Below are 540269 nucleotides of genomic sequence, written 5' to 3' on the forward strand. Positions count from 1 at the left end.
TCCTGAGAAACTATCATTTGTCCTAGCGCAGTTATTCCCTAAACGCTCCAGGAAAACAATGAAATCATTTGGCTCACAGAACTGAGATGTTCAGAAGTGGACTGGCCTCGGTTAGTTCAGTGAAGGTTTGAACTAGGGCTGGTTTCTCTCTCCACCTCTGGGCTCTCAGAATGCCTGGAGCAGAAGGGAGTGAGGTCTGGGAAGCAAGACGGCCACCACCTTGCAGCTTCTACCCTCTCTGTCCAAGCTCAGGTGGCAGGAGTGGGGTGTGGCAATGATCAGAAAGAATCGGGCTCTGGCTGGGCTATGGGCCCCATTTTGAACAAATCACTTTAAGACGAAGATTCCTGGTGGGCTTAGGCTCAGCTCACTCTCCTCTTCACAGCAACTATTTTAAACATCCCTCATCTCTGCAGATACTGTCCTTCTTCCCCATTTCACAGATAAGTTAAAAACCATCAGATAAGAACTCCCTCTACCTCTTGTCCCTAGCCTGCCTCCATCAATACTGCTGCTTCTCCTTCAGTGAAAATGGAAATGGTGCCCTTTTCCTACCCTGGCCAATCCTGGTGCACAAGATTTCATGTGCTCCTATCTTCTCAGGGACCTTGAGCTAATAATCTTTATCTGCTTCCTGTCTACACATCTATCCATTTTGCACACATCTATCCTTCTAATCTTGTGACCAGCAATAAGTTACTGAGCATGAGTGTGCCAGGATCATAAAACCCACTGTAAAATGAAATTAACATCTATCCGGTTGCTTGAACCAGAACTCTGGGAGCTACTTTTCCTCACACTTCAAATCCAGTTAGTTACTAAGTCCTACTGATTTGAATAGCTCTCGGTCTGTTCACTTTTCCCCAAGACAGTCCAAGTCACCTATCACCTTCTTCGCTCTCACTTGGTCATGGGAAAGACTCTATCCAGGTTTTGACATTTTTGACTCAAAATTAAGGAAGCTGGATTATATGCCCATTTTAAGCTTTAAAATTTTATGAATTAAATCTAGGCCTGTATATTGCAACCAGAAATATAATTTACCATTTTTTACATTACAGGCATATATGCTGGGCTCCGAGCTCCCTAAGTTCTGCTTCCGCATCATCCATATACTCCCAGCAACACCTTTCAAAGACTAATCTGATGGGCAATAAAATAACAAGAAGGATTCAAGGGCCAAAAATTTTAAGGATAAATTTGAACATATATGAAACACTGAAAAACACAGATGAGAAATTATGGTTTTAGGATTGTTTCAAACTTACATTAAAAATTGTATATCAGAATCTTACATGGGTGCTTGGGTCTGGATAAAATTCTGGATTTCTCACTAAAGGAATTTGTCCATGAATTGCTGCTTAATTTTTTGTGGAGGGAAAGAGGGTCTTAGGCTTCCTACTCCGCCATCTTGCTGATGTCACTCCTCAATAATAAAATTTTGATATTGAAACAAGTCCAAGGGCACTTAACTCAATTACAGCTCGGCAAGTAAGTGTGGGAGTCAGTACGAACACCTTGCTATATTGTTTCTGAATTTCTTCCTCTTTTTTTCACTCATCTATAATAAACAACTAGCAGAATCAGATTCCTTATCTGGGTTCCCTGGCAGAGCAGAGTTTCAAAAATCTGCCCTCCAAAAAATTTCTTGGAATGCAGATTAGCTTGAAGCATAGCACTTATTTGAAGATTTAAAAATATATATATTTCAGCTCTTAGTTCGTGTGAAACATTTACATCCTCTTCCTCTGCCTGCTCTGGACTATTTTAGTATGCATTACACTCTTTGCTCCCATGTCTTTCAGGATCTCCCCTAGAGATTTACATACCTAATCAACACATCTAAAAATTCCCCCCCTTATGTTAAATGAAATAAGTCAGAGAAAGACAAATGCCGTATGATTTCACTTATAGGTGGAATCTAAAAAACAAATAAATGATCAAGACAAACAAACTCATAGATACAGAGAATAAACTAATGATTGCCAGATGGGAGGGGGTTGGGGGCTGAGTTAAGAAGGTGAAAGGAATTACAAAGTACAAACTGGCAGTTACAAAATAGTCCCGAGGATATGAAGTACAGCACGGGGAATATAGTCAATAAAATTGTAATAACTATGTCTGGTGCGGGTGGGTACTCGACTTACTGGGTTAAACATACACACTATGTACCATGGGGGGGAAAAAAAAAGTATGATGCTCAATAGGACTTTACGATTTTGAAGGCAACATATACATTTCTGAGTGTGCTACTTCACCCCCCCACCCCCCGCCTCCAGACAGCCATCCGTAAGATTATCAATGAGTGGGGACCAGAGTAAGGGAGGGCTCTCCGTTGTGATTTTGAGTTTTAATATAAGCTGCTTTGCCATGTAGTTCCTATGATCCAGCAGAGCCAAAAATCCTAAAACTACCCTGGCATGTAAGAACACTGTACAGAGCCTCTGCCAAGCACCAGTAGAATCACAGGCAGACCCCTAAGATTTTGAGCAAATCTATGCCCTCTTCTGAAGTCAGATATCCTCCTTTTGTGCCTTGGTAGAGATTGAATGCCTAAGCATGGGATAGTTGGAGATCATGTAGCCTGAGCTTCCCACAACTGGGCATTGTAGGACCCACCTAACCATAAACTTAGGTATGCATAGCAGCAATCTATCAGTGGAAATGGTATACAATCAACTTAGCTTGCTGGGCAGGTCTGAAAGGTACAAGTAGCTTCCATTGAACACATGGCTCAAACTCTTTCAACACCAACGCCTGTTGCCTCTTCTCCGTGGACTGGAGTATTTCTAACAATTAACAGGCCAAGAAAAGTCAAGCCTGATTTATAGATAGGTCTGCATATGGTGGTTCAAAGCATGATTCTCTCTTTCATCCCAGCCAACTCGAGCTGTGCTGGTTTAGCAGTCTTAGCTCCTCAGGGATTCTTCAACCAGGAGCATAATCATGGGTCTATTGATACAATATCCAAGCTAAGGCTGCTGCTTGGCCATCTTGATTCTTATGCCTTAAGCCAACAGGAAACAAAAGGTGTTCCTCTACTGTCTGGAATGGTCAATCCTGACTACCAAGGAAGAGGCTGCATTACTGATACACAACGGAGGCAAGGACTGTGTGTCTGAAACATGGGATCTTCTGGGTGCTCAAGTTCTTCCATACCCAACAATACAGGTTAATGAGAAACATCAACCAAAACAAGTACAATAACAGGACTTAACCTTTTGGTAATAGATTTTCGGGTCACTCCACCAGATAAAGAACCCTGATCAGTTGAGGTTTTGACCAAGGTCAAAAGAATTATTGGATTAGTGAAAGGCTGTAAATGTATAGAAAGAGTTTGGAGCTTTGAATCTACCAGTTGTTGCCTGCTCTGCCATTATAGTGAAAATGAAGCTAGAACATACGAATACTTCTATGGTAGGTGGCACGTTTTGTCAGCAGAGGGTATTGGAGGTATTTATTTTTCTGGTTCTGGGCAAATTACCACAGCATCCTCCTCTAGCAGTGCACATCGATTGGCAGGGGGTGTCACTGGTGTGGTACTTCCTATGCACGGTATACCGTTCCCCCTTGGATGACTTTCACAGATTGCACTGGTGTAACCTCCCCGGCACCATCTCAGATGGATTTGCAGCTACAACTTCATCCAGAGAGGCAAAACTGTGTTCTAATGATTTCCGGAATTCAGCTTGAGGGAGAACACAGTGGCCACTTCTTCTATTTGCTACACCTATACTCTCCAGAGCTCTCTTTACTGCTTTGCAACGTTTTATTTCCTAAATTACAGATACTATGCCCTATCTCTCCAATCCACTCTTACAGGTAACATTTTTATGTCAAACTTTTCCTGTTTATATACTGTGTGGCTTCAGCCTCCTGACTGTACTCTCTTGCGGACACAGACACCAAATTCAAAGACAAAGACCTGAAGAAACTCCACTGACCATGGATTAGCATTCAAGATATTTTACAATTAAAAAAAAAAAACCCTAAAAATTGTTAAAAGAAAAAGACAATTAAGAGGAACTACAAATTAATGATAGTAACGAAGTAAAACTTTTACTCACCAGAGTATTAAAATTTAACGTGTCAGTATCAGGTGGTTCAGGACAATAGCAAACAGATACCCTGCTGGTGGGAACTGGAAGACAGCCTCAGACTGTTAAAATCTTCCAAGTGGAAACCCTATGACATAGCTTTCTAATTCTGTGTTTACTTTAGAGAACTATTCACACATAAACAAGGTGGCAGGTACAGAACTTCTTTGCAAAATTGTTAATAGAAACTAAAAATTGCCAACCTACCCATCCTTCAACAAGTAGATACTTAGGATATTCATAGCAAGATAACTAACTTAGAAAGATCTCAAAGTAATTAAGTGAAAAAAAGTTGCAGGATGATGCTAAAACAAAAATCTGCATTATGTATTTTCTAGGAGTACATATCATGTGTATATAAATGATCAGGGGGAGGGGAGAGAAGTTTAACACCAAACCAGTTCCAGTAATTGCCTCTGAAAATTGGCGGGTAAGCAAGGGGAAAGGTCTGAGAATGATCAAAACAAGACTTATACCGACCTCTAATAGTTTAAAATAAAAAATTAAGAAAATATATTCATGTATTGCCTGAACAATTAAAAATTAAAGACTTGCCCTGGCTGGTGTGGCTCAGTGGATTGAGCACCAGCCTGCAAACAAAAGGATCACCAGTTCAATTCCTGGTCAGGATACATGCCTGGGTTGCAGGCTGTGTCCCCAATTAGGGGTACACAAGAGGCAACCAAGCATTGTTTCTCCCCCTTTCTCCCTCCCTTCCTGTCTCTCTAAAAATAAATTTAAAAAATATTTTTAAAAAATTCCCCATCTTGAACTTTTTCTTCTGGCCAAGATTAAATAAGAGACTGGATTTACTTTGAAATAACTAAAAAAACTGGACAAAATACATGAAACAGTAATTTCAATATATTGCTTTTTAGGCAAAGGACAGTGAGCCTTGAAAGACAGGAAAGACTTGACCCTGTTTACTGCCTTGGATTTTTAAGCCACAAAGTCTAGGCAGGGCCTACTGGACTTCCTGAGTTGAGAATATGGAGGTGGAATCAAGGAAGATGAAGGCAGCTGGAGTTCCCAGGGGCAGAGGACCAGGGAGGAGAAAGTGGCAGAAAGGGAAATTCCAGAGATCTGCAGAAGGTGCCCCCCTAGCCAGCACATGCGCATGAGGAAAAGGACCCAACTCTGGGGAAAGGTTTGTAAGAAACAGTACCTGGAGTGCACACAAGGCTAGGAATAGAGCCTGCTCCAATTAGGCCAGATCAGAAAACTTCATAATCCAGGGGGGCACTGGATACTCAGAAGGGTGTAGCCTCAGAACAGGGGAGAAAAAATGCTGTGCTCCTCTCACCAACAAGTTTAAAAGCAAGACCTCAAAGGATCAAACTGTTTTCAAGTACTTAAGTCCCAGAACAAAAATAACCAGCACCCAAAAAGTTAAAATTTGTCCGGCATGCAATAAAAAATTACAAAGCATGCAAATAAATAGAAAAATATGACCCATAATAAGCAAAAACAAAAACAAACTGGAAAATATAACCCATAAGCAAAAACAATCAACAGAAACTAACCCAGATGTCAGAACTAGCCCATGGGCAAACTGTTCAAAATTGTTACACTAGATATCCAAAAACCAAAGAAAAAATTGACTATGTAATGACATAAAAAATACAAAAACACCTGAAATTAATTTCTAGAAATAGACATCTGAAATAAAAACACATTGGATAACTAACAATAGATTAGACATAGCCCTAGTGAACACAAAGACAGTAATAATCTGACACGAAACAAAGATTTTTTAGAAAACCTAAACAGTACATGGCTGATCTGTGGGTCAACTTCTGGCAGCCTCTGTGTAGAATCCCCAACAGAGAAGGGAGAAGACAGAAAAAAATATTTTAAGAAATAAAGGCTGAAAATCTTCCAAACTTAATGAAAACCACAGACTCAAGAAACTCAATGAACCCTAAACACAAGAAACAAAGAAAACAGCAGCACAGCACATCATAATCAAATTGTTCAAAGCCAGTGATAAAGAAAAATCTTATAACGCAGCCGAGGAGCCCTGGCCCGGTGGCTCAGTTGGTTGGAACATTGTCCCATACACTAAAAGGTCGTGGGTTCAATTCCGGGTCAGGGCACATTCCCAGGTTATGATCCCCAGTCAGATCACATTCAGGAGGCAACCAATTGATGTCTCTCTTTCCCCTTCAGTTCTGTCCTCTCCAAAAACAATAAAAATATCCTGGGGTGAGGAGTTGAAAAAAAAAAAGGCAACAGAGGAAAAAGACATGTTATGTAGAGGAACAAAAGACAAAGATAAAAGATTTATAGAACACAATGTGAGAAGACAGTGGACATCATTAAAATGCTGAAAGAAAAAAATGTCAACCTCAGATTCTATATACAATAAAAAATCTTTCAAGAACAAAGGCAGACACACAAAAACTGAATGAATTCATCAACAATACTCATACCATCATAACTAGAAATGTTAAAAGGTTAAAAGTCTTTAGGAAGAAGGTAAATAACAGAGGCAAATGGAGAGCACAAGAAATGGTAATTACATGAGTGTCAAGTACACCAGACTTTTTATTATCATTAAAAAAAAAACTATTTTTAACCCCATTCTCACCAAAACAATTTGTCTCTAGCAACATTTCAGAGAGAAGTCAAGCTTGGCAGTTTTTTATTTACCAAACGACCATATGTAAGACTAATATGAAAACAAAAGTTCCTATGTTCTACAGCAAAATTAGGTCTACTCTTCTGGGTTTTAAAACATATAGGAGGATATTCTCTTCTTAGTCCAAATTCTGTGATTTATAAAAGAATATAATCTTGGGCAAAACATGGACCAAAAGTACCAAATTTCACATACTAGCCGTGTGGCTTGGTACGAGATATTTATACCAAGTACTCTAAACAGAAGCCTAATTTTAGTTTACATGCAATCTGAAAAAGGCAGTTACAAACAAGATTTCAGATCTGTAACGATAAATGGCAGTCTCATAAATTTGTTACTTGGTAGAGTTTAAGTGCATGATTTTTATTGATTTGTGGAAGATCAGTTTGCACATCACTCTCCTAGGCATACAAAGTCATCCCTCCAACTATCATTTCTAAGGCTCCGTTCTCTACTAATGAATACATACTTTAGCTACTATCTGCTGGTCTTGGGGAACAATAAAAATTAAGTAGACAACTCATCATCAATGCTAAAGTAAATTCATTAGCATTAAATGTCATAATCAAGCAAAAACACACTTCAGTTAATAAAAAAAAGAACAGAGTAATTCAATAAACATGTAATTTATTTTAAATCAGTTTTATACATGATACAGATTGGTTTTGCAGTTTTTAATAAACTAAAATAGAAATTTCTAAACACAGCAGTGTCTGCCTGTACAACAAATATCTTAAGGTAAAATAAGGTATTTTTTTGATAGAACTACATCTGCGTGAAATAATCAGATGAAAAATCTGAAAAGGTTTCTATATACCTTCTGGATTAAAAAAACCCAAAAATTATCAATGGCTCCAGATAGTAAATTGCTAAAGGAAGAAGGGAGAAAAGCTGTGAGTTCTGTTGGTAAGAGCTCTTCTTGTAAAATCTAGTTTCGTATTATATAATTTTGTTGTTAGAGAAGTAATCAAAATAACAGAAGATGAGGTTCCATCAGCTACGTTTTCACAAAATTGCTACGTGTGTTGACATTCACCTGTGACAAGGTATTCATATCTAGATAAATGACAATTATACCATTGTAGCCAATTTTTGCCACTTTGGGAGGAATGGAAATTCTTCATACTTTCAAATAAATCTTATCGTCTAGCACTAAAAACTAACAGCCATGGCACCATAATACAATTTTTTGTGAGGTACCTATAATACTACTATTAATGAAAACACAAGAATGTGAGGTAAACCTACCCTTTCCCAAAAACATTTGAAGCCAGAGATTTTAAACAATTAAGGCACTTGAAAACATTAGGTGTATGTACAAATGTGCAAGTAAAACAAACTTGAGCTGTACCAGCGAGTAACTAAGATACAACTAAATCTTCATTTTAAGAACCTTTAATATAATTATCTAAAAGTAAGGAATTTTGGCTTATGAAATGGACCTAAGCAACTTATCATTCCTATCATAAAATTTTGAAAACCAAGGGCTAACTTCAGCCATTATAGGCTAAATAAACTAAAATAAAACAATTTTAATGACCTAGAAAAGCAAAAGCTCATTTTAAACTAATTTAAACCTCTGAACTAATCCAATGTGTCAAAGGCAAGGAAGGAAAAGTATCCCTCTAAAACCAAAAAACGTAGTGATTCCTAAGAAAAATAAATAAAAGTATGCATGCACACTTACCATACTATGAGATATGAAAGTAAGAAGAAAGGAGGGGAGGGAAGAAAAAAAGAAAGCATAATCTGTTTATCCAGGGCACCCATTAAAAACCTACAGTAATCAGATCAACTAAAAATCCTTATTTTCTGAAATTACACTAGTCACAAATGCTGTCTCAAAACTTAAAATTATCATCTCATTTAATTAGCAAATGATTCTAAGACAACTGTTTCCTTCTTGCCCCATGAAAGAAATTACTTTTCAAGACAGCATGGTGAAAATCCTCGAGATACAACAGTGTTAGGATACTTTTTGAAGTACAAAAGAAAATATAATTAAATCAATCTTAATCTCTATTGTATTTTAACAACTATATGTTGTGTGGTTCAATATATGAAGGTTTTCAACTCTGTGTAACATCCTTTAGTTTAAGTTACTCAGGTATGAAGTAAAGTAGGTTAAGTTTTCAATTAAGTACTAACAGTATGATAGCTATAAGCAGGTTTACAACTGCTCACACCAACTTTTTACCTTTCTTAATGGGAAACAACAAATCACAAACATTTTACGTTACGGTCTACCTTCCAATCTGTCTTTTAAGGCACTGTTCTTTATTTTCTCAATGATATTAAGGTGCTTTACAAGTATTAACAATAACCTGCTACACTTTAATGGTTTGTATCCTTTCCATTCATAGCCTTAAATCTGGAATGTAATTCCCTGGGTGGCATTTTATTCCTAATGCAGAAAAAATTACTGTTATCAAGCACAAAATTTTACTCTAAGAATAGTTTACTTTATGGATATTAAACATAAATTTATTCCATTTTTAAAATAATTGCCAAAAATCCACCTGATTGACACTCATTTGGCACAGTCATCTCAATTCTGGTCACTAAACTACATCCTGAGTTAGGATGGAAATAATGCAGCTTTCAGGCTTTAAAATGATTAAATTTAACTGCCAAAAGAGTCATGAGGTTATCTGTGCAGGACAATGTTTTCCATCACTTACAGAGTTACATTTGGCATGTCAGAAGAGAACATAATCCCACAGCAGCAGCCATTAAAAATATAAGAAGACAGCCAGCCACAGGATTCATGCAGAATATTTTAAATATTCCTGTTGAACAAAATGATTTAACTGATTTTTCTTCAAGTACGATGCTCCAAAATATCTTATATGCATCCTTTGAAAATTTAAAGATCCTGGAATAGCGTCTTCCATGTGGGACATCTTGAAAGATAGTATTTTGGTTTCATTGAGTTACACAACAGTCCTTGTTAATCTAATGGGTATGTTTACAGAGTGTGGTAGTTTCGTTCTTTTGATTTGCAGAATTTATAGAGAAAGAAAATTACAGCCTGCATGCCCAAGACAAGAACAATTCCTCCAATGAAACTGGCTGCATCAAAGGTAGACTTCCGCATAGGCTGTGAAGTTGGAGTTAAAGTGGTATTAGTGGAACCTGTTAAATAAGATAGAAGAAACAATGATAAGTCTCACAAACCTCTATCATGATTTCAAGACTCACCTGAGTTTCTGTTTTGCCATGTGTTAAATTCTATAAAGTATTTCCTCTTCGGTCAAGTCTTTACAACTAAAATTTATACCTAATTGAGGAAGATGAGTTATTTATCAAGCCCATTCTTCATTCTGTCTGGTGATACCATTCAAATCACTATGATCTCATATAGCGCGTAACCAATTCCTAAAAGTAATCAATATTTAATTTTTAAGTTATTAAGAAATTAGATTTCAACTTCAGGTTATACTAAAAGGGTTTTGGAAAAACATTTAATTCTAATGTGACATGCCAAATGTGATTACACATAAACAAACTAGAAAAGGACTCTCAGCAAACCTATCATTACTGCTTTAACAGCCTATGTTGGTCTTCTAAATACATGTAAGAGTCATTCGTTTCAGCTCATAACCATGCATGAGTAAAACTGGGAAATTATGGCAGAAATAGTAAAAGGCAACAGTGGTGCACATACATCTGGCCTATTAGTTTAAAAAATCTCAATTACCTGGCACAGTAGTTGTAGAAGATGAAGGCATAGTTGTGGTTTTAGCTGAAATGTAAACAAAATATATTAACAATTTAAATTTTAAACTTCCCTGTTACCTAGCATCTACCTTTTTCAAATAAGGCCACCAACTTCCAAATTTCAATTTTTTAAAGATCAATCCAAATTTCAATTACTGGTTCACTAACTTATCTATATATCCAGAATACTAGCTTTTACATGTATTTTAAAACATTAAACAATCATAAATTGTACCTCTGCTAATATCTCTGTGTAAAATCTATGTACACATCTGGATAAAGTTTGCAAAAAGACACACAAAAGGGTAAGAATTAATGTTTACGTGAGGGAAGTATAGGTTCTTTATAAATAATATTGCTTCTAAGACAAAAACTATTAACTTAAAAAGTCATGGTAAGAAACAAGTGCAACTCAGTATTTCTTGTGTGTTTATCAAGAGTTGCTTATCTTCTTCATTTCATGGGGTTGGCAACTGTTCTTAAAGTGGCAGAAGGTAATTATTTTAGGCTTTGTGCACTGTGTAGTACAAAAGCAGCCAAAGACAGCAAGCAAATAAATGGGCATGGTTGTTTTTCAAGAAAACTTTGTAAGAACAGGTGCCCTGAGGCCAGTTCCCCAAATTTATATTAGAAGAACCCAGGGGAAGCTCTAGTCTACTGCTCAAATAATTATCTGATAAAGCCTCTATAAAGAAATATACACTACAGAATAAGCACATTGAATTTAACATTTTTAGTAACTAAAGAACTGTTATTAGGAGACTTGTTAGTATTGATACCATTGTTGGATGGTAATAAATATGTTAACACACATTTGTATCCTTTTTTCTCTCACCACTGGACACATTGTACCTACCCGGCTCTTGGTTGGACAGTTAGGTCCCCTCTCGGTTCTCCGTGCTATGAACATCTTACAGGGAAATATCTGATCTCATCTCTGATAGGACTGATTCCTATACAGAACTCCCAGGTTAGAGGGTATGATTATTTTAAGACTTATAGTCCCTTTGAAGTTCTTGTTGCTTATACAGTCTATGTAACTGCAAAAACTATACTTTACAAATTAAACACATATCAAGTTATTTTTCCATCTAAAACACTATTACTAATTTTGTCTGGACATTTATACATTTGACAAAAGTATTACACCAACAAAATTTTCAAAATTAGGCACTACTTAGAGAATACGTATACCTCCACTGACCTTTAGAAAAAATAATTCATAGGTTATAAAAGCTGCTATTGGTGATAGAAAATTTAGAAAACACAGTAAAGACATTTAAATAATCCCATCACTCTGAATGTGGGGATATGTTTTTTCCTGCCAGCCACTGCATATATGTATGCAAGTATAACAAAAAATTGTACAAGAACTACTTAATACAGTTTGTCTTTCACTTAATGTATTATGAACATTTTCCGTTATATATGTGACATAATTTAGTCATTTTATTGTAAGATGTTATTTATAAATATATATTTATGTCTGTAATACTGGCATTATTTGCACCGAAAGATAATCATAATTAACCCCACTGAACACCCTTTTACATAAGTCATTCTCTTTGCATTGCTTAATAGTCCCTTAATTTCCCACCTGTTCTCTTCAGCAGTAACCATGGAAAGAGACCATATAATGGTTCGTTTGTCTACCATTAATTACCAGTCAGTTGATGCATTTTCTGCAAGCACACATCAAGACTCATGGAGAAGAAATTAAAAGTGGACCCAAAATGATTTTGTTGGGTAATCATTTTCTTCTCTCCCCTTTTGTTCACATCCACCTTCTGGAAATTAGTTTTCTCTCAACATCTCTGCTTTCATCGACTTTTAATACCTTCCCAGTCAATGACTTCTAATGGGCGCCAAAGGTTTAGGAGCACACCACTGTGTGTCAGAGCAGTGGCCAGAGCATTTGCAGATTTCCAGGGTGTGATATTTTCACTGTGGCCCTGACATATACTACCGACATTGTTATCACTGAACGCAATTGGGAAGAGCTGTGCACAACTGGCTAGCAAGACCTGGTAAAAGCTAGCTCATCACTGTCTAAGTCTTTCAGAAAGTTCTCATCCTTGTTACAGCACTTGACCAACTTTTTCCTCTGAACAACTATAGCTAAATCACACACAAACACACAGTTCCTTGGACGCACTTCTCTGGGCTTTCTTCTCTTCTGACCACCAATCATTTTCATCTTCAGGCTCCTCCCCACCCCTTAAGACATTATTGTTCCCAAGAGTTTGGTCCTCAAACCCTGTTCTCCTCCCTAAAAATTGCTCCAGTGAATTCCACTGCCTACACTGATTAACTTTCCTGTACTCTCAGCTAAGAGCTCTCCCACCCATCACCTCACCTCACTCATCAAGCCCTATGCCTTCTACCTCCTAAGCCTATTTGCATACATCTGCAACTCCTCCCCTATTAGTTCTCTAGAGTGACTGCACAGGTTACCTAAGCTCCCTCCTTTCAGTCTCCTCTCCACACGGTCAGAATAAACCATTTCATTAAAATGCAAGTCCCATCATGTGACCTATATTGCTTCAAATCTACCAGCAAGGCAGACAAAGCACTCTACAATCGGACTCCTGACTTACTGATTGTGCAGCTTCACTCTTCCTCAACTTCGTACTGGACACTCCAAATGCAATGCCCTGACCTCATGTGCTTTCCTATTTCCTTCACACATGCTGACCACCCTGCTCTGCTTGGGAAATTCTCACTCTCTCTTCTCTTACCGGAATAATTTCAAGACTTGGTAAGCCAGCATCTTTAGGAAACTGTTACAACATGCCGTGCTACTCAATACACACCGCTTCCTACAAACCCCTTAACACATTGTGAGTGCTCACTGCTTTCACAGTTCCTACAGCAAGAAACTGTCTTACTTCTATCTTTGTATCCTTATCATTTAACTAGTACTTGTACTGGAGTAGACATTTTTATATTATTTACTCTTCCTATCAAACTGGTGAAGATTTTTAAAAGGAGAGTCATCTAATGCTATTGAGTGTGGTGAAAACTTTTCAAGTTGATGAGAATAAAAAGTCTATCTTTCTCGAAAGCAATCAGTATTGAGTCTTAAAATAATCATTTAGGAATGCTGTTTGAATCAACCCTATCAGAGATGACAGCAAATATTTCCCTATGAGGTATTCCAATCTAATTATTTAACCAAAGCACGGTATGTACAGTGCACACAACAATGCTTGCAGTAAAAAGGAAACAGTTCAAACATGCAGGTACATATAATCCAATTTCATAATGTTTATTTATTTACATATACACATAGAAAAGACTAGAAGAACTCAAATCACTTAGAACATTTTTGGTGTACCTCTGGATGATGTGAATCATAGGGAATTTTAATTTCCTTTAGGCTTTTGTATTTATAAGGATTTCTACAAAGTCCACAAAAAGCAGTTTCCGGACTCAATGTACACAGCTACGGGAAATCTGCTCAGCTTCCATGAATGTGAAACACCAAAATTGTACGTTACTGCCACAAACAGTACACATCAATATAATCACTGTGGTCCAAGACTAAATACGTCTATTAAGTTTTTAAATTATACTAACAACTTTTAGGTATTTACTAAAATGTTATTTATCAAAAGACCTTAAAAATCCTGAAAGGAGGAAGAGGAGAAAAACAGTCAATTATCTTGTATTACCTGTTGAATTGGTTGGCAATGGAGCAACGGTGGGCACTATTTAAAAAACAAACAAACATGTAAGTCAAAGGCATCTAAATATCCCAATCTGTAAGACCACTTCCTAACCTGAAGTCTTGTAGGCCACTTTACAATTTTTACGTTTTAGTACCACCTATCTGTGAAGGAGACTGACCCTTTCTCATCCAACATTACACCCCCCTTCTTTAGAAATAGGAGCACCAATTTTTAGCAACACTTCCCTCCCCTTAGCAGACATTTGTCAACCTCCCCTGCAGCTACATAGCCACGTGTAACTTCTAGGGGGCTTATATAAAGTAGATATGGGCCTCCCTCTTTAAAAAAAAAAAAAAAAAAAAAAAAATTGATTTCTGAGAGAGAGAATGGTAGGGGAGAAAGAGATTAAAAATACATCGATTTATTGTTCCACCTATTTATGCATTTACTGGCTGATTCTTGCATGTGCTCTGATAGGAGAGCCAACCTGCAACCATGGCATATTGGAAAGATGCTCTAATCAACTGAGCTACCCAGCCAGGACTGATATGGGCCTCTCTCTCTTTTCCTTCCTCTTCCTGCTGGCAGGAAAGCCATTACAAGGCTGAAACATGAGAACTCACCTTGGAGAGTAAGGCCAGAGCCCATTTTTGAGGAATGACAGTAAAAACCTAGGAGGAGCCTGGGACCCTAATGGTTGTAGAGATGCTGCTGTAACCCTCCAGCTGCTCTTGAGCTCTGATTTCCTTTACAGGAGAGCAAAGTGAATCTATTTCTTAAACCATTGTAATTTGATACATCATCAAATAAAGAATTACTTGTTCAGTTTGCTTAACTGTCTCTTCAAATGTTTTACTTAATCTTAACATGAATCAAGTCTGATATAGTTATTGGTTTTTCTAACAAATATTAAAATAACTATTAAAACGTTTGTTCATTTACCACCTAAATGACGTTACTGTATTCTACATAAAGTCTAACTGACCTCATACTAATGAATTTCTTAGTTACAAAGTTCAAGTTGAGATGGGAGAGATGGGAAAACTCCTACCAAAACTAGTTAAAAGGTAGTCTTTCAAAGTTACTGACACTCTCCAGAAAAACCTTTTGCTCAATTTAATTATTAGCTATGCACCAAATAAGGCATTTGCCTTTCCTACTAATTTACAGCCTTTTTAGAAAAATCCAGTTATAGCTAGGAATTTTAACAATTTCCTGAGCAAAGAGTAAAGATAAAAGAGTAATCAAGTTCCTCAAATTAAAGTACAGAAAATGGCTGAATAAAGAGATTTATTTAACAGTAGCACAAACTATGCCGGACACTATGACATTTACCAGCACCATAACCAAGAAAGTGCCAGAACAAGGCTGTCTAGGCCTGTAAAATGCAAATAAAGAGGGTCTAAAATGCAATGAGTTTCTAGAATAATAATAATAATAATAATAATAATAATAATAATAATAATAATAATAATAATAATAATAATAAAGGAGGACTCTGAACTTATAGCATTCCACAGTATAACCAAATCACTAAACCAAGATTCAAAACATTGTCCTTTTAGCAATCAATATGAATGCTACTCATATTGAAATTTCTACCAAGATTAGAACTGTGGGAATGCTTCAAATCAAATACTGAACTAAAGCTTCCTGAAGCAACGATCATCCTCATCTCTCCGTCACACTTTCCCCAGCAGTCAATATGAATACTTACAATAACAGAAATCTGTCTTGTTCACCACCTGGCAATCACTAACTGTTGAATTATGTGAACAATAGCTTTCCCCTGTTATGGAAGAAAAAACAAACAAGATAAATAGCATCAATCACTCATTTAATATTACCTTTGACTTTATTACTCAGCTCTATAGAATAGTTTCCAAAAGTCAAACTCAGGCATAAACACTAAAGAAGTCCATCCACAGACCAACAAAGTACTGTTTTCTTTCTCCCATTATTTTAGCAATATTATAGAACATCTCTCCAAATATTATCCTTTTAAAATGCACATGAACGCATGGAACAGATAAACCGGAAACAGATCTTAGAACTATGATGTGACTGCTGTACAAGGAGGGCTGCTGGAACGCACAAGAAGGCTGAGTCAGTAGGGAGAAGTGGTCAGGACTGAAAAAGGCTTAAGTGAAAAGGGGGGTTGCCGCCAAGGCAAGCAGTAAGTTCTCTTCTGCTCCGCATCTCTTGGCCTTCTATACTTTCTACAACCAGTTCCTGAATGGAAGTCTTATAGCCAGAGTAAGAGAGTGCTTTCCCCAACATATCCCACAGAAGGGTACTCAGTCTTTGAAACTTGCCAACTCTGCCATACATATAAGAGAGGGATGGTCTTTTAAATTCCATTTTATGACCTTAAAAAAAAAGAAACTCTTATATAAGAGTAAACCTAACCTCAAATTAAGCTAATAACCTTAATTTTAAAAAGGTTTTAAAACTTGTTATATATTGATATAATATTCAGAACTCTTACATTTTTCAATGAAGAATAAAAAAGTTAACATATAGCTTTGGCTTTTTAAATATACATATTAAAAAACTACTATACTGATAAGAAAAAAAATGCAAGCACCTTACATTTAGAAAACAATAATTTATGCTGTACTCCCATGGTTCCAACAAAAACCTAAAACAAACAAAGAAAAAAACAAACAAAAAAATCTAACTCACATTTCAAAGTATCTCCATCTAACTCTTTATTCTTCAAATTAAAGCTAACTATAGAACTTAACAAAAGCACAGAAAAGAATCAACTCTCTCCCTACCTCATCTTTCTTCCCTATCTTAAGTTTCAGAAGGTCTCTATAGTTCATCTAGCTGGAGACATCAAGAATAAACGCCTCAAAGATTTTTCTGGGGAAGTTTTCAAGGGAAAATTTCACAACTTTCTTTCATAGCTATTTTCAGCATATCCTACAAAGATCTATAATCTCTCTTCCTTTAAAATTATTAAGCCTTAATTATCAAGTCTGAAGAATTAAAGGTGGGTAGGGGAATGGGAGATGAGATTTTAGGGGAAAGTGTTTAGCAACTGGTACCGCAGAGGAAAAATACTTGATTTAAAAAAATTGCACACTATCATAAATGTTCTACCTAATTTTCGAATGTCCTGTAATGTTATTAACAAAAATAGTTTTGTATTCTCAAAATTAAAACAATCTCAAAGTTTCTTACCTTTACATTCCATCCAAAAGCAGGTGGTATTAACAATAGCATTGCTGGCATTAACACAGGAAACACAGCTGTTGCGGTTTTCACAGGTTTCTGGGGTGGGGAGGAGTATATGAAATCCATTAACTGACAACTGATATTGAATTAATATTATTTATCTTTTTTAAAACAGTAAGCATTACATACAATACCAGACTTACTAATTCACAGAAATGGCAATACTTTATAGCTTATCAACAGATGAAAGGGTAACATACATGTATCATACATATACACACAGTGGAATGTCAGTCAGTCATTAAAAAGGGGGACTTCCGTCACATGCTACAACATGGACAGTCCTTGAAGACATTATGCTAAGTGAAATTAGCAAGTTACAGAAGGACAAACACTGCATGAGTCCATTTTTATGTACCTGAAATTGTCAACCTAGCCCTGACCAAGCATGGCTCACTTGATTGAGCATGATTCCACAAAGCAAAAGGTCCCCAATTAGGGCACATGCCTGGTTGCGGGCCTGGTTTCCAGTTGGGGTGCATGCAAGAGGCAACACATCGCTGTTTCTCTCCTTACCTCTCTCTCTAAAAAATAAATAAAATCTTAAAATAAAATACAGTATTCCCTCACTTATTTCGGATTATTACGTTCCAGACCACCCCACCCCCCGCGATAGGTGAAAATCCGCGAAGTAGGAACCTTACATTTATTTTAGTATTTATATGTATTTTAAGGCTTTATAAACCCTTCCCACATTTATAAACCGTTTCCAGTCCACTATTAACTTTTCCCACTCCCTTATTAATCTTTTCCACACTTTAATAAACACTACTTATGTTCTTAAACATATTTTACACTCTTAAACCTACGTAACTTTAACAACATACGTATACAGTACTGCAAAATCCCGCGATATAGCAAAAAATCCGCGATAAATAATATATTTTTAAAAAATCTTGTGATACAGTGAGGCCATGATAAGTGAACCACAATACAGAGAGGGACTACTGTAGTCAAATTCAGAAGCAGGAAAGCAGAACAGTGGTTGCAAGAGACCAGTTTAGGGGGGAGGGGGAAAGGATGGAATGGAGAATAGTCCAATGAGTAACAAATTTCATGCAAGATGAAAAGTTTTGGACATCTGTATACCATTGTGTTTACAGTTAATACTGTATAATACCCTTAAAAATTTGTTAAAGGATAAATCTTTGGTGCTTTAAAAAAAAAAAAAAAAAACACCACACACAATCTTTACATACTGGCCTACTAAGAAATTCCAATCATTTTAAATGACTGATGAGGCCAGAGTCAACTCAAGAGAAGGGGGAGGGGACACAAGTTAGTAGGAACACTTAGTATTTCATGGTACCTATCTAAAACAACCCTTTTTTACATGGCAACTCTTTCACAGACGCTCAGGATTTCTTGATGCATTTTAAAGCATCCTTAAAAAGTAAAATATTGGAGGAAATAAAGAACATTACAAGGCCAACAATACAGACAGGGAAGTCATTGCCCCAAAACATCAGATGGGCGACTAAAATTTTTAATAGTAATAAAGATGTATTACAGGTTGAATCCAAGATTTGATGATGTGCATTCTGAAAAACCCGAGATTCGTAACTAATAAATGATTTCCCTCTTTCCAGGGTACTCTATGACTGGAGGGTAAGACAATACATTTGGATGAGCTACAGTCGTGCACATGTAATTTAACAAGTTAGCACGGTCTTTTTCAATAATTTAAGCCAAAAGGCCCAGAAAGAGGACTTCAAAGAAGGCTTATTACAATTCAATGTCCGGACAAACAAATGGACTATAGAATTGGGCTTGCATTTCAATACTTCATTAGTATTCACCAGAGACTTGGGCAGATACGGTGTGGGGGAAGGGGGGGTCACAAAGCAGAAGTAAGTTTTTCAGAGGTTTATATACGGATGAAAATTGCCAGTTGTTTAAAATCTTGATGATGAATGTTTGGGTAGCACAGTGAATGATATTTACAATGAACTAAACTTGCTACCTTTCGGACTGCAGCCTATCCAACTACCACTTACAGAAAACACAAAACATCCCCTTGGCACGCATTTCAATTACACAAAAGCAATTAACTTCATATTTCCAAGCTTCTCTCTAAAAAACAAAAGACACAACAAAACTACAATTCTGAGAGGAAACTACCAGCTAATTAGGAGATAAAACATATTCCGCCCCATCATCTTTAAAACAGGGTGGTTAGAACGTCCAGTACTGTCCTGCAGTTTCCTTTCCTTAAAAAAAAAAATTTAAATTTTACTATTACATCGCTCTGAATCTAACAAATACGGTTAAGTTCATTAATATTTTACTAAGCTTTCATAAAATACAACAACTAGGAAAGGCTTTGGAAAACTGTATGATCAACCTGAAGGAAAACACCAAGGTAAAAAACAGTGATTATTTCGTCAAAATGCCAGTTACTTACCCACTATTAAGTAGAATAACCAATCACACTAGATTGCAGGTTTTATGTATCTAGAGTTTCTTCACCTTATTACCTCCAATTTATCTTCCCTTCTTTTTTGTAATGTCACGACTCTGCCAAGACTTAGGATATGCCTCCACCAATACACTGCAAAGCCTAACAAAAGCTGCGTTCCTGATCCGGGTCTAGATCATCGACAGACCTGGTTCCACCCCCAGCTTCACAAACTACTAAACATGTGGTCCCGGCAGTTACTTTGCTCTAGTTCCCGGTTTCACCACCTAGCTTCTAGTTTAGCCTAAGAGACATACGCGAAACAATGGGTACACGAATGGGTACTTTTCGTCGTTTACACGCAGCAAGGGGTGTAAAGTTTTAATTAAATGCTCAAACTTCAGATAAGTCCCAAACCTATCCGCAAAATTAACGTAACGACATCTGAGGCGATTTATTTCTCAGACCCAAGTCTGAGACACCAGCGAAAATTAATGTCTGCAATTTTCCTTCTCCCTTTTTGCCCACTTCCGAAGAAGCCTCCCGTCGGAGAGAGGACTCGGGTGGACAAACGACTAACCCCAGGTAGAGGGAACTCGGTCTCATCGCCAACTTAGGAGGCGCATCGCCTTGCCCAATAATCAGCCCCACTGCCGCCGCCACGGAAAAAAGCCACGTCCCCTCTTCCGAGCCTATGGCAAGCTGGGGATTACGGGGCACTTTTATAAAGCACTTCGGACTGAGACACTGAGGTCGGAAATAGTGCAATGGCCCCTAGGGCTCGGCCGCCCCTTCCCACCCAGGCGCTTCCCCACCCCGGCCACTCCGCGCCCCGTCCCGCCTGGACTTGGACAGGCCGCCATGTTGCGGGAGCGCGGAACGCGGGCAGGAGGGGCAGCTCCCCCAGGTGAGAGAATGAGCGAGGACAGGAACCCGGCTGGGCCGGCACCCACCTGGTGCTAGAGTGACCGGCGCGACGGTCGTCAACGGCGTCGAGGCTGTGTGGTTGGTGGGCGCTGACGTTGTGGTCGGGGCCAGTGAGCTGTTCTGAGCCACGGTCAGTACAGAGAGCGCGCCCAGGCAGGCAGCAGCCCAAAGTAGCAGGCGGGGGAGTCCCGACATCGCGACCTCCGCGTCGGTGTTCTGGCCAAAGCTGCAGTGCACAACTCTCGGCGGGCACCTCTGCCTTCTGTGGCACCTCCTCCCAGACTCCGCTCCCGCGGCGGGAACGCGCTGGGATCACGTGAGGCACTCCAGGCCGCGGCAAGCGGGGGCGTCGCGGGGCGGAGGCGGGGCGCGGTTGATACCAATTGTAATACTAGGGGAGGGGAAACAGAGGCCTCTAGAAGAAACCGACGGAGGCCGTCCCCCCAAAAGACTGTACTATACAAAAAAAACTGGACACACACGTAGAAAACTATTTTCTTTGACCTGTGATTATCACACAGGGCGACACTTGGCTTTTTTTGTTCCTGCAGTAAGAAAAGCTCCCATCCTGGCTTGGATGGAACAACCTACGTGACGTGGCGCTTTGCGTCCCCAGAGCGACCAGTGAGGCTGTTAATACCGCAACCCCACGTGACCCTAGGGCCTGCCTTTCCGGACCTGAGTCCCCCGGGGCGGAAGTTGTCTCCGGGCGGTGCATTTCGACGAAGTGAGATGTAAATATCTGCCGTGCTTCCGCCTTCCCAAGGTCTTAACGCTTATACTTAATAGGACCCGTGCTTTTTACCTTTGAAATAGATTTTTCTGGAAGTCACCCGGTGTTGGAACTCCCTAGGGAAATAGAGACCATGTGGTTAAGGGGCTTCTGCTCCGCCGCCCACATAGTGATCCGCGAAACACCAAAAGCGGTCTCCTGTTTTCCTGACAGAGCCGCTTACCGTCTGCCTTTCACACTTGCCTAACCTGACCTTTCCGAATTTCTTGCTATTTCAGCCAGTGGTAGCAGCAACCAATGTAGTAAAAAAACCCAAAGACGATCCGAATTGCATCTAATGGGTTCCTACCCCAACTTGACAGGTGAGTAAACAGATTCGTTAGTGACTGGACCAAAACACACTGATTGCTTGGCATCAGTGCTTGATTTTGAAATGTCTGTTAACATTCTCTCCTTGCCCAGGCTTTTATTAAGGGTGAGCGCCATCTGATGTCCAGTCTCAGAGAAACATTCGCAAGTGCAGCCATGCTTACCTCAAATGGCAAAAATTGGATTGTAAAAGCTAAATATTTAATGTCTGTTCTCAGCTATTTGTATTTATCATGCAATCTGAATTATGCCCATCTGCCCTAATAAAATACACACGAACAGTAATTGCTTTTGTGAGATCTGCTTTACTATGAAAGCACGGAAAAGAGATGACCGCATAGGCCAAGAGGTGTCCTGAAAGGATTTGTTGAGCCATATGCTAACCAGGGAAAGGACCAGGTCCAGGGACATGCAGTTTTAACCATCAGCAGCAAGGCTTGATGAAGATGATGAACTTGTCCACCATCTTGGGGTTGATGGGGAGGGGAAGGTGCTACTTTATACAATTAATTTGATGGTGAGTTGAGAGCAGAAAGATGAAAAGTTTTGAAAGAATTTACATTGGCTGTACATAAGGGATGAGGCCCAGGAATCTATTTTGAGAGGCCCAAGTATTTCTGATGCACACTGAAGAAGAAGAACCGATGATTTATCACATTTTCAGAGCCCCCTATCAAATACCAAATTTTGTAGTGTCTGTTGTGTATGTTACTATTGAGTTTGTTACAAGTATTTTGTATGCTTTATAAAATTTATTTGAAATATGGACTGACTGATTTGCAAGTTTTAAGTTGTGATTCCATTTTGGAAAGGGTAATGGATAGTATAATCAATGCAGTACTAGTTTAAAAAATGAGTTTCCAAATGGGAGAGATTATCACAAGGTTTAATAGAGATCAGTTTTAATTTTGAGAATGAATTCAGTCAATTGAAAATTAATATGTTAGTGAGATTGGCTAATTCTGAACATAACAGAGACTTGATGTTTCTTGAGATGATTGTGATATTCTCTGTCAGTGGCAGCTTGACTGTTTTTTGAGTTGATATTCCAGAAGGGAAACTTCTATTTAGTATCTACTATGGGTCATGCACAATGAGAAATACCTTCACATATTATCTCAGTTAATTCTTAGACCGCTGTGACATAGATGTACCCTCATTTTCCTAATGAAATTGAAGCCCCAAAGTAAATAATGGTATCGTTAGTGATTTTCTGAATTTATTAATGGAAGGGAGCTAACAACTTTCTCACTTCTCTGTTGTTTTTACAAATGAGGAAAGTGAAAGGTTAAGTGATTTGACTGCCACATTGCTGGATTGCTGGAACTAAAACATGCCTTATTTAAAATATGTTTAAAGTGTAAAAACTCAAAGAGTATGGGATCCTGAGGTTACCAGACTAATCATTCATAACAAATAAATAACTGGCATTGTTTGCAGTTGGGGCAGAAAAATTCTTTAAATAGAATTTAAATGTTTCTCAAGTCTGCCAAAATAAAAACATCCATATACCACATTCCTGTTATTTATGTGGCTTAGTGTAAGATATAGTCTATGTGCTTGACTGTGGCATATCAACAATTAGGGCAAGGTAATATAAATCATCAGAATGCCTCTATCTCATATTTGTAGACTTGGAAAAATCTTGAATTGCTTCTGTTTAATCAAATAAAAGTCTTTCAATTTGGTTGAATCAAAATCTTATATTTAGAGTTAACTGGGGTAAGCTTTTGAGTCCTTTGTAACTATTAGTTTCTTTAAACATGTTTAAACATACAAATCATTCTAATACATAATATATTCTGATACAGAGGTATGACTGTGTGTCCCTTTAAATGGGGTAATAAAAACCACGGTGTGTACAGATCAGTAAAACTTAAACAGCCTGAGAGTGGAAAGTGAGAGGGAACAAAGTAACTATAAACGTGCCATTCTGTAGAAAGTTTGAAGTGTTCTACCTTCATGTTGAAGCTAAACTGAAAAATAAGGAGAGCTGGAATCAGTTTCTTACACCCTTGCAGATAACCCAATTTTGTCACATAAAATAATGTCATAATATACAGGTTTATTACCAGTAAGAATTACTGTGCTGCTTGTTATTACATGATTGATGCTTGTAATTTGTTTTAACCAGGATCTCTGCAAAGCATCAGTTTTCTTCACTGTATGCTTCACTAGCTGGTGAGAGTCCCTGTGACAAGCCCAGCTCCTCGCTTTTAAGACATCCCCAGTGTGACCAGAGGAACCTACCCAGAGGCCCAGAGAAAGGATCTGGAGGCTTCAGACAAAAGCTTGAGTTGTCAGGTTGGCCAAAACTTAAAAGAGGAAGAGGAGATAGCTTCTCATTAGTGATTCCCAAATCTGGCTGTTAATCAATCACTGAGGAGCTTTTAAAAATACCAAGTTCTGGACCAGACGCCACACGGACAGCCAGCACCATGTTCGGCTCCAGCCGAGGTGGCGTACGCGGGGGACAGGACCAGTTCAGCTGGGAGGATGTGAAGACTGACAAGCAGCGGGAGAACTACTTGGGCAACTCGCTGATGGCCCCGGTGGGCCGCTGGCAGAAGGGCCGTGACCTCACCTGGTACACTAAGGGCCGGGCAGACTGCACAGGCATGAGCCGGGAGCAGGAGCTGGCAGCCGTGAGGCAGGCAGAGCAGGAGGCACTCAAGGCGGCACTGGGCTACAAGAATGTGAGGAAGCAGCCCACTGGCCTCAGCAAGGAGGACTTTGTGGAAATCTGCAAGCGTGAAGGAGGTGACCCCGAGGAGAAGGGAGTAGACCGGCTCCTGGGGCTGGGGAGCTCTAGTGGCTCTGCAGGCCGAGTGGCATTGTCCCGAGAAGACAAGGAGGCAGCTAAGCTGGGGCTCCCAGTGTTCACACACCACCGCGTGGAGAGCAGTCGGCCAGGGGCCTCCCCAGCCCGGAAGAAGCCGAGGCCAGAGGAGAAGGCAGAACTGGGCCCCCAGAGTCACAAGAAGAGCAGGAAGGAAAAGAAGAAAAAAAAGAAGCACAAGAAAGAGAAGAAGAAAGATAAGGAGCACAGGACCAGGGCAGCCTCCTCACCATCCCCGGCGCCATCCGGTGCCCGTCATCACAGGCACGACTCTGACTCCTCACCCTGCAGCAAGAGGAGGCGAGGGCATGACAGTGACTGAGGCCCAGCCCACCAGGACCCTGCCCAGGGCCCCATCCTCAGTGAAGCCTTTGAGCATGTGCCCTGCCAGGTCCAGGGAATTGGAGGGCAGGCTGGTGAGAGCCCTTCCAGGCCCCTGTAAGCAAGCAAGGTGTCCAGGTAGCGCCTCACCCACAGATGGCCCCAGGCCCACCAGGGGAGGACACACCTGCCCAGGAGGTCCACCTGCCTTAGGCTCTAAGTACTGCTCCTTCTATTTTTCTTTGTGTTGACTCGCCCTTTGTACTTAAATAAACTTTTAGCTAAAAAAAAAAAAAAATACATAGGTTCCTAGACAACACCGTGAAATTTATATACTGGTGATTTATTGAGCGCTCACAGTATAACGGGTCCTATTCTAGGTCCTTTACACAAGTTATCAATTCCTTGCATCCTCACAATTCTATGTGGTAGGTACTATTTTGAGATCAGGAAATACAGAGGCACAGTAAAGTTCTTGCCTGAGCTTTTGCAGCTAGGGAATGGTAGAGCCAGGATTCAATCCCAGGCTGTCTGTCTCTAAGAAACACACCCTTAACACTGCTGTCTCTGGGTCAGTTGAGAATGTGACATAGGCAGTATACCTGCTCCCCATCCAGTTCATATCTTAGTATAAAACCCTATGCTATATTGTAATGAGCTGTTTATTAAGAAAGAAAATATATATATGCCAATTTTCAGGAGTTAGGGATGGTAGGGGGCAGGGGAGGAGATATAACTATAAAGGGAAATCTCTGGCACTGGAAAAGTTCTGTGTCTTTGTTTTATTTTTTTAACGTATATTTTATTATGTTGTTAGAGTAGTACCAATTTTTTCCCCTTTGCTCCCTCTGTCCAGTACCCCCCTTCCCTCCAGCAGTCCCACTGCCTTAGTTCATGTCCATGGGTCGTGCATATAAGTTCTTCGGCTTCACCCTTTCCGATATTATTATTAACATCCCCTGTCTATTTTGTACCAACCAATTATGCTTCTTAATCCCTGCACCATTTCCCCATTTCTCCCCTTACCCCCTCCCAGCTGATAACCCTCCAAATGATCCCCATACCTATGATTCTGTTCCTATTCTGGTTTGCTTAGTTTGTTTGTTTTTAGATTCAGTTGTTGATAGTTGTCAGTTGTCATTTTAATGTTCATAGTTTTGATCTTTTTCTTAAATAAGTCCCTTTAACATTTCCTGTAATAATGACTTGGTGATGATGAACTCCTTTAGCTTTACCTCATCTGGAAAGCACTTTACCTGCCCTTACATTCCAAATGATAGCTTTGCTGGATAAAGTAATCTTGGTTGTAGGTCCTTGCTTGTCATCACATAAGTTCTGTGTCTTGATTATGGTTTCAGTCATGTGAATCTACACATGATGAAATAACTGTGTTGTACCAATGTCAGTTGCCTACTTTGCTACTGTAGTTGCATAAGATATGCACATTGGGGAAACTGGGTGATCAGTACACAGGACTGCTCTCTATTTTTGCAACTGACTGTGAATCTGTAATCATTTATTTTAATCACATGCTTACCTTTGGCAAGCCCCAAGTCACTTAGAGGCTTATCTATAATATTCGCTCAAAGAGAGACCATGTTTGAAGACAAACTGCTAAAGGCAAGAAGAGCACAATGGCTCTGGGCAGAGCAGGAATGCAGTGGTAATGGTGGCGGTGGTGGCTAAGCAGGATCATCGCTAACAGTCGAGCACATCACTGAAAAGGGGGCTGAAACCATTACTTAGGTGTTGCAGTGATTCCCAAACAGCTGTGCCCAGCGTGCTAAATAAGAACCCCTGGGGAGAGAGCTAAATGAATGCACAGAAACCCTGTCTCACAGATTTTCAAGCCTGAGTAGGTCAAGGACAGGATCCAGCAGTCTTGTCGAAAAAGTTCCCATGGTGACAAGGGTTTGAAAATCTTAGATTAAGGAGCAACTGATAAAGCTGGATCCCCAATAACAAGTCAACCGCACAAGGACTGTAACCCAAGCTCTTGGTTGGTATGGCTCAAAAAGAAGTGTTTTATTCATGTCTGCAAAAACATTCAAAGATCACCTTTCCTGAATGCTATGTATAAACTGAAATTTAACAAAGAATTCTGTTTTCTTTCCTACTTGGTTATTTACTAAGTTCCTCATGGCAGAGAAGTAGTTATTTACATACAGCATAATTACAAATATTTTAGGATTCCAAGGCCATTCATTTGGTATTGCTGTAAATTAAGAATGGTTTTGGCTACAAGTAACAGTACTCAACCAATAGTAACATAAACAGGTCTATTTGTCTCATGTAGTAAGAAGTCCAACGGTAGGTAGTTGGCTGGTATTGGTTCCACAGCTCCAGAGTTGGAGCTGACATCTCTGCAATTCTCTTGACCTTTCTTTCTTTCATGGCTTCCAGCCTCTGTGCTTAAGGCTGGATGAGGGGGAAGGGGCAGGACCACTGGCATTCTGCTACCGTCTCACTGGCTAGAATGGCGTCCCATGGCCACTCCTGGCAGTAAAGGAGGCTGGGAAATTGAGTTTTGTGCTTATACAGTCTATGGCAGAGGCAAGAAAGGAAAAGGGAGATACTGGGTGTTGATGAGTCAACCTGCAGCATCTGCCACAGCTTTCAAATTAAGTTTTATTAAGCATGGTTTAATTCTAGAAAGAACTGATCAGATACATAATGTCAGAAATATTGATATGAAAATCAAGCATAAAAATTTCCACTGTCAATAATTGTACATTGTGGTATTGGTCTTTCATTCTCTGTTGGAACCAATTCTAGTTGTTGAAGAACTTCTGTCCCTTCAGTCAATTGTCTAATATAGGAGAAAGAGGAAAATTTAGTCAGTCATACATTTTCACATTTAGCTTATATTCCTAAATTGAGTCCTATCTAGCTTAGCAAAGGATATTTCCTATAAACTAAACATTAGTCATAACTATCTTAAATAGCTTTCAATGTGTCCCTGTGCCATGGTTCCCCCCCACCTATCTGGCATCCTTCCATCCTGAAGTTTTAAAGATGCAAATCTGATCTCACTCCCTGCTTAAAGCACTTCAGTAATTTCCCATTATCCTTATGCTAAAACCAAAAATCTCCAACATGACCAGCCTCCTCACACCACTCCAGAGCTGTCTTGCAGCAAGCTCCCTTGGCCCTCTCTGCTCCAGCCAGACTGGCTCTCAGTACCTCATCAGCACCTTGAGCCCTTCCTGCCACAATGTCTCCTTTGCTTTTGCCCCCAACCCCACTGCATGGTCACTTCCTGGCCTGCCTTCAGATATTACTTAACTCAGTCAGTCATCACGAGCTTGTGGGAGTTTCCCAGACCTCTTTATAGGAATTATCAGAGTTAAATTTGACATTTCTTTTTATGCTTCTTTGGTTCATTTCTTATTCTCTTCTGAGGACAGAGATCATGCCTTTGCTTAGTGCTCAATGCCTAGCACAAGACCTAGGACATAGCAGGCACCTAATCAACGTTCACTGAATACATGAATAAAAGGACAGCTCAAAGCCATGCTAGTTTGAGTCTGTAGACATTCACTAGTCATGAGCTAGAACTCTGAGTGGAGCTAATCTCCTGATGGTTCTTCCAATGAAAAGAAAGAGCCCTGCCCTGGCTGGAGTGGCTCAGTGGATTGAGGACCAGCCTGGGAACCAAAGGGTTGCCAGGTCCATCCCAGTCAAGGGCACATGCCTGGGTTTCAGGCCAGGTCCCCAGTTGGGGGCGTGTGAGAGGCAAACACACATTGACGTTTCTTTCCCTCTCTTTTGCCCTTCCTTCCCCTCTCTCTAGAAATAAATACATAAATCTTTTTTTTTTTTTAAGTTACTTGTAATGAATAGTTTTCATCTGTCCCTTCACAGTGTTCATGGACAGTTACTTAAATAGTTTCACCTCACTTTGGCATGTAAATATACCTATGTTATGAAGCACTGTGGTATTATTCATAGTAATTAAGAATTGATATCCTTGAGGCTGAACATAAATGGATTGGTGGATGGATAGATAAACAGAACATTACACTGGCTGTGCCTCCTAAATGGCTTTTATGTTTTTTATAGATAAAAAAATACTTATTTCTAAATATGTTTGTATTTGTATTATTTTCGCTTTTAAATTCTCTTAGTTACCCATAGACTACATACAATACTTATCCAGATTTTTGAACCACATTTTTACATATAGGAATATAATATACACAAACTTATAATACACATACCCAAAAGCCACATATTTTTTATCTAGGTAGGGAGTCGCTTGTAGCGTGATGTAGAACTGTGAACCATTGCTGTGACGGCCTTTGTTGACCATTCCAAGAATTCCCCTTTTATTATGAGGAATTGCAAAGCTTTCATCTAGAAAAGACAATAAACAGTAGTAGGTCATTCTATTTTCTCAATGGATTGTAACATAAAGCACAAACAGAACCCTTGGTAACAAGGGTTCTCAATCATACTTATCAATACATTCTAAATTGCAAACATTCTCTTTCATAATACTTTCACTCAAGTGGGCTGTTAAAAAAACCTTCACCCATTTTTCAAGAGTACCATTTCCAGCATAAAATAAGATTTGCCTCCAAACTCAAACACAGAATAAAGTGGTGAGAAAAAGAAACCCAGTAAAGGTTTTCATTCAGTAACTTTATAAAATACTGGAAGTAATTGAGAAATATGAATATTAACTGTCAATAAGATTTTCTTAAATTGCAATTGCTGACTATTCTTAAGTCTCAAAGCTAAACCAACTAGGCAATTAAGTCATATCTGTGATGGTTACTTTTACCTTGTTAAATTGCAAACCTCCAAAATCTTATGAAATGAAAATAAAGCATTTTTATATAAATGAGTATATAATTTCATTGATACTCCATATTCTTTTCCGTGGAATAGAGAAATAACCCATTAACTTCACAGAAAATCACATGACTAAAATTCTGCCCTAAAGTTCAGTTTTAACAAAATGGTATTTGTCATTGTTTTTAGATACTATAATTAATTGTTCTTAAATTCTGTAAGTAATAGGAAAGGAAAATTATAGAATAGTTGTAACACTTTTACCAAAATTTCGTGGTTATGGGAGAACTTTGAAAGCAGTTAATCCTAATGCCTATTTTTAAAATGCTCTCTGAAAGCCCATGTATAAAACCAATAAAACGGCCTGGAGCCCTCTTATCTCTGAGGATGCCTCTTCAGCACCCCATGAACTTCTTTAAGGGCAATTTGAAAACCAGTGCTATAAAGGGACAGAAAGGAAAACTGTTTTTAAAAGGTGTCGGTGGACCCTGAACTACAAATTTAGAATGTGTTGACCTGAAAAAAGATGTGTGAAAACTAAATGACTTAGGTTGTTGATTCTGTGAGTACAGAACGTTGATGTGGAACTTAAGCACCTGAAGCTGTGCTGCTTCCGGAGGGCAGTGGTGGCAGGGCAGAGGGAAACCACTCTGTGACTGCGTGCCACCAACAGCTAAAGCCCTTGGGTGCAATTTGACCCACTTCTAGAAAGCATCCCATTTATTTGGGGGTGGGGTTGGGGAGCCACCCTCTCCCTATTCTCTCCACAGTTCCTGGTGGGGCCTTTGCCTGAATGATGAGCTGTGGTGACCCTTTCCATATGAGCTTGACAGGAGCTGCAGCTGGGACTGGGCTGTTGGTACCTGCTTCACAAACTCACTTGGGGAAATGAAGTGGACCCCCAGCTGTGCAGATTATCCACTTAAAGATGGGAGCGAATGGCATAATAGAGTTCAAAATAGAATTTTATTAAATATTTTATTTTTAGAGGGGAAGGAAGGGAGAAAGGGGGGAAGTGAAACATCGATGTGTGAGAGAAACATCAATTGGTCGCCTCTTGCGTGCATCCCAGTCAGGGACTTGGACCAGAGACCTGTTTGTGGGATGACCCTCAACCAACGGGGCCATGCTGGCAAGGGCCAAAATAGAATTTTTTCTTTAAAGTAGCTTTACTGAAAAATGGCTATCCTAATAGTATACTTACATTAATGGAAATATTTTTCCACAAGTTAACAATATTAAAATGGGCAATGAAAATCCTAGGTTCAATTAAACATTTGTTCATCCACTAAATTTATTGAATGCCTACTGCATTCTAAATGCTGTTCTAAGTACTGACTTTAACATTTCTGACTTATATAAAAAATGTAAATTTAGTCTGCTCACATGACTTTTTGGAAGACAGGAAAAAAACATCCTTAAATCAATAACCATTTATACTTTTCTCCCCACTATGTCTGAGTGGGATAGTTAACTATTAGAGGTTATTTTAATTTTGTCAGCAGCACTGAGTGGAAAGGAAAAATGTAAACAACCTATAAAAAATGTTTTGAAATAGGAGAAAAAATACATACTTTTAAAAAATTGCTGGGCAAAATTAGGGAAATAAAATTTTGAGTGCTGGCTAAATCAGAATATTTAGTAAATTTTACTTTTAGGTCATGTAACAGGCATGGACTTTCAACAAAGAGTAAAAGAAAGTTAAGGAAATTTAATGACTGTGGTACAAACTCAGAACCCTCATTATATTGTGACTCAGGAGTTCCTGCCTGCCTCTGCCACTTACAGGAAGATATGGAATAGTAGTTACAGTTCTGTGGTTAAAACTGGTTTCATTTGTAACATACAGCATTAAGAGAAAGAAATGCTTGCCTGAAATAGAAATCAGAATTGATGTGAAAAATGTCAGTTTCTGAATTTATTTAAAATAAAACTCATTCTGATACAGAGATTGGAGGGGAGAGAGTGTGAGAGCTCAATGGTGTGATCCATAAAAGAGGAGGACAAAGTGGGAGAAAAGATGTGGAAGGACCAATGGGGAGCAGGCCAGAAGGAATGTGGGGGACTGAAATGTAAACATTATTTCAATTTCCAATAAAAACACCATAATTCAGAAAAATAAAATAAAGTTCATTCTGATACTTGTAAGGGAAGCAACTACTTTAAATGTGGGAAACTGCATTGCTTTCTCTCTGGTAAAAGTATAATCACAGTTTGGGAATTTCTGTATAATTTTCTAAGGACTGTTATATCAATTAGACAATCTGATCTCAATCCTACAATATAAATTTTTTTAATTTTACCATCAATGTTTTACCATCACTATTTCTTGTTACAGAAAAGTAAATGATGTGTGCTATTTAGCTAGCACTTTGAACTGCTGCTTTAATAAAATATTTCAACATGCTGATTGTGTGTGTGAATAGCCAAATGTTTATTAACACTTGAATAGATAAATATTTACTTACAGTATATTCTTTTTTTTTATTGTATTTTTTCCATCACCATTTATCCCATTATACCCTCTTCCAACTTCACTCACTCCCCTCCCCCCAACTTACGGTATATTCTTAACATTGAACAGTAGTGGAAAGGAAAGAATTGCAGCTCTAGATAACATAGATGAAATCTCATAGGCAAGACACAAAGAATATCTACCATATGAGTCCATGTTATAGAAAGTCAAAAATAGGCCTAACAACTATATTGTTTAGGGATCCATACACGGGTAGTAAAACTATCAACAAAAGCAAGGAAAAAGTCAGGCTGTGGTTACCTCTGAGAGGGAGATGGAATTATTGAGGACGGACAAATGAGGGGCTTCTGGCATGTTGGCAGTTTTTCTTGACAAGAAAATATGAGGGTTTGCTTTATAATTCTTCTTATGACTTTTAATCCTCACCTAAAGGACATTTTTTTCATTGCTTTTAGAGAGAGAGAAAGAAAGAGAGAAAGAAATATTGATGTGAGGGAGAAACACTGATTGGTTGACTTCTTATATGCTCCCCAACTGGGGACTGAACCTGCAACCTGGATAAGTGCCTTAACCGAGAATCGAACCCATGATCTGTCATTCTTTGGGACAATACTCCAACCAGCTGAGCCACACTGGCCAGGGCTATAATTTTTTTTTTTCCCAGCAGCATAGCGAGGCGTTTATTCACGAGTCTGCAGAGTTGGGTGCACAGCCAGCTAGGGGCATGCGCCTATTTTTTAATTGTACATTTATATCTTCTATACATAGGATAAATCTCACAATTTTTTTAAAAAGTCCTTTAAATAGCTACCCAGATCATATTATCTTCAGTCTGTTTCTAATAAAAAATACTGTTGTATAACTTTCAGTTTCATCCTAGAGCACTGACGGTACATCAGGCTCTGTGCTTTTTATTAATGTTCAGTTATATTTCAAGACAGGTAGATCTAGGGATTAGACAAATAGGTTTTAAGTGATGGGTCTATTAGGACACAAGCTAATATTAATAAACTGGTCTCCTTAGTGTAACAAGGATAATACAGTATTTAAAGATATATGCCTTTTTTCTTTTGCTTTTCATATAAATGACCTTTCTAGTCAACTCAAGCCATCTAGTCAACAATCTTTCAGGAGTAGGAAGGATAAGCATTATCATTCAAAGAATACAGGAGAAAAAAATAGTTACTATTCATCTTGTAAAATTCAACATAGGATTTGGAAAGACAAAAAAAAGTTGTGATTCAAAATAAAGCAATTTCCAGTCAAGATGACAGCGTAGGCAGACACAGCTCGCCTCTGCACAACCACATCAAAATTACAACTAAAATATAGAACCATCAGAAATTGAGTTGAATGGAAATCTGACAACTACAGAATTAAAGGAACCACATCCACCCAGATTGTTAGAAGGGGCACAGACACAGAACAGGCTGGTCCCTCACCCATGTGTCGTCGTCGGCAGCCGTCCGTCTCGAGAGACGATGGTGTAGCTTCTTAAGAGTCTATCTGCACCGCCGAGAATGGCTGTGCAGTCCGACTTGGGAGTGACACGGTATCTGTCTCCTCCTGTGTTGAATCGACATCCTGCGATGACGCTGGAGTGTCCTCTCCAGTGAAGCTGAAGCTACAGAGCCTGGGCAGGGTGATATGGAGGGTCTGCTGTTGCCCATGCAGCAGACCCCCCCTCTCTTCGCAGCTGAAGGGTCCAAGGGAAAGACGGAGTCAATACAGCTTGGCTTCAGGTGCGCCGCAGGAGTTGCCGGTGTTGACTACAATGTCAAACCGCCTTAGGGACTCCGGCTCCGGATTTTCTGTCGGGGTTTACTCCCTTAGCCTTTCCCCTGAAAAGGTATGCCGCAAGGCAGCGGAGGTTTTTTGGAGTCAGAGTTTTCCTTCTCTGATGTGCCCTGACTGGAAGATCGAACCAGCGACACTTAGCTCGCAGGCCGACGCTCAATCCACTGAGCCAAACCAGCCAGGGTTCATATCAGAATCACACAGAGACAGAATCATGGATACAGAGAGTGCTTTGATGGTTGCCAGATGGGAGGGGTGTGTAGGAGAAAGGGTGAAGAGGTGAGGGGATTAAGAAGTACAAATAGGTAGTTACAGAATAGCCATGGGGATGTAAAGTACAGTATAGGAAATGGAGAAGCTAAAGAACTTATACACATGACCCATGGACATGAACAATGGAGGGGGGATTTTCTGAGGGAGAGGCAGGTGCTGGGTGGAAGGGGGCAAAGTGGGAAAAGTCAGGACAACTGTAATAACATAATCAATAAAATGTAATTAAAAATTAAAGCAAAGCAAAAGACTAAGTTAAAAAAAAGATGAATCAATTTATAAAGTAATCATCTATTTATATATGATTTATTTCTTTTAAATTCACTGTGTTAAGCTTAATAGAAGTGATTTTTGTGGTTGTAGTTGTTTTTAACAAGCCTTGGGTTTTAATTCTGCAGCTCAGGGAAATATGGTCCCGTGAGAGAATTTCAGAGGAAGGACTGGGGGGGGGGGCGGTTAAAAAGAAGGGGGGAAAGCCGTGCTGTAGCCATTTTGAGTACTAGTCATGGTCTCTGTTTTATAGTCACTCATCTTTCCTTGTGGAGCATCCCTCTTTTTCACTGGATTGGTTATGGGTTTCTAATATGCACTGCCACAAACAGTAAGAGAAACTTCCTTAAACACACCAGCCTTCCTTGGGCACCAAACAAAAGCCAGGTCTCCATCTACAGACCAAACCCCCACAACAGTCTAAGGATGGGGACAAAAGATAATCAACAGAGGCACAGGGATGTCCAGAGGGGGCAGGTGAGGAGATGAGCTAAGAGATCAAGCTCCTTCTTGGACAGAGGGCCCAAGCTGTCTGGGACTGTGCCTCCATGCAGGAAGAGTTTGGGTGATCTCATAAGAGCTATGGGGTGGAGAGTTACAGTGGGTTCTCATCAGGGATTATGATGCCAGGAAAGCTCCCAAAACATCCTTCCCCGTCTTCACTGTCTTATTTTAAGACTAACCTCATAAGCCACAGCCCCCAACTCCCATGCAGTTGTTCTTTTTTGTCCCACAACACTCAGTTCTTCCTCTGGAAATAGCAGTTAGCACAGCTTTCTCAAAAACACTAAAATCCTTCAGGGGGGAAACTTGGTCATATCACCTTTGTTTCCAAAGGCCCTAGCACCATGTAGGCACCCAACTAAGACTTTCCTGATTTATGAGTAAATAAATGAATGGTGTCACTTGCATGGTTTCGTTTGATAAAGCTGCCTCCACATGAATTTAGAACCAAACTACCTTTTACTTTTCCCTTTCACTTTGCCCACTGTTTCAATGTTATTTAAATTTTTTCATTATATTAAAATACAGACACAAAAAGCCACAGGAAGCTAACATACAGTTATTAATTATTATAAGGCAAATGCCCTTTTAACTACCACTCAGGCCAAGAGAAAGGACTGCCAGCCTCTCCTGAAGTCCCTTGTCAAGTCCCTCTCCACATCCCCAAAGTCGCCATTCCCGACTTGCACGTAATCAAATACTTAATATTTTCTTATAGGATAGTTTTATCATCTAAGTGTGCATCCCTAGGTAGTATAGTTTAGTCATTCCCATTTTAAAAGATTGTTAAGCCTTTTGCATCTCTTTTAATCTACAGGTTCTGCCTCTATCCCTTTCTCCTCCTTACACTTTATCTGTTAATGAACTGGAACTATTTAACCTCTATCATTTCTCCCAGTGTGGAGCTTGCTCATTGCACACACATGGCGCAGTTCAGTATACTTATTTCTCTGTTCTCTGTCCTGTCAGTTTGGCTATAATACTTGTGTTGAAAATGCACATTTGTTTCACCTTAATTGATAAGTTATGGAAGGACTTGAGCCTAATGAATTTCAAGTCCAGTTTCCTCTGGGAGAAACACCTCTGGGTGAACGTAGAACTGCTCCCAGCTGAACTGAGCCAGGCTGCAGAGGAATGCACACACCTCGGACATCTACAAGATACCTCAGGTCACTGCATCGTGAGCCATCTCCATCCACATCTGGGGTCACAACTTGCCTCCAATTTCAGAGAACACTCCTTCCACCACTTCAAAATCACTCATAAGCTGCAGCTCTTCCCATGCCACCTCTACAAACGTCAGGGAGTTTACGAGGTAGAGTACAATATTTATTATAGTATTTATGGGTTTCTTAAACATATCATATATGTAAAAAATGTGTTACTGTTTTTATTAGGTTACTATCTTATTTTTTAATGTGTCACGGAGAAAGTTGTGGGATTGTTTTTCTTTTTTTTTTTACCTCATTTTTGCCGTAAGTCCTATGGTTTTTATTACATCATTTTACATAGCACAGAGACCCTTAAGAACATATTATGGCAGAATTGGTTGTATTTCTTGCAAGTTGGCAGCGGAGTCCAGAAGCTTAATCAGACTCATGTTCTATCCATTTGGTAGCATGTTCTATCAACAGAAGGCTCATAATGTCCTGTTGTCTATTATGTTTTCGTGAATGTAGCAGATTTTGATGCAGCAAATGCCTTGATCCATTATTTCACTTGGGGCAGCAAAATGGTGATATTCTGATTCTATTATTTCCTTTTCATTGATAATTGGAATACTCTTATAATGAGATGGTTCTTCTTATCTACAGTTAGTCCAGTTTGCACAGAAAAGGCAAGATAAATGCTTGATTCTTTCCCTATTTTTTATCAGTTTCCTTTTTAAAAAGTATATTTTATTAATTATGCTATTACAGCTGTCCCAATGTTCCCCCTTCCCTCCCCCCTCCACCCAGTACTCACCATTCCCTCTGGCAATCCCCCACTTAGTTCATGTCCATGGGTCATGCATGTAAGTTCTTTGGCTTCTCCGTTTCCTATACTGTTCTTAACATCCCCCTGTCTTTTTTGTTCCTACCAGTTATGCCTTTTAATCCCTGTACCTTTTCCCTCATTTTCCCCCTTCCTCCTCCCAGCTGATAACCCTCCAAATGATCTCCATATCTATGATTCTGTTTCTTTTCTGCTTGTTTGCTTAGTTTGTTTTTCAGATTCAATTGTTGATACTTGTGAATTTATTGCTGGTGTAATGTTAATAGTTTGATCTTCTTTTTCTTAAGTCCCTTTAATATTTCATATACTAATGACTTGGTGATGATGAACTCCTTTAGCTTTACCTTGTCTGGGAAGCACTTTATATGCCCTTCCATTCTAAATGATAGCTTTGCTGGATAGAGAAATCTAGGTTGTAGGTCCTTGCTTTTCATCACTTTGAATACTTCTTGCCAGTCCCTTCTAGCCTGCAAGGTTTCTTTTTAGAAATTAGCTGATAGTCTTATGGGAATTCCCTTATATGTAACTCTCTGCTTTTTTTCTTGCTGCTTTTAAGATTCTCTCTTTATCTTTAACCTTTGGCATTTTATGATGTGTCTTGGTGTGGTCCTTGTTGTGTCCATCTTGTTTGGGACTCTCTGCTTTCTGGACTCATACGTCTATTTCCTTCACCAAATTAGGGAAGTTTTCTTTCATTATATTTTCAAATAAGTTTTTAATTTCTTGGTCTTTCTCTTCTCCTTCTAGCACTCTATGATTCAAATGTTGGTATGTTTGAAGTTGTCCCAGAGGCTCCTTAGCCTATCCTTTTAAAAAAAAATTATTTTCCTTCTTGCTTTTCTGATTGAATGTTTTTTTCTTCCTTATGTTCCAAAAAATTGATTTATCTGCTTCATCCACTCCACTGTTGGTTCTCTAAGTCTTTCTTTATTTTACTGTGTGTAACCTTCATTTCTGCCTGGTTTTTGTTTGTTTGCTTGTTTGTTTAATGATGTTGCAATATGCAATGAGTTCCTTGAGCATCCTAATAACCAGTGTTTTGAGCTGCACATCTGATAGATTGCTTATCTCCATTTTGTTTGGTTCTTTTTCTGGAGTTCTGTTCCATTCTTTCAGCTGGCCCGTGTTTCTTTGTCTCCTCATTTTGGCAGCCTCCCTGTGTTTGTTTCTATGGATTAGGTAGAGCTGATTTGACTCTCTCTCTTAGTCGCGTGGCCTATTGTAGAAAAGCACACCAGTAAGCTGGACGGGGTGGAGCTTAGGTAATTGCCAGGGCAGCACAATGCTTGTGAACCAGGTCGGTGGAGTCTCTGTTATGGTGTCACCACTCTGTGGCTCTGTGTGGCGGAGGATTCCAAAAGGGGGACAATGCTGCTGCCTGGCCTCTGGAGTTTTGTCTTGGAGGAAGCTATCCCCTACACTCACCCTAATGCCAGACACTTCAGTTTCTCCCTTTATGCTACTGGTTGCCTTCCAGCTGCTGCTCTGATGCTGGAAGGAGAGAGGGAGTCTATATTAAGTCCTAAATATGTTGTGGGCCCTTTAAGAGGAGACTCCTGAGATTCCCACGGTTTCTTCTGTAGCCCCAACCACCACTGGTTTTTATAGCTAGAAGTTATAGGGACTTATCCTCCTGGCTCTGGAACCCTGGGCTGGGTGGTCTGGTGTGGGGCTGGGATCCCTTGCTCCCGATTTTTATCCATCACATGTGGGTGTGGGGATGCCTGCTCCTCTCTGCACCTCTCCATGCATCTCTGTGTCTCCACCCCTCCTACCTGTCTGGATGAATGTGACTTCTTTAATTCCTTTGTTGTTGGACTTCCATACAAGTCGATTTTCTGATGATTCTGGGTGATATTTATTTTATAGTCTAGTTGTAATTTTTGCCGTGGCTGTGTGAGAAGATGAGCCATGTTTATCTATGCCTCCGCCTTGAACACAAGTCCTGTGCTGCAGCTGCTCATGGGCTCCCAGGCCTCAGCTCCCATAAGATCCAGGACCTCCAGCTCTTCACCTTGCTGCAGCTGGGAGGTCAACTCTGGCTTAGGGACAGGGAATCCCAGCGAGACCACGTGTCCGTAGTTCTCCAGCATCATGTCCTTGTACAGCACCTGCTGGTCTGGGCCCAGCTGCTGCCCCTCCTTGTGAGAGAAGTACATGGCCACATCCTGGAAGGTCAGTGCCATTGCCTCCTGTAATGATAGATGGCTGCTGCCCCAAGGCTGCACCCACTGGGGCGCTAGAAGCCCGAATGTGGCCGCCATCCTGGGGGAGCAGGATCTGGGAGGAATGGGGCTGCTGGGTGGGGGTGAGGCTGGGGCCATACACTCCACATTTATCAGTTTTCAAGATAAGTAATTCATTACCAATCATTCCAGATAGGCAGGTGAGGAGATATCAGTCTCTTATTGGACAGAAGGATGACCAAGTTCTAAACAATTAGGCTTTATTAATAATATAATATTAATATGAACCCTGTCCAGGTTCTGTAGCTTCAGTTTCACTGGAGAGGACACTCCAGCGTCATCGCAAGATGTCGACTCAACACGGGAGGAGACAGATACCGGTTATAAGCTCATCCGATTGGCGAAGGAAACGAGCGCCAGGGGTCTCCTCTGACGGTGGGAGAGGTCATCGCACCTCACTGGACAGCTACCGCCCGCCTCAAGCTGGGCAGCCCCAGCCAATTAGGTGCCGTCTCGCCATGGCTCGCCTACCCCACTGGGTGCGTGGGGATCAGAGAGGCGCCTCTCGAAAAGTGGGCCACAAAACACCCGCACCAGTTAATTCCAAGCAAACAACAAGAAAGAAGCCTCCAGCTCTTCGCCTCGCTAGCTGGAACATCAGGACCATGTGCCCCGGACTTACTGCAGACCTTCTGTGGATCAATAGTGCCAGGAAAACCGCTGTCATCGATAGGGAACTGGCACGACTAAACATCGACATTGCGGCTCTACAGGAGACCCGGTTGGCCGACAACGGAACTATCAGAGAAACCAACTACACCTTCTACTGGCAAGGGAAGTCTCCGGACCAACCAAGACGGCACGGTGTTGGGTTTGCTGTGAATAACACGCTTGTTAACTCCATAGAGCCACCCACAGGAGGCACAGAGAGATTACTTACCCTCCGATTGTCAACAACTTTCGGCCCAGTCAGCATTCTTAGCGCGTACGCCCCAACCCTCTGCGCCACCATCGAAGAGAAAGAACAGTTCTACCATGCACTGGACGAAGCGTTATCCAAGATCCCCAGAAGTAATGCTCTCTATCTCCTTGGAGACTTCAACGCAAGAGTAGGAGCCGACCACATGGCCTGGCCCACCTGCCTCGGAAACTTTGGGAGAGGAAAGATCAATGAGAATGGTCAGCGACTGCTTGAGCTTTCGTGTCACCACGGCCTGTGCGTGACAAACACATTCTTCAAGTGCAAAGAGATCCACCAGGTGTCATGGAGGCACCCCCGCTCCCGCCATTGGCACCAGCTTGACCTCGTCATCACCAGAAGAACGGATATTGGCAGCACCCTCCTCACCCGCAGCTACCACAGTGCAGACTGCGACACGGACCATGCCCTCGTGGTAAGCAAGGTGCGCATAATGCCGAAGAGGTTGCACCACTCCAAGATGAAGGGTCGCCCACGCATCAACACCAGTTGTGCCAGCAACCCAGTTAAGACCCAGCAATTCATCAACAGGATGGAAGATGCACTCGGCGAGGGAATGGCGGCAGATGACATTATCGAATCCAATTGGCCACATCTCCGCGACGCCATATACAACTCCGCCATTATTGCTTACGGGAAGAAAGAGCGGAAGAACGCTGACTGGTACGAGGCTCACTGGGAAGAAATGGAACCCGTGATCGAGGCTAAGAGGAAGGCCCTACTGGCTTACAAGGCCACGCCCACTCCCAGTACACTTCAAGCTCTACGGGCTGCCAGGAACAAAGTCCAGAAGACCGCCCGCCACTGTGCCAACACCTATTGGCTAAACCTGTGCAGAAGCATTCAGGAAGCCGCCGATATAGGCAACGCACGAGGAATGTATGAGGGTATCAAGAAGGCAACAGGCCCAATCCCCTCCAAGATCGCCCCCCTTAAGTCCAAGACAGGTGAGGTCATCACTGACCAGGAACAGCAAATGCGGCGGTGGACCGAGCACTACCTCGAGCTGTACGCGACGAGGAACACCGTAACAGACACTGCTCTTAACGCCATCCCAGACCTACCAGTCATGGAGGAGCTAGACACCCCACCTACTGCGGCAGAGCTCAGCAAAGCCATCGACCGCCTCGCTTGCGGGAAAGCACCAGGAAGCGACGGAATCCCTCCAGAAATCCTAAAGAGCGGGAAACCAGTCCTGCTACAGCCGCTCCACCATCTACTCTGTCTCTGCTGGAAGGAGGGTTACATCCCCCAGGATATGAGAGATGCCAACATTATCACCATGTACAAGAACAAAGGAGACCGCAGCGACTGCAACAACTACCAGGGCATCTCTCTCCTCAGCGTCGTCGGCAAAGTATTCGCCCGGGTCGCTCTTGCCCGCCTGCAGACCCTTGCTTCCCGCGTCTACCCAGAGTCCCAGTGTGGCTTCAGAGCTGGCCGATCAACAGTGGACATGATCTTCTCCCTACGTCAGCTGCAGGAGAAGTGTCACGAGCAGCATAAACCACTCTACCTCGCCTTTATCGACCTTACGAAGGCGTTTGATCTGGTCAGTCGAAGCGGTCTCTTCAGCTTGCTACGGAAGATTGGCTGTCCACCACATCTGCTTGCTGTGGTCATGTCCTTTCACGACAACATGCACAGCACGGTGTCCTACAACGGCGCAACCTCTGAGGCCTTCCCAGTCAGCAGCGGAGTAAAGCAGGGCTGCGTCCTCGCGCCTACGCTGTTCGGAATCTTCTTCTCCATGCTCCTCCAATACGCCTTTAAGGACTGCAGCGAGGGTGTCTTCATTCACACCAGATCCGATGGCAAGCTCTACAGCCTGGCCCGTCTACGAGCCAAGAACAAAGTCAAAGAGGTGCTCATCCGTGAGATGCTCTTCGCCGACGACGCAGCTTTGACATCACACTCCGAAGAGGGACTCCAGCAGCTAGTCACTTGCCTTTCTCAGGCATGCAAGGAGTTCGGACTAGCCATCAGCCTGACGAAGACGAATGTTATGGCTCAAGGCACGGGGACTCCCCCATGCATCACCATCGACGGATACACCCTGGAGGTTGTCAACGACTTCACTTACCTCGGGTCCACCATCTCGAGCTCTCTGTCAGTCGACTTGGAGGTCAACCGGAGAATCGCCAGGGCAGCCACAGTTATGGCCAGACTGAACCGGCGAGCGTGGAACAATTCCAGCCTCACTGAGAAAACCAGACTGCGCATCTACCAAGCCTGCGTACTCAGCACTCTCCTCTACGGCAGCGAGACGTGGACCACCTACGCAAGGCACGAAAGGAAACTCAACAGCTTCCACATGAGGTGCCTGCGACGCGTCCTGCATGTCGCCTGGCAGGATAAGGTCCCCAACACCGAGGTGCTGAAGCGAGCCAACATGAGCAGTTTGCATGCAGTTCTTAGTGAGAGACGCCTCAGGTGGCTCGGCCATGTCAAAAGAATGGATGCAGGCCATATCCCCAAAGACCTCCTCTACGGCGAGCTAGCAGAAGGCAAGAGGATGACAGGGCGCCCAAAACTGCGGTTCAAAGACATCTGCAAAAAGGACATGACACAATGCTCCATCAATCTCAACACATGGGAAGTTCAAGCAGACGACCGCCTAGCCTGGAGGCTCGCGGTCAGGCAAGGTACGTCACGTGCAGAGGCTGCGCGCAATGAGGAGGCAGTCCAGAAAAGATCGAGGTGGAAGCAGCGTCAACAGCAGCAACAACAGCCATCTGCCTTCACCTGTAACAAGTGCGGCAGGGATTGTCACTCCCGAGTCGGACTGCACAGCCATTCTCGGCGGTGCAGATAAATTCTCAAGAAGCTACGCCATCGTCTCTCGAGACGGACGGCTGCCGACGACGAATATGAACTTAGGGATTTAAAATGTGTTTGTTTCCATCATTGCAACTACTATTCAAATTACTCCATCTTTGGCTAGTGAGAATCTCTTCAAATTGTCCCCTGAGGCCTTTGACGTGACCCTAGTAAATTTCATAGCACTCTTGCTGTCATTTTGTAGTGTCTTGCCTCAGAATGGGATTCTGACATTTCTCCCAGAAGCCCTACTATAAGTGAGAAATGACATTTCAGAACAACAGTGTAAATGCTACGAGTGTGTATTACTACTGGCTTGGTTGTTGCTTGTAGACCAATTCAGTGGATACAGCTATATATATAGAGAGAAGAAACTTCTTGGGTTTAAAGGGGTATTTCCCATTTAAACTCAGGACTATGAACTAATTTACTTATTGGCCTCTATAATATTTCATCTGTCCCTCCTTCCTTCCACAGTGAAAATCATGATTCTCAAGGATGTAGGAAATAATGAAATTAGAATATCCCTTAATTACTTACCTTTTCCATTACTTATACAATAATCTCAGAATAATATTAACACCATCACCAGTATAACTGAAAATAGTTTTAAGTTTTTTACACGTATTCTCCCCATTTTCTTTCATTTTTAAATAGTTAGGCTAAGTATATAAGTATTACATATCATACTCTCACCTTTTTTTAAATATTACTTTTACAAGTCACTATACAGCTAATGTCCACCACCAGCCCTTATATCAAGGTCTCTCTTGTACTTTGGTTCTGTGAAATTCATTTACAGTCACTACTCAGAAAGGGCTCATGGCAGCACTATTCCCTAGAGTTTTACATGTTGTTGACTCTGTGTGCCCTTTAAAATTCAGATTCAGCTTGGCTGGACATCAACTCCATAGCTCACATTTCCTTTCTTTGAGCATCATGAATGTATTACCCCATTTTCTTCTGCCATAAGAATAAGATGTCAAAGAATGTGATGATAATCTACTTTTCTTTCCCCTGTAAATCACTTGCTCTTTTTGCCTAGCTGCCTAAAGAAATTTTTTCCTTTTCCTTAATGTCCAGTCATGTTATTAAAATATGTCTTGGTGTTTGTTGCTCTGGTTTAGTACTTTCAAGTAGTAGTGTGCTTGAAAGATAAGTAGTTTCAAGTTTTTATACATATATTTTTACTTAAGGTGTAAACATACAGTAAAATGCATATATCTTAGATGTTTAATTTGATGTATTTTGACAGTTGTGTATAGTGTAACCACCACCCAAAACAAAGTATAGTTTCAAATCCTTTTTTACTTTAGGAAAGTTTTCTTCAGTTATAGTTCTCAGTATTTGTTCCATTGCCTTGTATTGGTTTAATTCCTTAGGGATCGTTAGTCATATATTGGGTCTTCTCTCTCTTTAATAGTTGTCACTTTCTTATAAATCCTTTTATCTTACTTCATCTCTTTTTGGTTTTTAAAAACTTCCTCCTTCTGCCCTGGCTGGTGTGGCTCAGTGGATTGGGCAGCATCCCGCAAACCAAAAGGCCATGAGTTTGATTCCCAGTCAGGGCACATGCCTAGGTTATGGCTTCGGTCCCTGGTTGCGGCATGTGCAAATGGCAACCCATTCATGTTTCTCTCTCATGTCGATGTTTCTCTCCCTGTACCCCTCCCTTCCCCATCTCTAAAAATAAATAAATAAAGTCTTTAAAAATCCACAACTTCCTCCTTCTACGTTCTACCACTTTTAAGACACATATCTATTGTGTTTATTTGGTCTTGTGTTCCTTCTAGTTTGTTTATTTTTAAACTTTTTTTTTTGGCAATTTTCTTTTATTGTTAATTCCTTCCTCAGCTCTGTAACCTCATGCTGAGTTTTCTAATTCTGATGTATGACTTCTTTCCTGTCTTGTATCATTTTGTGAATGTCTTGGCTCATTTTGAAATTGTCAGTTTTGATCTTGTTTGTGAGCATGTCTTTGTAGTGTGCTTTCATTATCTGTAGTGATGCTACTCTGTTCCTTATTCCATTTTTTCTTTTAATAACCATGAAACTTTTTGCTGCTCATTTTTATTAAAATTAGTTTTCCTAAACATTTGGAAGCAGGTGTGGTTTTAGGAGGAAAGTAGCTTTTCTAACTTCATGATGTTCCCTTTTGGGCTGTTTTCATACGGTGTTCAACAATATGGCAGCTTGCTCTTTGAGATTTCCTAGTTCTGTTCCCATTCCTTCTTTCTCACTGTTGTCCCTATATCCTGCATAATTTCAATTCCATTCCCAGCCATACCTCCTCAATGTGAGCCTGTCCTAGAAGAGAGCCATTTCAGGTCAGTTTCAGGAGTTCACAGAGGTTAGACTGCTCCAGTCATGTCAAACCTCCAGGCATACACCAGCTATTGAGTATTTTGGGGTTCTGTTATTCTCAGGCTCCTCAAATGCCCTGCTTCCTCTAACACAGATTTTATGGCTGTTGGCAGACTGTGGTCATTGGCAGTCTGTCCTCATCTGTTTGTACTTTGGAATTCATGTCACTTAGCTTGTCACCTAGTTTTGTTGTAAATGTTATCCATGGGTTTTCATTTTTTCTATCTAATTCTTTTGTCTGTTTTTATGTTGGGATTTTTAAAAATTAATAAACTATGCCACCAACACTACTATCTTCCCAGGATCCCAGACAGCCTAAATAGGAGGATAATCAAGGTGCCAATTCTGAGAATGGCAAATTACAAGCTTTAAAAATATCAATTCCCTTTGGCTCTACAATTCCAATTCTAGGAATTTATGCTAAAGAAGTAATATATTTAGGAAAGTGAAAAAATATGTACACAAAACTGTTCTAGATTAGACTGGGGTGCCATTTTTAATTCCCACTTTTAGAATGCTACCCCAAACACTATCTTATTTGAAGCTGTGAATTGCCTTGTTCTGTTAAATTTGAATAATCAACTGATAAAATTTAAAGATACATACCTTCAAATGTTGGTCCATAAATCGACTCTCCACCATCTCCTTTTCCAGCCACTATATCTGCAAAATAACAATAAATAAACATTAGAATTTTGAAACTAAAAAGGAAAGTACAATACTGGTAGTGGAAAAATGCTTTAAATTATCATTTCCTTATACCAATGAGTACAGTAAGTTCTATACCATGAAAATATTACTATAATGTTTTCACTTGCATTTTATAAGCACTTTTACATTCAAGAGCCTATTTTTTTCCCTAGTAATTCTTGGAGGTAAGTTAAATTATCATGCAAAACTTTGAAATGGTGAAGTATTAAATTATAATTTGATACTGCTTTTTAAAAAGGTATTCATATAAATTCTGCTTCACAAGTTATTACATAGTCCATCTTGCTTTTCAGAAAAATAAAAAGATTAAACTCAGAGGATAAAATAGAAACTGTAAGACCTTTTTAGAGCAAGAATAAGAATAGATGCTTTAAAAATAATTAATGTTCAAATTTTCATTCCTTGGAACCCCAGTATTTTGGAAATGAAGTTCCTTTGTGGTATAATGAGTTTTTTAAAAGATATTTATGTGACCTGCTTTGCATGATATACATATTTTGGGTCAGGCAATGCTCCTACTATAAAACTCCTCCAACTGTTGGTTAATCTACCCACAGCTTAAAGGGAAGCAAAGCTAATCCTAATGAAACTAGAGGTCTCTGAGGTCTGACTTCTGTGCCTCCAGTCTCCCCCGTACCTCTTTACTTCCTCAGCTCTCTAGTCCACCCTCCTTGAATGCAGTGTGCAGTAAATATCTAATGAAAGGCTGTGCCATTTTAACTCAGTATGAACAATTTATCTGTAAAGTATCTGTGCTAGTTTAAAGATAGCTGATGCAACAGCAAGCATGTGGAGAGAATTTATGCAGGACAGGGCATGTAGCATTTAAATTATACTATTCACAAAGCTGGTTCAGAAGTTAATTGATAAACCTCAAGTCTCCAACCCCTCTTTGTTCGATCCTCTCCCATTGATTCACTCAGAGCCCTCAGCAGCTCACAGGAGCATGCTGCAATGGCTGAAGGCTAACTGTGGGAACAAGGGTCCCCCAGCACCTATTCCTTCAGATCCTAACGTTTGCTTTGCTCAGACAAATCTGTCCAGATGGTTCTCCTCCCCTACTAACACTTAAACACCAGTGACACTCCTTTGCTCTGTCTGTCTGTTCAGCAAACACCATTACTTTTGCCCTTTGCTTTTAGATCTCTCGGGTGAATTTTTTATGTTGACACCTAGCAGTATTTAATACTTTTTGTGACTGTAACAGACCCCCTTGAATCCAGCCTTGTATATTTCATATTACTTCTATACATCTGAAAACAAATTAAAAGTAACCTTTAAAGTCAGACGATTTTGATTTAAATCTTAATGTTGGTTACCTTTTTCCAAATCTCTTTCCTCATCTATATAGACATAGATAACGGTAAGTGCCTCCCAAGTAGTTCTGAGGATTAAATGATCATGTAGGTAGAGCACTTAGTGCAGTCCCTGGCAGAGCATCATGCATGTTCATTAGTGGCTGTTATTATAATACTATGCAGCATCATGTGCTTGTAGAATGCATCCTTTCATTATCCTCACCACCTTCACCATCATTATGATTACTGTGGTGATGATGATGATAAGACGTATTAAACTGTATCTTAAAGAGATCCTTCTCAAGATGGTAGAAGTTGTGCGAACCACAGATAGAGAATCCTACCAAAGTGGCTTGATGACTTGATATCTTAACTTTGTACTTTAGAAATTAATAGAATGTATGTTTCCCATTTAACTATCTGCTTGTTCATTCATTCATTTGTTTATCCATTCTTTCAACATAATTTTTAATTCATTTTTTTTAGAGAGATAGGAAGTGGGAGAGAGAGAAACATTGATCAGTAGCCTCCTGTATGCAGCCCAACTGGGGATTGAACCTGCAACCTTTTGGTGTATGGGATGATGCTCCAACCAACTGAGCCACCCTGCCAGGGCTCGACAAATACTTTTAAAGCACCTGTTATATGCCAGGCACTATCCTTGAACCTGGGATACAACAGTGAATGAAATAGATAAAAATATCTGCCCTCATGGAACTTACATTCTAGTGAAGAGAAACAGACAATAAATTAACTGAGAAATACAGAATAGTATGCCCAGTGGGGTGAAAAAAAAGAAGAAGAAATAATAAAGCAGGATAAGGGGACAAGAAAGTAGCAGGGAAGGAGTTAAGGAGCGGTGTGTGGGGAGGATGGTGGCAGTGTTAAATAGGGTGGTCATGTAAGTCCTTGCTGAGATGAACTCCGGGCAAAAACAGAAACAGATCAGGGGTGTAGCAAGGCGATATCTGGAGGACTAGCTGGGTAGAGTGTGTCCCAGGCAAAGGAAACAACAAAAAATCTCAAGGCACATGTATGCTTGATGTGCTTCAGAAATATCAAGGAGCTCAGTGTGTGGAGCACCGTGAATGAGAGGGAGATGTGAGAGGAGAGGGGCGGGTGGGGCGGGGTGGGGAGTGAAGACTATGTAGGGCCTATTAGTCCCAGATGGCAAGCAATGATGCCTGGAAGCATCCTAACACATAACACAAAACCACATTTAGCTCCCATACTATAAAATTCGACACACAGCCCTCTGGGAATCTGACATCTCAAGGGAGAAGGTTTACAAATCTTGGCACTTTCAATATACCAAGCCATTGAATCCCCACCACATCCTGTGATATTATAATTATCCCCATTTTATAATTAAGGTACCAATTCAGAGATGCTAAGTGACTTACTCAACATGAAACAACTTGTACATAACAGTTTGGATTTGAATCTAGTAATCAGATTTTTCCCCAAACTGTTCTTAACATTGCTGCTTCATTACTTTGAATACATGACCCAAGATCCAGTCCTGGCCAGGTAGCTCAGTTGGTCAGAGCGTCCTCCCAATACACCAAGGTTGCAGGTTCGATCCCCGGTCAGGGTACGTAGAAGAATCAACCAATGAATACATAAATAAATGGAACAACAAATCCATGTTTCTCTCTCTCTCTGTAAAATCAATCAATAAAATTTTTTAAAAAGATCTGTATGCTTTACTATTAGTATTTAGAAATTTTACTTCAAATAAATAAACAAATAACATGACCCACTTTTTCCAAATCTTGCTCTGGGGGTAGGGGCAGGGAGGGCTAACCAAAAACCAAAACCAAGACAAAAAAGAACATAGGAACTGGGAGCATAGCATGTAAGGTTCAACATTGAACTAAGTATCAGGATACTGAGCCCCTTGAGGACTGCTTGATACTAACAAAAAAATTTAAAACAATCTAAATTCACCAATGGTGAATTAATTAAATCGGTATAGCAATATGATGAAAATTAGGAAGACCCTACAGATTTATGTTTATATATACTGACATAGGAAAATATGTAGCATATAAATTAGGTGGAAAAATAATGAGATTAGACAACAGTATTGGTGATCTAGTGATGTGATATCATTTTGGTGAACCTGAGGAGAAAATAGCTGATTTATATACAACATACTCAAGATTAAATCTACATTTTTTGCCTCATCAACCTCAGAGTGTTCCAGATTGTAGAGAAATAATTAAACATTATTATTTTAAACCTCTGCATATTTCATCAAGTTCAAGCAAATCTCCTTCCACACTAAGCCAACTTTTTTTCCATTTTGTATTTACATGTTATATATATTTTTTATTCTTTCACCTTCAGTCTTTCTTTTTTCTATTTTTAAAATTGAATTTAGTGGGGTACATTGGTTAATAAAATTACATAGGTTTCAGGTGTACAATTTTATAATACACTATCTATATATTGTACTGTGTGTTCACCACCTCAAGTCAAATCTCCGTCTATCACCCTTTATTCCTCCTTTACCCTCTTCTACCCTCCCCCCTCCCATTTCCCTCTGGTAATCACCATACCGTTCTCTGTGTCTATGAGTTTTGTTTTTTCCTAAGTCAATTATTTTTAAAAGGTTGACTGATTGCTCTCTATGGGATATTTCCCAAAAGGCCTCCCAAATTTAATTTTATGCTGTTAACTAGGTACCTAGTCTGTGTAAAACCCAAAATACTGACCTGAAAAGACAGCAAAAATGAAACCAAAATGCTCTAGGTCAGCGATTTTCAACCAGTGTGCTGCAATAGTTTTTAAAACATGCAATACTTGCTTATTTAGTCAGGGGCACTGACCTCTTTTCCCTTAGATTGTCAAATAAAAAATCACAACAGCTAAGACAACAGATAGCCATCCAGTGTGAATGAATCAAAATTATGCCTTTGTGTGTGTGTTTGTGTGTGTGTGAGCGAGCGAGCGAGCGAGCGAGCGAGAGAGAGAGAGATTGGCCAAAATTACATTTTTTGGTGTTCCAAAGAATTTCAGTAATTAGTTTATGTGTGCCATGAGATGAAAAAGGTTGAAAATTGCTGCTCTAGATCTTACTTTTCAGTTGTAACAATGTAACACCTTTGGTAAGAAATAAATTGTTTTCCATTTATCCTATTTTCAAATTCCCACCTTTAGTATATTTCTTAAAAGCATTATATTTTCTAGATAGTCTTATTTAGGTTAGCATTTTAAACTACATTTGATTAAAAATATGTTATCCTACTTTATTATATGATTTTTATTTTAGAATATTCCTAGTAACATACTTTAGATTTGTTTAGTAATTAGGGAATTTTTAAAGAGTATGACTATCTTAACTCATCATTTTGCCATATGAAACATCCTTTAAATACACAGAACATCTAATATTCAATACATCTAATTCTATATACATTTCACAAAGGTAGATAAAATTTTGGACATTCCGATTTGATGTTGCAATTGAATTGTATTTAGGATTTAAAACTCACCTCCTCCTTGTATCCAACCATTCTGTACTATCCGATGAAAAACCGAACCTGCATAATGTAGCCTGATGCCACTTCGAGAAAACCCTGCTTTTCCTGTGCATAAGACCTGAAAATTCTTACATGTTTTGGGACATGCATCACTGTACAGCTAAAAAATAAAGATTAAAGGTTTCAAAGGTTAAATACTTAACATTTTGACAGTTACAGATCCCCACTAACCCCGACTTACTAAAACAAGCACAAAAAACCCTCTTACCTCAAAAATCAGTCTTCCAATTGGGGAAAAATCAATAGAAACATCCAAGAACACAAAATCATGCTATTAAAATTCAGGAGAAAAAGATAATGCAGGTCAATGTATTGGAAGAAAATTTTAAAAATACCCCAAAATAAAACAATAATGTTTTTATTGATAAGATGTCAACAGCATTAACAGTGGAGGATGTAGCAGTTAAAAGAATGACAAAGAATTTTGTTTCACTTTATTATATCAAATCTTTACAACCTAAATGATACACTTTTTAAAACCCTTCAGCAGCAAAGCTTTGAGTAACATTAGCCTGTCACCAAGCCTGAGAACACATGGCCTAGATACCCACTACATCACAAACTAGGTGTGGAAAGGAACATCAGTCAGTCCCTTTGGGAAAGGAGACTGGGAATTCTTTTCTTCCCAGAGTAATTTTGGGAAAAGAGCCAATGAGAGCGCCATGGATTTGGTTACCGTGTGCTCTGGATTTTCAGAGACGGCTCAGATTAGCTAACCAGAATCAGGCCAGCCTTTCTGAGTGGGAAAATAAGGCCGCTAAACCCACAGCAGGTGTGATTCCAGGGGCTGGGAAGAGACATGCTGTGCTTTTGATGCTGTGCAATTGTGTCCTCATGTTCTCAGATGCCCCCAGCTCTTGTTTTCAAGGGACATTCTTTCTGGCACAGACAAGTAACATTTGTGAGACCTTGTCTAGCCTTACAAACAGGCGTCCACAATGAAAGCGCTAGCCTCTATCACAGTAGCATTCGTTTAGGGGGCTGAGCACATCTAACAGAATACATTTCGAATCTAAGACACCATTCTCACACGTAAAAATGCCACCTGATTTAACCAGGTACACAATTTGCCCTGCCCTATTTCTTAAGAACCTAGAGATATCACTTAAGTGTATCTCTATCATTAATTTTATGTCACTCTAACCTTTCCTTTTTTAATTAAACAACTGAAATAGTATTGTGCATCCTGGCATCCATACTAATTATAATTAATTTGTACCTCTCAGCTTCTATACTATAATTTCTTAACTATAAAAGAGTATAACTTGACAATAAAAGGCATAATATTGTAAACTTCACAGGCTTAGGAGGAAAAAGAGGATCTACTGAAAATCATGATTCCTTGTACAACATCTTATCTTTATGGGGTTGTCAAGAGCAGTAATTAAGAAAATTCTAATGAAAAGAGAGCAAATAAATGCAGCACAAGATAATGTCACCTAGCAGCCAAACACACAAACATAATTATGTAGCATATCAATCCAACCCAGAAGTAAACAAGTCCCTGGGTTTTACTCAGCAAGAAAAATCTACCATTTGGGGGGAAAAAACACCTAGGTCCCCTCTCCTCGCTGCCACTAATTAATTCAAGCCATCGTTATCTCTAGCGCATGTCACTACAGCAGCTTTCCAAATGGCTGTTTCTGCACACCCCTAAAAGTTTTTCAAAATAAGCAGAGTTTATGTCATATGTTTTATGAAAGTTCTGTTGGCTTGGCTTCCTTCTCGATAAAGTCTAGCTCCTTAATTCAGAATGGATGGTAAGTTCGACCTTTCTTTAATGGATTTATTTGGGTTTTCTTCCTACTTAACAGCTGAACACCTTTCCCATTTGGGGAAGTCCCCCTCAGGGCCCCGCCACCCTCTACTGAACCTGACAGGGCCAGATTCCCCCACTGCCTATCCTGTGAGAGCCAGGGTGCAGGGATATGTCCTGGACTCCACTAGTGAGGTGCTCTTCCTGGTCCTTGGCTCTCCAGAGAGCGACAAAGACACAGGGCAGCTGAGAAGTTATTCTTAATGAAGGTGGCAATTCAAACCCAGGCCAGTGGGCACTCCTAGCTGCACATTCCTGGAGCATGACTGCCCACGTTTTCCTGTTGCCAGACTTCCCTTGGCTTCTACCTGCTTTCCCAAACGGTTCTCCAGCTTACCTGTCAATTGTGAGGTTACCAACGTGGTGTCAATACATACCCTTTTCCCTTAAGTTAATCAGAGTAGCTTAGTATGAGCAATACTCTCATTTCCCCAGCATCGTTTTCCCACTAATTCTGGTCTCCTTGCTTTTCCCAGTTATTCCCAGAGTATACCATGTACTTCTAGACTCATGTCCCTCTGGGAATTAACTACTATGAACATTAATTCCTCCTCGCACCCCAGAGTTTCTAGCATTTTCCAAGTGTATTGTTTATTCAATCAAACATTCTCTGAGCACCTACTATGTTTCAGATTCTGTTCAAGGCAGTGGTTAAACAGGGAAGCAAGTTACTGGTCTTTGCCTTTGCATGGCTCAGAAAGACACTGGATCTTTCTGTGGGCGCAGGCCACCACAGGCAAGAAGTGACTTTCAGCATGTGGTAGCTGTTGCTACAAAGTTTCTGAGCAAAATTACAAAGTACGTTTATCTCTATTGCCATCCCACACTGATGTCTGTCTCTTACTCTTGGGGCCTCAAATGTTATGACTGTCCTCTGCCACTGGAAATCCCAATGCCATAGCTTGTCTACTCCTGTTCTCACCAACTGTGACATGCTTTAAAATGTCACCTTTCTTCTCACACTTCCTATTCTATTAGTGCAGCAGCTGTCCCTGAAATGTCAGAAGTATTAATTAAAATATTCACTGAAGATGAATGAATGACAGGCTTGACCTTCTCTGAGGTGGAGTCTTTATATTTTAAAATGAGTGATATAAACCTCTAAGGGAAGTGGAAATGTTTGAACAGTGATTCTCCTGCCTGCTGGGAAGTATACTTGTTTAACACACCACCAAGCCAAGCCCTGCCAGATTATATATTTCTGTGCAAACCTGGTCTCCTACTCTTTTATATTCCTTTCATTAGGATGTCAGTAAATAATGCTGAGTCAACATAAATCATCAAAGATTCCACTATTTTTCTTTAAAAATTAGTATGACTTGCCTTGGTGTCTCTTAAGAAGTTAGCAGAATAATCCACAGTAAGTGCCTCATTAAGTGCAGGGGGCTTAAAATCAACTACATCCCACACCTTGTGGGCCCATTTCTGAAGATCAAGTGCATCACCCAGAAGTTGATCATTAATAAAACACATAACATAGGCAGAATATACCCAGACTTCATTCTTAAGTTCCTGTAAGGAAGAGAAAAAAAAAAGTAACAAAGGAAGAAAAACAAACAAACTAGCTAAACCCGCAAGCCAGAGCCTGGGTTCAACTCAAGGGCCGAATCTTTACAAAACATGTTTCTTGCCACTTTTCAGAATTTTGCTCTCAAAAAGAATGTAAGAACATTTTTTAAGACTCTGACATCACTGAAAGCAAAGCATGACCTAAAAGTAATCTTTAAAATGGTACAATCATAGAAGATGGACGGTAATCAGGTAATAAAAATCTGTGTGTGTAGCAAGTTTGTTACAGTAACTTAAACAAAAGGCAATTTCTGGTATCATATTTGAAGCACATTTTCTGTGTGCATACCTGGAAAGGTCAGGGTTCTGAGCCAGATGTGGTTTTCAGTGGAAAGGATGGAAAGAATGCTTTATTGACAGAGGAAAGCCAGGGTGAAGGAATGCCTCCTGAGAGGCCGACAGGGATTTCTGGGCACCCCAGGGCAGTGAGGAAGAGGATCACCGCATCAACACTTTCAAGTACTGAGCCCTTCGAAATGAAGTGTGTTTGTGTTCATCCACAGGACACTGGCAGTCAACCTCCCAAATCCCAGTGTGTGGCCACTGAGTCATGTCCCCTTCAAAGAGATCTGATTTATTATTCCCCAGTGCCAGTCCTGGCAAAACCATGGCTAATGTGGGACAGCTGTTCTCTAATTTTAGCAGGCAATCAGAATTACAGATTCCTGAGCCCTTCCTGAGTTTCTGATTCTGGGATGGGGCCTGAGAATTTACATTTCTAACAACGTCCCAGGAGATGCCAATGCTGCTGGTCTGTAGACTGCACTTAGAAAAATGCTGTTTTGGGGGAACAGCCTGCCTTCAGTTTGACAGTTTGCTCCATTTTCAGGTCCTCTCAGGAGATTTCATATTCGGTTGCTACTTCCCATGCCCCATCACAACCTGCTTCAAGGAAGAGAATACACTTGTTCATGCTGAACTGTGAATCACCGATAGAGCCTATGAGTCAATACTCCTCGGACTGCTTAAATTTACCAGTGTTATCACATTTCACAGGACACAAAAATTTGAAAAGGGGAGACAAAATTTATTTGTGGATATTTTAGTTCACATGGCGGAAAAAATGCAGTAGAAGGTACACTTTACTCAGAGGCTGCTTTGTCTCTGTGTGTCTTCTGTACATGAAGAAATATCCTTGCCTGCCTCGAGATAGTGAACTGAACCCGATGGCTTCTGGGGCTTTCCAGCACTATGATGTATGATGCTACCTTTTCTGGAAAGGAAGGAAAAGCATTTCCAAAGCCCTGAAGCCATCCCTCAAGTGTGCAACATTCTGCTGAAACTTAAGGCCAGCCCAGACCTAACCTCACAGGTGCTAAGAAGCACTACATCTAACACATGACAACACTTACACTGAAGGACAAAATACTGGCCTGTAAAAGAAGGAAAGGGTATAATGACAAGCACCCAGGAGATGAGGGTGAGAGAGGGAAGGGAGGAAGGATAAGGAATAAAGAATAGGTAGAAGGCAGCAGCAATTATTCTCTAGAAAGCCTCGTTGGTCACCCTAGTTGTAAGGATTAGTTAATATATGTCAGAAGCTTTTAGAATCGTGCCTGGCATATATAATAAGCATCCTATGTGTTTGCTATGGTTCTTTTTGAATGCCAATGCAAATGTATTATGACTAAGAAAACGGTATGAGACTTAACAAGTGGTATTCTTGACTCAGTCTTGCACCATTCACGTGACTGGAGAGTGACGTAGTCTCGGGTAAAGCAGTGCTATCTACATGATAATCACAGGATCACAGGGCTCCTTGTGCAACCAGCACAAAACACTGGAAACTGCTCTGGTCAGCAGAAATAGTATTTCATCAGCCACTGATGAGATAGGGTGGGGCAGGGACACCAGGGCTGGGACTCTCCACAGGACTGGGCCAGGGGTGCCAACCAAGCAAGAGGCGGACACCATTCCAGCCTCTCCCCCAACATGAGACCTTGCTGCGCCTGGATGCCACCTCAGAATCCTTCATGTCACATGCTCCAGAAAGCACTACCAACTTAATGAGGATTGGGACCAAAGAGAAAACCCATCTGTCCTCCATGAACAAGCTCTGCCAACCATGGGGTCTGGGATCCTCCAAGGGTATTGTTATGGGGGAGATGCAGAGAAGGCTTCAATCAGAACAATGCTACCATGTGGGGACTTGGTGCCTGTCATCAAAGCTCCCCTAGGCAACAGCCCAACATAAGCCCCTCTCTCTATCTGTGCTCCAAACCCAAACCTTCTGCAGTCAGGGTGCCAAGCCACAGTGACCTGAGCACCAGGTGTCACAGGGGTGTGCGTGATGTGCAGGGCAAGAAGGGCAACCGTCAGCAGGGTAAACAGCAGCACTGAGAGTTTAAAACTTACCTTTGTCACATGCTTTCCAAAACAAAATCTTGTAAATATTTTATTTGTTCTTAAAATCAGCCTGGTAAAATGATTGAAATAATTTAAAGAAATACATGAAGCTTAGTTGCACTAAAATTACTACTTCAGTTTTTCCAAAACAATGTATAAACAAGTCAGGCAAAACTTCACTCATTTCTGCCATCCCAAAGATCCTTTACCCGTTTTTTCTCCTGCAGATATTGATCCCATGCAAATTCTTGGAGAGGAACTATTACAGGATCTTCAAATTTGGATGGGAAATTATTCTTCAGACTCTAGGTTTCAAAATAGAATAATTATTTTAGAGTAAGTTACTTTTTAAAGTAGTAATCATTTGCCCCAATTTTCATGGGGTCTCCAAGAAATTCTATACAACACACACCCCCTAGGATGCACAGTCTGGCTTAGATGTCCCTTGCCAGCCACTCTGAGGCCCTGTGTTCACTTCCACTGAGTCCCTCCCCAGCCCAGGCTGGGGCTCTGTCTTATTTGTCTCTCACCTGTAGAGAATAAGCCCCTTGAGAGCAAAGACTATCTTAGTTTCCCTCTATTTCCACTGGCCTCAAAATCCGGCACAGTGGATCACTCACACATAACAACTGAATAAACAAATGAACAAATAAATGAGTTTGTACCAATAGCTCTGTGATCTATCATGTTCTTTTACGACTAGTGTTTCCCTGAATTAAACTCTTACTAAACCTCAACAGATGTATGGATACGTTTAACTAAAAGAAATAAATGGTATTGATTTAATTCACTGACATATGGAGAATGACCAAAAGAATATTGTTGTGGTTATACCTCTTGGGAAAAAGAGAAGTAAATACTAAATATGTTTAGGTTTAGCTATTGAGTGTGTTTTTTGGTTTAATGCATATTGTCTATATAAATCACAGAAAATTCTTACTGGTTAATAATCCCTTTCAAAAATAAAATGTAAATGTTTTGGTTCCATATATGTTATCCTTTCCCCCTCTCCTAAAGCAAGAGAAGGTAGCTGAGGTGATAATAATTAGGCCTCATTCTTCTGAGTGAGTCTGAGGAGTAGATGGGCCAACAGGGAAAGTGACAGCTGGCCTCTCCTGCCGTGGTCTAAGAGAACACATCCAGGATAGATATTTCAAGGGGGAGAAAGTCAGGATGTAGGGGCATGTTGCTTTGGAACCAAGGATAGCAGAAGAGGGCAACAGCAATCAGGCCATTTGCTTCTTAGACTACTGTCCCCAACCAACAGATGATGTGTCCTTTTCTCTCCATTCCTGTGTCTGTGCTCAGTCTGAGGCAATTGTGCAGGATGACTGTTTCAAACTGAGGGATCACCTGGAATAACTAATAAACCCAACAGTTTTCAGATTAAGCATACATAATCATACTTTCTTCATAATTTAGTGTTGGTTCTAGAATAGACTACATCCAAATCAGAATATATGTGATGCTTACTCTTTACAAATCTGAATCTTTGTCACTTAATTAGGCATCTGGGATTGCTCACAGATGATCATATTGGGCATATGTCCAAGGACCCTTTATTAAGATAGAACTAATTAAATTTACATTACTGTTTTCATATTCAAATAGAGCTACAGTAGGCAAAAGCTTATGAGAGGGAAAATTATCATTACTAATATAATAAAGACATTGTTTTCTTGACTTAGTGTGCTGTACAACAGAGACTGGCAAATTGGTTCGTGGGACAAATCTGGTCCACAGTCTGTTTTCTGACTTTAGAGCTAAGAATAATTTTTAGAGTTCTAAACAGTTGAAAAAAAATCAAAAGAAGAATCATTTATTATGTCATGTGAAATTACATGCAAGTCAAATTTCAGTGTGCATAATACAGTTTTATTGGAAAACCGCTATTCATTTACATACCATGTGGCTGCTTTTGTACCACAAGGATAGAACTGAGTAGTGGCCATGGAGAACCTATGGCCCCAAAGGCCTAATAATTTTATGTCTGGGTTTTACACAAAAACATTGCCAACACTTTATGTGCAGTGTGGAGCAGGCACAGAAAATGTACCTTCAGGAAGGAGCTAAGAAAAACAAAGGGAAAAAAAAAATCCCTCAAATACACGAAACACAACTTAGGCCATAAAACTATGCTGATCCAATCAGCCCAGCTAACACAACCCTTCATTTCTCCTTCTTTAGATGATCCATATATTGTTTCTACAGACTTTTGATCACTCTTAATTTTGATGTAAATTTTACCTATTTCGCAAATTAGTTACTATTTCCTGATTTGACATAATTACAAACTTTTTTTTTTTTTTTTAAACTCTGGGGACCTGTAGTAGGTGAGGTAGGAATTTAAGGTTTCTTCTATTTGGGTACTTCTAGCTGGGTACTTGGCAAACTCCAAACATAAGGTATTGTCCTAGAGTCTAGTAAGGTTTTGAAGGAGAGCTGCTTGGCATAATCTCAGAGCAGCAATTCTGGAGAAAAGGGTTGAATTCTACATTTCAACATTTCACACATTCCTATATTTCCCCTGCTTGGGGTTATAGGTGTGCTGCAACATTACTGACCTGGCCACATTCTTCCAATTCAAGTGTTTTTCTTTCTATATCATTCTGTGTGTTTACAAAGAAATATCTATTTTCCGGAAGCCCTTATGGTCAGTCATTTATTAAGAAACCTGCCCCGGCTGGTGTGGCTGAGTGGATTGAGCATCAGGCATGCGGACCTTGGTCGCTGGTTAATTTTCTGTCAGGGAACCTGAGCGGGTTGCAGACAGGGGGCGTGGGAGAGCCAACCAATGTTTATCTGGCACATCCATGTTTCTCTCCCTCTTTCTCCCTCCTTTCTCCTCTCTCTAAAGATAAATAAATAAAATTAAAAAAAAGAAATCCCCTTAAGCACCCAATTCGATTGGAATGCTGTGACTGCTATAAGAACTATAAGAAAATTTAAAGAAAAAAACTCGAATTAATATTTTCAAATATCACTTGGAGTGGGAGTTTGTAAAAAATCAGCTAGTTATAAAAAAAAAAAAATCAGCTAGTTATATAGTAACACTTTCCTAAACATTTTTCATGAATTGAAAAAATAATTTCAGTTAAAAACTGATGTGGCATAAAATGTGTGGCTATGTAGAAGGTAGGAATTACCTTTATTCTCAGCAAGGTTCTGAACGCTTCCTTCGCTCAGAAGGTCCTTTAAAGGGAGCCCTTCTCTAAGTGGAATGTCCGCCCCCTTAACCCGTACTTCCCCCCCTACAGGCTCAGAGCCAAGCTGACTGGCAGCGCTCAGCTAGGACATTCCCCTCCAGGAACGTTGACCCTCGTCACCTGGAGGCTCGAGCCTGGGAAGGGGGAACGGCCTCCCGTACTTGTGGTTCCTTCGCTGTTACCTCAGCTGTGCTCTTCGCAATCTGAAAGCTAGAACTTTTGAAGAGCCCCACCACCTTCACTTGCAGAGGCTGCTCAGGCGCTGACTGCGAGCGGAACCGGACCGACCTAGGCCCGCAAGGCTGCAGTCTCGCCATGACTGCGTTCGGGAACCACTCCAAGCATAAACATACGTGTCACCAAGACAACCGCGCAGCCCCGCCCCTGACGCTCGCAAGGAGGAGAAAGGCGAGGCTAGGGGCGGGGTTAGGGGCGGAGCGGGGCGGGTCTTGTTCGCCTGTTGATGGGGAACCGGAAGGTTCGTGCAGGAGGGCGCGCGGGCCACTGCGGCCAGGGGCAGGTTTCGGGGCAGAACTGGGAGCCCCGCGCCTCTTATGCCTCAGTCCGGCCCGCCGCTCTTCTGGGCCCCCTCACGCGCGGCCCTTGCCTCCGGTCAGCTCTCGGGTTTCGTCGCAGGTCGCCTTTCCGGCTTGGTGGGCAGCCAGTTTCGGCCAGCCAGCTTCTGCCGGGTAACTCGGGAGTCTGTCTCGGGTGGCGTGCCCAGGGCCTGAACCTCGGGAGCTTAGGAGCCACGGCCTTCTGGGGAGCGCGGGGGCGGGGTCGACCACCTGTGCGCACCACCCTGGGAGGAAGTGCCGCCCGCCCGCACCTGTCCAGGCTGCTGCAGTCGCTGGGGAAACCGAGCTGCCCCGAGCCCCTGGAGCGTCCCTACCATGAAGCCCAACTTCTCCCTGCGACTGAGGGTCTTTAACCTCAACTGCTGGTGAGTGCTCCCGCAGACTGGGGTCGGGGGCCGCAGCCTCAGCCGCACCCACACAGCCCGAGGAAGGAGGCGATCCTCACATCCGGGCCAGGGCTCTACCCTGTCCTACAGTCTTGGGGTGCTGCGAACACCCGCACCTCCAAAACCCACACCTGGCTTCCAGCTCCAGTGCTGTCTGGAGGGCTGAGCACTCTCAGCAGCTAACTCCCATGGCCCTTGTGTCCTTAGGGGCATTCCCTACCTGAGCAAACACCGAGCAGACCGCATGAAGCGCCTGGGAGACTTTCTGAACATGGAGCGCTTCGACCTGGTTCTGCTGGAGGAGGTGGGCTGTATGGAACTGGTGTGGAACCCCGGCTGGGGAGAGGGGGGTGCAGGAGGAGACGTCTGGGTGAAGAGCCAGGCAGACATCCTCCCCCTCCCCCCAGGTGTGGAGTGAGCAGGACTTCCAGGACCTGCGACAGAAGCTGTTGCCCACCTACCCAGCTGCACACTACTTCAGGAGGTGGGAACCCTACTGGTCTGGAAGCCTGGAGGCCCTTGGCCCTGCCAGCCCTACCCTATTCTGCTTGCACCCTCCTTCCTCTCCCCCAGCATCCTCTCGCCTGGGTGTGGAAGCAGGAGAGGGTGGAACCAGGAAGATCCAGCTCTTCAGCTCATCTCAGCCTGTTATCAGGTCATCCTGTCATCCCACAGAGGCTGTTGCTTTGAGCTGTATTCTGGGGCTGGTCCCAGCAGCAGAGAGAGAAAAAAGTAGCTGATAAGTGCTGGGAGACAAGGGAAAGGAAGAGAACTAGTTCTTTCTCTCCCTGCTTTTCTGGCCATTAATCAGGACTTGTCTTTCAGCGGCATCATTGGCAGTGGCCTTTGTGTCTTCTCCAAACACCCAATCCAGGAACTCACCCAGCATGTCTACACACTCAACGGCTACCCCTACATGGTATGCCTGATCTCTGACCCACCCCCACTAACTCTGTAAAGGAGACAGCCTTCCTAGCACTACAGGGGGTGGGCAGAAAGAGGGTAGCAGTGTCCTGAGTTCCTGGCCCTCCTGCCTGCAGATCCATCACGGTGACTGGTTCACTGGGAAGGCTGTGGGGCTGCTGGTACTCCATCTAAGTGGACTGGTGCTCAATGCATACGTGACCCATGTGAGTGAAGCTGGCAGTTGAGGTTGGAACAGGCAACCTGGTACTGGGAGGGAGAGATGGGCTTCCTCTACCTGGGCTGCCTGGAGGTGAGGTATGGGGACAGGATCTCCTAAAGTCAGTAGACAAGCCTCACCCATTTTTTACCAAGCATCATGCCAAGTCACAGATAGAAGCTTAATTTAGACCCGCCCTTGGGACCCTCAGTCTCATCTGCTATAATTTAATTTATCTTGCTCAGCTCCATGCAGAGTACAATCGACAGAAGGACATCTACCTAGCACATCGTGTGGCCCAGGCTTGGGAACTGGCCCATTTCATCCAGTGTGTGAGCCTGGGCTTGACAAGGGAAGTGGGATGGGGTCCAGGGGCTGAGCGGTGGCCAAGGCCCCACTCACAGGGCAGGGCTGGCTAGGGAAGAATGCTTGCTTCACTCACCCGGTTCCCCTAGCCATACATCCAAGAAAGCTGACATCGTTCTATTGTGTGGGGACCTCAACTTGCATCCAAAGGACCTGGGCTACCGCCTGCTGAAGGAGTGGACAGGGCTGCATGATGCCTACCTTGAGACCCAGGACTTCAAGGTAAGGATCTGCTTGATTATTTCCCCACCTGGATGCCCAGCTTCTTTCCCTTCTTCCCCCACATCCTAGCACAAGCCAACTATTCACCTAGGGCTCTGAAGAAGGCTGTACAATGGTACCTCAGAACTGCTATGTCAACCAGCAGGAGCTGGAGCCATTTCCCTGTGGCATCCGCATCGACTACGTACTTTATAAGGTCAGGCCTCTGCCCCCTGTGTCTCTTCATCTCTCAGCTACTCTAGTCTTTGTTCACTGAGGACCAGAGAATGGGATAGCTAGGAGCTGGTTCTCTGGGAAGATACAAGTTTCTCTCTGGCTCTTACTTTTCCCAGGCGGTTTCTGGGTTCTACATCTCCTGCAAGACTCTCAAAACTACTACAGGCCATGATCCTCACAGTGGTTCCCCGCTCTCTGATCATGAGGCCCTGATGGCTACTCTGTGTGTGGGACACAGCCCACCCCAGCACAACCCCAGCTCTACCAACGGTGAGTCACCCCCACCCTTTCCCTTGGTTCCCTTCCCACCACAAGGCAGCCCTTCCACTCTGACTCTGTCTCCTGCCCCACTGCCCTGCCTTTTTCTAGGACCAGCAGAGAGGTTACCATTGATCAGTGTGCTAAGGGAGGCCTGGACAGAGCTGGATCTGGCTGTGGCTCAAGCTCGTTGGTGGGCCACCTTCGCTGGCTATGTGGTTGGTCTAGGGCTCCTTCTCTTGGCGTTGCTGTGTGCCCTGGTGGCTGGAGGAGGGGTCAAGGAAGTGGCCATACTGCTCTGGACCCCCAGTATAGGATTGATGCTGGGGGTAGCTGCAGTCTATCTGTTACACATGCAGGAGGTCAAGGCCCTATGTAGGGCCCGGGCTGAGCTCCAGCATGTTCTGGGAAGGGCAAGGGAGGCCCAGGACCTGGGCCCAGAGTCTCAGCCAGCCTTATTACTGGGGCATCAGGAGGGGAACTGGGCTGAGGAACAATAAAGCTTAATGGTTTGGTGGCTCTGCCTTTTCCTTGTAGGGACAGCAGTTGGGCCAGTAATCATTATGACTGTCACAATGTAGACCTTCAGGTTCCTACACATCTCTTATTCTCCCTACACACTCCCCACCTCCCATCTGCAGGCAGCCTAAGCCTTGTGTGTGACAGAAACACTTTTATTGTAAACACTGAGGCCCTCTCCCAGGCAGCCCAGATGAGCAGGTGGCACTGTCCTGGGACGAGGTGGTCTTGTAGGGAAGAAAGCAGGCAGCCTACCATCTTCTAGCCCTGGGCCGCTGGCCCTGATGCCAGCTCGCTGAGCCTGCGCTCCTCCTGAAAGCGGATGAGGGCATCTCGCTGGTTCACCACATTCACCAGCTCCTTTAGGATCCGGTCCTCAGCCTGCCGATCAGCAACTGTCTTGAGGGTTTCTGCAGGGAGAAGATGGAGCTTAGAGAACTGGGCAGGGAGGTGGGAGAGGCACACCTTAATCCTGGCCTATGTGACTTCTATAACCAGACTGTTGTTTCCTAATCTATAAAATTAGGTTTGTCAACACCAGTGGTTTCCTAGCATTGTTTCACAGCAGCACCATTTAAAAAGGAATCCAGCATAAGCCCATACGTGCAGCTCTGACTGAACTGAAGACAGAGCAGGGGCTTTGAGCCTCTCCCCTCTGGTTTCCTCCTGAATTGCCTCAGAGGGACTCTTGACTAGAAGACCATGTGCTTGGTCAGTATCTGAGATCACGAGGCTCGTACAAACCCAGCCCCACGATGCCTGCCTCTCCCCACATCCTGCATACCGTCTCGGTTTATGTAGCAGCGTAGCTCCTGGTCCAGCTGCAGCTGTTTCTCCTCCAGGCTCAGTTCGCGTACCCTGTGGCGGGCAGGGATAGAAAGGGCACAGCTGTCCATGGTGCCCAAGGACCCGGCTGGGCCTTGGCTCACAAGCCACTGTCACCTCCCTGGGCCCCTTACTTACGTGATCATGAGCTCAGCCTCTTCAGCCAGTAAGCTGTTTTTCTTCTGAACAAGGTGCAGCAGCTGTTCTAGCCACAATGCCTTTTGCTGTTCTAGAGAACCTGATAAGAAGGAAGAAGGGGGTTGTGTGGTCAGGAGGCCTCCCACCAGGGTCATAGGAGTGGGCCAGAGCCTCGTCTGAGGGGTCACTGGGGGCTAAATACAGTGCTAGGAGGCAAAGGGTAGCCTAGCTTGTCCCTCCCATCTTCACTCACTGCACTGGTTCCTCAAGGCCAGCTCCAGCTTCTTCCCCTCGGCCTCCAGCTCCCTCAGAGCAGCCTCAATCTCATTTAGTCGCCGCTGGACGGCCTGGGGAGTACAAGACAAGAGGCTCCGGAGTCTTTAGATTGATCAAGAATGGAACACTGGAGAAGCTCTGATCCCCAGTCTCACAACTCGGACTCCATCAGAACTGCTGGCAACCCCTGGATCTCACCTGGGCCTTGCAGAATCGCTTCATCTCCGCCTCCTTAGCATGGCGCAGCAGAGTCCGCCGCCACGTTGGGTACTTGTCCATGGTGCCAGAGTTCTTGGCGAAAGTCAGCAGAGCCTGTGACAGGGTCACACCAGTCAGGGGCAGGGCCTGTCCTCTTGGTGGATAGGGGATGGGGAAGCTTTGTTCAGAAGAAGCCAAAAAGAACCTGGGCTGGAAGTGGGGTGTATTCTGGTAGAAAAGATGGAGGCTTAGAGATAAGAATGAGTCAGACTGGGTGAGAAGACCTTCCAAGAGCAGGGCTCAGATGGAGCAAGCTGTAGGTTTCTCCTGTGGTGGGTGGGATGTATTTAGTGGGTGTGTGCTGACTTGGGCAGAATAGATGGCTGGGTTCATTCCACTTACCTGTTCCATGTCTGAGTCCAGAGCTGTATCTTCCTCTTCCTCCTCTTCCTCTTCACTGGAGGAGGGATCCCCTACTTCCTCTTTCTCCATGGCCATAAGCACTGAGCAGGGGGCAAGCAGACATGGCCTGGGGTCTCCACAACCTCCCTTGCCATTCCCCTTCAGGAGTTTCCCCTCCCTGGGCAGCACATCTGGGCAGAGCAGTTACCTTGAGGGCTCTGGGTTGGCACTCCCCATCCTACAAAGCTGCCCTCGAGGGCCTGGTGGGCCAGGGCCGAGCAGCTGCGGGGGGGCTTGGGGGGAGGCTCCATTTCTGAGTCAGGGGTCAGATTAAGGGAGGACAGCCGCTGGCGTTCTGGGCTGGAGAGGCGGATCGGCCGACGGGTGGGCTGGCTGGGACTTGGGATAGGACTGGGCCCCTCCGGCCGGGCCATGGGAGGCAAGGGGCTGGATGGCATGTTATTCTCACCTGGCGTGAGGAGGTCCTAGAAAAGCCACCACATAGTCTGGTCAGTGACCTGCCAAGTGTGGGATTGAGGCTGCCCCTTTAGACAAACGTGGGCCCTGGAATTCATTCATTTACTCAACAGTGTCAGACAGTGTTCTAGGTACTTGGGCTACAGCAGTAAGTGAAACAGGACAGAAATCTGTGCCTCCATGGAGCTTATATTCCAGTGGAGAAGATTCAGTTACCCCCAGCAAAGACTGCTGGGCTTGGTGAGACCCCTTTTCCTTGTTCCCGTCCCCAGCATACAGTGTGATAGCTTCTACCTGACTCTCAGGGCCTCGGTCACTGCCGTCCTCTTTGTGGTCTGGCAGGTGCTGGAGGCAGTAGAAACGTCCTGGGAAGGGTGCAGAGCGGGTAGGAATGTCAGATGTGGGCAACAATGCCCAGACTCGGTTTACCTGGGAAGGTGGGGGCAGCAGGACTGTGGACTTGCAGGTGAATTCAAGTTAGCCCTCTGGCTCCTTAGAGCTCCATGTTTGGGGCTTTGGAGGAGACAGGTATGAGCTCAGAGCCTTGAGCCTATTTCCTCTTCATGCCTAGCACTCCAACTCCCCTCCACGCCCCAAGTTCTTGCCTCTAGGCACCCCTCCCATTTGTCCTTTTCTCAGTAGTGATATAACACCGCCATCACTCAATGCCCCCCCCCCCCACCGAGTACCCTCTCTGCCCCCTCACTTCTCATGCCGCTGTGGAAGCTGTAGATTGCGGAGTTCCCAGGCCTTAATCTGCGCCCACTGCCCTGAGGCCCAGAGTTCCCCTTGAGGCCTCCTGGGCCTACTCACCGTCTCCTGGGTGCTGTCTGTAGCCCCCAGGCCACAAGCTGACTTCACAGACACGGCAGCAGAAGCAGCTCCGGTGGTAGAAACGGCCGTCAGCACACAGGCGTTCCAGGATGTAGAGGTGTTCCCCACAAAGTGCACACAGGTCCTCACCACCACCCTGCACCAGAATGCCACAGGGTCAGCTGGGAAGTTATTCCCTGTCCCTGAATCCCCCTCCCCCAACCTCAGGCCTCTGCCTGCAGGTAGGGCCCCCATTCTTACCTCCTGGTGTTGTGATGAAGGTGCTGGGGGTACACCAGACTCTGGGAGTGATGGCTCCTCAGTACTTGGGGTCTCAACCTCCACCTAAGGAGGTAAGTGCTCAGGCTGGGAGGTAGAGTGGCAGGATCAGCTGAGGAGTGGATGTGTGCAGATAAATAGAAAGGGCTGGAAGGGAGACTGGATGGGGGTTAAAGGACTGGACCTTGGGTGGGAGCAAGGCATGGGGGGGACAGGACATGGGAAAGTGCCCCAGGGAAGTGACCGGAACATGCGGCAGGGGACTGTCCAGCCCTTTTGTGTATTTACCTCCAGGCGTAGCTTCTTGCCACCTGCCTCCCCATTTTCCTGTAACAAGTCTTACACTTAGCAGGGGGCCCTGAGCTCCCAGCCCTCCCCTTCCCCCATTCTGAGTGTCCTCCCCTCACCCTAGAGACTGCCACTGCCCAGCCCCAGCCCTGCCCAGACTCTACCTGGGCCCGGGCCCGTTGCAGGGTCCTCTGCAGTTTGCCAAGGAAGAGGACCGCACTGGAGGTCCCTGGAGAGCCTTGGCTGGCGGGGCCTGCAGGGAGAGTCAGAGTGCTAGGGCAGGTGCGGGGCCAATCCTTTGCCCCTGGAACAGACAGCTACACTCCAGGGCAAAGGGCACCTCTTCCAGGCTGTCCCTCTTGTCCCTCTCATATGCGTGTGAGCACACACTTCACCGGGCCCCTGACCCACCCTCCAGGTCACCTGGGTTGTGGGGTATGCTCTTAAAGGCACTGTGGAAGTGGCTGAGGTAGGCAATGAGGCCCAGTGGGTCGCTTCCTGCCACCACTGCCTGTGCGGACAGCACAGGTGTGATGCCCAGCTCGTGCTCTGCCATCTTCAGCGCCCAACCGGTCGCTTCCAGAGCCCCCAACCCCTGCAGCTCTGAGGGCTCCCTGCGGGGTATAAGGGAGAGAAGCCAATGGGCGACCAGAACCTGGCCCCATCAAAGGGGAAGCGGGTGGGTAGAGAGCAGTGTGGGAGGGGTGGGGGAGCAGAGAGGCGGGAGACAGGAACGGTTATTACTTTCTATGCTACACAACCACCTCCGCTACCCAATAACCACCTTCCTGCCTCAGGATCGCTAAGGCTCACAAAGCTGTCCCTGTTGAATGCATTTGATTTGTACAAGATTCCCAGGCAGGTAGGCAGGCAGGCAGGAATGCTACCCCTAGGGAGTTGAAGTGACTTGGGCAAGTGGCAGCACTGGGACTCAAACGGGTGCGCTAACTCCTGCACATTGGCTCTCCACCATCCCATACTGCCTGAAGGAGAGGGAGGGCTGGGGCATGAAAGAGAGGTATGGTCTGCCAGGGACCCCTGAGCCTGGTTTGCAACTCACAGTAGGCCAGGCCGCAGCCGGTTCACCAGGGCACACAGAGCCAGCCCATCAACCCAGGAGGAAGAAAGGTTGGTGACGTGGACACCAGGGTACCCAGCAGTCTGCTCCTGGCACCAGCGCAGCAGTTCCTCCTGCGTGCCCACCGACCCTGGGAAAGGAGCTGTGCTGTGCCCAAGGCCCCCGGGCTGGCAGGGGGCTCAGGTGCTGAGAGTGGGGTCTGTGTGGGAGGCAGAGGCAGGGCACCCACCTAGACACTGTCAGCACTACCTCCTTCATCCCAATTCTCATTTAAAAAAAAAAATCCCTTTCTGAAATAAAGTGAGGTGAAATTACTGCTTGCTACGTGGACAGTAGCAGGCTATGAACGGAGGGGCAAGGGAGACCCAGAGGTGCACAGGAAAGCTGGGTTTGGGGTCTGCAAGGCTGGAAGGACTGGGAAGAAGAGCTGAGCACAGAGCAAGTGCAGCTGCCATTCAGCTGCTGTGGACACAGCATTTATTGAAATGCTGAAATACTTCCGCACACTGGCTATGGCTGCCTACCCTACCCCTGCCTCCAGGATGCCCCAAATTTCCCCACAATCCAGTAGTGCCCCAGCACTCTGCTCTTGGACTGAGGCAGCAGCTGCTCTATAAGTTGGTGCTTGCACCCCGCTGGTTGGTAACTATTTTGGACACGGCCCTGGAGGAAGGCCTGCTTACCAGTACCAGGCTTTCCTGAGTCGGTCTTATCATTCTTCTTCTGCACAGGCTCCTTGGCCATCACGTCATATAGATCTCGCACCTAAGGCAGCCCCTTTCAGGTCCTGAGGCAGGCTGACCACACCCCTCCACCAGACCATGGGGAAGAGGTCTCCTAGGGTAGGGCTAACCCAGAGGGGCAGTGACTGGGCAGGTCTAGAGGGAGGGCCTGACTTGGAGGAAGGGGGCTGGCCTGTGGGAAGTCTGATGGGGATGCCAGGCATCTGACCTGATTGGGGGACACAGCCCGGAGGTTCAGGTTGGGGTAGCGGGTGGCTGGGTCCAGCCCATACTGGGTCACGTTGCGGTGCATGTTTTCCGGGGATGTCTGTGATAGGAGCTGGTACAGGCTCTCACTGGTGGAGGAAGGAGTGAAGGTGGGGGGCAGAGACACAAGTCAGAGACTCACCCATCAGCACCCACCCCTCAAGAACTGCCAGGCCTTCCTTTTATTCTCTTTTGTCCACGCCCCCATCTACTCACCCAGCACCCCCACCCTCTACCTGCCCCTTGTCCTATAGCTAGCCCTTTCCTGTGCCACCCCTAACTCAGGCCTCACCGCTCTGCCAACACTTGTAGGGGTTCAGCACCCTCGGCCCACCGCTTCACCATCCAGGCGGCATCAAAGGCTGCCAAGAAGCCCCGGGCCACTCCAGTGCCCAGGGGCCAGAAGGGCTGCAGGTTCAGAAGGACAGGAAGCAGCTCAAGGCCCAGCAGGAGTGTGCAAGCCCAAATGCCCCCAGGTCACAGCAGAGGAGGCCCCTCACCCCATCAAGCAGCTCTTAGCTCCTCCCCACAACAGGCAAACCCTTTTCTCCCCTCCTTCCCAACCACAGAACCCACGTGCCTCCTTAAAAAAAGTCCCTCTTTCTCCAAGCACCAGAGAGCCCCTCCCCCTCCCCCAATCAGGGAACCCTGACCCCTCACCTCCACCAGGCAGTCCCCCACCAGCCCCATCAGCAGGCGGGCACCATGCTTCTCTTGCACACGAGCAGAGCTATCTGCTCGCATCATGCTCGTGAAGTCAAAAGCAGAGACATCAGGCCGCCCACGGGCGTCTTGGGCAAACTCCAGCTTCCCAAGCTTGCCGTGAGTGGCGAAGCCAGCGGCTTCCCGGGCAAAGCGCTGCAGGGCCTCAGGCACCACATTGGCACTGTCCAGCAGCCGATCGGTCTCTGGCCAGTCCTACAAAGCCGACAGTCCTGTCCGCTTCAGTGCAGGAGGTGCACATACTAAGGCCCCAAGAAGGGGCTTCCCCAGACCACACAGCAGCTGAAAGCTGAGCTGGGCCTAGAATCGAATGTCCTGCCTTGCAGGTTCAAGGCCCTTCCTCAGCACTCACCCTACTTCTGGGGGTCACCAGGCCCTACCCTGCACTCAAGCCCCAGAACTATTACTATTATCATACACTTGCTCTGGACAAGTCCCTGAACTTCTCGGAGCCTCATTTAGAGAAAACACACCTAAAGTCTCCAGGTACTCATGAGAATTTGGTGAGAAAATGTATGTTAAAGCTCTCAACAGAGTACTCAGCATGTAGTAGGTGTTCAACTAGTTCATTCAGCAAATGCTTGTTGGGTGCTTACTATACCCAGGCACTGGGAATAATCAACAAGCAGAAGCGACAGAGACAAAACCCCTGCCCTCATGGAGCTTACATCTGTGGTCCTATGGCTGGTCTAAGCTGTTCAGCCCAGAATATGATTCAGATTACCACGTAAATCCAGCAGAGAGGAGCCTGCTGAGGTGGAGGCAAGGTCAGGGTGGAGGCAGGACAGGTCTCTCCACGCCAGGGATGGAGAGTGGGGCAGACTAGGTCCAGGCCTGGCCTCCTCCCAGGGCCCACTGCCCAGCCCCTCCCTGCCTGGGTCTGGCCTCACCTGCTGTAGCACCCCCAGACGCAGCAGGCACTGCTTCTTGGCTGTCATCACAAAGTAGTGTGTGTCGTCCTTGTAGTACACAATGTTTTCCAGATCAATGCCTGGGGGGTGGTACAGGGGGCAGGATAGGTGTCTCCTCATTATGGGTCATCTCTTCAAACACTCCAGCCATGCCTGACCTCTTAGACTACAGTGAGTGCCCCACACAGGAGCCCGTGAGTTCTGATGGCACAACAGACCATCTGTCCTCGGCCTAGGAGGCCTGAGGATGTGGAGCAATGAGAGGAACTTGGGTGGGGCAGCAGCTGGGAGACCTGCATCACGTGGTCACATGTTTATGGATGACAGCGGGGCTTCTTGAACTAGGGTGTGCACACCCCAAGGGGCCTGGCAGTGCAGAGCCAAAACAAACATAGGGCATCTTCTTGAAGTTTCAATTTCATTTTGAATTTATATAATTTATATATTAAAACATATATAAAAAAGCACAAAGCAAAATCCCACGCATTTTGTGAGATTTGCAAGACTTGTCTTGCTTCATGGCAAAGTGAGGCTGGGCCTGCTGAATGCCCCAGGGCACAGGTTCTTTGCTACCAAGGTTCCTTGGAGTGAGGGTATGTCTGGGAGGGTGGGAGAAGCAGGGGCCAGCCCCCAGTCAGGCAGGGGGAGGGGAGCCTCTGTGACAGAGAGGGGCCCTGACCTGTGGCTTTGAGCAAGCTCTGAAAGAAGCTCTGGTTGTAGATCCTGGCCACACCGCTGATCTCGGGCACCTGTGTCTCTTCCACGGTGCGCCTGTTCACAAAGTTGGCCGTGATGCCAATAGCAAGTTTGCCTCGCATTTCTCTCACTGTAAAGCCTGGAAGTGGAGGGAGGTGGGCGGTGGCAGGAGGATGAGGGATATAACCACCTAGAAAGGCCCAGGAGAAGCTCAAGATGGTGAGTCTTCTAGGAAAGGGATCACTCACCTTCAGGGATGAATTTACCTCCAGCGGCAGAGATGAGGACATCAAATTCATAGTTGGCCAGTTGGGCAGGGGCATTGGGCTGGAGCTGGGCACGCCAGCCACTCCCTGGGGCAAAGGGTGAGAGGTACAAAGGCGTGGAAGTCTGAAGGGGACCCAATAATTCCCGGACAAGCCAGTAAAATAAATGTGTTAAATGGCATTACAATTTAGAAAGCAATGACACACTGCCTATCCACAACTTCCTGTGGAAAGTAGGGAAGGAAAGAAATATTACTCCCATTTTACAGATGCTCAAAATGATGCTCAGAGTGGTTTGTACAAGGCCACCCTATTAGAAAGGGAGACTCTGCTGACTCCCAACCCCACCCTTTTTCTTCCACAGGCCAAGGTGTCCTTGGCAAGATGGTGGTTCTCAGGAGCAGAGAAGTACTTACCCTTTTTGGGAGGGGGCTGAAGGCCAGTGAAAGTGACACCCCAGTGAATTTCTACCCCCAGCAGTAATGCCACTTTCAACAAAAGCAGCTGAAGCTGTCGGATGCCTGGAAGGGAGAAGACATCAGGAACAGGGACTGAAGACCACAGAGCCTCCCTGAGTACCAGTGTGCGCCCGGTCAGAGCCAGGTCTCAGAAATCACTCTGTCCAACTGCCCACTTTACAGATTAAAAACCCGAGTCCTAATCGGCACCTAGATGAAGCGAATCTTGTCCACTCTGCCTCCTGGTTGGCCCAGCAGCCCCCGATCAGCCTGTCTCTAGACCCAGCCCCTCCAGGCCACCAGGTGGTACTCACTGATGTGGTCCAGGGTGCCTGTGCAGAAGCGCCCATAGAACTTCTTGGCACCAAGTGCTCGCAGGTCATGGATGGTGAAGGGCCAGAGGTGGAGCACATTGTGGCGAGAGAACTTGGTGCGCTTTTCCACCAGTACCACACGGGCCCCCAGCAGTGCCAGCTCCACAGCAGCCCGCAGACCACAAGGTCCAGCACCCACCACCAGGCACTGTGGGCACACACACAGTTTGGGCAGTGTGGCATGGCATCCCACCTCCCTCCTCTGACTCCCCCCGCGCTTCAAGCCCCATCCTGGGCACTGTGTATTCACCTTGGTGTTGGCGCAGGCCTGGCCCTGCTGGTAGACAGGCTGGCCGGCTCGCTTGTCCAGCTTAGCCCACAACGACTTGGCGCTCCAGTAGTTGAGCTGGGCCTTGATCTTGTGGTACAGGGGCAGCCCCCCACCAGGCTCCAGCCCCAGGGCCTCGCATAGCCCCTGGAAGGTGCTCAGCACATTCTGACACAACTGGGCCTGCAGGAAGCTCTCAAAGTGGGCATGCGCTGAATTGGTGGAGGTGGGTGAGGCCATGAAGGCCCCCGGGTCTTTCAGGGAAGGGAGCAGCTGGGCAGAGGCACGTGGCTGCTGGAGAAGAGGAAAGAGAAGGGGAGGAGACTGGAGAAAGGAGAAAGGAAAAGGAAGAAGGGAGAAGAAAGCAGGCTGGTGCCCCCAGGGAGCTCCGGGCCCACCCCTAATCAGCTCTGCTCCTCTCTCACAGCCCACACTCCCTGCCTGCTCTAGAGACAGCTGCTATCCCTTTCAAGTGAAACCTGCCAAATTTGGAAATGAAAAATCAGCAGTCCTGGGCACAGGGCACACAAGTAGCAAGGGAGTCATCAGCTCAGTCTTCCTGTCCAGGGGTCTCTGAGCTCTGCTCCATCTCTAGGGCCCACAGGACAGAAAACAGGGTGTGGGGTGATTTCTCAGACATGGAAAGAGCAGGTTAGCCAGGAGAGCTTTTCCTTGCGCAGACAGGGACAGACCAAATACCTGCAATCCCAGCTGCGAGGCACACACATTGCCCAATCTCAACACAGGCCTCCCTATGTCAGCTGCCCCTTGATGACCTCAGTGACACCTGGCTGTGGGGTGTGTCTTAGACCATGGGCAAATATTTTCTCTTTAGCACTGATGATTTCCTCCTGACGGAGGGGAGAGGCAGTCTGTGACTGTGAAGGTTCCACTTTCCATTCAAACTACCTCAACAAACAGCCAGAGGACGTTGTATGTTGTGACTTACTGGGTGAGGGAGTATTGGGTCTATTTCTGACTCACTGTGGTCAAAAACACTTCCCCTGTGAGACTCGCCATATCCAGGGAGCCTGGAGGCGAGGAGATAGCAGCCAGTTCGCCCCTCCCATCTTCCTCCCACCTGCATCCAAGACCTGCCCTGTCCCCTGTGCAATGGGGGCGCGCTCTCCCAGGAATTTCCCCAAACAAGGCCTCCCTTTGTCCCCCTGTCCCTCTCTCGGGCCCCCACGCAAATTGAGGGGTGCCGGAGGAGGCATTCTCCTGCTGGGTACTAGATGAATCAGAGGGTGCGGAGGATGGGGCTGTCGCTGGGGGAGTTAGGAAAGATGCGTGGCATCAATGCGCGCAGGTCCCTGGGGCTGACAGATACCCCAACCCCCTCGGCCACCTCACGGGTCCCAGCGGGCCAGACTAGCGGAAGGAGTCTAAAGTTGTCTGCTGCAAACCACCTGCCCTTGGGCGCACGGACCGTAGGTAAAGGCAGAGATCTCTCGAGGGTAAGGGAGTGGAAGAAAGAAGACCCCAGCGACGGGAAAGGGAGGGGTGACCCAGCCTGAAAACGCCAGGACGAAGGATGTGCGAGGGCTGGAGCGATCTGGAAGGATGGAGAGGAGCTGGACCACTGGCGGCGGGGGTGGGGGTGGGGATGGGGTACGCACACTCTGGACCATAAAGTCTGGAGGGGAGCTGAGCGGGGCGGGGCCGGGCCGAAGGAAGACGGGCGGGACCGGCCAAGGGGTTTCCGAACTCCTGCCATCGTATTTCCCCCAGAAACACACCCCTACCCCTCACCCCACCCCCCCGCGGGCAGGGGTCCCACAGCTGGCTCAGCTGGACAACTTACCCGGAGGCTCCGGAGCCGGGCGGGGCCGCTTCCTGCCGGGGCTAGTGGGAGGGCGAGGGCGAGGGAGGGAGGGGGAAGGAGAGGAGGAGCGGAGAGACAGCCGGGTGGAGGGGCGGTGCGCGGGGGCGTCAGAGCCAGGAAGTTAGTTCTTCAGGATGTGGGCTTGGGCGCAAGGTGCGCGGAGCTCAGGGCACTGAGGCTTTATTCGCCCCTAATTAGCATCTCATTACCCCGCGTTCCCGGGCTGTGGGGAGCCGGGGGCCCGCCCAGGCCTGTTGGGTGGTGCCCGAAGGCGTGGCACCTTAAAAGCCGGGTGCCGCTTGGGAGCCCGAGACTCCGGCCCGGTTTGGCGGGGGCCGAGGAGCTTGGCGTCGGGGGCGCCCGTCGCCTGGCTGCGCACCCGCAGCTTCGGGCTCCATGCCGGTGCCTGCGCCCGCAAAGCTGGCTCGCCCTTCCCGGGTGGGCGAGGCCACTTACCCCTGCGCAGTGCCAACTCCGCGGGCCGTCTCTAATCGCTGGGCGGAGAGGGCGCTCGGGCTGGCAAGAAGTTTGCCGAAGATGGCGGGTCCGTAGGTGACGCCGTAAAGTCTGCGTTGTTTTAATCTCTTACCACGGCCCGGGCGCCCCCGTTGGATTCGAGCTCGAGGCCCCCATCCCCTGTGACGAGTCTGCCCCCTGACCCGGCCTCAGGGCATTGGGCACGGATTAAGCCTTGGGAACTCCGCCATCTACGGCTTCCACAGCGGCATGAGAAGTGAGGGGGCAGAGAGGGTCTTGGGTGTATGTGGGGGGGAGCCGGGGCGCGAGTGATGGTGGTGTTAGACCAATACTGAGAAAGCGGCAAATGGGAGGGGTGCGTGGGAGAGAGACCGGAGTCTCAATATTCAAGAATGCCTGCCTGGGCGTGAGGACTCACAGAATGATCAGTGCTGCAAGGAGCTTGAGAAAACTTTGGGCTCAATTTCTTCAATTCCAGACAAGGAAACAGCCTCAACGGAAAAGCACTTGTCCAAGGTCAACTAGTTAATATTAATAAAACATCATTTCTCATTTACTGAGCGTCTGCTATGAGCAAACGACCCCCACCCCCACCCCCAATTCTCAATCATCACAACAATCCTGTTTTACAGAAAAGGAAACTGAGGGTCACAGAGGTCTGTGACCTGCAACAAGTTAAACAGCAAGTGGCAGGCCTGGTACAGGGCCCAGGCCTACCTCACTCCACCAGCACTAGTGTGGATACAACGTGATGAAAGAAAGGCTGGCATTATAAGAAGCTGTTTCTTATTTAGAACAAGTGGCACTGTAACACTAGCAACACCAGCAAAACAGGAGTAAGTGGGAGGACTGCTGTCCTTGAGATCCAGGGACCAGGAAGAGCTGGGTGCCCTACAGCTCGCCCTTTCTCTTTATTCTCACTTTGCATTTTGTCTGGAAACCCAGTTAAGACTTGAATCCTCACTGCTCGAGCTGAATACCAGCTTGCAAAGAGGGGCAAGGGGAAACGCCCGCTCTGCCAGGAAAGGCAGGGAATTCAGCCAGGTCACGCTCAGGAAACTAGGGCAGCCTCCTAGCTAGGCCTATGCTGGCCCTTGAGTGTGACTGGTCACTTGGCTTTAAATGAATTTGCCAAGTATCAGACACACCACATTTAAGTACATATTATAAAACACATTCTAAAGTCCACTATAAATGGACTCTTAGAATCACTCCATCTCCCTTTCATTAACAGATGGTAAACACCCAGCTGCTTGGATTTAGCACATTTGCAAAGGTCCAGCAGGCTCTGGCCCTTGATTCAATGACTTGTGGTTGCAGCTAAACAGTGGCCTGTGGCCGGTGGCCGGCATTATGTGACAAACCCTAAAATTTGTCTTTAAAAAAGATCATAGAATAATGACTTCATCAGTACTAAAAAACTGCTGACTTGGCGGTTCACTTTATGCTAATTAAAGATACAGGAGCATAAAGTAATGAGGAATATGTTGATCTGTAATCCAGTTTTGGTCAGATTACAGCTTTGCTTCACAGTAGCCTAGTGTGACCTTGAAAAAGTCACCAACCTCAATGCTTTGGTCTTATCTCTAAATGGAGACAGTGTAATTACTCAACCTCCTTGGTCCACTTTTATTTTAAAATTCTATTATTCAATGTTGGTAACTGAGAAATGTACAGACTAGAAAACCCAAAGCAAGTTCTATTTAGAGTTTATTCAAAGAAGAACAATGATGTCTATTAAAACTAAAAGAATTATTTATCTACAAGTATTTCTCAGAATCTTGGGTCATGACCTATATTAGATGTGTTGTATACAGAAAAATACTGATATAATAACATCGGCCAGTTCATATTATTATATCAAATAAGCAGCTGATACATGAAAAGTCAGTTTTAAAAGAATCCCATTTTAATGTTTTTGCCAATAATATTGCCGGCAATATTGGCTGGTTTGGCTCAGTGGATTGAGCGTCGGCCTGCGAGCTAAGTGTCGCTGGTTCGATCTTCCAGTCAGGGCACATCAGAGAAGGAAAACTCTGACTCCAAAAAACCTCCGCTGCCTTGCGGCATACCTCTTCAGGGGAAAGGCTAAGGGAGTAAACCCCGACAGAAAATCCGGAGCCGGAGTCCCTAAGGCGGTTTGACATTGTAGTCAACACCGGCAACTCCTGCGGCGCACCTGAAGCCAAGCTGTATCGACTCCGTCTTTCCCTTGGACCCTTCAGCTGCGAAGAGAGGGGGGGTCTGCTGCATGGGCAACAGCAGACCCTCCATATCACCCTGCCCAGGCTCTGTAGCTTCAGCTTCACTGGAGAGGACACTCCAGCGTCATCGCAAGATGTCGATTCAACACGGGAGGAGACAGATACCGTGTCACTCCCGAGTTGGACTGCACAGCCATTCTCGGCGGTGCAGAGAGACTCTTAAGAAGCTACACCATCGTCTCTCGAGACGGACGGCTGCCGACGATTGCCGGCAAAGGTCTGGGTTAAAAACCTGAGCCATTAAGAAAGGATCCATTTCTTCTAACTCACACCATGTTGTGTCCTCCTTCAATGTCATCCTTATCTCACTCCCCAACCTCTCATTTCCTGAGCCTGAAGCCAGAAATCAGGTCTCTAGCACTGCAGGTGGCGTGCCTAAGACATCTTGCACCTGTAGGTCACTGTGGTCAGACATATCCCTGGTCCTGGGCTGGGAGCTGTGGCTGCAATGTGACCAGACAGGCACAGCTCCTGATGTAAAAATAGTTATGAACTGAGCCGAACATGTGGAGTGCTGTTAACAGATATGACAAGGTGGCTTGATTGAGATTGGAGGGTCAGTGAGGGCCTCCCTGAGGAAGTGACCCTTGCACTGAATTCTGACAGATGAACAGAAATGAGAGAATATGAGCAGAAACCTTTCAAGGCTGAGAAATGCCTGTCTCAGACCCCTAAGGCAGGAAATTGGGTGTGTGTGTGGAGGCAGAGGGGTAGCAAGGAAGCCAGGGTGGGTGGAAGTTAGAATGGGAAAGGGGCCCAAAAGGGAGCTGGATTGGGGATTTTATTAAGTACATACAATGAGGAACTGCAGAAGGATTTTATACAGAGCAGAGACATGATCATACTTGCCATGATAACACAATTTCCAATCATTAGCTTGATGCTAAGGGCACAATGGTGAACCCAAATCAGCACTTCCAGTGGAGAAGAGGGTTGGGGGAGGGCAGAAAGATCAGTCCGGCTTTGGCAGGAGTCCAAGAGGACATGGTACGACAGTGGGGATGGAAGAGGCAGATGGATTCAAAAATAGTTTGAGGTGAAAACTGATGTTACTTGTGATGGACTGCGGGGAGGGTGATGGTGGTGAGGTTTCTATCAAGAATGACTCCCAGCTTTCTTTCTTGACTATAACATGCATGAATCACAACAAATTTGAGTGCCTCATCCTTTCCCTCTTCCCTCCAACCTTATCCCTCTTTATACTGGTTTTCATTCAAGTACCTTCCCCAGAGGTCAAAGCATGATGACTGCATAGACTACAAGATAACACAAGGGCCTCGACCCCAAGAGGCTACAAACATTAAAAATATAAATAGGTTCAGGATCAGTTTAAGTACTTTTCTGTATTTCTGTCATGAGAATGCTTTTGCACATCAAACACTATTATAGGAAAAATTTGTCCACAAGCCACTTAATCATACTAGAATTATCTGAGATGAATTTCTAAAGTGTAGTTTTGTTTTAAATTCTGTTTTAGCCTAAGGAAGTTTCCATTTCACTTTTCATCTAATAAGGATAAAAGTATATAAATGAACTTAAAAAAAAGAGCCAACCTATTCTTTTAGAAAATCTTCAAATCCATATTTAAAAGAATCTAATAGTATGGATATTAAGAATTCAAAATAAATAATAAATCCATGCTAAAAGACCAAGAAAGTTCTCTGACCTAACTGCTGCTCAGATTTTTCCCCTACTTTTCACTAAAAAAAACCCAAAAAAACAAAAACTGTCTTGTAAATGTTACCTAAATGTGAAAGTTCCTCCTACATTTTGTATTAAAAATGTAATTGGCCCTGATTGGTGTGGCTCAGGGGAGTGAGTGCCGGCCTATGAACCCAAAGGTCGCAGGTTTGATTCCCAGTCAGGAACACATGCCTGGGTTGCAGGCCAGGTCCCCAGTTGGGAGCGTGTGAGAGGCAACTCTCTAGCACATTGATATTTCTCTCCCTTTCTCCCTTCCTTCCCTTCTCTCTGAAAATAAAATTTTTTAAAAAAATGTGATTGAATGAGCTTAACATTTTTATTGCTTTTAGATAGTGGGGTGGGGTAAGTGGCAGAGACATCAACTTATTTTTCTACCTATTTATGCATCCATTGGCTGATTCCTGCATGTGCCCTGACCAGGGATCAAACCATACCTTGCTGTAGTGGGACGAAGCTCTAACCAAGCTACCCGGCCAGGACTGAAGGAGCTTTAATGTAACTGCTCTAATTTAAGTTTTAAAAGTGAGAATGATAATATATTGTGTGTGTATATAGTATACACACACACACACACATATATATTCATATTCTGGTCAATAAGTGTTTGTTGCTTAATTACATGCAAAGAATATGGAAGCAAGATAAACTATCACAGTGACATTCCATTAGGAGACCGGTGATAGTAAGCCCATCTGGTGGAAGCAGTGCAGTGGGATAGCTCCCAGCCCTGTGCCCCAGTTCTGGCTCTGCCACTTACTGTGTGCCCTTGGGCAATGGACTTCATCTGTCTAAGCTTCAGTGTTCTCATCTGTAAAACAATCATCATAATTTTACTTACCTCATAGGAATGTCATGAAGATTAAGCAAAATAAGATGTGCTTCAAATGGGTTACAGGTGTGTCCCAGATACTGCTTCTCAACACATTCCAGATGCAAGTTGTTATGGGCTGAATTGTGTCCCATAAATTCGATGATGCCCTAACCCTTCAGTACGTCAGAATATGACTGTATTTGGAGACAGGGCTTTTAAAGAAGTAATTAAGTTTAAATGTGGTTGTTAGGGTGGGCCTTAATCCAGTATGACTGGTATTCTTATTAATCAAAGATTAAGACAAACACACATACAGAAGACCAAGTGAAGACACATGGAGGAATAGGTGGCCAGGATGCCTCAGAAGCAGCCAATGCTGCCAACCCCCGGATTTTGGACTTCCGGCCTCCAGAAGTATGAGAAATAAATTTGTTTTTTAAGTTACTCTGTAGTATTTGTTATGGTTGCCCTAGTAAATGAATATGCCAGTCATGGCCAGGGGTGACTGGAGTCCTCTAAATGCAGAGTGCTGTATAAAGCCTACTTTTTGAGCACCATGACATGGAAGAAGTTTGAGAAACATTAAGATTTAGACCTAATGCACCTGGCTTTTTTCCTGGCCTATAGTAAAGACTCAGTATATAGCAGAAATTATTATTCCAATTTATGAAAATCTAGATGTAAGCACCTAAAATGAGAGTCTCGTCTTCCTCAGCATTATTTAACTGGTTGCTCACAAAACTTACAAAAAACAATTGCAGAAAGTACAGAGAAGAGGTAGAAAAAGGCGTTTCAAGAAACACAGGCATGCACGAGAATAACATTTTGATGGCAAGAGCTCTAGTCTTCCCAAGGATAGACCTCTACTGAGAGAAAACCAGATTCACCTTTGAAAGTGACAAGGCCATTTCAGTAGTCCAAAAGCATAATAATCTACTATTTCCTAAAAAGTACAATTTGTATTTCTGCACTTGTTAAGACTTTAAAAACTTTTACTAGTAAAAATGAGTTGTGACATATTGAGCCAGCAACTTCTCAAAGACACAGCAGAAATGCTGTCATATACATGACATTTCCTTTGGGTATAGTCACTGAACTTTTAAATTCTGGATTTCATTGAAAGGACAGAATGTATATTTGGGACACAGAAGAAAGGCTAGATTAATAAAGCTATCACTTCCCCATTTCCCTTTCACAGCTAGTCAAATAACCCAGAATTCTGCCAGAAGACATTTTTATGTCTGAGACTGGCTCTCGAGCTAGAAACAGGTAGGCCTGTGCTGTACAATGGAGCCACTAGCCACATTTGGCGAACGAGAACTCATAATGCTGCTAGTGTGACCATGGAACTGGGCTTGAATTTTAATTAATTCTAACATATTTGAAAAACCGATACTCATTTCAGTTACTGAAAAAAGGTATGTTTGCAACTCTTTGAATATACAGTTTCAACTGTAACTTGCATGAACTCTATAAATACAGATCAATAAATATCAGCATCCAAACTGAGTGTAAGAGATTAAATACTTAATATGCAAGAAAGGATGTAAAATATCTTAATACATTTTTATATTAATTACATTTTGAAATGATACTATTTTGCAAATGTTGGGTTAAATAAACTATTTTATTAAGCTTATTTTGACTCACCTGTTTTAATTATGGCTAATAGAAATTTAAAATTATATATGTGGTTCACATTACATTTTTCTTAGTGCAGAGGTAGACTGTCATAAAGCTAAATGTGACTTACAGTCATGTGACTGACCGTATTTCCTGAATAATTATCCGGCTCTCCAGAGTGAATAGTTAAAAATTCATTTATTGGGTTGGCCAAAGTCCATTTAGGCTTTTTTTGGTAAAAGACACATTTTTCATTTTTACCAATAACTTTATTGATTGGGGTATTTTGAGTATGTTGGCTATCTCCCACTATTAGCTTCTAGTGGGTGGAGGCCCAGGGGTGCTGCTGAACATCTTCCAATGCATAAGACAGCCCCACACCAAAGAATTATTTGGCCAAAATGTGAATAGTACCAAGAAAACTTCATAAACCACTTCTGACATGTTCAATCAGTAACAGCACCTTTTCCATACATTGTAATAATCCATTTTGTGTTTCAGTTGTGTTTTTACCTTCCTTGAAATAATAAAGCATAGTATGCCAAAAATGTTGCATATTTTCTTCCATCTTCAATATTAAAATGGCTACACATTCATCAATTTTGTTAAGATTTTTTAAAAATGCACACTGATATGACAGCAGTTACAATACAACCTAACAAAATTGTTTTAAATGAAGTTAAAAACACCAAAGCTCTACTAGAGCCATTATATGGAAAAAACTAAATGAATTTTTTGGCCAACCCAATAGTGGAATACTATTTATATGAGAAAATGTGGGCCAGTAGGCTTTGAAAAGCTGGGAAAAGCCTTGCATTTTAAGACTAAAGTTTAAGTAAACAGTTTAAATGACTAAGGCAAGAATGTGAAATAATACATAAGGCATAACTGTATTTGCAAAAATTATACTTTTGCTCTAGTCAGGTCTGATTTAACATTACTTTGGTTGATACATAGAAGATAAATTATTTTGGAAATTTTGTGAATTATATACAATAAAACATATTTTGGCATGTTAGAAAATGCTTTCATCTTCTCTAAAACCTTAACAATTCTGTATTACTTTAAGCTCCAAACTTAATTTGATTCAAGTGGAAATCAAAGACATATAAAACAAGAAAACAAGTAACTGATGTGATGATCCTGTAAACTGTAGGATATATCACCCCTACTCTCCACCAGCATTGTTAATCTACATATACCAGTGCCCACATTCTTTTCTCAAAATTTCTCTACTAGTTTTCTTGAGAGAGAGCAAAGTATTCAATAAATTAAAATATGCTGGGCTGGAAAAACCTAAACCAAACATCATTTAATCTTCTGACAGTCACCTAAATTCATGTAATAATAGACACATGCTGGCTACTAATTCTGAGGCTCAAAGATTTTAAGATTATGAAAAAACATTTACTTTTAAAAATAATGTGTCCATTTTGTGGGATTTAACCTACTTTGCAAAAAAAATACCTTACAGGTTCCCATTTCCAGAAAGTTATCAGACATAATACACAGATCAACATCTCTGGAGGTCAATTAGAATTCAGTAGAGTACATTTAACACAAATTACACTGGTTATATTTTTATTCCAGGGCAATGAAGAAAGCTCTAACTTCTTCATGAAGATCAAATATCATTGCACATCTGGGAGTCTGACTTGTCTTGTAGAGGCAACTGTGTTGTCTATGAGAAAAAAGGAAGTAGAACCAGCCATTCTACTCAGTTCAACATATGACTTCCTTTGTCCTAAAAAATAAAAACTGTAACTGGAAAAGTCAACAAGATCATAACCTATGGCAATGAACACAGTACTTAACGGAAAAGACTAAATCAAAATAAAAATAGTGAAATACTAAATCCCTGTCAGTGCTATATATGGGACATGATACACACATCTTTCTGCCTGGATGGAAAGCATTATGATTATCAGCTAGTTATCACATCTCTGTAAAGATCTGTAGGTAAGCATTTCAGGAAGCCTGACTTCAAGCACACAGATCAGTTACAGCTGGCTTATGGAGAAGAGACCAGTAGAGCATTCAAATGTGTTTCCAGGTCAGCTCTGCTCCTGGCTCAGCGGTGTGGGCTGGGGCACATGTTGGCTGGGGGGAGGTGGAGCAGATTCCTGTGTCAGCTGCAGGTGCTGAGCGGGATGTGCAGCACTTGTTAAATGGAGTTCCCCCGTTTGCTCTTGATGGACGTGCAGATGCTCCAAGGTTTCCTTGGAGAGGGCAATTACATGCACTGGCTCGCTCTGTGAGGGTTCCATCTGGCTCTCAATCACACTGAGGCTCTGAATGTGCTCTGTTTGCTCCTGTTGAGCTGAAAGAATTAAATTCTGCAGTTGTTCTGGCTGTTGTGTGAGCAGCGTGAGATTAGTAGCATGGTCTGCAGTCATGTTCTGGGAGCTCTCCGCAGTGACAATGCTGATTCCTTGGCTAGGACCAGGCATGAAATTGATGTTATGCACAGAATCAGTTACAAGAAGCTGTATTTCCTGCTCTCCTGAGGTAGAGAGTTGATACGGCTGCAGCTGAAGAATATTCCTGACCTCTTCAGTATTATTATTGCTGGAAACACTGTTAGAATCTGCTGCATGTTTCTCTTTGCTATGGATTTTCAAGTGAGCCTTCAAGTTGTCTAAGCGAGCAAACTGTAAGTTACACTCAGGGCAGGAGAAAGGCTTTTTGCCTGTGTGTAGAATGCAGTGTCTCCTCTTGGCACTGGAGTCAGAGAAGGATTTGCCACATATGCCACAGGAGTATGGCTTTTCTCCTCTATAAGGAAACATGTTTTATATTAAAAACAGAAAGATCTATGTATCACTTCCTGATTGTATAGGGAAAAGCAGTCCAGAATAGAGGAAAACTAGACTGAGAGTCGTAAGTCATGGGTTCTCCTACTAACGTAAGGCCTTGGAGCAAGTCACGACTTCTATGGGTTTCAGTTTCTAATCTTTAAGAAAGAAGGTGGGGGTGGTGTCTGAGGAAGGGCAATAGATGGGGTTGGGCTAGATTTGATTAAAATGTATGATCCCACAGTATCTATTTCAGATTTTAAAAAGTAAATATTTAGAGGGGAGGGGAAAGTGGGACAAGAGGGAGGGCAGAGAAAGGGTTTAGTCAAGGAACTAGTATAAATGGCCCATGGACATGAACAACAGGGTGGGGGATTGACTGAGGGGTGTGGGGCAGTGGAGAGCAACAGGGGAAAAATTGGGACAACTGTAAAAGAACAACAATAAAATAATAAAAATAAAGATGCTAACAAAATAAATGTAAACAAAATTAAAAAATAAAATAGCAAACGTTTAACAGTGAAAAAAGTATATATATATATATATATACATATATATATATATATATTAAACAGATAGTTCCCTTCTGTTTTTAGTTTTTACAGCCTATTTTCTTGTTCTAATGGCCAAATGAGTACATACAACTAATTTCAACATTAAAATGAGTAGACCCTAATTGTGACATTGTTAGAAGACCTAGTAAATCCAATGTAGTTTTTTGAACAAAAACATTCATTCAGAAAACATTAAATTTAATACTTATTTTGACTGAAGAGTTAAGCTTTGGACCAGCCCCCTGACCAAATCAAAATTTAAGAAATGAAATCAATAATGCAGACTTTTGCTGGCTAGCATTAGTTTTTCTGATTTTGTCTAACTGAGGAATTTCTTTACTGAAAAGATTTTTAAAAATTATAAACATAGAAAATTCTACCAGATGGATAATCTGGGGAAAACACTATACAGGTGACAAACGTGATCCTACTAGTCACCAGGGCTGAATGAGGACTCGACATGAGAGACATATCTGCGTAACTTTACCGATGAATTCTGATGTGGGTCTGAAGAGAACTCTTTGCTGTGAAAGATTTGCCACAGATTTCACACGTAAATGGCTTCTCACCTAAAAAAGGGAAAACATTTAGAATTACACATTCAACCTAAAACAAAAAGAATTACCCCAGTTTCACAATATAAAAAAAAAAGAATAAAGGCAGTACCACTTGAATCCTCAATAAGCAATAAGAACAAATGCATTAAGTACTTCCCAAGCACCTACTATGTGCTAGCTGCCAAGAGGATGCAGAGAAAGTGTAGGTATGGTTCTTTAATCCCTTAAACTTAAAAACTGAACCGAGGTAACCAATTATCCATAGGAAACAAAGGAATGCACTATATTCACTCCTGTATCGTCCACCCGTAGGTACCTGACAGTCTCATACCTTACTACTCGGTTGGGCAGCCCTCTCGACCTTCCTAAGGACACCTGTGCACTCGGGTGACTTTTGTATTATTTACATTTATATCTACCTTGCACATATATCCAGAGTCTGACCACTCCTCACCATTCCTACTGTCGCCTCTGGTCCAGGCCACTGGCATCTCCCTGCTGCAGCTCCCTAATGGGTTCCCCCTTCCCACTTCTGTCCCTGCGTCCCTATCTCAACACAGCTCAATCCTTTCACATTCCTGTGCAAACATTCTAATGGTGCGCATCCAAAGATAAAAGCCAAAGCCCTGGCCTTACAAGGAATTAGATCTGTCCCACCACCCCCACTGCTCACCCCAAACCTCCCTGACCTCATTTGGCTTCTCACCTTGCACACCTGGACCCGGAGCATTTGGCCCCCAGGGGTCTCCCAGCATGAGCCACGAACCTGAAGCCTCTGATCAAATGTCACTTTACCAGGAGGCTTCTTAGCGCTGAAAGCACTGTCCCACCCCCAACACTCCTAGTCCATTTCCCCAAGTTAGTTCTTCACTGCTAGCACACCTTTCCAGAACTCCTGCTGAATGAATGAATTTCACAGGATGGGGACTAAGGCTCACATAACAGACCCCGCTAAGAATTAATAAAGCTTCAACAGCATTTATTCAGCGTTAGTTTGTACACTGCACATACAGTGACAGACTGTCATACTCCCCGCAAACAAAATTAATGCAGGCAAGAGGACCATAAGTTAAAAAAAGAAAAGAAAAAAGTAGAATCCAATTTAACTAGATAACAGCAAGGGAGAAGTAAAATCTGAAATGGAGAATGGTCAGGCAGCTGTCTTTCACCAGTGACTAGAAGCCCTGTGTAGACAGAGGACACCTGTGACAACTTGGATGAGTCTGCAACTTTGTATCTATAACTCTTACCCACTCCAAAGGTTAAAACCAGACCATTGTTGGACCTGGCCGGGTGGCTTGGTTGGTCGGAGCGTCGTCCCATACACGAAAAGGTTGCAGGTTTAGTCTCGGTCAGAGCACAGACCTAGGTTGTGGGTTCAATCCCCGGTCAGGGTATGTATGGGAGATAACCAATAGATGTTTGTTTCTCTCCCTCTCTCAAATCAATAAATATATCCCTGTGTGAGAATTTAAGAAAATAAAAAAAACAGGCCATTGCCACTATCTCTTCATGGCTTTCCAATTCAGAGCTGGTACCTACTCTGTCCTCAAATCATTCTCTCCCTTTCCACATTCAGAGACTGAGGACCTGCTCTGTGTGCTCCATTCAATTCCACTCAGACTTCCTCTCAAGAAGTCTTTTCTATTGGCAAATGTTTTAAATAAAAGTTCTTTCCCGGGACATCCTTCAAGTGGAGCTCTTTGAGGGAGTGAGCAGGACAGTAAGAAGACGCTTTTCTAGCCAAGGTGAACCTGAGGAAAGTTTTCCCACTCTACTGGTTTATGATTTGTGCTGGTCACAGAGTCACACAGCTCTGTCCCAGGAGAATGAGCAGCAGAGGGAGACGTGTCTCACCCGCTGACCCAGCAGCCCTAGGCCTGGTCTGAAAATATCGCCAGGCATTCCAACGTCACAGGATGTTAGCACGGGAGGAGGAAGGTCCTTAGAATTCCATGTATCATTTCCCCTATCTGGGAAGGAAAGCCTTTGAAACTGTACCTTCTCTCAAGGCCAGAAAGGCAGGAGAGGGTCCATGGTGCCCCAAGAAAAAAGTCCATAAAACAATCTTGGTTAACTGACTACTTCTGGTCACTATCTGTTTTACAGAGACCCCAGTGCTTACACAAAGAGTCGATAAATAACTTCAGGTAACTGCCCCAACTTTAATGTACTGCCTCCCTTCACTTAAGTGTTTTATAACAAGATGAACAAATGGAGACTGGAGCAAGATAAGGATTCAGGCTAACAGACGCCCATACTTATCTAAGTTTAGTTAGTCACGTCCCCGGAGAAAAGCTGGCTCCACCTTTATCAGTCAATCAATATGTAACTTCCTTCATCCCCATCCCACCAACTATGTATGTGCTCAGAACAATGGACTTGCTCTCTTGGCTCTTGGCCCTCCTGGTGCTCTTGGCCTTCTGGCCACAAGGCCTCTGGCCACCCTAGGGCGAGCTTGCCACCCTGGCCTTTGGCCACCTTTGCTTTTACTCTGTCAGTAAACTTGGAGTGCACACTAACAGGCTCGCTGATCTGTCATTCTTTACTGAATTGGCAAGAAGAACTAGGGTTTCTCTGATAACAGCTCCACTGGCTTCAGTTGAGTGGACTATTCCTTATTAGGTTTCTTCAGTTCTAATACAATGAAAGACCACAGAACAGAAAAAAAAAAAAAACCCAAAAAACGAAGACATGACCATTGCTTCAAAGAGAATATACAGTCTATTTGAGAAGAGACATGTATTAAGTGAGTAACATAGGGCTGCACTGGATTAAACATTCAAATGAGTAGGATCAATAACACTGAGAGCAGACGAGATGATGGGTGTAGAGGAGGATCTGGCTGCAGTGGAAAGAAGCCCGGAGACTAGCTCAGGGGCTAGAATGAATAGCAAGGCCAAAAGGCAATGTTGAAAATGACCACATGGTGTGGACGAGGAAGGGTGAAGCTTTACTCTGAGGTGTGGTGGAGCTGAAAGGTGAAGCCAGGCTACGAAGAGCCATACATTCCTGGCAAAGGACCTGCTGGCAGTTTTTAGCAGAACAACATGAAAGAAGTACTAAGGAAAAACAACAAAACAAAAACACGGGCATCATGGGAAGGTGGGCTGGAGGCAGGAGCACCTTGCAGGAATTCCTGTAACAGTCCAGATATGACGTGCAGAGGCCTGGACCAGGAAGGGCAGGAGGCAGAGGGGGAGCGACAGGCCTTGGGTGGCAGTGGGGCCGGAAGGAAGTTGGTTACAGGAGGATTAGACGACAGTGATGGAAGGACAGAGCAGAGACAGGAGTGTGACTCTATCGAATCCACCCGGGGGAGGCCCACAGAAATATTTAAGTTTCCTTCCAGGACGACCAAGTTCTCAGCAGTCCACACCACTGACCCCACCCCACCCCGACGACCTGTAAACTCCCATCCCAGCACGGACAGCACCAACCACCCCGGGCCCTTTGGGTGTCACGGCTTAGTTGCCCTCACCATTGGTTCAAACCTGGAATACCTTTTTTGGGGAACAGCAGCACCAGCCAGCCCCTGCCCCAGCCAGGCCCCACAGTCAGTCACATGACATCTCCAGCTCATGTGTTCACCCCCAACTGGCAATCCAGTTTGACACATTTTAACTCCGAAAGAAAACACTTTTGTTTTTCTTTATCAGTCACCCAGGTTCAGTGTAAAAAAAAAAAGATTCAAATAATATCGAGAGGCAGAAGTATATATAGCCTTTCCCATAATAGGAGTTATCAGCAGAAATAACTTTTATGACCTATCTATAGGCCAGGACAAACTTCTCACTCCTGGACATCTGCTCTTATTGTCCTGCACAGAACCTTCCTTCCTTCTGAAGCAGCTCAGAATGTCATTATTACCTCATTTTCCCTTTCTGTCTCTGACTCTCTCATGTTACATGGGGTTCCTACAGGTGCAGAGGTAACTAAATTTGGTCATCATCTCTTATAAGTCTGTCTCATGCCTATTTGATTGTTAGACCAAAAGAACCTTGAGGATAGAGGAAAGTTTCTTCTTTCCCCATAGTCGGCGCTGTGGGCAGGATACTTTGTTGGCTGGACACTGCTCCCCCTGAAGCTGCTGCAGCAGAAAGATCCTGGGACCTCTAGCATGAGCCAGCAAAGGTAAAGATCTTGCCAAGTCAGACTCCCGGATCTCTACCTGCAGAGGGGTGAGTCCTGTTTTTCCTTTTCTAAAGCTAGAAAGTATTTACAGAACTAGTTCCTTGGGCTCAGTGACTGACTTGTGGTTATTTGGTATGAGTTTTTATTGATCCTTGGTTTTTATTGACCCTTTCCTCCCAGAGACGGTCACTGGTTAGTCTGTTATGTCACTTGTCTTGCTCTGTTCTGAGAGCTTGGCTTAGACCTCCTCTTTGGTCTCTGTCATCCAGAAGATGCCCTTACTGGCATGCATTTGGCAGCCAGACAGCCTGGGGATTCTGAGCAGCTATGTCTCTCTGCCTTTTTGTCCAACCTTGCCAGCTCTTGAGAATTTCAGGAGGGGTCCCAGTCCATAAGGGGCCTTAGTCATATTAATCTTTGTAGCTTGACCGCCTGTAGCCAATAATGGACTTTTTACTTAGAGTACTCTGAGAGCAGACTTTCTGGATCTTGTGAGGGATGAATTTTTTACACTCTTGTGTGGCCCCTGGTTAAGCCATAAAAAGGCTTATTGGTTTGAATCACTATTAAAATCCTACTTGTCAAGGCAAGAGGATGGATCCTTTCAACTAGAAAAACATCTAAATTAGAAAAATTTTAGAGAGCTTCCATCATAACAGCTGTTTTACTGGTATCTATGGAAAGGCCGAATTTTACAAGTGGATACAAAGAAATATAATGCCTAGCCTTAAGAACTCCCTTAATGAAAAGAGAAAACATCAAATTTGTGGCCTCAGCTTTTCCTCATGGGTCTTACAGATGCAAAAAACAAACAAAAAACAAAAAACAAACAAACAAAATTAGGTTAATTAACAGAAGAGTGGGGAGAGGCCAAGAGAAGTGTCACAGGACTCTTCCTTACAAGGTAGAAAAATTTTAAAGAATTATTAAAAAATAGGTATATAAAACAAATAATGATAGGGTGAAACAAAAAGAAAGCAAAGGAGAGTCAGGACTAGTCTCAGCAGAGTGTAAATCTTTAGATGATTACTTAAAAAAACTTGGGATAAATATTAAAATGGGTATCTATGGGGTTAAAAAAATGTTTTAATACAGCACTAGCAATGGCTGGTTGGGCCAAAGCGGCTCCCTGTTGGTCCCCCAACATCATGGGGCCCTGAACAAATTCTCTCTATTTACCTCACTTTGGAAAGTTTTAAAAAGCTGGAAGACAGAAATTATAATGAGAAATCTGATCAGCAATCCTTGAGGCAGCAGATAGGCTGGCTAATCAAGTTAAAAATTGACAAAAGTACCCGAGTCCCTTCGCCTGACCCCTTGATAGGAACCCAAAGTCTTTTATCACAAAGTAGATAATATGGTGAGGGAACAGAAAAGAGAAATTTCCAGAACTCCTTGATATGAGAACTATGGAATCTAAATCCATTGGTAAAATAATAAAGAAATATAAGGATTGATAAAATAATGAAAACCGGAACATTTACACAGGCTTTATCTAAAAAAGTTCTGTCAATTTTACCTGAATGTTTCACAGGAATGGATATTATGTCTGGCTGGAATCAATTCCTTTACCTAGTATTATAAAACCAAAACCTGCTGATAAAGTCCTAATGAAGGCTACAGTTAGGAATGTGAGAGTTGATGGGATAAAGGTAAAAGTTTATGGGAGAATTGGTATATACTCAACAGGCCTTATGTGAAGTGACTGCATCTCTTTTACCAGATTGTATTATGAGGGTGGCTGTTGTGTCTCACTGGGAAACATGTCCCTTGCTTGATATCGTAAAACTGAAGGCATGTAAGCCAACCCTTCAAACAATATTAATCAGACACGCTAAAGAAAAAAAGATATAGCAAAATCTTGCTAAAGACAACCTAAAAATATTAAAATTTTTTTTTTTACTCCTCCTGAGGATATCTTTTTCACTGCTTTGAGAGAGAAAGGGAAACAGAGAGAGAGAGAGGAACATCGATGTGAGAAACATTGATCGGTTGCCTTCTCATATGTGCCCTGACTGGGATAAAACCCACAACCTAGGTATGTACCCTGACTGGGAATTGAACTCATGACCTTTCGGTCTGTTGGATGATGCTCCACCCAATTGAGCCAAACTGGCAAGGGCCAACGTAAAGATTTTATGTGCTAAGAACCTGGGTTCTAATTGCTTACTTTTTAGTTGTCAGCAAAAATTAAGGTTTCTGATGGTTAAGAATTCTTTTTTTCAATTGCAGTTTACACTCAATGATTTTGTAATAATTTCAGGAGTACAGTCAGTCTAGTGGTTAGACAATCATATACTAAGGGTTAAGAATTCTAACTACAAGTAGTCCCTCGCTATATCATTGTTCATTTATCATGGCCTCACTGTATCGCGGGATTTTTAAAAATATTATATTTAATTATCGTGGATTTTTCGCTATTACATGGCATTTTGCGGTACTGTATATGTATGTTGTTAAAGTTACATAAGTTTAAGAGTGTAGAATAAATGTAAGGTTCCTACTTCGTGGGGGAGTCTGGAACATAATACCCACAAGAAGTGAGGGAATACCATAATACAAGAGGAAGTTAATATGCGCTTTCAGTAAAGGAACGCATATGGTAATGGAAATGCATTTTTGAAAAAATTAAAAGAAATGGTTTGTCCTAAAATAAGTTGTTCATTTCTGAATAAAGGGAGATCAACTAAATTGGACAAGAAAAGTAGATTTGTAAAAAAGAATTTTGAAAAAGAAAAAATTTATATATGGTTAAGCTGAAAAGGATCAGAAAAAATATAAGTAAATGAGTTTTAATATCAGAAGTAAGCTAATGCAAATTACAGTTTGGTGTCATCTCTCATGTCTGTCTCTCTGTCTCAAAAGGAAAAAGTACTGTTGGTTAGCTGCTAAAATATTGTGAAAAGTATTCTGCCTAGAAAGCAAAGATTCTGTTTTATCAAATCAATTTCGTTTTGCCCTGGCTGGTGTGGCTCAGTGGATTGAGCATCATCCTGCAAGCCAAAGGGTCACCGGTTGGTTCCATCCCAGTCAGGGCACATGCCTGGGACAAGTACCTAGTTGGGGACATGCGAGAAGAAGCCCATTGATGTATCTCTCGTACATTGATGTTACTCTTCCTTTCTCCCTCCCTCCCCCACTCTCTAAAAATAACTAAAATCTTACAAATTTTTTTTTCTGTTTTATGTCATCTTAATCAGATCTTTGATTACTTAGGAAAACTGAATCTTCCCAACAGTAAGAGCACCCTAGCTGACTGTCATTCAATGGCGACAACAAAATCTGTAAAGATTGTGGCATATGCGGATAAAGTCCATTCTGCTTCTGTAAAAATGACCCCTCAGTTCTGTATTTTTTGCCATGGCAACAGTCTGCTCCTCAGTCACAGAAACTAAGATTGGTAAACAATGGCTATGAATTAAACAAATAGTTAAGGCTATGGGAAACCCAAGACTGCTGCTTGGTTCTTCTGAGCTTCCTGGCAAACCCCATTTTTCTGTTTTTGTATTCTTTCATCCACCATAGTACATTTAAGCTGGACTTCATTCAACTCACACTTAGTATGGGCTCAATATGTTCTTGTTGTTGTATGCATGTTTTCCAGATGGGCTGAAGCCTTCCCCTTCTGCAAGGCTGATCCCTCACAGTGGCAAAGAAACTGCTCCCCACTTGGGGTATACATTCCACAATCTCTAGTGATCAAAGGTACCCATTTCACTGAGAAAATTATATGAACCTTGACCTTGCAAACTTCTTGGAATTATCACTGACCCTACTGCCCTCAATCATCAGGTAAGGTCGGGAAAACTTAGGCAAAAACTCGATTAAAGCAGAACAAGTTTTTATTACATGGGACCGAAAAACTGATGATGATGACTTTATAATTTTTATGCCTTTTTGTCTGAAATATTGCTGATTTTTTAAATCTTGTTTTCTGGATATACAGAAACTTGCTTCTTTTAAACTACCCAAGACTTAAAACAAATTGTTAAGTTATACCTTTGTGAGCAGAACCGAAACATTTATCGTTTTCTTCCTACTTGATTTCTCCAATATTCAGAAGCTCTCAGTAAGTAATCTTACTTTCACAGCATTATTGTTATTTGTATAGGTTGTAGAAGATCTGTTCTCCTTGTAACAGTACACAGTTAACAACATTGGTTATATCACCAAGGCTTTGACTAGGATGTCATATTTGAGAGAGATGTGCATAGACTCAGACATGACCAGACAGCTGTAAGGAATTAAGATTAACTAATGGAAGCCAAAAAAAAAAAACAAACCCCTGGGAAATATAGGCTCTCAGCAGCCTTACCAGGTGAGCAAAGAAGGTCACTTCCTGGCAGGTGCAGGAACCTCAAGATATTTTGGGGACCCTGAAAAAAGAGGAACTAACCTAAATCTATATAGATAGGCATTGCAGGCAACAACTATATAATCCACACATAGGCACTGCAGGCAACATCAGATGGAAAGTCCTTACCTTGGCTTTTCTAGCCTCTAGAGACCTTTTGAAGTTCAGTCTGGAAATTCCTTATGAAAAAATTCCAGAAAGTAGATTTAAAAGAGCTTTAGGTTAATTACTATTTTTGTTGTTCTTAGGTAAGTAACAGGCCAAGTTTACTGAAATTAGACTTATTTTACAAATTAGTCTTAATTTGGCTATTGTTGGTAAAAATGAGGGGGAGGGAGCGTAACTGACTTGAGAGAGAAAGACTGTGTTTCAGCCCTGGCTGGTATGGCTCAGTGGATTGAGTGATGGCCTGCAAACCAAAAGGTTGCTGGTTTGATTCCTGGTCAGGGCAATGCCTGGGTTATGGGCCAGGTCCCCAGTTGGAGGCCTATAAGAGGCAACCACCCATCTATGTTTCTCTCCCTCTCTTTTCTCCCTCCATTCCCCACTCTGATAATAAATAAATAAAATATTGTGTTTCGGTAATATACCTTTGTGGACATCAAATTCCAGTGCTGTTCATCATAATTTGAGGTTTTGTTCCCACCTATAAATTGGATTGAATCCTGAATTCTAGTTTTGTTTAATATCTGGCTACGACTCTCCAAACTAACGTTTCAAACTTTTCTCCAACATTTCTGACTTGGAATCATTAAAAACTAAAACTGCCTTTCCCACAAACCTGTGTAAACTAATTTGGGACAACCTGATATAAAACTCCAGATAAATCACCATAATAGTTCATATATAGACAATCTTTCTGACCATTACAGAAGGATTACCAGAGACATTCAAACTGCAGATCAGGAAAATCTACCACATTGCCACCACCTGCCTCCATTCCATCTGAAGGTGCCTCAAACCAGACACCTAGAAATCTTTTCAACTGGCTGCCTTCGGAACTCAGAAACTAGAATTATAGTCTGCTTCAGTCATTAATCATTATTTTTCTTTTGTTTCTACAGACATGCCTTATTAAATACCTGAATACTTGCACCATAGGCCTAACTTTGGGAGCCTACCTGCACCATCATCTCCTGAAATGAGATACAACTGTTTAACTGAACTGACTTATTTTTAAGACTGAGACAGGTTTAATGAGATATGGACCAATCTATCAACACAACACCTGGAACATGAAACTTCTCAGAGGTCAAAGGTGGGACTGAAGGGATTCAGAACAGGCCTCCCCAGAGTGTGCCACTTGGCAGATGAAGTATTTTGGGCTAAAGGCAATGGAAACCCTGCGGGCTCATGAGAAACTTGTACCTCTCCCTTAAAGAACTTCAATTTGGGGCCTTGCCCATAATAAAGGTTATTACCACAGATAACTTTTTCTAACCTATCTACAGGACAGGGTAAACTTCTAATTACTGAGCATCTGCTCTTATTTCATCATCCTGTGAATGACCTCCCTCCTCTCTGAAGCCCTGAGGCAACTTAGCTCATCCTGAGGCTCAGGATGCCATGCAGAGCTCATTTTAACTTTCTCCAACTCTCTCATGTATGTGGGGTCCCTGTATGTACATATGTAATTAAATTGTTTTCTTTCTCTTGTTAACCTGTCTCATGTCTATCAGAAGCGCAGAGGAGTTTCTTCCTCCCCGCAGACTGTCCAGTGCATGCTGCTCTGGGATGTCAGATAAAGCCACACCACCACTTTAAAAGGCTTTGGCGTTTCACTGTACATCCTGTCCAAAATTTACCGAACTAATCCCTTACTGATGGACATGGAGGAAGTTCCTAAGCTTGTGACATTATAAACAATCCTGCTTACAACGAATATCCTTATGCAAACATCTTTTCACGCTTTACATTTTGATACACATTGCCAAGGATCTTTCCAGGAGGTTCTCAAGTTATATTCCCACCAATAGAACATAAAGTTTTCCATTTCCTCACATATTTGCCAAAGTAATGGACAAAAAGAAGTGCACATTTCTTCCTCTTTGATAATGAATGTGGTTAACATTATTTAATACACCTGCTGGACACTCCTGTCTCCTTCTGTGACGTGCCTTTCAGGTCTCCTGCTCAGTTTTCTACTGGGGTACTCACATTTTCATATTTTGGATATCAACACTATGTCATGTTTGCAGTGACTATTTTATTCCACAGAAAACCCTTACATGTATCTTTTCTTTCTACTCCCTTGACCCAAAGGCCTTCATCTTGCTTCACCAAAGAGCCTGCTAACTGGCTCACCCCCAAAACCCTCTCTCTCTGTCCATCCTCCTGGGGTTGCCCGAGTTCTTTTCAATATGCCAATCAAAATATGCCTCCTTTCTGCTCAGCTGTCTCCCCCAGGCCCACCTCACCCCAAGTCTGCCCTGGTCAGCAATCTCACTCTAGCTGCTCACCATGAATTCCCCGCAGCAGCGTTCAGATGCCCGCTTCTCACACCCTCAAGCTCCGCACACCCTGTTTCTGACTAGGCACACCTCTTCCCACTCCCTTTGTCCGCCCAGCACTTACTCTGGCTTCAAGGTCCAGGTCTTTCTTCTGGGATGCTGCCCCAGATCTTCCCAGGGAAAGTGAGTCATTTCTATCACTGTGCTTACACCTCTACTGGGGCTCACATTGTGCGAGACTCTTGCTAGCTCACATACAGACTCTGTAAGGGTATGCTACAGCAAGGAGTCCCCAGATCTCATTAAGATGGGGACAAGAAACATTAATAGATGGTCTGGACATATATGACTGAGATTCAAGAAGCCTCAGACCCATTCCAACAAAATGAACCCGTGAATGAAAGCTATGACTTAACTGGATGATGTGTTTTAGTCAGGGCACCTATACATGAGTGGGAGTCCATTAGGTAGAATCAGTGTTTGTCTAATGTCATACAAGGGACAGGGACACTGGAGGGCTCCTACCATACTGTAGGGTCTGATGTCACTCACCAGGGATCTCCATGGCCTGGGCCAATTCCCTGAACTTTCCCCCAGCTTAACAAACAATCTTCTGATCACTATCTTGGCTTTCAGGTAGACTGATATCAGGAAGGCTAGTACTGTAGGCAACAGAAACATACAGTCTCTTTTTTAAGTTAATACATAAACTGGTTCATCAGTCGTGTGACTGGCTTGGCTAGGCTGAGTCCCTGGAAGACCTGAGCACGTGAGCCTGAGCTGTGGTGACTCACGAGTACTGCCTACCTGCCTGGTGCCTGCCTCCATCTCAAAGTGCAACCAAAGTGCAAAAAAGCATTTCTTATTTACCTCTGACTTTTTGGGTTTGGCACAGGACATCTAACCCCAGAGAGAGTTTTGCACTTCAAGAGCTAAGAGATGATAGTCATAGTTTTCCACCTGAGTGTGGCCCCCACTGCATTGTGCAATCAGTGCTTCCTGCCCTGGCCCTCGCAGCACGACCTGCCCGCTACGGTCTGTTCGCCCCATGGTCTGCAGAGGTGAAAGGCAGCTCCACCAGGCAGCCTCTCCCTAAACTCTCCTACCTGCCTAGGAAGCAGGGAAGTGGCGTGTCAACTCTTCCAACAACACTGCGCATATTTTCTGTGCTATAGGCAGGTGAGTCATAATAACCGCCCTCAGAGAGCCCAATTTTTGGATGGGTTTGATTTTTTTTATTGTGCTCTTTCGAAGGAAGTTACTCATAGCCCACATTTAAAGACCAAGGAGTTGTCTTCTTCCTCCATGTGGGTGGAATAGCTTTTGTTTTTTGTTATTTTATTTTTCAGTTTTTGCCATTAAAATTTTTTTTCATTTTACAGTATTTTTTTATTGCCTTTTTCCCAGGTAGGTCTGATTTCTTATTTGTAAGTCATAACAAACCACTTTAACAGAGCCCTCTTGTCTCCTTTTTTACCCATCGTATATCTTCCACTTCCCTCTTCTACTTCTTTTCGAAGTAGAAGGTGAAGTGTTTGTTAGGATTATGGAGAAAGGATTTCTATTCCTTTTTATCCCCATTTCAAGGCGACATCTCATAAAAACCAGAAGCCTCACTAACACCCTACACACAGAAGACTAAACCCAGATGATGTCTCACCTCTGGCACTCAACATAATCAAGGCACCTGAGCTCTCCTCCGCCTCCATCCTCTCCCAAGGTCTTCTCTTCACAGCTTGCCATGCTATTTACAGGCAGATATGTAAGCATGTACATTTATATCTCTGCTAGCATGTCTCCCCTGAACTCCAGACCCAAATAACTATCCAGCTGCCTCCTCCACATCTGTACTTGGATGTCAAATAGGTATCTCAGAGCCCACATGTCCAAAATCTAACTCGTGATTTGCTCCTCCCGCAGTCTTCCTGTTTTTCATCCTTCCAGTTGCTTTTGCTTCTCCTTTCTCTTCTCCCCGACATCCAATCATGAGCAAATCACATTGACTCTTGCTTCAAAATATATCCAGAATTGGACCACTTCGTCACCACTTCCACTGCTGCCACACTCTGCCAAGACCCTGATTACTGCAACAGGCTCCTATAGGTCTCTCCACCCTCCCAATGGGTGCCTCCACCCCTGCCTTACTGCACTGCACATGGTAGCTGGAATGATCCTATTAAAACTCTTAGTCACAACACATCAATCCTCCTGCTAGTTATCTCACTTAAAATAAAATCCAAAGTCTTTACTGTGGCCTGTGAAGTCCTTAAGCCCAAGTGCATACCAGAATCACCTAAGGAACTTTTTAAAATGCCAATTCCAATTCCAAGGCCCTACCTCAGGTCAGTTCAATCAGGATCTCTGGGGTGGCAGCAAACCTTTTCTTTTCTTTTCTTTTTAAATTTCATTTATTTACTTTTAGAAAGAGGGTAAGGGAGAGAGAGGGAAAGAGAAACAATGTGTGAGACACACATCAATCAGTTGACTCTCACACACCCCCAACTGGGGACCTGGGCCGCAACTCCCTGACTGGGAATCAAACTGGTGATGTTTCAGTTCACAGGCTGGCACTCGATCCACTGAACCACACCAGCCAGGGCCAAACCTTCTCTTTTTTAAAGCTTCTCAGGTGACTGAAACACACAGGTAGGCTGAAAACCCCTGCCTTATGTGAACCCCAGTTGCCTCTGATAGCACCTGCCCCATTGCTTCCTACTCCCACCATCCGGGCTCGGCCTCAGCCACCGTGCCTCCCAGCGTTTCTCCAGCCTCTCTGAACTCTCCTGTCTCAGGGTTTTGTACCTGCCATTCCCTCTGCCGAGGAAGCTCTTCTCCTCGGTACCCACAATGGCTTGTTCACTCCCCACATTCAGATTTCCATTACAGATGTCATCTCGTCAGTGAGGACTTCCCAGGTAAGTCCCCACATACAAGAGTGGCTTCCCTTCTGCACCCTGTCCCCTTAGCCTGGTTTAGTTCTTCATTGCAATTACCCTCACCTTACATGTTACACAGTTGTTCTTTGTCTCCGCTGTTTGAGTTTTAGCCCCTCCAGAGCCCAGGCTCAGTCCACCTCATTCATTCCTGTATCCCCAGGATCAAGAACAGTGCCTGGTACTCAGTAACTGTTCAGTAAATACGTGTTAAATGATGACTTAAATTTCACAGAACTTATTAACTCGTACCCTATAAGACATCTGCTTTAAGAAAGCAAATTACTTTAAGGAGAAAAACTTACATTAAAAAAAAAAAAGGTTCAAAGCAACATAAACCAACTTGATATATTATTTTAGTACACAATTTAAAAGAATTATTAATTAACCTACATTAGAACAGTTTCCTTAGAAAAACTTAAGTTTTATTGTTAAGTGCTCCTACCTAAAAGTCTAAAAGGCTCATATTTTTACTTTTATGATCTTAAATGAAAGAATCTGACCTGCCCTATTTAATCCTGATTCTTCTTTATCCCTAAAGCTGATTTTTCTGGAGGTGACAATGCTTAAGTTATAAGTACTGGTACTAAAAGAAAAAAGTGGGAAAAAACCCTCTGCCTATGTTACCTTGGTATGTTTCACTTTGCTTCCTTTTCTTAAAACAGTCTCCTGATAATCTTGAATGCTAAAGTAAATTAAGAGTGAAACATGGAACCAGACTTGTACTATTTTGTGTTATTAAATTTTGCTCATCTACAGAGATGTGATTTCCACACAGATGCTGACAGCATTCTTCTTGGGCTTATACAATTATAAAATTCCCACCCAATTTACAATAAACAATCTGAGAAGAAGACTCCAACTACTTCATCCCTCACCCTCCTGAAAACATCAAGTATACTAGAAAGGAAGGATGAGATGGGAGTTTTACCTGTGTGCGTTCGTAGGTGTTTCTTTAGCTGAGATACGTCCATGAATTTGCGATGGCAATGGTTACATTCCGGTAATGAGTGGCCTTGTCGCAACAATAAAAAAAGTGTCAGTGCGTCTTTCCGCCATCGTGGAGCCTGGGGGGCCTGCTGGGAACAGGACTTCTATAACAACCAGTATGTCTGGAAGGCTGTGGTCCAAGGCCATTTCTACTAGCTAAAAACGGGGTCTCCAGAACAAGAGGGAGCACACAGCTCTTCTTAAAATTGAAGGTGTTTATGCTTGAGATGAAACAATTCTATATGGGCAAGAGATGTGCTTACATGTGTAAAGCAGAGACCACCACAGCAGTGCCTGGTGGCAAACTGAACAAAACCAGAGTCATCTGGGAAAGGTAGCTGGTGTCCATGGACACAGTGGAGGGTTCGTGCTAAATTCCAAAGCAACCTTCCTGCTAAGGATTCCATGTAATGCTGTACCCTAATAAGCTTAAACTTATTGAAAAGTAAATAAATAAAAGTGGATTTATTCTCTTGGAAAAAAAAAGTGTTAGTACTTTGTGTTACAGCACTTCCCTGAAAAATAATCACTTTAAATTTGGTACTTTAATAAAACCACAATAATTTTAAAACTAATTTGGTAACAGTTAATATTGTCCTATGCATCTCAATTTACTGCTTCCTAAGAAAGCTGGGACCCTTCCAACTCCCTAAACACATTCTTTTTCCTTTGAAGCACTGGTATGACTATGGCCAATTAATCTCAAATGACACTCCCAACCCCTCATTCATTTCTTATCACTTGTAAGGGAAGAAAAAAACTGCCAGTGGGTGGAGCCAGGTTGGAGAAAGCCTGGATTGACAGCTATTCGGGGTGGCGACATCTCTCTTCAGGCACCACTAACAACCAATCCACTGGTACTTCGCAGTCAAGTGGCACTTTTGAGAGTTACCAATTCTGTAGGGCTTTTGTGTGTGGCAACAAAACTATTAAAAATTAAAATACAAATCACAAGGTAGTGAGAATAACATAAGAACATCTAATTTAGATTGTTTTTTAAGACTTTTCCTAAATATTCATTTATTTTCTACAATATAAACCTAATGTTTCAGAAATAATTTGTATTTGCATTTCTTCCCCATCAATCCAAATTTTCTCTCACTTTATTGTACCTGTATGAACTCGGTAATGGCTCTTTAGTTGTCTTTTCTGGCTGAAATATTTTCCACACTGATCACAGGTAAAAGACTTCTGTCCTGCCAAATAAAAAACAAAACACTAAAGCATTCAAAAAACTATGAAGAACTAGGATCCTCACAGTGGGCCAAGTCCACATTTTCTACAAATGATACAAGTGATTTGTCTACAAACCCGAATGCCTTTGGTCTACCACAGTAACATAAATGTGCAAAGGCATGTAGGGCAATAGGGAGTGGTGGAGAATGCAGAACTGGAATTCAAGTTTCCCCTAAAGGCATCCAAAGTAGAAGAATTTTAAGTTCCAGTGGTTAAACAAAACATTTGCACATTAAACTTCCAGCAGCCAGTTTATAATAAGCCCCAGTTTAAGGCTCGATGCTGTGCAGAACTCTGAACTATGCTCTAACAGATGCATAACTGTTTTTCAATGACACCAGGTGGGAAATGACACCAGGCTGAGAAGACTACATAATTATAGTAATGCCCACCCGGGGAATAGGAACCTGGTGGTAGTTGGCCCTCTGGTCCAAGCCCGGCTACCTGAGTGCAGGCTCATGTGCTCCAGCAGTGAATGCTTGGTGGTGAGAGCCTTGCTGCACACGGTGCAGGTGTACGGCCGCTCGCCTGTGTGTATCCGGGTGTGGACCTGCAGGGAGTGCTTCTGGGTAAAGCCTTTTCCACATTCATTACATTTGAAAGGTCGCTCCCCTGGAATAAGAGCCCCAGAAAATCGGTATAAGCAAGAATCTGCACATCTGTCTGTAAATTGCAAATTGAAATGAAAACAAAGGGATTTCTCTTAAAGGGCACATATCCAAAAGGCCAGCAAACAGGGAAACAACACCAGCAATAAAACTTTGCAGCTGGAACAGATGAATCTCATGCCGGCAGTGAGAAATGCTGAGATACAACCTGATTTTTAAGATAGAGCCTCCATAAGACTCAAGAGTTGGTGGCACATGTTATCTCTGAAAATGGGGGTAAGGACAATAAATGACAGTCTATTTCAAAGTAAGTTAGACCCCTCAGATCCTGTCTCAAGTGGACTCCATGGAGCTGGGAGACTAGCCCTCTCCCCAAAAGAAGATGGAGACTGTTCTCTGTAAAACAAAGGTCTCTGGACTAGGGGGTCTTGGATTAGAGGTCTCCCAGTACCATGGAGTGGGATGACCACAGGGAGAATAGGTTACAGTTTACATTTGGGGTGCCAACACTCCCTCCAGCCTTCTTCTCCTACCTGCTGCAGACTCTGGCAGCAAGGAGACTATAGTCTCCAGGTGGGAGAGTGGAGTCTTTGCCTAGAATGTGAAGAGTCAGAGGAGAGAGAGCACCAGCAAGGAAGTGGGGGCCAGCCATGCCACCCCCAGCAAGGCTGTTGTATACAGGTCTTCTCCATACCCTCAGAGTTGCTAATAGCTTTGAAGAAACCATTCTTACGAGACTATGATTTAAAACTTTAAAAAATCATTTAGCTCAAGGCAAAGCAAAGTGAATAAAAAAATTTTTTTTAATCCTCACCTGAGGATATTCAGGAAGCAGTTGGGGGAGGGGGAGACAGAGAGACAGACTGACATTGATGTGAGAGAAAAACATCGATTGGTTGCCTCCTGTACATACCCCAACGGGAAATTGAACCCGCAGCCTAGGTATATGCCCTGACTGGGAATCAAGCCCACAACCTTTCAGTGTGTGGGAATAATGCTCCAATCGACTGAGCCACCCAACCAGGGCAAGATTTTAATTTAAAAAAAAAAAAAATCATCATTCAAGGAAGGTCTCTAGTAGCTGAAACAGATGCCAAAACAAGAAGAAAAAGAGCAACTTGCGGAAAACAGAAACTGCCCAAGGTGAGGAAAATGTTAAAACCTAACAAGTAAATGTTATTATTAATGTGCTCAGTGGTAGGATATTACATTGTGAGACAAACAAAAAAAGGATTCTAATAAAAAAAAAGTTGTTTTTAATTAAGAGAAGAAAAGAGCACCTAGAAATGAAAACATAAGAGTAGAAATAGAAAAACTGTAAGGGCTGTGAGGATAAGTGGAAATCTCACAGGTGGAAAAATAGGAAAGAAAAGATAAGGAAATTGGGAGATGGGTCCAAGAGGTTCAACAACCATATAACAGGAGTTCCAGAAAGACAACGGGGGGGGGGGGATTGGGGGGGGGGCAACAGGGGAAAAATTGGGAGAACTGTTAGAGAACAACAATAAAAAACAAACAGAAAAAAAGACAGCAGAGAAAACAGACACAAGAAATCATCTATGAAATAAATCCAGGAACTGAAAGATAGGACTTTCTGGAGAGACCCACTCCAGTGATTCACTGGAAATCTTCAGAATACCGGGGGGAAAAGGGAAGACCCTACATGCTATTTTCCTTAAAAAGTCTTGTAGAACTACTTAACTCTTTAAACTATGCTGTACTACAATTCAACAATATTTCTCAAGTGTCTGCCTTGTCCAAAGAACCCGAATTCAGGGTTCTCACCTATCTTAAAAACACCAAGGCTCCAGACAAATCAGCAGCTCTGGGGTTGCGGCTCAGGCACCGGTAGTTTTACAAGTTCCCTAGGTGGTCCTAAGGTGCAGCCAGGTTCAAAACCACAGTGCTAGGTGCTGCTGGGTTAGAGGACAGCAAGCTGCAGGATGAGAGAACACTTAAACACCAGACCCTATACACAAGCTTACAATTAAGTTGCAGGGTATTTAAGTGGTTAACTACAGTCAAACACAAAGCAGAGTGAGTTAGTGTATGTAAAGGAAGAAGGGATTTTTGGCTAAGGCTGCACTGTCCAATATGGTAGCCACATAAATTAACTTAAAATAAAATAAAAAATTCAGTTACTCAGTCACACCTGTCACATGTCAAATGCTCAAAATCCACATGTGGCTAGTGGCCACCACACTGGACAGCCCTAGATCTGATGACATTATCATCATCAGAGAAGGGTCTCTTGGCCAGTCCTGGCTAGAGGGATGAAAAAGAAGACATTTACAGCTAGATTACAGCTACATGGCTGAGTGGGAAAGCTGTCCACACGGACCAAAAGCATAGCTATGGTCAAGATGAGGAACTTTCAAGAGCCAGAAAGCAGAATAAATTTGGCTAGGGCTCGATACCTGGACATTTTAGCTTCAAACCAACTACAAATAAGAGGGTCTAGAATCCGGCTTCCTGGGTTCAAATTTAAGCTTTCCAGGACTTAAGTTTCCTCACCTGTATAATGGGGATAACATAACCTATCGCACAGGGCTGCTGTGAGAACTAAATGCAGTAACAATTTGAAAAGGCTTTATTACAATGCCCATGACCTAGAAGTTGCACAGTAAATAAAATCTATTATTATCATGACTACTCCAAAACACATTCCCATAAGCTGTGAAAGCATAATTACCCGTGTGGCTCCTCTGGTGGATTGCTAAAAAGTGATTATATTTGAAGACTTTGCCACAGTCTTTACAACGGGCCTCAGGGCCAAGGGGACGCTTTCTCCTACCACAGACCCTCTTGGCTGAACCCTGGTCTTCTTCATCCCCAACAAGTTTATAATCTTTAAGTTTGATGGATCTCTGAATCCTTCGCTTGCTGTACCGAGTCTGGTGGTCCTGTCCATCCTGGGTCTTAGGATCACAGTTCTCATCTTTTTCAGTGGGCGTTTCCTCCCCCCTACCTGGCTCACAAGCAGGCTCAGATTCTTCCATTTCTTTTGCTGCAGTCTGTTCATTCGGTATACCATTGTCTACCTCTTTAACCACAAAGTTCTGTCTGTTCTGAACTGAATTGTTCACTCTCAGTTGTATTTCTTCCTCTGCAGCCAGTTCTGATTTCCCCTCCCGCAAACTGTTGACTTTTCTAGGTCTTCCCCGTTTCCGCTTCGGCGGATCATTTTTCTTATTAGAAATAACAACCACTGGAGCACCGGGCGTATTCAAAGTCGTTGGTTTTGGGGAGCTATGGTTATTTTGAAAGTCTGTGTACGCCTTTACCAGGTCATAGACTTTTAAGAACTGAGCAGTAGCCAGGATTTGTTCTGTACTTTTCTCACTGGCCTGGAGACAACCTGTGTAGATAAACTCCAGCAGGATTCCAAATGTGTCAGCTACCATGCCTTCCAGCATATAAATGGACTGGCCGATCTCCCCCTCTTCAGCAAACATCATGGAGAAGTATTCGCTACTGGCAGCCAGTAAGGCTTTGTGGGCCCGGAAATGCACATTCTCCACGATTAAAGTAATGTCACAAAGAAAGCCTTTTTTCCTCTGGTCCTCCAGACTGGCCAGGACAGTGTTACTGTGAGTGTCTGAGTGTACAACAAGCTGCCCAGAAGGCTCTGATGATGTTTCTGCCATTTTCTTTAGAAGACAAGAAGAATTAAGCCTGAAATAAGAAAACAATGTTTAAAAAGGAGTGAGCGCTAACGAGGTTAATCCCAGACCCAAAGCACCTAACAGGCACTTCACATTGTTAACTGAAATTTACCACTTATCCACCATCAAGTCTATTTAACTCAGCTTTGGGTTTTTTCTGTTGTACCATTATCTAGCTGGGTTAATTTCCAACATCCACGTTACCTCTCAAGGTCTCTTTTCTCCTTTGCAAAATGAAGGAATTGCGATCAACCATTCCCAAAACTCATTCCCAGCACTCACTTTCCATAGTTGCATAAATATCATAATGAGAACTACAGTGTCTCGATTTTGCACATTACTGGCCATTTTGTTCTGTGAAAACAAACATGAAAAGGGTAAAGAAAATGTACATGTCCTAAGTGAATTTTGGGGGTAGTTGTAATTAAATAATAACGTAAGGCGCAAGGGGCCTCGTTTTAAAAGGGCAGCGTGGAATGCCCAAGGGTGGCGCCAGACAGCGCTCGGCGCAGGGGGCGGGTTGACGCTTCCGGGACCCTGGGATGCAGAGCTGGGAGCAGAGCGCACGAGACCCCCACCTCCTGGCCCAAGCCCCTGGGGCCGGACCTGGGAGCGGACGATTGATGAGGGTCAATATGGTCGCGGGCTCCGCACTCACGATTGGTGGGGCCGAGGTGGACCTACCTCTTCGGTCTTCCGGCGCGGTGTGGATCGCGGCCAGCCCACCTGGCCGCCTGGAGGGCGCACCCGCGCCGGGCCCTCCCTGGTCTCCAACTTCGCTGTGCTTGCTGCTGGGATTCCTGCGCGGCCTGCGCTTCGGCTCCTCCGCGCCTGAGATGCTGCCAACCCGGAAGCACCGGCTCCGGGAGCCTACGGCGCGCGGATGCCGGACCACGTGGCCCGCGGGTTCGCGCCCGCCCCGCAGGCGGCGGGGCTGGGCGGGGCCTGAGGTCCGGGCCGCGCAGCCTAGAGCGCCCGAGGATCGGGAGAGGTAGACAGGAATTGTGTCCCTGTACAATTGTGGAAATTTTGTATCGTACCGGACCGTTAGCTTCCCCCCCGCCAATTATTATTTGCCTCCTCGGTGTTCTCCACATCTTTCTCCTGTTCCTCCACTTCCAAAGCCTTAGTCCAAGGGAGTGAAGACAGCGGTCTAGTTAGACTGATCTGGGTACTGAGTGATCTTGGTCAACTTATCCTCTCAACCTTTTTTTTTTTTTAACCTTACCTATAAATCGGAGATATTAACACTAGCTAACACTAGGTTGGGTTGCCGTGGGGTAAACAAGATTATGTAATGAGTTTAGTAAGTGCCTGGTTTAATTCTTGACTACTATGATTAAAATTATCATTATTCTTCAGACATTCATACTCTTTATTCAATAGACTGTTAAGGGTTTCTAAAAGTCTTAGTTGCAGTGTTGTACCCCGCGGTGCACAGGAGTAGGGGAGAGCTCTTCAAGTACAAATCACTCCAGAGACTGGAGTCACTCCCCTGCGTTGAGTTAATCGTGGCTCCCCTGTACCCTCCTGATAGAGACCAAGCTTCTTGAGATGGTTTACAGGCTCCACCCAAATGCAGTCCCCTCTTACTTCCCTCTCCAGCTATTTTAGCATGTTCTCTATTTATGTTTCACCAACACACAATTGCTTACAACTTATCCACCCCTAAAAGACACTTACAGATCCCCAGCGTACCATATATGGCCTCCAAGATTTTCAAACTGGAGGTAAAATTACCAGCCTGGTTCTTATAAAAATCTACTAGTTTTTATTAGAATTTGACTTTTCTTTGAGGTTTTCCCCTTTCTCTTGAATAGCTTTTTCCTTAAATTTATTTTACTTTTAGAGAGAGGGGGAGGGAGAGAAATATCAATGTGCAAGAGATCCATCCATCAGTTACCTCTCACATGCCCCCCTACTGGGAACTGTGCCCACAACCCAGACTTGTGCCCTTACTGGGAATCAAACCAGCGTTGGGTTCACAGGTCAATGCTCAATCTACTGAGCCACATCAGCCAGGGCCCAATAGGGCATCGTTATAAGGCCCATAAAGCACTTCGTAGGGATTTTATAGCACTGATTCAGTAATGTTCCAGTTTCTAGGCCATATCTGTTGATTTTATTATGAAATATATTATATAAAATATATGTAAAACAGGCTTCTAGTTTTTAACTAACATTGTTTAAGTTATAAGTATCAATGACAACATGGATGAACCTGAAGGACATTATGCTAAGTGAACGAAGCCAGGCAGAGAAAGACAAATCCTGTATGCTGTCACTTTGTAGTGGTTCAGAATGAGTCAGCCCAAGATGTATATTATTTTGAGCTAAAGGCAACCAAGACCCTGTGGGCTCAAGAGATACTTCTGCTACCCCTCCCCACCCCCAACTACCTAGAAGAATTTAAATTAAGGGTCTTGATTATAATAATAGTTACTCCAGAAATATCTTTTAATGACCTATATACAGGACAGGGCAAACTTCTAATTATTGCTTATCTGTTTTTCTTATTGTCTGGTGAATGATATCTTCCTCCCCTCTGAAGCCCCAAGGTGTCTTACCTCATCCTTAGCTCAAAATGCCATTTATAACTCATTTTAACTTTCTGTCCTTGAACTTCTCATGTATCTAGGGTCTACGACTCTCTCGTGTATATTGGGTTCCCATACCTACATATGCAATTAAATTTGGCTATTTTCTCTTGTTAATCTGTCTCAGGTAGATTCAAACATTAGACCAGCCAAAAAGAAACTTGAGGGTAGAGGAAAGTTTCTTCTTCCCCCCCAAACTTTTATGTGGAATCTAATTTTTTTAAAAATGTGAAATTCTTAGAAGCAAAGAGTAGTATGGTAATTGCTTGGGGCTGGTGAGTGAGAGAAATGGGGAGATATCAGTCAAATGGTACAAACTTTCATTTATAAGCTGAGTAAATTCTGAGGAGTTAATGTACACCATGGTGACTGTAGTTAATAATACTATACTGTATATTTGAAATTTGGTTCTTAAATGTTCTAACCACACACGCAGACGCGCGCGCACACACACACACACACACACACACACACAGTATCTATGTGGGGTGATGGATGTGTCAATTAACTTGATTGTGGTAAATATTTCACAATGTATACCTATACCAAAGTCACCACGTTGTACACTTTATATATGATTTTATTTGTCAATTATACCTCAATAAAGCTGAAAAGAGCTTAGTCACTATTTTTAGAGATTAAGAAACAAAGGCTCAGAGAAATTGAAATTTACCAAAGATTATACAAGTTGCATTTTTTATTTTTTAAAGAGCCAGTCTTGCTACTTCACATTTTAGATTTCTTATGCTGGTGCTGAAAAATTGATAATGTTATTTTTAAAATCTTTTTCAAATACAATTTAATAAGCCTTCCCCTTGCATATACTACTTGGTAATGTCATATAAGATTCTAGATTTCATCCTTCTCAAAACCCCAGGTGATTTCTAATTACAAAGTAAAGCATACTTTCTTTCATACTTAAAGAAAAAGAAAAGAGGTAGCCATTTAGTTATCTCAAAATCCATTTATTTTGTTGGGAAATGATAAAGTATCTTATGTTCATAGTTTACAAACAACTCCTTATTTCAACAGTATAACCAGTATTTCTATTTATTGATATAAATATTAATTCTGTTTCTTGAAGCTTTCTAACATTTACTGAGTAATTTTCTTTAACAGAGACTGACTTTTCTACTGAAAATGTTAAAAAGAGAAATGAACAATAGATTTATTAGGTAAAATGAATTACCTAAATACTCTAAATGGTATTCTAAATAACCATTTTGTTAAAGCATCATCAAATGTCGGACAAAGAGCAGTAAACTTTAAAATTATATTAAAATTTATGCTTACAGAAGAGCACTCCTTCCTGGATGGCAGAACTTCGAATCTATTTGAGGTCTGGCAGCCATGGTATATCACTCGGGAGGTGGAGAGGGGTGGGGTGGGGGAGTACATCAAAGAGGGCCAACTTTCAGTCTGTTTCCTTCCTTGCCTTTCAGATAGCTCTTCAGATTCTGGATGCAGTTACCCTAGCAAACTATTCATTAATTGGATCTATATTTTTAAGAGAGAGAAAGGTCTGTAATTTATGATCAAAGTCAATTGCTCTAAACTGAGGTTCCTTGTATTTTCTGGTCATCTTGGCACCCAGGTATGTAATGAGTTCACATCTCTCTATGAACTGCTCCAGCTTCTTCTTATACTTTCTTCTTGTATATTCAGAACCTTTGGGATTAAAGGCTGTAGAAAATTTCACAGATTTGTGAATGATTTCTTTTAGGTTAGTAAATCATTATATTACAGAGAAAGAGAAGTGTGTGTGTGTGTGTGTGTGTGTGTGTGTGTGTGATTGAGCTGAGAAGATATCCAAATCCCAGATAAAGTTTGTGGATTATGCTATTTTAGATCATAATTGCCTTTTCACCTTCCTCTATGGCATGAATTTTTGAGAGCTGGCTATATTATTCAGAGTCCCTGCTTTAAAAACTAGGAATTCAGTTTTGGTATTTTGGTTAAAATATTTGCACACACACACATATACACACATGACACCATTCAAGAGACAAACCCAGCTCAACAACACTATTTATCACATATACTACAATTAGTGTTAAATTACCTCTGAGTAGTATATCATTAAAAAAGACATACCTTTTAAATGAAATGCTATGTAGAGTAGCGCAGATTTCTTTATACTTAAGAAGGGAAATTTGGGTTTTAAGCATCCTGCTGCATTCATTGCTTTAATCAGAGAAGTTGCGATACCCTGCAGATAGGGAACAATGTAATTTAAACATATACATATTTTCTTAGTGGCAAATAGATGAAGAGGCTATTCTTTGCCTCTAATAGCCTCCTAATAGGGGTTAAGAATGGGGCTTATAAAGATGGTTAGATGAGCACTTTACCAACAGAAAAGAAAGCCAAAATACATCTGATTAGGAAAAATGAAAATCACAAATTGGGTTAGTGCCAGCTATGTGATGGACACAGAGGCTTCATTACACAATTCTCTCTATTGTTATAATTTGACATTTTCCGTAGCAAAAAGTTAAAAAAGAAAGAAAGGGATACTGGGCTTTGAGTTGTCTTGGCCCATCTTTGCCTCCATTGCTCACAACTGGCCAGACTGCCTCCCACTGTTAGAATGTTGGCCACCTGACAAGGACTTTCAGAGACCACAGAGATCACTGCAGTCAAAATTCTGGAGCCCCGAGCAGGCAAAGAAAGTGTGAGGCTCTCCTGATGCAACTTGGCTGTTAGGAGAATGCCCCCTCTGTGTGAGCTTCATCTTGCATTTTGATATTAAACCAGATTGCAAGTCAAACATCTAAGAGAGTTGAAAAAAAAAAAAAAGTGGTTAAGAATTTTCATTAGAAAGGTATGAAATTGTGCCCTGGGCATTTATTTTATAGAATTAAAAGTAGTGTTCGGCTACTGTTAAGTTTTACTATGTTTAAAAAGAGTTATATTTAGGTAAATAAAATGTGACTTCTGTAGGCAGCTTCGGTGACAGTGTAACTCAACTCTGAAGCAAGGAGTAAACTAATCCAAGCCTGAATCTGTACATTTCAAAATTAGAAAATGTTTTACAGACACTGAAATTCAAAATAAGAACAAAACTGCAGGTCAAATGTAAATAATTTTATAACAACCTACTCTTTTCTCACTTTAGTGCAGGTATTTGGGAACTAGCTATTTCACACATCTTATTTTCATGATCACCCATAAACAAAATAGGATAAAAGTGGATTTGCAGCTTAAAATCAGAAAACTCTGCCTTGAATTTCATCATTACCAAAATATCACTGTTAAAGAAGTGATCATTGTACTCTTCCAATGTGTGTGTATATATATATATATATATAGAAAATCATGTAACTGAACCTGTTCCAGATATCCAGGCAAAGGAAGACTAGTAAGATTTATTGGTTCCTTTAAAGGGGGAAGTTTGTATGGAAGCTTCTGATTCCAATATTTCAGTGGCAACCTAAGAACACAAAGTTCATTAGACAGATGCTCACAAGATATACTCATTGTATGTATATAGGAATGTAGATATACAAGAGACAACTAAAGATAAAGTTCAGTACCCATTTTTCCCCACTGGAGACAATGATCCAAGTGGGAAGACTGGTGCTGCTAGAAATTCATGACCATCACGTTTGCCTCGGTCCTTAGCCCTTCTCACCTATTCTCTTATTTTTCATAGCAACTGTATAAATTTTTCTTTGTTTGCTGCAAACTTCTGACTCTCCCAGACAATGCCCTACATAGATGCCATGTTATATACACACATATATATTCCAGTATGGTGCACTAAACATAGAAGATATTCAAGAAATATGTGACTTGGTGAATGGTCTCACCTTAAAAATTTCTCAAGTTTTTCATTACTTTCACAAATATATATACGATCACGATATTCTAAGGCATATTTAATATTACCAAGTACTAGGGCTTCATATCTGAAAGACAAAAAGAAATCTATAGTATCATTAATATATAGAACTGTGTAAATAAAATGTCAAAATGTCTTTTCGTACCTGTGCAACTCAAGGAAAAAACAGAATATTTTCCAGTTAAACAATAGTGACCTTTTGACCACAATGTTAAGATTGTTATATGATCCACTTATTCCGAGTGAAGATATCGACCTGTACTTCCACAAGGACTTGCCTTTGATTTCCATCCTGATAGGTCACTGGACAGTAGCCCTGGAGCTCAGCACACTTGGGGAATCGTTTCTTCAGCTCCGACAGCGTCAGCCTTTTGGGGATCATGTCAGCAGGTGGGAGTGGATGAGGTGCTAATGGAGGCACATATAATTCTGGGCTCTCCAAAAATTTCTATAAGGAAAGGATTAGAGCAATAAGACCATTTAAAACAAGAATATCATGCTAGTCAAAAACCCACTGAGGCTCCCCTGGTTCTCTCCCCATTTCAGTAGCAGTGCTTGGTCTCCCAAATCATTTGAGAGCTGCTTTCCACATTACAGTAACTCCTCCCCTGGCTGGAAGTTCCTTATAGTAATGCTTGCAAAGATTGCATTTGTCCCTCCTAATCTCACTCACTCACTCACTCACTCACCCATTAATACAAAAAGTATTTGTTGACTTCCTACTAAGTGCCAGGCACTCAAGAGTCCGTGCAGTCCCCTGCCCACCTGTCTCCCTGTCCTGTGTTATAATTAACTAGTTGTGTGCCTCTTGACAGATGAGAGAACTTCTCCAGCTTCAGTTATCACTCTATAAAATGGAGGGGACAGACCAGATACATGATTGCCAGTGCCACCTGCAGTTTCTAAATTCCAGGATTATTAATTAAATAAGCAGAAAGAAACAAATGTCTCCTTAATTAAGTGATCAAAAAACTCGAATTCTTCAGAGAAAAATAAAATGTTCAGAGGCATCTGATTAGCTTTTAACTGCCAATCTTTTTATATCATCAAATTATGGACATTAAAATATTAGAACAAATCTGTATTCTGTTCCATCAGACAGAAATATAAGGTATACTGAGAATTCTGTGATTAAAACAATTTAAAGCACAGGAAACTGCTTCATTTCTATTGACTTTAACTCCCCTTCTGTACTCTTGGAGCTGAATGCCCTGGATGCCCTTCTGTGGGCTGAGCCCTGATGCTCAGCAAGCAACCCTTCTGTTGGGGAGGCTCACCACTGGGTCTCCCTACCTGTTAAGCTGTCTCAAGCTGAGGACCCACCACTGACTCTGAACTTCCACTTTGTGCTAAAATATGTCTTGGGATGCAGTCCCAGGACTGGCCTCTTGAGTGGTCTCATTGATCTCAGAACCATAGGTTTCAATAATGGGGCTCCTGGTCCCCAGTTCCTGGGTGTTCACAACTGGGTCCTCTCCTTCCTATTTGATGAATTCTGAGATAGGGATTTTCTTTCCCTAGGAAATATTTGGAGTTAGGAATAAACTTACATTCAGTTTTTCCTGAGAATCCATTTTATAATAATGCCCTCTGAACTCGGCTGCAAATTCCAAGGATTCGGTTACAGAGCAATCAACTAATTCATATGATTCTGCCAGGCTGACAGGGCAGAACTGTCCGAATTCACCCAGGCGAGAGATCAGTTCTTGAGGGGTGATGCATAACTTGTCAATGCAGGCAGCTTTCCCTAGGATTAACCGATTAACTACTATTATATATACCTTTTTCTATAGAAAACACAATTACACAGTATTATAAAAATATACACACATTGTGCATTTCCAAACAACAGAATAAAAAGTTAAAGTTTCTCTTCACACCTCTGTTCTCACAGTCCCACCTAACAGGTAATCACTGCTATTTGTATCCTTTTCAGACTTTTTTCTATACAATTGCATGTACACATGTGTATATTTTGTATATAGTATGCCTATGCCACTATACTGTAAATAATAATCTGCAACTTGCTTTAATTAGTTAGTTGTGGTCTTTCATATCTTTCCATACCAGGTTATATAATTTACCTAGTTTTTAAAATTGATGCATAGTATTCCATTGTATAAATATACATATAGTTTATTTAACCATTTTTCTGTTGATAGATGTTTTGGTTGTTTTTAATTCTTAGTTATTATAAGTTATCTATATTATTAACAGTAAACACACATATATGTATATGTACATATATACACCCAATCACACATATACATTTGCTTCATATTTTTAATTTTTCTATGGATAGATTTTAGGAAGTGCAAATAGTGTGTTAATATGATGTTACTGACACAAACTTGCCCATGTACCCAGATGCCACACAAGGGAGTGAAAAAACATTTATCCCATCACATCAACATCACATCACATCACAATCAACATCACATAACATCATAATTACCATCACATCAAATCACATCACAATCAATATCACATCACCATCACCATCATATCACATCACAATCAACATCACATCAGTCTTTTCCATGTATCCATGCCTCTGTTTCTATTTTGTCTTTCATCTTGAGTCTGTTTCCAGGGAACACAATTTAAGGCAGGGAGGGTGAAATAAGGTAACAGAAAAATAAATGAGGCATAATTTTTGCTTTCAAAATCTGTTGTGGAATGTTTTATTAATGTGATGCTATTAGGTTGCTAAAAACTAAATTCTTCCTTCCCTTGCATTCTTATCTTTGTGCCTGATAATACTCAGGTGAAAACAAATTCCCAATTTGCAGATAACCAGGAACCAAAGATAACGGTTATGCCCAAACAATGAAGCAAGTAAAGATTCAACAGTACAATTATTATCAGTATCCTCACTGCATTTTTCCTTGTACTAGATTCTCTTAGTCAAGTTGCTCCCTCATACTTTATTATATCTTCCTTCTCTACAGTTGCCAGAGTTAAACAAAGTAATTGAACAGATGAACTGTTTGGAGTCATCACTGTTTTTAGAGATAGCAGATATAGATAATTTTTCTTCTATTTTGCATATTTTTGGAGAAAAATCAAGAAACTTTTAAGAATCTATAATCAAACAGTTTCTTTCATGGATTCCAAATATAGATGAAAAGACATTTTGTGCTCAAGTTTTATTTTTATAGACTCAACATTTATATAATATCATAATGAATGTAAATAGTAAAAATAACTTTAATTCTAGATTCCTAAACAAAATTTTGACAAGTGTCACTCCACAGACCACTGCTCTCATAACTACCATTCTTGAAACTAGCTTCTTACATAGCATCCCAAATACCTAAGCTCTTCTAGTGAAAGCTCGTGTATTTTTTATGTGCTAGGTTTATACAGGCACTTAATAAATGATAGCTTGAATAGCATTAGTCACTTATTAGAACAAATTATATGCCCACAAAAATCTGGATAGTACTATATATTTAAATACCGATTTAAATTGTGGGAACACATATTCAAATTGAGTGAATTATAGTAACATGAGCCATGCATGTGTAGACTTTAAATTCATACTGTATTCTATTTTAACAGTTAAATGTTCTTACCTGCTTTTATTCTTTCCAGGTATATCTGCATGTATCTGTTTACCATTTTAATGTTATTAATGACTTCATTCCATACCCACCATTTGCTGTGAAATCCATCAATCACATACCAGTTCTGATGCTGTTCTTGGTAATATTGCCTAATCTCCTCAATATTTTTGCGGTACTTTGAGTACTTGACAGCTGTAATATGGGTGCTATTGTGTAATGGATAAGGCAAACTAATAGAGAAACAGACAAGAAATGGAAAAAGCTGTTTAAAACATACTTTTTTTTCTGGATCATTAAAGTGCATTCCTTAATTATTATTTTAATCACATCCATTACCTCTGTTCTTTTTTTTTTTCCAGCAGCAATCTTTTAAAAATCTCCTTGGAAGGCACATCCAACTCAAAAATGACCAGGGGGATGATTGACTTGGCTTCCAAGAGACTCATTTGATAGTTAGTTACAGGGTATCCATCGATGACAACACTAACAAGGAGAGACAGGAAAATGGAAATTCTTTTCTCTCATACCATCCTTTCTGTCTTCTAGAACCAGTCTATCTCTTTAGGAGTAGCCCTATGCTCTTCCTTATGTGACCTGATTTATCTTCTTTGTGCTCTACTCTCTTTTTTACCTGTCTATATATACATATGTATTTTTTAAAGATTTGTTTTGATTTACTTATTTTTAGAGAGAGGGGAAGGGAGGGAGAGAGGGAGAGAAACATCACTGTGTAGTTGCTTCTTGCGCACCTCCAGCTGGGGACCTGGCCCACAACCCAGGCATGTGCTCTGAATGGGAATTGAACTGGCAACCCTTTGGTTCACAGGCCGGCACTAAATCTACTGAGCCACACCAGCCAGGACTTCTATATACATGTATTTTTAAAGATTTCATTTACTTGTTTTTAGAGAGAGGGGAAGGGAGGGAGAAAGAGAGAGAGAGAAACATCAATGTGTAAGGGAAACATCAATTGGTTGCTTCTCGCACACACCCCAACCGGAGACTGGGCCCACAACCCAGGCATGTGCCTTAACTGGGAATCAAACTGGTGACATTTTTCTTTGAGACAATGTCCAACCATCTGAGCTACATGGGTCAAGGCTGTCTTTGTCGTTTTATCTCAGACACCCCAAGACCTAGAAGGGCAGCATATATAGGGAAACAGCTCTGAATTCATACACTTAAAATCATAGGTGTATGAATCTTAGGATTCGAGAGAGAACACACATAATACCTTGAATATTGTGTTATTTAATTGAGGAGGCTGGGTGTGTGGAAGGGGAGATAAGGATCACGCTACTGAATAGAAGTGAAGGAGAATTTTTTGTCCAACAGCTTGAGATAATGGGAGTGTTACTATCAAATGGAGAGGAGGAATGAAGGCTATTGGCAAATTCTGGAAGGAGTGGTCAATAAAGTCAGGGGAATGTTGGCTGATGGTCATCAGGTAGGCCTAGTTTGAAATAAGTCATAGGATGCTCTCCAGCCAAGTCTCTAGGCACTAACTAGTTCTAAGCTCCATGGCCAAGAGGATCGTAAGTTAATCTAGCCAGGCAAGCCTAAGAGACAATGTATAGGGGAGGCATTGTTGTGTTTAATGGAGACTGGCTCAACATCTCTGTCTTGCGAAGGTTCACTTGAAGAGCCCTCAGGATTATGGAAATTCAGGGTGAATAGGTAGTCACTCTCCTGGTATTAAGGTGAAATGAAACCTTTAGGACTCAACCAAGATTGCGCTTATTGAGATTTCTTGTATGCAAAGCTGAACACCAGGGAGGAGGTAACTCAATTTGCATAAGGCCCAGGGCCTTCTCTGGGAAAAAAATAATCTGACACCCCAGAATCTCCTCCCTCATAACTGAAATTAGGAGAACTATCCAAGGATTTGATTATGGACCAGTTACAGGGAAGGGCAAGGAGGCACCTAACATAAAACAACTTTGAGTATATCAGGGATTCTAGGTCAGTGAGCTGAGCTCAAGAGCAGGGCTTCCGGTTTCACCACCTTTTACTACTGGGTGTGACCAGTGGCTGTGCTGGGGGAGCAGTGGTTGAGCAGAGGAGTGTAAACTGAAGACAGAGCTCAATCCCAGAGAGCTCTCCTGTCCTGGCATTAAGGGGAGGGCGAGGGAACTGCTACCTGTGACAGGGGAAGGCCACTTGCCCTTCACTCCATGGGGCAGTGAGAAGCTCTACTGAATGTAAAAGTCACACTATGAAAAAGTATGGTAACAGCGCTCCTCCCCCAGAGCTATATCAGGACAGTTGTCACCAGGGCTGCTGCAGGGAGTAAAGTGGCCTGCTTGTTATTCTGGCATGTAAGTGTTCAAGCCAAATTTTAGCTTGACAGAAATTAAAATATGCGACCAATAGGTGCCCAAAGTTTGACCAGCAGGTCACATCTTTTATTAGAGCTTTAAACCCTATTTAAGATAAATGTTTTAAATTCCAGTGAATACTTTCTGGAAAGAATTAACCACCCCCTCATGGCCCTCACTCACCCTGCAGTATTACACACACTTTCCATCAGAGATATTTCTAAGGCTTGAATAGCCAGTTTATCAGGCACTGTCATTCCTTTATGAAGATGCCAATTTAACATCAGTGCCAGTTCTGTGTCTGGTTGGTTGTTTAACACATAACGCAAAGCTTCTCCTACTGACAGATGCTTTAAGCCATATTCACTTGAAATTTTTTTGGCAACTGAAAAACATTAAAACTTTTAAACTTACTCCATTTTACAAACTCATCAGTTAACCTTACTTGCAGATTCTGGTTAATTCATATCAACAGCAAACTAATCTTCACATTCCTCAAAGAGATTTTGAGAATTAAAATTGCTACATTTCACTGAAATTAAAATGATCAAAAGTCAATCACTATTAGTACTTCAGGTATGTGGCTGATGGATGTGGGTAATGAGCCAACTGTGGGTTTTGCTCATAACCAAACCAACATGTAAGTTTTCTCTCCCTTCTTTGCATGAGGTAGTAAAATTATTTAGAGCTTTACAAGGCATTCTATATGTACTATTAATATTTGGTATTATGTCCAAAATAACTCAGTTAATCCCCTAAGAAACAATTTTTAAAAAATTATAATGGCATACCAGACATTTTAATAGCAGTTTATAGCTTATGAGGCAATTTTTCTTCATAACTTTGATATTTTCAACTATTCCACCAGATGAGTAGAATAAATATTGAAATCCCAATTCTATACATGAGAGAACTGAAGCCCAATTAAATGGAATGATTTGTCCAAGGTCACATAGGTCCTTCCTTTGGTTGAAAGAAGATGCACCTTGGCCTTTCCTTCTGCTGAGGAATGGCTTCCAGGAACTAGTATAAATGTGGGTGTACTCTGTTGGGGTCTATATACCCTGCCTCATCATGGTCTGGAGACAGCCCATACTGAGAGAGCCCATCTTCCCACAGGAATGCAGATGAACCGACTACAGTTAAGATCACCCCAAAGGGAAATCCCCGTGAGAGCCGTAGAACCCTTAACCTCAGTTTCGCCACAGATGTTGGAATCAGACCTATTTTTTTAAAGTTCTAAAAATAATTAAACTTTTATAATTTGACGTTTTGTTTAAAAATTAACCTCTATTTCAATAAAGAAATGAGAAATCAGATTATCTTGTCTTCATTTTTACTTTTCGCCGTGGTTGTCATTATTTGAATGTCAATGTTCTGCTTTCTTTGGAATATATCAATATCTTTGTGAACATTTTGAATATGACTATTAAAGGCTATTGTCATGTTAAGAAATTTAAATGGGCAAAACAAATCTCATCTGAAGAAGTGGAACACAAAACTCCCCTTTATTTTTCCTGTGACAAATTGATCTTTGACCTCATCTCCTCCATTCATTCTCTATTCTATGAGTCATTAAGTGTATTGTTTTCCTTTTAAATACCTCCTGTATCTGTCTTTTTCATTTCTATTCTCATTGTGACAACTACTGTTCATGTTGGTACCATGTCAATTTGAAATACGTACTACACCAACCTATTGTTGGACTATTTGCCTTTAAACACACAGACACAGAGTCCTAAGTTTTACAAAATTCAACCATTACAGGAATACTTTATTCAACTCAGCAATAAAGATAATAGACTTTCACTCTTTAAACTATTAATACAATAGATTATACTTACAAACATTTTGATATAATTTTTATGCTATATCTTAATATACTGCTATTTGGCTATGTTTATGTTCTATTAGTTTGTAATTTCTTTTCTTATATTATCTTTGTTAGGTTTTGATATTAGGATAATGCTAATTTAAAAATGAATTTGTATACTTTATACCTTTTGGATTATATGGACCATATCCCTTAATTTAAAAAAATTGAAAATAAATCAGGAAGCTATCTTTACTCTTGCTCTGGACAAGCTTATAAAAACAGAGGAAGGATCTCTTGAGTTTTTAACCCATTGAAAGTTTGTATAATTTTTGTCTAAAACCATTTGATCGTAGGCTGTTTTGGAGTAGGGTTATATTTTTGAGTGTTTTCTCTCCAATGGCTATTGGCCTATTTAGGTTTTCTCTTTCTGAGTCAACTTGGACAGTTGGTTTCTTGGATAAGTGGCACTGCTTTTCAGGGAATTCTTTTATGCTTATAGGTAACAAAGGCAAATGTATCCTTACCTGTAGTTTTCCCAGATTTTGGAGGCCCCACAATTGCAATCTTAATGGGCACATTAGGCTTAGGTTTGGGTTGACGGATGTATTTGATTGGGTTCTTCATAAATTTTTCTTTAGTTTCTTTACTAGATAAAAAGTAAATATACTGACGATGGATTACAGGATAAATTGGATTCTCTGAATTTTCAGTTGGCTTGATGGTTTCTCCTTCACTGAGCTGCAACATATGCACAATTAAATTAGAAAGTTAGCTTTAATTTATACAGCTTTTCTCCCAAATATATTTGAAAATAAAATAATTTGTAAAATAAGATTAAGAAAACTAATTATAATCAAATATTAATATTTAAAACACTGTAAAAAGAATGCATTATTTTATACTCATGTGTAATTTTTCTTAAAAGCCTTTCAGTTTATGACTGTAATGTTTTTTTATTTCCTTTATAATGTCTTTAGTGTATATACTCAGTGTTTCTGTCAAAGAGTATAAAGTTATTTGGATACACTCATAGGCCAATTTATCTTTACAAACAAGTCTATTCCTAAGGTGGTGTTATGGATGGAGATGTGTTCCCTAACACACAAAGTTACTGTCTTTGGAGATAAGCCTTCAAGGAAGTAATTAAGATTAAATGAGTCATAAGAATGGGTCTTTAATCCAATAGGACTGGTGTCCTTATAAGAAGAGGAAGATACACCAGGGATGCAGTCCTGGGTTATCTTTTAGAGCATACTATTAGGACAAATGCCACTTACCTAATTAAGAGCAGGCACAAAAGGAAAAAAAAATCCACCTAAAAGGCAGCCTAAGGTGTGGGGAAGAAATGGAGTGGGAAGAGTGGTCTCACATCCGTGCATTGGTGATAATGAGAACTGGGTAATTAATTGATGTTAGGTTTGCATGTCTTTTTTGAAGCATCAGAGGGCCAGGCATCAGCTTTCCCTGGACCTGACAGAGTATATTTATTTTAGCATGATATTTGAAAAGGTTTATCTTATCGTTAAGATAAAGAAGAGAGCACAATTAGGCAGACTTGAAACTGATTGTGTCAATATCAGCTAAGAAGGAGGTTTCAGGTATCAATAATATGCACATGGCTCTATTTTGGGCCTGTCCTCCAAAACACTTTTTATCAGCGACAGATAATAATAATGCATATTAATAACAGTAATAACTCATACTAATTGAGTTTTTACAAAAAACAAAAACAAAACAAAAAACCCAAATACTGTTGCAAGCACTTCACAGTAATTAACTAATTTGATCACTGCAACAATATTTTAAGGTAGGGACTATTCATATTCCCATTGTATAAATGGGAATGGCTCAGAGAGGTTAAGTAATTTGTTCAGAGCTCATTTAACTAAGGAAAAGGTGGTTGGTGGTTTTGAACTCAGGCAGTCTGGCTCCAGAGGCAGTGGTTTTCTCCACGGTGCTACATAACTGATAGATATACAGTATTCCCTCAGTTATCATGGGTATTACTTTCTAGACCTCCCTGCAAAATAGGAACCTTACATTTATTCTACACTCTTAAACCTACGTAACTTTAACAACATACATATACAGTACCGCAAAATCCCACGATACAGCGAAAAAATCCATGATAAATAATTAAATATAATATTTTTAAAAATCCCACAATACAGTGAGGCCGCGATAAGTGAACTGTGATATAGAGAGGGACTAGTATGAAGGTGACCTGGCTGAGTGAGCAAGCAGGTCACTACTAGATGATACTTTTTTTTTTAAAGACTTTGTTTATTTTTTGTTTTTAAAGAGAGGGGGAGGGAGAAAGAAAGAGAGAAACATCAATGTGTGTAAGAAATTGGTGGCCTTTCTCACAACATGGCCTGCAACCCAGTCAAGCGCCCTGGCAGGGAACTGAACAAGTGACTTTTTGCTTCGCAGGCCAGCTCTCAATCCAGTGAACCACACCAGCCAGGGCTAGATGATATTCTTTTACTGTCTTTATAGTGCTTAATGCTGACAAGAACCTATTTGTTTGTTTACTTATTTGTTGCCTATCCTCCCTTCTCAACCCAACTAGAATATGAGCTGCACAACAAGCTTTGTTCACTACTTTATTCCCAGGGACTAGAACAGTGGCTGGCATGTTCTTGGCTAAGATTTGCTGAAAACCATCTTGGCTATCATCAACAAATCATCAAACAACAAATGCTGGTGAAGATGTGGAGAAAAGGGAACCCCTGTGCACTGTTGGTGGGAATGCAAATTGGTGCAGCCACTATAAGAAGCAGTATGGAGATTCCTCAAAAAATTAAAAATAGAATTATCTTATGACCCAGCAATTCCACTGCTGGATATTTATCCAAAGAAATCCAAAACACTAATTTGAAAAGATATATGCTTCCCTATTTCATTGCAGCATTATTTATAATAGCCAATATATGGAAGCAACCTAAATGTCCATTAATAGACCATTCGATAAAGAAGATGTGAGATATTACTCAGCCATAAGAAAGAAGGAAATCTTACCATTTGTGACCTAAAAGGTGTTGTGCTAAGTGAAATAAGTCAGACAGAGAAAGAAAAATTCCATATGATTTCAATTATATATGGACTCTAAAAGATAAAATAATGAACAAACAAAACAGGCTCACAGATACAGAGAACAAACTGATGGTTGCTAGTTGGGAGGGGGGTGGGGGAGCTGGCTTAAAAAGGTGAAGGAATTAAGAAGTACAACTTAGCAGTTACAAAGAAATCACATGGATGTAAAGTACAACATAGGAAATACAGTTGATAATATTGTAATAACTATGTATGGTGCCAAGTGGATACTGGGCTTAATGGAAGAATCATTTTGTAAGTTATGTAAATATCTAACCACTATGCTGTACACCTGAAACTAATATAATGTTGAATGTCAACTGTAATTTAAAAAATTAAAATAAAAAAAAGGAAACCACACCACATTTGAAGTTATTGAATTCCATTTGGATTAAATTGGATTCATTTGTACACACCGAATAAAATTACAGTACTCAAAATAATTTTGTTATGAACATTAATGGTTTATTTTAAATTGTGTCTCACACTTTCCAGAGAACTTAATACTCTTACATTTGATCACAGTGGTCTGGTGGCATTACTCTTCCATCTTACATGTGAGGAAACAGAATCAAAGAGGTTAAATGACTTGCCTGAAGTCAGATAACAAATTAGTATAAGAGTTCAGATCTCTAGATGTTTAGTTTAAAAATATTTCCACTACCAGTCTTCTGCTACAAAGTTAAAAACAAGTTGGAATTAGGCTATTTCTACAAAAATAAAAGAAATTAAACCTTTCTATTACTCTTTCCACTTCAGAAAGGCAAAACAACTACATATTTTTTATAGCTAGTTAAAAATACTGTACATATTTACAATTTTTGAAATTATCCACTGTCTTCTTAGACATACTTTAGACATATTAAATAAATAAATGAGAGAGAGAAAGAAAGAAAGAAAGAAAGAAAGAAAGAAAAAAGAAAGAAAGAAAGAAAGAAAGAAAGAAAGGGACATAACTTTCAGACATTACTTTCCTGACATTACCTTTACAGGATCCAAGTAGCCAAATGCGCTTGTATACTTATAGGTAAAGCTGAGCATTTTCTGGGCAAGGTGTGATGATATTGGATAACACTTCTCAAAAATGCTTGCACGATTCTCTACCAATGGTTTCAGTTTTGTATCCATCATATATTGTACAATGTGGATTTTCCGAGCTCCATTAATGAGAATTACTGGTATCAAAAACTTTTCAAATTCATCCTGAGGAGAAAAGCATAAAACCAAATATTTTTAGTGGGAAGTTGCTGGTAACTGACTACATTAGTCTAGAGCACAAATATTCTTCAGCTTCTGCCTGACTGCATGCTGGCAGCTAGAACCTTTGACCCTATGTGGCTTCCATGTTGCCTTTATTTATTAACTTGTTTTCATAATTGTAAGTAGTGCTGACAAAAGGGAATATAGCCCTAAACAACACATTTCTTTTGAAAAGTTAAAAAGAAATGAAGCCATAAATCAAATTCTTTTGTTTCATACCCAAATGTCACTTTTTGAGTTATAAAAGAAAAAGAAAGATTAATAACCTGTATTGCTTGTAAATTATGTAAATCTGCTTCATATTTTTCTCCCAGTTCACCTTTCAGGCGTTCAAGTGCTTCAATTTCCTGTTCTTCTTCCTCACTTATTACTTCCTCATCTTTTGGAAATTCTTCTTCGAGAATATTGTCAATATCATCATCATCATCTTCAGGATCTTCATTAATTTCTTCATCTTCTCTAACAATCTAAGGAAGAAATATATTCCCTTTTACTATACATATAAACTATGTAACAAATGACACTGCTAACTAACCATCTGGAATACTTTGTAATAACTGGATCTTAGTTGGTATGGCATGGCAATATTCATCTAATAACACAGTAAAATTTCAAATATCTGGCACCCAGAAATTGAATACCTTTAAAACTCTGACACCATAGTGATCCCATAAATAAATAGGCAGACAAGATATTAAATGTCACTTATGTCTATGGTTGTCAGAATGTTACATTTTTGATGATCTTCAGTAAAACTATTTAATGCAACCCAAAGAGTATAAAGCACTATCTGTGTTAGCCTGGACAAGATCAGTTTCCTTAACTGTAAAACAGGAATAATAAAAGTACCTACCTTACAAGGTTGTTGAGGACATTAAAGTTAATATATGTAAAGCCCTTCGAAAAGTGTCTGGCATATGGCGAACATGCAAATGATAGCTGTTATTGCCGTTATAGCTATTATTTTTACTTTGTACAAAGCACTGTACTAATAGACTAGTACATGCCCTTTAGGAAGTTAGAGCCTACCTGAGGAAACAAGAAAAATATAATATCCTGTGAAAGGATATTGATACTAAGTGGAATTGTATAGGTTTTAAGTGCTACAGTTCAGCTTGCATTAATACTGAGCCGTATAATATGGATTATTCCGCATTGGCTTCAAACTCTTCCCCCGGAAGTATTCTTTGTCACAACTGGAGCACTGCCTTCCAGCTGGAAACCTGAATGCTGTCCTGACTCCTTGCACTCCATCCCTGCACACCCAGTTTCCACTGAAAATAATGCTCATCCCTTCTGGTCCCACTCTGCTGTTTGCTCTCTCATCTCTTGCCTGTGGTCTTCTGATTAGCTGGATATTTCCTAATCTTTCTAACTGGTTAGACCCTAGTTCTTATAAAAAGTGCCTGAAGCTGGGATATGAACTCCAAGGTGTAGGGAAAATGAGAAGATAAGTGCTAATTCCTGATCGATGTCTATGCTCCTTCCTCTTTACAAAAAAACAAAACAAAAAAACTTGGCAGTGGGATAGTGTTTCTCAGTTCTGGTGTTTTATTTAAATTTTGAAACCATTTGGTTCTCTTACTATTCCCTTTTTCTTCTATGTTGACAATTTTATACTGAGATTTGATTTTCTAAGGATCACTGGAAGTATGGTGGATTGGTAGATGAGCCCACACTACTGGGGACATTTTAGTTTCAAATGAACTTGTGCTCACCTTTGTACTTAGGGTATGTATCAATATCTCTATTAACTACTCACCTGGGCACAATGTCTCAAAATTCTGCCTATTTGCTGCACAGGTTCCCCATCCTGGCTTCCTGGCTTTCTCCTGCTTGTGGCAGCTCTACATTTTGTAGGGGGGACACAGGCACCAGAGAAGAAGCCAGTGGGCAGGAAGGGAGCCAGGACCATGGAGCAAGGAGTAAGAGCAGAAGCAAGGCCTCCCAGGAGGTGGAAGATATGCAGAGTAAATCTCAAGATGAAGGGGGTTGGGCTTATAAAATATTTTTAGTCACTTTTGGAGACTAAAGTTCCACATGATGGTGACAGTTTCCTATGAAATTAAAGCAAGTAGTCACCTTGACACTTTGAAGTGATTTCTAATGTTAAAATGTTTTATTTGCTGCTAAAAAGTCAGACAGTAAAGGCAATGATTTTTGTTCAGGGTGAGAAGACAATCTTGGGTAGGGCTTTATCTCCATATGGTTCCCCAATTAGGTGTAAAAAGGTGAGTCATGGAACTGCATGTTCTGTACAAAGAGGCAAATTATGAGAAGGCTCCTGTTTTTGTTCACAAAAGCCAGCCTGAGGGTCTATTCAGTCAGGACGGGTTCGACTCAGGATGTCACTGTAACCGATTGTAGCAATCACACTAAGTGATCCTTTAGATGTTATATTTTGTTCAGTCTTTCTTTGTTTGAGGCACTAGCAGGACATATAGAATTCCCATCAAAGGACTTGAAAATAAATTACACAGTTTAATCTTTGATTCATCAAAAATCTCAGGAATTGTCTTCCAAAAGTCAGTTTGTATAAATTAATTGTGTGGGATACAAAGCCAATTTTATAAAAGATTAAGTCTCAGGAGAGTTAATTTACAAAAGCCTATTTAATTTCTAAGATGGAATATTGGATCTTTGAATGAAAAATAATAAGAAACTTCTCATTCTAAATGTTAACAAATGGGGAAGTTATAAATTAAGAACATTTAAAATTTATCCAGAAAATTAATTCTCTTACTAAGATTTTATTTATTTATTTTTAGAGAGAGGGGAAGGTAGGGAGAGAGGGAGAGAAGCATCAATGTGTGGTTGCTCTCACACGCCCCCAACTGGGGACCTGGCCCACAACCCCAGCATGTGCCCTGACTGGGAATCAAACTGGCAACCCTTTGGTTCACAGGCTGGTGCTCAATCCACTGAGCCACACCAGCCAGGGCTAAAGTATATTATTAATTAATTAGGGAAAGTAGGTATTGTTAATTTTTCCCATTTTATAATTTAAAAAACCTAGGCTCAGAGAGATTAAGTAATGCTCAATGTTTATACAACATTAACAAAATAACTGTACGTTGGGGCCCACTATGTGTCAGCACTATGGTAGGCCTAGATAACCACCAATGAACAAATTCAGAAAGAGCTGGAGAGATTATATCAGTTAAGGTCAATTCCATCTGAAAGTCTGTAATCCTTTAATAATACATCCCTGAGACCTAAGAGGTGATTTGTAAGAACTTCCCAGGGCTAAAGGTACTTAACTGTGGTTGATCCCCGGTTAGGATGTCTGTTTTTTTATCCTAAACATTAGCATGACTTCTTCAACAGAGTAGAATGTTAGAACATGTTTGTTCAGGGAATGAGCATTGGAATGAGTCCAGAGACTTCTGTGAATTCTGTTCATGGCTGATTCTCCAGTGTCTGAAATAGTGCCAGGCACATGCTGATTACTCAGTTGAGTTTTGCTGATGAACGGACTGGATGAATGAAGATCAAAACGAAAAATGAGGCGAGTTCTCATTCCTTAGATGGTGCCGTAACTTTGTCAGTCTAATGGTTTTAGATCAGCTTGGTTGTAAATACTTTAGACAAAGAAATAGTTGTTCTGGCCTCTCTTTTGCAATGTTCTGACCCACAGTTACAGTTGCATTATATCAGGAGACTTCTGTACATAAATTGAGCATATCCACACCAGGGTGATACATGGTTGCATGTGTAGCCAGCCCTATTTCCTGTTATTGCTCTTTAATTGGGTTGAATTTTTATATAGATGGAAATCAGATTACAGATGTTACAAGGGGGCCTTACACCAGAAGGAAATGGAAGAAGGCAGAAACTATCTTATTGTTTGCCTTGGTTATAGGGTTACTTGTAGCTGATTGTATAAATATGAGCCTCAGGTCCTTTACAGAACTAGCTGGTCTAGTCACACCTCCTCTTTAACTCCTGTACCCCTGAGCAAGCTTGGCTGCAGCATTTAGGTCGTCAGCAAGGTCAAGTTGGGAATAGCTACTCCCTAAAACAAAACAAAATCCATAATCTTCAAGGTTTATGTTTTGTTTTGTTTTATTTTTTTAATCAGCAGATGGAGAGAAGGAGCTATACTGAGCCTCCTGCATGGTACATGACTCAGCGTTCACAGACTCTGCTCTAGTCCATTCTTTATATGAGATAATCTATATTTTAGTTCCAGCACAATTCCACAGGCTCTCTGTCTAGACTTTGACCCCAAGCTCCTAGCCTGTCACTATGGCATGAGTTGGACATGTGAAAGCAAAACTAAAATTCTAAAAGAAGCGTAGTTTGATGTAGAATTGTATTTTGTATTAGATTATGTAAACATCTCTAGTGGTTTTCTTTCCTTGAAAAGTGTTTATTTTTCAGATTTCAAAAATAATAAAAGATCATTGTAAATAGTTATGGGATAACAAAAGGTATAACAAATAAAAATGATATATAATCTCACTACTTGCACGTAACCCATATTTTCTTCAAGACTTTTATCTATGCAGCATTTATGTTATAATATTGATCAACACACACATAACGGGTGTCCTGCTTTTTAAAAAAATCGTTATTTACTTACCTCTTTCTTTTTTTCCTCTTTCTCTGCTATAAGTTCAGCCCTTCTTTTAGCAATCATATCATCCTATTAAAGAAAGAGATATTTAAAAATTTTAATGGATAATGTTAAAATTACTTTCTATGTATTAATGTTATACACATACACACATATTTACTCCGAAGTGGGAATAACATTTGGGTGAAAGGATGGTAAGTTTTCAAAAAAGTATATGATGGTGGTGATTTTGTTATGACATCCTTGTTTCTTGGAACCACTTGATTAGCCATTTCCCTTCAGAGAGATAAATAGCCCTTAGAGCCAGTCACTCTTATAGAAACTTCAGAATGCCTTTTCAACTTTATTACTTACTGGTTTGCTTTTGGTGAAGAGATGGATTTTGTACATAAAAAAATAGAAAACAAAAACCTTGAAGGTTATCTGTTAAAAACATTTGATAATCTTTTGTCAAACTAGTAAAATATAAGAGCATAATAAAACCTAAAAATATATGTACTCTTTTTTTTTAAGATTTTATTTTTATTCATTTTTAAAGAGAGGGGAAGGGAGAGAGAAAGAGAGGAAGAGAAACATCAATGTTTGGTTACCTCTTGTGTACCCCCAACTGGGGACCTGGCCTGCAACCCAAGCCTGTGCCCTGACTGGAAATCGAACCAGTGACCCTTTGGTTCATAGGCTGGTGTTCAATCCACTGAAACACACCAGCCAGGGATAAAAATATATACTCACATACAAAAGAGGAAAGCATATGTACTTTGGATGCATTCACAGACATGGTGGATGGGCAGTCCCTCCAGGCTTTCCAGGAGCCTCTAAATCTAATGCAATGAATTCTTACCCTTTGATATGTTCCCAAGGTTCACATGAAAACTAATCAGCCCCACTTAGGTTTTGGGGCTCACTGGATCAGGGCTCTCTAAATTGCAATCCCTTTAAATCCTGGAAGATTAGAGCGGTGCCTGAAGACATGCTCTGGGGGGTCATGTCTATGTCAGCAGGATCCTGCTGTTTTTATCTGGCAATGAGTGAGTATATGACCTAAAGAATTAGTTTTATTGACACTCAAGAAATATTTGTAGATATAATTATAAAATTAAATGGAATCAAATTCATTTAATTTTTGAATCCCCAGATTCTCTAGTTCTTTAGAGGGTGAGAAATTACAAAAACTCTTATTACTTCTTTTTTAAAAAAACCAGAACTTCAACAGCATAAAAAAGGACAAGGAAAACATTTAAAAAAAAACAGTCAGAAATGAAGGATACACTAACTGAAATGAAGACTAATTTATAGGGAATCAACAGTAGAGTAAATGAAGCCAAGAATCAAAACAGCTATTTAAAATATAAGGAAGCAAAACAACCAAGAACAACAACAACAAAAAGCACCCCATCCAGTCAGAACAGCAAGGAGAAAAAGATCCAGAGATGAATATAGTGTAAAGAGCCTCTGGGACAACCTCAAGTGTACCAATATTTGCATCATGAAGGTGCCAGAAGGAGAAGAGAGAAAGCAGAAATTGAAAACCAATTTGAAAAAATAATGACAAGATAACTTTCCTAACCTGATGAAGGAAATAGACATACAAGACTAGGAAGTAAACAGAGTCTCAAATAACATGACCCCAAAGAGGCCTAAACCAAGACACATGATTAACATTCAAAAGGTTAAAGATAATGAGAGAATATTAAAAGCAACAAAAGAAAAGCAGTTAGTTACCTTCAAGAAGACTATCAGTTGATTTCTCAACAGAAACTTTGCAGGCCAGAAGGGATTGGCAAGAAATATTCAAAGCGATAGAAAGCAAAGACCTACAGTAAGATTACTTTACTCAGCAAAGCTATCATTTAGAATGCAAGGACAGATAAAGAGCTTCCAGGACAAGAAAAAGCTAAAGGGGTTCATCACCACCAAACCAGTATTATATGAAATGTTAAAAGGTCTTCTTTAAGAAGAAGAAGAAAAGATTTAAAAATATAAACAATAAAATGGCAATACATACATATCTATCAACTATTGAATCTAAAAAACAAAATGAACAAGCAGAACAGAAACAGACTCATAGATAGAGAATATTTTGACAGTTGCTAGATGGAGGGGGTTGGAGGAATGAATGAAAAAGGTGAAGGGATTAGGAAGTACAAGTTGGTTGTTACAGAACAGTCATGGGGATGTAAAGTACAGTATAGGGAATATAGTCAATAACATTGTAATAATTATGCATGGTGTCAGATGGGTACAAAATATAGCAGGATGATCACTTAGTAAGTTATACAATATCTAATCACTGGGGTACACCTCAAACTAATATAATACTGTATTTCAACTGTAACTGAAAAATAAAAACAATTTAAAAATAAAAAAATAAAATCTGGGAGAAGGAGCAAAAAACCAATCTTTTTATTATTCCTTTTTTAAAAACCAGAGTTTTACCATAGGTGCTTTAACTGTCGTCGTCGTCGGCAGCCGTCCGTCTCGAGAGACGATGGCGTAGCTTCTTGAGAGTCTATCTGCACCGCCGAGAATGGCTGTGCAGTCCGATTCGGGAGTGACAATCCCTGCCGCACTTGGTACAGGTGAAGGCAGATGGCTGTTGTTGCTGCTGCTGACGCTGCTTCCGCCTCGATCTTTTCTGGACCGCCTCCTCGTTGCGCGCAGCCTCCGCGCGTGACGTACCTTGCCTGACCGCGAGCCTCCAGGCTAGGCGGTCGTCTGCTTGAACTTCCCATGTGTTGAGATTGATGGAGCATTGTGTCATGTCCTTTTTGCAGATGTCTTTGAACCGCAGTTTTGGGCGCCCTGTCATCCTCTTGCCTTCTGCTAGCTCGCCGTAGAGGAGGTCTTTGGGGATACGGCCTGCATCCATTCTTTTGACATGGCCGAGCCACCTGAGGCGTCTCTCGCTAAGAACTGCATGCAAACTGCACATATTGGCTTGCTTCAGCACCTCGGTGTTGGGGACCTTATCCTGCCAGGCGACATGCAGGACGCGTCGCAGGCACCTCATGTGGAAGCTGTTGAGTTTCCTTTCGTGCCTTGCGTAGGTGGTCCACGTCTCGCTGCCATAGAGGAGAGTGCTGAGTACGCAGGCTTGGTAGATGCGCAGTCTGGTTTTCTCAGTGAGGCTGGAATTGTTCCACGCTCGCCGGTTCAGTCTGGCCATAACTGTGGCTGCCCTGGCGATTCTCCGGTTGACCTCCAAGTCGACTGACAGAGAGCTCGAGATGGTGGACCCGAGGTAAGTGAAGTCGTTGACAACCTCCAGGGTGTATCCGTCGATGGTGATGCATGGGGGAGTCCCCGTGCCTTGAGCCATAACATTCGTCTTCGTCAGGCTGATGGCTAGTCCGAACTCCTTGCATGCGTGGGAAAGGCAAGTGACTAGCTGCTGGAGTCCCTCTTCGGAGTGTGATGTCAAAGCTGCATCGTCGGCGAAGAGCATCTCACGGATGAGCACCTCTTTGACTTTGGTCTTGGCTCGTAGACGGGCCAGGTTGTAGAGCTTGCCATCGGATCTGGTGTGAATGAAGACACCCTCGCTGCAGTCCTTAAAGGCGTATTGGAGGAGCATGGAGAAGAAGATTCCGAACAGCGTAGGCGCGAGGACGCAGCCCTGCTTTACTCCGCTGCTGACTGGGAAGGCCTCAGAGGTTGCGCCGTTGTAGGACACCGTGCTGTGCATGTTGTCGTGAAAGGACATGACCACAGCAAGCAGGTGTGGTGGACAGCCAATCTTCCGTAGCAAGCTGAAGAGTCCGCTTCGACTGACCAGATCAAACGCCTTCGTGAGGTCAATAAAGGCGAGGTAGAGTGGTTTATGCTGCTCGTGACACTTCTCCTGCAGCTGGCGTAGGGAGAAGATCATGTCCACTGTTGATCGGCCAGCTCTGAAGCCACACTGGGACTCTGGGTAGACGCGGGAAGCAAGGGTCTGCAGGCGGGCAAGAGCGACCCGGGCGAATACTTTGCCGACGACGCTGAGGAGAGAGATGCCCCGGTAGTTGTTGCAGTCGCTGCGGTCTCCTTTGTTCTTGTACATGGTGATAATGTTGGCGTCTCTCATATCCTGGGGGATGTAACCCTCCTTCCAGCAGAGACAGAGTAGATGGTGGAGCGGCTGTAGCAGGACTGGTTTCCCACTCTTTAGGATTTCTGGAGGGATTCCGTCGCTTCCTGGTGCTTTCCCGCAAGCGAGGCGGTCGATGGCTTTGCCGAGCTCTGCCGCAGTAGGTGGGGTGTCTAGCTCCTCCATGACTGGTAGGTCTGGGATGGCGTTAAGAGCAGTGTCTGTTATGGTGTTCTTCGTTGCGTACAGCTCAAGGTAGTGCTCGGTCCACCGCCGCATTTGCTGTTCCTGGTCAGTGATGACCTCACCTGTCTTGGACTTAAGGGGGGCGATCTTGGAGGGGATTGGGCCTGTTGCCTTCTTGATACCCTCATACATTCCTCGTGCGTTGCCTATATCGGCGGCTTCCTGAATGCTTCTGCACAGGTTTAGCCAATAGGTGTTGGCACAGTGGCGGGCGGTCTTCTGGACTTTGTTCCTGGCAGCCCGTAGAGCTTGAAGTGTACTGGGAGTGGGCGTGACCTTGTAAGCCAGTAGGGCCTTCCTCTTAGCCTCGATCACGGGTTCCATTTCTTCCCAGTGAGCCTCGTACCAGTCAGCGTTCTTCCGCTCTTTCTTCCCGTAAGCAATAATGGCGGAGTTGTAGATGGCGTCGCGGAGACGTGACCAATTGGATTCGATAATGTCATCTGCCGCCACTCCCTCGCCGAGTGCATCTTCCATCTTGTTGATGAATTGCTGGGTCTTAACTGGGTTGCTGACACAACTGGTGTTGATGCGTGGGCGACCCTTCATCTTGGAGTGGTGCAACCTCTTCGGCATTATGCGCACCTTGCTTACCACGAGGGCATGGTCCGTGTCGCAGTCTGCACTGTGGTAGCTGCGGGTGAGGAGGGTGCTGCCAATATCCGTTCTTCTGGTGATGACGAGGTCAAGCTGGTGCCAATGATGGGAGCGGGGGTGCCTCCATGACACCTGGTGGATCTCTTTGCACTTGAAGAATGTGTTTGTCACGCACAGGCCGTGGTGACACAAAAGCTCAAGCAGTCGCTGACCATTCTCATTGATCTTTCCTCTCCCAAAGTTTCCAAGGCAGGTGGGCCAGGCCATGTGGTCGGCTCCTACTCTTGCGTTGAAGTCTCCAAGGAGATAAAGAGCGTTACTTCTGGGGATCTTGGATAACGCTTCGTCCAGTGCATGGTAGAACTGTTCTTTCTCTTCGGTGGTGGCGCAGAGGGTTGGGGCGTACGCGCTAAGAATGCTGACTGGGCCGAAAGTTGTTGACAATCGGAGGGTAAGTAATCTCTCTGTGCCTCCTGTGGGTGGCTCTATGGAGTTAACAAGCGTGTTCTTCACAGCGAACCCAACACCGTGCTGTCTTGGTTGGTCCGGAGACTTCCCTTGCCAGTAGAAGGTGTAGTTGGTTTCTCTGATAGTTCCGTTGTCGGCCAACCGGGTCTCCTGTAGAGCCGCAATGTCGATGTTTAGTCGTGCCAGTTCCCTATCGATGACAGCGGTTTTCCTGGCACCCTTGATCCACGGAAGGTCTGCAGTCAGTCCGGGGCACATGGTCCTGATGTTCCAGCTAGCGAGGCGAAGAGCCGGAGGCTTCTTTCTTGTTGTTTGCTTGGAATTAACTGGTGCGGGTGTTTTGTGGCCCACTTTTCGAGAGGCGCCTCTCTGATCCCCACGCACCCAGTGGGGCAGGCGAGCCATGGCGAGACGGTAGCTGTCCAGTGAGGTGCGATGACCTCTCCCACCGTCAGAGGAGACCCCTGGCGCTCGTTTCCTTCGCCAATCGGATGAGCTTATAACCGGTATCTGTCTCCTCCCGTGTTGAGTCGACATCTTGCGATGACGCTGGAGTGTCCTCTCAAGTGAAACTGAAGCTACAGAGCCTGGGCAGGGTGATATGGAGGGTCTGCTGTTGCCCATGCAGCAGACCCCCCCTCTCTTCGCAGCTGAAGGGTCCAAGGGAAAGACAAAGTCAATACAGCTTGGCTTCAGGTGCGCCGCAGGAGTTGCCGGTATTGACTACAATGTCAAACCGCCTTAGGGACTCCGGCTCCGGATTTTCTGTCGGGGTTTACTCCCTTAGCCTTTCCCCTGAAGAGGTATGCCGCAAGGCAGCGGAGGTTTTTTGGGGTCAGAGTTTTCCTTCTCTGATTTTAGAGATGTCCTTCCTCTTTCCTCCTTTACAGTCTTGAGGGCAGCATTTACAGGCTAAAATAGAAAACTGGCAGTGTAACCTTCTAAGCAGATACTACCAATACCCTGCTTGGGTATACTCACCCAACAATAAACATCTCTTAAATGTCCTCCAAGTGCCATGCCTCGAATTAGTAAATGGCAGTGCAATGGCAGCCAAACATTTGGATCAGTTTCACTAAGTAAACCACCAACACAAGTAGGTTTTTAAAACAATAGAATAGTGTCTCATTTTATTAAAAATAATAACTATTTTTAAGCAACTTACCAGCAACACTAGTTAAACTAGCTACTGAAATCTGCTCTTTCCTACTCCATAACTCTAAAATTCTCAGGGCATGTGATGTCTAGAATGAACCTTCATTTCCCTCCTGTTTTCATTTCCTTTGGATATACGGTCTGTCCAGAATTTATCCAGCCATGTAATATGAAAAATAGAGACATTTTTCGAAGAAGATAGAAGATACAAGAAACATTGTACATGAGACAATGTTGCCTCAGGAGGCACCTTGGGACCTCACAGAGTTCTCCCAGTCACCATCAGCTGCCCTGTTGTGTTTTCCTGAACCTCATCGATGGTCTGAAATCTCTTCCCTTTCAAAGGTGGTTTTAGTTTTGGGAAAAGCCAGAAGTCACAGGGCACCAAATCTGGGCTGCAGTGGGGCTGAGTCACCTGGGTGATTTGATGTTTTGCCGAAAAACTCTGCACAAGATGTGATGCATGAGCGGATGCATTGTTGTGATGAAACTGCTCATCACCAGTTCCCCTAGCTGCGGCCTTCTGAATCATAGAAATAGTTTCTGCAGAGGAATGTTAAGCTTACCACAAAATTTGATGCAGATTTGTTGCTCTACTTGCTTATTTTGAATGCAACAGCCACACAGTACACATGCTTACTCAATGACATCTACTGCCCCCACTGACTAGTACAGTGAAGTTGTCATTGTACACACATACACATTCCAGTCCACTCTCCTTGGCTGCTAGGTTACATTGATGTCACACAAACCATTCTCATTATATTAACAATGGCTGGACTTTTTCCGGACAGACCTCATTGTAAACCCAGAAGGGGGAAGTTCTATTTAAATTTTTTTTGGCAAACTTCCATATTGTTTTCCATAGTAGTTACAGCAAGTTACATTTCCACTAACAGTGCAAAGCATTCCTTTTTCTCCACAGTCTAACCAACACTTTTCTCTTGTCTTTTGATGATAACCATTCTAACAACTGTGATGTGCTATCTCATTGTGGTTTTTATTTTCATGTTCCTGATAGCAGTGATGTTGAGCACCTTTTCATGTACCTATTGGCCATTTGTATGTCTTCTTTGGAAAAATGTTTATTCAGTTCATCTGCCAGTTATTTACTTATTATCCTCACCTGAGGACATGCTTATTGATTTTAGAGAGAGGAGAAGGGAGGAAGAGAAAGAGGGAGAGAAACATTGATTGGTTGTCTCTCCTAGGCACACCAACCGGGGACCAAACCCTCAACCTAGGCATATACGGTGACTGGTAATCAAACCCATGACCTTTCGGTTTAGGGGACAATGCTTCAATTTATTGAGCCATACTGGCCAGGGCCATCTGCCAGTTTATAATTGGATTGTTTATTTTTTTGATACTGAATTGTGTGAGTTCTTTATATATTTCGGATTTTAACCCCTTATCAGATATATAATTTGCCAATATTTTCTTCTACTTGGTAGATTGTCTTTTGTTGATGGTTTTCTTTGCTGTGTAGAAGCTTTTTAGTTTGGTGTAGGCCCATTTGTTGACTTTTGTATCTGATGTCAAGTTAAAAAAAAAACAAAAACATTGCCAAGGTCAATGTCAAAGAGCTTACTCCCTATATTTCTTCTGGGCTGTGGGGGTTGGAATGGGCATGCATGAACAATGATGACTTCCCCCTATTAATCAATGGGGGCAGTAGATGCCATTGAGTGAGCATGTGTACTGTGTGGCTATCGCATTCAAAATGACCGAGCAAGGTGATTTACGTTTTCAGGTCTTATATGCAAGTCTAATCCATTTTGGGTTGATTTTTTTTGTATGGAGTAAGGTAGGAGTCCAGTTTCATTCTTTTGCATGTGGCTGTTCAGTTTTATTTGTTGTCTCTTCATCATTTGTTGAAGAGACTGTCCTTTCTCCATTGAATATTCTTAGCTGCTGTGATGTAAATTAATTGACAATATTTGTGTAGGGTTATTTCTGGGCTCTTCTGTATTCTGTTCTGTTGATCTATGGGTCTAGTCTGCTTTCAAACCCTTCTGTTGAATTTTTCAGTTCAGTATTGTACTCAAGTCTGTGATTTCTGTTTGATACTTTCTTATATTTTTTCTTAGTTGAAATTCTCATTTTGTTCTTTTACTGTTCTTGTGACCTTGGTTAGCATCTTTTAACCATTACTTTGAACTCTTTATCAGATAAATCACTTATCTCCATTTCAGTAAGCTCTGGTTCTGGAGTTTTATCATATTCTTTTGTTTGAAATATATTCTTTTGTTTCTTCATTTTCTTTGACTCGCTGTGTTAGTTTCTGCACATTAAATAAGAGAGACACCTCTCCCAGTCCTGAGAGAGTAGCCTTTTGTAGAACATTAACCTTGTCTATCAGCCTGGCCCGCATTCTTGGCTGTTTCTCAAACCTTTGTGACTGTCCAAACTACCTTCTGTTTTTTGTGGCTTCCAGTAGTTGAAGGTGAGCTACAACCCGTCAGTGTCCCAAAGGGAAGGCTGCAGTCAGCACAAGCAAGTGGGAAATTAGACTTTCAGGCAGCAGCTGTTTTGATATGGGTGATATGGGCATTTTCTTATTCTCCCAATGTGCTAGAGAAAAAGGTACAAGCTTGCTCAGCTAGTTTCTGTGTTTCCTGCCCAGGGCATTGCTTTGTATATAGATTCAGTGTGTCCATGGGAGGAGGTGAGTTCTGGAGGCTCCCATGGCTCCATCTTGGGCCAGAACTCTGGGCCCTCTAACTGAATGTTGATCACATTTAGTTTATCCACTCATCAGCAGGTGGACATTGGTTATTTCCACTTTTTGGCTATTATGAATTATGTGATTATGAATATTCATATGTGGACATGTTTTCATTTCTGTTAGGTAGATTCCTAGCAGTGGAATTGTTGGGTTCCTTATGACACTTTTGAAGATATTATGGAATATGCCTCACGTTACAGTTTTAGAAAAGATGTTCTGAGCTAACATCTGCATCTTTTTCACTATAGGTTTACATGGTCTTCATGGATAGTGTCGTAATTCCAGGAGCTAGCAAAAAACCACCGATAATTTTCATTCTCTCTGTTTCAAGGCCTGCTTCACTTGCTGTCTCTTCCATTATGCCCCTGCGTTGTACGTAAGGATACTTTGGTGCTACCACAATCTTTCATTGTACTTGCCTTAGAGAGAGAGGCATTAACATGTTGGTAATCACTTAGGCCTCAAATAAATCTTAACTAATATCGGCAGCCGTCCGTCTCGAGAGACGATGGTGTAGCTTCTTAAGAGTCTATCTGCACTGCCGAGAATGGCTGTGCAGTCCGACTCGGGAGTGACACGGTATCTGTCTCCTCCCGTGTTGAATCGACATCTTGCGATGACGCTGGAGTGTCCTCTCCAGTGAAGCTGAAGCTACAGAGCCTGGGCAGGGTGATATGGAGGGTCTGCTGTTGCCCATGCAGCAGACCCCCCCTCTCTTCGCAGCTGAAGGGTCCAAGGGAAAGACGGAGTCAATACAGCTTGGCTTCAGGTGCGCCGCAGGAGTTGCCGGTGTTGACTACAACGTCAAACCGCCTTAGGGACTCCGGCTCCGGATTTTCTGTCGGGGTTTACTCTCTTAGCCTTTCCCCTGAAGAGGTATGCCACAAGGCAGCGGAGGTTTTTTGGAGTCAGAGTTTTCCTTCTCTGATGTGCCCTGACTGGAAGATCGAACCAGCGACACTTAGCTCGCAGGCCGACGCTCAATCCACTGAGCTAAACCAGCCAGGGTTTAAATCTTAACTATTTCATTATAAATACTCAATGTTTGGTGAAAAGTGTTTTCATATTGACCACAATATTAAAATCAGAAAACTTTACATTTTTATAAAGACCACTTTATAAATTGAATAGATGCTGAAAAAATTTACTCTCATTTGTTTTACAAGATACATACCTTGATTTTAGCCTTCATTTCTTTAATGAGATTTTTCCTTTCTAATTTCACCTTTTGTTTCAGTTTCCACTTTTCAATTTTGGGAGGCAGGAGGCGATCAGAAATATCTTGATCATCTACTTGTATTAAAACAGCAGCATCTGGGAAAAATCCATGCTCCACCAGAAACTGGGCCTCATCAGGATATCGTGGGAAACCATCTAATATAAAACCTGTGGAACTAGGTATAAATTTCATAATTTACTTAAAATATATTATACATACTGAATTAAAAAGTATGATAAATCTCAACTTTATATAAGGTATACAATGAGTAGTTTAAAAAGTAGTATCTTCTAGTTCTTTAAATGTTTCTACTTGTATAAACATGATGTGCCTTCTCTCAAATGTATTGAATTAGATTAAAATTATGATATTTTATACTTATAGTTACAATATAAATAAGTTCTCTTTAAATGTAAAGTCTTAATATTTGATGAAAATTAATATAAAATAAATTCTCTGCCTGGGAGGAATGCCCGGCCTAATGAATGTGTTACTCCTTATAAAAAGGTGGGTTTGGCCAGCCCACCTTCAATGAGAATCCACTCTTCAGTAGTTTTTCTTCTAGTGCTGCTTCCTTTCATGAAACAATTCATACCCTCTTCCCTGGGTCTCCTTGTAACTCATTGGCAGTTATTTCTATATGTGTTCTGACTCATATGTATTAAGATAATTATAATCAAATAGGATTATCAAACTTGTTTGAGTATGACAAAACTTGAAGAATCATGGGAATAACTGGAGTGTTAACATGCTTTCATTATGGAGTAACTATAAAAGAATCAGGCTTTGAGAACTTGGCCTTGCTTAATTGAGAAAGTCAATATTGGTCCCCTTTTTAATGAGAATTTATCCTGCTTATCTAAAATTTGGTTTGTTTAAATATTTACATTTAAATATATGTTTTCTTCTTTATATGAACAGGACTATCATGAACATTTGACAGTTTCAGCCCTTGAACGACATTTTTAAAAAATAAAAATATTTGTTTTATCGATGGGCAAATTTCCATAACATGGCCACAGAACGTGTTCTTTTCTTTAGAGATGCCTTCAGCATCATCTCTTTTGTGAGGAACAGTTTCATTCTAGCTATTCCAGCTGTCACTTCTTTGTTGATGGCTTCTAAATCTACCTCTACACACAACCTCTGTTCTGAGTTTCAGTTCAGAATTTTCAAAGAGCTGTTTAGTTTTCCATCTCAGTGCCTGTCAGGAATTATACTGTCAAAAATCATACTGTCATCATACTGTCAAAAATCATAATCATTGTTATTCTTCCACACTGCCGTTTCTTCTAAGTCACAAGTATTCAGGTGGCAAACTTCAGAGACATTTGGACTACTCCCTCCATTCCCTCTTGGTTCTTATAAACACAAGCTAAGTTGTGGCATGCCCTTGTCTGTACCTCCATTTCCATTTCTAACATTACACCCTAGTTCTGGCCCTTATGATATCTCTCCAGGACTAATGCAATGCCCTTTTTTAAGTGTGTTGATTCTTTACTGATTATAAAAGCAACAAATCTCACTATAGAAAAGTGGAAAATATAGGAAAGCATGAAAAAGGCAAAGTCATCTATTGACATTTTGGTTTTCTTTCCAATTTGTTTTCATGTGTCCATCTCTCTATCGTATCATAAATAATGTTGTATCTTCTTTTTTAACTTACCATTAAATGATAACATTTCTTATGCTATTACAAATTCTTCATTATAACACATTTTGATGGTTGTATAATATTGTTATTTTACTTTGGCTTTTACAATTTCACATTTAATTCTTCAAATCACGTGGTTTAAAAAAAAAGTATGGTGTGAGGTCAGGAGCTAAATTAATGAAGAACAACTCATGACTGTTGTTGCAGGCAACCTCCCTAAGTTTACTACAACTACTGATCTAATTTAGAGAACAAGAAATTAAAATTAAAGCTGATGACTCATAATCCCACTCACTCACTGAGGCCAGGAATTAAGAGAAGCATGGGGACTGGCCAGTTATTTGAATTCTCTATGATATAGTTTCCTTATCTCCAAAATGAGAAAATAAAAGCTGCTATCCCATAGGGTAGTAGTAGGATTAAGTAAATTAATATGAATAAAATATAGTAGAACAGTACCTGGCACATAGTAAGCTCCATTTATGTGTTTGCTATTAGTACTGTAAATATTATTTCACCTTTTTCTGATGGATACCAACCCAAGAGATTCTGGTTTAGGAAAACAAAGTGAAGTTTTAAACTCTGGTGACCTGGAGATTCTTAGATTTGTCCTGTGTGGGGTCAGACTTGTTCTTGGCTCCTGGTTAAAGGGATACCACTATGGATGGCTATTAAGTGTTCTTAACTGTAATTACTGAAAGGCACATCATGGGTTTAGATCATGGGTTCTTAATCCCAACTACACATTAGAATCACCTGGGAAGCTCTCAAAACTACCAATGCCTGTGCCCCAACCTTACATCCTAAAGATTTTAATTCAGTTGTTTGGGTTTGGGTCCCTGGCAACAGTATTTTAAAAATAATTCCCCAGATGTTTTTAATGTATAGAATCACTAATTTACATTAGAGTAAGAGAAAATTCTTAAATTTATGTTGTATTGCATTTTAAACTTTTGAGAATAAAGCAAATTAAAGTCCATAAATGTATAATCCTATATAAATGAAGATACCGTATTGGTTCCTTGAACCACCACTCAGAAAGAATTGCATCAAGAATTTCAGGAGGCAATGGTTCATTTTCCATTAGGTTTAATCTGATTGCTTCTTCTTCTTCTGTAAATTGTACTTCTGGAGGCTAAACTCAAAAACAAAACAAAATAAATTTAAACCTCTATACTAATTAACAATACTCTATTACATTAGTTGATTAAGATAAGACCTGTTTTTCTCCATTTTTTTATACTGTTGCTTGTAAACCTTTCAAAATTTGTGCTCTTTTCTTTAAACCAATTTTAATATGGTTTTAAATATTAAATTATATGTATTACAGCTAAGAGGAGTTACTAGCTATTAGCATAAGTGATTTTCATACATGACCTCAGGCTATCTTACCACTTTTTGTTAAAACCTTGTTCAACTTATATGATAATCCTATAAATCTTCACTGATTTTTGTTTTCTACCTTATAATTATTAAACCTAGGTCATGATTAAAGAGTGGGCTAGCCAGGCAGTCACCCAAAATACAATCTGTACAATTTACAGGGAATCATTTGAGAAGAAAAGGGCCTAGCTATATTGGAAATGGTTAAAAAGTGAGTTAGAATGAAGAACTTTCTTTTTACAACCCCAGATAGAAATCACCTATGAGAGTCATACAAACTTTCTTATGGGGCCTCATGAGAAATTAAGATTCTGAAATCCCCATTGGCACTCACTGGGGCAGATTTTAATGATACAAGATAAAAAATAAAAAAGCAGAGACCACAATAATGGAAAAACCATATAGTCGAGGTCAGACATAACAAATAATATAGTCCCAAGCAAAAGCTACACAACACTCTTATTAGGGAAAGTTTTTCTGATTTTTATTGGAGTCATGTGAAACTCAGTAATTTTATATTTTATATTAGCAGTAAGATTTGTATCTAATATATGGGGAGGATGACAAATGACTTTTATGGGCTGATTTTTTTCTTTTTTTTGAAACTTTTTAGTCTTATATTGCTTATATTATACTTTCCAAGAGTATTACCAGTAAACACAACTATCTGTGAAGAGAATATTAATATTACTACCGGCTTCTTTGTATTTTCTTCCTCAATCTTGACATTGGCCTGAACTGCAAGCTCTTGAAGTTCTTGTTTTGCAACTTGTTCTTCTTCAGCATCTTCTTCAAATTCAGTTCCAATTTTCTTTTCAATTTTGAGCATTAGTTTTTCTTGTAGAAATTCTTCAAACTGAATGTGAAAGATGCCCAAGTTTTCTGCTAACTGTCTTCCACAGACAGTTTTGCCAGAGCCATGGGGGCCCAGAAGACATATTCTTAATGGAGGAGCCTGCCACACAGAGGGGGGTCATGGAAAGGTGGGGGAAGGGAGAGTGAAGAAAAGAAAGTTTTGAGTAATTAAACAAAAAGCTATTTAACTGCCCTCCCTAAGACTGAATTATCACTTCATAAACTCAAGGATATTTTGACATTAGGATATTAATTAACATGATTTATTGCCTCAACAATTGTTCTTAGGGAGCATTAACAACCATAAGATCATCTTGATATCTTATACCAAAAGGTATTTACTAAAATAGAATTAGCTTTGTTTCTTTTTAAGTTTTAGTTTAAAAAGAATGCAAAGATATTTTTTTAGCATGATAAAAAAATCTAACAGATTATATTAAAATGGTATGTCAAAATGATCTAGCATTATGAAAGCTCTATAGAAATAAACTTTCTAAGGTATAATGTTGAGAAAAAAGATTATAAAATATTATATACACTAGATAGAATATATATCCATGTGGAAGAGGATGAGAAAGTAAAACACAAAAATTAAGACCTTTCTAAAGTTGGTGTTACTATATGTCTGCTTTGTTTTAAAAAATGAATAAAATATTGCTACAGTGTGTTCTTTTATTATTGTGGTATAATATATTATACATAACATAAAACTTAGCATTTTAACCATTTTAACTGTACAACTCAGTGGCATTATGTACATTCATAATGTTATGCAACCATCACCGCTATCTGCAGAACTTTTTCATCATCCCAAACTGGAACTCTGTACTCATTAAACAGCAACTGCTAGTCTCTTCTCTTCCCCACCCCTGGCAACCACTCCTTTATTTTCTGTCCTTATGAATTTACTTTGTATAAGTCCAACCATACAGTATTTGTTCTTTTGTGTTTGGCTTTAATAAATATTTTTTAAAGAAGGTAGAACACTGTTCCAAAGGTGATAAACAAGTAAGGATAAAAATGTTCCCACAAATTTAGGAAAAGGTTGATAAACAGCTTAACTGACCAAGAACAACTCACCTCTGGGAATACTCTTTTGCAATCTTTGGAACCAGTGTCATGCCTTGCTCTTCACAGTCAAGCAATCAGGCATGAGCTTGCCCCTTTAATCATGCCTCTGAGTGTGAACCAGGTTAACAGCAGTCTCACCTACGTAATCATATTTCTACAGAGGATGTCAACCCACTAAAGGCCCTGAACTTGTGAATCCCACACTTCCCCCAGATCCTATCTTACGGTCAGCAAGCTGCTCTGCTCAGAGAGACTAATTGGTTACGGATGTAATATGTCCCTAAAAAGTACACAGGAGCAATTATTAGAATAGGAATGTATTTTTCACCTTTAATGGTTCTTTATGAGCCACATACTCCTGAGGATGCTCCAAAAATTTTTCTCTAGCTTCAGGACTTGAAAAGTAGTAGGTCTTTTCTCGATATTTAGCTGCTTCTTCTGTGTTGCCTGGTTGTAGGATGAAGTTTTCTTTGAGAACCACTGGACAAAAGTGCTTTGTGTCTCCCAAATGCCTTTTTTTCTCTTTTGCTTTATCTTCATTCTAGAAATATTATTTAACATTCGGAGAATATTTTAAAAAGTATTTTGATGCAATACTAAAGAGGGAATTAAAAAATAATTCTGCTCAAATAATATTTAATCCATAACAAATACATCTTTAAAACAATTTGTTAAGGCCAGTTCTTATATGGCCTTTAAATTAATTTAAAAAATCAATTTTTCATATCCTTGTAAGTTCACATCTCAAGCTTCCTTATTTTCATAAAGAAAATAAGCAGCAGTGAGAATCAAGGTGTACCTTGCCCTCTACAGACATAGATATAATGAAAAGCCCAGGATGTACTCTGGTGCAGAATCAGTTTATAAAATAAAATTAAGAAGTAAACGCTGAGTCAGGGTCACAACTTATTACCCATTGAAAATGAAATGGGAGATGCTTCAGGATTTGCTTTGTTTGATGCTAAGTGGATATGCAATCAAATAATTTGAAAATATTTTATTTCATTCCATTGGAAATATCTAACCTATTTTCATTATGAAAAATAAAGAAACTGTGTAAAGTCCATTAAGGATTCTTGCAATTTATTCACTTAAAGAGTTTATTCATTCAAAGAGTTTATTCATTCATTTTTAGAGAGAAGGTAAGGGAGGGAGAATGAGAGGGAGAGAAATATCAGTGGGTTGCCTCCCGCATGCCCCTGACCAGGGACCTGGCGCACAACCCAGGCATGTGCCCTGACCAGGGAACAAACCTGAGACCCCTCGGTTTGCAGGACGATGCCCAACCCACTGAGCCACACCAGTCAGGGCTCTTGCAATTTATTTAAAGCAGTGGAAGTACATTTAAAAATAATTTTCTGTGTTACAAAATAGATGTTTATATAAAAGAATTCAAAAAACATCACACTGCATAAAGAATAAAAATTTTCTCTAACCTTTTCCTTTTCAATAGTATATTAATATTCTTAACAGTTTTATGTCTATTTTTCCAGACTCTTTTTTCTAAGTATATACTACCAATATACATATAAAAATAGACATATACCTCGGCACAAATACATGATTTTATACTAATACTTTACAAGATTATTCTACTACATGTCTTAATTTTTTCTCCAAAAGAAGATACAATGAACAACTTTTGTTTACAGGTACACAAATTAGACTAATCTCTCTTTTCTTGTACCACTCTTAACATTTAAAAAATTTTTATTATTGATTTTATTTTTTCAATTATAGTTGACATATAATATTATATTAATTTCAGGTGTATGACACAGTAATTAGACATTTGTATAACTTACAAGGTGATCACCCTGATAACTCTAGTACCCACCTGGCACCATGCATAGTTCTTACAGTACTATTGACTATGTTTCCTATGCTATTCTTTACCTCTTCGTGACTGTTATCTTGCACTACTTTTGTTCAATTTTTGTATCAGGGTTATGCAAGCTTCATAATGAGCTGGGAAGTATTGATCTTTTTCTATAATGTGGATGATTTTAAACAACATAGGAATCATCTAATCAACAAATGTATATTAGAAATGACCTAAAACTCCTCTATTAATTTTGTTTGTTCAGCTTTTATCTTTCTTCCTAAGCAAATTTTAGTAATTCATGTTTTGAAAATCCATTTAATCTTTATTTTAAAGTTAATTTATTAGTATAAAGTTCCTATAATTTAAAATAACCTTGTTTTTTTTAACTGTTTATATATCGGCACATTTCTTTTTCAAGTATAATTTATTGCTTCTTCTTTTTACCAAATTTGACTTGATGGAAGTTTGTCTATTTTATTGCCAGTGAATCAACTTTTTATTTTTGGAAATTAGGTCTACTGTTTTTATTTGTTCTGGTTTTCCTATTTCATTAATTTTTGCCTTTACTCTCCTGCTTTCTACTTTCTTTTGGTTTATTTTGCTGTGCTTTTTTCCAGGTTCTTGAGTTGAATGGTTAATTAATTTTTCTAGTCTTTCTTATTTTTCAATAAATGCACTTATGAGGAGGGACACGAAAAAAACTGGAATTATCTTCTGGAGGGTGGGCCCCTTGTAGTACAGGCTTCCTCTGCTAGGAGAGTGTTCTAGGAACCCATCTGTATCAGTGGACCAGCTGGGGTTGTGAGAGGCTGCATTAGGATTCAGTGAATTTTTTTTTAAGACTCTTTCAATGAGTTTGCCCCTTTCATGATTATGTGCCTGCCCACACTGCACTGAATGTCCAGAAGTATTTGACCAAAGATGGCATGACTTCCATACCCCACCCTCCCTATTCACCGAATCTTACCCCAAGCAACTTTTCTTTTGTTTCCCCAGATGAAAAAAGATCCTCAAAGGGAAATGTTTTGCCAGTGTGGAAGAGGTGAAACAGAAAATGGCAGAAGCACTAAAAGGCATCAAAATCAATGAGTTCAAAAACTGTTTTGAGCAGCCCCCCCAAAAAATCTCAAAGCATGTACTGCATCAAATGGAGAGTACTTTGCAGGTGACTGAAGTTTAAACATGTAAGAATAAATACACAATTTTAAATAAATACTGCTTTTTGGGGGTTCTTTCTCATATATGTTTATCTGTGAAATCATCACCACAATTATGTTAATGAACATATTCATCATTCCAGTTTTCTCATGCCTCTTTCCTGTCACTGTTTGCCTCCTACCTGCCCCAACCACCAGGCAACCACTGCTGTATTTTCTGTCACTAAAATTAGTTTGCATTTCCTACAATTTTATACAAATACAGTCATATAGTATGTTTTCTCTTTTGTCTGGCTTCTTTCTCTTAGCATAGTTATTTTGAGATTCATCCAGATTGTTGCATGTATCAGCAGTTCTTTTATTTATTTTTTGCTGTGGACTATTCCAGGTTTAATTATCCCCATTCCTGATGCTTAGACCCTTTTTAGTACTACTCGGTGGTTAGTGGGAACAGACATTATTTCTGGCCTTGTGTGAGATCTAAGTGCTAGTCCCTCTAATCTCATCAGGTGGTACTTCTCCTGGCCCCCAATAGTTTTCTAGCATGCAAAGCTGATCTGTACTCTGCGCTTTAGGTCTCTGGAGTTCTTCCTCTGTGCACGTCTTTCCTCTGTGGTCTTTTTCTTGTGTACTGTATCTGCTTTGGTACCCTGGGATTCTTTGCTCTATTTCCTCCAATAAAAAGATCTGCCACACTCTGCCTGGGCCCCTCCTCCCTGGACAATGGCCTGGAGAGGGTACATGACCTTACAGACAGTAAGCTGGAGTATTCGTAGGGTGCACCTCATTTGTTTCCCATCTTTCTGGGACCACTGTGCTTCACTGCCTCAATCAATGTATTAAAAACTTTTTATTTATTGATGAGAAAGACAGAGACAGAGACACAGAGAGATATTTTTGTTGTTCGACTTATTTATGCATTCAGTGGTTGGTTCTAGCATGTGTCTTTACTGGGAATTGAACTTGCAGCCTTGGTGTACTGGGGCAATGCTCTAAGCAACTGGGCTACCCAGCGAGGGCCTGTTTTCATATATTTTATCTTGTTTTTCAGTTGTTCCTGGCAAGAGGGTAAATCCAACCCCCTTTACTCTATCTTCCCCAGAATGACTGTTGAGATTTTAGTATATATCTGCCCAGAAGTTTTCTTATAATATGGTGTACATCTTTTGCTTTTGTCTGTATAACACATTTCTTCCTTTACTCTAGTAACATAACCTTCCTCCCTCTTCTCGTGGAGAACTACTTCTTCCACATTCCAAGGAGCCCAAGTGGACCAAACAATCACAGTAACTCCCCGCCTCATAGTCATTGAGTGGGCATGTTACCCAGTCTGGTTCAATCATATACTAAGTCCTCTAGTTACTATGATTAGCCAGGGTAACTGATTGAGATGGGAGAAGCCAAGTTCTTTCTTGCTGTTTTTCCAGGTGGATGTAAGGATAGTGTTCTTCTGCCTCCTAGATCAAAATTTCTAAGAACTCCTGGCAGCCATATCTGCCTTATTTGAGAAGAACATCTTTGCAGATATAATTAAGGATCTCAAGATGATATGTATAATTTATTATGCAGGTGGTCCCTAAATCCAATGATGAATGTCCTTATAAGAGAAGGAGAAGACAGAAGAGGAGAAGAGAAGGCCATGTTCAGATAGAGGCAGAGATAAGAGTTAAGCAGCAATAAGCTATGGATTATCTGGAGCACCCAGAAGCTGGAACAGGAAATGATTTTCCCTAGAGTCTTAGAAGGAACAGGGCCCTACTGACAGATCGATTTCAGATTTCTAGACTCAAGAACCATGAGGGAATTAATCTCTGTTATTGTAAGCATTCCAGTTTGTGGCACTTTCTTTCTTTTTTATTTTACTGTATTTTGTATTGCTATGGTCTTTTACAATGATACATCTTACTCTTTTTAAAAAAATTATTTATTGTTTTTCTATTATAGTTGTCTCACTTTTTCCCCCTTTGCTCTCCTCACCCTGCCCGCCCCTTTTCCCACAGTCAATCCCCACCATGTTGTCCGTGTCCATGGGTCACTTATACTAGTTCCTTGACTAAACCCTTCCCCTTCTTTCCCCCCTTTTCTCCATCCCCCACCCCCCTGCTCCTGGTCACTGTCAGTCTGTTCCTTGTTTACATGCCTCTGGTTCAATTTTGCTCGTTTGTTTATGTTGTTCATTAGTTTCCTGTATTAGGTGAGATCATATGGTATTTGTCTTTCACTGCCTGACTTATTTTACTAAGCATAATACTCTCCAGTTCCATCGTGCTGTCATAAATGGTAGGAGTTCTTTCTTTTTTTCTGCTGCATAGATATTACTCCTTTAAAATTATATTCTATTGATTATGCTATTATGGTTGTCCCAATTTTCTCCCTTTGTTCTCCTCCACCGAGCACTCCCTACTCCCTCAGGCAATCTCCATACCATTGTTCATGTTCATGGGTCATACGTGTAAGTTCTTTGGCTACTTCATATCCTATACTGTACTTTACATCCCCATGGCTATTCTGTAACTACCTATTTGTACTTCTTAATCTCCTCACCTCTTCACCCATTCTCCCCCACCCCACTCCCATCTGGCAACCATCAAAACACTCTCCATATCCATGATTGTGTTTCTGTTCTTCTTGTTTGTGCATGGGCAACAGCAGACCCTCCATATCACCCTGCCCAGGCTCTGTAGCTTCAGCTTCACTGGAGAGGACACTCCAGCGTCATCGCAAGATGTCGATTCAACACGGGAGGAGACAGATACCGTGTCACTCCCGAGTCGGACTGCACAGCCATTCTCGGCGGTGCAGATAGACTCTTAAGAAGCTACACCATCGTCTCTCGAGACGGACGGCTGCCGACGACGACATGTTTGTGTAGTTTGTTTTTTAGATTCAACTGTTGATAGATTTGTATTTTTTGCCATTTTATTGTTCATAGTTTTGATCTTCTTTTCCTTAAGTAAGTCCCTTTAACATTTCATACAATAATGGTTTGGTAATGATAAATTCCTTTAGTTTTTTTCTTGTCTCGGAAGCTCCTTATCTGCCCTTCAATTCTAAACAATAGTTTTGCTGGGTAGAGCAATCTTAGCTGTAGGTTCCTGTTTTTCATGATTTTGAATATTTCTTGCCAGTCCCTTCTAGACTGCAAAGTTTTTTTACAGAAATCAGCTGACAGTCTTATGGGGAAATCCCCTGCAGGTAATTAACTGCTTTTCTCTTGCTACATTTTTCTCTCTTTATCTTTAACATTTGGCATCTTAGTTATGATATGTCTTAGAGTGAGATTCTTTGTATCCATCTCTTTTGGGACTCTCTGTGGTTCCTAAACTTTCATGTCTATTTCATTCACCAAATTAGGGAAGTTTTCTTTCATATATATTTTTTTCAAATAGATTTCCAATTTCTTGTTCTTTTGCTTCTCCTTCTGGCACCTCAATGATGTGGATGTTAGAACACTTGAAGTTTTCCCAGAGGCTGCTTATACTATCCTTGTTTTTTTGGATTCTTTTTTCATCTTGTTCTGCTTGGTTGTTTTTTGCTTCCTTATGTTCCAAATCATTGATTTGATTCTTGGCTTCAATCACTCCACTGTTGTTTCCCTGTAAATTGTTCTTTATTTCAATTAATATAGCCTTCATTTCTGACTGGATTTTTTTTATGCTATGGAGGTCCTCACTAAGTTCTTTGAGCATCCTTATAACCAGGTTTTGAACTCTGCATCTGATAGATTGCTTATCCCCCTTTTGTTTAGTTCTTTTTCTGGAGTTTTGATCTGTTCTTTCACTTGGGCCATGTTTCTTTGTCCTCTCATTTTAGCAGCCTCCCTGTGTTTGTTTCTATGTATTAGAAAGAGCTGCTATGACTGACTTCCTGTCTTGGTAGCATGGCCTTATGTAGTAGGTGCCCTGTAGAGAGCCCACTGACACAGCCTCCCTTATCAAGCTGGGTACTCAATCAAGGCATGTCCTTTGTGTGGGCTGAGTACACCCTCCTCTTGTAGTTGAGCCTTGGTTGTTGTTGGCAGATCAATGGGAAGGATTTAACTAGGCCAGTCAGCTGCAAAGATTGGCTGTGACCACTGACCACCAACCTCTGCCCTCCACTGAGGATCAGCTGTACAGATTCCAACTGGTGATGCTCCAATGTGGTCTGTAGTTGTCCACTGGGTGCGCAGGCTCTAGGATTTCCTGAGTGATACAGGCTTAGGTCAGCCCCCACCCATGTTTTGCTCAGGGCTATACTGCCTGAGCTATAAAGCAATCTGAGATGGCTGCTTTTTGTGCTGGGCTTGGGGATTCCCATGCAAAGCCAAGCTGTAAATCTAGGCTGGCTGCTGCTAGTGCCATGCCTTGAGCCACTTAGTAAGAATTACGGGAGCCCGGGTCTCACTGAGGCCTGCTGTAGCTTGTTTGAAAAGATTTAGGAAGTTGTAAAGCATAAGCCAATAGCAACCATTTATATGAAAAAGCCACTGTTAACAGCTATTAGTTGGGTGGGAAAGAGCCTCAGGAGACCTCCAAGGTGGGGCAAACAGTGTTATCCAGGTTGATGAAGTCTCAGATATGGTACCCACCTGCTGGCTCTGTGGCTCTGTTGGGGGAGGGTTCAGAAAAGGCACAATGGCCTCTTCACACCTTTCTGTCAGGGAGAAAGCTGACCCCTGCTCTCACCTTGATGCCAGACACTTCAGTTTTTTCCTGTATGCCACTGGTATCTTTCAAGCTGCTACTCCGATGCTGGAGCTCAGAGGGAGAGAGTTTGAGTAGGTGAGTCAGTATGTGGGTTCTTTAAGGGGCACTGATTGGGACTCCAAGAGTTTATCCCACCAACTCAATCCCCTCTGGTTTTTGCAGCCAGGAGTTATGGGGACTTAATCTCCCTTGAACTGGAACCCTGGGCTGAAGGGTCTGGTGTGGGGCTGGGACTGCTCACTCCAGAGATATCCCTGCCAAATTTTTATCTACCACACATGGATGCAGCCCATTCCATACCTCTGCCCCTCCTACCAGTGTAGATGGGTGTGGTTTCTTCAATTTTGTAGTTGTCAGACTCGCATTCAACTTGATCTTAACTGGAGGTTGTGGCACTTTCTTATGGTAGCCTTAGGATACTAATACAATGGGAACTGATTTGCGTTGTAGAAAATTAGGGTGAGAGGAAGTGAGGAAAGAACACTGTTATCAATGAAGACCATACTTAAAAATATGTTTTGAATATTAGAGACATCTTGAGACTTGTCTGCAGATACAAGAAAGAGACATTGACTTGAAGAACAGAATCAGACACAGAAGAACGACTGAAGAATGATTGAAAGAAGAGCATCTGAATATAGGAAGGACAAAATCTGTATCTGTTAGCGACCCTGACTTAAGGTCTCAGCAGTTCCTTAGTGATACAGTACTGAGAGTTGTTATCAGAATTATACTACATATCATTTGTTGTTTGACACACACATATTTGGGTTTAAACTTAATTACAACTGTATATTTATCTAACTTATTACATCATTTTGTTTCATTCATAAAGCCCAAATAAAAGTACCACTTCTTATTTTATTATTGATAGGTGCCTGAATTGGGTGGCTATCCACTGAGAATGTTATCAAAATTTTTGTGACAAGGGAGTAGATTGGTTGCTAAAATGAGTTGTTCCTGATTAAAAATACCACTTGTTAGCATCATGTAAACAGCTTCTCAAAGACGCCATTGCTGTATTTTAGGCCTGTTTCTGTTAAATTTATAAAATATTTCTGTCTCGCCCTGGCCAGGTGGCTGAGTTGGTTGGATTGTTGTCTTATACACCAAAAAGTTTGTGGGTTTGATCCCTGGTTGGGTGCTCCAGGATGCAATCAACACATGTTTCTCTTTCACATCTATGTTTCTCTCTCTCTCTCAAATCAATAACAAATAAATTAAAACATATCATCAGGTGAGAATTAAAATTTTTTTAAAAATAAAATATTTCTGTCTCTAATATCCATAGATTTTTCCATGAAAAATTTTTTTTGATGATTTCCCTTTTCTTTTTTCATGGGTGTAACATATTGCCTAAGCATCCCTGGCATTTCAGGGATCAGGAGAAGCTAGGGCGGAAGCAAAGTGTGTTGAAAATGTTTATATATAAAATTGAGGAAGCCTGCTTGCTTTCCTGGGGTCAAAGACTGCTAACTACTACTCTGGGTATGTGCACTTTCAACGATGTGACCAATGTGAAGGAGCAGTAATAAAAGACTCTTACCTCTTCCTCTTCCTCTTCTTCATTTTCCAGCTCCTCATCAACCTCCGCTTCAGCCTGAAAGTCTTCTATTTCTTCTTCATAATCTTCTATATTTAACTCCCATCCAGCATACTGGAAAGGTTCTATAAAAAAAAGGAAGAATGAAAAGAAGGAAGGAAGGAAGGGAGAAAGGAAGGAAGGAAGGGAGGAAGGAAGGAAGAAAGGAAGGAAGGAAGGAAGGAAGGGAGATCTGGGAAGATATTTTTACAATAAAATGATATTAGCATATATTGGTTTGGCCAAGAAGTCCGTATGTTTTTTTCCATAAAATAAAAGACACATTTTTCATTTTCACTAATAACTTTATTGATTTGGATATTTTGAGTGTATCTCCCATATGGTATAATGTTGATTGTTCTCAAATAATTTCTTGATTTGATCACTATCAACTTTAACTTGTCTATCCAACCATGGAGCACCATCCAGCGAGATATCTTCAGCACAAACTTTGCAAAGTATTTTGACATGTTCGATCAGTCACAGCACCTTCTCCATACACTGCACAAATCTTTTTTTATTTTGCATTTCAGTTGCAATTTTACCTTTCTTGAAATAATAAAAGAAATAATAAAGCATAATATGCCAAAAATATTGCTTATTTTCTTCCATCTTCAATATTAAAATGGCAACACAAAAATTCACCAATTTTAATATTTTTAGAAAATGCATGCTGATATGACAGCTGTCACAACACAATCTAACAAAATTGTTTTGAATGAAGTTAAAGACAACTAAGCGCTACTAGAGCCATCTTACAGAAAAAACCAAATGAACTTTTTGACCAACCCAATATTATAGTAGTTGAAGATTAGGAAAATTAATTGTAGTGACTAATCTCTTAGTATAAATGTATATGCAAATTCACCTTTAGAAATTCTTTAAGTGACAAGTGGCCAGTTTGGCTGGTGCTGTTTGTGCCCTGCAACTGTTCTGATTGTTGGGCGCCTAAGCTATGAGATTTGTTAAATATCTTAAACATCATTCCTGGATATATTGAATGTTCTACTTTATGGACCATCAAGAAAAGCTTTAAACTTGCACAGTGCTTTTAATAATATTACCTAGTCTTGACAGTAAATGTTAGGATTATAGCCCTTACTTTCCATAGTCTCAACCACTTTTTGAAGTAGTTCTTCTGGAGTTTTGCCAGCAATCTCCAAGTGGAAAACTTGAATGAGAGAGTCAGTGATTGCTGTTTCCAGATATTTCCATGTGGAGACGAAAGATTTAATCTTCTCTTTAATTGATTCCATTTCAGGAACATCTGGGTAAGAGTCTTCGGGAAACTCAGGTAATACAACTTTTCAGTAAAGGTTAAAGGAGAGAAAAAAAGAGGCTTCAAACATTGTATTTCTATCCATATTGCCAAAATAATTTATACTTTATAATATTTTAAAAACAAATGAGAGAAATAAACATATTGTTATCAACAGTAATGTATGTTTATAAATTCTTATTTTAATTATGCTTCATTCCTTGTATTGGCTGTAGATGAATTATTATCTATTAATAAAATTATTTGGATAATTAATATGTATTTCATATGGCATCTTTAATTGCTGATAAAATGTATAACATTTGATGAAAAACAGTGCTACAAGCTGGTTAGATACACTTTAATGTAATAAGGTAAATAAATACAACACACCAACTGGCATACAATGTAAAAGAAATAAGTAGGAAGTTGGTACTCTGCCTAAAATAAGGGACTAGACCCTTTGTAGGAGAATATGAAAAGCACTTTTATGCACTAACTACTTTTATAAGCTAACCTGTTTCAGATAATTTAGTTTCCAGGCCCTCTTTGGATTCTTTTGGAATTTCTGTTCCAACTGTAGTTTCCTCAGTAGGTTCAGATACTTAGAAAATAAATCTAAAGGTTAGTGTTTGAATTTTAAGACATTGTTTCTTTATGAAAGTTTTGGCACAAAGAAAATTTCAAAACACAGTTTAAATTGTATATACTATGTAATTGAAAACATAGTTTCAGTTAGGAAAAGTGGCATAAAAATACCTAATAGTATAAGGCAGAAAGTGAAGAATATTCTTCAGTATACCAGAGGACAATGACCAGAATAATAACTGACACGTGATACATACAATTCCAACTGGTAACAGTCATGTCTACAGCATTGAGCTAGAACTGACCCTAAATGGAGTAGGAGGCTCGCTTCAGACCATCCAGAGAAGGTTCCCTGGGAGAAACAGCAAGGAGGTAAAAGGTAATAAAACTAAATTGTCTCTTAGACCTGTTACTAAGTTATTGTGAGACACTGTGGACAACAGGACTCCCTGGGTTAATGTTTAATGTGTCATATTTAATAAATTTGTTTACATATTTTTGGTGTTTTATGGACTGTCTTCTTGCAAAAGGTAGGTGTGCGGGAGAACAGCCAGCCTAATTGTTTAGGTACTGAAGAAAATACTGAAGTTTCTCGGTGGAAGCACAAGTCAATGGAGGAGTGGGACTCTTAAATTGAAATTGGGTATTTTATCCTGCTAGCTCCTCTGTTGGGCACAAGGGATATGATTTTATACTTATTGTCCCATAAAGCTAATGCCAACCCCTGTGATAAAAATGATCTATGTTGAACTTGACATTTCTCAGGGTGAAAATTCCCATTAGTCCTGGTTCTTTTACCAGATGACAAGCAGATTCCTAGTCCTTAATTGCCCCAGGCTGGATCTGGCTGCAGGTATTTGAAGACCTTTAGTTCATAACACTAGTTTCTACTCCAAATACTAACTGTGCTTGGAAGCATTTATGAGCCTCACTCCCACCATGGTGGGGTACCCTATCTTGCTGCTTTAAGCCCACTTCCCAGTCCTGAGAGAGAGTGACTTGCATTGCCCAAAGACTCCTTCTTGCCCTGCCCCACTCACCAAACTGCACCTTAGCAGCAGGGCTGGCTCCATGGGTGTGTGACCTGTGCAGTTTTAAGAGTCTCTCACTCAGAATAGCCTCACACTTAGTTTGACGCTCTTTGGTTGTGAATTTGAAAATTTTAATTTTATCTTTGAATTTTGTTTTGTAATCAAAACCCAAAGGGGCCCCCATGGGACAATAGAGCATGCATATGAGCAGAGATAGGTACAATGTGGTTAGCCAGTCCCTGCCATCTCATTCTTATGAGAGTTCCTAATGGCCTATCATGAGTATAGAATTTCAGGGGACCCAAGAGGTGTGGGAGTAAGTATGACTGAGTGGTGGGGGCAGGCAGGGGAAGATGCTGACAGATTTGAGAGACCATGCTCAAACTAGAACTAGAACTTGCTTCAGATGCAGAAAGAAGGTGATAGCATTCAGAGAGACATGAATGACCAAGGAACCCATCACAGTCTTTCTTACTCATGTCACTTTCCTGTAGAAACACTTAGACTGAAAATGATGACATAGGAGGAAAGGAAAAGATAGGGCAACCCAGTGTTCCTTTTTCTTTCAGTTTTTCCTTAATCATTAGGAAGTTAATGGTAGAGAGTGTTGGTAGAATATATGCATATTAAGAAGTGAAATAAAAAGCTGAGTTAGTTTTGTGCACAAATCTTACCAGTATTCTGGTAAGAATGAAATATGTATATATGTATGAGCTGTGAAATACAAATTTTGTTAATTTCAGTGATTCTTTATATGAACACTCATATTTTTATTTAAAAATGGCAATGTACAATACAAAGATGAATGGTAAAATTCATGCTAATTTTTTAAAATTTTCTTTACTTACAATGACATTAAGTAGCAAATAAAAATCAATCCACAACAACTTATGAGAGAGATTATGGAAGAAAAGAAAAAGTTTTATATTTTAGTACCTTTAATGGCACGTTCCCCTTGTTTTTTGAACAACATGTCCCACAAATGAGGCAGACAGGCCTGTCCCTGAGCTCCAAGATGGGGCACAGCAGAATCAGCTTTCCCACAGCACCTCAAACCATTGAGGTGCTGTTCTCTAGGGGCTCAGTCTCCATTTTTAGCCTGTTTCCATTTTCTTAACATATACACATGTATGCACACACAAACACAGCAATGAACATGAGTGGAATTAAGGACTTGACTGTCAATAAAGTCTAACCTGATGCAGGCTCTGTTTCAGGAATCTCGGATGCTTCAGACTCCTCAGGTAAGAGCCCCCTGGTCTCCTCAGCTACCTCAAGGGCTTCAGACCCTTCAGGCACATAAATCTCCTCACCTTCAACATCCTCATCAGCCTCAGGATCAGTCTCTTCCACTTCTAGGAAAAAATGAGAAGAAACAATTATCCAGATTAAGTCAGCAAATATTAATTGGGTGCTAGGCACTCTAATAAGTGCTGAGACCCAAATGAAGAATAAAGAGTGGTTCCCTGACCTCCTGGAACATGGGGTTTAATGAGGGAGAGAATTACATTTTCCTATTACCATGCAGTGGTAAAGGATTATAGCCATGCAATCAGAGGGCTATAGGAATACCAGGCTAAGGGCTCATCTAAAAGAGAAAATGTTTATAGCAGCCCCAAATATTATAACAGTAAAAAACTGGAAATAGCTTAAATGTCCACCAATAAGGGAATGGCTAGACCTGCACTGTCTGATATATAGCCACTACAAGATGTGGTTATTGAGCACTTAAAATGTGCTAGTCTGAAGATGCGATGTAAGTATAAAATATACAATGGATTTCAAAGATTTAGTATGGAAAATTGAATATAAAGTATATCAATAATTTTTGCATTGATTACCTGTAAAAATAATATTTTGGACATACCTTATTAAATAAAATTCATTTCACCTGTTTCTTTTTATTTTTTATGTGGCTTCTAGAAAATTTAAAGATACATATGGGCTTGCATTATATTTCTATTGGGCAGTACCGGGCTAGACTCTGTACTTTCTTATAACTAATAATGAATAATAGAGTGGTCAATTAATACAGTAAACAGAAATTTCAAAAGCATAACTTCAAATTTTCAGTTGTTGCTGATGATTAGAAATATATGCATGGAAATCTTTCAGAAGGAAGATGGGTTGAATTATGGAGTCAGAAAATCCATCTACCAAATTCCTTTAATAGATTTATGAAATTGATTGAAAATCAAGGTAATTTCTATGCAAAGATGATGTGAAAAAGTAATGAACTTGATTTCTGGATTATTACGGAAATTCCTTCCTCTCAGTGAGTACCTTCCAAGAATCACATTCTAGTGGTGTGTGATACCTCTGGTACTTGAATTTTAATCTAAATCTGGGTGATTAAGTCCCCAGAGGGATGCATCTTGAAGTGTCCTTTTACCTCAAGGTCTGACCAGGGCTGCAGGGCATGTGGCTTCCAAATATATGACTTGGAACGTGGTGAATCTTTTGTGTTATATGGAGAATTTTATGATGATACACAAGAGGAAGAAGCAGAATTTGCTGAAACCTACTAGGTTTTGGGATGAAGTTATGTGCTCTACACCAGAAACTCAAAATGTCTTCAACTAAATATCTATTTTGGTTAAAAAATAAAGTAAAATAAGAAGTTCTACTTTTTTTTTTTTTTTTTGAGAACCCTAGTGAATAATCTGAGTACTATATAAGTCAGGAATGGATTGAAAAGTGTTCTAAGATCCTCTACTATATGTGATTTTGACTAAGTATGTGTTGTATAGTTATCTATTGCTTCATAATAAATTACTCAAAAACTTAGCGGTTAAAACAGCAATAATCACATATTATCCTTGTAGTTTCTGGGGTCAGGAATTTGGGAGAGGCTTATTCGTGTTCTGGCTCTGGATCTCTCATGAAGTCATAAAGATGTTCATTAGGGCCACAGTCATCTGAAGTCTTCAGTGAGGCCACAGGATCCACTTCCAGGGTGGCTACTTAAAGTCAGAACCGAGGTCTTTAGGGAACAGAGATAAGTCCTGCCCAAATTCCTGACCCACAGAATTGCAAGCATGATAAAAATGAGGGTTTATAGTGTTGTGGTGGCTTTTTGCACAGCAATGGAAAACTGAAACAGACACCCTTCATTCTTTTGAGCCAGGGACCCCTCTGCCAGTCTGATAAAACTCATGGACCCCCTTTTAGAATAATGCTTTCAATCTCATAAAATAAAATACAGAAGAAGCCAATTATATTGAAATACAGTCATTAAGACATAAAAAAAAAAATCTGTGTGCTATAGGAAATTTGTGCATCTTTATTAATGCATTAAACAACAAGAACCAGAAGCTGGTTTAATAATGACCATAATTAGGGAATAGTGATAAGCATATGCATGATACATAAAACTGTAATGTGGTATCTTCATTTCTATTGGTGACAAAGTTAAATTATTGATAATACTCCTGTGGTTTGCTGCCTATATGAATTATTAGTTGAAGGAAGGACTAAATTTTAGTTAAAGATTAGTTAAAATAAAGTTGTAATTATTTTTTCATACAAGTTCATAGACCCCTGAATTTTATCCATGGATCCCAGGTTAAGAACTCCAGTCTTAAAAGAAGCTTGTAGGGTAAGTTCTTCTATCATGGAGATTGGAAGTTTAAGTGCAAATACAATGGATATAGTAAGACTTTGATTGTTTTGTCAATTTCTGCAGCATCCTTCTAATGGAAATAATCCCAATAGCGATATGTCATCTATGACCTGGGCAATCATTGTAAGGCATGCTGCACATGTTATCCTGCTGTGTACCCCTTTGAGGGGGTATGACTAAGTATCTGTGTCAGGATCTCTTCCCTATGAATCCATTACTCCAGGGACCATATAATTTATTATCCAAAATGGAACACTTTGAGAATGAAAGGGGGTCAAATAAATACTTTCAGACCATAGTCACAAACCTGGACTCTCATGGGAAAATAAAGAAATATGGTAACCCTGTCTATAATTCACTGAAATATTACAGTTGCTTGCAATAATAATATAAAATTAATTGGCATATTATTAGTCATATCAATCTGTGTTTGCCTTTAGTTTGCACATTCATAACTTCCAATTGCTTTTGATTTTCTTCTTCTACTCTCAATGCCTCTTCTTTGGCTTTTCTGAAACAAAAAAGTTCAAAATTTAATTATCTTTGGAAATTAAGACATCTTACAGAATTATAATATTTAAGACTTAGAGTAGTAATAATAGTCAGTTGCTTATAATATTCATTACATTTTTACTTCACAATGTAAATGTTTAATTTACTCACATTGAAGTCAGTCAATTTTCAGGAATTTTTCTTTTCTTTTTTTTTTTTTTTTTAAGAAAAGTTGGAATGTTACACTTTGAAAAGTTGTGGCTATTTATTAGAAAACCAGATCTTCTGGCCAAGATGGAGGCTTAGATGGACACGCTCGGTCTCCCTCTACAACTAGAAAGGAATGCAACTTCCTCAAAACAAAAGATAACCAGAAATTCCAGAAAATAAAACTACATGGAAGCCCAATGTACGAAGTTATAAACCAGCAGTGCTCATCTGGACAGGTAGGAGGGACGAAATCGGAACAGGAATGGAAAGGTTAGGCGGTGCTGTTTGCGGTAGCAGCAGGGAGAGTGGCAGGGGGAGCAATCTCGGCTGCAGTCGAGCCCTGGCAGCTCACGACCCCAACGTGGGGAAAGGTAGCCCCCCCCTCTGCATTAAACGGTGAGGCCCAGAGGGCGGGAGGACAGATCCTGGTCTCCCAGCAGAGAGTAACGGCAGGAATCCATCTTGGACCCTCGCCCTCACACAAAGCGCCACAGCATGGCAAAAAAGGTCGGCATCACCGCCAGTCGCCAGGTAGTGATGAGTACACGGGGCTCTGCCCCCCACAGCCTGCCCAGGAAGCAAAGCAAAACACAAATCTGTCAAAATGAAGCAGACAACAATTCAAATCCTGGCGACGCAGCTTACCAGGCAGCAGATGAAGAACCTGACAGATGAACAAATAAGAAACCTTTCAGAGGCTCAGTTCAGAGCTATTGTTATAAGGTGGCTTACAGAATTAACAAAAGATTTGGAACAAGACTGGGAAGGAAAGAAAGCCACTCATACTGAAACGAACAAAAACACATACGAGACAAGTGGTGAGGAAATAAAATCCAGAGATCAAATCAACAAACCAGAACATAGAGAAGGAACAAACAGTCAACCAGTGCAGAAAGAGGAAACAAAAAGTAAGGAAAGTGAGGAGAGGATCAGAAACCTCTGGAACAGCTATTACAGATCAAACATTCGGATTATAGGATTGCCAGAGGGTGAAGAAGAAGAACTAAAAATTGAAAAATTATGTGAAAAAATAATGAAGCAGAACTTCCCAAACTTAGGGAAAGAAATAGACTTACAGTTCCAGGAAACACAGAGAGTTCCAGAAAAACTGGACCCAGGGAGAACCACTCCAAGACACATTATAATCAAATTGTCAAAAATTGAAGACAAAGAGAGAATCTTAAAAGCAGCAAGGGAGAAGAAAAGAATCATGTACAAAGGGGTCCCAATTAGACTATCAGCTGACTTCTCAAGGGAGACCCTGCAGGCAAGAAGGAACTGGCAAGAAATATTCAAAGTAATAAAAATCAAAAACCTACAGCCATGAATACTCTATCCAGCGAAACTGTCATTCAGAATAGAAAGGCAGAAAAAGTGCTTCCAGGACAAAATAAAACTGAAGGAGTTCATTAGATCCAAACCACTATTATATGAGATGTTAAAGGGACTTGTTTAGAAGAAGGAGGATCAAAACTATGAACATTAAAATGAAAACTGCATCACAAGAACCAACAACAGAAGCTAGGGAATCAAAACAAAGGCAAACTAAATAGGCAACGAGAGTGGAAAAAGAAGTATAGGTATGGGGAACATACTGGGGGGAGGTCAGCAGGGAGGGGGAAGGGGGAGAGGGAGGGAGATGGTACAGGAATTAAGAAGCATAGTAGGAGGGAATGGAATAGACAGGAAGAGGTTGAGAAGAACTATATGCACAACCAATGGACATGTACTAAAAGGGGGGGACAACTAGAGGGAGGGGGACCACCAGGTGGAGGGGAGCAGAGGGAAGGGAAATTGGGACAATCGTAACAGCATAATCAATAAAACATATTAAAAAAAGAAAAGGAAACCTGCCAAAATTAATAAAGGATTGTCTAACTACAAGTTAAAAAGGCAAATGAGAAAAATTGTACCTTTTTCCCCTTCTGATTAAATGAGAAATGTTCATAAAATAATCTTAAGTAGAACTATGTATAATACAATTTTAATTTTGTATTTAAAATGTGTATAAATGACTAAAAGACTAGAAGAAAACTAATCAAATTGTTAATAATAGTAATAAAATAGAAAATAGAAAATAAAATCTGAAATGTAACCAAAAACAAAAAAAAGTCAGAGTTTCATGCCAGTTGATAAAAAAAGGGATAAACTTAACAGGATTAAGAATTCCATCTTGGGCCAAACATCTCAAGACACATGGAATTCTACAGCTTTTCCAGCATCAGTTTCCAAATGTGCCAGTCAAAAGCAGGATAATTCCAGTCATCACCATTAGTCTTTGATTCATTTATCCAAGTGGTTTATTGAAGTGTCTCATAACTGGCAGCAAAATTCTTCCTCATTCTTGTCAGGTCTCAGATTCTTACCAGCAATATACTTTATCTAGGTTTTGGATAAGGAAAGTCTCACACAAGAGCCCTGTTTGAACTGCCAATTCACACACACGGTCAAAATGGAAAAAGAGTGTAGAAACAAGACCCAGTCATCTCAGAGGTCTGATCATGAACAAATATAACTTGAATTACACCAATACTTTAGTCTGGATGACAGAATTTGGAATATAGTAAAAGAACACCCCCTATCAATAAGAAACATACCGGTTGGGAGAAGAGGCGTGGTACTGTTTTTTGAAGAGAATATATGTAACTAGAACACAAAGAATGCTGAAGTACGAGAATGCCAGGCCTACAGAACAGTCTTTGGAACACTGTCCCAGAGTGTGCTGCTGATACGAATGGTCTCTACTTAACTAGTCCCCTGCTTAATACTTGGTACAGCTTTTAATGATATTATTTTTTAAAGATGCAGTTATTTTAAAAAGAATACAATAGTCTTATACATGTTCCCTTGTGCATTAATATGCTGATTCCTGAGGGCTAAAGTCCTAGGTATACTTTCTAGGTCATAAGCATACACATTTTAATTTTTTTTAATCCTCATATGAGGACATTTTTTTCATTGCCTTTAGAGAGAGAGAAAGGGATAGAGAGACATATTGATGTGCGAGAGAAGCACTGACCAGTTTCCTCCCATACGTGCCTGGACTGGGGATCGTACTGGGGATATAACACATAACCTAGTTGTATGCCCTGATGGGGTACTGAATCCACAACCTTTTGGTTACAAGACAATGCTCCAACCAATTGAGGCAATTTGGCCAGGGTCACATTTGAATTTTTAATAAGTGTTTCCTTTCTCCACCACTTTAGTTATGTCAAACGAGTGTATTTTCATTTACTTTTATCATTATTTTTTCACTTTGTGAATTTTAGTTAGAAAAATTATTTAAGTCACAAATAAATACGGTAAAAAGAAAAAAATCTTATCTGTGCTCATCTTTTCTTGCAGTGTCTCTTGAGAGTAGATATTTCATTTAGAATAAATTCGGTTTGAGACTGTGAAACATCCACAACTCTAATTTAGAGATTCTATAAATATTTGCAAAATTACTGTTTTTCTTATAATTAATTAGAATTGGATCAATTAGACCACCATTTTGATGTTCAAGAGATTTAATAAATTGTAAGAAGATATTTAACAGCTTCATAAGAGATTCATTAACCTGTTTTATAATGCCAGGCAGATTTTACCTTGCTGCTTCTTCCTCTGTATTTTTCTTTTGTAGTTCATCTAATAATCTTTCTAATATCTTAGAGTCAATTTCCGGTTTATTCTCTAAATACAGCCTATTAAGTAAACATTTTCCTGAAATGTAGATAAAGAGAATAATATTAATTTTGAAGTTCTATAAAGTATAGTAAGATACATTTTGAAAATTAACAATAAAAAATTAATTCTTCCTATACCCAAATATATTTTCCTTTAAGAATTTATTTAAATAGAGCCCAGATTCTTTAAAATATTAAGAGAGCATCTTATATTCTTTTTAAAAAATATATATTGGCATGTTACAAATAACTAAAACATAAAAAATGCAGTATATTATAATTCCCCTCTGGAAACTCTTTTAAAGTATACTTCCCTAAAACACAAAATGGCAGAATTTTCTTGGCCCCCTTCTCAAAGATTAATTGACCATATTTACATGGGTTTATTTCTGAGCTCTCTATTTTCTGTTCCATGGCCTATCCATTGGTTTTTATGCCATACCATACTCTTTTGATTACTACAGCTTTGTACAAAGTGACAAATAATTAAAAATTAGTTCTTCTATTTTGATGTACTTAAGACATCCCATCTGAGGTGAACAAGGACTAATATATAGCCTTTGCCCTCAGCCTCATACATATTTCATTTAGAATTTATAGTGCTGACTGAGAGGGGGTGTTAAATTCTCAGCTCCAGAGAATAATTATAAGGGCCTGCTGGAACATCCAGTACTCTAGCACATCATCCTGGTCACCCACTAGGAGGATGGAATCCTCATTTTGTACACCTCTAGGTTGTAAAGGAATTGTTGGGATGGTATTTGTACCTAGTGAGAGTAGAGAGTTTTTCATTTTATATTTCAACTAAAAATATTATCAGCAACATGCACTTCACTTTTAAGTTTACATGATAAATATTTACAAACCATTGTTTTCTGTATCTGACAAACAGATTACTAAATCAGGTGTAATTCCTTTCTCGATGAAGGCTATCCACAGTTCTTTTGTAAGAGGACAGTTGTCCAGTATCCATCCCCCATATTTTGGGGCACCAGAAAACCTCTTCTTGTTTTCTTCAACTAACTGTAAAAAAATGACACACTTATAGTACCATATAGCTAGACAAGTCAAGGATGCTACCTTGATGTATTGCTTTTTGTGAACCTTAACCAAACTATCTTCTGAGTTCTTCTGACTTTTGGAAGGAAAAAAAGAGATCCACTGACTTTTAAAAAAGAAACAACGCAAGAAAGCTGTAAGTTTTAAAAATTAAGAATGGGAAGCAATAGCCTTTATTAAATAAATGAAGGTCTGGGGTGAGGCCCAAGAGTGCATTTCTAACACACTCCCAAGTGATGGCAGTCTTTGAGCCGCTTTTTGAGTAGTAAGGTCCTAGTCCAGCTTACCTTTTTTAGTGACAACACTTTTCACTTCCCTTTGCTTTTCATCCCTCAGTAAGAGAGCTGAGAAGTACTGAGATAGTTACTACTAGCCAGGTAGGGAATTGTATCCAAACAAATCTTGCAGGTGCTTAATGAGTTCTGCTAACTCTCCCCTACCCATCCCCAAGCACTAATAGCTTCAGTACATAATTAGTAATGGAAATTAGTAATGCGGATCTGTGAATACATAAATTCTGAGGGTTTAAAACGAGTTTCTGTGACACCAGGTAATTACAGAATGTTGGAAGTAACTCAAAAGGCAAGAGATGTCTACGCAGAATTTAAGATCATTTGCTTTCAAAATTTCCATCTGAAGAGTCTCTAGAAAAAATTTTAAACACGTTGAAATGTATAACGTAAGAGAATTAGAGGCTAAAAAAAAGCTATAGAAAAGTAATATAAGTGAAAGAAAACAGAGAAAGACAAATACTGTATGATTTCACTTATAAGTGGAATTAAAAAAACTAAACTCATAGAAACAGAAAAGAGATTGCTGGTTGCCAGAGGTGGGTGTGGGGGCAGGAGGAAATAGGTGAGGGGGTCAAAAGGTACAAACTTCCAGTTATAAGTAAGTCCTGAGGACGTACTGTACAACATGGTGACTGGAGTTAACAATACTGTATTGTATATTTGATAGTTGCTGAGAGAGCAGATCTCAAAAGTTATTACTACACACAGACAAAAAAGTAACTATGTGAGATGATGGATGTTGACTAAACATTGTGATAATCATTTTGCATATATGCATATATCAAATCATTATGTTGTACACCTTAAACTAATACAATATTATATGTTAATTATATCTCAATAAAGCTGGAAAATATATAAATGGTTAATAAAAACTTTATAATTTCAAATATATGAAAATTAAAGCAATATCAACATATTACTTATAATATTCCCATCTCAATTTTTTGAAAAAATGTAATGACTCTATAGTATTTTATCAAATAAATAAATCTTAATTTGTTTAATCATCCTCTTACTGTTAAACATTTATATAATTGATAATTTTATTATAATATTGTCTTCAAGTGATGGGCATCTGTTATGTATAAATCTTTGTCCAAATATATATTTCTCTAGACTAGATTCCTAGAAGGTTTTTAGGTCAAAGAGAATAAAGAATAAACATCTTAAAGGCTTTGCATACACATTACTACTTTGCTTCCAAATCAATTTTCATTTCTGCTATGTGACTATAGTTATAGCCTCACTAATATGATTGTTGTAAGTTTTAAATACTTTTCCAACTTTACAGAAATCATATCTCATCTTAATTTTCATATTTTCACTAAAATTTGAACATTAAAAATTTTCAATCAACAATTTGTACCTTTTAAATATTTTATTTATTGATTTTAGAGAGTGGAAGAGGGACGAGGGGTAGAGAGAGAGAGAGACAGACAGACATCAATTTGTTGTTCCACTTATTTATACATTCATTGGTTGCTTTTTTATGTAGTCTGACCAGAGATCAAACCAGCAACCTTGATTTTTTGGGCCAATGCCCTAACCAACTGAGCTACCCAGGCAGAGTTGTATTTTTTCTTTGATAAAACAATCTATTTACATCTTTTGCCTGCTTTTGTATTGGGATATTAGACTTCCCTTTTTTTCTAAGAAATCTTTATATTAAGGAATTAATATGTCACTGTATTATAAATACTTTCTCCAATTTGACCTTAGCCTTAAAATTTTGATTTTCACAATATTTTATATAAAGAGAATCATTAAGTATTCTCACCACTGAGATTCTGCTTTAAGAGTTCTTCCACTGCAACTGTGCACAGAGTACTTGATCATTCCAAGATCACATCAATATCATTATACTTTCTTGTACTTAAAAATGCCATTTTACATTAAATTTTAAAATTTATATGAACTTTATTTTTCATAAGGTGAGACTCTAAATTGGTTTTCCCCAATAGGTAATTTTATCAACACTATTAAATAATTCTTCCTTTCCTTTTGGATTGTGATGTAAACTTTTTAAGCATATAGTAAATCATTAATCTCTTCTGAGGTTTGTTTCTATACCTTCTCTGTGGTTCTGTTTATTCTTTTATTAAAAAACTATATTTTATTGATTATGCTGTTACAGTTGTCCCAGTTTTTCTCTCTTTTTCCCCCTCCACCTGGTACCCCCATTCCCTCCAGTAAACCCTCACTTTAGTCCATGGGTCATACATATAAGTTATTTGGCTACTCCATTTCTTATACTATCCTTAACATCCACTTATTTTTTTTTTTAATATTTTATTTACTTTTAGAGAAAGGGGAAGGGAGGGAGAAAGAGAGAGAGAAACATCAATGTGCGAGATACATCAATTGGTTGCCTCTCACACGCCCCCAACCGGGGACCTGGCCCACAACCCAGGCATGTGCCCTGACTGGGAATCGAACCGGTAACCTTCTGGTTCACAGGCTGGCACTCAATCCACTGAGCCACACGAGCCAGGGCAACATCCACTTATTTTGTACCTACCCATTTGTACTTTTTAATACCAGTGCCTTTCCCCTCATTCTTCCCCTTCCACCTTCTGGCTGATAATTCTCCAAATGATCTTTATATCTACGTTTCTGTTCCTGTTCTACTTGTTGGCTTAGTTTGTTTTTTAGATTCGGTTGTTGATAGTTGTGAGTTTGTTGTGTCATTTTAATGTTCATAGTTTTGATCTTCTTCTTTTTCTTAAATAAGTCCCTTTAACATTTCATGTAATAATGGCTTGGGGATGATGAACTCCTTTATTTTTACCTTGTCTGGGAAACACTTTATCTGCCCTTCCATTCTAAATGATAGTTTTGTTGGATAGAGTAATCTTGGTTGTAGGTCCTTGCTTTTCATCACTTTAAATACTTCTTGCCAATCCCCCCTTTTTGCCTGCAAAGTATCATTTAAGAAATCAGCTGACAGTCTTATGGAAACTTCTTTGTAGGTAACTCTCTTTTTGTTTGTTTGTTTGTTTGCTGCTTTTAAGATTTTCTCTTTATCTTTAACTTTTGGCATTTTAATTATGATGTCTTGGTGTGGTCCTCTTTGGGTCTAGTTTGCTTGGGATTCTCTGTGCTTCCTGCACTTGTATGTCTATTTCCTTCAACAAATTAAGGAAGTTTTCTTTTATTATTTTTTCAATTAAGTTTTCAATTTCTTGCTATTTTTCTTCTCCTTCTGGCACCCCTATGATTCAGATGTTGGTATGTTTGGATATGTCCCAGAGGTTTCTTATTCTACCCTCATTTTTCAAAATTCTTTTTTATTCCTGTTGTTTTGATTGAATATTTTTTTCTTCCTTATGTTCTAAATCATTGATTAGATTCTTGGCTTCATTCCCTCTACTGCTGGTTCCTTGTAGACTTTTCTTTATTTCACTTAGTGTAACTTTCACTTATTTTTTTATGCTGTTGCCATACTCAATGAGTTATTCGAGCATCCTGACCACCAGTGTTTTGAACTCTGCATCTGATAGGTTGGTTATCTCTATTTTGTTTAGTTCTTTTTCTGGAGTTTTGCTTTTTTCTTTCATTTGGGCCATATTTCTTTGTCTCCTCAATTTGGCAGCCTCCTTGTGTTTGTTTCTGTGTATTACAAACACTGCTTTGACTCCCTGTCTTAGTAGCATGGCCTGTTGTAGAAAAGGCACCTGTAAATTGTGTGGGGTGGAACCTTAAGTAATGGCCAGGGTGGGGCTACACATTTTCATTACTCTGTGGCTCCATGTGGGGGAGGGCTCAGAGAAGGGACAATGCCACTGCCTGGCCTTTGGAGATTATCCAGAAGGAACTTGCCTCCTGGCACTCCCCCTGTTGCCAGATACTTCACTTTCTCCCCTTCTTTCCCTATGCCACTTGTACCCTTCCAGCTGTTGCCCTGGTGCTGAATCCCAGAGGGGGTGGGTCTGTGTGAGTCCTAAGTCTGTTGTGAGCCCTTTGAAAGGAGTCTCTTAAGAATCCTGTAGTTTCTTCTGCAGCCCCAACTCCCACTGGTTTTTATAGCTAGAAGTTATGGGGACTTATCTTCCTGGTGCTGGAGCCCTGGGCTGGGTGGCTTGGTCTGGGGCTGGGATCACTCGCTCCCGAGGTATCCCTCCCAATTTTTATCCACCACATGTAAATGTGAGACCACCCATTCTGCTATCTCTCTGTGCCTCTCCACGTCTCTGCACCTTTCAGTGCCTCTCTGCGTCTCTGCCCCTCCTACCTGTCCGGATGAATGTGGCTTCTTTAAATCCTTGGTTGTCAGACTTCCATACAGCTTGATTTTCTGACAAATCTGGGTGATATTTGTTTTGTAATCTAGCTGTAATTTTTGCTGTAGTTGTGCATGGAGGTAAAGACAGTTTACCTATACCTCCATCTTGACTGGCTGTTTATTCTTGTATGACTACCAAGCTTATATACTACTATAGCATTTCAACACATTTGACCTGCTGCAGAACAAGTTTCTCTCTATTATACTTTGCCAAACTGTTCTTTCCTAGTCTCAACTATTGGTTCTTCCAAATCAACTTTAGAGTTATTTTGTCAGTTTTCAAAACACATTGAGCTTTTTATTAGTATCGCATCAATCTATAAATTAATTTGAGAAAGACATCTTAAGATTCTGTCTTTACATGTAAAAAATTAGTAACTAGATACTTTATGAAAATACATTTCCTACATATAGAGATTATAGAAAACTGATGAAGAGTAAAACAGTCTCCTGCAGAGGTCTCTATTCTCTTGAAAAAGACAGTCTGATATGAGAGTCACAATGTACTATCTAATGACACTACATATATTCCTGATAGAGGAATATATGTAGTACTCCCTGTAGATTTATATCCTCCAGAATAAACTCTGAAATAAATGGGGAAATATTTTGGTGAAGGGCAAGGGAGGGACTTTCACAGTGCTGAAGATGTTCCTCACTTGCATGTCTCCTGCTCTGGGATGCTTGTCTCACTTCCCAGGCAGAGATGATAGCCCTGACCTTGGTGGAACTCCTACACCATGTGTGTGTGTATGTGTGTGTGTTTATCACTTAGCACATGGTAACTCAATTATTGAATCATCTGCCAGCTGTCCCCTACCTGACTGATAACTTCTTAGAAAGAGTGAAGTTCAATTCATTTTCATATCCCTAGGATCTAGCATAGCACAGGGAAAATAGTGGGTGCTCAGAGTGTTTCTAAAGGAATAACTGATGACAGAACAATCTGAAGAGATGCAGGGGAAGCTGAAAGATCTCCCTCTATTGGAAGCTCAGAGGGGGACAGCAGCGCACCTTGGTACAGCCTAGGGCTCAAGGAGTCCACTCAACGTATTACAGAGTGGTTGCATACTCTCAAAGAACAATTTTTTCTTCTCACATAATAATTTTAAACTCCACCGTTTTCAAATTACAGAGAAATACAGAAGTTCATTGACAGTTCAACACTAATTTGTTCTCTGACTCTGCTCTGAATGCTTACTCAAGGTCTCAGCGCAAAACAGACCCATATGGATATCTTATTCTTTATAAACAAAAGATAAGCTTTCTGATTTGCATCAGTAGGGTATAATATCTGAGGCCTTTTTTTCCTCTTGGATTGGAAAATCACTCATGTGTCCATCCATCTCCACTACGAACACAAATTTAGGGTGATTGGATGAAATTATCTATGGAGAAAAATTTGTCTATGTTTACAACTAATTAGATGAAATACGTGACTTTGGTACTGGCCTCAACTGTACCATCTTTTAATAAACTGAATGTAATTAAAGACAATAAAACTTAATGAAGAATTAATTTCAAAGCATGAAATTATATTGTCTAATTGTTAAGAAAAACTTACAAAGAGCATAAGCAATTGTTCACTAAGGTATATTATACATAACAATGTTGACTATAAAATGTACATGAACTTGAAGGCTACAGATTTCAGTACTGTCAAATGAGATTCTAAATTAATTATACATATAATAGGTTAACATTTTCTCAGTTTCTGTTAAATTAATGATAAAAATGAAGAGCTTGCATTTCTTACCTCTTCTAGGACTTCCTCTAGGATTTCAGCATATTTTTCATATGGCTGTTCAAAGTTCATATCCTTTGTCATTTTCATAGTCTCCTTTATCATAGAAACAACCTCTGGATGATCTGCAGTGACCTCTTTTATTGAGTCTTCTGTTGAGTTTAAAGTAAAGTAAGTTAATAAATTAATGCTCTTAATAATTGTAGTGGACAATTCTATTTGCAATAGAACATAATTGTTAATACCTGACCCAACAAAATACTATCTTTGTGTTACTGTGGCACATGCTATAAAAGAGGGGAAATAGACTCGGAAGAAAATGTCAGGTCAGGAATCCAAAATAACAGATCAGTGGCTTAAAGCCAGTGCATCAGAGTGCAAGTGAATGAGGCAAGAAGTCCTGTCAGGCAGGAGTCAAAACCCAGGGAGCCAGGGAAAAGAGGGAGGCTCCAAATGATTTCAGTGGTCAAGTTAAAACGCAAGCATTGAAGGAATAAGAAAAAGAGATGCATATTTCTAATTACAAGCATGAGACTACATAGGACAAGAAGAAGACAGGAGACAGGCAAGTTGGAGGAGTAGAAGAAAGGGTGACAGGCTGGTTTCTCAAGCTGATTCTTGCCCTCACTGCATGCTGAGTGTCTCCTTACATGGCTGTCAGCTCACAGACAGCACCATGTTGTAAATGAGACAGGAGAAGGGCAGCTCCACCTGACTCCTCTCCCTCTGTCTTTCCAGTTCTGCTTCCTGAGCTGCTGCCCCAAGTCTCCATCCATCAGTCTCCTGCTGGAGCCCAACTGATCCTAGCCCAGCGAAACCCCAAAGGACCTTCAATGAGCAGCTTCCTGCTACCCTCCCTGCTCTGAAGTTAGGAAGCCTGTTTTCAGCAGTGGGGAGAGCCCGTAGTTCCTGCAGAGACAGAGCAGAAGCGGCAACAACCCATGATCTTGGAAAACGGGGAATGGTGAGGCAGAAATAGACAAAGATACTAAATGTGCTGGAAGCCGCTAGCTTTCCACCCAATATCCATTCTCCTCTTCTTTAGTAATTTCCCTGATATTGTTGGGGTCAGCAAAGTGCCCATCTCAAAACACTACATTTTACAACTTCCCTTATAGCTTGGATAGTCCATAGATAAGGTGCAATATTTTTATTTTATTTTTTATTTTTGGCGAGTCTTTCTGTCATCTCTTTAAAGAGAAATAACTTATCTGGAGGAGGGCAGTTTTGTCACTTGCCTTTTCTCTCTTCCTGTTAGTCACACCGATATGATGGCTGGAGCACCAGCAGCCAGCTTGTGAACTGTTATAGTAGCCACATGCCAGGGATGGCAGAACAAAAAGATAAACCTCCCATACTCCCAATATTCTTTTCCCCCAAAACAATATATCACATTATTTTTTCTGTGTTTCCATGCGTACAATTATTTATAATAGAGTAGCCTTTCAAATAAAGTTAGATATTAATAATGATTTTTTAAAATCACATATTTTTCCTCTAAAATTCTGAAGGGACTATTTGTGATTTTTAGATCCACAGTCTAAGAAAACCAAATTACCCAAATATTAATTTACCTTTTTTGAATCCAACTTTAGATCTTGACTATCTTGGGAACTTTTTTTCCCAGCTGAGCAGTTTTAATTTTTTAATTTTTATTGAATTTATTGGGGTGACTGACCAGTACTGGTTAATAAAGTTATATAGGTTTTAGGTATAAAATTCTATAATACCTCATCTGTATTTTGCTTTGTGTGTTCACCATCCCAAGTCAAATCTCCTTTATCCCCTCTTTACCCTCTGTCTCCTCCCACCTCCCCTTCCTTGTGGCAATCACCATACTGTGGTCTGTGTCTATGAGTCTCTCTTTTTTCTTTGCTTAATCTCTTCACCCTTTTCACCCAGCTCTCTACCCTTTCTTCCCCTCTGACAGCTATCAGTCTCTTCTCTGTATTCATGAGTCTCTCTCTACTTTGTTAATTTTGTTCATTAGATTCCACATATAAGGAAATCATATGGTACTTGTCTTTCTTTAACTGGCTTATTTCACTTAGCATAATACTCTGCAGGTCCATCCATGCTGTCACTGAAGGTAAGTATTCCATTGTATAAATGTACCACAGCTTTTTTACCCACTCGTCTACTGATGGGCACTTGGGCTACTTCCAAATCTTGACTATTACAAATATTGCTGCAATGAACAAAGGGGTGCATATATTCTTTCAAATTAGTGTTTTGGGTTTCTGCAGCTATATTCCCCTTTTAAATATAGGCATTGCACTGGTTTCTCTTTCATCTGTGAATGAAACATTGTTAACACCTAAACAACAGTATTAAATTGTAGGTGATTCCCCAAAAAGATTTTGGTATGGGTCCAGGGATTTAGGATTCATGTTCCTAATTTTTTTTAACAATTAAAATAATAACCACAGTAATAAAACAGGTAAACCTATTTTTTAGCAGTAGAAAATAAAGATAATGACTTAATTAACCTATAACAAAACCATGAGTAATTTCAGTTTCATATAATGCCAATGGATCTAAATTGAGAAAAAAATATATAAAATTTTCCCTTCCCAAAATAAAAGTTGTGTTTATCTCAGATACATGGGGCAGGGAGGGCACATTTTTACCAGGGAACACTAGCAATGCTGACATCCCTCCAGCAGTGGGTAGAGGCACTGAGGTCTGCTTCTACCTGGGACTACCTCTCCCAAGAAGGGGACAAACATTAAGGAGAGGGGCTCTCTGAGTGCATTGGCTTGCAAATCCCAGAAGTCATTTGTCCAAAATTTTAATATGTGTGTATGTGGGTGCTGTGCATATGTTGGGGAAGGAAGAATACCATGCATTAAGTTTCTGACAGTGCCCAGTTTGATTTCTACTAGACTTGAAATACACACCAAATTTGTCTGATTCAGGTGTAAGAACCAAACAAAAAAATGTCAGCTCTACATTACATAACATAAATTTTAGATGCACTTAAAAACTAAACACAAAAACTTGGATAAATTGTTTAAAAGTTAAAAAAAAGAATATTGGTATATATTATATCTCTGGTTGAGAGGAAAACTTTTAAGCCTGAAAGTAAATGAAAGAAATCAACAAAAAGAAATACAAAAATATTAAAAAATTCCTCTACTTCAAAAACAGCAAGGTGATTGAAAAGACAAACCATTAAATTTGGAAAAAGACAATTAAAAATAGTGATTAATATACAAAGTTTGAACTTTCAGCCAAGACGGAGGCATAGGTAGACACACTTCACCACCCTCCCCAATAATAAGAAGAAATACAGCTACCTCAAAACTGAAAACAACCAGAACTACCAGAAAATTGAACTGTATGGAAGTCCAACAAAGATATAAAGAAGCAATATTCATCCAGACAGGTAGGAGGGGTGGAGTTGGAGCAGAGAGGACAGTGTGTGGTGGTGGTGGTGGTGGCAGCAGCAGCAGCAAGACTGTGGCTGTGGCCAGTTGGCAGAAAGCACAGTCACACATTATAAAAGTTGGGGGGGACACCTGGGGAGTGATCCCAGCTCCAGACCAGACCTTGCAGCATACGGCTCAAACACTCACAGCTCTAATACCAGGCAAAATAAAGCCTCATAGCTTCTGACTATGAAAACCAGTAGGGGTTGGAGTGGCGGAAGAAGCTACTGATCTCACAGCAGAGTCCACTTGTTTAGAGAGCTCCCACTGTCCTAGAATGTCTGCAAACCCACCCATTCTGGGAAGTACAACCAGGGCAACAGCTAGAGGGATGCTAGTCCCATATGGGAAGCAGGAGAAGTGCCTGGAAAAAGAGCGAGTGCTGACCAAGTGGCATTGTTACCTCTCACAACCCTCCCCCACATACAACACCACAACATAGTGAAATGGGTAACCCTGCACTGAGGAATTCCTAAGGCTCCACCCCTTACAACATAACAAGTGTGACAGCTCTACTTAAGACACAGGCAAACAGAGGAGGTGGTCAAGTTGAGGAGACAGAGAAGTATGGCCCAAAAGAAGAAATGGATCAAGGTTCCAGTGGGAGAATTAAGCAACAAGGAAATAGCTAACCTAACATATACAGAGCTCAAAACACTGATGATAGTGATATTCACAGACTTGATAGACAAGATTCAGTATGACAAACAAAAAAGGGAAGAAATAAAGGCTAATATAAGTGAAACAAAGGAAAATCCACATGAAATCAATAGTGAAGGGAAGGAAGCTGGGGCTCAAATCAATGATTTGGAACATAAGGAAGAAATAAACAGTCAACCAGTACAGAATGAAGAAACAAGAATTGAAGAAAACAAAGAGAGGCTTAGGAACCTTTGAAACAACTTTAAACACACCAACATCTGAATCATAGGGGAGCCAGGAGGAGAAGAGGAAGAGTAAGAAATTGAAAACTTATGTGAAAAAAATAATGAAAGAAAACTTCCCTAGTTTGCTGAAGGAAATAGACATACAAGTCCAGGAAGCACAGAGAGTTCCAAACAAGCTAGACCCAAAGAGGACCACACCAAGGCACATCATAATTAAAATGCCAAAGGTTAAAGGTGAAGAGAGGATCTTAAAAGCAACAAGAGAAGAGAGTTACCTTACAAAGGGGTCTCTATAAGACTGTCAGTTGATTTCTCAGAAGAAACTTTTCAGGCAAGAAGGGACTGGCAAGAAGTATTCAAAGTGATGAAAAGCAAGGACCTACAACCAAGATTACTCTATCCAGCAAAGCTATCACGTAGAATGGAAGAGCAGATAAAGTGCTTCCCAGACAAGGTAAACTAAAGGAGTTTATCAACACCAAGCCCCTATTATATGAAATGTTAAAGGGACTTATTTAAGGAAAAGAAGAAGCTCAAAACTATGAACATTTAAAATGACAACAAACTTACAACTATCAACAACTGAATCTAAAATTAAAAACAAAAACAAATTAAGCAAACAACCAGAATAGGAACAGAATCATAGATATGATGATCATTTGAAGGATTACCACCTGAGAGGGGGAAGGAGGAGAAATGGGGAAATGGTGCAGGGATTAAGAAGCATAATTGGTAGAAACAAGATAGACAGGGGTAAGTTAAGAATAGCATAGAAAAGGGAGAAGCCAAAGAACATACAGGCATGACCCATGGACATGAACTAAGGGGGGTGGGACCACTGGAGGGAAGGAGGGTACTGGGCAGAGGGGAGAAAAGGGAAAAAAATTGGGACAATTATAATAGCATAATCAACAAAATATAATTAAAACTATATACAAAGTTTACATAGAAATCATACAATGAATACAACTTATAAAAATGAGCAAAAGAAAAAGGGCACCTCAGCAAAAAGAAATGTAAATGGTTAACAAATATTAAACTTCAGAAACCGTTAAAAATTAAAATAATATCTAAAAAGAGAAAATACTGATGAAACAATAACATGTACTTTGTATATTAATGAGGGGAACATAACTTGGAACAACTTTTATGCAACACAACTTGACTCTGTCTATAGCTTCATACTCATTGAACCAGTGATTCCACTTATGTCAACCCACAGGCAAAACTTTATGTAAAAAATTCATTGAAGCATTATTTTTAGTAGCAAAGAAATCCAAAAAACTACGAGCTTCCAACATAAAGAACTAGTTAAACGTATTACCTAAAGTAGAGAAATTATGCAGTAATTAAAGATGAGGGTTAAAATATCTCCTAATGAAATAATATAATTAAATGTTACATTATAAATCAAAAAGGTAAAAATAGTTTATATTGCATATTTTCAATTATTTTAAAATATGAATGGAAAATTTTTATAAGGATAAATAGCACTAAATGATAACAGTTAACAGCTAAAACTCTAGGATTATAATGGTTGAATTTGAATGCATTCAAGGAAGTAGAGAGATTTTAAGAGAGAGTTTACTATTATATGATAATTGTGTTACATTTAGAGACATTTAAAAACATTGGGCACTTCTAATAATATTATACTCCTCAGTTTCTACACTTTTCTTCTTAATTCTAGCAAATTAATTTTGTTCTATAGCTTAATTCTGTAAGAGAGAAGCTAACTCTTTTGTCCTAAACTTTTCAATTTTGGGGGTATTTTAAGCTTCAATATAAACATGACAAAATATGAAATAAATGGGAACAAGACCCATAAGCTTGGCATTAACAATTCATTTTGTTACCATCTTTATCAGTTTTAGCAGTTTCATCACTATCTGACTTCGTTCTGGCTTCTTCACTGTCTTCTAACAAGCTCTCTCTTTGGGTTTCAGGAGTAAACCCTATAGTGAAAGAATAATATGCTTTATCAACTAATGTGCTTATATTTTTAAAATTGGCCAATAACAAGAGCAGAAATATATTTCTTTACCATCTTCATCAAGTGAAGAGAGCTCCGCTTCTAAGCTTTTATCAGAAGGAAGCTTGTCATATTCCTTCACTTTGTATTCACTTTCAAGTTCTGAAAGAGAGTAATTGGCTGTGTTAGCAGGAGGTAGTTGGGGGTAAGGAGACAGGTGTGATGATTCAATCCTCTGCTTTAAAGTCAGATGGACAGGGGTGCAAGTTCTGACTCGGTCAGCATGGCTCTGTAAACCACTTCATCTTCTTGTCTCAATTTCTGCTTCACAAAATGAGGATCATCAAACTGAAAGCACTGTACCAAGGATGAAATACGATAATGGGTGCTGACAACTTAGAAAATGTTTGGCTCATAAAAGTCCTGCTCATTGTTAGCTGACATCCTCTGTATTAGTCTATAATTTTCTATGTTAAAAAAACCACAATATTCTCCTCTAATGAATGAAAAAAAAAAAACATATTGGAGAAAAATTCACAAGCAAAAGTATTTCAATTTTTAAATTTTAAGAAAGGTTAACCCTACTGATAGGTTTAGAACAATCAGTGAATTTAAAAAGAGGGTTTTAACTTTGTAGCATAAGAGAGATAGCACCGCCTTCTATATTCCGGTGGGAAAAGGCAATTTGTGCAATGCTCTAAAATCCATGATTTTATGTCATAATGTAATGTGAAAGGAATCACTATAGACTCCAAGAAATGCTACAGATCATTGATCTTCTTCTAGGACCCTGGCTAGCTTCCTCTTTTGATCTAGAAAATATAATGGAAGAATTATCTCATTAACAAAATGACAAAATATGTAGGAATAAAATTATTAAGTAAACTATAGATAACACATGAGGAAAGCTAAAAAACGTTAAGGAAGAACACAAATATTAGACTAGAAAAATGCAGATTTCATTTGTTTCCATGAGGAGATTTAATAGTAAAGATGCGAATTCTCATCAAATTATTGTTTAACAGTAACACAAGCCTCCCACTGGGATTTGTTGTAAAACTTGACAAAATTCTACATGTATCCAAAGCCTAGTACATCCCCTGGCACACAGTAAACATTCATTTTATGGAATAAGTGAAAGAATATCTGGGAATAATTTCAAAACAAAATGTTTTGAGGAGAAACTTGCATTATTAAATTAAAATGCATCATGAAGTTTTAATAACTACATTTTGTATTAAAGGCTGTAATGGAAAGATGAAGAGACTAGAAAATTCAGAAGTTTACACACACATGAATATTAATATCAAGATGGTGTTTCAAATTTGCAGTAAAGATATGTATAATTCAGTATATATTATTTATAAGATTGGCCCACTATTTGGAAATAATAAACTTAAATTTCTATCTAACATACAATTTATTACAATAATTACATGTTAATTAAAAAGAAGCATTACTTTAAAACAAAAAAATGTAAGTTTTCATATACCACAGAATCACAATTAATTATTACAAATATGAATAGAAAAAAAGGGCTGAAGAATGCATCAAATTGTTAATGGGATAACTCTGGGGTATAATTGCTCTTTCCAGTTTTCTGTGACCACTTGAGAGACACAGAAGATAGGAACACAGACATCGATTTGAGTCCCAGTCACTTGCTGGTTGTCAACAGTGGGCAAGTACCTAACTCCTCTCAGCCTTAGTTTCTTCGTGTACTAAAAGTGGAAATAAAAATGCCTACTTCATAGGCCTGTTATGAGTATTAAGCATGCAATGCATTTAGCATAGCCCCAATATACAGTAAATGCCCAACAAATATTATCTGATATTACTTTTGTAATTAAAAAAACCTAACTAGGAAAAGAATTCTTGTAATTGAAGCAGTGATGGTGCTATTAGAATACAAGTATGCTGCCATAGCTTCTGGAAATCCAAATAGTGGTTGTTGAATCTAGTCTAAAGTACTGGAGCTAATCTCAAATATTGTTTCCAGATCTTTGAAAGTGAGAAATATCCCACGCAGTGTATAGCAAGTGCTGCATGGTGGGTATCCCACTAAGTGGAGATGTTCAGATACTAAGCTACTTCCATGTGTTCTAATGCGACTGGTTACAAGGGTACCAAACACAGACACAAATTCTACCAAAGCCAATCAATAAATTTCAAAATAGCCATGAAATGAGAACTCTCATTTTTCCTGGAGAAAAACAAATTAAAGAACTCCAAACCCTTGTGTCTATTCTTAAATATATGATAAGAAGTGAGTACAGGAATAGGCAGAATGGTCAAGAAAAAGAACACTGGGACTTTGGAAACTAGGTTCAAGTCTCAACTATGCTACCAGCTGGTGAGTTTCAGGAAGCCATCTGACCTTCATGTGCCTCAGTTTTCTCATTTGTAAAATTAGAGGATTACATTAATTGATCTTAAGGCTTCTTCCAGTTTCACTGCTTTATGACTTTTTGAATTTAAAGTTAATATTCCTCAAACAGAAAGATTTAATTCACAGTCAGAGCTGACATGCAAGCAAAACCAAGAACAATAGCAGTAACAACACCTGACTCCATGAGTCAGTTGTCATGATTGGTGTAGATTAAGGTAAAAATTCCACTCAGTCTCTGGCCTGCAAGCAAATTCATAAAAGTAAAGCAATCTAAATCTGAAAGCTCCATCTGATTCCTTTCCTTGGAAGTCTAGAATTGAAATATTTTCTTTGTTTATGAATCAGGTTGATATATACTCACTTCTTCAAGCATTTATTAAGAGGCTACAATATGCAAGGTGCCGGAGATATCAAGATGAGCAAACCAAGTCCTTGCCTGCAGTAACCAGGCTTAATTGTTAACTTAGCCTTAAAACACACATTTTAAAAAGACCAATCACCTTGTCTTTTAGTTTCTATTTCTGTGAGAAGTCGTTCTTTCACAGTTTTAATAGCCACTTCAGTGGCCTCAGCTATAGTATTTTTTATTAATGTTCCAAGGGCTTTATCAAAACGTGGTTGAACAAGTTCGACGTAGTCAACTACCTGCAGAGAATATTTGAGAAAACCAACATAAGCACAAGTTACTGTAAAATTTAACATTGCCCATATTATCCTTCTATATCTACTTAAATCTTAATGCTACTTGAGGTATGTTATTTTCAGAATTCACTGATTTTTGAGTACTTGCTTTCATAGAAATTTGGTCATATTTTTTCCTGTAGGATTACATACCTATATATGTATGTATCATGTAATATATTTTCAAGTTACATATATATTTTTAAAATAAACTTTGTACATATTTACATACCATAAATGATACCTATTTTAAGTATACAGCTTGATGAGTTTTTACAAATCTATACAATAACCAAATCAAGATATAGAACATTTATACTACCTCCTCAAAGTGCTCTCATGTTTCTTTATAGGCAGTATATCACTTTTTCCAAGATTTTCCCCTTTATCATAATATTTTTGAGATTCATCACTGTAATTACATATATCATTAATCTGTTAGTTTTATTGCTGAGTATTAGAATTGTATGAATATACCAGTTCTTTATTTATTCATCTATGGATGGACGTTGGGGTGGTTTCCATTTTTTGGCTATTATAAGTAAAGCAGTAATGAATGTTTTTTTAAATTATATTTTATTGATTATGCCACTACAGTTGTCCTGATTTTAACCCCTTTCCCTCCTCCACCCAGCACCCCCCACTCCCTCAGGCAATCCCCCCCCCTCCACTGTTCACTGTCCATGTCCATGGGTCATGCATATAAGTTATATGGCTACTCCATTTCCTATACTGTACTTTACATTCCCATGGGTATTCTGTACCTACCTATTTGTACTTCTTAATACACTCACCTCTTCACTCACTCCCCCACAACCTCTTCTCATCTGGCAACCATCAAAATGCGCTCTGTATCTATTATTCTGTCTCTGTTCCTCTTGTTTGCTTAGTTTGTTTTTTAGATTCAATTATTGATAGATATATTTTTTTGCCATTTTATTGTTCACAGTTTTGATAGTCTGCTTTTTCTTAAATAAGTTCCTTTAACACTTCATATAATGATGGTTTGGTGATGATGAAATCCTTTAGTGTTTTCTTGTCTAAAAAGCTCTTTATCTGCCCTTCCATTCTAAATGATAGCTTTGCTGGGTAGAGCAATCTTGGCTGTAGGTCCTTGCTTTTCATGACTTTGAATATTTCTTGATAATCCCTTCTAGCCTTCTTTTGAAAACTCAGCTGACAGTCTTATGGGAACTTCCCTGTAGGTAACTAACTTCTTTTCTCTTGCTGCTTTTAAGATCTTATCTTTATCTTCAACTTTTAGCATTTTGATTATTATGTGTCATGGAAAGTGGGCCTCTTTGCATCCATCTTATCTGGGACTCCCTGGGCTTCCTGAATTTGCATTTCTATTTCCTTTATCAAATTAGGAAGTTTTCTTTCATTATTTCTTCAAATAGATTTCTAATTTCTTATTCTTCCTCTTCAACTTCTGGCACCCCCGTGATACAAATGTTAGATTTCTTGAAGATGTCCGGAGGCTGCTATACTGTCCTTATTTTTCTTTTTATTCTTTTTTTTTTCTTGTTGTTCTAATTGGTTGTTTTTTTTCTCCTTATGTTCCAATAAATAGTTCTTTATTTCAATTAGTGTATCCTTCATTTCTGACTGGATCTTTTTTGTGCTGGTGAGGTCCTCGCTAAGTTCCCTGGGCATCCTTATAATCAGTGTTTTGAAGTCTGCATCTGATAGATTGCTTATCTACATTTCATTTAGCTCTTTTTCTGGAGTTTTGATCTGCTCTTTCATTTGGGCCATGTTTCTTTGTTTCCTCATTTTGGCAGCCTCCCTGTGTTTATTTTATGTATTAGGTAGAGCTACTTTGATTCTGTGTCTTATTGTAATGTGGCCTAATGTAATAAGTGTTCTGTAGGGTGTGGGGGCACAGCCTTCCTATCACCTGAGCTGGGTACTGAAGGTACACCCTTTGTGAGGGCTGAGTACACCCTTCTCTTGTAGTTGAGCCTGGTTGCTGTCAGCAGGTCAATGGGAGGGATTTAACCAGGTCAGTCGATTGCAAGGACTGGCTGTAACCACTTACCACCAACCTCTGCCCTTTGTGGAAGATCAGCTGTTCAGGAGCATGGTGGTTGTGCTCTGACAAGGTCGGTATTTGTCCACTGGGTGCGCTGGCCCTGTGGTTTCCTGAGTGGTGCAGGCCAAGGTCAGCCCCCACCTGCATGAGCTATAAAGCAATCTGAGATAGCTGCTGCTTGTGCTGGGCTTGGAGAGTCCCAGGTGAAGCCAAGCTGTGAATCTAGACTGGCTGGTGCTAATGCCAGGCCTAGGTCTCACTGAGGCCAGCTGTTGCTCATTTGAGATGATTTAGGAAGTTGTAAAGCATGAACGAAAATCAGCCATTCATGTGGAAAAGAAGCTTGGGTGGGCCCATAAATTGGGTAGAGTGGGGTCTCTGGGGATCTCCAAGTTGGGTCAAACAGTGTTAGCCAGGTTGATGGAGTGTCAGATATGGCACCAGCTTGTCAGCTCTGTGGTTCAGTCTGTATGGATATGGTTTCTTTAATTCCATAGTTGTCAGACTTCCGTTCAGCTCAATTTATGATGGTTTTGAGTGATGATTGTTCTACATTTTAGTTGTAATTTTGATGTGGTTGTGCGAAGAGGCAAGCCATGTCTGCCTATGCTGCCATTGTGACCAGAAGTCTAATAATGAACATTTTTAAGTCTTTCTGTGAACACATGTTTTCATTTCCCTTGGATAAATATCCAGGAGTGGAATTACTGGGTTATATGTTAAGTGTATATCTGACTTTATAACTAGCCATTAACCTGTTTCCAGAGAGGTTGAACTATTTTTCATTCTTATCAGCAATGTATGAAAGTTGCAGTTACTCTATATCATCACCAACACTTGGTTTGTGAAACTTTTAAATTTTAACCATTCTAATGGGTCTGAAGAAGTACTTCAATGTAGTTTAAATTTATATTTCCTTAATCATTAGTAATTTTGAGCTTCTTTTTATGTGCTTCTTGGTTACTCACCTTCTGTTTTTAAGCATGTGTCAACTTTTGTCCATTTTAAAAATTGGATTAAAATTTTACATATACTCTGACTATAATCCCTTTGTCAGGTAGATAATAAACTTCATATGGAATTGTTACAAGTAGATTTCTATATGCCTTTTAAGTTTAAATAATATTTCCATACCCCTACATTCCTTTTACTTTTCCTTCAATATTCTTTATTACTTTATTCCATGTCAACGGACATTTACAGTATCATTTTTACTGGATGCACAGTATTGTATTAGCTGTATATATCACAATTTATTTAACTAAAATACCAATAATATATGCTTAGGTACACATGTTTTTGATATATTATAAACTAGGTTATGATGAATACAGTTATGTGTATATCCTTGTCAGATAGTTTCTTTAGGAAAAATCTATAAAGTAGAATTGACACCTCAAAGGATATGAATGGATTTTAAGCTTTTATACGTATTTTCAATTGCCATCCCTAATGATTATACTCGCACCAGGAGTGTATGAGAACATACTTTTCCTCACCCTGTTAACAGTGATCTTTCAACTCTAACAGTAGACATATCTGGTATTTTTTGGCATCTCTCTGTTTAATGGCTATTTGTATCTATTATTTTGTGAATTGCCTATTAGCCATATTTTTTTCCATTGGGGTTTCATCTGCATATTGATTTGTAAGAACTCTGTGTTTTAAAATTAAATTCTTTTGTGTGATACATATGGTGATGGAGAACAAGATCAACCAATGAGGGGAGAGGTCAAGGAGTTGACAGGCCAGGGAGTTGGGAGTGTCATCTTTGTAGCTACTGAAACCACCAAGAATTATGATAGGAGTATGTTGTGGAGAACTCTCTTCACAACATAATCCCTAGTGAACCAGGAGGAGTGTAACCCAGGAAACAGTATACCAATGGAACCAAGAGGGGTTATGGATGGGATCATCTGCATGACATAACAGTGAAATCTTGGGGCTTTGGGGAAGTAGGAACGGGCTCTGGTCTGGAAGCTACAATAAACAGCTAGGAGGATGGATGCCTTCCCAACTCCAAGCCCAGAAGAACAATTACCCAACTGACAGTGTAAAAGTAATAAAATTGAGTACAAATCCTACAAATCATAAAATCTATAAATTATAATCAAGTGTAAATAGATAGGAAGCGAGCTAGCCAGCTAAGTAGTTACCTTTCCTTTGTAATGTTCTGCAAGCAAATTGCTAAGTGTTGTTTTCCCTGAAGATGGAGGTCCAAATATGAATACTTTAAATGGTGGTGATGGCATAGGTGGAAGAAGATAGGGACGTGGGTTCAATAAAAATGTTTTTAATGTTTCTTCTGATGACAGACAGTATATTTTCCCTAGAAAACTTAAAATATGCCATAATCATAAACAACTGAAAAGATATATGGGGAAGTTTTGAAATTAAGTTCTGAAAAACCTTACTTACCTTACGGAAAAGTCTAGCAATCCTGGATAAATGTTACCTTCTTTTAAAGTCACAGGACATGTTCGTCCCCATCTGCTTCTCTGCCATCTATATCTTGGTGCAATAAGTTTATAAGATGCAAGAGTACGAAACAGCTCATCCTATTACAAACAAATACCACATTAAATATGTGGGCACCCTGGCCGGTTACTTGGTTGGCTGTGGTTTTGATCCCCAGTCAGGGCACATACAAGAATCAACCAATGAATATTTCATTCTCTCTCTTTCTCCCCCATCCTCTCTCTCCAAAATCAATGATAAAGACTAAATATGTGGACATAAGTTTTGCTGAAATTAATGGTATATTTTATTTCTTATTTGATAGTGATTTAACTATTTAAGAAATAATTTAGAAAATAAATTTTGCCTTTTTTTCTTAATTGCAACCATTCTACACTTGTCCAAAATTTAATAGGCATATTATTTTCATTTCTGTTACAAGACCTTGTATAAATTTTACTGAGCATTTTCTATTATAAGGTAGAATGAGCATAAGGTAGATAGAGTGTTTCAGTTATATGTTTCAGAAACAGATACTGAAAACGTCTTGTTGAAAAGGTTTGAATATGTACGAACTTCTTAGTCAATTTACCAAAGTTTTTAAATAGTAAGATATTATATACAGATTATTTTTGCATTTACTTATCTTTTTCATTGTTCTTAGAACGTAAAGTTTCCCTCAGCAATTCTTTCTGTTGGTATCCTCCAGAGAAATTAAAAACCATTTTTCTACAGAATGCAGATTGCTGAGAGGTTCACTGTACTTGTGCTACCTTAGCAGGGGACAGGAGAACTGGAGAGAGATGGCATAGTGGGCAACTGCCAGGGTGACAGGGTTGAGATTGGCTCCCTCCCACCTCCAGATGCGGATCTCACATTAGCGGCCGGCTCCAGAGTCAACTGTGAAGAACAGATGAGAATGGAAGCTATGGTCTTGCCCGGTCCACTGCAGCATCACAGAGAGAAGAGGCATGCACAGTGCAAAGATGCTGCAGGAATGTCCCCAACTGAAGGATGAGAGAGGTAGCTAAGTATAAAGGAAGCTGTCAGTGCTTAGAGGAGACGCATGAGACTAAGAATCTTGTTGGTGTGGCCACCCTCTTCTCCATGGAGTCCACAGAGGATGAGCTAGCGACTGAAACATACCCTCATCCAGTCAAGTCAGGAGGCAGCACAATTTTCTTATCATCCTTATATCCTGTCCCAACTTGAAAAAAAATGTTTTAAAAGGAGACCATGTTTCTCTCTCAACCTCAAGTCCCTGGTGCCACATGTCTACAGGTGCTGAGGGGCGATGAGAAACTGAGCTTTCAAATGAGCTGGATGTTACAGTTAAACAAGGCAGATAACACATGCATCTGTGTTCACTGCTTTCCTAAAACCTCACGACAGCAGACGAATGAAAAGAGGAATAAACACACAAGGACACAAAATGGGGAAAGAGGTCAGAGGAAATGATAGCTGGCCCTCCCCTGCTACGCATTTTTGTAGCTAGAAAGCAGATGGATGAGTGGTAGCTGACTTAGATCAGAGATAGGTAAAGCCTGGATGCAGTGGCAGGGATGGGACTGGGGGTGGGGTGGGATCAACAAGAATCAAGTTGATTCACTCTGCAAAGTACTTCAGAGCTCAGGATGTGCTGACACCAGGGACCTTTGAAGGCAGGGAACGGAGAGCAGAAGACAGGAGGATTGGTTGAAAATCTTAAAAAGGAAGTGCGAGTGGCTAGAGCCACACTCCAGAGCCACTCAGCCAGCCAAGAAGCCTGTCCCTCAGCCCCTCCAGTCAGGCTTCCTGTCTGGAGAGACTGAACCAGACACAGCCACAGAAAGAGGGAGGAACGAGAAAGTCAGCAGCCATAGCCGCTACCCTCAAGCTCCCCTCCCACCACAGCCTCTCACTGAAGAACCTCTGGACCCGTCCATGATCCAGCTACTACCTCGTTGACACCGGCACAGCAGAGCTCCTCCGCTCTGCCGCCAGCTCTGTCGTGACTGGGTGACTAACTCTGCACACATCAGCTAATTTGCTGGGCCTGGTACAAAGTGAAAAACAAAACCCTTGTTCTGAAGTTCTAAGAATTTCAACACCATGACAGCACAGCATTAAACTAATTATGGGGCCCTTCGAAGCACGGGGTTCTGTGTGACTGCACAGGTCACTAGCTTGCCTCTTCAATACAGTTGTGAGATGTTTTGAATATTACCATTGATTTTAGGCACTTTACAAGCATCATTTCATACAATCCTTATAGTAACACAATGTGATAGAGGATATTAGCCCTTTTCTAAACAATTGAAAAAAGTGTCACTGATCTGGTGGCCTGTAGATCTGGAATTCATTTATAAATCTTCTTTGGAAATTTAAGTCCTTTATATCCAATTATTTTATCCTGATTTGCTTAAACCCAGCTGCCTTTAACTGAAGGGCATTCAACTAAAATTCTTCAAAACACTCAGGAACTTCAAGATCATCAACCACAGTAAGCCAGGATTTTTCAGCATCCCAAACTTTAAAGTAGGGCTTCTCATACTTAAGTGGGGATAGAAGTCTTCCCTGGACCTTGTAAAAACATATTTCCAGGTCCCACCGCCAGATATTCTGGTCTAGTAAGTCTGGGATGTGGGCCTAAGGAATCTGTATTTGTAGCAAGCTTCCCAGGTGGTTCTTCTAGAGGTGGTCTGGACTGCCAGGGAGAAGTACTGCCTGAGGGATATAAATAATGATTCCATTGTACACAGTCACAACTTCTGCCCTTTTATGACAAAGAGGGCAGGCGTCCTTAGCCATATATCTTGTGACCTATAACCGTAGGCGATAATTTTTAAGGACAAACTTTCTAGCTAGGAAATTCCCACAGGTTTGATGGGTACTTTAAATTTTCCTTCACTGATGACCTCAAAGAGGAGGCTGAGGATACACCCTCTGCACTCATCAGGTCCACCTTTCCTCCCCTGCAGCACCAGTTAGTGTTACTGAAGTCCCAGCACACATTCCAGCTGTGCCCACTCATGGATTACACATTAGAGGATAACAAAAGGGGCTTTCTTCAAAGATTACTTTTATTCCGATTACAATATCTATTTATAAATTCTGGTATTCGTTTTCAAATTTCTATTCATATCAATGAAACTAAACTTTCCAGGATAGATTAAATCTCCAATGAAAGATCTGTGGTCCCTTTAGCACTTAGGATTTATAACTTGATCACCATCACATCCATAATGCATCAGTGCCAGGAACACTGTAATTATTCAAAGAATTGGTAGAATGATTGAAGGAATGAACAAGTGCTTATAGAAATCAGGACTTTTATGTCTTTGCTTTCTTTGGTGCTGCAAAATTTTTAAAGTAAACTTGATTTCTTCTTTCTCATTATTCCTATCATTGGTTGTTCTGCTTTTACTGTTTTTCTTTGTTTCAAAACTTTGTTTTGTTGTGTTTGATGTCTATAAGAATATTGTGCTAATATTACAGCTTTTCCCAGAAATCAAATCAACTTTTATAAAAGGCATCCCAAAACTCCTTTTAAACCTTGAAAGGATACAAATTAAGGTAACGGCATATAGTAAAAAGGTTCACTTTCAAACAATTAAAATTAACTTACATTGTCCATTGCATCATTTATTTCTTCCTCAGCACTCTGAAGTTTAGTTAAAATAGCTGCTCTTTGTAGCTTCAGAAAGTTAAGTCGATCCACAACTGTCTAAAGTTAAAGAACAAATCTTTAAATACAATGGCATTTGAACATCTCAAATATTCTGAAAAAGTAATGAGCTCGTGAATAGAATATCTCTTTGCTTCCTCTTGGCTTCTGGTTGTTTGCTGGCAATCACTGGTGCTCCTTGGCTAACAGATGCATCACTCCCGTCCCCACCTTTGCTGTCACATAGCCATCTTCTCCCAGTGTGTTTGAGTCTCTTCTCTTATAAGGACACCAGTCACATTGCAGCAGGGCCCAATGTAATTCAGTGTGACCTCATCTTAACTTGATTCATGTGAAAAAGTCCTATTTCCAAATAAAATCACATACATAAGAATTGGAGGTTAAGACCTCAGCATAACTTTTGGGAGGACACAACTCAACCAGTAACAGTCCTTCCTCTTGTCCCAAATATTCATGCCCTTAGAGGTCTAGCTCTATAGGACCTCTTCAGGCAGAGGGAAGACAGCCATTTGAAGACAGAGGCAGATATTGGAGTTCTGCTGCCACAAGCCAAGGGATGCCCAGGGCTACTAGAAGCCAGAGGAGGCAAGGATGGGTCCTACCCTAGAGGCTTTGGAGGGAGCGTGGCCCCGCCAACACGTTGGTTTTGGACTTCTAGCGTCCAGAACCAGGAGAGGACAAATTTCTGTCCTTTTAAACCACCTAGTTTATGGCACTCTCTGGAGAATTTGAAACAGGGTCTTCGATGAGAGATGGTGAGATAGGTCCTAATGGTACATGGTCATCTGGGGTCGGCTGTATTATCTGTTCACAACTCACCCTTCCCTCCCTTCCCTTGTTAATTCCCTGGTTCCTGTTGGGTAAAGTACACTCCCTATCGCATTGGTGTTGAGCTTCTCCATGTAACTTGTTTTGGCCACTGGAACGTGGGTGGAAGTGCCTGGGTACCAATGCCAAATAGAGCCTTAACAGGCTTGGCAAGTTTCAAACAGGCCTGCTGGAGTTTCTGCCTTGAGGAAAGTGTTTCAGGTTGCAAAACGTGGTCAAATTTCGGATACATCTTGAAGGAGAAGCCTGCTGTGCATGCTTGATGGATTGAATGAGCAGCTTGGAATTTTCAGCCCGAGCCTTATCCTTCAGAGAAGTGAGGGGGCTAGAAACAGAGTTAATAATTAATCATGCCTCTGTAAGGAAGCCTCCCTAAAATCCCAATAGTATGGGCTTTGGAGAGCTTCCAGGTAGGCGAACACATCTACACCAGGAGGGTGACAGCCCCCCCAACTCCACAGGGACAGAAGCTCCTGAGTGTGGGACCCCCTCAGACCGCTCAGTCTGTGTCTCTTCATCTGATTGCTTATCTGTATCCTTTACCACACCCTTCAAGAAACATGTCTTCTGGTGCCCAGCCCCCTTCCTGGAGCCGTCCAGGAGCCTACTCAGAGTGACCTCAATAGAGCAAAAGAGGCTCCTAGTGCTCTTATCACTTAGGAAATCACAAGGGTTTCGGGAGCTCTGTGCCAGGAACTAGGAGCAGAGACAAACGTTTATTTTCTATTATCTCACAGATGTCTAATAGTCACCTCAGACTCAAACATGCAACATAAAACTCATGATCCTCCATCACCACCACCCCACCTCAAACACACCTCTCCCCCAGTTTTCTTCTCTCAGTAACGTCAGATTCATCTTTCCAACTGCTCAGCCTTCGAGTTTCAATTTTCAAATACTTTCAGATTATTTTTCACCAGACTAGGTTCTGCCCTTCTGCTATACCACTGGGCAACCCTACCAGCAATGTATGAGGCTTCCAATTTTCCCACAACCTTGCCACATTGGTTAGTGTCTGAATTTTTTTTTCTTTTTTTTTAAATTTTAGCCATCTTAGTAGGTGTGAAGTAGTATTTCATTTTGGTTTTATTTTGCATTTTTCTGATGACTCATGTTAAGCATTCTATCATGTGCTTATTGGCTGCTATTTGCTTCTACTTTTCTTTGAGGCACCTTTGGTCATACAGAGATTTTAGATTCAAGTGCAGTTTTGATTTAAATATAAATAAATGAATAAGTACAACGTCAAAATTTTAAGTATAAAGCCCTGGCTGCTGTGGCTCAGTGGATTGAGCATCGGCCTGTGAGCTAAGTGTCACTGGTTTGATTCCCAGTCAGGGCACATGACTAGGTTGGACGTCAGGTCCCCAGTTGAGAGGCAACCACACAGTGATGTTTCTCTCCCTCTCTTTCTCCTTTCCCCTCTCTATAAAAATTAATAAACAAAAAATTTTTAAAAAATTTTAAGTATCAAAACAAATTTTTCAAACAATAAATGGCTAAAAACATATTTCTGATGTTTGTTAAAATAAGTACAATTCAGTCAACAACTGTCTTATTTTCCAAACTGTGGGATATATTTACTGCAAATGGTACTTACCATGAAGAGCTCCTCTGAAGGCCTATTTCCATCTAGCTCAATGAAATACAGGGGATTGTGTTCAGCCATTACTTCCTGCAAATAATAGAAAAGAAGCCTTATAATCTAAGATCATTGGGAAAAATGAATACAAGATCAGAATCTTAATATACTATGAAGAAATCTTGAAAGCTAAAATGCTTTTATACATGATATAATGCATATTATTTTCAGTTCTCATGCTATTCAGAATGACCACACTGATTTCTATTCCTTGCAGAGTATGAGTGTTTGTTTACCATATTCTTGCTAGCATTAGGAAGTCTTATTTCTTGTTCATTTTTTAAAATTTGATCACTGAAATGGTACTTCATTATTTAGATTAGCATTTCTTCACAATCAGTGAAGCTGAACATTTATCTAGAGGCCTGTTACTCTTTTGTCTTTCATTTCTGTGACCTGTCTGCTCATATCTGTGGTCTATTTATCTCAGAAGGGTAAGAACTTACACATTAAAAAAAATCATTTCTATGACTTTTCCATAATTGATGTGGATATATTTCCACTTTATCTTTTGAGTAAGATTTTTAAAAAAATAAATTTATTTCCAGAAGTATTACATGTAATGAAATTGAAGCTATCATTTTTTTTTCCCTTGAGATCTCATCACTTGTTCAGTGAACATCTGTGAAGCATTTGCCACTTGCCATACTTTGGGCACTGCACTGGGCATTGGTAGACCTTGCCCCTAACCTTGAAGAGACTGTCTCTGCTTATTTCCCCCCTGTGAATACAGTTCTCTAATGTTCTGAATCTGATTTTATTTATGCTTCACTTCATACCCAGTGCCAGCCACTTAAGGACTATGCAGGATATTTTTGTTGAAGGAAGACAGGATGTTATACATAGATAAGTAAATTACCATTAAGAAGCTATGTTTAAAGGCCAGGAATAGAAGAGGAGGGAGGGAGGAATAAAGCCAAACACAAGGAAACAAATTTGGTTTTCTCATGGCCATGGACAGCAGCGAGGTGACTGCCAAGAGGAGGGGGTAGGGGAGGTGGAGGAGGGTATGGGGGGATAAATGGTGATGGACGAGTCTTGACTTGGGGTGATGAACCCACAATACAATGTACAGAGGATGTGTTGTAGCATTGTGTGCCTGAAACCTGTGTAATTTTGTTAACCAGTGTCACCCCAACAAATTCAAAAAAAAGGGGGGAAAAGTTGGTTTTCATTTTGGGGAGTAGATAATGAGAATTAAAATGATCTGCTTGGAGGAGAAAAGATGGCAGCCAAGCAGGTGGAAGTTGAGTCTACTTCCTCTTGTCCCCAACTTGTATATGTGGCCGCTCTTCTGAAAAATAAGCTGATCATTCAATGGAATCTTAGCTGATATGAAGTTTGGAAGCCAAAGAGCACAGAAGAGGCTTCATAAGGGGCAGTAAGGAAATTTTATAGGTTGAAAGGGAAGTACCCCAGGTGTGGCGCCTGCTCTGTGGAGACGCAGTCAGAGACCGCAGCTCTGCAGCCCTCTCCCCTCCTAGGGCAGAGAGCCCCCAGACCCAGGCCAGGAGTGACTTGAATATACATAGTTGAGGAGATCCAGGCTACACACACACAGCCAGCAGCACACCCATAGCAGTAGCAGCAAACGACAACAGGAGACTGCCAGAGAGAGGCACGGGGGGGATTCTATCTGCAACTGGCCGCAGCCAGCTGTGACTGTGAGACTTTTGGCTTTTTGGAGAGGGGGTGTCTACGGAGGCCGGAAAGTGACTCGGTGCTGCAGTGGGAGTGCCCACAGGGACTTTTTAAAAGGGGAGCTAAGGCATGCCAGGAAGGGACCTGTGTGCAGCTGCCCTTACAGCAAGGGGAAAGGATTGAGGGCGCAGTTTGCTGCCACTCAGTGCAGCTGGGCAGAGAAACCAGAAAGGTGCACAGCCAGGGCACTTCTCGACCCCAACCTGATGCAGCTGGCAGGCCGGAGGCTGCACAGAGTGGGTGGAGAGTTCAGGACTTTGTCTGCTACGAGGGCAGTGGGCTGGGAACTGGGGATGGGAGTGGAGCACCTGCGATTATTTCCAGCCAGGCAGAGCTGCCTTCCCCTGGAGAGACTGAACCTCCAGGAAGGGAAGGATGCACCCAGCCCCCACTTCCTGCTGCTTGAGGCTCAATAACCTCCTGTAGGGTGCATATCCGCAAGTAAAAGAAAGAGGAATGCCAAAAGGGCCCATTTTGAACTTCTCTTAGAGACAAAATACACTGGTTTCTAGGGCTCTCTTCCACGGAGGGCAACAAAGCAGGGAGATCAGATATCGGTGCAGCAAGGGGGAATCAGGGCCCCACCCAGTCCTGGCTCACACAGAGCTGCCCTCAGCACCAAGCCAGAAAAAGCTGGCCCTCCTGCACTGATTGGCCCCCACCTGAAATGGACAACTAATTCAGCAGAAGCTCTACATTATTGGAAATAAGCTGGGACAGACCAAGACCGGTGGTGCAAGGGCAGGGGGAATCACACCCACAACTTTCTCAGAAGACTGAACAGTGCCTCCCAGGGGAGACCTAGAGGCCCTACCCTCCTGATTGCAATAGAAGCTCCCTCTAGAAGGAGGTGAAGGTGATGCAGGCGGTGCTGCTAGAAGTTGGACTACCTGCCCCAGCACCTTGAACTGATTAAAAAACAGAGGTGGATCCAGAAAGACAAAGCAGAAGGCAAACACTAAACTCCACTGAGCCGAATTTCACCTCATTCCTCTTCAGAATTTGAGTTATTCTTTTTCTTTTGCATAGCCTTTTAAGACTTCTTCTTTTTCACCAATTGTATTCCAACTAATTCACTATTCTTTGTCTTTTTCTTATTCTTTTTATTTAAATTTTTATTTTTGTTTCAAATCCCACATTGTACCCTTTTCTTGTCTTACTCTATTTTTGAATTCTTCCTGCTTTTTCTTATTCTCGTTGTAAATCTATTTTCCTCCACACTACACCTCGTTCCTATTCCTTACTCTTACTATTTCTCCTCCCTCTATCCTCTCAAAATCATTCTTCCTTCCTTTAGTCAGCTCTCATTCTTTTTACCCTTCTTATAATATTCTTATTTTTTCCCACCTTTATAAATGGTGGCTTGTTTGGCATGGATTTTATGGTTATTGTTGTTCTTCAACTGTATTCCTATTTGCTCAATTTTTTTTTAAATTTCAAATCTCATAGGTTACGCTTCCCCTGTCTTACTCCACTTTACCTTCCTCCTGCCCATGCTTCTCTGAGTTTGGGATTTTAGTTTTTCCTTTTTTAGCTTGGATTCTATTCTTTACTCTTATTATTTCTCCTTCCACTGTCCTCTCAAAATCATTTTTCTTACTGTAGAAATCTTGTATTCTCTTTCAAATAATATTCTTACTCTCCACCTTTATGAATCTTTGCTCAGCTGTTATTGTTATTGATTCCGTTGTGGTTTTTCTGCAATTTTGTTCCTTTTGGTTCATTACTTTTTAAATTTTATTTCAAACCTCATATTATACTCTTTCATTTTCTTACTCCATTTTGCCATCACTCTTCCCTGTTTCACTTATGTTTAAAATTTTATTTTCTCCCTTTCTTCGCCTTGTTTCTATTCCTTACTTTATTACTTCTCCTCCCTCTTCCCACTCAAAATCATTTTTCTCTCCTTTAATCATCTCATACTTCCCTTTTTCTTTCTTATAATATTTTTAATCTCCACCTTTATTAATCTTTGCTCAATTTCCATTGATATTTCTGATGTGGTAGGAGGGTATTTTTGCTGGTATGGGTTTGGTTACCTGGGTAGTATTGCTTTGTTAAATACCACCTTTACAACAGCAGAGAAGATGTGGCGGGGGTTGTGACTCCACATCAGCTAGCTGGAGGAAAGAATCCACCAACAAATGAGCCACCAACAGGCAAAGCCCAAGTATGACAAGAGTGCCCTCATAAACTGAATAAAGCGTAACCTAATGCATACAGATCAGGAGATCAAGGAGACTGCACCACTGACTCCCACAGAACTCCATCACAGAGTCCACTCCATGAAGAGAAGTAGGCAAAGCAGAGAAACCTGAGATGTAGAAACAAACAAAAAGAGTCACATGTAATGGGGAAACAAAGAACCCCCAATCAAAAGGAAAGAAGGAATCTCCAGAAAGAGAGCTAAGTGAAATTGAGGCAAGCAATGTATCAGATATAGAATTCAAAATAATGGTTATAAGGATGCTCAAGGACCTCAGTGAGAACTACAAGAAAATTTTTTTGAGCTACAAGAACTTAGTGGGAACTACAGGAACATGAAAAAAGACATAGAAACTATGAATAAAAACCAGGAAGAAATGAAGAATACAATATCTGAAATAAAAAATACACTAGAAGGAACTAAAATCAAGCTAGATGAAGGAGAGGAGTGAATTCATGAGCTGGAAGACAAGACAGAAGGAAATACCCAGTCAGAACTACAAAACAAAACAAAAAAGACTCAAAAAGAATGAGGATAGTTCAAGGAGCTTCAGAACAACATGAAACGTAATGACATTTGCATCATAAGAATATCAGAAAGAGAAGAAAAGGAGCAAGGGATAGAAAACATGTTTGAAAAAATAATAGCAGAAAACTTCCCTAACTTGGTGAGTGAAAAAGCACAGGGGTCCTAATGAAGATAAATCCAAAGAGGCCTACTCCAAGACATATCACAATTAAAATGGCAAAATTTAAAGACAAAGAAAGAATCTTAAAGGCAGTAAGAGAGAAACAACTAGTAACCTACAAGGGAACTGTGATAAGGCTATCAGCTGATTTCTTAACAGAAACACTACAAGCCAGAAGGGACTGGCATGAAATATTCCAAGTAATGAAAAGCAAAAGGCCTACAACCAAGACTTCTATCCAGCAAGGCTCTCATTTGAAATGGAAGGTGAAATAAAAATCTACCAGACAAAAGAAGTCTAAAAGAGTACATCTCCGTCAAGTCAGCACTGTAAGAAATGCTAAAGGGACTGCTATAAAAAGGAGAAGAAATGGGGGGAGAGAGGAAGAAAAGCACAGGTATGGTAAAAATGGCAACAAATAAGTACTTATTAATAATAAACTTAATTGTAAACGGATTAAATGCTCCAATCAAAAGACATAGGTTAGCTTAATGGATAAGAAAAAATGACCCACAAGACCCACCCCTGAACAAAAAATTGACACAGGTCAGAAGTGAAGGCATGGAAAAAGAATATTCCAAGAAAATGAACATGAAAAGAAAGCTGGAGTAGCAATACTTGTACCAGACAAAATAGACTTCAAAACAAAAGCCATAAAAAGAGACAAAGAAGGTCACTACATAATACTTATGGGACTAATCCAACAGGATGACATAATACTTGTAAACATATATGCACCCAAACTCATTTTATGAAGTCAGCATTATCCTAATTCCAAAACCAGGTAAAGGCACAACAAAGAAAGAAAATACAGACCAATATCTCTGATGAACACAGATGCTAAAACCCTCAACAAAATATTGGCAGTCTGGTTTAGCAATACGTTAAAAAGGTCATACACCATGATCAAGGGGGACTCATCACAAGGATGCAAGGATGGTACAATTTTCACAAGTCAATAAATGTAATACACCACATATAAAAAATGAAGGACAAAAACTACATGATCATATCAATACATACAAAGAAAGCATCTGATAAAATCCAGCACCCATTTATGATAAAAAACACTCAGCAAAGTGGGAATAGAGGGAGCATATATAAACATAATAAAGGCCATATATGAGAAACTTGCAGCCAACATCATACTCAGTGGGAAAAAACTATAAGCATTAAGATCGGGAACGAGACAAGGGTGTCCACTTTCATCACTCTTATTCAACATAGTACTGGAAGTTCTAGCCACAGCGATCAGATAAGAAAAAGAAATAAAAGGCATCCACATTGGAAAGGAGGAACTAAAACTGTCATTATTCACAGATGACACAATAGTGTACATAGAAAACCCCATAGTCTCCACTAAAAAACTACTCAACCTAATAAGTGAATCTGGCAAAATAGGGGGATACTAAATAAATATTCAGAAATCAATAGCACTTTTGTACACCAACAGTGAAATATCAGAAAGAGAAAGAAGGAAAAAAATCCTATTTACTATAGCAACAAGAAAAATAAAATACCTAGGAATAAATTTAATCAAGGAGGTAAAAGACCTGTACTCAGAAAACCATAGAACACTGAAGAAGGAAATTAAGGAAGACAAATAAATGGAAGCATATACTGTGTTCATATATAGGAAGAATTACCATCATTAAAATGTCTATACTACCCAAAGCAATCTATAGATTCAATGCAATCCCTATTAAAAGACCAATGACATATTTCACAGATATAGAACAAATATTTCAAAATTTATATGGAACCATCAACGACCCCAAATATCCTCAGAAATTTTGACAAAGAAGAACAAAGTAGGAGGGATCACAATACCTGATATCAAACTATATTACAAGGCCACTATAATCAAAACAGTTTGGTACTGGCATAAAAACAGGCACATAGATCAATGGAACAGAATAAAAGCCCAGAAATAAACCCATGCCTCTGTGGTCAATTAACATTTGAAAAAGGGGGCAGGAGCATACCATGGAGCAAAAATAACCTCTTCATTAAATTGTGTTGGAAAAACTGGACTGGTACATACAAAAAAAAAAAGAAATTAGACCACCAACTTACACCATACACCAGAATAAACTCAAAATGGATAAAAGACTTAAGTATAAGTCATGATACCATAAAAATCCTAGAGGAAAACATAGGCAGTAAAATTTCACGTATACCATGTAGCAATATATTTACCAATATATTACCTAGGGCGATAAAAATAAAGGAAAAAAATTAACAAGTGGGACTACATCAAACTAAAAAGCTAAAGAAGCCATAATCAAAATGAAAAGGGAACCAACCATATGGGAGAACATATTTGCCATGAAACATCAGACAAGGCTTGATCTCTAAAATATGTAAAGAACTCATATGACTCAATATCAGGAAGACAAACAATCCAATTAAAAAATGGGCAAAGGACCTGAATAGACACTTTTTCAAGGAGGACATACAGACAACCTGTAGACATATGAAAAGATGCTCAAGATTACTAGACATCAGAGAAAGGGCCTTTTCATGTTTACATATAATCAACTCACCTCACACCTGTCAGAATGGTTATCATTAAGAAATCAACAAACATCAAGTGCTGACGAGGATGTGGAGAAAAGGGAATCCTAGTGCACTGTTGGTGGGAATGCAGACTGGTGCAGCCACTGTGGAAAATAGTACGGAATTCCCTAAAAAAACTAAAAATGGAACTGCCATTTGACCCAGGGATTCTGCTTCTGGGAATATACCCTAAGAATCCTGAATCACCAATTCAAAAGAACATATGTACCCCTATGTTCATAGCAGCATTATTTACAATAACCAAGTTCTGGAAACAACCTTAGTGCCCATCTGTAGATAAGTGGATCAAAAAACTGTGGTACATTTACACAATGGAATACTATACAGAAGAAAGAAAGAAGGAACTCCTACCTTTTGAGACAGCATGGATGGAATTGGAGAATATTATGTAAGGGAAATAAGCCAGTTGGTGAGAGAAAAATACCGTATGATCTCACCTATAAGAGGATTCTAATGAACAAAATAAACTAATGAACAAAATTAAACCACAGGAATGGAAACATGGAACAGACTGACAGTGACCAGAGGGGCGGGGGTAGGGGGATAATGATGGAAAGAAGGGGAAGAGACTAGTCAAAAAACATGTAGGAATGATCCACAGACATGGACCACAGTGTGGGAATTGACTACGGGGGCAGGGGATGAGATGGGCAGAGGAGGGCCAAGGGGGATAAAATTGGGACAACTGTAATAGAATAACAATAAAAATGTATTTAAAAAGATATACTTATTTGTCTTTTAAAATATATAAACATTATAAAACAACATAAAACAAACTATTTTAGTTTTTCTGTCAAATGGGAAGAGGCAACCTGAAGATTTTTTTATTTGTCTTTGTTGTTCTAGTGCTTATTAACAAGATGTGTGGCCAAATACCCAGGTCCAATAAATGTTTGTTGAATAAATTTTCAACGCAAATTTGGCAGTCTTCCCTGGATTTTTGGCTATATAAAATGTGTTTTTCACATAATTGTAATTTTAGTAATCAAATTCTTAAAAAACTGATTATTTTAATTAAAAGTTTCTTATTACAATATATAATGGCCTTTTCATGTTTACATATAATCAACTTTGAATAGCATCACCACAAAACCCAATCTGGTGATAATTCTTCTTTAGATTGCAATTTAAATAAATTAACAATTCCTTTTAGAATAAATGATGCACCTTAAGTGTACAATTGTTTTGATAAACTCATAAATTATAGATTGAAAATGATTTTAATAAAGTCTTTTAAGATGACTTTTGAAAACTGCAATTTGCTTATCAGTTTTCAATAACACTGATGATGCTTTCTAAAAGTAAAATAATATTGTTCTTTAAAACAGCCTTTGGGATGAAAGCCATATTCTAATAGCATTCTACCAAATTCTAGAGGAGTAGAATCAGGCAGAGGGGTGAATAAATGTGAAAGCTGTTTAACTAGTAACAGAACACAAATATTAATATTGCCATTTTCAGCAATATATCTTGTCTTACTTCTAAAGAATGAAGAATTATCTCCTTATAAAGTTTAATGATGTGCTCAATATTTTCCAGATAATCCTCAGGCCTCTGAACTAAATGTTGAAGAACTTCAGTCACCATCTGCATTTCAGCAATAAATGCCTAAATGGAAAAGAAGAGATTTTATATAATTTTATGTTAATGATTACTTAATTACAACCTACATCCCTCCCTCCTTATACCTAGATGCCATTTTGGAGTGAGAAGCAGGCAGAAGAGAAAATCAGAGACTGAGGATTTTTATTTAAGAGAGATTAAACACCTTAAGGGGCCTTTATCAGATGGAATAAAACTTGAAATTGACTCCGATTCTTATTAGTTTCTTTGTGCTCCTCAATAAGTAGGGAAGAGAAGGGGAAGAACATCAGATTTTTAGAGACAAAATAAAGAAATTATATTTTTTCTGAATACCTGAGATTTTAGTCCGTTCGTTCACTCATTCAATAACGATTGATCAGGCGCCTACTGTGTGCAGGCACTTTCAGAAGCTTGAGCTACTACAGTGAATAAAACCAACTAAGAGAGTGGGGATCCTAGACCGCACATTCCAGTTGGAGAATAAAGAACATAAGTAGACAAATAAGTATAAAACAGGTTAGGTGGTGGCAAGTACAAGGAAGGAAGATAATGTAGAATACAGGGGATGGAGAATAATGAGAGAAGGTGTTCTTTAAATCAGGTGGTCATGGAAGGATTCTCTGACAAGTAACATTTGAGTAGAACCCAGAAGGAAATGAGGGAGAGAGCCACATAGATTTCTGGAGAATAAACATTTCAAGGCAGACGGAATAGTGTGTGCAAAAGTTAGTCCAAGGCCTAGAAACTGTTCAATATCACATTTATTACTCTATTATTATTATCATATACTTATTATCTAATTATTAATTCTAGTTTTTATCAATGCATACAAATCAATGTTTCCTACCATTTGAACTATATTATCTATTATATAAGCCAATTTATAACTTATTTGAAATGCTTTATTATTTTATTGGCCAAATAATATATTAAAATCCTTAAGTATATGATTATTCTATAGTTGGACAACAAGAATGCTTTACATTTTCCACAATTACAGTAACATTTCACTGAATAGCTTTGTAGATGAATCTTTATATTGCTAATATTTTCCCTTAGAATAGTTCCTAAAAGTAAAATTACTGGGCCAAAAAGCATACATTCAAAGTAGCTTAACACACACACAATCTTTTCCAAAAGATGTTGTCATTTTTCTCTCTGTAGCAGAGGGCTTTGCTAGGATGCTTGTGCACTCAGTCATTACACAGTTTTTTATTAAGCACCTACTGTATACTGAGGACTATTACAGGGTTGGGGGATATAGTCTCTGCTGCTGAAAGCTTACATTCAGTGTGGCAGACAGATAATAAACAAGTAAGCAAATAACATAATTTCAGACAGGGGTAAGAGCTACGAGGAAAACGAAGCTGGGAAAGGGGTGGGTTAGGCCTGTATTGTTCAGCACAGCAGCTACTAGCCACATGTACCAATTGAGCACATGAAACGTGGCAAATGAACACTGGAATGTGCTGTAAATGTAAACTACATGTCAGATTTCAAAAATCTAGCATAAAAAAATGAATGTATCATTCTTGGAATTATTATGTTGATTGCACGGTGAAATAATATTTTGGATATATTGGCTTAAATACAATATATTACTAAAATTACTTTGCCTCTTTTTACTTTTTAAAGAAATGTCTACTAGCACATTTAAAATCACATATGGCAGGGTATATTTCTAGGTGGTCTCTAGTGATATCATGTCTGGGGCTAAGACCTAGGTGACAGGAAGGAACAAGCACATGAAGAAGACCATGAGGAGAGGGCAGTAGGCAGAGGGAAGAGGAAACACTGGGTGTGAAGGCTGGAGGTGAGACTGAGTTCAGCACAGCTGAAGACTAGCTGGAAGGCCAGTGCAGCTCAAATAAGTGAGTAGGCTGGGAGAGACAGCAGGAATAATGAGAGAGGCTGGGCCATTGGCTTTGTAAGCCGTGTGAGGGTATTTGGATTTTCATCTGAGGTAATAAAAAGTCACCGAGGGTCATATTTAAAAAAAAATGGCTCTGGCTTCTGGAAAGAATGGAATGGGATGGAGAAGGTTGAGGAAAGTGGAAGTCAGAACGTTAACAAAGCTATTACGGAAGTTCAGGGAGATTGTTCACATTTGCATGTATATAAAAGTGAACAGTTTCACACATCAACCCAAGTGGGTGGCAGGTTTGTCTCTGAATGTGGCTGTGCCATTTGGCAGAGATCACAAGAAACTGAACCCTGGAGACTGAATCCAGCCTGAAGGCTTAATTTAATCATCTTCCACAGCATTTAATTATCTCTAATTCTCTTCCTATCTCCTCTATTTCTTTATTGTATATTTTTTCCATTACCATTCAGTACTCTTATACTCCCACCCCCCACCTACCCGCAATCACTACACTATTGCCCATGTCCACGACTCCTTTTTCCTTTCCTTCCACCTCTACCCTCCCCGCTCTCAGCTGTCATCCTGTTCTCTATCTATGAGTCTGTCTCTATTTTGCTTGTTAGTTCAGTTTGTTCATTAAATTCCACATATGAGTGAAATCATATAGTATTTGTCTTTCTTTGACTGACTCATTTCACTTAGCATAATGTTCTCCAGGTCCATCCATACTGTCGCAAAGCGTAAAACTTTCTTATTTTTTAGAGCTGAGTAGTATTCCATTGCATAAATGTCCCATAGTTGTTCTATCCACTCATCTACTACTGATGGATACTGGGGCTGCTTCCATATCTTGGCAATTGTAAATAACGCTGCAATGAACATAAGGGTGCTTATGTTCTTTTGAATTAGTGTTTTGGGTTCCTCTGGTCATATTCCCAGAATTGAAATTCCCTGGATTGAAAGGCAGATTTATTTTAATTTTTTGAGGTATCTCCACACTGCTTTCCACAGTGGCTGCACCAATCTGCATTCCCACCAACAGTACGAAAGGATTTCCCTTTCTCCACATCCTCGCCAGCACTTGTTCATTGATTTATTACTGATAGCCATTCTGACAGGTGTGAGATGGTATCTCATTGTGGTTTTAATTTGCATTTCTATGATGATTAATGACCTTGAGCATCTTTTCATATGTCTATTGGCCACCTGTATGTCCTCTTTGGAGAAGTGTCCTTTGCCAATTTTTTAATTGTGTTGTTCTTTTGGTGTTGAGTTTTGTTAAGTTCTTTATAAATTTTGGATATTAATGCCTTATCAGATGTATCGGTGAATATTTTCTCCCATTCTCTGGATTGTCTTTTTATTTTGTTGATGATTTCCTTTGCTGTGCAAAACTTTTTAGTTTGATGTAGTCCCATTTATTTTTTCTTTTGTTTCCCTTGCCTGGAAAGATATATCTGGTAAAATCTTGCCACAAGCAATGTCTGAGATTTTACTGCTTATGTTTTCCTCTAGGATTTTTATGGTTTCAGGTCTAACATTTAAGCCTTTAATCCATTTTGAATTTATTCTTGTATATAGTGTAAGAAGCTGGTCTAGTTTCATTGTTCTGCTTGTATCTGTCCTATATTCCCAGCACCATTTATTGAATAAACTATCATTAGCACATTTTATGTGCTTGTTTCCTCTGTCAAATATTAATTGACTAAAAAGGGTGGGTTTATTTTGGGGCTCTCTATTCTAGTCCACTACTCTATGAATCTGTTTTTATACCAGTACCATGTTATTTTGATTATTATGGCCTTATAGTATAGTTCCATATTAGGTAGTGCTGATTCCTCCAACTTTGTTCTTCTTTCTCAGGATTGCTGTTGCTATATGGGGCCTTTTGTGGTTCCATATAAACTTTTGAAATATTGTCCTAGTTCTGTGAAATACATCATGGGAATCTTGATAGGAACTGTGTTGAATCTATAGATTGCTTTGGGAAGTATGGATAGATTACTGATGTTAATTTTTCCTATCCATGAACACGGTATGTGCTGCCACTTATTTGTATCTTCTTCAGTTTCTTCCTTCAGTGTCTTATAATTTTCTGAGTACAGGTCTTTTACATCTCAGTTAGGCTTATTCCTAGGTATTTTATTCTTTTTGAAGCAATTGTTTTCTTAATTTCCCTTTCTGTTAGTTTGTTATTGGTATATAAAAATCCAACTGATTTCTGGATATTAATTTTGTATTTTGCTACTTTGCTGAACTCATTTATTAGTTCTAGTAGTTTCTTGGTGGAATCTTTGGGGTTCTCAATGTACAATATCATGTCATCTGCAAATAAAGAGAGCTTTATAATACATCTTTCTTTCCAATTTGGATGCCTTTTATTTCTTCTTGTCTGACTGCTGTGGCTAGGACTTCCAGTACTATGTTGAATAAGAGAGGTGAAAGCAGACATCCCTGTCTTATTCCCAATCTTAAGTGGAATGCTTATAGTTTTTTCCTGTTGAGTATGATACTGGCAGTGGGTTTGTCATATATGGCTTTTATTATGTTTAGGTATGTTCCCTCTATTCCCACTTTGCTGAGAGTTTTTATCATTAATGGGTGCTGGATTTTACCAAATTTTTTTTTGTATCTATTGATATGATCATGTGGTTTTTATCCTTCATTTTGTTTATGTGGTGAATCATATTTATTGATTTGAGAATGTTGTACGAACCTTGTATTGCTGGAATAAATTCCACTTGATCATGGTATATGATCTTTTTGATACATTGCTATATTCTGTTTGCTAATATTTTGTTGAGGATTTTAGCATCTATGTCCATCAGGGATACTGGCCTACAATTTTCTTTTTTTTTTTGTAGTGTCTTTATCTGATTTTGGAATTAGGATAATGCTGGCCTCATAAAATGAGCTTGGGAGCCTTCCCTCCTCTTGATTTTTTGAAATAGTTTGAGAAGGAGAGGTATTAGTTCTTCCTGGAATGTTTGGTAAAATTCACCTGTGAAGCCATCCAGTCCACGGCTTTTGTTTGTTGGGAGTTTTTGATTACTGCTTCAATTTCACAAGGTATAATCTGTTTATTCAGATTCTCTGATTCTTCCTGATTTAGTTTGGAAGATTGTATGTTTCTAGAAATTTATCTGTTATATCCAGGGTGTCCAGTTTGTTGGCATATAGTTGTTCATAATTTAGTTATCTTCCTATCTTGTTTTTCTATTTTATTTCCCCTTCGTCTTCTCCTTTCTCTTCCTGTCTTTCCATAATTTAATCTAGTCCGTCATCTGTTAACAGATTTCTTAATATCAAATTTTCCATGGCCTACAGGGTGTTTTAAAATTTTCAGATTACTTGCCAACTATTTTGTTTTGGAACGCTGATTTCACTTTCGCTGGAGAAACCAGACTATTTGACAAAATTAGGCCATTTTTCCCTCCTGGCACTAGTTGGCTGGGCTGGAGCTGAGAGGGAGATATCCTCTGAAGAAGGGCATGAACTCTCTAGCTGTGTAGGCAAACTTTCTGCAGTAATGGCAATGCTCTGTATCTGTGCTGTTCAATTTGGAAGACAGCCATTGATGGTCGCTGAGCACTTCAAACATAGCTGCTGCTGCTGAGGAACTAAATTTCTAGTTTTATATAATTTTAATTAATCTAAATTTAAATAGGCACATGGGGATAGTCCTAGCCTACCCCAGTCCTCACTTTTTCCGATTATATCCCTGGCCAACATTGCAAACTGATATAACCATGTCCCCTGTAACTGAGTTATGACTTCTATATTTCACCATTTTTTACTTAAGGTGGTGTGTTCTACTCATGCTAAAATAGCACACTTTTAAAACTCCTATTTGCTATGAGGTTTCCCTTTAAAAAAAAAAAGATCTGGAATAGATGCTGTTATACAATGCCTTATTTGCACAGGGAAGGTTATTTTATGTTTTTCAATAGGCTTTCTTATATTAACAGGTTTTTTACTGAGATATAATTGACATAACATTATATTAGTTTCAGATGTACAACAATGATTCAATATTTGTATGCATTGCAAAATGATTACTATGCTAAGTCTAGATAATATTCATCACCATACATGGTTATGGTATTTTATTTTTGTCTTGTAATGAGAACTTTTAAGATCTAGTCTTAAATGAAAGAACAAATGTCAAAGATTCATTTAACCCATTGTTGAGGGAATCAGTGGTATGACAAAGCTGAAGTCTATATAATAACTGAAATGAGACTGCAATGTTAGATACTAGATTGCTTAATATCTTACAGGGCAATAGAACTGTAATCTTTGGAGACTATCTTTTCTACTGGGCAAATGATTTGCAATGTGTCCATCTATAAGTTAACAGAATCTAGGCCCTAATAGAAATAGTACTTACTAGTAATAAATTTATAATTATGAACTATAGAAAGTATAAAAATTATACAAAGTTATAAATTAATTAATTCATAATACGAATCACATGTACATTTCAGTAGAGTAGGAATTGGCAAACTATAGCCTTCCCCACCCCACTGGCCAGCCGACTGGCCAGCCCCTCACCTGTTAACAGATTTCTTAATATTAAATGTTCCTCATTAACTCACGGTAAAAAATTATTTTGATGCCCTATTGAATTATCCTTAGTAGTATTGATTTTAGGATTGTTGTAATATGCATGTGTGAAATTGGGCTATAGATTTCTTTTCATGTGCTCTCTTTGTCCGAGTTTGGAATCGGGGGTATGGTAACCTCATAAATTAGATTATGCCTGGGCTACCTTGCTCTTCATATTACACTTTGTCTTTTATTGCTCCAACTCCTCACTATAACTTTCATAATGCTTGACACATAGTAGGTGACCAATAACCCTCCATTGCTATGAAATAAAGGAGAAGAGCTGACAGCATGTGGAGGGACTTCCATACTGACAAGAAGGTTAAACTTGATGACCTCCAGGTTATGATTTAATAGTCCTTGAAAACATGAAATATATTTGTTATTTCCTTTAGACTAAATAAAAATAAATTTTAAAAATGTATCTGTAGTATCTGTTATTTTCTATTATCAATGTAATTGTCATAATTTTAAAATAACAGTATCAGGTATTAGGATATTACCTCTTCTTCTTCTTGCTCTTCTTCCTCTTCCCCTTCCTCATCTCCTTTTCCTTCTTTTTGGGCTTCTTTCTTCTTTTTCCTTCGATTTTCAATGACTTCTGGATCCCACTGATCTCTGGTGTATATGTACCCTGTAGAATGGTGCTGCCTTTGCCCAGAAACTCTTTGGCATAAATCATAGTCAGGGCACTGAGGAACATTAGTAATCATTTAAAACATGGTAAATATGCTTTTACTTCAGATTCATATATTATATAATACATAAACCAAAAAATTCCTTAAAACCCTGAATGAAAGTAATATTTTAAGTGTTTGGGTTTTTGGGGTTTTTTTGTATCAGGTTTCATCACATGCCAAAAGAGGAACAAGACATGACTTTTTTGATACGCCAACACTTTTCTTTATCCAAAATTAATATATGTGAGAAAATATCAGAAGTTTTAAGATGAAAAAAAAAAAGAGTTTAGAAGAATGGCAGAACGAGTTAGAGAAAAACATTAGAAAATCAGTTTAGCCTGCAAAGGTACACAGGAGGATGCTGTCAGATTAGTTCCAGAAGGATAAGAAGTGGTACATACATGCAATGGAATATTACTTGACCATAAAAAGAGTGAAATCTTACCATTTGTGACAACATGGATGAACCTAGAGGTTATTATGCTGTGAAATAAGTCATAGACTAAGACAAATACCATATGATTTCACTTATATGTGGAATCTAAAATACAAAACAAACAAGCAAAAATAGAAACAGACTCATAGCTACAGAGAACAAACTGCTATGGACATAGGGGTGCACAGGTTCTCTTGAATGGGTATTTCAGAATTCATAGGGTATAATCCCAGTGGTGGAATTCCTGGATCAAAAGTCAGTTCCATTTTTAGTTTTTTGAGGATGGAACTTGAGAGTATTATGCCTAGTGAAATAAGCCAGGTGGTGAAAGACAAATACCATACAATCTCACCTAATACAGGAACTTAATGAACAAAACAAACAAATGAGCAAAATAGAACCAGAGGCATGGACTCAAGGAACAGACTGACAGTGACCAGAGGGGAGGGGGGAGAAAGAAAAGGGGGGAAAGAAGGGGAAGGGTCTAGTCAAGGAACAGGAATAAACGGCCCATGGACATGGACAACGGGGTGGGGTATGACTCTGGGAGTAGGAGTGGGGCAGGGCAGTGGAGAGCAATGGGTGAAAAATTGGGACAGGTATAATAGAACAACAATAAAAAAGATATTAAAAAATAAAAATATAGGGAGATGAAAACTCAAAAATAAAGAGAGAGAAAGAAAACAAACTGATGGTTGCCAGGTGGGAGAGGGTTAGAGGGCTGGGTGAAAAGATGAAGGGATTACGGTATACAGATTGGCAGTTATAAGATAGTCACAGGGATATAAAGTGCAGCATAAAGAAAATAGTCCATAACATTGTAATAACTATGTACGGTGCCAGATGGATACTATACTTATTGGAGAGATCACGTCATAAATACTATAAATGCCTAACCATTGTGCTGTATACCTAAAAGTAATATAAAATAATATTGAATGTCAACTGTAATTAAAAAAATAAAATTAAAAAATAAAAGGATGAGAATGGAGGAAAATGGGGGAATATCCACATATTTTCAACAAGAAGTATTGTGTACTTACAATATTTACAGTGTTATAGGTAAAGTATTCTATAAAATGTCAATCATGAATGGGATATGAAAGGTCATCTAGTCTAACATTTTAATTTTGTACATGAGAAAACTGAGTCTGGACAGTTAAAAAAGAATGACAAAACCAAAGTCTTTAAGTAATTTCTTTCTTTCAAAGTGCTTTTACATGTGTAATTTTGGAATCAATTCTCAAGCTAATCATACAAGAGAAGTAATCCAATATTATGATTAAACCATTCTGCTGTTCAGAGAAGAACTGCTCTGGCAGGTTAAGTCTCTGGTCTCAGATCGCAATGTCATGAAAGGAAACTACGACTTGGAACTAGGTCTTCTGATCCAAAGCTCATGTTCTGTGACACATCAGTAATGAAAACTAGGGTCTGGGACTATAACTCCTGCTCTGAATAATTTTCAGGACAAAAACATCTATATGATATTCTATGGTCGTGATTCACAAACATTAGGGTGTAACTGTATATAGAGAATAAGAAATAGAAATTTCTGTTTCCCCTTGTGATTTATTAAGTCTGGAGTGAGGCTTAGACATTGTAACAAGCATCTCAGTGATTCTGATGCCAACAGTTCATGCGCCACAACTTTGAGAAACAAAAAAAGCAAGAAACTTTAGAATCTTCCTTGCTCATTTTCTGATCTCTTCAGGCCACCTCTGTATAGAGATTGGAGGGCTATTTATTGAAGCAAGACCTTTAATTAAGCTTCCAAATTTTTTACAAAAAACAAACCTCAGGCCATTCAGGTAATTTTTAAAATGCGTACTTATTCAGCAATGCAGAACATCCACATTGTGGGTCTTCCACAAAGGCTGTTGCCTGGAGTTGTCTCCTGTTTCACTTGTAGAAAGTGATTAACAAGAGGGTGAGTCTGAAGGACATGCCTCAGAGCAGTGGTCCTCAAACTTCAGTGGTCATCAGAGTCACCTAAAGGACTTTTCAACATAGATAGCTGGATGCCATCCCCAGAGTTTCTGACCCTAAGGTGGGACCAGAGAATTTGCATTTACTTCTTTTTAAAATTTTTTCAACTATAGTTGACATTCAATATTATTTTATATCAGTTTCTGGCGTCCAGTAAGAATTTCCATTTCTAACACGCTTGTGGGTGCTACTGATGCAGTTGGCTCTGAAGCTGTACTGTGAGTACCGCTGCTGCAGTAGATCACTGGCCCTTAACCATTTCTTTCTTTCTTTTTCTTTTTTTTGTAGTACAAACCCCCGTTAGAATATGATGAAAGTCATAGACTTTTGTTTCAGAAAGATGCACATAACACACAATTTTGCACATAATTTCAGGAAGTTCATGGATGCTGAAGGATTCATGGATCTCAGGCTAAGAAATTCTGCTCTAGAAATTCCAGATTGTATCCCCAAACAAGGCTATCCCATCAGAAAAGGGTGTGTTATATTGAGTTCAGTCTCACATAAGACCCTCTGATCACCCTCCGGCTACATGGCAAAAACTGCCATGGACACCCGCTATCACACATAACATAAATGGGGTACAGGATTCATTCTCTACATTAACAATCTCTTACATTAAGACACATATAAGATATTTCTCTCATTTTTGATGTTTTGATGAGGAATGGCTCATCTTTTCATGGGCAATACGAATTTTATATAACTGGTCACATTTCCTCTTCTCGTTTGGCTCATCAAACTAAGAACCAAATTGATGCCCCAAACTTAGTAGCATTTAGGCCCTGTAGCCAGTGTGCTCTTCTTCCACCAAATCTTAAAATTCCTATGCAACCTATATTTTCCATTGCTTACACTTCGTATGTTCACATATGTGACAGTGTCAATATCACATGGATTTGATAGGCCTCTGACCACGACCTGTGGCTCAGGCTGCATGCTCAGCTCTGAATGCCACCTGTCTCTTATAGCTGATATCTACACACCACTGGGTCCCAACACCTGAGCTGAAAACCATCTAATTTATTTTGAGCTGTCTGGCCTTTTGGGGAATCAGGATATGAATATAAAAGCTTATAACTAATTTTCAAATAAACTAGTAGTCCTCACCTCACTGAATTGTTATCACAACCCCATGAGGCAGTTATTAACATCTTTGTAAAGAGGAAATTAAGGCTCCAAAATGTGATTTACCAAATTCTAACACCTGAGAAAGGGAAGAATTGGGAACAGGATTCTGCCTTGATTCTTAATCTAATAGTGTTCTTTAACATTCATATCACTTGTTCAGTCTTTCATTTTATTTACCTGGCAAAGTTATTAGGTGTCAGCTAGGTGCCAAACATTGTGCTAATTGATGTTTATATGAGAGAGACATGGTTCCTGCCTTCAAGTAAGGCAGAGTCCAGGAGGAAAATGATTAATGACAATATAGTGAGATAATATGACAGAGAGAAGAGAGTAGTATGCATGGTCATCAGAGAAGTATTTCACTTTTCTGTGGTAAGTAACGTGTTAGGAAAGTGGGGAGGAGAGGGAGAGAATGAATTATTAATGAGTGTGTTGGGGTACAGGAGATGGCCCTGAGGGAAAATTTTGAAGAGATGATGCCTGAGCTGACTTTCAAGGTATGACTATGATTAAACCTGGTGAAGAGGCAAGGAGATGTCTGCTGTGGATGGAGCTATGGGTGCAAAAGCACAGAGGTATAAGAAAGTGTAACTCAGTCCCTAGGATTGATGCATTAATTGGTATTCCCTAAGTATTAAAAATTTTTGTAAACATTCCTTTAATTTCACTACCATAAAAAGAATGGCTAACTCTACTACAAAAGAACAACTATTCTTACCTTAATATTGATTATAATATCAGGTTTCAAATCTAAATTTTTAATTAAGTCTATTTGCTGTAAAGTAGTCATGGCATCCTGTGAAAGTGATGGTATTTCAGTGATAATATAACCTATAGAGCAAAATATAATTTTTAAAGTTTTATGTTATCCACATGGAAAAGCATGGATTTATCATTATTACTTTAAAATATCATCTGGTTATTGATGAACACTAATGCAGATCTTAAAATTGTTTATCAAAAATTTTAAATCAATAATTAAGAAAATATTACTATGAATATTTTTCTGATAATAAATAAAATCATTTAAAATTCTGAAATCAATATATTTTAGGTACATGAGGTGCCTAAGGAAGGAAATTCCATGTTAATAATTCTTTTAATTCATATTAGTAAAGCTCATATGACAAATGGTAAAGGTATTTTACATGGGTTGCATGGTATATTATTTTTCTTTCTTAAATTAATATTTCATAATATAACAGAATATATATGTGTATAATGTTTATGTAAGTTATCGGGAGTATAAAACACCTAATTACCCCTCATACAGTATAAGAAATTATTAGTCATTCTGGCTTAGCACATTCATTGGCTTGCATCCCTACCCAGAAACCTCAGTCTTCTCATTGAAATTCACCCTGTTTACCACCATCTCATTAATTTCCTTAATATAGTTCTTTAATCATGTCACTGTATTGCTTGAGAAACTTTTTTGTAAATAGAATAAAGTCTCAACTCCAGTGGTAAGTGAAAGCCTTCAACAGGTTTTTCTGCTATTTTAATAGAACTGTATTTTCTTAGAAGAACGACTGACAACAAATTGTGGTTATTCAGCTTTAGATATTTGGCAGCCATTTTATAAAAAGTGAATGGAGTGAGCCTCTCACTTCAAGGACAACAACTGACAGTATTTGTTGCCAATTATAAAATTCAAGTGAAAATTCATATTTTGAAAAACTGTATCCATTGCCCTAAGCTTAAGAGCGTCCCAATTCTTAAAATTGTCCTGATGAAATTGGTGATGATCTTAACAAATGTGATTTTTTTTTGATATTGTATAATGAAATGTATCAACATTTGGAAGGTCTGCATAAGTCAGTGAACAATATTTTCCAAATGACCAATGCCAGGTGCCACAAAACCATGCCTGGGTAAAAGACCCATTTCAACTACAAGACAGATCAATGGATTTTAATGGAACACAGTTTGAAAAGTTCACTGATATGGTTTCTGATTCCACAATGCACCTAATCTTTAATAGACTTTCCCTTGTCAAGTTTTGGTGTAGGATTAAGAATATCCACAATTATTCTAAAGACTATTAAAATACCCCTCCTTTCCTAATCAGTGGTCTATGTGAAGCTTGATTTTCTTCACGTACTTCAACAAAAACAATATATTGCAAAAGATTAAGCAGATGTAGATGTGAGAATCCAGCTAGATCTCCTCTTAAGCACACATTAAAGAGATTTGCAAAAATATAAAAAACTACCACTTTTCTCACTATTTTTTTGTTTTGAAAAATATTATTTTGTAAAATACGACAGTTTTATTATTTTTAAACAAGTATTTTATACATTTCTTAGTTTATTTTCTAATATTATAAGTACCGATAGATATAAACCATGTAAGCAAAAGCTCTTTTGGGGCCTCAACAATTCTTATAAGTGTAAAGGAGTCTTAAGACCAAAAAGCTGGAAAACTGCTATCTTATACTATGACTAGCATAGAATAATAAAAAAACTACTAAGCATCTGTTGATAGATAAATATGTCTAATAAGCCAACCTCAAAATTCTCACTTAAGAATATGCTGATCACAATCTTTTATTTTAAAAAAATCAGACCAACAACTTTCATTTACAGTAATGAGATCCAAAATCTCATAAAATGTGTCAATTTCTCCTAAGCTTTCTCAAACACTTTACTTTCTGGCTCTACGTGTTAGACACTATCCAGAGAAGTAATGCTAAGTAGCTTAACTTCAAAAGGCAGAAAGGGAGACCTGTTATGTTGGGTTTGGATGTATGAGTTACATCATGATTCTCTCCTGCTTTGCTGTAATCCTTGGTTTCCAACTAGGCCTACTTGTTTGCTCTTGCTGATGTCTTTGAAATAATGGTGGTATCCTAAGGCAGTCATTCTATCTGAGGCTCTTTAAATGAGCCCAAGGCATCCCTCCAAAAATACAGGCACTGCATGCATTGACACTTTCAGGAACTGGGCCAGCTCTTTCTCTGCTTGCTTCCTCCTGGTGTTCTTGCTGTTTTGCTTTCTCAGCACTCCCCTAATTTGATTTAGCTTCTGTTGTTGATCTAGCCTTCACCTGATTAACATTTGAACTTGTTTTCAAGACTCTGACGTGATGACTGGCATTAACGTCCAGGTCTGACACATCACCATGGTGGGTACTTTGGTTAAGGAGACAGTATGTTTAGCCCTAGTCTGAATTCAACCCTTACCCAGCTCACCCTGCCTGATGGGACAATTCCAAAGCCTGTGGTCAGCATCTGTTTGAGGGCAGGGAGACTTCTCAGGTCCAGAGTCAGAGGGTAGACTGGATGAACAGGCTGAAGCCTGCCAATATCTGGAGCCAGAGGGTAAGCTGGGGCTATTCTAGCTTCCATTCCTGCCTTGTAAGTGTGGATTAATATGGAGAAACCTATACCATTGACAGGACTTATTGTGGTAATCAAACTCAAGGTCAATGGGAAAGCAGTCAGTTGAAGCTGTCAGTACTGCGAGAAGTACCACAGAGATTTTTGATGCTTTTGCTGAAAAAACACCATGCTAAAATAAGATTGGATCATATAAACTTAATTTGCTTTTACAAATGTAGAGTATGAAAATAAAACAAGTAAACAAGCAAATAAAACTATCTGAGCTGTTCAACTGAAGGCAGGCTCTGGGACATGTGCCAGGGTGAAAGGAGGAGCCACTCCAGAAATTGCCTGTGCCTCAGACAAAGCACAAGTTTTAAGGCTGCTCTGATAGCTGCCGATGTACCAAAATAATCATAACATACCAAAGTGAGAGACTTGTAGGGAGTTGAGCTTCTCTAACATTAGCTTCATGACAAGTTCTTCTGGAATGCTTTGACCACTGACCAGCATTGATTGCAACTAAGAAAAACACAGATATTTGACATTACTGTATAATAATACCTGTGATACAGAGCTTTCTTTAAAAAAAAAAACAACTTTGAAATTTAGATTTGTTTACCATAACTCCTGATTCAGTTTCATTGGCAATCTGTTCTTCCAAAATCGTTAAAGCTGAAATATGAATTCAAAATATTAGCACAAGCTGGTGTTAGAACTGTCAAATTAAGAAACACATTTTTGTGTTTTGTAACTGGTAACAAAGATTAATATTTGTATATCACTTCAGAGTCTACGAAGCACGTTTATACACATTACGTCATTTAAGCCTAACCAAAGTGCCGAGCAAGCGGCAGAATATATTCCACAGAGAACACATCTCTGCCATCTTGGGGAAGCTAACTTCCTCAACACCTTTGTGTTTTGCATTCTTTATGCCCTGTATAATATGCAAAGACTATTAGGATGAAATGAGGTTGTGTATATTATAGTGATTTGGAAATTGTGAAGCATTGCACAAGTGTCTGGACTATTAGTCCAGATACTTTTATAACCATACAGTTATATCTAGAACCCATTAAATTTGCAGAGTGGTTGTATAAAAAGAAATTATGCATCAAGAAGTGATAAAATAGATAAAAACTGATCAAAAAAGGGTCCTAAAGCTGAAATTTGAATAATGTGTTTCCTTCTTAGGAAGAAATATTCCATCACTTGATGGAAGACTTCCTGGGACAGAAATGACAAGGGCATGACCTAGGAAAGGACCCAGGAGCTGTATTATGTCCCCAGTTGCTAATGATCTACGGAACATTTGGTATTCTTTAAGATGTCCCACAAATAAATATTTTTGATTAAAGAAAATAAAAATTTAAAAGTTTTTTTGTGTGTGAGTTATTGAATTGTCCCTGCCAAAAATGTATCCACTTGCAATTTCACTAACAGCCCATGGAATGCTCATTTCATAACATTCTTGTAAACAATGATTCTAGAAACTTAAAAAAGTTACTGTTGGACTTCCAGTCAAGATGGAGGCCTAGGCAGAGATGGCTCACCTCTTCACACAGCTGCACCAAAATTACAACTAAACTATAGAACAACCATTACTCAGAACCATCAGAAATCGAGTTGAATGGAAGTCTGACAACTACAAAATTTAAAAAAACACATCCATTAAGACTGGTAGGAGGGATGGAGACATGGAATAGGCTGGTCCCACATCCACGTGTGGTAGATAAAAATTAGGGAGGAATATCTTGGGAGTGAGGAGTCCCAGCCCTACACCAGGACCCCCAGCCCAGGGTTTCAGAGTCAGGAAAATAAGTTCCCATAACTTCTGGCTGCAAAACCAGTGAGGATTGAGTCAGTGGAAGAAACTTCTGGAGTCCCAAGCAGTTCCTCTTAAAGAATCCACACACAAACTTACTCAGACTCACTCCCTCTAAGCACCAGCCCTGGAATGGCATTTGAAAGGCACCAGTGGCATAAAGGAAGGAACTGAGGTGTCTGGCTTCAAGGCAAGAGCTGGGAGATAGCTTTCTTCTAGACAGCAAGGGGGGCAGAGGCCATTGTCCCCCACAAAGCCATCAGCCTGGCTCACACTATTTGCCCTGCCCCGGAGATCCCCTGAGACTCTGTCCCACCCAACTTACAGGAACACCCAAGCTGTTAACAGTGACTTTTCCATATGAATGGCTAGTCTTGGCTCATGCTTCACAACTACCTACATCCTCTCAAACAAACAACAGCCGACCTCAGTTAGCCCCCAGCCCCTGAACTCTTGCTAAGTGTCCCCAGGCCTGGCACTAGCAGCAACCAGCCTAGATTCACAGCTTGACTTTGCCTGGAATCTCCAGCCAAGCACAAGCAGCAGCCATCTTAGATTGCTTTACAGTTCATGGAGGTGACCCCAGGCAGTACATAGGTGGGGGCTGACCTTGGCCTTCACCACCTAGGACACCTCAGAGCCTGTGCACCCAGTAAAGAGCTACAGACTACATTGGAGCACCGCCAACCTGCTCACCATAGAGGGCGGATTGGTGGTCAGTGGTCACAGACAATCCTTGCAGCTGATTGGCCTGGGTAAATCCCTCCCATTGACTAGCCAATAGCAATCAAGGCTCAATTACAAGAGGAGTGTGTACTCCTCTTGTACACCTTGAGAGGGCACACCATGAGTACCCAGCTTGGGCGATAGGGGAGGCTGTGCCAACAGACCCTACATACATGACCATACTACATTAGGCCATGCCACCAAGTCAGGGAGTCTTAGCAAATCTACCTAATACATAGAAACAAAAACAGAGAAACTGCAAAAATGAGGAGACAAAGAAACATGGCCCAAATAAAAGAACAGATCAAAACTCCAGATAAAGAACTAAACAAAATGTATATAAGCAATCTATCAGATGCAGAGTTCAAAACACTGGTTATAAGAATGTTCAAGGAAATTAGTGAGGACCTCAACAGCATAAAAAATATCCAGTCAGAATCTAAGAATACACTATTTGAAATGAAGAACAATTTACAGGGAAACAACAGTAGAGTGGATAAAGCTGAGAATCAAATCAATGATTTGAAACATAAGGAAGAAAAAGACAACCAATCACAACAGCAAGATGAAAAAAGAACCCAAAAATAATGAGAATGGTATAAGCAGCCTCTGGGACAACTTCAAGCATTCTAACATTTGCATCATAGGGGTGCTAGAAGGAGAAGAAAAAGAGCAAGAAATTGGAAATCTATTTGAAAAAAATAATGAAAGAAAACTTCGTTAATTTGGTGAAGGAAAAGACATACAAGCCCAGGAAACACAGAGAGTCCCAAACATGATGGATGCAAAGAGGCCCACTCCAAGTCACATAATAGTTAAAATGCCAAAGGTTAAAGATAAAGAGAGAATCTTAAAAGCAGCAAGAGACAAGAAGTTAGTTACCTACAGGGGAGTTCTCATAAAACTGTCAGCTGATTTCTCTAAAGAAACTTTGCAGTCTAGAAGGGACTGGCAAGAAATATTCAGTCATGAAAAGCAGGGACCTACAGCCAAGATTGCTCTACCCGGCAAAGCTATCACTTAGAATTGAAGGGCAGATAAAGAGCTTGCCAGACAGGAAAAAAACTAAAGAACTTCATCATCATGAAACCATTATTATATGAAATGTTAAAGGGATTTATTTAAGAAAAGATGATCAAAACTATGAACAATAAAATGGCAAAAATACATATCTATCGAGAATTGAATCTAAAAAACAAATAAGCAAACAAGAAGAACAGAGACAGAATCATGGGTACAGAGAGCCTTTTGATGGTTGCCAGATGGGAGGGGGGGGTGTAGAGGAATGGGTGAAAGGGCAGGGGATTAAGTACAAATAGGTAGTTACAGAATAGCCACAGGGATGTAAAGTACAGTATAGGAAATGGAGTAGCCAAAGAATTCATATGCATGACCTATGGACATGAACAACGGTGTGGGGATTTTCTTAGGAAGTTGGGGGTGCTGAGTGGAGGGGAGCAAAGGAGAAAAATTGGGACAACTGTAATAGCAAAATCAATAAAATATAATTAAAAACTAAAAAAATTTAAAAGCTTTCTGAGAAGAAAAAAGTTTACTGCCAACTTGATATGCAAATATGAATCAGTATTATTTTAATTAGCATCTTTGAATAACAATGAGATTAAACTTTTTTCTTTATTTTTGCCTATTTTTGTTTCTACTTTTGTGAATTAGTTTTCTATAAGAGCATAAGTACTTTTATTAATTGTGATAATATTTATATATAAAGATATCAATCCTTGTCTTATATATTGCAAAGAATACAAACCAGTTTATAAGTAAGAAAAAATAAATTTATCTCCAAAGGTAGTTAAGTCCTGGAAAATATTCCCAGGCACAACTGTGAGCACTCTTTCTCTTCATTTTTCACAGGGAAACAGTCCAGAGATACACCTCCTCAACAGTTCTAAATTATGAAATCAGAGATTTCGTAGCAATAGAATGAAGTCAAAGACCCTTCATAAACCCTTCTAAATTCTATGAACAAAACTAGGACTAACCGAAGGGCAAAACACGTTTGATGCTATCGTGAAGATAATTTACTGGGTTAATAGTGATGTATGATAAAGTAAATATAGCAAAATATTAATTACAGACAATAGATGATTAGATGTGTTAGATGAGTATTTATTGTATAATTCTTTTGTTAAATCCTTACCTGGAGATATGTTTATTGATTTGAGAGAGAGTGAGAGAGAGAGGGAGAGAAGAGAAGAGGAGAGGGGAGGAGTGGAGAGGAGAGGAGAGAGAGATGTGACAAACACAGGTTGGTTGCCTCCTATACACACTCCAATCGAGGACTGAGCCTGTGACCTAGGTATGTGCTCCGACCTGAATCAAACCCACAACTTTTGGTATACAGCACAATGCTCTTATCAACTGAGGTGAGACACCTGACCTGGGCCATTGTATATTTTTTTACTTTTTATGCATATTTGAAAGTTATTATACCAAAATATTGGGTAGAAAAGTAAAATTTACCTTCTACATGAATACATTTCCATTCTTGTGCTATTTGACGAGCTAATGTTGTCTTCCCAACACCCTTAAAAAGAAAGGTGTTATTTAAAACCCAATTAAATTGCTATTTGCCAATGGAATAGATATTCTCATTTTAAGACTCTATTGATGGTTACTATACTATCCAGTAAGTAATTTTTCAAAATAAAGTAAGCATAGACTCTAGAGATTTTTAGCTTCATTTTTCTCTACTAATTGTCACATTTAGGAAGCAATTTAAATAAATCTTTTTAAATTAAGAAAATAGCCCTAAAACCAGAAAGCTCTATCAAAGTGGTATTCCAGATATTATACACTTTTGAATGTCAAATTTTATAATATTGAAAATAAGTCATTGTGATTCTACTGAGATTCATCATTTTATTTCCTTCTTAAGTTTTATAATAATGAATGTTTTGAGACTTTTATTTAGTAACTTCCAAGAGCAAAAATGTCCTTAATGGATATCTTTGAAAAGTATCATATTTTAAAGATAAAATATCACTTTGATGAAGTAATAGTTTCATCTGATTACTTTCACTGTTGACTTTAAAAACTCTATTATGTTTTTAGAAACATAATAAAAGTTATTGGTATCTGTCCCAGGGTCCATATGAAATTAAGTGAAAAACAGGATGCAACCCTTTGTCTCTGCCATTCTGGAGAGGCTCTTTAATTAACCAGCTCAGGCCCTCTAATGGTAACTAACCACTAGCTCCAAAAGGCAAGCTATCTTATGACAACCATTTTTGGTTTCTTTCTGTTTTGTAGAAATACACTGCATAGGTTCACTAAAACACTGTGGGTAAAGGTGTTTGTTACCTTGCCTCTCAGTAAATTCAGATATTAATGGGAGAACCTCCCATTTGTTCTTATATTGTCCCCACATCACATATCCAGAGAACCTCACAACAAATTCCATGGAAAGTTTTATATGAAAATTGAGTCTGATATAACATTGAATCACATGCTACTAACTGTCATGATACAGTGCTTTGATGGGTCAATTTCTTCATAATATAAAACCAAAGATAACTAAAATCTAGGTTCCTTTGCAATAATAATGCACAAGAAGAAAGTTATAAATTTAGAACCAATATTGTATCAGGTTTTAAACCATACAATGAATTTAACAAACACTCAAAATAATTATCACACTGTGGTTTTCATACTATGGTAACGTAAGATTATGATCTTAAAAATTAAAAAATTACACTAAATAAGTTAGAAGAGATAGCTTACTGGTTTCCCAAATACAATAAAGCAAACAGGTTTAGACAACATAAAGTCCTTTTCAGCTTCATCTTCATTAAATATATCCACAAAAGGATGTTCTTCTATCTTCTCTTGAGAAGTCATAATACAAAATACTGCAATAAGACAGAGTAAGATTGTTAAAAAGTGCTTAATTTAGTTGGAACAGGTAGGCAGTCTAGGGAGAACCAGAATATCTTGTAAATTTGCTTAGTCCAGAAGTCATTTCACACCATAAACACATTGCTTTTGTTAATAATTGTAAGTTAAACTCATGTGTAAAAAGTAATAATAGACTCTTGGTTTAAGATAAAAAGGAAAATCCAGTTATATGCTGTAAAAAAGATAGCTAAACCAAAGTGCTTCTGAAAGACTAAAGGGAAAAACACATGTATGTATACATACACATATGTTATGATGTGTGTATTTTATTAAAGATCGAATTGAATATGTTACACATATACACACATCTATTTCTGTATGTGTGTGTGTAGGGAGTACCAATGTCTCTAAAATAAATCATAATGATAAGCCCACAACTTAAAAACATTGAAAAATAGAAAAAAATAAAAAATATATTTTTAAAATTAATAAAATAAAATACAAACATTACATAAAGAGGATCAACAAAGCTAAACAGTGGTATTTTGAAACAACTTATAAATAAAAAACCTCTCTCAAGATTTATCAAGAAAAAAGACAGAAGATACAATTAAACAATATTAAACATTAGAAGTGTTTTTTAGAAGTGTTTTCTTACATCTTAAAACTAAGAATTTTCTACTTCTGGCCTAGATGGAGGCATAGACAGACATGCTGTGTCTCCCTCCACAACTAAGAAGAAATACAACTACCTCAAAACTAGAAACAACCATAAGTTCCAGAAAATCAAAGTGCATGGAAGTCCAGCAAACAACGATATAAAGAAGAAATACTCATCCAGACAGGAGCGACAGCTCTCCCTGGGACACAGAAGCAAACAAATACAAGAGACTTCTGGCCAAGATGGAGGCCTAGACTGACACGCTCCGTCTCCCTTCACAACTAAGAAGGACTACAACTACCGCAAAACCAGCAATAACCAGAAGTTCCAGAAAATAAATGGAAGTCCAATGTATGAAGTTATAAACAAGTGGTGCTCGTCTGGATAGGTAGGAGGAGCGAAGCCGGGGAGGAGAGGTCAAGCTATGCTGTCCGCAGCAGCAGCAGTGACGGCGGCAGGACAGTAGTAAGCACAGACACCCGTATTTAAGGGGAGGTGAGAAGTGCCTAGGGAGCACTCCAGGCTGCAGACCAGACCTGTCAGCTTGCAATTCCAAAGCCAGGGAAGACAGACCCCCATTGCCTTGGACTGTGAGGCCCAGTGGGGGTGGGGACGGAGGAGGAGGCTTCCGATCTTCTCATCTTGGACCCCTGCCCCCGCAGAAAATGCGCGGTTGTGATGAGTGTACAGGGCTCCCCCCCTATAGTGTAAGAGGTGTGACAGCCCTGCCCAGGAAGCAAAGGTAAACACAAAACTGTTCAAGATGGCACAGATCATGATAGAGATCCCAGTGACACAGCTGACCAGACAGCAAATTTCTAATCTAATGAAGCAGCAGAGAGAAAATCTTTCTGAGGCACAATTCAGAGCTTTGCTTATAAAAGCGCTTACAGACCTTATAGCAGATCTTAAACAAGACAGGGAAGGAATAAAGACTAGTCCTGCTGAAATGAACAAAAACAAATATGAAACTAGTGGTGAGGGCAAGAAAACCAGGGATCAAATCAACAAATCAGAACATAGGGAAGAAACAGTCAACCAGTGCAGAAAGAGGAAACGGGAAGTGAGGAAAATGAGGAGAGGCTCAGAAACTTATTGGACAGCTATAAGCGGGCCAACATCCAAATCATAGGGCTGCCAGAAGGTGAAGAAGAAGAACTAGAAATTGAAAAATTATGTGAAAAAATAATGAAGCAGAACTTCCCTAACTTGGGGAAGGAAATAGACTTACATGTCCAGGAAGCACAGAGAGTTCCAAAACAACTGGACCCAGGGGGAACCACACCAAGACACATTATAATCAAAATGTCAAAAATTAAGGGTAAAGAGAGAATCTTAAAAGCAGCAAGAGAGAAGAAGAGAATTACACACAAAGGCGTCCCAATAAGACTGTCAGCTGATTTCTCAAAAGAAACTCTGCAGGCAAGAAGGGATTGGTGAGAAAGATTCAAAGGAATGCAAAGCAAAAACCTACAACCATGAATACTTTATCCAGCGAAGCTGTCATTCAGAATAGAAGGGCAGAGAAAGTGCTTCCAGGACAAAGTAAAACTGAAGGAGTTCATCAGATCCAAACCACTGTTATATGAGATGTTAAAGGGACTTATTTAGGAGAACGGATCAAAACTATGAACATTAAAATGAAAACTGTATCACAACAACCAACAACAGAAGCTAGGGAAGCGAAACAAAGGCAAACTAAGTAGGCAACGAGAGTGTGAAAAGAATTATAGGTATGGGGAACATTATGGGGGGAGGTCAGCCGGGAGGGGGAAGGGGGGAAAGGGAGGGAGATGGTGCAGGAATTAAGAAGCATAGTAGGAGGGAGTGGAGTAGACAGGAAGATGTTGAGAGGAACTATATGCACAACCAATGGGCGTGGACTAAGAGGGGGCGGACAATTGGAGGGAGGGATGTCACTGGGTGTAGGGGAACAAAGGGAAAAGAAATTGGGACAACTGTAACAGCATAATTAATAACGCATATTTTAAAAAATTCCAAAACAATAAAAAAATTAAAATTAAAATTAAAAAAACTAAGATTTTTCTGTTTTTGTTGTTGTTTATGTCTAACATTATATCAGAGAATGTTCTTCATGTTATATTAATTCTCTGAAATTTGCTGAGGCTTGCCTTCTGGTCTATTACAGGGTAATTTCCAAAAAAATTCCCTGTATCCTTGCAAAGAATATGCAATTTACATTTGTTTGACATCGTGTTCTTTAAGTGTTGTTTACACCAAATTTGTTGATATTATTGGTTGAATCTTCCATAACACTTACAGATTTTCTGCCTATGTAATCACACAATATTAGATATAGAAAAGTGGAAGGACTATAGAGATAATAATGCTATAGATACACATAATAAAAAGATACAAACACAATGTTCCAAAATAAATCTGAAAACTTAAACAAAATTGAGAAATTCCTAAAAAAATCAGTTTCTCAAAAAAGAAAAAAAAAAAAAAAAGGAAACTTGAGCGGGTTCTATAACCATTAAGGAAATGAAGTCAGTAACTAAAAAATCTTCCCACAAATAAATCAGATGGTTTTATTGAAGAGCTCCACGTCTTGCAATCTTACAGACACTCTTTCAGAGAAAAGATAAAGTGTAGACTTTTTACATGAGTTTATGTGTCTCATATAACCTTCATAGCTAAAACAGAAGATAGTGTAAAAAAGCAAAATTACTGTATGTGCCAACTTCATTTATGAAGAAGATTTTAAAAATCTTAATTAAAATAATAGGAAGTTGAACCCAGCAATATATAAAAAACACAACATCATCATCAAGTCGTGTTTTCCTCAGGAATTCCAGGGTGGTTTAATATGAGAAGATGAAATAATCACATTAAATATATGATTATGTTAATAGAAAAAGTACGAAACAATTCAACATCCTTTAATGATTAATATAAAATAAATTATTAGCAACTAGGATTAGAAGGGAACTTCTTTCATTTGATAAAGGGTATGAAAAAAGGACAAACATATTTAATGATTAAATATTAAAAATGTCTCTTTAAGGTCATAACAAGACAAAAGAAAGAAAAGTGTCATTATTCCTAGTTGATACAATTACTTGCATAGAATACCCAACCATGGATACATTTTAAGAATGAGATAATCTAATATTCTGAATTCAGAATCATTATACAAAATTCAGTTAATTTTTATACATCAAAATAGCTAGAAAATGTAATAAAAAATAAACATGACTTAACAACAAACATATAAAGTAACCAGGATTAAATGTAAGAAAACTATATAAGCCCTTTATGGAAAAATTACAAAATCTTATAGAAAGACTTTAATAAGCAGACTTCAAAAATGGAACAAAACTATGTCAGAGTGGTCTGGGACACAGTTCAGGGAACAATAAAAACATGGATTGAACACAGCAGGAGGAATCACAACACCAGATATCAAACAATACTACAAAGCCACTGTAATCAAAACAGTATGGTACTGGCATAAGAACAGACATATAGATCAGTGGAACAGAATAGAGAGTCCAGAAATAAACCCAGGCCTCTATGGTCAACTAATCTTTGATAAAGGAGAAGGAACATAAAATGGAGTGAGAAGAGCCTCTTTAACAAATGGTGCTGGGAGAACTGGATAGGGACCTGCAAAAAAATGAAACTAGACCACCAACTTACACCACACACAAGAATAAACTCAAGATGGATCAAAGACTTAAATGTAAGCCGTGACACCATAAAAGTCCTAGAGGAAAACATAGGCAAGAAAATATCAGATATCTCACGTAACAATCTCTTCACGGATACATCTCCTAAAGCAAGAGAAATAAAGGAAAAAATAAATAAATGGGATTACATCAAACTGAAGAGTTTCTGCTCAGCAAAAGAAAACATCAGCAAGATGAAAAGGAAACCAACCATATGGGAAAACATATTTGCAATGACATCACAGACAGGGGACTGATTTCCAAAATATATAAAGAGCTGATACGACTAAACATCAAGAAAACAAACAACCCAATTAAAAAATGGGCAAGGGACCTGAACAAACACTTCTCCGAAGAGGACATACAGAAGGTCCATAGACACATGAAAAAATGCTCAACATCATTAGCCATCAGGGAGATGCAAATAAAAACCACAATGAGATATCATTTTACACCAGTCAGAATGGCCATCATCAACAAATCAACAAGCAACAAGTGCTGGCGAGGATGTGGAGAAACGGGAACCCTACTGCACTGTTGGTGGGAATGCAGACTGGTGCAGCCACTATGGAGAACAGTATGGAATTACCTCAAAAGATTAAAAATGGAACTGCCTTTTGAACCAGCGACTCCACTACTAGGATTATACCCGAAGAATCTTGAAACACCAGTTCAAAAGAACTTATGCACTCCTATGTTCATTGCAGCACTGTTTACAATAGCTAAGTGCTGGAAACAACCTAAGTGCCCATCTGTAGATGAGTGGATCAAAAAACTGTGGTACATTTACACAATGGAATACTATGCAGCAGAAAGAAAGAAGGAACTCCTGCCATTTGCAACAACATGGATGGAACTAGAGAGAATTATGCTTAGTGAAATAAGCCAGGCAAAGAAAGAAAAATACCATATGATATCACCTAATACAGGAAACTAAAGAACAACACAAACAAAGGAACTAAATAGAACAAAGAGCAGAATAGCAGTCAATAGGGGGGAGGGGAGAGGGAGAGAAGGGGGATAAGTAAGGGAAGGGATTAGTCAAAGAACCTGTATAAAAGACTCATGGACATGGACAACGGGGAGGGATATGATTGCGGGAGAGGGGGTGGGTTGGGTGGGGGAGAGAAATTAGGGGAAAAGGGGACAACTGTAATTGAAAAACCAAAATAAAAAAAAAAAAACATGGATTGAAGGGGTTATATGCTTCCAGATAAGTGGAATGTAATTAAATTTCTTTGTGGAACTTAAGAATTTTCAAATGGGCTTAATATAACCAATATTATTTTAAGATGTCAATATGAAACAAGACAGTGAGAAATATTGCTACTATATTAAAAAGATTTAAGATGGATGCTTTGTCAACTACAGGGCTGAAATTTTAAGTTTTTTTTATAGCAAAAAATAAGTAATACTGCCATAAATGTAGTTTTAAAGAGGAAAATGCATCTATACCTTTTAGAGACACGAAAATCTTACTAAAGAGACTATTACATACTACAACTGGGGCTCTAAGGCCTGGGATTCAGCTACTTAGGCGGATGTCTAAGTACCTTGAACCCCAGGTTACTCTTAAGTGCTCTGCATTAAGAGAAGTAACCCCTCTTCATTTTTGGAAGATAGAGGCCTCTTCTTCCTGGCTTAAGGAAAACACCCCAGAAGACAATGCTTGCCTTCCACAAGATCTGCCTTCACTTTCCCTCATAGCTTCTAGAGCAGAGCTGGGGTCAAAGGTCATAGCTTCTGGAGTAGTAGCTGGGAAAGCACTGATACAGAAAAAAAAAAAAAAAGGCATTAGGCGTCTAAACAGCTGAAGGGGCTGGCTATGATGTATCAATAGGAACCAGAACATCCTGGGAGAAGATCTTGAGGGTGCTTACTAGGGGAATGTTGACTGGATAAGAGTTTACTGATATGTGGGCTCTCTCCCATGACTCGTGCTTTAATGTCCTGGTTAGGATACCTGGAGCAGGTCCTAAATCACTTGGTCAAGGGCTTGGAAGGATCAAGATTGGATGATAAAAGAGTTTGAAGGAAGAGGCGTGTGAATGGGCTTATGGGAGTGGTGTAGTGTGAACACACTCTGAGGTGACCTCTAATGAATTGCACCCTTGTGTAATTCTCTTCCTTTGATTGCAGTCTATGTGTGACTTGCTTCTAAATATAGCAATAATAATAGAAATGTTGCTCCCACAACATTATATTATAGAAATAAGACTCCATCTTAGTAGACTGGAGAGAGACTCCTTGTTGGCTCTGAAGAAATAAGTTGCTATGTTATAAAATGACCACACAGTAAGGAATAACAGGTAGCCTCCAAAGGCTCAGAGCAGCCACTGGCCACCAACCAGTAATAAAACTGGGACTTCAGTCCTAGAGATAAATTTTGCCAACAATGTGAATGAGCTTGGAAGTGGATTCTCCCATAGTTGGGCCTCCAGGTAAAAATGCAGCTTGGCTAACACTTTGATTGCAGCCTTGTGAGACCTTGAGCAGACGACCTAGCTAAGCTATGCCAGGTCTCCTGGACATGGAAACTGTGTTGTCTTAAAATGCTAAATTTGTGGTAATTTGTTGTGCCGCATAGAAAACTGATACGAATCGATACAAAATAAGTGAACTTTGTGTTTTACAAAGCATCCATCTCAGAAGAGGCACTCATCAACCAGGTGGGCAGGATGATCATCCCGTAAATGCCAACTAGTCTTTGTCCTTGGTCACCTCAGTGCTTGCCTAATGGGCTCAAAAATGGAGTAAGTATGGTGGCGACAGAGGCTATACGTGGGCTCAACAAGTCTCCCTCTCATCAGGCTGATCTAGCTGCTACTTCTGTTGGATGTCTTACCTGTCTGCAGCAGAGACTGAGGGTGAGCCCACAATATGATACATCCATTCAGTGACATACTGATTACACAGGGCCCCTTCACCTTGGAGAGGCCAGCAGGTGACATGTGTTCCTAGTATGGTTTTGTCTTCTCTGCCTGCAGTGCCTTGGCCAGCACCATTTTCTGAGGGTTGGAATTGTCTCATTTATCATTATGGGATTCCATGTAACATTGTTTTGTATCAGAGGAAACTATTTATAGTAATGGAGGTATGATAAGAAGGATCCACTCGTCGTCAGCAGCCGTCTGTCTCGAGAGACGATGGTGTAGCTTCTTAAGAGTCTATCTGCACCGCCGAGAATGGCTGTGCAGTCCGACTCGGGAGTGACATGGTATCTGTCTCCTCCCGTGTTGAATCGACATCTTGCGATGACACTGAAGCTACAGAGCCTGGGCAGGGTAATATGGAGGGTCTGCTGTTGGTCCTACCACATACCACCTCACCTAGAAGCTGCTGGTCAGATAAACTGTTAAAAGAGCCTCTTAAAGGTACAACTGATGCACCAGTTTGGGATTGTGTGGGACTGAGACATTGTACTTCAAGATGGGGAATATGCTTTGAACCACGGGCTGGGTAAGAGTGGCTTCTCCTACTATCACTGTGATTGACATGAGGAATTTGCACCAACTTGCTCCACAACTTGAGGTTCTGCTGGACTGGAAGTCCTGGTTTTGACAGAAGAGAGATGCTTCTTTCAGGAAACCCACTTTGTTAGGCTTCACTAAACCTAAAATTGCTGCTGCCACCGCATCATGTTTGGCTCCACGTACCTGTTAAGGAGTCATTACACTGGTGGAGGTAGAGTTGCTGTGACATAATTGGGGCAGGGAGATTTATCTCTTGAATTCGAGGATTCTCTGAGACTCCTCTTCATGCTTTCTTATCCAGTGAATGGATAACTGTAGCAACCACAACCTGATAATGACATGGTACCCAGGGGTTTACACCCTTCAAGGGTGAAAGCTGGTTTCCCTACCAGTAAAACAACATAGGCCAGCAGAAATGCTGGCCAAGGGCAAGGGAAATTTCAAATGGGTGGTAAAGGAGGGAAGTGATGAATTACAATTACAGACTTAGGATTAATTGCAATACTGGACTCTGTAGCTTGTCCTGTTAATCATCTTTTTGTGAGTCCATTTCTTTTAGAAACTGGGACCAGACATGTTAAAGAATCAGTGACAGATAGTGTGAACTTATATGGGGGAGGAGTGGATATGAGTGGCACAAAGGTTGGAACAGAGCAGATGTTATTAGAGCCCTGCTCATATCTACTTGACATATACCTTTCCCACACATGGCCAGCCCAACTTCCAGCTGCTGGCTGGCATGTGTGACTCTTTGCCTAAGGGCTCTTTCTGGCTGCCAAAATCTATTCTGCCGGAGCACAGGACCGACTGAAGTTCCAGGGGAATAACTGGTGGGGGTCAATGAACAAATGCCCCAGCTCCTTTGTCCCTTAAGAAGAAATAAGCGAGGCATACATACATCAAGTGAATTCCCCAGTGAATTCAGCTCACAGAGAGATTTGCTTGATAATATTCCCTTTATTAGTTCCTTTACATCCCTGCTGTTGTTTTCAGGATTATTCCCTGTATAAACTATTTGTACTCAAATTGTTGTCTCAGGATCTGTTTCTGACTGAACCAAACTAAGTTCAAATGAAGTGCTTAATTATAGTATACTATAATAATTGAAAACTAAATATTGAAAAACCAGAATTCACAGATATTTTGAGTTGTTATCCTAAATAAAAACATTGTGCAAATATTTAACTTACTTCCTTAATAAAATGTAACAGAACTAAGTATTTTTTCCAGTTAAAAGATCCAAGTCAGTGCAAAATGCCAGAACTGACATGGTAACCTTTCTGGTTTTTAAGAAAAGGAGTATCAAACAGTGAAAAACAATTTAAAGTTATTAAATATTTATTTAAAGTTTTGTAGTTTCTCAATTTTGAATTGACACGATTACCTCTAATATCACATTGTTATATAATATAATCTTTAATACCACATTGTGTGTTTATACCACAATATAACTCAATACAAATTTTTAGTTTCCATAGTTTTTTAACCATTGAAACACCCTCTACCTTTTGCGACAGCACGCATGGAACTGGGCAGTACTATGCTAAGTGAAATAAGCCAGGCAGTGAAAGACAAATACCATATGATCTCACCTGTAAGTGGAAACTAATGAAAAAAACAAACAAATGAGAACAGAACCAGAGATATGGAAATAAGGAGCAAAGTGAAGAGACCTGAGAAGAGGTGGGAGGGGGTAACGGGAAAAGAAGGGAAAGGGTCTTGTCAACAAACAAGTATAAAAAATTCATGGAAATAGACAACAAAGTGGGGATTGACTGTGGGAGCGGGGTGGGAGGTCGGGCCAGGGGAGAGCAGTGGGGGAAAAATGGGACAACTGTAATTGAAAAACAATAAGATTAAAAAACAAAAACAAATAAACAAATAAAACCCTCCAGCAGTGCGTCCTGAAGTTTGGCCCAACTCCTGGAAAACATAGCACTCTCTCTGCCTAGGCTAAGTTAACTATAGCCCAGTACAATTTATGTTCTCCTTCATAGTAGGTGCACAGTAAACATTTGTGGAATGAAAATATTAGTCACTGAAAGGGGAACTAGTTTTAAAAAGCAAAACTTCTGGAGATCTTGAAATTTAGTTTTGCAGGAAACGGAACGGGTCTGGCCTGGGGTCCCCGCAGGAGGGGGGATTCCGTCCAATCCATACCAAAAGCATTGCGTCAGTGGACTACCGCTCCTACTTACCCGACCGCAGCGGACCCAGCGGACCCGACTGCAAGCAGGACACATCCGCCTCCGAGGACTTTTCGGATCTGTTGAGCGGTTGCTCAGGGAACCCTTGGCTTTGCAGCGCGCAGGGACGCTTGGCCGGGGGCGGGGGGCAAGGAGTGGGCGGTGCCTCGGTTGGAGGGCCTGTAATTTATTTTCTTATTTTAAAATGTTCATTTTTTTGTACCTAAATTTGCACTCATAACTATAGCACACTTTTCCCCCCACAAATATGGAAGGCGATGACCAGAGAGGGCACATGCATTGCCCATTTATAAGTGTCCACACGTATCAAGTGGAAGAAACCTTACTTTTCAACGCAGAAGTGCCCGACTCCAAAGCCAGTACTACACGACACGGCACTGCACCACCCTCGACAGTCCATTTGTAGAATTTACAAATGGTTAGTCTCGGCACAAATAGGTGGGGCAGTCCAAAATTTCCAACTTTAGGTGACTTAAAAAAATCTTTGAACCACACACCCTCTGAACAATAAAGGTAAAACAGACAACAGAGACGTCAGCGGGAAAACATCAACACTCAGTGAAGCACCATCACAAAGCAGTTTTCCAGAAAAACAAAGACAGAATTAGGGAAAAAACAGACCAACTTGGGAACAGATCTGTCTACAACTCGGAGAAGCGTTTCAAAAGAAGCAATCCAGTCCCAAACCTTTTTTTTTTTTTCTAAAAACAAGGACCAGTTAAAAGTGAGACTCAAGTAACCCGGTTACCTTCTCCGCCCACTTTTTCCCGTGCCCGCATCAAAGATGGCGTCCTTTGCGCCCTTTCTCGGCGGCACGCAGTTTCTGGGAACCTCTACCCGAGTTCTCTATGGTCCAGCCTCCAACCCCGCCCCGCTGCTCCTGGGGCGGGGCTTGCCTGAAGGTGGGGCATCAGGACCCGGAAACATCTGAGCTGTAGCCAGTCGTCCCAATATTTATCTTTATATTTAGTGCCCAGGAGGTGTTTTCCCGGCTGGACCTGTGTCTAGGGTCTGCGGTGTCTTCTCTCCGGGTCTCCTGGGGCGGTGCGGAGGCTGATGCAACCTGGGCCGCGGCCTGGTACCCTGTCCAGGGGCTCCCATTTGCTCGGGCCATGCCTGCAGGCGCCGCTCCCATCATCAGCTCGGTCCAGAAGCTGGTTCTGTATGAGACCAGAGCTGTGAGTACCCGGCGCGGCGGGGCGCTAGCGGGAGGAGGGCGGGCGAGGGGGTGTGGACCTGTAGGGCAGAGGCAGCATCCCACTTACCCCCCAGTACCCTAATCTCAGCCTTGGTGAATGCACCTGAGGGGGCTTGACCCAGTTTTCGCACCCAGGACCCTGGTGCTTTTGCTTGTAGGAATTTCCATTTAAAAGCCACCGTTGGAACACACTGGAAACACGTGCTTGAAGTATCTCAGAAACTTTTTATGAGGTTCTGTAGGAGTTACTGGATTCTTTTCACGTTTCAGAAAGTTTGTTCGAGTTCTATGGTTCACTAGTTACAGTACAGGCATGGGTATGAGAAAATATATTGACTTATGAATCTGTTACTTGTCTCTTCCTGTTCCATGGCATATTATCACTATGATTGGTGTTAATTAGCAGTACTTTCATTGCTGACATTTTTGGTTTTCTTTATTTGAAAGGAAAAGAAAAAAATTTTCTGTTGAAAGGCAGCTGATTCGTTTGGATAAAATTATTTTGCTTTTCATTTGACTTTTTCCTAATACATTTTTTGTTTGTTTTATTGCTTTATGACCACGTAAATAGTTAATAGCTAGATGAGCAGGTCAGTTTTTATCTTTAGGTTATTAGCTCCCTACAATTCAGGGAATGGTGTTTACAGAAGTACAATGTACATACTTTGTCATTTGTATGGTTGGAAAATAATGTATAGCTTTTCTGAATTGGGGTTTAGGGTCTGTTTTTAAAATTACACTTCATGATAACAAGATTGCATATAACAAGATTTCTTATGCTATGGAGTGTCTTCTAAGGCACATTAAGTGGAACTTGGGTTTTCTTCATTAGATAGAGTACAAGAAGGTACTTACCTTAACAGTTTCTCAGTTTTAACATGGTCGTAATAGCATGTCTGCCTCAGGTCATCTTTAGTGTAGAAACACTGTTGATCCCAAATTAATTTTGTTGTCAGCTTCATTTGATTAGATCCAGACCAGAAGATGGAATTATTTAATATAGTGTATTTGCAAATATTTCAGTTCTTTGAGTAGAGTCATAAGAAGTATCATTTTGACATTGAAGCAAAATCTTATGCTTCTATACAATGTGCCTGTAAATAGTTAGAAACATAGATTTGCTTAGAAACATAAATACTGTACTGAAAACATAGAAATCTCAGCCCATTAATAAACTCAGCATTCACGGGGACTGCCTGAGACGTTAGTGCTCTTTCTAAAGCACAATTAATATTATAGGGCTCTTCTGCTCAGAAACTTGAGTAGCCCCCATTCTGAGGAGAGTAAATGCTGAATTCCTTAGTTTGTCATTCAAAACCATATATGATTGGTCCTCAACTTGTCCGTCTGGTCTTATATCTAATTTAATATCAATTCAGCAAACATTTATTGAGGATTAACTGAGCTTTTCTGTGCCTTTTCTGCAGTAAAATTGCATTTCTTTCAGTTCCCTATATCTCTGTTTTTCTTCCCTTCTCTCACCTGTAACGTCCCACACTTTCTTCTCTTGTCAAAATTTTGCTGATCCTGACAGAATAGATCGGGTACAGTGTGCTTTGTAGAACTCATGTGACGCCTCTATGTCATGTTAGTAATGAAAACTAACTCTGGCCAACTTAGAGATCCAAGGTGAGTTTATCATAAGTATGCTAGAGGAGCCATTGCATGGGAGAATCATTAGAGGAGCCTAACTCCCCAACCTGGGGAAGGGCAGAAATAAGACCTCAGGGTTTGAGAAACCTCCCAGAGCGCTGTCAAGGACATAGCATAGTGCTGGGAGAAGGAATCTAATGGACTCAGCTGTGATTGGGCAGCTGCCCCTTTGTGGACAAACGGTGGTGGCTGGGAAGGGTATGGCAGTAATGACTTGTCTGTGGAAATACCCCTTTGTTTCAAAGAATGGTTGGGCCAGGGCAACCACCTGAGACATGTCTGCCGCATTTAATCTTTGAACCTCAGTTTCCTCATCAATACAGTAGGTGATTCTTCCTTTTCATATTTTTGACTTATGCAAAAATATAAGCAGCAAGAATTTATTGAGTAATAAGCTCAAAGTTTAAGGGATGCCAATAACTTTTAAAAAGGCATAAAATTACTGGCAACTAAGTAGATCCTAGGAATTAAAAACTCTAACTATAGCAGATTGTATTAATGAGCATAATTGCTAATGCTTATGGAGCGCTTCTATGCCAGGCACTATTTAAAGCACTCTACATATATTTTACTATTTAATATCATAACACCTCTAAGAAGTCAGTGTTATTATACTGCTACTATTATTCTTATTTGGTGAAGAAAAAAATGAGGCAAGACAGGTTAGGATAGTGCTACTGTGAATGTGGTCAGGAGCTGCTGCCAGGCATGGAGAGTTGGTAACTGGTTGGCAACAAATTACAATACCTCCAGACATCAAGAGTGAATGATCACTAACATTATAGCAGTTTGACAGAGTAATTGCATTTCTGATGAGTCAGATAATTTAGAACATTACTATTTGTGATATGTATGCCTTTACTTCTTTGTTTTGAGGGTTTTTTTTTATTATGGACATTTCAAGTATATACAAAATAGACAATGAGATAAACTCTATATATACATTACCTAGATTCAAAATTATCAACACTGTCATCCTTTATTATCTATGACTTGTTCTATTCTCTACCTACCACTTATTATTTTATGTTTCTTTTTCCTCTAAAATTTACATAAATTGAAGCACACAAATCTAAGCTGTAGAATTCTGAACAGCAGGATACATGTGTGTAAGCCATACTCCTGTGTTGTCCCCAGAAGTTCCCTTGTATCCTTATCTAGTCTGTTCCCTTTACCTTCCTGGCAACTAATATCCTATTTTTTAAAATTACTTTAGACTAGATATACCTGTTCAAGAATTTCATATGATTGTAACTGTACAGTACATACTCTCTTACATCTAGCTTTTGCTTTGCATAATGTCTTTGAGGTTCGTTCATCTTGTTCTATCAGTAATTTGTTCCTTTTCATTCTTGAGTGGAAGTCCACAATTTTTCCTATTGATTTAGACTGTTTCCACATTTAGGCTCTTGTTGAGCCAGCTGTGAACATTCTTGAACAAGTATATGTGGACATGTGTTTTCATTTCTCTTGGGTAAATACCTGTGAATGAAATTGCTAGTCACAGGGTTGATGTTAGGTGGTTGTTCTATTCTACATTACCATCAGCAATGTGTGAAAAATCTTCATTTCTTCATATATTTGCCAGCATTTGATATTGTCAGTCTTTTTAGTTTTAGTTATTCTAGTGGATGTATAGTAGTATCTCATTATGTTTCAATTTGCATTCCCCTAGGGCAGCGGTTCTCAACCTGTGGGTCGTGACCCCTTTGGGGGTCGAATGACCCTTTCACAGGGGTTGCCCAAGACCATCGGAAAACACATATATAATTACATATTGTTTTTATGATTAATCACTATGCTTTAATTATGTTCAATTTGTAGCAATGAAAATACATCCTGCATATCAGATATTTACATTACGATTCATAACAGTAGCAAAATTACAGTTATGAAGTAGTAACGAAAATAATTTTATGGTTGGGCATCACCACAACATGAGGAACTGTATTAAAGGGTCCCAGCATTAGGAAGGTTGAGAACCACTGCCCTAGGGACTAACTATGTTGAACATCTTTTCATATGATTATTGGCCATCTTTACATATTCCTTTGTGAAGTAATCTGTTCAAGTCTTCTGCCCACTTTTAAAATTTGGGCTGCTTGTCTTTTTATTCTTTATTTGTAGTTCTTTATATATTATGAAGTCAAGTTCATTTGTCATGTATGTTTTGTGAATATTTTCTTTCAGTCAGTGGCTTGTCTATTCATTTTCTTAATCTTTTTCTTCAGCTTTATCGAGGTATAATTGACAATATTGTAAAATATTTAAGGTGTTCAATGAGAGGAGTTGATATATGTATACATTGTGTTAATAATCTTTTTTGATGAGCAGAGGTTTTAAATTTCAGTGAAGTCTGATTTATCTATTTTTTCTTTTGTGGTTATTGCTCTCTGTGTCCTATTCAAGAAAACTTTGCCTGCTCCCAGATCACAAATGTATTTTCCTGTGTTTCCTCTATTAAAAGATTTAAACTTCCAAGTGTATAGTGTTGTAACAAATTACTCCAAAACTTAGTGGCTTTGAACAAAAGTAAAACATTTAATATTTCTCAGTTTCAGTAGGTCAGGAATCTGGGAGTGACTTAGCTGAGTAGTTCTAGCTCAAGGTCTCATAAAGTTGTGGTCAAGATGTCAGTTGGGCTACAATCATCTGAAGTCTTGACTGGAGGGTTTACTTCCAAGATGGCTCACTCACATGGCTTGACTAGTTGAACTGGTTGTTGACAAGAGACTTCAGTTCATCACCTCATAGACATTGCAATGGCACTCTTGAGTGTCCTTGTGATAAAGTTAGCTGGATTTGTTAATGGAGAGTGACCCAAGAGAAACAAGGACAAAGCTGCAGTGTCTTTGTGACCTAACCTCAGAAGTCGCATTCCATCAATTCTGCAATATCCTATTGGTTATGCAGATCAGCCTTGTTCTGTGGGAGAGGACTGTATAAGGGTGATGATACCAGGAGGTGAGGGTTCTTAAAGTCTGGCAACATAGGGATTGAGGTTCACTTTTTTTCGTACATCAATTTATACAGCCTCTTCATTGAAAAGATTATTCTTTATTGATTTTTTTGGCACTCTTGTGAAAAATTAGTTGAATAAATGTGAGTTGATTCTTAAACTCTATTTTGTTCCATTGATCAGTTTGTTTTTCTTTATGCCATTACCACCCTGCCTTGCTTATTATAGTTTTATAACAAGTCTTGAAATCAGGAAGTACAAGTTTTCCAACTTTATTCTTTTCCTAAGTTGTTTTGGCTTTTCTAGATCCTATGCATTTTCATGTGAATTTCATAATCAGCTTATCAATTTCTATTAAAAAGCCTGTTGGGATTGTGAGTTGGATTTCATGGAATATATAGATCAATTTGAGGAGAATTGAATATTAGTAATATTAAATCTTTCAATCCATGGTATATTTCTCCATTTATTTAGTTCTTTACTTTCTCTCAGCAATACATTGTAGTTTTCAGTGTAGAAATTCTATGTATCTTAAAAAAAAAATCTATTCCTGCCCTGGCTGGTGTGGCTGAGTGGATTGAGTGCTGGCCTGTGAACTGAAAGGTTGCTTGTTTGATTCCCAGTCAGGGCACGTGCCTGGGTTGTGGGACAGGTCCTTGGTTGGGGGCATGTGAGAGGTAGCCAATCGATGTATCTCTTGCACATGATGTTTCTGTCCCTCTCTTTCTCCCTCCCTTCTCTTCTCTCTAAAAATGATAAATAAAATCTTTAAAAAATATATTCCTAAGCATTTTATGAGTTTTGATGTTATTTTAAAAGGAATTTTAAATTTGATTTCAGTTGCTTGATGTTTGTAGATTTGTAGTGACACTCCCTTTTTCATTTCTGACATTGGTATTTTGTGTTCTCATTTTTCTTCTTGATCCATCTTACTATGTGTTTATCAATTTTATTACTCTTGAAACAATCAGCATTTGACTCATTTAATTTTTTCTATTGTTTGTTTGCTGTTTAATCAATTCCTGCTCTTAGGCTTTCTTCTTCTTATGAATTTTGGATTAATCAGTTCATGTTTTCTAGCTTTATGAGGTGGACATTTAGATCATTGACTTAATTTTTTTTTAAATAAAAGCATTTAAAACTGTACATGTAAATAGAAAAATAGTCAAAAGTCTATGAAGAAAGTATTACCAGCCTGAACAAGAGATAAAGTACTATATTCTTATGTACAAAAAACTTCTGTAAATTAGTCTGAAAAATAAAAACACCCAACAACAACAAAAAAAGGAAAAGGACATGAATAGGTAATTTTCCAAAAAAGAAGTATGATTATGAAAAGATGTTCAATTTTCTATTAAGGCAATAAAATGAAAAACATATATATGTATATATATTTTTTTACATATTTATTATTCTATGAACGGTCAGAAGACGTACAAGGCCCATTATTAGTAGTATAACCACACATATGAAATATCATTTAGTGATATGGAGTGAAAAAGACAGTTTTATATATATTTAAAAATTACAGACACCGTCTCTCAAGTGTTCACCATACGCTGCTGCAAAGGCAGGCAGCATCGAGCTGCAGGAGTTCCAACATACATAATGTGGAAATATCTCAAGCATAAAAACTACTTAAGATGCAAAAATAAAGTTTCTTTCTTCAAACATTTTGATCTGGGCTCAAGCAAAGCAAACAATGAACAATGATTTTCATACTATTTAACACTTCAAAACAGAAAAGGGTCCAAGTTGCAATAGCCCCGAAACTGTAGGGGTCAGAGGAATAAACAATGCATTTCATTCCCTCTCCCCCCCCAAAGAAGTCTACAGTATACCTGTTTCATCCTGGCTCTCAAATATTGAAGAATCATAATCTGCTATACTCAAAACAGCAAGTTAAGCCAGAACAAACAAAATGATAAAAAAAAAGAAACATCATTACTTCAAACGAGGCATTATTGACCTTAGTTTCTTTACATAATTTTACTAGTGCAAGAACATCGTTTACCTGAAAGATCATGAAGTCACAATTAAAGAGCACTTATACAAAACTATTTCCTTTTTGTCTTTAAAAAGTGCCACATACTCTATCATAAAAAAAAAAAAAAGAAAAAGAAAAAAAGACAACACATACACTAGTGAAAGACTATCTGTCTCCATCTCTTATCAATGAGGAAAGGCCAGAGCGATTCTTTGATTCCAATTCGAAATGGCATTCTCTGGCCAATGCCCAAGGTCTCCACTTTGGAGCAGTCAAGCTGAGCATTTCTTGGACGTTGTGCTCCTAAGACAGGACTGTCAGTTATCAGCCGTAAGTGGCTGCTGAGAAGGTTGAAGGCGTCCGCGATTGCACACGCCATCTCGTACGTCGTCATCTGCTCGTTGCAAGACCAGTGAAAAGTTCCCTTAATGGATGGATCCAGCATTCTCTTCTCAGCTAACTGGCAACACACAGCGGCCACGTCTTTGACATGCGTGGGGAACCTCTGCTGCCAGTGGTCCATGTTGGCCGACTTGTTGCTGAATTGCACCTTACCGAACATAACAGTAACAGCACTTTCTTCGAGCTTTTCAACTTCTCCATACAGAACAGGAATTCGCAGAACAGCAGCCCCTAGATTGTTCTCCAGGACAGCCTTTTCTCCTTCTAATTTTGTTTTGCCATACAGATTTAGGGGACTTGGTATGTCTTCCTCTCTATAAGGAGGATTTGTTCCATCAAATACATAATCTGAGCTAATATAGATTAGAAATGCTCCAATTGCAGCTGCTTCCTTTGCTAAATTCCCAGAAGCATCCACATTAAGCTGAGCAGCAGCATCTGGCTGATTTTCTACATCTGGCCTTCTCTCTGCTGCACCAATGTAATATGACATGAAGCTGAAAATCATAAATGATGTGATGAACTGCATTAGAATCCAATAGATTAACGTGTTCAAATTTTGGTCTTGCTCTTCTAAAGCCACAGCCAACAGCATGCCAATTATTCTGCTGAAATTCTTTGTACACAGCTCTGCCGAGAAGCCCAGTGGCACCGGTAATCAGAACCCACCTACTGGGGATGTTAACGTCCTCCTGCTCCATGTTCTCCGGCATTTCAGACATGCTTCCAAAATGATCTCAGGAAAACAGATTTGGGGTGAGTTTCAGCCTCTGCCTCCTCTGGCTGGGTCTTTGTTCTTCTGGCAGAGATCGCAGGCAGGGAAAACGTGAAAAAAACATATTTTTACTTTTCACCTGTCAGAATGGCAAATTTGGAAAAATTGACCAAAGTCATCGTTGGCAAGCATGGCATTCTTATTTTGATTGGTGGGAGTGTATTAATTCGTTATGAAGAAATTAGGATACACGTTAAGAAACAAAGAAGTGGACAGGATGGGCTGTTTCTTATCCTGAGCCTTCATTTAGAAGGATAATGGGTGAAGTTCAGGCTGTCATTGTTACCTGTGTTTAGAAATGGAGTTTGAGGACTGTTTGGAGAGGAAAGGGATGTGGGTTGGTAGATAGTTATCACCTTGTGAAGGGTCTCCTTCTTTCCAGACTTACCTGTTCTCTCTGGCACCCAACACCTTCATGCTGCCTTTTGGCTCCTGTGACCCTTCTCTGGCCTACAAATGAACTAACACTCATACAGCTCAGTGCAACTAAAAGTTGCCCACAGATTTAGCAACCTGAAGTTACCGTGGGTGAAACAGCAATTTACTTGAGAGGATTTCCAATTTATAGTTCTTGCTTATATATGGTGCCCTAGGGGTCTTACCATTGCAATTTCATAACAGATATACAGCGGTTGACTTTAAAATTAATAGCTGAACAGAACTTTGGCAGATTTTAGTGTCTGCATGTGTATTTTGTGGGGGTGAGGTTATTAGGATAATCTACTCTTGTTAGCTCAAAATTGTTTGTTTGTATGTATGTATGCAGGTAGGTAGGTATGTGTTTATTTATTTAATTCCAGCCTTGTTCCAAAAAGGATTTAAGGAAGCTTCTCCTTCCTCCCTACCCTGTCACACAAAATAGAATAAAATAAGTGAGAATCACATCACGAAGAATGCAGCTTACTTAATTAGCCTTGATATTAGCCTTGATTGGTGTAATCAGGGAATGGAACAGAAAAATATAGGATGTGGTTGGCTAAGGGGTTGGAGCAGGGGACTAAATGGCATGAAGTGGGAGAGGGAAGCATAGCCAATTTGGAAGGTGTGGTTGGAGGTGCCAAAGTTTCACACTTGTTTCTAGAGGAGATTGGAAGCTTCCCCATCAGTAAAGCTCTGCATCTGTAAAGAGTGAATTTGGAGACATCTCTTTTGACTATCAGAGTTCCATTTCCCTCTCTGGGCTGCATTACCAATTGTGGGATTGCTGTAATAAGTGAGGAGGTAGGCCTGAAATACTGTAAGATTGTGAGAAGTAACTTTATGTGATTTTTAAAAGTAATATCTTATTCTGAAAGTTCAAGTGAAGGTTAACATTAACTGATGCTGTCAGGCAACCTAAAATTTCTTCTTTTTCAAGAAGCCTGATTTTCTTCCCTCACATGAAAAGTGAGTGATTAATTAGCTTGTCATTATAAAAGGAGATAATAATATTAGTAGATAGTGAGTTTCCTATTAAATGGGTTACCTGTTGTGTACCATTTGGAGTTCATGTATATATTTTAGAAACACATTCATCTTATACTAAATCACTACTGTTAAAGTTATATATTGAAATTTTAAGCATTTTCTTGAACATTAATGCTTAACTTTTGGAAGTTCAGATCATTTTCGGTCTTAAAGAGCATTTTAATATAGCTTTTTTTGGTGTATAATTCTTCACCCCAACTACTGCTACTCCCCTCCCAACATATCTCCAAACACACACACAAAGGTGTCTCCAGCAGAGGTGATTTCATCCGCGCCCTCATGTATGAACGCATCCAGGCAGTCCAGCTGAGGCAAGCCCGATTTATGGATATCCTGGACACTTCCATCACTGCTCTTTCCTTCTCTGTTGCTTTTGGGCATTTTGTTTACCTCCCTTTCCTCCTTCACTATTTGAACTTCAGATTGCTAATACTTGAGATGACCTTTCCTTCCTTCTACAATCCCTAGTTCTTACTGAGAACTTAAAATCAATCAACCTCAACTTTCCCAGATATGTAAAGTTCCTCTCAGCACACTCACACGCATTAGGTATTCTTACTGGTTTCATCTTCTTGAAGCAAAGGCTCGTGTCTGGACTGATCGCTCCCCAAGGCTTGCAGCACAGCTGGTAGGTATCCTGCTCCCTTCGCCACCGTCCTAGAGCCTCTTGTGATGACATTCTTATTTTTCCAGATGCTGTGGTTTTCTCTTTCTTGATTTTTGTCCTCATTTTGGTGCAGCACCTCTTCCAAGTGCTTCATGAGAAATGGTTCATGGACAGTAATTTTTTTGAGCCCATGCATGTGTGAAAATGTCCATAGTCTATCCTCACGTTTGATTAATAGATTTAATATGACATTAAAGATTGAAAGTAATTGTCCCTTAAAATTTTGAAGGTATTATGTGTGTCCTTGTCTTCCACCTTTCAGTGTTGCTTTTGAGAATTTCTAATGTTATTCCATCTTGATCTTTAGTTTGAAGCCTACTTTTTTACCTCATTAGTAGCTTTGTGCTATCATCTTTATCTTTAGTTTTCTGAGGTTTTATATTTCTACCTCCAGAGATAAGAGATGCCACAATTTTCACACCTTTTGGAGATTCTGTAGTGTAAATTGGATTGCTTCTTGACTTCCCCACTGCCAGCTTAGGTATGGTTTTCAGTTTTAGGTGATTTTTTTGTGGTTGTTGCTGCTCTCCTTCACTCTTCCAATGGCCCATTTGGCTTGTGTTTAAAAAACAAACATTAAAAACTTTATAGTTTTTGTGAGGTTTGGAGGAACAGAGGTGTTCACTCTTCCATCCTTACCCAGAAAACTATGCATTTGCTTTTGAGCCAGCTCTGTCATGAATTTTGCCTTCCCATGGACAGGCCACTCACAAGTTCTTCCTATCAGATCCTTTGGGCACTTCTCTCGCTTCATCTACCTTGACTTCTCAGCTGCCTTTGATGTGAATATGACTGCTTCCTCTATTTTCAAATGTATCTCCTCCCTTTGGTGTCCTGGGTTTTTCCTAATCACTGGCCCTTCCTTTCAGCCCTCTCAGCTGGTTCCTTTCCATATCCAGCCTATAACTAATACAATACCTTACCTTAGTTTTGGGGCTTGGGCTCTACCTTCATAAGCCAGTCCCATGACTTTAAATGCCATATATGTACTGATAACATCCATTGAGATCTCTCCTTTGAGCTCCAGATTTATACGAAGTTCCCATTTGATTTCTTCGGGCATGTTGTAAACAGAACTCTTGGTTTACCCTCAAATCTGTTCCTTCTCCAATCATCCCTACATCAGTAAGTGGTATGGTTATCTAGCTAATCAGACAGAAGTAATTGGGACAATTAGTTCTTTTTTTGGTCTAATCCATCAGCAAGTTATATCTTCAAAATCTATCTTCAGTTTATCTTTTTCCTCAGATGTCTAGACCAGTGCCTGGCACATATGAGATGTTTACTAATCGTCAAATCAATGATATCAATAGAAAACCAGGAAAATTGCTGTAAAAAAATGTGGGCTCCTTGAACATGTTGAGGTCATGAAAGACAAAGACAGGGGGACTATTGCATGGTCCGTAATTGGATTCTAGTTTTTAAAAAACCAAGTATAAAGGATATAGGGACACGTGGGGAAATTTGAATATAGATTATATATAGCTAATATATCAGTGATATTATGATTATGGGGGTATCCTTGTTTTTAGGAAGTACAAGTTGAAGTTTTTTGGGGGTGATGTGTTATGACATCTGCAACTAATTTTGAAATAGTTCAGGAGAAAAAAAGCTTATCTCAAGAGGGAAGGAGGGAGTAAGTAAACAGATATAGCAAAATGTTAACAATTGGTGAATCTAGGTGAAGGGTACATGGGTTTTCATTGCATATTCTATTCATCTTATTGCAGTTTTGAAAATTTTTCAAAATAAAAAAATAGAAAAAATCAACAGTGGAGAAGAATTTAAGGAAAAGATATTTCAGGATAATTTTTAGACCCCCAAATGCTAAATTCCATTTTGAGGCAAAATACTAAATGTAACAAATTCTAAGGATATACATAGTTATAGAATTGATATATTTTAGCAGGAATGAAATAAAGCCAAGTAGAAATAAGGTCTTTCTGGAAAAGTTACCACTTTAAAAATTTTGGTGTAAAAGTCGATGGTCAGCTGCCCACGAGAGGGCAGTGCACGAGTTACTCTGTCCATGCATGGCAGGCCAGCTGAGGACTGTAGCTTCCTTTCCCACATAACTGGCTCCACATGAGGTCGCTCTTCTCTGCACAAAATGTTTTTAGGATTCTCAGACCACTTCAGAAGTAAGAAAATGTGCAATAGTTAGACTGCTTCCTGTTTCTCTCTGCTCATATCTGCTTTGGCTCCTCTGCTTCCTGGAGGCTTTGGAGGGGTCTGGCTGGATACAGGAGGTGTAGATCTGCCCTCCTGTGTGTCTGCTTCAAAGGCAGTGATGATTTTGCCCCTTAAGGACTTGGAAATTACATCTGTCCTTCTATTACTGCCAGATCATAGTCCCACTGCAATTCATCTTTAGGTTTCCTGGGATCTATTAAGATTCTAGGAATTCCATTAAGGGATTTTACTTCCATTAAAGCTGCGATGTGCCTCCTTAATGAGTGGTTGACTAAAAAGGGCTGTCCTTCGGTGTGCTTACGCAGAAAGGATGGGTAGTGTGAATGCAGGGAGATTGGTCTGTGGTAGGCGGTTGCCCTTTCACCTAACTTTCACCCAGTGCCTGTGGAACCAGATTGTGGGACTAGGCTAAATTAAATACCACAGAGGTTAGGGTGTTAGCCCCAGTCTCTGAAGCTGCTTCTAAGTAGGTGAAGGGTGCAGACATGCCCCAAGCAAGTAAGTGCTAAATTTAAATGTAAATAAAATTGCTTTGGTGGGGCAGGTGATGAGAGGATTGTTGAAGGTGGAGTTGGTGGGTAATCAATCACTTGTCCTGTTTGGTCTCAGTATATCAACTCTTGTTTAGAGGTCTTTCAAGGCCAAAGTCAACATCAGAACAGGACCACCTTCTCCGGATAGCTTCCTCTGACCTTCCGCAAATGAATTAAGTGCCCCTCCTGTGTTGTCCAGTTTATGCCTCTATTATAGACCACTACTCATGGTTGTTGATTTGCATGTTCTCCTCTCCTGAGGACAATGACTGATTACTAATAGATTTGTACATTTTTCCATTTTCTGATTCCATTCTGGTTCTGCATATGCTTTTATTCCCCAGGAATACTCTTCTTTCCTGTTTTTTTTCCATCCTTTTCTCCAATAAAATGGCATAGATTGCTGATGTCTTACAAATAAAGGAGATAAAAGGAACTAACATTCTTTGAGTGCTTTCTTTGTGTTGAACACTATGCAGTTAGGTGTTTTATGAGCGTTTTGTCACTTAATCTTGTTCCTCTAACAAAGACACCAAGCTGCTTCCCCTTTTGTGTCTTTGTACCTGTTATTTCCTCTTCCAGGAACTGTTTTTCCTGAAGTCCTCAGGAAGTTGGCCCCCTTTTCTGATAACAAACTGTAGTTTACAAACCATTCTTCTGAATTTTATTACATTGGTTACCCCTCTCCCTCAGTGGTGGGTAGTGTCTCCTGGAAAGAATTCGCTGAGGCCAGCTGGGAACCTTTGACTTCCTCCCTCTCTCTGTCTCCCTGCTCCTCCAGTGTGTCAAGCCCTGGTCACTTGATGTGACCAGGATGTCTCAAGGTAGTTTACTAAATTTTATTATAATTGTTTTTTCCTCACCTCATTATAATTGATATTGTCATCCGGACTCTACCTCTCCTAGGATATGAAGAATTGATTCATTTTGGTTAGCCTTCCTCTTGCGATGGGCCAACTCAGCATCTTTTAACACACAGTTTTGTTCTTTATAACCTGGAAGTCTAGATCAGACCTTTATAAACAGATATATACTTAGTAAGTAAAAACCTATCTGTTTCTACTGATTTAGTTTGAAAACAGTAAAACCAAGTGCTCATATTCTGATACACAGTAAAACCTTACTTTAAAAAATCTTGCCCATCCTGTAAAGCTCAGTCCAGGTCCTGACTTCCCTGCCATTCTCTGCATCTATAGCAACCCACAATAACCTTTCTTGTTCTGAGTTGCTGTGGTCTACATACTTTAGTTTGGTCATTTTGCTGGAGAATTTTATTTAATTGCTTTGTGTATCTATAATGTCATCTTACCAATGAGGTAGTAAGGGGGAAGTTGATTGCAGCAGTGTCTTCTCAAATTTTGCAGTGTTGAAAATGTGCCACATTTTAAAAGACATTTTTGAAGCAAAATGTCTTTAGATAATTAATTTTTACTATTGGAGGTTTATTTATTTTCTTAAATGCAACTTTAAAATTATTCATCTTGGTTAGGTTTTCTTAAACAAATTCTCATTTAAATATAAGATTATTATTTTTTAACAGTTTTATTATTTATTTTGTTCTCAGTATTCATATAAGAGGGCTACTGTGTTAAGGTATAATGCTCCAAGGAAGTGTTTCAGAAAAGAAAGAATATTATTTCTTGTAGCTTATCTATGAAAAGCCATTTGGGAAAGTACACTCATTTTAATCTTTTTCAGGACCTTGGGGTGGATTTTTATAGTTGCTATGTTAAAGTCATTTTTAATCATCTATAGAAAATCGGTAAAGATTTATTTGATAAAATATAAATATTTTAATAGTCATAATTGTCTCAGCAGTCCTAATTATACATTGAGTTTTCTAATTATTACCAGAGCTGCTCCTTCCTGGCAAAGTTTAAACATCAGTCTCCCATCAGTTAGGTTAATCTCTATATAATACAATTAAATCCATCTGACCTGGTTACTGGGTACGTTTTGGATATCACACTGATGCTTACATCACTAAGAATATTTTAGTGTTAAAACTGACCTTTTGAACCAGCCTTTTTTAAATCTGCCAGTTATATTTAACAGAAATATCTCTTTTAAAAAGTAACCTCACTTTATTAATGTATTTAATTTCAAAAACTGATGTGGTTATTAAATGTGTGTAAAGCAGAATGCCTTAAAAAACTAATGACATTTGTTTTTATTTTATAGAGATACTTTCTAGTTGGGAGCAATCATGCAGAAACAAAATACCGTGTTTTGAAAATTGATAGAACAGAACCAAAAGATTTGGTCATAATTGATGATAAGGTAAGTAAGTATCTTGCAAATCTGAATACACACAGAAACTTTTGTATTTGTTTAAAGGATATGAAATATCCTTACACCTTGTAGTGATATGTAATTTTTTATTATGCATCTAACAATGACAGTTTTCATGGTTGGCTAGAATTTGAATCTCTCAGGTGGTTTCTAGGAATTACTGATGTCAAGTAGTATGCTAGAATTGCACTTTGTTCCTCATTTTGATTTGTTTTACAAAGGAAACTCTTTGGACAAGATAAGAATGTATTTTCTTAAAGGAGCGACACCTTAATAATTCCATTAACTCAATATTTCACCTACTGAAGAGATTATTTATTACTGTGCTTTCATATGAAAGTACTTGAAGTCAGAGAGGACTTCTGTACTGCAGACTTTATTATGCTACGCTCTAGAGAAATGTTAAGCCATTCTCATCCAAATGTTACATTATCCAGAGTCAGGAATACAAGATTTAATTCAAGTGGCACAAAAACATGAGGCTGTTAGTCAAAAGAGAAATACAATATAATGGTGTTGAACAGTTAATTTTAACTCTTTCAAATGAGAGAACTTACTTGTATTAAAGTTCCTGCCTATGAATATTTTTGAATCCATGTAGATTCCTGGTTTTTCAAATATATTAGTAATTTAGAACTCATTTTCGCTAAGCTCTTACAAAACTATTTTCTGTCTTATATACTTTTAGATAAATTCTATTTTGTGATTTCCTGCACTCCAGGGTGTTGTGATCTCTCCCAGTGCCCAAATCTAGGAGTTTTTTATTAATATAGTGTAATAATTCTTGCCTTTATTTGGGAGTGGGAGTAGTTGATTAAGAATCTCTTTGAGCTTCTAAGAAAAGCTATGGGAAGGGTCTACTCAAGGAACCAGGTATAAATGACCCATGGACGTGGACAACACGGTGGGGATTGACTGTGGGAGCAAGGTCAGCGGGGGGGGGGGGGGGGGGCTTGGGGAAGGGAGAGCAATGGGGGAAAATTGGGACAACTGTAATAGAATAACAATAAGAAATATTATTACCTGGCTGCTGTGGCTCAGTGGATTGAGTGTCGGCCTGCGAGCCAAGTGTCGCTGGTTCGATTCCCAGTCAGGGCACATGACTAGATTGCACGTCAGGTCCCCAGCTGGGGGCATGAGTGAGAGGCAACCACACAGTGATGTTTCTCTCCCTCTTTCTCCTTTCCCTTCTCTCAAACAAATAAATAAATTTTTTTAAAAAAGAAAACACTAGTATAGTTGAAATTTAAAAAAAAAACAAAATAAGAAATATATATTGAAAAGAAGAGCTATGGGCCTTTATAAAAATGCACAAATGACCAAAACTTTGCATATAATTTTAAGAGGTTTGCAGATTTCTTGAAATTTGTCTGTGGAGACCTTAAATCTCTTGTTCAGAAGATAAGGTTGTGATACAATTTTTTAATATAGCAACATGATCCAATAACTACCCTTAATTGCTAATATTAAAGAATTAGTTCTGCATTTATTATTGGGTTGACCAAAAAGTCCATATGGTTTTTTTCATAAAATAAAAGACGCATTTTTTATTTTCACCAATAACTATTGATTTGGATATTTTGGTATGTTGGCTATCTCCCTTGTGGTATAACGTTGATTGTTCTCAGTTAATGTCTCAACTTGATCACTATCAATTCGACTGGTCCACCCTACTGTGGAGCATCATCTATCAAGAAATCTCCAGCTTGAAACTTTGCAAATCACTTTTGACACATTTGATCAGTCATGGCATCTTCTCCACATACCACACAAATTTTTTTTTTTTATTTCAGTTTCATTTTTACCTTTCTTGAAATAAATAAAGCACAGTATAACAAAAAATGTTGCATATTTTCTTCCATCTTCAATATTCACCAATTTTGATAGTTTCTTTTTAAAACGCATGCTGATAGACAGCTGTCACAATACAATCTAACAAAATTGTTTTGAATGAAGTTGACACCTAAATGCTACTAAAGCCATTGTATGGAAGAAAACAAATGAACTTTTGGGCCAACCCAATATATACTTCTCTGTGAAATAATTAATGATTCTTGTAGGCAACTTTTAATTTTCAGGAGTAAAGAACAAATAATCTAAAAATTAAGCACAACTTACAGATTAAATTTGCTTACTTTCAGCATGTATATACTCCTCAAGAAGTGAGAGAGCTTCTGGGCCGCTTGGATCTAGGAAACAGAACCAAGATGGGACAGAAAGGGTCCTCTGGGTTATTTCGAGCTGTTACTGCCTTTGGTATCGTAGGTAAGAAATGTACCTCCCTTTTACTACCTCTTTTGTAAAAAATCTACATAGACTACTTATAAATAGTTCGCAAGCCTATATAACTTCGTAATTATGACCTGCCGTCTGTGGTGCTAGTTGTTTAAAACTTCATTATCCATCAATCAGATAGCAGACAGTCTTTATATAGCATCTGCTATGTGCTCAGCACTGTACTCAGTTTCATATAGGATACAAACAAATAATACAGAAACAGTTTGGGCCTTCAAGGAGTCTGCTGTCTGGCTTGTTGAGGAATGAAAAAGTAAAAGTGAGCTTGGACTGTGCACATCTGCCCTATCATTTGTCAGCTGAATAAACAGATAGAGGTAAGACCAGCTTTAAAATGAACAGAAGTTTCTCCCCAGGCCCTGCTGCAGCATAAAGTGTCATAACCCCTCCTTTGAATGACTGCTGCTTTCTTACTCACTGAGAAACTTTGTCCTCTAGAATCACAGACTATTTGAGACTTTGCTGTTTGAAATTATGTCAATGAGAGCAAACATTCCCCTCTTACCTGGATGACCTCTGTCACTTTGACACAGAAAAGCAGCCTCAATCTGCACCTGAGGTGCAGAGCTTCAGATGAGGGGTTCCTGGGCACAGTGGTTCACAGCTGTGCTGTTGTTTTTAAGGAAACGAGACCCTGAGTCGGCTTCACAGTCCAGGCTTGATATTGATCCCTTTGCATGCAGTCCTACTTTGGTTTGAGCCTCTTCATTTAAATGTGACCTAAACTCTTCCTTTAAGCCCTGGCCTGTGTGGCTTGTCTGGAACGTCTTCGTGTAGATTGAAAGGTCATGGGTTCAATTTCTGGTCAGGGCGCATACTTGGGTTGTGGGTTGGTCTCCAGTTGGGGTGCATGTGAGAGGCAACCATAGATATTTCTCTCCCTCTCTCTCTCCCTCCCTTCCCCTTTTTTTAAAATCAGTAAGCATGTCCTCAAGTGAGGATAAAAAAAAAAAAATTAAAGTCTTCCCTTAAATCCTGTAATAACTCCTTTAATTACTCATAAACAGATATAGATATGGGTCTGGCCTTTAAGGAATCTACTGTCTGGCTTGGGGGGCATTTGTGAGTGCCCCACAGTTTCTCTGGTGTACATTGTCCCTCATTGTACTGGGTCAATAAACCTGCCTTTGCTGTACCATGGATTTGTCCCTGGGGGAGGGGTTTTAGGATGATTCGACTAGGATAAGGGACAAAAACCAGTGCATATGAGACTACTCCAAGAATATAATTAAGAGCCAAGCTGTGTGGTAAAAGTTAAGTGGTGGTAGAGATTTCATAAGAGGTAGGTAACTTGAGCTGGAATGGCCAGGATAGATTTCTTGGAGAAGACGAGACTTAGGCTGGACACTAAAGGAGGGACAAGATTTGGGTGGATACGGGGAAGAGAGGAGAGAACTCTAGCAGGGATGACAGTAGAGGCATAGGCAGGAACATTCCCATGAGTCCTGGGATGTTGGTGAGTTGTTGGTGAGGCCAGATTGCTTGGGACCTTGGAAGCCAAGAAGAGGGCAGTTGTAGTTCAGCTTCTCTGTTGGCAGAGCCTTATTTTGAATCTATTTTTTTAACACCTAAGAATTATCTCTGTGTTTCTTAAATTTATTGGACTGTATGCATTACTGACTAAGTGACTGGTATCTATAGACGTTAACAAAACTACTATGAACTGAACTATGCTGTATATAGGGTGAGGCAAAAGTAGGTTTACAGTTGAGAAACAGAGTTTATTCTTGCATTATTATTTATTGTTGTATTATTTTCCATATGGACAACTTTAAACCTACTTTTGCTCCTCTGTATTTTCAAATTATTATGTTAGTTTTTCTGATTAGCACTTTCTATTTTGTGACTTGATGTTTATTGATACTTTGATTATATTCTGCCATATTTTAAGTTTGTTTTTCTTATTGTGCTCTTGGGGCTTTTCATATGTTATCCCTCAAGGTCCATTGTTTGTCTTAGGTGGTGTTAGGGAAGATCAAGAGTGGTAGGTATGATTCATCTCCTTAGGACTGGCTCCTTTTCTACCCTTTCTGCTAGGTCTTGACAAGTCCCTTGAGGTTACTTACATATTTAATAGATAAGTGTTTGTGAGTATGTGCATGTCTGTGTATGTCATGTGGGATCATGTGTTTAAATTCCATAAATTCCACATGTTAAAATTTACTTTGTATTGCTTATGTTTTAAAGAAAAAATTGGAAATAAAAATGTGTTTTAAATACTATAGGCTTAATAGGTTAAACTTATTCCTTTAAATGCTGATACTTTATTACAACTTTTTTAAAAATGGAACTTGCCTAAGGTATATGTAATATTGAACGTTTCATTAGCCAGAGTTTATAATTCAAAATTTAAGCTTCTTTGATGCCCTTGGGTATTCTGGAGTTGTATTGGGCAGTTTGCCTTTACTGCTTTACTATTTTGTTTTTATGATACATACTCTGGTCATTAATTGTACTTGAAATGTTTGCTTTTAGCAATGTCACTTGTCTCATTTTAAACCTATTGATAACTAAGCTTGTAAAACCAGAAGCTTTATTTTAATCAATTGATAACCAAGTTTGTAACCAGATATTTATTTTATACACAGTATTAGTTAATAAACTCTGAGTGAGGGCTAAAGGTGTCTCCATGTTTCTTTTAAAGGTGACATACTTAGGTGTTGTGGTAGCTACTTCTCAAATAGAGGCCTCTCGGGTTTGAGACTGTTTCTGGGTGATGGAGTCACTGAAAGACTGACCTACCAGTAATATGACACATTAATGAACTAAACAAGCATTTATTATTTTTATGAAAATGCACTTTATATATTGCAGTTCAACCATGTGAATAAAGCTTAGAATCAGTGAAGAGTAAACAGGAAGTTAATAAAAGCCTATGATTTATCTAGTACTGTCTTAGAAATAACAAGGGATATTAAAATAGCTAAACATAAAATGCTGATCTTTGAAAAATGTGTAGTCTGGGTGTCAAAATAATACATGTATGAAATGACTAGAATGGTTGTCTTCTATTCTGTAGCTAAAACATTTTCTTTATTAACTTTTTTCAGCATTCTTAATTTATGAACAGTATTTTTGCTGGAATGTTTTGGATTGTTATTACGGTTAATTTAGTTCATAATCTATAAGAATCTAGAGCAGTGCTTCTCAACTATCTGTAGTAAGGGACAAGATTTTTTTTCCCCACTAATATATCACAAACCAACACATTATCTTACTGTGCAGAACTTGTCTGCACCTTGGACCATATGAGACTCATCACACAAGTTTAATAATATCCAACTAGTCTATACCATGTTTGAGGCAAGTTCATTGATCATGCACTCACATCTTGTGGCAATCTTAAATCACTGTAAAGTTTTTAAACCCTTACTTTCAGTGTAAAAGCCCAAGGTACCTTGTGGAAGTTTTTCATACTGCTCTTCCAGAGAGCTCTCTCCCTATAGGCTTTCAGGATAATGACTAACTGGCCTAGTGACCTTCCTAAAAAAAATATTGCATTCTTTTTTGTTGTTGGGCTGGTAGGATCCTCTCTAACCACAATGATTCCACAATACTCCATCCTCTCATATTGTCCTTTTATTATATACTTTGCTTAGTGTTGTTTCAAATGACACAGTCTTCTCTACTTAGAGAGACAGGAATTACCTTTGCATGATGACTTTCATCTAGGTGTCTAGGAAGTTCTCAATGAAATTGGCCTGAGATCAAAAGTACATAGAATGAAGAGGAAAAATTTGTGGTTTTCAGTGTGCTGAAGTGATGAATAGACTGATTTTTGGCAAATACCCATGCAAAACTGAAATCTTTTAATTGTTAGCTATAGATATTTGATAGGAATCTTTTAAAAGAGAAAGTGACATTTTCAATTTGTAGTAAAAGGAAGAACATAGTCTCATCTATAATATGCAAAGACATTTGTGCTGGTAGAAAAATATCTCTTTTGTGCAGTTTATTTACTTTCCTTTATTCAAATTATAAAGGGAAGGGTAGGGTGATATAGTCTAAAGCTAAAAACATAAAGTTAAAATTCAGTTGAATGTAGGTTGTGAGAAATTATTATAAATTTTTTGTAAAAAATAATAAATATATAGTAAGAAGAAGAGGGAAACTCATTTATCTTAGAAATATTTATTACTTAAACCCAATTAGCAGCCCTGGCTGCATAGCTCAGTTGGTTAGAATGTCATCCCTATACACCAAGATTGCAAGTCGAATCCCCGGTCAGGACACATACAAGAATCAATCATTGAATGCATAAATAAGTGGAACAACAAATTGATGCTTCTGTCTCTCTTTTTTCACTCTCCTTTCCTCCCTCCGTCCTTCCCTCCTCCTCTCTCTCTCTCTCAGAATCAATTTTTAAAAATTAAAAAAAATAAACCCAATTTGATTCTTTTTGAGTGTTTTTATGCTGCGTCCGAGAACCTTACCTTTGTAAGTTTTATCCATCGAAAGGATAACTACTTTCAAACTTGCTTTTAATGAGATCGCCATCACCTTTTTTCCTTCACATTTCTATGTCTAGCTACAGTAAGGGAATTTTTTGTTCATCTCTAAGGCAAGGAAAGGAACATAAATGAACACTTTTTAAAAAAACATTTTGTGCTTTGTGGATTTCTAAAATGTAAGTATTTTTCAATGTCTCATTGCTGGCCTCCAGTGTTTCTGGTTGGAAGTCAGCTGCATAAGGCTGTATCTGACTAGCCCCATGAGTGAGTTGAAGTGAGGGGGATTGGGACCCAGTATTCTTGATCAGTCATGCTGGAGTAGAGCCTCCACTCTATGAGTAGGATCTGGGTAGAAAAAAGGAGCTCAGATCTCAGCTGTGCTTGCCTTCTGTAACACAGAGCTGGAGGGGATGAGAAATTTTGGTGGCCTGTACCACCTGAGCAGAAACTATGGCCCTAGACTGAAAGCTGGGCAGACGAGGGGAGCACTGTCTTCTTGGTGACACCTGACTGGAGTAGATATTCAGCCATAGTGAACTCAGAAAGGGATGTGAGAGAAAAGCAGGCTATGATTCAGTGCCACAGATAATGCTGTGCTTACCAAGACTTAGTTGATCTTCTTGAATAAATGTTTCTCCATTTGCTAATGTCATTAGGTCAATCTATAGAAACTTCCATTGTTGGGATGACTGGGCCTTCATTTGCAGATCATAGCTGTAGACCCACCATTTATCTCAGATTATGACCTTCATGAGGAAATCTGATTCAGTAGTAGCAGTTTGAATCAAGTCATTAGCAACTGCAGCACAATGTTCCTTCTGCTGTTGTGGCAAAAGCTGCAGAACAAATTTTGCCACATGTTTCATGCCAAGATCCTATGTCAAAACCTCAGACACAGTTTTTGGAATCTGCAGATCAGCTTTTAGTTTTCACACTTTGTTGACTGCTGCTTGTACATGTTCAACATTCTCAGGTGTTCTGCTTGTTGTTAGCCTTCCAGAACATGGATCACTTTCAACAGATTTTCAACCATCTTTGAAGCATTTGTGCCACACTTTTATTTGCGCTGCACTCGTTGCATCATCCCTGAGAGCCTTCTGCATCATCCCCGCAGAGCAATGTCCAAGCTTAATACAAAATATGATGCATATTTGTTGCTCTACTTGCTCAGTAATTTTGAATGCGACTGCCACACAGTACACGTGCTCACACACTGGTGTCTACCGCCCCCACTGAGTAGTACAGTGAAGTCGTCATTGTTCACATATGCACATTCTAGTCCACTTTCCTCGCCTGTCAAGTTATAGCAATGTCATGCAAACTGTTCTCATTATGTTAACAATGGGTGGCCTTTTTCCAGACGGACCTTGTTACATACATAGCCTTTCTTTAATCACCAGTGTAGTCCATGCATTCCAATGGTTTAACATAAAATATAACTTTATAATGCTCCAGTATTCATAAAAAGCTTAACTATAGGAAGTGATATTTGTAGAAGATTACATAAAGGATATGCAATTTACTGGATATATTGTTTGTTTTCTCAATGCCTCCACTTTTCTGCGAGCTTCCCCTACCCCATCTGGGTCACCTAGTTATTGTATTATAAATAAATGGCTTCTAATGCAATGTAACTTTATTCCTTGGCCACAGTTGATTGGTTGAGGGCTGGGCACTCAACCCATGTTGGGCCAATCCAGGTCCTTCCCTAGGAATTCTGGAATTCAACTTGATAAAAATAGTTTCTTCCCAGTGATGTTGTTAGATGTAAAACCTAGAGTTATTCACAGCTGTGTGTCCCACTATGTGATCCAGGGAAGTGAAGGAGCTTGGTCTATGGAGAGATAAGAATAGATCACATGTTCAGGAATGGACCGTGACTAAGTTTTTTTATCCCCCACTGAGGTCCAATCATATTGGTTGCCCATAGGTGTCATGGATCACCTCAGTATCCTTAATATTAATTTCTTTAAAAAGCTGGCTCACGTTTTGTTTTGCCTCTAGTAATCAAGGGCCAATGGAGTTTTTTGGTACTTTTAAGCACCATATTTCAAAGTATGTTTATTAGAACGTTTATCCATTGGCTACTTTCTTTTTTATTTATTTATTTATTTATTTATTTATTTTTAATGTGTTTTATTGATTATAATATTACATTTGTGCCAATTTCCCTTCACTCTGCTCCCCTCCACCCGGTGGCCCCCCTCCCTCCAGTTGTCCCCCCCTTTTAGATCATGTCCATTAGTTGTGCATACAGTTCTTCTCAACCTCTCTCTGTCTATTCCATTCCCTCCTACCATGATCCTTAATTCCTATATCATCTCCCTCCCTCTCCCCATTCCCCCTCCCTGTTGACCTCCCCCCAATATGTTCCCCGTGCCTATAGTTCTTTTTCCACTCTCGTTGCCTGTTTAGTTTGCCTTTGTTTCAATTCCCTCGCTTCTGTTGTTTCTTGTGATGCAGTTTTCATTTTAGATTTCATTGTCTTGATCCTCCTTTTTCTAAACCAGTCCCTTTAACATCTCATATAACAGTGGTTTGGATCTAATGAACTCTTTCAGTTTTATTTTGTCCTGGAAACACTTTCTCTGTCCTTCTATTCTGAATGACAATTTCGCTGGATAGAGTATTCGTGGTTGTAGGTTTTTGCTTTTCATTACTTTGAATACTTCTTGCCAGTCCCTTCTTGCCTGCAGGGTCTCCCTTGAGAAGTCAGCTGATAGTCTAATTGGGACCCCTTTGTACATAATTCTTTTCTTCTCTCTTGCTGCTTTTAAGATTCTCTCTTTATCTTTAATTTTTGACATTTTGATTATAATGTGTCTTGGAGTGGTTCTCCCTGGGTCCAGTTTTTTTGGAACTCTCTGTGCTTCCTGGACCTGTAAGTCTATTTCCTTCCCCAAGTCTGGGAAGTTCTCCTTTATTATATTTTCACTTAATTTTTCAAGTTTTAGTTCATCTTCCTCGCTCTCTGGCAAACCAATGATTCTTATGTTGGGCCTTTTATAGCTGTCCCAGAGGTTTCTGATCCTGTCATCGTTGCTTCCCATTTCCTCTCTCTGCATTGGTTGACTGCTTGTTCCTTCTCCATATTCCAGTTTGTTGAAATGAACTCTGGATTTTTTTTCCTCACCATCTGTCTCGTATGTGGTTTTGTTCCTTTCGTTATGAGTGTTTTTCGCTTCTTTCTCATCTTTTTCCAGATCTTTTGTGAATTCTGTAAGCCACCTGATAACAATGGCCCAGAACTGAGCATCTGACAGGTTTCTTATCTGTTCATCTGTCAGGTTCTCCATCTGTTGCCTGGTGAGCTGTGCCACCGGGATTTCTTATTTTTTTTTTTTTTTTTTTTCAGATTTAATGTGTTTTATTGATTAAATTATTACATTTGTGCCAATTTCCCTTCACTCTGCTCCCCTCCACCCGGTGGCCCCCCTCCCTCCAGTTGTCCCCCCCTTTTAGATTATGTCCATTAGTTGTGCATACAGTTCCTCCCAACCTCTCTCCGTCTATTCCATTCCCTCCTACCTTGATCCCCAATTCCTATATCATCTCCCTCCCTTTCCCCATTCCCCCTCCCTGTTGACCTCCCCCCAATATGCTTCCCGTACCCACAGTTCCTCTTCCACTCTCGTTGCCTATTTAGTTTGCCTTTGTTTCATCTCCCTAGCTTCTGTTTTTTTTTAAACCAGTCCCTTTAACATCTCATATAACAGTGGTTTGGATCTAATGAACTCTTTCAGTTTTATTTTGTCCTGGAAACACTTTCTCTGTCCTTCTATTCTGAATGACAATTTCGCTGGATAGAGTATTCGTGGTTGTAGGTTTTGGATTTTCATTACTTTGAATATTTCTTGCCAGTCTCTTCTTGCCTGTAGGGTTTCCCTTGAGAAGTCAGCTGATAGTCTAATTGGGACCCCTTTGTACATAATTCTTTTCTTCTCTCTTGCTGCTTTTAAGATTCTCTCTTTATCTTTAATTTTTGACATTTTGATTATAATGTGTCTTGCAGTGGTTCTCCCTGGGTCCAGTCTCTTGGGAACTCTCCTTGCTTCCTGGACCTGCAGGTCTATTCCCTTCCCCAAGTCTGGGAAGTTCTCCTTTATTATATTTTCACTCAATTTTTCAAGTTCTAGTTCATCTTCCTCATTCTCTGGCAAACCAATGATTCTTATGTTGGGCCTTTTATAGCTGTCCCAGAGGTTTCTGATCCTTTCATTGTTGCTTCCCATTTCCTCTCGCTGCATTGGTTGACTGCTTGTTCCTTCTCCATATTCCAGTTTGTTGAAATGAACTCTGGATTTTATTTCCTTTCCTTCTGTCTCGTATGCGGTTTTGTTCCTTTCGTTATGAAAGTTTTTCGCTTCTTTCATATCTTTTTCCTGCTCTTTTGTGAATTCTGTAAGCCACCTGATAACAATGGCCCAGAACTGAGCATCTGACAGGTTTCTTATCTGTTCATCTGTCAGGTTCTCCATCTGTTGCCTGGTGAGCTGTGCCACCGGGATTTCTATAGTTGTCTGCCTCATTTTGACAGATGCGTTTTGCTTTCTTGGGCCGGCTGTAGGGGGCAGTGCCTGTGTACTCGTAATGACCCAGCGACCGGCGCCGTTCCGCAACCTTTCTTGCTGTGCCGTGGTGCTTTTGCGGCGCTTTCTTTGGGGGCGGGGGTCCAAGATGGATTCACACAGTTATTCCGCTAGGAGACCGGGATCCGTCCTCCCGCCCCCCTGGGCCTCACTGTTCAAGGCGATGTGGTGGCTGCTTTCCCCAGCGTTGGGGTCGCGAGCTGCCGGGGGTTCGACTGCAGCCGGGATTGTTCTCCCCGCCGCTGTCCCTGGTGCGACCGCAAACAGCACCGCCCCCTTTTTCTCTCCTACCTGCCCAAAGGGCGCCGCTGGTTTATAACTTCATATGTTGGGCTTCCGTGTAGTTTTATTTTCTGGAATTTCTAGTTATCCTTTGTTTTGAAGTAGTTGTATTCCTCTCTAGTTGTAGAGGGAGACCTAGTGCGTCCGTCTAAGCCTCCATCTTGGCCGGAAGTCCGCTACTTTCTTTTTTAAAATAGGAGATGAGGTTTCATGATTAAACAAATCTAGAGAGGTGCTTAATCTTTATCTCCCATTGAGATTGTGCGTGTTAGCACAGTACAATAAGTTTCTAAAAAAGTATGTGATTTTTGTTTTTAAATATTTTTATTGACTTATTTTATATCTTTATAACAATCGACTTAATATATTGACTTATTTTATATCTTTATATAAGAACATAAAGGTAAAACTTACAATCTTAGCCAACTTTAAGTGTACAGTACAGTGGTGTTAAGTATGTATGTATCTTGTGCAGCAGATCTCTAGACCAGCGGTTCTCAACCTGTGGGTCGTGACCCCTTTGGGGGTCGAACGACTCTTTCACAGGGGTCGCCTAAGACCATCGGAAAACACATATATAATTACATATTGTTTTTGTGATTAATCACTATGCTTAAATTATGTTCAATTTGTAACAATGAAAATACATCCTGCATATCAGATATTTACATTACGATTCACAACAGTAGCAAAATTACAGTTATGAAGTAGCAACGAAAATAATTTTATGGTTGGGGGTCACCACAACATGAGGAACTGTATTAAAGGGTCGTGGCATTAGGAAGGTTGAGAACCACTGCTCTAGACTTTTTGTCTTACAAACCTGAAACTCCATACCCATTGAACAACAACTCTGCTTAATCTTGTATATATTTTTGTTTACAGCACCTCAGTTCTATTTGGAATGAGGCTAAATATAAAAGAGTAAATGAATGGAATAAAATTGTTTTCAGTAAGATTTTTAAGTGAGATAAATGTCAGTATAGATATTTCTAGAGAATAATTCTAAGATGACTGAAAATTTGTATGGCTGTAAATCACAGAGAGAAATAAAATAGGAAATGTGTCAAAATTATTTTGCCTTTTTAATGTGTATCTAAAAGTATTACTATGTTGAAGAAACATATTTATCTTCTTTGTAGGTTTTGTCAGGTTTTTAGAAGGCTATTATATTGTATTAATAACTAAAAGGAGGAAGATGGCAGATATTGGAGGTCATGCAATATATAAGATTGAAGATACAAACATGATCTATATACCCAATGACTCTGTACGAATTACTCATCCTGATGAAGCTAGGTATGTACCAGTGGTAACTACTATTTTTTTAATGTGGTAGATCAATTAGAAAACAAAATATAGTCAAAAGATTATAAATGTTATGTTAAAAATGTAAAATACTGGCTCAGAATTCTTCAACTTTACTTCAAGGGCTATTAAAAACCTCCATTATAATAATTGGTTCAGGTGAGGATTGATAATGGTTGCTGAAACTATTAGGTGAGAAGTTATTATTGAGAAACAAAATACTCAATCTCAACATATACTATATGAATCTATTTTTTACAAAGAGGAACAAAATGGCAAACATACTTAAATCAAATGATCGAATTCAACATCACCAATAATGAAACAAAATTGACGTTATTTGCTTCTTAATGTGAAACAATGGGAAGAACACAGGTTACCTGTGTAGTTTTCTTGCTTAAAATATTTCACTTGAATCTAAGCATGAAGAAATAATCAGACCAATTCATACTGTGGGACGTTTTGTAAGACAACTGGTTTGGGCTCTTCAAAAAATGTCAGTGTCATCAAAGACAGAGAAAGCTAGAGGACTGTTCTAGAATCTAGGACAGACATGACATCCAAATGCAGCACTTGAATTTCTGTGGAGTTCTGGATTAAAACGTGTGTATGCATGCATGTGCATGTACCCACAGAGCTATTAAGGACTTTATCGGGATAGCTGTAAGTGGATTATAGACTAGGTAAAATTGGATCAATATTAAATTTTGGGTTTAATAATGATACTGTGGTTATCTAGGAGATTGTTCTTGTTCATAATAGATCTATCCTAAAATATTTAGAAGTGAGGTGTGATTATGTCTGCCACTTACTAAAAACGTTTTAGAAAAATAAAATGTACTTGAATATGACACTTTTTCACAGAAATAGCAAAAACAATTTAAAGAGTGAATGTATATATGTGGATTTAAGGAGAAAGATTTAACAGTGAATTCTGATAAAGGCCGTACTGATGCTAATTATACTGTTTTTCCCCCAATTTTTTTGAAATTTGAAAAACTTTTGGGAGGAAATCATTTGAGCCTTGGTAATATGGGAAAAGTCTATTAATAATTTGATAGAGAAAATAATAGAATTGATTTATGTTACTAAGTAAATTTACTTATTAAATATAATGTAAAGGTTAAATGGAACAAAGTTAGCCATGCTTATAAGTTTTTAGAGAAGGTAACAGATTTTAATTACACTCTACTTTTATAGTATTGCTCTAGATACATGAACCAAAATTTAAAGGTGATGTGGCTCTCTAAAAACTCCTTTTAGATAATAGTTTTCTGAATTCTTGTGACATTGTCTTTGATGATATTCGGAAATGAGGTTGTTGACAAATAATTCGTTTCAGATGAAAGTAAGTAGAATTTACCAGATAAAGTGGGCTTTTCTCTTATACTAACTGAAAAAAAAAAAAGAAGATATCCCTTATAGCTTACAGGCAGGCGTAAGATATTGGTTAGAAGTGAATGAGGCAGACCAACACATATAAATCCAAGGGATGGGAAAAGTTGAAGAGCTTTGTATTATTTATAAGCCTACCTTTATGATTCTTTAGCTAAGACTAGTAACACAAATTATGTTGTTCTATATAGTGATTTGATTATTTTTAAAGAGTGAATTGGGACAACTGTAATAGAACAACAAAAAAAGAAATTTAAAAAATACTATGTAGCAAATAGACATCCAGAATAAGATACAATTATATTAATAGTTTGTTATAGATAGACTGAAGTACTATTACTAGATACTTAAGACTTTTAACATACTTATAAAACTATATAATCCTATAATGTATTAAAGTTAAAATATTTGGTAAAATACTAGAAAGTAAAATATAGTGCTATTAAACATTTCATACATGACACATAGCAGTTATCCCTGTGGTACATGGCTGTATCAACATTAGAAAATTTACTAGAACAATTTACCACATTAAAATATTAAAGGGAAAATTTATGATTTTTTTAATATTTGTAGAAACAATATTTGACATTCAATACCCATTTGTGATCGGAAGTCTTTAAAAAGTTGAAATGAATATGAAAAAATGTTAACATTTATTAATCCTGAATGGTAGGTATGTGGATATTTTGTTCTATACTTTTTTTTTCACTTTAAAAACTTTCCAACTTAAAATTAGGGTGGTTCACAAACATTTTGGTTGTTTGAGTTACTCTTTATTTCTCCAGCCTCAAAGCATTTACAAAGCACATTGTAAATACAATGCCTATGTGGCCCACACATGTAAGTACATAACCCTCCTTCTGTGGCATAATCAGTGATGAGAAATTGGTCCAACTCTAAGGTTAGGGTCTCTGAAGGGGATGATCAACTGACTTAGAAATTGCTTCAGATGAAATCCTTTATACAGTTCTGCATTGAATTCCTCAGTTTTAATGAGTGTATTTACAAAAATAAATGAATATTTGAGTATATATTAAACTATAAAAAATAATAGTAATATGCTTTGGTTCTTTTTTTAAGGTATCTACGAATATTTCAAAATGTGGACTTGTCCAGCAATTTTTATTTTAGGTAAGTTTGAGCTTAGTTTTTCTCCTGTCAGCCACTTACATGTTTGTATTATTTTCAAAGAGGTGAAAACAAAATCAGAGGACATATTAATACTTCTTCTATTGTTTTTTTTAATGGCCAAATTATTTTATTGGAGATGTAATAATACAGGTATTTCTATCTTTTAAAAATATGGTACTTGAATGGACAAATTAAAGGGTAATTATTCTCACTATAAAAATCATTTTTGTTTTAGATGGGATTTTAATGAAATATTCTTTTTGTAATTTTGAAATACAAAAATGAAATTTGTATTTAATCTCTACTACAGAGTTGTAACAATTTCACAGTTCAATTTTCAGGTACCAATTTAGCAAAATTAGATAAAAATAAATTCAAGATAGGAAGCACAGTTGTAATACCAATGTACTGGTTTCTTTCTTTCTTTTTTTTTTTTTTTTGTAAGTATATTTTATTCCAATGTACTCTTTTTTTTTCCCCTTTAAAAATAGTTTATTTTGAAATAATTTCACACAGAAAAAATTTCTGAACAGTAAGAAGAATTTCCATATCTCCTTCATCTAGATTCTCCAATGAACATTTTATTACATTTGTTTTCTTGTCCTCATGCTCTCTTTACATATATATATATATATAAGACAGACATGTCTCTACACACTCTGGTTTGTATATTCCCATGCAGAGATATCAGGGCACAAATCCTCCAAATCAGGAAGTCAACATTACTGGTTCAGTGATACTCAAATTTTGTCTACAAGAATATCTCTCTTTTTAAAAAAAATTTTGGTCCAGAATCCTCTTTGGAAATATGTTAAATTTCATTAGGTTCTTCAGATTTTTAAAATTTATTTATTTTTGTAGTTGGGGGAAAAAATAGTGATTTCCAAAGTAATGCTTATATTTCCTTATAAAAAGGATAAAATTAGAATATTTATTTATTAATAATGAGAATGTTATAAACCCTCACAAAGAGACAAAATGCATGAGCGAGTGAGTGTATGTATGAAAATCATAGGTAAAAATACATTGAGTGAGATTTTATTTTGCCCTCCAGTTCTTCTCTTTAACTATAGCTCCTTTTTTATTTATTTTTTAATGTGTTTTATTGATTATAATGTTACATTTGTCCCAATTTCCCTTCCCTCTGCTCCCCTCCACCTGGTGGCCCCCCTCCCTCCAGTTGTCCCCCCCTTTTAGACCATGTCCATTAGTTGTGCATATAGTTCTTCTCAACCTCTCTCTGTCTATTCCATTCCCTCCTACCATGATCCTTAATTCCTATATCATCTCCCTCCCTCTCCCCGTTCCCCCTCCCTCTTGACCTCCCCCCAATATGTTCCCCATACCTATAGTTCTTTTTCCACTCTCGTTGCCTGTTTAGTTTGCCTTTGTTTCAATTCCCTCGCTTCTGCTGTTGGTTCTTGTGATGCAGTTTTCATTTTAGTGTTCATAGCTTTGATCCTCCTTTTTCTAAACCAGTCCTTTTAGCATCTCATATAACAGTGGTTTGGATCTAATGAACTCTTTCAGTTTTGTTTTGTCCTGGAAACACTTTCTCTGCCCTTCTATTCTGAATGACAATTTCGCTGGATAGAGTATTCGTGGCTGTAGGTTTTTGCTTTTCATTACTTTGAATACTTCTTGCCAGTCCCTTCTTGCCTGCAGGTTCTCCCTTGAGAAGTCAGCTGATAGTCTAATTGGGACCCCTTTGTACATGATTCTTTTCTTCTCTCTTGCTGCTTTTAAGATTCTCTCTTTATCTTTAACTTTTGACATTTTGATTATAATGTGTCTTGGAGTGGTTCTCCCTGGGTCCAGTTTTTTTGGAACTCTCTGTGCTTCCTGGACCTGTAAGTCTATTTCCTTCCCCAAGTTTGGGAAGTTCTGCTTTATTATATTTTCACTTAATTTTTCAATTTCTAGTTCATCTTCTTCGCCCTCTGGCAAACCAATGATTCTTATGTTGGGCCTTTTATAGCTGTCCCAGAGGTTTCTGATCCTCTCATCCTTGCTTCCCGTTTCCTCTCTCTGCCCAATGTACTCTTAATAGCATTATAAATGAATAACTTTCCTAGAGAAGAATGTAGCATTAAGTATATATGAAAATGTATTCTAAGGAAATAAATCAGGATAGAAAATATTAATCCCTATTTGTAGAGACATTTGTGTTTCTATTTAGGATAGCCAAACAGGCAAACCAGACAACACAGGAACAACTCATATTGATAATTGATCAACAGGCAAGTAAATTATAGCAGAGCATCATGATAGAGTATTATACCACCATTGATGTGACCAATATGTAGGCCTAGTAGATACAGAGTCATTGGGCTAAATGGAAAATTCTGTCAGCTATAATGTTGAAACTAAAGAGTAGAACACAAAATAGGATGCACCAATAAGGACTTGAGTATTGGGACTAAAAGAGGACCTGGAGTGTTGTAACTATTGGTGTTATACAGATTGGGTACTTTGCATTATTTTAAATTTATTTTTCAAATGTTAATATATAATTAACCATTTATCTAGGAAATAAATAAAAATATGTGTACTATATAGAGTGGACTATGTCTTCATTGATGTAAAACTCTGAAGGAAGTTAATTATTATTATAATGGTAGTACTGTGTAGTGAAGAACTCCCAAAGGAATAATTTTCACTTCCACAAATGTTTATTGAATGAATTATTTCCATTGTGTTTGTCTCAATAATCTGCATTTCCCCCTTTGTTGATTAATTTTATGTTTATAGCATCTTGTGTTATTACTGAAGCTTGGTGATACTGTTAGAAATGGTCTTCTCTTTCTTCATGTTTTCCAACTTTGTCTGCATCCCCATTTTGACTTATGATCAAGGCAATCCATAAGTAAGAATATGTAGGTTAAAGCTTTTGTGTCCTATAGGTAAGCTTTAGAAAACACTCTAGTACATTCTTAAGATTTAACTAGAATAAAACAATTGTTTTAAATAGAAAGAATTGATTGTTACAAGTAAAAAAACTTCTTCTGCTCTCCAGCTTCATTGAGATAATAACATGCAACATATGTAACTTTAAAGTGTACAATGGGATGATTACATAGATGTAGATATTGCAGAATGCTTACCACAATAAGGTTACTTAACACCTATTACCCCTCACATAATTTTGATATTCTGTGTGTGTGTGGTAACATTTCTGATTACTCTCTTAACAAATTTAAGTATATAAATAAGCATGGTTATAGTTACCATGCTGTGTATTAGCTCCCCAGCTCTAATCTTCTAGCTGGGAGTTTTTACGCTTTGACCAACATCTCCCATTCCCAACCTCCCTACCCACGACCTCTGTCAACTACAGTTCTGTGGTCTATGAGTTCAGCTTTTTAGATTCCACATATAAGTGGGAACATATAGTATTTGTCCTTCTCTGTCTAACTTATTTCACTTAGCGCAATGCCAATGTGCTACAAAAGGCAAGATTTCCTTTTTGTAGCTGAAAGTTCATTGTGTGTGCACGTACATGTGTGCCTATGTGTGTATCACATTTTCTCTGTATATCCATTCATTGACGGTTGTTGTCACATCTTGGCTAATGCAAATAATTCTGCAATGAATATGGAGGTACAGATTTCTCTTTGAGAAAGCAATTTCATTTTTCTTTGTATATGTACCTAGAAATGGGATTGCTGGATCATATGGTAGTTCTACTTTTAATTTTTGAGGGACCTCCATACTGTTTTCCATAGTGTCTACACCAGTTTGTATTCCCACCAATAGTGCAAAAGGTTTCCTTAACATTCTTGCCAACACTTGTTTCTTGTCTTTTTGATAGTAGCCATTCTAACAGGCATGAGGTGATATTTCATTGTGGTTTTAATTTGCACTTCCCTGATGTGATGTTGAGCATATTTTCATGAATTTGTTGGCCATTTGCATGTCTTTGTCTATTCAAGTCTGTTCAGATCTTTTGCCCATTTTTAAACTGGATTGTTTATGTTTTGCTATTGAGTTTATAAGTTCCTTATATATTTTGGATATTAATCCCTTATCTTATAGATGGTTTGCAGATATTTTCTCCCATACCATGGTTGCCTTTTTATTTTGCTGACTGTTTCTTATGTGCAGAGCTTTCTAGTTTAATGCAGCCCCACTTATTTAGTTTTGCTTTTGTTGATTGTGCTTTTGGTGTTATATCCCAAGAATCTTTGCCAACACCAACATCAAGCAGCTCTTTCCCTATGTTTTCTTCTAGTAGTTTTACAGTTTTGGATCTTATATTTAAGTCTTTAATCCATTTTGAGTTAACTTTTCTCATTTGTATAATCAGGGGTCTAATTTTATTCTTCTGCAGTGGCTTATCCAGTTTTCCCATCAGCATTTAGGGAAAAGACTATCCTTTACCCATTGCATCTTTTTGGTTTCCTTGTCAAATATTAGTTGAGTGTATATGAGTTGGTTTATTTCTGGGCTTTTGGTTGTGTTTTATTGGTCTGTAGGTCTTTTTATGCCAGTATCATACTGTTTTGAATGCTATAGATTTTTTTAAAATGGCTTTATAATGAAGTTTAAAATCATGAAGTGCAATGCCTCCAGCTTTGTTGTTCTTTCTTAAGATTGCTTTGTCTATTAGGGGTCTTTTGTGGTTCCATATGGATTTTAGAATTGTCTTTTCTATTTGTGTGAAAAAGTGTCATTGAACTTTTTATTGCATTGAATCTGTAGATGTCTTTGAGTAATAATGGGCATTTAAAAAATATGAAGTCTTCTATTCCATGAGCACAGGATATCTTTTTTAATTTATGTTTTCTTCATTTTATTTAATCAGTGTCTTGTAATTTTAGCATACAGAGCTTTCACCTCCTTGGTTAAATTTACTTCTAATTTTTTTTTCTGATGTTCTTGTGAATGATATTGAAAAAAACAATAGTTTTTATTCATGTGAGATTAAATCCTAGTAAAGTTAATTGCTCTATCATGGGAAAATTGAATTTCACAGATGAAACAAATCAGTTTCAACCAAATTACATGAATAAATTAAAGAAGAAATAATAATTGAAATAATGTGTGTGTCTCTAAACAGAATTGCAACCATCTTAAAATATGACTAAAATAATCTTGAAAAAGAAGAACAAAGTTGGTGGGTTTGCAATACCTGATATCAAACTACTACACTGTAATCAGAACAGTCTGGTACTAGCATAAGAACAGACACATAGATCAGTGGAATAGGATAGAGAGGCCTAAAATAAACCCATGCCTTTATGGTCAATTAACATTTGACATAGAAGGCAAGAGCATACAGTGGAGTAAAGACAGTCTCTTCAATAAAGGGTGTTGGGAGAACTGGACTAGTACTTGCAAAAAAAAATGAAACTATACCACCAACCTACACCATGCACCAAAATAAACTCAAAGTAGATAAAAACCTTAAATATAAGTTGTGATATCATAAAAATTCTAAAGGAAAACATGATAGTAAAATTTCAGATACCTTGCATAGCAATATTTTTGCTGATACTGTATATCTCCTAGGGCAAGGGAAACAAAGGAAAAAATAAACACATGTACTACATCAAATTAAAAAGCTTCTGTAGAGCTAAAGAAACCATCAGCAAAATAAAGAGAACCCACTGTATGGAGAACATATTTGCCAATGATACATTGGATTAGGGTTTAATCTCCAAAATATAAAAAGAACTCATACAACTCAGCATCAGGAAGACAAACAGTCCAATTAAAAATTGGTAAAGGACCTGAATAGAAACTTCTCCGAGGACATATGGCTGGCTTACAGACATATGAAAAAATGTTCAATATCACTAGCAATCAGAGAGATGCAAATTAAAACCACATGAGACACCACCTTACATCTGCCAAAATGGCCATCAACAAACAAGTACTGGCGAGGATGTGAAGAAAATGGAACCCTAGTGTACTGTTGGTGGGAATGCAGACTGGTACAGCCACTCTGGAAAACAAGTATGGAGTTTCCTCACGAAATTAAAAATGGAACTACCTTTTGACCTAACGATTCCACTTCTGGGAATACATGTATATCCAAAGAATCCCAAAACACCAATTCAAAAGAACATGTGCACCCCTATATTCATAGCAGCATTATTTATAATAGCCAAAATTTGGAAACAGAGTCAGTGCTCATCAGTAGATGAGTGGATAAAAAAAAAAGTGGTACATTTATATGGTGGAGTACCATACAGCAGTGAAAAAAGAAGGAATTCTTACCTTTTATGACAGCACAGATGGCACTAGAGACTATTATGCTAAGTGAAATAAGCCAGGCAATGAAAGACAAATGCCATAGGAACTCAGTTATAACTGGACTCTTAAGAAACAAAATAAACTAATGAGCAGAATAGAATCAGAGGTACAAACTGACAGCTGTAAGAAGGGAAGGGGGAGGGGGAGACTGGTTGAAAGAAGGTGAAGGGATTAGACAAAGAACATATATGTATCACCCATGGACATGAACAACAGTGTGCGGATTGACTGGGGTTAAGGGACCTGTGGGAGGGGACAATGGGAGAAAAATTGGGACAACTGTAACGGCAAAACAATTAAAAAATAAAATAAAATATGACTAAAATACTTTACAAATTTGTATAAACCTATAGAATTCTAGATACTTTCGGAAATTCTGTGCTAAAATACATATAGCTAGAGATTCTCTTAAAAATTATTAATTATATGAATCAGAATTTAAAGGAATTCTTTTGGCTTGAAGACCAAATATTTGCACAGACTGTTTAAATTGTTATAATTTCTTGGGTGACTGTTACTTCCTCAAACATGTTTCACTGTAATGGCTTATTTTATATTCTTATTTCTGTTTCATTAAAAAGTTCATGATGGTACCATCATTAATAATTAATAGAATTATTTTTGTTCATAGTTAAACTGGAATATAGATCATGCACTGTTGCAGTGGATATTGTAACATCTATTAGAACTCCATTCAGATGCATCTTTACTTAAGTCTGTGAATTTAGCTTAATTTCAATGTGAAGCAAAAAAGGCACGTTGCAAATCAATGAGTGTAGGTTACTCACGTTGTATTATATATTTCTAGTCATGCAAATGCCTGTGTCATTAAATAATTTTTAAATTTCCAATTATATTTACAGTTTATTATGTTTTATAGTACTTACTTGAATAACATTGCTTTTAGGTAACATAACAAGTGCTAATTAATTTAGTTCACAGTTTTTAATAGCATACGGGAGCCATGACCCCAATATGTTTTGTTTTTGTAATTCTTATTAAGTTTCAGTTCTGTTCTCAGTTACAGCTATGATTTGTCCCACTCACTTCAATACAATCTCACTGTCTTGAGAATGCCCCTGGAGATGTTAAAGTCAGAAACGACCCAGACTCGCCAGGAAAGCTTTGACATCTTTGAAGATGAAGGATTAATTACACAGGGTGGAAGTGGTAGGTGGTTTTCCTAACATCTAATGTATGGTGATGCGGCCTCTATGAAATGGCATCTCATTTAAATTCCTGCACATTTCCCTCATATATCTCCATCCTTTGCTGCTCTTTGTCCTTACATGAGGTTGTTTCGGATATATGAACTTGACCAATTCATTTTTATAGAGATCATTAATCACTAGGTGATTTTATTTGTGGGCCAGCCAGATAATTGCATGCTGACATCTTGTAGCAAGTTTTCATGTAATCTTTATGGAATACATTCATGTCTACATTTTGGTGAAGTTAGAATAAAGAATTTTGTTTTTAAGTATTGGAGAATACATACTGCCACCTCATTGTCTTTCATAGTTACCAGTTTAACATGGGCTAAATTTTAGGGAAAAAATTACCAGGGGTTGTCTTTTATGTCCTAGACATTTGCATACAAAGTCCCTAATCCTCATAAAAAACCACTCAGTTGGTATACTGTACTCTTAAAGAAATAAAGACTAAGTAGGAAATTGAAGCCTGTGATTAAGATCACATGACCAGAGTCCAAAGGAACCAGTGCAGCAGGTCAGAGGCTATTCTTACTTTGGTTCCACCCTGACCCACAGATCCCTCATAGACCTTGCTTCTTTCAGGACCAGTAGGATCACTGCAAGACCACTGTGTGACTAGTCTAGGGTGACCCTGGAGATCCTGAACTAACCAGTCACACAACAGAATTGGTAGCTTTAACCCTGGATTGAAACAAACATTGTGAAGAAGTCATTTCAAACTTAAAGCTAAACCAGTTTAGCTGAATTGGAGTTACTGTGGAAACATAGTAAGTTGATGGTGTCTTGGGTACCTTACTCTGTGCAGCTTAAATAATAGTGATGAAGATGTGGGCACAGGAGGTAGAATGTAATGTCAAGTTCTAGAAGGTTTGCCCCTGTAGGACCCTTAAGAAGAGGCTGTGTCCTATTAGCATTTTGCCAAAGATTCTGGTCCACTCTAAGAAGCCTCAGACTGTTACTAACACTGAATGCCATTTCTGTCATTGCCCATGACTGTTGTTAAGTTTATTAGATTGACTGTCACTGAGTTAAGCTCAAATCTGGTGCACCCTCCCAACCCCAGAACATCCAGATCACACAAATTTGCCCTGATTCAGATACATAATTGTAACCTGTGCTAATAGAGACAGGGGAAAAGTAAGATAATGTGTGCCTGAATATTGGCTTGCATCATTTCTTCCAAATATCTCCCTTAGTAAAGAAAAGCTAAAAGTAGTACTAAATTAGCACTACATGTCACCCCAAATAAATATTTGAATATTTGTTCTGGGATCTAAATTGAGCTTCTAATGCCACATAATTTTTTACTATTTCTAGAACAATCCTACTTGATATATAAGAATAACAGTGTGTATTAGGTTTTTATAGCTGTTAAAACAAATTACTCCAAACTTAATGGCTTAAAACTCTACGAATTATTAATAATCTTATGGGAGCCAGAAGTCCAAAATAGTTCTCAGTGGCCTAAAATTTGGGTGTCAGCAGGGCTGCATTCCTTTCTTGAAAATTTAGGGGAAATTTTATTTTCTAGTTCTTTCTTCTGGCTCATGGCCCCCTTCCATCATTAAAGCCAGCAGTGGACAGCCAAGTTTTTTTCATATTACATCGCGATGACACTCCTGTTCTCCTCTTTCTTTTTATAAGGGACTTGATTACATTGCACCTAACTGGATAACCCAAAATAATCTCCCCATCTCTAGGTCATCTGATTAGCAACTGAATTCCATCTGCAACTCTTAATTTCTCCTTGCTGTGTAATGTGACATATTCACAGGTTCTGGTGATTAGGACATCGACATGGTGGGGGGGGGGGTGTCATTATTTTCCTACTGCACAGGGGGAAACTGACAGGAAGCAGAGAGGGTGGGTAGAAGGCATGTAGGTAGGTAGAAAAGGAAAATAATACATTTTTAAAAAAATCTGTCTCAAGTAGTGTATTAGTCACTCTGCATGTATTATTTTAATTAATCTGAACAATATCTCTAAGGTAAGTAGTAGTAGTATCATCATTTTACAGTTGGCAAGTTGAGTTCAGAGATGTTAAGTAACTTGCCAAAGGTCACAGAGCTGGTAGGTGACAAAGACAGGACTCTATAATCCATATCTATACTATACATGCTCTGTGTAATGCCTTGAAAGGTCAGAGAAGATTTAGTTGTTATGAATCAAAACGAGTGTATTTGTCATAGTGTATAAACACTCTTGGTATTTCATGTTCTATGAAAAAAAAAATTGCCTACTATCCAGAACTGTTATAATCTTTTAAACCATTATCTTACAAATATATTTTTGTACTTCATATAACTTTTGTAAAACTCATTGATGTTCAATAAATGTGTCTAGATATGATGAAATTGTGTTTGTTAAAATTAATTTCTTCATGTAGAAAAAGCCTGTGATAATAACTAACACTGGAAGTATCTCTAAAGCACCAGGCTTGTTCTAAGCCCTTTATATGCATTATCAACTCAGTTCATCTTTACAAAAACCACATGATACAGGTACAGGTGAGGAAACAGGGGCACTGAGATAGCAAGGAACACACTTGGTCACATCTACCACCCTCCTGATGAGCAACAGAGTAAGGATTTGGACTCAGGCCCTCTGACCCCAGAGCAGTGCTCCCAGCACTGGTCTGTGCTGCCTCTCAGCCTCACTCACATATTTGTACATGTGTACTTAATTTCGCTGTCATTTTCTTTTCTCTTAGGTTAAAAACTCTCACAAATCAACAAGTGTGTTTATTCTCTGACATTGTGTAGTATTAGCACAGTGTTCCGGACAATGATATGAATTATATCTACTAAAAATAGCAATGCTGTTAATCAGGCATCTTATTTTGAAGTTAAAAACAGAAGTTCCAAGTCTTAAAAATGAGTTGAATGTCAACCAATTGCCTTATCTTTCTGATACTAACTTTTATTTTTCAGGTGTATTTGGGATCTGCAGTGAGCCTTATATGAAGTATGTGTGGAATGGTGAACTTCTGGTTATAATTAAGAATGCTGTGCACCGTGACTGGCTGTTGTATATTATTCATGGGTTCTGTGGGCAGTCAAGTATCCTTTTTAAAAAAAATTAAGATACATATTATTAAACTCATGCTGTATCAATTTGTAGAAAGCTATCTATGAATTACAAGATTATAATTACCATGCTATGTACCCAACAGGAAAACTTACCCATGATGCCATATAGTAAAACTACAAAGAGGAATGCAGATCACTTGAACAGATCTATTATGTACACAGAAAGATAAAACAAGGAAGAAAATGCTATGTGCCTTGTAAGTTATATAGGTGATCAGTGTCATTCTTACCTGAGAAAGGGAGCAGAATCTGACAGGTGGCGGGGGATGGGGAAGGCTCATAGGAAAAGCCGAACTTGGCCTTGGCCTTAAACCAAAGTCTGGCGTTAGCAGTGAGAAGGGAATGAGATCACGGGTTGGGGAGCACCATGAGTGTAGAGTTGGAAAAGTTCATGAGTGTTTTGTGGCTTGTGTTTAAAACTCCTGAGAGGTACAATGTAGTGGGAGGAAGCTTGGTGGGGGGAGTCAGATGGCCAGTCACCAGATTGCTTTGGTGGCCAGGCTGAGGACTTTGGTTTGGTGCTAGAACTTTTGAAAGTTTTTTTTTTTTTTTTTTTTTCCAAAAAGGTGATGTACCAAGTACTTAGGAAGCTTTGAGTTGACAGCCATTTTTAAGCTAGAGTAAGTAAAATGAAACTAGAACAAGGGACATGAGTTTAGGACAAAATCGCAGTGGTTCAGGCACAATGTAATGAAGGCCTGGAATGGAAAGGGATGTGATAGATTAAATACAAATAGCCTTGGATTAAACTGATGAGTTCAATTTTATAAATACTCTTCCCCTCTCAGTTAGTTGCTACTTATGTTGAAATTGTTCAAGAAAATGCTAATATAAGGTTTAGAAAGACAATGTGCATATTTTCTAGAAGTGGTATTTAGGTTTCCCTTTCCCTTTCTGAGATCGTGTATTAGTACTTACACCATTCTACAGAAAATGAAACAGAAGCTCAGAAAGTTTAATGAGGTGATATAACAATAAGCTGTATGTTGCTTAAACGGTTCACAGTGTTCAGTTTTTGCAGTTAGGTGACAAATTTGGATTACTTTTGTACTCCATTCCCTCAGGATTATATATTGCTTCATAGTTTAAATAGCCTGTTAAGTAACAGGTGTATTATCTCTGAAGACTAAGGAAGGATCAGTTGTACCTGTTTACATCCTTTAGTGGCTTCAAGGACGGACCAGGTCTTCCCTCCGCCAATATTCCTATACCTGGTTACCATTTCCTCTGAAATTCTTAGAAACCACTTCATAGGGTGGTCTCTTTTTGCCTTAACTACCTGCACAATTTGGAAGAACAGTTGGAATCAATGCTTATCATTTTTGGGTAGAGCTCTCTGGTATTCTTTAACCCACTTGACAAGATGTATTTAAATGTGTATTTTAGGTGTAATGATTCTCTTGACTTGATGTGACATTCATGAATGCTAAACAGCTTTAACTTGGTTTCTAAGAGCTGTTGATCTATGGACGACCAGTGTATGTCACTCTAATAGCCAGAAGATCCAGTAAGTTTGCGGGGACCCGTTTTCTCAAGAGAGGTGCAAACTGTGAGGTAAGATGGGAGAAACAGCAGCGCTGCTGGCATTTTACCCTTTTACATCAGCTTTGCTGACAGATGAAGCAAAGGAGATTTTTAGAAAGTGGAATGTCTTAGTCTGGGACATTATCAAGAGAATAGTTCTCCAGAGTATCTGAAATTTATGAGAAAGATGACTAACATACAGATGTTCTAAACAATCAGCTATCTTAGAGCGAGTTATGCAATGCCTTAGGGAGTTATGAAATGTCTAAGGTTTTGGAGGATGAACCATGTCTGCAATATATGAAAAAATGTAGGACATATTTAGTGTAGAGACTAAAATAGCAAAGCATCTTCAGCGAAAGAATAAATGGAGGGGAGCACTTGTTGGAAATGCATCCTTGATAAGAAGAGGAAGGAGAGCAAGACATTGGAAACGGTTAACCCTCTTCCCTCTGCTTAGTTTGGCTCAAGGCAGACTCCTTATTCTATTCACCACTAGAATAACAACAAAAATTTATCTATTCTGCCATCAGTCATGGAATCCTCATTGAGTGCTCCATCTCTATTTGCAATAGACGACTTGAGTCTTAAGCAGTTATATGATTGTGTGGACAGTTGAGTGAGACATTGGATTTTGATCCTGTCTTAAAGTAGCAACATTGTTCTTAAAATTATATCAAAAACAATGGAAATAGTTGTGACTGCTGCTTTTTAAAAAAATGAGATTTTTGTAGCTATATGATTGAGTTCTGAATATTCAAAAGGTAACCCAACAGATATGTTATTAATACCTCTAAATTTATTTTTTGTCATGTCCTTATATACTTTTATAGATAAAACCACATCAAGACCCTCCTTTTTTACTTTTATCAGTCATTATGTGACTCTCACTCTTATCCTTTCATTTCTCCCTGGTCTTCAGAATTGAATTTTCATATTCCACTGGTCTCCCTTACCTCCTATATAATTCCATGTAATTGTTTTTCTTTTTTCTCCCTTTCTGCCATTTGTATCACTCAAGATGTTCTCTACTATTTGTATTATTGGCTATTTCATTTAATTTTTCCTATTCCTCTGCTAATTTTAATTGCCTTTCTTTATTGCATTTTAATGGTTTTCCTTTTCTTATGTACACAATATTGATCAATATTTATCTCTTTCAAAACATTCTAAGAATAGGAATTGTAATTTAATTGTATACTCATAATTTTTTTCGTTAAAAATTCTAAGAACATAAAATATCTTTAAATGTACCTTTCTTTTCAGGGTGATGTTGCAAATGAAGTGGAAACTGAACAGATACTCTGTGATGCTTCTGTGATGTCTTTTACTGCAGGAAGTTATTCTTCTTATGTGCAAGTTAGAGGATCAGTTCCTTTATACTGGTCTCAGGACATTTCAACTATGATGCCTAAGCCACCTATTACGTGTATGTGGAACAATCTTTTTAATCGCACTTCTTTACCCACAGTTAGAGATCGTTGATTATTTTCATAGAAATCTCAAATGCTTATGTTTTGACAAACTTTTAGCACTGGAAAGAAGATAATTTAGAAGATATTTCTATTATTTTCATGCAATAACTTTATTTTTTCTATAATTTTGACTGCTAGTAAATTATTTATATTTCACTTCAGAAATTTAAAAATGTTCAAATTCAATAAATACATGAAAAATGAGTGCCTTGATAAGCTCAATAGGAATTTGGGAAGTGAGACTACTGGATTAGTTGAATTGCATTTCCATAAACATGAAGTAACAAAACAAAACCACATACTTTTATTCTTGCTTTATAGTTTCCATTCTGGTATTTACTCATCATTTTTTTCTCCTTAGTGGATCAGGCAGATCCATTTGCACATGTGGCTGCCCTTCACTTTGACCAGATGCTCCAGAGGTTTGGCTCCCCCATCATCATCTTGAATTTGGTGAAGGTATGATGTGCTCACCTTTCTGGTTATGAAATTCAATCACACTGGACAGCCTTTTCCTCAGCACAGAAGGGTTTGACAAGCTTGCTCTACCTTTCCCCAGAGGAGAGACTTGTAGACTCTGCCTACTGTGATTGCCCACTATGGCTGAGCCGTCTGAGCTGCTGTCCTTCAACTTCTGCTCCCCTGTGGCCTCTTCCCTATGTTCCTAGCAGAATCATTGATGTGTTTCCAAGGGAAGAGTGTGATGCTGTGTGTCAGTCTCCTGACTTCCTTGGGTGAAATAGATATGGGTGAAATTCTGCCTTAGTTTCCAGGATAGCTTGGAGAAGGAAGCATGAAGACCAAACAGCCATAGCCAGTCCTTGATACAGCCAGTCTCCTTGACAATCCAGAAGCTCTCCCGGGCAAGTTAATACATGGTAAGAAGACCTAAAGGCTAGATGCAGAAATTAGAATGCTGTTGTGGCTCATGAATCAGGTGGACAGAGCGTTGTCATGGCCTCATAGTTCTATGCTTCCCTGTCAGAGTACACTAGCTGGTCACCACTATATCTTGTGTGTCAGTAGGCAAACGGGTCAAAGACGTAGGATGGAGGACAGGGAGGCCAGATAATAAATTGTATCTGTATTTACTGCAAGTGAGCGAATTGAAAGAATCTCAGTCGGCAGCCTACAGAGTGTGGAAAACAAGGGTTTTGTTACTGTGGTGGCAGTGGCCAATAGCCAAGGAGTGTCTGAGATTATTCTGAGAAGTTGGGTAATAAATCAAACTCAATCAAAACCCAAGAAGTCCTGTGTTCACTTAGTCCATTGTTTAACAAGTATCTTTGAAAGTGTTCTTTGTGTCAACGCAATCATAGAAACCGTTCCCGCCCTCACAGAGCTAACTGTCTCATGGAGGAGGCTGTGCGGTAATGCAGGGTCAGTGGTGCGCCGAGAGCTCAGTGTTCCCTGAGGAAGTGATACATCAGTGCAGCCGAAGGGAGAGGCAAAAAGCGAAAGAATAGTGTTCAACTCAGGAGAGTGGGTACAGAGGCCCTGAAACAGGAGGAGATACGTGAGTTTTAGGAAGGAAAGGCCTGTTGGCTGCGGCCCAGAGACTGAGGGCAGGAGAGCCTGTTGTGAGATGAGGCTGCAGAGAGATGAATCTGGTCTTTACCCCGAGAGTAATGGAAAACCACTGAAGATTGTGCATCGTTGAGAGGATTGTGAGTAGATTTATGTTTTGAAAACATTATCCTAATCTTTACATAGAGAACAAATGGATTGGTGCAAGGCTAAAGTCAATGCTAGAAGACTACATAGGATGCTATTATAATTATTCAGTAAAGGGGTGACCCTGGCTTGTTCTATGGTGGTGTGGTGGAGATGCAAAGGAGTGGTTAGAGGAGGTAGACTCAGTGAAGGGCAGGGTTTAGGCTGAGGGAGAGGGAGGTATCAGGCTTGATTCTTAGGATTTTGATTTACTCAGGTGTAGGAATGGTGATGCCATTCACTGCCCCAGGAAACACCAACTCAGCCTTGGGGGGAAGATGGTGAGCATGGTTTGGTGAGTATGTGTATCTGAGTCCTCTAAAAGGAGATGGTGAGCAGGTGGTCAGTTTGTGAGGTGGAAACTCAGAGGAGAGGTCTGGGCTGAGATTTGATTTTTAAAGGCATGGGCGTGGGTGGGATGCCCATGCGGCGGTTATAGAGTGAGAAGAGGAAAGAGCCTTCGGGCCAGTCTTGCAGATCTCCAACTCCTACTGTCCAGTTAGAGTGGTCTGAGTCTGTAAAGCAGTCAGAGAAAAAAACAGACAAAAGTAGGAGGAAAACCAAATGAGTGTTGTGTTATGAAAATCCAGAGAAAACCTGTTTCTTGATGAAGGATGTAAGTGGTCAGCAGTGGAAAATGTGCACAGGTCAGGTAAGATGAGAAGGGAAGAAATGTTCATTGGTGCTAGTGACACGAGGGCACTGACCGAAGCAGCTGAGGTGCAGGATGAGAGGGAGCAGTGGTGGCAGTGAGCACCTGGTGAAGAATGAAGAGGAATTGGTGTTTTATCACTTTTTAAAAAGAGATCAGGCCCTGGCCGGTGTGGCTTGTTTGGTTGGAGTATTGTCCCGTGGCTGAAAGGTGTGGGTTTGATCCCTGGTCCAGACACATACGGGAGGCAACCAGTCGATGTTTCTCTGTTTTCCTTCCTCTCTCTGTAGGAGCAATGAAAAAATGTCCTCAGGTGAGGATGAAAGAGAGAGAGAGAGAGAGAGAGATCATGATGTGTTTAAATGACTGTGGGAAGGATCCATTTGAGATCCTTGAGGAGAAGTATACAGCGCAGGAGAGAAAAGGGATAATCAGTGGCATCATGTAGTTAGGAAAGGAGGAAAGAAGAAATCCGAACCACAGAGGGAGGAATCGTGTTAACAGGATTACAGAGAATAGTAAGGGTGCGGGGTGTGTGTGTGTGTGTGTGTGTGTGTGTGTGTGTGTGTGTGTGTGTGTGTGTGTTTATCAAGGGAGTGCAGGAATGGTGCGTGTGTGTGTGTGTGTGTGTGTGTGTGTGTTTATCAAGGGAGTGCAGGAATGTGGCCTGAAGTGTGTGTGTGTGTGTGTGTGTGTGTGTGTTTATCAAGGGAGTGCAGGAATGGTGCGGGTGTGTGTGTGTGTGTGTGTGTGTGTGTGTGTGTGTGTGTTTATCAAGGGAGTGCAGGAATGTGGCCTGAAGTGTGTGTGTGTGTGTGTGTGTGTGTGTGTTTATCAAGGGAGTGCAGGAATGTGGCCTGAAGTGGCCGGGCTGAGGGGAGGAAGGAGGTGAGGAGGGGAGGCCTTGGGCAGTGAGGCAGTCAGCTTCATTTTTTCCATTGTTGCTCTTTGGTTTATGAAATTATTGCATATTACCAGGGATTGACTTTGTAAGATAAATCATCCAGATATTAAATACATCATTTTCTAGACTTTTGCTTACATTAGTTCAGAAATTTCATTTTCACGTCTCTCCCTGTCACCTCAGAATAATATATATGGCAATAGCTGAATAATCTATAACCTCAGCCTAGTATTATTGAACACTAGCTATAGTATCCATTATTCAAAAATTAAATCATAATTTTAATTTTCTCAGATGTAAAAATAAGCTAAGTATCTGTTTATCCTAAATTGATATAACACTGTTGTTAATCAACTGTTTTCTAATTTGATTTGTTTATCTGTACAAAAGAGATACCCTTTTTGTTTCCACAGTGGTTTTCTAACTAAGTTCATGACAACTGAAAAGTAATCACCATGATTGAAACCAGCGGAGACTTATTTTGATGCTGGTGGTAGTGCCTTGGTGGCCATACCAAAGTCACTGTTGCTGAATTACCTGTTTTGTTTGTTTGTTTGTTTCTAAGAGAAGACCTATCAGTATGACAATAAAAATAGTTAAACTTTATTAATACTTAACCATGTTCCAGGTGTTCATTATCATGTTTTATCTCATTTAAACTTCACATTAATGCTTCAAAGGAAGTGCTATTGTTACCACATTTTATAGGTAAAGAAATGGAGGCCTAGAAAAGTTGAGAACCTTGCCCAAGGCCACATGGCTAGTAAGTGGCAGAGCCAGCTTTCCAACCACAGAGCTGTACAGTAATGCACTAGCCCCTCCTGGAAGAGAGGCAGTGTAATATCGCTAGAAGGTACAGCAGGCAGGAGGCACAGTAAGGTTTAGTCCCATGAACGCCTCTCAGCTTCAGTTCATTCAACCACAGCATAAAAAGGATAAAGCTACCTGCCTTGGCTACCAAACAGGGTATTTTGTGAGAGTCAAATTTAAAAACATGTAAAGGCTGTAAAAGCACTCTCTGCTATGCCAGTTTGGGGATAATCCATCCAGACCCAGTTGATATGTGTGGTCCTTAGATGGCTGGAGTTTGGGGATTCCCTTCTTCTGGTTCTTGGGGATTCTTTTCTGCAAAAGTGGTGTGTGAAGGGTGTAGATCAAGGCTGTGGAGGGTGAGCTGGGCTTCTTGGGGTTGCAGAATGTTACTAGGATGAAATCTGATCTCCTTGAGTCTGTGGAGCTCATTATCTATTGACTTAAATTCAATGAAGTGTGTATTTCTTTGCATTTATATTATTTTAATGTTCATGGGTAGATTTCATTTCAGTAGATTTAAGACTTGGACTTTTTGTCTTATTTTGACTGAAAAGTGAAAATGTTAAGTGTGTTCCTCTGATTTAAAATAATTAGAACACTGTTTAATTTTTGATAAAGGAACGAGAGAAAAGAAAGCATGAGAGAATTCTGAGTGAAGAACTTGTAGCTGCTGTGACATACCTCAACCAGTTTCTACCTCCTGAGCACACAATTATCTACATTCCCTGGGATATGGCCAAGTACACGAAAAGGTGATACATATTCATATGTCTGCTTGTGATATTTTCCTTTAGTGTGATGTAAAATAGCAGAAAGATGATCTCTATGGTAAAGTAAGCTGCTCTTTTAATTTCTTTCATGAACCTGCTGAGGGGCTGTTGAATATTTTAATTAATAGACTAACTTTTTTTGCCCACTTTTTATGCCACTTACAAGTTCTCTTTGAAGTAGCTACTCATTTCTGAACATCTCTGCTTCACCCTTTTTCCTGAAAGGCACTCGCTTCACTTTTTTCTATTCTATTCTCTCTCCCTGTGGAGTCACCAGCTCTGATACCTCTTTCAAACGATCTCGCTTGTGGATGAACCTGCAGTAACTCCCGAGTGTTTACAGTGAATCTGAACTCCTAGATGTAATGTTAAAGCCCCGTCATCTGGTTGGTTCCAGGATGTAATAACTTATTTATTCCCAGGTCTGTTCTGTTCCTGAAAAACTGGACTTGGTTCTCTGCCCCCAATGTGGCAGCCAAGGTCCATTCTTTGTTCCTGTTCTTCACCCACTCCTTTCCTCCACTTCTCCCAAGGGTGCTTTCCCACCTCTGTTACTTGTCACCGTCTGATTCAGAACATCTCTAAGGAACTTTCTTTCATTAACCTTGAATTGCCTTTTTACTCATTTACTAGGCATTATACAAACAGTAGGTTTATTTGAGGTCTTTAAAAAAATATTACTGTATTGTTTTGCACTTAACTCATTATACCTTTTTCTAAATCATTTTATGTAGTTAAATATACACACACAGTTTTCTTCACCTGCCACCTGCACTATGCATTGTGCTCTCTTCACAGTCATTTTTGAATGCATACTGACTTGAATGACTTGATTCTTGAGGAGTGGAAGGCTTTGGGTAAAGCTCTTGCAGGGATGTAATGTGTCAAGAGTAAGGCTTGCCAATAGTTGATATTAAATTGCAGGCCCTTAATGTCTCTTTGCACAAAATCTTGTTACTTATTGAGTATAAATTAGAGTCTAGAGATTGCTACAGGGTCCCTGATATCATTTCTATAGACTTTATTTACTTTAGATATAAGGATAAATAAGTATTAAAATTTGGGTTCTTCTCACTTTTCTCCTTCCTCGCTTCCTCAGCAAACTGTGTAATGTTCTTGATCGACTCAACGTGATCGCAGAGAGTGTGGTGAAGAAAACAGGCTTCTTTGTAAACCGTCCTGATTCTTACTGTAGCATTTTGCGGCCAGATGAAAAGTATGTATGATTTTTAAAAACTTTAAATAAATCAAACGATTTTTCTCTGTGGATTAAAATATTCTAAATATGAGCAGTTTGTACTACTTAAAAGATGGATGGATTTATTCCTTTGGGGAGACAAGCTGCACATACATAATGAACAGTCACTGTGGGTATCAGATTCCCTCAAGTGGTTATACAAGGTCTGTTTGGAAAAAGTGTAGCCATTGTTAATATAGTGAGAATGATTTGCATAACATCAATGTAATCTGGCAGCCAAGGAGAGCAGACTGGAATGCGCATGCGTGAACAATGACGACTTCACTATATAGACAGTGGGGGTGGCAGACACCATTTAGTGAGCATGTGTACTGTGTGGCTGTCACATTAAAAATGACTGAGCGAGTAGACCAACAAATCTGATCAGATTTTGCTTTAAGCTTCAACATTCCTCCATGAAAACTATTTGGATGATTCAGAAGGCCCCAGCTAAGGGCAACTGGTGATGGGCAGCTTCATCACAACAATGTGCCTGCTCATGCATCATGTTTCATGCAGAGTTTGTTGGCAAACATCAAATCACCCAGGTGACTCAGCCCCACTACAGCCCAGATTTGGTGCCCTGCAACTTCTGGCTTTTCCCAAAACTAAAATCACCTTTGAAAGGGAGGAGATTTCAGAGTGTTTATGAAATTCAGGAAAACACGACTGGACAACTGATGGCGACTGGGAGAACTGTGTGAGGTCCCAAGGTGCCTACTTTGAAGGAGACTGAGGCGTCATTGTCCTGCATATAATGTTTCTTGTATCTTGTATCTTCTTCAATAAATGTCTCAATTTTTCATATCACATGGCTGGATACCTTCTAAACAGATCTCATATACTTGGAATGGAAACCATGGAATCTTTATATCTTGCTTCATGAAATAAACATTACATAAAATATTTCTGTAAAGTAAAATTTTCTGCAATGAATTCTATTTTTCAATATTTAGTAGGAGCAGGAAATATTTTTTCCTTATAGACTAAATAGTAACATTTTGATGAAAATAATATTTATCATGATACTGTAGTTAATTATTTGCTTACAAATCTTTTTTCATTGCCATTATGTACCAAAATATTTTGTGAGCTTCTTCAGATCAAGGATCCATGTTTTATTTACTTTTTAAGGGACCAGTATTATATATTTTCAGCACTTCATTTTCAGTTAACAAAGCTAATTATAATGGTAAAAATGCAAAAAACAAACAAACCCCAAAACCCAACCTGCTAATAGGGTGTATGTCTTTAGAGGTAATCCTTTTTTATAGTTTGAAATTTATGGCACCTGTAATGGAGAGTTTCTAAGACCACTACTAAGCACAGTGATTGACCAGGCACAGTGATTCACTAGGAGATCTCTCAAAGGACTTAGCGTATTATATTCATGGCTATGATTTATTACGGTCAGAAGATATGAAGCAAAATCAGCAAAGTGAAAAGGCACCTGTGAATTGAGCATCGACCTGCGAACCAAGTGTCGCTGGTTTGATTCCCAGTCAGGGCACATGACTAGGTTACACGTCAGGTCCCCAGTTGGGGGCGTGAGTGAGAGGCAACCACACAGTGATGTTTCTCTCCCTCTCTTTCTCCTTTCCCCTCTCTCTAAAAAAATAAACAAACAAACAAACAAATAAATTATTTTTTTTTAAAAAGAAAATGCACCTGGACCAAGTCTAGAGGAAATCAGACACAAGCTCCCAGAGTCCTCTCCTAGTGGAGTCACACAGAACATGCTTAATTCCTCCCACTACTTGTTGTGACAGGATGTGTGAAATGTTGCCAACCAGGACAGATTATTGGACATTCAGTGCCAGGTTTTTGCTTTTGTTTTTAATTGCAGGCTGGTCCCATAGGGAGTCTGCTTGGCATGTACCAAAATTCCAGACTCCCAGAAGGAAAGGGGATATTCAGCAAAGCCATATTGTTTCTACAAACAGTTTAGACCCAGTGAGCCACTCTTGTCTGTTCTGGGATGGCGAGAACCCAAGTTCTCAGATGCCGGCAAACGGCCAACCTTGTAAGCAGGCCTTTCTGAGGACAGCAGTCAGGCCTGCTAACTCTTCTTTGCACTGCATCTTCTCTTAAATAATAAAAAAACAAATTAATATCATTATAGAGTACCTAGAACATATCCCCATGCAGTTTCATTAGCCCATGGAGAAGAACATAAGTAAGGAAGGAAAATAATAAAGAAGCCTGCAAAAACAGCTGAAGGAATGAGGAAAGCTGGAGGAGGTACAGAATCCTTACACTGAGGGGAGAAGGATTAGGCTTGGAAGATTTTAATAGGAAGATGTTCTGTAACTATTACTTATCTCTGTAGAAACCAAGCAAGAAATCAGCTTAAATTAAAGCAAGAGAGGTTCTGGTGGAACAAGGGTGTCAGGATGCCACAGTGTGGAGCCCTGGGACAAGTTCAGATGCTCCTTTCCTAGGCTCTCTAAGGAGAGCATGGATAGCCTTCCATCTCAGTGTGCATTTAACCTACCCAAAAGGATGAAAGTGACAGAATCAGCTGATTATGTTGGTGCATTTAGCTCTATTCATTTGATTCTCAATAAAGATCTAGTAGCAAATATGAGTACAGATTATACTATCAAAATAATTTTTTAAAAGCATGTATTTTTAAACAGGTGGAATGAACTAGGAGGATGTGTGATTCCCACTGGTCGCCTGCAGGTATAAATGACATTACATTATTATATTAATGATGAATAGAATCTGTATGCACAGTATACGATGTTTTCTGAAAGCAACCATTGAGAGTTATACTTCATATTTAATGCAGAATTATTAATAATTTGGGAGTAATTTTTAAAAGCCTTACTGCTGGAGTTTAACTCCTAAAGGATGTGCAGCTAAAATAATAATGGCCACAGATTTTAAAAATATATTATACATTTTATTATTGGAATAGAAACATAAACAAATATGGAAAGAATGAGTTAGAATGACTTTGGAAAATGAGCCAGATATAATCACTATATATACTAATTATGCTTTAAGAGTGATAGGACCTCAGCCCCTGAATATTTGGTTTGTACATTGGGGGGAAAAGCACATATTTTACTAATTGGGAGATGTGGAAAGTGTTAGTTACGTGTTTTATCTTGGTAAACTATAAAGAAAATTCCAATACAGACTAGAAGGTGTAATGATGCTGTTGCAGCAATAAGTGAGCAGCAGCTGTGGCCTTTCATAATCTAAGAAGTGTTCATCGTTATTTGTTCAGGAATAATACCCTGCCTGTAGCTTTTCTTTTACTTCTTAAAGAAAGGAACTCTTAAGTAGGATGGAAGTTGTTTTGGTGACTGAACAGTGATTAAAAGTCTTAAGGTGTCTGTCCTTAGACTGGTGTTCTTCGAACCAACTGTGTGGACTGTTTAGATCGCACCAACACAGCACAGTTTATGGTGGGAAAATGTGCTCTGGCTTATCAGCTGTATTCCTTGGGATTGATTGACAAGCCTAATCTGCAGTTTGATACAGATGCAGTCAGGTAAGCCTTATTTTCTGCCTTTTGAATGCTGGTAATGACAGAAAGCAAACCTGATTTATAATAAGGACTTCTTTGAACTCATTTTTACTTTTAGCTTCTCAAAAATTATGTTGCTAATTATGCAAGTTAATTCTGTAGTAACTATTTCTAGTAAATACTTGTGTATTATTGCTATGGACTTTTGTATTAATTATCAATAAACACTGTGTTCTTTAGAAAATTCCAAAGTGCTTTAAACAAATCCGAACCAGTGGGTTTAAAAAAAAAGACAAGTCCAGACTACATTATGAAAAAATAATAATGTGTCTTCATACATTTTGAATTAAAAAATAAGACATATAAAAGATTGATTCTTCATTAAGTATGTTTTTCTTCACTGTCCATTGGATCCATGGCATTGCATGAAGTCCAGTTTCTTGAAAGTACAATGATAGCACATACTGGTCATCTGAGATAGTCAGAAAGGCTGTCAAGGGAAGTGATCAGCTTACAAGTAGCTGGATCCACAGATATCACAGCACTGAAAGTCTTTAACAGTCACTTGAAGAAACACAGGTTTCAAACATGTATTCCCAGGAAAGAATATGGTTTATCTGTCTGTGATCAGAGCATGTCCTCCTTTTCAAAAGGCACTTCAGATAGAAATGAAAATTCTGCCATGGGAGATAAAATGATCTGGCAGGCTGCAGAAAGTTAGGCATCCTTTTTTTTTTTTAGATTTTATTTACTTATTTTTAGAGAGAGGGAGAGAGAGGCAGAGAGGGAGAGAGAGGCATTAATGTGAGAGAAAAACACCGATTGGTTGCCTCTCACATGCACCCTGACCAGGGACCAAACCCACAATGTGTCCTGACTGGGAATCAAATCAGCGGCCTTTTGCTTTGCGGCATGACACACAGCCAACTGGGTCACACCAGTCAGGGCAAGTTAGACATCTAATAAGTTGAGAACCATCTTGGTCCGACTTTGTTGGGTTATGTTTTTGGTGCCCTGCTGCATTTTTAGTGTTTTCTGTGTCTTTTTTGCTTATTTGGTTATTACTATAAAACATAAAGTATTTTGCATTTGTACTGATCTTCAAGATATTGAAGAGTCTACTTGAAAAAAATGGCTCAGAGGATTTATAAAGTAAAAAGACTTGTTTTTTTTTTTTACTTTATAAATTCACTGTGGCTAAGTGAATAATGTGTACTACTTTTTCTAAAATTCTTTCTTTCTTTCCTTCTTTTTGCCTAGGTTATTTGAGGAACTCTATGAAGATCACGGAGATACCCTGTCCCTTCAGTATGGTGGTTCTCAACTTGTTCATCGTGTAAAAACTTACAGAAAGATAGCACCGTGGACCCAGCACTCAAAAGATATCATGCAGACCCTGTCTAGATATTACAGCAATGCTTTTTCAGGTAATTCTGGAGTATTAGGCATTTCTAAGACTTATCTCAATGTGTATTTTTCTTCTTATATGTATACTTTTTTTTTTTTTAGCTATCTGACTAGTAAAATTCAAAATTAAATGTTTTAAAAGTTTACATAAAATAGAACCTGTCTCTAAGAAAGTACTCAACAAACATTTGTTCAATAAATGCATTAATAAACTTAGTATTTTAAATAAGGCATGTTTGGATTTTGCCACCCATAACTGGAACTTTTACATAATGCAAAATACTTTGATCCCTTGGCTTCTGTCTCTGTGTTTCTGCTTGTGGTATGTAGATAAAAAAATTTTGAGGGTATTGAGTCATTATTTTTAAAACAGGATTCATAGCCTTGACAGTTGTCAAGTATCACTGAGTCATTTTCTTATTTTGTGACTTGTGAATACTAAAAGTAACAGGCTGTTACAATGGCACTTTTCCTGCCTCCATTCTGATGGGATTTCCAACACAACAGATGTCACAGGGCAGAGTGATTGTGAGGCAGATCCCCACGCACAGAATTTATAGGAACATGTGCAGTGACTGAGTCTGTGAGTCTCAGACTCTTGACCCAGATCAAGGAGAAAGAAGTTTATAGACTGCAGAGAAGAAAGATTGCTAAAGACATTCTCTGAATTGAACTGTTGCCATGCAGTGATGTTGGTACCCCTACTCCTTCACCTCAAGGTCAGAGAGAGCAGGCTTCAGCAGGACTCAGGGCCAGCTTGATGGCGTGTCCTACTGTTGGAGGGTCCCCATAGAGCTGTTGGCTTTGGACTGCTGGTGTAGCAAGGCTGAAGTGGAGGGACGGGCTGAGGAGAGGGCTGCCATGTTGGAAATGGCCTGCCCTCCTAGAATTGGTTGGGCCAGAGGGTCCTTGAGTGTTTACTGGTAACCAGATGTAGGCTCATTGGGGACAATGCTGGCATGGGGTTGGCCTGAGTCCTGATCAGAGGGACCCTAGCAGTAAGAACCAGGAGGTGATCCCTGGATTCCTAAGGAAGGAGTTGCAGGGAACTGATATAAAAAGATACATGTGCCCACACTAAGGGAACTAACTACAAGGGTCCCCAGAGATGATGGGAACCTCTTAAGTGGGCATGAAAACATCCACAAGAGTCATCTTTCAGCATTTTTCATGCCCAGGGAAAATACAAGGCCAGTTTGCCATACTACTGTTTAGGTCTATTAGTTTTCTCTGCTGTGTAACAAATTACTAAAAATTTAGCAACTTAAAACAACATGCATTTATTATCTCAGGATTTTTGTGGGTCAGAAGCCCAGGCACAGCTTAGCTGGGGATCTCTGCACAGTGGCTTACAAAGCTGCAGTCAAGATGTCAGCCAGGCTGTGGTCTTATTTAGAGGTCTGACTAGGGAAGGAGGCGCTTTCCACTCATGTGTTTGTGGGTAGAATTCAATACCTTTCAGTTCCTTGTGCAGTAGGATTCATAGCAGCTTACTTCTTCACAGCCAGCAAAGGAAAGAGTCTCTAGGATGAGTCTGCTAGCAAAACAGTGTTATATAACATAATAAAATCATTGGAATGTTGTCGCATTCCCTTGCTATATCCCATTGCTCAGAAATAAATCATGGATCTCACCCACACCAAGGGAAATCTGTATCAGTGTAACATAAACCAGAGTCCACTGTAGACCTTAACAGTGTTTAGATATTCCTCTTTATGCATGACTCCTTGAACTGGGTTTAGGGACTTAAAAATCAAAGTGTATTATTTTGAGCAAAAATTAAGACTTAGGCAAATAGAATTTAGAGAGTCTAACCAGTGGCATAAGTTTAAATTCTAAATTTATTAATTCTAGAAAATATTAAAGTATACACATCATCCTTTATTATACCTACTGCTCTGGTACCTGGTGAAGATACTAATATTATTGATGTATTTCTACTGGCTACAATACATGTTGGATGGACTCCAATGGGCTACATTGCATGTTGGAAGTAATTGATTATTATCAATAGCTAAAAACAAAATTACAAATGGTTCACTTGGTTTTACAAATGAAGAACAGTTTTAAGGTGATCTCTCTACAGGCATTCTCACTGCTATGCTGCATTGTTTTACTAGTTTCGTAGGGCTTCTGCAATGAAGTACTACAAGCTGTGTGGCTTAAAACAAACAAATGTATTATCTCATAGTTATGGAGGCTAACAGTCAGAAATTTAGGTGTGAGCGGGTTGTGCACCCTCTGAAGGCTCCAGGGGAGGGTCCTTCTTTGCCTCTTGGCTTCTGAAGGTTTCTGGTGGTCTTTGCTTACAACTGCAGCACTTTAATTTCTACCTCTGGAAATACATGACATTCTCCCCTTGTGCCTGTGTCTTCATGGTGTTCCCCTAGGCATCTCTTTCTTATAAGGACACCAGTCATACTGGATTGTGGCCCAGCCTAGTCTAGTGTGACTGCGTCTGAACTTGATTATATCTGCAAAGACCCAGTTTCTAAATAAGGTCATATTTACGGGTATTGGGGCTTCAGACCTCAACATATCCTTTTGGGGCCACAATTCAATCTTTAATAGTTGTGTGTGTCATGTGCCAACACATGCATTATCCCTCTGGGCGTGTATTACCATGAAAAAAGTTTAAAACTGCCCTGATGGAAAGGGGCATCCACTCTTCTGCCCTCCCATCATCGTTGTACCTGTAATGGGAGTTATTATTAACACTTAAAGACCAAGTAATTTGTTTTTTAATAAGACTAGAGGACAGGGAGAATAAGAGTGTAGCTATAGATTTAAAAAGCAAGAAGTACTAGTAAAAGATAGAAGATGATCATGAAATAGTGACATGTATATAATGGAAAGGCAAAGCACAATTATGTAGAACTGAAAGAGGAACAACTATAACAGGAATTACTTTATGAATAATGTGTTAAAATAGACTTTTGAGAAGCATGGTGTCATTGGGGGTGTACAATTTATTTTTAAATTACAATGGATATTGTACAATGCTAATTTATATAGCTATTTTCTTTCAAACACTCAAGATAACTGTGTAAAACTTAATTAATCTCCTCAAACAGGAAGATAATTGAAATTAGATTGTTAGGCATTTTATCATTGGTTTGAATAGACAGATTAATGCTATATGGACAACCCACCTGTCTCACTTTCAGACTCATTTTAAGAACTGGTCCTTGAGGCTTAATGTAGTAGCATGCTCTGCAGTTTGTGTCTAAGAAGCACCTTTTGGATTCTAATATAACTGGTTACATAGTCAGGTAGAGGATGCCAGCAAAGAAAGAAGAGTTACCTAGATACACTTTAGATGTTAGCAAGAGTTTTATAATAATCATAACTGCATGAAGGACTTTGTTAAGCTCTCTCTAATTTTTTTTACATTTACATTTTGGTAAGCCTGAGTTTTGGAAGGGAAGCTGATGAATTTAGATTCTATTACAAGAGAGAAAAAAGGGATACCCATAACAATTAATAATAGATCCGCTGTGTAGACGTACATCAATATATACATACACACATACAATTTAGACATAGTGAGTGTGTGTGTATTTATACATGATGGAGACTCATATCTTCCTCAAACAGATTTTTATTTTTTTTTCCCCCTTTGGAAACAGAAAACACATGTTAATTTACGCAACATAACCCACAAACAAGTCTCTAAATCTGTAAGACTGTCTTATTGGAAAGACATCCAGTTGCAAGGCATTTGACATTCTTCTTGCCTGTAAATTAAACATCTTTGATGATACCACAGACATAGTTTAACTTTCAAATGAAGACAAACTTTAAATGAAAATAACTTTAAAGACAGCTTCATTACTTTATAGTCTACCACTGAGCATTGTGATTTTCCTTGAATCACAATTTTTCTCCTTAAGATTACCCTCCTTGTCATTAAATGGACTGCATTAAGTCTATTTTTAATTTATCCTGTTCATTTGCATAAACACAACAAGAGCAGCAAATGATCACTTATGATCTTTAGTTCTGCTTTGCTGGAACTTACACAAGGAACATATAGTGTGACCTTCAGTCTGTCCTTCAGGGCACAGAAGCTGAGCCACATACCTGCCATTCAGCCTTGCCTGTAAACACCTGTCTTTTCCAAGTCCTTCGGGTTTTCCATTGTGCCTTAAGGCCCCTTGTAGCCATCTTTCAGAAAAACAACCTTCATTCCTTCCCTGGAAAGATTGCCGAGGACTGCACAACCAACCAAGGTACCAGGCCTTTTTTCTCATGGGCTTTTATTACCTTCGAAAGTCAATCATAGTTCCTCAGGACTTTTTGGTAATAATCAGAGCCCAAGCATGTCTTTTTTGGGCATGACATTCCAGTCAAAGTCTTGGTAAAAAAAAAAACAAAAACCTCTATTAACAACTGGTCTTATTAATTTTATACAAAGAACATTATGTCATTACTTCTTCAGAATGCCAAATTCTGGAGGGATCAGATAGGGAGAAAAATATAGTGTGAAGGGAAGTCCTTGTCCTTCTAATATTTTCTGAAATTGCATTTCCATTCTTTATGTTTTCTTTTTTTCCCTCACTAAAAATTTTTTTGTTTGTTTTTCCATTACAGTTGTCCCACTTTTTTTTCCTCTTGCTTCCCCGCACCCTGCCCACCACTTCTCCCACATTCAGTCCCCACCCTGTTGTCCATGTCCATGGGTCACTTATACATGTTCTTTGACTAGACCCTTCCCCTTCTTACCCTCTTCTCTCCCTCCCCCCACCCCCTTGTTACTGTTAGTCTGTTCCTTGTTTACATACCTCTGGTTCAATTTTGCTCATTTATTTGTGTTGTTCATTAGTCTCCTGTAATAGGTGATAGCATAAAGTTTTTTTTTTTTTCGTTGCCTAGCTTATTTCGCTAAGCATAATTCTCTCTAGTTCCATCCATGTTGTTGCAAATGGTAGAAGTTCCTTCTTTCTTTCTGCTACATACTACTCCATTGTGTAAATGTACCACAGTTTTTTGATCCACTCATCTACAGATGGGCACTTAGGTTGTTTCCAGCACTTGGCTATTGTAAATAGTGCTGCTATGAACATAGGGGTGCATAGGTTCTTTTGACTTGGTGTTTCAGGGTTTTTCGGATATAATGGAATTGCTGGTTCAAAAGGCATTTCCATTTCTAGTTTTTTGAGGAAATTTCATATTGTTTTCCATAGTGGCTGCACCAGTCTGCATTCCCACCAGCAGTGCACTAGGGTTCCTGTTTCTCCGCATCCTCGCCAGCACTTGTTTGTTGATTTGTTGATGATGGCCATTCTGACCTGTGTGAAGTGGTATCTCATAGTGGTTTTTATTTACATCTCTCTGATGGCTAGTGATGTTGAGCATTCTTTCATATGTCTATGGACCCTCTGTATGTCCTCTTTGGAGAAGTGTTTGTTCAGGTCCTTTGACTATTTTTTAATTGGGTTGTCTGTCTTCTTGGTGTTGAATCATATAAGCTCTTTATATGTTTTAGAGCTCAATCCCTTGTCTGAGTATCATTGGAAAATATAGTTTCCCATATGGTTGGTTCCCTTTTCATCTTGCTGATGTTTTCTTTTCCTGAGCAGAAACTCTTTAGTTTGATGTAGTCCCATTTGTTTATTCTTTCTTTTATCTACCTTGCCTTAGGAGATATATCAGTGAAAATGTTGCTATGCAGGATATCTGAAATTTTCCTGCCTATGTTTTCCTCTAGGACTTTTATGTGCCACAGCTTACATTTAAATCTTTGATCCATCTTGAGTTTATTCTGGTGTATGGTATAAGTTGGTGGTCTAGTTTCATTTTTTTGCACATCCCTATCCAGTTCTCCCAGCACCATTTGTTGAAGAGGCTCTTTTCACTCCATTTGATGTTCCTTCCCCCTTTGTCAAATATTAGTTGACCATATAGTCCTGGGTTTATTTCTGGGCTCTCTATTATGTTCCATTGATCTATACGTCTGTTCTTAGGCCAATATCAGGCTGTTTTGATTACCGTGGCCTTGTAGTATAGTTTGATATCAGGTATTGTGATTCCTCCTACTGTGTTCTTCTTCCTCAAGATTGCTGTGGCTATTCTGGCTCTTTTTTGGTTCCATATAAATATTTGAAGTATTTGTTCTAGGTCTGTGAAATATGTCATGGGTATTTTAATAGGGATTGCATTGAATCTATAAATTGCTTTGGGTAGTATGAACATTTTAATGATGTTGATTCTTCCCATCCATTAACATGGTATATGCTTCGATTTATTCATATCTTCCTTAATTTCTTTCTTCAATGTTCTGTAGTTTTCTAAGTACAGGTCTTTTACCTCCTTGGTTAAGTTTATTCCCAGGTACTTTATTTTTCTTATTGCTATGGTAAATGGGATTTTTCTTTTAGTTTCTATCTCTGAAATTTTATTGTTGGTGTACAGAAATGCTTTTGATTTCTGCATATTGACTTTGTACCCTACAATTTTGCCAAATTTATCAAACATATTTTTTTTAAAAAGCTCACAGCGTAAAGACTTTAAAGCTCATTTTGCATGGAAAACAGCAAGTACAGGAAACTGTCAGGATGGTGTCACCCAGCATTATGCTGGTGCTGTAAGGCAGTGGTGCAATTTCTTTTTACTCGTCACTGAAGGAGGGACATGCCAGAGAGCATGCTGAGCTGAGCATTTTGGTTTATCAGAAATAGTGAGTTAGCCTTCTAAGGTCATCCTTCTAAAAGCTGGTTTGGAGTGATAGGCTGTGTATGGCTATAGCAAAAAGAAGACAATTCAAAAATGTTTTACTTTAATATTTTAAATAGCATTAATAACAGTCATTAAAAACCAACTATTCATCTCTCCTGCAATTAAACGTGACAAGAGAAAATCTTGTAACTTATTACTCTCAGTTTAAACTCACTGCCATTCTCCAAAGGACACTCAAAACAGCCTCACATGCTACATTTTTCTAGTATGTCCATTCTCCCACTCTCCAAAATGACCATTCTGTACCTGTCCTCTCTCCCTAAACCTACAGCACCCCAGTTTCAGCCGAAGACCTTGCCTCATACTTTGCTGAGAATCTAAGTCATTGTGAACCCCATCTTCATCTTATCACCAAATGCAGAGCCCGTCCTTATCTGCACCCATACTTGTTCCCTTATATTGTATGAGAGTGGCCGGAGTGTCCCTGCCCCATCTCAGGCCAACCCCTCCACTGTGCTCTGAATCCCATCGTTTCCTGTGGTCACTGTACATCATGTTTCTCCCTCTTTACTGCCTCTTTCCCATTAGCATAGAAGCACACTTCAGTGTATTCCTTCAAACCTTCCCTTCTATCCTTAATTTTACATCCTGTTTCTCTGCATAAACAAAACCTCTTGAAAGAGCTATCTGCCTGCCTTTTCCTCTTCTTATAGTCCATCTTCTCCATCTGCTTCCCTGGGCTTATGCCCTATCATGCCCCTGAAACTGCTTGTCAAAATCACCAGCAGTCTCCACAGTGCCAAGTCCCAGTGGTCACTTTCCTGTCTTTATGTTACTCTGTCTTTCAACATCTATTATCACAGCTGAATCATGTCCCTTCCCATTGTTGATTTCAGAGACCACTTTATCACAAACTTTAACATTGCTATAATATTATAATAACAGGTATTTATTTTAGCTCCAAAATAAAGTTTTTGGCCGAATAAAAAGAACTGTTACATTCAAGCCTGATCTATTTAAATGCAATGCATAATAAAACTGGTTAAGGTTTAGCTGTTTGAATGGAGTTTAAATGATATAAAATATTTTTTCTTTTAAAACATGATTGAGCACAGAAATAGGTCATCATTTTATCCTACAGAGAACCTACTTGTTTTAAGCTCTTGTCCTTATGCAAAGTACTTCTGCCTTCCTGAGGGTGATTGTCTTATTTGCTGTCAAAGGTAGCCAAGAAAAAATCCTCAGGTTCATGAGGACTGGTGTAATAGTCCAAGCTTAATCAGTAGGCATCAACTCCACAGCTATATTTTAAGTTAGAGCAACAGCAGTGCATTCAAGAAGTCTTTATTATGATCCTTTGAAAGAATATCTTTTATTTGGTTATTTTTATCACATCGTACATTTGATTATATTGGCTTAAAATTAAAGGAAGCTACTCTTAGGTTGAAAGAAACTCCTTGAAAACATGGCTGAAAATGGAAATCTTCTCTAGATAGAATTAAGATATTTTGAGGTACCACATAGATGAATTAATAAGGGCCATTAAACTATTCAAGAAACATAAAGAATGTAATTACTATGAAAGCAGTACCTTTACTTTTGCATTGTGTAAAGAGGGTACAATAATGTCTGCATCATTTAATATTTGATGTTTTCTCCCAACAAATGACAAAAAGTCCCCAAATATATTTGGCATATAAGCACCTGCCTTTTATATATTAGTGTTATCCTGAATGGGAAGTACTATTTTAATGGAATACTTCCTGTGGAAATACTAATAATTCACTTCAAATACATGTTTGATGTATCATTTATTGTTTTTGCTGAAATGACCGAATAGCCCAATGAGAACAATGTTGCTAATTTCAGATATATCTGTGTTTACAACTGCTGTTGGAAGAAAATTGATTTCCTCATAATGTTACCTTATTTCAAAGGCAGTCATTACCGCTGTGCTATCTTTTGAGTTCTGTACTCATTTTCAGAAAGAGGTTATTATTTGTATTGTGGATCTCTTCCCCAAAAGTGAATACACAGGGCTCAGAGACAAGAGTGGAAAGAGGAAATGAGGGGGAAAGAATGAAGGATGCTAGGGAGAAGACAGTGCAGAATTGGAAGGGTGGTTCAGGGGCTCGCATTAGTGCTTCTCTTTTTTATCAAGATTTATTTAGAAAAGGAAGAGAAAATACAATATTTATATATATTCATGTACATATATTTACACAGTCGGTAATTTTGGAGTGATTGAATGGTTAGACTGAGGCTGTTATCTGTGCCCATTCTGCCTTCATTATCAGACAGAAAAGCAAATGGGCCAGTTGGGAAGGGGAGGGGTGGACAGGAAATGTTGTAAACATATTCTATGCTAAAGAAACAGAGACTAGCTTTTCAAGGATTAAAAGTGGAAACTATGCAGAACTAACTTGTTCAATATCATGCAATAGAATATGGGTAGTAATTGGATTATTTTACTTGTCTCCAATGTCTCTGCTTGTCCTTGCAGTTAAGTGGACATGTATTTGTTTCAAGAAAATAAACAAACGGTGAGAATATATTTTATTTTAAAAATGAAATCACTATGGTATTATGACACTATGGTGTTATGAGTCATTCAAAATTCAAGAAGCAGTTTATGTGCACTGTCCTCTATATTATAAAAGACAGGGAGTAAAAGGAAACATTTTGAAGCAAATTTTGAATTCTGCTCAAAATCGTGGTGACTGTTTTAGATTTTTGTGTGTATGACTTTTGAAGTATAAATACTATTATTTTCAAAGGTATATTCTGTGAAATCAGTTGTTCCCTTATCCTCCTGAGAAAACATTCTCTGAGTTGTTTATGTCAGCAATGGAATTTCTGAAATACTTATTTTTGCTTTTTAGATGCTGATAGACAAGATTCCATTAATCTCTTCCTAGGAGTTTTCCATCCCACTGAAGGAAAACCTCATCTCTGGGAACTCCCAACAGATTTTTATTTGCATCATAAAAACACGATGAGACTTTTACCAACAAGAAGGTATTTTTCTTTCTACTCTACTTAATGTAAACTCAGATTTGATATTATTTTGAAAATAAGATACTTTTTTTGGTGGGGGTGATAATCACATAGGCTGAAGTCATCAGTCTTTCTACATGTTTACCATAAGGAATTTAGTACTGTTAATGTCCTGATAGTGGCTTTAGGAAATTGTCATTAACAATTTGTGTTTTGCATTTTCCATAAGATAAAATGTTTCAGAACTTCATTAGTGAACAGATGTTGTAGCCCCACTAAACATTATTTTTGAGTCCGTCTTACAAATGTAGAACTCTAAAGAATGCTAGGAATCAGTCTTTGGTTTCTCAAGTGTGGTGTCTAAGCAGCATCACTTAGGTATTCCTTCCTCCAGGAAGCACAACCGACTCTTGGTGACATTAGTAAAGACAGGAATCAGAACAGTGACATTAGTGGGAGGTACCACTCCTGTCATTCCTACCACTTAGTTTGGGCTTTCTAGAATCATTCACCAGTACAGGTTATTTTGATGACAGTTAAATTGGTATTAATCATCTCAAAACAAATGAACTATTTACCTGAAGCATTTTAACAGGGTACCCTGTAGTGTGGGCCTCAGGGTCAGGTAGACTTGAGTTGGAATCTATGAATTTGTGTGACCTTGGACTGGTTACTTAATCTTTCTTCTGGTCTGCAAAGTGTATATGACAGGACACACCTCACAGAGTTATTGTGAGGGTTTAATGAGAAAACTCTGTTGTGTTTTTAATAGAGGAGTCATATACTAATGTAATAAATTTTGCCACAAGAGCAAAATTTTCACATAAACGAGGTTGGAGCCTGGTTCATTCTGCTCAGATGTCAAGTTCTCTTTTGTAATGCTTTTCTCTCCCAGCATCAGTTTGATGTAGCCCTTATTTTGTGCAGCGATGCCTCCCAAACACCACAGGGTTCATTGACGGTCTGTGCTAATTATGTGGAAAGACCACAAACAACTGGTGAATTAGCAAATGCTGATGTTACAGCTATTACCAAATTCTGTGTCACTCCAGGAATCTTTAAAATATTAAGGAAGTGACCCTGGCCCAGTAGCTCATTGACTGGAGCGTAGTCCAATACACCAAGGTTGCAGGCTCGATCCCTGGACAGGGCACATAAAAGAATTAACCGGTGTAGACCCAAAACCGTAAAAATCGCAAATGAAAACATAGGCAGCAAACTCTCAGACATTGCTTGTAGCAATATTTTATTGGCTATATCTCCTCAAGCAAGGGAAACAAACAAACAAAAAAAAAATAAATGGGACTATACGAAATTAAAAAGATTCTGAACAGCAAAGGAAATCATCAACAAAATAAAAAGACAACCCACAGAATGGGAGCCAATACATCTGATAAGGGGTTAATAACCAAAATTTATAAAGACTTAAAAACTCAACACCAAAAAAACCAAACAACCCAGTTAAAAAATGGGCAAAGGGCCTGAATAGACACTTATCTAAAGAGGACATACAGATGAAAAGATGCTCAACATCATTAACCATCAGAGAAATGCAAATTAAAACTACAGTGAGATACCATCTCACACTTGTCAGAATGGCTATCATCAATAAATCAGCAAACAAATAGCTGGCAAGACTGGAGGAAGGGGAACCATTTTGCACTGTTGGTGGGAATGCAGACTGGTGCAGCCACTATGGAAAACCGTATGAGGATACCTCAGAAAATTAAAAATGGAACTGCCTTTCAACCCAGCGATCCCACTTTGGGAATATATCAAAAGAACATAAGCACCCCTTTGTTCATTGCAGCATTATTTACAGTCACCAAGATATGGAAGCAGCGCAAGTGTCTAATAATAGATGAGTAGGTAAAACAACTATGGGATGTGTACACAATGGAATACTACCCAGCCATAAAAAAACAGAAAATGTTACCCTTTGCAACAGACAGTATGGGTGGACCTGGAAAACATTATGCTAAGTGAAATAAGCCAGTCAGAGAACGACAAATACCGTATGATTTCACTTTCTACTGCAAAGATTAGCTAGAATATTATAAGTGTAAGTTAAACCATTGCTTACCTTGAGTGACATAACTGAGGCAGGCAGTGTTGGAGCAGCTTGTGGGAATAAAAGGTAACTAGTGTTACATCCATTTTCTTAAAAAAAAAAAAAAAAGCGAAACTGAAGTGCAGAGAGAATGTCTTGACTGAAATTATTCAGCTAGTCAGATGATTCTACAAGCCTGCTACTGAAAATTTTGATAAACCATTTCACATCATTCCCCTTCCTAGCTTTCATGAACTTTGATATTGCATTTCCCCCCTACGTATCCATTTCATAGAATTTGATTTAGAATTAAGTCCATTTTTTGGAGAGAAGGCAGTTCAGGATTCTTTCAGATTCTCTGGTCATAGCACATGAGTGTTCTAGTAGAAATCCAGATGATTGAAATTCCCTCCCTTACTCTGACTGGCCTCTGTGATCAAGTAGTGAATATTTACAATTAGAGATTAGCAGGGTTTATTCTAGTTTCTGAGGGAACTTGTTGTTTAGGACTATCCATTCACTTAATGACTTTGCTTAACTCTTTTGTTTAACTACACACAGAGACCCATACACACAGAGCAGAGGAATCTACTCTCAGATAACTACGTGCAAGAGAATGTTGGTTGTGGGATGTGAGTTAAGGCCCCCTGCTCACTGGGTAGCAGAGTAATGCAGGCACAGTCCCTGGGGAGAGTAAACAGCAGCTCACACAGTCTGGCAGAGTACACCCAAATCATTTTTTTTTTCCTTTTTTTTTTTTTTTTTTTTAATTTAGAAGTACATCAGAGCGTCTCGACTCTCAGATGTGTTTCTGGCATTTTTGTAGACCTGTGACATAGTTGAAACAAGAAAGGGGTTGGGACAAGAATTAACATGTTGAAGACTTACTGTGCCAAAAACTTCACAAACATTTTTAAAAGAAAAAGAAATTAACTTTGACATCTGATGCAACATCTTACTATAGACCATACAACCCCGTTTATCCAGTAAATTGTAGAAAACCAACATCTACATTTGGTTCATATTATCCTTTTCTTTTTTTTTTTTTTTATAGTTATACATACTGGTGGACACCAGAAGTAATAAACCATTTACCACTGCCTTATGATGAAGGTAGGTATACTGTTTCTCTTTTAGTTTTATATACTAAGATATTTTGGAATTATTCCTAAGTGAGCTCAAAGCACTAAATTCTTTGCCTATAATTTTTTATTAGAAAGAAATGAATGGCTACTGAGTACTATGTTGGTGTTACAATAGATAAGCTAAGATACAACATTTTAGCTTTAAAGGGCAGGGATTGTGTTACATTTCTTTTATCTAAGTTGACCAATATCTTGTATTGTGTCTTACAATTATTAGGTACGTCCCCTAAATATTTGGAAGATACATTAGTTTGTCGTTTTATTTTTTAAGATTTTATTTGTTTATTTTTAGGGAGAGGGGAAGGGAGGGAGGGAAACATCAATGTACAAGAGAAACATGGATTGGCTGCCTCTTGCATGCCTCCAGCTGGGGACCTGGCCCACAGCCCATGCTTGTGCCCTGACAGGGAACCAAACCAGTGATCTTTAGGTTTGCAGGTCAGTGCTCAATCCACTGAGCCACACCAGCCAGGGCAGTGTGTCATTTTAAATTAGTACTAATTATATTTCTAGATATTTGGGAAGAATAGGAAGAGGGGTAGACCATTTCAAGGAAAAATAAAAACTTTCCTATATCTAAACTGTGAAAAAAGGTACAAATGTGTGTATAAAAAGTACATTTTAGTCATTAAAGTTTCGATTATATTTTATTAATTGTCAGAAAGGCTGGGGAATTTTTGTATTAAAAGAATACCCTCAGGTGTACAATACATTAGGATGATGTTTCCAAATTTAAATAATTGCCCAGTTTTAAATAGAGTGTGATCCTGACTTGTAGTGATGTCCCTGACTTAGGGCAAGTCCATTTTCTAGTTTGTGGGCAAGTACGAAGTGAGATTTCCCGCCAAGCCAAACACTCCAACTGAGGACTTCATCTGGTCATGGTTAACCATCCCAACTTTGGGTGGTGAAGACCATGAAGTAAGAAGATTCAAAATGATTTTTAGTTCTTAATATATTATTCATTGATTTTTACATTTGTTATAACCTTGAAATTCTGGGTAAAATCATAACCCATATTGCTATAAAAGTTTGGTTGCTCTGAAACAAAGGAATGGACTTAACAGTCTAACATTGGCCATAAACTGGATTTGAATTAGAGAGGAAAATTTGGTGAAATAACTACGTAATTTTTATCTAGAAGGCAGAGGGTATTTATTTAAGAGCAAAAGGAATTTCAAAAGATGAGTAAGTTAACTTCTCAGTTAACTCCCTGCTCTCATCCTGACTGCCAAGGGCCCTCCCACCTCCTTGTCACACTCAGCTTTGCATTGTATGTTCTGTGTCCATAGCTTGTCTCTTCCCAGTGTGTAAGTACTGGAGGCAGGAGCTGAAGTTTGTTCAGTGCACTCCCTGTGAATACAGCTGATGCTACAGAACGTTTGCCAGATGTAATCTAAAGATTTTAAGAGTAACAGACAGTATCTCTCGTAGTTATCTGTGCTGCGAACTTAAGGAAGTTGACAGTGAAGAAATTTCACAAACATGAAGAAGAGATTGACATCCACAATGAGTTCTTCCGACCATACGAACTGAGTAGTTTTGATGATACTTTTTGCTTGGCTATGACAAGTTCAGCACGGTATGTTGTGAGTACTGATACTGTAAAGATTTGGGAACTATAGTTTCCCTACTTTATAGAGATGTGCCTTACTTTACCAGAAATCTGTTCTGCAAGCCTGCTAGCAGGTTCAGCCTCTGAATACCTCCTGTGGTTGACAATCTGCTACTTCAGGAAGCAGTCCTCTCTTTTGTTAGAAAACTGGATTTAACTTCTTCTCTTTAATAAGTTGAAATCTTTCTCCCATTGGTCCTCGTTTGTCATTTATAATACACTCAGGTTTTAAAATTGAACATTGAAGTTGATAGCTAACATAATTAGTGGAAAAAGCATAGTCTTTGGCACTTGGAAGGCTGGAGATGAATCTTAGACCAGCCACTGCCTACCTGTGTTACTTTAAGAAAATTATCAAACTTATCTCTCAGTTGGTTCATTTCATATACATAGGGATGTGTGTGAAACCACACAGATATATTCACATATATACTGTGTGCCTAATATAGTACCTGACACAGGTGGAGGACTGATAAGTGGTGACTATCACTATATTACAATTTTTATTAGGCACAAGACAAGTCTAGTTCCTGTTCTGTATGACAGGTCTTCAGATATTTGAGGAAGCATAGTTAATTTTTTTCAGGGTAAATATCCATTCTTTTTTTCATAACTCATGTGACATTGTTTTCAGACTTTCCATCCTGGTATGTCACCTTTGAACATACTTTATTTTCCTATGTCTCTTTCAGACCTTGGTAGGACCTTTTAGAAAAATGATAAGATGACAAGAAAATTTGGCAAAGCAAATCACTTCTTAATTATTATGTTTAAACTAAAATTTACATTTTTTTATTTTAAATTTTCTTCAAATGTGATATATGTATGCCTAAGCTTAATGCGGTACATGTAGAAACATATTTTATGGTTTTGTTTCCAAGAAATTACATTTTGCTTCAGTTTTATTAGATAGAAAATTTAGAATTTTTACTTGCTTGGTTTTCAGTTAAAAACTTATTAAAGTTTAACAGTTTTAACTATAAGGTCATTGTCATCTCCAGAATTTTTCATTTCAGCAAAGGATGAATGAGGTTATATGTATATATATGTACAGGCATACAGTTGGCTTCATTTGCAGGAATTATGTCCTATGAAGTTCCTGTAAACACTGAATTAGAGAACATTGAACCTTTGCTCCTAGAAGAAATAAAGGGTTAGGTTCCTATAAGCTTCTTGTCACAACGTTTTATCAACCATTCAATATGTAACCTTGTTTTGTGTGTTTCTGTTCAAAGATACCTTATTTAATACATATTGTCAATTCATTACCATTGAGCACACAGCCAACAGCATTATAACTCATGCCTGAATGAAGCTTATCTAACAGATATTTTCTGTAGAACACACAACTTTCTTATGCTTAGAAATACAAGGCAGCTTTAGCACTGTGTTTGGGAGCCATTTTAGCCAGTGAGATCACCAAGAAAAAAAAAAGAAGAGGAAGAAGAAAAGGCCCAAAAATGTGAAAAACATGGTACTAAATAAACTATGAAAAGGATACTTGTTTACAGTATGAGAACAAAGACAAGAAGTGTCACCTTGTTCTTCCTCAGCTGGGAAATGAGCGTTGGGTTCCTCTAATTTTTCACTGTTCTGTACATGCATATGTCTGGGAGTGATCATGAAAGCTATGAATATTGATTTTGGAGTTCCAAATAAGTTTTAGTGAGTAAGCAAATTCTCAAATATGGAGTTGACAGATAATGATGATCATTTGTATATGTTCAAAAGAAAGAAAGAAAAATTAACTTAAATTTTTTTAAAAACACAATGAAATACTACTCAGCTGTAATAAAGAAGGAAATCTTATCTTCAGCAACAGCTTGGATGGACATGGAGAGCATATGCTATGTGAAATAAGCCAGTCAGAGAAAGACGAGTACCATATGATTTCACTCATATATGGAATCTAATGAACAAAATGAACTAACAAACAGAAGCAGACTCATACATAGAGAGCAGGCTTACATCTGTTGGGGATGGGATTGGGGGTCTGGGAGCTGGAGGGATTGAGTTAAAAAAAGAGAAAAAACTCATGGACACAGACAACAATATGATGATTGCCAAAGTGGAGGGGATGGAGGAGGTTATGGGTGGATAAATGGGGCTAGAAGGAGATTTGACTTGGGGTGGTGAACACACACTACAGTGTATAGATGATATATTGTGGAATTGTACACCTAAAATCTGTATAATTTTGTTAACCAGTGTAACCCCAATAAATACAATAAAAATAAAAAAATTATAATTAGGAAAAAAACAATTTGTTAAACTTTTATATTTGCATGTTAAAATAAGACTATGGTATACCTTTTAAAAATGAAATGTAATAAGATTGTGTACAGCAAAAAAAAAGTTTTCAAACTGTTTTAAGAGGCATTTTGAGTCAAATTCAATATTACTTTCTTTACCTTCAAAAAATATAATATTAAATCACACTTGGAACAGTACCCTTAGCAGTAACTGTTGCCTTTTTGGCATCCAGCGAGGGAGTTGGGTCTGGCTTCAGCAATAATAGATAGGCATTGCATAGTGAGGACGTAGCTTTAGCTCTTAGTAGGTGGTAAATTAAAAGTTTCTATTTAAAGTGTTCCAACAGTGTTTTAATGAATTAACCTTAGCCTAATGAGGTAGATGTTGATACTTTAATTCATACCACTGTGTGTTTGAGCATTGTATCAGCTTTTTAAGTGGTACAGTGTAATAAAAACATTGTCCATAAAACTGAGTAGCTTAGTGTTTTGTCATTGGTTTTTATGAGTTTAATTTTACCTGAAAACTAATCATGATATACAACAAGAGGGTATACATCTTAGCAGTAATTCAGATATCAACTTTGTTCCAATAAACAAAATCTTAAATTCATAACCACTGGGCCTCATAATCATAAAGAAAATTCACAGTGAAGACTGATAACATTGAGGTTACCTACTATTAGTTCATGGGGTTTTATGGCTCTATTCACGTAAGTTTCCCTGAACATTTGGCTCAGAATATAGAATAAACTCTGTGCTTTGTGTACTCACAGATGTAAATCTACTTTTGCTCACCCCTGTGTGTAGCTGCAGAGGCTAAAAAGGAATAGTAGAAAAATGTGAATTTAATGGAATCCAATATTTGGATGGACAGTGATTCATATGAAATTTTTTCCCCTTTCTTCAGTGACTTCATGCCTAAAACTGTTGGCATTGATCCAAGTCCATTTACTGTGCGTAAACCAGATGAAACTGGAAAATCAGTATTGGGGTAAGATTTGCGTGTATTGATAGAATGAAACTTTATCTATTTTCGAATGAAATTTTAAAGCTCGATGAAAAATAACAGTGCTTGCAATATAATCTCCACCCAAAACTAACCACTTAAAGTCACATAGTTTGGGGCACAGTTCATTTAATGCATCTATACAGGTAGTTTATCTGTAGCACTGGGATGACCAAAGTGGTTCAACGTGGAAAATGAAATTTATGGGACTTTCAGCTACATGGTACATTTTATTACTTTAAATTAGGACTATCACAGCTATAAAGACAGGTAGTAGGTATGATGTGCTAGGTCTTATAAATGGCTTAGCATCCTCTGTTTCCCTCAACATAAAATACTTAGCTAAAAATTTATATTCATAGTATTTATTTTTGTTAGCATCCTGAGGAAACATTAAAATAAAGATGCTCAGATAGATTAATAGGTTTTCTGTATATTACTGTAATGTTGTTTGGGGGAAGACTTATTATGTCCATTAATACAGGGAAGAAGGCAAACCATGTTTACATCTTCCTGCTTAGAGACTGGAGTGAAATGTGGTGTTCTAGTGTAAGAATTACTCTTACTGCCGCTGACCTGAATAATCCGTGATACGTTTCTTGTAGACCCTGACTAGAAATCCTGACCAGACTGTTGATACTGTGTCCTAATTGTATTTAAGAGTGTGTATGGGGTCCTAATTGGATCTTATTTACATGTGACTTATACAATGGGATATGTATTACTATTTTCCAGACACACCATTTTTATGGCTTAACAAAGTGGCTTTAAATAGCAGTGTGTAAAGCTCTGGACCAGATACTAAAGAATTTAAAAGAAAGGATCCTTAGGAGTTTAGAATTCAAGGACTTCCTAGGACAAATACATAAATGACCAGCTATATTAGTGTAAGGCATAGAAAGGCTATCAACTGTAAAATTTTTAGTTGCAGAAAGTCAGAAACTAATTTATTTTCTATAATATCTAACCCATGGTCACATAGCATGGCATTTTCCTTTCCTAGAACATTTTTGAATATTACGGTATTTTAAGTTCTTTGTAGATAATTTTTTTACAAAGAATGAAATAGTAAACATTTTTTTATAAAAGCCAAAATTTATAAAATATTTTCTGAATTAAAAAGAACAATATTTTTACTATTCTCAAATTTGGAACTAAAATAAAAGTAAATATTTTTGTAAGTGTTGGTTCTTTCTGTTTGGTCTCCCCATCTATTTCCTATTATTAGAAGCTCTGTTCAGCAAATATAATTATTTACTAATAACAATAAATTTTAAATTTTAGTTCATGTTCATTATTGCTCATTACCCTGGTACAAATACATAATCAGCTGAAACTGTGATTGATAAAAATCATAGGAAGGAAGGAAATATACGTGGATTTGGTTCTTGACCTTTTCTTGAAGCTTTTACAACTTACAGTTAATTTTACTAAAATATAGGGTTTTTCACAGTCATTGTCTTGTGTTTCACTAGGACTAAGGTTTTGGGATAGTGTGGTGCACAGTGAGTGTCGAGGGTTCAGTTTAAAGATGCTTCACCTTCACATTTATCTTTTCAAAGAAACAAAAGCAATAGAGAAGAAGCTGTATTGCAGCGGAAAACGGCTGCCAGTGCCCCGCCGCCCCCCAGCGAGGAGGCAGTGTCTAGCAGCTCTGAGGACGACTCTGGGACTGACCGGGAAGAGGAGGGCTCTGTCTCTCAACGCTCCACTCCAGTGAAGATGACCGACGTGGGAGACAGTGCCAAAGTGACTGAGGTACGTGGTACCCAGGGAGCTTGTGTGGCCCAGCATGAGGCTCTGGAGAGTGATTTCTAAAATTCTACTTTCGGTTAAAAGGATGAGAGCAAGAAAAGGTCACGTTATCTCATTCACACCATTCTAATGTGTGACATTTGAGGCACTGCAGAGATGAATAAATATAGCATAGACAGACAAAATTAAAATGGCTTCATTTTGAAATAAAATTGGTGTTTTTACTGCACTGTATAACAGCGACATTCTTATTACTTTAGAATTGTTAAGAGAACCCTTTCCCTCTTTGAGCAGCCCATCTACTTCAGGTTCATTTATTCCCTTGCTCAGCACAGTGATGGAATGCAGGGTTTGGACCTGGGCCTCACAATCTTTGCATAGCCCCAGTGGGAAGTTCATCCTGTGCAATTTGATATTACTCACATATTAAGGGAAAATAAAAGGGAAGTAAACAACAAAAGAACCAAATTTAGCTTTGGGAGAAATTTGATTTCTAGAAATAGCCAGAGGTCAGTATGACAAAATGTGGTAATACAAGAACTGAATCCATTATCCCAGGAGTTGGCAGCCTGCCACCAATTGGCCCCATCCAGACAGGTATTTTTGTAAATAAAGTTTTATTGGCACCCAGCCATGCCTGCTTGTTTGTATGTGTCTGTGGCTGTTTTTGCATTTTAACAGCAGAATTGGATAGTAGCTGTAGAAATGGTATGATCCAAAGAACCTAAAATGTTTACTATCTGGCCCTTTGCAGAAACATTTGCTAATTCCTGTATTATACTAAAACAACTAATAATTATGTAACAGTTTTTTACCCTAAAAGAAACTATTTTTGGTAGAAATAAAATTAGGTTTTTTAAAAACCATTAACTGAGAAGTTTAATAAATACGAGATTTATCCAGAAAAAGTGCAGCCATTATTAATGTAACAAGAAAGGTTTGTGTGACATTGATGTAACCTGGCAGCCAAGGACAGTGGTCTGGAATGCCATGTGTGAACAGTGACAACTTCACCGTACTATTCAGTAGGGGTGGTAGACACTGTACTGTGTGGCCATCACATTTAAAATAACTGAGCAAGTAGAGCAATGAATCTACATCAGATTTTGTGTTAAACCTGAACATTCCTCTGTGGAAACTATTGGGATGATTCAGAAGGCAGCAGCTATGGGCAACTGGTGATTGGCAGCTTCAACACAACAACACGCCCACTCATACATCACATGTTGCTCGTGCATCACGTCTCATGCAGAATTTTTGGTGAAACATCAAATCACCCAGGTGTCTCAGCCCTACTATAGTCCAGCTTTGGCAGTCTGTGACTTGCTTTTCCCAAAACTAAAATCACCTTTGAAAGGGAAAAGATTTCAGACAGTCATTGAGGTTCAGGAAAATATAACAAGGCAGCTGATGGCAACTGGAAAAACTGTGAGGTCCCAAGGTGCGTACTTTGACGGGGACTGAGGCATCATTGTCCTGTGTACAATGTTTCTTGTATCTTGTATCTTCTTCAATAAATGTCTCTTTTTCATATTACATGGCTGGGTACCTCCTGGACAGACCTCGTAGATTCAAGAAACATGTGATTTCTTTTGTGGAAAAATTCGCAGGTTCATTTTCTTCATTTCTGGAAATAATGAATATGCTAGATGTCTACAAATTCTTCCCGGTTCCTTTCCTTTTTTTAAACCGCAGAACATGGTCCAGTCCATGAAAGAAGTATATGGAATTAACCTTTCCGATGGCCTCTCAGAGGATGATTTCTCCATTTATTCAAGGTAAACTGTTTCTATGTAGAGATTGAGACAAAATGCAAATGTCTTACTACAATAACTTAAATCTAGTAGAATTTCTAAAAAAATTAAAATAGTACAGAAGGAAATGAAGTCTACCTGGAATACAGTAGTAGCATTTAGAAGGTCAGATTCAGAAACACTGATTTATATTTGGAGGTATTGCCTGAGACTCCCGGTGCCTCTCACAATAAAAATTTATGATGCATACATGTATTTTCACTGTCCTCATATAAGCTGAAACCTGAAGTACAAACACAGTTCTGCAGTAACAGATCCTCAAGATCAGGTACAGAACAAACCTGGGATATTGCCAGCTGAGGACCTTGCAGTCACTTTAGCTTTGGGCTGCTGGTGGGAATGGTGTCTGAGAAAGAAAGAGGAAGCAGTAATATAAGGGTGCCAGTTCAGAATGTTATAGACTTTGTTAGGAAGATCAAGCTGAAAGGAGAGGAGCCATCCGCCAAAAGGCATTTCCTGAAATCACAGATGTAATTTTTTGTTTATATGTGTTTTTCTGAGAAGATTCATAGTTACCAGATTCTCTCAAATGAATCCCTCACCTAGAAATCCTGATGAAACTAGTGTAAATACTCCCTAATACGTGCATTGAGAAGGCAATAATTTTTCACTATTCCCATATAATTTTATTAGCAGTTATTATGTCAAAATCCACATTTATAGGATCCAAAGGACTGTCTTAGAAAATTCTAAAGCATATGTAATTAGACTTTAACAGTAAGATAGAACATAGTCTCATTATAGTACAGCCCTTAAAAAGTCAAGGATAGTAGAGAATTAAGTACAAGTCTATCCAACTAGAAATGAACAGCATGCACCATGCCCCTTAAAGCAAAGCCCCATGAAAGTATAACGTATTTCTATGAATGTGAATTTCAGTGGCAAACATCACTGGCTTCCAAAAAACTGACACTAAAGGAATTTCCAATCAAAACACAAATGTCATGACTTTCATTAAATATAGAGTTATGATAATTCTATAATGAGACCTTCATATAAAATTGTTATCTGAAAGCTTATTTCATTTTGTGTGATCTGCTGAATTTATTGCAAGTGGTTTCTTCTTCATCTTACTTTTTATCTCTTGTAATTTGTAGATTTGTTCAGCTGGGTCAGAGTCAACATAAACAAGACAGGAGCAGCCAGCAGCTCTGTTCCAGGTGCCCAGATGGAGTTATAAAATTGTGAGTACTAGATTAGACCCTTTAAAAAAACACTTGTGTTCATGCCATTCGTAGTGCTTTTTTTTAAGACTTTGTAAGAAAAATGTTGTCTTGTCACCATATTAGTGCAAGTGCTAAAGCATCCCCTCCTGGTACCTTATCCAAGGAAAACTGGGTAGCTCTGGGTGTGGAGAAGAGATTGGCAGCCTTGAGTGTGCTTAAGATGTACCCTTCGGAGGTGGGATTGGAGCTGAAGGAGGCTTCTCTTCACTGGGTAGAGGTGGGATGACAAAACAGCTCTGACCCTGTGGACAGGCTCTTCAAGTTCAATGCAAGGCTCTTGAAGACAGGAATGGGCTTGTCGCTTCTAACTGTATATCCTCACCAGTTCTTATAACTTGCTATAAATTAAGCAGGTATTTAGTAAATTCTTAAACAGTACTAGTTTCATATCCTGAATCACAGCTCTACCACTTCTTTTTTGTTTGTTTGTTTTACCTTGAGCAAGTAACTTAAGCCTTGTGTAGCTCTGTTTCCTCATCTGCAGAATGTGATAATAATCCCCTGATATGTAGGAGGGCGGTAGGCTTAAATAAAATAATACAAAGGGCTTAAGACAGTGTCTGCAAAAAGTTCTCAGTAAGTAGTGATCTTCACCATCATCACATCTTCATATTCATCCTTATTCTCTGCTCATTGGGGCCAAACAAAGCAGAGCTTGTGGCCAGGAGACGCTCTCCAATGCTGTATGCTCAGTTGGGTTTCTTGTGGAAAATGGCTCAGTGTGGCGATAAAATGAGGTAGTATGTGCAAGGTGTTTAGATAAGTGCCTGGCATATATTGATATTTGGTAAAGATTCTCTTCCCTTTTCTTGACCAACGTCATCAGTTCAGTAATTTATTTGATAGATACCAATTGCCTAACTTCACTGTGTACTGCATCTGCATGTTTCTGATTGATAGTTAAGAGGCTGTTGTAGTAAACCAGGCAAAGACTGGTGTCTTAGAGGGTAGTGGCTGGGAGGAGTTTGGAAATGGGATGGATTTGGGGAATATTTCGGATCAGGACTTGAATACTGACTCATCATGGAGGAAGAGGAAGAGGAAGAGGGCCGAATCAAGGATAACCCTTGGGTGTTTTGGTCTGTGTAACAGGTTTCATTGATTCATTTAGCAGATAAGTATTGAGTATTCCTGTGTTAGGACCATTCAGAGCTGCTACCTACCAAAGTGAGAAGCACTACAGAAGGATATAGTTTGCCTTGAAAGGACCATCAAAGCGGCCAGTTTAGGAAGCAGTTGACTCAACTAATCTGGAATTCAGAAGAGAGCTTTCTGGAGAAGCAAATGCACATGGGTGATAATTAAAGCCACTGACCAGGAATGAGGCTACCTAGGGAAAGAGAGTAGAATGAGAAAAGAACTACAGCTGAGTCTTGAGGGGTCTGGGTCTGTCAGCTGAGACAGACAGAAACCTGCAAGGGAGGAAGAGATGGCTAATGGAGAAGGGGAAGGAAAACCCAGCAGTGTTTTATTACAGACTTCAGAACAGCTATTCATCCCTTCTTTTTCTTCCCAGCATGATTTTTCTTTTTTTCTCTCTCTTTTTTAAAACATACAAACTTGTTAAGTTAGAGAGTTTTTCTTTCTTATGTCTTATTAGCATGTGGAAGTATAGGCTCCCAAATGAATTGAAATATATGTGGCCAAAGAAGGAGTCTTTAAATATGTTTGTAAAATAAGAGACTCTGTTAACCAAATTGTATTATACAAATTGATTATTCAATTAAAATAGTATGCTGCAACTTAGGACGAGGAGATGATGAAATTAATATAGCATATAAAATAAAAATATATATTTTCCCATTTTCTTTAACATTGGGATTACTTTGATTCATAATTGCTCTTGCAGTTACTACTATTAACTTCTTTTCTTAAAATATTTAGTACTTGCTTTTCTGAGTCCAAACACACATGAAAATCATGTGGATTTAGATTGTTTTTAACCTTTCCAATTAATTAGTAAAGAATCTAACATGAGTGGTTTTTTACACATAGTTAGCAAGATAATAAAGAGCCCAATAGGCTCTTCATTACATTGTCCTGGCAACTGCCCAAGGGTGTTGCTATTGTTTTTGTGTGTGTCTGTGTTTGTGCATGGGTGTGTGCCTTAAATTGAAACTCTATAACTAAGTTCTTAAAATGTCAGCTATTCAGTTTTGGATTTCTAAAGCTATTCCAAAACCAAGAGAATTTAGATTTATACAAGATTATTGAAATTGTCATCTAGTTATGTTTTAGGTTCTAGTAGATTTTAAAATGGTAGTAAGTTTATTTTAAGTTTATATATGTATGTATTCATATCTGGAAAATTCATAATGTAACCAATTTTTCTTGAAGTCACGAGGCCACCAATATTTCTTTTCTAAATATGAGGTAAAAACAACAGAGGTGCAGAAGCCTGGATGCGGGAGCTAGACACTTTCCCCAAGGTCTTGCAGGACATTTTTTAGAGGTGGATGCTAAACCCAAACCGGTCAATGTCTGCACTGTCAGCCCACTTAGAGCTGTTTGCTGATCCCTCCCTTGGACTCATACACTTCCTAAGTGTATGGGTGGCCATCCTGGAGAAGGGACATCAGCCAACATGTATTGAACACTCAGTGTGAAATGGGCACCGTTCTACATACCTCAACCTGTATTCACTCCATTCTCACAGTTATCCTGTGGAGAAGATCTTATTATCACCTTCATTTTGCAAATGGGGAACTGAAGCACAGAGAAGTATGTAACTTGCCCAAGGTCAAACAGCTAGTAAGTAAAGGGACCCAGATTCAAACTCAGGCCAGCTCTCCATCACTAAGCTGTAAATGCCTAGTGTTGCCACTGCTTTTATAACCACAATGATAGAAATTCTTTATCATTAGTGTGAACATTCCTCTCTTTGATTCTTTGACATGATCTATATGCAGACTTAATATTTCTGCTCTGTTGATCTTGAACTTTAAAAAATATTTTAAGATAATATATCTTTAATTCTTTTCCCAGTACTCAGCATATTGCCCCTAATGTAGACATGCTTCCGGGCAGGCATACCTTGCTTGGCTCATGACATGGTGTAGAGGCTGGTTAGCCATCATCAGAACAGTGTTGCTGCTATTTAGGTTTATTGCTGTCCTACTAGGGCTACAGGTTATAATAAGTTCCTAGAGGACAGCCCATCTTTGTGTCCTTTGCTGTCCCCAGAACAGTACCTGAAACTTCGGACTCAGTAAATACTTATTGAAATGGACTGAATCTCACCCCTCTATCACTTCCATTACTGTCAGAGTTCATATGAGACCCCCTGAGCATCCCTAGAAGCCCACCTTACCCAGTGTCTCCCTGGTTTTTAGCTATCCTCCCCGTGGCTCCTCCCCCCAACCCTGAACATTTTTTAGCTCTTCCCTTATTCTGTTTTGTGCTCATAAGCCCTCTTGTACTTTCCTGGTTTGTTCTTGTTTTCCCCTGCTGCCTTCTGATAAAAGAAAAAAAATAAGCATACCAAGTTTTTAACTTTTTTTTTCTTTCTGTATCCTGCTTCCACTTGCACCTGTGAGCAAATGCAGGGTGCTGTGCAGGGACAGGTGGGACCAACCTGTTCTCATTTTACACTCCTACCAGTTCTCTGAGTTTCAGCTAAGTAACAAATGCCAATCAGTGTAGGTTAAAAAGAACATGAGCACATATATTATTAGCGCCTGCTATTCTGTGGCTCCCCGTTCCAGGAATATGTCTCACTCATCTAGAAACGATCTCTAAGAAATGGTTCAAAATATAGCACATAGACTTTGGATAAATACTGTCTAATTTAGGATTTTTCCAATGCAGGATGAGCTGAAATGTAATATAAATGTTTGTTGATTGAATGAAAGTATGTGCAAGTAATTACTTTTGGAAATAATTAGAAAAGGAGAAGATAGGTCAGGAAGAAAAGGGGACAGGAAGAGACAGGAGAGGTTTCAGTGATGTATCCATCGTAGCTAAAATAAATGTAGGCCTTAGAAAATACATTCTTGTTACTTAGGACTAATTGAGAGCTGGGATATGCATGCAAGGGAAGGAGGTAACAGGAAGCTTCATCTGAAAGTCAAAATGAACAAACCATTAGATAAAGTGAACACTCTTTGTTTGAATATTATCTGCAATAGCATCTGCATACTATGTTAAACAAGATAAGTATAATGAAATGGTGAATTTGTTGAAACTTTCAGGAAGGGCTGTCCTGAAAGATTGCTAGCATATAAGGAATAACAAATGTAAATTTATTATGTAGCTGTAAATTAGTACTCGTGTTATTAATTCAAGGTATCTAAAATGACTTCCATATTTTTTAAATTTAAGTTTATTGCCTATTTTATTTTGGTGACAAAGCATATCATTTATGGGAGTTTTCGCAGGGGAGTCTTAAGTACCCACCCCCCTTAACATGGGTTTTGGTTTTTGTTGTTGGTTTTTTAGGAACATAGATCTCTGTAAGGTAAGGTATATTCACCTTATTGGTAAGACACTAAAGGCATTAAATGACAGATATTTATTGAATGCTCCTCCCTATGTGCCAGGTTAAATGCTCACATACATAGTTGAATGAGATAAAGCCTCTGCCCCCTGAGGGCATGCATTATTGGGTGTACATTGTCATTATTCCAGGTGGTGGGGAGGTGTGAAGGTGTTAGCAGAGGAGGCTGTGGGACTACAGGGAAGAATACAAATCAGAGCTTCCTGGGCAGGGGTAAATTCTGAAGAAAAGATGAAGTTACCTGGTTGAAGAAAGCTAAGAGGACATAGAGCAGAAGCTCCAGTCACCACTTTTAGCGATCCATATATAATTCTGTGTGTCTAATGCCAGGGAATAATCAAGGAGGAGGCGAGAGACACAGGCAAGTAGGAACAGGATCAGGAGGAGATGCTGAGTGAGGGAGAGTGACCCTTGTGTTATTAAAAGCTTGTTTTAATCAGGGGAGTGATAGGCTTGTATTTGCATTTTAGAAAGGTCACTCTGGAATTAGCATGGAGAATGAATTGGAGGCAGAGAGATAAACAACATATCTGTTGGAAACAGGACAAAGAGACTGGAGTACTATTGGCCATTGAAGCAAAGAAGGGTTATTTTGTAAACGCAGAATTGTAGGGCTTGGTGAAACTTGGTAGTGGATTAGGTGTGAAGAGCGTGTGAGAGGCAGGAGTCCTATAGCTTGATGAATTAGATACGGTGGTAGGTCGCCAGGATTGGAAATACATGACAACCCAAATTTGGGGGCTCAGGTGGTTTTTTGTGATGATATAGGACATTCAAGATGATTTTCTGGAGCTAAAGAGATTTTAGATTAAACAAATTCAATAATTTAGTTTTTTTCCTGCTCTTGATCTAAAAAGCAAGTGAAATTTCTTAATTTTTCTGAAGGGATCTAGGTTAAATAGATTATTATATGTGCTTTTGAAATTTCCTGGAGATTCATGGTCAGATTGAAGAGGAAAACAATCCTTTAATTACTGATAGAAGAATTTATTATGGTGTTAGGTATATTTTTAGCTCATAAAACATTGCCTTGTTTTTTACATGAGCAAGCAAGTTAAATCTGTGGGAACAGATCTGGATATCTGATACGACCATGTCAGGGGTATTACTCACCAGCTGGCTTTCTTTGCTCTGTATACAAGAATCACATTTTGTAACTGTTTAACCTTTTGGTATTTTGCTACTTTACCAAATTATCACCCATTTGTGTATGGAAGGTGAGTGGGAAGATTTGGGGCAGATAGAACGATTATCGAGCCTGTGCTGTCACCATGGCTTCCTGACAGCCATTTCTTTTGCACAGTGAAGATGTGTGCCCAGGTAGGATGTATTCATTGCTCTTGTCTTCTTTGACCATATACAAGAAGTCTTTTCAGTTAGATAAAATTTTGGTTGAAATTTCTTTTTTTTAAGTTTAATTTTATATTTAAATGTAGCTTAACCACCCTATGTGTGAACCCCTTGGGGCTTTTATACATGGCTTTGAAAATAAAGTACAAATCCCATTAGGTCCTAATTGTGTTTAAAATTCACTAATAGTCTTTCAATGTTATATAAGTAACTTCTCATGTTTAATATTGTAATATTGCTGTTTATTTTACTTACAATTTTATAAAAAGATCTGAGGAATACCACCATGGAAATTAATTGCATTATGTCTTCATAATTAAAGGGCTGCTCATCGTTTGTTAACATCCTTCTGCCATCCCAATTTTATGGGAACAGAAAGTCCTTGGTAAATAGAACCCACTATGTTGTATTTTTAATCTAAAACAATTTTAAAAATACTATGACTTACTTGAGGCCAGGGCTTCTCTGCCTTTGTATCCTCAGGCCACAGCACACACAATGCCTGGCATACAGTAAGTATTAAAAATAAATTACAAATGACTAATATTTGATATTCAGTATTTTTACCTCTTTTAGGACTGTCATACAAAATTCAATGCGAGGGAGTAAGAGAAATGTCAGAGTTAACAAACGGCAAGGAAAATGATAAATGATAAATGTTAAGTTTTTATTTTACTATAGTTTTATTTTCAGTTTTGGATGTAACAACTCAGAGTTCTTGGCAGGTATCAGGATTTTTTCAATTGACAAATTACTGCTGTTCTTATTAGTTAATTTATACATTGTGTTAGTAGGACAAGCTAAAATTACTATAGTTCAAAATAAGGAAGTGTGATACCAACAGCTTTGTTCTTCTTTCTCAGGCTTGCTTTGTCTATTCAGGGTTTCCATACGTATTTTATGATTATTTGTTCTATTTCTATAAAAAATGCCATTGGAATCTTGGTAGAGATTGGAATTAAAAATTACTTTTGGTAGTATGGACTTTTTAACAATATTAATTCCTCCTCCAGTTTGTGAACACAGGATATATTTCTGTTGATTTATGTCTTCCTTGATTTCTTTCATCAATGTCAAATAGTTTTTATTATATAGCTCTTTCACCCTTTTGGTTAAATTTATTTCTAAGTACTTTATTGCTTTTGATACTATTGTAAATGGGATTTTTAAATAATTTTTAACATATAGAAATGCAACTGATTTTTATATCTTGATTTAATGTCCTGCAACTTTTACTGAATTCATTTATTCTAACAGTGTTTTGGTGGAGTCTTTAAAATTGTTTCTAAATATAAGATCATGTCATCTGCAAACAGAGATAATTTTACTCATCCTTTCTGATATGGATCCCTTTTATTTCTTTTTCTCATCTGATTGCTCTGGCTACAACTTCCAGTAGCATGTTGAATAGTAATGATCAGAGTGAACTCCCTTGTATTGTTCCTGATCTTAGACAAAAAGCTTTTAAACCTTTCACCACTGAGTTTGATGTTAGCTGTGGGCTTGTCATATTTGGTTTTTATTGTGTTAAGTTACATTCCTTCTGTACACAGCTTATTGAGAATGTTTATCATGAATGGATGTTGAATTTTTTCAAATACTTTTATAAATCTATTGAGATGGTCCTGACTTCTATCTCTCATTCTACTGTGATGTATCACATTTATTGATTTGAGTATATTGAACCATCTTTGCATCCCAGGGATGAATGTCAATTAATCATGGTGTATGGTCCCTTTAATGTACTGTTGAATTTGGTTTCGTAGTATTTTGTTGAGAATTTTTTGCATCTATATTTATTGAGGACATTGGCCTATACTTTTCTTTTCTTATAATGTCCTTATCTGGCTTTGGTATCAGGATAATGCTAGCCTCATAAAATGTTTTTATGGAGGTGTTTGGGAAAGTTTTGTATTAATTCTCCTTTAAATTTTTGTTAGAATTTATCAGTGAAACCGTCTGGTCCGGGGCTTTTCTTTGTTGGGAGGTGGTTTTTTGTTATTTTGTTTTTTTATTTTTACTGATTACATCTCCTTACTCATTAGTAGTCTGTTCAGATTTCTATTTCTTTATGATTCAGCCTTGGTAGGTTATATGCATTTAGATATTTCTGCAGTTCTTCTAGGTTGTCCAATTTGTTGGTGTATAGTTGTTCACTGTTGTCTCTTATGATCTTTGTATATGTGTGGTATCAGTTGTAATGTCTCCCCTTTATAATTTTATTGAATTAGGTTCTTTCTCTTTTTTTTGCTTAGTGTAGCTAAAAGTTTATTTTGTATATCTTTTGAAAGGACCAACTCTTGGTTTGTTAGCCTTTTTATTGTTTTTTAATTTTCTATTTTGTTATTTCTGCTTTAATATTTATCATTCTCTTTCTTCTGCTACCTCTTGGTTTTGTTTGTCCTTTTTATAGTTTCTTGAGATGTAAGCTTAGTTTGTTTATTTGAGATCTTTTTTTCTTAATGAATGTTATCTCTACAAACTTCCTCGTTAAAACTGAATTTGCTGCATCCCGTAAGTTTTGTTATGTTGTGTTTCTAGTCTCATTTGTTTCAAGATTTTTTTTTACTTCTCTTTTATTTTTCTCTTTGATCCATTGGTTGTTCAGGAGTGTGTTGTTTAATTTATATGTGTTTGTGAATTTTCCAGCTTTCATCCTGTTATAGTTTCGTTCCCTTGTGGTTGGAAAAGATACTTAGTATGATTTCAAGATTCTTGAATTTGTTGAGACTTGTTTTATGACCTAAATATGATCTATTCTTAAAAATGTTCTACATGTGCTTAAAAAGAATGTGCATTCTTCTGTTGTTGGCTGAAATGTCCTATATATGCCTGTTAGGTTTGTGTGACTACATATTTACTAGTACTAGTGAGATTTACACATTTATATGTTTTGCAATATTAATTAGCATCCTTTTTTTCCACTTTTCACCAAGCTCCCGGGCTAGATAGGGCCACAAGCTTAGCTCTGCAGCTGGAAAGAGCCTCTGGCAGGCATCTCTTTTCAGTTGTAGCTGAAAGGAGGAATGTAGCCTCCCAAAATCTGAGTGCTGGTTACTTTAAGCACTGCCTTCTTTTTTGTTTCTGATTTTCTGTGGTAAGGCCCCTAAGATTTCCCCAGTGATCCCTGTGAGACAAGACCCAAGTGGGCATCGTGGAAAGTACTCTGCAGTGCTGAGGGAGCTGAATAGCCATCTTGGGCTCTTTCCCCACTGTAGAAACTATAAGCCCAGGGAAACCCTCTCAGTTCAGTGCTGTGACAGTCCAGGGGAAGAGAAGTGAGGCCAGGGTGTTGCCATTCCTCTTATGCTTCTAATGCTGTCCTTCTCTGTCTCTGGGTAAAGGGGGTTCTGGGATTTTCGCAGTGATGTCTTGTCTATGGATAGTTGCTAGCTGGCCTTCTTAGAAGGGGTTTGAAGTGGGGAATGACATATATAACCATCTAGACCCATGATTTTTTGATTTTAGGTTCCCTGTTCCTAAAAAATTGGTGAAGCTCTTCAAAAGAATTCCGCCCCCCCCCCCATATGTAACTAGCTCTTGGAATCCTTTGATGAACATACCTAGAATTAAACCATGATTTTCTGATGTTCATTTGCCTATTGTTTACAAGTACAGGACTCTCTAAAAGTTTTGCTTTATTTTTGTGTGTAATTTGCTCTTAGAATCTTATAATTGAAAAATTATGGCAGTTTTATATCAGTTGCAAAGAATGAAAATTTTTTCAATTTAAAAAATCTCTCTCAAACCCACCTCCCATTAGCTAGCAAAACACTCTTTGTAAGGTGGTTTACCTCCATTTGTAAAGGGTCACAGATTCTATTCTGTATGTATGATGTCACCAAAACACAATTAAGCCCCGAAATATCTGAATAAAATGTATCCTGTACTTATTTAAGAGAAAAAAGGGACTAAGACTATCTTGGCTTTTTAAACCATTTTGTTTTACTATTTATAATTGTTAGAAGTTCATTACCTAATGTCAAAATAAAGTCAATTAGTGCTTTTTAAGCATTGTACATCAGAGTAATACTTCTTTGAAAATAAAGCTCTTTTAGGTTTGTTTCAAAGATGAATAGCTAAATTGCTAGTTCTTTTTTCATGTGGTTAGAAAACAGGAAACTAAATTGACTAAACACAGTGTGTTCAGATACATTTAATTTTAATAATAGAATACAGCTATGAAAAAACATTCTGATAATCTCAGAAGCATCAGTAAATGTTTAGTAGATAGAAAAGGACCTAAAATGTAATTTTAGGTATCTTTTTGAGAACGCTAAATAGAATTATATTTGAAGTTTCGCAGACCAATAACTTCATTCCACACATTGTTTTCTTTTCATTATTGTTGTAATTGGCCCAAAGATTTTGCTTTTACTTGTAGGTAATACAAGTAGGTAATACATAGTAGGTAATACTCTTCTTGGATTTTCTCATGCTATTACAGAATCAGTTATTGGTTTCTTTATAGATTGTGTAGATGATATAATGAAAGTAAATTTATTGTTTACTAGTTTAAATTTATTCATTTTAGTCTTTATTTATTTATTTTTTTACACCTGGAATCTTAGGTATTTCTCAACAATGTCATCTGAATTTTTCATATACATCTCTTTTTCAAAAGCCTGTCTATAATAGCACCTAGAGATGCAAAGATACAAGCAGACTTATGTGGAGAGGGGTAGGATGGCATTCTCAGAATGTCTTAGCATGCATTCAAGTGTGTTAGGAACATGAAATCCAAGAACTGGAAAATGCCTAGAGATCATTAGATTGAATCCTCTGATTTTTCTGAGAAAATAAGGCCTGAAGATGGTCAGTAGCTCATTCAAAGTTACAAAGCCAATAACTGATAAAGCTAGGACTCAAATTCATTTATTTGGGGCTTAAACACTAAGTCCAATAACATGCTCTCCTGAGCGAGGCAACTGGAATTTCCACATCCCTTACTGGTATTGGGTGCAGCTAAAAGTGGGAGAGCCTCCTACAGAAGCAGGGATAGTAACAAATAGTGACATCTAGTAGGTTGTAACCAAAGGAAGAAAAAGAAAAAGATAAGCATAAAGCAGTGAGTTTCAAAATATGGTCTGCAAACTCCTGTGGGTTGTGAGACCCTTTCAGTAGCTAGTCCTTTTCTTCTCCAGTGCAGACTTACAGGAGAGAGAGAGAGGGAGAGAGAGAGAGAGAGGGAGAGAGAGGGAGAGAGAGAGAGAGAGAGAGAGAGAGAGAGAGAGAGAGAGAGAGAGAGAGAGAGAGAGAGAGAGAGAGAGAGAAAATCCATGTGAGAGAGAAACATCAACTGGTTGCCTCACAAAGGCTCCTCAACTGGGGATTGAACCCGCAACATTTTGGTGCATGGAACCTTGCTCCAAACAACTGAGCCACACTGGCCAGGGCCAGTTGTTCTCTATTAAATAGGACATTGAAGAGATTTGCAAACATGTAAAACATTGCTACCCTTTTCGCTAATTTTCTTTTGTTTTAGAAAATATGATTATTTTTCATTAAAATATATTATATATGTTAATATTTATTGGATTTATTGTTGTTACACTATTCCCTCACTTATCACGGGTATTATGTTCTAGACCCCCCCTGCGAAGTAGGAACCTTACATTTATTCTACACTCTTAAACCTATGTAACTTTAACAGCATATGTATATATAGTACCACAAAATCCTACAATATACCAAAAAATTCACAATAAATGATTAAATATAATATTTTTAAAAATCCCGCAATACAGTGAGGCTGTGATAAGTGAACCACAATATAAAGAGAGACTACTGTATTTTTAAATAAGTTAATAAATATTTTTAAAATTTTTGTTATTTTATTTTTAATTAAGTTTATTGGGTTGACAATGGTTAATAAAATTACATAGGTTTCAGGTGTACATCTGTATGTTGTATTGTGTGTTTCACATCCCAAGTCAAGTCTCCTTCCATCATCATTTATCTTCCCTTTACCTTCTTCTACCTTCCCCATATAAACCAAAGCTTACTAGGATCCTCAGTAGTGTTTTTAAGAGTAGAAAGTGTCCTGACACTAAAAAGGCATAGTATATTTGACCATTTATGTCTGTATGCAGCACTGAGGCAACCAGGCATCACTACAGTAGAACCTTGCTTAGTCCTTGCCAGCAGAATGATACTCTTGACTGGTTGAATAAATGTTTATTTATTTTTAATGTTTTTTAAAGGAATTAAGCATGTTATTCTAAAAGGTTTCTATCAAAAAAATAAAAAAAAAAATTGTTTGCAACTCTTCAAATACTTTCTGCTCCAAATAACAGAACATCTAACGCAGTTGGTATAAACTGTAAGATAATGGACGATTTGGGCTTCACCGAAAGATTGCACATAGGGCAGGTTCCAGAGTTGGTTGATTCAGGAGCTTCATAGGATCAAAAAGTATCCACTTTCTTTCCATCTCTCTGCTGTCCCATCTGCAGGCTGCTAGCAGGGTAGCTACAGGAGGTCCAGGTACCGTAGTCAGACACGGTAGTGCCTAAGGGAGAAGAGGAACGTTTTCTCCGTGTCTCCTCCTTAGGAGCAAGGAGTCCCAGACCCTGCCCAGCAGACTTCTCATGCCTCAGTGGCCAGGATTGGGTCACATGTCAATCCCTAAACTTGTCACTGCTGAGGACCGTGGGCTGTGATTGGCTTAAAATAATCGTTTTGAGGGACATGGTTGTGAAGAAGTCATTCCCAATGACTTAGTTATTCTAAACCAAACCAAAACAAAATCCTTTATCCTTACTCACTTAACTGGCAATTATTTGCAAAGGTGCTTAATAAAATAGGCAGTATGAATCTATGGAAAGAACCCCAAGCCTGAGAATTGGGAGCCCTGGGTCTGGTCCCACATCTGATATTGTTGAGCTCTGGTCCTTCCCTGTCTGTTTCATGGTCCCTCGTCTTTAAAATGAGGGCTTGTACTAGAACCCTAGTTCTGACATCCTCTGGTTCATTGGTTCCTTTATTCACCTACCTACTCCTTCATTCAATAATATTTATAGAGTGCTTACTCTATTGTGGAAGTCACAGGGAAGGATACAGATCTGCACTAGAATGCCACCTGTTTTATCACAACAGATGTTCTTCCTCCTGTACTACCTGCACACTGAAAGCCCAAAGGGAAGGAAGATCTCAACTGTTTCTTTAGTTGTAGCATAAATTGTTTAATGCCCTCAGCAAAGAGCCCTTGCCACAAAGCTTATTAGCAAACAGTTACATCATAAGAGTTCTCTCTTATCTTATTAAAATTTAAAATTTATTCAGAAATGAGAACATAAACCCACAAATGCATTCTGAAAAAGATAAGTCTTTGTCTTTGGGAAATATGCTTATGGGCCTGGCTGTCTATGATTTTGCAGTCACCTCAGTGTCGGAAAGAGTGTTTTGTAGAGAAGCAGGCCATTAAGAGAACAAAAAGGCAGCCATGAGAAATGAGAGAGACCTTGTTCTCTGAATACCCAAGGGTACTCTTACACTTTCTTTTCTTAGATAAAATGCTTAGAAATGTTTTATTTTTTTAAAACTAAGCTGCTTAAATTTTGGAGACCTTTCTCATGTGCATTATTGGTTAATTTTTCATGTCACATGAAGTGTTGAGATAGCTGGGAATATTTATCTCAGGAAAGAGAATTAGAAGTCATGTGACCAGTTCCTCAAGTAATAGGTGAAGCGGGGCCTTTTTAAGTTACTTTGGGGACCAATCAATAGAACACATAGGGAGGAAGATTTAGGGCCACTGAAGAGAAAAATCTTTCCAATAAGTAGAGCTATCAACAATGAAATGTACACATTCCATTAGTTAAAAGTCATGAGTTCTCCCATTGCTGAGAGTACTAAGGCAGAGGTTGGATAAGCTATCAGCAATATTGTGGACAGTTTCATTTGATCTGAGATTGGACAAGATGATTCAGAAGGAAGGTCGTCTCTGAGATTCTGTAATTATCGTTATCACAGCCATGGGACATCTGATGGTTGGGATCGTTAGCAGTTTGAAACAAAAAGTAGGTGATTCATTTATTCACCAAATGTTTATTAAGTACCCACTATATGAGACACTGGAGATACAGTAAAGAATAAGCCTGACAAGGTGCCTCAGGAAATTTATGTTCCAGAGTAAGCAGACAAACACTGAACAAATAGATACAACAATTTCATGTTAGGTTAAATGCCCTGAAGAGCACAAACTATGGTGATGGGAGGGTGTGATCTTTTTAAGATTAGGTTTTGAGGGAAAATCTCTTTGAGGAATTAACAGCTAAGCTGAGACCTAAATGAAAAGGAGGTGTCTGGCCAGAGATGACCGGGAAAGTGTTCAAAGCAGAGAGAATGCACACAAAAGCCCAGGGTGGGAACCAGCCTGGCATGTTTGAGAAGCAACCAGAAGGCTGAATGAGAGGTCCAGAGGACTGTGCTGTGGGTGGAGTAAGGCACAGGCAGGTGCTTCACTGTTATTTGCCCCGTGGGAAGACTGGAAGGTTTTCAGTCAAGAGTGGGGTGCTCTGATGTACGTCTCAAAAGATGACTATGGGTGCTTTCTGGAGAACTGATCATAGGGGGCAAGGAAGTAAGCAAAGAGGGAAATAAGAAACTCAAGAGAAGTGTGGTTTTACAGAAGCCAAGAATAAAGGAAGGTTATTGATGGCCTTGATAAGAAAATGTTTATGGGCAGTAACTTTGCAAGCCCATTTGGAGTGAATTAGGACAAGATGGGAAGTTATTAAGAGGACATGGGAATAGAAATTATTCTTTCAAAACAATGCTGTTAAGGGCTACAGTGAAACAGGACAGTGTCTGAAGAGGAATATGAAGTTAAGACATTGTTTCTAAGATATGAGTTACGACAGCAGCTTCTCTATGCTGATGGAAATGGGGCTGCGGGTATGCAGATGCTAGAGATTCTGGACAAAGAATTGTTTTGCGTTTTTATTGAAACCCATGACTTCTTTATCTTTGATGTTGATTCGTTTGTTGAGATTTTCTGTATTAAGTTGAACCTTATGAAATTATCAATATGCATATATATTTTACCTACAAAAACAGCAGTGTTAAATAATTCTACCTAATAGAATTAGGACTTTCTACTTAGACTATTTTAAATTTCTTCCATAGGCCTTTATAACTTATATACATTTTTAACTTGGAAACCATCTCAAAATTATCTAAAAGTTGTAAATTTGAGAGTAAGTTGCAGATCTCTTATCCTGTCTTCCCCTAACATTTTAGTAAGTATTACCTATAAATGAGAACATTCGCCAATAAAATCACAATACAATCCAGTAAAGTAAGAAAATTAACATCAAATACTGTACATTGCTATCAGCTAATCCTCTGATGAAGCTATTAAAATCTGATTCAAGTTTTTCCCATTGTTTCAATAGTATCTTTAATCCCCAAAAACTCAAGTCTATCACCTCCCTTTGCATTTAATTGTCATGTCTCTGTAGTCTCCTTTACTCCGGAACAGTTCCCCAGTCTTCCTTGATTTTCACAGCCATGACACTTTGAAAAACCCAGGCCAGTTATTTTGTAGAACGGCCCTTGAGTTGGGTTTGCTGTGATTATCTTCAGGTTATGAATCTTTGTGGTGTGGTAGCCAGCCTTCCGATTGGCCCCACCTCCTGTTAGTCACACCCTTATGCAGTCTCCTCCCATGCTATACCAGAGTTGATTTCTGTGACCAGGAGCATGGGAGGAGACTGCATAAGCGTGCAGAAGTGATCAGGTTATAAAAGTGATCTCTTGGATGACTTGCTCTGGGGGAAGCAAACTTCATGTTGTGAGCAGCCCTATGGATAGGCCCAAATGGCAAGGAACTGAAGCATCTGACAAACATCCAGTAAGGAACTGAGGCCTGCCGACCATGTTGAGTGAGCTTAGAAGTGGATTCTTCATCCGCAGTGAAACCTTGGGTTGACTGTCGCCCTGGCAGACAGCTTAACTTTGACCTTGTGAGAGACCTTGAACCAGAACCACCCAACTAAGCCACTCTCAGATTCCTGACCCCCAGAAACTGTGACCTAATAAGTGTTTGTTAGATTGAGGTACATATTGAATGCAGGCAGGAATATCAAAGAAGTGATGGTGGCTTCTTTTCATTGCATCCTACCAGGTGACACAATTTCAATTCATCCCATTACTAATGATCTTTATTTCAATCATTTGATTAAAGTGTTATCTTCTGAGCTTTATGCACTGTGTGGTGGCTCTTTTTTTTTTTTTTTTTTCTTTTAATTTTTTCACTTATTTTTCTCAGTATGAGATCTTGGTTTTCTGTTTCACTCAACACAGAATAATTTGTTGCTATCATTATTTATTTTGATGTTCAAATTGTCCCAAATTTCACCAAAGTCCCTTTAATCTGACTCCTGCTCTTAAGACATGTCCTTGTTATTTTTTGAGCACTTTCTTGATTTCTGGCACAAGATGTTCTAACGTCATCATGTTCTTTTGCTTGTCCTAGCCCTGAAATCAGTCCTTTTTCTAAGGATCCCTGGTTCTCTTTGGTGGAAAATGGTATTAAAGCTAAAATCTGGGCACTAGGCATGCCTCTTGCCATTGGGGTATTGCTGCTCCCAGGCCCTTTCATAGGACATACACACATTTACATATACATCTCTATGTAAATATATGCAGACCTATATAGGTAAATATATACATACATATGCGTATACAAGTATATACTACATGTGCATTTTATATATTACATAAGTGTATTTATAAATATAAATAAGTGTAGGTAAATATACCGTAGTCCCTCTATATCGCGGTTCATTTATCATGGCCTCACTGTATTGTGGGATTTTGAAAAATATTATATTTAATTATTTATCGTGGATTTTTTGCTATATCGCAGGATTTTGCGGTACTGTATACGTATGTTGTTAAAGTTACGTAGGTTTAAGAGTGTAGAATATGTTTAAGAACGTAAGTATTTATAAAAGTGTGGAAGAGGTTAATAAGGGAGTGGGAAAGGTTAACAAGGGACTGGGAACGGTTTATAAAGCCTTAAGATCTATATAAATACTAAAATAAATGTAAGGTTCCTACTTCACGGATTTTCACCTATCGCGGGGGGTCTAGAACGTAGTACCTGCGATAAGTGAGGGAATACTGTATGTAAATCTGTAAGTTCATACTGACACCTGTAAATGTAAGGTACCCAGCATTTTTTCTGCCTTTCTCCCTTTCCATGTTAGTGCTTTCTTCTCCAGCAGTGAGAAACTTGGCGCCTGTTACACTTATCATATTTATTTGATAAAGTCCCCCATACATAACCAATCTCCAGTCACCACTGCATGCACCCTTTCTCAGACATGGCTGCCCTCCATCCAGGCTCTGACTGCATTGCAGAGTCACCCACCCTCATGAACGGCCACCTCTCCACGTGGGCACCCACAACACCTCTCCTTGCTCAGGCTCCAACATACCTCCTCAGGTACCTGCACACATGGACACCCTCCTCACCCCACAGCTTTAACTTCCCACCCAAGTCTGCCCTCTGTTGGGACACCCTCCTTGCTCCGCTTGGGTTCGGATCCCCACATGCTGTCACAGGCTGTCTCTCCTTGCTCCACCCCACGTAATGGCTTTGCAGCCTACTTGTTCAGGAGAGGAAGAAGAGGAGCAGGGCTTTATGATTTTTTAGTGACATTGGCAGTGAAAAAGGAACATTCTGCTTTTCCACAGCTGACCTGTGGATTTCTTCTGTAGTAGTGGTTTCCAAATTTCTCATTATTACCAGAGTGTCTTATAAAGCTTGTTGAAATACCAAATACCAAAGCAAACAAAAACAACAATAAAAACATGGAACAATTAATGTCCCTAAAAAATTGTTAAATAGATAATGGAAAGGCATTCCTTTTCATTTTGGACTTTTGGTTACTCTTTAAATTTTCTATTTATACTTTTATTTATATTAAAGTATGTTATGGGGCATGTTTTCTTTATAATTTTCTATATCAAAAGCAAAATTAGCATTATTATTTTCTTTTTAAAGGGATACAAAATACAGAATTCTAGACCCTATTATTAGAGATTCTGATCCATTTCGCCCGGGCTAAGGCCTGGGAATCTGTGCTTTATAAAATCTCCATTGGAATGTGATGACCAGTCAGGTGGGGGAACCTGTACTCCACCGAATTCACCACAGGAGCCTCTCAAGCAGCTGTCCGAATACCCACTGGGCAGCATACCCAACACTCCATCACAGACAAACATTGAGATGACATAGGCTATCTGAAAACTCAGGGTGACTGGGTTTTATTTTGAAGGCTCCTGATCCTACTGATACCTTATTCCGAAATACTTTTCTCTCAGATTCTTATTGTTTAAAAAAAAAAAAAAAAGGCCAGTTCTGAGAAGATGCATGTTAAGTACTCTTCAAAACTATCAGAGTCATTAAAAACAAGGAAAGTCTACTGTCTCTGCCAAGAGGAACTTAAGGGGACATTGCTGACTAAATGTAATATATCCTGGATGGGATCCTGGAACAGAAAAAGGACATTAGGTCAAAACTAAGTATGGACTTCAGTTAATAATAGTGTATTAGTATCAGTTGGTTAATTGCAACAAATATACCATGCTAGTGGAAGATGTTAATAATAGGGGAAATTGGGTGTGTGATACATGGAAACTCTCCATACTCTGCACATAATTCTATAAATCTAAAGTGGTTTTAACATAAAAGGTTTATTAGAAAAAAGATTCAGGTTACAAAAGACATAATGATGTGATGTGGCAACCTCAGTGGTAGCCCTTTGTAAATCATCTGAGAAAGGTGAAAATACCTGAATGGGCATGAAGAATGTAAGTAGGGTGTCGTCACTTTCATGTCGCAAGTGTGGCCATTACTGTAACCTATTGGTCTGAGTCTCCAGGAATGACAGGCCATTGCTGTTACTGTTGTAGGTAATTGAGGACAGAAGAGACCTATTACTCTCAAAGGTCACAGTGTAAATGTTTGGTAGATGAGGGAGAGTCAGGGCTTCTACAGAGGCAAGGGGAAAGCATGGTTCTGGGCATTGCAGTTCATCATTTGCCCTTTGAGAACACCTGTTATGTCCTTGAAGTGCAACCTGTCCTTTATTGGCAGAACAGACCCAGTGCTGGGTAGGATAACCAGTCCCTGTGGCCAGTGGCTCAAAGCCAAGTGTTCTCTCATTAAACAGCAGCTGAAATGTTCAAGTTGTAACCTACAAAACAATGCAGCCAAATACTGTTGGCCACTCCCTCAGTGTCTGTAATAAAAACACAGCTGGAACAGAGAAAAACTGCATTTCATTTTATAACAGGATAGATAATAGGCTCTGCAGATGAGAGGGAAACCATATAGTTTATAAATTGCACCCTAAATTGGAAGCATTTTAACTATCACTCTGCTTTATTTCTCTAAAACCAAAACTTCTTTTAGAAACTCAAATAACATTTTTATTTTATAGTTCTCAGAGAGAATGTAAAATCACTGTCATTCTATTGTAGCTGGATCAATAATAATATTAATGACTATGGCCAAAGCATTAAACATTAAAGTGCTGCCATTGCTACTTATATATGTGCTTGCTGTTAACTATCACTTCTGTCTCCTTGGACAACAAACATACATGTGCCCAGTTGCTGGAAATGGCCCCTTCCCACCAGAACCATCTAAGGATGGTGTTCACCTGGGAGCCTGGCTGCCCGTTCCTGGGTAAAGCAAGAGAGAGCTGGAGCTAGATGTGCTTTGCTCATTGGCTGGCTGTGGTGATCAGAGATCAGTTGCAGAAAAAGCAGTCCACTCTAGGTAGATTAAATGGAGAGTAATTTATTGTAATATTTTAGGGGGTTTTCAGAATCACTGGAAGGCCAGAGAAACAGACTGTAGACCAAGCTTCCAGGAACAACTCTCAAAACCATATGGCAAACTCTCAGAGTGGCTGCTGTATCTGCCTTGGTCAGGAAGCTGTCACAGCAGCTGCTGGCTGCAAAACCAGCCACCTCCCCCATAATCAGGAGGCTGCCACTGCAGTGGCCAACTCAGGAACATGTCACCTTTGCCAGTCTATAGAACGGCTACCGTACATCCTGCTTCTTCACATAGGACTCAGTTCCAAATCTTAGCCTTCAATAGTACAGCTGGTGGGTAGAACCTAAATTACATCTAGAACCCAAATTGCCTGGGAGTCTCGGTTGTCGTCGTTATTGTTGTTATTATTACTGTTTTGCTTTTGAGCCTCTGCACACTAGGAGGGGAGATCAAGTGAATATTGAGAAATCTAATGTGTTATCTGTCAGTCTACCCCTCTGGCCATCCGATTATCCATGCATACTCCTCTTGCTATAAGTAGAATCCACTCATTCCCCGCCACCACCACTCTGCAAGTTATTACATCCTACTCAAAGTCCAGGAGCTCTGGGTTCTGTGCAGCTCTCTTTATCAGGTCCAGATGAGGCTTCTTCTAATCTAGTGACCTATAAGCAAAAACACTGCCTGTTCGCTCTCAACATACAATGGCAAAGTGGAAGAGGAACTCTCATCCAGAAAGGGAGAGGGTAGGAAACAAACAACTGCCATTGGTATTAGCAGCGATCAAATTCCATTAGGCAAGACTGAGGGCAGTACCCTACTTGGATAGTGGAGTAAGGTCCTTGGTATACAAGCCATCTCCCATTAGATGCAATGAAAGTATAGCTGATGGGCAGTCATTTTTTTTTTTTAGTATCCCTAAGTCTAGTTGTACTTCTGCTAGTTAAGGCACTGCCTAATTAGCCAGACGTGGAAGAACTATGTCTGAGGGCTCTACCCCCTTCTCCACTCCTCCCCCTCTGACAAGCTTGGAATAGCCTCTAAGGCTCATGTGTATTGCAGTGTGTGTGTGTGTGTGTGTGTGTGTATGTGTGTGTGTGTGTGTGTGTGTGTGTGTAACAGTATAATAAATATAACAGTATAAATAAGAAGTTATCTTTTAAAAGAATGATGTTCTAACTCTAAGAAATAGTAAATGTTATGGTATCTAGAGTTATTGGCTCCATTACCCCAGGTGATCATCAGCTATACATTTGTTTCAGTATCTGTACAATAGAATTGACATTGTCAAAGTGAATTCCCATGGACTCATTCGAAGTACATCACTTTGTGGGAGTGTTGAAATACATATATATATTGCCCTTTCCTCAGCATTATGTTTAAAGAATACATATACGTATATATTAGTGTATATAGGCATAAATATTAATATACATTATATATCTGTTACGTGTGTGTACACATACACTAATTTTTAATTTAGTGGATCTGATGGCAAATGAGTCTTCAAAAGATAGAGGTTGGTAACCTTAGACATTACAAATGCATACATTTCTTTGAGATATTTGAGGTCATTTGTACTTTCATCTGTAAATAATTGTTCTGTGTTATTCATATTGCTTGGGCTTAGGCATAAAATCCTGAACTTTTGCAAGACTGCATCAGCATGCCCTTCTTCGACATGGCTGCCTTACAGTCTGGAGGCAGATAAGGGTTTGAGACACACACACACAATAAGGGCTTTGCTGGCCTCATGCTCTCTCCATAACCAAAATGCCACTTCCTTCTCTCTTATCAAAATCTTTAAAGAGTTACTCTGCTAGCCCTGGCCAGTGTGGCTCAGTTGGTTGGAGTGTCATCCCGTACACCAAAAGGTGGTGGGTTCAATTCCCTAGTTAGGTCACATACCTAGATCGTGGGTTCGGTCGTGGTCTGGGTGCATGCGAGAGGCAACAGATCAATGTTTCTCCCTCACATCAGTGTTCTGTCCCTCTCTCTCCCTCCCTTCCCCTTTCTCTAAATCAATAAGCATGTCCTTGGGTGAGGATTTAAAAAAGAAGAAAAAAAGGACTTACTCTGATATAAAGAGTTGAGATTCCTTGTTGCTGAGCCTTTGAAGGGCCTTATCTGCATCTCTGGTCTGCACGGTGGTACATGTTCTGTTCCAGCAGCCCAGATGTTTCTCTTTATTTCTTTCCTATCACCCCTTTTACTCCTTTTAATGGTAGCTTATTTAGGGACTGGCGTTATCTTCATCTTTGCTTTAATGAATTTTAACCTGCCTGTGGAATTTCTAACCTCCCTTTCAGCATCTCTGCCGGAGGCCAGTCTAATCATTCCATTACAACAGCAGCTGTCAAAAGGATTTGGAAATGTTTGCATTTGAAGGAATCAGATTTGTTTACTATTTTTGTCGTGTTCATTAGCTCTCAATGGCATAATAGACTGAAATAATTGGATTTTGTGTGTATAGACTTGTGTGTTTTAGCAGGAGTAAAAAAGGGAAGTAATTATTTTTTACCTTATGAGGTTCAGAATGTCACCAGCAGCTAATAACATGGTTTAATGGCCCAGTCCTGGATAAGTGCTTGCCCCTCAGGCCTGCCACCTTTACTCTGCGGAACCATACCCCTGGGGGGCAAGGCAGCAAGTAACTCTGAGTGCTTCTCCAGTTTCCAACACTGAAATGGGTGTGGCGGGGTATATAAAAGCAAATATGGACAGAGCCTGCTGTCCAGGATCCCAGAATATTGGGGTGTGTTATGCTTTCTGTTTTGTTTTATTAGAGGTAGTTTGAAGATTGACACTTGCCTCTTGATTTCAGCCCATTTAGTAAATTTATTATTCTCTCCATGTCACTATTTTCTCACCTCTAAAGGGGAATAACAACTCCCACCTCCTGCCTCACTCTTGTTTTGAGTCCCTTTGATAGCTTTGCCCCCTAGAAAACCCCACCTGTGGGTTAGCTGAGGAAGGGAACCTAAGGGCAAGGCTTGTATGGGGAACCCTAGCTTCCCCCTAGTCTGGAGTAATCCAGGTCACACTGAATTCAGCTTCTGCATTTAGAAAGCCAAGGTAAAAATCATCTTTCTTAACCACACATCATTCATTCATTCACTGAAAAATTTTTGAGCTCTTACTACATGTCAGGTGCTCTTCTGGGCACTTGGGTTAAAAGGGCGGTAGAAATGAAGTTGTACATCCATATAAATAAATACACACATAAGTAAAAGATTGGATAGTGATAAATTCTATGCAAGAGCAAATTAGATTAGGGTAATGGGTTTAGAAAGACATAAAAGTACCCAGAATTTCTAAGGAAAAAAATAACAGAAAAGTGGTTCTAAAACAGTCTGTCCAATATGCCAAGGTTGTGGGTTTGATCCCCAGTCAGAGCACATACAAGAATCAACTAATGAATGCATAAATAAGTGGGACAACAAATCCATGTTTCTGTCTCGCTCTCCCCCCTTTCCTCTCTCTCTCTAAAATAAAATAATAAATAAATAAATAAAACGTTTCATATTTGCACTGTGTCATACAGTGACCATTGCTGCATGTGGCCATCAGGCACTTCAGAATATGGCTAGTGCTTCTGAGGAACTATTTTAAATTGTATTGAATTTTAATTAATTTAAATAGCCACATGTGGCTGATGGTTACTATATTGAACAAGTGCAGTTTGAGAGCTCCATTTGGGACTTCAGTATCTATACTTATGCAAAAAAAGTGTGACGAATATGCAGCATTAGCTTTATTTTTTAAGATGAAGAAGCAAACACGTTCTCACTGTGTCATCTTGGTAGAATAGATTCATGACTAGACTTCAGTATGTAACTTGCTGGAAAGATACAAGCAGCCTAACAAGGGAACGAAAGAGAAGCAACGGAGAGTCACACGCAAAAAATCCTGTTAGAATGGCATCCATAAACTAGGGGCTAAAGACCCTGAGAAATGAGCAATATTAAAGGCTAGAAATAGAGAAAATCATTTCATGCAGTTTATACCATAGGCCCCTCTGTCAGTTAGATGATAAGGATTATTATTTCCTAATAGAAATTACAAAACTGGCAGAAGGACGAATAGACTAATAATCAAGGGCTAGTGCTCTTCATGCATTTTCTGAGGTTTGGCTCCATTGAGACCAGAGCATCTGATCAATGTGAACGTGCCTTAATTACAGTTTTCTCCTAGAAAGTAAGAAAGTGGTGAGAGAAATGACCTAATGATGACCATTAGCTGCAAATAAAGGAGCTGGCCAAGATCTTCTGCAAGGTCTTCTTCAGCTACACTAATCTTTTGATTCTGCGACTGTCCTGACCAACAAAGAATGAGTTGGTGAGGTGAAAACAGCAATGGGAGAAAATTTGGAGTTTGTGGTAGCAACAACAGGGACCACTAGGAGGGAATAGATTGTTTCAGAACCATTACTAAATATCCTGGAAATGCCAGATGGGATTTGATGTATGTCAAAATGCTGATGACAGGAAAAATATAAGATTTTAACATATGGAAAAGTATCACATATATACAATTATTGAAATTATACAAATATTGTCTAATTTTTCTCTCACCAACTACAAATCATCATGACATTACTAAACCCAGAAGACATTTCAATCGGACCAATTAAATATTTTCTGGTTATTAAGTCAGAAAAAAAACTTTAGGAATTGAAGTTTAAAAGGGACTGAAACAGTAGTTCTGCATCCAAGTGTAAGTAAGATACAGTTATGACATGGTTAGATATTCACCAAGCGAGTAATACCACATTTAAGAAAGAGCATAAAAGGGCACCAGTAAGATTTTTCTTTAAAAATATGTGGTGTGTCTAATGGATTCCTTCCTGAAGTGTTGCTCTTCTGTGAATGGGAACTGCAATAAGGCTAAATGCCACCCGTCCTTGGAGTCTGAGTGCACCCAGCAATGGGGGGTGGGCAGCCCATAATGAGCTGACAAATACATCATTCTAAATAAGACCGTAACATTCCTTGACAAAAAATACAGAGGTCTCCTTAAAGAGGGAACTAGGTGTTGTAGATAAAAAGAAATGAGCTTACAAATTTGTAATTGTAATATTTTATCTCCAGAAATACAACTAGCATTTGAATTAGCAGCAAAAGGTCTTATGCCCTTGGGGGCTGTGAGAAGAAGCTAGAAAAAAATAATCTGCCCTCCATTTATGGTCAGCAAAGAAATGTGAGTCCATTTTCTACCATGAAAGTGCAGTAAAAAGCCAACTCTACTGGAATGAATAAAAACAGTAGTCTCACAATTTCTACATCACTTAGTGTTTAAATACTGTTTTGTTTTGTTTTGTTTTTAATCCAGAAACAGATGCCATCTAAGCTAATAAAAAGACAATTCCATGTAGTATTGGAAATGCTACGGGGTTTACCTCCATCTCTGTTCAGTGCCTTCAGAGACGAAATGCCAACCCGCAGCCCCTTGTGAGGGTCTTGGGTGTTTTAATATCACTTCCCCACCTTGGATATGTGTAAGCCAACGGGGAAATCATTAGGAAATGTGTGGTGAATCTAGTGTTGCTGCTTATCTTTACAATTAAATGTTAAATTATGCCTTCTCAATGTACCATTAGAAACAGTATAGAATTTAAAAAGAAAGTTCTTGCTTTAAAATATTCAATTCTGTTCATTGTCCACAAATATGATACGTATTATTTTAGATAATTTCAGTCTCCTTAGACCAAAGATTCTTAAACTTTACCAAGTATCAGAATCACCTGGAGGATTTGTTACACCTTTGCCGCCTCCTATGCTCAGAGTTTCTGCTTCACTAGGTCTGGGGTAGGCCTGAGAATTTATATTTTTAACAAGTTTCTAGGTGATGTTGATACTGCTGGTCTGGGGACCACACATGGAGAATTAGCCACTGCCTTAAGCCTACGAGGGACTTATTGTGATTATGGGTTTGTCTTAAGCTTCTTTCTGGGCCAAATCCATGAATAAATATTTCAACATTACAATTTTGTTACTTAATACAGACTTCGAATCTAGAAGAATAAAAAGGACATAGGGACAGTTGATGCATTTTCTGCTTCCCTACATTGTTTTTGAAACTATAGTGAGGTAGTGTTTGAACTCTGAACACACCTGCCACTCAGTTGGGTACCATTTAAGGCCAGTGCCTGACATTTCATATTTAAAATGTGTGTAATGGTTTATCATTACTCCACATGGCAATGAAGCAGTTTACTGAGAACTGGGGTGAGGACTCCTGATTGACTTACTGAAACCCGAGGCACTGGGTGGAAATGTCTGGCCTGTAGCCCTGACTGTGGTTGTCCCGGCCCTCCATCGCCTGGCAGTCACTGAGCCCCAGTCCTGTTGCCTCCTACAGCCTGCCTGCCTGTGTCTTCAGCGGAGGCCTTTAAGGGACAAAGCAGTGACTTGGTGACTTGGTATTGTCCCTTCTCTGTTACATTAAGGTTTAGTTCCCAGACCATGTCTTCCTACATTCGTTGGATCTCCGGTGTGATTTTGTAACAGAACCCCTGGGCTGCTCTGACTGAAACAGAACCCACGGGCTGTTTAGTTAGGGGCCCGATTGCCCGCCGCCAGAATTATAAATCTCAATACCAGAGTTTAGTGAAAAGAATAAGAATTGTTTATTTGCACATAGTTCTGCCTCCCCCTCCCAGACCTGGCCAGTCTTAGGAAAGTCAGAAACACTGTTTCCCTATTTCCTAGGCACAGTTCAGCTTTATCAGTAGCTGCCAATCACTCAGTTCTGATTGGGGAGGTCCTTTCTGTGCTGTGGTGCCCTCCAGCTCTCAATGCAGGACCGCCTGGATTCTCAGCCTCCTTGCAAACTGCCTTCTTCCTGCAAACTGCATGGATCTCCTCTCCTCAAAGCAGCCTGGAGGGACCTGCTCCTCCAAGCCACATGGAGGGAGCACACCAGAGCGAGAGGCATCTAAAATGTCCACAGCTGCTTATATATCCCTGACTGTGTCCTCTGACACAGTGGGTGTTGCAAACAGTTCTGACCATTCACAAAACCTTAGGTAGGCTCTGTGTGCTCCTTCCATACCATCCCCTGGTTCAAGACCCCTCCCATCTTCCTGAGCCTTGGAAGTAAAGCGGATCTTTGTGCAACAAAGTTTCCAGCCACTAGCCCCAGGCATGCACAGGCATCCTGAAAGCTGCTTCCTTTTCCCTATCTCCCAGCCGTGAACTCTGGGGTTTGTTTTTGGACTCCCCTTGTTTCTGTAACAGTTTCAGCCACAGAGGTCTTCATTAATGCACAGAGGGTTCTGGGCAAAGGTCTGGCTTCAAAGACTGGACAGAAACCATTAGTCCCATTTAAAAATTGACTTTAAATGTCTCATCTGTAAAATGGGGAGTGTAATCCCTGTGCTTCCTGCCTCCAAGATGGCTATGAAATTTAAATAAAATAATTACATGTGAAAGGGATGCGAGAGGGAGGAGATATTAGGCAGGTATAGCTGGTATGGTTCAGGAGGCATTGTTATGGCTGGTGCTTTGATGACAATCTCTAAAAATGCTAACAGAGCCTGCTTTTTAAAGGTCAGGTTAAAATGATTTGATCTGAATATTATCAGCCATTAAAGGATTCTAGCATCTCACTTTGAATTATGTAAATGACTGTAGAGTTGCTGTATTTTTGTAAGGGAAAATTGAGAAGAGTTCATATATTAATCATCCTAATTATTCACCATTGTAATGTGTCAACCACAGGCGTTATTAACGGTAACTTGTATTTGGGAGAAAAGCATCATCGCCAGGCAGGAGTGCAAACTGAGATTCAGAGTCTCATGATTCTTTCACCTGAGCCATTCATTGTTTTTAACTTTGAGTAAATCATTTTATCCTTTGGTTTTCATTTACTTAAATGAGGATACAATCTAAGATTATGTGAAATTATCAGAGTGCTTTGAAAAAATGGGAGTATTTCATAAACTAGATACCAAATTTGAGTTACAAATATATTACAGAGGTGAAAACAATTGAGGTTCACTCCAGGCGTCCCAGCTAACCAAACAGCCAGGCATCCCGAATGCCTTCCTAATCAGACGTGCATGAGCAAAGCTAGATCCCAGCCAGCAGAGTAGGTCCTGCAGATTTTCTCCCTGTGTCATCTCGGTGCCCTCCTGTAGAGAGCTATCCTCCCAGCCCTGGGCTAAGTGGCTAAGTGTGTTGTTAATTGCACTCCCCAACCCTCACAACATCTTTTTAGATTCCCCCCACCCACCGACCCACTGGTGGCCTCTTCTTGACCTTCCACCCACACTATGCACATACTCACTCTGCATCACACCTGACTTGGTTGACTCATCCCTGGAAGACTTGCCTCCAACTAAGAATGTAATAACTAGTAGTGCTCAACCTTTCTTGAGTAGAGGGTGTGTGAGACACCCGGCTGCATTTTGACAAGGGCTTTCTGGAGACAGCGCCTTCCCCAAGGGGTGGATGGCAATTTCAAGCACTACAGCAGGCTAGGTGGGGTGGGAACGGAGGGGTATTTTTGAATAGAGAGATTCTTGGGTGCTTTTTAAATCATCTCAGAAAGGAAGAAGGCTGCCTGTGACAGATTCACAATTCCTCATCCTAAAGCCTGAGGCCAGATGAGTTTCAGAATTCAGAATTTGGGGGATGTTAGCATACTGGGATGGTAAATATGCCTTATAATAATTTATATCTCCAGACTGATTTGAGGCCTTGTCTGATATTTAAACACATTTATATTCACATGAAGTGGGATGAGAATTGTCAGTGGGATGAGGATGTGGCTCCAGATGAGTTTCACTTGGATCAGGTTTTACCAGCCAAGTAACATTAGACTATCAAAGCTTTTAAGACTTTAGAATTGCAAATTAGGAATTATGCACCTGTAATTATTATCAACAACTGTTCATATTTACTTAGCACTTATAGTGTGCCAGGCGCTATGCTAAGTGAGCACTTTATAAACGTAAACTCATTTTATGCCTCTCATCAACCTGTGTGGTAAGAATTATTAGTATCTTCTACTTCACTGATTCCTACTAAATCTTCCTTTAAAAAACTATTGATAACTGTTAAAACTAATCAATGAATTCACTAAAGTTGTGGGATACAAAATTAATATACAAGAAAAAAAATTGAGTGCCTACCATGTGGCCAAGGAGCAAATCGTTTCTCCAGTCACGGGAGAGAGGCCAATAGGTGCACAGACATGGGTGTGCCCACGGCATGGGGAGCAGAGGAGAGAAGAGGAGCCTTCCCAGCCTGTGCTTCAGGGAAGGCTTCCCAGGCAAGGGCTCCAGCTCTGTCCTTCAGGCACAGGAGGAAGCCAGCCAAGAGGGGACAGAGGAGGCCACGATAGCTCCTTGTTACTACTCAGTCTGCGTGTTCAAGGCCAACAGCTCTCAAACAGCTCCCTATGGTCCTTCACTTTATTTTCTTTAATGTAGCCCTCTCTTCTCTCTCCTTTATAGAACACCCATCTCAGCCTTCTCACAAGATAATATCTATGAAGTTCAGCCCCCAAGAGTAGACAGAAAATCTATAGAGATCTTCCTGGCCCACATCCAGGCCAGTCAAGGTATCATGCAGCCCCTCGGGAAAGAAGACACCTCCGTGTACCGAGAATACATCAGAAACCGCTACCTGTGAAGAGAGAACAGGTCCCCCTGATGGCCCTGAGGGGGACCAACAAAGTCAGTTTTCTGATGCTGTAACCTGCTTTGTCCCATTTTAAAAGGCTGATTTCCTGTCAGTCCTTTACATCCAGAGGTTTTTCCTTTCTTTGAATTATAAATTATAGGTAATAAAGAAATGACTAACTATTTTGCTGTCATTGCCCTTGCTTTATTTTAAAAATACTTTGTTCAGAAATGCGGACAATATAGTATCACACCAGCATATTAAGCAGTTAATTTAATGGGTATTTATTGAACACCTGCTGTGTGCCAGGCACTATGGTAAGGTCTGGGTATCACATAAAGAAAATAAACCAATAAATTCCTCTGTTGTGCAAAATGAAGCCAGATTATTTTTTTGTGGTTAACATATTTTTTTAATTTATTCTCATGGTTTTTATGTTAACTTTGTGTTTTGATAAAAAATTTATTACTTTGAAAGCCCTGAAATATTATGGATAAAGGGACAAGATATCGACAAAGTGCTCTCTAATGATTCAGGAAACGGAACAAAGGGGGCCAAATATTAGTCATTGTAAACCTGGGAAAGAGTAAACAGGAGTGCTGTGAACTATTCTTACAATGTTTCTGTAGATAAGAAATCATATACAAATATAACATTTAAAATTAGCTTTCTGGGTAACTTTTGTAGTGTACAGTTGTGTTAGCGATGTGACGTTTGGTGTCCAGCCAGGATTGACTCATCATGTGCACATACAGTGTGTCCTCTGTTTAGCTGAACATAACATGGACAGCTTCCTGAGTTTTGTAACAGTTTAGTACAAATGATTTGATCTCATTATGTCTGTGCTTTTTTTTTACCAAGTTGTCTCAGTTCTCCCTCCTCATAAATAAAATAGAGAAGAGAACCAAGCATCTAATGGGAGAAGGAAAACTGAGCAGCCTAAGTGACTTGAAAGTATCTCCAACACCATAATTCTGGGATCCTGTGGAAGATTCTACATTGCAGATCAAAGTTAAGCCCCTAATAATAGACATATTTAATTGATGCCATTATAAAACCAGGATTAAACAATGGCAAAATAATAGGCAAGAGGAATCTGGTTGTTGTCTGGGCAGAAAGAAATTGCTTAGAATGGCCAGAGAAGGTGAAGCTGGCCTAACGTCCCAAGCATGCTTTTCTGGGAGTCACGTTTTTGCTCTTTTAAAATACATTCAAGTTTTAAAATGCATTCTCTTTTTCTAATTTGCCTCCCTGGCATTTTTTATTTTTTTTGTTGACATAAATACTGCCTCTCAGTCTCTCCTGCCTAACAAACAATATAGCTAACTGATGATTGTTATGGTTAAATGAATCCTTTATTGAAGGGAAAATTATTTTACTTCCTTGTTGAGACTTAATCTGCTCCCTTTGGAAGAGGAGATAGATTATTTTGAAGCTATACGTGTTCGGATGTGCTCCTAGTGTGGGCCAGATTTCTGTCAGTACATGAGCAGCTTCCTTCAATAGACTCTTAAGGCCCCTTTTCATTTTCAGAAGCTGGAGGGCCATTTACTAATAAACAACAGTAAGCTATCATTTAACTCTTACTACCCACACACAAAATATTTTTATGGGTACATTTCTTTGGTATGTACACTCATCTGAGTGGATTCCGATACCATTGCCATCGGACTGCAGTCTGAAATTAGTCCTTGGTAGTTGAAGAGAAAATCACAAAACTAAATCATTTGCATTAATTTATAGAGAAAAAAAGGACTGGGAAATAGGATTTGCTAAACTAGGCAGCAGCTAGGATACTGCCTGAAGAATGGGGGGAGTCACAAACATTGTGGCCTCAGGTTAGTTGCAGAAACAAGGAAAGAGCCTCCATTTGCATTTTCTTTGCTGCTAAAAAGAAAATGACTCCAGCACTCCCCTACCATCATTTTTCCTTTAAAAAATGGGAATTATAATTTAAATACAAATTTTCTTTTGTCTTGTCCCTCACCACCACCACCACCACCACCACCCCCGGCCCCAATAATTGTACTTTAGAGGTAGTTGGGCTGGTGATAAAATTTACCATCTGGTACCAAGGTGGTAGAATAGCGAAGACAGGCACATTCCAAAGACCTTGCACTTAGGGAACAGTGGTGTCATGGTGTCACCTCTGGCTGCAATAAGTGGGTGGGGCTCTGAGTGATTTCCTGTGGGAAGGGAGTATGTGCTTACATTTGGAGGGGGACTCTCTGTGTATTTTAGAAGATAATTCTGGAAGTGTTTGGAGGAAAGAAGAAGGTTTGAGTGTGCACCTGCTGTTTTGTGTAGTACATCTCGTCTTCTGAGGAGTGGCTCCCCTGCAGACCACCCACTATAATCCTACTATCTGGCTCAGTCATTAGGTCAGGTCAGGAGAGTGAGATGAAATTCCTCTCTGCTTCTCCTTTTCTTGAATTTATCAAGCACCAGCAGTGTGCTGGGAGTCATGCTAGCTGCTGGAGGTGAAGGAGTTAAGAATGAGGAAGATGGTTCCTTGCCCTGAGGCCTGTGCAGCGTACAGGGTAAGACAGCTGTGTGAACAATCTCACAGAACAGTTTCTCAAGATCACTGCTCTGCACAAAGCCCCTGGGTCCCCAAGGAGAACATAACGACATTTCTAGGGAAATGAGGGAAATTTTTACTAAACTTGGTTTTCAGAGAATGACTAGAAACTTAACACATAAGGGTGGCAGAGAGGGCATATGAAAGAAAAGCAGAAATGAGGAATGCAGACTCTTTGGGGGCCAGAAAGTCATTAGTCATTGCTGGATGTGGGCATGGTGGTGGAAGGAGGGGAAGATAGATGAGAAGGGAAAGGTTGGGAAATAAAGTTGGAAAGGTAAGTCAGGTAAGATTATGAAGGGCCCAGTAGGCTAACCCAGTAAGTAGTTCTCAAGTTTTTGCTCTCAGAACTCCATTATAATCTTAAATATTATTGAAGATACCAAAGAACTCTTGTTTACATGGTCTTATCCACCAATATTTACCACATTTAGAAACTGAAGGTGATAACTTTTAAGTGTATATTAATTTATTTAAAATAATAAACTCATCCCATGTTAATATAAACAGCATATTTTCATTAAAAATAAGTTTCCCAAAACAAAACATAATAATAAATCCACCACATGTCAAACAGCATTTTGGGGGGCAGGTAAAAAGTAACTTTTTCAAAATAAAAAAATTAAGAAAGATTGGCATTCTTTTATATTTCAAATCTTTTTAACATTTGGCTTAATGGAAAACAGCTGGACTCTTATGTCTTCTGCACTCAGTCTGTTTTGATACGTTGTTTTGTTTAAAACATGAAGAAAATCCATCTTCTCACAGATAAGTTGGAAAAAGTATTTTAATAGTCTTTTTATATTATTATGGATATTCTTTCTTACTACACAAACACTCAATAAGTGGTAGTTTCTTGAAGGTTAGTTGCATTGTGGACTCAAACTGTGCCAGTGAACTTTTCACAGTGTGTGACATTGAAATCTATTAGTCTTTCTTGTTCTTAGAATGGATCAGTTACCCATACTTGATTTTACAGCAACATGCATTGGTCACTTAGAAAGTATTGGCTCACTGAGTTAAGAAGATCTTCCAAATGTTGACAAGTTCATTTATAGCCAGCTTTAAGCATTGAGATCCACTAAGTGCCAAGTTCTTAGTGGTGGATACAAGTTTTCCAAAATTCTAATGTTTGCTTGAAAGCTCAAATTTTATCATTGGCAACCAAATACTGCCAATTTTCCATGTAATGACAGGCAGCCTCACTTTATTCATTTTCAAGAATAAAGGCTGCCAAATAACCAAGCCTAATAACTGTAGTTTGTCTGACAGTCCTTCTTCCAAGTTAAAACGATCTTCCTTGAAAAGAGTGGTGGACTTCCAGTCAAGAAGGAAGCATAGGTAGACACACTTCACCTTACACAACCATAAGAGGATCAAAGCTAACCTTGAAACAAAAAACACCCAGAACTGCCAGAAAATCAAACTGTATGGAAGTTTGACAACCAAGGATTTAAAGAAGTCATGTTCATCCAGACAGGAGGAGGGGTGGAGAAGACGTGGGATGGTGGGTGGTGATGGCGAGGCAGCAGAGGCAGTGGCAGAATGGGCAGTCCCACATTCACGTGTGGTGGGTAAAAATTGGGAGGGATACCTTGGGAGCAAGTGATCCCAAGGCCCAGGCCAGGCCACACAGCCCAGAGTTCCAGCACTGGGAAAATAAAGCCTCATAACTTCTGGCTATAAAAACCAGCAGGGCTTGGGGTGGCAGGAGAAACAGCTGGTCTCTCTGGAGAGTCCGTTTAAAGAGTCACAGGGTCCTAGAATGTACACAAACCCACCCACTCTGGGAACCACCACCAGGACAACAGCCAGAAGGGCTCTAATCACATATGGGAAGAGGGTAAAGTGACTGGAAATGGGGTGAGTGCTAGGCAAACCTCCAGAAGGCAGGCAGTGGCATTGTCCCCTCACCAACCTCTCCCCTACCTACAGAGCCACAAAGTGGTGAATCAGGTTGCCCCACCTTGGCAAATACCGAAGGCTCCACCTCACACAACAGTTGTGCTAATACAGAGAGTCAAAGAAGCTGTATCTAATACACAGACACAAACAGGGAGGCTGCCAAATTGAGGAGACAAAGAAATATGGCCCAAATGAAAGAACAGAGCAAACCCCAGAAAAAGAACTAAACGAAATGGAGATAGCCAACCTATCAGATGTAGAGACCAAAACACTGGTGATAAGGATGCTGAGAGAACTCATTGAGTATGGCAAAAGCATAAGAGAAGAAATGAAGGCTACACTAAGTGAAATAAAGAAAAATCCACAGGGAACCAACAGTGAAGGAAAGGAAGCTGGGATTCAAGTCAACATTTTAGAACATAAGGAAGAAATAAGCATTCAACCAGAACAGAATGAAGAAACAAGAATTTTAAAAAAACAAGGTGAGAATAAAGAGACACTGAGACATCTCCAAAAGTGCCAACATTGGAATCATGGGGATGCCAGAAAGAGAAGAGGAAGAGCAAGAAATTGAAAACTTATTTGAAAAAGTAATGAAAGAAAACTTCCCTAATTTGGTGAAGGAAATAGACGTACAAGTCCAGGAAGCACAGAGAGTCCCAAACAAGTTGGACCCAAAGAGGACCACACCAAGACACATCATAATTAAAATACCAAAGGTTAAAGATAAAGAGAGAATCTTAAAAGCAACAAGAGAAAAGCAGAGAGTTATCTACAAAGGAGTTCTCATAAGACCATCAGCTGATTTCTCAAAAGAAACTTGGTAGGCAAGAAGGACTGGCAGGAAGTATTCAAAGTGATGAAAAGCTATGACCTACAACCAAGATTACTCTATCCAACAAAGATATCCTTTAGAATGGAAGGGCAGATAAAGTGTTCCCCAGACAAGGTAAAACTAAAGGAGTTCATCATCACCAAACCCTTATTATATGAAATGTTAAAGGGAATTATTTAAGAAAAAGATCAAAACTATGAACATTTAAATGACAACAAACTCACAACTATCAACAACTAAATCCAAAAAATGAAAACAAACTAAGCAAACAGCTAGAACAGGAACAGAATCATAGATATGAAGATCATTTGGAGGGTTATCAGTTGGGAGGGGGAAGGGGGAGAATGGGGGGAAAGGTACAGGAATTAAGAAACGTAATTGGTAGGTACAAAATAGACAGGGGGATGTTAAGAATAGCATAGGAAATGGAGAAGCCAAAGAACTTATATGCAGCACCCATGGACATGAACTAAGTGGGGGAATTGCTGAAGGAAAAGCGGGTACTGGGTGGAGGGGGCAAAGTCAGAAAAATTGGGACAACTGTAATAGCATAATTAGTAAAATATACTTAAAAAAAGATGGCTAATTTAGTCACAACTCAAACAGTTATAATATTCCTCAAGATAGCTGTTGTACTTGGGTATGCAGCTCAAATGCTTTAGATGCACTTCCCTTATCGTCACACAGACTATTTCAAAGACTGTACTTGAAGGTGGAGATTTAATAAAATTAATCACTTATAGTGCTTTATCAGGGACATTCTTAAGTGAAACTGGGGGTTTACCTACTGAGAGGGCACGGTGGTGAAGCATGCTCTGCTCCCACTACAGTTGGTGCCCTGGCCTTGATTTGTGCTCAGTCTCCAACCGTTTCACCCCTGTTGCATTGAACAATCAATGCCTATGTCAACACAGTGAGAAGGCTAATAATTCCTTAGTATCATTATGAGAATAGTTTGACCTGGGCAACTCCCTGAAAGAGTCTGGGGAACTCCCATGAGCGCAGGAGTCACATTTTGAGAACCACTATGCTAAGAAATTACAGGTTTTGAGTGTTAACTTGCAGACAGGTGGGACCATTGCAGGTCGTGAAGAGAGTACCTGGGTGGGACACATTCTCCTCTGAGTGCTTACAGCATCCTGGTTTCTTACAGCGCTTAGCACACTGTTCAGTGGAGTGTGGTAGGCCTCTGTCTCGCCAAGAAGACTAAGCATTGTAAGGGCAGAACCATGCCGCACTCACCTGCATCCCCCAAGCCCAGAGGCCCTCAGTAAATGCTGTCAAGTGAATGCTCCAAGGGTGACTCTGGTGGCACTCTGACACTGTGTACGCTCAGGATCAGCAGGAGATGTGAATCACCCTGTTGCCTTTCAGTGTCTGACCCACTTAGAAAAATGTTAACTCATGCCTGTTTTAAAAGACATGTGAGGGAGATTAGACTGCACCTTCCTTTAACCTCTCACTCCACAATCTGCTGCATGATTCTGCTCCCAGTAGGGGTGTTCTGAGTGCAATACGTGCCTTGTCTTTCCGGAGGAAAAAGGTTTGTGTGAACATACATTTTGCTTTTATGTATCACATTCAAAAGAATCAGCGAGTGCAAAACCTTAATTTTGTTGGATTTGGTCATTGGAATATACTAAAAATTATATTGACAATGTTGAAAATTCTTAACTATACTTTTTTTTATCCCTACTTATTTGCTTTTGGTGTGTTTTTCTTTAAGCAGGGGAAGGTAAACTAGAGTTTATATTAATGTGCTGTTTGTTATTATTCACTTAACTGTGGAGAATTATGGAGTAACTTTCACTTCCAGATGAATTATCTATACAGGTCTGGTGTTTTCCAAGAGATACAGATAAAAATTTTAAGTTTGGCTTTGCTTTACATCAATAAAATCTAATGTCTCTGAAAAATCAACTTGAGAAAAGATAACACATGTTGGCAAATCACGTGTGATAAAAGCTTTTATGAATCTCTCTTCCCTGATTACGAAGTCATCTTCAATTCAGCTCAATAAAACATTTAATTTTGTCTGTGTTTTCAGAGAAAGAAATCCACAGGTCAGCTTGTTCACAGAAAACGTTTAGTAAATGGAAGTAAATATATGACTCTTCTAATCACCATTTCAGGCCAATTAAGCTTGTATAAAAAAACATATTTTATATTTTTCTCATGAAACCTTTGGGATAATAAAATTCAGTGTCTCTATAAACCTTCTGAGAGTCTTGTACATTAAAAAAATTGTTCAAGAAACTCAATTTACTACCTGCATTAAGGACTCCTATTTCACATACTTACTAGGGTAAATTTATTACTATTTTTAAACAAAATCAACCCTTGGGGGGTTGGCAATCACAGTGAAGGGGCTGCTCTGGATCTGCATCAGAACTGGCTGCAAGTGGAGTTGTCCCACACCTACTCTTGCCCAGGGGACTAGATGTACGCTAGCAGGCTAGAACCCATTCAGGGCTACATGAAACTATTCTCTTTAATAAATGTCTAATCTCCACTTTATGCTATGGGGGTGTGATATTTTATGCTGCACAATCTTGGCCTATGAAGAGACAACCCTTTCAAAGCCTTCCACTTGGCCAGCCCCACTCTGAGAACTCTTAATTCACAGTCCAAGTACTGAAATCCCTAGCCTTAGGAGTGAGCCACAAATCTTGACACTTCCAGGAATGAGTGTTCCTGGGGCTTTCTGAACCAGACACTCTCTGCCTGGATATCTTTCCCGGGTGCTTTGACTTGTCCCACAGACACATCTTCTGAGCACTGACCCTTCCCATCCCCCACCACACCACCACCAGCCATCTTCCTGTCTTAAGAGGTTCCCAACCTCCTCCACTTGAGGTCCCCCAAAGATGACGAGAAGATAATTACCTAACTTATGTGAATGCATTTACTGATTGATTGATTTTGGTGCATCAGCTATGCATAGGCTCGGTGGAGCCACACAGAGACTGTAGAATTAGGGACAAGGTGTGCTCAAGTGTGTCTGCCAGTTACCAGAAGGAAAAGGCAGCTCTTGCCATGGACCAAGTTGGACCATAATAGGATTAGACCTACTATGTGCTAGGTTCTTTGCTAGAGATTGAGAATACACTAGCAAGAAAAACAGCTCCTTTCCTCAAAGACATGAAGACACTTTGGATCCGTAATGGTAAGCGTGGTGTTATGTGGTAAGTCCAGGGCATTGGGCGAGGGCACACAGGAGGGCACCCAGGCCAGCAGGGCTTGGCTGGTTAGGTAGAAATAACACTGAAAACAAGGTTTTATGTGGACACATTATCTAGAGGTTCTTCACTGGTGCAGGAACACCTTCACAAATATACTCTTGATTCTGATCCATGTAGATAACTAATTCAATGACCACTGAGTGTCTATAGAGCAAGGTGTGTTCTGAGACAGAAGGTGAACTTGGCTGTTTGGGTAGCATAGTGTGGAACAGGCAACAGGGAGAAGTGGAGCACAGTCATGGGTCCTTCAAGGAGAAAACTTCCACATACAGGACCATAGGAGACCTTGGACCCAGAGCACTTGAGAGGTGTCCAGGCAGCAACTATTCTGTTTAAACTGCCAAACTGCACTGCAGGCAATGATGGGAATGGAACAATTGCTGTGCTATATTGCAGTAAGGATTGTGTTTCAAAGATTGTTGGAGGGTTTTGCATTGTTCTCATCTTTTGACACCTTCACAAATATCACCAAGCCTTTTAGTATTAGAAAAAAAACTGATTACACACAAAAAGTTGAAAATTGCTGCATTATAGTCTAAGATACCGCATTTTCTGCTTCCAACATCAGAAACGACAAACAAACCAGTCTGAGCCCATTACCTGCCTCTTCCTTGCTCTGGGAGGGTCAAGTCTCAACCAGTGAAAGAATGAGGTAAACTTTTCCGTTTGCTATAAATGACAAAGCAATTTCTCTACACAGGTGTTGAAAGATTGTTTTCATTATGAGAGTTGTTTGACTTTAGTCCCACTTTCTGAAGAAAGGACTGGAGAAATATTAACAGTTTCTTTGGTACCACAGGCAACAAATTACCCACAAAAATGTTCAAGGCAGGAGCCGTGCGCAAACATGACCACTGGCCACAGCTCTCTTGTCGGTTGGCCACCTGAGGAGGGAGAAGGTGACATCTTGCCCTGTACTTTTTGTCCCCAGGTATAGTATTGAGCCGTAACCTCACAGGCTGGAGTGCTCAGAAGACTACTCTTTGGGGACCCAGACACTGAATTTGAAAAATCACCACTCACTCTGCACGAAGCCCAGCCAAATGCCCCCCAAATCTGGCTTCCCCATCAGCTCATACAGATGGTCTGGTCTGAAATGAGGTCTTCCAGGGTGACTCCCAGGACACCGGGAAGCCAGTGAGTAGAATAGACTCTCTAGGAGACTGAGAGGCAGTTTAGAGCCATAAAGGGCCTTTGGAAACAGCATTTCTCTCTCCAGATGCTCTTAAAAGACTACTTATGTATCCCTACCATCAAGCTCAAGTTTAGATTAATTCACTCTCCTCAAGTCAACCCTGCTCAGTAACAGCGACTCTGCTGCTGGACCATGGCTTGCATGGGGTTGTCTCTGCAGGGAAAGGGCAGACCAGTTCAAGTACAAGTTTGATTTTCAGGACTTTGCATATATTCTCACTTTAATTCTCATAAGTCTATTGCTGACACTATTACAGATGTCCCTCGTTTCCTTCTCTTTGCCCCCCTCCACCCAGCCATGCCTCCTGGCCTTTATCCACAATAAAAAAAATTTTTTTAAAATTAATTCCCACAAGTCTATGAGATACTTATTGTTTTCCTTGTGGTGGAAGAACATATGGGGAGAGTAACCTCTCCCCTAATAGTTTACTCTTTTACTCCTTCTCTCCCCTCAGCCAGGGCAATTAGAGACCGTAGCCATTGCAAAGGAAACAGGGGGAGCATTTCTGTGTTGGTTTCCATGAGCCAGTGACCTGAGTGGTCTATTGGAATTGCTGAATTGTTTGAGGATTTAAAAAAGAGAAAAAGGGGTTCTCTTGTGCCCCCCTCACCCCCATTCCCACACACACACTAGGAAAAGATGATGGGGAAACAAGAATACACTTTGGAGAGTCCGAGAAAAATGGGCTGTGGTCACAAGGTCCCTCATTCTACATGCTCTCCTTTCAAAGTGACTGTGACAGTCTTCTTAAAGGTAAGTGGGGTCTATGTCCCCCCCCCCCCTTGAGTGTGGGTAGACTGGAGGCCATGCTACTGGCAACATTGTGTGGGTTCTGAGAGTAGTTTTTGAAAGGCCATGCAGCTCTGCTTGGGAGCGGAGACGCTCGCCTATGAGCCCTGAGCAGACCTGCTGTGGGGAAGCCAGGCCTCATGGAGGGGTCTCAAGGAGGTGCCCTGGCCAGCAGCTCAGCTGAGGTCCACAGCTACACATGGGACAGAAGGAGCCTCCTCTAGATGACTTCAAACATCAGAGCAGAGAGTGGGAAGATGTCCCCATGTACTCTTTGTGAATTCCTGACCCATAGATTCCACAAACATTAAAAATAAATGGTTGTTTTAAGGCACTAAATTTTGGGCTAATTTGTTATGCAAAAATAACTAGAACAGGGCCCGGCCCTCTTTTCCCAGGGCTGGGAGAAGTGGTTAATCCTAATGGTGGCTTTGAGGATTCCAGAAGAGAGGATCCGTGTTTCCTGAGAGCTCTGGAGTGAGATCTCAGAAACAGAATGGCTGCATGGTGGTGGGCAGGACCTTGGGCAGCCTCTCAGGTTCTAGAAACCCAGCATGCTCCAGAATGAGCAGGACAATCCCTCTACCCACAAGCATGGCGCAGATGGGGAGACACAGGAAAGGAGTGGTCAGCTGTGAAGGCAGATGACCAAGGTCAAACAGCATGGTTCAAAGAAGCCCATGTGGGCAGATAGCACTGAGGGGCTAATGCTGCAGCCCCAGCCGATGCTTGGAAATATGGAAGGACCCAAACTGAGACAGAGCTAAGCTAATGGAGCACAGGCCCTTTCTGGATTCCCAGGATTAGAGATCAGGAGCAAAAGTTTGGTCCCAGAGGAGAACCAGTGTGCTCAGAAGAGGTAGAAACACTTTATATTTATATATTCCAGGCATGTCTCCCGCACAGTGGGTCTTAGGTCGGGGTCATGTAAGCATGCTCCTCTGCCTTTGCTTGTCAGAAAACCAGGAATCTGGGATGTCAGAGGAATGGCACTGTAACAGGTCCCCTTGATCCCTCCCCTTGAAGTTTTGACAATCTGAACAGCTATAATTCAGCAAAATAGTCCCTGCTCAACACACAAACACCTCTGAGAGATCCACACATTGAAACATCTGAAGGTGATTGAGAGATTTTTCTCTTTTACTATGTAATGTGATAATGAAATGATTTTCTAATGTAATGTAAAATCTTTCTTATATTCCTGAAATAAAGGCTACTTGCTCATGAAAAACCAGAAAGAAAGAAAAGAAAGAAAACCAAGAATCTCACGTAAAACCATACCTATCTATAACGAGCTCACAGTTAGTGCAGAGGAGGCCAAGGTGAGTTTCGGTGGAGTTACCTTGGACACCAGAAGGAAGAGAGGTGGGACTGCTGAGTCCTACAGGAGGGTGGGCTCAACCCAGCACTCACCTCCTTTCCTGCGTTAAGTTGCCAGGACCCTGGGAGGAAAAGGCTGATGGGACTCACGCAGGGCCCAGCCTAGAGGAGGAATGGCTGCATGATCTTCTCAGACAGAATGACTCTCGAACTTCCCCAGTGAGACCCCTGAACTCTGTTCCAGCAAGTCCCAGGTCAAGGGAGATGTGGAAGTCACAAACTGCAGGTGGATGTGGAGCCTGCAGAAGGAAACAGAGGGTACTTAGTGGTGACCTGTGCCAACCAAAGGCTGATCACAGAGGGGGTGATGAATGTCCTAGTAGACTGAGAACCATATAGGACCTTCCATTGATCCAATGTTCCCCAGGAACATGTGGGGCAAGGGCATAATCCTGGAAAACATGAATAAGCAAGAACACTGGAGGGGTTCAGAACATGCCATCTCAAAATATGCCACTTTGGCATATTGGTTATTTTGAGGTGAAGATAGTTCAGAAACACCAGATGCAGGAAGGGCTCTCTGACTTCCTCCTTTCTACTTAAAAGCAGGGCATAAATTCCCTGTGAAGAGGTGCCCCCTCCCCCACCATACCTGGAAGAGGAGAACATTTGTATCCCTGGCAATGGGGAGTCGATGCACAGCTCTGTACAAATAAACCTACCGAAATAACCTTTGTTTTCCATGAATTGCCCTCATATGTTTTCTAGTCTCTTTCCCACAATTTACTGCTCCTGCCAAACCTCTTTTTCCTTTGTTTTTGTTATCTCCACAATTTATCGTTTTTGTTAAAATGTTATGGAAGCTCTAAGGCCAATGAACTTATTTAGGTCTCCATTACCTACATATGAAGGCCTCTGTGCACACATAAAAATATTAACATCAAATAAAACTCGTGTGATTTTCTCGTGTAGATCTGTCTTCTGTTATTTTAATTCTCAGGTCCAGTCACAGAACCTAAGAAGACAGAGGAAAAGGCGTCCCTCCATGATATCACAGAAGTGGCAGAAAGTGAGTCTCCATCACCTTTGGGGGGTATGGGGGCCAAATATAGAAATGGGGTTACAGAGAAACAAATAGATGTATTATACACCTGAGTTTGGGGTCTGAGATTTGTACTAAGTCTCACAAGTTGGCTCCCCAAATACCACCAACAGAGTCTGTTGAGAAGACAAAGCTGAGCTGACTCCTTAGTGCCATAGGAGAGAATACTATCTCATCTTGGCGGCACCTCAGAGCAGGGAAGGAGAGGGTCAGAATTGATTGAGAATTCGAAGTTTGGTTTAAGGAGGGTTTTACAACATGGGACCTGATTAGGATTGGGTAAGAATCGTGATTATGTCTGCCCAGGAAATAGCAAGGTGAGGCTCTGGAAAGGGAGGATTCGAAGAATTTTGTCTGTTGATGATTTCCACTGAAGGGTTGTTTAGCCTTACAGGAAGTTCCTCTAATGAGCAATCAAACGTTTGCCTGGGTAGGACAGTCCTAGAAAAGTAAAATCCTGCTCCTAAAAACATACAAAAGATTTTCTAATGAAGATAGCAGAGTCAAGTTAACTAGACAGTAAGGGTACTTTCAGTTCTATGTGTCCAGGCTGCGTGTAGGAGTGGGGTTCTGCTCTTACCAGCATTATCCCCATTTTACAATTAGGAAACCTTGGGTTCAGAGAAACTAAGTAGATTACCCAAAGTCACAAAACCAGTAAGACTAAATTAGTGGTTAAGAGCGTAGGCCCTGAAATTGAGCTGTTTGGGACTACATGTAAGATTAGAAAGCTACGTCATTTATCACCTGTAAAATGAAGGTGTTGCTGGTAACTAGCTTATGGAGTTGTGGTGAGGATTAACTGCAGTAATGCCTGGTGGTGTATTCAGTGAATGATAGCTAGCAGTAGTAATAGTTGCACATAGTAAAACTGGTAGTAGTAATAATAGTAAGCATAGGTCAGAGTTCACACCACTTCCGTCAGATTCCAGAGCAGAGTCAGCTACATAATTTGCCCAGTGCAAAATAAAAATGCAGAGCCCCTTGGACAAAAAGTATTAAGAAGTTCCATTGAGCGTCGGCATGCAAGCCAAGTGTCGCTGGTTTGATTCCCAGTCAGGGCACATGACTAGGTTGCACGTCAAGTCCCCAGTTCGGGGCGCGAGTGAGAGGCAACCACACAGTGATGTTTCTTTCCCTCTCTTTCTCCTTTCCCCTCTCTTTAAAAGTAAACAAACAAACAAACAAATAAATTAAATTTAAAAAAAAAACGTTCCAGGCACTGACAGTAGCACATTCTCAAGCCTGGGACTTCTCTAAGCTCTGGACCCAGAGTGCCTGCATGGGCCACACAGACACAAAGCTGGATTTGTTCCAGAGTTTCCTTAAGGAAAATCTGCTGTGCCTGTAACTAGCACTGCATTGTACCGACTAGTTTCTCCCACATCACAGCTACCGCCTGAGAAGTTTGGAGCCTCATGCAAGGCTGCCTTCCTGCAAAATACATAGCTGTCTTACCAACACAGATGCTGCATGATCTGGCATTCCTGTGCCAGATTAAGTGGCACCAAGCAGCGAGTATCCATGGCCTTTGCACCAGCCTCTTCTGTGGAAAGGAAGGCACCTACCACATGTCCCAGGCACACCATGCTTAGACTTCAGTTCTGATTCTTTTAATCATTCATTTGAAAATCACATTATGCCTGCCTCTGGTCAGAGGAATTGTGGGAGGATTAGTTTTGAGATGAACTTGGTGAGCTTTTCTAGTTCTGTTTAGGACAAAGCCGAGGGGAATGTTTTTATTTGATTGAAGCCATTAACAAGAGAAAACAGAGCAAAACAACCAGAGTAGAAGGTTACACAAAAAGCTGGTGTTTAATTCTGACACCAAACTGCTCCCTGGGCATTCAAGACATTATGCAAAGACTTTCCAACTCTGACTTCACTGGAAAAGAAAGTTTCAGATGTGTTTCACAGTACTGGATGAAATGAGGTGAGACTCCTTTAGGAAACACTATTACTGTACAGTTAAAATGTCATTGCCTTTCCTGATTCTTGTAATTAAACTCTGTAGCCTCATTCTGGGGAAGATAATGAGCTTTAGTGTTTTACAAAATCTGGAGGACAATGACCTTAGCATGTGATCACTGCTGCCTGCTTTGCCCAGGGGGCCCAGCCACCAGTTGCTTTCCTAGATCTAGGGCAGTATTTCCAGGATGAGTGATCCAGCTCCTGACCTCCCAGCAGGACAGGCGGGAAAATAAAGGATGTAAAATTACAGCTGGTTGTTCTGGTGGAAGAAAAAAGCAAGAGGGGGAGAGAAAAAGGAGAGGGGTAGAGGACTTGGTGCTAGTAGTCTGAGGAGCCACGACTTGTCACCCAGATCACTTAGCTCTGAACATGATAGTGGACAGAAATGGTATGTGCAGTGAAATTCTGCCATACATGCAAGTGGGATCTGAAAATGTAAATTATCCAAATGCTAGGTCAATGGAAAATATTTTTCAGCCTGAGTTGTCACATAAAGCACAAAAATAGAGTGAAACTTACACACAACCAACTATACAAGAAACCCAAAGTCCCAAATGATTGAGGGCATCTCTTCCCAAGGCCCCTAGGCCCAACTCAGGCCTTCCTCCCTGTCCCCCTTCCCCAGGAAGAGAACTTGGTTCCACCCTTTGAGAATAGGACTACACAAAGGATGGGAACCAATTGCTATGCAGCCAAATTAGTGTTTTCTCCAAGTTGGCATTGCTGTTGGGTGCATTACTGGGGAAGTGTACTGTATGGGGGCAGGGGGGAGAAACTGAGTAGAGTTCTCTGCCTGTTGTCCCCTCCCCATCTTTCCCCCTCCCAGGACCTACTTAATGCCTTTGAACCTTCTGGTCATTGTGCTAACAGTTGTTTTCCTGGTTGAAAAACAAGCTTCCTCCATCTAGCCTCTGGATTCATGTTTGTTTTATGTATTTGTTCATTAATTCATTTGTTCAACAAATGAGTGCCTATCCCGTGTCAGGTGGGTGCTGGGAACTAGAGATACAAACACTCTCTGCCTCTTTAACCGAGAACCATGTAGCCTTTGAGGATAAGCCATCTTTATTTTATTTTTAATTATATTTTATTGCTTATGCTATCACAGTTGTCCCAATTTTTCCCTCTTTGCCCCCCTCTACCCAGCAGCTCCAACTTTCTCATGGCAATCCCACCACCATTGTTCATGTCCATGGGCCATGTGTATAAGTTCTTTGGCTACTCCATTTCCTACACTACTTTACATCCCCACGGCTGTTCTGTAACTACCTATTTGTACTTCTTTTTCTTTTTTTAATATTTGGATTGTTTATTTTTATCTTTTGTTATTCACATTTTAATAAAAGACATTGGTGTACAGAAGGAAAAAAAGTCATAGGGTATGATTGTAACACCAGTTACCTACTTAATATAGTGTTTAATTTTTTCAAGTCACATTTCTTTCTTTTTCTCTTTCTCTTCCCTCATAGCTCAGAATTTTTTGAATTTGGGGCATGTACAATCGATGATGTTTAACAATTGCCCTTGACTGGGAAGCTGTCATGAAATGGTCGACATGGCCTTCTCTATTTAAATGATGAAACGTTTAAATGTTTATTTGATGGCCTCATAAACTCTGCTCATCCTGCTGAATAGTTGGTGTCTGTCTGGATGAGTATTTCTTCTTTATATCTTTGTTTATTGGACTTCCATGCAGCTCAATTTTCTGGAACCTCTTCTTGTCTTTAGTTTTGAGGTAGTTGTATTTCTTCTTAGTTGTGGAGGGAGATGCAGCATGTCTGTCTAGGTCTCCATCTTGGCCGGAAGTCTCTATTTGTACTCCTTAATCCCCTCACCTCCTCACCCACTCCCCCACACTCCCTCCCATCTGACAACCATCCATGATTCTGTCTCTGTTCTTCTTGTTTGCTTAGTTTGTTTTTTAGATTGTTGACAGGTATGTATTTATTGCCACTTTATTGTTCATGGTTTTGATCTTCTTTTCTTAAACAAGTCCCCTTAATATTTCATATAATAATGGTTTTGTGATGATGAACTTTTTAAGTTTTTTCTCATCTGGGATGCTCTTTATCTGCCCTTTTAATCTAAATGATAGCTTTGCTGGGTAGAGCAATCTTGGATGAAGGTCCTTGCTTTTCATGACTTTGAATATTCCTTTCCAGTTCCTTCTAGCCTCCAAAGTTCCTTTAGAGAAATCAGCTGACAATCTTATGGGAACTCCCCTGTATGTAACTAACTACTTTTCCCTTGCTGCTTTTAAGATTCTTTATCTTTAACATTTGTTATTTTAATTATGATGTGTTTTGAAGTGGGTCTCTTTGTATCCATCTTGTTTGGGACTCTCTGTGCTTCCTGTACTTGCATGTCTATTTCCTTCACCAAATTAGGTAAGTTTCTTTCATTATTTTTTCAGATAGATTTCCAATTTCTTGCTCTTTCTCTTCTCCTTATATTCTTGGCTCTATTTTCACACCTTAACCTTTTCTGTAGCTACCTCAGCATCTAACACATATCCGGTAACTAATAGACCCTCAAGGAACTTGTGCTGAATGAGTGCATGACATGTGGTTGTTCCAGAAGTGTAGCTGGAGCAACAGGTGTCTGTGGATGTTTGCCACAGGCCAAACTCCCACCTGGTCCCAACATGTGTGTGTGGCAGGTGGGGACAGAGCAGTGGCCAACTTACAGGCTTTCTCTGGCTGCTCTTCCAGCCACTGAAACAACATTACTTCCCAAAAGTTCTGGCTTAACAGTTCACTCTTCACTTCCAGGAACAGTTTTCATAAAAGAAGATGGCTTTAGTCTCTGATATTGGGTGGATTTACAGTCATTTATGATGTAGAGTCTACTCTTCAATTTCAATGCTCCCTTCAAGCCCTTCTTTTCTAAAACTGGCCTGTCAATTAAGCAATTAGATTCCTGCCTTAGTACTGTTGCTACAATACATGTCTCTGCAACCTTAAAGAAACTCTGTCTCAACTACTGATCTGGGCTGGACATCCTCTGTTGGAAGCTAGATTTGTATATGTCACAGAGGTGGGTTTTGTTTTTTGTTTTTTTTTCTGTCCTTGTTTAGCATTCTCTTTGCTGCCAGTAAGTACAGTTTTCTGCTTTGGATTTTTAAAATTTTTTATTTATCCAGTAGCAGTCAGTACTGGGAGGAGAAAGAGCTTGTGAAGAAACCCTAGGCGCCAGCCTGATTGCACAACCCAATATTCATGTAAATCCCCTTACTGACAGCAGAGAGGGGTGCTTTTGTACCTGAGCTGGTGCTGTGTGACATTCACCTGGCCAGCCCACTGTCCTCCTTGACACAATGAGAGAGTAGCTGCTCTCCTGATCCTGATTGCTAGGTGGGCATGTGAGAACTACCTGGGGAGCTCTGATAAAATATGGCCACCCAGTCCAGCCCCAGGACTCTGATTTAATTGATCAGGGGCTGGGCCTGAGCACCAGCATTTCTGAGTTCCCGGTAGCCTTGCCCGAGATCTGAGGAATGAGATTAAAGACAGGGCATTGCCTCTTCTTACAGATAGCACCAAAACTTCTACAAAGGTTTTGAGTAGGTCAGATAAGGTGATGCCTAACCTGAAGAGTCCCTGACTCAGTGTATGACACTGAGCCAAGGAAATTTAGTGGAGGAAAAGGCTTTCTCCATAAAACTACTAATAGGCTCTCAGCCAGCTGCTTCTTAAAAAGAAGTTAGAATCTAGTAATTGTAATAAATGACCTTGTCTCTTTGGAGAGATTTAAAAAAACAAAGAAAAAGGCAGTTACATTTTAAGATATTGGCAGTAATAAATGATAGTTAAGCACAGAAAGTAGAATAGAAATTAGTGGCCCTGACCTCAAGTCTCCTTTTTTAACTTGTAATGTGGCTTTCTAAGAAATTGCTTTACATCTTTGTCAGAGAGCCTCATATGTCCTCTCAATTTACTCTGAAAATCAGCCAGTGAGAGCCAGGAGACATGGTAGGCTAGGATATACCTTCTTAGACCAGAAGAGAGGCCCTCCCAGGCTCTGAGCTTTAGAGTGTCCAGCTCTGGCCCAAGACCCATCAAACTCCTCCCTGTGGGCCAGGAATCCACAGGGTCCAAAAGATGTGCCTGCTCAGAGCTAATGAGCCCTTGACTTCTGGGATGAGCACCAGGTACCCAGGACCCAGTATTCCCTACATGCTGTGGAATGAATGTTTGCATCCCCCAAATTCATAGTTGAAACCCTAATCCCCAATGTACTAGTATTAGGAGGTGGGGCCTTTGGGAGGCAATTGATTAGTTGTGCTAGGAGCACTCATGATAAGGTTAGTGTTCTCATGAGAAGAGACACAAGGGATAAGATATCTGTCTCCATTGTGTGAGGATACAGCAAGAGGGTGGCCATCTGTAAACCAGGAAGAGAGCCCTCACCAGACACTGAAGAGGCTTATACTTTGATCTTAGACAGAAGTGTGAGAAATAAGTGTTTGTTGTTTAAGCCACCTAGTCCATAGTGTTCTGTTGGAGCTGCCCAAGCTCACTCCTGGGCCCTGAGTGGGCTTCTTCCCCACGCCCACAGCTATGCTGGTGCATGTGTCCCTGGACCTGAGGGGTGGCAGAGGGAAGCTGTTTGCAGGGATGTGGACATGTAGTCTGGGGCATCCACATGTGTGGGAGGCGGAGCTAAAAGTAGGACAACAAGGATGGAGGTGTCCCAGACTGGTCCTTGCAGTCCCACCACATCCAGATCCTAAATTTCCTTTTAAGTTATTATGAAGATTATTTGTTAAAATAGGAGGATAAAACACACTTTATTTGGTGGCTTATTAGCTTGATTTATAACTTCTAGAGAGTTAGACTTATGGGGTATGGACCTTCCTTTGTACTCCTGAAGTTCAGAGAGCAATGCTTAGTTATACACAGTGCCACATGGATGAAATACACAACCCAGCTGTCTCATGTCAAGAGCCTTTCTGCATTTTTTATTGTATATTATGAAGAACATATACGTAGAGATCATTTCTATTTGTTGATTGTTTCTCTTCATCCCTATCAGATTTTTCACTACTTGATTTGGAAATGCCTTGTGCTCTGACTATCCTATGAAAGGCAGTTGCTTTATGAGCAGCATGCTGATGATAAAATTCCTATGGCACTCTTAAAAATAGTCAGAGAAATACTAACAAGTAAATAATTTCTTCTTTAGTGGAAAAACAATTCTAAAAGTACCTGCTTCCTAGCTCACAGTTAGTCCCTCTCCTTTGCACATTTAACAGTCCTTGCAGAAAGCTGTTTGATCCCTGTCTTCTCCGATAGGTTCAGAGCTTCTCTTTTTAAAAAATTTTTATTTATTTTTAGAGAGAAGGTAAGGAAAGGAGAAAGAGAACCTTCGGTGTGCAAGAGAGAGCTCCTCAAAAGCAGAGATTGCACCTTCTTCTTCTTTAGATTCACAACCCCCAGCCCCTGTTCAACGTATTATTAGTATCATGTTGTGGTATAATATATATATATATTTGTAGTATAATAAATATATATATATTTGGTCTCCTGGGTCCTGGCACACTGCTCCTAAAATCCTTGGAATTTCTTGAGTGATAGGAGTCTCTTGTCTTCTCATGAGCTGACTCAAGGGGAAACAGGAAGTTGGATAGTTTTAGGATGAGAGCCTGTGACCAGAAAAACCAACCACGTGATTAGAGGATTGGAACTTTCAGCCCTATTTGCAACATTTGTGGAGAGGAGAGCGACTAGAGAATGAGTCCAATGATTTAACTGATCATGTCTAGGTAATGCTTTCTTAATTACAACTCTGAAACAATGAGGCTGGGGAAGCTTCTGTGTTAGTGAACACATAGATGTACGGGGAAGGTGGTGCTCCAGGGAGGGCATGGGAGCTCTGTGCCTCCTCACCGCTGATTCCTTGCCATGCATTTCTTCCCTTTAATTGTTCTTGAATTGTGGCCTTAATAAGAAACCAGAAACTGTAGGCAAAGTGCTTTCCTGAGTTTTCTGAGTCAAACCTGACAGGGGATAATGTGAACCCCCAAGTTTACAGCCAAGTTTGACAAAATTGTGGGTAGCCCTGGGACCCTGGTATTGCAACTGGCATCTGAAATGAGTGGCAGTCTTGTGGGACTGACTTCTTAACTTGGGTCTGTGCTAACTCTGGGTACTCCAGCATTCAAATTGAATATTGCACATTTCATTGGTGATCAAGAAATGGACAATTGGTTGTTGATAGACTACTAATTTGTTGTTGGGGAGGAGATACTGTATATGTATACTAATAATAAAGAAAAAATGTAGACTTCCAGCCAAGATGGAGGCCTAGACAGACATGCTGAGTCTCCCTCCACAACTAAGAAGGAATACAACTATCTCAAAACTAGAGACAACCAGAAGTTCCAGAAAATCAAGCTGCATGGAAGTCCAACAAACAAAGATATAAAGAAGAAATACCCATCCAGACAGATAGGAGGGGCAGAGTCGGGAAGGAGAGGATGTGGTGTGGTAGCGGCAGTGGTGGCGGCGGTGGCGGCAGCGGTGGCGGCGGTGGCGGCAGCGGCAGCAGCAGGTCGGCAGAAAGCACAGTTACATGTTTTAAGAAATCAGGAGGGACACCTGGGGAGCGTTCCCAGCTCCTGACCAGACCCCGCAGATTCATGGTCCCAGTGCCAGGGAAAATCAAGCCTCATTGCTTCTGACTGTGCAAACCAGTGGGAATTGGGGTGGAGGAGGAAACTGCCAATCTCTCAGCAGAGTCTGCTTGTTTAAAGGGCCCCCATGGTCCTAGAACATTTGCAGACCCACCCACTCTGGGGACGACAGGCGGGGCAACAGCTAGAGAGGCACCAGTCCCATACGAAAGTGGGAGAAAAGGAGCAAGTGCTGAGCAAGTGGCATTGTTCCCTCTCTGACCCCTCCCCCACATACAGTGTCACAACGTGGTGAAACATGTCACCCTGTACTGACGAGTACCTAAGGCTCTGCCCCCTATAATGTAAGAGATGCAACAGCCCTTGCCCAAATCACAGAGGCAAACACAGAAAGATGAGGAGACAGAAAAGTATGACCCAGAAGTGGAGGCAGATCAAGGTCCCAGTGGCACAACTAAGTAATGAGCAGATAGCACCCCTAACGGATGACGAGGTAGACAACTTAACAGAAGCGCGGTTTAAGGCATTGGTGATTAGGGTGCTCACAACTCTGACAACAAAGATTAAACAAGATGGGGAAAGAATGAAGGCTATCCTGACTGAAATGAAGGAAAACCCACATGAAACAAGTGGTGAACGAAAGGAAACCAGGGTTCAAATAAACAAATTAGAACATAATGAAGAAACAAATAGTCAACCAGTACAGAAGGAGGAAATGAAAATTTTTTTAAATAAAGAGAGGCTTAGAAACCTCTGGGACAGCTATAAACATGCCAACATCCGAATCATAGGGTTGCCAGAAGGTGAAGAGGGAGAGCAAGAAATTGAAAAATTATGTGAAAAAATAATGAAGGAAAACTTCCATAATTTGGGGAAGGAAATGCACATATGGATCCAGGAAGTACAGAGAATTCCAAACAAACTAGACCCAAAGAGGACCACGCAAAGACACATCATAATCAAAATGCCAAAGATTAAGGATAAAGAGAGAATCTTGGAGAAACAAGATGGAGGAGTAAGTGGAAGCTACACTAACTTCCTCCCAGAACTAGTCTGGATTTACAACGCAATTTTGGAGAAATCATCTGGAATAACCAACCGAACACCAGCTGGAGAGAAGTCTTATAACCATGGAGAGACAAAAAAGGCCGCTACATCACAACGTGACCGGTAGGGAGTGTGGAGACGCGGAAGGGCTGGCTGGGCTCACACGGGTGGCAGCTAAAGGGACTGAGAAACAGCTCAGCAGCCGGGGATTCCCCCTGAGAAGGGCAGGGTCTAAACCCCCAGCTGAACTTCCCAGCCTACAGCAACAGAGTGGAAAGTAAAATAGTATCCAGCTGAGAAAAGCGAAAAGCCACAGGGTTTCTTGCTAGCCAGAGAGAAACAGCTGGAGAAAAAGAGTTCTTAAGCGGATCACATACAAAAATATTTTGGCCCCCACTTACCCTGGGCTCAAGCGGAGGAAAGGCAGAGAGGACTGGAGATGCTTGGGGAGAGTTTGGTGTGGTGGCTTTGAGGGGAGAGCTGGGGAGGCGGCCGGCCGGGTCCCAGTGCTGACTCATCCCCACACTGCAGGCAGACCATTCCCAGCCAAGTGGCGTCAGCCTGAGGGGAAGCAAAAGCCCTGCCTACAGGAATTAAGCTGCCACACCCATGGTCCTTAAGCCTGACGGCTAATCACAGATTGAATAGATTATCAACTAAAGGAGACAAACAAAGGCAGTAGATCCCTGGAAGTCTCCAACAGGCTGCCTAGACCCAGACTGGTACAGGATCTCACGCCACCAGGGACAGATCCAGGAAGTGCAGATCATTCTAAGAAGCACCAACAAACAATAGGAGTCACAAAAATGGGGAGACAGAGAAACAACCCCCCATCGAAAGGAAAGGCAGAGTCCCCAGAAAGAGTGCTAAATGAAATAGAGGGGAGCCAACTATCAGATATGGAATTGAAAGCATGTATTATGGAGAAGCTCAATGAACTCAGCGGAAACTACAAAGAACTCCAGAAAAACTACAGTGAACTCCAGAAGAACTATAAGGAACTTACTGAGAATTATACCAGCATCAAAAAGGACATGGAAGCTATCAATAAGAGCCACGAGGAAATGAAGAATACGATCTCTGAATTGAAGAACACAGTAGAAGGAATTAAAAACAGACTAGAGGAAGCAGAAAATCGGATCAGCGAGCTGGAGGACAATGTAGACAAAAACTCACAGACAGTGCAACAAAATGAAAAAAGACTGAAAAAGACTGAAGAGGCTCTAAGACAGCTGCCGGACAACATGAAACGTAATAATATCTGTATCATAGGAATTCCAGAAGGAGAAGAAGAAGAGCAAGGAATAGAAAACCTCTTTGAAAAACTAATGACAGAAAACTTCCCTAACATGAAGAGAGAAAGAATCATGCAAGTCCAGGAAGCACAGAGGGTCCCAATGAAGATGAACCCCAACAGGCCCACTTCAAGACACATCATAATTAAAATGCCAACATTCAAAGACAAAGAGAGAATCCTAAAAGCAGCAAGAGAGAAACAACTAATAACATACAAGGGAGCTCCAATAAGGCTATCATCAGATTTCTCAGCAGAAACACTACAAGCCAGAAGGGAATGGCAAAATATATTCCAAGTAATGAAAAACAAAGGCCTACAACCAAGAATACTCTACCCAGCAAGGCTCTCATTCAAAATGGAAGGTGAAATAAGGAGTTTCCAAGACAAAAGAAGGTTAAAAGAATACATCTCCACCAAACCAGTATTGCAAGAGATGCTAAAGGGTCTGCTTTAAGAAGATGAAGAAACAGAGAGAGACAGAGAGGAACACGAGTACAAAGGGGGAAAATGACAATGAATAAGTACTGAAAGAAAGAAGGAACTTCTACCATTTGCAACAACATGATTGGAACTAGAGAGAATTATGCTTAGCGAAATAAGCCAGGCAACAAAAGAAAATTACCTTATGCTATCACCTGTTAAAGGAAACTAATGAACAACACAAACAAATGAGCAAAATTGAACCAGAGGTATGTAAACGAGGAATAAACTAACAGTAACAAAGGGGGAGATGGGAGGGAGAGAAGTGGTAAGAAGGGGAAGGGGTCTAGTCAAAGAACATGTATAAATGATCCATGGACATGGACAGCTGGGTGGGGACTGAATGTGGGAGAAGGGAGGGACAGGGTGCAGAGAAGCAAGAGGGGGAAAAAAGTGAGACAACTGTAATGGAAAAACAAACAAACAGAAAAATTTTTAGTGGGGGGAAAAATAAAAATATAAAGAATAGAAATGCAAGTTCAGTGAATATTAGAAGGACAAGGATTATCCTTCACACTGTATATATTTTCTCCCTATCTGATCCCTCCAGAATTTGGCATTCTAAAGAAGTAAGTAATGACCTACGTTTCTTTGCATAAAACTAATAAGACCAGTTGTTAATAACGATTTTTTGACTAAGACTTTGACTGGAATGTCATGCCTAAAGGAGACATGCTTGGGCTTTGGTTGTTACCAAAAAGCCCTGAGCAACTGGGACTGACTTTCAAAGGTAATAAAAGTCCACGAGATAAAAGGCCTGGTACCTTGGATGGATGAGCAGTCCATAGCAATCTTTCCAGGGAAGGAAGGAAGGTTGTTTTCCTGAAAGATGGCTAGAAGGGACCTTAAGGCACAATGGAAAACCAGGAGGACCTGGAAAAGACAGGTGTTTACAGGCAAGGCTGAATGCCAGGTATGTGGCTCAGCTTCTGTGCCCTGAAGGTCACCCTAAAGGTTCCTTGCGTAAGTTCCAGCAAAGCAGAACTAAAGATCATAAGTGATCATTTGCTGCTCTTGTTGTATTTATGCAAATGAACAGGATAAATTAAAAATGAACTTAATGCAGTCCCTTTAATGACAAGGAGGGTAATCTTAGGGAGAAAAATCAAGATTCAAGGAAGATCACAATGCCCAGTGGTAGACTATAAAGTAGTGCAGCTAACCGTCTTTAAAGTTTCTTTTCATTTAAAATTTGTTTTCATTTGAAAGTTAAACTATGTGGCATTATCAAAGATGTTTAATTTACAGGCAAGAAGAATGTCAAATGCCTTGCAACTGGATGTTTTTCCGATAAGACAGTCCTACAGATCTATAAACTTGTGTGTGGGTTATGTTACATAAATTAACATGTGTTTTCTGTCTTCAAAGGGCATAAGCCTACGATCTCATTACCTGAGTGATTGTCTGTACGTATAGGCCTCACTTAATCCTGTCTGCATTGGTGCCTCCTGAGACTCAATGGTTTTGCTGAACTAAGTGGCTGGGTTGGTGAAGAACAGAGTGGTCTGTGGGCTTCACTTTAAAACTGGTTTCTCTTTTCTATCCTAATGGCTTGGACAGAAAGAGCCCAGAGGCCTGAGAGGGGGGAAACCTAAAATATTTCCCTCAGTCCAAACTAAGTATAATGGGCAAAAGGGTTTTGGACAGGTGAGATGTAGCTGGCATACCTTCCTCTAAAGAAGCCCTTCTTTTCCCTAATGTGGGACATTGAAAAATTAATACCTGTCTTTTGTCATCTAGTGGTTACAGATTGAATGCTGTCCTTTAACCCTGTTGCCCCCAGAATACAACAAGGATGCCAGCCTGTTAAACCAAGCATGCCGTTGTCCAGAGACAGCCAACCAACCTGGAGTCTGCACGATCCTTCCCCTTGTGGGAAGGACACCCTCCCCTCCACACCCCCACTCTTATTAGGGATTTCTTGACCCAAGGGTAGGTAGGACGACGACCATGTCCAGCTTGAAGCAACTAGAGGAGCTCGAGACCTTCGTCCATTGTCCTTTATAAGATTGTAAAGGGTCTTAAGTCTGAGAGGGAGGGATTGTTATTTTTTATTGTTAAAGTATTTAACTAATTAATTAATTATTTTTTTTAGAAAAGAAGAAGAATATATGAAAGGGTGAGCCATGGGCATGGACTTGGGGAGGGGATTGTCGGGGAAGGGGGGTGCTGGACGGAGGGGAGCAAAGGGGACAAAATTGGAACTATTGTAACAATATAATCAATAAAATATACTTTAAAAAAAAAGAGAATCTTAAAAGCAGCATGAGAGAAGAGGAGAATTACTTACAAAGGAGTACTTATAAAACTGTCAACTGATTTCTCAAAGGAAACTTTTCAGGCAAGAAGGGACTGGCAGGAAATAGTCAAAGTGATGAAAAGCAAGGCCCTACAACCAAGATTACTCTGTCCAGCAAAGATATCATCCAGAATGGAAGGGCAGATAAAGTGCTTTCCAGACAAAGTAAAGCTGAAGGAGTTCATTATCACCAAGCCATTATTATATGAAATGTTAAAGGGACTTATTTAAGAAAAAGGGTATCAAAACTATGTACATTAAAATGAAAACAGTATCACAACTATCAACAACAGAAGCTAGGGAATGGAACAAAGGTAAACTAAGCAGACAACTAAAGTGGGAACAGAATCATAAGTATGGGGAGCATGTGAAGGGAGGGTATCTGGGAGGGGGAAAGGGGAAAGGGAGGGAAATGGTGCAGGAATTAAGAAGCAAGGTAGGGGGGTGGGGAATAGGGGGATGTTGAGAAGAACATTATGCACAACCCATGGACATGGACTAAGGGTGGAGGACTGCTGGAGGGAGGAGGTTGCTGGGTGGAGGGGAGCAAAGGGAAAAGAAATTGGGACAACTGTAACAGCATAATTAATAAACATACAAAAAAAGAAAAATAAATACTATTAGGTTGTACAGGATATCCATGGGTATGAAAGTACAGTATAGGAAATGGAATATCCAAAGAACTTACATACATGACCAATTGACGAGAACAAAGCTGTGGGGATTGCCTGAGGCAGTGGGGGATGCTGCATGGAGGGGGGCAAAGGAGGAAAAATTGGGACAACTGTAATAGCAGAATCAATAAAATATAAGTTAAAAAGTTTAAAAAAAAGAAAAATGTAAAGCATGAATTGACTTTAAAGGAAGATTTTACTCCAATTTATTAAATATTAAGAATTCTGTCTATGACATTTTAACACTCCTACTGAGAGATGGGATCCATGTCCCCTCCCTTGAACATGGGCAGATTTATAACTTCTTCAACCAATGGAGTACAGGGAAAGTGACATCATTTGCCTCCAGTGCTAGATCATGGAAGCTCATGCAGCTTTCATCTGGTTCTCTTGTGGAGTTCTCACCCTGGGGATTCTCCCTTTTAGAACCCAGCTGCCATACAGGGAGAAGCCCCGGCTCCCAGGTAGGCCATGTGTAGGTGATCTGGTTGACTGTCCCAGACGAGCCCAGATGTCGTCATCCCTACCAGGAGCAGCCACATGAATGAAGAAGCCTTCAGATGTTTTCAGCCCCCAGGTGTTTGAGACATCTCAGCCATTCAACTTCCCAGCTAAAGCCCCGGAATCCTGGAGCAGATACATGTCATCCCTTATCCAAATTCCTGACCCACAAACTCCAGGGACACAATCAAAGGATTGTTGCTTATGCCACTGTATTTGAGGTAGGTTTTCACAGCAGTAGTAATTGGAACACAGTGTCCTCAACTCTGTGTTATTGCCAGCTTTCTAAAACTTTTTCTTTATTCTGTGTGATTCTCTTTATTATAAGGGCTGTGGTGTTGCAACTATATGTAAAAATTAGACCATCAGAATTCTCTTAACTGTCAGTTATTGAAAGAACACGTGACTTTTTTTAACATGAAAATTATGGCCTTTCAAGATGTGGGGAGATACTTTTTGTGTATGGAAATTCTCTTATTACATAATTTTTTCTACATATCTCTGATTATTCCCTTAGATAGATTCCTGGAGATGAATCTGCTGGGTCAAGTGAAACACATGTTTTAAAGGCCATTATTGATTCATAGGACCAAGTTGTATTTCACATCTACCTCAATGCCTTTCCTCCCCTCAGTCTGGGGAGCTGTTTGGGGAGAGGATATGGCTGCTCCTTCATGCTTCCTCCTCCCCTCTGCTGGTTCCAGGTCTCCCAGAGCAGCATGCAGAAAGGGGAGGAAGAGATAGGAAAGGGGCAAATGTCTTTGTCGCTTGTGTGGTCCTCTCTTGGCTTGAATGTCCTCTGGGTCTTGGGCACCTTGATGCTCACTGTCTGGTGGAGCATGTGGTAAGTTCTTTGGGAGCTTCTGTGGGTTGCCTCCCCTCAATGTAATTACCTCACTTGGGAGACGTGCTTCTGTTGGATGTAGTTCTCCCCTCAATGTCAACCTATATCAGAAAAATGCACAGTATGGCAGGTGTCAACCAGGCAGACCAAGCCTGGCTTTCTTCCCCAGTGTCCACTTGGCCATAGCATCTTGTGCCCCATTATCACACCAGATGACACGGCTGGGCCAAGAGCTGGAGGCTCCCTCTCTTTGCACTGCCTTCTCTCACCAGCTCCTTTTCTCCCACTCAGTCAGTACAGAACACAGATCAGCAACTGCACTCTAAGCAAATGTTCACGGGGTAAGATGCCTGTCTCTCCTCGCAGACACTCCCAAACTCTACGATCCACCTGGGTGTGGGGCTAGGGGAGCACTCTTCCTGAGGTCACGAACCCCCTATCCACAGTGTCCCCCAATCTCCACCTCCTAGGCTTATAGAACTGGTGGGATATGGAGGGTGAGTCGAGAGCCCTTTGAGGATGGGTCTGGGAGTCCGTAGGATGAAGAGTAAGCAGGGCCTCTACATCTCAGCTCTGGCTTTTGCCCCAATAATCAGACAAGGAAAAATTTCACTTAAAAGTCTCTCATAGTACTTGGTTAAATAATTACAGTATATTCTCTATGAAGAAATAAAATGTAGCCAGTCAAAATCTAAAGACTACTTAATGAGAAACATTTATTGATATCCATCATTCATTGACATATTTAATGAGATATTGATGAATGAAGAACTCAATCTTCCAAACCACATAATTCCATATTTGTAAAATATATAGTGTAAATTTATAGATACATTTACAACATTCCTCACACCATTGTTTTCCTGGAGGGATGGAATTATAGGTAATTTTCTTTTCTTCTCTGTGCTTTCTAGGGTTTTCACATTTCTTTGAGCACATGCAACTTTGATAAGTACAATTTCTTCTTCTGAAAAATAAAATGAAATGTTAATCTCCCTCTTATCTACATCCCCCTGCAAATGTTCTTTTCCTTTATTAACTTTTGAGTTTTCAATACTGATGAAGCTGTTCTACTTCAGAGCACATGAAGGCGCAGAAATTAAAACTACAGGTGCTGGTGCTAAGCTCTCAGCAGTGAGCAAGAACACACACGTGCAGGGCCAGCTTCAGCAGAGATTAGCAGAGTCAAATGAGGCAGCCTCATTAGCGAGCGTTTCAGGAGTGACTGGAGCAGAGATGTGCGTCCCAGCTGCACATTGGAACCACCGGGGATGCTTTTAAAACAACTGATGCTGCGACAGCGGGAGTTAAAACCTGCAGTGTTTCCAACATGCAGCCGAGATTAAGAACCCCTGCCCAATGGTGGGAGCCTCACCTGCAAGTCTGTCTTTCTCATCGTCCAGGCACCTTCTCTGGGAGTTTCCTACTTCTCCTATATTAATTGTCTGGAAGTATTTGATTACAAATGTAGTCTCCAAAATTATAACTAAAATCAGAGGCAAGAAGGTAAAGGCCTCATGTATCAAATTGAATAGTGTCCCCAAAAGGTTTATAGCAGCCTAGAGCCTTGGAATGTGACACTACTTGGAAATAGGGTCTTCACAGGTATATAGCAAGTTAAGATGAGGCCATACTGGATTAGAATGGGCCCTAAAGCCAATGACTAGTGTCCTTTAAAAAAAGGGAGGTTTAGAGACACACAGTAGGAAAAAGTCTACGTGAGGATGGAGGCAGAAATCGGAATGATATAGCTATAAAGAATGCCAAGGATTGCCAGCCACCTCCAGAAGCTAGGAGAGAGGCGTGGAAGGAACTCTCCCTCACAGCCTCTGGAAAGAGCCAACCCCACTGACACCTTGATATCAAACTTCCAGCCTCCTGAACTGTGAGAGATGAAGCCTAAGCCTTTGTTTTAAGCTACTCCAATTGTGGCAATCTGTTTCAGCAACCCTAGGAAATGAATACAGGCTATTTCAGAGGCTTCCTTGTTAAATCTCTAAGAGGCAAATGGTCTCCTCAGCACAGCTGTTTTCTGGACCTCAGATGTCTGTCTCCTACCTGCCCAGTCTCCCCTGTGCACTTGGGAAAAAAATGCTTCTTCAATAATACATGTCAATTTTCTTTCAATTATGTGTAGCATAGGAGCTATTTGGTTTGCAAGGTGGGAAAAATCCCCACTCTATATTTTGTCATGTTGCTTTTCCCAGCTCAATCAGGAGACTTTTCTTATTAGATTCACTCACCTGGTAACTAATGAGAATTGCCAGCCTTTGAAAAGCAATTACTTCAAAGTAAAATAAGCACAACTCTGAAAGAGTCAGGAAAAGGTTGGACAAACAAGGTACTGTAGGAGAGGGGTGTTGCTGTTTCTGTTTCACCCCTGAGAGACTGCTTTCATCAGGACCATCTGCACAAGAGAATGGGTGAACGTGAGGCCTCAAGTGGCCATTTACTTTATCTTCCAGCTTTCCAATGGGTAGCACCGACTCTATAAATTAAGTCTCATTCAATTGAATAAATAATTATTGCATGCCCTCTATGCTAGGGGCTGGAGATGCAGAGGCCACTGCTCTTGGGGAAAACCACAGTCTACAAAGAAGATAGAGAAGTTACAATGGATTAGAGCCAAAGTGTGATGCACAGGCATCTACCGGCTCATGTGGTAACCTGAGATGACTTTCCAATTAAACCTAGTGAATTAAACATGAATTTTTCTCTCTGCTCCCCTGAAACTGTACTAAAATGAAAGTAGTAGGGAAAAAGGCATACACCGAAAAAGACAAAGAGAATTGGGGAGGAGACTGCAACAGGTGGGAAATGCTATCAGATTTGGTAGGATGGAAAATAGAGGAAGAAGAGAATGGAGAAACCTGACTACCAAGTGCCTATAGGAGAACTGGAGGCATTTGAGCTTTGGGAGGTGGTGGTAGGTATGAAGTGAAAAACAAGAGGTTTGGTTGAAATTCTGATTAAGAAGACATTAGATCCCAGGTTCCTCGCCCATCAGGAGCAGCTAAGGTGTCATCCCTCCCCACCAAGTATGAGATTTATTATTGGAGAGCAGGACCAAGAGGGAGGCTGTCACAGCAGAGAGGGGACAGGGTGCTATTCTGAGAGCGAGTATGGACATCTAAACCACAAAACTCTCCACCCTCTGTCCCCAGCCCCCACTCCTAGGAGGCTGACTCCAGGTGTACAGCCTTCAGATGGGAGGCTACTGGATTCTCTCTGGAGAAAATAAATGGCCCTAAAGAAAGGATATACAGATAATGGCAGTTGGAGTTTCTGGGGAAAAAAGGGGGAGGAATCCGAGTCCTTGATGAATTATCCAACAGACCCCCACACTAATCCGTACACATACATGGACAAGCCCTTCCTCACGGACACACAAAGCTTCAATCAACCTTTTAGTGTTTTATCCCCAGACATTTGAAGGAAGTTTTTAACATGGAAAATAGAAATCAAAATAAGTAAACAGTGAAAAGCTCAGCAGAAAGAGAAAACAAGAAAACTAAAAACAAAACAAAAATCCAATAGTTAAAAGCCTTGGAGAGGGAATGCATTTCCAAACCAAGAAAAGCCTGCTATTAAAAAGCAATGTTATTCACAATAGCCAAGAAGTGGAAACAACTTAAATGTCTACAGGCAGATAAATGGATAAAGGAAACATGGTATATACCACATACAGTGGAATATTACCCGGCCTTAAAAAAAGGAAATCTTGTCACATGTGAACCATGGATGAACCTTGAGGACATCATGCTAAGTGAAATAAGCTAGTCACAGAAAGACAAATACTGCATGATTCCACTTTTATGAAGTATCTAAAATAGTCAGGCATAGATGCACAAAGCAGAATGAGGCTTGCCAGAGCCTAGAGGGAGGGGGAATGCAAGAAGTTGTTCAATGAATATAGAGTTTGTCGTGTAAGATGAAAAAAATTGTAGAGATTTGCTGTACAATGTGCATATAGTTAACGATACTGTATGGTACACTTACAAATTTCTTAAGAGGTTAGATTTTATGTTACGTGTTCTTTACTACAATTTTTAAAACCTGCCCATCTGAACCTCCACTTTCTTATCATTATAAAGTGGGGATAAATAACTACCTTGCTGAGGTGTTATAAGAATTCAAGTACATAAAGCATATAAAGCACTAAAACCAACAGGAGAGAACAACAACAACAAAAAGGAGTGTCGGGAGAATGATATGAATTTACGGGCCTTAAAAATCTGACAGCAGCCCTGCATGGCATGGCTCAGTGGATTCAGTGCTGGCCTGCGAGCCGAGAGGTCGCTGGTTTGATTCCCAGTAGGGGGCATGCAAGAAGCAACCAATTGTTTCTTTTGTACATCAGTGTTCTTCCCTCTTTCTCCTTCCCTTCTCCTCTCTCTAAAAGATAAACAAATAAAGTATTTTTTAAAAAAATCTAACAGCAGAGCCTTACCTCATCACTGATGGCCTGCCTCGACACCCAGCTGCTGTCCTGAAGTAATGCTTCGGTTATAGGAAGTCCTTCACCAGATTAGGCTAGTCTCCAAAGCCCTGGCTCCTCATCTCACTCACACTTCTGCCAATGATGTAAGATCTGGTGCAGATGCCCAAGCCTCAATGCTTCAACATGTAGACCTTTTAGCCAGTGCTGTAGCCATTACTATGGGCCAAAGGCAAGAACAGTGATTATTAGATAGTTAGGGAAGTCCCAAAGTAACAAAATGGTGGTGTGACCATTGCAAAGTCCATTGATTTAAAGATAAAAATATTGGTGCTAAACATGTTCAAGGTGCTGCCAATAATACAAAGGAAGAGGCTTGGGATGGCACCATTGCTGTGAAAGTACTGGCATGCTCTATGGCCAATGAAGGCTTTGAGAAGATTAGCAAAGGTGCTAATCCAGTGGAACTCAGGAGAGGTGTGATGTTAGCTATTGATGCTGTAATTGCTAAATTTAGGAAGCAGTCTTAACCTGAGACAACCCTTGAAGAAATTGCTCAGGTTGCTAAAATTTCTGCAAATGGAGACAAAGAAATTGGCAATCTCATTTCCGATGCAATAAAAACTTGGAAGAAAGGGCATCATCACAGTAAAGGATGAAAAAAACACTGAATGATGAGTTAGAAATTATTGAAGACATGAAGTTTGATCAAGGTTATATCTCTCCATATTTCTTTAATACAGCAAAAGGTCAGGAATGTGAATTTCAAGATACCTGTGTTCTATTGAGTGAAAAGAAAAATTCTACTCTCCAGTCCATTGTATCTGCTCTTGACATTACCAATGTTTGCTGTAGAAGTCAAAGCTCCTGGTTTGGGTGACGGTAGAAAGGACCAGCTTAAAAACATGGCTATTGTTACTAGTGTTGCAGTGTTTGAAGAAAAATTGACTCTAAATCTTGAAGATGTTTGGCCTCACAACTTAGGAAAAGTTGGAGAGGTCATTGTGATGAAAGATGCTATGCTCTTGAAAGGAAAAGATGACAAGGCTCAAATTGGAAAATATATTCAAGAAATCATTGACCAGTTAGATATCATAACTAGTGGATGTGAAAAGGGAAAACTAAATGAACATCTGGCAATACTCTCAGATAGAGTAGCTGTGCTGAAGGTTGGTGGGACAAGTCATCGTGAAGTGAATGAAAAGATAGATTATGAGCTACTGTTGAGGAAGCCATTGTTCTGGGAAGGGGCTATACCCTGTTTTGGTGCATTCCAGTCTTGGACTTATTAACCCCAGTTAACAAAGATTTAAAAAATGGGTACAGAAATTCTTTTTAAAAACACTCAGAATTCCTGCAATGACCGTTGCTAAGAATGCAGGTGTTGAGGGATAGCTGAGAAAATTATGCAGAGTTCCTGAGAAGTTGGTTATGACACTATGCTTGGGAGATTTTGTGAATATGGTGGAAAAATGAACCACTGATCCAACTAAAGTGATAAGAACTGCTTTATTGGTTACTGCTGGGGTGGCCTCTCTGTTAACAACAGCAGAAGTTGTAGTCACAGAAATTCCTAAAGAGGAGAAAGACGCTGGGGTGGGCAAGATGGGTGGAATGGGAGGTGGAATGGAAAGTGGCCTGTTTTAACCTTGTAATAGTGCTTTACCATTATTAATGAGAACTGGGAGGTGAAGCTCAAGGCAGTGCTCCTCACTTAGAACTTCTGAGAAGTGAGTTGAAGGTAATAACTGAAGAAAAGGCTGGCTAACATTTAAGGAAAATCACTATAACCATCAGTTACGAATTTCAACTGACAATATATAATGGTTTGCCACTGTGAATGTCCACGCCTACAGATAAGTTATTTTGTACTTTTGAATAAAAATACATTTGTACATTCCTGATAACTAAGTGCAAGAGGCATGTACCAATGTACTGCTTTCAACTTAAATCACTGGGGCATTTTTACTACTATTCTGTGAAAGTCAGGATTTTAGTGCTTGCCATCACTCAGTGAGAAGTTAGGAAGCAGCCTTCCTGTGGAAAGTAAGAATAATTGTGTACACAGCAGAGAAATATCCAATTATGTGATGACTTTTGTATAATAAAATTTATTTAAAGTTAAAAAATACGATAGCAGAAATAAATATTGAGCTAAGTGAGGACTTAATCACATGGAAAATGTATTCAGAGAAGTTTAACAATTCTATTGGAGAATTTATAAGGAATTTGTGATAGTGATATAAAAAAACTAAAAAAATGTTTATTAATATCTATGGGAAAATAAAATTGTACAAGGAAAGAAATGGAATTTGATCATAGTATTTGGCTTGACAGTGAACAAGAATTAAGTGATCAAAATAATGTAAACACTGAACACTAACTGAAAATGTGGGCATTATATGAAGCTCAGTAAGTCAGACAGAGTAAGACACATAGTGTATGATCTCATTTTTATGTGGAATATAAAAGAACAAACAAAATAAAACAAAAAACAAGCTCATAGATACAGAAAACACAATGGTGCTTCCAGTTATAAAACAAGTCATGAGGATGTAGTATACATCATGGTGATTATAGTTTATAATACTGTATAGTATATTTGAATGTTTTTAAGAGAGTATATTTTTGTAACTGTGTGGTGATGGATGGTAACTAAATTTACTAGGGTGATCATTTCACAATCTATGTAAATATCAAATCATTATGTTATACACCCAAAACTGATATAATGTTTTATGTCAAGTATACCTTAATTTAAAAAAATAATAATGTAAGCATTTAATACTAACTAATGTGATATCACTAAACTATGAGGTTAGAAGGAAGGGAAGTGGTAGTGGAGTATAAGAGAGCCAACTCCTCTTAATAGAAAGTCAATAAATAATGCATGAAATTAATAAATCAGAGAATAGTGGTTTAAAAATTACTTAGCACTGAATTGGCCCTCAATTCATAAGAGACAATTAAAAGAGTTGAGAATGCTTTTTCCTGGGGACCTAGACTCAAGCTAGAGATTGGGGGAGAGCCCTGTTATAAGCTCTGTAATATCATATGGCTTTTTAAATTATGTAAATGTATGACTTTGGTTAAAAGAAATAAAAAAGAAAGCTTAATAAATAGAGGTAGTACTGAGGAAGACATGATTAACGTTATTTGGAACGTGCACAGTGTATTAGCTCAGGCTGCATAACAAAATACTGTGGACTTGGTGGCTTGAATGACTTAAATTTATTTTCTCACAGTTGTGGAGGCTGGAAGCTGCAGATCAGCATGCCTGCATGTCTGGTGTCTGGACAGGCCTCTCCTCCTGGCTTGCAGATGGCTGCCTTCACACTGTGTCCTCACGTGACCTCTTCTTTGGGCATGCTCAGGGAGAGAAAGTGCAAGAGGGTAAGCTCTCTGGTGTCTCCTGTAACAAGGACACTAACCCCATCATGAGGGTCCCACCCTCATGACCTCGTCTAACTGTAAGAACCTCCCAAAGGCCCATCTCCAAATACCATCATTTCAGCATGAGGGCTTAAACAGGAATTCTGTGTGTGTGTGTGTGTTGGGAGTGTGTGTGGTGGTGGGGGTTGCGGAGTGGGACACTACTCAGTCCATAGCAGTCAGTGAAGACTTCTTAGAGGAGGTGACAGTGCAACTGGGACCGAGAGTGGGCAAACGGAAAGGGGAGCGTTTAGAGAGGAAGGGAGGAGAAAAGGTGCTGGGGAATGTGTCTGGGGTGTGCCTCTTTTCACTCATGGATTTTATCCTGAGGAGTGACAGGGGGCGGGGTAGTGGTGCAGAGCATTAAGCAGAAACCTAGATATTCTTTGCTTCTTTTCCTCATGGCCTCTGGGGAGGTGGAGTCTCTGATGAGAGCTGTGCTTTCTGGGAGCGGAGCAGTGCAGGTGGAGGTAGCTTGCCTGCTGGTTGACAGACCTGAACCACCTCCAGCTTAGGCTCACTCAGCAGCAGGAATTTGTACTTTGTGATCTGCCCCTTCTTTTATTTCTTCATGCTTTCATAGAGTTGTAACATGTCTTGGTCACTAGAGAGACAATGGCTCCTCCAGACAGTCCCCATACCTCACTGAAAGGACATCCAGTGATCTTTTATGCCCATTTCCAAACCTTTCATAGTTTTTCCTGACAGTCTTTATTAATCCTTTGTCCTCAGAATGCTGCACAGGAGAATAAACTGACATTAGAAAGTACACATTCTGATTTACAATGTTGGCTCCATAGATTAGTAAAGATGGGGAGTTGAATAAGGCAAGAAGCAGGCTTAATTTTTAAAACATTTTCGTTGAATTAATTGGGGTGATATTGGTTAATAAAATTATATAGGTTTCAAGCATACAATTCCATAATACATCATCTGTATGTTGTATTGTGTGTTTACCCCCTAGCCCAAAGCCAATTCTCCTTCCGTCACAATTTATCTCCCCTTTACTCTCTCCTACCTCGGCACCTGCTTTCCTTCTGGTAACCACCATACTGTGATCTATGAGGGTTTTTTCTTTGCTTAATCCCTTCACTTTTTCCACCCAGCCCCCCCCAAACCACCTCTCCTCTGTTACCTGTTAATCTGTTCTCTGTATCTATGAGTCTTTCTATTTCGTTCGTTAGTTTATTTTGTTCATTATATTCCACATATACATGAAATCTTTCTCTGACTGGCTCATTTCATTTCAAAAACAATAGTTGTGTTGCCTCCAGTTTCTCCTCTGGTACTTATTAAAATGTCTCCGAACTTGGTAAAATCCTAATGACACAGTTGCTTTTAATCATGTGGACATTTCAGTTCATTTTTTAATAGCAACTTTCTTTTAAATGTCAAAAACAATCACTTAAAAAAGAAGAAACTATTACCTTGAGAAGAACTACCTGTGATTCTAAACACTCAGAAGAGCTTTTTTGTCTGAGCTTAGAAACAGAAACAAAAGAAAAAGAAAACAAACAAAAAACAGCTAATAGACAAAAACCTTGGGGAAAATATTTTAAAATGAAGTGTTTACTCAACCAGGCATGGACATGGCAGATTGCCATAGATATGTTTTTTAAGAGCACCCAAATTAAACTTTTTGCATGACAGGAGCGAGCCACATTTTGAAAAAGTAGTAAAATATACAGTCTAGTCTTTCTGCCACCAGCGGGTCACCCGGAAGTGACTTTCTGCTGGTTTCACAGAGCAATGAGCAAAACAATATCTTTTTAGGTATTAGTTACTTTATGTAAGAATTGAGTTGCCAGTATGGTGATCCTTAAAGTAACGGTGAGAATAAAAGTGATGCAATACACATAACATGAAGCTTACCATTTTCACGTTTTTAGGTGTGCGATTCCGTGGCATTAGGTCCATTCACAAAGTTATGCATCCATCACTGCCGTCCATGTTCAGCACTTTGTCATCATCTCAAACTGAAACTTAGCACCTGTTGTCAATAGCGTCCCACTCCCCCTACTCCAGCCCGATCACTTTTGTTCTGCCTTCTGTCTCCATGAACATGTCTGTTCTAGGTACCTCATAAAACTGGAGGCAGGCATTTGTCTTTCTGTTCCTGGCTTATTTCACTTGGCCTAGATGTCTTCAGTGTTCATCTGTGTGGCAGTATAAGGAGACACATTTTATAAAAACCAGCCAAAGTCCCAAAGATAACTAGGCAAGAAAAGGAAATCCTTCCCACCTAATTTAGCTGGTTCAACCCTCTACCTTCACCCTTGATGACCAAGCTTATTGAAGTTTACTGTTCACCTTTGTAGAGCAGGGGGCACCTCGATTTCCTTTGTCACTTTCATCCCCCACTTCCTCAAACAGTGGTAAGAGACGCCCTTCCTCTCACAACGCTTATTAAGCTCCTGTATATTCCTGGATATTTGGGGGTCAGGGAAAGAGTCCTGGACTTGATGAGAGCAATTCAGTTAGCTTCTATGACCTTTAGTTATCAGTGAAATGTTGAGTGAGTTGAAAGTTATTTCAAAGAGTTTTGCAAACTGCAAAATATTAATACAAATACCAAGTCAGGCTGATCGGAGCAGAGCCTTGTGGGGCACGTGACTAAACTGCTATCCTCTCACACAGAGCTGCCGGAACTATTTTCAAATGTGATCCTTACCCCGTGGGTCAGAAGAGAACAGAACCTAAAAGAACAGGGTGGTTGTGGTGCCTGTTATACATGAAATATTTTTCCTCCTGTAGCCTCACCGTTACATTGAGGATGGCAGTACTGGCAACTCAGTTATATAAAGTAACTAATACCTAAAAAATTCTGTCTTACTCATTGATCTATGAGACCAGCAGACAGTCAACTCTGGATGACCCTGCTGATGGCAAAAGAACTAGAATGGCTATCGGTGCCCTCCGAGAAGCAGACTCTCATTCTGCCAGTTGGTTCAGCCTGCCCACCACTATCTGCTATCTGCCAGAGTTGCTAATGAGTAGCAAAATCGACTGCTCTCGCCTCTTCTCCCAGCGGGGCTGGCTTCTGGTGGAAGTGCTAATGAGCCCTGACACTTCCCAGCAGGAGGTCAAGGAGAGGTAAGAGTCCTAAATAATCCACTCACTGTTGCAGAATATTCCAGAACCAGCTATCAAATGGGAACAACCATCCTTTCCCCAGCTTCTACTGCTTGGGTAGAAGCCCCAGGTCCTGCTTTATGCACCAGGATGAAAGCAAGTGTCTCATTGTGTCAACCTTCACACCTTCAGCAAGCTTAGACCAGAGAGGGATTCAGTGACTCCACTTATTTGACCTCTGGCCCCTCAGAAAGCAGAAAGGGAGCCCAACCCCTGGACTGTGTCTCCTCCACCATTCCCCATCCTCTTTCCCCAGCAGATTAGGTAACAGCTGCTCTGGGAGCGCTGAGGACAACGGAAATGCATAGAATGAAAGAAGTGTTAAACACCTCATTTTATTTATTTCTGATTGATTGATTCATTTGATCTTTATTGTATTTTTTTCATTACCATTTAGTCCCTTTATCCCCACTCCCCCCAGCAATCACCACACTGCTGTCCATGTCCATGAGTCCCTTTTCCTTTTGGCTCAATCCTTCCACCCCCTAACCAACCCCCCTGGCCCCACTCACTGTCATCCTGCTCTCTATCTATGAGTCTGTCACCATTTTCCTTGTTAATTCAGTTTGTTCATTAGATTCCATGTATGAGTGAAATCATATGGTATCTGTCTTTCTCTGTCTGGCTTATTTCACTTAGCATAATGTTCTCCAGGTCCATCTATAGTGTCGCAAATGTAACATTTTCTTCTTTTTCACGGCCAAGTTGTATTCCATTGAAACACATGATTTTAAATGGAAAAGCTTGGAGAGTCCCACAAAACAGGTCAGACCTCAAGCTTGGCTGTACCAGCGCATGGATGCAGGAATGTGTGTGCACACCTGCCAGAAAAGCATGGAAGGATGCGGCCAGGCCAGGACAGACTTTACTGCAGGGCGGTGGGTGGTGGGGATTGGAGATGCAGCTGTCAAATGTCAGCATGCTCCCTGTCTGATCTGTAATAACAAGCACAGGTAACTTCTGTATTAAAAAAGTTCAATAATGTGAAAGAGAACAAACAATCTAGAGTTTTTCTTGTTGAACAACAATATTTCATATCCTGTAAAACTCTTCATAGTACAGAGGAGACAAATTGCTCCCAGTCTCCTGAGAGCCTAAACCATGAGTGTGGCTGCTTTTGCCTCTTTCTAGGTAAAAGAAAGAATGAATTTCAAAATAAAATTGATTCTTTTAAGACACCCAAGGCCCCAGTTATCTAAGAAGAGGAGGTGTTAGAGACGGGAAACCTGAATGGTAGAGAAACTAAGGAGTTGTGTGGCCTGTGGTCACAGTTCCCTGCTGGCCTGGCCTGTTAGCCCCCAGGCATTGTAAAAACGCTGAGCCCATGGGTGCAATAACCCAGGCAGTTATTGATGCAATTAAGTTGCTGTGGCCTTTTGTAGCAGCTTTACAGCTGCTAGGCACCTTGGGAGCCAGCAATGACTTAAACTTGGTTTACTCTGAGGAAGCAAAGGGCCCATTATGAAGTTCCTCCTGCTCTGGGGTTTCCTCTACCTGAAAGATACAGCCTCAGAACTTGCTATAAATTTAGCTATAAACCAAGTTTATGCACATATCCTTCACCCCAGAGCCCATCTTCTGCTGAAATCTCATAACCCATTTACAATCTTTTCTATTATATGAACTTTATGCAATTCTGCAGGGAGAACTAATAAGAGAGTAATATTCATAGTAGAAATTTTTATAATTGAGGAAAGGAACTCATGAATAGTATTGGATGACACATCCTTCCCACCAAAGGTGACAGTGAACAGAATAATGTACGACCTACACTGATCTTCTGTTGCATGGCTCTAGAGAGTGCTGGATCAAATCATGACTCTTGGAGCAGGACAGTAACATCAATTACGTGACATAGCAATCATTCCAGTCTCCCAACAGCAACACTAAAGGAGTCCTGACATAGATGTTATATCAAGAACATAAAGGATGAGAAAAGAAAAAGTAGGGACACCAAAGATGGGGAAGTTGTCTAAATTGTATGTAACAAGGGAGTAAGCTGAAAACAGAAGACCCTTTCTGATTGCAAATATTAAACTGTGAACTGGACCAAACCAAGAACCATTAGAGACCCTCTTTTTCTTGGCACTTAGAGACTTTCTTCTTTCTCTATGTTGCTGTAAATCACTCCTTGCCTACACCAACTGAAAGCACTGGGGCATTAGGGACTCTTCTTGTTTTGGTCCCTAAGACTTTCTCCCTTTCTGACTTCCCAGCATTCATATTCCACTTGTCAGTGATTCATAGATGGCCTTGGCTTTCTACACTGGGTAATGCATGCCCTGACCTACCCTGAAGAATTAGAAAGGATACAAATGCCTCAGGGTTCCAAGAAGGTCTCACGATTTCTTTTAGTATCTTCATCCACAGGGAAGAGTTACCAAGATGTAGTATTTTCAAATTTATCATCCCTTTTCCAACTTTTCCCCCCAAATACATTTTTACCCCTTACAACCTGCTTGGTCTGACATCACATGTTGAGTGAGTCAGAGCTGTCTCACTTAAATGCAGCTAACACTAAAATTGTGTTATCGATTTCTGATGCTCTCTTCGCCTTTCCTTGCTGTTGGTTTCTAAAAGTTGGTTCAACTAATAGTACTCTAAATATATAATGCTGTCCTCAGCTCTGTCTCTTCGCCCACTTGCCTTGCTTACTGTCATTTATGGGAGTCACTGACGTCAAAAAAATTATTTTTATGATTTCAAATAATGGATTTTTTTTTCTCATTCTAAAATAGTTAAAAATGTTATCCGGTCTCCTTTTGGTCATAATAGAGCACATCCATGCTGATATGGAATATTCCTTCAGAAATGCATAGGGTAAGAGTAAACCAGAATTGATCGTCTACAGGTTTGAGCACTGGAAGACCAGGGAGAAATCCTGGCTCCATTACTACTACCTTCATGATTTTAGGCAAGTTGTTCATTTTGTTTGGACCTCAGTTTACTCATTTATAAATTGAGCTCTTTGCTTTTATCTCACAGGGTTTTTTGTGAAGTTCAAATGGGATTATGTAGGTAGGGCTGGTTTGTTAATATTATTACTATTATTCTCTGACATCCCTACACAACTCTCTCTTAGATTGGAAACACAACCAACTAAGGGAAGAGGGGTCTTATGGAGAACATGAGAAGTCACTGGGCATGAGATGGGCTATGATGTCTCCTTATTCTCCAGGCTAACGTCATCTCATCTTTCAAGACCCTGCCTAAAAAAATCACCTCGTTGCGAAGACACCCTTGAATTTCCCAGGCCAACATGGGCTTGCTTTTCTTTGTTTTCCAGTAGTATCTACCATAAATTTCTCTCCAACTATGTAATACAGGAACCAGAAAACCTCTAGCAAATTCAGTAGTTAGGAGTTTAATGCCTTAAATGGCGATATAGAATGGGGAGAAGTTATTAAGTGACTATTACACTACTTATTACATTCACTAAAATAAAATAATAAAGACAGCATCTTAGATAAAAAGAATATTAATACCATTTACACATTCTGCATTAATTTGTTAAGATAAACTTCTTTAGGCTCTCCTGTCCTTGGCTGTTTCAATGAAATGCTTAAAAGTGAAAACTTTAAAGAGGTGAGGGATTAAGAAGTACAAATAGGTAGTTACAGAATAGCCATGGGGATGTAAAGTACCGTATAGGAAATGAAGTAGCCAAAGAACTTCTAAGCATGACCCATGGACATGAACCATGGTGGCAGGATTGCCTGAGGGAGTGGGGGGTGCTGGGTGGAGGGGGGCAAAAGGAGAACAATCAGGACAACTGTAATAGCATAATCAATAAAATATTATTTTTAAAAAGTGAATACATTCTTATAGATGATATGTCTAATAAAAGATATTCACTTTCCCATCTGCTTTGTCACCCAAATATATTCAGTGATTTTCTGGTTTTGTATCTTTGAGTCGTTGGCTCTTGACTTTCAGCTCTTAGTAATTTAAAACCGCTTGGAGAACTAAGAAGCTTAGCGGCATAGAAGGTCTCAACTCCCCTCTACCCTCTCCCCATGCTCGAGGTCATTTAGTTGTGGTTCTGTCCAATGATAAGTTTATGCACATCCTTTCTTTAGCCTTTTTGATAAACATTTTCACTTCTCTCCCTCTTGAGGGAGATCTTGGTTTCCCTGCTGTCTCCTGCAACATGGCAATGAAAATGTGTTCATTTCGACTCTGCCATTCACAATATCTCCCTTGTCCATTCTCTGCCCCAAGTTCTATCCCTTCCCACTGCCCCGATTTAATTACCTCAAATAGGAATGATTCAATGCACAAATACTGGAACTGGAACCCCTAAGATATATGCTAGAATTTCATGTAAGGGAAATAAGTTCTGCAGAATTATCATGGTAATCACTTGGTTAGTGCCTGTTTCACCCACAAACTGTGAGCTTCTAGGGGATGGGCATGTTTTGTTATTGCAACATTTTATCTTTCACACCAAAAGTCTTCACACCCTGACAGATGGGAGGCCTTTAATCCATATTGGTTGAAGAGATGCATGCTTACCAAGCAAGAGACCACCTTCACATGTGGTCTAATTGTCCATTTCAGTCAGATAAAATGAACTTTCTTGGGTGTCCTCTTCCCAATTATAATTCCAACTACTAAATTGGAAACCTGTAGAAAGAGGTACAGAAGGGCAGGGGGAAAAGAAAGTGAAGGAGGAGAACCAGGCTGGCCAGGAGTCTTTGGAGAGCAGTCCAGGACATGGGGAAAGGCTAAGTGCACTTCAGGGGAAAACTTCAGCAATGTGCCATATGTCTCTTGCTGTCTGCTGTCACCATGAGGGTTGCTGGGATTTGGACCATCCTGTGAGCTGACCACGCCATATCGGATGCCTGGGTGTGGCCCATGTATGGGGTTGGAAACCTGGGACCAATGTGTCTGCATGGGTTGTACCTCCATATCACTCTCCAACTCATGCCCAAGGTCCAGTCTGACAGCTCCTTGTGAAGCCATTAATACAAATGTTCACTCTGAGTTCTGATTTACCCTCAGTTTGGGCACTGTCCCAGGCAGCCCAGTACAGGGCATGGGCGGTTACAACCTCTCTGCCTAGCATGAATACACTCTGGGGACAGGAGCAGACTGTTTTTATGAGAACTAAGCAATACTGTGCTACTTTTTTCTCTTACACATGAAAAAGAGCAAAAAGTTCAAAGAAGCCAAGTTTCAGGACAAGCTAAGAAGTCAATGCCATTCTATCAGTAGGCACAGACTGTGCCAGGGTGAGGCTGGCATGCAGGGAGAGGGACAGAAGTGGTGAGACTTTTGGCACTGGGACAATGAGAACCAAGCCTTCATAGAGAAACCACTTATCTTCTTTATTGCAGATTTTGACAACTTCCCAGTTAACGTTACTAAACTTGTGGATATTTTCATAAAAAAATTAATCCATGTTAGTCAAAGATTCTAGAGAAAAAATAATATCCCACAGAGTCTAGTTATTCCAAGACCATGTCAAAATATTAGATCTACTTTTTTCAGGTGTCAACTCAGTGAAACAATTGATTTAATTCTTTTTAAAAAAGTAATAGACTTTATTTTTTAGAAAAGTTTTAGATTTACAGAAAAATTGAACAGAAAGTAGAGTTCCCATACACCCCATCCCTCATTCCCCCTACCAGTTTCCCGTATTAACATCTGCATTAGTGCAGTACATTCATTACAATTGATGAGCCAATATTGTTATTATATATTACTATATACTTATATGTTTATTATGGACTTGTATAAATCTTATTTATTACATGTTTTAATTAATGTATTAATTGAGATCCACAGTTCACATTAAGATTCACTGTTTTTACTGTACATTCTGTGGACTTGATGAATGTATAATGTTGTGTAGTCACCATTAAAGTTTCATACAGAATACTTTCATTGCCCTAAATGTTCCCTGTACTCCACCTTTTCTGAGCTTGAGTTTATCCTACAACTGGAAAGAGAAGAAGCTTTAAATGGGATGAAGACTGAAGTTATTAATTTAGACAGACTTTGACTTTTAATATCTCAAAACAACCAGAAAAAGCTATGGGATCCACCTAAGATTTCATCTGGGGATGAATGACCTAACAGTGTGAACATGGAAAGGCAATGGATGAAAGAAAATAAAGTTGGTTTCTGCTTATACCCAATGGAATCCATGTGTGTGTTTCCTTGGCTGCTGTAAAGTAGACTTCCAAATTTAAGGGGTCAGCAGGACATGCTCCCTACAGAGCCTCTAGGGGAGGATCCTTCCTTGCTTCCTCTAGCCTCTGGTGGTCCTGGGTGTTCCTTGGTTTGAGGGAGCAGAACTTCATTTTCTGTCTCCATCTTTACATGGAGTCTCCCCTCTCTGTGTCTGCATGTTTCTGTGTCTTCACATGGTGTGCTCCCTGTGTGTCTGTGTCCAATTTCCCTCTTATAAGAACACCAGTCATGTTGGCTTAAAGCCCACCCTAGTAACTTATCTTAACTGCAAACACCCTATTTCCAAATAAGGTCACATTCACAGGTACTGAGGTTTAGAACTTCAGTGTATGGGCAGGAAGGACACAAGCATACCCGCAACAGTCCACCTTGTCAATATACTGGTTCCGTATGTGGTGACTTCTGAACTGATTAGCCTGCTCATGGATGGGCTCCATGTTTCATTCTCTTTTCCTCGTGTCCTTCCTCTTGTCCTCTCAGTTTGTCCCCTACCTCACTGTCCTCTCAGAGAGTACACAGGGCAGAGACCACTCTGAGCAACTTTCTGTATAAGTGAGTGGCAGTATTTCAGGTATATGAGCCCCACTAAGTGTGTTTTGGTTGTGATACAGTGTACTTTCTACAAATCTCCCTAAAACACCCGTAATTAATAAGATAAGAGAGAATGGAAATGTCCACCCAGAGGCAGGATCGAACACAATTTTTAAGTTTCACAATCTACCCTGCACAGTCTCAGAATGCCATTCAGCAAATTTAATGTTCCGCGGGAAAAAAATATACTTTAAAAACAGATTTAAAACCATTTTAAAGTAGCTTTTCCAAAACGCAGAACCATATTTCTGAGAAGAGAAAAACAAGATATTTTCTCCCCCAGTTGAGTCCTCTGACATTGTTTTGTATGATGGGGAAGGGAAATTAAAACCTCAGCGCCTCTCTTCTGCAAAGGGAGGGTAGAGAGCACCAGCCTTATGATGTGTGGCTGGGGACTAGAGAACCGAAATGAGTCCTTTTCTCCCAAACTGCGAAGGTTGGGGAAGACACAGAAAATTAATCACTGACGGCATGATGAGTGTGTAAAAATTAAAATCAGCGATCATCTGGTTTTGTAATTTTGTCATTAAAATACATCAAAAACTGTTACTAATGGGGGATTATGGGAGCTGATGAATACTAAACCAGACACAGGAGTGTAAAGGGCACAGAGAAAGAATTGCCTTGCTGAACTTAGAAAAAATATTTATCTTCAGGCAAACTCAGTATCTTGCAGGCTTCCCACAGTCTTCTGCAACAATTTCCAAATTCAACTGCAGTTTGAAAAATTCTCCCTTTCTTCCCTGGTCCCATCCACCCATCTGCCCCTCTATTCATTGACCCACTTATCAAGAGTACTTGGATTTGTCAATGTAAGAATGTCCAAAACCTGTAGAAATTTTTTATGGGGTTATTTGAGCCAAACAGAGGATACACCTGGAAGCAAGATCTTGATAGACAATGCAAAGAAAGCTTAAAAGAATGACAGTCTCCAGTTTCTTTTACACATTTGGAATTAATGAGACAAGTAAGGAAGGTGGGAGATAGTAAGGCAAGGATTATATTACAGGGCTTCTGAGGGGTCTGAAAAATAGGCATTACAAAGTTGTGTTAACCTAGATACACAGAAACAACGGTCAAGGCTTGCTTAAGGCAAAGGCCAACATTTTACTAAAGACGTTATAGGCCTGGGGCATCACTATCCACCATGACCTGCCCAGTTAGGAACTTAGGGGGCTTCAATAATCAGTCTTTGTTAACCCCCCCCCCCCAAACACCCAGTGCCCTTCTCCAGGAAAGCATGGTTGACAGGTCCTCATGTTTTCCCACAGTTGAAGGATGAGGGTCCAGGTGGCTTCCTCAGATATCCAGGTCAGACCCACTATTCTTGGTTGCATTGGGACACTTCAGGGGTGGGGGATACATAGATACAGGTACATTAAACTGGTCAGAGATGAAGCCAAGTCAAGGGGCAAGTCATGAGTTGCTCCTGGGGGTGAGAGGTGGGCACTTGGCTAGGATACACTGGAGTTCTTTCTTCAGGCTGCTGCCTAAGGAATGGTTGTCACAGTCCCTGACAAGGGGTGCTGGGGCTGCTGGGTCCAGGCAGGGTCATTATTGGCTCCCCCAAGCTCTGGAGCCTTAAAGGTGGCTCCTGGTGGGAGTCTTTGCCAGTTCATCCTCTTGCTTCCCCCACATACCCCCGTAGGCCCAAGGCAATAGTGCAAGATACAAGGGTATAAAAGACAAGTTAAAATTTTAGGCAAAGAGGAACCTACTGCATTAGCCTTCTACTGCTGTCTATCTGTCTCTCTCTCCCTAACAAGAGAGCTTAGAGCTATTTTCATATTGGTACATATAGCTATGCCTCATTCTTTAAATCATGGCTATTTTATTGAATGCTTATCCTCCCAACAAACTTGTGAGTTATGTGCATTCTTATGTGTATTTTAAAAAACGGATACATTTTATTGTATCAAAATTAAAAACTTTCTTTTGTCAAAACAATTCTTAAAAAAATAGAAAAGCACACTTGGAGAAGATATTAACATAAACACAAGGAATGATAACAAGAACACCAAAAAAAAAAAAAAAATGACAAATCAAAAAGAAAAGCAAAAATTAAAAATACTGGGCATGAAAAGAATTTCACAGAAAAATAAATGCCAGTGAAAAAAATAAAGAGATGTTCAACTTATTGGTGATAAGGGATATGCAAATGAGATGCGTTTTTATACCATTCAATTGGCAAAAATGAAAAAGTCTGACAATACCACATATTAAAAAGACTTTGAAGCAAAAGGATCTTTCTAATCTGCTTGTTGGAGTGGAAATTGGCACAGTTACTTTGAAAAACAGATTTGGGAAATCATAAAGTTCCACATACATATGGGTATGTTTCTGGACTCAAATCAATTCTATTGTTGTGTGTAGAAATGCAGTTGACTCTTATCAGTATTTTATAGATGAGCAAACCAAGGCTGTAAGAGCACAATCACACGTCCAAGTCACCAAGCTTGTGAGTGCAGGCCAGTGGAAGCAGCACAGGTGTTAAAGGGAAGCTGCAAGCTCCATGTCTGGGACAAGGAGACGCTCAGTCGCAGCTCCTTTGCACTGTCCCTGGGAAGCATTTGCTGCCAGGCTCTGGACAGGCAGTGAACAAATGTGGGGCATTTCTTCCCAAACTTCCATCCTAATGATGTTGGACACGGTTGGCCCTCTCTCAGGCAGTGTCATTGGGGCAAAGATGGCCTTGGGGCAACCTTTCCCATCCCCATGCCTTGCCCCCCATCATGGTCTATTTTCTGGGCTAGAAACTGAGGGTCCCTCCTCACAAATGGCTCCTGGTAAGTGAGTTTCAGAAGCTCCACAGATTTGTCTGGTGGAAAGATTTTCCTCTGGCTCTCCTGCTGCTGACAAGCTGGGGGAAGCCATCAGTTGGAGCAGGGGGCAAATGAGGGTGAGTGTGTGTGTGTGGGGGTACCTTCTGACATAACACCCCCCCTCCATGCTGCCCCGTGGGAGGGTTAACACAACAGATTGAGGCCAGGTCTTTGAGGAAAACTGTGCTCTTGTTTTCTTCCTTCCACACATACTTGCTTTTATCTCTTTGATTTTTCTATTGGGATCAAAAACAAAAACAAAAAAGCCCGGGTGAGAAGAGGCTCCTGTAGCCGTCTGTTGTCTGGCAGCCCCCTCTCCTCTCACTACCAGACATCTCAGTCCAGCTGCTGCAGGGAGAGGTCAACGCTGTTTTGTGCAAGAAAAAGGCAAAAGCAGCAGGGAGTTTTTTGGACAGAGGGCATTTGGAGCCTGCCATCCTTTCATTCGGAGTCACAGAGGCAGAACAGGGGAGCCCATCGAATCAACCCTGAGGACACGTGCCAGGCTGTGGGGGCTCTGGAGGGTTTCTGGTACTGCCTTGAAGAATCCGCAGAGGAAAAGTGACCATTTTCCATGTGAACAACACTCAAATAAAAATAGGTAAAAATAGACCATCCTTTCACTTGAATGGAATAATATTCAGAAGTACTGCTCCATTTGCAAGTAAAACCCTGTGGGTTTGAACACTCACTGTTCCCATGATAGCGTTTGACAAGGACCACAGCAGGCTGGCCCCCAGCCAGTCAGTCATTCATGCACACAACCGGCCCTCCTGCACACACAGCAGATCCAAGGGAGCGATGGCACCAAACAGGGATGTGAGATCTAACTGCGGGGGAAACGCAATCTGAGGGATTACTTTGTCTTGTAATTCTTTGTGAAAACTTGTTATAAAGAAATACCGGATTGTTTTAAAGTCAAAAAGTAAATATCTGCTGAAATTTCTCCAATCTGAGAATAACCCCTGGAGGTATATCCTTCCAACATGATCTACAGCGTATCAGTTTTCTAAGGCTGACATAACAAAGTGCCACACACCAGAGGGCTTAAATGCAGAAATTCATATTTTCACAGTCTTGGAGGGTGGAAGTCCAAGGTCAAGGTATTAGCAGGTTTGGTTTCTTCTGAAGTCTTTCTTTTTATTTGCAGATGCCCACGCTCTCTGTGTGTCCTCACATGGTCTTTCCTTTGTGTGGGTGTATGTCTATTTCCTGCACCAAATTAGAGAAGTTTTCTTTCATTATTTTTTCAAATAGGTTTCCAATTTCTTGTTCTTTCTCTTCTCTTTCTGGCACTCCTTTAATGCGAATGTTGGACCTCTTGAAGTAGGCTGCTTATACTACCCTCAATTTTTTGGATTTTTTCTTCTTGTTGTTCTGATTGGTTGTTTTTGCTTCCTTATGTTCCAAATCATTGATTTGGTTCTCAGCTCCATCCACTCTACTGTTGTTTCCCTGTAATTGTCCTTTATTTCAATTAGTGTATCCTTTGTTTCTGATGGGATCTTTTTACTGTTGTTGTGGTCCTCACTAAGTTCCTTGAGCATCCTTATAACCAGCGTTTTGAACTCTGCTTCTGATAGATTGCTTATCTCTATTTTGTTTATTTCTTTTTCTGGAGTTTTGATCTGTTCTTTGATTCTGGTCATGTTTCATTGTCTTCTCATTTTGGCAGACTCTCTGTGTTTGTTTCTGTGTATTACGCAGAGCTGTTTTGACTCTGTGTCTTGGTCGTGTGGCCTAATGTAGTAGGTGTCCTGTAGGGTCCAATGGTCTCCCCTATCACCCAAAATGGGTACTCAAGGTTCCCCCTTCATGTGTGGGCTGACTACAACCTCCTCTTGTAGTTGCTGTTGACAGATCAATTGGAGAGATTTACCTAGGCCAATCAGCTGCAAGGACTGGCTGTGACCACTTACCATCAACCTCCACCCTCTGTGAAAGATCAGCTGTGCAGGGGCAGGGTGGCTGTGCTCAGACATGGTCTGTAACTGTCCGCTGGGTGTGCTTGCCCTGGGGTTTCCCAGAAAATACAGGCAAAGGTGAGCCCCTACCTGTGTTCTTCCTGGGGCATCCTGCCTGAACTATAAAGCAATCTGAGAAGACTGCTACTTGTGTAGGGCTTGGAGATTCCCAGGCAAAGCCAAGCTGTGAATCTAGGCTGGCTGCTGCTAGTGCCACGCCTGGGACTCACTGAGGCCAACTGTTGCTTCTTTGATAGGATTTAGGAAGTTGTGAAGCATGAACCAAGACCAGCAATTGATATGAAAAAGCAGTTTTGGAAATAGATTGTGAACTTCTTGCCAAGATGGAGGCCTAGACAGACACACTGCATCTCCCTCCACAACAAAGAAGGAATACAGGTACCTCAAAACTAGAAACAACTAGAAGTTCCAGAAAATAAAACTGCATGGAAGTCCAGCAAACAAAGATATAAAGAAGAAATACTCATCCAGACAAGCAGGAGGGGCAGAGAGGACACAGTGTGGTGGCAGCAGTGGCAGGCTGGCAGAAAGTGCAGTCACATGTTTTAAAAAGTCAGGAGGGACACCTGGGGAGCATTCCCAGCTCCTCACCGGACCTCGCAGCTCACAGTCCCAGCACCAGGGAAAATCAAGCCTCATTGCTTCTGACTGTGCAGACCAGTGGGGATCAGGGTGGAGGCAGAAACTGCCGGTCTCAGCAGAGTCTGCTTGTTTAAAGGGCTCCCATGGTCCTAGAACATCCGCAGACCCACCAACTCTGGGAACAATGGCCAGGGCAGCAGCTAGAGGGGCGCCAGTTCAGTGCGGAAGTGGGAAAGGTGCCTGGAAAAGGGGCAAGTGCTGGGCAGGTGGCATTGTTCTTTCTTGGACCCCTCCCCTACATACAGTGCTACAACGTGGTGAAACAGGTCACCCTGTACTGATGAATCCCTAAGGCTCTGCCCCTTACAATGTAACAGGAACAACAGTTCTACCTGGGATGCAGAGGCAAGCAAACACAGGAGCCTGTCAGAATGAGGAGACAGAGAAGTATGGCCCATAAAGGAAAATGGATCAAGGTTCCAGTGGGAGAACTAAGCGACGAGGAAATAGCCAACCTAACAGATGAGAAGATAGACAACCTAACAGACGAAGAATTCAAAATGCTGGTGATAAAGATGCTCACAGGCTTGACAGATATGCTTGAGTATGGCAAACACGTAAGAGAAGAAGTGAAGGCTATGCTAAGTGAAATGAAGGAAAATCCACACAAAACCAGTGGTGAAGGGAAGGAAACCGGGGTTCAAATCAATGATTTGGAACATAAGGAAGATAAAAACAGTCAACCAGTGCAAAATGAGGAAGCAAGAATTGAAAAAAATGAGGAAAACTTCCCAAATTTTGTGAAGGAGATGGACATACAGGTCCAGGAAGCACGGAGGATCCCGGGTGAGCTGGACCCAGAGGGGACCACACCAGGATGCATCATGACTGAGATGCCAAAGGTGAAAGATAAAGAGAGAGTCCTGGTGGCAGCAAGAGAGAGGTGGAGAGTTGCCTACAGGGGGTTGCCTATAGGACTATCAGCTGATTTCTCAGAGGACACATTGCAGGCAGGAAGGGACTGGCAAGCAGTATTCAATGTGATGAAAAGCAACTTACAACCAAGATTACTCTATCCAGCAAAGCTATCATTTGGAATGGAAGGGCAGATGAAGTGCTTCCCAGACAAGGTGAAGCTAAAGGAGTTCATCATCACCAAGCCATTATTATATGAAATGTCAAAGGGACTTACTTAAGAAAAATAAAATCAAAACTGTGAACACTAAAATGACAACAAACTCACAACTATCAATAACTGAATCTAAAAAATAAAAACAAAATCCAAGTAAGCAAACCAGAATAGGAACAGAATCATAAGTATGGGGATCATTTGGAGGGTTATCAGATGGGAGGGGGAAAGGGGAGAAATGAGGAAATGGTGCAGGACTAAGAAGCATAATTGGTTGGTACAAAATAGATAGGGGGATGTTAAGAATAATATAGGAAAGGGTGAAGCCAAAGAACTTATATGCACAACCCATGGACATGAACTAAGGGGGGTGGGATTGCTGGAGGGAAGGGGGTACTGGGCAGAGGGGAGCAAAGGGGAAAAAATTGGAACTACTGTAACAACATAATCAATAAAATATACTTAAAAAAAAGGCAGTTTGCGTGGGCCTATAATTTGGGTGGGGTGGAGTAACTGGGGATCTCCACGGCAGGTCAAACAGTGTTAAGCTGGTTGATGGAGTCTCAGATATGGCGCCAGCTTGGCAACTCTTTGGGAGGAAGGTTTAGAAAAGGAACAATGACCTTTGCTAACCTTGATGCCAGACACTTTTCAGTTCCTCCCTGTATGCCACTGGTGCCTTTCAAGATGCTACCCCAGTAGCTCAGAAGGAGTTAGTCTGAGTAGATGAGTCTGTTTTGGGGTTATTTAAGAGGAACTTCTTGGGGCTTCAGCAGTTTCTTTCACTGACTCAATCCTGCTAGCTTTTGCAGCCAGAAGTTGTGGGTATTTATCTTCTTGGCACTGGAACCCTGGGCTGGGGAGCCTGGTGTGGGGCTAGGACTCCTCGCTCCCAAGATATCACTCCTGAAGTTTTATCCACCACACATGGGTGAGGGACCAGCCTGTTCCATGTCTACGCCCCTCCTGCCAGTCTGGATGGATGTGGTTTCTTTAATTTCATAGTTGTCAGACTTCCATTCAACTCAATTTCTGATGGTTCTGGCTGATGGCTGTTCTGTATTTTAGTTTCTTTTCTGATGTATTTGTGCGAAGAGATGAGCCATGTCTGCCTATGCTGCCATGTTGACCAAAAGTCTAAAAATTTTTAATAGGTGCTATTTCAATGCCAGTAGACACAGAATAGGTTTTGATTCAAGACTGATGGACTGATTAGATGAATTTTCTTCCCACTCCCTCCTTAGTCTGAATTAATAACAATAGATCACATTTACTGGGTGCTTATTATGTGCCAGACACTGTTCTGACTGATTTGCATGCATTCAATTATTTAATTCTCACAACTCTGTGAGATGGGCATTATCTCCATTTTTCAGAGGCTGAGGGATGAAGAAAGAGTGAATAATAATATCTCAAATGAAGAATTAAGAGGAATTTTATTTCCCACAGGGAGAGCTTGGGTTGTGTTTATAGTTGTGCGGAAGGACAGGGAGAGGGGAAGGCTCCCCAGTGGCTCCTCCAAGGCCAGGGTCACACCCTATTCTTGGTCCTGCCCACTGCATGTAACTGCATGTCTTGACTCCTACTCTAACCCCTGGGTGACCATATTCTCAATACCCATCAGAGTATCTCATGCAGATAAGCTTGTGTAAATATCTGTTGAAATAAATATACATTAATATGAGCACCCTGAAAGGCTTTCTAGTAGAATCATTTGTATATTTTTTAAGGTTTTAAAAACATTTTAAAACTTTCCAGGGGTAGGGGGCAAGCATTCTCAGTTCAGCAAATTCCATTTCTGGCCACAGTTGAATATAATATATTTTTCTTTTTAAGTGGAAGAAAGCAACTGAAGAAATGCAGAAAATCCCCCTGTGCTGCTTCTGAAAAACAAAAACAAAAAACAAATGAACAACCAACTAACAAACCAACCAAACAAACAAACAAACAAACGTGACTAATGGCAACCACATTAATAAAATTTCACTTCACCATTTGCAAAGTATTTCAAGTAGCAGAGGTTTTGGGCCTCAAATGGAAATAATTACTCACCTAGTATGACTGTCAGAGCTCTCCCATCCCCCTTTTAAGACACCTTGTTTCCCCAAGATCATCATCAGCCTGGATCATGCCCATTCTAGCAAGCCTTGCATGTTTCTCCCCTCCTCCAGTGATGAGTGCCCAGCCTGAGCATAAGCCCTCTCTGTCTTTTCTATACCACCTCCCTGTCTTCTTTACACAGCCTCTCTCTACTAAAACCCTACAGAAAAGTCACTTCCACCATGAAGTCCTCCCAGACTCACTCTCCTAGATTCTCTTGCTCAGCCCTGTCTTTACTTCTTGAGTCCAAAGGGACCTGGATCCCTGGGTGAAGGAGTTGGCAATTAATTCTCCTGCTCCCCCTAGCACAGACACACGGAAGCTTCATGCCTGTATCACTGGCCCTGATGAATCCATATCACTAGAAACGTGATGCCGATGGCACCTGAGGTACAGGTTTGTGCTACATTTACAGGCTGGAATGATGCTTCATCATGAGGACTGATGAGTCTTGTCAGGGTTGTCCAGTCATTGTCACTGTCCTTGCTTTCTAAGAGTTCTGAATCACTGCAGTGCCTTTTCAAAGGGAACATTACAAGCATTCACCACCCTTATCTTAGTGATCAACATATCTTGATGCTTAGTTAATGTTTAAAAGTCATTATGTTACTTTCTTTCGTGTCTATCTCCTTATTGCATGGAACAAGAAGCAATCAAGATGTGGAGAAGGAGAAAATGTCTGTGCCCTCCAGAAGCCCCTCCCTCCTATTTCCCTATAGCTGTTCAGGCTGAATAAGTTGATCTCAGCCATAACTGTGAAAATACAATCCTAATCACGCCACTAGCAATTTCCCATCTATCTTACCAAAAAGAAAATTCCCAGATCCTGAGTAATTTGTCCTCACACACACAGACACATGAAAAAAATTGTGACAAGAACAACAAAATGCGCATCGTCCTTATTAGCATGGTTTTTTTATGTCCCCTGAAGAGGATGAACTGTACAGGAAACACAAAGTACTACATTTAGGGCAATTCTGAAGAAATTAATTTAAACAAATAATTGCTAAAAGAACAGAACTTAAAAGAAAGTTCTTTTTTTAAAAAAAGAAAGAAACCCACAAGACAACTAATTGCCTATTGTCGTAGGCGCTTGTCCTTCAAGGCAGAAACAAGGCTCAAATTTCCCTTCTATTACCAACCAGTGTGTGCAAAATGGCCATGAGCCACTATTCTCTCTCTACTGCTTGGCCTTCCTCCCCAGCACCACACAGGTTCTCACAGGGAGAGAACACCCTGGCATCCACAGCCTATAAGACACTATGATGCTGGAAAAGCATTTTTTAATCTACCTGTTAACAGTCTGAACCAATTACGAGTCATGGGTGTGGGGCCAGGAGTTGCTTGTAGCAACTCTGGAGACAGAGGAGAGCAGTGGAGTTCGCTGAACCCCCTTCTAGAAATTCTGGCTAACCACAGCCCGAGGGGTGCGTGAGAGAGGGAGCCAGCTGAGGGGACTATCTGACAGGGGCTTAGACCTTCCAGTGACAGTGATTCAGCAGTAATGAAGAATTTCTCATCCCAGTCAGGAGATTCATGGTTCAGTCTAGGGACCTTTAGGGAAGTCACTTCACCTCTTAGAGTCTTGGTTTGCTAAAGTATAAAATCTGAGATTTACCCCAGTGATACTAGAGCTTTATTCTGAAGATAAAGCTAGATAATGTGTATTAAAGACACTTACTAAACTAAGCACACTCTTATCATATGACCCAGCAATCATACTCCTTGGTATTTACCCAAAGGAGTTGAAAACAAGTCCACGCAAAAACCTGCACACAGATGTTTATAGTATTTTTATTCATAATTGCCAAAACTTAGAAGCAACCAAAATGTTTTTTAGTAGGTGAATGGATGAGTAAATTGTGATACACCCAGATAATGCAATATTATTCAGTACTAAAATAAAAAGAGCTATCAAGCCACACACACACACACACAAGCATGGAAGGAACTTAAATGCATATTACTAAGTGAAAGAAGTAAATCTTTTTAAAAAATCTTTATTGTATTTTTTCCATTACCATTTAGTCCCCTTATACCCCCCACTCCACAGCAATCACCACACTGTTGTCCATGTCAGTGAGTCCTTTTTCGCTTTTGCTTAGTCCCTCCACCACCATCCCTGCCACTCGCTGTCATCCTGCGCTCCTTCTATGAGTCTGTCCCCATTTTCCTTGTTAGTTCAGTTTGCTATTAGATGCCATATATGAGTGAAATCATATGGTATTTGTCTTTCTCTGACTGGCTTATTTCACATAGCATAATCTTCTCAAGAAGCAAATCTTGAAAGGCTAATTTGATATGATTCTGAGTCTATGACGTTCTGGAAAAAGCAAAGCTATAGAGAAAGTAAAAAAAATCAATGGTTGCCAGGGGTTTGGGAGGAAGGGGAGGGTGGACAAATGAAGCCCAAGCGAGTTTTAGGGCAGCAAGATTATTCCATATGATACTATAATTGTGGATACATGTCGTTATACATCTGTCTAAACCCATAAAATCTATGACACCAAGAGTAAAACCTAATGTAAACTATGGACTTTAGGTGAGCATGGTGTGTCCATGTAGGTTGATCAATTGGAACAAATGTACTCTTTTGACGGGGAATGTTGATAGCAGGGGAGCCTATGGGGGTGGAGTATGTAAGAACACTGTACTTTCCACTCAATTTTGCTGTGAACCTGAAGCTGCTCTAAAAAAATAAAGTTTAAACTATAAAGTCTAAAAATATACCTGGTAGCATTATTTTCTTTTTATTATTACTCTTGTTGGTGACCTCAGTTGCAGAGTCAGGCTGGTATTGCTTGACTGAATCTAATTTAAACACAGTCATATTGTCAAACTAATTTTCCCTATACTGGAAAACTTTATAATTAATAGTAACACCTACAGGAATAATAACTATTACTCACAACATTGAGCTAAAGATAGCAACATCTGGAAGCTACTTTAAAAGTGAGCTCCTAATCGCAGGTTTTGAATCTCACATTCAAATCGGACTACCATGGCTGGAGGGGCAGGCATTACAGGTTCCCTCAGGAGACCCTACGGTTTGGGGGAGTACAAGCCCAGGAGGCCATAGGCCAGTGTAGGACACAACGTCTGCAGCCACTCTGCTTTGACTCAGATGAGGCCCTCGCCTAGCCCATCTGTGAAAATACCAAGGGATTACTCAGTGGTTGGGAAAGAACAGGGTGGAAAGTGTGAAGTCAGGTTTTGATGGGCGAGGAGGTTGGCAATGGCCTGAGGCAGGTTTCTTCAAACCTCAGTCAGGGAAAGAGCCTGCTGGAGCCAACTGCTGGGGCAGAGGTGAAAAGGCAAGAATGTGGACGATTCTTTTGGGGGACCCTGAGCAGGGCCTGGTGGTGGAGTGGAGACAGCCTGAGCCCCAGCTCTAATTGTACACGGTTTCTCACTGACCTCCCAGGCCTTCCTTTCCCCCATGCACATTTCCACTTGGGCTTCTGATGAGCCTGAGAGTAAACTTGGGCTTTTTCCAACCCCACAGACAGAGTCACTGGCCACCACTTCTCATGTTCAAGATAGCCTGAGGCCTTTTCTTGCTCATAGCTGCCTCCTCCATCACTTTGGCCTACAGTTGAGGCCTGGGGGTTGCAGCCCCTCTCTGTTTATAAGGCCACATCTCAATTCAAGGGTGTGGCTGAGATATTTCTGTTATAAGGGACGCAAGCACAGCTCCAATCCACTTGCGCCATGAGGAAATGATGGGAAGAGAGGAGCAGAAATATCACTGAGAGCCTCAGGAGTCCCTGGATGGAGGGACCCAGAAGATAGGGGACCCTTTCCTACTTCTGTTTCTACTTCTCCTGCCTCATGCTTATGTCTTGCTGCAGACTGGCTTATCTTCATGTCAAAACAAACATGATTTCAATAAAACTGATGAAAAAGCATGATTTCAATAAAAAATTTTCAAGTTTTACAATCTGTAGTTTTGACTTCCAAAGACTTTCTTGGTCCTAAGTCCAGGGATCCCCATGAAAGCCCTTGATAGACAGCCTGGTTTAAATGCCCACCTTGGGCACAGGACACAGTCATGCCATCCATTTCCTGGGACCAAGATTTAGTAACCTGTTGGCTATTCTGAGTTTTTCTCTCTTTTCCACTTGCCCACTAAAGAGAATGTTGCCTTTACCCACTCAATATGAGAATACAAAGAGATAATATATGCTAAGGTACTATATAGACGTCCAGTGACGTTATTTATAGTCACTAGGGAACCCCCCCCCCCTCCTCCAGGCTGCTGCCTAAGGAGAATTTCTTCTTTGCCAAGCAGCTCTGGTCTACATCTTCTGTGAAGGAGGATAGGGTTCCAAGACAACATGAGAGAAGCTTCAGAGGATGGAAAAGAGGGAAAGGGTTGGAGGGAAGAAGAAAAAAGAAGGACTCACAGATGTGGGAGAGAGTTGGGCAGTGACTTGCTTGGAAGAAGCTGTGGGAGGCTAGGGCAATGAGGGAACCAGGGAGACAGGAAGCGGGGTTTGCGAAGGACTCAAGGGCAGGAGTACATGGACTAGAATCTCAATAATGTTCTTTAGGAGATGTGACTAAATACTGGACTACCTCTCTATTCAATGTTGGCTCCTGGACAATACTAAGTTTATGAAGAGAATAGATCACGTGGGGCTTTATTACTATCACATTCAAAAACATCTAGAATTCTAGGGGTAATCAAATGCTGAGGGTGGTGGTGATAAGGATACAAGATATTTATTGAACATTTACCATGTGCCAGGCTCTGTGCCATGTGCGTTACATGCAGATGATGTTCCAAATAATACTACAGGGAAGGTATGCTTATTATTCTTTTAAACAACGACAACCAAAAGATGAGGGAATTGAGGACTAGAGAGGTTAAATGTAAGTGGCAGAGTGGGGATTAGAATTGGGTGGTGTGATTTCAGCTATGAAATGGATGGTGTGTGAAGTCCTGATGGGTGGGCATGTGAGCTTGTTGCATGGTAAGAGATTAAGCCATTCTTAGAAGATGGGGGTGGGGCAGACAACCCTGCTAAGCCAGGTAACTTTAACCCTAGCAGGGTTAGCGCTTCTGCTGGGCTTCTCTCAGCAGAGGACTACTCCTGGTCGTGTGGGTCAGATAAAGGTGTCCCCATGTTGTTTCAAAGTTCTTCGTCAGTCCCTATTGACCTCTCTCCCTGAAACCCAAGCCCTGAGCTGACCTTAGCAATCAACACTGGCCAATGTGGCCCAGTGACTCCTGGACACAGCCATCTGGTCATCTCACCTGCATGCCTTTCTCAAAGCAATTACTGGCCTGCAACACCACACTTCACCTCACCTATGTCCTGGATAATTTATTTATTTATTATAATTATTTTTAAAATCCTTGTTAATTTAAAACAATATGACATCAGAGGATCAGGCAGCATCAGAGTCAGGACCCAGGGAAAGTAGGAGAGTGACCTTGGAAAGCCCTTGTATTGACATTGGAATCGCCCCCTCTGGGTGAGCATCAGAGGCCTCTCAGCAGACACTGTGGTTGGAACCCAGAGACAGAAGAGGATAATAATGGTTGCACCTCTGCAGAGAGGGCTGGCATTATCAGAATATGTATGACATGGCCTGGGAAACCCAGGAGTCACTGAGACAGCAGCGGATCCTAGGGGCCTGAAGTTTCTGCAATTTCAGGTTGAGGTAAAGACAATGGAATGTTTTACTCCAAGCCTCATGTGGCCCTGGAATCACAGGTCTTATTGTTCACTTGTTTGCTTCAGGATGCTGCATTTCACCAGTGTCACAAAATCCTCATACAGGTCATATTCTGAGTCCACATTCTTTGTTTGGAGCATCACCAAGCCCCAAGTGACCGCTCATAGGGCAACTCACTGAGTACATGCTACTTGGAGAATTATGCTGTGCTGCCATGGTCAGGGGAAGAATTTGAAACATAGAAATCTCCTCTTTTGCAAAACGGACAGACTTTCTAGGGTGCTAGTTAACCCAAGCTCTTCTCTGAGAACTCAGTGCATTAGAAAAGGACTTGTGTCTCTATCCCTGATTACTGCTGGCTGCAGTGAGGACCAGACTTCCCTTGGAGCAGCACGATGAGGCTGGAGAGAGGACCCCATGGGGCCATTGATTCCCCCATCATTATGAGTCAAGGCAGTTGTTAACTATGAGAGCCAAAGACCCATTAGTGATAATGCAGTCACATGGCCAACTCAAAGTGGCTCAAGCCCAAGACAAGAGCAGGAGCTATGAACTAAGAGATTGAGTCATCCTTTCTACATCTAGGAAAAATATATCAATTTATAGATTGTCACCTCAGTATTTGAGAGGTAGTTCAGAGAAACAAAAGAAGGAGGAACTTGCAGAAGTTGAAGTTGGCTTGTATTCTGCTAGGTCATTTACAATAGTAATAATAATAATAAATAATAATGCTTATGTAATACTGCCATGAATCAGGCACCATTCTAAGCATTCCACATATATGAGTTCATTTAATCTGACCACTCTTTGACCACTCACTGATATGACCAGTATGGTGCTGCCCATTTTTTAAGTCTCTCCTTGATTTCTGCCTTTTATAGGTGATCTGGGCTCATGTGATATAAGGAATAACTTAGTCATTAGCTTATAGTGAATGCTTGAAAGTCATGACAATAGATTAACAAATATTGATATTGGTTAAATGAAAATACATCTGTAAGGGATAATACTTTACATTTTAAAAAGTAAGTTAAAAATCAGTTATGTGTTAGGCACTACCATAAACATTATTTCATTTAATTCTCACAGTCCTACAAAACAGGTGGTATGTGTAAAATGAAGTTAAGAGAGCCCAAGAGACTCACTCAGGTTCTCCCAGTTAAAAAGTGGAGGGACCAGGATTTGAACCCAAACACTACCTCTAACAGGTCACACCCAGCACGTTCTATCCCCTGTACCTTAATGCTTTAGCTCTAGGTGAATACAGTATTCCCTCACTTATCATGGGTATTACGTTCTAGACCACTCCATGAAGTAGGAACCTTACATTTATTCTACACTCTTAAACCTATGTAATTTTAACAACATATGTAGACAGTACTGCAAAATCCCACGAGTACATTTTCATTTACTACTACTTTACTATATATTTAAATAAATAATGACCCAACAAAATTAACAATAATTCACAATAAATCCCATGTTCCATTTTCCCTGGTTGTCTCAAATACACCTTTTTAAATTTGCTTGTTCAAACCAGCACCCAAACAAGCCACACAGCACATTTGGCTTATATGTCTTTTTCTCCCTTTGATTTATTTTTTTTTTAAGTGAAAACATTTTAAACCTACAGAAAAGTTGAAAGAATAGTATAATTAAAATCTATATGTCATTCAATGAATCACTAAATTCAGTATAGTCTTAAATCTCATTTCATCTATAATTGTTCCACTTCTCTTTTAAAAAGAGTCACTAAAAGAGTTCTTTATTTCTGGGTTAAATTGAATCATTTGATCTGCAGGATTTCCTAGCTACTTAATATTTCTGATTAAATTACTGGTGATGTCAGTGTGTTCATCTGTGAACTGAGAACTATGAGTTAGAGCGAGAGTTTGACTGTATTCAGGTTCTTTGTTTTTTGAGGGAGGGTTAGACCCTATTGAATACTTCACAAGTGATGCTGTACACTTCTAGTTGTAGCTCATCAGGCTACCCATAATACCTGCTTCATTTAACCTTGATCTTTGGGTTCAGTGGGTGTCAACCTGATCCATACCTTAAAGAATTCAGCTGGTGTAAACCTGATCTGTCCCAATTAACCTTTGACCCTAGTGACTTAGCAGCCCTTGGTGACTGTTGTCTCAAACCATTATTTTGTTAAGGTTTATAGACTGGAGTGTTCCCACTTTTATCATCCCAGTTGGGCTTCCTAGTTGTGTTTCTTCAGTGAAGAACTACTTCATAGCAACTATTTGGTGACCAAGAGGTACAGTTTATTTAGGAAAAAGGTAGAATAGCTACTTGATTCTTTTACTCTATTTGTCAATTTTCAGAATAATGAGTTGGTGCTTTGGCCAATTCCAAGGGCGACTAAGGAGATTTTACCTATCATGGTAGTGGGGGAGGCCTGTAGGGGGTATGGCGTATTGTTATGAACCCAGAGACTTTTCTATATTTGATGTATTTCAATCCATTCCAATATGTTTTTTTCTTTTGATGATCTAACTGCCTCATCCTTGGGAGGCAGGGCCTCTTCAAGTTGGCTACTATGTCATTTTATGATGTGATCACAGTAATTTTTGATAGCTTTCTTGCTTTCAGGCTTGACAAGATGTTCTAGCTCAAGGAGCCCTTGTTCCTTTTAGCGAGAAATGGCATCTACAGACTATAATCTGGGAAGTAGGGTGTTCGTTATTGAGTTGTCATTGCTTCTAAATCTTTCCGGCAGATATTACTAGGAAATAGCAGATTTTTAGAGAAAGAAAAATAAATTATGAGTTAATACTGATATTTTCTATTTGAAGTAAGAATAATGGGATTTTATTTAAATTTCTTGATTTTATTCATTTATATGTCTATGTTTTATCTTCTTATATTGAAAAATCTTGGTTCCTTCCAAATGTGATTAGAACAAACATGTTTGTTTTATTTTATTTTCTGTTTTCAAAATAATATCTACCACCTACAAAAAGACCACTGAATGCAAAGCAAGATTTCTTAATATCTTTGTGGTTCTTTTTGTCCTTGGGATAGATCTCAGTAGGGGTGTATAGTGAAAATACTGTGGTTTATGTTATTTGAAATCAGCCTCCTACAAGTGATATTGCTACCAGGTAGATATATAAGTAGATTGTTTGCTGTTCATGTTCAAGGGATTCTTTTTATTAATTATTATTTTAAAATTTCATAAGGTGTTTACTGGTTCCAAAATCAAACTATAAAACAAGGTACATTTAGGGTTCTGGTTCTGATTCAAATCAACCTCCTTCTGTTCTCTCTCTCCCCATATGCTAATATTTTTTTAATGAGTGTGTGTGTGTGTGTGTGTGTATACATACACATCTATCGTCGTCGTCGGCAGCCGCCCATCTCGAGAGACGATGGTGTAGCTTCTTAAGAGTCTATCTGCACCGCCGAGAATGGTTGTGCAGTCCGACTCGGGAGTGACACGGTATCTGTCTCCTCCCGTGTTGAATCGACATCTTGCGATGATGCTGGACTGTCCTCTCCAGTGAAGCTGAAGCTACAGAGCCTCGAGAGACGATGGTGTAGCTTCTTAAGAGTCTATCTGCACCACCAAGAATGGCTGTGCAGTCCGACTCGGGAGTGACACGGTATCTGTCTCCTCCCGTGTTGAATCGACATCTTGCGATGACGCTGGAGTGTCCTCTCCAGTGAAGCTGAAGCTACAGAGCCTGGGCAGGGTGATATGGAGGGTCTGCTGTTGCCCATGCAGCAGACCCCCCCTCTCTTCGCAGCTGAAGGGCCCAAGGGAAAGACGGAGTCAATACAGCTTGGCTTCAGGTGCGCCGCAGGAGTTGCCGGTGTTGACTACAACATCAAACCGCCTTAGGTACTCCGGCTCCGGATTTTCTGTCGGGGTTTACTCCCTTAGCCTTTCCCCTGAAGAGGTATGCCGCAAGGCAGCGGAGGTTTTTTGGAGTCAGAGTTTTCCTTCTCTGATGTGCCCTGACTGGAAGATCGAACCAGCGACACTTAGCTCGCAGGCCGATGCTCAATCCACTGAGCCAAACCAGCCAGGGTTCTAGCACATAGTAGGCATTTAATATTAGAGGAAGGAAGGAACAAAACTGCCGGAAGTACCTATTAGGTTTCGGGGGGTCAGCGGAGGTAGAGAAGGCCAGCAGCCAAATGTTGAACAAGATGGTTTATTGAGTATGCGACACAGCGGGATGGGGTCTTGGAGTCAGAGGCCAAATTCCTGTTCCTAGTAGTACCATTTTGAACTGCTCAGAGCCAATGTGTCTGACTGCCTGCTGTGTGTTCCTTATTATCCTGGACTGTTAGTGAATCTTAACATCTGGGAGATTGTGTTATACTTGACCTTTGAAGAACTTGACTGCTAGCTAATCAGTGAGGTTTTCAGCTAACTTGGGCCTCCTGCTTTCCTTCTCCTCGTTGAAATTGTAGTTCAGTTTGGTGTTATAAGCACATATCAGGGCCTATGGGTGCGAGCAGAAATGCTCCCCTCAGAGTGGCTCAGAGATCTTGTGAAGTTGCCTGAGCTGCTATGAGATCTTGCTTTGCAGCCAGAGATAATATTTACATTGTGTTGATCCTGTTGGGCTGATGATTCTAAATATAAAATCCATCACAGACTTACGACTTAATCATAGCAACTGAGAATGAAAGAAAACCCCAAGCGATTCAGTATTTCTGCGTGCTTATTCTGACGAAGCTTATAATAGAGATTCATAGTGGGGAGGAGATTAGAGGTGTAAGGGCCTTACAACCCAACTCCACGGCCACCAGGACCTTCCTACATTTGCTTTCCAAGTTCCTCTTCTATCATTATAAACTGCCCCAGGTGGAAGCTCCCATCCTCCATTTTTTATCTATTTTTACTTATTATTTTGTTAATCCTCACCTGAAGATACGTTTATTGATTTTAGAGTGAGAGGAAGGGAAATGGAGAGAGAGAGAAACAGATGTGAGAGAGAAATGTTAATTAGTTGACTCTCATACGTGCCCTGACTGGGGATAAAACCCACAACCTAGGTACGTGTCCTGGCTGAGAATCAAACTGGTGATCTTTCTGTGTATGGGATGATGTTCCAACCTACTTAGCCCCCAGCCAGGGCCCATCCCCCATTTTTTAGACCACCTTACTATATGTGAAGTTGTGGGAATGGGGATCTCCCTCTGTACCTTATGTATCTTATTTAATCTTCACAACAATATTGCTGTGAGACAGGTCTTGTTATTTGTAATTTAGATGAAAGACACAAGGTTCAGAGAGGGTAAGTGACAGGTCTATTTCAGACATTAGATAAGTAGTGAAGTCAACTTGTGCTCTTAGCTGCAGCACTGAGACCAAAACCTGTGGGGAGTCGGAGCACAAAAAGGCTAGCTCCAAGACCCTGGTAGTCCGCACATCCACCCATTGCCATGCATTTCTTATTGTGGGGAAGGGGCCCTAAGAGGGTGTTGGGCTGGCCCATTAACTTGCACCGTGGGTTTGTTTTTCTCATTGAGGTTCCATAGGTCACCATTGCCCCCACTCACCTTGCGCTGGTTGGCCACACATGCTGATGTCCAGGCACCCATAGTCTCAGGCCTCTTCTTTTGGCAAACCTATGGGAGAAAGGCCAAGTCAGCCTATGTTCTCAGTGAGCAGAGGCTAGAATGCAACTTCACAGCTGATGGCAGCCACCTAGCACTTGTGTGAGCAGTAAGTGGCAACTTTTCTCCCTTACCTCTTGTCCCTCTCCCCCCATGCACCTGTTTCTAACTGGATTTTTGATATGTATGTCATTCTTAGCTAGAAGTAGCTCCCCCTGCCACACACACACACACACACACACACACACACGCACTCCCTATGCTACCTCCCAGGCATCTGATTAGAACCAGGTACTAATCAACACAGCCAGTTCCAGGCCTAGCATGCACCCATCCACCTATAAGTCCAGAAGCTGACCACAGAGCCCAGATGCTGAGCGCCTCTATATATTAAGACAATATTCAAAGAATGTTTGTTATTACTATTATTGGCAGCAGATTCTAGATTCTTAGGTTTGATATGTGATTGTTCCAAACGATAATCAGGACCTCCCAATTTAGCCCTAGGATTCCAAACACCTATGAGAACGGTGGAGAAGGGGTGGGTGACCCAGTAACATCTGCAAAACCACTGCCTCATGGCTTTTGATGGTCATTAGGTCCTAAGTCACTGGCCAGGATATTCCTGTCACTGTGACAATTATGGGTGGCTCTTCTGGGCTAAAGATCACACCTGGCTCACATTCACTTGGTTTATGGTACCTTCCAAACTTTTGGAGTCTGACATGGTCTGTCATTACTGTTTGGTGTTACTAGTGGTATGACTTCACTAGAAACCACAAGTGTGCCATGAGAAGGCTGAATAGACCCTGATTTCATAGCTCAACCCTCTGAGAGGTATCTCAAGAGGGCCATAAAAACTTATTGGGAATGATTCTATTGTGGTGCTGGGCCCAGGCTGTGGCTGGGAAACACTGTAGAGGAAGAACTTGGAAGCCAGAACCCGTGAACCAAACCTTTTATTGGGTGTAGCACTAAGGTCTTTGGAAAATTGATAGGGAAAAAAAACATCAAATAATCTGTCACCCAGACCTGTTCACCATCCTGAATCCTGGTTAATGATGAAATTATTCATATAGCAACCTAAGCCAATGACAAAGTGTCATTCTAAATTCATTCTTTCTCGTCTTTTTCTCCATTGCTCTAAGCCACTTAGTCCTCCAAGTTTTACCATAGTAACATGTTTCCACCTCACTGCCATGGTCTTAGTTCGACCTTTAGTTACTCAGCTGTTTCCACCATCTCCTCACTGGCCTTGGCCCTCAGTCACACCTTTTCATCCAGCTTCCAAACCCAATCATGTCACTCTAATGCTTAAAGCTTTCACATCAACCCATGGCCCCAGAGTATCCAAACTCCTTTGCATGGAGAGAACCTGCTCCCAGCTCCCTTGCCTATGGCTCTGTCCTCTCAATACAGATCCTCTGAACAGAAGAAAAGAGAGACTAGAGACTCACAGGAGGCTTCTACTATCTGTGCATGGAGGTGGCATATGTCGCTTCCACTTTTATTTCATGGGCCAGAGCTAATATATGGCTCCATATCCCCACAAAGGAGGTGGGAAGTTTAGTCTCTCACAAGGTCAGGAAAGAAAGGAGAATCAGATACTGCTGAACACTAGTAATGTCTGCCTTGTGCTCCTTACGCTCCAGGTATTCCAAACCCTGTTGTCTCCTTAGCATAGCTTATTATGCAGTGCCTTTGTGCCTTTGCACATGCTTTTCCCACTCTCTGGAATGCTTTTCTCTTCCCTCCTTTTCCGTCTCTCCCAGCCTTTCTTTCTCTGCCAGCACATGTCCTGGGAAACTCTCCTACTTGGTTCTCAGAACCCAGATTGAGTGTCTTCTCTATGAACCTTCGCTGACAACCCTCAGGCCCCAGATATGAATAGTGTGCACCCTCCTCAGTGCCATAACACCCTTAGGATATAAACAAGTTATTGAGATTACCTTCCCCTGTTGACATGGTTTGTTGATGTATCTGTTCTTCCTGCTTCTTTACATCCCAAGATTTTGACACAAACCCTGGCATAGCAGTTGCCCAATAAATGTGTATAAAATTACACTGAGTGAATAAATGTGACCCATTGCTGGGGAGGACTCAGGTCTTTCTCATGGATCCCACTCCCAGGTCCAAAGAGGTTGAATATAGTGGTCCACTTCAGGGTGGCTGTCCTTATCTCTACCAATACATCAGATGGGACTTGTCTCCTTGGACCTAACAGGCACTGCTAGGAGCAGACAAGAGGTTAATTCTTTGCATTCCTGTGAATGTTCTTCACACTCATTCTTGAGATCAGGTCAAGGGCTAATAGAAAAGGGGAGTAACAACAAAGGGGGCAGCAGCTTTGGACAAAGGAGGAAAAGGTGAAAAGTGGCTGACACCACCAAGAAAGTAAAGGCATTTCTGTTCTTTCCCTCTTGGATATAGTCACCATATATGAATGCCAACCTAGTTAATGCCAACATGACTCCCACTAACCACTTATCCCCAGGACCCTGAGGGAAAGAGGTCTTACATCAATTTTCCTTTTCCTCCATAGCCCCCTAGCTTCTTTCACTAAAGCGGGCTGTTTCAACTGGCTTCTATTTTTTCTAGTAGGACCCAGCCAAATGGACCCCAACCACTCATTCTATAAGCATGGTTTCAAACCACCTGCCTTCCTCTTTCCTGTCCTTGAAAACTAATTTTCCAGCTAATATTCCAGTCTTCTCTGGAGATCCAATTTGTGGGCATGGCCATGCTAACTCAGTGTTCTTGGTGAACTATAATGGTAATAATTGGTATTGCCTTCTTCCTTTGATCTTTCCAATAACCTGCGCTTCTAGGATATTTTCCCTCTCATTGTCATTCTCTATTGTCAAAGGTCATTTTGTTGTTCTCCTTCTACATACTTAAAAGCTCAGAGTGAGTTAGTGTGGCATCTGTGCTTCCCCCTGGCTAGCTGTGCCTTCTAGATTAGTATCCACAGTAGATTTAATTAGCACAATGTTTGCCTCTGCTTCTTGCTCATTAATAAAGATATCACAGCCGAACAGGCTCCCATGACAGCCTTCCTGAGCCATATCCAGGTGTTTAAGTGTGAGAAGGAGGCCATTTGATTATTTGTGTGGTAATTGACATAATGATGTGTTCATAATTATTTCCCCAGAGGTTCAACAGGCTCCTCAAAAGCAATTGTCATACAATTATTAGTTACTTTCAAAACTGTATTTTTAAATCAATAAAGCATTTCTGAGATCTTAAAAAAACATTCCTTTCACTGTTCTACCATGTCCACATCTTCTCATTTATCCAGAGCCTCTAAAATGGAAGAATGTGAAACAAAATCAAAGGTCACAGAGCTGGAGGAAGAGAAGAGGATTAATGAACAAGCCTTGTGCATGGTCACTAGTGGCTACTTGCCATGGGTGGGAACACTCCTGTTCACTGGGTCTCAAAAGGTAACCATTGGATATTCTTTGTTACCTAGCAATTTTCTCATCTAAACCAACTAAAACTCATGTTTGAGGAAGGAAATGTCATAAACCAATTCAGAGATCTCTCTCTGTAACTCTTAACTGTGAACTCTTCAGTTGTTGGTTCCAGAGACCCAAGGGTATTTGAACAATGCAAAGAACTCTTTGATGTAAAATATGATGGTGGGGTTGCTGAATGTGATTGTTATATATTATTAGTGTGTCTGCTGATAAGAACATAAACTGGCAGCCCATAGCGATGTTCATAAGACATCTGTGAGAAGGACAAAAGTGACACAGAATAAACTTGGGAATGGGACATGAAGATAGATAATAGTAACAATAACTTACAACTGGATAACTTGGTGACATTTAATTAAGGCTGCATCACAGGCTTTCCAAACACCCCAAGGTATGGATTCAGTTGATCAGGGCCTGGGATCCAGACACGTGTATTTGGAATAAGCTCTCCCTGGCTACCTACCTCTTCTGCACAAACGCTGCTTTTGAGAAGCACTGACAGCACCATGCACCATGTGGGATTTTTTTTTTTTTAATTCTATTTTTTTATTAAATATATTTTATTTACTTATTTTTAGAGAGAGAGGGGGAGGGAAGAGAAAGAGAGGGACAAAAACATCACTGTGTGGCTGCCTCTCACACACCCCCAACTGGAGACCTGGCCCGCAACTCAGGCAAGTACCCTGACCGGGAATCAAATCAGTGACACTTGGTTTGCAGTCTGGCGCTCAATCCACTGAGCCACACCAGCCAGGGCTTTGTTTTTGTTTTTAAAATATATTTATTGATTATGTTGTTATAGTAATCTCAACTTTTTCCCTTTGCTCCCCTCTACCTAGTACTCCCCCTTTCCTCCAGCAATCCCACCTCCCTTAGTTCATGTCCATGGGTTGTGCATATAAATTCTTTGGCTTCACCCTTTCCTATATTATTCTCAACCCCCCCCCCAACCCCGCTGTCTATTTTGCACCAACCAATTATGCTTCTTAATCCCTACACCATTTCCCCATTTCTTTCCTTCCCCCTCCCAGTTGATAACCCTCCAAATGATTCCCATAACTATGGTTCTGTTCCTATTCTGGTTTGCTTAGTTGGATTTTGTTTTTATTTTTTAGATTCAGTTGTTGATAGGTGTGAGTTTGTTATCATTTTAATGTTCATAATTTTGACCTTTTTTCTTAAGTAAGTCCCTTTGACATTTCATATAATAATGGCTTGGTGATGATGAACTCTTTTAGCTTGACCTTGTCTAAGAAGCACTTCATCGGCCCTTTCATTCTATATCATAGCTTTGCTAGATAGAGTAATCTTGGTTGTAGGTTCTTGCTTTTCATTACTTTGAATACTTCTTGCCAGTCCCTTCTTGCCTGCAAAGTTTCTTTTGAGAAATCAGCTGATAGTCTTATAGACACCAATTTGTAGGAAACTCTCTTCTTTTCTCTTACTGCTTTTAAGATTCTCTCTTTATCTTGAACCTTAGGCATTATAATGATGATGTGTCTTGGTGTGGTCCTTTTTGGGTCTAGCTTGTTTGGGACTCTGTGCTTCCTGGACTTGTATGTCTATTTCCTTCACCAAATTAGGGAAGTTTTCCTTCATTATTTTTTCACATAAGCTTTTAATTTCTTGCTCTTCTTCTTCTTCTTCTGTCACCCCTATGATTCAGATGTTGGTATGTTTAAAGTTGTCCCAGAGGTTCCTAAGCCTCTGCTTATTTTTTTTAATTCTTGTTTCCTCATTCTATACTGATTGACTGATTTTTTCTTCCTTATGCTCCAAATCATTGACTTGAACCCCGGTTTCCTTCCCTTCATCATTGGTTTTGTGTGGATTTTCCTTCATTTCATTTAGCATAGCCTTCACTTCTTCCATTATACATCTGCCATACTTAAGCATATCTGTCAAGCCTGTGAGCATCTTTATCACCAATGTTTTGAACTCTGCGTCTGTTAGGTTAGCTATCTTCTCATCATTTGGTTCTCCCACTGGAACCTTGATCTGTTTTCTCTTTGGGGCCATACTTCTCTCTCTCCTCATCTTGACAGGCTCCTGTGTTTGTTTGCCTCTGTGTCTTAGGTAGAGCTTTCGCACCTGTTACATTGGAAGGGGCAGAGCCTTAGGTGTGCATCAGTACCAGGCAACCCGTTTCACCACGTTTTGGTGCTGTATGTGGGGGAGGTGTCTGAGAGGGAACAATGCCACTTGCTCAGCACTTTCCCCTTTTCCAGGCACTTCTCCCACTTCTGTATGGAATCGGCACTTCTCTAGCAGTTGCCCTGGCTGTTGTTCCCAGAGTGGGTGGATCTGTGGATGTTCTAGGACCATGGGGGCCCTTTAAAAAAAGCAGACTCTACTGAGAGACCAACAGTTTCTTCCTCTGTTCCAACCCCCACTGGTTTGCACAGTCAGAAACAATGAAGCTTTATTTTCCCCAGCACTGGGCCTGTGAGCTGTGTGGTCTGGTCCAGTGCTGGGAGCACTCCCCAGGTGTCCCTCCTGACTTTTACAAATGTGTGACTATGCTTTCTGCCAGCATGCCGCTGCCACTGCTGCTGCCGCCACCACACCGTGTCCTCTCTGTCCTAGCTCTGCCCCTCCTGTCTGGATGAGTATTTCTTTTTTAATATCTTTGTTTATTGGACTTACACGCAGCTCGATTTTCTGGAACTTCTGTTTGTCTCTAGTTTAAAGGTAGTTGTATTCTTTCTTAGTTGTGGAGGGAGACGCAGTGTGTCTACCTGCACCTCCATCTTGGCTGGAAGTCCCATTTTGCTCCACCATGTGTTTTTTAATGTACGTTTCCATTCCACGCATCTGCTGGATGAGACTGTCTCTGTACTGTTAGATTCAGGGTCACTTTTCTTAACTTATTACTTGGCCTCTGAGTTGGCCACTCACTCTTGCAGGTCAGATGCTCCCCTTTTTTCTTGCTGCCTTCTCCTTTTCTTCTGACCACAGTGACAGCTGTTTTTCATTTCTTGCTGAATCCTCTTCCTTAACATCATCAAAATGTTGGCAAGCTCCAGGGCTCAGTCCCTGCATATCCCCCCTCTCCTTAGATGACTCATCCAGTCCCATGGCTTCAAATATTTCCTCTATACTGACTAATTTCCTCATTTCTATCTCCAGCTCTGACTTGCCTCTTGAACTTTATAGACTCCTATATCCAACTATCTAGATAACATCTCTCCTTGGATATTTAAGACATTGCAAAGCTAACATGTCTAAAATAAAATAGAATTTTTGATCCCTCTAAATCTCTTCCTTCTCTGGGCTTCCTTATTTTACTCAACTACCTACTCAATCCAAAATCTGACCTATCTTCTAGCCCACCCTCATTCTATCTAAAGAAATTTTCAGGTCCCTTTCTTTCATATCCCCCTGTTTACTTATCTGCATACTATTTACTCCCTATTTATTATTTTTGCTACTTAGTTATACACATTAGAATGTGAGCAGAGACCTTGTCTTGTGCTTATTTGGAATATTCCCAGTCCTAAATAACTATTGAAGGAACCAATCAATTTACTTAACTGAATCAAGTTGGCTGTGAGGAAGCCTTGATCATCCTTTTCTTTTTTTATGAATGAGAAGAATGTCATCCAGTTGGGCCAGATGACTTTCTCAAGTTCCCATAGCTAGATCAGTGGCAGGGCAATTGTCTTACTCTAACCCCCTTTCCACTTATGTTGAAGCTGCCTCCACATAAAAAATTCCACCTTAAAAAAGTATCCTCATCTTTCACCCTGGCTGGGTGGCTCAGAGCATCATCCCATACACCAAACGTTTGCGTGAGTTTGATCCCCCAATTGGGACATGTATGGGAGGCAACTGATTAATGTTTCTCTCTCACATTGATGTTTCTCTCTTTCTATCCCTTTCTCTTTCTTTGTCTCCCTCCCTCCCTCCCCCTGTCTCTAAAATCAATCAACATATCCTTGACCGAGGGTTAAAAAAAGTCTTTGTCTTCCTTTAAAAAAATTAAATGTCCTGCACACCAGTGCAAGGTAAGAATGGTGTACAGACTGGGTCTCATGCAGAGAGAAACAAACTTTGCCTGAGTCCTAAGGTTGGGTGAATTTCTGCTCACCTCCAGGAAGGGAATGTGAAGGAGCACAGCAATCAAATAGGGGCTGTGTGTGTGTGTGTGTGTGTGTGAATGAATATGCAGCTCCTTTGTGTTTGTACTGAACCAAGGCCCCTGAGTGAGTCATAGTCGCCAGCACGCATTCCTTGAACTAAACCACCAGCACCTCCCTCACCAATCACTGTTCACCTAGGAAACAAGCCCGAGGGGAATGCACCTTGGGACTGAGTTTGCAGGCCACCCCCCACACCACCACCATGATTAGAATTGCGATTGTAGATTAGTTTTCAGTTGGGAAAGAGGTCTTTTAGCTTCTGTTTTTGGTAGGCAACCACCTAACCATTCTTTTTCTAATTGAACCAGTGGAAGTACATACATTAACAATGGCAGTGTTCACCCAGGCCTGAGTGTTTCAGTAAATGTGTAGGAAATTGTTCCTATAGCAACAAGGAGATGGCAGATCAGGTCTGCTGCTCCAGCTGGATTGCAGAATGCAGCAGGCAAATTCTCCCTCTTCAAACTAAAACTGTCCTTGAAAAGGAATATGATCAAGTTCTTAAACTCCACTTAGCTTTCAGATCTACCAGTTCAGAAAACATAGCCAGGGACTTCCAGGCTGCATTTCCAAACTTTATCAAGGACATCCAAGGAATGGAAGAGACTTCAAACCTGATCGCCTCCTGCCAGCTTTTCTTAAGCCTCTGACTTATTCTGGGCTCTCTGGTCAGTTCTGTTTTGCCAGCTAATTTTAAATCTCAGCACCTGGGCTTGAAATTCTGGCTGCCACCATCCATTTCCCTTGGTTTCCATGCTTGAGCCACAGAGATTATCATGGATAGTGAGGATTAGCAAACCTCTGCTGTTCTGGGAACTCTACCCCTGAGTGGAAAGAACTGGCTGAGGAACAGAGGAAGCCATCTGGGGGTTTTACCAGCTGTATGACATTGAACAAATCCCTTAATTTCTGCATTTTAGTTTTCACATTTCTAAAACAGGATTTATATCTTATAGAATTATTGTAAAGATTTAGCGCAAAAATGTAGAGAAAGCACCTAGTGCAGTGCCTGGCCAGTGGTGGCCTTCCATAAATGTGGGTTCTCTTCCCCTTGATTCCCCATTTCTCAGACCACACCTCCTTCAGGAAAACAGACTTTCTAGACAGAGACAAAGGATATTGGGAAGAGAAAGAGCTTCTTTGTTGGGCAGTGGATGCCAAAGGATGTTTCCCTTTGGGGTGGGGTCACAGGGCAAGTGTTAGGTGGAATCTGGCAAGGAAAAAAAATGCATGAACATGTTTTGGGATATTTGATAGAAATCTTCCAATTGGTTTTTAAAAGGCTGCTGAATAGCACTTAATTGGTTAATTGACGTTTTTTTAGTCTTGTGTTGTTATGAGTTTCACCAGAGCTGTGCAAACAAGGTTTGTGGTCCAGAGGGACAGGAGGACACTGAACAAAGCAGACTGAAGAGGAGCAGAGCAGCACTGGACAATCACTACGGGTCCTCCTGCTGGAATTGCACACAGTGCCTCTTCTTGAAGGGTGAAAAGACTGGGATGGGGGTGAATGTGGGTTTTTAAATATTTTATTTCTTCATTCTGCAACCTGTTCATCTTTGACCACAGAACTGAGAATGCTTTGTTTACTTAATCAATGGTACATTGCCTCCTGTAGGGAAGGAAAAAAATATTTTTCCTCTACCCTACTGGATTCTCTGGGTAGGTCTCTGGAAATTAAACTGACAAAAGACATATTAACAAGAAAAAAAACAAAATGGCTTTAATTATATGCGGAGGCAGTTAGAATTTGGTGGCTTACATACCAACACCAAAGGGCAACAAAAAAGTAGAATAGAGTCTAGATAAATGAAAATGGATTTGAGGCTTTTTTGGTAACCAAAGACATACCTATTCTAATTGTGACTCAAAACCAAAACCAATAAGCCTTTTTATTGCTTACCCATAGACACAGACATATTCCCAAACACACTGTAGAAGATGTGGACCTCGTGACCGAGTCATTCCCAAAAATAGCCAAAAAAGAGAAGGACTTAGACAAATCTTCTGAGAACTAGTACCAGGATATCAGCTGTAATGGGGGTATAAATCACATTTCTTCTGGGGCCTCTAACCTTATGGTTGATCATCTACAGACACAGGCCCACCAACCTGTGCTCTTCAGCAGATGGAAAGACAAGACAAGTTCTCAGGACACAAAGCAAGACAAGCAGATAAGCAGTGACTGCCCCTGGGAAGGAAACAACCAATAGCCAATAAGCACTCAAAACCAAATTCACGCCCTGACTCAGTTGTGGCCCAGTTGGTTGGACATTGTCCCACAAAGCAAAAGGTCACCAGTTTGATTCCCAATCAGGGATCATGCCTGTGTTGTGGGTTCAAGTTGGGGCATGTACAAGAGGCAACCAATTGATGTTTCTCTCCCTTTCTTCCTCTGTTCCCTGATCTCTAAAAATAAGCAAAATCTAACAACAACAACAAAAGAAATTCACAAGAGTCCCAATGCAGATAATGAATCCTTACCAGTGCCTTTCTTCTGTTAATCTGAATTTGGAAAGGAAAAGACAAAGAGACTCTTAACTGCCCTCTGCTGAGTCTGCAGGCAGAAATCTGGGAAGCTGACTTAGTAAGAGATTTTGCCTTTTGGAAGACATCCCAGGATTTCAGCTAAAGCCTTGAGAACAAGTGGGGTGTCCTAGCAGGTCCTTTGTGGCAGCCAAAACTTCAGAGAATAAAAAAATTCTTATTCTACCCCTGTAGTTTCAATGGTTGGAGACTACAAATCAAACTGATAAAAAGATTAACAAGAGAAAAAATACATTTAATTATGTTTAATTATGTACACACACACACAGGAGAGTTCACAAAGAAAAATGTGGCTCAAGGAAAGCAGTATGGAGATACCTTAAAAACTTTCAAATGGATCTGCCTTTTGACCCAGTGATCCCACTTCTGGGAATATAACCAAAGGAACCCAAAACACTAATTCAAAAGAACATAAGCACCCCTATGTTCATTGCAGTGTTCTATACAGTCATCAAGATATGGGATTAGCCCAAGTGTCCATCAGTAGATGAGTAGATAAAATAAATCTGGGACATTTACACAATAGAATACTACTCAGTCATAAAAAAGAAGAAAGTTTTACCATTTGCTATAGTATGGATGGACCTGGAGAACATTATGCTACTGAAATAAACCAGTCATAGAAAGACAAATACCATATAATTTCACCCATATGTGGAATCTAATGAACAAACTGAACTAACAAGTAAAATAGAGACAGACTCATAGGTAGAGAGAAGGATAACAGCTAAGGCAGGGGGTGGGTAAAGGGTAAGCAAAAAGGAAAAAAGGACTCAGGGACATGAACAACATTGTGGTGATTGTGAGGGGAGAGGTAATAAAAATGATAATGGAAAAAATACATTAAAAAATCATTAAAATAAAAAAAAAGAATTTGGGGCTTATATACTACCCCAAAAGGGCAACAAAGTGAGGAAAAGAGTCTAGACAAAGAGGGGTTTGGGTTTCTGGGTGGGGGGAGGCAATTTATGAGAAAGTGACCAGGAAAAGTACAGTAAATAAGGGTTGTTGTAAGGTGTGCTATGCAGATCTGAGTCGGTGCCTTCTCCATTGATGAGTTATTAAGAGATTTCTTCTTCGTGCTATGGGAGAGGGAGACACCTTTACACACTGAAATTTCCCTTATGAATATAAATTTCCTTTACAAAAGGAAAATTTATGCTTTGCTTTTATTACCTCTGCTGTTCATCAGTTGCTTTTGGCTCAAAATAATTCTTATGCCCAAGAGGCATATTTTGGAGTGCCATCTTCTGGTGCCCTTCACTCCCAAACCAGTGGCAACAAAATCATGGCACACAGGTTCTTCTTCTGTACTAGAGACTTCTGACCCCTACCAGAAAACTCCCAGAACGTAACAGCTTGAGAAAGAAAAAGCAGAAAACTTCCAGATAACTCATACAAAAACTAATAAATCTTCCCATAAAGAGTTGCTTCTGGAATACATGTTTTTAATGTTCTGAAAAGGGAACACTAGCAATGTTGGAAGGTGAAGGCTCCCATGGGGCAATGACTAGCTCTTCTTGGAGGGAGAACCCAGGTGTCCCACAAGAATACCACAGAATCTCTGGTCCAGGTTTGGGCAATTCTGCTGCAAGGAAGATGACATAGAGACAGGGATTCAAGTGGAGAGGTCTAGAAACCAGACGGATGATGTCGAGATGGCTTGTTGTCTAGCACTGCTCTGGGCTCCTGTGACTACTGCTCAGGAGGAGAGCAGAAATAGAAAGTCAGGAAGGTCCTGGGCCATTTCTCTTCTTTTTCTTAAAGAAGTCCCTTTAACTTTTCATAAAATAATGGCTTGGTGATGATGAACTCCTTTAGCTTTACCTTGTCTGAGAAGCACTTCATCTGCATTTCCATTCTAAATGATAGCTTTGCTGGATAAAATAATCTTGGTTATAGGTCCTTGTTGTTCATCACTTTGATTATTTCTTGTCAGTCCCTTCTTGCCTATAACATTTTTTCATGAGAGATCAGCTGATAGTCTTATGGAAACTCCTTTGTAGGTAACTCTCTGCTTTTCTCTTGTTGCTTTTAAGATTCTCTCTTTACCTTTAACCTTTGGCATTTTAATAATGATGTGTCTTGGTATGGTCCTCTTTGGGTCCATCTTATTTGGGACTTACTGTGCTTCTTGGATTTGTATGTCTGTTTCCTTTGCCAAATTAGGGAAGTTTTCTTTCATTATTTTTTCAAATAAGTTTTCAATTTCTTGCTCCTCCTCTTCTGGCATCCCTATGATTTGGATGTTTGCACTTTTGGAGATGTCCCAGAGTCTTCTTATTCTCACCTCATTTTTTAAAATTCGTGTTTCTTTATTCTGTTCTGGTTGAATGCTTGTTTCTTCCTTATGTTCCAAATTGTTGAGTTGAACACCAGCTTTCTTCACTTCACTGTTGGTTCCCTGTGAATTTTTCTTTATTTCACTTAGTGTAGCTTTCAGTTTCTTCCCTTAAGCTTTTACTGTACTCAACGAATTCTCTGAGCATCACTATCACCAGTGTTTTGAACTCTTCATTTGATAGGTTGGCTATCTCCATTTCATTTAGTTTTCTTCCTGGGGTTTTGTTCTCTTCTTTAATTTGGGTCACATTTCTTTGTCTTCTCAACTTGGCAGCCTCCCTGTGTTTGTTTGTAGAGCTGCTTGGACTCCCTGTCTTAGCACTCCTGTTAAGTTGTATGGGGCAGAGCCTTAGGTAATTGCCAAAGCGGGGCAACCCGCTTCACCACTTGTGGCTCTGTATGTGTCGGAGGGGTTGGAGAGGAGACAATGTAACTGTCTGGCTGCTGGAGGCTTGCTCAGCCTTCACCCTGTTTCCACTTACTTCACCCACTTCCCATATGTGACTAATACTCTTCTGGCTGTTGCCCAGGTGCTGGTTCCCAGAGTAGGAGGGTTTGCATATGTTTGAGGACCAAGCGATCCCTTTAAATGGACTCTCCTGAGAGACCAGCAGTTTCTTCCACTGCCCCAAACCCCAGTGGTTTTTACAGTCAGAAGTTATAAGGCTTTATTTTCTCGGCACTGGAATCCTGAGCTTTGTGGTCTGGCCTGGGGCTGGGATCTCTCACTGCCAAGGTATCCCTCCTGATTTTTATCCATTATACATGAATGTGGGACTACCCATTTTGCCAGTTGCCAACACCACCACCTTACTGCTGCCAGCCCACTGCTCCAACACCACATCCTCTATGTCCCAGTTCCCCATCTCTGCCCCTCCTCCCTGTCTGGATGAATATGGCCTCTTTAAATCCTTGGTTGTCAGACTTTTATACAGTTCAATTTTCTGGCAGTTCTGGGTGTTTTTTTTTTTTTTTTTAAGTATATTTTATTGATTATATTGTTGCAATAGTTCCAATCTTTTCCTCTTTGCTCCCCTCCACCCAGCACCCCCCCTCCCCAACAATCCGCTCCCCAAGTCCATGCCCATGGCTCACCCTTTCATATATTCTTCTTCTTTTTTTAAAAAATAATTAATTAATTAGTTAAATATTTTAACAATAAAAAATAACAATCCCTCCCTCTTAGACTTAAAACCCTTTACAATCTTATAAAGGACAATGGACGAATGTCTCGAGCTCCTCTAGCTGCTTCAAGCTGGACATGGTCGTCGTCCTACCTACCCTTGGGTCAAGAAATCCCTAATAAGAGTGGGGGTGTGGAGGGGAGGGTGTCCTTCCCACAAGGGGAAGGATCGTGCAGACTCCAGGTTGTTTGGCTGTCTCTGGACAACGGCATGCTTGGTTTAACAGGCTGGCATCCTTGTTGTATTCTGGGGGCAACAGGGTTAAAGGACATCATTCAATCCGTAACCACTAGATGACAAAAGACAGGTATTAATTTTTCAATGTCCCACATTAGGGAAAAGAAGGGCTTCTTTGAAGGAAGGTATGCCAGGTACATCTCACCTGTCCAAAACCCTTTTGCCCATTATACTTAGTTTGGACTGAGGGAAATATTTTAGGTTTCCCCCCTCTCAGGCCTCTGGGCTCTTTCTGTCCAAGCCATTAGGATAGAAAAGAGAAACCAGTTTTAAAGTGAAGCCCACAGACCACCCCGTTCTTCACCAACCCAGCCACTTAGTTCAGCAAAACCATTGAGTCTCAGGAGGCACCAATGCAGACAGGATTAAGTGAGGCCTATACGTACAGACAACCACTCAGGTAATGAGATCGTAGGCTTATGCCCTTTGAAGACAGAAAACACATGTTAATTTATGTAACATAACCCACACACAAGTTTATAGATCTGTAGGACTGTCTTATCGGAAAGACATCCAGTTGCAAGGCATTTGACATTCTTCTTGCCTGTAAATTAAACATCTTTGATAATGCCACAGACATAGTTTAACTTTCAAATGAAAACAAATTTTAAATGAAAAGAAACTTTAAAGACGGTTAGCTGCACTACTTTATAGTCTACCACTGGGCATTGTGATCTTCCTTGAATTGTGATTTTTCTCCCTAAGATTACCCTCCTTGTCATTAAAGGGACTGCATTAAGTTCATTTTTAATTTATCCTGTTCATTTGCATAAATACAACAAGAGCAGCAAATGATCACTTATGATCTTTAGTTCTGCTTTGCTGGAACTTACGCAAGGAACCTTTAGGGTGACCTTCAGTCTGCCCTTCAGGGCACAGAAGCTGAGCCACATACCTGGCATTCAGCCTTGCCTGTAAACACCTGTCTTTTCCAGGTCCTCCTGGTTTTCCATTGTGCCTTAAGGTCCCTTCTAGCCATCTTTCAGGAAAACAACCTTCGTTCCTTCCCTGGAAAGATTGCTATGGACCGCTCATCCATCCAAGGTACCAGGCCTTTTATCTCGTGCACTTTTATTACCTTTGAAAGTCAGTCCCAGTTGCTCAGGGCTTTTTGGTAACAACCAAAGCCCAAGCATGTCTCCTTTAGGCATGACATTCCAGTCAAAGTCTTAGTCAAAAAATCATTATTAACAACTGGTCTTATTAGTTTTATGCAAAGAAACTTAGGTCATTACTTACTTCTTTAGAATGCCAAATTCTGGAGGGATCAGATAGGGAGAAAATATATACAGTGTGAAGGAAAATCCTTGTCCTTCTAATATTCACTGAACTTGCATTTCTATTCTTTATATTTTTATTTTTCCCCCCACTAAAAATTTTTCTGTTTGTTTTCCCATTACAGTTGTCTCACTTTTTTCCCCCTCTTGCTTCTCTGCACCCTGTCCCTCCCTTCTCCCACATTCAGTCCCCACCCAGTTGTCCATGCCCATGGGTCATTTATACATGTTCTTTGACTAGACCCTTCCCCTTCTTACCACTTCTCTCCCTCCCATCTCCCCCTTTGTTACTGTTAGTTTATTCCTCGTTTACATACCTCTGGTTCAATTTTGCTCATTTGTTTGTGTTGTTCATTAGTTTCCTTTAACAGGTGATAGCATAAGGTAATTTTCTTTTGTTGCCTGGCTTATTTCGCTAAGCATAATTCTCTCTAGTTCCAATCATGTTGTTGCAAATGGTAGAAGTTCCTTCTTTCTTTCAGTACTTATTCATTGTCATTTTCCCCCTTTGTACTCGTGTTCCTCTCTGTCTCTCTCTGTTTCTTCATCTTCTTAAAGCAGACCCTTTAGCATCTCTTGCAATACTGGTTTGGTGGAGATGTATTCTTTTAACCTTCTTTTGTCTTGGAAACTCCTTATTTCACCTTCCATTTTGAATGAGAGCCTTGCTGGGTAGAGTATTCTTGGTTGTAGGCCTTTGTTTTTCATTACTTGGAATATATTTTGCCATTCCCTTCTGGCTTGTAGTGTTTCTGCTGAGAAATCTGATGATAGCCTTATTGGAGCTCCCTTGTATGTTATCAGTTGTTTCTCTCTTGCTGCTTTTAGGATTCTCTCTTTGTCTTTGAATGTTGGCATTTTAATTATGATGTGTCTTGAAGTGGACCTGTTGGGGTTCATCTTCATTGGGACCCTCTGTGCTTCCTGGACTTGCATGATTCTTTCTCTCTTCATGTTAGGGAAGTTTTCTGTCATTAGTTTTTCAAAGAGGTTTTCTATTCATTGCTCTTCTTCTTCTCCTTCTGGAATTCCTATGATACGGATATTATTACGTTTCATGTTGTCCTGCAGCTGTCTTAGAGCCTCTTCCGTCTTGTTCAGCCTTTTTTCATTTTGTTGCACTGTCTGTGAGTTTTTGTCTACATTGTCCTCCAGCTCGCTGATCCGATTTTCTGCTTCCTCTAGCCTGCTTTTAATTCCTTCTACTGTGTTCTTCAATTCAGAGATCGTATTCTTCATTTCCTCGTGGCTCTTATTGATAGCTTCCATGTCCTTTTTGATGCTGGTATAATTCTCAGTAAGTTCCTTATAGTTCTTCTGGAGTTCACTGTGGTTTTTCTGGAGTTCTTTGTAGTTTCCGCTGAGCTCATTGAACTTCTCCATAATACATGCTTTCAATTCCATATCTGATAGTTGGCTCCCCTCTATTTCATTTAGCACTCTTTCTGGGGACTCTACCTTTCCTTTCGATGGGGGGTTGTTTCTTTGTCTCCCCATTTTTGTGACTCCTATTGTTTGTTGGTGCTTCTTAGAATGATCTGCACTTCCTGGATCTGCCCCTGGTGGCGTGAGATCCTGTACCAGTCTGGGCCTAGGCAGCCTGTTGGAGACTTTCAGGGATCTACTGCCTTTGTCTGACTCCTTTAGTTGTTAATCTATTCAATCTATGATTAGCCATCAGGCTTAAGGACCGTGGGTGTGGCAGCTTAATTCCTGTAGGCAGGGCTTTTGCTTCCCCTCAGGCTGATGCCACTTGGCCGGGAATGGTCTGCCTGCAGTGTGGGGATGAGTCAGCACTGGGACCCGGCCGGCTGCTTCCCCAGCTCTCCCCTCAAAGCCACCACACCAAACTCTCCCCAAGCATTTCCAGTCCTCTCTGCCTTTCCTCCGCTTGTGCCCAGGGTAAGTGGGGGCAGAATATTTTTGTATGTGATCCGCTTAAGAGCTCTTTTTCTCCAGCTGTTTCTCTCCGGCTAGCAAGAAACCCTGTGGCTTTTCGCTTTTCTCAGCTGGATACTATTTTACTTTCCACTCTGTTGCTGTAGGCTGGGAAGTTCAGCTGGGGGTTTAGACCCTGCCCTTCTCAGGGGGAATCCCCAGCTGCTGAGCTGTTTCTCAGCCCCTTCAGCTGCCACCCGTGTGAGCCCAGCCAGCCCTTCCGCGTCTCCGCACTCCCTACCGGTCACGTTGTGATGTAGCAGCCTTTTCTGTCTCTCCGTGGTTATAAGACTTCTCTCCAGCTGGTGTTCGGTTGATTATTCCAGATGATTTCTCCAAAATTACGTTGTAAATCCAGACTAGTTCTGGGAGGAAGTTAGTGTAGCTTCCACTTACTCCTCCGCCATCTTGTTTCTCTCCTGGGTGTTTTTTGTTTTGAGGTTAGTTGTGATCCTTCTTATTGTTGTGAAGAGTGTCTACCCATACCTCCATCTTGACTGGAAGTTCTCCCTGGGTCATTTCTGATTGAACTCTGGGCACTGAGATAAGCAAAGTTCTGCCTGTTCTACACAGGCCCACCTTTAACACACAGTGTTGGAGCACTGAAGAGTCACCTTTAATATGCAGTGACGGAGCACTAAAAATTCAGCAGACACCATGGCCAAGAGGGGGCTATCCTGCACCATCACAGCCTAATAGGCTGCCGAGCTGGGGAGTACCTACCTGTAGGAACCAGAATGAGCTTTAGTTTCCCCTGAAGTACAGGTTCCTGGGATCTGAGGCCTCCAACCCTGGTTCTCACTCCTAGATCAAAGGTTAATTATTGGATGGAAACTTTGGACCAAACACAGCTGGGAGGCTGAGGACTTGGGGTCTGCAGGAACTTAGGGGTGGTTAGTCACCAATACACCCACGTCTCATCTCAGTTCACAATGGCTTCAATCCCAGAACCACCAGGGGTGTTATGCCCATTCCAGGATGCAGAGGTGATTTAGGGAGACACACTGTCTTTACCATAATTGTTTTGTCCCAGAGAAAGCAAAAATTTGGCTAGATATATCATTGCTGATTGTTACTATTTTTGCTGCTCACACAGAATTTTGCCAATCAATCCTTGTCCTAAAAGACTTTTGGCCTGAAAGCCATAAAGTTATCCACATTCAGCCCCACTCTTCATTCTTCAACCCTCATATGTGTGCAACCAGCCTGGACTCAGTTCCTAACTCCACCCCTTACTAGATGTATGATTTTGAATAAATTTTATGAAGACTTTCTGTGCTTGTTTTTAAACTTCGTAAGATAAAGACATTCAGAGTCTCTTCCTCCTTTCCTGTTTTGGAGATAATGAAATTAGATGATGCGTGTTACATATGTGCACTCTAGATTCATAGTTATTGTGGGTGTGGTATTACTATCATTATCATCCTCAGATACACACTGTGCCTGGTATAATGGAAAGAGTAGCAGCTTTGGTCTAAAGTAGTCCTGGGTTCAAATTCTATTTCTGCTACTTCTTAATGGCATAATCTTAGACAAATTACTTAACCTCTGTTAGCCTCAATTTCCTCATCTGGAAAAAAGGGATTGAGGACCTCCCAGGGATGCAGTCAACCCCAAGGGAGGGTCACACAAAGAAAGCTTCCAGCTGTGTATGGCACCTGGCAGTTGCTCCATAATCATCTGCTGAAGTCCTTTCATGTTCTCAAGATCAGATGAAATACTACTCCTCAGAGTCTTCCAGACCCCATAGAAACAATGATTCTTTCCCTTATATTTTAATACTTACTTTTATAGTCAAGTCCTATATTCATTTTCTAGGGCTGAAATAACAAAGTACCACAGATTAAGTGACTTAAACACTGGAAATATATTATCTCACTGGTCTGGAAGCTGGAAGTCCAAGATAAAGGTGTCAGCAGGGTATGTTTCCGCTCAGGCCAATCTCCTTGTCTTGCAAATGGCCACCTTGTTACTGTATTCTGGCATAGTCTTTCTCTATTCAGACCTCGTTTAACTCATTTAGGTCATAAGACTTTACTTAACTTTAATTACCTCTTTTAAAGCCCTATCCCCAAATACAGTCACATTGAGGGGTAGGGCTTTAACCTATGAAAGCTGAGGGGACTCAATTCAGCCCTGACCAATTCCCTGCCATAGTACCTGGCACAGTCCACAGCAAAGATGGGAAAACTGACTTTGACTGAGCATGTGAGTGTCCATATCAACTACTTCCACACCTGGACAACCAGCTCAGAAGTGACCATGTTTCAGTCAGTGTCATGCTGGTGAAAGAAGGACAATACATTATGATAAAAGAATTTGATAAAACACTTCCTCTTCCAAGAGTTGCCAAAGGCAGCTCAACAATATTCATTTACTTATTTATTCATTCAGTGAGTCAGTCAGTCAACAGATGCTTTGTGCCAGGCTGGCTGGGATCTTGATAAAACAGATACATCCTTTCCTTAAGAACTCACAGTTCAGTGGAGGAGGTAACCATTAATAAGAAAATCCCTGAGATATACCTTGCAAATTCTGGTAGTTCTGTGATGGAAAAGTACAGGGTGTTAGAGGCAGTGAAATGGTTTACCTGACCCAGGCTGAAACAGTCAGAGAAGTCTGGAGCCTCCCAGTGGGGCCACAGGCCAGGCTGGCTTCCCTCTGCAGGAGGCACCTGGAATTTGTGATTGCCCATTCCAGGACAGCCCAGCTTTAATCAAATTGGTCTGGGTAAGCCCTGGGTAAGGCTCCTGCCCCAACACTGATCATTGGGGTTGATCTGCTGATTCCTCCTCCTACCTCCCCAAAGATGCATGTTCCTCAATTACCTTCTCAAAATCTTGGTACAATTTTTTAATTTTTTTTTTTTTTTTTTTAATTTAGGGAGAGGGGAAGGGAGGGAGAAAGAGAGGGAGAGAATCATCAATGTGAGAGAGAAACAACAACTGGCTGCTTTCTGGAGGTGTCTCAACTGGGGACCAAACCCTCAACCCTGGCATGTGCCCTGACCAGGAATCAAACTAGCAACCCTTTGGTTTGTGGCACGACACCCAACCAACTGAGCCACACTGACTGGGCAAGGAAAACAAAATTTTAAATAGCAAAAACAAAAGCCATCCTATTGAGACAGTTTTCTGACAGGGTTAAGTGGGTAGGTGGGAAGCCAACCCAGCTGTGCCTCCATCAACAAAACCTCTTTCCTATTCTCTTGCAGTCAGTGGGCGAGAGAAGGAGATGAGTGCAGTGTGCTGGGGTTACTGCTCCTCTGCTCATACACTTCTGGGCCAAGGACCCTCCGCCCCCAACCCAGGAAGTATTGTGGAGCTCTTTGTCATTAGTTGTAACTTGTGAACTCTCCCTTCTGAGAAAAAGACAAGTCCAGGAAAGACAATTGGGCCAAGGAGGCAGGCAGAGAACAATAAAACCCTTGAGTGGAAAATCGACTTCCTCTCAGAACAAAGATTTCTCCTTCTTGTGAGGATGCTAGCCTAGGGACCCAGCTGTTGACCTTCTGCTAATAAAGCAAGGCCAGCCACCAGAAGGCTACAAAACTGAAAAAACTTCCCGCCATCATATTCCTCTCCTTTCCTGGTGCATTCAAGCTTCTCAAGATGCCCTTTGCCCTCATTCCTATCTGCACTTGAGAGGAGGACAATGTAACATCCTTCACCTGGTGCTAGGAGTTGTCTGTATACCACATCTCAGGGAGCATTTGTTGTATGCTGACACTATCCCCACCCAGCAAGGGCCAGGTGCTGGGCAATAAGAAAATTGTCGCCCCAGCCCATGGGTACAACATCCAGAAAACAGAGACCTACCATGCCCTGTGCATGTTCACCATCTGTAGAGGAGGAAGGGCCTATGTGTGCCTGGGTGGAGCCTGAACAATTTTAGAGGGAAAGTGAGGTTGCCAGACTGACAAGGAGGGGGAAGTATTTGTGGTGGAGGAAAGAACATGGGCAGAAGCTCAGAGACATTGAAATAACGTGATTCTTTAAACCAGAAATAGGTGTGTCTTCCTGGAGTGGTGAAAACTCAGGGAGAGGAAAGTCAAATTCATAGACACAGAGAGTAGAACAGCGGTTACCAGGGGCTGGGGGTAGGGGGATGGGGAGAGTTTGAAAAAAGGTACAAACTTTCAGTTATAAGATAAATAAAGTCTGAGGATCAACTATAGTTGATAATACTGTGTTGTATAACTGAAATTTGCTAACAATAGAACTTAAGTGTTCTCACACACACACAAAAGTAAATATGTGAGGTGATGGATGTGTTAACTATTGTGTGAATCTTTTCACAATGTATACATATATCAAATTATCACATGTGCGCTTAAAATATATTAGAATTTTATTTGTCAGTTATACCTCATTAAACCTGAAAATAATGAGAAACAGAAAGAAAGTGGGAAAAAGAAAGTGCTGGGGAAAGCTCTAGGTAGAGAGGTGGATGCCAGATGATAAGAGACCTCAGGTGCTGTCATTAAAGGATTTTGAATAGGAAAACAAAGGTCTTGTATGATTATATTTGCAATTTAGAAATACCTCTGTGATTAGGGAGGCAGCAAAATCTATAGGAAGATCATTGTAAAAATTTAGGCAAGGGATGGAGAGAGTCTAAACCAAGAGTGAAGAGAAAGGGAACAGGCGTGGTTTTTCAGTTTATAAGTAACAACCTAGGGAAACTGAGGTAATGAGGGTTGTGGTTAAGAATGTGAAGCTTGGAGTCAGCTCACATGAGATCAAGTCCCAACCCTGCTACTTATAAACTGTGTAGTACTAGGCAAGTTGCTTAATCTCTTAGTGTCTCAATTTCCACATCTGTGAAATGGAGATAAAAATACTGCTTGCTTCGCAGGATTGCTGGGATGATAAACCAAACCAACAAAAGCAAAACACTCAGAACAGCCTACCTGGCACATAGTAAGTACTCCATAAATGCTGGCTATTATTAGTAGCATTTGGATGCAGAGAAATAGGGAGGAGAAAGGTCTAGGAAAACAACTGAGTTTGGAAAACAACTGAGTTTGAAATAGACATGTCTATTTCAGGTTTATATTTTGTCTTGGGGTAGAGTCCTTACTCATGGATATGGTCTTTTCTCTTAAGATGTAGTCTTTCTTAGGCCTTATTTTAATGTTTGTGGTTATGAGCAAGTTTTCTGTGTCCTGACTGGGCCCAAACTCCTAGATCTCCTAGCTCCAATCTTTGATATCCTCACTCAGCCCTCAGCCGGAAAGCATCTGCATCTTCATACTTCACGATGTCTCACCTGGCACCCTGCACTCACCAGCACTCTGTGGCCAGGACCCAAGGGGATGTTCCCTTGTGTGAATCTTCCCACATATTAGATGGAGCCACTCAGCAGCTTCCAACTTTGATCTCTGCCTCCCTTACCCAATAAAACTGTAGATTTCCACAGACACTTCACAAAAGAAAATTTATGAAAGACTCAATAAGCACATAAAAGATGCTGAACATCATCAGTCATTAGAGAAATGCAAATTAAAGCCACAATGGATATCATTTTACACTCATCAGAATGACTAAAATTAATAAGATTGAAAATGCTAAACTTTAATAAGGACACAGAGAAACTGAAGTTCTCATATATTGATCTGACAATTTTTCATAGAGTTAAACATACACTTACCATATGACTTAGTCATTCTATTCCTAGTATTTCCCAAGAAAAATGATAACATGTCTAAAAAACTTATACATGAATATTTATAGTAGTTTTATTCATAATTGCCCCAAACTACAAATAACCCAAATATCTACCAAGAGGTGAATAGATAAATAAGTTGAAATATACTCAGTCAATCGCTCAGCAATAAAAGGATACAAATTACTGATTTAAACAATGACATAAATGAATCTCAAAAACATGATGCCCAGTGAAAGAAGCCAAATACAACTAAGTATCTATATGATTCTATTTATTGTATATAAAGCTTGAAGAAGCAAAACTTACCTATGATGTTAGAAATCAGGGAGAGGTTGTATTTGAAGGCAGGGATGGCCAATAGAGAGGGAACTTTCTTGAGGGATGGAAATCTTCAATGTCTGATTAGAATTCTGATAAATGCATGTGTTAATTTGTCAAAAGCGAGTGAGTCATTCACTTAGTATTTGTGCGTTTCCCTTTATGTAAATTTTATTTTAGTTTTTGAAAGAGTAAGAAAAATAAATTGCCAAAACATATCAGCAAACAATTCTCTCCTACTTAAATTTTTAAAGCAGATTTACCCAAAGGAGTTGAAAACTTATGTCCACATAAAAACCTGCATACAGATGTGTAGAGCAGCTTTATTCATAATTGCCAAACCTTGAAAGCATCCAGGATGTCCTTCAGTAGATGAATGGATAAACAAACCATGGTACATTCAGACAATGAAATATTGTTCATTGCTAAAAAAAAAAAAAAAAAAAAAAAAAAGCACCTATTGAGGCACAAAAAGACATAGATGAACCTTAATGGCATATTGCTAAGTGAAAGGAGCCCATCAGAAAAGCCCACATTCTGCATGATTTCAACTATATGATATTCTGGAAAAGCAAAATTAGAGAGACAGTAAAAATATTAGTGGTTGCCAGAGGTTTGGAGAGAGGAAGGTATAAATAGATGGAACACAGGAGACTTTTAGGGCAGAGAGATCATTCTATATGATACTTTAAGGGTAAATACATGTCACTATACATTCTTTTAAACCCAAGGGATGTACAACACCACGAGTAAACCTTAATATAAACTTTAGACTCCGGTGATAATGATGTCTTGATTATAACAAATGCACCATTCTAGTAGGAATCTCCATAGTGGGGGAGGCTGTGCATGTGTCGGGGTGGGAAGCATATGGGAAATCTCTGTATCTTCCCCGCAATTTTGCTGTGAATCTAAAACTGCTCTAAAGTGGTCTTTTTTTAAAATGAGGAACAATATAATGTAAAACGTAGGAACTTAGCTTTCTGTCTGCTGTGTTAGGTGCAGGGGATACTGATGAGCTGTAGAGCACAGACTCTGCCCTCGGGGAGCACGCAGTGGAGAAAGAGCACACCTGATTGTGCAAATAACAGTGGGCAAGTGAGACAGCGTTACAAAGGAGACGCTCAAGAGGCTGTGGGATTAGAAGTGAAGCAGCTAATCCAGCGTGAGGATCATGGAAAAATTCCCCGATGAGGTGACACTTAAGCTAGGTCCCAGCAGATGTGTCAGCTATATGAAGAAGTTAGAGAAGAGGCCTCCAGCCAGAAATGGGTGTCAGAACATGGAGGCAGCTAGAATGCACCCCTGGACTTTTGGTATATGCTAATCAACCTGGCCTGGGACTTAGCTGTTCCCAAAGGATATGCTGATGGATTTAGCAGTTCCCAAAAGATATGCTGATGGACTGAACTCATTCCCAGGGGAAATGGTAATGGACCTAGCCCTATATGTTAAATAACATGGTGTATGTGTGTGTGTGGGGGGGGGGGGGGCAATGAGATGTAAATGACCTACTGAATATATTGATAAGCAAAAACACCCTTACCAAAATGTGTGGTTGACAAGCATAAAAAAAGTGCCTGTAGAAGTGCAGGTGAGATGCCTACGGGCCTATGAGGAGGACCAGGAGTCCCCATTCCCCATTCCACGTTCCCCGTTCCTCATTCCCTTGCCCCCCATTCCCCTTGCGCCTACATACCCTTGAGTTGGTCCAGGAGCTGCCTCTCTCCTCCACCCCTCTTCCCCCTCTTTCCCTCATTAAACCCATTGCCTGATCCCACAATGGTCTCCAGGTGATTTCTCAGAGCAAGGCTACCCTGACAACGGGCATCTGAGCAGAGCCCCTCGGGAGGGGCAGTGTCCACTGTTCCCGAGCACAGACAAGAAAGAAGGGAGTGCCTGGAGATGAGGCTGGTCCACAGGGCCCAGCACCTGGAGCTTTATGTTAAAGATGCAGTGTTTGTGGCGTTTTATCTTAAACGCAGTGGAAAGTTATTGCAGGTAACCTGGGTGGAGAGTGAAAAATGGTCTATCCCAGCACTAGTCATTAGAAATACAACGCAAGCCAAAAATGCAAGTCATATATGTAATTTAAAATGCTCTAATAACCACCTTTTAAAACTGTAATTAAAAATCCAGGTATAATTAATCTTAATAATATATTTAATTTAACTCAAAAATCCTAAAGTATTATCATTTTAACGTGAATCATTATAAGAGGTAATTAATGAGATATTTTACATTCTTTTTTTTTCTAAGTCCTCAAAATCCAGTGTGTACTTACAGCACATCTCAGTTACGCTGGCCACATTTCCAAGCGCGCAATAGCTACATGTGACTAATGGACACTGTAATGGAAAGTGCAGGTCTAGATTGCGACAGAGCTGATTAAGGGGCTGCAGCAATTTCAGGACAAGAGGAGATGGTGTCTTGAAACAGTGGGGTGAGCAGCAGGGGTTGATTTGAGAGATAATTTGGAGAAAGAATTACCAGCACTTGGTGGCTGGTTGTCAAGTTCTGAAGCGAACTCATTTCTCCTTCTAGTCAATTCTCAGTCCTCGCCTTACTTAATACATTTGATGTACAGTTGTTGACCATTTCCTCTTTGAAACGTTTCCTCTGCTGGACCTCAAGCACATGGCACACTCTCACTTTCTTTCTATTTTACTCGCTCTTTCTTCTCAGTCTCCTTTGCTCTTCTCATTCTCACCTCTGCTCTTTTTTTCTTTCTATTTTTATTTTTTAAAGTATATTTTATTGATTATACTGTTACAATAGTTTCGATTTTCCCCCCTTTGCTCCCCTCTGCTCAGTAACCCCCCCCCCAGCAATCCTCTCGCCCTGACCCCCACCCAGTTCATGTCCATGGGTCGTGCATACAAGCTGTCCGGCTTCACCCTTTCCCATATTATTCTTTTATTTTTTTAATGATTAATTAATTAATTTTTATAACAATAAAAAATAACAATTCCCCCCCTCTCAGACTTAAAACCCTTTATAATCTTATAAAGGACAATGGAGGAAGGTCTTGTGCTCCTCTAGCTGCTTCAAGCTGAACATGGTCATTGTCCTACCTACCCTTGGGTCCAGAAATCCCTAGTAAGAGTAGCGGTGTGGAGGGGAGGGTGGCCTTCCCAGATGGGGGAGGATCTTGCAGACTCCAGGTCAGTTGGCTGTTCCCAGACAATGGCTTGCTTGGTTTAACTGGCTGGCATCCTTGTTGTCTTCCAGCCACACTGTTGAGTCTCAGGAGGCAGCAATGCAGACAGGATTAAGTGAGGCCTATACGTACAATCACTCGAAAACAGAAAACACATGTTAATTTATGCAACATAACCCACAAACTGGTCTCTAAATCTGTAAGACTGTCTTATTGGAAAGACATCCAGTTGCAAGGCATTTGACAATCTTCTTGCCTGTAAATTAAGCATCTTTGATGATGCCACAGACCTAGTTTAACTTTCAAATGAAAACAATCTTTACATGAAAAGAAATTTTAAGACAGCTAGCTGCACTGTTTTATAGTCTACCACTGAGCATTGTGAATTTCCTTGAATCACAATTTTCCTCCTTAAGATTACCCTCCTTGTCATTAAAGGTACGGCATTAAGTCCATTTTTAATTTATCCTGTTCATTTGCATAAACACAACAAGAGCAGCAAATGATCACATATGATCTTTACGTCTGTTTTGCTGTAACTTACAATAGGAACCTTTAGGGTGACCTTCAGTCTGTCATTCAGGGCACAGGAGTTGAGCCACATGCCTGCCATTCAGCCTTGCCTGTAAACACCTGTCTTTCCCAAGTTCTTCAGGTTTTCCATTGTGCCTTAAGGTCCCTTCTAGCCATCTTTCAGGAAAACAACCTTTGTTCCATGGAGAGATTGCCAAGGGCCGCACAACCAACTAAGGTACCAGGCCTTTTTTCTCATGTGCCTTTATTACCTTCGAAAGTCAATCCCAGTTCCTCAGCAATTTTTGGTAACAACCAGAGCCCAAGCATGTCTGCTTTAGGCATGACACTCCAGTCAAAGTCTTGGTCAACAAAACCTCTATTAACAACTGGTCTTATTAGTTTTATGCAAAGAACTTTATGTCATTGCTTACTTCTTTAGAATGCCAAATTCTGGAGGGATCAGGTGGGGAGAAAAATATACAATATGAAGGAAAATCCTTGTCCTTCTAAAATTCACTAAAATTGCGCCTTGCAGACACCGCCGCCGCCGCCCCGGATATTCCCGCATCCAGCCATGGTCAACCCCACGGTGTTCTTCGACATCGCTGCCGACGGCGAGCCCTTGGGCTGCGTCTCCTTCGAGCTGTTTGCAGACAAAGTCCCAAAGACGGCAGAAAACTTTCGTGTTCTGAGCACCGGAGAGAAAGGATTTGGTTATAAAGGTTCCTGCTTTCACAGAATTATTCCAGGATTTATGTGCCAGGGTGGGGACTTCACACGCCACAATGGCACAGGCGGCAAGTCCATCTACGGGGAGAAATTTGATGATGAGAATTTTATCCTGAAGCACACAGGTCCTGGCATCTTGTCCATGGCGAATGCTGGACCCAACACAAATGGTTCCCAGTTCTTCATCTGCACGGCCAAGACCGAGTGGCTGGATGGCAAGCATGTGTTCTTCGGCCAGGTGAAAGATGGCATGGGTGTTGTGACAGCCATGGAGTGCTATGCGTCCAGGAATGGCAAGACCAGCAAGAAGATTACCATTACTGACTGTGGGCAACTCTAATACATTTGACGTGGGTTTTATCTTAACCACCAGGCCATTCCTTCTGTAGCTCAGGAGAGCACCCCTTCACCCCTCTCTGCTTGGAAATGTTCTGTAATCTTCGTGCTCTTGCTGCAGTTCATTGGGTTCCATATTTTCCTTACCCCTTCCAAGTCTAGCTGAATTGCAGAGTTAAGTTTATGATTATGAAATAAAAACTAAACAACAAAAAAATAAAAAATAAAATAAAATTCACTAAAATTGCATTTCCATTCTTTATATTTTCTTTTTCTCCCCCACTAAAATTTTTGTTTTTTTGTTTTTCTATTACAATTGTCCCAATTTTTTCCATATTGCTTTCTTGCACCCTGCCCACCCCTTCTCCCACAGTCAGTCCCCAACCAGTTTTCCATGTCCATGGGTCATTTATACATGCTCTTTGACTAGACTCTTCCCCTTCTTACCCCCTTCTCTCACTCTCCCACTCCCCTTGTCACTGTTAGTCTACTCCTTGTTTACATACCTCTAGTTCAATTTTGCTCGTTTGTTTGTGTTGTTCATTAGTCTCCTGTAATAGATGATAGCATAAGGTATTTTTCTTTCATTGCCTGGCTCATTTCGCTCAGCATAATTCTCTCTAGTTCTATCCATGTTGTTGCAAATGGTAGAAGTTCCTTCTTTCTTTCTGCTACATAGTATTCCATTGTGTAAATGTACCATAGTTTTTTGATCCACTCATATGGTTGGTTCCCTTTTCATATTGCTAATGTTTTCTTCTGTTGAGCAGAAACTTTTTAGTTTGATGTCCCATTTGTTTATTCTTTCCTTTATTTCCCTTGCCTTAGGAGATGTATCAGTGAAAATGTTGCTATGTGGGAATATCTGAAACTTTTCAGCTTATGTTTTCCTCTAGGACTTTTATGGTACCACAGCTTACATTTAAGTCTTTGATCCATCTCAAGTTTATTCTGCTGTACAGTGTAAGTTGATGATCTAGTTTCATTTTTTTGCATGTCCCTATCCAGTTCTCCCAAAACCATTTGTTGAAGAGGCTCTTTTCACTCCATTTGATGTTCCTTCCCCCTTTGTCAAATATTAGTTGACCATATAGACCTGGGTTAATTTCTGAGCTCTCTATTCTGTTCCATTGATCTATATGTCTGTTCTTATGCCAGTACCAGACTGTTTTGATTACCATGGCCTTATAGTATAGTTTGATATCAGGTACTATGATTCCTTCTACTGTGTTCTTCATCAAGATTGATGTAGCTATTCAGGCTCTTTTTTTGGTTCCATATAAATTTTTGAAATATTTGTTCTAGGTCTGTGAAATATGTCATTGGTATTTTAAGAGGGATTGCATTGAATCTATAAGTTGCTTTGGGTAGTATGGACATTTTAATGATGTTTGTTTTTCCCATCCATGAACATGGTATATGCTTCCATTTATTTGTATCTTCCTTAAATTCTTTTTTCAGTGTTATGTAGTTTTCTGAGTACAGGTCTTTTACCTCCTTGGTTAAGTTTATTCCTAGGTACTTTATTTTTCTTGTTGCTATGGTAAGTGGGATTTTTTTTTTCTAGTTTCTATTTCGGATATTTTATTGTTGATGTAAAGAAATGTCTTAAATTTCTGAATATTGATTTTGTACCCTGCTATTTTGCCAAATTCACTTATTAGGTCAAGTAGTTTTTTAGTGGAGTCTGTAGGGTTTTCTAGGTACACTATCATGTCATCTGCAAATAATGACAGTTTTACTTCTTCTTTTCCAATTTGGGTGCCTTTGTTTCTCTTTCTTGTCTGATTGCTTTGGCGAGAACTCCCAAGACTATGTTGAATAGGAGTGGAGAGAGTGGACATCCTTGTCTTGTTCCTGACCTCAGGGAGAATACTCTCAGTTTTTACCCATTGAGTATGATGTTGGCTTCAAGTTTCTAATATATGGCCTTTATTATGTTGAGGTATGCTCCCTCTATTCCCATTTTGCTGAGACTTTTTATCATAAATGAGTGTTGTACTTTATCAAATGCCTTTTCAGCATCTATCGATATGATCATGTGGTTTTGTCTTTCATTTTGTTTGTCTGGTGTATTATGTTTATTGACTTGCGAATATTAAACCATCCTTGCATCCCTGGGATGAATCCCACTTGATTGTGGTGTATGATCTTTCTAATGTGTTGCTGGATCCGGTTTGCCAATATTTTGTTGAGGATTGTAGCATCTATGTTCATCAGAGATATTGACCTGTAGTTTTCTTTCTTTGTTGTGTCTTGACCTGGTTTTGGAATTAGGGTAATACTGGCTTTCTAGAATGAATTTGGGAGTCTTCCTTCTTCTTGGATTTTTTGGAATAATCCGAGAAGGATAGGAGTTAGTTCTTTCCTAAATGTTTTGTAAAATTCACCTGTGAAGCCAACCGGTCCAGGGCTTTGGTGTGCAGGGAGGTTTTTTATTACTGCTTCAATTTCACTAGTTGCTATTGGTCTGTTTAGGCCTTCTGCTTCCTCTTGATTCAGTTTTGGAAGACTATATGTTTCCAGAAATTTGTCCATTTCATCTAGGTTGTCAAATTTCTTGCCATACAGTTGTTCGTAATAATTTCTTACAATCCTTTGTATTTCTTTGGTATCAGTTGTGATTTCTCCTCTTTCATTTCTGACTTTATTTATTTAGGTCTTTTTTTTCTTGATGAGCCTGGTTAAGAGATTGTCGATTTTGTTTATCTATTCAAAGAACCAGCTCCTACTTTTGTTGATCTTTTGAATTTTTGTTTAGTCTCTATGTCCTTTAATTCTGCTCTGATCTTGATGATTTCCTTCCTTCTACTTGATCTGGACTTTGTTTGTTGTTGTTCCTCTAGTTCTTGTAGCTGTAGGATTAGATTTTTTATTAGAGATTCTTCTATCCTTTTTATGTAGGGCTGTATTGCTATGAACTTTCCTCTCAGGATTGCTTTCACTGTATCCCAAAGGTTTTGGGTTGTTGTGTGTTCATTATCATTTGTGTCCAGAAACTTTCTGATTTCTTCCTTGATGTTATTGTTAACCCATTCATTATTTAATAGCATGTTATTCATTCTCCATGAGTTTGAATGTTTTTGAGTTTTTTCCTTGAGGTTTATTTCCAGTTTTAAGCCAATGTGATCTGAGAAGATGCTTGATAGAATTTCAATTTTCTTGAATTTGTTGAGGCTTGTTTTGTGTCCTACCATGTGGTCTATCTTTGAAAATGTTCCATGTGCACTTGAAAAGAATGTGTATCTTGCTTCTTTGGGGTGAACAGTTCTATATATATCAACTAAGTCCATTTGATCTAGAGTGTTGTTCAATGCCTCAATATCTTTGGTGTTTCTTTGTTTCAAAGATCTGTCCATTGTTGACAATGGGGTGTTAAAGTCCCCTACTATGAATGTGTTGCTGTCTATATCCTTCCTGAAGTTTTTCAAAATTTTCCTTACATATTTGGGTGCTCCTATGTTGGGTCCATATATGTTTACAAGGGTTATATCTTCTTGATGGATTTTTCCCTTAAGTATTATGAAATGTCCTTCTTTGTCTCTTTTTACGGCCTTTGCTGTGAAATCTCTTTTGTCTGATATAAGTATTGCTACCCCAGCTTATTTCATGTCCATTTGCTTGAAATACTTTTTTCCACCCCTTCACTTTCAGTCTGTGTAGATCGTTTGTTCTAAGGTGGGTCTCTTGTAGACAGCATATGTGGGGGTCGTGCTTTCTAATCCATTCAGCTACCCTATGTCTTTTGATAGGTGTATTTAATCCACTTACATTTAATGTTATTATTGATAGGTACTTATTCATTGTCATTTTCCCCATTTTGTACTTGTGTTCCTCTTTGTCTCTCTCTGTTTCTTCATCTTTTTAAAGCAGACCCTTTAGCATCTCTTGCAATGCTGGTTTGGTGGAGATATATTCTTTTAGCCTTCTTTTATCTTGGAAACTCCTTATTTCACCTTCCATTTTGAATGAGAGCCTTGCTGGGTAGAGTATTCTTGATTGTAGGCCTTTGTTTTTCATTGCTTTGAATATTTTTTGCCATTCCCTTCTGGCTTGTAGCGTGTCTGTTGAGAAATCTGATGATAGCCTTATTGGAGCTCCCTTGTATGTTATTAGCTGTTTCTCTCTTGCTGCTTTTAGGATTCTCTCTTTGTCTTTGACTGTTGCCATTTTATTTTTATTTTATTTTTTATTTTTAAAAACAATACTTGTTTATTATCTCAGAGTCCTGCACAGTGTGACTGGGTCCTCTGCTCAGGTTTTTTTTATTTTTATTTTAATAATTTATGTATATATTTGTTTGTTTATTTATTTATTTTTAGAGAGAGGGGAAAGGAGAAAGAGAGGGAGAGAAACATCACTGTGTGGTTGTCTCTTACTTGCACCCCCAACTGGGGACCTGACATGCAACCTAATCATGTGCCCTGACTGAGAATCGAACCAGTGACACTTGGCTCACAGGCCGATGCTCAGTCCACTGAGCGACAGCATCCAGGGACTGTTCCCATTTTAATTATGATGTGTCTTGAAGTGGGCCTGTTGGGGTTCATCTTCATTGGGACTCTCTGTGCTTCCTGGACTTGCGTGACTCTTTCTCTCATCAAGTTAGGGGAGTTTTCTGTTATTAGTTTTTCAAACAGGTGTTTTATCCCTCATTCTTCTCTTCTTCTGGAATTCCTATGATACGGATATTATTATGTTTCATGTTGTCCTGAAGCTGTCTTAGAACCTCTTCATTCTTTTTTAGTCTTTTTTCATTTCGTTTCTCTGTGTGGGAATTTTTGTCTATGTTGTCCTCCAGCTCGCTGATCCAATCTTCTGCTTCCTCTAGTATACTTTTAATTCCTTCTACTATGTTCTTCAATTCAGAAATTGTGTTCTTCATTTCCTCCTGAGTCTTATTGATAGCTTCTATGTCCTTTTTAATGCTTGTGTAATTGTCAATAAGTTTCTTGTAGTTTCCCTGGAGTTCTTTGTAGTTTCTGCTGAGTTCATTGAGCTTCTCCATAATCCATGTTTTGAATTCCATATCTGATAGTTTGCTCCCCTCTACTTCATTTAGCACTTTTTCTAGGGATTCTTCCTTTCCTTTAGATGGGGGGGGGTTGTTTTTCTGTCTCCCCATTTTTGTGACTCCTATTGTTTGTTGCTGCCTCTTAAATTGATCTGAACTTCTTGGATCTGCCCCTGGTTGTGTCAGATCGTGTACCAGTCTGGGCCTAGGCAGCCTGTTGGAGACTACCAGAGATCTACTGCCTTTGTCTGTCTCCTTTAGTTGTTAATCTATTGAATCTGTGATTAGCCGTTAGGCTTACGGACCGTGGGTGGAGCAGCTTAATTCCTGTAGATGGGGCTTTTGCTTTTCCTCAGGCTGACGCCACTTGGAGGGGAATGGTCTGCCTGCAGTATGGGGAATGAGTCAGCACTGGGACCCGGTCAGCTGCTCCCCCAGTTCTCCCCTCAAAGCCACTGCCCCAAATTCTCCCTAAGCGTCTTTAGTCCTCTCTGCCCTACCTCTGCTTGAGCCCAGGGTAAGTGGGTGCCAAAATATTTTTGTACATGATCCATTTAAGAGCTGTTTTGCTCCAGCTGTTTCTCTCAGGCTAGCAAGAAACCCTGTGGTTTTTCACTTTTCACAGCTGGATACTATTTTACTTTCTGCTCTGTTGTTGTAGGCTGGGAAGCCCAGCTGGGGGTTTAGACCCTGCTCTTCTCAGGGGGAACTTCCAGCTGCTGAGCTATTTCTCAGTCCCTTCAGCTGCTACCAGTGAGAGCCCAGCCAGCCCTTTCGCTTCTCCGCACTTCCTACTGGTCACGTTGTGATGAAGCGACCTTTTCTGTCTCTCTGTGGTTATAGAACTTCTCTCCAGCTAGTGTTCAGTTGGTTATTCCAGATGATTTCTCCACAATTAAGTTGTACGTCCAGACTGGTCCTGGGAGGAGGTTAGTGTCTCACCTCTGCTCTTTAAATACTATCTACAAGCTGGTGACTTTCAGACCTGGATCTCCAGCTTAGATCACTTCCTTAAACCCCAGACTTGTCATCTCTCGTAACCCATATTCAGTTTTGTTGGCATTTCCTTCCTTCAAATTATATCCTAGAGTCCTCTGTTCCACTGCTATCAGCCTAGACTAGGTGCTCATCTTTTACCTGAGTTATTGCAATAGTCTGCTAAATCCTCTTCCTGCTTCTATTTCTTCCTCCTTAATGCAGAAGCCAGAGTGATCTGGTTAAATATAAGTCTCTCCCTTCTCTTTCAAAACCTTCCAAAGGCTCCCCACATCATTGATAAAGTCTTCACAATGGCCTATGAGTCCAATGCAATCTGCTCCTTAAATCCCTAAACTTTCCCACTTTCATCCCTCCAGTCTCTAGCCACACTGGCTTCTTTGTTTTTTCCCTCAACATACTGGGTATTGCCCTAACTCCAGGAGTTTGCAATTCTGTTCTCTGGAATATTCTTCTCTAAGATAGTTGCTCTCTCCTCACCTCTTAAGTTTTTGCTCAAATATGACCTTTTCAATGAAGCCACTTGATTATCCCATTTAAAATTGTAATCTTAAAAGTCCCTCTTCCTGTTACTTTTTATTCATAGAATTTTCACTTTCTAATACACTGTGTAATGTACCTATTCATTTTGTTTACTGTTTCTCTTTCCTCGCTAGACTACAAACTCCATAAAGGGAGGGATATCTGCTATCTGTTTTTTTTATTACGATCATACCTGGCAGATAAGAGACACTCAAAATTGAATGAATGAATGAATGACATAGGATAAGATAAGGTGAGATAAGTTGAACTGAGATGAGGAGAGAGGGCAGAATCAAAGTTAATGACTAGATTGTTATTTTTTATTTATTTATTATTTTTTTAAATATATTTTATTGATTATGCTTTTAGAGTTGTCCCAAATTTTCCTCCTTTGCCCCTCTCTGCCCACTACCCCACTTCCATCCAGCAATTCCTCCCCTTAGTTCAAGTCCATGGGTTGTGCATATAAGTTATTTGGCTTCTCCATTTTCTATTCTATTCTTAACATCGCCCTGTCTAATTTGTACCTACCAATTATACTTCTTAGTCCCTGCACCATTTCCCCATTCTCCCCCTTCCCCCTCCCATCTGTTAACCCTCCAAGTGATCTCCATATCTATGATTCTGTTTTTTTTTTTTTCTGGTTGTTTGCTTAGTTTGTTTTTGTTTTTAATTTTAGATTCAGTTGTTGATAGTTGTGAATTTGTTACCACCTGTAAAAAATTATTTATTGTTTTTCTTTATTGTTGGCCCACATTTCCCCCTGTTGCTCCCCCCCACCCTACCCCCCTTCAACCACAGTTAATCCCCACCCTGTTGTTGATGTCCATGGGTCATTTATACTAGTTCCTTGATGTTGTTCATAGTTTTGTTCATCTTCTTTTTCTTAAAGGAGTCCCTTTAACATTTCATGTAATAATGGCTTGGTGATGATGAACTCCTTTAGCTTTACCTTGTCTGGGAAGCACTTTGTCTGCTCTTCCATTCTAAATTATAGCTTTGCTGGATAGAGTAATCTAGGTTGTAGGTCCTTGCTTTTTATCATTTTGAATACTTCTTGCCAGTCCCTTCTTGCCTACAAAGTTCCTTTTGAGAAATCAGCTGATAGCCTTATGGGAACCCCTTTATAGGTAACTATCTGCTTTTCTCTTGTTGCTTTTAAAATTCTTTCTTTATCTTTAACCTTTGGCATTTTAATTATAATGTGTCTTGATGTGGTCTTCTTTGGATCCAACTTGTTTGGGACTCTCTGTGCTTCCTGGACTCGTATGTCTATTTCCTTCACCAAATTAGGGAAGTTTTCTTTCATTATTTTTTCAAATAAGTTTTCAAATTCTTGCTCTTCCTCTTCTCCTTCTGGCATCCCTATGATTTGGATGTTGGTACATTTGGAGGTGCCCCAGAGGCTTCTTATACTATCCTCATTTTTTTTGAATTTCTTTTTTTATTTTATTGCTATTCTGATTGAATGCTTTGTTCCTTCCTTATGTTCTAAATTGTTGATTTGAATCCTGGCTTCCTCTCCTTCACTGATGGCTCCCTGTACATATTTCTTTATTTTATTTAGTGTAAACTTCATATCTTTTTTTATGTTGTTGCCATACTCAATGAGTTATTTGAGCATCCTGATCACCAGTGTTTTGAACTCTTCCTCTCATAAGTTGGTCATCTCTATTTTGTTTAGTTCTTTTACTGGAGTTTTGTTTTTTTCTTTCATTTGGGCCATATTTCTTTGTCTCCTCAATTTGACAGCCTCCCTATGTTTGTTTCTGTGTATTATGTAGAGCTGCTTTTACTCACTGTCTTAGTAGAATGGCCTGTTGTGTGGGGCAGAGCCTTAGGTAATTGCCAGGGTAGGGCAACCTGTTTCACTAATTTGTGGCTCTGTGGTGGGGGAGGGCTTGGAGAGAGGACAATGGCACTGCCTGTGTTCTGGAGATTTTCCCAGCACTTGCCTCATTACCAGTCATTTCATCCACTTCCTGTACACAACTGGCACCCTTCTAGCTGTTGCCTCGATGGTAAATCCCAGAGTTGGTGGGCTTGCTTATGTTCTAAGTCTGTGTGAGCCCTTTAAATGGAGTCTTCTGAAAATCCAGCAGTTTTTCCTGCCACCCAAACCCCACTGGTTTTTAGAGGCAGAAATTATGGAGATTTATCATCCTGGTGCTGGAATCCTGGGCTGTGTTTTTCTGGCCTTGGGCTGGGACCACTTACTCCCACAGTATCCCTCCTCATTTTTATCCACCATATGTGAATTGGGGACGATCTGTTCCACTGCCGCCACCACCTCTCTGAGCCACACTATGTCTCAGCACCTCTCTGCCTGTCTCTGATTCCATCCCTCCTACCCATCTGGATGAATGTGGCTTCTTCAAATCCTTGATTGTCAGACTTCCATACAGCTCAGTTTTCTGATGGTTCTCGGTTTTATTTGTTTTGAGTTCTAGTTGTTATTCTTTCTAGGGTTGTGGGAGGAGATGAAGTGTGTATACCTATGCCTACATCTTGAACAGAAGTCTAACGACTATATTTTTAGCCTCTAGTGCATGGCAAAAGTTCCGTAGCTTTAGAATATTTTCAAATACTTCAGAGAGTCCTTCAGGGGTCATAAGATGTTGCCAGCTTCAACAGCCACACTTGTGCAAGTTCTCTGCTCACTTCCATTTCCCACAGAACAGAATAACCTTGGTCCTCAGGTGCTTTCAGAAAATGTGTCATTCTGGGTAGCTGAGTTTCTTAGTAGCTTTCAGCCCTAATATATTTTTATGCTGAACATATTTGATGGAGAGTTCTACATAACACATCTTCCAGCCTCCTCATGAAACAGGTACTTTATTTAAGTTAACTTTTTCTATGAGCTTGGGTATCATTGTAAGTAAGAGTGACTGTGCTACACTAAGGACAGGAGATCCTCTGTAGATCCCAGGAGCAGAGGGGTATTTGCTCCTGCAGAGAAGTCTCGGCCTATACTCTTGGAGTTTGTTTCTGGTAGTTTATTCATCCTTGCTGTCCAAAGGCCAGTTGTCCTTTCTGAACATGGGCTACAATCCCCTTCTTTGCTTTCTAAAATGCAGCTTCAAATTAGATCTAAGCTTAGCCTCATTGTAATGAAGTTTAAAGGTTCTAGTAAGGAACTTGCTGGTGGTTAAATATTCCAGTACTGTTATGCATAAAATGTGGGGCATCAGTGGACTGGATTCCTGGTAGATGAGTTTACCAGAGAGCTGGTGTTTATTGTACAACTTGTAATTTAAATCAACTTTTGTAAAAGTCAGCACTGCTTTTTGAAATTAGGGTTGGCTAAAGATGTTCAGAATTCTTGTGGGCCCATTTTTCCAAAGTTCCGAAAGGAGAGGAATGGGGCTTCTAGGACTCCCTAGGGATCGTTTAGTTTCTCAGCAGACTGTGCTTCTCGGAGACCATCTCAATCATAACTACTGCTTTTCAACATTTCCCACATCCATACAGGGGTTGCCCTTCCTTCTTGCCTCTTCTTCATGCATGTTCCTGAACTCCTTTATTTAGCATCTGCTCTGACTCAAGATAACAAATTAACTATTTTATGCTTCCGAGCCATTTGGGCACTTGGAGGACAAACTCTCTCCTCAGATCTTCCATAAGTTTCTCCAGACATGTCTCAGGAGTGATCCATCAAACATTACCCACCTTAATAGTCAGCTTTATCAGTCCTTTTTCTCTGTGTCTGCTCAGCATAGCAATGGACAAACTAAGGCAGAATTTGCTTTTCCCTCATTTAGACTTGTCCTTTCTTTATTCAATAAGTCACTTGCAAGATACTCATTCCATAAAACAGGTTCTGGAGGTGAATGGATACCATGCCTCTCACTTTTGCATTTAAAAGGAACCCTTTGTGAACCCCAGCAACACTAAATTGAGGACAGGTGTCATGTTCCCCATAGTAGATGCCAACATTTTCAGAATAGAAGGATTCTATACAAAACTAACAATGTCTTCTAAAAATATATCAAGGGGTAAAAAAAAAAGAGGCCAAATTTGGGGAAAAGGAAAGTTGAAATTGGGGTATATAGACTTCCATGCACATAGAGGTCATTTTATAACCAAAAGGCAATCTTAATCTTTTTTTAAAGTATATTTTATTGACTATGTTGTTAGAGTAGTTCCAGTTTTTTTCCTCTTTGCTTCCCTCTGCCCAGTATCCCCCTTCGCTCCAGCGATCTCACCCCCCTTAGTTCATGTCCATGGGTTGTGCATATAAGTTCTTTGGCTTCACCCTTTCCTATATTATTCTTAACATCTCCCTGTACCAAACGATTATGCTTCTTAGTCCCTGCACCATTTTCTAATTTCTCCCCCTTCCCCCTCACAGCTGATAACCCTCCAAATGATCCCCATACCTATGATTTTGTTCCTGTTCTCGTTTGCTTAGCTGGGTTTTGTTTTCATTTTTTTAGATTCAGTTGTTGATAGTTGTGAGTTTGTTGTCATTTTAGTGTTCACAATTTTGATCTTTTTTTTCCTAAGTAACTCCCTTTGACATTTCATATAATAATGGCTTGGTGATGATGAACTCCTTTAGCTTCACCTTGTCTGGGAAGCACTTTATCTGCCCTTCCATTCCAAATGATAGCTTTGCTGGATAGAGTAATCTTGGTTGTAGGTTGCCTTTCATCACATTGAATACTGCTTGCCAGTCCCTTCCTGCCTGCAAAGTGTCCTCTGAGAAATCAGCTGATAGTCCTATAGGCAACCCCCTGTAGGCAACTCTCCACCTCTCTCTTGCTGCCACCAGGACTCTCTCTTTATCTTTCACCTTTGGCATCTCAATTATGATATGTCCTGGTGTGGTCCTCTCTGGGTCCAGCTCACCCTGGTCCCACCATGCTTTCTGGACCTGTATGTCCATCTCCTTCGCAAAATTTGGGAAGTTTTATCATTTTTTTTTCAATTCTTGCTTCCTTATTCTGCACTGGTTGACTGTTTTTATCTTTCTTATGTTCCAAATCTTTGATTTGAACCCCGGTTTCCTTCCCTTCACCATTGGTTTTGTGTGGATTTTCCTTTGTTTCACTTAGCATAGCCTTCACTTCTTCTCTTATGTGTTTGCTGTACGCAAGCATATCTGTCAAGCCTGTGGGCATCTTTATCACCAGTGTTTTGAATTCTGCATCTGTTAAGTTGGCTATCTCCTCATCGTTTAGTTCTGCCACTGGAACCTTGATCTGTTCCCTCTTTTGGGCCATATTTCTCTGTCTCCTCATTCTGACAGGCTCCTGTGGTTGTTTGCCTCTGCGTCCCAGGTAGAGCTGTTGCTCCTGTTACGTTGTAAGGGGAGACTTAGGGATTCATCACTACAGGGCGACCTGTGTCACCACGTTGTGGCGCTGTATGTGGGGGAGGGGTCCGAGAGGGAACAATGCTGGACTTCCATGCATTTGATTTTCTGGAACTTCTGGTTGTTCCTAGTTTTGAGGTAGTTGTACTCCTTATTAGTTGTGGAGGAAGATGCAGCATATCTATCTATGCCTACATCTTGGCCGGAAGTCCCAAGACAATCTTAATCTTAATGCTTGTGGTAGGCAAAATAAAAGTCCACAAAGATATCAATGACACAATTCCCACAACCTGGAAATATGATACCTGATATGGCAAAGGGGACTTTGAAGATGTAATTTAGGTTAAGTTCTTTGAGGTAAGGAAAGTGTTCTGGATTATTTAGGTGGGCCCCTTTTAACCACATGAATTCTTAAAAGCAGAGAACCTTTCCTGACTATAGTACGTGGGAGATGTGATGAAAGCAGAGGAGTCAGAGGAATGAGTCATTGCTGGTCTTGAAGATAGAGTGAGGGTCCAGGAGTTAGGAAAAAGTGAGGGAACAGATTTTTCCTTTGAACCTTTAGAAAGAAATACAGCCCTACTGACTCTTTGACTCTAGCCCAGTGTCATGGGGGACTTCGAACCTACAGAACTTCAAGATAATAAAATTGTGTTGTTTTAAGCCAAAAAAGTTAAAATAAAATCAAGAGGAAACATCATGGAAATGGAGCTTTCTGCTACTCCCAGTATCCTAGAGCTGAACCTGTGCTGACATATGAAGCAGGCAGCTAGGAAAAGGTTAAGTTAAATAGGCTACCGAGATGTTTGGTCTCATATCTAGAGATGGTCTGTAGTTAGGGATATTTTTAAGTGATGGAATTTATGGATGCTGAAGAAATGGGCTCACTTTCCCTTCAGTCCCTCAAGCTTTTAGAAGGCCACAGAGTCAGAGAGTGATTTACTCAATGACCCTTGGGGTAGGAGAAGTGATGTCCTTCCCAGTCTTGCCACCTGGCCCTATGTGTGTCCTTTAACAAGGCCAACATCATCAGTAGACTGATAGGTTTACATATGTGCATCTCAGCTTCCATCACTTCCTAGATGGCATTGGGCGCTGAGCCCAAGCATAGCTCCAGAGTGAAAGGGCAGAAAGGGAGCTGCTTTGGAAAAGCAGAGAGCAGAGCTCACAGCACTGATCAGGCTTTCCTTATTTATAGGCAGATGAATACCGTGATAACAACTGACCTTTATGGGACACCTAGAATGTGCCAAGCACTCTGGTAAGCTTTTGACATATATTTTCTTATTTAAGGCAGTCTGCATGAGTAAGACAAAATGACATTTGCCAACAGTGCCCTGTTTTTAGCACATTGATTTCAAAAAGTGTCTACATGCAGTGTGAGGCTGTGGATAAAGACCTTCATTTCTGCACACATGCAGTGATGGTTCAGCCAAACCCTGCCCTCCTCATGCAGAGAACGTATGGCCTCCTGGTGGAGCCCTGGAGCTGTTAGCCCTCCCCTGTCACTGGCCCTGAACCATTGCTCATCTGGACCTTGACAGGTATCCTGAGCTCTCCACAGAGGAGAACAGAGTCTGCAGATTCCCTCCCCAGTCACTCAGTAACTGTTTACTGAGCATGTAGTATGTGTCAGGTCCTGTATGAGGTGTTTGGAAAATGTTAGTGAACAATACCAAGAACTTATGTTCTTGTGTGGGAGTAGACAATAAGCAGTAACATAATAAATAACTAAATTATACAGTACCTGAAAGGCTGGTAAGGACCACAGGAAAAGGGTAGAGCAGGAAAATATGGGCAAGGGGAAAGCAAGGGGTGGGGGTGCAAGTTGCAATTTTAAATGGGGTAGACGCAGTGGGTCGCAGTGAGGAAGTCATGGTATCTACAGGAAGAGTATTTCAGGAAGAGGGAATGTCCAATGCAAAGACCCTGGGTTGGAGCATGTCTGGTGTGTTGGAAGAACAAGATGAGGGGAATAGGAGTGGAGTTAGGGGAAAGAAAAGCAGTAGCTGCGTTCAGAGAGTGCAGGACTCGGGACTGGGGCAAGTCATTTAGGGCCCACAGGATGAGAGGGTCACTGAGACTTTGGCGTAGAATCTAATTTTCACCCAATAAAAGCTTCATTCTATCTGCAATAGAATTGCATTCTATTCTGAGAATAGAATGAGAGTGGTCAAGGGCTAGGCACAGAAGATGTGAAAAGTGGTCAGTTTCTGGTCCTCTTTTGAAAGTAGAGCCCAAAGGATATCCTGATGGATTCTTTTGTTACCTGTGAGGGCTGAGAGAAATTCCCTCCAGAGGGTTATGTTCCTCCCTATACTACCTGTCAGCAGCATTGTAAACACCTTCCAAAAAAAACAGGGAAATTTCTTTATTTCATGAGATTACTTCCATTAAGATGAACAACAACATCACACCAAGATGCCGGCCTGTTGACCAAGCTCACTCATGAGCTAAGCCTCTCCAAACCAGTGACAAATCTGTGTCAAAATAAAATCCCCCACCTCCACCTGGCTCCTGCATGATTTGTGTTGCAAGTGTTCAGGAGGGAGTCATAGTTCATAGCAGAGTTCTGGAACAAACTGCCTGGATTCAAATCCCAAGATTTACACTTGGACAAGGAACTTTTAACCTCAGTTTAAAATATGGATAACAGTCTATTCCTGATATGGTTATGTGCATAATGGCCATGCTAATAATCCCATATTTACAGTCTGACATATTTTCAGATATGGCCAATACCAGTCAGAAGGGACATAGGCATGAGAAACTCTCCAGATGCCTACCTGCCAGTCTCTGCTCCCCCCTCATCCCTAAGTGTGTGGAAAGCACACCTAGCAAGTATTCAACAGCACCACCTGGGGGCAGTCTGGCCCTGCCCCCAACACAGACTAGAAACAGTCAGGACATTTCCTCCACGGGGACCTCCAAGGCCATGGGCAACTTCGTTTCTGAGAACTTCACAAGGGTATTATGATCCTATAGAGTCGGGAATTTCTACTTGTGTAGAAATGTAATTTATAAATACTCCCATGGGAATGGGTTCTTTTCCCCTGTGAACCCAGGCCTGTTTGGGAATGCCAACCACAGTAGTAAGTGAACTAAAAAGCAAAAGCTGATGGATTCTGTGTGACATGTGGGGTGCTGAAGAATATTTCCCACACTAAATGTGTGAGAATAGTTGAAATGTCAACACTGTTTCACTGACATCTTCATTTCTTTATCTGATGGCTCTCTTTTATTTTATTTTAAGTATTCCTTATGTTTCAGGATAATTTTCCCTGCACAGTGTAAACAAATGCCTGGGAGAAAACTTAAAAAAAAATGACCTTTAGTCATTTGGTGCAGCAAGAGCATAAAGTACCAGCTGAACCGAAGCCAACTTAAAATTAAATTGCCTGCAGTTTAGATAACCAAATGTAATATAAACATTGTGTGATTATTAGGAATAAATGAGGATGCCTGTGATCTACAAATATATGGAGGAGGAATGGCAGGGGTAAGATTCTTCAACCTGGTAATCCTGTCATGGCTCTAAATCAACTACAACCTTCTTTAGGACCCAGTAACACAAGGTGTGTCCTCTGTACATAATACTGCTACACATGTGTGTGTACAAGCACATGCTCACCCACCTAGACACTGCAAACATACACCTACACAATATGCATGCACACATACCATACCATTGTGACACAGGAGCATAATACATGTGCTCCCACACACACATACCCCTATACACCATACAGGCTTACTAAACACATGCCTGTAAAATATACATGAACACACAAACACCTCATGAACATGTGTGTACCTCCCACATACCAGCACCACACAGCACATGACTACCACACACATACACAAAGCTTGTGTAACACACAGCTGCACCATACACACACACTCATGCACACACTGACTTTTCTCTTGGTTCTCACAGAACCAATCTCAATATATTGATAGAAGCAGCTCACTTAGGCAAGGAAAGGGCTGCTTATACCCTCTCATCTTTGGTTTTGCCTTGAACTTACAGGTCTCAAATAACCAAAGAGGCTACTACAAATATCCCAAAATCTTTACAGTGGAACTATGTCAATATCTTATCCCAGGAGAGCTGTGAAACCTTTTGAATTAAAATCAAGACAGTCCACGAACTAGGGATGGGACAATGTGTCCTTGATATAAAACAACTGAACAGTGTTAAGTGCTGATTTGATGTAATTTGTCTGAACAAAGTATGAGAGCAGATACGAGTAAAACTTGGGACAAGTGGTTTCAGTAAAAAGTTTTGCAGTTAGAAAAATTATCCCATATACAGGACTTGGACTTGAATTCTCAATATACCCTTATCTATTTCATGGTTTTAAAAATATATACAAATGTAATATCTCAGATTTGGTTTTGCTGTCAAGTGGCAGAAAACTCAAAATAGTGACTTAAATAAAACAGAAGAAGAAATGTAATTCTCATATAGACATGGGGTGTTCAGGACTGGTCTGGTGATCCATGATTGTCAGGGACCTAGACTTCTCTCTTGTTGCTCCAACATCTTCAGCTTATGGCTTCCACTTCAGAGTCCAAGGTGGCTACTTTGGCTCCAGCCAACATGCTCACATTCCAGCCAGCAAGAAGTAAAAAGAAGGAGGGCATGCCCCTTTCTTTTAGGAACACTTTCTGAAAGATGCTGTACAACACATCCACTTATATTTCACTGGTTAGAACATTTACATGACCCCAAATAGCTGCAAGGGAGGCCTAGAATTATGCTATTTATTCTAGGTGTCCATGGGTTGAGCTAAAGTTAGAGGTTCTGTTACTGTAAAAGAAAGGGAGAATGGATATTATAAGATAAGATTTGGTTCCTGTCACATATATTTTTTTAAGGATAAAAATGGCCTCCACTCAGAGGTAATCACTGTTTACATTTTGATATGTTGTGTGTGTGTGTGTGTGTGTGTGTGTGTGTGTGTGTGTGTAAAATATTTTACAAAACTGAGTCCATACTGTATAGTGGTCTTTGTTTACATTTTGTGAATATCTTTTTATGACTGTATGTAGATATATATCTTTTTTAAAGCTCAAAAAAATGTAGTCCACCTACCTAATAAAATATGTATATTATACAAGTCACTCAAATCATTTATTCTTGCCTGAAGCATCATTTAGTTTGAGGTTCAGGGTAGAGATGTAAATCTAATTATACATTAAGTAAAAAGCTGGGAGGGTTTTGAGGGGGTAGGGTCCCTAGCTGAAGGAACACATGGGGCTGTAGGCTCCCTGCGAGTGAAGGGTGAGGAGGACTCTTGGTGGGCATTCACTTCTGTGTACTTGGGAGGGTGCGGGGAGAGAGGAGGATAGAGCAGCCAAACCCTCAACTGCTGCTGGCTGGATAATGGAGCTCATGATATTTGGGGAAAATTATTTTATGGATTGCTGTTTATGATACTTAGGGTTTTATTGCCTTAGCAACCTCTCCTAGGTTTTAGAATCCTTCTCAAAAGATCAAGAGATTACATTTCAATAAGCATCCAGAGTGGTGGCTTATCTTAGCAGCAACTCCGAAATATCAGTTCCGGCTGGCTCTCGTTTATTAGGCATATTATATTTACTCGGTGCCCACAAATGTGCCTCAGAAAAGTAGCCTGCTTTTCACTTTCCACCCTCTGCTGTCTTCCTAAGGCATTAACTCAAATCAACTTTGTTCATAATCTTCCCCTGGGTTCCTGGTTTCTCCTGCACCAAATCCTAACTCCTCCACTTGATTTGGGGTTCCCTCCACACTCTGCTTGCTGCCCTCCCACTGCTTCCCTGCTCACCAGGCCACACATTTCCTTGAAGCCAATGACACCTCAAGACCCCTATCCAGAGCTGAGACTTTAGCTGTACAGAAACTTTTTAATTGGATGTAGTCCCATTTGTTAATTTTTTCCTTTATTTCCCTTGCCCTAGGAGATGTATTGGCAAAAATATTGTTATGTGGGATATCTGAAATTTTCCTGCATGTTTTCTGCTAGGACTTTAATGGTGCCACAACTGATATTTAAGTTCTTTACCCATTTTGAGTTTGTTCTGGTGTGTGGTGTAAGTTGGTGGTCTAGTTTTATTTTTTTGCAAGTACCACTCCAGTTCTCCCAACAAGGTATTCATTCTTTGCATGTTGGGACTTTTCCCCATTTTTCCTTTTTTTTACTTTAGTGTCGATAGTTTAGATGTATTGCATTTTTATAAAGTTGTTTTTTTAAGCATAAGTACACTTCAGCTTCTAGTCTGAGAAAGGCACATGCATGACTTTAGAGTGTTTTTTTGTTTGTTTGTTTGTTTGTTTGTCATTTATCAGAGAAGAGAGAGGACAGAGATCTAGAGAGACAAAAGGGCCTGGGAGGGGCTGGGCCCTGAGGCAGGCTACAGTCTCCTCTGAGTGTCCAAAGCCCAACTGTCTGGCCTAGGCCTGTACAATTTACCTGAGGATGGTGCTGGCACATCAAGACAGCAGGACCTTTGGGCAGAGTTGGGAGACCATGGCTCTCAAGTTCTGGCACAGAGCTCTGCAGGGAGGTCAGAGACTAGGACTGCAGTGGCAAGGGAAGCCAGTAGATTCCAGGCACTGGAGCAGCTTAGCTCAACAGGAACAAAGTAGAGACCAACCCTAAAGAAGGGGCATCCAGTTGGAACACAACCCACTGCAAAGTCTGGCCAGGAAAGAAACCCTAAATGGAGGGAAATAATTGCAGGGGGAGGGGATAGGGAGAGGAAACTAACATTCACTTAGTCTCTTGCCATGGTCCAGACACAGTGCAAGACACTTTACATGCATGAACTTATCTTATTCACACTTGCCCCTGTGGGATTGTTTTTATTATTATTTCCATTTAACACAGGAGGAAACAGAGGCTCAAAGGGGTTAAATAGCATTCACTGTTAAACAGCTTATGAGAGATAGAGTCCATTTGGTTTTCAAAGTCTCACTTTAAAAAAAAAGAAACCATCATCAAAATGAAAAGGAAACTGACTATATAGGAGAACATATTTGCCAATGATACATTGGACAAGGGTTTAACCTCCAAATTCATATGACTGAACACCAGGAAGACAAACAGCCCAATTAAAAATGGGCAAAGGACCTAAATGGACACTTCTCCAAGGAGGACATACAGATGGCCTGTAGATGTGAAAAAATACTCAACATTACTAGCCATCGGAGAGAGGCAAATTAAAACCATAATGAGATATCTCCTCACACCAGTCAGAATGGCCATCATCAACAAAAAACAAGCAATGGACAGGATGTGGAGAAAAGGGAACCCTAGTGCACTGTTGGTGGGAATACAGACTGGTGCAGCCACTGTGGAAAACAGTATGGAATTTCCTCAAAAAATTAAAAATGTAACTGCCTTACGACCCAGCAATTCTGCTGCTGGGAATATACCTTAAGAATTCTGAGATACCAACTCAAAAGAATCTATGCACCCCTATGTTCATAGCATCACTATTTACAATAGCCAAGTGTTAGAAACAGACTACATGCCCATCAGTAGACGAGTAGATTGAAAAACTGTGGTACATTTACACATGGGTTACTACACAGCAGAAAGAAAGAAGGAATTCCTACCTTGCGACAGCATAGTTGGAACTGGAGACTATTATGCTGAGTGAAATAAACTAGTATGTGAAAGACAAATACCAAATGATCTCACTTATAACTGGAATCTAATGAACAAAATAAGCTAACAAGAAAAATACAAGACACATGGAAACATGAAACAGACTGATAGCTATAGGAGGGGAAGAGAGAGGGGAAAATGGAAGAAGGAAGGGGAAGGGATTAGTCAAAGAACATGTATGAATGATTCATGGGCAAGGAGATGGGGGTTGACTGTGGGAGAGAGGGGTGGGCTGGGTGGAGGCGGGCAAAAAGGGAAAAACTGGGACAGCTGTAATAGAATAAACTGTAAAAAATAAAGTAGGAAAAAAGTGAATATAGTAGACTTCATCAGCTATATAAAAACAACATTAGGAGAAAATTCAGAGTGTTTTAAAAAAGAGACAAATGGTCAGCCTTAGTGGTAATCAAATAAATATGATTTAAATCATTAATGAGGTACCACTCATACCGATTGAATTGAAAGAACATTTTAAAAATAATAAAACCCAGTGCTATAAAAGCTGCAGAGAAACTGGTACGCACACAGAGTGCTGCTGGCATTGTAAATTATTACAGTCGTTTAGAAAGCAATTTAGCAGTACATTTCAAGATCCATGAAAATGTTTTTGCCCTTTGGCTGACAATTTTTATGTCATGATAATTATACAAAATAAAAATATTTATGTGCATCAAACTAATCTTTGTAGAGTTATCCATAATAGCAAACATATAAAAAATCTAAATGTCAAACAGTAAGAGAAGGGTAAATTAAATGTTACTCTATATCCTCAACATAATATAGTGCATCATCAAAATGATAACTGTAGAGACACTACCATTTCCCATCTCACTACTAGCTGATTTCCTCATGCCCAAATTTCACAAAGAATTAGAATTAATCCCTCCCTCCACACTTATAATTTACATATATATGGCCCCAAGCACACTCCTCATCCTCCCTGCTCCTGTCCATTTCTCAGATTAATCTCTCTGTATCTTTGCTCACCACCACCTCACCCCCTCAAATAGCTGTGGTCTCTGAAATCAGCCTTGGCCTCTCAACCATCTCTTTCCCCTTCACATCTCTTCCATTTTTTCAGGAAAAGCTCTCCCTTGAACCTACATCTCTGTCTAGCTCCTGCCCTATTGCCCTCTTCCTTTTCATGCCAACTTCTTGATAGAGATGTCTGCATTCCCTTCAAGAGGTTTACAGTACGAAAGAAAAAAACAATTCTGGTTAGTTGATGAGAATATGGGTGAGTTTTTTTCAAAATTTTCTTTAATATATTTACAATACATTTTAAAAAGCAGCTTACAAAACAGAAAAGGGTCATCTGCAAACTGCTGCTCATAGTAATATTAAAGTTATAAAATTCAACCTCCACCATTTGGACATATCTATCCAAAGCCTCTTTGTGTTTTGGAATCTACATAGCTTTGCACACATTGAATCAATGTTTGTTTTGCTTTCCCAAGAGATTGCCAATAACCTGTACACAATGTACCTGCTCATGTCCTGTGTGCCCTTGGACAATCACTCCACCTTTGTAAACTTCAGTTGCCCCATTTGCAAAGAAAATAATCCTAAACTCCATATAATTGTTTCAGAGAAAAAATGAGAAAATAAATATGAATCTGCTGTGTGAGATTCAAAGCACTTGGAAAATGTGAGACATGACAGATTAGAAAACTGCCTCTTTGTTAGTTTTCAAATACAACAATAGAACCAGTTTTATCATTCTCTTATTCAATAAGTCAGTAATTTAAGTTGTAAGATTATACATTTTTCCATGAAACTTAATAAAGTTATTTTTGTTCTTTATGGAAAAGGATGTATGTTTTTAAATGCTATTATTGTCCTAATTTGTTTCTCATGAAAAAAATATTGCTCACCAACAATTAAATTAAAAATGTCAACTGTTCTGCATAGTGTTCTGCATCTTGCAGACATGTAATGGTAATAATGGTGGGTGCTGCTTTCTAACTTTGGTGGACACATCAGATAATACTGACCTTCCAAAATAACAGCCCTGTGGAGTGAAGACAGTTCACCTGGCATGAAGCAGAAATGTCCCTTACGTGTTTGGACATACAGAGGAAATAGGTGCCTTGGACATTGTGATACTCCATCGATGCCTAAGGTTAAGAAGAGACCCTGGGGATAGGCAGAAGCAGGAAAAAAGGAGATATTTTGAATATATTTCATCTGTCTTAGCAGGTATTCCAAAAGATTACACTCCATCCAGCACCACAGATCTGGACAAACAATGTAGAGAATTCAATGGCCCATTGTGATTCCTGCCTCTTTCAGCAACAATCTTTCTTAATAACAGCTTCGTACATTTCACTAAGCACCTGCCCTCTTCCTGAGCTCTCAGTGCAAGTGTCTGTGTACCAGCAAATAGACTTTTACTTCCCAGTAGGAAACTGAGCTGCTTGTCTCTAAGAACCAAGCTGAGGGAGTGTGTGTGTGTGTGTGTGTGTGTGTGTGTGTGTGTGTGCAGCTCCTCAGAGAGAGGCCAGAATTGCTAGTATGGGTGTTGCCAACCTAGTTTTACAGTCTAGACAGCTTGGCTGACTGCAGCTCTGATTTTGTAAAACAGAATTGATTTGCAAAGACCTGGGCCAGGAGAGGGCACACTTGGGAAGTGGCTGTCAACTCAGACAAGAAAAGGAGTAGATACTGAGGTATCCTGAGATCTACAGCAAAATAGAGGGTTGAGGCAAACCAGAATTTAGAGCTCCTGATGCGAGTTAATCAGGGTCAGGAGTCAGCCTTCATCTTGTGACATATAGGTGGTTCTGTGTGAATGTGAGCCTTCAATCTGAAATTACACTAAGTGACTTGAAGCTGGATTGTTGCCAAAATTCCTTTGTAGCAACTATTCCAAACTCCAACCCACCATTTTGGGGGTTTCACTGCATGTTAAGCTGATAAGGAGATTGTGTAACTGCTTAGATGGGTGTTCTCTACCCTGGCTTTTCATTAGAGCCTTTAGAAAATTTGATGCCTGGTCCTCACTCCAGACCAGATGAATGAGAATCTCTGGCTGAGCAATCTAGGAGTGGGTAGTTTTTAAAAGCTTTCTGGGTGATTGCAATGGGCAGCCAGGGTTGGAAACCACTGGATGAGGCTGAGATGAGCGAGAGATATACACAGGAACCAGAGAAGGAGTTGTGGTTGAGAGATTTTAATTACTGGGCATAACCTCAGAGAAGGAAAGCTTTCTCATGTTCATGCTTGGATAGTGTTGGAATATCAAAGTACCAGATGATCTGTTGGGGTGTTACAGAGTTGGCAACAGTGAGTTTAACCTGTGATTACAAGTCAGAAACCAAACTTTGTACACCCCAAAACATAACCAGGACCAGACAAGCTGGTGGATGAATAATATATTTATTTGTGTTTCAATCAAGTATCAAGTATTTACAGAATAGAAACACAATTCAAGGTGAGTCAAGATGATGAATATTTGTAGTATAGACACAGATAGCAATTTCAAGGCATCCAGGCATCTGGACTCCCAGAGCCAGGAACCAGACACTTTTGTACTGCGCTCATTCCCTCCACCTCCCAGTCATTTGCTCTCCTTCATCGCTGTTCATCTCTCTGCATCGGCTTCATTCTTTCACCACAATTGGCTCCCTCTGATTACTCACTTCACACAAGGCTCAACGTGAGCATTCCAGTCCTAATTTATCATAATCTTGCAGGTCCAGAGCCCAACACTGACTGACCATTGTCACAGTGCCTTTTAGTTCAAACTTTCAAGAAGGGGAATTTGGTCATCCGCAAAGGATGGCTGGTCTTGCCTAGCCATGGGTTAGGTGTCAATTTTCTCCTAAATTCTAGGCTTGGGGTAGAAAATGTCATATGGTTCACAGGTGGAACTATAGTAAAACATTCTTGGAGACCACTAAAAGGGTAGGTGCTTGTGAGGAGCTGTGGGTAGAACAGGCCATGAAGTTAATCTAATACCCACCCATAACCGATGAACAATACACTTTTCTTCCTTCCCATCTTCTGTTTCCCAGGGATGGATGGGCATGGGCAAGATAAGGTGGAGTTTGAAAGTATGTGCCCTGTCTGTTCTCAGGATCCAGTCAAGCATCTGAGAGAGGTAATCACAGACTGGCATGATGCAAAGACAGTCTAAAATCCCTCAGCCAATATGATTCTACATGTGTTGTCCTCTGAAGCCACTGAAAGGGCCTCTTGGTAATGGTAAAAGCCTAAGAACACAGGATCTCTCTTAAGTTTTAACTTCACAATTTCTGCTCCATTGTGGCATGTGAAAATGTAACACATTTATTAGACATTAAGGAGAATTCTCCTCCCCTTAGGCCTTTATTTGATTGTTTGGAAAATTTGTGATTACCATGTTATTATAGAGGGTTAACAGTTCACTGGGAGCTCTGAAATAACATTCTTAGCTTTTAAATGATGATCTTTTACTGAAATTCAAGTGGCTCTTTTCAGAAACTTAGGACTTCAGTTAATTTGGGAGCTCATAAAAATGGTGGTGTAAGAATTTTATAAACTCTCCAAATGGAGATATTGTATTTAAACTTGATTTATGGTCCAATACTGGCTATTGCAGCAAAGAATTAAATAGTTCTACAGTTGTCACTCTCTAGTTAAGTTTAGCTGTACTGAGGCAGGAGGGCAAGACTAGTCCAGAGTTGGGGGCCATGTTTAGAGGGAGCAGACCAAGGTAAAATTTCACCTCCTACCTGAGCCTCTAGACAGTCTGAGTATATGTTTGTTTGTTTGTTTTTTTCCTTTTTGGACCCCTAGGGTTAGAAGCAAAGTGAAGCCAGGAGGAGGGAGAGAAGATTCAGAAAGAAGTGGGGGAAGTATTAATAACAAATGTTGTCTATTTTCACTTTGCCCAGGGCATGTGGCCTTTGAAAATCATGGCTGTGGCTTCAGTATAATGCCCTCATGCAACCATTTATTTTAGAACCTTAGATGGAGCCAACTATTTTAGCTTTTGCTCAGGTACAGCTATTGGAGATTCTAAATGATTAAAAAAAGAAGTCTAATATTTGTATTTTACTAACAAAACACCTTAAACCAAAAAGGGTGATTTATCTGAGCTGAAAATGAAACTCTTGCCTACTGAAGTCAGGTGCAGCTGAGTTATCACTATTTTCATCCTGCAATTTGTTTTAAAAGGTACTGATTAACAGGGCAAAGTCTGTTGCCAAGAAAGTAAATCACGTTTTGCTGTTTTCTTATTTTCTAACAAGACACAGACTTGGTCTTTAATTAAAGAGCCAGTTCTAAGGGCACTATAGCAGCTACCAAAATTGAGGAACATTGGACTAGGAAGGTCAAGGTGAAATCTGCTGTGTAGAGTTCAAGAGACAGTGAGAGAGAGAGAGAGAGAGAGAGAGAGAGGAAGGAATGGAGGGAGAAAAAGAGGAACTGCACAGGTAACCTTGAAAAGAAGAGATGGTTTTCCACAAATATCTCATCTTCTCTCTGTTCTCCACAACTGTGCATATGTCCTCTGACTACTCAATACACTGTTTTGCAAACATCCTTTTTAAAAAAGAAAGCTTATCCCTCTACCTGCCAATGCATTCCTGTTCCTAAAACAGTACTATGTTTTTCAAGGTAGCAACTCTGCCTTCAGATGTCCCAGCCCCAACCTCTCCCTTTTCCAGGGCTTCTTATTCTACCTGGCCCTCTCGGTGACCTTTGACTCTGGGCTTTGCTGCATGGCCAGTTCAACTCATTCTTCACCCGTTTCCTCCCAGGTCACCCTCCTTGCCTAGCCTCAGAGTCTTCTTCACTTCTTTCTCTTTTCTTCTCTTTCCCCCATCCCATTCCTGGAGGTTCTGAACTAAAGGCAGCCGTTCCCGCTTCTCCTCCCTCCGTGAACGCTCAGATACCTCGTTTGGGGGTGGGGAAACAAGGAAGGGGGTGGTAGTGCTGGGCTGGTGAGGAGAGCGAATGCTGAACCGGGAGCTTGACGTCACCGCACCCTGCCTGTCAATCTGCAGCAGGCGCGCTGCTCGTAACCGCCTTTTCTGCCACTGACTGTGTCCCTCACTCTCCTTGGCTTCCGCACGACCACTGGCGCTCGGAGCTCCTCTCCTCTCCGTCCCTGGTCGCTTCGCAGGCATCGGCTCTGTCCGCACCGGGGACGCAGCCTGGCGCCCCACCACAGCGCTCATGATCATAGACTTTTTGAAGCCCTGACTCCCCAGGTGAGCAGCTGCGTTCCCAGAGGAACTAGAAGGGTGTGGAGATGGGAAGGGGTGAACGATAGCGTGAGTCCTCCCCAAAGCCGAAGAAATAGAGCCAGGCTTGACCCTGACCCTCCCTTGACGCATACTCATCAACTTCTCTTCCCCCCAAGCCTCCTTTCGAGGTGTCTGTGGTTTCCGGACCCGCTGGGCGCTGCATGCGGAAACTTAGCTTTCAGCACCGCGGACAGCGACTCTGTGGCCCAGTTTAGGATAACACCCTGACACCCCTAGCTAGGTGCAGACGGATGCGTGTGCAGATGCAGTCACCTTTATGGAATAGATCTGTGTGCATGTGAGTGCATATTATCCGTGTGTGTTTCTGCAAAAACTCAGATATCTGTGAGAGCACCCGTGTGCATTTCACTCATTCATTCAACAGGTATTTATTTTTGACTCTCACTTAATCGCTGCTTCCTCGCTCTGCCACGGGGTGCGGGCTGGGATGGGCAATATGAGCAGGACACCGGCTCCCGGGAAGTTCTCTGGCAACTTGAACTGCACACCTGACGCTTGCTGTCCTTTTCCACATAGGGTGCAGTGTCCGGCCGCGATGAACGCTAGCACCTCTTCTCTCAACGAGTCCCAGGTGGTGGCAGTGGCGGCCGAGGGAGCGGTGGCAGCAGCTACAGCAGCAGGGGCGCGGGACACCAGTGAATGGGGGCATCCTGCAGCGGCGGTGGCGCTCGGAGGCGGGGGCGTGGCTAATGGGTCGCTGGAGCTGTCTTCCCAGATGCCAGCTGCGCCGCCTGGGTTGCTACTGTCGGCGGTGAATCCGTGGGACGTGCTGCTGTGTGTGTCCGGGACGCTGATTGCAGGAGAAAATGCTCTGGTAGTGGTGCTCATCGCGTCTACTCCGGCGCTGCGCACGCCCATGTTTGTGTTGGTGGGCAGCCTGGCCACCGCCGACCTGCTGGCGGGCTGCGGACTCATCTTGCACTTCGTGTTCCAGTACGTGGTGCCCTCGGAGACGGTGAGCCTGCTCACGGTGGGCTTCCTTGTGTCCTCCTTTGCTGCTTCAGTCAGCAGCCTGCTGGCCATAACGGTGGATCGCTACCTGTCCCTCTACAACGCGCTCACCTACTACTCGCGGCGGACCCTCTTGGGCGTGCACCTCCTGCTCGCCGCCACCTGGACCGTCTCCCTAGGCCTCGGGCTGCTGCCGGTGCTCGGCTGGAACTGCCTGGCAGAGCATACCACCTGTAGCGTGGTGCGCCCTCTGACGCGCAGCCACGTGGCGCTGCTCTCCGCGGCTTTCTTTGCGGTCTTCGGCATCATGTTGCACCTGTACGTACGCATCTGCCAGGTGGTCTGGCGCCATGCGCACCAGATCGCGCTGCAGCAGCACTGCCTGGCACCACCCCACCTTGTAGCCACCAGAAAGGGCGTGGGTACGCTGGCTGTGGTGCTGGGTACTTTCGGTATCAGCTGGCTGCCCTTCGCCTTATACTGCGTGGTCGGCAGCCGTGAGGACCCGGCAGTCTACACCTACGCCACCCTGCTGCCCGCCACCTATAACTCCATGATCAATCCTATTATCTATGCCTTCCGCAACCAAGAGATCCAGCGTGCCCTGTGGCTCCTGTTCTGTGGCTGTTTCCAGTCCAAAGTGCCCTTCCGCTCCAGGTCTCCCAGTGATGTCTGAGGGCTCTCTGTCCTCGCCAGCACCACATCCCCAACAGCCAGCGTATGGTGAGCTTCTCGGTGCCTGCTAATGAACTCTGAGACCCGAGTAGTGTGACTCTGACTTGGAAAAGAAAGAGAAAATAAACATATACATGACAAATTCACAAGGACAAAGAAGTTTGGTGGTATTTTACATATACAGTGTATACATGTGTACATATATATACAAATTATTTGTATCTTCTGGAGGTGTTCAGGATGTAGAATTTTCTGGTCTGTGAAAAAAACTAACAAAGATGTGGTTGTATACTCAAATTGTACATCACATTTGTCAAGTGAACACATTCCAATACTGCTTACTTATAGCATTTCATTTTTAGCTGCTGAACTGCCAAAACAGTGTTGCCATTTTCAAGGGCAAGGGAAGGAGAGTAAAAGGTGTATTTTGTTGTATGTGATAGAATATTTTGCTGCATATGCATAAGTAAATTATAACATTTTGTACACAAATAAACACATAAAATGTAATTTTGGGCATGTGACTGACTATAGAATTGCTATTTGAGAGTTGAAGTATTAATATATTTACTTTAAAAGTTTATTGTGTATCATCTTCCTCCTGTGAAAATCTTAATGAAAAATCATATGGCCCTGGCCAGGTGGCTTAGTTAGTTGGAGCATCATCCCATGCACCAAAAAGGTTGCAGGTTCGATCCCTGGTCACAGCACATGCCTACGTTGAGGGTTCAAACCCCCAGCCAGGGCACACATGGGAGGCAACCAATCGATGTTTCTCTCTGACATCTCTCTCTCTCTCTCTCTCTCTCTCTCTCTCTCTCTCTCTCTCTCTCTCGTCCTCCCTCTCTCTCTCTCTCTCTCAAGTCAAGAAATATATCCTCGGGTGAAGATTTTTAAAAATCATATGCATTTGTATATTTTTCATAAATTGTCACTGAAATACCTAATCAGATAATGGTGGAGAGTAATATATTCATGTAACAGTATTCACAGAACACTAAAAGATTATTGGTGTTATCAGTGCAGATTAATCTGCTCCCTTAGTTACTGGATTTGGATGACAAGCTCCAGAGGATGTCTGAAACCATTCTTTCATCTTACCCATGTGCACTTGTGAATCCTGAAATCACAACTTTTAGTTGTGGTTTTTCTCAGTCTGGAAAGAATTTTAAATGTTGAAAATTTTTATTAACTGAGTATATTGTTGCTGGCCAAGTCCTGTATATTGTGTTCATGAGGCAAGTGAAGGTATGCCCAGCAGCCCCATTTGAGGGTATTAAGATCCTCAAAGACTAAACATTCCATTCCACCAAGGGGTGTGAGTCGTTGTAAATGACTCACCTCTTCCCCTTTGTACAGGACGGAGATAAATGAGATAAGTGTGCTATGAGCACCTGTGAAGAAATAAGTGCACAAGTAGTCACTGCTCTTAGGGTTTTGAAAAACACACACAAGCACCCTTACAGACACACCCAGAATAAGATTTGACCAAATGTCTGGGCGTCCTATGGTCCAGTCAAGTTGACACATAAAATTAACCGTAACACCAAGAAAGCACAAGAATCCAAAATAAAGGAAAGTGTTTGAGGAAGGATTAGTCAACTGGATCAAATGCTGTTGAGAGAATAAGTAACATGGATCAAATGCTGTTGAGAGAATAAGTAACATGAAGATTAAAAACAATGACTACAGATTTTTAAATGTGCCTGTCATTGGTGAACTTGACAAGAGAAACTTCAGGATAATGAGGGTAGGAAAAGCTTGACTGTAGAAGGTACAAGAGAAAATGCATTAGCAATCTAGTTTCCAACATCTTTCAAAGAGCTATGACCTTTTTAATATTATAAAACACACTAAGTTTTATAGACATTTAGTTTTATAGTGTCTGTAAATTCAGAGCCAGGAAAATCATCATTATTGCTCATTCATCAAATTAACATTTTCTAAATAACTAACTTTCACAGACTATTCAGCATCATCAGATACTGTCTCAAGCCCTACTGGTATCCAGGATGCATTCAAATGGACTGAAAGAACAAAGCTCTGGCTGCAAATTTTTCCAAATATGTGGGGGGTGGGAAACAATATAATTTTAGAGATGGAACAAAAAAAATCAATATTACTGTACACTTTATAATTATAGAGAAAAAATTTTGCCATCAGTAAATTAAGTTTAAACTACATTAATAACACAGAGACCATGGATCTGACTTCAATTCACTTGTTATTAATATTCAATACCAGCCCTAGTTCTAATCAGAATGTTTGAGAGACCCATGAATAAGAAGATACTAAACAATCAGGTTGTTAATATCTCTGGCTTATGCAGTTGGCCAGGCTGTGCAATGTCAATAGGCTTGATATTAACCAACCTAATAATGTCAGAGTATAAAACTGTGTGTATATCTTGAAGCATTACTATGGAGGAATGTCATGTATTTATTTGACCCATCAAATATTAAGAAAGTCAGTCTTTGAGAAAGGCAAGATCCACTTAAACATCCAACTGCCTGCCCACTTTGCTATTTAATGGGCATCCCAAATGTAACATACTTAAAATTGGGCCACTTACCTTTACCCAAAAACCTGTCTCCTTTCTCCCTTCATTATCATCTAAGTTAATGGCAATGTCATTATTCCGGTTGCTCAGGCTAGAAAAACCTTGCAATCATTCTTTTCTTTCTCACTTACTTCCCATCAAAATTGTCAGCAAAATCCTTTGCCTTAACTTTCAAAATATATCCAGAGTCTAGCCACTTCACACCATTTCCATCACTATCATCACCTCATGCCTGAATTATTGTAGTTGTCTTTTTTCCTCTGGACTCCTGGATCCAGTTTCTGTGCCCTTCAGTCTGTTGTCTATATACAAACAGTTGCTCCCTTCACTACCCTTCAAATGCAGGCATAAGCAGTGCAGTCTGTCTCAAAAGGGCAGATATAGATCCTACAGTTCTTATATCATTGTATGATTATGCTGAGGCTAAAAGCAAACTTTGCTACAGATAGACCATAATGGAGGTAATTTATTCACAGATGACATTTAAGACATTTTTAGTACCTGTGCATCCAGCCTAACGCATATTTTTACATTTAAAGCACAGTAGAAAATTTAGACATAGTAAAGGTATAAAGATTTTGGGAAAAAAAGAAAAGGGCAGATTTAGGGAAGAGGTATTTAGGCCCTGAAAATAGGACTTGAGTAAGAATTTCTTGAGTAAGGAATTCCAGGGTCCTGGGAACCTGGTGCCAAGTCTAGAAGTAAGGACATAGACTCTTCACCCAAGAGTAGCACAGCTGGAGGAGGCCCAGGACAGGGCCTTGGTGGGCCCAGGGTATGAGTTTCCTATTGCTGCTGTAATAAGTAACCACAACTTGGTAGCTTAAAACAATATAAATTTATCCTTTACAGTTCTGAAGACCAGAAGTTTGAAATTAATTTCACTAGGCTGCAATCAAGGTGTCAGCAGGAAGGGTCTTAAGTCTGAGAGGGGGGAAATTGTTACAAAGCAGGCGTCCCTCTCTCCCAATTAATTAATTAATCAATTAATTAATTAAAAAAAAAGATGTCAGTAGGGCTACACCCTCTTTGGAGGCTCTAGAGGAAGGGGAATTTGTTTCCTTGCTTTTTCCAGATTTTAGTTGCATTCCTCAACCAGTGAACCCTTCCTCCATCTTTAATGCCAACAGTGTATATTCTTGTTTAAGTGATTACATTACCCTCTTCTGTAGTCAAATCTTCTGCATCCTTCTTATTTATTTATTTATTCCTTACCCAAGAACATTTTTTTTCATTGCTTTAGAGAGAAAGGAAAGGAGAGAGAGTGAGAGAGGAAGATCAATCAGCTGTCCTCTCGTACATGCCCTGACCAGCAACCTGGACATGTGCCCTGACCTGGAATCAAACCTGCAACCTCTCTGTCTACTGGACGACACTCCAACTAACTTAGCCACACTGGCCAGGGACCTTTGCATCTTTCTTATAAGAACACTTGTGATTACATTTAAGGCCTGCCTAAAATATCCAGAATAACCTCCCCATTTCAAGATCCTTAACTTAAATGTGCTAAGTCTCTTTTGCCATATAAGGAAACAGTCAAAGCTCTGAGAGCAGTACTGATGAAAAGTGCAATAACAAAGATATACACAGAGTGGTAGGATCCCATAGGAAAGCCAGGGAAATTCTGTGGATGACTCCACTAGGGAAGCAATACTGAGCTGAGTCTAGCAGAACAAAAGGAATTTGTAAGGCAAAGGACATTGAAGGAAGGTATTCCAGTCTAAGGGGACAACATGAAGCACAAAAACATGGCCCATTTAGAGAAAATGCAGGCCATTCAGTATGATGAGAGTATTTAAGACTTTAAGCCTAGAGAGGAAGTAGCAGGAGGTAAGTCTGGAGAGGTAGGCAGGAGCCAGGTCACAAAGAGCTGTGCTGGGGGTGAATTGCAGGTGGAAAATACTGGAAGCCAAGAAACTATTCCGAAGCCAGTTGGAGCAATCCATGTGAGAGGTCATATCAGCCTCAGCTTAGAGGGAGAGAAGGGATGGAGAGAAGGAGAAGGACTCGAGGCCTTTCAAAAAAGTGAAGTACCTCGGAGTGAGTGATTTTGGTGGTTGAGGAACAAGTTAGGAGTCAATAACATTCTATTGGCTATCCAGTTCTATGTGCACTGAGATGAAAATATAGACAGAGACAGATTTGAGGAGGGGGGTGGTGAATCAAGTTTTATATGTATTAAATGTCAGGATCTGTGGGACATCCACATGAAGGCAGCTGGCTCTGTGGCTTTGGAGCTCACAAGGATGGCTGAAATGGAGAAGTTATTTCAGTAGTCATTGGCCTAAGGTGGAAGTGAAGCCACAGAAGGGAATGAGCAAGGCCAAAGCCACAGTCTGGACACAATAATAGGTGGAGTAGAACCAGGATAGGCAAAAGAAAAAAGCAGACCAAGCAGAAGCATCCAGGGAGAGCCTCAGGAAGTCAAGAATAAAAATGTTTTAAGAAGGAAGTGATCAAGCGTGTAAAGGCTGCCCAGAGGTCAAGTAAAAGAGGGTTGGAAGGTATTAGATTTAGGAACATGGTGACCTGCATGACAGCTGCTTCAATGAAGAGTAGGATGGAAGCTAGGTTGCAGTGGATTGAGAGAATATGGACATATTCCAATTTCTCCCCCCGCCCCCCAATAAATTTAACTTTAAATGGAAGGAGAGAGATACGTGGTAGCTTCAGGAAAATACAAGGCCACAAGATAGTCTTTGTTTTGTTTTGTTTTGGTTTAGTTTTTAAAGATGGGCAAGAGGTGAACCTATTATTAAACTGGGAAACAAGTACTATATAATTGGAGAAGCAGAAGAGAGAGAAAAGAAGATGCCTGACAGAGTGAGGCTTCACAGGATGAGAATGGGGTCCAGGGCACAATGTTAGGGAGAGAGGAGGACTAAGACAGGAGGAAGTAGAGACACAGCTCTGTTGCTCTGGAAGGATGCAAGGTGGGGATGATTGGCAGAGATAGAGCTAAATGTATAGGTGGTGGGAGGAAGTTCAGAGTTCCTAGCTGACAACCTCAATTTATCTGAAGGAGGACTGCCAGTTAAGAGACTATTGCAAGAAGTTTTAAGAACCTAAGGTGACGACATTGGGAACAAAGCTGTGAACTTGGGATAGTGTAATAATTTAATCAAAATTAAAGACCAGACCATACCAAGCATTGCAAGGAGGAAGAGCAATTGGAATTCTCATACATGGATGGTAGGGATATGAAATGGTACACACACTTCAGAAAGTAGTTTGGTGGTTTCTTAAGCAGGTAAACATACTCCTACCACATGATCTAGCCATTCCACTCCTAAATATTTTCCCAAGAGAAATGAAAGCATTTGTCCATGTGAAGACATTTGTTCACAAATGTTCATAGTAGCTTTACTTGTATTAGCAAAAAACTGAAAATAACTCGTGTCCGTCAACAAGTAAATGCATAAATAAATTGTGATACACCCACACAATAGAATGCTACTAGAAAATTAAAAGGAATGAACTACTGATACATGCAACAACATGGATGAATCTCCTAATAATTATGCTGAGTGTAAGAATTCATTTATATAAAATTCTTGAAAATGTATAGTGACAGAAAGTATGTCAATCATTGGAACCAGGAGAGTAGGGATGGGAAAGAGAGAGAGATTACAAAGGGGTACAAAGAAACTTCTTAGGGTGATGGATAAATTCATTATATTGATCATGATGATGACTTCATGGATGTGTAAATATATCAAAACACATCAAGTTGTACACTTTACATATGTACAACTCAGTATATGTCAATTATACCTCAGTAGAGTTGTAGTAAATAAGTTAACATAACAGCTGTTACAGATAATACTATATGGAATTAAAATGCAAAGTTTCAATATGATACAGCTTATTAGTCAAAATAGGCTAAGTTATGCAGCAGTAAGAAACAACCTGCCCCCACCCCCAAATCATAGTGGCTTCACACCACAAAGATGTCTCACTTGTACGATGCTAACTGCACAGCCTGGTCAACTTCCCAAGGCCACTGTTCTCTCTGCAGCAATACAGGCATCCATCTTTTCTATAATCACTGGGGCAGGAGACAGGAGCACATGAGGGTCTACCATCATCTATGAAATGCTTTGGCCCACAAATGACATTTTCACTTCTAGCCCACTGGGCAGAGTGGGTCACATAGCCCCACCTAACTACAAGGGGGTGGGAAATGTCACATTCCCAAAGGCTCAGAAAGAAAGGCAAATCAGAAATGGATGAATTCGAGGAGATTTTACCCCTCATAGCTTCAGGAACAAATACACTGTCTTTTCCATCTCAAACTGAACATCCAGTTACAGACAGAGAAGAGATTTTCAAGATTCAACCCCAAATTTTCAATTATTTAAGACTAGACAGAGGTTTATGGTCCTTTAATAAAACATGTGATGAGCTATTGCATTCATCTGGCAGAACACAGCGTAAAACAGTCAAGACCTGAGGTGTGTGGAAAGGAAGTACAGTTCCAGAAAGGAGCCTGATTTTCCAACCTCAATCAGACTTTGCCCCTGGTCACACAGGAGGGGAGAACTGTGAAGGTTTAGCACAGACCCTTCTCCACAGAAAAACAATCCCAAGCCTGTTGTTGCTGTAGATGTTGCTGAAATTCTGTGGGGAAAATTTGAGAAAAAGAGCGCTAAGTGATTGTGGTCAGAGGGTCCAGAAATACCTGAATTCTACCTACAACCTTTCCAAGTTCTTTAAGGAAATAGCAGGGATGACATCCAGTCAAAATCCTTAGCTGTGGAAGTTTGCGGTAGCTTTGTCACACAATGGAAACGCAGAGCATCCTTGGAAGCTGGGCTGTGTCATATGATCTGTCCTTTTCTCTTAACCAAGCATCTATGAAGAGCCTCAGTCCAAAGCTTGACTTGCTTTGCCCAGTATAAGCCCTCAATACTCAAACTCAGGTCTCAGGTCTCAGATCATGCCATTGATGATTATGAAACAAGCCAAATCAACATCAAACTTTCATACCTGGATAGAAGAACATCAGAATGAAAGAAGAGAGCAAGAGACCCAATGGCCAGTTAGCCTGGCCCTTGTTGCCTCAGAAGATAATCAGAAGGAGCTGGCCAGGCCTCCAGATAAGGAGCAGGGCTGTCCCCTCTAGTCCAGGCAGGAGTATGAAGTTGGCCACTTAGCAGATGGACCAATGGGATCAGCGGTCCTGTATTTAAGGGTGAAGTGAAAAGGGAGATGGAGAAAGAAAACAGTATCTTATAGTATACAGTACTCACAGTATCTTCTGATTTTTTTTAATTTCTCATATTTGATTTTATTTATTTTTTATTATTGATTATGCTGTTACAGTTGTCCCAATTTCTTTTCGTCCTGCTCCCCCCTCCCTCCAGCTGTCCCCGCCTTAGTCCATGCCCATTGGTTCTGCATATAGTTCTTCTCAACCTCTTCCTGTCTACTCCACTCCCTCCTACTATGCTTCTTAATTCCTGCACCATCTCCCTCCCTTTTCCCCCTTCCCCCTCCCCGCTGACCTCCCCTCAATATGTTCCCCATACCTATAATTGTTTTTCCCCTCTCGTTTGCCTTTGTTTTGATTCCCTAGCTTCTCTTGTTGGTTGTTGTGATACAGTTTTCCTTTTAATGTTCATAGTTTTGATCCTCCTTCTTCTAAACCAGTCCCTTTAACATCTTGTATAACAGTGGTTTGGATCTAACAAACTCCTTCAGTTTTACTTTGTCCTGGAAACACTTTCTCTGCCCTTCTATCCTGAATGACAGCTTCGCTGGTTAGAGTAATCGTGGTTGTAGGTTTTTGATTTTCATTACTTTGAATATTTCTTGCCAGTCCCTTCTTGCCTACAGAGTCTCCTTTGAGAAATCTGCTGATAGTCTAATTGGGACCCCTTTGTACATAATTCTTCTCTTCTCTCTTGCTGCTTTTAAGATTCTCACTTTATCTTTAATTTTTGACATTTTGATTATAATGTGTTTTGGTGTGGTCCTCCCTGGGTCCAGCCTATCCAGAACTCTCCGTGCTTCCTGGACCTGTAAGTTCATTTCCTTCTCCAAGTCAGGGAAATTCTGCTTCATTATTTTTTCACATAATTTTTCAATTTCTAGTTCTTTTTCACCCTCTGGCAATCCGATAATTCGAATGTTCGATCGCTTACAGCTGTCCCAGAGGTTTCTGAGCCTCTCATCATATTTCTCACTTTTTGTTTCTTCTTTCTGCACTCGTTGACTGTTTGTTCCCTCCCTATGTTCCAATTTGTTAATTCAATCCCTGGCTTTCCCTTCCTCACCACTTGCCTTGTATGTATTTTTGTTCATTTCAGCAGGACTAGCCTTCATTCCTTCCCTGTCTTGATTCAGCCCCGCTGTTAGGTCTGTAAGCTGTCTTATAACTATAACTCTGAACTGAGCCTCAGAAAGATTCGCTATTTGTTCATCGATCAAGGCCTTTATTTGTTGTTTTTTTTTTGTTAGCTGTGTGATTTGCATTTCAATCATTAATTCTGCCATCCTGACCGCTTTGTTTATCTTTCCTTCTTGGGCGGGGCACTGTCACACCTACGTTATATTGGGCAGAGCCCCGCGTGCTCGTCACAACCTGGCGGCCTTTCTCATCACACTGTGGGGGCGGGGGTCCAAGATGGATTCCTGCTGTTATTCTCCACTGAGGAACAGGGCCGCCTTTCAATGGGGGTCTGCCTTCCCCATTGTTGGAATCATGAGCCAACGGGTCTGGTCTGCAGCCGGGGCCCGCTCCCAGGCGCTTCTCTCCTCCCCCCAAATACCGGTGTCTGCTTACCTGGTCCCACTGTTCGCCGCTGCGGCTGCTGCCTCCAGCACAGTTCGATCTTTCTCAGCCGCGGGTTCGCACTTCCTACCCGTCCGGACGAGCACCACTTGTTTATGACTTCATAAGTTGGACTTCCATGTAACTTTATTTTCAGGAACTTCTTATTATTCTTAGTTTTGCAGTACTTGTAATCCTTCTTAGTTGTGGAGGAGACAGAGTGTGTCAGTCTATGCCTCCATCTTGGCTGGAAGACTTCTGATTTTTTAACTTCCTGTGAGACCTTGGGCAGATTCTCATCTGTACAGTGGGCAATCATAACGGTAACTACCTTCTAGGGTTGCTGTAGGGATTAAATGGGTTACTATATAAAGTTCAAATAGTGCCTGGCATGTGGTAGCATTGTATATGCCTTAGCTACTATTATTACTGCTGTTACTGTTGTTTTTAAGCAGGCTTTATAAATGCTGATATTTACATAGTCAAGAATTTATGGGCTTAAGTGCATTTTGCTTTTCAAGTTTCCCTATGTTGCACCCCTAAAATATTCAACGTGTGTTACCTGTTTTTAAAAATGCCATTCAATAGCTTTAGCTGCTGCTCTGAAAATGGTATGAATATAACACATTATTTTATAACATTTTTTGATACATAGTTAAGATTTATCTTCAAAACAGTAATCCACATCAATGTTGTACCCATTTTCCCCCCTGATGGACTAAAATTGAGATCTACCTATTTGCTATGCAATATCAATTTTTAATTTTCAAATAGCACCTTAAAATCTAGGACTACCTGAGCAGAATAACATTAACATTAATCATATCATCTATGCTTCCCCAAACCAGATTCCTTGTACAGGAAAGCAAACAAAACCTAACCAGCAAACACACACACATTCTGTTTCTCTTTCTCTCTGTCTCTCTTTCTAACATACACACACATGAACACCCCAGGTACCTGGAAGTCCCAGTGACTTGCCAGGGCTCACCTGCTAAGAAAATATCCTACATACTCAGTAGTAGTTTGTGTTCAAAGATCCTCTGCAGATCTGGGTTATTTTCTAAAGAAGAGCAGTTAGTTATAAGAAAGAATTTGTCAGGATCAACTCCAGAGAGGTCCATAACCAGCTGAGCTAATGTTCCCAGCCAGAGTAGGGGCTAGATGAACACATTTGAGTACAGACATGCAGGTGGAACGATAGGAAGAGAAAGTCCTACAGTCAATAAGAGAATTCTCTGAGTATATTACTTACCAGTCAGGACGTGTTGTGTTGGGGGAAAGGGTCTATGGAATACAGGCCATTTGTGCAGATGACAGCCATGTCCTAGAAACCTGTGTGTGACAGGACAAGTCATAGTGTAACCAAATCCAAAAATGATCATAGTGTCTGGTAGTGGAGTGTTACTGTAATATTTAAGTGAACCTTGTATGAAAAGAATAATTGCTGTTGTAGCTGGTGTGGCTGAGTATATTGAGCACTGGCCTGTGAACTGAAAGGTTGCTGGTTCGATTCCTGTTCAGAGCACATGCCTGGGTTTCAGGCCAGGTCCAGGTCCCTGGTTAGAAGTGTATGAGAGGCAACTGGTTGGTCGATATTTCTCTCACACATCAGTGTTTCTCTCCCTCTCTTTCTCCCTCACTTCCCCCTTCTCTCTGAAAATAAATAAAATCTTTTTCAAAAACAAAAAAGAAAGAATAACTATTGCCGAGATGTTTTTATTATTATCATATTATTAATGGGAATACAAAGCAAATAATCATGAGACAGCATTCTTTCTTTCGCTGGAAGTGTGTTCAATTTATGTTTTGCAAATACTTTACACAAAAGTGCTTATGAAAACAATGGCAGAAGGTAAAGATGGCTAAATAATACATTTCATAACATGGTGATAAATCACATTTCCACCACTGTGAATGCATATCCACTTCATTACTAAAATGGCTGACGACAGATAACATTATCTTTTGTTGCTGAGTCATTTAATCAGTGTGTTATAGGCGTCACTAAACTAGCTGGTACCAAAACAGAACTTTCCACACCGTGCAGTATGTATGTGAAAACCAACCTGCCTGGCCTTTGCAAATTGCACTTAAGTCCAGGAGCCTGTGACCATTTGTGGCTGCCTTCCTCTCCACACAGGAGCCACCTCCTCTGTCCAGGGAGCCAACCCCGTCTGCTGGGGGGTTTTGTTTGGATGCAGCATTAGAGAGGGTCAGGACTGGAAGGGACCTTAGAGGCCGTCTTGTCCAACCTGCTTTGGTTTCAGACAGTAATACTGAGCCTCAGAGAAAGAGGGTCACTTACCCAAGACTGCACAGCTTGTAAAGGGTGTTCAGCATACTAGCAGCCACACAGACTCAGGTGTGCTCTTGTTTGTCTTCATAGCCTCTCCCTGCCTCTCCCTCCATTCTCAGAGATGTCCTTTTCTTACATTCTAGGAAAGCAGCTGGGCTGGGACGCCACATCCTAGTGCCTGGACTGAGCTCTGAGCTTTGTTAGGGACGGTGACCCAGGCTTGACCTTTGGCAAGCAGGGTGTTGCTGCAGCTATTTGCAAAGCCTCACACTCCCTCATCTGACTACAAACCCAAGACTCAGAGTGGATGGTCCCATCACTCCCAAGTCCCGGCTCTTTCGAGCAGTGGGGGAAGGGAGTTTTGACCTCCAACACTGCTTATCCTTCTCTTGAAGCTCAGTTTGGCTGCCTTTTTCTTTTTTTCTTTTTGTTCTCTCAGAACCCACTGGAGAGAATGATACCACCCAGGAAGCAGAGTCTGGTTGCAGCTTCAGCTCCACTGTTGAGTGACAATCTTTGGCTAAGCCCTCAGTGAGTTGATAGACAAGCTCAGTCATCAGCCCTAACACCAGAACCAAATTCTCTTGTGCCCTGTAATTCAGTCCATGACCTGTTCTTTGTCTTATTTAGTACTTGAAATACCATCTTCAACACCTAAATCATGCAGTTCCATCTCAAGGGCTTTAGGTAAAGCTTTTAACCTAATGAGTCAAAAGAGTTTTCTACCCTCCCTAATTGTATTTGATATAGATTAAGGAGTTAAAAGTTAAATTTTTATTTTATTAAAAATTAGAAGATAATGCAAGTGAGTTCCTATCTATGATACCTCTGGATTGGGGAGTTTGTGAGCTAAAAGGCAATGAACAAAATCACAAAAATACTAAAGAAATCAAAGAATGTGTGCTAAAAACATACCCTGCCATAAACAAAATTAAAAGGACATAGTAAAAAAACATTTAAAAAATATATATGGCAAATGGATTACTCTCTTACATATGAAGAATTTTTACAAATCGAGAAAATGCTTCCCTGCCTGGTGTGGCTCAGTGGACTGAGCATTGGTCTGCAAACTGAAGGGTTACTGTTCGATTCCCAGTCAGGGCACATGCCTGGGTTGCAGGCCAGGTCCCCAGATGGGGGTCTGCAGGAGGCAGCTGATCGATGTTTCCCTCATGATCAATGTTTCTCTCCCTTTCTTTCTCCCTCCCTCTCTAAAAAATAAATAAAATAAAATAAAGAAAATGCTAATGAACGCAATAGGAAAATTGACAAAAATATGAAAGGCATTTCACAAAGGAAAATAAAAAACTGTTCCATTATATTACCCAAGGACTATGGATTAAAACAACAACATGCTATTTTTTCAACTAGCAAGTCAGGTAATTTTTTTAGTGAAAGTGTCAAACACTGACAAGATAATCATGTCTTGTTGGGCTTAAAATATATGAAGAACTAAAATGTAAAAGAATAACATTTTGCTGTCTAAGGGTGGAAATTATGAATTGGAAAAAAAATGTATGATGGAGAAAATAACAAAGTTTTTGCATTGTTTAAGAAATGGTGACAGTACTGTATTTGTTTCCTAAGGCTGCCTAGCAAACTATGTGGCTTAAAATAACAGAAATGTGTTCTCTTGTGGTTCTAGAGGCCACGGGTCTGAAACAAAGTTTTCTGCAGAGCCTGAGTCCCTTTGAAATCTCCAAGGGTGAATCCTTCCTCACCTCTTCTAGCTTCCAGTGGCCCCAGGCATTCTTCAGCTTGTGGCAGTGAAACTTTAGCCCTTGACTTCCACCTTCACATGGCCTTTTCCTCTCCTCTATTTCATGAGGACTTTTGTCAATGGATTAAGGGCATACCCAGATGACCCAGGATGATCTCATCTACTGAGGTCCTTAATTACATCTATAAAGACCTTTTTCTAAATAAAGTTACATTTAAACATATATTTCATTCAGAATTTATTATTGTTCTTGGTGGAAAAATTGGTTTATTACAAGCTAGTTCATCACAGTCAGAAGTTCCTAATATGTTTTTAATGGATATCATTTTGTTTGGCTATATCCCTGAAGAATGTATGTTTTCTATGCATGTATTTTAAGTTTACACTAAAGGTATGTTTTATGAGATCATAGATTGTTTCTTATCTTTTCTCCCAGCACCAAGCCTTTAAGCTATCCGTGTGGCTATGCGGATTCTAAATTATACCTCCCACCTCCGAATCTCACAGCATGCTTCCCAGGCATGACACCCAGGTTGCCTCCAACTTCCTAACACCACAGTTAGTATTGAAATGAACATTTCTAGGTATGTTCCCTTATTGACCAGTCTGAGAATTTTCTTGAGCTATATATACCCAGGAACAGAATTACTGTGCCATTTAACTCAGAATTTGAGTCAAGAAATTGTTAAATCTGACATTGCTCCCCTACATGGCTTTATCTCTGTATGAGTTGTACCCTATCATGGAAGTGTGAGTACGTAGAACTTTCCATATTGAAGAATGGATACAACAGTGATATTGATGGGGAAACCCTAGTTTTAAAGATTTCAGCCTCAGTCATAGTTGATAGGCTTAAGTGACTAATGCATGTGCAAAGCTGTTATTCCAGGAACTAGAATGCATGACCAGGAGACTCCAGGAGGTCACCCAGCAATTCAACCTTTGTGCCAGCAGGGGGTCTGCAAGCAATGGAGATGGTATCTGAGCCATTGTGTTATAGGGAGATATAGATAAAGAACTGTTGATCAACAGATAAAAAAGTACTAGGAAAATTGCCACTGGACTGTACCTCTTATCCAATTAACCTTTTCCCCAAACTCCTTACCTACCCTTTCTTCTCCTTATAAAATGGTCAGCTTGAAATGAGGTGTTTAGATGGTTTTTGAGAGTATTTCACCTGCTGTCTTCTCAGATCTCCAGCATCTGAATAAAGCACCCATAAAGATTCAATCCTTGTCTCTACTTTTTGGTTCTGTCAGTGACAGGCAGCACAAATGCTGACTCTTCTGGTTTCAATACCAATTATTGTGGTCTTACCCCCTCCACCCACTTCCTGCTCTGGCCTCCTTAGTTTACTACAAGAATTGGTCCTCACAGGCCATAGCTGATTGGACAAGGCTGAACACCTAAGTCAGGCTGAGCCGATTAGATACTTTCTGCCAAATATTTGAAATATGGACACTGAAGGACCTAGTTTGAAGCTGGTGGAATCTTGAACTAAAAGTTTAAATAAAAGCAGAACTGGGCTAGTCTAACCACCTTCAGCAACCTTTTGCACTGATAAGCTGGGAGAATCCATTGAGAGGGAGAGAAAGGAAGAGGGGCAGGGGAGGGGGAAAGAGAGAAAGAGAGAGAGAGAGAGAAAGGATATATGGAACTGACATGTGACTCTACCTGAAGTGGAAGAAGCAGTTTGCTTATTTCCTTGACTTTCAGGACTTAGTCCTGAATTTTGCTTCCCATTTTTGGATGTCTAAAATGTTAGTTGATTGTTGAATACTTAAAAACAACAACCACCAAAAAGAAAAAAAAAGAAGAAAAGAAAAGGAATCTGACTTTACTTATACTAGCCTAAATAGGTTAAATTTCTAGAAACCAAATAGCTTCTAATATAATATAGAGCTTATTTTCCTGCCTTTGTAGACAGAGCACACTGTTTCTACAAAGTTTCACTGAAACACAACCAGCGCATTCATTTATATATTGTCTATGGCTGCTTTTGTGCTACAAAAGCAGAGTTGTTACTGCATGGCCCACAGAGTCTAAAATATTGCTGGACCTGCACCTGCACTACCTAGATAGGTCATTCCCTTCCATGCAGTCTCTAAGACCAACTGAATGGAGTTTGGTGAACACTGAGGTATGAAGGTCCCCCCACCCCCTGACCACCTCCTGACCTGGCTGGTTTTTTGGCAGCCACTTAGCTTCCATTCCCTCTCTTCATGGTTCCTTGACGTCCACTGTGTCCTGCCTTCCCTTGCCCACAAGTTGGGCAAAGGACCCAGGCAATATCAACAGGATCCTCCAATCCTTGGGCAAATTACCTCAAGGATGGAAAAAGGTTACATCCATTCCAGGGGCAGCATCCAAGAAAGGTTGCGTGTTTTCTGCTGCCTTGATTGCCAAAGCTGCCCTGATTCCTATTCTTATCCATCTTCTGGTTCTCGATCTTCCTGTCCATTATGTGAGCTTCTCATTATTTCTTCCATACATTACCTTTGTGCTTCAGGTGGCTAAACTTAGCCTCTGTTGCTTATAACCAAAGAATCATGGTGCCTCTTCAGATTCTTATTTGAAGATATTTTAAAATTCAAAGGTATCACCATTTCAGGTTTATGACATAGTGTTAAGTTTTAAAAGGTGCCGACCATAGGTACATTGGTACCTAGGTACATTTGGGTTAAAACAAAACAAAACTGTTTGTAGAGGGTAAAAGAATCCCAGAAAATACACCTAATTCTGAGTGGTTATGTTAAGATAGGGGTATGTTTAATTTCTTTTTATTTTTTCTGTATCCCACATTATTTATGATGTGGTACATTACTTTAATAATAGAAATGTTGATTTATAGTGAAGAAAGTATAAAAATGGGAGATATATTGTCTAGTATTAAAGACCTTATTGTGGTTTTGTATTAATGACCTTCTTATACAAAAGTTACAGATGTAGTATTGGCCTCTTGTTCCAAAATTCTAGTTTAATTTCCTGTCATGATTCTCAATACACAGTAGCAAGGTCAACTCTTAATCAAATCATCATAGCAAGAGCTGGCATGGCATGGGCTCACAGCAATCATCTCTCTCTGAGAACAACCACACATTTTAGGACTAAGGATGAATCACTCAAAAATATACTTGCTGGTGGAGTTTTACAGAAAGTCATACAAGTATATAGTGGAAGCCATGATCCACTGAAGCCCACTAAAAAGAAAGGTCAGCTTTTATACATTGAGGTTTTAAAAGGCTTAAGAAGAACATTTCCTTCTTTTAGGTTAATTAATTCTACATTAAGAATCCATTTGGAAATTGAAAAAGACAAGAAAATTCATGTTTACTGTGATGTTTAAGAATAAACAAGATGAGGAAGGTAAAATCTGAGCTCACTACATTATTTCCATGTTTAGTTAATCTGCTTATTTTTAAGCAGGAGATTTTTATGGTACCTTTAAATTTATTTCCTATATGTATTAGTTTACTTTTGTTGCTGTAACAAATTATCACAAAAAACTAATGGCTTTACACAATTCAAATTTATTCTCTTACTTTTCTGGAGGCCAGAGGTCCACAATCAATCTCAGTGGCTCAAGTCAGCTGTGCTGGATCCTTCTGCTGGCTCTAAGGGAAAACTCATTCCTTGCTTTTTTTCTCCTCCTACAGGCTGTCCTCATTCCCAGGCTCACTGTTCACATCACATCAACTCTTTTCCCTCTGCTTCCATCTTACATGGCCTTCTCAGTCCTGATGTCTTGATTCTGAACCTCCTGTCTTCTTCTTTAAAGCACCCTCATGACTACGTTGTGCCCATGGAGATAGCACATTGTAATTTCCCTATCTCAAGGTGTTTAAATTCATTACATCTGTAAAGTTCCTTTTGCCAAGGAAAGTCACACTCACAGGTTCCAGAGATTAGGACATGCACACATTTGGCTGGTGGCTAGCAGGCATTATTCTACCTACCACACTGTGTGTGGCAAGATTCTCTAATTGATTAAGATGAACACAATTTTTGAAAATGTAGAAAACAAATATTTTTTAACTTAATAAAATTATTTTAGTATCTCTTATGTGATAATTATACTATAATGTGACAAAAGTGCCCAAATTAAAGAATTGCATCTATTTTAATAGCTTTTAATAGCTTCATCGATTTTTCTGACAGAGATAAAAATTAAAAATAAAATCAGCATTTGTCTCACAGCTATAGATTTTTTTAGAGTGATAAAATATATGTTTTAAAATTAAAATAAGGATTAAATTGGGTCTTCTTGACTTGATTAGTAATCAAGGACTCAGAATTTTTAACTATTATTAAATCTTCTGTACATGTCTTTTAACTTGTGTACCATATGAAAGATTCTAATTAGCATCCTTTCTGTTAGTCTAAAAAGGAGCCACAAGGTGGTAAATACAAAGACACTGTTCTGGTTTGGAACACGCTGCCTCAGCCCTTACCTATCTGTGACCCAGTTAAGAACTAGGAAGGACACAGGAAATACCTCTGAGCATCCAAAACAGGAGGCACTAAAGACCCCTCATTTAGCACTCTGCACTCCATTCATGGGAGAGCCCATCAGGCCCTGACACACTGCCACACTTTCCTTTCCTTTCTAATAAATGTGATCTTCTGATTTCCCAAGGAGACAGGGAAAGATGGTAGAAGTATCCAATGAGAAGCTGGGCATGTGGAGTAGAGGGATTCCTACAGGTGGACCAATGACTGCAGCTCTAATGAGGGCCTGGAGCAGAGGGGCATGCAGGGATCTCAGGAGCAAGCACACTCACCCACAGACACACTTTTCGAGCATTGATTTGAGCAGACAAAACAACAACCCAGAACCCTTTACAGTCCTCTTGAACAACCATAAAATAACTGTTGTCCAAAGAGCTAGCTTTGAATCACTTAGAAAAGGACTAATCATGTTTGGTCAGCTCTGCTTAAGAAAACAGGGAAGTACAGGGTTACTTTGGAAAAGTTACATAAAATAAAGAATGGCTTCTCCCTCACAATCTGCTTGAAAGGATAAAGCCTCAGCCACCCAGAAAACATGGCTCTCTTCAATGCCTTACTCTCTGGTATCCAGGTAGCTATAATTTTTTTGTAAATTCAGTTCTATTAATTTGTATTCTACTCGCTCAGAATCTTTGGTAATTCTAACCCAGATGGATTGATTAAAATGTTGCTTTTGTATAATCTACAAAGTAAAGATTTCCAAGCAAACTAAAAACATAAATAAGACTTCAGAGAGATATATTCTGTCTGCTTATAAAAATGTAAATAGAGTCCTTTGAAGTGCTTCTATGAAAAGGGAAGCCACTCGAATGTGTATTTTCTGTTCATTACTCTTAATGTGGAAGCATCTTAATATCGGTTTCATTTTGTGCAGCTGAAAAGAGTTTTTAAAAATGCATTTTTAAAACATTGAAAATTCAGATGGACCACCTCAGTTTGTCCAAGTTAATGATAATTTTTTTCTCTTTTCCTCTGTGCATTTAATTACAGTTAATGAATGATGACTAGTTTGACAACTATTTAAATAAAATGAAGATTTTTAAAGACATAATCACCATTTATGATAATTCAAGATATGAATTATATTTAAAATCTTTTCTTTATTAAACTAAGATCAAACACCATTTTAAATTGAGAAGTGCTCTCCAATATATTCAACACCCAGCAAAACTTACAAAAGCTTCATGAATAGTTGCCAATTATCCCAGTTTTTCTCCTATAGTCTTATTTAAAAACACTGGGAAAACAATTTTCACATTCAGTAAGTCACACCGCAATAGATGAAAAACTGAATTTGCAGATGTAGGAGACGCTTGCACCTCATAAGATAACCAAAGACCTAGAGTTGCTCACATAGATGCGGATAGATATACATTTCCCAGGAGATATATCCAGAAGGTTAGGGTTAGTATTTAACATTTTCTAATTTAAATCTGGTTTAGCATTTTGTCACTTTATATTCAGAATAGTTTATAAATAACAGTTGTATCTGATTACAAAAACTATTTAGGAAAAAGATGTTAAATCCAGCCAAATAATCATTTTGTTTCCTCTAGCAACTGGGTTTGGTCAATCTAATAATTTGTAACTAGATAGTAATTGGTTAATACTTTTGATTTCTAAATGATTGGTTATTTTTAAGTATTGGTTGAAAAAACAGCAAGCTTTGACTAAATAATGTATCTACAATTTGCTTTGAATTAACCTGGGAGTGGAGGTGGATTGTTCTGGATGAAAAAGATGGGCCCTGATTTTTTAACTGCTGATGCTGGGTGAGGAGGACATAGGGACTCACTGAGGACATGACTGCATTCATCACACTCTTTACTCTGGTATGTTTGACATCTTCCATAATAAAAAGGAAAAATTATGTTGAAGATAGTTGAAAAAAAGAAAAAAGACTAATTGTTAGTTTAGCATCAGAAAAGAAAAAGTGAAACTTACCAGGCTGTATTTGCTCTGAGAAATCACCCAGAGAACAGTCTAGGTTTTTACACAGCCTAGGTTTATTGAGGGAGGGAAAGAAAACTCCAGGTCCACCTCAAGAACCTACAAGAGTAAGGGAGAAGGAGAAAAGGGGAAAAAAGAAAGAAGAAGGGAGAGTGGAGACTCCCGACTACCCAAAAAGGCCCATAATAACCGCCTTCTATCTGCCCGCAAGTGCCGATTCCACATCTTTCCAGAAATACATTTCAGTTATGGTGAGTTCATACACCAACACATTCAACAGGTTAAGGCTAGGTCCATCAACATTTCTTCTGGGAACGAGCAAAGTCCATTTTTATTTCTTATGGGGGGAAGCTGGGACCAGGTTAATCTGCATACAGGTCATTTGCCTATGTCAAAAGTCTGGGCGGTGGTCCAGCCACTGTCATGTTTTGACACTGAAAGAACGTAAAGTGTAGGCAGCACAGATGCTCTGAAGGAACTGGGCTGGAGGGAGGAGCCTTTGGGAGGAGTTGAGCCACTGATCACGGAGCTTGCACAGCTACAGAAGCCGCAGTAGAAGCTGCACTCCCTCCCGCCGATCACACCGATGGACTGCCATGTTCTGACAAAACTGAATTGTGGTTAGTTAGTCTTGTTAGTCAGTTAGTTAGTAGAGGCCTGCTAGATTCGCCATACAAGTGTGGGTGAGTCAGTCCTCAGAATGCTGGTGACATGGGGTCCCCTTTCCAGAGCTTCTTGGTGGTTCCCAGTAACCTCAGCCCTCTTGCCATCTGGATATTAGACCCAAGGAATTCATGGGTGAACACCATGAGATTTCCATATAAAAGGGTTCTGTGATTTTTCAAAGCCATCTGGCCCCTAACTGGATAAGAATTGACCATGATTCACTACCTGATTCTCACTGAAAATAGGCAGATATGTACAAGCACATTTCCATTGCACATTTAAGAATGTATAATTACACCCCTACCTTATCCCCCCCAAAACTTAAGATACTCGTGCACATGTGAATTAAACTTAGTTTTGCCATTTAAAATTTCTCTTCCTAAAATAAAGCTCCATGAATATTTATGTTATATTTGCATAAAAAAGGCAAACACCTTGTCATGAGACCCTTTGTTCAGTTGGTTCACATCACTCAAGCTCATGATGAGAAACTTTCCTACTTGTATACAGAATGTTAGATTTGCTTTTGATTGAAATATGGTTAATATCAGGAAAGTTGCCCTGGTAAGAATTTTGCTTTCTTAGTGAAATCCCCTTCAAATTCTCATTTCATGACTCCTCAGATTGTGTTTCATATGGAAATCAGGGTCCAACCTTGTAAGTGTATACGTTTAAGTATAATTGTTCTGATACCTCTGGCACAGAAAGACATTCTGCTGGAAAGTCATCTGCATTTTCCCTTTGTCATCACCCATCACCAATAAAAGTCTCAGAATCAAAAAACTAGGAAGTGATTTCCTTGTTAAACTAGAGCAAAAGAAGTCAAGTCTCCAAAGATGACTTGGACCACTCAAAGGCAAAAAAAAAGTTGAATAAAAAAAATGTTATGCTTGGACACCACAATCAGGGATATTGCCCTGTTAGTACAGCCAATCAGTATATAGATTGGCTGAAAGTCTCCTGTGAGTTTGCAGGCAGTTGGAGCTTAGCTTGCCTGGGTAACAGCAGGTCAGGGTGAACTCCAGGCATGGCCATTCCAGCCTGAGGGACTCAGGGACCAGGAAAACAGTGGGAATTCATTTCAAACCAAGTTAACCTAGAATAAGGAATTGCAATCATGTTTTTTGTTTTTTTTATTTTTCATTGAACATTATCTAACAGCTATCAGTGCAAGGCACTAACTGTGTGTTGAGAATTCAAGGATGCTAAGTCCTGGTCCCCATGTCACTGTGCCTTTAAAACCTGTAGTTTCTCCTATTATTATGGTAGTTCTCGTTACAGAAGCCTGGGAACATTTAATAAATTAACCAATGGGAGCAGTAAAAAGTTAGTGAATGGTCACAGATGAACAAAGTTCCCTCAACAGCCACACAGAATAGCCTAGAAAATGAGTTCTAAGTATGAAGACCAGAAATATTATTTGTAATAATCCAAATTACTTGTGAGGCATTGACCATCAGTTTTCCACCCAAGCTCCTCCTAAGCCCAGTCAAACCCTAGACCAATGAACTCAGAATCTCTAAGGATGAAATCCAGGCACCAGTTTTTGTGTTGTTGTTTTTTTTAACTCCCTAGATGATGATTCCATGCACCCAAGTTGAAAAACCAGTACTTTAGATATGTGATCTCATTTAATCTTTAAAACAACCTCGCAAGGTGGGTGCTTTCCATGACAATCCTATACAGGGAGAAACGGGCTTAGAGAGGTCTTGAAATTTACAGATAGTTTCTAACCTACATTTGTCTGGTTTCAAAATAAGGTTTGAATGAGAGTTTTTGTTACATTATTACCTAAGAAAATCAGCTATTCAAATGCTGGTCCCCATGTATCAGAATTCAGTGACACATTAACAAACAGACTGGTTTATCAATCCCAGAAGCAAAAAGGAGCACTGCTAGTGAGTAGAACCTGGAAGACAATTTTTCTAAGAGGAGGAGGTTGGGGTTGTTTGGACTTTGGAAACTGTGATACCTTGGTCCCATGCTGTGGAGTATGTCTCCTGTCTGAATGCTGGGTTGATGTATTGTAATGAAACCTAGTTTTGGTCTGACAGATGGATGTTATTTCCCTCGAAGAAGAAATTGCCCTTAAGCGACAAACAGGATGCCAGTGAAAGAGGGAACTCTTTTCTTTCTTGAGTTTTCCAAGAATGGTCTCAGGAGTGGAGGAAAACTGGCATATGCCTAGCGAGGCAGGCTGGGGGCCAAGCAGAAAGGCACTTTGTATTCTTAAATCTATGTATCCTAGTTTGGGGCCAGAGTTTTTTAAATACGCAAATTCCCAGGCCCCTCTCCAAACCACGCTCTACAGGTATGATGGAAATATGTTTTTTTATAATGTTCTCCCAGGTGGAAATTACTTAGCTAGCCTCCCCTCTTCTTTCCTCTCCTGCTAATCTGTCCTCACTCAATCCCTTGCTGGCTTCCTCCAGAGTATGATGCATCTCATCATTTACTATTTTTAAAATGTATTTGTCCGTTAACTGGGGTTTTATTTTTCTCTCTCACCAGAATGCAAAGCCCACTATGATGTTCCCAGTGTCTATCACTGTATTTGGGACATGATTGGTACCCAATAAATACCTTAAAATAAGTGAATGAGTAACAAGTCATAGCAAAGCAAGAGGGAAGATTCAAGATGATAGAGATTAAAAAGGTGGAAGTTCAGAGGAGAGAGATCCCCTGGTGCACAGAGAAAATGGTTGGGGTCCCTTTTCTGAATGGTAACAGATCAACAGTCTCACCAGACTTGTGAGGATGGATGTTGGCCACATCCCTAGTGGCAAGCAGCCACAGGGTCAATCAAGAAGCTACTGGGTGTTTGGTGGTGTCTCAATAAGATGTCAGAAAACAGTACAGTATTTGCAGGTCACCTAGGCCCCAGTTTATCAACATGATCTTGACTGTGGGGGGCCCAAGCTGAATAATCCTGATCCCTTAGATCACAGCTTCCCAACTCCAGGACCATGGACTGTATGGGATTGTGGCCTGTGAAGAACCAGGCCTGGAGACTTCCGGCCAAGATGGAGGCCTAGACTGACAAGCTCCATCTCCCTCCACAACTAAGAAGGAATACAATGACCACAAAACCAGAAATAACCAGAAGTTCCAGAAAATAAAGCTACATGGAAGTCAAGCATATGAAGTTATAAACAAGTGGTGCTCGTCCAGACAGGTAGGAGGGGTGAAGCTGGGATGAAGAGATCAAGCTGTGCTGGCTGTGGCAGTTGCGGTGATGGGTGGTGGGACTGCGGTAAGCACAGACGCCTGTATTTAAGGGGAGGTGAAAAGCACCTGGAGAGCACCCCTGGCTGCAGATCAAACCCATCAGCTTGCGATTCCAGCGCCAGGGAAGGCAGACCCCCATTGCCTTGGACTGCGAGGCCCAGAGGGCATGGGGATGGAGGAGGAGGCTCCCAGTCTCTCAGAGGAAAGTAAATGGCAGGAATCCATCTTGGACCCCCGCCCCCACACAAAGCGCCACAGTGTGGTGAGAAGGGTCGCCCAGTAGTGATGAGTGCATGGGTCTCTGCCCCTTACAGCGTAGGAGGTGTGACAGCCCCACCCAAGAAGAAAAGGTAAACAAAAACTGTCAGGATGGCACAGATCATGATAGAGATCCCAGTGACACAGCTGACCAGACAGCAAATATATGATTTATCGGGCCAGCAGATAGGAAATCTTTCTGAGGCTCAGTTCAGAGCCATAGTTATAAGACAGCTTACACACCTAAAAGAGGATCTTAAACAAGACAGGGAAGGAATGAAGGCTAGTGCTGCTGAAATGAACAAAAATACATACAAAACTAGTGGTGATGGAAGGAAAACCAGGGATCAAATCAACAAATCAGAACATAGGGAAGGAACAAACAGTCAACCAGTGCAGAAAAAGGAACGAAAGTGAGGAAAATGAGGAGAGGCTCAGAAACCTATGGGACAGCTATAAGCAGGCCAACATCCAAATCATAGGGTTGCCAGAAGGTGAAGAAGAAGAACTAGAAATTGAAAAATTATGTGAAAAAATAATGAAGCAGAACTTCCCTAACTTGGGGAAGAAAATAGACTTACAGGTCTGGGAAGCACAGAGAGTTCCAAAAAAACTGGACCAAGGGAGAAGCACACCAAGACACATTATAATCAAAATGTCAAAAATTAAGGATAAAGAGAGAATCTTAAAAGCAGCAAGAAAGAAGAAGAGAATTATGTACAAAGGGGCCCCAATAAGACTATCAGCTGATTTCTCAAAGGAGACTCTGCAGGCAAGAAGAGACTGGCAAGAAATATTCAAAGGAATGAAAAGCAAAAACTTACAGCCATGATTACTCTATCCAGTGAAGCTATCATTCAGAATAGAAGGGCAGAGAAAATGCTTCCAAGACAAAGTAAAACTGAAGGAGTTCATTAGATCCAAACCACTGTTATATGAAATGTTAAAGGGATTTGTTTAGGAGAAGAAGGATCAAAACTATGAACAGTAAAATGAAAACTGTATCACAACAACCAACAACAGACTCTAGGGAATCAAAACAAAGGCAAACTAAGTAGGCAACGAAACTGGAGAGAGAATTATAAGTATGGGGAACATATTGGGGGGAGGTCAGTGGGGAGGGAGAAGGGGGGAAGGGAGGGAGATGGTGCAGGAATTAAGAAGTATAGTAGGAGGGAGTGGAGTAGACAGGAAGATGTTGAGAAGAACTATATGCAGAACCAATGGGCATAGACTAAGGGTGGGGGGAACAACTGGAGGGAGGGGGTCACTGAGTGGAGGGGAACAAAGGGAAAAGAAATTGGGACAACTGTGACAGCATAATAAATAAAACATATTAAAAAAAAAAAACCAGACCTGGAGGGAAACTCACCAGAACTTCGCTTCCTATCTCTGCCCCCTACCCCGTCCCCTCTCCGACCCCACTCCATCCACAGCTGGAGGTGAGTGGCAGCAAGTGAAGCTCACCTGAGTTCTGCCTCTTGACCTAATCCTCATGGGAAAACCAGTTCCTGGTGCCAAAAAGGTAGGGGCCCACTGCTTTAGCTCATGACCAAGACCTCCTTTGGTATGCTTACACCTCTCACATAGAATATTAATAACTCAAATTTATTGAACGCCTACTGATGTGTTAGGCACTAGTTTTACCATTTAATGCCTATATCAATCCTACAAAAGAAGGCACTCCTCAGAAATTGAGGCAGAAAGTTAAAGCAATTGACCCCCAAGCTAGGAAGTGGTCACAGTGGGGCTCTATCCAAGGCATTGTTCTCTGAAACCCTGCCTGGCACCACCTCCCAAAGCTGTTCATGCACATTGTTGGTGGATTTTACTCCTAACCACTCTGGCCCAAATGGAGCTTGCTAAATATTTAAACGCAGTTCTTTAGTTTGACAACCTATTTGAGGAAACTCTATTAACCTTCTCTTTTGAGAATGTGGGAGCTCAATCAATTTATCTATGACAGTGGTGTCATCTTCACAAACACTAGGATGTGTTTAACAGCCTGATTATTCAGCAACTTCCCAGCTCAGGAAAAGATCCCCTCATGGTCTTACCCAGCTTTGGGACCACATGGTTCATACACTATCCTTCCATGGCTTGACAAATCCTCCTCCCCCTTCCCCTCCTCAACCTCCTCTTCCTCCCCCTCCTCCCTTTCCTCTCCTTCCTCCTCCTCCTCCTCCTCCTTCTCCTCCTCTTTCTCGACAGGCTGCTTTTGGCATTTTTCTCCCACCTTGGCTTGTATACAGTCTCAAATTAAAATGCCAGCTGGAAGACTGGAACACACACAGCCACGTGCCAAAAGCTCACATGGAAGTTCTAAGTGCTGCTATTACCGAGAAATTGTTGGTAACATGCAATGGTATGAAAGCACAAATCCTCAATCTTTATTGTTCAAAATAATGCAGAAGCAAAAAGCATAACTTCCCTGAAACTCAGAACTGGTGTTAGCTATTTTTGTTTGATGTTGCCATGTAGTTGGAACTGTCCATCCTGTTGGAACTGGGTGTATAGAGGCGGAATAAATCTCTTTAGCTACCTGCACAGAACTGCTGTATAAGCTCATCTATGCCAGTATCAGCATCTGGATCTGCTAGGAAAGAGTATTGGGGAGTCGAGAGCCCCCTGTTTTCTTTTTCCCCTCATAAGTGGCAACTTTCACAGAACCAGGAATGTCCAAGGCTCTACTGCTTTTTATTTCAAAAACTTTGTTCATGAGATAAAGGTTTAAAACAAGCCCAGTGTAGTGTCCCCACAAGTGTTACAGAATACCATGTTGCTAAAAATATGTTTTTTCTACCTTTGATCTGTTGCAACTCCAAACAGAATTTTGAAAAAAACAGCCTAGAAAAAAATATAAATTTGCTTATAGCCACCTTTTACAAAGCCACTGAAAGATGCTTTTGATCCTAGGTGAAACACCAAATTTTATCTTCTTTTGTGTGTGCTTATTGTAAAAAAAAGCCATTCCAACAAGTTCTTCTGGAGACATTTCTAAAAGCCTGTAATTAAAAACAGACAGAGCTGAGTATTCTTACTAAGCAAGGATGGTCATATACACCTTAAAATATGTTATCAGTGGTCACTAGGTGGTGGTGATTCTAAATGGCATGGCTAGATCCTGAACACAGCTACCTCATTCTATAGGTGGTTGATTGTTATGTTTTTGCATCATCTACTAAAGTTGGACATATAAACACACTGCATTTCAACCATTTTCATTGCCATAAAACTGGATTTTCCCAAGATGGAACCCAGGCATTATAATTTTATCAAATGCTTCAAATATGCAGCCATATGCAAGAATGTTCTTAACAGCACTATTTGTAATAGTTAAGGAGTGAAAATAACCATAATGTCTTTCAATAGTAAAATGGACACGTTGAGGCCTAGTGACTTCTATACAACACTGAAAATGAAGAACTATTGCTACATGCAACCTGGGTGGATCTCAAAAGCAGTGTTGCATGAAAATGCATATTGTTTGAGTCCACTGTATAACAAAGTTCAAAAGCCTCTACCAATGGTGAATCCACTGGTGTTCACATTGCAATCATTACCTGGGCTATATATTTTGTTTGGTGTATTTTTGCACTCGTGTTACACTTTACAATAAAAAACAGTCTTTTTAAGGAAAATAAATAGTAAGGAACTGAAGCCAAGGGATATATTCCACATCCTCAATTTGGGAGAAAAAAATCTGGTTTTATTTTCATCACTTTTCCCATTCAACCTGGGCATATGAGGCCAGAAGCCAAATGCAAAAGGATTTGTGAAAGATATCTAGTTTTGAACTCTGGTGTATCAGATTCCATGTGACCAGCTTCCTAAAGGCTTTTGACTTGATGATGAACAAATTACACTGCCAAGAAAGCGTCAAAATTCTATTAAGCTTAATTATACAATTTCTGTCTATAAATGACATACCTCCTCTACACAGTGAGACCCACCCATGTGCTAATAGGACGTGACAGCTGCACCCCCAACAGAGCCTCCCCCACCTTCAGTTCTCTTCAGAGGTGAACGCTTCCTGCTTGGAAGGCGCTGACAGGCCCTTTGAGAGCCATGAACCCAGCGAAGTCTCAGCTCAGACACAGAGTAACTGCCCAGGCTCACCCAAGGACCACCCCATGCAACAAATTGGGTGTATGTGGGACAAAGGAAGGGGGTTCATCACATCCTCACTTTTTTATTCAGACCAAAATAGAGTCCTGTTGAAAGTTGTGCTATTGTTTTCATGAAGTTTTTTTCTAAAGTAGGATTAAAACATTTTTTAAACACAAAATCCAGAAGCCAGGGAACCAAAAGGCACGCCCTCCATGAGCCCTGGACTCATCAGTTAGCTGGTACTGTTACCACCCCTAAGGCAGAAGAGAAAATATCTTTTCTTCAGGTTTTCCTCCTTTCTTTGCCCTCTTTGAATGAATAAACAAATGGCTTCAAGCTAGCTTTTCTGAGACTTAACAGAAATAAAAGTTCTTTTAATTCTGGCTACAAATACATTCTTTCCTAATATACTTGGGTCAGAAGAAAGGAAACTCTCAGTGAAATGGAAAGAAAAAAAGAATGGTCTCCTCCCCAGTCCCCCTGTACCACACACCCAGCCTCTCCCTCAGTCCCCACTCACTTTGAGGTCAAAGGAAGACGCAGGAAAAAATTGGAGTAGAGCTCAATCAGCATTTGCAGCCCTGCTCTGCAGGAACTTCCATGGCAGTAAAGGAAGGTCCGACTAAATGAGAGAAGGAACTGCATATGGTGACAGGACTGGGGTGTTCATTTCTATTTTACTAGTATTATCCAAAGAACTTCTAGATCCAAAGGTGCAAATTCCAGTAGAGGCTGCAACATTATTCCATTGGTGCTGATCCCACTACACACATTTTGGTAATAGTTCTTTTGAAATTGTTTTTGCATGCAATAAAGCCCTTCTGAAATGTAAGTACTAGGGGAAGTGTGTGGATGATTTTTATGGAGTATGTTGTTAATTAGGAAAGAAAGGAAGAAAGGTTCGGAAAATTCTGAAAGGGCTGGGCAATTCTCTAAACCAGTGGTTCTCAAAGTGTGGCCCCTGACTGGCAGCCTCCCCATCACCTGGGACTGTTGAGAAATGAAAATTCTCCACCCTACTTCAGGCCCATGTACTCAGAATTTCTAAATATCCCTATAGTTTTTAGAAGTCTGATTTCATTTCCACTTTATTTCTTCATGTAAAAATAACTACTCACACCTTTGGATTTCTTTTTAGTCATCATTTGGGGGTACTTGTGTGAATGAATCCTGTTCTCTTCATTCTAAACCGTATGATTTCACATTAATACAAAATAACCCGGTCCTGCCTTCCTGTGTGTCATTAGGCTGCTCAGTGTGAACTAGGTCACTTCAGTGGCTCACTGATCTGGTTTTCCCCTAGAAGAAAAAGGAAAATTACCCGATGCAATTTCCCTTCAAGAAATAGCTTGTTTCTCATCTTTAATTAGTTGCTCCTCTCAGAAACTGTATTAGAGTTAAACCAGGATTTCTTTCTCTGTGGGAGAAAAAGGAGCTATTTTTTAAGATATCCTGGGGGTGAGGGTGGGCATGAGGGTGAGTGGACGGTGTAGTGAAGTCCAGAGTAGATCAGGGGGTGGGGATCATGAGAAGTACCCTTGGAAGAAACAAATCTGGAAGCCACAGTAAAAGGAGGTCTGTCTGACTCTATTCAAGGTGTACTTAGTCTTCATAACACCGTTTGGGGCCTTTTTAAAGTAAATTCAAATAAATGAAGAAGCATTACATGACAATAGGAGTACTTCTGCCCTTCCATTTCATCACAGAATGATTAATTATTGGGCAGATGTTTGTGAGTTCAATATGGAGGACGACAATGTCAAGAAACAATACACAAAAATTTTAACTTCGTCAACCATTTTTGATGACTGTTGAAAGGTGAGAAAACTTAAAACATTTAAGAAACCAAGAACTGCTTGGGAAAAACACTGAATAATTTTTCAAGTTTCTCTAATGGATTTGTTTGTACGGAAAGGGGATGTGTGCTAACCTGGAAGACAGACGACTGGGGTCCATTTCCAGCTCTGTCAGGAAATCATGGAATTGAACTTGGATGGAGTCTTGTCCTCTCAGAGCCCTTGGCTCCTCATCTGTAAAATAAAGGGTTGGGATTCTCAATCTCAAAAATCCACTGCAGTTCCAGTTTCCTAAGAGACTATAAAAACTTAATAATTGGAAACAAACCAAATGTCCATCAACTGATGACTGAATAAAAAAATGTGGTATATCCATACAATGGAATATTATTCAGTCATAAAAGGAATAAAGTACTGACACATATTACAACATGAATGAACCTTAAAAACATTATGCTAAGTGAAACAAAACTGTCACAAAAGACCACTTATATTTCTCCACTTCCAGAACAAGAAAATCTATAGGGAAAGTAGATTTGTGGTTGCTTAGGGCTGGGAGAATGGGTAGAGGAGGGATAAAACAATGATAGCTAAGGGTATGGAGTTTCTTTTTGAAGTAGTGAAAATGATTTAAAATTAACTGTAGCAATTGTCGTACAGGTCTGTAAGTACACTAAAAACCATTGGATTGTATACTGTAATTGGGTGCACTGTATAGTATGTGAATTATATCTCAATAAAGCTATTAGAAAGAAAGTCTATAAAAAAACTACACTTTTTTTAAGTTGCTAAGTTTTTGATAAGCAACAAAGCCATGCAGTTAGACCAAGAACACCTTTACAAGATAGATAAGAATTATTATTTCATATGAAGCAAGTTTCACAAGGCTGGACATCACTCCCCATATAATACAATCTGGAGAAAACACTGAACCCCCAGCCTTTGGGGTCAGAAACGGAATGATCCAACCCTCATGAGCCAAGCAGCAGAGAAATGAGGCGAGGAACTGTTACATGCAAATCAGCGTAAGGGGCTGATGCTGCACGTGGGTGGGTCAGTGATGTGAACACGGGGCAGCTGCGCGGTGACCACGGAGGGCGTGGAGCGGCCAGGCCCACTGCAGTGACGACAGGGTGGTGAAAAAGCAAGCACTGGCAGGTCACTTGGCAACACAAGTGTTGAGGGGCCAAGGACAGGCTGGGGGTAGGGGCCGAAAGCAATTATTAGATCACCCAGCTGTATAGCCACCCCCGCACAGGAGCCCATCTGCCAGCTGAAGGGCTATTTCCGGTCACAGGACCACAGCTGGCACTCAGCAAAATGCCCTCAATCCACAAAAGCAAGACCCGAAAATTGACCACGCCAGAAAGCAGCACCCTGAGTCACACCTTGACTGATGTTCCAAATTGAAAACGCATATACACATCTGCCTTCTCCTTTGAGAAAAAGTACACGTGGTGCCAATGAACTGCATAGCAGGCAGGTGGGCTGGGTGGCCATAGGCTGAACAAGCAGAACCCTCAGCCATTCTCACATAGAGCTCATTGGACAGCCAGGCCACACTGATCCTTAGCTCTAGCTAAGAATTATTAGGGGAGGGATATAGAAGGGGCCCAACACCAGCAGATAGCTTGAATTTTAAACCCTCAAGTGAGGGCTCCCTAGACTCTCCAATCTGGTCAGCCCAAGGCAGTGGAAAGCATAGTCTAGGACCAATAGAATTGATATGGCCTGGGAACTTGTTAGAAATGCAAATTTCGCCTGAGTCAGAAATTCCGGGGTGGGCCCAACAACCTATTTTAGCAGGATGCTCTGAAGCTGCAGAACCATTAACTAAGTCACTCCCAACTGCAGTGACCCTGGTGTTGTGCACCTGGGCGCTGAATCCTATGGCTGTTGAGTTGAAGGGTCAGCAGCAACTGTGCATGAGGAAGAGAGCTACCCAACTGATAGGCACCAAGGACAGAAAGCCTCCAAGTTTCACCTGAACTCTGCTTGTCTGTGCCATCCCAGGGTAACGCACCCTTGTGAGCAACACCCTAAAGGGTGAGCCAAGGTCTTATGAAAACACATTTGTTGTACCACTCCACTCTGCCTGTCACACACATCACACAGGATGACAATTCCTTGCAGCAGACCAACCCTCCAATAATACTTTTTCGTTAATGAAGTCCACTTATGGATGAGTGTGCTCGATAGATTTCACACAAGAACTTTGCAAAGAAGGACCCTCCCTCCAGAGCTGAGGACATAGAGGCTCGCTGAAGATCACCTGATTGGAAAGAGGGCTACCATCGCTCCGCTGCGTTTTCTCTCCCAGGTCAGAGTGCCTCATCTTCATGCACTGCCTGCCTTCCTGAGAGCCCCTAATAGGTTACTTGACTGACTCAAAAGACTGTACAGATATGGGGGCCTGCAAAATGAAAATAAAAATGTGGTAGATTTCTTCACTCTTTCTCTGAGGGGTCCTTAATTCCTTCCAGAATCTATTATATTACGGCCTGGGCCATAAGACACTTCTGTTCATTTGCCACACTGGCTCGGTGTGTGAAGTTGACTCTGAGGGATGTGCTCAGGAGCACCCACCATGTACGTACCCTTGTTTTAGGCCTGTTAGTCTCAAGGCAGCCTTTTCTCCACCTTTGGACTATTTGGCTGGCCTGCACAGGGACTTAATCTTACCTTCCTCACCACTTCCCAGGCGTGCCCCAGTTTTGAATGCCGATAAACCCTCCACCATGCTTTTATTTGATAGTAGTGGAGGCAGGTAGAGTTTCACTTAATAACTAGTTATCAGAAAAGTCATTCTATAATGTTCTAGCATTCCACAGCCATATATGTGTGTGGGAGAGAGAGAGAGAGAGAGAGAGAGAGAGAGAGAGAGAGAGAGAGAGAGAGAGAGAGAGAGAGAGAGAGAGGATTGTTACATGTGGAGGAAACATGTGTACCGTGTGTCTCCATTACAACGTACACTAACTTGTGCAATCAAGAAACCTACTGAACTTCATTAGCCTATTTCCCTAAAATGTATTTAAATACAAAACTGCTTTTTCTTGGGACTGTTTCTTTCTCACAGGACATGAATTTTCCCTGGAATGCATTTAGCATGATGTGATCCAACCTTGTCCCCGATCCTGTACTTATGTCTTAACGTCTGTTCTGTTGTCTGGAGTGTGCTCACTGCAGCCTTCCCAGGCCCACAGCTCTGATTCTTGGATTCTCCCCTAGCAGCTTTCTAGGTGTGGGATCATCCTCTCCCTGGAGCCTGGCTACTTCTCATTAGCCCTCCCCAGTTGTGAGAAAGGATGGAATAATCTCTCTTCCTATTTGGAATCCCAAGCCCTCTCAGGCTTCCCACTGAGTTCCTGGTTTCCTGTCTGAAGGATGTTTCTGGTGTTTCCTTAATTCTAGGACAGTTTTGAACTTTCCCAGGAAAGGACCCAGCCCCACCCCTTTTACTCCAGGGTCTCTGTGGTAAAGGATGGCAGGTCAGACATAGTTTCCCGCTTGTTAAAGATTTACAATCACAGCAACGCTGCCACTCTCCAGGGGTAGTAAAACGGACACCTGTAGGAACCATCTAGAATGCAGACCTGGGCTTGAGAGGGAGAGCAGGGCAGGGCCAGAGCACCGAGTCCAGGAGGGAGACATGAGGGACAGCAGCACTTCTCAAAGGTCAGAGGAGGGGAGATTCAAAATTATAGACATTAAAGAGATAGGTGTTCAGAGGATAACATGAGAGGCTTGATTTATGAGGATCAAACTCTTAAGGAGAATCTGAGCATTCACTTGACACCCTCCACCTGAAGCATATGACGTTCTGTTCTCCTTAAACCCATTAAATTGAGTACAATTTGTGAAGGGCTAGAGTCAGCACTACAAATACTGAGAAATTCCGCAGTAAAAAAAGAGGAGGGAAACACCAAAGCTCCCAGTTCAAATTTTTAGCAAAGATACAAAGAAAAGAATAGATGAAACAGATAATATTTCTCAAAAAGTAACATTTCTGAGAATGTTTTGCTGTATACTTTTGGGAAAGTAAACACATGTGAGGTAACCTATATATTAATTGCAAGTAAAATTTTGGTAATCTCTTAGAACGTTTATAAGAACTTTTAGAATTTCTCATAAATAATAACTTATTTTTAAGCTTAGGATGACTTTCAGCTCACCATTTACAGCTACCATTTAAACTCTGCAAACTATACCTAATCCCCACACTACTCACTCCCAAGCACTGTGAGTTTTTGAGCTCTATCTCCAATAAAATATTGCTTATTCTAGCAGAGATGTCCTCTTGGAGCACACCAAACATATGAGGGGGGATCCAAAAAAACAAACAGAATTATCTTCTGGAGGGCACGCTCCTTGTAGTGCAGGGTTCCCCTTGTAGGTAAGTGGTTCAAGAACCCATCTGTACCAGTGTACAAGCTGGTGGTATTGTGAGAGGCTGTGATCAGTTTCAGTGAATTGTTTTTGGAAGACTCTTTCAACATGTTTGCGTTTCATGGAAGCACCCCTGCCAACACCATGCTGAGGGTTCAGCAGTTTTTGACCAGAAATGACATGATCTCCAGGCCCCACTCTCCCTATTCACCCAGATCTTGCCCTGAACGACTTTTTGTTTGTTTGTTTCCCAGATGAAAAACATTCTCAAAGGGAAATATTTTGTTGATGAGGACAAGATGAAACAAAAACGGCAGAAGCTCCAAAAGGCAACAAAATTGATGAGTTCCAAAACTGTTTTGAGCAGTGGAAAAAAGTCTCAATAAGTGTATCACATCAAATGCAGACTCCTTTGAAGGTGACTGAAGTTTAAGCATGTAGGAATAAATACACAGTTTTTAATAAATAAATTACAGGTTTTTGGGCTCTCCCTTCCTATTAGAGAGAACAACTGCAATTAGTTACTAAAAATTAAATTTTTAAAACAAAAATGTAGATTAAAATTGCATTCTCTCAATATCAGCTCAAAATGATTTGAAAAATAGAGTAGAAGGAAGAAGAGAGGAGAAGTAATAATCTTAGTAAAATAGATGCTTTTTCCCTGTATTGAACAAGAAGTCTCTAACAGTCCTCCTTGCAACATTGGCAAAAGATTACTTTTGAGACAATGGCACCAAGCCTTATGTGCTCATTGTCACCAAAGTCTGAGATTATCTTATATTTCTCCCAAATTGGTCGCCTAATGAGATTTGCTCCAGGTAAAAGTCAAAGTGCGTCCTCCTGCTATCTTTAGCTCTTGTTAAGAAAAAGTTTGTCTCTTGCCTTTCATCTACTTGCAGAATTGTATGCAGCTTCTCTCTAGCACTTCCTCAAATTTAGCACTTGCATTATAACACCAACAAAGATACCAAGGAGTCTGGCTGGGGACGTGTGCAGCATGCTCCAATAGGAACCCGCATTTATGTCCATGGCCCACAGAGATAACTGCTCTTGGGGCCAGCCCCCAGTCTGGCTGTCTGTTATTCAGTCTCTCACCCACAGAGCTTGTAGAGACACAAATCAAAACAATATGTTAACAATGAAGCACCCAGCCCCCTCCCTGGTCTTCCATAAACACCTGTTTTAAAATGCATCTGGGATTTGTTTTAACCAGGTGTGGTAAGACATGCAGACATGGAAATGATTGTTATGAAGGACGAAGCTTTTACTCACAGATCCCTGGGAACGGGAGGCATGGCACGCTGCATAGGGCCACACAGGTTCGTCAGGAGGCAGAAGGAGTGAGGGGAAAGCATAGGCAAAAGGCTTTATATTGTGGTTTTTGCAGAAAGCAACGGTCAGGCAAGGTAAGCAGTTTAGGATTGGCGAGTTTAAATCATTTCAGCAGGCTCTCGGCTATATGGTAGTCCCTAGTTGCCCAGTTCCTGGCCATAGAGTGATTTAGGGCAGCGAGGATATAGGCTTGCCGTGTGTGAGTTAGAGAAAGAAGGTGGTTGGGATATGGACTTTGGATTAATTGGTTTATATATAAAGCTCATGTTCACAGGCAAGTTGTTTGCTCTCTCTAGGAATTAGCTAGCTCTGGAAGGGGAAGCCTCTCTAGGGTTAGCAAAGCCCCAAGATGTTAAAGCATCATAAAATACAGAAAGTTTTAAAAATCATTAATACACACCTGATGTTCCTTCCTGACATTCTCATATCCCTTTGCTTCCTTGGCAACAAGGTCAGTGTAAGCTCACTAGCTCCCAGATGTGCGGTACCATCCCCCAACCTGTGCAGGAACCCTTCCCACAGCACTGTCTTATCACATTGTGTGAGCATCCTGGGTAAGAACCAAAGTTAGACACCTGCATGTCAGAATCACCTGGGAAATATATTAAAAATATAGTTCCTTGGTCCCACTCCAGACCTGTAGAATTAGAAGTTTCCAACGTGGAGCCAGCACAGTGGAACCATCCATAAGTATGGTATCTACCTCCATTTATTTAGTTGCCCTCTAATTTCTCTTTAATTTCTGTGATGGTTAATTTTATGCGTCAAATTGACTGGGCCCCAGAGTGTCCAGGTATTTAGTTAAACATTATTTTGGGTGTGTCTGTGGGGTTGTTTCCAAATGAGAGTAATATTTGAACCAGTAGACTGAGTAAAGAAGATTGCCCTCCCCAATGTGATTGGGCCTCATTCAACCCTTTGAAGGGTTAAATAGAACCCAGAATGTAAAGACAGAACTCACTGTCTTTGAGCTGTCTTCTGCCTTTGGACTCAGATTGGAACTATACCATCAGCTTTCCTGGGTCTCCAGCTCGCTGACAGTATATGCTATTGCTTCTGTTTCTCTGAAGAATACAGACTAATATACTTGACATTTAGACTTTTCAAACTTGAGCCCTGGAAGTTCCCACATGTCTGTGAAGAACCTAAGATTTGATTCCAACCTTTGCCATGTTTGCTTTAGTTGACTAACTTGTCTTTTAGAGAATAACTTTAGGTGGCTTAGACTCTGATAAAAGTCAGCTCTTTTGTTGACACCCATCTCAACACTGTTGTTTTATCTTTGGCCGTGTTTAAATCTAGGATTTAATGGAGATTAGTGAAAAAATTAGTGGGACATATGAATATAAAAAGAAAAATTTAAGGGAAAGTGGAAATGAAACTATTTAGAATATAGTTTTATTATATTCCTAAGATTTCAGAATGTATTAGTTGCTTACAAATTTGTGCAACTGTGTAGTTTATAAATGTCTATGTACTATATTAATTAGAAGACCATAAAACATGACAACAGGTTCAAGAATGTTATTGGGATTTTTACTGCAGCTGCTATTGTGGAAGGAATTATTTCTTAGATTAATTAAAAAGTGTTGGTAAAACATGGCTTTATACCTCAGTATCAAAACATGCAAGACAAATATGCTTTCAGAATGTAAATGCCTTATTTACTTATGGCACTAACATCAACGACAGCAGGCGGTCAGCCTTTACCACTATCAAATGCAACAGGGTCCCAGTGATGCTTCTTTCTTAATTACTTCTGCTTATACTGCATTGGCCAGAACTGTGTCACGTGGCCAACCCCAGCTGCAGGAAACACTGGGAAATGTAGTGTCTTCCCGAAGCACACTGTCCCTCCTCTCAGGGTACTCAGCTGCCCTGTACAAAACTAGGTATGAACAGTAAGAAAAGGAGGACAAATAATATTGAATGAATACCTAGCAACATTGGTCACAATGTCTCTCAGGGGAGAACTGATTATTCAACAATCAAAAGCCATTAGCACGTTGATTAGAAATGAGAGTGGAGTTCTGCATGGACTACTTCCCACAGTCCAGCAGATGACAGTATAATCCTAGGGTTATACATGCGTTTGACTAAATTTTAGTCATTCTGGCTCTCCTTAGAGGTGTGGCTTATCTGTCTAGCTCAAGCATTTCAAAAATGAAGATTCTGTGAGGCCATTTGCAGTGTAAGATCGCTGAACAAGAGGTTGCAAAAAGACTTACGTTAAAAGTTCAAGTCTTTAAAACAAGAGTTGGCCTGCTGCCAGTTTTTAGAAATAAAATTTTATTGGAAAACAGGCATGCCCATTTTTAAAAAATATTGTTTGTGGCTGTTTTCAGTCAATAGTAGTGTTAAATATTTGAAACTGAGACCTATGGTCCACAAAACTGAAAATATTACTATTTGGTTCTTTGCTAAAAAGTCTGCCAACCTCTGCTCTAGAGGAATACTGCTCAATAAAACTTTCTTTGATGGTGGAAGTGTTCTATATCTGTCCAATATGGTAGCAGCTAGCTACCTGTGGATGCTGAGTACTTAAAATGTGGCTAGTGGAACTTAACTTTTATTTAGTTTTAATTAATTTAAATAGCTTCGTATAGCTGGTGGCTACTGTATTAGACATGCAGATATAAAATGTCAGCCTCTCCTAAGTGCAAATGATATATCCAATAAAGGGTTAATTTTTTTAATATATAAAGAATTCATACAACTCAATGTCAAAGAAAAGCAAACAATGTGATTTTTTTTAAAAAAAGAGGACCTGAATAGACAAAGAAGACATATAGATGGCCCACGGACATATGAAAAGATTCTTCACACCACTAATCATCAGGGAAATGCAAATTAAAACCACATTGAGATATCACTTCATATCTGTCAGAATGGCTATTATAAAAAAAATAACAAGTAACAAGTGCCGGTGAGGATGTAGAGAAAAGGGAACCCTAACGCACTGTTGGTGTGAATGCAAATTGGTGCAGCCACTATGAAAAACAGTGTACACTGTTCTCAAAAAATTAAAAATAGAACTACCATATGACCAAGCAAATTTATTTCTGAGTATTTACCAGAGAATATAAAAATACTGATTCAAAAAGATACATGTACCCCCATTTTCATTATAGCACTATTTACAATAGCCAAGATAGGGAGCAACATAATTCATCAATAGACAAATAAATAAAGAAGATGTGATACATATATTCAATGGAATATTACTCAACCATAAAAGAGAATGAAATCCTGCCATTTTCTATAACATGGATGGGCCTAGAGAGTATTACACTTAGTAAAATAAGTCAGACAGAGAAAGGCAAACACTGTATGATTTTATTCATAAGTAGAATCTAAAATCAAAACAAACAAAAAACAGAAACCAACTCATAGATACAGAGAACAAACTGATTATTGTCAGAGAGGAGGGGGATGGGGGACAAGAGGTAAAGGTGAAGGAGATTAAGAGGTACATACTTCCAGCTATAGAATAAGTAAGTTGGGGGACTATAATGTACAGCATAGGAAATACAGCCAATAATGTTGTAATAACTATGTATGGTGACAGGTGGTTACTAGACTTACTCTGATGATTACTTGGTAAAGTATATTAATGTTGAATCACTATATTGTACACCTGAAGCTGATATCATATTGTATGTCAACTGTATTTTAAATGAATAAGTAAATAAATAAAATGTCAGTGTATCTTAAAGGGGACCTAAGTCTTCAAATTCCCGGTTGGGCACTCAGGCTGGTTTTTTTGTTGTTGTTATCAATTCTTGTATTAACAAATCCCTTATAACTTTGTAGCTGAAGAAATAGAGACTCATCCAAATTAACCAGCTTGCCCATGGTGACAGTCTTAGTTAACGACACAGCCCAGAATTGAAGAGGGTCTCTACAAGCCAGTGTGCCACACTTGCCAAGAGGTGTGGTGAATCTGTGTTCTGGTGCTTTTGGAGCTTTGGGGTGGTGTGGAGGAGCTCCGCTGCATGCAGTCCTGGCCTCGGTGAAAGGCATGTGATTAATGTCCTGCCCATCCTCAACTCCCTGCTCTTCTTGTGTAAGATGATAGAAAGATTTCTGCTGTAAAAGAGACTCAATGTTTTATCATGAATGGTCTTCTTGGGAAGTGTTCAAAGAGCTGTTTATGCTCCAGACTATTCATTATGCTCTGGACTATTCTCCCTCTGAACAGCAAAAACAAAAGGTCCCTGATGACTTCCATTCCTTTAGTGGGGACGGGGGGAACAGTACATACACTTACATTGTGGCCCCAAGAAGGACAGTAATGGGGGCTCGAAAATAGTGACTGACTGAAGGACTCTTCCAGCCAAATACAAGTGCTTGTACACTGAGTGCTAGCAAGGAATTAGCCCAGTGCATGTACAAAATGCAGCGTTCCTTTCTCTGTGGTGTGGGTCCATGGACCCACTCTGCTTTTCCTAATTGAGTTAAGCACAAGGGGTCCTTGGCCATTTTTAGATTGGTTGTAAAATACCATTCCTCTCCCTTCCTCCTTCCTCCCTGCCTTCCCAGGCCTCTGTTCATAGTGGACTGGAAACCCACTTTCCCCATAAAATGAAATCATGGGAAAAAGACATAATTTGTATTCATACCCATGTCGGCAGGAAAGGAAAGGGTGCCCTGGCTGTGTGAAAAGGCCTGAGTCATGCAGGGGCAGCTTCTGACGCTGGCGTGGGCCGCACTTCATGGAAGTTAAAACAGGTTTTAAGGTGCTATGGGTCCCCATTACCACAGAAATCCTGTGATGCAGCCTCAGCGGGAAGGACACAGTTAATAATAGCAACAAAACACGGAACGTACATAGAAATAAGCCTCACATTCCACATGCAAGACCTATATAAATACAACAAAAAGGCTTTATGAGAGACATGAATGCAGAAGGGCACCAGATAAGCCCCGAGTGTGGAAATGGGGCCTGAGAGAACTGCTAAATAATGGGTAAAGTGCAACCTGTTCTCTCATTATGAGTAATAATGGGTAATAATAATTCTACCTGACAGAATGGTGGCCAAGATTAAATGGAATAGTGCAGATGAAGAGCTTAGCACTGTACCTGACCCAAGGTAAGTAGTGCTCAATATATGTTAACTATTATGATTATAGTTAATTTTAACCAAACAAAACATTTTTAAAGGGAAGCTAAGAAAAGTAGTTCTATGGATGTTTAAGTATGACTTAAAACAAGGAGTAAAAGCAGCAGGCTACTGCCAGAAAGAGGTGCAGCTGAAAGCAGGGGCCTCAGCACCCCCTGGCACTCATGACATGGTCCCTGGTGAGAAATGCACTAAGAAATCCTGCTCTGAAAAATCCAACTACAGAGTCAAAGCCATTGCTGATATGAACCCTAAAATCATCCCCACAAAATTAATTTCTACTTTTTTTAAAAATGTGAGTCAATATTTTTAAAAATCAACTTTACTCTCTCTTTGCTTCTCTTGTCCCACAACCCCCATCCCTTCACTTCCCCCACATATCAAGAAAAGGCCAGGTCAGGGCACAGAGAGAAGGCAGCCATATGCAACCCAGGGAGAGAACTCTCATCAGACACCAACCATGGAAACACCTTGATTTTGGACCTTCCAAGTCCCTAGAACTGTGAAAAATAAATACCTATTATTAAATTTTTTTTGAAAAACCAACTTTATACATCACTTTTAGATACTGACCTATAAGTTTTGACAAATGCATACACCTGGGGATTGATCACCCCAAACGAGATGCAGCAGTTTTCCATCACTTCAAAATTTTCCTTGTGCTTCTTTGCAGTCAGCCCCTCCCCACCACATCCTACCTGCTCTCTATCACCTTAAATTAGCTTTCCATGTAGAGTTTCATACAAATAGACCCACACAGTATGTACTAATATGTGCCTGGCATCTCTCATTCAAATTAATGTTTCTGAGATTCATCCATGTTATATGAATCAGAAGTTTGATTATTTTTATTTATTATTTTTCCATTGTATGAATTATTCACATTCTTCTTTATTCGATCATCTGTTAATGGACATTCGAGATGTTTCCAATTTGGAGCTCTTATGAGCAAAGCTGCTATGAATATTTACATAAAAATATTTTCATGTACGTATATTTTTAATTCTCTTGGGTAAACGCCCAGGACTGGAATTGCTGGGTCACATATGAAATGTGCGTTTAACTTCATAAGAAACTGCCAAACTGTTTTCCAAAGTGTTTATGCCATGTATAAGAATTCCAGTAGTTTCAAATCCTTGTTAACACTTGATATTATCAATCCTTACATTTCAGCCATTTTAGAGAGTGTTCCATGGTACTTCATTGTGGGTTTAATTTGCATGTCTCTGATGACTAATGATTTTGAGCATTTTTCACGTGTTTATTGGCTTTTTGTATATCTTGTTTTATAAAATGCTTGTTCAACTCTTTTCCCCAGTTTTTTGTGAAGTTACTTGTTTTCTTATTGAGTTCTTAATATCTTCTGAATACAAGCCTTTTATGATAATAGATAGATAGATAGAAATAGCCACAAAATATTCACACACAGATGTGTATTTAATAGTGAATATATTTGTGAATATAAATATAAATATTATATATAAATATAATATATAATAAATAGATTGTTCATTTTAGAACTTTGTTCTTCCAGCTTTTTTGAGGTATGATTGGTAACAAAAATTTTATAGATATATATACTATAAACAAGGTGATATCTTAATATACATATACATTGTGAAACAATTACCTTTCTTCTCTCTAACTATAGGTATTTAATGTCTAAAGTTGCTTCCTACACAATAATGCTTTACTTGTACCCCACACGTTTTGATATGTTGTATTTTTATTATAATTCAGTTAAAATATTTTCTAATTTCCCTTATGATTTGTTCTTTGACCCATGGATTATTTAGAAAAGTGTCATTTAATTCAAAATACTTGGATATTTTCCAGATTTATTTTTGTTAGTGATTTCTAATTTAATTTTGTTATGGTCAAAGAATATACTCTGTATGAATTTAATCATGTTTATTTATTGAGACATGATTTATTGTCAGTGTATGGCCTACCTTGGTGAATGATCCATGTGCACTTGAAAGGAGTGAGTGTTCTGCTATAATTGGGTGGAGTGCTCTATCAACGGTGGCAGCTTTAGATTAAGTGGCCAGAGAGGACTTTTCTGGGAAGAAGATTAGTTACAGTGTACAAATGACAGAAAGGAACCAACCAGGTAGAGACCTGGGGAAGGGCAGACTAGACAGAGGAAGTGTCTGGTACAAAGGCCCTGAGATGGGAGGTAGGCCCTGTTTCACTGCCATTAGTGGACAATATCCTCCTCAAAACCCACACTTAGTCAGGTGTTAGAGAGCTGAACTGGGTCTTATACCCACAATCCTGTCCTGCTCCCCTGACCAGAGGCCAGTGGAATTGAAGGGAATGGTGTCCAATGACCCACATGGTGGGCCTGCCTCTGGTCTTTGTCTCAGTTGTGATTTCCAGACAGCTGCCTGATTCCCCAAACTCATCAGAGTAAATAATAATAAATATTAAGTAATAATAGCAGCTTCATATATTGTACAGTGCAAAATATGTAACAGCAAATATCACTTAATCCTCATAACTACCTTATGAAGTAGGCATCACTAGCCCTTCTACTTATAAGGAAAGTGAAATTCAGTGATGCTGAGGAATTGCACAAGTTCAGGCAGCCAGGAAGTGGCAGAGTTGGACTTTAAGCCCAGATTGCTCTGGCTCTAAAACACATGTTTCTAATCATTATGCAACACTGCCTCTACTCACCCATCTTGTCTGTGCCAGTTATGACCCCTGAATCCCTGTCCAGCCTTGATCTTGTCAAGTACTCAAAACACAGCATGCAGCCCTGCCTTGTTCCTGCTACTTCTTCGGCCCTGGATGGAAGCCCATGCACAGAACCTGCTCTATCCTGACATCCCCAACCCTACTGCTCGTCACACTGTGTGACCTTGGCCTGTGTCTCCTACTTCATTAGGGACTTGAACACTTTGCTGTACTGGTGTGATTCCCATTTTTGCCTGCTGGCTATGGTTTTCCCCAGGCCTTCCCAACGAGGGAATGGGGCTCATTCCAGGTCTCAGTCTCATGCCTCTGTGGTTCACTAAACCCCAGGCTCTGACAGAATTTATACTGCCCATCACCCTTCCTCTGGGGTTAGGTGTAGTTTACAATCCCAAGGCTTGTGAAGACTCTGCTTGCTATTCACATCCTGAACACAATCTTCAGCAGTAGATACCAAATTATTTTTATCAGAAGCTCCATTGGCAAAACATTTTTGCACCTGTACTCCCAATATACATACATTTATATATAAATTGTAGACATGCATTACTGTACCAGTATGCTATATACTTCGCAAAGCACAGAATATATGGGAAGCATTAAAGAATCAGATCAAATAAAACTCTCTAGAACATATACATTTTAATATTATAATACACACACTGTTATATATATATATATATACCTGTATATTATATGAACATATATTACACATATTACACTCAAATATATACATTTTAATATTTCACATATTATAATACACACCATTATACATATTCTATATGCACAATACTATATATAATACACACACTAATTTTTTTCTACCTTAAGAATTCCACCTTAAGAACACATGTGTGCATAAGAGACAATGTTTTATTTTATCTCATTCTTTAACACTTTCTACAGCAGGTCCTTGAATAACATCACTTCATACAATGTTGTTTGTTTTTGTTTTTGTTTTAATTTTTTAAATTTATTTTTAGAGAGAGGGGAAGGGAGGGAGAAAGAGAGGGAGAGAAACATCAATGTGCAGTTGCCTCTTGCACGCCCCCAACTGGGGACCCATCCCACAACACAGGCATGTGCCCTAACTGGGAATCGGACCGGCGACCCTTTGGTTCATGGGCCGGTGCCTAGTTCACTGAGCCACACCAGCCAGGGCCAATGTTGTTTTATGATAACATTGATGAGGTGCTGTGGGAACTTAACTCTTAAGTATGTTAATTAGTCTATGGTGAAATTGGTTTCATTATATATCTTTCACTTATCGACAACAGTGAGGGCTTACTGTATATTTTTTGTGCTTTATAAAGTATGTAATATACTGGTACATGTCTAATATAGATACACACTAATATTTTCTATACCAAGAATGTTTGTGTGGTTCATGTGAAGTTTATGCCCCTCTTCTAGAGACCCCTGAACCACAGGATCCAGGTCAAGCCCCTCAGGGGCTGTCCTGTCTCTTCATGGACTTAGTAAGTGCCATCTTTCCCACTCAGCCCAGACCTCTTCCTCTGTTAGGTAGCTCACCCACCGTTCCCCTCCCCTCCATCCCAGCACATGCTTTGGAGTGAGAACAACCTGGAATTAACTGTGGACTGCCACTTACCACTGGTCTGATGATGGACAGTGTATATAACATCTCTGGGCCTCGGTTCTCACCCATAAAATCAGGATAATAGCACCAATTTTTTAGGGTAGTTATGAGGACAGAAAGAGGAAACATCCAGAACGGGGTGCAGGCTAGAGATGGTAGTCAATGAAATGATGACTATCACCATCATTTTGCCAGGCGGCTCACTCCTGCCTCCAGCCCCAGTTCATGCCGATCCATCTGTCCTGCTGAGAACCCCTTACCTACTAGTTCAAGGACCGCTTTCTTAACCACCCCAGCTCACATGAGCTCCCCCCATACTATCCCTCCTCTGGGAACCTCTGACCTCCTGCACTTAGGCCCGGGCAGCCCCAGATTGCCAACTCGTCACTTCTGTCTATTCTCACTTCTTCAACTAGTTTACATGCTCCTGGAAGACACGGGCCACCGAGGGTCCCACTCATCTGGTGCCCACTGCAGGTGACACAGACGAAGCAGTTGATGTGGACATGTGCCCTCAACCACATGAATCCAAATTCTGCCTGAACCTCCATCTCCTGGCATTTTACCACTTTTGCCCATTTGCTGAAATCACAGGGTTGCATATGTTGGCCTGTGAAATCCTACAGGTTGCTACAGAAGTGGCCACTCCAAGCAGGCACGCCAGCAGGTTCTGCCAAGCTGGGATCAGCATCTAATCACATTTTCATCACAACACCATGAGAAACATGTGACTGGCCCTTAGCAACGGTCTCTCAAGAAAGCTACCCCTATAGAGAGTTCATCAAGTTAGCTGAACACACGTGAGGCAAAATCTAAAAACAGACCCGTGCAGTCTGAAGCCTCATTCCACACGTGACAGAAGCTGGAAAGGGCAAGGATGAGCCTCGCTCTCAGTAACAGCGGGGAAGGAAAGGGAACCTGCTGAGCAGGCAGCCGTGGAGCAGCTCAAGATCTCAGAGATGAAGACCCTGAGGCAAGGCCAGTTCCACCCCCACGTACAGACTAGCGCTCCAGCTCTCCTCCACCTCCTAAACCCCCACATCATTTGAAACCCAGGACAGGGCACCACCAGGAACTGGCTGTGAAAAGCATTTGAAAGAGCGAGAATTTAAAATTCATTTCAATTCGGCAAACCTCAGTCACCTACCATCCTTCAAACTTCTGCCCTGGGCGACATAGTCCCCACTTTAAAGAGGTTTTCAAGGATAGATAGGACACATAACAAATACAACTCAGGATAACAACACACAGTAAACACTCTAATGGAGAAGCAGGTAAAGCATTCTGGGAGCAAAGAGGAGAAAGGAGAAATAACACTAAAAATAGTGTAGGCAATTGGGAAGGGCTGCATGGAAGAGACAGTGCTTGCCCTGGGCGTGGACTCCTGACTCCTGGTCCCTGCTAGTTGTCTTCCTCAGCACTCAAATGAATTCAGCAAGTGCTGGTTAAGTGGTTAAGTAAGAAGGTGTTCCAGGACCTTGATTATTGTCTGTTCACAGGTCCCTGAGGGGAACTGTGAAGTGCTGCAGCTTCTTTTGTCTTTGGGGAACCGACTGGAGGGGTTCTCAGAGAGCAGACACCAAGGACCCTGCGGCTTTGCAGTGTTTCTGGTTTTCCCCCTTTATCTCTTCTTTATGGAGACCATGGGGCTGAAATGGGCTCTGTGGCTCACTTTGATGTAAAAAATAGGAAAGCAAACAAAGGCAGCACACTTCGGTGAGTCATTGCTTTTTAAATGGTTTTGAAATCCAAAACAGTCTCAGCCACTTTTACTTAATACTTGCCTTCAAGCAAAACCAGCACAAAGGGTTAATATTATACATGTGCGATTTTGTGCATTAAAGGAGCAGCAAGCCTTGAAAAATAAGCAAAAGGGGATATGTGTTTCACTGCTGGCAATTTGAAAAAATCATGGAGAAGAGGGGAAAGAGTCTACATCTCTAACCTGAGACCTTCACACATGAAAGATTTGTGCGCACACGTGAACAGAGAGGGAACTTTCAAGGATGTCCAGTGTTTAAAACATAGGGCATCAGACATCCAGGCTACTGGAACTTCGGTCAGAAATCTCTGGATCCACAGCAGTGAGTGAAGGTGTAGAGGAAAGTGTGGAAGCCACTGTGTGGTGGTATCTGTGAGAGTTCAGCTCTCATTCTCTAAGTTACCAGGAGGCTCCATCCACAAGAGGGAAACACTTGAAGAAAGGGAGAGCTCACACCTGCTTCCGAGAGAGCCTCACTCAAAGCTGGAACAGACATGGGTCATCTTGTACCCCTGTGGGCCAGATAAAAGTTGGGGACCAAGGAGTCTGAGACTCGGTGATGGTGGCAAAGCTCTTCCAAGAGAAAATGCTCTCTTGGAAGCAAATGTTAGGGGTGTTGTCGTTGTTGGGGAAATTAACATCAGCATTGACTTCAGTTGGAACAAGTATGTATGACTTCCAGCCTCTTAGCTGTTTGCCTCACTCCCACCCTCCCCACTGAAAATTACTCAGTTTCTTTCTGTACTCCTTGCTTCAATTCATTCTGTACATGCATATTGAGCAGCTGCCATGTGCCAGGTCCACCAAAATGGATAAGACGTGGCCGATGCCCTCAAGAAATTCACAGCGCAAACCTTCTAAAGGTACTAGATAAGCCAAATGCATAGGAAAGAAAACAAGCCAGAAGTGGCTTTCTCTGGGACAGGAGAAGGGTGCGGATATTATTATTGAATGCTTCACCAGTGAAAGAGTCAATGATAGTACCCAAGTGTACCTCTGCTTTTTAAACAAATGACTCAGCTGTGAGCTGGGTTTTCACGTGCAACCAAATAATTTTTTTTTTTAATAAGTGCTCTTTCAATTAGGGATTTTATGAAATGGACATGACCACCTCCAGCAGCTGTGCCCAGCTGGCTCCTGAGTGACTATCCCAACCCAGCAGGTCGCACAAGCACCAAACAGCTTTTAATTATTTCCTATTTTACACTGTCCATCTGAAGGCCAAGTGAGTTCTGCTTCACGTGAGTGAAGCTCCTTCGGCTCATGTTACTTCCATTTTCAACTTCCTATTGACCCAAATCCCTCTCTGGCCCCAGGGCTTAAGACACTGTGTTCCAGTTACATAAATTCTAGGACTCAGAATAGCCATGCATGCTGACAGCCATTTGCCCTGTCCCCTTGGCCCCCAGGTTCTGCCTTGTCAGGTGACCACAACTCCTGCCAACCTTCTCTGGCGGGCAGGGCCAGGAGGACTGGGAAAGGTCCCCAAAGCAGGGCCGAGACCACCCAGCCATGCACCCTGATTCCAAGTGCCCACTCCCTATTAGAGGACATGGGGAAGAAGCCTTCCTGTGACCTCCTAGAAGTTTTAAACAAACAGAAGCCACTTAACAATGAATGATAATGAAAATATAATGCATTGATTCTCAGACTATAGTCCCAAGACAAGCAGAAGCAGAATTACCGGGGACTTTGTTAGAAATTCAAATTCTCGAGCCCCCACCCCAGACCTACTGAATCCGAAACTCTGGGGCCCTTGCTGAATTATCTCAGATTGGTCAAGCCCTGCAGGGGATTCTGATGAGACTAAAGCTTGAGCAGTACTAATGTAACCATTTGAAGCTGGGATGATAAACAATTGCTCTCCAGTGCATGGAACTTGTAGAAACTATTTGGCTTAACTGCCTGCCTCAAAAGACTGTGAGTGATCATTTCCCCAAGCATTTAATTCTACAGACAAGAATTTCAGAATATGAAAAAAAAAAAAAAAAAAAAAAAAAGAATTTCAGAATATGAGAGTAAGAGTCATATTAGTTTACTAGGGTTACCATTACAAAATACCAGACTGAGTGGCTTAAACAACAGACATTTATATTTTCTCAGTTCTAGAGGCTGGAAGTCCAAAGTCAAGGTGTATACAGGTTTAGTTTCTCCTGAGGCCTCTCTCCCTGGCTTGGAGGTGGCTTCCCTCTTGCTGTCTCTTCAGAATAGTCATCTCTCTGCACATGTGTGGGGATTCAGAATGAGCCACCCCAAGATGTGCCCTGACTAGTACACAGTACTTTGAGCTAAATGCAATTTTAGCTTCAAGCTCAAGAGAAACTCGTGTTTTTCCCTTTAACCACCTAGAGGAAATTGAATTAGGGACCTTGCCCATAATAAAAGGTTGTCAGAGATAACCTCTTTTGACCCATCTATAGGGCAGGGAAAATGTCTATTTACTAAATATCTGTTCTTTTTATCATCCTGAAATGACCCTTTGAAGCCCCCAAGGTGCATTACCTCATCCCTAGCTCAGAAGTCTTATATACCTCAAACCTCTTTTCTATCTCTGAACCTCGCCTGTATGGAGGGGTCTCTGACTCTCTCATGTGTGTAGGTTCCCCTACATAAGTGTGTATCACATTTGGTCATTTTCTCTTGCTAATCTGTCTCATGTCTATTTGATAATAAGACCAGCCAGAAGAACCTTGAGGGCAGAGGGAAGTTTGTTTCTCCCCGACACATGCATGCCCCTGTTGTATCTCTGTGTGTCCTAATCTCCTCTTCTTATAAAGGACTCCAGTCACATTGAACTAGGCTGACCATAACAGCCTCATTCTAACTAATCACCTCTTTAAAGTTCTTATTTTCTATTATAATAACTATGTATGATGTCAGGTGAGTACCAGACTTATCGGGGTGGTCACTTTGTAAGTTATACACGTCTAATCACTGTGTTATACATCTGAAACTAATATAATATTGTGTCTTAACTATAATTGAAAACTTAAAAAAACATTTTTAGAGTTTTATTTTCAAATATAGCTACATTCTGAGGTACTGAAGCTTAGGACTTCAACAGATGTGTTGGGGGGTGGGGGGCGGGCGCACATTCCAGCCCGTAACCAGAGTCTTCTCAAAATAGACTGTTTGCCAGTCAGTATTTACCAGTCCTGTCTGAAACCTCTTCCCTGGTTGGGTGGGACCATGGTAAGAATGGCTGCTTCCCCTCCCTTCTCCTTAGCTCCCTCCTCACCTCACAACACTCTCCTGGGGAAGCTGATTCTACAGGCCTGAAAGCCCCTGGGAAGGGCAGCGATGTCCCCCACAGACAGGAGGAGAAAATGGAGGGGGAGTAGAAGAGAAGAAGGGGAGAAGAGAATTTTTTTTAAAGGAGAGGGACAAATAAAGGGTAAAAACATTGATGAGCTCATCAGGGAAAGGTCTACCTGCCTATGTTTCCAGAATCAGAGAAGTAATCCCCTAACCCCACCCAACTGGTTTGGAACCAAACCAAGAGCATGTCACATAAGCTAAGTGGTCTGAGGTCAGCCACTTAAATCCTTGGTGCCTTTGTTCATTTACTTATTGGCTAATTCATTCATTCATTCATTCTACAGAATAGTACAGGCTTTCAGACACTGTCTGAGGTATCATTTCCCTGTCTGTAAAATGGGAATAATAAACCCAATTTGCAGAGTAATTAGGCAAATTCAAAATAAACACCTAGTAGAGTTTCTAACTACCACTATTAGATAGTGATTGATTTGTGGATCTCACCTCACTAGAATATAAGCTCTTTAAAATAGGAACTCATTCTGTGTTGATGTACTTCTGCCTCCAAGCACCCGGAGAATGACTGGCATTCATGGACATTTGAGGAAGGAAAGAACAATGGAGGGGGGGTAGGGAGAGGGAAGGAAGGAAAAGATGCCAGCATGGCAGTGAGTGGCCACTGCATTACTGCTACCACCCAGGATAGTACAAATCCAGGGAAGTACTGAGAACATAGTCACATCAGCACCAGATCTTGGAACCACATCACTTCCTTCCTTCCTTAGCAGGATTCTGGGAACAGAAGGCTGTATGTTATTCTAGAGACTCCAGGTCAGCTTTATACCAGTCCATGAAGCAGCTGAACTTTCTTTTTGACATGCTCTCACCTTCACCGCTACCTACTGCTCCCTTAGGTTACTTCTTGTTCTTGATGCCAGGACCTTCTTGTTACTTATAGGGGGCTTTGGGCCCCTCCTGTTGAAAAAAAGGGGAGAAAGGGAGAGCAGAGTCCTGAACTCTCTACATAGTCCCCCACCACCACCATCACTTTATACGACTGATCTCTTCTTGAAAATCCCAGACATCAAGTATATGGATTTTCTGGTGAACACATTCTCACTGTGGTGAATTAACACAGTCGGGTGGTATACTGCCCCTTCCAAGAGTATCTGTCCTATGGCAGGGCTTGTGCTGTGAGCCAAAGACAATACTTATAGAAAATTAGTGCTGGGCCTGCCATGCCAGCCTTGATCCTCCATCTCAAATGGCAAATTTGCAGCCCCACAAAAATAAAAATAAAAACTAAAACTGAAGCCCTAAGCACAATATCTTCTTGTAACTACCTGAACCCCAATCTCCCTATAAACCAGACTGTTGGTAATAACCTACATTTTCGGGTTGGCAGAGACAAGAGGAGAAATTCTCTCTTCTGTCTCACTGCCTTCCCAGTACCCTCAAACATTGCCAGGTATTGTCCTATTATCACCTCAAGTTTGACAAGAAGTAATTTCCTGACACCTGGAGCTGTCCCAAGAAGCCACTCAACCAGCACACAATAACACCAGCCCACACAGGACATCAGACCCCAACTTCCCTCGTCCCACACTTTTACTTGGACCATAAGAAAATCAAACTGTGCCTTTCTTCTCCTTGGGGCAAAAACCACCACTATGGAAAAACGGCCACTTCCAAAGCTGTGTTTATAATTAAAAAGTTAAGGATGCGCACTTTCTGTATCTTAGCAAAGGAGGTGGAGAGTTAAAGGTAGATCCGGCCTTCTCTGTTAAGGGTCCTGCTGCTGAACGGAGAGCTGTCCCAGTGTGGAGGGAGCTACACACAACCTGTCCCTGCCACACATCTCCAGCGCCATTGCCGACCACGGAGCTATGACAGGAAGACATCTCTGCTTCATTTCTGCAAACCTGGCAGCAGCAGAGGTAGATGAATGTTGAGGCTAATGAATTGTCAGTGCCAACCTGCCTCACTTCAAGGTTCTGGGTAGGAAGGACCCTAGCGATACGTTCACATGTCATATGTTTTTGTTTTATTTATTTATTTTATTTTATTTTCTAATTGTATTTATCCGTTTTTAAAGAGAAGAGAAAGGAGAAAGAGAGGAAGAGAAATATCAATGTGCAGTTGCCTTTCACTCACCCCGAACTGGGGATCTGGAGTGCAACCTAGTCATGTGCCCTGACTGGGAATCGAACCAGTGACACTTGGTTCACAGGCCGACGCTCAATCCACTGAGCCACACAGTCAGGCACATGTCATATGTTCTTGTAAACTGTGCAGACATAAGATATTTTAACTTCAATGAAGTTTTTTTCCCTTCTGACATCCCTGCATCACCACACTCCAGGAGAGTGATGGAAGACATTCTGGGCACTAGGGGGACTTGAGTAAGCGGTACCTTTAATTTGGGTTTCACGGGACGTTTCATGTGGTCCACACTTACTTCCATGTGTTGTTAAGTTATTGCGAGCCGCCCTGAGGAACAGCTTTGAGGAAATCTCCCACTTCCCACTGGCCGTTCTCATCCACCCTCCTGATGCACAGTGCAAGGCCAGGGGCTGTGTAGCAATGTAAGCTCCTTCGGGAAGTGTGGGGCAGTGAGGAAGAATCAATATTTAGAATATATGAAGCCAGAAGCAAGTCTGTGGACAATTCATCCAGCTCTTACAGCTTATGTACAAAAGAAACTTAATTGCCATTTCCAAACGTTTGACTACAAGCCTAAACATTTATATCACATTGCCTATGAAAACAGTTGTGAAGCTGGAAGAAACTTTACTAAAATATAATATGAAAAACAAATTTTGATCATCTGGATTTGAGGAAAAATATTTTTCTCTCCCTAAAAAATACTATAAAGTCATTATCATATGAAGAGGTGATCAAACAGTATGCAAACACAAAAGAGAAGAGAATAAAATGTTATAAGGAGGTTTCAGAGAGTTAATTTATAAAAATAACATGTCATTTGCATTTTATAGTATTTGTCGTGTTTCTGGTTTGTGATTTCTGATTCTAAATAAATATTCCCTTATAAACCTAGTTTTTTAATATGTGTTTTTGTTTTTAAGAATGCCTCCAAAATTATGTAAACTTCAGGACTCCAAAACCTGGGTGGAGCCCTGGCAGGTGGTCACTAAGGAAACAGTTTAAACCCATCAGAAAGATGTCAGCCATGGAAGGGCAGCAGTGATGTTCTTCTGCCTGCTGCGATCCCAAACTGCTATTACATATAAGAAAGGCAATTGAGCACAGAAAGCTTTGGGTTCATAAGTACAGAGAGTTACATAGTTAAAGGGAACCTTGCACTTGTGGATGAGAAATACACATTAATTTGTACTAGTTGGTAGTTGAGAACTCAAAAGGAAGCCAGATCCGGGGCTGCGGTGCCCCCAGCAACGGGGACCTGTGTCCCCTGCAAGGATGCAGGAGAGAGCAGGGGCTTTCCCTGACCTCTGTCAGAGCCGGGCAAGACTCACGTCTCTGGAACAAATCCCCCACCCACTAATCCGAGCCTTATAAGGGGTAGGAATGCTCTTAATCTCCTGTGTCTACTTTGCTCATTTGTCCTTGAATTTTGTTTTCTTCCTTTCTTTTTAAGAAGTGAAACATCAACAAATACTCAAATCAACAGCAACATGCTTCTGCATGTGGGAGAGAAAGAAACTTTCCTCTACTCTCAAGATGTTTAATAATCAATTAGACATGAGGCAGATTAACAAAAGAAAATGACCAAATTCAACTGCATATGTATGTATGGCAATCCCTCATACATGCAGGAGTCAGAGACCTCAAATATATTAGCGGTTCAAGGATGGAAAAGGAACATGGATGTAGAAGACATCCTGAGCTAGGGATGGGGCAGTGCACCTTGGGGCTTCTGAAGGTCACTGCAGAAAGAACACATGTCCTGTAATTATTAGTTTTCCCTGCCATAAAGATACATAAACAGTCATTTCCAGTGATAACTCTTATTGTGGGCCAGGCTCATAATTAAAATTCTTCTATATAGTTAAGAGGATAAGGGGTAAAAGTTTCTCTGTGTCTGCAGAATGTTAGTTGCTTTAGCTCAAAATAATGTGAATACCATGGAGGCACATCTTAGGGTGGCTCGTTCTGAATCCCCACATGCAGGCTGGGATGGTGGCGGGAACCCAGGCTGTGCTGGATGGGGACTGGAATTTTAGCAAGGCTCCAAGGAAGGCTGAACGTAACAAAGGGCTCACCCTGTCCTGTCAATATTTTAAATGTTCACTAGTTTTCATAGTAACTAGTTTTTAAAATTATTATAAAAGAAAAAAAATTAATGTTTTTCAAAAAAATTTCCTGTAGCAGGGCCCAGGAGGTGGTGGAAGCAAAAAAGTGAGGTCGTCAGGCCACCTATCCCCAAATAATCTGGAGGCTTCTTCACATGGTCTTTTGGGGTTCACCCCAGGACATCTGAATCAGGGTTTCTGAGAGTGTTTGGGGCCTTGACACTGTATTTTTAACAAGGTGTTCAGGTGCCTCTCTTATCCAGAAGCTCTGAGGTCCAAGCCCAACTCCCCTCTGCTCAGGAGAGCTGGAGTTGATGAGTGCCAGGCGTGGCACTCGACTCCCCAGGTTTCTGTTCATGTTCTGACTTCATTACAAGTCACACAGTCAAGTTTCTCTTGCTGAAACTCAGTTTCCTCATCTGTCAAATGGATATAATAATAGTATCTATCTCACTGGTAACTGTAAGAAATAAATGAAACAGTTCATGTGAGAAACTTACAACAATGGCTGGCACATAGTAAGGCCATGAAAATGTTTTCCATTATTATTGCTCTTTTTATTTTTTGGCCAGGGCTTGCAAGCAGAACACAGTGGTCTGTGTGCTACAGTGTGGTTTGCCTCCTTCCTGCATCTGTGCCTGCCCCGTCCCGTCTCTCCAGCCCACTGACCCTGCTGCTTCCATCCTGACCCCCAGACAGCGGCCCACCTGGGACCAGCTGCCACTGGGACCACCTCCGCATAACTCGCCTCCTACCGCACATGTGCCCTGCTAGGCTTTTAAATGGAAAGCAAGTGGAAAAAATATTTCAAAGCATTTTATAAGTTAAACTTAAAGTAACAATCCAGCTAAGCCCGGACAAGTCAGCATTGCTTCTCTGTTCTCTCAATTCTTTCCCCTCAAAGAGATGAGGACAGATCATTCCGGAGGAGGGTACACTGCCAGGTTATTTTCTATTAGCGTGCTAGAGGGTAGGTGCAGGGGAGCCCAGGGAACAGTAGCCCATGCACTCAACCTGATAGCATTTCTAAAGAAGTCCTTGGGTCAGTGTTTAACCCAGAGGCCCAGAACAATATTCCTCCCCTTAGCAGGCTAGCAGATGCTGTAAGGCAGGCAAACACTGTCACCTGCTGGTCATCCAGCATGCATGTCTGAGCACAAACTTCCATGCTCTGTAAAAATTAATCTAGCCTTCAACTAATGCTGAATACTTAAAAAATTCGGTCTCTTATATTTGTATCAATGTGCCATTTTACACAAATAACTAGTAAATAGATTTAAAAATTACCTTTCAATAGCAGTTGCATATTCTCAAAGTCATCTCTGAAAAACCAGGTGCTGAAGAAACATTTCATGTGCATAGAGATGAAAGTTAACAGAATCAGCCAAGTAAAGAAGTCTTGAACTTCAGGTCTGGAGTTCTGGGCTCTGTCCTTGCACCATGACCACTAATTAGCTGTGGGACTGGGCAAGGCCCTTCATATCACAGGCCTTCTGGTAGTTTAGAAAATGGGAACTTTTAGCTCCAAAATACTACATGGTTCTGGGTTCCTAATAACATGTAATGGCAACACATCACTAATGAATTTTCTGAACTAATTATAACACCAAAAATTATCATGTATTGCAGAGGTCCTACTTAGAGAAAATTAATAGAAAGAGCTCTCTTTGGGGCCTTTCCCAGTGTGTCATTGCCACGCTGTTATGGTTCAATGGGTCTCAGAAAAGAGGTGCCTCAGAGCAAGAGAGTGACTGGGAAATGGCTTCGTACTCAACCTCCCCACGTTTTTTCGAACAGCTCACTTCGCATTCTTTCAAACAGAGGGTGGTGTTTGCTCATCACCCTTGGCTGCGGCTGTCTCTAGGAGCCCAGACTCTGCTCCCAGAGTGCAGAAAACAGGACTTCCTCACATAAGGAACCCCTAGGGGGTCAGCCAGAGACCCACAGGAGCTTGCAACCACTGACTGGCAGCAAGCAGGACCCGCCCTTACTGCCCAAGACACCTGTGTCCCTGCCCTGGAGCTGTGAGGGTTTGTGGTACCAGTTAGGACCTTTTCTCACACCCAGTAAAACAGGGCCTTGCAAGTTGGACAGTCAGCCATAGAATAAAAACGTAAGTTACACATGTACAAAAATAAGAAAGTCCCTTGTAAGTGACAGTAATAAAAAAGAAACTTACGTTGTCAAATTTTCAGAATACTACTCTTTTTAAAAACATCAGTTATTTTTTAAATGTGCTTACTTCACATAACACATTCTCAGGTGTACAGTCTTGGAATTGGACTTGGTTATTTATTCTACACCTCAGGCTCCAAGGTTCATAATCAGTTAGAATGACTTGTCAGCCACACCTGCCAAGAGCAAATCTCTTTTCTCAGCTAAGACCAATTCTGTGACTTGAGAATTTAAGGCATATTCTCCCTGAAGGAGAGGCTCTTTTTCATAGTTTCTGTCTTGTCTCTCTGAGTCCCTGTTAAGGTCGTCCTGCAGCCCCCAAGGCAATGGCATGCTGGCAAATATTGGACAGCCCCTTCTTGGGGCAAGGAGCCCTGATGTGTAGTGTTTGCCCATTTCCATGGTGTAAAATACTCCTACCAGGGTCGGTTGCAATTTACTCTCATGTGACTGAGCACTCAGTTGGTTGTGCCTTATGGACAAGCGCCAGCCCTAACTCACCTCTATAAAGTGAACTCACATTCAGAACTGGTGACTTATAAAAGATACACACACTTTTCCTCACTGTTGATACAGAGCATAAAATGTAACTCACAATATAAAACTTATTTTAATCATCTGCAAAAATGTTGATACAAGGTTGTTTTTTTCACTCATACACCCTGAGGAGGCCTTGGGAGAGTCTCCAATGTTCTTCTGACGTGGTCAATGACAGTGTAGGAGAAAGGGGAGTCACATATTTTATCACTGCAAAATCAGGGAAGTGAGAGACAAGTCTGGGAAGGAGGACCAGAGGCAAGTCAATATGATAGTGCAGAGAAGGCTGGAAAAAAAGACAGGGGAGCAAACAGAAATCAAATCTCAAACAAATCTCTTATTAGGGCTGAGCCCTTGCAATGCGTGAATAACAGCACAATCGTAGCCAGGGAGCCTCTCCGCGTCCCATAAACCTCAGGGAAATAGAGCTGAAGGAGTGAAGGACAGTCCCAGGGCATCTGAAAGGATTACTGTCACCTTCATTCAGAGCCGCCCAAGGGGCAACCACAGCTGACCGGGTGCCTTGCGCCACTGAAGCTTAGTGGGAGACAATGGGCCTCAGAAGAAACTGTGAGGAGGCAGAAATGTGTCAGTTAATTTCTTTCTTCCATCTAATCCTCCCTCTTCTTCTCCCCATTTGTCCAGCTGCTGTCTGCCTTCCAACTAACCCGCACATGCAGAGGAAGGCCAGTCTGCATCAACTAAGAATTCCCTTCATAAAGGAATTTGCATTTTATTAATGGATCCAGAGAGACAGAAAAGCCTTCAAGAAATCAGCAGTCAGTGCAGGCGGGTGGGGGTGCTTGCTTCCAAACACCAGTCTTCAGAAAGGAAGAGGGGGGTGACCAACACCAGGGGTCAGATACGTTGGTGTTCATAGGACAAAATACGAGTGAATGAGTTTACATTTCAGCATAAGATGTTTAATGGATATAAGTAAAAAGCCTACAGATGAAAATAATTATTTTAAATGATTCACAACACTGGAACGAGCTGTACTAGCAATGTCTGACTTAGTGTGTCTCTTTTCTTTGATTTTAAATTTATCTCCTGGTCACTGGTGATGTGATGTTGGGTAGGATCAGTTTTATTTTTTTCTATATAGTGAACCAAATTTCCCAACACATTTTTACTAAATAATGTGTCTTTTTCCTACTGATTTGTGGGGTCACCTCTGTCCTTTGTCTCCACATACACTTGGATTTGTCTCTGAGACCTCCATTCTGTCTATTGATTTGCCTGTTCTTGCTCCAAAATTACACTTTAAAATATTAATAATAGTTTTGTAGTATGTCAATATCTAGTATGATTAGACCCCTTCCTTATCTTTTGTTTTCTTTTGTAAGGTTGATTAGTCATGAATCTTTAATCCTTCATATAAATATCAGAGTAAGCTAACCAAGTTCGTCCGAAAAACTGAGCTGGAATGTTCACTGAAATTGCATCTGATTCATAGCTTCATGTGAGGAATAATTGGCAACCTTATAATATCACATCACACCATTTAAGAGCATAGACTCTCCATTTACTGACACATCCTATGGTGTTTATAATAGCTGTTAAAGATTCCTCCATACAGGCATCATATTAATAAAGTGAATTCCTGGATACTTCATAGTTTTTCATTTCTATTATAAATGGTACCTTAATTTTGATTGTATAGTATAAGATAGGTTTATCTTAATTCAGCAATATTGCTGAATTTTTATTTTATTACTACTAATAAGTTATTTTTTCTGCTTATTTTTCTAGAAAGATTACACCTACTAAAAATAATGATAGTTTCAACTCTTCCCTTTCAATCTTTATATGTATTTTTTTTTCTTTTCAATATTGCCCAGGACCCCTAGTATTCTGTAAGATGGTGTTAAGGAGAATTAGTAGTAGTAGCAGTAGCAGTAGTAGCAGCAGCAGTAGTAGTAACAGCAGTCCATAAGGGATATTATTGTTCTGATCCCTGTCTTGAAGGAGCTGCATCTAAAGTTTCTCCATTATGTATAAGTATGTATCTGCTGTAAGATTTTGGTATGTAAGCTTTATCAATGTAAGAAAACCTCCTCTATTCTTAGTTTGTTAAGAGTTTTTATCATAAATAGGTAATGATCCTTTCAATAGCTTGGTCTACAAGGATTGAAATAATTATATAATCTCCTTTACATGTGTGGAATGTGGGAAATTACACAGTTTTATAATAATGTTGAGCTATCCTTTTCCTCCTGGAATAAACCTCACTTGATTTTGATGTATTATGTTTTAAATTAACTGATGTATTCAGTGAATAGTTTGCGCTCTGCATATGTATCCAGGTTCATAAGTGAAACGAGTCTATAATTTTCTCTATGTTCTGTCTTTGGGATCAAGATTATACTAAATTCATAAAATAAACCAGGCAGCTTTCACTTTTCCTATTTTCTGGTACAACTTGTATGAGAAGAATATCTGTTCCATCAGAGTCTGATGAAATTCACCTGTGAGACTGTCTGAGCCTGGGATTTTTGGAAGGCATGTCTTTGATATCCTTTTCAATTTGTTTAATATTTACTGACCAAGTTCAAGCTATTTCTTTCCTTACTAATTTTAACATTTCATGTTTTTCTATGAACTCATTTCTTTCATCTAGGCTTTCAAATTTAGTGGCAGACAAGTGTCCTTGTGCTCCTCCATTTTCTTTTGATCTTTCTGTTGTGGTTATTTTTCTCTTTTTTCTGTATTTTTAAATTTACATCTTCTTTCATCTTTTTAAAATCAAATCTTGCCAAATATCTTCCTTGTTAATACTTGAAAAAAAAATTGTGTCAATCCTGTCAACCATTTTTTGTGTTCACTATTTTACTAATTTCTACCTTAATAATTATTTCCTCTTTCTCTTTTTCAAATTCTCTGTATTGATTGCTCACTTCATTTATTATTACCATTCCTGTCTTCTTGATAAGTTTATTCAAAGCTGTAAGTGTTTCTTAAATTTCAGTTGGATCCCTCAATTTTGATGTGTAGTGTTCACTGTAGTTCTGGTATTCTTTAAATTCCTTTATGATTTTCTCTTTAGCTCAAAAGTTATTTAGAAGTGTGTAATTTTATTTCCTAGCATAAGAAATTGTTTTATTCTATTTCTCTTATTAGTTTCTGAATGTACTTATTATTAATTTGTTGCCTAAAACATCATATGTTCTTCTAAATGTTGCAGGTGTGCTTGAAAAGAAATCTTTGTTTACTTTTATTGTTAGGTCTTTAATATCTCTGGTTTCTTTTTCTGCTTGATCAACTGTTTCTCCAGCTACAACTGTAGGACTGTAGGATTATATATTTCTCTATGAAGTTCTTTCATTTGTTTGGAATATTTGAAGCTTTTTTATTAGGTATACTACTTATAATGGGTATATCTTTTTCTGTTATTCCTTTTTTTCTGTTGTTAATTTTTGTGCACATATAATGTCTAATATATTGAAGCATTGCATTTCTGAGAATATTTTTATTATATCCTTACATTTGATTAACAGATTGGCTGGATATAATCGTTTAGTACCAGAAACTTAGCTTTACTTTTTCTTCAAATATAGCCATTTCTTGTTTTTCTTCTCTTTTTTCTAGAACTCTAATTATGCGGATGTAGACATTTATCTTACACACCTCTTAGTTTTTTTTAATGTTGCTATATATAACTTCCATTTATTCATATTTTTATTTTTGTATTTGTATTTTTTAAATTCATTTTTCATTACCCTTTATCCCCCTATACCTTCTTTCACCTCTACCCATCCCCTTTCCACCACGATCACCACACTGCTGTCCATGTCCATGAGTTCTTCGTTTTTGCTCAGTCCCTCCACCCCCTCACCGCCCCCCACAATAGCTGTCAGCCTGCTCTCTATCTACAAGTCTGTCTCTGTTTCACTTGTTAGTTCAGTTTGTTTATTAGATTCCACATATGAGTGAAATCATATGGTATTTGTCTTTCTCTGGCTTATTTCACTTAGCGTAATGTTCTTCAGGTCCATCCATGCTGCTGCAAAGGGTAAAATTTTCTTCTTATTTTGCAGCCAAGTGGTATCTTAGTTTTATTTTTTTAATATCTTTTTTTTTCTTATCTCACCCTTTTCTGTTGCATTCTGGGAGAACTTCTCACCCTGATCTTCCAACTCACTATTGTCCTTTAGCTGTTTCACTCCTACTATTTAGGCCATCTAGGATGCTCTTTATTTTATTACTTACTTTTCCCACACCTAACATTTCCACTTGGTTCTTTTTGGTGATTTTCAAATTCTCGTTAAAATCTTCCCTGTTTCTTTCGGTGTATTTGTAGTGCTTATTTTAAATTCTTGGTCCATCTGCTCAAATACTCCTGTCCAATGGCGTATGTTGTGCAGTCTGTTTAATAGTCGTGTTTCTCCAGTCGTTTTGGCCGGTGAGCTCAGTTCCTCTTCTCTTCTTCTGTTACCTGTTAATACTTCCCCTGCTCTATTTTGTAATATGTACTGGGAAAGGGTCAGTTTCAGTGAGTCTAAGGAGAAGAGAGAGGATGGAGCCCTAGGATGGTAAGTCCCAGCCATCATAAAATCACTACTGATTCCTTTGGGCCGTTTGCTTTCTCACAGGCAACCCCTCTGGTCAAAATTTCATCTGTAAATCTTTAAGATCAGGTAGGATGGGGGAGGAGTTAGTCCCCCAGCATGCAATCTCCCAACCCTTAGAGGTGTGGAGACACAGGAGGTGAGGGATGACCTCAGAGGTTAGCTGTTTAGTCCAGGTCCATTTTTATCACTCATCTGAGCAGGACTTGTGTGCTGCCAGCAATTTCCCTGCAGACACCTGCACTGAGAGTCCGGGCTACTGCTGCAGAGCTCCGCACTGAAGAAGTAGCAACGGTTGTCACAGGCTCCTCCAGGGAGAAGCAAGGACAGCCTTTGAAAGACTTCTCTCCAACTAGTCTCACCACGGCCTTTGGGTTCCTCCACCCTAAGTGGCAGTCACCCCTGCCACATACAGGAGTTCAGGACAACCTTCCTAACGCCTACTGGGGGATCTGTTTATTTCTTTAGTTTTCATTTGTTTGTTTCCCCAAGTGCGCATTTCCCTCTTGCTTCTGTGTTTCTTCAGTATTGATTAGTGAACAGCCTGATTTAGTTTGCCATCTTAGGAGGAACCTAACATAGTAAATATTTAATAACTGTTTGCAATTGTTTAGAGAAAGAATCTATCAGAGAAGCATGTCTTTCTCTCTAGGGTCCCCTCCCCCCAGGAAAAGGCTTTCTACTGCTTGCAAGGTTTAGGTATATCCTTACAGAAGAGAATAGGAAAGAGAAAGTAATGGATTTCTCTTTGTGTGCCCACTAAGTGCTAGGCACTTGCTTGGTGCTAAATATTTGATGTGGGTGTGAACTTTACTCCATAAAATGTTTCATTTCTCTCAATCAGATAACCACCCTAGACCCCAACCCACCTGGCAAGTGGAAAACACCGGTCTCAGTGATGGAGAGCTTTCCTTCCCTAGAGTCATGCAGAAGCCCCAGGAGAATGAGCTTTATGCAGCCTGGAATGTTCTGGAAAGGGCACCTACTGTTGAATTCCTCCTGGCATCTCACAGGGACTCTGCTCAGTCTTAAGAGAGAGGCCACTCTGTTGCTGCTCTGACAGGCACCAGTGGGTTTTCTCTGAGACTCTCAAAGCAACGATGGGAAGTATACAGTCCCCTCCCCTGAAACACACACCCCTTCTCCTGTGGGGGAGCTAAATACATGTGGTATGAGACCAACCCTCTCAAATCAGAATCCATGTGCACTGATCGTCTCTCAGGTGTAGGGAACTTCTCTCCTTTTCCCTTTAATTCAGGACCATTTCCAGAGCCATTTCCAAGTGTGTGTCTATCCCTTCTGGGCTGTGAACATCCAGCCTGCTCCCCTTAAATGAGTTTGAAATGAGTTTGAAATACAAAAGCTCCTTCCCTCCCCTGTGGGAGGCTGAGTATAGGATGAAAGCTCAGAACATTAGTAGCACAATGCCAGTTTTTCCAAGCATGAGGCTGCGAAAACATGAACCACTTAGATTTCATTCATTTCTTTTTAATTCTGACCTTATTAAATAGATGTTGTGTTATTTAATCCCCTTCAATATCTTGTAGTAGTTGCTGCAGTTCAATACCAGGTCCTCCTCAGCTGGTGGGGAAGGGGAGGAACTGTTTGAGTCACTTACCCTACCCAAGGTCACGCCCTCTCCCCAGAAGCAGCCAGTGTCCAGCAGCTGGTTCATTCAGGATTGTGGGTGACACACAAAGGTCTGGCCTGCTTCACTCAAAGTGGTACAACTCTGAAAGGCCATCCGTGGAGCTCCCTGTGAAACTGGCTGAGGCCTTGCAACTGATTGTCCCCAATTTGGCCCCGTGCCCCGTCCTGCTTCCTTCCCTTCCTTACACATGTTGGCCTGAAGACATTCACCAAGGAACTTCTACATCCAAAATCTCTGCCTCTAAGTCTGTTTCCTAAGACAAGCCCAAGAGACAGATATTGTATAGTCACACTTTATAGATGTGGAAACTGAGGCCCTGGGAGCTGAAGTAACTTGGTTAAATGGGGAATGGCATTCAATTACAAAACCTGCCTGACTCCCAAACCTTTGGGTGCCTTCTTGGTCTGAGGGATTTTGGCCCTCACTGGGGCAGGAATGAGGAGTATCTACTTATCTGTTTACTCCCAGGTCCTCCCTGCAAAGCACCACAACCCAACCCTATAAGTTACATTACACACACACGCACACGCACACACACACATTTTTTTGCCCCAGGGTTACCATCTCTTTCATGCCAAAAATTCCCAGAGAGGAGTGGGGAACCAACCACAGGCTCTGGGGCTGGGAGAGGGGGACTCTGGTGGGCTGGACATTCCCTCCAGGGCTGAGGTGGGGCTTCCCCTGCAGAGCTCTGAGGGGGAGAGGCCACCAACCGGGCTCCAGGAATGGCTGCCCCATTGGGCTCCTCAGCTTTTCCTGACTCCCACCTCTCATCCTCCACCCCATCCCTGAAAAAGAGCAGAGCTGGGAGAGTGCTGGTCGCAGTGTCCAAGGCGGGATCAGGAGCTGGTACATTCTTTAAACAAACACCCCCTGCATCAGAGCACAGCTAACTCTCCTTCTGCGGTCTTCATTCCAACACTCACTCTTTCCCCTTCGTGCCCACATTAACATGCTGCATGCTGTAACTTTTCTAAGTGTAAACCCATTGTGTCCTCCCCTAGGACCCTTTATAGAGGTGATTCTGTTTGTGTTGTAGCAGAAACACCCTGAACCCGCCTGATGTCAGAAAGGCACCCTGAGCTGTGAGCTCAACCCACCTCGCACAGAGGGCCTCCTGCTCCCCCACAGTGAGACCCTGCTAAGTGGTGGCATAGAAGAGAAAATACAAAGGTATACCCCCCACCTCCGCTAGATTTCTAATCATGGGTCCCCATAGGCACACACTATGTTGCTCATTTCATCCGAAATTGCTAAACTGCTGTGTGGCTTTGCTGTCCCCTGAGGCCTGGCCCCGGCTGAGTCCCCCTGCCTTCCTGGTGCTTCTCTTCTCTTCCCAGGAAAAGTGTCGGAGTAGATGATGATGGGGTGGTGGGGTGGGAGGGGCCTAAGGTGGCTGTCCTGTCAAAGCCCAGCCAGAGATGCTGAGAAGCTGTTAGGGACACTGACAGCAGCTCAGGGCCAGCCTGGAGCACACACAACCCTATGTCTGGCCACACATGCCAGTCAAGTGCCCATGGCTTAGAGTAGCAGCCTCCTTGACTTTTTTTTTTCCTCCTGAAAGTTGTATTAAAGTATTGGGAGGACAGGAAAGTTCAATGAATCCCTTTGAAAGCTGAGAAGAGTTCTGAGGAACAATCAGTCAGAAGCACAGCAGTTTGTGGGTACCCCAACAGCTCTGGTACCTGCCCCCCTCTCCCCCCCAATCTGTGCACTCACCTCACAGGGCCCCTCCCAGTGCTGGGGCTGGGCCACTCCTCCTGCCTCCTGGGCACCTCCTATTGCACTCATGTGATCCACAGCACCGTCCCGGAGTCCTGGCTGGGAGCCAACCCTTGCGTCAGAGCTGGGAGCGTGCTGGTGAGGGGAAAGATCAATTTAAAAACCATCAGGAGACTCACCCTGTCTGGAGAGAAAAGCTGACACTGATCACAGAATTGGGCAAATAGAAGTAAAGCTATAATTTTATCAAGTGACAAGAAAAGGATGGGCATGGTGCTGTGAGAGCATGTCACAGTGGACCTGACCCAGGCAGGCTTTCCTAAGTGGCGACGGGGCTGACTCTGAAGAGGAGCTGGCAAAGTAGGCGATGGCCATTCTGGGCAGAGGGGACAGCGGTGACCACAGGGAGTGAGGGCCTGTGAGGACTGAAAGGCTAGCGAGGGTGGGAAGGGGTACTGAAGGGAGGTGGGTGAGCTGAGGCTAGAGAGGGGCCAAACTGAGCAGAAAAATGGAGTCTTTAAGGTATTTGAAGCAGTTACAATAAATGATTAGATGTGCGCTTCTTAAAAAAATCACTATTGGCTGCAGCAGAGCACAAAACAGGAAGAGATGATGGAGACCAGTGAGGGGTGAGCACGGAGGGAACGAGTATTAGAGATCTTTTTGACAACCAGCAAGGCTTGCAGTGGATTTGATGTGGGGATGAGGGAGACGGAGTTGTCCAGGAAGATACGTGGGGTTTTGGCTTCAAAACTGGCTACATAGCAAGAAGAAGATCAAATTTGAGGGCAGATAATGAATATATTTCAGACATGCTTAGTTTGAGGTGCTTGGAGACATTCAGGCGTGTAGTCGACAAGGCAGCTGCGTGTCTGTGGCAGGAGCTCTGGGCTGGGAATCTCATTAGTGATATAGAGGGAGCAGTTCCCAGTGGGAGGGGAGAGGAGGCTGTGGTGGTGGACGGACTCCAGCGGGGACGGGCTGCCTGCAAAGGAGACTCAGAGGAGCTTCTAGAGCAAAGACACAGCAGAGGAATATCAGGTCATGGAATCCAATGGAAAAGGATGTGCTTCACAAAGAAGAGGACTCTGCTTCTGACGACAATGGGACCAGATTGACCCCTGACTTTAAACACCTATTGAAACAGACAGGGTCTATGAAACAATGGTTTTTCAGACATTTAGAAAAACAGGCAGCATAGGACGGCCACCTCTGAGAGAAGAGAAATAAGTGAGGTGAGTCCCACATGTGACAGAGGCTACTGGAGAGCTTCCAGCTGCAGGCCTGGGAGGCAGCACCAAGCAGGGCCCGGTCGCCTTCCTGGGCCCAGAAGACAGAAGTAGGAGTTTGGGGAGACTGATGCAGTCTTCTCCTTGTCTTCTTCCAGGGAGCCTAAAGTGCTTTGAAATCTGGGTCTCACATGGCGCCTTCCTTAGGGGTAGGGCCTGTGGCAGACAGTTGAGAACTAACTGCAAGTAGCATAGTGAGCAGGTAAAAACAGGGCATGTAGCCTGGATGGGAAGTGATGGAGGGGCCCCATTCTGCTTGAAGATGCAAGTCCAGAGGAAAAGAGGGACTGGGTGAGAGGGGGTAACGTAGGCTGCATGGATTGACACAGCCTCTAAGGACTTTCAGGGTGCTAGCCAGGGCAGGTGCCTCCCCCGCCCCCAATGGGGTTGCTCTTGCTTGGGCTTGTCCTTGGAGAAACCTGTCTGGAGGTTCATCATCACACCTGTGTTTGTGAACTTCCCAGTGAGAAACAGCTGACAGAAGCCCTCCCACCAGGCCCAGAAGCCCACCCCTGTAGTAGAGAAAGACACAGCTGCTATTTCTTTTTCCACTAATCACTTTAGCGTGTTGTCATCTTTGCAGTCCCTGTGGGCATCCCAGTCTGGCATGCCTCAGAGGTAGTGAGAGAGAAAAGCTTTCTTATTTGGCTTCAGCCAGCTTTTTGGAACTAACACCTTACAGAGGAAGTGATCCCCAAATCAACCTGCTTGAGGGCATGAGTGACAGGAGTCAAAGTGCCAGGGCTGCCACCAACAGCCCTGTGGCAGCAATGCTGCCCAGAGAGAAATGCAATCTCCAGCCAAAAGGTCAGCTCCAAGAGGGCCTAGCAGCCTGTTTACTCCCAGCTGCACCTGCAGCCGGCAAGGGGACACAGCTTGGGAAGGACAAGGACCAGAGGATGGGGCTAGGAACCGGTGGGAAGTCACACAAGCTGTCACTGCCTGTACTGTGACCTTGAATGAACTACAACTCTCAGTGGTCTCTGTGTTTTCCTTGAGAGCTGGGTGAATAGAAAGGCTGTATAATATTCATCCCCACTACATTAGTTTTCATAATTTCTACTCAGAACATCGTGCCTGTCAGATAAGAGAGAAGCTCAATTAGGCTCCAAATGTCACAATTTCTAGTAATTACTGTCATGCACAAACAATGCAAAATGCTCAGCAATTGGGCTGATTTGAAACTTCCAAAAGTGCTCACAAATGAATCATTTCATCTACAATCAACTTTTTTTCCTCTTAGAGATATAAAATAGATGATTACTGAGAAAAGAATTGGGGGAACTTTCCACACGTAATTTGTGTTCAGAAACAGAGAAGCATTTCCCTGGCAGGTACAAAATAATTCCATATACCATCTGTTATTGTAGAAAACCTTCTAAAATGGAGTCAGCAGCGCAAGAAATCCTAGTGGAAAAAAAGTGTGTGATTTAAAGCATGTCAAATTTGAAATCTGCATGCATGGGCGTGTGGGTGTGTGCATGTGCTCCCCATAATAGAGTCCCTGTGCTCCTCACTCTGTGCAGCCCACACAGAAGTGGGCTTGAAATGAGTAATGACAAAACCCCAAGCTGCCGTACCCAAGGAGAACATCTCACAGAGCAACACAAAAAAGAGCATAGAGTCAATGACTGCTATGCAGCGGGGAAGACTTGGTAACTATAGCAACTTGCTTTGGAAGTTGCTCCTTCTATGCCAAAAATCAGGTAGGGCCCGTCAGCCCTCCTGTTGTCATGCTGCATGGAGAGGGAAGCCATTCAGGAGATGCAAAGGGCACAAGAAGGAAGTCAACCTCCTGAAGATCCAGCACCACATGGGACTAGAAAGTAGCAGGTGAGGAACAAGAACAAGCCAGTGCAATTGAGGAAGAATAGATTTGGAACTCTTGCAAATATAATGAGAGTTCTTTGTCATGGATATAGTTGTGACCATTCTGATGTAAACTGGCATGGGGCACAAAAAAACCAGCACATTCTCGAGAACCAAGACAACTAACAGGACCCAGGCCAGCTCAGGGTGTTTTCTTTGGGCTCCTGGATAAGGCTTCACCTGTTCCATAGGGAGAAGGGGCTGAAATAAATACCAGACCTGCCCCCGACCCATGTATTAGACGTTTTGTACTTGCAGCGATTTTTAGAAAAATGTTTAGTGGTTATTAGACTGTAGATAGTTGAAACCACAGGGTGAGCTCATTTCTTCTTCTCATCAAACTCTTCATAGTTGTCATTAAAAAACCTGAAGCAAAAGAAACTCCTCAAATATGATTAGATGAAGGTTTCCCATACCGCCAGTTTCCAGTTCTTGGGGTGTCTCTGCAGAGCTGGTTTCTGCATATACAAGCAAATATTATGCATACAAATGATTGTAACTTGCTTTTTACCCTTTCTCTTTCATCTCCAAAATTAAGCATGCAGGCTCTTCCTCATTTCAGAATCTTTTTAAGGGGGATGGGAAGGGCTCATACAGGAGCTCCAGAACCTTCAAAGTTGTTATACTGAGTCCGTTGCTCAGTAGTATCCACAGCATCACGCTCTCTTCCTTTCTCTGCTGTACTTGAGGGTAGAGCTCTCCAAATCTTAGTGTCCTCCCCACCTAAGTCCCTGCCCCCCATAAAGCTTCTCAAACCCTGACCTCATTCAGCCTCTTAAGTCCCTGACCCCATTCAGGATTCTTTTTTGTCCTTCCTTTGTGAAAGTGCCTCTCACTGGGAAGTGGTCCTGAATTTTCAGTGAAGGTGAAACAATGCGTATGGACAGCAGACCATTCAGTCCTAATCTCATTGGGGAATTATGTACCTCAGAGGAATCTATGACCCACATTCCCCCTGAGCAACATTTCACTGAGTAATGTGGACAAATGACAAGGGTCTGAGCTATGGCGTGAAAGGCTGGAATTCAAAGGAAGGGGTAAAGAGAAGAAACAATGCAGAGAACAGTCATGCGACTTGATAACTGACTAGGTTCAGGGAATGGAGAGAAAGGAGTGAACAACCTCTACGTCTTAGAATCTAAGATTTTAAGTTCAAGGCATCAGAAGAAGGGGGGACCCCTATTGAACAAGACAGTCTTTGTAAAGGGCTCTCAAAAGCCGTGCTCTTTTCTAGGTTGAATACTGTACTCATCAAATTTCAGAGACGGGCTATGCATGGGAAAGTCTGTGAGGCAGCGGAGTTTGTCTCCTACCTCCTCGGCACCTTTTCTCCTTCACTCCTCTGCCTGAGTCCATGGGCTATTCTTCCCTTTGGCTGCCAGTCACCCAACCCCTGTTAAAGTGATGAACAGTATCGGGTGTGGGCTGATAAAGGCAAAAGCTGTGCCCTCTCCCAGGGGTAGTGACATTTTCAAAGGAGGCTCATGAGGAAATAAAGCCTTAAGACAAGAGAATGCGTTTACAAGTGTGGAATGAATGGGTCCTTGGGTTAGTTTTTCAGGTGAGCTGGAAGTCCTCAAATCACACTGTTGGTTGATGCCCAGGTTAGTTCTGTTTTATTGGGGCCACTGAATTTCACAGCTTTTCTTTCCTGACCAGACTCTTGCTTACTGATGGAGCTTTAGACCTATTTTTGTGTGAGGCACCAAGTTACCTACTAGCCATCCCATTTCTTTCTTTTAAAATATAACAAGGGAAGTTAAAAGCTTTTCCCCATTTACTGACAGCCGGTTTTGGCAGGATTTTCTGTGGTCCCTAGGAGGTCTTCCTTAACTGGGATTATGTAATATTTAATGACTTGTTGAAGAATGAAAACTCCATCAGCACATCCAAAGCTTTAATGGAGGCATCCGGCTCTTCTAAAGAGACAGTCCCCCACATCCCCAGTTACTCTGAATGCAACTGAAACAGCTGATCTGTTATCATGAGCAAGCACGCTCATCCCAGAGCCAGAAACTCAATAATGCAAGCACACAACAGTCACCAATGCTAATCCAGCTGGGTTTACCAGAGGACCAGCTGAGGGACATGCTTACTGTTTCACCTCCAGTTATCTGACATTGACAATGCTCCCATTGTGTAAGAAGCAGAATAGTCTAGTGGTGAAGAGCATGGGCTCTGGAGCCAGGATATTTGGGTACAATACTAGCTCTTCCAGTCTCTACTCAGGTGACCTCAAGACATTTGTTTAACCTGCTATGGCTGAATTCTGGGACCACATTAATATCTACCCTACAGCGTGGATGTGAAGATGAAATGATGATACATGTAAAGCACTCAGAACAGTGCACGGCACGTAGCTAAAGCCGTGAGTGTTAGCTGTTAGTGTTTTTACTTACTAATTGAAACATTTCATATTTTGCTTCCTAATGGACATTTCATGTTACTTCAAAAATTTCAGGCATTTAATTTTGCAATTAATTTAAATTTGTTAAAACGTGACCAAAGGGGGATGGTGGGAGAAAGTAGTATCTAGCTTTTTTTTTTTTTTAAACCATTTTGAGTTTCCCTCTGGTTTCCCCGGAGTCTAGTAATGGCATCCATGTCAGGGGACCCTTCAGAGTTGTCTTTAAGTTGTCATTGCCCATGGAGGCAACATAAACCCTTTTTATATTCCTTCATTGTCACACTCTCCACTGGCAAGGGATCCAGTTTCAACTCAACTCAGCCAACAAGTTCTCACTTCTGCTTCAAGGAAGCACCCCTGACAATGGAGACAAGAGAGTTAAAAGACACCACAAAGATTCCCTGACCAATGTGGCTCAGTTGGTTGGAGCGCTGTCCCATAAACGGAAAGGTCATGGGTTCAATTCCTGGTTGGGGCACATATCAAGGTTTGGGGTTTGATCCCTGGTCAGGATGCATGTCACCTCTCTCTCTCTCTCTCTCTCAAAAGCAATGAAAAAATTGTCCGTGAGGTTAAAAAAAAAAAAGATACCATATAGAAATATATTCCACATCCTTGTGTTTTTTAAAAAGTAATGTATACACCAAAGTAAGATTTTGAAGAGGTGACATTCTAGTATTAGTTTCTTCAGCTAAAGGAGAAACAAGGTCCATCTGAATATATCATCTCAATGAAAGGCAGATCTGAGAAACCTCATGGTTTGGAGAAAATTGATACCACTGAAGATTTAAGAACATCTGGAAAGACACTGAATGAGTGGGTCTTTTTCATCATGATGTTTTACTATTATTGCACTGTGGAGCTATACAAATACTTGTTGAATATTCTTGCTGAGTGCTTTCTCTGTATATAAAATGCCTGTCAAATAAATGTTAATTAATGCTTGTTGATTTATTGAAAAGTAACAGTAATCTTAAGCATTTAAATTGGGTGGCTGAAAATATTTAGAAGTATTATCATTCAGATACTACATTCTCTGTGTTTGGGCATTTAACTAGGGTAACTTTTTAAAAATACCACAGGAAAAAAAAATTCCATTTCATATTGTTTTGAAAAATTCCTATTTTTGTGGATTTCAGCAGGATCCAAATAAAGAAACATAGTGAGTTTAGTACCTTTACCTGTTAGCTTAGCTAATGAATATCAAATTAAAGCCATATATAACCTCAAGACAGTTTGCATTGCTATTGATAAAAATTTCACTTTGATAGCATTATTTTTAGGTATGGAAATGGAGCATATTTGAAAGAACCCAGAGATTGCACATTTTCTTTGAGAAGACAAATCATTTCCTGCTGAAAATACAAGACTGAATCAAATACTGATGACAGAGGTCTAATAAATCTTGATGAATTATTGAAGCACATAAACTATGTCTGAAAATGTAGCTCATGCTAGGAGAACATATTAAATTTACACGCACAATATATATTTTCTTCCTTCAACCAACTTCCCAGGATACTGAACGAAGTATTTTAATTTTAAGCCAGCCCAGAGATGGCTCTGCTTCATATCCTATTCTATGTTACCTAATCTTTAATTATTTTATCCTGTTTTTAGACAGACTAGGTCTCATACTGGATAAAGGAATACCTGGCACAATTTAATTTATCCTAAGATCTCAAAAGTCTACATTTTACCAAAGAAAAATAGGGTTCTTCAGGGTCACATAACATGCAACAGTGGGAATGGAAGAGCTCAGCTTGCCACAGCTGATTAAGCACGCTATTCCATCCTCTGCAGCTGTGTTTCTTGATATATTACTTATAGGCTCTCTCAGTTTTAAAATCACAAAATAATCAAGACATCTAAAGCCATAAAATCAATTCTCAACATCAGCTCTTGGGTGTAGTCGAGAGGCATGCAGGAAACGTTGGCCCAAATTTTCTTGAAGTGCCAAAAGTCACCCTTATCATTCTTTTGCTTTAAGCCTTTCCAGTCTTATTTTTTCCTGTTAAGGACCCTTTAGGTAATAAAATAAAACATTAGTGACAAACCTTGTTGGTCATGAGCTCATTGGCTTAGTGATAGTGCAGAATAAAGAGTTGTCAGCACGGTGGACAGAGGTGGCCGCAGAGGTAATAGGAAGGGATGTGGTGAGTGGGATGAGATGGAGAGGGCCTGGGGGCGAGGGGGAACATTTATGCTAGGAGAGAATAGAAAGTATCAAAAGTAATCACTCTCTCTGCTTATACATACACATGTGTGTGTATGTGCGCATCTGTCTTTCCCTTCTACTGTAGGCTGGCCCTGGCTAATGATTCTAACCCAGCATCACTGTGGTCTTCGGTAGATTTTTTTAAACTCCAAAATATGGTTTTTAAAATAAATGGTTTTACGTAGAAAATGCATATTATCTGCAGAAAAAAGTGACAGTCTTAGGATTTAAAGATGTTTGGGTATATTTCATCCACGTGTTCTATGTGTTTATGATATTTGCATAATTGGGATTATGTCTGTAAGATATTAAAAAATCTGAGTATGTCTCTTCAACAACAAAAGCATTAAATATTCTCTTCCTAAGGAAGGAAATAATGATTATCTTAAATGTTGTCTTTTCCCTTGTGGTAACACCTAAGTTCCAGGCATATACCTCTGTCCCCCAAACTCGTCCAGGTGTAACTTATTTGCTTTAGTTTACTTTCAGCTGCTAGTCAGTCCTTCTCCCCCTGCACTCCCCCAAATGAGGACAAGGTAAATTTCACCTCAATAGTCTGCTCCCTATATTCATGATCTTTCTCCAGTCTTCTTTCATAGTTGAACTTCTTACCCCTTCCCCCTTCCTTGTAACACAACATGATTACTGCTGGTTGTCATCTTTACTGTAGAGCAAGGCAAATCTTAATTCAAATGGTTGGCACAGAGGAAACTGGTTCAAACCACCTTGTGAACCCCTCTCCTAGTCTTTAGCCCCTGGAGGCAGAAGGGAGCAAGGGAGGGGGTCGGGCTGTTTGACTGCCTGAGGGCTTTTTAGCTCCCTGCCAGGTGTTCTCCTTTTAGACAGGCTGCCCTTGTTTCTGGAGGAGCAGGGTATTTCCCTGTCTGGGTCTGCTTTCCTAGCTCTCTAGACCTGCCTGCCTGCCATCTTCTGGGCTGTTAGATCACCAACATGCCTGTCTCTCCCGGCTCTTGGCCGCAGCTCCTTACCCAATGTGCTAATCCAGAGCCAACCCACTTTATTAGCAGAATCCAGCCTTCAGGTGTATCCTCCTTGGTCCTTGCTGTCAGGGTTGGCACAGTAGTGACCTGAGTGCCCCTGGTCTTTCCCTTCACTCAGAATTACCTCACTCTGCTTCCTAGACCCACATCTTCTCTGAAAATCCTCCTTGTTGCTGCATACTTTGCCCTGTCTTTGGAATATCTAAGTCATATCAGGAAGGTCATCCTTTATGAGTCACGTCATTCATATATATGTTAACATGTTAGAAAGCTAATTAGGCCTTTTCCTGGGAAAACAGAAATTTCACATGGTTCAATCCATAAATGTCATCAATGGGAAAATAAATAAGTCAGTTATCATTTATTCCCACCTTGGAATACCCTGGCAGTGAGATGAAACTCACAAAGACACTGCTGGAGAAAAAAGAAAGCTGCAGAAGAATGTATACAGTATATCATGAATATAAAGTTTGAAAGTTATGCACAGCAACACTATATTTCTTAGGGATTTACACAGCCACACACACATATATTCATACTTATATTTCCAGGGAAGATATACATATATTCCACATACACATCCTTACATATACATATATATGTATATATATCCCCAAGTAAATATGAATGCATGTGTGTATATAGTCATATATATACATGTCATAAAAATATACATAAATGCAAGGAAATAATAAACACACCAAATTGTAGTGACAACTGGAAGAACACAAGTAGCTACAACTGTATTGGTTACTGTATATTTCTTAAGATAAGTAGAGGATATGTGGGTGTCCTTTAGGTGTTTTATAAATTCTATGTATTACATAACAAAAACAAAATGCCCTCCACCTTTTATTATAACAATGTAGTTCAGATATTTTATTAAAGTTAGCTGAAATTTTGATAGATTCAGTTATTATTCCCCTTCCCACAATGTAAAATTCTAGTAAGAAGTTGCTGGCTCTATTTTCTTAAGATAGACCCTATGTCATTTCAAGTTAATGTGACACTCTCTTTCTCTTGTTCCAAGCACAAGTCACAGTAGGAAACTTCAATCCTAATTAAAACCAGCTCCTCTCTTTTCTAAAATGAATTGTGGAATTAATATGAATCTGGTGCTAAGTTTCTAAACTGGTATCAGAAAACTGGCTATGATTTCTGCTCTTCTCTAGTCTGGTTCCAGTATTATAAATCACGATTAACTAATAATAAAATCATATTTTAATGAAGTAAAACTACCATTAATATCATTCCTGAATTTTTCATTAAAATATTCAGAGAATATCTTCTGCCTATTTACCTGGGATCACAGTAGTGCCAAGACCCTGTGCACAGAATTCCAGATAACTAAAAAATTAATCTGTTAAAAACTGGTTCACTTGTACCTTTTCTTTAAGCTACTTTTCTTTTTTCTATACATAAAACCAGTACCATGTGCAGTCACAACAAGCCATGATTAATAATATTTATGTAGTGTTAGCATTTGCAAAGTGTTTTCAATATGATAATCAGTCAGCATTCCTATGTTGTAGTTTTCTAATCCTATATATAAAATCCTTGAGAAAATTAAGTAAATATTTTAAAATCTTACATTCCAAGTAACAGTAGAAACCATGGAACTTTAAATTATATCCTATCCTAAGGAAGAAATTAAATTTTAAAAATTTAATGGTATCTCTAAAAGCATGCTTTGGAGACAATAATATGTTATATATTACATGTAGACACTATGATATGCAGTATCATAATATTCCTGTGAGGTGAAAATAGTTATTTTATTGGAGAAATACTAGCTGCCCAAACTCTCAATCATCAAGTCCCTTATTAAGTTCTCAAGTTAATAAAAGTGTTCCAAGTAAATAGCAACTTCAGGCTAACATTATTCACCATTTAATGGAATTTGGAAAAACTTGGATCTCAAGTATAAGCTTATCTACAGGAATTAATAGCTTGAATGCATATAACTTTTAAATGGTTCATTAAAAGGTATGTACACACACACACACACTAAATAATATAGAAAATTAGGTAAAATGTTAATAACAAGTGAATGGAGGTAAAAGGTGTCTGGCCCAGGTTTTCTCTGTACTATTCTTGCAAGTTTTCTATCAGTTTGAAATGATTTCCAAATAATTTCAAGGGAGGAGAGGAAAAAGAAATGGGGCAGATGTGAGATTTCCAGTCAAACCCACAGAGGTCCCCTGAGGCCTAGACCCTCTAATAGGTTCCAGTTCTGATGCTGGCTGTCATCTTTCATTAATTACAAGAACGTTTTTACATGGCCATGTTTGCAGGGAAGAAAGTGTTCCTTTCTGGCCTTGGTTCAGAGCCCAAACCTTGGTTCTGAGAGTGAGGTCCTCCTCTAAGGCCCAATTTCCTGACCATTCCTACAATGATGTGGAAGAAAGAATGCCATCATTTCTGATGGTTCCCGTTGCAGGCAAGTCCCAGTCTGATTGGCTGCATGGTTAGAGCCTGGTCTGTCAGGAACAGTCAAGGGCCTGAGATCTCATCCTACTTGCAAGCTCTTGTGCCTTCCTGGATGCTGACAGAAGACAGGAGCAGGGAATGAAGAACTTTATTAGTCAGAGCAAAAGCAGTAGCCAAAGTGTCTGATGCTCTCAATGGTTTCCTGAGCTCCAGTTCCCACAAGGGTGATGTGAATGGGCCTGGATGCAGACAGGCTTGCATGTGCAGTGACTTGTGTTACAGGCCAGCAACACTGAGCTTGGAGTGCCTGCTGTTTTAAAGCAGGAAGCCAGCAAGTTTTATCTCAGTAGGGAGGGAGGCATGATCTCCTTCCTCAAGGTTGTTTACTGTCTAAACAACCCTGAGAAATAGCCCAGATAAGGAGTGGTCAGGGACTTGCTGGAGTGCAAGAGCCAGGGAGGGCTGTCTTGAAGCAGTCGCTTCTCAGTGATAGTAACATAATTGGTGAGTAGCACAGTACAGCTTATCAGTCATAACCAAAACATTTTCAGGATGGAGCTAATGGTGGGTGGATTGTACAGGAAAATAGTAGATAGGAACAGATGGATGGGCAGGGAAGTATATATAGCTCAACCAAGCTTTCATCTTTGATTAAGAAGTAGAAGGGGTTAGAGGAAGAGAGCAGGTTCCATAGCAGATAAGGAGGCTGGAACCTCCCACGAAGGATGGGAAAGGTCTCTCTTGTATTGTCTGTTTCTTTCCCTGAGCAGCTGCTTCCTCCTCCTGGAGCCTTTCCTTCGGGCTGCTCCGGGATGGCACTGTGGTGGCAGGCCCTGGGTTGGCCGGCTTTCCTGTGAGTGATCTCCCGACCCAGGTGTTAGCTGCAGCCACGTGCCTCTTGCTCCACCTTTGCATCTTAGTCCTCACAGAAGGTTCCAGTTTCACAATAAAACTGATGGGACGCAATTTCTCAAATATCCAAAAACCTCTCTCTCGGTCCCAAGATCTCAAAGGTACAGAGTCACTATGATGGTCAATGTGTTTACTTTTTAGTCAAGAATAGTTTACTTTTTAATCACATTCATTCCACATAACAGTTATTGATCACTTTATTTGTCCTGGTACTGTGTTAATGCTAAGGATACCAGGTTTAACACAATAGCGTGCCTGTTCCCAAAGATTCTACAATCTCTGCCCAGAAAATCCAAGAGAATTCATAAACTGTTAGAATTATTAGGCAAGATCAGCAGGGTTGATGAAAATGTATCAATATTGTGAAAAATATGTACCAACATTTAGACAATGTAATAAAAGAGATACCTTTATCTATAAGTAAAACGATTACAAGGTATCTAGTAATAATCTAACTGCAAACAGGATGCTGAGTCGAACTGCTCTGTTCTGTTATCCCAGAACTGTTACGGCAAACAGAGAAGACAAGAGGCATCAAACACACGACCTACAGTACTTATTCTTACTGGAATATCAGGCAGGGAACTTTAAAACAACAATAATTATTACGTTAAAGGCTCTAATGGAAAAGGCTGACAACATGCGTTTTAGCAGAGAGGTGGAAATGGTAAGAAAAGAATTAAATAGAAATGCTACAAATAAAAAGCCCATGAAGAGCTGTAGAATGCTTTGACAGTAGCAGACTCAACAAAGCCACAGAGAGGATCAGTGAACTTCAAAAATAAAACAACAGAAATTACCCAAGCTGAAACACAGAAAGGTGTATGAGGGTGGGTAATGAAACAGAGCAGGGATTCCCAAGAGCTGAGACAATATCAAATTATCAAGCATAATATGTAATTGGAATCTCAGAAGTGGGGGTGGGGGGGGGAGAGAAAGAGAGAGAGAGCAGGGTAGAACATTTGATGAGATAATGGCTAAGAAGCTTCTAAAAGTTCCATAGATGAGCCTGATGATCAGCCAAGTTTAACAACCACTGTGTAAATGGTAGGCAATTTCTCTCCACTCCATGAACTAATAGTGCAAGTGAACTGGAAGAGTGGATTGAAGCTTATAAGGGTGATCTGCTTATTCACTGTGTTAATGGGGCATCAGTCATGCTGACAAGTCAATTTAATAGAACAGTAAAAAAGACTGTTGTTCAGAGCCAGAAAAGTCTCGATGGTGAAAGAGGTGCTAGCTTCACTATGAGAAAGTCACTGTAAGCTACTGAAGCAGTTAAAGCTCTGTGTATTCCTTTCCTTTCTAAGCACAGAACAGTACAGGTGCCTGGAACATAGTTATTGTTAGCAAAGAGTTTTTAACGAATAAAATAAATTAGCAAAAAAAGGGAAATGACACCTGGAGCTTTTCTCAAAGGAAGCAAGGTTCTCAAAGGAAGTACAAGGATGGAAACACGACCCTGTTAGCTGCACGCACCACCATCGGCAGCTGGATCTGCTTCTGTCTCTGCTTTTCAACACTTCACAGTAACCAATACAAATAGCAATGATACCAACTCACTCGTTCTTTCGTTATTCAAAAAACCATTTACTGAAGGCATCCTGTGGGGCTAGGGACTTTTCTGAGGGCTGGGGACACAAAAATAAACAAGATATAGTTCTCAAGATGTTCACAGTCTAATATAAGGAGACAGTAATATAAACAAATAATTATAATACACTGATAAGTGCTGTATTAATATAATTTTAAATGATGTCCAGGATATTCTTTTTATAAAGGCAGAAAAATTTGTGGTAGCTTTCAGTCATAACAGTGATTAAGGTCATGGGCTTTGAAGTCAAATCCAGGCTTTACTCCTTATAAGCTGTGAGACATGCCAGCCAAGCCACAACGCCAAACCTCAGCTCCTTTCTCGGCAAGATGGATATAACACCAGTTCCTAGCTCCTCCTGTTTTTAGGAGAATTAAATAAGATAAAAAAGTAAACTACTTAGGACCATGCCCGGCACAAAAATAGAAGATGGTTAATAGGGTGGTGGGGGTGAGGGTGGTGATGGTAGTCATACTAATACTTGCTTTATAATATGTAAAATTTCAGCCTTTAATTATATGAAAAGGAGATTTATCCAGAATGATTTATTTCTCAAGAATTCTAGACAGACTATGTTTTATTTTAACAAACATGTATTGTACCAAGAACTGGGAGTAGAAGGATGAGTAATAAGAGTCTCTCACCCTGGCTTGCATGGCTCAGTTGGTTGGAGCATTGTCCCATAGACTGAAAGGTTGCCGGTTTGATTCCTAGTCAGGGAGAGCCAACTGATC

At 40.3% G+C, this 540269-nt stretch overlaps 9 protein-coding genes and 3 pseudogenes across 10 annotated transcripts; 6 read left to right on the top strand and 6 right to left on the bottom strand.

Annotated features, from left to right (window-relative positions):
* Positions 1-8586: 8586 nt before the first annotated feature.
* On the bottom strand, positions 8587-21013 carry CD164 (CD164 molecule). The gene is made up of 6 exons (XM_090279739.1): positions 20724-21013; positions 17319-17408; positions 15847-15918; positions 14133-14168; positions 10439-10483; positions 8587-9873 (listed from the first exon to the last, which is right to left on the bottom strand). The coding sequence occupies exons 1-6, from the start codon at positions 20890-20892 to the stop codon at positions 9707-9709; spliced, it is 579 nt and encodes a 192-aa protein (XP_090135865.1). The 5' UTR covers positions 20893-21013; the 3' UTR covers positions 8587-9706.
* A 347-nt stretch (positions 21014-21360) lies between these two features.
* On the top strand, positions 21361-26270 carry CUNH1orf35 (chromosome unknown C1orf35 homolog). Its single transcript, XM_090279740.1, has 3 exons — positions 21361-21431; positions 21709-21792; positions 23934-26270. Exon 3 carries the CDS (start codon positions 24238-24240, stop codon positions 24958-24960), a length of 723 nt encoding a protein of 240 aa, XP_090135866.1. The 5' UTR covers positions 21361-21431; positions 21709-21792; positions 23934-24237; the 3' UTR covers positions 24961-26270.
* Positions 26271-26975: 705 nt separating this feature from the next.
* On the bottom strand, positions 26976-60333 carry PPIL6 (peptidylprolyl isomerase like 6). The gene is made up of 8 exons (XM_090279744.1): positions 60094-60333; positions 56915-57010; positions 54114-54302; positions 51183-51245; positions 50927-51074; positions 46024-46080; positions 29180-29315; positions 26976-27768 (listed from the first exon to the last, which is right to left on the bottom strand). Exons 1-8 carry the CDS (start codon positions 60226-60228, stop codon positions 27657-27659), a joined length of 936 nt encoding a protein of 311 aa, XP_090135870.1. The 5' UTR covers positions 60229-60333; the 3' UTR covers positions 26976-27656.
* A 22-nt stretch (positions 60334-60355) lies between these two features.
* SMPD2 (sphingomyelin phosphodiesterase 2) lies at positions 60356-64119 on the top strand. The gene is made up of 10 exons (XM_090279741.1): positions 60356-60854; positions 61083-61179; positions 61283-61359; positions 61701-61794; positions 61916-62005; positions 62244-62326; positions 62454-62586; positions 62678-62782; positions 62919-63072; positions 63172-64119. Exons 1-10 carry the CDS (start codon positions 60805-60807, stop codon positions 63558-63560), a joined length of 1272 nt encoding a protein of 423 aa, XP_090135867.1. The 5' UTR covers positions 60356-60804; the 3' UTR covers positions 63561-64119.
* MICAL1 (microtubule associated monooxygenase, calponin and LIM domain containing 1) lies at positions 63714-74967 on the bottom strand. The gene is made up of 25 exons (XM_090279742.1): positions 74843-74967; positions 73021-73332; positions 72711-72918; positions 72355-72459; positions 71921-72025; positions 71656-71811; positions 70956-71056; positions 70003-70260; positions 69635-69750; positions 69305-69431; positions 69037-69118; positions 68336-68483; positions 67699-67889; positions 67440-67528; positions 67276-67314; positions 66970-67053; positions 66709-66865; positions 66190-66260; positions 65627-65903; positions 65419-65519; positions 65017-65130; positions 64796-64889; positions 64543-64642; positions 64364-64437; positions 63714-63989 (listed from the first exon to the last, which is right to left on the bottom strand). The coding sequence occupies exons 2-25, from the start codon at positions 73276-73278 to the stop codon at positions 63841-63843; spliced, it is 3204 nt and encodes a 1067-aa protein (XP_090135868.1). The 5' UTR covers positions 73279-73332; positions 74843-74967; the 3' UTR covers positions 63714-63840.
* A 7641-nt stretch (positions 74968-82608) lies between these two features.
* Positions 82609-106863, bottom strand: ZBTB24 (zinc finger and BTB domain containing 24). The gene is made up of 8 exons (XM_090279745.1): positions 106703-106863; positions 106223-106372; positions 105046-106028; positions 102190-102357; positions 101622-101705; positions 100451-100534; positions 85579-85660; positions 82609-84517 (listed from the first exon to the last, which is right to left on the bottom strand). The coding sequence occupies exons 3-8, from the start codon at positions 105998-106000 to the stop codon at positions 83797-83799; spliced, it is 2094 nt and encodes a 697-aa protein (XP_090135871.1). The 5' UTR covers positions 106001-106028; positions 106223-106372; positions 106703-106863; the 3' UTR covers positions 82609-83796.
* A 2750-nt stretch (positions 106864-109613) lies between these two features.
* Positions 109614-232043, bottom strand: AK9 (adenylate kinase 9). Its single transcript, XM_090280823.1, has 44 exons — positions 232013-232043; positions 231591-231764; positions 231256-231423; positions 228430-228592; positions 227280-227350; positions 221118-221245; positions 219858-219921; positions 215445-215497; positions 215248-215344; positions 212219-212331; positions 207768-207956; positions 200688-200816; positions 191992-192066; positions 189504-189602; positions 185858-185997; positions 185596-185776; positions 181224-181368; positions 178407-178514; positions 178219-178317; positions 172057-172196; positions 165530-165686; positions 164586-164700; positions 160728-160804; positions 157868-158023; positions 155570-155656; positions 154897-155097; positions 153759-153880; positions 144871-145083; positions 143311-143571; positions 142244-142368; positions 139535-139754; positions 129104-129166; positions 124785-124985; positions 124243-124461; positions 120687-120900; positions 118530-118731; positions 116365-116511; positions 116038-116258; positions 114010-114206; positions 112738-112907; positions 112428-112526; positions 111946-112048; positions 110710-110824; positions 109614-110298 (listed from the first exon to the last, which is right to left on the bottom strand). The coding sequence occupies exons 1-44, from the start codon at positions 232041-232043 to the stop codon at positions 110096-110098; spliced, it is 6255 nt and encodes a 2084-aa protein (XP_090136949.1). The 3' UTR covers positions 109614-110095.
* Positions 232044-232211: 168 nt separating this feature from the next.
* FIG4 (FIG4 phosphoinositide 5-phosphatase) lies at positions 232212-339379 on the top strand. Of its 2 annotated transcripts, XM_090279747.1 has the most exons (23): positions 232212-232442; positions 247280-247378; positions 249532-249655; positions 260150-260306; positions 262794-262844; positions 270124-270272; positions 273247-273375; positions 274859-274959; positions 276196-276358; positions 276766-276863; positions 281105-281238; positions 282356-282472; positions 285133-285178; positions 285850-285998; positions 287235-287401; positions 296942-297077; positions 300161-300219; positions 301686-301833; positions 305029-305112; positions 306690-306885; positions 308578-308660; positions 309794-309880; positions 339029-339379. In XM_090279747.1, the coding sequence occupies exons 1-23, from the start codon at positions 232377-232379 to the stop codon at positions 339204-339206; spliced, it is 2721 nt and encodes a 906-aa protein (XP_090135873.1). In that variant the 5' UTR covers positions 232212-232376; the 3' UTR covers positions 339207-339379. The 2 variants fall into 2 exon arrangements, with proteins under 2 accessions (XP_090135873.1, XP_090135872.1); XM_090279746.1 differs by lacking the exons at positions 232212-232442; positions 249532-249655 and having other exon boundaries at positions 247356-247378.
* On the bottom strand, positions 238664-240287 carry LOC150007599 (methionine adenosyltransferase 2 subunit beta pseudogene; annotated as a pseudogene).
* A 33031-nt stretch (positions 339380-372410) lies between the features above and the next one.
* LOC150007600 (60 kDa heat shock protein, mitochondrial pseudogene) lies at positions 372411-373998 on the top strand (annotated as a pseudogene).
* A 58957-nt stretch (positions 373999-432955) lies between these two features.
* LOC150007601 (peptidyl-prolyl cis-trans isomerase A pseudogene) lies at positions 432956-433638 on the top strand (annotated as a pseudogene).
* A 25384-nt stretch (positions 433639-459022) lies between these two features.
* GPR6 (G protein-coupled receptor 6) lies at positions 459023-461361 on the top strand. Its single transcript, XM_090280576.1, has 2 exons — positions 459023-459176; positions 459750-461361. The coding sequence occupies exon 2, from the start codon at positions 459769-459771 to the stop codon at positions 460858-460860; it is 1092 nt and encodes a 363-aa protein (XP_090136702.1). The 5' UTR covers positions 459023-459176; positions 459750-459768; the 3' UTR covers positions 460861-461361.
* The last annotated feature ends 78908 nt before the right edge of the window (positions 461362-540269 follow it).

Source organism: Furipterus horrens, unplaced genomic scaffold (assembly GCF_987537825.1).
Source record: "Furipterus horrens unplaced genomic scaffold, mFurHor1.1.pri manual_scaffold_6, whole genome shotgun sequence".
NCBI lineage: Eukaryota > Metazoa > Chordata > Mammalia > Chiroptera > Furipteridae > Furipterus > Furipterus horrens.

Coding starts and splice junctions, on each gene's coding strand:
- CD164 (XM_090279739.1), bottom strand. CDS start 20,892: ATGTCGGGACTCCCCCGCCTGCTACTTTGGGCTGCTGCCTGCCTGGGC. Junction 15,919..17,318: donor CTTTTGGATGGAATGTAAAG/GTAAGAAACTTT, acceptor CTTCCATAACAG/GGGAAAGCTATTGTTCACAT. Junction 9,874..10,438: donor TTCTACAACTACTGTGCCAG/GTAATTGAGATT, acceptor CTTATTTAACAG/GTTCCACTAATACCACTTTA.
- CUNH1orf35 (XM_090279740.1), top strand. CDS start 24,238: ATGTTCGGCTCCAGCCGAGGTGGCGTACGCGGGGGACAGGACCAGTTC.
- PPIL6 (XM_090279744.1), bottom strand. CDS start 60,228: ATGGCGAGACTGCAGCCTTGCGGGCCTAGGTCGGTCCGGTTCCGCTCG. Junction 54,303..56,914: donor ATCTGCAGGAGAAAAAACGG/GTAAAGGATCTT, acceptor TCTTCCTTACAG/GAACTTAAGAATGAAGTCTG. Junction 51,075..51,182: donor TTGGAAGACTGATTTTTGAG/GTAAGAGGGTTT, acceptor TTTATTTTTTAG/CTGTACAGTGATGCATGTCC.
- SMPD2 (XM_090279741.1), top strand. CDS start 60,805: ATGAAGCCCAACTTCTCCCTGCGACTGAGGGTCTTTAACCTCAACTGC. Junction 62,587..62,677: donor TTGAGACCCAGGACTTCAAG/GTAAGGATCTGC, acceptor CTATTCACCTAG/GGCTCTGAAGAAGGCTGTAC. Junction 63,073..63,171: donor CAACCCCAGCTCTACCAACG/GTGAGTCACCCC, acceptor GCCTTTTTCTAG/GACCAGCAGAGAGGTTACCA.
- MICAL1 (XM_090279742.1), bottom strand. CDS start 73,278: ATGGCCTCACCCACCTCCACCAATTCAGCGCATGCCCACTTTGAGAGC. Junction 65,904..66,189: donor ACCGAGGCCCTGAGAGTCAG/GTAGAAGCTATC, acceptor TGGCTTTTCTAG/GACCTCCTCACGCCAGGTGA. Junction 65,131..65,418: donor TGGACTCAGACATGGAACAG/GTAAGTGGAATG, acceptor ACCCTGTCACAG/GCTCTGCTGACTTTCGCCAA.
- ZBTB24 (XM_090279745.1), bottom strand. CDS start 106,000: ATGGCAGAAACATCATCAGAGCCTTCTGGGCAGCTTGTTGTACACTCA. Junction 102,358..105,045: donor CCACCAGAGGAGCCACACGG/GTAATTATGCTT, acceptor CTCTTATTCCAG/GGGAGCGACCTTTCAAATGT. Junction 100,535..101,621: donor CCATTACCGAGTTCATACAG/GTACAATAAAGT, acceptor TGTTGCGACAAG/GCCACTCATTACCGGAATGT.
- AK9 (XM_090280823.1), bottom strand. CDS start 232,043: ATGCGGGCACGGGAAAAAGTGGGCGGAGAAG. Junction 178,318..178,406: donor CTCTTCACTTGATGAAGATG/GTAAAGAAATAT, acceptor CTTTCACTATAG/GGTTTACTCCTGAAACCCAA. Junction 160,805..164,585: donor ACAGAGGAAGAAGCAGCAAG/GTAAAATCTGCC, acceptor TTTTTGTTTCAG/AAAAGCCAAAGAAGAGGCAT.
- FIG4 (XM_090279747.1), top strand. CDS start 232,377: ATGCCTGCAGGCGCCGCTCCCATCATCAGCTCGGTCCAGAAGCTGGTT. Junction 281,239..282,355: donor ATGGCCAAGTACACGAAAAG/GTGATACATATT, acceptor TCGCTTCCTCAG/CAAACTGTGTAATGTTCTTG. Junction 306,886..308,577: donor ACAGTGCCAAAGTGACTGAG/GTACGTGGTACC, acceptor TTTAAACCGCAG/AACATGGTCCAGTCCATGAA.
- GPR6 (XM_090280576.1), top strand. CDS start 459,769: ATGAACGCTAGCACCTCTTCTCTCAACGAGTCCCAGGTGGTGGCAGTG.